This window comes from Canis lupus, chromosome 19 (genome assembly GCF_003254725.2).
Source record: "Canis lupus dingo isolate Sandy chromosome 19, ASM325472v2, whole genome shotgun sequence".
Taxonomy (NCBI): Eukaryota; Metazoa; Chordata; class Mammalia; order Carnivora; family Canidae; genus Canis; species Canis lupus.
The window spans coordinates 51,419,347-51,996,062 of record NC_064261.1 but is presented as its reverse complement, the minus strand read 5'-3'; the positions used below and the strand labels follow the sequence as shown (position 1 = coordinate 51,996,062).

At 45.9% G+C, this 576,716-nt stretch overlaps 4 protein-coding genes and 1 long non-coding RNA gene across 24 annotated transcripts; 2 read left to right on the top strand and 3 right to left on the bottom strand.

The window, feature by feature from the left end:
- Nucleotides 1-22,103: 22,103 nt before the first annotated feature.
- LYPD6 (LY6/PLAUR domain containing 6) lies at nt 22,104-144,931 on the bottom strand. 3 transcript variants are annotated; one of them, XM_025431862.3, is made up of 5 exons: nt 144,834-144,931; nt 49,745-49,933; nt 41,313-41,411; nt 26,968-27,098; nt 22,104-25,038 (listed from the first exon to the last, which is right to left on the bottom strand). In XM_025431862.3, the coding sequence occupies exons 2-5, from the start codon at nt 49,860-49,862 to the stop codon at nt 24,871-24,873; spliced, it is 516 nt and encodes a 171-aa protein (XP_025287647.1). In that variant the 5' UTR covers nt 49,863-49,933; nt 144,834-144,931; the 3' UTR covers nt 22,104-24,870. The 3 variants fall into 3 exon arrangements, with proteins under 3 accessions (XP_025287647.1, XP_025287637.1, XP_025287641.1); XM_025431852.3 differs by lacking the exon at nt 144,834-144,931 and adding an exon at nt 144,098-144,223; XM_025431856.3 differs by lacking the exon at nt 144,834-144,931 and adding an exon at nt 83,850-84,036.
- Nucleotides 56,857-57,335, top strand: LOC112649519 (60S ribosomal protein L23a-like). Its single transcript, XM_035702348.2, has one exon. The coding sequence runs from the start codon at nt 56,857-56,859 to the stop codon at nt 57,322-57,324; it is 468 nt and encodes a 155-aa protein (XP_035558241.1). The 3' UTR covers nt 57,325-57,335.
- A 5,670-nt stretch (nt 144,932-150,601) lies between the features above and the next one.
- Nucleotides 150,602-400,036, bottom strand: LYPD6B (LY6/PLAUR domain containing 6B). Of its 18 annotated transcripts, none has more exons than XM_049097245.1 (10): nt 399,296-399,576; nt 309,046-309,225; nt 308,497-308,725; nt 287,198-287,277; nt 257,930-257,988; nt 243,685-243,837; nt 240,692-240,790; nt 238,105-238,218; nt 236,994-237,124; nt 233,986-235,319 (listed from the first exon to the last, which is right to left on the bottom strand). In XM_049097245.1, the coding sequence occupies exons 6-10, from the start codon at nt 243,797-243,799 to the stop codon at nt 235,146-235,148; spliced, it is 633 nt and encodes a 210-aa protein (XP_048953202.1). In that variant the 5' UTR covers nt 243,800-243,837; nt 257,930-257,988; nt 287,198-287,277; nt 308,497-308,725; nt 309,046-309,225; nt 399,296-399,576; the 3' UTR covers nt 233,986-235,145. The 18 variants fall into 18 exon arrangements, with proteins under 18 accessions (XP_048953206.1, XP_048953202.1, XP_048953199.1 ...); XM_049097242.1 differs by lacking the exon at nt 308,497-308,725 and adding an exon at nt 287,582-287,724; XM_049097244.1 differs by lacking the exon at nt 257,930-257,988.
- Nucleotides 400,037-406,756: 6,720 nt separating this feature from the next.
- KIF5C (kinesin family member 5C) lies at nt 406,757-555,155 on the bottom strand. The gene is made up of 26 exons (XM_025431833.3): nt 554,906-555,155; nt 505,733-505,823; nt 498,909-498,982; nt 492,440-492,544; nt 488,231-488,279; nt 487,905-487,960; nt 487,133-487,220; nt 480,853-480,977; nt 478,165-478,269; nt 477,670-477,818; nt 468,359-468,507; nt 457,965-458,140; nt 453,122-453,190; nt 450,773-450,979; nt 448,273-448,419; nt 441,977-442,165; nt 438,281-438,398; nt 436,129-436,205; nt 434,982-435,091; nt 432,914-433,015; nt 432,631-432,691; nt 427,988-428,059; nt 425,749-425,853; nt 423,708-423,924; nt 422,577-422,689; nt 406,757-410,605 (listed from the first exon to the last, which is right to left on the bottom strand). The coding sequence occupies exons 1-25, from the start codon at nt 555,029-555,031 to the stop codon at nt 422,583-422,585; spliced, it is 2,874 nt and encodes a 957-aa protein (XP_025287618.1). The 5' UTR covers nt 555,032-555,155; the 3' UTR covers nt 406,757-410,605; nt 422,577-422,582.
- Nucleotides 500,282-514,775, top strand: LOC112649495 (uncharacterized). The gene is made up of 4 exons (XR_003129593.3): nt 500,282-505,087; nt 510,586-510,903; nt 511,496-514,192; nt 514,590-514,775. It is a non-coding gene; the product is annotated as an uncharacterized LOC112649495 (long non-coding RNA).
- Nucleotides 555,156-576,716: the final 21,561 nt, after the last annotated feature.

Here is a 576,716-nt window from a genome sequence, read left to right as displayed (position 1 = left end):
ACATGCATATGTTGCTGACACTTCAACATGTCGCTCCTATTAGCTATTGTCCTAAGTATAGATTTTAAATAAAAAACAGGACACGTGACTACAATGATTATTTGTTTCTTTTTAAGTGAGCTCTACACCCGATGTAAGGCACAAATTCACAACCCTGGGATCAAGAGTCACCTGCTCTACCAGCTAAGCCAGTCAGGCGCCACTACAAGGACTGCCTTTATTATTAGTAAAATTAATTAATTATTAATTAAATATTAAATACATTAATTATTGATAAAATTAATATTAGCAAATACTAGTAACAAACAGCATCGCGGTTTCTTTAGAAACTAAGGTAGGGCGTGCTCTTGTGCAGGAAATCATCTGCCTTGGGTATTAACTTTCTTTTTGACTTTCCCCACCCAAGTCTTGTACTTTGTCTCCCCTACCCACACCTTCCTTCTGCCCTACCCCCCACCCTCTGCTCTGGACAGCTGTGATCTCCTTTCCTGTTCTCCATTTCCCACTTCCATCCCCCACCTGATCTTGTCGATCTTCAGAGGGACAGTGGTGCAGCGGGAGGGGCATCGAGCTTAGAGTCCCCATGAGGGTTAAGGTTGAGTCCTAGTGCTGCCACCAACATACTGAGTGACCTGAGATAAGTCACAACAGCTTTCTGTGTACCCACGTCCTCACCCATATAATGAACTAAGGATATTTGGTTTAATTATTTCTAAGGTCCACTGCAACTTTACAGTAATATGGGTCTTCCTGCTTGGGTACATGTCACTTGGTTATTTGAATCTGCTCTAGTTTTCATGAGCCTTTTTTGCCACTTCTTTTTATTATTACTGACATTCGGGATTTAAAAATAGGTGCTCGGTCTTAACCAACAGTTGCTCTTTTATATTGGAACAAAACATCAATTGTTTCTATGATGATATTCCTGCTTTGTAGGTTATAAAGAAAGTCCAGAATATAAGGTTGCAGAATATAAATTGTAGGGGACTTTCTTCTGCCAGAAAATGGCAAGTAAGTTAATCCAAGTTTCCAGAAGACCATAAAGCTACTCTTAACAGAATCTCAGCATCTGTTCTGCAAAAGGCAAGAGTGTTGATTTCCATTTGTACTCCCAGAGTTCTTTTCTTGACAAGCCAAGTCCTAGACAACAAAAGGTGGCGGTGTTACATTTACCTCTCAACTGCTGGGATAGAGGAGAGGAAGTAACATCAGTCACATCAGAGTCAATATAGCTCATGTTTGGCAGAGCTGAGAAATGGTATCCAGGCTTGTTTTTTGCCATTTGAGTTACGATCTGACACAAGGTAGATGCTGCAAGCCTTCACAAAACAGCCTGTCCTGCAGAGAGCTAATGGCGAGTCAAATCTCTCTTGTCCCACATGCAGCTCCCCAAATCCCTGCAAATTATTCCAGGGTTGTCAAGGCCCTTACTCCCTCTTATCCACACATGTCCCCCTTTCCTCTATTGAAGTAATTTAAACATTCTTGTTAATATTTACTAATGAGAAAAAAGGATCATAAAAATAAAGTATTGATAAAAGTTTAGAGAGGGTATACAGATTTAGACACTTCATAACACTCTTGGGACAAACTGGCACAAGTTTCTGGGGGGTAATTTGGTAATAGAGATCAAAAATTTCTACTAGTTGTCCTAGAGTCATCTCAAGAGAGTGCGCAGGTGTTCATTGCATTATTGTTTGTGAGAGCAAAATCTAGACACAATTTTTAGGATATGCTGAATGTGGATCAACAGGGGATGGGGTAAATAAGTTATGATCCGTCCATACAATGGAATTCATGTAGCCACTTAAAGAATGAAGTAGATCTTCACGCACTGACAACAAAAGCTATCCCAAAGGTACTCATTTTTAAAGCTATGTTGCAATGATCTGCACATCACATGAACTTTAGGCAACTGTCAGATAAGTGATCTTTACGACGACTAAACTGATTAACATAAGGATATGACAGATACATAATCATAAATGTAAAAAAATAAAAGGTACTTTGCAGAACTCATTTCTATGTATATATGTGATACCATTCATGTAACTGTATGAATATATTTGCAATTGTTTATACATGCATTAGAAAACATGTAAGAGTATATTCAAGAAATTATTATTTTTTAAAAATATTTCATTTTTTATTTATTCATGAGAGACACAGAGAGAGAGGCAGAGACACAGGCAGAGGGAGAAGCAGGCTCCATGCAGGGGGCCCAACGTGGGACTCGATCCCACATCTAGGCTGAAGGCAGCGCTAAACCACTGAGCCACCCGGCTGGCCTATTCAAGAAATTATTAATAGAGGTTATTGTGTAGAATGGAAAGAGGTGGGAGTAGAAAGGAGGATTTTGCTTTTCTAATTAAAAACTTGTCTACTTAACTATTTCATATTTCGATGCTTATGCATTACCTTTGCCTTTACACAAAACTTTATTAAAGGAAAAATACTAGAAACGTATTTTTAAAAAAGTGAGACAAATTATGATATAACCATAAAATGTAAATGTAATAGTAACCAACCCCTACAAATTACCTCCTACAGCTATGTTTGCTGACAGAAAAGCATTTGAGATGCATTGCTAGATTTTAAAAGGAGTTTACGAAGCAAAAAGAGCAAGGCGAGCAAGAGAACCATTGGAGCCTCCCGAGGACATGCTCCAAGTGGAGTTCTTCTAACACCGATGCCAGCACAGTACCCAGCAAACCTGTCTCGAAAGTACCGCTCCTCTGATGCACACTACAGTCCCACACTGTGCTACAGGCTACGTCCTTTATGGTTGATCCTCACAACAACCTCAGATTGAAGATGAGGGAGGGTGTTTAACAAATGAGGCTTGGATTCAAACCCAGATTCTTCTTCCTAAACCAAAAAGTTTGGAGAATAAATTGACCAAATCAAAGAATGACAGAATGAATCATGGAAAGATTATAGGACTATACCAGACTGAGAAGTACCACAGTGAATATGGAACTCGTAACTCAGGGAGACACCCTTATTCTCTCACAGCAGCTGAGCAAGAGAGGGGAAGTGGGCTCAGGTGTTGAGTCCTGATTTCTTGACTGCAGGTATACAATAGGAGATAGGCACTGGAAAGATTATTAGTGATCACACAGTTCACTGTTTTTCAAATGGTAAATTGTAAATTAGTGGATCTTGACACCAACGTAGTGAGTCACAACTCAGATATTTCTTTAAAAATAGTGAACTGGAATAGAATGGAATATGGAAAAAAACAGACATAATGCATGTTGTGGAGGTCCCTATGTTTTTTGTGAAACACAATTTCAGTTGTATTTTATACACACAGAAATGTCTGCATTGAGTTGCACTGCAATAATATAAATGGCAGCCAGAAAAGTTTGTTTTTTTTTTTTTTTCAGAAAAGTTTTAAAACCATTGATTCAGTTTCAGTTCCTTCATCAGGTGACAGACTAAGGTCTAGAGGGATTAGATCTTTTAAGACCATAGTGTCTTCATCTGCAGAATCTGACTCCATCTTGCATTTCCCCACTTATATTCTTTGTCCCATCTTTCAAAATTATTGTTACTGAGCTTACCTTTCTGACAAGGCTACTAGGAAAGATAATGTAGGTATAAATATGGAAGCTACCATGTTATTATTACTATGTTAGGACTTACCATGCTATCAATACGGGATGAGCTAGTGGATTCTGCTAGGACCCAAAGTCACTGCCTCAACATCAGGTGAACAAAACAGGCTTCCTGTCATGGGAAATGGGAATTCCAAGGCTGATGTCTTGACAAGAATGTTTCCAAGTCTCCATCCCAGGACCCAGGGATCACGACCTGAGCAAAAGGCAGATGCTCAACCGCTGAGCCACCCAGGTGCCCCATAGTACATTGGTTCTGTCGATTGTACAATATCTTAAAATTATGTATTTCCCAATAAAAGGAAACTTCTCCTGATAGCAAAATTTCAAAAAAAAAAAAAAAAAAAGAATGTTTCCAAGTCATAAGTGACCCGTAGGTAGGAAGAGAAGCATTTGGCATAGCATTAGGCATGTGATATGACAATGAGTAGTTGTAGAGCATCCAGCATGTCCTCCAAGCACCTAAAAGCAATTCTTTTTCCAACTCTAATTCTTGGCCCAACTACATATTTCATCTCAACAAGTACACTAAAGTCATAAGAAATGAAAATTGTGATCCATTTTAATGCTTTTCCCAATGCATTACCCTACTCAGTTTTGTGCTAAGTGAAAACTGTTGCTCTTCTTTAGTCTACCAATGCACTATTTCATTGCAGAATCATAAAAGTTTTTCTATCTTCAGGAACATAAAAAGTGTCCTCCTCTTCTCCAGCCTGAGGTGCAACGGCTTCACCCCTCACTACTTCTTGGCTGTACTTACTGTACTATGAGTCCTTCGGGTTTCAGCTCATGGACCCAGTGAGGGCCCAGTTAGTAATACTCCTTTCTAAAGGTCTGAACCAGCTACAGTCAAAACAGTGTGTCAGGGTATTGGATATCCCCAAAATAGTATCCCTTTACCCTAAACCAGAATAAGACTTAAAAGCTAATTGGATATTGCTAGATTATTGGGTTTCCAGCTTTTGATTTTTTACCACTATCAGCCTAGACATGTGTGGTCTGGGCAAGCTAAGACATCCTTAGAGGAACATGGGAAAATAATAATGCTAAAAATGCAATACTTTTTGTAGTTTACAACTACAAATTACTCATTTGTTCATTTTAACTGGTTTGGTTTAGATGTGATTCTCCTTATCCTAACTTATTCTGGTGTCATTAGGATTGGCCTGACCTAGAATGTCTATTTTTAATTCCATTCTTAACCTTTGCTTACATACTTACTCAAAAAACAACCTGAAAGCCTTGATCCATTGATTTTTGCGGATGGCTCTGCCATGGTCTGCAGGGTTGGTGTGCACGGATTATACAGTAGCTGTGGATCTCTTGAGACTCTGCATTTGTATCTGATTTTTCTCTGTCATTAATGATCTTTCCATTAAATCCAAGCTTTCTGCTCTCAGTCCCCGTGACAGGAATTTTAGCCCTCTGTTCAGTATCTGCTCTGAAAATAGATTTCCCACTGAGCAGAAGCTGTGGCAACATGACACCTCTTGTGTAACACTAAACATACCACAGCCCTGTCTCCAATGCAGACCATCAGCGTTGACAATAGATCACTTTGTTTGCAATAAGATACATGTTAGGAATGTTTAACACCAGAAGAGACAGGTCAGATCCTCTTCTATTTGAATTCATTTCCCAGCTATTTGGAAAAAAGTCAAATAAATAGTTTATTAACTTAAAACCTAAATCAGTTACTACTATCGGTTTACTCAGTTCAAGTCAACCAAACTTTATAAGAAGTTACTATGTGCCAAACACACGCTAGATGCAGAAGGGTCAAAGGACGCATGTTCCCATCCTCAAGAAGCCAGCTAAGAGAGATCAACACATACGCAAATCTAACACCTTGTGTTGTAAGCTCACTGTGTCCTAGGCTCGGCACCAAGAGCTCTCTAGGATCTCCTTTGGTTCTCAAAACAACATGAGGAACTTTGCCTGAGGTCTTTTAGCTTTTTGGTAGCTGAGCTGTGACTGGAGTCCAAGCCTATTGATCCAAAGCCGATGCTCCTCCCTTTTCAGGATTCTCCTTTTCACTGCAACCTATATTGTCGTTTCTGGATTTGTAGCAATGACTGTAATGAACCCTAGTTTAGTAACATTCTAGACCAATTGGAAGTAGCACACATTCACCCCCTCAATTATATTCTATTTGCACAGTTTGAGTCCAAGCCTTCTTTCTGCTCGAGTCTTCTGAATCGCTTTTATCCAGTGGTTCGTAAATATTTTTTTAAATATTTTATTTTTAAGTAATCTGTATAATCAATGTGAGGCTCAAACTTATAACCCAAGATCAAGAGTCACATGCTGTATGACTGAGCGAGCCAGGCGCCTCTGTAAACTTCTGAGAGGAGGAGGAGGATGGAGGAGGGAGAGACCCCGAATGCTTAGAACTCGAGGGGGGCATTAAGGCCTCCCTTCTTTCTTGACACAATGCTCTCACGCGTCCCATCAACCAAGACTGGTGAGTGGGAAGTAGAGAGGCAAGGAATAGATTTTTAAGCATTTTCCTTCTCAGGGCAATAGGCAGCTCACAGCTGCAGGAGGCGAGCCGGCAGTGAGGCTAAGCTCCCCGGTGCAGTGTGCCCTTGTCGCAGCGCCTGGAGGCCGGGGGGTGGGGGGTGCCCTGGGCCCGCAGACCTGGGGCGGCAGTGACAGGTCAAGATTCCCAGCTGGCCCTGGGGGCTGTGGGCACGGGACTGATGCACCCCGAGGCCCCTGGGGCAGAGGCGTCTCCAGGGCCCGAGAGGGGCAGGCTTTGGGCCTGTCGGGGCGCAGCCGGGGGGATTCTCCCTAAGCAGGGCCTGCCAGGTGCACCCTCCCGGGCACGTACAAGCCTCGACACTTGCTTCCTACCAGCTCTTTATGGAACATGGGGTGTCCTGAAAAGGGGATATGAGTGCGGTGTCAGCGGCCAGGGCCGGGCTGCAGGGAGGCTGACTCGCTTAGAGGGTAGAGACGGGCTCGGGGCAGTGAGGGACAGTGGGAATAGCCGCCACCACCGGGAGAAGGGACCGCACTGGCTCCCCTGCCTGAGCTTTGGGGCTCCTGTTGCCCGCACTGCAATCGGAAGGCAGGCCACCTCCTTCGCGACTCTCCTCTCTGTGGCTTATTTAGAATTAGAGCACGTGGTGTAAGTGTCTCGACTTTGGTGACTGCACTGTGGCTACTCGAGACACCTTTGTTCTCAGGGAAGGTGGCGAATTCCGGGTGGAAAGGTACAACGTCCGGACGCAGCCTTCCTTAGAGTGGCTTGATGGTAATACATGATCATCATATTATTAGAGAGAAAGAATGATAAACCAAATGTGGCAAAATTTAAAAATTAATGAATCTTCTTGAAACTTCTCTGTAAGTTTGGAATTAATTTGAAGTAAACAGCTCAACAAAAAGTAAGAAAGGAATCACACTTTCTAGATCTTCTCATCGAAGATCAGTACAATCCAAATCTCGGGGGGCAGGATGCTGGCCAGCATCGACGGATCTTAAAGAACCCCGGGGCCTGCAGTGGGCAGCCGGGACGGAGAATCAGATTCCAGGACTCTGGGATCTGCCCCGAGTCAACAACAACACTGAAAAGTAACCCCCAAATTAATAACGACCATTATTTTAACCATATGTCATCCTAACTGTTCAGTATAGTTATGGCTCTCGTTATAAAGTAATATAACCACATTATGTAAAAATTGGAAAATATTTTTAAAACAAAAAGTTATTCCTGTAACGTGTACAATGAGGACATTTCGGTCAATTTCCTCCAAGTACTTTTTAATGTATATATTCACTTCCTAGATAGTATGACACACTGAACAGAGGACTTTAGTGCTGCTGTTTTCATTTGACATTGAAAATGGCTTCAGAGCGGTCATTTTTGATGATACTAGACCAAGTGGATGTGCTGTTACTGATTTAACTGTTCTCCTACGTTTGCACCTTTAAGTTATCTTGAATTTTTATTTATTTTAATTTTTCGACTTACAGATAATACTGTAGGGAACAGATGTGCTCATAGTTGTGTTTCGATATTTCAGGCCATTTACAAGAGTGGGGTTATGGGTCAAGATATGTCCATTCTCATGGCCCTCAAACTACTTTGCTAAAGAGCTTTAACCATATATGCTGCAATCAGCAAGACATGCTAGTTCTGCAGCATTTGGCATTATGGATTTTTTGTTGCAAATTTAATATGTGAAAAACGTATCAGAAGTAGGCCAGGGCTGGCAGAAAGGAAACTTGATTTTAACTCTTCTTCTGTCACCAACTAGCAGTGACTTTTGAGATTTTTCCCTTAATCTTTCTTCATCATTTCTTGCATTTATTCAAAAAATTCTTATTGAGCACCTGCTGGGTTCCAGGCACTGAGCTCAGCGTTGGGAATACGGTAGCGCTGTAAGTTGGGAGGCTCGAGAAGCAGACTCTGAAATGGAGATCGGTGTGCAGGGGAGTTATTACAGAGCACTTTGGGGATCAACACACATGGAGATGCAGGATTGGGCAGAGGGAGAAGGAGGGCTGCAATGAAGTCTCGGTGAATCCACAGCCATGGGCAGCTGTGAGGGTGAGATATGCCTTCTGAGGTACCCCAAATTGGGGTGGGGGTTGGGCCTTTGTGTCCCCATTTCATTTAGAGGCTGGATGCTGGCTGCACTGGGAAGTATCATGACCTTGGTGAGGCAACTCTCTTCAGCCCTATCAATTCCTGAGGAGGACTGCAAGCTGAGGGCTGGGAGGGGAAGTGCTCCTAGCGGCTGGAGACATATGTCTTTGTTTCCTGAAAGGAAATCTGGGTGGTGCCTCACAACACTACTACAAGTGGTGACAAGAGCAGACAACTGTCCTTACCATGAGGGGGAGATAGACACTGATATTACACACACACACACACAATGACAATCTGAAGAGCGCTATGATGTAAAAGTTCAGGATTCCATGAGTGTGGAGAGCAAGGGGACTTGATCTCATCTGGAGGCTTCAAGGAGGATACCCTTGAGTCAGTCATACATAGCTGAGATTGGGGGATAAAAAGAAAGAAAAGAGTATACGTATTAGAGAAAAGAACACTGTGCAACGAGCTGAACCTGGAGGGAGCCGATGTTTCAATGAAAAGAAAATCAGCGCGGCTGAGGTGCAGAGAGTCAAAGGGAACAAGACCAGAACGAGGGCAGGGGGAAGGCGAGGACCAGCTCAGGGCCACTTTCCAGGCCATGAAGAGGACATTGTTTTTCCACACGTTAACCAATATGAAATCTTTGAAGAGTATTAAGACCATGGGTGACATAATCAGATTTGTACTTTTAAAACATTTCTGGTTGTAATAAGTGGATTGAAACGCAGGGAGAAAGGATGGGAGAGACTCATTAGGATCGTAGCTTAGGCCGGAGTAGTGCAAGTGGACAGGGAGAGAAGCAGACAGACTGGAAAGAGATAAAATTGACAGGACTTGGTGGTGGATTTGATTTGGGAGGTAAAGTAGAGGGAGTGTCAAGAATGACCCTAGGTTGTTGGTGCTGTTCCCTGAGAAGAGGACACTTTGGTCTCTCTTGAATTTGAAATAACACACAAATGTTATCTTGAGAAAGTAATCCGTAGAGAGCTTTCTAGAATTTATAGGAGTCTGAGGGGAAGATAGATAGTTGGCAGCTACTGGGGAGTAGCTGGAAATCTAAATAATGGGCATGAAGACATCACCTAAGAGAGATTACAGAGTGAGAAGGAGGCTAGTGCCAAATCATGAGGAACTTATGATTTGGTAAAGGGGGGTGATCCACCAAAGGAGATCGAGAAAGCGAAGGTAAACAAGCAAGCTCCTGGGAGACGGGGGTTCATGGAAGCCAAGGAGTCGTTCAGCGTGGGGGGATTAGTCAAAGTACAGACTAACAATGACAAGTTAGGTGAGAGGAGGACTGAGAGTGACACTGGGCTGAGCAGCCCGTCTGTCATTAATGAATTCAGGACCTTCTCTGTGGGCCTAGCAGAGCAGAGTGGGTGGGGAGTGCGGAGATGACAGTGAGCATAGACCTCTTTCAAGAGGTTTGGTTGCAGAGTGTAGGAAAGAGGGGGAAGCTGTAGGGGGAATTAGGGGCCAAATTCATTTTACTTTGTTTTGCTTTTATGATATTTGAATGTGGATGAGAGAGAGAGAATAGAGTGGAAGAAGCCGAGTATGTGGAAGTGGAAAGCGTCGGGGTGGAGGGAAAGGGATCCTGTGTACAGGAGAGGGTAACCTCATCCATGTCACAAGAGAGACAGAGAGCACTGGGTTTTTTTTTGTTGTTGTTGTTTTTAAAGATTGTATTTATTTGTTCATGAGAGACCTAGAGAGAGGCAGAGACCCAGGCAGAGAGAGAAGCAGGCTCCTTGCAGGGAGCCCGATGCGAGACTCGATCCCGGGACCCCGGGGTCATGCCCTGGGCTGAAGGCAGCACTGAAGGCTGCCCCTCAGCTTACTTTTTAGATCTGCTGCTCTCCAGCCTCGCTTAAATGAGTTACTTCTTTCTGGGCAAGATATTATGACTGGACAGGATCAGCTAGTGGAAGATCGCCCTCCAACTCTGATGTGTCATCTGGCCAAGGTCAGTATTTCTGGGCGGACGACATCCAACGAAGAACATTACATGGGCCAGGTCCTGTCCTATCAGTGCGGTCTTGTAAGTCAATAAATGCCTGTTCTGTATCCTCTGTGTACCAGACACTTAGAGCAGAGCCGAGACTAAAGAGGAGCTGTTACCGATCTTCATGGGCCTCACAGTATAGTGGGGAGTCATAATAATGCAATACTTGTGAGTGATGTATCATGAGGAAGAAGTTTACAATTGTGTTGCCACTAATAAGAGGGCTCCGCTTTATTTTCCAGGCGAGAGAAGACTCCCCTGGGAACATGAATGCAATCCAAACCATGACAACTGGGCAAGTGTTTGGTTACGAAAAGAACTAGCTCATAAGGGTAGCGAAGGGCTGTGATTGCTGAGTGTTAGGAAAGCTCTGAAGTCAGTGTGGGAGAAGTTGGCTATACATGACTGTAGCTGAAAATCTGAGTGCCAGCGGACTGGCCCGTGATTTATTTTTCTAGATCTATCTTCAATAAGGTTGCTTCTGTGATTATTACTGATCATCCCTGATCCATGTTTAGCCTTCCATATTTGCTACTGAAGGGCTGCCTACCAGAGGCACGTGGAACAGGAGGAGCGTTACCAACCGTCAGGCGTTGTAAAGCACCCAGACAAACTAGATTAGAATTGCTGGACATGGAGCCGAGTCATTTTAGTTTTAGAAAGCTCCCAGGTGATCCTAATACAGTGGTTGGCACAGAGACCACTGCCATGGGGCTCTGAGAGCCTGAGGGCACTGGGGTTTGGTCTCAGGATATCAAATCTCAGGTCTCAGAGTGAGGGCACAGAATGAGAACAGGATCATTTGTTTCCTTCAACCCTACCCTCTTCCCTCAAGTGCTACCAGGCCCTCCTTCTCCCACCAGATCTAAGAGATTTAATTCTTGCCCACGTTTCAGTTTGAAAAGGCTCTTGCTCTTTCTCTTTGTGAAATGTACACTAATCTCAGTAATTTTGGCCTTGTATCCTTGCCTACTTCATTTATAGGAACTCCAACCATCCAACCACCCCTGCCCACCCTGCAGAGACCTTTGTCACTGTCTCTCCTTTGCCACCCAGTGGGGTGGGTGGTACATCCTCAGTTGCTTTCTTGCTGATGCTTTCTCCACTGCTCCCTAAGTTGAAAGTGTTTTGTTATCTTTAGTGATCTACAGTCTTTCACACAACCTATTCTCTTAGGCCTTCCAAACTTTGCTGTTCCTCCAACTTTATTACTCCCTTTGTGCAAACACCATTAATAAAGTGCCCTAGCTATCAGGCTGAAAATGTTAAAGTCAAAGTATCCATGGTCATGCTCAAAAGAAACATTTCCCAGGCTAAGTCAAATGTTCACCTCTGCATATCAAGGGGTGAGTTCCCCGTCTTCTGGGAATTTGAGGTAATCTGTCCTATTGTCCCCCTGACCTGAGGGCCCTAGTTCAAATCAGATTCTTAGTAGGTTTCTTGGGTTGCATGGAGCTCCTGTGGTGGATATACAGAGAGGCCCTCACTGCCCTCTTCCTATAAAAGGACAGTGGCTATGGGCTAGCTAATTTGACTAGATACTCACGTTCACTAGTTCTCAACATGTTCTACGTAGGCTGGCCTAAACATACCTGCTATGCTTTTCTCCTAGACTTTCCATATTCTAGACTTTTCAGTTTTTTGGATTATTTGACTTTGCAGAGATAGTTCTTGGGAGGTCTGATCACATTTTCACTTTGGTCTTGGGCTGTCTCACATGAAGGAGGGTGTGTCTCTGCAGCACACTTGGTATTTAGGTCAGTGGCAAAACACACACAGGGTAATTAATTAATTAAATATGATATTAAAGGTAGGGTTGGCCTCAACTCTTTGAGTATTCAGAAAGACTTTAAAGGCAGGGATAAGCCCAGTTCTGACATGTATCAGGACCAAGCCAGACTGAATGAGTCATGAGTGAGCCCAAATATGTTCTCTCCGACCATGGAGGGCTATATAGCACCTTTTTACCCTAAACGCCACAAGCATGATCCCTGTCCTCAAATGATTCATTTTCACATGTCAGTGTGTGATGTGGGCCATAGCTGCTCATTCTGTCCTGTTTTATTGCTGGGAGTGGCTGGGATGAAGATGAAGCCAAGCTGCTGTGCACAGTGAACCCCTTACCTGGGGGAAAGGCAGGTGGAATAAGGAGTGGCCAGATCTCCCATGAATAAACAGTCATGCTTCACTGTAGAGAGAAGAGGAATCAGACAGTGAGTCAGTTTCAACTCTCAAAGGTAAATGGATTTATTGAGTATGACTAACTTTTAGCCCTTCTTTTGTATCATGGCTATATTCTGGTGATATTTTGTCCATTTTGACTAAACTCAAAAGAGTTGCTTTTCATACATACCTTCCAGACTTCCAGACTTTGACAAAATGATCCCTGTTACCTCCAGAGGAGGACTGCAGTGGAAGCCTGAATTCCAGGTCTGAACCTAGCTTTTAAGGTTGGCTTCTGAGAACGCACATGCCATAAACTGTGAGAAAACCATTTCTGAATAACTGATGGTCTCTAATTTAGACAAATTATTCTGCTCTTTTTAGACTATGATTCTGAAAATTATTATTTCAACTGAATGTTTTTCCTCTCAAATTAGAATGAACAATTATGTTCCCAGAAGGCTAGCTTCCTTCCTTGGCTTGCTCTCTCCACATTTATTCTGTGCCCTTTCCTCTACTGATAGTCCTTGTGATACTACTAATCACACAGTGAGTGTGAAGGAAGAGGAAACTTCTAAACCATTGTCTATTTCTGATGTTGTAGAACATCTAAGAAGGGACATTTTGATGGTTTTATCTTTTCTTAACTTAAGCAATGTAATTTTCTCAGAGACGAATGATCTGGGTTCTCTGGGGTTCCTTTTCCTCATGTATAAAATAAACGAGATGGACTAGAAGTTTTCTAAGTTCCCATTCACCTCTAACTCTGTGAAAAAGCCTGAGAAATGGCTTTTTAGAAAAAGTGTCAGAGAAAGGTGGAGTCAAGATGCATGTCACCTTGGTGGGGGTGGAACAGAGCCCTGAATCAGGAATCAAAGTTCTTATAATATAAATTACCAGTGGGACTTCCCTCAACCACTTCACAGCTTTAGCTATGAAAGCTGTAAATGGGATCATGCTGATCAACTGAAGCAATGGTTGTCAAAGTGCTTTGAAAATAAAATCAAATACAAGAATCTGGGGTTGCTATTAGGAAAGCTGCAAAGAGGCTCCCTCAGAAATCATTTCTCTGCCTCTGGATTTTAGGTCTCCATTCAACTTAAAATAAAGCTACATAGACATGCCACTCCCACCGTCCATCCAATTTCAGCAACTGAAAATTTGGAGTTAAAATTTGCCAAAGGAATAGCAAGACAATAGTAACTTGCTAATGGGAAAAACCATGCTTTTAAGGTTAGCTAAAGAGAGTAACTGCTGAAAATAAAGGCTTGACTTGAAAGACATTTTGGAAATCTGCATTGGCTTTGTAACACATTAGGTTAGAAATTTTTATATCTAAAAAAAAGAAACTTGTTTTCTACTAGATTCTAGTGGAGAATACTCTAGGCTAAAGCCATGATGCTTCATATTCATGTCTTAGTACTACTTCTAAGTTGCTATGCAAGTTTAGAAAAATGGCTGAAGGTCTAAGATCAAGCTCTCCAAATTACAATGTAGATTAATAGTACCCGCTCAAAGAGTTTTCATATATTTTATTCCTAGTAGGTAAGTTAAAGGTAATTTTTAAAAAATTTATAAAAATTATTTAGTATTTAGGATAAAAGTTACCATAATGTAGCCAAGGTACAAGGCTTTTCATACCTGGTATGCCCTAAATGTTGTTTGTAAATAATATCTTATAAATGTGTTAGGAAAGGTGCTCACCTCAGCACCATATATACTAAAAAAAAAAAAAAAAAATGTGTTAGGAAAGAAATATAAAATGCCTTTATAAAGTGAAGAATCTTTTTTAAACCCCAAGTTGGGTTACCATGTAAGTCTATGTTTTCAAAATCAGATTTTCTAAAAGCATAGTCTGCCTATAGTGTTGTTTACATTAAACACACAGAGCTATTTACGAAGGTAGTGAAAAGAGTTATTTTCATGGAAGTAACACTTTAAGAAGCATCAACTATGTCACTGATCCAGAATCTAATAGAAAACCTCTAACTTTAAGGGAAATATTTCCCTGAAAATGTCAAAATATGGTGTATTAACAAAGAGTCAAGATTTATGTCTGGTGCCCTACCTTTTGTGGGCTGTAGCCCAGGGAATGCTCCTTGACCTCCCTGCTCTGGTGGCCAGGGCAGCTTGTGTTCCTGGGTCTCATAGGACTGCAACAGTCAGAGAAACAGTTCTTGGCAGGCTAACACCCCCAGAGAAATGCATGGATAATAAACTGAGCCACATCCATCAGTTTTCTGTGGATACCTCTTTTCTTGTCCTGGACTTTGGCCTAAGGAGCAGGTGTCAGCCTTACACACATCTAGAGGCTACAGAGGTGCTTGCAAAGAACGTAGATCAGAGGCTTCCATCTCTGTGTGCTCCCTCTACCTTACTCCTACTTAGTGGGATCTCCCAAAAACAAACTTATGCACATCTCTGGCACCCTGATCTTTATAACCATCACCTAGGGGACACCTCCAGATTACCTGGCTCTGGTGGACAGTAGGCCTCATGCTGATAGTCCCACAGAAATGAATATATTATCATACTAAAAAAGCCTGTCCCTGATGGTCTGACTTCCAATTAGTCTGAAGCTAAGTGCTGGCTGAGATCCTCCCCTTTGGGACACTGACAGGTCTTCATACACCATCAACAAATGAGAGCTATTAAAAATATAACAGGCTGTTTGGACAATTGGAAGCTTGAGAGACAACCAAGAACTAGAGCAGTGTTGAACAAGGTCCATCTACAAGGGCCTCTACTTCAAGATTGGGAGAGGTGGTTGTTTCATTTAATGCATAGAAACCAATAGAGTCAAGCAAAATGAAGAAACAGAGGAATATGTTCCAGACAAAAGAACAAGATAAAGCTTCCGGGGGTAAAAAGCTTAATGAAACAAAAGTCATTTACCTGTCAAAGAGTTCAAAGTAATGGTCAAAAAGATGTTCACTGAAGTAGGGGAAGAAATTGATGAACACAGTGAGAACTTCAACAGAGATAGAAAATATAAGAAAGTACTAAAAAAAAAAGTACCAAACAGAAGTCACAGAGCCAAAAAATATAATAATTGAACTGGGAAATATACTAGAGAGGTTGAACAACAGACTGGATGTTTCTTTCAGAAGAAAGGATCAATGAACTAGAAGACAAAGCAGTAGAACTCACCTAATCAGAGCAGGGGGTCAAAAAGAAAGGGGAAAAAAGTGAAGATAGCTTAAAGAACTTATGACATATCAAGCTGACTAACATTTGCATTATAATGTTCCCAGATGAGAAGAGAGAACAAAGAGGGTAGAAAATTATTCAAAGATATAATGTCTGTAAAATTCCCTAACTTGAGGAAGTAAAGAGATATCCAGATGCAGGAAAACCAAGCTTTTAAATGAGATAAACCCAAAGAGATCCACAAGAAGAAACATTACAATTAGAATGTCAAAAGTTAAAAACAAGGAAAGAATTTTAAAAGAGGCAAGAGAAAAACAACTTGTTACATACAAGGAACATCCATAAGACTATCAGTATATTTTTCAGTCAAAACTTTGCAGGCCAGGAGGGAGTGACAAGATATATTCAAAATCCTGACAAAAATACAAACAAAATTCCAACCCAAAATACTATGCGTAACAAAGATATCAATTCATACTGAAGAAGAGATAAAGTTTCCAGACAAGAAAATACTAAAGAGGTTCACTATTACTAACCTGAATTTACAAGAAATGTTAAAAGGACTTCTTTAAACTAAAACAAAAGAACACAAATGAGTAACAAGAAAACATATGAAAAAATAAGTCACTGGAAAGATAAATATATAGTACAGGTAGTGGATTAATCACTTATAAAGTGAGTATGAAAGTTAAAAGATCAAAGTAGCAAAAGAAACTATAACTATAATAATTAGTTAAGGTATAAACAAGAATAAAATGTAAAATGTGACATCAAACACAACATAAAAATGTGGTGTGGAGGGGAGTAAAAATGTAGAACTTCAGAACATGATCAAACTTAAGTTGTTACCAATTTAAAATACAGTCATAGATATAAGTTTTTATATGTATGCCTCATGGTAACCACAAAGCAAATCCTATAGTAGATACACAAAAGAGAAAGAGAAAGGAATCTAAGCTACCACTAAACAAATCACCAAACCACAGTGGAAAAGAGCAAGAGAAGAAACTACAGAGAGGAATTATAAAACAGCCAGAAAACAATTAAGAAAATGGCAGTAAGCACACACCTATCAATAATTACTTTAAATGTAAATGAACTAATTCTGAAATCAAAAGAGAGAATGGTTGAATGAATACCAACCAAACAAAAAAAGAAGACCCATCTATATGCTGCCTGCAAGAGACTCACTTCACATGTAAGAAAACACACAGACTGAAAAGCAAGGGATGAAAAAGATATTCCATGCAAGTGGAAATCAGAAGAAAGGCAGGAGAGCAATATCTGTGTAGGCAAGGAAATATCAGAATGATGAAGGGATCAACCCAACAGAAGGATACAGCATTTGTAAATATTTATGCACTCAATATGGGAGCACCTAACTATATAAAGCAAATATTAATAGACTGAAAGGGAGAAATATACAGCATACAGTAATAATAAGGGACTTTAAAATATACCCGTATATCAATGGATAGATCATTCAGACAGAGAATCAATAAGGAAACATTGGCCTTAAACAACATGTTAGACCAGATGGACTTAACAGATATATCCAGGAAATTCCATCCAAAAACAACAGAATACACATTCTTCTCAAGTGCACATGGAGCGTTCTCCAGGATAGATCATATGTTAGGCCACAAAGAAAGTCTTAGTAAATTTAAGAAGATGGAAATCATATCAAGTATCTTTTCCAACTACAGTGGTATGAACCTAGAAATCAATTACAAAAAGAAAACTTGAAAAGGCCACAAAGATGTAGATTAAACAACATGCTACTGGGCAAGCAATGTGTCAAAGAAGGATTCAAAGAAGAATAAAGAATACCTTAAGGCTAATCAAAATAGAAAGACACATATCAAAATTTATGGAATGCAGCAAAGCAGTTTTAAGAGAGGTACTCATGGAAATAAATGCCTACCTCAAGAAATAAGCAAAAACAAAACAAAACAAAAACCTAACAGTACACCTCAAGGAACTAGAAAAAAAAAGGCCAAAGTTAGGAAAAGGGAGGAAATAACAAAGATCAATGAGAAGTAAATTAAATGGAGATTAATATGACAATAGAACTGATTGATGAAACTCAAGAGCTGTTCTTTGAAAAGATAAACACAATTGACAAAACTTTAGCTAGACTCACCAAGAAAAAAGGATTCAAATAAATAAAATCAGAAATGAAGAAAAATTACAATTGATATCACAGAAATACAAAGGATCATGAGACTACTATGAATAATTACACACCAACGAATTTGACAATCTAGAAGAAATAAATTACTAGAAACATACAACATACCAAGAAGATATCATAAAAAAGAGAAAATCTGAACAGATTGATCAATATTAAGATTAAATCAGTAATCAGAAACCTACCAATAAACAAAAAGTCTAGGACCAGGATGGTTTCACTGGTAAAACTGTACTAAATATTCAAAGAAGAATTGATACCAATCCTTCTCAGAATCTTCCAAGAAAATAGAAGGAAGAATGCTTCCAAGTTTATTTTATGAAGTCAGAATTACCCTATTATCATATCGAGACAGGTATACCACAAGAAGAGAAAATTATAGGTCAGTTTCTCTGATAAAAAAGAGATGAAAAAATCCTCAACAAAATTTTAGCAAAACAAATTCAATAATACATCATTTAAAAGGATTATATACCACAATCAAGTGAGGTTTATTCCAAAGATGCAAGGATGATTCAATATCCACAAATCAATCAATGTGATACACCACGACAACAAAATAAACAATAAAAATCATATGGTCATCTCAATAGATGCAGGAAAAGCTTTTGACAAAACTTGACATACATTTATGATAAAAACTCTCAAACTAAGTGTGCAGAGAGGGAACGTAATTCAACATAATAAAGGCCACAAATGACAAGTTCATAGCTAAAATTATACTCACTGATGGAAAACTTTTCCTCTTAAGATCAGGAACAAGAAAAGAATGTGCTCTCTCCCCACTTTTATTCAACATAGTACTCAAAGTCCTAGCCAGAGCAATTAAGCAAGATAAAGAAATAAAAAGCACCCAAATTGGTAAGGAAGAAGTAAAATTGTCACTATTTGCAGATGACATGATACTATATAGAAAACCTTAAAGACTCCATAAAAAAATTATGAGAACTAATAAAACAATAAAGTTGCAGGATACAAAATCAATATACAAAAATCTGTTATATTTCTATACACTAATAATGAGCCACCAGAAAGAGAAATTAAGAAAACAATCCCACTTATAATTGCATCTAAAAGAATAAAATAGGGGTTGGGGTGACTGGGTGATGGGCACTGAGGGGGGCACTTGGCGGGATGAGCACTGGGTGTTATGTTATATGTTGGCAAACTGAACTCCAATAAAAAATAAATAATAATAATAAAATAAAGTCAATCCTCTAGGCAAATAAAAAAATTTAGAAAAATATAAGAGGTTATTAAATTGTAACCAATTTTTTGATTTCCATAAAATAATAAAATAAAATAAAATAAAAATAAAATAAAAATACCTAGGAATAAACCTAACCAAGGAAGTGGAAGGCCCATACATGGAAAACTATAAGACATTAATAAAAGAAATTGAAGACACACATAAAACATAAAGATATACTGTGCTCATGGGCTGGAAAAATCAATATTGTTAAAATGTCCATACTACCCAAAGCAATCTAGAGATTCAATGCAATCTATACCAAAATTTAATGGCATTTTTCATAGAAATAGAACAAGCAATCTTAAAATTTGTATGGAACCACAGAAGACTGTGAATAGCAAAAGCAATCTTGAGAAAGAAAAACAAAGCTCAAGGCATCATGCCCCCTGATTTCAAAACTCTAGTAATCAAAATAACATAGTACTGGGACAAAACGCACCCACACAAATCAATGGAACTGAACAGACGGTCCACAAATAACGCATGCTTGTACAGTCAATTAATCTACAACGAAGGAGGTGAGAATATACAATGGGGACGACAGTCTCTTCAATAAATGGTACCGGGAAAACGGGGCAGCTACGTGCAAAAGAATAGCACTAGACTACTGTCTCATACTGTACACAAAAATAAAATTGATTAAAGACCTAAATGTAAGACCCCAAACCATAAAACTCCTAAAACATAGGCAATAAACTTTTGGACATCAGTCTGAGCAATATATTTTTTGATCTGTCTCTTCAGGCAAGGGCAACAAAAGCAAAAATAAACAGTGGAGACTACATCAAACTAAGGAGCTTCTGTACAGTGATGAAAATCATCAAAATATAAAAGGACAGACTATAGAATGAGAGACAATATTTGCAAATGGTATTTCCAATCAGGGAAAATCCTGATTGGGATTAATATCCAAAACATATGAAGAATTTATACAATTTGACACCAAAAAACCAATCTGATTAAAAATTGGGCATGGAAAAAAAATTGGGCATGGGACCTGAATAGACACTTTTAACGTAAAAAGTATACAGATGGGATGCTTGGGTGGCTCAGTGGTTTGGCATCTGCCTTTGGCTCAAGGCATTATCCCAGGACTCTGGGATCCAGTCCCACATCGGGCTTCCTGCATGAAGCTTGCCTATGTCTCTGTCTCTCTCTCTCTCTGTCTCTCATGAATAAATAAATAAAATCTTTAAAAAAAAAGTATACAGATGACCAACAGACACATGAAAAGATGCTCAACATCACTAATTATCAGGGAAATGCAAATCAAAACCACAATGAGATATCAACTTGGAACTGTCAGAATGTTTATCATCAAAAAGAAAAGAAATAGCACATGTTGCCAAGGATGCAGAGAAAAGGGAACCCTCGTGCACTGTTGGTGGGAACATAATCGGTGTGGCCACTCTGGAAAACACTATGGAGATTCCTCAAAAAATTAAAAATAGAGGGATCCCTGGGTGGCGCAGCGGTTTGGCGCCTGCCTTTGGCCCGGGGCGCGATCCTGGAGACCCAGGATCGAATCCCACATCAGGCTCCCGGTGCATGGAGCCTGCTTCTCCCTCTGCCTGTGTCTCTGCCTCTCTCTCTCTCTCTCTCTCTGTGTGACTGTCATAAATAAATAAAAATATAAAAAATTAAAAAAAAATTAAAAATAGAAATGCCATATGACCCAGTAATTCCACTTCTGGGTATTTACCCAAAGAAAATAAAAACATTAACTCCAAAAGATTTATGCCCTCCCATGATCATTGAGGCCTTATGTATAATAGCCAAAATACGGAAACAACATCAGTGCCCATTAATGCATAATTGGATAAAGAAGATTTATGTATTTATAATGGAGTATTATTCATCCATAAAAAATAATGAAATCTTCCCTTTTTTGACATGAAAGGAACTTGAGGGCATTAGCTAAGTGAACTAGGTCAGAGAAAGACAAATATCATAGGACTTCACTTATATGTGGAATCTGAAAAACACAAATAAAAAAAAATCAAGCTCATAGATATAGATTAGACCGTTGGTTGCCAAATGTGGAGGGGGATGGGAGAAATGGGTGAAGGAGGTCAAAAGGTCAAACTTCTAGTTATAAAATAAGTAAGTCATGGGGTTGTACGGCATAGTGCCTACAAATAATACTGTCCTGCATATTTGAAAGATACTGAGAGTAAATCTTAAAGGTTATTAGAAGAAAAAACGTAACTATGTAAGGTGACGGATGTTAGCTAGAATCCTGGTGGTCGCTGCACAATGTATACAAATGTCTAATCATTATGTTGTAGACATGAGCCTAATGTTTTATGTCAATATGCCTCAATTAAGAAAAGAAAGAAAGAAGAAAGAAGAGAAAGAAAGAAAGAAAGAAAGAAAGAAAGAGAGAAAGAAAGAAAGAAAGAAAGAAAGAGAGAGAAAGAAAGAAAGAAAGAAAGAGAAAGAAAGAAAGAAAGGAAAGAAAGAAAAAGAAAGAAAGAAAGAAAAGAAAGAAAGAAAGAAAGAAAGAAAAGAAGAAAGAAGAAAGAAAGAAAGAAAGAAAGAAAAAGAAAGAAAGAAAGAGAGAGAAAGAAAGACGAGAAACACAAACAAGCTGAAGTTTTTCAAGGTCACTTTCAATACCTACAATTTTACTAAGAAAAATAAAATAAATTTCATTGTATAGATAAACATTTATATTATTCAAATGTTTGTTTCCTGCTGCAGAAGAAACCAACAAGGGAAAATGCTTTCCATTTTTATCATCACTAACAGATTGAGGTTTAAAAATTAAGTTAATGGGGTAGTATTTAGAAATACACACATACACACACACACACACACACACACACACACACACTTTCATTTTTCCTGTTTTAACAAAGAAAATGCTCTAGGGAAACTGCAGACCTGATTGTAAAGTCTGGTAATCTCTCCCTCTTTGATTTTCTGCAGCACTTACTGTCTACATGAATCATTTGGCGTGAGTGAATGGTCTTGTCTCTTTTCATGCGTGTATTTCTTGTCTGTACAACAAGAAAATGAGCTCTTGGAAGGAAGTTCCCTGTGACCCTAAGCCCTATGCCTTATACCTCAATCATTGACTGACATGTACATTTGCAGGGAGGAGCCTGGTGAGATACACTTAAAACCTTTATTCATTGATTTACAAAATGTACAGTATTTACAAAATTTAGGCATTAATCCCATCTTGACATGAATGCAACGGGGAATCTGAAAATAAATAAATGGCACATAGGTTAATGTACACATCATGGCTGTTTGCACTTCGAGCCGTCACCAATGGTGGGATTTAACGGGAAGTTTAATGTGGTAGAAAAGTCAGATGGATGACCAGTCCTGGCCCTTCCACATGAGTGGCCCTTCCTTGGCTCCTTGAGGCTGGGGATGGCGAGCAAACCGCTTTCTTTCAAGAGAACAGAACACCAGTCCTTCTGATAGGCAAGCGAGGTTCATGCAGAGTTTGTCGTGATTCCCTGGGGTGGCAGATGAGTTCGCAGCACTGTGGACCTGGTTCCCCGTACACCAGACAGGGAGGCTTTGGAGAGGTTGCCTTCTCATTAAAAACCAACATTTCGACTTTGCCTCTTACTCAAATTGCATGCAGTACGTGGCGGTTATCAGTGGAGTGGCCATGCACAAAAATGGTACGTGGAGATATGTACAACATCAATTTTTCACTGACTTAGAGCATTTATAGCAGTTAACCTGTCTCCTCTTTTAGCAAGAGGAATGGACTAGGAAGCTATGCCTCCACCCCTTAAAGAAAAAACACACCATACAAATGGCATCCTGCAGAGACAGGACTAGTCAAACACCACATGATCAGATGGACAGATTCTCAGTCAGGTTTGGAAGTTTTCCTAGTTTCCCTAATTCCATCCTCTCTGCTCTCTTCAATCCCACCTCAACCTATAGAACCTAAATTGGAAGGAAAAGGCTTCATGTTATTGAGCTTCGTAGAGTCTCAGTACCTTCATCAGTAAAGTGAAAATCCTAGTAATATTCCCTATAGGGTGCTTGCAGGTTTCATATGACTTAATATATATATATATGTATATGTATATAAAGTGCTTAGCATAGTGCCTGCACATAAGAGGTGCTTAGTAAATGTCTTATCTCCCTCTACTTCCCCAATTATAAGCAACACATTGACAAGCCTTAAATGAACTCTCATTTAAGACCATATGATGCAATTTAGATTATTTCGTATCACAGCTACCACTGTCAGTCGGTTCATATTTGGTAATCCCTGAGGGGGGTCTCCTTTTATGAGCCTCAGAAATCTTCCTGTGCAGGCAGATGGACCCTGACAATACTCTCCTCTTTATCAGCAATGGCTCCACCAAATTTCATGCAAATATGCCCCTTAACCCTGCAGAGAAACTCATACTAGTGATGGTCACCACCCGAACACTGCTGGGACAACACCGCTGAGGAAACCATGAGCAAAAGCCCTTGAGGCCAACACATTACTCTTGCTCAAACATAAGTTAATTTTTTTCAACACTGATGCAAGTATTATAGGTCACTTTCAATGAACATATATTACAAGCTCTATCACTGTTGAAAAAATAAGTTTTCTAATTTGGTCACTTTGTTCAGAATAAAGAATATCTTACAATATATTTAAGTTTCTCATTATGCCATACAAAAATAAATATTGTATAAATGATTTACAAGGAAGAAGAAAAAGTTGTAACTCAGGCCAAAAATACAGGAAGGATGGCAAAAATGTTACCATCTACTTCAAAAGCAATCACCTAAAAGAAAGAAAAATTCCCACTGGGTCTCCTTACTAGTCTCACCATCACCCAAGTGGCCCACCTACTTCTCATCCTAGGATATTATGTCTCCTTTCCCTATCAGTTTTGAGATAATGTGATGCAGAACCTTCTCCCTAAAGTCACTGGAGAACTGAAAGAGGAAGAACCCAGGAGGGCTCCCTGGCAGTATGATGTACGATGGAAGGGCCCTCTGTGAACACAGGTCAACCTCCACACATCTTCCTCTTATTCTGAAATCCTCTGTCTAGCTAAGCTATGCCTGAATAGGACTTCATGAGTGGAGAAAACTCTACCCTACTTTGGGATTCCTTGGATACCCTTGGCCCAAGGAGAATTCAGAGTCTCACGGAGCACAACGAGGTGCCAAATCATGGCCAATCTCACCAATTATGATGAAAGGATATGCAGCTGCTTTATGGATGCTAGTTCCATTAAGTTGGGAAAAAAATCCTTCTCCTGCTACCCCTCGCCCTATGCAACAAACTTATGATTGCTTCTTATTTCCTGCACAGTGCAGAGGGAATAGGATTCCAACCACTGGTAGAAGAACGTTGGGAAAATTAAATTGGACAACTACTTACTACATTTCCAGGGACTTGGTCAGAATCTCCAAGGAAACAGTCTGTTCATTTTGGAATCAAAGTTGTAAAATTCTAAAGCCATAAATAAATTCATGATTATATTTAAACCAGTGGTCCCTCACCTTTCTCCTGAAGAACACACATCTGTGCATGTCCATATAACACGTTGTCTAACACTCAGAGGGTCCCAGGACCTCCCATGGCTCATGCATGTCCTCCAAACTAAGAGCCTCAGAGCTCAATAAATGCAACCATTTTCCTGGGGTAAAAAGAAACGTTTGTGGTATACAACTCAGGGTCTGTTGTGGGGGCAGGCTGGCTTTAATAAGGTCTCGGACTCGAAATGACTACACGAAGCAATGCTTGTTCCTCATGGTAAGTGGAAATGCTTGGCTGTGCAACATCTGCTGAGTGTCATGGTTTCACACATGTAACTATTGTCAAGCCCATGACTCATGCATGACCATGGACCATGGAGATCCCCAGGGATTGCTACTATACACGGCGCCTTTGAGCTGCTATAGTGTGAGTCCCAACCACACCCACAAGCAGGACACTATCACTGACACGCAGTGTGGGTGCCCATTTGTCTGATTTATGGGTGACGTTGTGGCAAATGTGGCATCGGTTTCATTTCGGGGGAGTGGCAAGTTACAGATATTTCCTTCACAACAGGAAGTGCAGACCTGAAAGAAAGGAAGAGAAACAGAAGGCTGATGAGAAGCTGGCAGACCGTGGAAGGACGCGAGGACTCTGGAGGGAGCTGTCTCCCTCACAGTAAGACTGAAATGAAAACTACCTGTTCCACAAGAGAGGCACAACCCTGCACTTAAGGAAGTGGGATGAAATTTCATCTGGAGCCAATGTGATCAAAAGGAAAATCCCCTGGACTAAGGTTCAAGGAACGTGAGCTCCACTTTTGACATCCGACCGGGTGGTTATTACATGGTTCTACGACCTTGTTAGGTCTCAGCTTTTCCATCTGCAAAATGGGGATTATAATACCCTACGGGGTACCCTATACCTTATAGGGAACCCTATAATACCCTACCTACGGTCTCAAAGAAATCCCTTCTGAGTACTTGAGGGTAACTTTCACTTGCCAAAATTCCACAGTGTAAGTGAAGTGGAAACAACCCAACTTACACTTACCTATGACTTTCACTGGAACGGTCTACGTAACTACCGCCATCCTTGCGGGTGAGGTCAAAGTTTGGAGGGTTTTCATTAATGCAGTTGTTCCTGCCTTATACTACGCTATTCACGGACCATAAGAAAGAAATAAACCTAAAGGGTTATTGGCTGAAATTATTTGGGGCCATGGCTACACAGACTGTAAATCAGTAGCTTCAGCATCCCCTGGGAGTCTATTAGAAATGAAGAATCTCAAACCTCACCCCCAATTTAGCAACTCAGAATCTTCATTTTAACAAGATTCCCAACTGATCCATGTGCACAGTAATATTTGAAAACATGTCAGATGGTCATTAAAAACTGTCTATTTAGTCATTATCCTGCAAGGATTTGAGTCTGGTCACACTTGACATGAGCTAGTAAGACATCACGATGTTGAGGAGAGAAACTGAAGGTCAGAAGTGAGTCTGAGTTCTCTCTGTGGACAGAACTGAGCACATGATGTCACTTCCCTGATCTTTACCTTTATCCACGGTAAAGGAGCTGCAATAATGCCTGAGCGCCTAGTTTGCTGGGAGTGGGCCAGGTGGGGAGGTAAAACCCTTGAGTTTACCTTCTATATTCAGACTAGCATCAAGTTGGCAGATTATATTTTGAAATGGAATTCTTAGTGTATTGCACCACTGGCTTGAAACCTGGGTATCTTCTGGAAGGCCCTAGTAAATGTGCTGTTCCGGGGTTTTGAGAGCAGAAGCTGCTTCCAACCACCAGGAAGGCAGCCTGATGGGGAGAAGTGGGCCAACCTCAAATAAAGGCCAAGGCCTGATGTACAAGATGTACAAGAGCACACACGGAGCTAGCTCTGAGCAGCCAGCAGGAGAGCCAGGGGCATTCCCTACTCTGACGCCTTCCTCTGGTTCTTTATATTCTCCTTCAAGGCTCCGTCTGAAGTTCACTTTACCACATGGAGTTTAAGGGGAGCAAACCCACCAGGAGATGGTTCTCTGGCCACCAACTCAAATGACTCAGGAGCCAATGGGCACCTTCCCCAAATGAGCATTCCAATCAGGACAGGAACCTCCCTTCACGGACAGTGGTCAGAGCCCAGCTGCCGCGGCCATCCTCAGCTGAATGAACTGCTGCTACATCTGCGACGCTTCAGCATGAGGCCCTAACTGATCCCTCATTCCTCCTCCTTCTGGTGGTTTGGTTACTTTCCTCTGAGTAAAGGAAGGGCTTACGATAACTTTCCGTACCCCCTGGCGTTGTGCTTACATAATCTATACTGGTTTTCCTATGCTCTGGTGTAAATTTATTCTTTCAGAGCAAACGGGAAAGGAGAATCTTCTCGTAATGGTACAAAGACAGTCAAAAGCCAGGCTACATGGAGGAGGGAGAATCTGCTCATGAGCACCGGCACACGCGTCTGCAGTGGGGGACGCTGACTGGGCTGTCCCGGTCACTTGCTTTGTTGCCCAGACCTTGTGGCCTTCATGTTCAGAATCTCTGCAGCCAGTGGACAAGCACTCTTCCAGTGGAACGCAGCGTTTGGTAACAGAGATGCTGTTTCCTGTGACTTCCATCGTATGCTGAGTGTAGCAGTATCTGGTCTCTGTCAACAGAGAATATATGTTTCAATTGAGATGGGAAATGTTAGCCCAGCCTGCCTGGAAGGGAAACAACAGGAGTGTCAACGCTACAAGTCCTGAAGAGATTTAACAGCACGTGAACTGTACACCGTGTTGGGTTTATGTCCAATCCCAAAGACGTCCTTGGCGAGATGCACTTCACCGCGGGAGGAGGAGGAGAGCCTTGTGAAGAACACTGGGCCTTCTGCCTGTCGTATCCCCATAAACCAAGATATAATGGTATCACTCTCTGCCTTTCAACAAGTTGTGCCACTGTACTGATTTTTATTTTTAGGGGAGGGGAGGTCTGGAGGGACGATTAGGATGTGAGAGTCAGCAATTTCAGGAAGATAAAGGGATGAAAAAGTTCAAAGGATGCAGGTTAAAAAAAGAAGTTAGGCACGTAACAATGGTCTTCAAGGAGTTAAAAGACTATAGCAGAGGCTGGTGTGTGTATGTGTATGTGTGTGTAAATATGTGTGTGTAGTGTGTGTAAGTATGTGTGTGTGTGTGTCTATTTGGAAACAGCTATTCCCATGTAAGGGCCGAACAATTAAAAACAGATTCATTTTATCTTGAGAAAATGACTTTACCCAAAAGACCTTCTGGACAACGAGCATAGCCGGATCCTAGAATTTAACCCAACAATGACGGTGCTGCAAATCTGAGGGGCATCACTTCTCCCGAGTACGACTTCAGCATCTTCTAGGATGGCACATGTAGACGGACCACGATGCAAGTTTCTAGACATCCCTCAAAATCTTAAGATTCCAAAAACTTAACATTTCTTCCAAACTACCATGGAAAATTTCTCTACTTCTAATTTAAAGACTAAAAGAAATGGCTCTGTCAAAGTAATTCTTTAAGGCCTCAAGGCGGTGTTCAGCTTTCTAAGCCTGGGATTTAGGAGAATGTTCCTGCTCCATTTTCAGATTGAAAAAGAAAATGAATAATTCTTAAGAAATGTCACCGAGCTGTTTTTCATCCATATCTTGGATTCAACTTTGCATGCTTTATACATTCTGGATATTTAGTGGCTAATATGGAATTATGACCTTCTAGAACATTATTTATTAGGCAATAAAAATCCCCCCCACCAGACTCTGTCACAGTTTTGGCAGATTTTAACCAAAGTATGAAAGTCCAAAGAAGAAAGCTTAAAGGTTCTAGGCCCTGAGAATGAGCTCATACAGACACAGCCTGGGAGTCATGAAAATTCAGGGGTTTTAACAATCACCCGAAACACCCCCACCTGCCAGGAACCTGCATGACCTCTGACTGAGTCGTGCTAAGGACAGATTTTCCTAACGGTTACACGAAAGTGGGGTGTCCCTGGGCAGAGTCTGGTCAATACCGTCCCCCAAGCGCTGTCCCCGCAGCACACCCTGACTAGAATTTTGTCAGTGGGAATCAGGTCAAGGCAGCCCTAGCTCGTCAGGGCTCTGGAGCGCTCTTTGGGAGTGGAATAAGTAAGGCAGCCCTATGAGCCCACAGGAAAGTTGAAAGTTTTGCACCTGGCAATAAATTCTCCCAAAGTGCTAAAATAAACTGGAGTGATTAATTTTCTGATGCGGAGGAGGTGGCGGGTCTCCTCTGATTCTTTTTTTAATCTTTTTTTTTTTTTTTAAGGCAGTGACAGGTTTTAATAAATGAAGACCAGTAGCCTGAGAGATTTACCGTATTTCCCAAAGAGGACTGGTTTACCTCGCTGGTGCCAGACTTGGGCATTTATGGTCATCATAGGAACACCTTTCCCACCCCATCCCACCTTCGGATGTTCAAGAGAGCAATTAAGACAGGAATGCTCTTATCTCCTGTCTCCCCTTCACGCAGACAACCAGGAGTAGCTGCCAGAGGTTTTATTGCTCCGAAGGTAAATCTGAGCAGATAAGATCATACGTTTATAGAATAAGTAAACCATTACATGGTTTCGGTTTTGGAAACTAGGTTTGTCCCCCAAGTATTAAATGCTCTGATCTTAAGTAAGCCTTGAACAACAATTGGTGAACTTGACATAACTACTTTTTGTTCTTACTTTTGTGTCCATCATAAACCCTCTTTTAATTTATTAATTGGAAATTTATTACACTGCAAAGATAATAACCAATGAGGTTTTTTTCCCTCCAGGAAAATATGCAAAAGTCCAGTACCTAATAAGTTAATTCTTGCTATCCCGGGGAGAGAAAAATGACCAGTGATGAGTCTAGATAAAAAATTTTCTTACACTCATAAAATATAACCCAGGAAACAAAGATATTTCGAGAACACCCCATTACTTCCAGCAGCAGCTACCTTAGATCTGAACTGTTAATCCATTCCACTTCTTATCTTACAAAACCCCTAGGTGAGTTATGAAATGTTAATACAAAAAAAAGCTCTACAGTTAAATAAGTTTTGGAAATATTCAAATAAAGTTGAACAGGTTTCTTTAGAACACAACTTAGGAGAGCCTTGAGTGTGTATTGTGATCTCCAAGGCAGGCGGGGGGCAAGCAGGCAGCATTTCCCAAGCAGAACTAGGTGGACCACATGTGGCTTATCACTGGGCTGTAGAATTGATTAAAAAAAAAAAAAAAAAAAAAGAGTTTCAGCCACAAAGCATTGCTCTCCATGCATTCTGAATAATCCTTGGGTTAGTAATGAGGTTATATGAGAATCAAGCCTGCTGATAACTTCACACTAAAAGGATTTCAAAGGCTTTTATCTAAAAGATAAAAGATGGATTTGAATTTCTACCAGGTTAGTTTTGGCCTCTAAAATCTCATATTCTGCAACTGCCTGGTATTCCCAGAGGTTGTGAAACACAAGTCTTTTACTCTAAGACTCACAGGCATGCAACTGAAAGCAGAACTGGGTATAAGAGAGCTTAATCAACTCCCCAAAATCATAAAATATATAATTTTCATGAAATACACACACACACACACACACACACAGAAATTCCATGAACTAGTTTTAAAATAAAAAAAAAAATCAAAGAAAGTTTCAAAGCTACAATGTAAATTTCCATTTACCCACCAATATTCATTTTCCAATATGGAAGCAGTATTTAAACAAAATATACGTTAAATGATTTGAATTAAAAATGACCCACTTGCCAGTAAAAGGGCTTCCTCACCACTCAGTTATTCCTTGTGGGTCCACTAGTTTGGTGTGTATGTGTGTGTGTGTGTGTGTGTGTGTGTGTGTTTTAACAAACATATCTAATGATTAAAGTGACACTAGAGAACAAGTCTCCATGTGCAAGAAAATTAATGGGAGGAATACAGCTTTAATCATAGTATTACAAACTATATTGAAAAAAAAAAAAAAGTCTAGTGACATCTGCCGACACACGCCCAGCCTGAATCCTTCCTGTGTCCTCAGCCCTTCACATCGGGCTGTGCTCCTCCCAGGTTCTCCTCTGCAATGACTGTTTGCCTAAGTGTCCCCTTGGATGTCCTTTTCCCATGTCTGACCCCAAAGGATTTCTTTGCAGCTCTGGGATCTCTTATGTATCATGTCCTCTGTGTGATTCCCCTGCGCTTCAGAGTTTTACCTTCTAGAGTTTCTCCTCCATCTCTGGTCTCTTTTCTTGCTACGCTTTCCTTAATATCCTCCCATGTTCTGTTCTTTTTTTTTTTTTCTTTAAAGGTTTTATTTATTTATTCATGTGAGAGACAGAGAGAGAGAGAGGCAGAGACACAGGCAGAGGGAGAAGCAAGCTCCCTGCAGGGAGCCCGACGTGGGACTTGATCCCGGGTCTCCAGGATCCCGCCCTGGGCTGAAGGCGGCACTAAACCGCTGAGCCACTGGGGACTGCCCCCATGTCCTGTCCTTGAACCTCTTCTCACTTCTCACTCAAGGGACCTCATCCAACCTCTGATGATGTTATCTTCATTCTGACACTCTCCCAAACCACAGAACCAAATCTCCAGCTCTCTCCTGGACACTGTCAGCAGTATCTCAAATCTCATGTATCTTAAACAAATCAAATCCACTGCCACCCCCATCTGTTTATCTTCCTGTGCTTCTATCCTCAGAGGTGGCACCTCCATCTTGGACTATGAAATTCAGAAGCAGCTCAGATTTCTCTTCTCTTCAGCTCAGGCATCTACAAGTCCCTGAAATGTCTCCATTATCCACCTAATTCCTCTGTTTCATTTTCCATTTTCCCTTTGCATCATTTCTCGTCTCGTCTGACTTCTCTACTTTCTAATGCAGATGCCAGACAACCACCAGAAATGTTAGTGAAACCAAGGTCAGATCATGCCCCCCGCCCCGGTCTGTGAGGGCCCGAGTGCACCCTGCCTGTTACGGAGCCCTGGCTGCGTACCGCTAGGTTTAGTTAGCTTACTGGAGTGGCCACGGGTGGTCCACTGCTTTCTCCCTGCTCCTAAAGCTGTGTGTCAAGGGGATAAGAGGAGCTTTGCTTCCCTGCTACAAGCATCGATTACGTTTATAACTCACATCTTGAAACTCAGCATTTATTATTATTCAATGTTGCCCTTGATCTAGGTCTGAAACTATCTCATCATTGCTTACTGGATACCTTGAGATACCACATTACATCTTTTGCCCACCGTTCACAACCAAAATGTTTCCCCCTAGCTCCTCCTGGAAACCTGTACTTTAAAGTTCAATGTAAATGTGATGAATTCTGTGAAACCTTCCTTGATTTTCCTCCTACCAGATTCATAGACCTTCCTAGTTTCCTCATTTGGTATGTCTGGCTTTCCTGGCTTTCCTGCTAAATCACAGTTTCTCAGCATTAGCACAATTGATGTTTTTTTTATCACAGTTTCTCAACATTAGCACAATTGATGTTTTTTTTTTCTGATTTTTTAATTAAAGTTTTTATTATTTTGAGATAATTACAGATTCCCATGATTTGTAAGAAATAATACAGAGGGATCTCACATATCCTTCACCCACTTTTCCCCAAATGGCAACATACTGCAAAAGGATGGTATAGTATCACAATCAGGATACGGTCGTTGATGCAGTCAAGATAGAGAACATTTCTATCTCCACAAGGATCACTCGTGTCAAAACATTTTATTCTCACATCTTCATCCTTCCTTTCCCTACCCCCTCCTTAATCCTTGGCAACTACTAATCTGTGCTCCATTTCCATAATTTTATCACTTTAAGGATGTTACATAAATGGATTTATATAGTATGTGAACTTTGGGGATTAGGCATTTTCACTCAGCCTTAATCACTTGAAAGTCATCCAGGGGATCCCTGGGTGGCTCAGCAGTTGAGTGTCTGCCTTTGGCCCAGGGCGTGATCCTGGAGTCCCGGGATCAAGTCCCACGTCGGGCTCCCTGCATTGGGGCCTGCTTCTCCCTCTGCCTGTGTCTCTGCGCCTCTCTCTCTCTCTCTCTCTGTGTGTGTGTCTCTCATGAATAAATAAAATCTTAAAAAAAAGAAAAAGAAAGAAAGAAAGTCATCCAGATTGTCATATCAACAGTTTGCTAATTTTTAATCCTGAGTAGTATTCCATGCTATGGATGCACAAAGACTGGTTTAGCCATTCACCGACCAAAAGGGCATCTAGGTTAGGGATATTATGAATAAAGCTGCAATCAACACTTGTGTAAAGGCTTTTGTGTGGACACAGGTTTTCATTTCTCTGGGATAAATGCTCAGAAGTGGAATTACTAGGTTATATGGTGGATATATATTTGAATTTCTACCAGGTTAGTTTTGGCCTCTAAAATCTCATATTCTGCAACTGCCAACTGTCTGTTTAGCTGTTTATGGAACTGTTAATACTGTTTTCAAGAGTAGCTGTACCATTTTATACTCCCCCAGCAATATAAACATAATCTAGTTTCTCCAAAATCTAACTGGCATTTGATAGTATTATTTTTTTTAGCCATTCTGGTAGATATACTGTGATACCTCATGTTTTTAATTTGCATTTTCCTAATTGCCAATGATGTTGACTATGTGCTTATTTGCCATCTATTTATCTTCCTTGGTGAAATATCTGTTCACGTTTTTTGTCATTTTCTTAATTGTTTCATTTTTTACTATTGTGTTTTGAGAATTCTTTAAATATTTTAGATATTAGTCCTTTGTCAGATATTTGATTAGCAAATATTTTGTGTCAGTTTGTTGTTTGTCTTTTCGTCCTCTTTATAGGGTCTTATGTAGAACAAAGATTTTTAAACTTTGATAAAGTCTGATTTACCCATTCTTCCTTTTACAGATCATGCTTTTTATATCAAGTCTAAGAACTCTCCATACCTATAGATTTCAAAGATTTTCTCCTGTGTTTTTTTTTTTACTAAATGTCATGCAGCTTTATACTTGCCATTTAAGTCTATGACTAATTTTGAGTTAACTTTTATAAAGAGTGTAATGCTTAGGTTGAGGTTCATTTTTTTGCCCATGGATGTCCAAATGTTATAACACATTTGTTGAAAAGGCTCTTTTCTCTAGTGAATCAGATTTTGTGACCTTGTCAAAAATAAGTTGGACATATTTTTGAGAGTCTCTGAGATCTCTATTACGTTCCAGTGATTATGCTTCTATTCCTCTGACAATACCACAGTCTTGATAACTGTAACCATTGGAGAAATATTGAAAGGGGTAGATTGGTTCCTCCCACTTTATTCCTTTTCCAAAACTGTTTCAACAATTCTAGTTTCTTACCTTCCCATATTAATTGTATAATAATTTTAACTACATACTAATATATAAAAACTACTATTTGTATAACTACAAATAATTCTGCTAGAATTTTGATGGGAATTGTGTAAAAGCTGCATATAAATTTGAGGAGAATTGACATCTTTACTATGTTGAGTTTTCAATTCATGAACACGGTCTCTAAACTTTTTCTGAAAAAAAATAAAAAAAATAAACTTTTTCTGAATTCTTTTATTAGCACTTATAGTTTTAGCATAAAAATCTTATAAATGTTTTGTTAGATTTCCCCAGTCACATTCAGAAGTACTGGGGGTTAGGACTTCACATGGGAATTTCAGGGGGGACACCACTGAGCCTATGACAGATCTTTGTTGGTAGAGATAGTAACCAAAAGTAGTCATGTAAGAAGCCTCTGGGCTGACAAAAATAATCAATTTCTTAATCAGGGTACTGCTTCCACAGTACGTTCATTTTTTTTAAGCTTTGCTAGTGGTTTTTTTTTTTAATTTTTATTTATTTATTCATAAGAGACACAGAGAGAGAGAGAGGCAGAGACACAGGCAGAGGGAGAAGCAGGCTCCATGTGGGGAGCCCGATGTGGGACTCGATCCCGGGTCTCCATGATCAGGCCCTGGGCTGAAGGCAGTGCTAAACCGCTGAGCCACCCGGGCTGCCCCAGTATGTTCAATTTGTGAAAATTCATCGTGCTGTTCACTATTCTGCGTATGTTACATCTCAATTATAAGTTCAGTAAAACGAAAAGTGAAAGAAAAAAGAGTCCAAGTTAAAGGAAAATTTATGAAGGGAACGAATTACAAACTGAGTTGTAGATAAGGTCAATTACGTGGAGTGTACCCCAACTAGGACTATCACATGGTCTCCAGGATCTAGGCATCGGATTAATCTCTTGGCTTTCCTGATCCTATCAGTTACTTTCCACAGACCCCTGAAAGAGACTCTTTTCTTGCCCCAAGTAAAAAATTCTCCAGGTAAAAAAAATTAAAGGCAGAAATTAAAAATAAATGAATACTTATCAACCTGATTGAGTCATAACTGTCTTCCTTTACCCTATAGTCAGCGCCTCTTGAAGAAACTGCCAAACAGGTACTTTCTTGGTTTTATTTTTGTCTTGTCTTAAAAAAGAAAAGATAAATCATCCATACTTCCTAGGGACAGGCGACATAGGAAGTTAAGGAAACCCTCTTTTAAAGCAAATCCCTGACATCCAGAAAGCTCTGTGCTTATTACCAGGCAAAGGCCACGAAGGTGGTTGGGAAGATAGGTGGAAGGGGCGAGGATAAACGGGACCTCACGTGAACCGTGGTTCAAATAAAAGCAAGAAGACAAAAGCATCAAGGGGATGCTTCCTATCTGAGGCAATTGTGTTCATGGAAAATACTCGGGCGAAAACACCGTGGATTGGAGCTGGCTGGATGATTTCAGGTGTCCAAAGAACACCCACCTTGTCTAGGCTGATGAAACTTGGGTTAAAAAAATCACTGACCGGTTCTGATTGGAGAAGCAATCTGGGAGTTTCAATGCCCGCTGAAATGAACTAGCTCCTGCCTTCTTACCAAGAAACAACAGAATAAAATTGAAATAGCCAGATCAAACTGAAACAACAGAAATCCGCGTGGAAGCAGAGGCGGGCCCCCGGGGCAGAGGGGACGCGAAGTGCGGCCCGACGTGTCTCCCCGAGCTCCCCTCGGGGCACCTGCTGCCGGGGAGGCTCCCCGGGGCGCCGAGGGGCACCAGCAGGGACCCGAGCCCGCGGGGGAGAGGGGCGGCGTGGGGACGCAGGCTGGTGGCCCGGCCACCCGCTCGCAGGCCGCTGCTTACAAAGCTCGGCCCGTCACCTTGCAGCTCCTCTCGCCTCTGCCAACGCGGAGTGCCGGGAGGCTGCGCAGCAACGGGCACTGCCAGGCACTGCCGAGCGGCAAGAAGTGGCACGATCGCTCTGGAAGGCTGCTAGGCCGTCGCCGGGGAGGCCAAAGCACACGTGCCACACGCCCGGCGACCCCACGGAGCTGCTCTTAGCAGCAATGCACACACACACGTTCCAGAACACGTGCACAAGGACGCTCACGGCACCCGAAGTCCGCAGGCAGCCCCAGTGCCCATCGAGAGTGGACGCAGTGGAGCACACCCCGGAGGACGGCCCCGCGGCTCGTGAACACGCGGGTGACTCTCACATAGGAAACGTGGGGAAGAAAAGGAATACGGCCTGCGATTTCATCGGTGTGTGGCTGTGCTGGTCGTCACGACCAGGCCACCTCCGGGAGGCCGCCTGCAGCCCTAGTGGCCTGGCGAGGCGCCGCCGCCTAGCACGGGGGACGCACACGCCGCCAGTTCACTTCGTGACATTCCAACGGGCTCCGCACTACGATCCATCTATCCGCTTCCTGGCGTGGCTGTTACCCGTCAATTTTAAGGTTTTGACTTTAAAAAAAGGAGGAGGTCTAAGACTTCCAATTAGCGACAGGACAAGCTGGGTCACCTACACAGCCCGTCACCCCCAGCAGCCAGCAGGGTTGGTGCCGTGTCCCCGAAAGCTTCTGTGGACACACGAGTGAACTCTCCTGGGGCGCCCGGGGGGCCCAGCGGGTGCGCGGCTGCCTCCAGCCCAGGACGTGACCCCGGGGTCCCAGGATCGAGTCCCGCCTCGGGCTCCCTGCGAGGAGCCTGCCTCTCCCTCCGCCGGGGTCTCTGCCTCTCTCTCCGGGTCACCCATGAATAAATAACTAAAATCTTAAAAATAAAACAAAATAAACAAGTGAACTCTCCTGAACGTAAGGGAAATTCTAAGGGCCAAGGCTAGGCTCGGAGTTCTCCACCCGGGATGGAGATGGGGCGGGAGGTGTTCAGAGATAAACTAGAAGATGTGAAGCCTGGCGGCTCAGAGCTAGGATAGAGACCCTTAGAGAAGGCGGACACCGCACACCGCGAGGGCTGCAGTCTAACATCTAACATCGCCTAAAAGAGAAAACAAATCCGCCCTTAGGCAAAGTAAAACCGAAAGGCTGCGGAGAGGGAGAGGGAGTGACAGTAAGGCAGGCTTTCCTGCGAATTACTGCCCCGGGGCTTGTCTTCAGCTGTGCTGGGGCCACACTGATATTTCCTGCTTCAACCGGGTAACAGATGTGAAAAGGGTCACCCAGGACTTTGCCCCGCAGTACTTTCAGGGGAAGATTTTGTCTTACAGGGAGGCATCTGCACTTCAGGATCAAGAAGAAACCTAAAAGCCCTGGCTGCTCAGGCATCCTCCACGGAATGAGCCTTTTTGAAATTGTGATGTTTTGGACTTGACATTTAATTCCACAGACTCCTAATAAACACCGAGCCAGCCCCTGTCCCGAGGCGCTGCTGGGCCTGCACGCGGGCTAAACCCGGGCTCTGAGGGCGTGCGGCTAACCCCGAGTTTTCTTTCGTCAGCTCCTTAAACTGGCCCCTCGGATGATAGGATTTCAAGATCCCCCCGACTCCGGCGGCTGCGCGGGGCAGGGAAAGGCGGCCAGGGGGGCAGCGAGGGGCGGCCAGGTGGGGCGGCGAGGGGCGGCCAGGTGGGGCAGCGAGGGGCGGCCAGGTGGGGTAGTCGAGGGGTGGCCAGGTGGGGCGGCGAGGGGCGGCCAGGTGGGGCAGGGAAAGGCGGCCAGGGGGGCAGTGAGGGGCAGCCAGGTGGGGCGGCGAGGGGCGGCCAGGTGGGGTAGCCGAGGGGTGGCCAGGTGGGGTGGTGAGGGGCGGCCAGGTGGGGCAGGGAAAGGCGGCCAGGGGGGCAGCGAGGGGCGGCCAGGTGGGGCAGGGAAAGGCGGCCAGGTGGGGCAGCGAGGGGCGGCCAGGTGGGGTAGCCGAGGGGTGGCCAAGTGGGGCAGCGAGGGGCGGCCACGTGGGGCAAGGAGAGGCGGCCAGGGGGGCAGCGAGGGGCGGCCAGGGGGGCAGCAAGGGGCGGCCAGGTGGGGCGGCGAGGGGCGGCCAGGTGGGGTAGCCGAGGGGTGGCCAGGTGGGGTGGTGAGGGGCGGCCAGGTGGGGCAGGGAAAGGCGGCCAGGGGGGCAGCGAGGGGCGGCCAGGTGGGGTAGCCGAGGGGCGGCCAGGTGGGGCAAGGAGAGGCGGCCAGGGGGGCAGCGAGGGGCGGCCAGGTCGGGGGGCGAGGGGCGGCTGCGGGCCTCCTCCTCTCCCGCCGCGGAGCCTGCTGGCGGGGATCCGTAAGCTCAGAGGCCGGGGCAGCGTGACAGGAAAATACCCCCGTAGCGCACATTTCCAGAGTCAGTCCGGGAGCCCGAGTCGCCGGTGGCCGGTGCCGCCCTGGCCCCGAGGACTCGGGACAAGGCCTGCCGGCCGCCGCCACACGCCTGGGACCCTGCAGGCCAGCTGGCCCCGGCGGCTCACGTACAGCAGGCGCCGGGGCACGTCGGTGTGACGGAGCTTGGTTTTCAAACATCCTCGAAATCCAGATGATCCCCGAGCAGTTTGGAATGTGGGCTTATTCCACAGAGAGAAGACTAAATACTGGCACGAAAGGGGTTTTTCGCTTTCAACCAGTTATTTTCACATTGAGTGATAATGAAAACGCAGCTGGACGAGTCACAAAACAAACAAGAGGCCAAGCACCTCACGGAAAGCCGGGGTGCTCGTCCACAGCAGCCCCTGAGCCTCCCTTACCAAGCCCCTTGGTGGCTCTAGGGCCGCTGCCAACTACTAACAAGCGGGGAGAAAATAAATCTCGGGCTGTTCAGTGGTTAGGATTCAGATTTTAATCTAATAATCAGTGATGATGTTTTCATCATTAGAAAAATCTGGAGATCGCCCAGAGGCTCCTGGAAAGTGGGGTTGGCCAAGAAAGAAGCTGAGTGTGGCTCCATCCCTTCTCAGGTCACAGCCTTAGTCCCTACTCCTCCTCTGACGTTCAAGGCCCCACAAAATACCCAAGCTCCACCTCTTTGCCCCCCTGTTCTCCAACGCGGACTAGTGGCCATGCCCAGGGCCACGTCTCTGCTGGCCCCGAGCCCCCCTGGGCAGCCCATCGCCACACCTGTGCTCCGAGTGACCCCCCGAAGGCCCTCCTTGACACTCTGCTTCCGCCGCCCAGTTGCAGGGCTGCTGCCTCCCCCCGGCCCACGACACCCTCAGCGCCGCCTGAGCCTCCACAGGGCCGCGGTTCCCGTCGGCTCCCCCACACCGCATGCCACGCTTCACCTGGCACTTGCTCTTGTCCCGACATCCTCGACACTTGACACATTCAGATCTTGTCCCTCCAGCTCACTGGGTGCTCCCTGAAAGGAGAAACCCGGTTCCTACCTCCCACTGCATAATCCCCCCCAAAAGCCTGGCATGGTCACTCTGCGTCATGAACCTCAGAGCATCACTTTCCACTAGCCTTCCAAGTTTAAGGACAAAAAAGATAAAAGTGGGAGGGAAGAAGGGAAAAAGAGAACTTGTGTGAACGCTGTGATTCTTTCCGATATCTGTACTTTGGAAGAACTGGTTTTGACCTCTGGGCAAAGGACCACAAGGGATCGTCCCCTTTTCCTGAGAGGGATCCAAGCAGAGAGCTACCGGTCCCCTGCTTTTCCTTTGTGGCAGGGATATACCTGCCCACCGTCAGACTTGGACAGGGCCTCTGAAATCCGGCCCAACGCCTGAGAGCACGGACTCACAAGCCCTCCTTGTCCCCTGCATCCCGCCTGCAAGGGCAACGGCGAGGAAAGCGCTGCCACATTTCCTCTGCAGCACCTCCGGCTAGCGGCAACTGTTTCAGAAGCGAGTTCCCTGCTGGAACCATCCCAAAGGTTACTGGCGACACAAGCAAACCATCCTGTTTTTGTCCAGAATCACTGTTTACAGTGGGTCCCAAAATTTCCTGCATATTAGGACGACCCGGGGGGATTTCAAAAATCCTAATGCTCAGCCACCACCCCACACCCTGAGAACGGCCTCGGGCATCGGTGTTTTATGATTTTCCCCTGTGATTTCAATGCGCCACCAAGTTTGAGAAGCAACTTGGGTTAAACCAAGTCCATCAGCAACCTGCCCAAATGTTCGTTCTGTAGGGGTAACGTTAGGAAAACACTGGCTTATTCCAAAATAAGCACATGGCTGCAGAAGGCAATGCAGAGAGCACTTATCTTTAATTACCAGGATGGTTTGGTTATCTAGCTCGTGATTAGGCCAATCTTTGGCATCTACATGTTTTTCTCTTCCCTGTGGTCTTTTGGGACCCCATTAGCATCTCTACCTAAAAGTAAACAAGAGGAAGTTGGAAATGACAACAGTGCACTTCACTTCCTATTAGCGGGGAGAGGAGCTCCCAGCGGTTCTTGCCCCTGCCTGTTCATTAGAATCACCTGTGGTATTTCCATCATCCAGTGCAGGGCCCTCCTCTCCGAGATGCTGGCGTTTCTTACCGCGTGGTCTCCAGACCAGCAGCATCTGTGTCACCTGGGAATTCCTTAGAAATGCAAATTCTCAGAACCCGAAGCAGACTTCCTGAACCAGGAAGGGGGCAGAAGTCTGTGTTTTAATAAGCCCTCCAGGAAATGCTGATCATACTGGAGTTTGAGGACCACTGGCCCAGGGAGGACACAGGTTCCAGTGATTTTGAAGAGATCCACGGGAGTTTCTACTGGGCAGCCTCGGTGGAAGCTCATGGGTTAAACAGTAGCGGCTTAGGCAGCTGGACACCTGCCTCTTAATTTAATTTTGCATGTTCTCCCAACGCCCAGGCGGAGTGTGAGAGTTCCTGCATTATGTGACAAAATAATAGATTTGGTGCTGGTGTATTCAGTCATTTTAACAACTGGACCTAAATCATCAGTGAAACCTAACTGTCCACTCAAACATTTGTCAATAAAATACTCTGTCCTCATTATCTCCCCCATTCAAATGACCGGACTTCCCTCCAAAATTAAAACAGCCCATTATTAGTGACTCCACAACCAAATATAACCATTTTTCCTATTCAATGGGATAAAAGAGATATGAGTATGGACGTGAAGGGTCTACTTCATTTTGAAATGGGCCTCTGGGTCAAAATTTCATGCTTCAATTGGGCATCCGTCTCATCCTTCAGAAGAAATGAATAGTTTAAAAAGCTCAGAGGTTTTTTGTGCGTGTGCAATAACGGCATTTCGAATTCCAGCTTTCATACATTCTCAGGATAGAAGCCTCTGGCAAGATATGCAATAAATGGGATCTTTCTATGAACACCAATTCATACTTTACATAAAGGAAGTTACTATGCAGTGACGGATGCTTCAGAGAGTGGCCAACAGGCTGGTTGTTCTCTTCTTGTCCTGCATTTGGCTAGGCTTCGGGGTGGGAAGGAGCACTTACCTCTTCAGGCACTCCAAGGACGCTTCAGGAGAAAAGGGGCCTTCCTGTGACTAGTTGATGTCTCTAAAAGCCTTTGATCATAAGTCGATGAGAAAAGATCTACTAATAGCCTCAGACAGGAGAAGTGGTTGAGATCGCAAGCATGCCTCTCTCTATCTATGCGTCAAGTCAACAAGGCGGTTCGCTCACGGGCAGCTCTGGGGACCCCAATCTGTCTACTGAGAATTTACCTCGAGGACAGTAGATGTCTGGAGCCCATCGGTTGCACTCATAATTGTCTGCTGCCTTTTCACAGGTGAAACACTTAAATCCACCGGGATATGGTGTGGCTAGAAAAAGGATCAAGAAAAAGATTAATTTTTTTTAGACTGAGCACAGAATCCTGAAGTCAGACATGGTCATCTTTTTACAAAAGTTTTCTCAAGACAGCCTGGCAGTTTCTTTAAAAACTAAACCTGTAACTACCATCTGACTCAGCAGCAATTGCACTCCTGGACACTCATCTCTGAGAAATGAAAACTGATATTCACACAAAAACCTGTATGCGAATATTCACAGCAACTTCGGCCGTAATAGCCAAAAACTGGAGACAATCCAGATGTCCTTCAATGAATGAGTGGTTAAACACACTGCGGTACCTCCATGCTATGGAATATCAGCAACAAAAGTGAACTATTAATACATTCAACAGCTTGGATGAATTTCCAGGGAATTATGCGAACTGAAAAGAAAACAGTCCCCCAAGATTACATACTGTAGGATTCCGTTTATACAACAGTTGAAAAATGACATTTTAGAAGTAGAGGAAAGTTTAGTGGTTGCCAGGGGGTAAGGATGGGAGTGGTGGGGGCATGAGGGGAGAGGAAGGTGGAGGGGGGGCTGATAGGAGGGATTCTTGTGCTACTGAAACTGCTTAGGGTCTTCACACGGTGGCGGGGACACAGACTTACACATGTGAGGAAACTGTGTCAAACTAAATACACATACAAATGAACACAAGTAAAACTGGGGACGTCCGGATAAGACAAGTAGATTGATTGCATCAACGTTAATAACCTGGTTTTTCAAAATGTTACCACTGGGGGAAACTGAGTGAAGTAAACAAGGGATCCCTCTATGTCACTTCTTATAACTGCTTACGAAAGTACAACTATCCCAATAAAAGTTCCAACTAAAGACAGGCATTCTAGACTTCCAACGATTTACTCTTATGCGTCAACTCGCATAGACGTGTCAACATGTAAATATAAATATTAGATTGAAACATTAAAAATGCCCTTATGTTTGACCATTTTGACCTAAAAAGTGGCAATATCTCCGGTTCAACCTGGTATGTTTATCTGGTTGCCCTGACATGGTTAAGAATCCTCGGAGACGGGGATCCCTGGGTGGCTCAGCGGTTTAGCGCCTGCCTTTGGCCCCGGGCGTGATCCTGGAGTCCTGGGATCGAGTCCCGCATCAGGCTCCCTGCATGGAGCCTGCTTCTGTCTCCTCCTGTGTCTTTGCCTCTCTCTCTCTGTGTCTATCATAAATAAATAAATAGATCTATTTTTTAAAAAAAGAATCCTGGGGACAGTAAGCAGCAGCTAAGAAAAGAGTCTTCGTGACCAAAGTCTATGCTGTGCAGAGGGGACCCTCCGAAGGCCGTAGCAGGCCCGTCTCTGATGTCCACGGGGCAGCACGCTGAGGCCACGTGGTGGATGTGGAGGCCCTACAGGCCTCTAGCTCAAGCCTGAGGGATGTGTAATCCCAGGAAGCCTTCCCTAGCCCATCCTCTCCTCACCCCTGAATTCCTGCTTCCTACCTTCCAAAGAGACTGTCCTAGGTGCTCGTATCTTGCCTTCGTGTACCCTCGGACAGAGAGGTGTCCGGTTAGAGTCCCGCTGTAGAGAGCATGCCCAGCACACGCAGGGCCTGGTGGGCACTTAAGGCCGAGCGTCCGCCAAGAATGTCAGGTGCCAGGAATGAATGTCGGGTCGTCTCTGTCCTTCTCACTCATGTGCTTTTCCTCGCTGCTTATCAACTTAGAGTTTTGCCTTCCATAAACAGAACTTTTGCTTTTTTTTTTTTTAATTGGTAAAATTACCTGGCCTCTTTTTTTTTTTAAAGATTTTATTTATTTATTTATTCATGATAGTCACAGAGAGAGAGAGAGAGGCAGAGACACAGGCAGAGGGAGAAGCAGGCTCCATGCACCGGGAGCCCGATGTGGGATTCGATCCCGGGTCTCCAGGATCGCGCCCTGGGCCAAAGGCAGGCACCAAACCGCTGCGCCACCCAGGGATCCCTACCTGGCCTCTTTCAAAACTGCAAGCGCTCAAAGACTTCATCTGCAGGAGCCAACTGTTCTCCCTCGCAGATGGCCGTGCCTGCGTATCCCACTGGTGGAAATAATCATCTCAGGGTAAATTGCTTTGCCCACATGGAAGCAATTAAGTGTGTTATCAAAAATAAATGAAGGAGGAGGCAGCAGCTTAAGGCCAAAATGATGGGCCAGCTTTAACTCTGGTGCTCACCTTGCACAGAATAGCCGCCGTCCTTGTACGTGCTCGTACCATTTCACAGCTGAGCCTGACCCCATCCAAGAAACGAACATGATCAAAACTCACAACCTGTCTAAAAAAGGTAAGAAACTGGAACTTTTTAGAGGCCAACTATGTTCCTCCACGTAGTCGGGGACTCAAATTCCAGGAGATGATGATAGTGAGGGCACGGACTGTCCGAAAACAAGAGGACGGGAGGCAGCTTAGAGCCGCAGCTCCCAGGGAGGAAATTTCACTACGGGGATACACGCTCCCCCTTCATACGGTTATAACAAAACAGAAGGAAACAAGATCTTGTAAAACGACACACAAATAACGTTTATGTGTCCACAGCTCACCGTCCAGATAGGTGGGTTACATCGGAATGGAGAGATTCTACTTACATAAGAAGATATCTCAAGTGTGAGCCCGAAGAATTTAAAACAAGCAGGTCCTTACATTCCAAAGCCGCTCAATATCCTCATGGACACTGAGCTTATTTTGACAAACACTGTTATGAGAAAATCCATACGAAATATTCTAAGACGCTGTCCTACTGGATACATGAAGAAACTAGTTTCACCGTCAATGTAAAAACACATAATATGTAATAGGTTTAAAAGAACTTCAAAATGGCTTGTAAAATTTGAGGAATTATCATGTATTGGAAAAAAAAAAAAAGTAAATGATTTGCCACCGAAAAGTAATTCTCAAAAAATTATCATCACACTCCCCCAGGTTTAGGACTGCAAGCCGGCCGTGCCACTGCAGCGGGCGTGATTAATTCACGAGAGCGTCCAATTTTATCTGTCGGTCACTACAGCCAGTAAAACTCTTCACCGGAATGTCGGATTAGTTATTCCTGGAAACTTTCCCATCAAAGAGACAAATTAAGAACTCTGAATGAAGATTGATGATCTAGCCACGACAAGAATGAACTTCTCGAGAACCTGGCACTAAGAAGTTGTGGTGTTCCCAAATTTGGATTATTTACTGGACTCTTCAAAATGATCTTTTGCTAGACGGGTGACATATTCCACTAAATACTGTTATTTCTTACACAAGTAGGCCTGGGCTCTGCAAGTAACCCAAAGCACATCAAAATTTAAACAGGAATATGAGCTAGAACACTACGGCGGCGAAACGAAGCTTCGCGTCAAGTCATTTATCTCGGGCATGTCTATCAGCACCGGCTCTGACACTCAACCAAGGGATCTCCTTTTCAGTGAGTTTTACTTTTAAATCTACAACGTCCTACCTGCGTGCGTCTCAACCACAACCGTCTAAATATTTGCTTTCAGCAACTTGTACCTGCATCTTGGCAGGTAGTACCGATGGGTGAATCGTCAAACTCTTCTCTGTGCCAAATCTCTTCAAACAGACTCCGTTTCAAGGGGCCAATTATAGCACAATATCAAGTAAATGGTTAAATTCTTCGCCCTGGAAATATTCAACCAAAAACTAAGGTCCACAGATGAGCAACTGTCTCCAGTAACTCGCTAACTGATACCGCATCTGATAAAGAAGTTCTTTTTTTTAGGAGGAAGGAAAAGGGTTCCTAAGAGATGTGTTATTTTCTTCTTTGTTACTTCAAAGCACTACAGAGCAAGTAAAGTTTCAAATCGTGGTGGCCTCAGCTGTGAATGAATCTAATTTGGCTCTTGATCACAGAGTTAATAAGCTTAGTGTTCTGCATTTCAGGGCATAAGTCCCTGGTCCCTCAAGAGTAGATGATTGTAAAGAAAAAAGGAAAAGCCAAAGCGCCCAGTTACTTCCTGTAATATAATCGGTCCATTAGAGTCCTACGGTCAGCCGAGGTTCAACCACTGTAATTCACTCGTAAGGCCATGGAAGAGACTCCAGCTTTGTTTCCATCTCTTGGAACTTTTGCCTGGACAAAGGCCTTCAGTCATCAAAACTGTGGTGAGAAGAGAATCTTGTTTTAAAATGCGTGCCACTGTGTAACGCATCCAAACCTGTTTTATTCTTGCAAAACTAATTTCCATTGTTTCTGGAAACTGCATGCAAACATAAGATTTCTAGAAATCTGATAAATTGATCTCCCTTCTGAGTCCATCCAGCGACAAAATATTGTCAGGATAATTTGAATGCTATGAACATATTTCTGACAGAAATGCATTTTCTGGTACCTTTTTAGAAAGAACGCTCACTTCCTAAGACTTACGCGGTACAGAATTGTGAAGAAACTGCGTTGGCTCACTCTCTGGGCATAAACAAGCCCCCCGCAGGGACACAGCTCTTTGTTCCACATGATTAAGGAAAGACTCAGAATATGCAGCCAGAGGAAAATTGGATTTCTCAGGAGAGGTTTCTATTAGAAGTAAAGAAATGGAGGCCAAGAACAGGTTGCAACCACTTAGGATGCTAAATTCCACTATCTCGTCTGATGCCTGGAAACCAAAGAAGTCACTCCGTTTCTCTGAATGCTAACTCCTGCTTTGAAGGTTTTATTGGTCTTTGGTATTTTAATCATAGGGTGGGAAGAAATTCATCATTTTTCAAATGAAAAAGGAAAGAAAAACATACAAATTACAGAACAGAACGTTATAGAGGTCAGTGCCTCAAGTTTGAAAGCCATGAAGTTGATTTTTTTTTATTAAAGGTCAGAAACCTCAAAAACTAGGGCACCAAGGGGTGTCTGGCTGGCTCAGCTGCTAGTGCATGCAATCCTTGATCTCGGGGTTGTGAGTTCTAGCCCCATGCTGGGTATAGAGATTACTTAAAAATAAAATCTTTAAAAACAAACAAAAACCGCACAAAAATTAGGGAACCGGAGATCAAAGGAGATGAGTCATGGGATGCTGAACTTTTCCAACCAAGATTCCAATCTCACCTCACTTCGCTTATGGTCTCTGAGGACTGCTTGGTGCCCACGGGAAATGAATTTGTTTGGGTGGTGTAGAAAACTTGTGTGTCTTCTCAACATCTCTAGCATCACCGATTTCTCCTCTGGTAGGTTCTGAGCAGTATCTAACATTAATGGGATCTGGCTCTCTTGCTGACCCCAGGGAAAGCTACTTGGGCTTCCATCTACAAAGTGAGGTGATTATATTAATAATTCAAAGCCAAGATAATCCCACTCTTCCCTCACCTATTTTTTATGGTCTATATTCTATAGAAACCTGCTGATTTGCAGAGAGATCACTCCCTCTAAACCTGGTCTAGTGGGTGCCGCTCAGGGGCAGAGGACCATGACCTTTAAAAAAATTAAAGTCTAAGAGAAGCCAACAAACATCAAAAAGTCCTGAGATCGTGCAGAGAAATGTGGAGTAGGAACTGTTGAAGGTAACTTCAATCCAGCAAGACTTTTTACTCCCCGTGACCAGTCATGGAGACTCTAAGCGAGAATTCAGCCCAGAGCTTCCGGGGAATCATCTATGTATAATCGAGCTTAGGACCGATATCTTCTGGCCTCCATATCTCCAAATCACATCAGAAGACCCCACCAAGTCTTTCTATATGGTGAATCCTTTTTTTTTTTTTTTTTTTTTTTAAGATTTATTCTTTTTAGAGAAAGAGAGTGCGTGAGCATGTGAGTACGGGGAGGGGCAGAGGGAGAGAGAGAGAATCTCAAACAGACTCCACGCTGAGCACAGAGCCCTACCGGGGGCTCAATCTCACAATCCTGAGACCATGAACTGAGCCAAAACCAAGAGTCATCCACTCAATTGGCTGAGCCACCCAGACACCCCTATATGTGAATTCTTTTTAATTCTATCCTATTTAATTCTATTTAATTAACATAGGCCACATGAGCAGAACTTTCCTGCCAACCTCTAGAGGGCAAGACTGATTGCTCCCTCTGGCCTTGCAGAGCTCATCCTTTAGAAATCCCATTCTGAAAAGGACTTTTCACATAGGGGGCCCACTCATCCCAGGCACTGACCCGCCACAACACTGGCACAGAAGTGGTCGGCGTGTGTGACTTAGTCTTGTTCACTCAAATCTAATCCCCTTGATTTTCCTCCCCACCCTGTGTACAATCACAGCCTCACAGGAGGCTTGTTTTTCGGCCCAGTGACTACTGAGTCTGTCACTGAAGCGGACAAAGAATCCCATAGAAACGGAAGGTTTTCGCAGTCAAAACTGAGACTGAAATCTAGGTTTTTGTTCACCAGGTCTAATAAAAAAGCATGGCTCTTTGGAGAAGAGACCAAAATGCAATTCCAGAGAACACGGCAAATATCAAAAAGCACCTTCTTTCCATGATCATTAAAATAAACAGTCCCATAGAAACAAGCAGCCAGATACTCTTTCCACACAATTAACCAGTAGGCACCAGCCTTTACCGGTGAGAGCATACAATAGCAGCAAGTCTGAAGGAACTACTTGCTGCCTGTCAAGTGTATATTTGGAGTTAAAACATTAGAGAGACCTATTTCCAGCAACTTCAGTTTACCATCTCACTCACTCACAACAACGTCATAAGAAACAAATATCAGAAAGGGAGACAGAACATAAAGACTCCTGACTCTGGGAAACGAACTAGGGGTGGTGGAAGGGGAGGAGGGCGGGGGTGGGGGTGACTGGGTGACGGGCACTGAGGGGGGCACTTGACGGGGTGAGCACTGGGTGTTATTCTGTATGTTGGCAAATTGAACACCAATAAAAAAATAAATTTATTATAAAAAAAAAGAAACAAACATCCCACTGCCTCTCACGTAGGTGCCTCGTATCTTACGGATATTATCTCTAGTCCACAAAATAATGCACCAGGGTGTGTATTATTTCATCCACTCTAGAAATGTAGAAATGAGCACCTAACAAGATGCCTCTAAATTTCATTGAGCATTTACTTCGGCTCATACTCTGCTAAGTGCTCTGCACACATTCCTTTATTTAACCTTCACAAAGTTAGGGACCTTATTTCAGGCCAGAAGGCTACAAAGCAGTTGAGCGAGCCACGGACCCAAGCCCCAAGCCCCTGTGCATTCCTCGGAACCCCTGTCATCTACACCAGAACACGTACCCATGAAATATTCTGACTGGGTGGAGACTGCCTCCACTTGGGCTATAAGATCCTCAAAAGCAAGAACCATGTTTTATTTGCCTTTGTACCTCCCATGCCCATGACGATGCTTGACACACAGTAGACGCTCGGAAAACATTTGCTGAACGGAACATTTCAGAAGAGTAACATACCTCAGGGCAAATGGTAAAGGTCAAAACACACCCAATATACCCAGCCTTCCCTACCACAGGGGCCACGCAGAAGAGGATTCAGACAGAAATAAGAGGGAGGGAGAAGATAAACAGAGAGATGGAGGCCAAAAGCAGAAGTTTAACTGTTGTGTTTCCCGAAGTGTGATCCTTAGAATACGAGTAAGAGAAACACCTGAAATTCTTGCCGAAAGCAAAAATTCATTGGTACAGTCCCAGGCGTGTGCAATCAGACACCCAGGGAAGGGATCTGGGCACCTACATTACTACGCACTCCCTAGATGATTCTCAAACACAGGAAACCAAAAGGGATAGGGAATAGGAAGTAGCGGAGGCCAACACCGCTGAAACTGAGAATCCGACGCCCAGACAGGAAGACCAGCTATTATCTTGCCTGTAAAGAACTGATCTTTTTACAAACACCCTCCTCCCGGGACACGCCAGTTCACTTTGATAACCGATTGGGAGCTGGCACAAGTTAAAGGGAAGGGCGCTCAGCATCGGAGCGATTGTGCTGCGAACAGAGAAAACAAGCCTTAACAATCTGCCTTGGAATAAAAAACAAACACCCTATTTAAAAGGCGAGGGCAAAACATACATCTCTGGGGGCACCTGCACCCTCCCAATCAAATCATCCAAAGTTTCCCTTGCGTGGAAGGCTGCCTTTGCCTGTCTTTCAACTCACATCTTTTTTTTTTTAAATAGATTTTATTCATTTATTCATTTATTCAAATATTTTATTTATTTATTCATGAGAAACACAGAGAGAGGCAGAGACACAAGCAGAGGGAGAAGCAGGCTCCACGCGGGGAGCCCGACACGGGACTCGATCCCGGGACCCCGGGGTCATGACCTGAGCTGAAGGCAGACGCGCAACCACGGAGTCACCCGGGCGTCCCAACTCACATCTTATTTAAAGTAAAGCGACATTTCAGCAGCAAAGCGAACAGGAGTCTTACTTGAAGGGTGGAGGTAGACAATGTCTTTCACTGTGAAGTCTCGCGACTGAGCGGCCTTCAGACAATCAGCCAGCAGGCTCAGGAGCAGGAGCCAGGCCAGGGCAGGGCCAGGTTCCATGGCAGACCGAGGCGTCACTCATACAGGGGGCCTGGGAGCCAGAACTTGGGACAACGGGAGGGAACTCGCACCTGAAATATGAAGCAAGACTCATCTTAGTGTCCAACTCGAGGAAACCCTGGGGGGCCCAGCAGAGCCCCTGCGCTGGTCGGATGAGCTGCGGGCACACAGGAAGCCACAGGCACAGGCAGGTGGGTCGACAGGGAGAGAAACCTTCTAAACGGTAATGTGAGAGCACGTCGAACAGTCCAGCCCCAATCTATTCTTCATTAGGTAGCTAAAACTCCCCTGGTGGGGTAGCAGTCCCCTCTAATATCCAGCAGAGATGGCCTCAGGAGAGACTGGGTTTTAATGAAATCCAGGTATTTCTGCCAGGAGGCCAGGGGATGTCAGCCGGAATGCACCAAGGCGGAAGGCAGGCACAACGGTTCAGGAGCATTTCCTTGGGAACGATGAAGGCCAGGTATGAGAGTGCAGCACCCCTGGGTCATGGTGCCCAAGCAAACCCACAGAGGCGAGGCTTTCAGATTTGGGCTAGGATGGGATGGGATGGGATGGGATGGGATGGGATGGGACAGGATGGGAAGGGAAGGGAAGGGAAGGGAAGGGAAGGGAAGGGAAGGGAAGGGAAGGGAAGGCAAGGCAAGGCAAGGCAAGGCAAGGCAAGGCAAGGCAAGGCAAGGCAAGGCAAGGCAAGGCAAGGCAAGGCAAAGGAAGGGATGAGATGGGATGGGATGGGATGAGATGGGATGGGATGGGATGGGATGGGATGGGATGGGATGGGATGGAATAGGATAGGATGGGATGGAATAGGATAGGATGGGATGAGAAGGCAAGGGAAGGGATGGGATGGGAAGGGATAGGATGGTATGGGAAGGCAAGGCAAGGCAAGGCAAAGGAAGGGAAGGGAAGGGAAGGGAAGAAAAGGAAGGAAAAAGTCAAACTGATAAATGAGGTTGGAGCATCAGCGTAGCACTAAGCAGTCACCATTGCATCCTTTATTCTGGTTCTGTCCTTTTCAATTAAAATCGAGAGCAGTAAAGTCTTTTACTAGGTTGAGCTGTCCGGCTCACTAAGAATGTGCATGCATGTCGTCATTCATACGTGCCACCGCTTGCCCTCTTACCGCTTTCCTGCCGTCTGTCCCTCGTGTTCTACTCTTTTGCAAATACCATCACTCTGTTGCCCCCACAGGGAGCATGTGAGATAGTCACTTTATTTGAAAGTGGCAGAAATAAACACCAGTTGGACATTCTGTTTACAAATTTTTTTTAAGGATTTTATTTACTTATTCATGAGAGACACAGGGGGGCGGGGCAGAGACCCAGGCAGAGGGAGAAGCAGACTCCATGCGGGGAGCCGGACGTGGGACTCGATCCCAAGACCCCGGAGTCATGGCCTGGGCTGAAGGTGGCACTAAACCCCTGAGCCACCCAGGGATCCCCTGTTTACAAATTTTAATACAAATATTCAGTGAGATTTTTTTAAAACTATGACAAAATAATTCTAAAATCATTTTGTCAAAAAAAATAGATCAAGAGTAAATATATTATGAAACAAATAGAGAAAATCGGGGCGTCTGGTGGCTGGGCTCCTGCCTGAGGGCACCCCGAGAAAACAGGACACGAATGACAGACACCAACACAACATCCTCCTAAAGGAGCGTGGTGCCGCTTCCAAGGCCTCCCGGGTGCGGCTGCACCTGAGGCACACGGACCCCCAGCCCGCAGCAACCCCCTGAACTGCAGCGGCCCCCCGACTTGCAGCGACCTCCCCCGATCTGCAGCGGCTCCCCGGCCCCGAGTGAGGCCCCTCGACCTGCAGCGGCCCCCCCCCAGACCTGCAGCAGCCCCCCGACCTGCAGCGGCCCCCCCAGACCTGCAGCAGCCCCCCGACCTGCAGCGGCCCCCCCAGACCTGCAGTGGCCCCCCGACCTGCAGCGGCCCCCCAGACCTGCAGCAGCCCCCCAACCTGCAGCGGCCTCCCCGACCTGCAGCGCCCCCCCAGCCTGCAGCGCACCCCGCGGCCTGCAGCGGCCCCCTGACCTCCAGCGGCCCCCTGGCTGAGGGGGGGGAGCCCCGGCTGGAGGCCTTGCCCCGAGACCCTGCTGCGCAGCCACACCCCCTGCACCCCGGGTTTGCACCTGCCAAATGAGGTCACAATGCCACCTGCCTCGACAGTTTACTGCACGAATGACGTGAAGCGACGCGGTGAAGCCCTAAGGACAGCGTCCGTCACGCAGGAAATCCTGTGTAATATTTCCCTGTATTTTCATTATTATTGTTTTGTTCAAAATACAGCGTTCAAGTCAATGTGGTTTTCGAAGTCAGGGTGACCATGACAGGACTGTCGTGTTCTAAGGGAGAGTAACCAAGGGGCCGTGAATGGGGGTTCAGCACAGCTCGCTTTCCTGAAATCAGAAAAAATACCACAATTTCCAGAACTACTGGAAATCCACACGTCTTTCACCCCAAAATGTGCCCCGTGGCTGGCCAGGCAGGGACAAAGCAGGTGGGAGACGGGGAGGGTAGCTCCTGTCACCAAGCTTTTACTGTTGTCGAGGCTCATGCGGACGCAGGTGACCTCCTGGCACCCGCCATCGATGAAGCAAACGGGGGTGACGCCCACCCACGCTCTCCCGCGTCTCCCTCCAGCCGCCCCGTGGGGCCTGTGTCCCACCCCAGGCCCTCTACACAGCTGCGTCACGTTTGCTCGTGTCAGAGGCGTGGAGAGAGCACAGGTCGCGAGGTCCTGTCCTGCCCTTTGCAGGCGCACGTCTCCTGCAGGTGCGCTCACGCAGGTGGTGGACCCAAGAGGCCTTCCGAACCCCTCAAGCAGCTGAGGCCTCGTCACTCCGGCACCGCTCACTCGCGAAATGGTTCTTTATGTATTCCCTGGGCTTAGGTGGGCCTAGAAGGCGGCCTCAAAGGACAGATAGCAAAATGGTTGAGGACTTCTGATCAGTTTAACATTCTTCTTTTTGCTTAATTTGTAGGCTGAAAAGGTTCTCATCAGCCAGTATTACTCGGCGGAGTGTGTTTGTGTATCCACACGATTGCACGACCCGTCACCTGGCCCTGAACACTTGCATCACCCCCCAGAACTCCCGCACTCATCGGTGGCCACTCCCATTCCCCCCACCCCCCACCCGAACCCCTACGACCACGAATCTACCTTCTAGCTCTATGGGTTGGCCTACTGCAAACATTTTGTGTCAATGAAACCATATAACAAATGGCCCTTTGTGTCCAGCTCCTTCCAGTTAGTACGAGATTTTCAAGATTCATCCACGTAGTAGCATGAACGGGTTCAACATGCCTTTATTGCCGCTGAATAATATTTTAGGATATGAATGTAACACATTTGTTTATCCATTCATCAGCTGATAGACATTTGGGTGGCTTCCACTTCTTTAAGATTTTATTTATCTATTTGAGAGAAAGAGAGAGAGAGAGAAAGAAGGAGCACTGGGGAGGGGCAGAGGGAGAGGGAGAAGCAGACTCGCTCCACCCCAGGGCCCTGGGATCATGACGTGAGCCGAAGGCAGACACTGACCTGACGGAGCCACCCAGGCGCCGCAGGGGGCTTCCACTTTTTGACTACTGGGAATAATAACGCTGCGAGAACATTCCTGTTCACGCTTTTGTGTGGACACACGTCTTCAGTTTTCTTGGGTATATACCTAAGAGTGGGATTGACAGGTTTTATGGTGACTCTGTGTTTAACTTTTTGAAGAACTGCCCAACAGTTTTCCACTGTGGCTGCACCATTTTACGATCCCATCAACAAAACACCAGTGTTCATTTCTCTACATCCTCACCAATCCTTATTTTCACAAAAAAAAAAAAAAAAAAAAAAAAAAAAAGCCTTTTTTTTTTATTATAGCCTGGTGAGTGTGAGGTGGTATCTTCGTGGTTTGATTTGCATTTCCCAAGTGATATGATGCTGAACATCTTTTCATGTGCTCACTGGCCATTTGTAGATCTTCTTGGGATGATACCAATTCAAATCCTTTGCTCATTTTTTAATAGGGTTATTGTCTCTCTATTGTTGACTTACCGGAGTTCTTTCTATACTCTGGACTCTGGACACTTTTCAGATACAGGATTTACAGATATTTTCTCCCTCCTTGTTTACTTTTCACTTCCTTGATGGTGTCCTTAGATATAAAACATTTTTGATTCTGATGAATCTCATACATTGCGTTTAATTAATATAGATTTTGTTTCCTTATACAAGTCAAGTCCAACATGGCACTAAAAAAAAATGTGCAGACAATGCACAGTAAAAGACCTTGTCTACTCTGTAGTAGCCAGGGCTGTATTTTCCACCTCTCTTTCCCATAAGAAAAACAGAATGGGCAGACCTATTTATTCATATCACCACCAACTGCTTACATTCCTATGGTAAATCCTGAAACCCTACTCACTCTATTAGTATATCCTAGGAACTAAAAAATGAAAGATGAGTTACATGCATTCACAATTAGTCTAACCATCACTGAAATATGGGCTCTGCTGAAGGGGCTGTATTTTTTCTGTCCAGAGGCAGTAGGCAAGGAAGCTTTAATCCCTAAGCCTCCCAAATATGATGCTGGATACGCTCAGATAATATGAAGGGTCTTTTCTAGGACTTTGACGCCTTTCTCCAGAGTCCACTGTGCCTTTGGACTGTCCTAGACATTTAGAAAAGATGTTGCATTTCCATTTTATGTGCTGCTATTTGAATATGCGCTGAGGACCCCATCCCTGACTATAGTTCTCTTTATGAAGAAGTACACTCTCATTTTCACAGCTCTGTGACCTTTCATTTGTTATTTATGAGCTTTTGCAAATCTAATACCACTCTGACAGATTTAATTTGTGCTCTAAATTACCTTTGCATGAGTTACTCAAGTGCTGGTTTTATTCCAATGGATAACTTGCTACGTTCTGAAACAGAAAAAAAATTAGTTCAAGATCTATTTGACTTCCTCCACTTGGGAGAAAGTTGAAAAGAGTCGCATTCTGATTTTCACTCGACGGTAATACTTAGTATAAAGGAGGATTCCTAACACTAGTCATGGAGGCAAAGTGATAGACCCATAACCCAGGTCAAGTTTTACAAATCTACACCCCAACTGCTATTTCATAGAGAGTCCATAAAATAAGATACTCCCAACTCCTTAAACTGGTCAATAAGACAATTAATTAAGCACTTTTGGAAGCTACACTGACTAAGGTACAACTACCAAACGACAACACCTCAATACTAAATCACTACACAAGCAAATGTGAACTAGAGAAGTAATACAAATCTAAGCATTTCCCAATACTATCCATATTGAAGTTTGAAATGCCTAACATAGGAGCAAAATGAAATTCTGAAGCCTGAAAGATCATGAGAAATCTTGACTTAATTTTAGATATGTGTAATCTAGGCGTGGTAGTACCTTAATGACTAGAGACGTTAATCCAGCTCCCAAAAATACAAATTAAGAACATGTCTTCACCAAACGAAGACAACTTAAATGTATCATTCTGACTATAGTAACTTCTCACAATTTGAGAATCGCTTATAACATGGTGGTGGTTTACGAACACATCTGCAAATTCGTTGACATCTCTCCATTGAGAGGTGGCGTTTGCATCCTCTCCTTTTTATTCTGGGCCAAACTTACTGACCAGTTGGCTGGAGTATGGTGGGAATAACTCAACTTACACGCAGTGTTCTGGAACACCCAGCCATGTAAGCAATCTGACTGCTTTGAGTGCCATGATGAGAGGAAGCCCAAGTAGCCCACCCAGAGCTACTGAGATTTTATGAAGAGATAGTGCTGCCCTGCTAGTCCCCAGCTGCTCCTGCTCCACTCTCTGCTCCATTCCAGCTCCAGCCACGGTCTGATTACAAGCGCATGAAGACTCCAAGTGAGAACTGCCTGGCCAAGCCCTTCTCACTTCCTGACCCACATAAGTGAGGAGAGAGAAATAAAATGATGACAACTACTTTATGCTATTACATTTTGTGGTGATTTGCTATGTCGCAATAGCTACCTGGAATATGAAGAGCTGGTACAGGAGAGCTAAGTAGGAATTACAGTGCCACTTGTGAAGATAATCCCATGTTTCACGTTGGTGGCAAAGTAAAGAAATTCAAATCAAACAGACTGTAACCAAAAGGTGGGTAAGGGAGGAAAGGGATGAATTTCACTGTCTCATCTGACCGTCTAGTTTGGACATGGCTGGATTTTTAACCTCTTATCAGGAATTTCTAGCCCTCAACCTTGCTCCCCTCATTTGCCTGTATTCTCATTCAGTTCTTCCCAAACCGTGGCCAAGAACTGGATGTTGGGCCAGCAAAATCACACAGATGTCCCTACAATTAACAATACTAAGTTCTAAGTAACCTCATTAACCTGGAAATGCAAAATGAAACTAATGATGGCTCAAATGAGTATTTCTACGAATGTCAGAAGGTGGGGAAGTTACCTGTTGGGATGATTTTCTTCCCTAAAAATAAAATGCCATGCCATTACAACTTGGCAAATCAAAAGATAAGGTTGAAACGATAGTTCTAGTGGGCATTTGGCATCACTTCTGCCCTATGTCTCCTCCTCCTTATGGAATGGCTCTTCTACTGATACCCATCATTTGGTGTTATGGAGGTACATTGTATTCTTACATGGTCCATCCTATAGGCTGCTATTGCTTGGACCAGGGTGGGACATGTGATCCAAGCCAGGCCAATCAGAGTTCTTCCTGAGTATTTTTCAAGCCAAAATCAGAAAAAGACAATCAGCCCTCTCTGGTACTGGAGTCCTCAAGAAATGAAACTTAGGAACATGTGTAGGGCATGTGTTCCTCCCCATATGGAGGAGGAAGAAGACAATGAAGCTTGCTGGCCAAGAGAGTCAGAGACGAGGGATGGAGACAAGACCTGAGTTGTGTGCAACCCTTGCCTTTTTGGTTAATTGTAACTCTTTCCTTAGAAGCCTCAATCTCGCCCTTTCACGAAGATGGCACCGAAGGGGAAGAAGGAAGCCCCTGCCCCTCCCAAAGCCGAAGCCAAAGCAGAGGCTTTGAAAGCTAAGAAAGCGGTGCTGAAAGGCGTGCACAGTCACAAAAAGAAGATCCGTAGGTCACCTACATTCCGAGGACCCAAGACCCTGTGTCTCCGAAGGCAGCCCAAATATCCTCGAAAGAGGGCCCCCAGGAGAAACAAGCTTGATCACTATGCCATCATCAAGTTCCCCTTAACTACTGAGTCAGCCATGAAGAAAGCAGAAGACAACAACACACTGGTGTTCATTGTGGATGTCAAGGCCAATAAGCACCAGATCAAACAGGCTGTGAAGAAGCTCTATGACATTGATGTGGCCAAAGTCAACACCTTGATCAGGCCTGATGGAGAGAAGAAAGCATATATTCGACTGGCTCCTGACTATGATGCTTTGGATGTTGCCAACAAAATTGGGATCATCTAAACTGAGTCCAGCCAGCTATAAATCTAAATATAAATTTTTTCACCAAAAAAAAAAAAAAAAAAAGAAGAAGAAGAAGCCTCAATCTCCATCCAGTAACCTTTTTTTGAGAGAGAGAGAGAGAACAAATGCATGCATGGGGGGTGGGGAGCAAAAGGAGAGGGAGAGGACAGACAGACAGACTCTTAAGGACCTCCAGGGGTAGCGCAGAGCCCAACACAGGGATAATCTCACAACCCTGAGATCATAACCCCAGCCAAAATCAAGAGTCAGATGCTTAACCTATGGAGCCACCCAAGGCACCCCCAATAAATAACATTTTTGCCCAAGCTAGTTTTAGGTGGCTTTCTGACCCTTGCAACCAGGAGCTTTGACCAATTCAAGAGTCTTCTAAAAGGGACTAGCCACCAGCTTACATTTTTCTTTGTAACATAAATGCTTTGACATTAATACTTCTTTAAGGCTTATCAACAAAAAGGTTAGAGTTGGTTTTTAAAAATGTCAATAATAGGGGAGACTGGGTGGCTCAGTTGGTTAAGCATCTGACTCTTGACTTCAGCTCAGGTCTTGATCTCAGGGTCATGAGTTTAAGCCCTGCACGGGCTCCACCCTGGGTGTGGAGCCTGCTTAAAAAACAAACAAACAAACAAACAAACAAACAAACAAAAAGTCAAAAAAATTTCAATGATAGAGAACTAGTCAGAGATTACCTCTTCCAGACTTCTTAGACACTAATGTTTCATTTCCATAAGCTATAGGGAGATATATGATCACATATTCTGGTATGAATTGAGGATCTACTTGTATAAAAATCAATGCTTTAAAAAGATGTGTATTTCTTTTTCTGGAACCTCTTGGCGAGGCTAGAGTTATAGGGAAAAGCTGCCTTTGTACCTTTTCCAATCTGATTTAAAGGTCAGTTGCATCAAAAATGCTTCAATTCCTGAAGGATAAATGATTTCTGGCCACGTATGCCCAGCAGTATATTCACATTTCTAAGAGATGTTATATTAACTCTCTTCCGCTTGCTGGCTGTTTGCTTGTTTGCTTCCTCTATCAATTTGAAGTTTCTAGAGAACTGATGAGATGGCATTTGGAAGTACAAACAGCCACAAGGGGATGGAGTCAAAGAACTCTCCAGGAATGGAACACCAGGTACATTTCAGGTCCAGCCTGACATTTTTTATTTGCCTGGAAGGGAGTGGTGGTTTGTAGAAATTTTTGCTTCTGTGTCATTTTTAAAATGCTTCTATATGATTAAGAATATCGTATTTTCATTTTATTTTTTCTAGGAATTTTTATCCTAGAGACTTTCCAAAAAATGTGGAAGTTCAAAATATTTGAACTTATTAATTCCCACCTTCAACTTACTAACAATCACTTAACCTAATCTTGATTCTCCCCCAGGGCCAAGAAGAGCTAATTCACATCAAGTATTATTCCCTATTTTGCATGGAGTAGGGTTTTGCCCATGGTTCCAAGAATCCTAACCAAGTTTTTTCCAAACCCTTGACGGTTGTTTCCAGACGGCCCTTTATAACTCAAGTTCAAGAAAACTGTAGTTGCTAGGGTAGGAGAGCCAGCCTGTACTCTCTCTTTTTGTGAGAAAAATAAAATAAATAAAATAAAATGGCCAACATTAAAACAGTGGCTTAAGTGAAAACTCTATGGCTAATTTTTTTCAAATCACTGGGTTCCTTAGTAGCTAAGTACTAAGTCTTAACCAATTTTTCTCATTTAATACAGAATATGTTTCCAAAACCAAATCCATCCATTAAAAAACAAACAAACAAACGAAGTTAAAAAATTTTCAAAGCAAAGGCTTTGAAAGCTAAGAAAGCGGTGCTGAAAGGCGTGCACAGTCACAAAAAGAAGATCCGTAGGTCACCTACATTCATCCATGCATTCATCTTCCAAATTTCTGACCAACCAATGCCTTCAGTGACACACAACATGTCTCCTGAGAGCGCAAAGACCATCACAGTTTCATTTTGGTGAAAGGGTATTGGGGTCTGTGAAAACTCACAGTCTAAACTGTAATTTGTTATTTACCTCACCCTGGGTGTGAAGGCAAAGGAATGTACCAGATGACCTCCTGACTCTGTATCACTGAGGTGTGAATTCTTCCTTTGTAATGCACCATCTTCATTTGCAAGCCTCCATAAATAATGGTTATTAAAGAAGTCTATTATTGTAGCAAAACAATATAATAAGATTTTACATAATAGTATGCATCCAGGCAGAAAAAGATGCAGGAGTTATTAATAAAAGAAGACTGTCCTGGATAATAGAAACTTTTTATTTTTGCAACTAAATTAACTCCCTTCCTAGAGAAAAAATACCGAGTAGCTTCTCATGGATGAGGAAATGTGGGTAGGTATCTAGGCATCTAGGTAGACTCCACTCCCTGACTTCTGATACTGAAAGAGCCGCATGAGACTCCTCTCCCCTCCTCATTGCAGTCTTCCTATTCCTGTTCCCCAGTTGTCCTCCTCGTTCTCTATCTTACTTGCTCATTCACTCATCCATCATCCTCTGTGGGGCAGGTACGGCTAGCATCATCTGTTAAACATGCTGTCATTCATAGTTCCAGCTGAACAGATTATTGAACCCTATTACTAAAATCATTGATGTGATTCTTAAAGATCCCCTTCAGGTTGCTAAGTACATGGGAGGAGACGCTGATTTGCTTTGTATGCAAGGGAGAGATGATACATCTTGGAGCCATTTAGTCAAGAGTGACCATGGGGTGAGGATGACCTCCTGGCTTTACAAGCAAGGCCACACATTTGCAAGACGCCAGGTAGAGGAGCCAGGTAACACAGTGACTGCACCCGTCCTCCACAGGCCCTCATGGGGGTCACCAGGTGTTACCAATAAAACCCAACTTGAGGTCCACAGTCCTTCCTGACAACCAGAGCCGCTTATCTGGAAGAAGGAAGAAAGGGGGAAGTGGAGACAGGGTTGACCCATTACATTTTATAAAGACCCAGTTAACGTCTAGGTTCATATGAATTATCAAATAATACATTAGTAATAAGGCAGTGGAAATAGGAGGGATCAGAGGAAACAAAAGATGTCAAAATTCCAAAATATCATAGCCAGAGGTGGATGTACCATGCAGTGAAGGGGAGGCTTCAGGGTCCCTGATCGTAGGGGCTCCTGCCACGGCCCTGTTCCTAATTTTAGGATTGTTCATTCATAAATGCTTTCCCTTAAAGAGAGCTCCTCCCTAAAAACCGGGATCAGCTGCCCCTGGCCACAGTAACGCAAAAACAATTCTTGGTATTAGTAATAATATTCTTGCTTTTTCTCTAAAAAGATGTTAATAAACAGAAATACATGCTGTCATTCTACTCTCATGGAGAAAGGGAAAAAAAAATAAGTAGGAAACACAGCACATTAACAAAGGCCAGCCTCAAAACGGAGGAAGTGGAATCGTAGCTGGAGAAAACCATCAACCAACCAAATAACTCCATCCCTCGGGGACCCCCTCCAGCACCGCCTGTGAGCAAATCCCCCAGGAGCACTGCACGGAGAAAGAATGTAGGGTGCCCTCAAGGCAAAGGAGAAATTAGGGCCAAGAGAAAACCCCAAGCTTTAGATAACACATTTTTTTTTTTTAAACAATTCTAAGAAGGATCAAAGAAACCACTTCATCTTAAGCTGGACTATGAAGGAGGCCAGCCCAGGCTATGATTCGGACTCTGCTACTGGAACCTCGGGCAGGTTTCTGAATCCCTGTGCCTCATTTTCTTCACCTGTGAAATAGGGGCAATCATACTGCCTATGCCATAGGGCCCTGAGGAGGACTAAAGGAGATGACACACATGGAGCACTTTGGACCATACCGAGCACATGCCTGCTAGCTAAGATAATTCTTAAAATCAGCCCTGAGTGTCCTAACAAGGCATCGGGTTCCTCCTTTGGATCAAGATGCTGGCTCAGAACCCTCTGTTCCCCAGTCTTGTAAGGAGGTATGAAAGGTCTTTAAAAAGGTCTTTAAAAAGGTCTCCATGGAATACTGTGTTCTATTAGAAGAAATCAAAAGCCCAGGTTCCTTGCCAGATTTCCTAGCTGATTCCAACTACAATCAGCATCCTCGGGCGAGGCTAAAAACCCAGGGCAAGTGAATTATACGAGGCAGACTGGGAAGGCCTAAGACAGGATTTCTCAAATTTGAAAACTGCCTTCTCTTTTAAAGAGAAAAAAGTCTCACAGTCTCATCTATCCCTACTCTCAATTAACCCTAATTATAGTAACCATAATGCTTCTTACATCTACACAGATAGAAAACTAGGTCTAAGCCCCTCTGCTTAAAGCCCACGTAATAGCTTTAAAGCTAAACAAAATTACCATATATAAATAAAATTACATTCAAATTAAATACACTAATGAAATAAAATGGAAAATAACAGCACTGACTAGAGGGGCGCCTGGGTGACTCAGTGGGTTGAGCGTCTGCCTTCAGCTCAGGTCATGATCCCGGGGTCCTGGGGTGGAGCCCCACATTGGGGCCCCTGCTCAGTGGAGAGCCTGCTTCTCCCTCTCCCTCCTGCTCTGCCTGCTTGTGCTCTTTCTTTCTTTCTTTCTCTCTCTCTCTCTCTCTCTTATTTATTTTATAAGTAAAATTTTTTATTAGAATAGTAATAACTAGCATTTACTGAGCACTTACTATAGGGCTGAACAGTTAAGATATCACTACTCTTGGATTGCTCCTGGTCTACAAAAATGGGAGTCCTGTGTGGTTCAACCCAACATGTGCAAGACACTCTCTAAGAGCTTTCTTCAATCCCCACAGCACTGTGAAGTAGGCACTACTATTACCCCATTTTACAGTTGAGAGAACAGGGGCACCAGGAAATGAAAACACACATTTTTGAATCTTCTACATGAGTGGCAGGTGCCGAGGAGGGAGAAGACAGCATTCGGGGGAGCCCTGCCCTAGGAGGCATACCTCTGGGGATGGGATGATGGAGGAAGGGCCAGACCCAGAAAGGGTTTGGGGCAGCCTGCGAGCACGAGCAGGACACCAAGATGGGGAGGCTGGAGGGCAGGTGCCAGCCATGGAAGAGCACCTTGACTGCGTGTCCTTTTGTGTTTGTTCTGGGTGGGGCAGAAAGGGGGCTTTGCTGGGACTCCTGAGGGGAGAGACGCTGGCACTCCTCGGGGAGCAAGAGTCAAAGCGAAAGCCTGTAAAGAGGAGGTGCAGGAGAAAGCGAAGGGGAGAGGGGGTGAGAGGAGAGGAGGGCGTGTCAGTAAAGGACCAAGATTCCCCAATATGCTGCACATTAGAATCAGCTAAGATCCTAACAAACGACTGATGATGGCCTCAAGCACTGTGGTTTCATTGTAGGGGTGTGACCCGGGTACTGAGGGTCAAAAAATCTCCCCGGGCGATCGTGACTTGCAGCCACGTGACTTGCAGGAAGCCTTCTCCTGCCGTTGCAGGTGCTGGTGCAAGGAAACAGCTCCAGGGTGCCTTCCGTCCATCCAGGGCACCAGCAAACGCTGCCAGTTCCCCGCAGCACTGGGTTAAGGAGCTAGCCGGCAGTCGGAGGGATCAGCACTGTGAATTCCATCAGGCCTCCCCTCTCCAGCCTCCTGGGCTCCTCAGACCTCCAAGGGAAGGAGCTGAGCAGCTGGGACCCACGAAACGACCGCGGCCTCCCACCTGGTTTCTACAATGCTCTGGCTCCAAACCTCATAGGCTTCCCTTGGCCACTTTGGTGATGGCTTCCCCAAAGTGGTTTTCATCCTCTTGAAGTGATGGTCCCATGTTGCCCTTGAAAGACTCAAGGGTGAAGCCCCCTCTACCTTTGCGACTTAGCACACTTCATTCTACAACAACGAAAGAGAAGATGCCTGGAGGCCCCTCCTGGAACAGATACTGTAACTGACTCTCAAGGTAGCCAGGGACATGGATGTGTTTTTGAGAAAGGAAGCAAGTAGGCCAATGTCCGTGCTGGGGAGAGGACGGCTTTTGCAGCCCGCAGACTTGAGCTTGAACTCTTGCTCTCCCACGAAGAGCCGCGTGACCTGGAGCCCTGAAGTCCCTGGGGTTCAGTCTCCTTTGCACGGACACCCGGGATGCCTTGAATGCATCGGGACCCCCACCCCGCCATTTCCACTGTGAGCGACTATGCCTGGGAAGCTAAGTCTTGATCAAGAAGTGACCCCTTCCGTCCCTTTAGAAGTGGCAAACTTCCCATCTTCACTGACTTTCTAGTCGCTCGCTCTGATGTTATTCATAGAAGGAAGGCTGGGCTGAGAATAAAGCAAAGAGAAAAGAACGGTCGTTGGGAATAACAGGAAAGGTAGTAACACGTCCAACCTCCTTTCACTCTGTAAAGTTAGAATAACATGATCCCAATACCAAAACCATATAATCTATGCAGTTGCACTGAATCCTGCCAAGTCTTTTTCATAAAGGCTATGAAACAAAAACAAAAACAGAAACGTGTATATATCATAGAAAATAATCCTACAAGACACAAAGGAACTGAATCACAGATCTTAAAAGGATCAGGATTTGGCACAGGACGTCTGGTTGCTCCAATTCCTGTTTTCATGCTTACGAGGATCTGAAGTTTCCGGCCAGCCCGTGTGCGCACACTTGGAGAGTCAGTAGTGTCAATACATGCGACGGTGACTCTACGTACACAGCAAAAGTCAGGCTCTAAATCCACACTGTGGGTCGGATCGTCCCGCAATGATGGAACCTTCTACATTGGCGCTGTCCAATCTGGGGGCCACTATCCACGTGTGGCTATTGAGAAATGGATGTGTGTGACTGAAGAACTGAATTTAATTTTAACTGTAATTTAAGCTAAATAGACATTAGAATATCGGCTACAGCGCTGGATAGTGGAGTTCTATATTAATGATAAGTAAATGGAAAACAAAGTTGTGTCCTGAGGACCACTGAGGGCTGGGGGAAGCAGCATGGCTGTAACCTAGATAAATACCAACGCATCAGTGTTAATTAACTCAAGTCAGAAAACATCATGCAACTCTTGGCCTGCTCATCAGTGCTGGGGTGAAAGGGGATAAAAAGGACGTGAACTAGACGGAGGCATCATTTTTCTGAAGTTCCACCAAGAACCACTCTATCTCTACCTTTATTTGTTTTTTTGTTGATGCCTGAAAATGTTAGCTTCTTATATTGACCAGAAGCATCCTACCTGCTTTACATCTGATCCTGTCAATGATCTTACGGGGTCAGTATTGTTCTTTAATCCCTATTTGTATAGGTGAGTGGACTAAGGAAGGGAAGGGATAAGTCGATTGCTCCAAGGTCACCTGGGTAGAGTGTGGGAATGGACATCGGAATGCAGTCCTCAGGCTTCGCACACCACGCTTCAAGGAGCCATCGGTGATTTAGAAGTTACAGCGAAGAGAAGAACTGCCTTTGAGAGGAGGCTGGCTTGTCCAGTGTATCCTAGACGCCCTAAGACTGTGACACGTTTGGGGAAAAGTGGTCATTTTTAGCTTTGAGAATGTGAAGGAAGCATGCGACCGCCGGAAGCTGAAGGAAGAGGGTGAAGGAGACAGAGGCAAACAGGGGAGCCAGGTGGTTCGGAAGACTCACTCTGCCAACCGTCCCCCCCAACGCCCCCCAGGCCTTCTCTGGATCTACAGATTTATTTCCAAGTCATTAAAACCAATGGCAAGACTGCAGATAGAGATGTAAAAAAACAGTGCAAGTCTTGAAAGAATCAGAGGAAAGAAGTGTTTCTGCTATAGGCTGAGAGTCTCTAACTCAGTTTGCTTGAACTAGAAAACCTTAACCTTGCAGATCCAAAGGTAGGTGACCGTAATGAGCTAACTCCTGCTCTCAATCCTCCATTATTACTCACTCCAGAGGATTCCAGATTTCCGTATTCTAAGTAATGCTGTCAGTAGCATTCTTGCAACTACAGCACATGGTCTAGTCTCCATTATTTTCTTAGGATAAACTCAGACATGGGGAAAAAGGAAAATGAAAAGAAAATGCAATCTGCCCTGTCTTCCACCAGGCGGCCCAGGATGAACGTTGAGGGGGCAGCGCGGAGGGCGGGGGGGGGGGAGGGTCCCTTCCTGGGAATTGTGTCATCAAGCTATGATGTAAGTATTTCCCAAGATCCTTTGTCTTCCTCTGCTTATAATCAAGAACAAATCAAGCCTTCCCTCCTGCAGGACTGATTAAGCCAAAATTATCAAGTCCAGGTGGAACGAGCAACACTGGGTTTCCCACTACAACACAACCCATCTCTTCTTACCATGAGACGTGTGAACAAGGTATGTTTTCTAATCTTAATTTACATGCAGGTTCAACATCTCCCACTAATAACACATGCTCTAAATACGGCCCCCAAAAGCATCGTCAACTCCAAATTAATTATCGGTTTATCTGGGAGAATTCATTCATTTATTAAACATTTACTCTGTCTACATTCTGGGGTCCCAGGGTAAACAAAATAGACGAAAACAATATTTGATGTTCCAGCTCAATATATTTCTGGAGCTCCAGAAATTTTGGAGGAAGAAACTGATTCAAGAAAAATTAATATTGAGGTTTGGTGCAAGATCCAGCTGACTAAATGGAGTTCATGGCCACTGCTGGCTCAGCACAGATTTAGTTTCTTTTAGTGGCATAGTGCTTGGGGACCCTCCACCCCAAAATAAAAGAACAAAAACGTAACACATGAAAAACTTTTGGTTACTCACTAGATCCCAAAACCCCAGAATTGTTCTGGACATTTTTATCTTCCTGATATGCAACACCCCCCACCCCCCAGGGGTTTTTTGATCCCACTTTCTAAATGCTTTTCAAATCAGCGCCACCTTCTTCATCACGCCTATGGCCAGAACTTCAGTTCAGGGCCTTAATTTTTGTTTGGACTATTGTCATAGCTTCTAAACTGGTCTGCCCGTCTCCAGTTTCTTTTCATTCTAATACTCCTGTCTTATGGTTTTCAAAACCAGAGATCTGATCCTATAGTTCTACAGTTAGAAATTCGGAATGGTTCTCACTGCTTGCAGATGTAGTGGAAATTTTTTATGTACAAACAAGGAGATCGAGCGTTCTAGTGGGAGAATGAGAAAATAGGCCCCCGGGACTCTGGATGAAGGCCATGCCATCTGCAGCAGGGAAGTATACCTCTTTGGAAAAAACAACCCTGGCGTGTTGCTGAGCCCTGCGAGCGACAGATGCTCCTGTCTGTGGTAACAAGCGACTGCGCATTCGGGACTGCCCAGCACAAGCTGGGTTCTGTTAGACCTAATCACACCTATCGGAACCTCAGCCAGCATAATTACCTAGGGGCTTACGAAATGCCTGCTGCACAGGCATGGGATCCTGCACAACACAGCGTTGAGTCCAAGACCGCGCAGCTGGCCTCCCCAAACGCTGGAATAGCCTTCCGAAGGTACAGCACCAGCTCAGAGGCAATACTTTGAAAGGATGGGGTGTCAGCCGCAGGATGCAGCATGTGCATCAGGTCAGAGTCTCCCATCTGATGCTGTGTCCTCACTAGGAAGGACACCGAGTCCGAAGACCAAGGGGTAGAAGCAGGAGTGGCCTCTCTTACCATCACCCCCAGTGATCCATGCAGCTCTGAGCTCTGTAATACTGGAGATCCTCATCTACAAAGGGGCATAATCTTACCAAAGGACATGGCGAGGTCCTACTGAACTACATGTTTCAGCTCCCACTGGGACACCTGGGACTCTTTGTGTCCAAAGACCAAAAGAATGCCATACTGGCAGGGATAACTGGTCCTACATAGGAGGAAGAGGCAAGGCTACCTTTATACAATGTAGGCAGAGAGGAACCCATACGAAGCCTAGGTGATCCTCAGGGGTACCTCCTGGTACTCCTTTACCCCAGTGTGGCTGCGAAAACACACATGCAGCAGTCCTAGTCTGAAAAGGGGATGACCATTAAGGTTCCGGACCCCCTAGGAATGAAGATTTGAGTCACACTATTAGGTAAACCATCCAGACCTACCAAGGTGATAATCAAGGACGTGAGAAACCCAGAATGGGTATCCTAGGAGGGAGAGCGGGGAGTACCCATTGCAGTCCCGGAATCAACTGCAGCGAGGATGGGATATAATTTGTCCGACCAAGCCTCATCTTCTGAGTTCTCTCTCAGGAAGAGCCGCCCACAGGAACCACGGAGGTGCTCCTCCTTGAACTTGCATAGCGAAGGAGGTCTGCGTGGCACGAAGTGCAGACTATAGGAGCCATGAGACTAAGCCTCATGATTTCTGGCTGTAGGCAGCACAATTAACCTACAGCCCTAGCTGCACTCCAAAATCCATCACCACACTCACACTGAGGCCACACCTCCAAAAGGCTGCTCCTAGCCAGTGACGATGGCACATAAAACTGGTTCATTTTCTGGGAATACAGGAGACTCCTCTGATAGGCGACTTTGGCTCGAGGGTGCCCCATCTTCCTTGCTGAACTTTCTGAGAACTGCACTATAGACTAAGACCGTCCCTCCCAAGGGTCGGGGCTGTACTGCTTCTGACAGCTCCCAGCCTCCTCCAGCCCATCCCCTTTTCCCTCATAGGTGTGCTATAAATCTGTTACACATCTAATCCCATCTCAACATCTCCTTCACTGTCTTCATGATCAGCCTCTACCATCTGTCTGGGCTCATCCCCTCCTTGCTCCCAACAAGCCCCTGCCCACTGTGTACTCCACGGGCACCAGGAATGAGCATGCTACTTTTGCATTCAATCCTAGAAAAATCTATACTACTCTCTCCGTCTAGAATGCCCTTCCCCCTCTGCTTTCTCTTTGGCGACTGAGGTTTGGCAGCCAGTATACACAGGACACTTTGGCCTGGCCCCGTTTTCTTCACTCTTTCTGTTTTTGCATGACCAGGCCAGGGCGGGATATGCCAGACGACAGGGTGCAGATGCCTCATATCCTATACCAGGTCGTAGGGCTCCATCTAGGTATCCTATGTGGTACACATCCCACAAACTGGCTCTCCCGCTACATAGTGACAGAGTCTAGAATGTGTCCATCTGTAAGGACCAGCCACTACTCAGCTCCAGCTAAATGATGCCATGAGGCCTAGGGAGGCAAGATCTGATGGGTTAAAAAAAATATGGACCCTTAGAAGTCCAGATTTTTATTGTGAGATTGCTGCATTTTAAAGGCTATAAACTAATTCAAAGTAAAACCAAACCCAACAGGAGGTCACACAAAGACTATTTACTGACTGCTCTGGTTCCCACCCGCCAGCTTCTGTCCACCACCCTAAAACACACTAATGGCTTCGACCACAACCCTTACGGAATATACCTCGTAGACAGAACGCTGGAGGCTCAGCACACGGCGATGTCTCTAAAACCTGCAGTCCTCTCTGAAGAAACTTCATCATTACATTCTAGATTCTGTCTTCTTAGTTCATGAAGTGTTTTATGACCCCGTGCTACTGCAGACTGTATTAACCTCACCAAAGAGGCAACGAATTCATCCTTTTATTCAACAAATATTTGAGGACCTAACATGGGCCAAACCCTGTGCTATGTCTAGACGTTCCGATTTGAATAATCAAGCCCTTATAATCAGGAAAATCATAATTAAGTAGAAGAGACAGAAATGTAGAAGGTACGATGTTATGCTGCTTGAGAAGATTTTATTAATACATTTATTCTCTATTAAAGGCAAACATCTTGATTTCTCAAAGAACATTAGCATCTTTTAAGCAAACAAAAAATATATATAAAATGCCAAGAAGAGGGATCCCTGGATGGCGCAGCGGTTTAGCGCCTGCCTTTGGTCCAGGGCGTGATCCTGGAGACCCCGGATCGAATCCCACGTCGGGCTCCCAGTACATGGAGCCTGCTTCTCCCTCTGCCTATGTCTCTGCCTCTCTCTCTCTCTCTCTGTGACTATCATAAAATAAATTTAAAAAAATTAAAAAAAAATGCCAAGAAGCATCTTAAACCATAACCTGGCTATTTGAAAGATTTTAATCTATGAGAAATCTTTTCATTATGCAATTGTAGAAACTAAATGAGGATTTAGAAATATAGTGAGCATTTTTTAAAAATATTAATAAATAGTTGGCAATAAATGCTTTAATAAAATCACTTCAAAACTGTTTCTCATTCTTACACTCTGAAATGCATTGTTCTGAAGAGTGACATAAAACAGATTAATTTGGGGGAAGAAGCCAAAAAGTACAACACAATTCTCTTACCTGAATATCTACACCATCAAGGTTCCATTGCTTATCAAGTCCTATTTCTAATCACGTAAGTTTATGAAGAAACATGATTACAACAGCTACTTCTAGGGAGACTTGGTCATAGATTCTGGGATTGCTGAAGACTCGTCATACATAGTAAAGATACAATTATAGCTACCGTGGGCCCTGTCCCTAACTTAAGCACAACTGCACTCAGCTAGTCCCAAGTGGGTTCTCATTGCGGGGTAAGGTGTGGTGTGTGGATGGAGCCCAGAATTAGAGTAAACCTGGCAACTGTTCCAAATGCTTCTTCCCATCTTCCTCTCAGGTCCCCAATCACACTGCAAATCAATTGCCTGGTACCGTTCCAGTTCCAGAAAGCAGATATGTGAACTTCGCTTTCCTAATAACCCTGGCCAACACTTTGAAACACACTGGGAGAATTTTAACAACTGGATTAAAAGGCCAATCAAATGGTAAACTCCCAGGGGAAACGCTTATGCCAGAGAATAGATGAACTGTTAGCTGATTTCAAGAACAAATGGAAAGTGCAAATCTGGGAGAAATGAGTGGGCAAGGAGAATAAACTAAATGGGATATGAACAACTGGGCCACAGAATCTGGTTTAGTAAATCTGTAGCACGGTGGAAAGATGAAATTCTCTTTTCTTCCTAATTCCTTTTTTTTTTTTTTTAATAAGAGTTCATTTTCCTTTATACGTGATAAAATTTGGGCAGGTTTGTTCTCTTTGTCTATTCTCCTATATAATGTGACAGATGACAGGGTAGGAGAAGTATCCAGTAACTTACAAACTTGACTGCAAGGAAAGGCTGTAGACAAGGATGTTGGCTTCAGGGCTACTGAGCACCAGGGGGTTCTGGAGGACCTTGCTGGACATCCCCCTAAATCGTCTCAGTTTGCCTTGTGTGAGGATAAGGTCAACTGTTGGATGATGCTTAATGACATGTTGTTAACCTTTTATGAAGTCAGGGAGAAAGGAAAACGCAAGCCACATGAGAGAGCTTCTGAGAAGAGTGTGACATCGTCAAAAACAATCAAAATATAAGAGAAATTAAAAAAATACCAGAAACCTAGCAAAAAAAAATATCACTATGTTTGGTCTTCAACTCAGATGGCGGTAAGGGGAACAGGGGCTCATGATTATGAAAGATGCACATTTCACTGCCATGTAATTCACACATAGGAATTCTCCTGGAAGTATTTATTATCTAGCTTCTGTTTCCATTCTCACCACATGAGACAGTTTGGATCCTAAGATGAAATGGAATTTTATTTACAATTTTTAGCTTAAAAAAATGGAAAAAGTTGACAGTATTTTGGCTCCCAATGATCACAATGCCCACAATGCAATCCTGAGTATTTATTTCCTGTTAACTGGATAAAAAGAACAGACACATCATCGCTGGCTTAAGAGATCTCTCTGGGATATTGTACCGTGTTTACACGGCTCACAGACCCAGTCCCAGTGTGACTGATCATCAACATTATCTGAAAAAGTAGACTATTACAGACACAGACCCAGGAAGCCTAAGGCAGAATCAGAAAATCGGTATTAAGACAACAGCAAACACAACTTCCATGCTGATTTAAAGATTTCCAGGTATAGAAACTTTAGGTTTAGATCAAGAAAAATATGGATAAACATCATCCCTAAACAACAGTTCACAAAAATAAAATAAAAATTGACTAATAAATCTTTTAAAAATGTTTAGCCTTATCAGACTTCAAAGAAAAGTGAATCAAAAGAATGATTTAAAACAATATAATTCATTCACCCATAAAACCGGCAAAATACTTTGATTCGATAATGCCCTATGTTAATGCATGTGTGGGAAAAAGACAATCTCACTTGAGAAGCAAATTAGTTTATCTTTTTTTGGAAGGTAATTAAAAAGCATCTACCAATTTTTTTAATGTACGTGTTCTTTAATTCAAAAATTCTGTTTCCAACAATGTACCCAGCAGAGGTATTTCAAAAGCATGCCAAGATAATACAGGGGAGAATGTTCGTGATAACTTAAATATCTAACAACAACAGGGAGGTTTATAAGTGAAAGTCATACCATACAAAGGAATATTGTGTAACTTAAAAAAAAAAAAAAAAAAAAGGAAGAAGACTGGGGCACCTGGATGGCTCTGTTGGCTAAACGTCTGTCTTTGGCTCAGGTCATGATCCTGGGGTCCTGGGATCGAGCCCCACATCGGGCTCCCTGCTCTGCAGAGTCCGCTTCTCCCTCTGCCTCTGCCGCTGCTTGTGCTCCCTCTCTCTCTAATAAATAAGTAAAATCTTAAAAAAAAAAAAAAAAGGGAAGAAGATCTACATGATATATTATGGAGGGGAAAAAAGGAGATGCACATGAGAAAGTACACTATGGTCCTTTTAGTGTTTTCAAAAAAAGGAAATACATAAATATATATATATATATGGGCTCTACGCATAACCTTTATTTTCTGAAAAAAATACCTAAAAAATTGTTAATAATGATCTTTGGGGAGAAGGCCTCACCCTGGAAGAGGGAGGGAGGTTTTTACTTTCATTTTCTATGTTTCTATGGTGTTTGCGTCTTCTCACCACCTACAAATATTCAAGGGCATGCGCGGTGTTTTCTGCAAGATCTGTTTAATTCCATGCTAGCTTCCCTCACTCTCTAGTACATTTCTTAGTCAAATACTTCTGCCAATCACCATGTGAGTGAGTCAATTTATTTCAGATTATATCCCACCCACGCTGCCAACCCACTTACTAGAAAAATGGATTTGAGAAGGCCTATAATAAAAGACTCATAGTAAGGCTATTAAATAAAAGCAGCAAATAAAATTCATGGAAAGGAAGAGGAAATAAAAAGCCCCGGCAAATGTACTGACTGTGGCTGAGCAGTCCGCATGGCTTCACATTTCCTAAAGAAGAAGGCCAAAGGGGAAACATGACGGTTGATGTCATTCTTATTGCCTGTTTGTCAAAGTTTTTTTTTTTTTTTTTTTTTTTTTTTTTTTTTTTTTTACTTGGGGCTGAATTCTGAGAGACATGATCCAAGACACTTTGGAAACATCTTGATTTTATGGCGTTAACCTCTCAAATTTGACCCTGCATCCGAATCACCCAGAGGATTCACTAAAACACAGATTGTTGGGTTTCACTGCCGGGGTTCATGACTGAGTAAGTGCACGGTGGGAGGATCTTCTCATTTCTAACAGGTTTCCTAGGTGATGCTGACGCTGCTCGTTCTGGACCACACTTTGGGACACAGGGATCTTTGACCAACCCTTCATTCATGAGCCCCCAGTGGTTGATGACTTCATCAGTAGCCCTGCCCAGGATCTGGACATACTCTTCACAGAGGGTGTGATGCTGAGTGAAGTAAGTCAATCGGAGAAGGACAAACATTATATGTTCTCATTCATTTGGGGAATATAAATAATAGTGAAAGGGAATAGAAGGGAAGGGAGAAGAAATGGGTAGGAAATATCAGAAAGGGAGACAGAACATAAAGACTCCTAACTCTGAGAAACGAACTAGGGGTGGTGGAAGGGGAGGAGGGCGGGGGGTGGGGGTGACTGGGTGACGGGCACTGAGGGGGGCACTTGATGGGATGAGCACTGGGTATTATTCTGTATGTTGGCAAATTGAACACCAATAAAAAATAAATTTATTATTTAAAAAATAAAAAAATAAAACTAATAAATAAATAAATAAAGACTAAAATGTAACCCAGGTTCATATGATCTAATCAGAAAACAAAGATGGAATTCAAGACAGCCAGAGACGTAAACGTATCGCACATGACTTGGCCCTTCTTGATACAAATTGCTTCTACCCCACCTGCCCCTGATACGGCTTAGACAGGAACTGATAATGCAAATTCATGCCTTGCATTAGCAATAGCCTCATGTACCCACACAGGAGACTGGTCTCCTGCCAACATCCAAAATATATTATCATTGAATTCCAAAATCAAGAATCAATGACCTTTAGACAATCTGCTCTCTCTTTCCCCCCCTATTGACATGGGGAATAGAGGATTAACTGTACCAGGAATTAACATAGGACCTTTCTCTTGGAGAGGTAAGAGTTCAAAACACTTTTCAGGTCAACAACGTCATTTGTCTTCCAACATCCCAGGAGCAGGGTCGGGGTGAGCTGCACCTTCATTACAGCACTGGAATTCCATGTCTGAGGCCACTGTCTCTAAACCCTACTTGGTTCATCGTTCTGAAAACACTTGGTGCCATAGGACATAACTGGTGCATTTAACAGCTGCACTCAGATAAAGACCACAAACACACAGACACACTTGCATGTACACTGACACCAACAACCAATATGTTTTACAAGATTAAAAACATCTAAAACTACATATGCAACAGATGCACTCATAAACGTATATACATTGTACCTCAAAACAGGGAAAAATTTTTAAAAAGGATTTTTAAAAAACTAAAAGTGCTCTGAGATCCCTGAATTTCAGTAAGCTTACCCTGTTTTCAACAGTTCAGGTGCTTTAAGTAAACACCTACTGTGGGCCAAGTACTGTTTCAGCAACTGGGATTATTAGAAGTTGGACACAAACCCTCCTCCACAGTTCTTACAACATCTGTCACAAAACGGATCATTCCCGATGACAGAGGTAGGTTAGGTGTGACGTTAGCTGTGTAGCCAAACGATGCCCAGAGAATGGTCACTGAACCCCTCCTGGGGGGTCCCCGGGGGCGTCCTGGGGGAGAAGACACAGACAGAGCCCTGACACATGAGCAAGAGACAGCTGGAGTGAAGACAGAGCGGTGCGGTAAGGGCCTCGTGCCAGGCTGAAGGTTACGTGCCCAGATCCAGTCACTCCTTCTTTGTTACAAATAGAGATTCAATTTTGTTCAGGGTGGCAGCTGGCCTGACTCGAAATACACTCCCCCGAGTTCCCTGCAGGCCTGGTGATGGGGCGGCGCGGTCCAGGCTGATGAGATGCCAATGGAAGCCACAGAAGGGCTCCAGGAGAGCCGACCCCGCCATGTGGCTTCTCTTCCTTCCTTGCCCTTCGCCCTTTCTGCTGCCGGCAATATAGTGAGAAGCCCAGAGGTGCGACTGTCATTGGGGGGCAAGGAGGGGTAGGAGGAGCAGAAAGAGGGAACAAAACCGGTCTCGCAGAGCCTCACATCTGCCCCAGAGGGAAGTCAGGCCCTGTTAAGTGCGCCCGGGGGCGTGGGAGCATGGGATGCATGCAAACAGCGTGGACGCATGGGATGCACGCAGTGTGGACACATGAGATGCATGCAGTGTGGACGCATGGGATGCATGCAAACAGACACCGCCCTACGCACGTCGGCAAGACTATCGCCGCATTGCTGTTTGTTTCTTTGCATATTCTGGGGAAGGTCCCAAATTAGAGCAAACGCTAACACCCAAAAGCAACCTTCCCAAATCCTCCATTTTTATCAAAACCTGAAAGGAAGGATGTCCTGGCACTTTTAAAAAGTGCTGCTATAATTGAGCAGCAGCCGCTATTAACAATTGTGTTAGCAGAAAGTTTAAATGGTATTTAATCAAGAGCTAACAAACCACTATCACAATGGCCAGTAGCACTGGCAGCCTCCTCTGGGGGGAAAAAATCACATGAATACATAATCCCAGGGTTTAAAAAAAATTTGTGTAGACAAGATTTTCTCCCTGTCATCCTCCAGAAAAAAGAACTATGAACTTCCTCTTCCTCCGTTCCCTTCCTCTCCTCTCTCTCTCTCTCTCTCTCACACACACACACACACACACACACACACGCACACACACGCACACACACCCTGCATTTGTTGCTTTCCTACACGGTCACACAATCAGTAGTCTCAAGCACTGACAATGCTCTCCTTTTGCTACATCAACCCCAGCTGAGACCCATAATCAGCAGACAACCAGGCAGGGGTTCTTTGTTACCCCAGGAAAAATGGTAACAGCCGGGGACCCCTGGAGGGCGGGCTGAGCAGGCTCGGAGGGGACGTGCCCCCACCTGCGGATCCCTGCGGAGGGCGACCCGTCCCTCCAGGTCCAGAGCACCCGGCGGCGGTCCCGGGACTCCCACCAGCCCCCGGCCGGGCCGCGGCCGCTCCAGTCCTGGCTCTTGCGGAGGGAGCTGTTCCCAAGGGACAGTCACACGGGCTGCAGGAAGGGGCTTGGCCCCCGACAGCCATTCTGAGCCTGGGGAGTTCTGTGGACATAAAATTTAACTTGAAAACACAAAGCTGTTCTCCAACGAAGATTTGCCAATGTCGCGTTTTTTTTTAAGAGGCCCTACAAGGAAGGCAACACCAAGAGCCAAAGCAAACATAACCATGTTCCCAGCCACACTTATTGGGAAGATTTATCCTTTTACGATGAAGGATTCCATTCTGTCCATCTGGGAAGGGTCAGGCTGTCTGCCAAGTGTCTTAATACCTCCCTAATGATTTTGACCTTTTATTTATATACTTTGCTCTGTATTCCGAAATGTTTTTTTTCCACTTGGAACTTCCAGACCGGTTTATCCCAACAGTCTATATCTCAAAAGTTCTTGACTCTTTTGGGGACAGAGATCCCTTTATCCGTCTAGTGAAAACCAATGCTTTCCCAAAGCAGTATTTTTATTATTTTTTTTATTTTTCTTATTATTTTTTTTCCAAAGCAGTATTTTTAAATGCATAAAGTAAAATACACAGGATGACAAAGCAAACCAATTATATTTAAATATCAATAGAAAGATACACAAACTTGTGATATAGCAATAATATATGCTTCTTTATTATGACATTAAGTATCAAGCTCTAGTGGTGATGCTAATAACGATCATAATTTTAAGCAGTGATGAGCGTAAATGATATTTTAAGATGTCTGTAACAATTCTAATGTTATCTGAGAATATTTTAGATTTCTACTGATGACAAAGTCACAGGCACCACTAATCCTCTTGTGGTTTCATTAGTAGATAATAAAAATAAAGATGCATTTTGCCTTCCAAATTAAATGCCATATCCTCCTGTAATTTGGAAACAGAAAATTTCCAGCCTACCCTAACACCACTACTAGGTTTTTTTCTAACAGCCCACTCCATTCCACATTCAATTGCATAACTACATCCATATATGATGTGTCAAAGTGATGTAGGGTTAAATATCAAAGATAAGGAAGTCATCTTCTCCCCCTGGTCCTCCAGCCATGCCACTGCCCCCTCTCCAGAGGCAATCACTGCTAACAATTTCTTGATATCTACAGAATGTTTCATTTACAAAGCATTTTGTTTAAATTCTAGAAAACTGTATTTTGCAATGGAATCACTTTATATCCTTTTTTAAAAAAAATTATCATCTTTCTCCTCCCTCCATCCTATTTGACCAACACCACTTATCTTCTGCTTATTATTCTCTTATTATTTCCATGGCTTACTCATTGCTGCATTCACCCTCAACGTTCAGGTCAAGGCATAGAACACTGAACAGCTACACCTTGGCCAGTGGGCCGCTCCACCTGTCTGTGCTCCACTGACGTCCCCAGAAGAACCTCCTGCACACTCCTCTCCCAGTCTCCCAGGTAGCAAGAACATGTTCTAAAGAGAAGAAAGCAGCCTCTCTCTGAAATCTCTCACTGCCAGCACTTCTAGGACAGCCATGAGACAAAATAACGCCCCCCCCCCACACACACACACAACCACTTTCTGCCATCCTCATCCTGTCCTAAAATAGAGGACAGTCTTCCAAAAGAGGAACATCAGAACCTTATAAAAGAGCAAATCTCCCCCCCTCCAAAAAAAGGCAGTTGGCATATCACAGTCATACAAGTCACAAGAACATGCAGAGAAAAAGGAGTAGATGGAGGAAAGGCAAACACTCAAGAAATCATAGAAGAAAATGTCCCTGTCTTGCAAAAGGACTACAGTTGGCAGGGTAAAAGAGCTTATCCAGTCTGAAGTTAAGAATGATTACTAAAGGGACGCCTGGGTGACTCAACGGTTGAGCGTCTGCCTTCGGCTCAGGGCATGATCCCAGGGTCCTGGGATCGAGTTCCACATCAGATTCCCCACGGGGAGCCTGCTTCTCCCTCTGCCTGTGTCTTTGCCTCTCATGAATAAATAAGTAAAATCTAAAAAAGAAAAGAAAAGAAAAGCTATGGTTTTTATGTGTTTATCTCATAATCACTTATCTTCCTATATTCCCTCTTTAATTCTAGTTAGTGTTTCTTAATAGAGCCTCCTGGGTTTTCTAAAAATAATCATCAGCTCAAAGAGGAAATTTTACTTTTCCTTTTTAATATTTCCTCCTGTCATTTCTTGTCTCATATTTTCTAAAAACTCCAGAATTCTGTTAAAAAGCGGTAATAGCTGTCTTATTTCTGATCTTAATGAAAAACATTGAAAGCTTCTAGACAAAAAATAACAAGTTGCCTGTAAAGGAAAGAGAATTAGACTGACATCAGACTTCATCTGCATGCTATTGAGAGGAAAGAATCACACTCCCTGAATTCTATGCCCATCCGAGATATCTTTCACTTCCCACAGCAACAGGAAATATTGAAGTTAATTTAATAACCACACAAAAAAATTTAATAACCACAACAATAGTACCACTGAGTTAATATTCATGGAGCACTTATTCACTGCCAGGTTCAATTCTACACATTTCACTTATTGTGATAGTTGGTCTACAAGGTGGCTCCATTAATTCCTTCTCTCCCCCTTCACTCACGCCTGTTCAGGATGGGGTCTAGTCTCCCCATTTCATAGAATCTAGTAGAAGTGTCATTGTACCAGCTCTAAGCCAAGACTTTATGAGGACTGGCACTTTTCTGCCTCCTGGGGGTTTCCATGTAGGAAAGTCCAGCTTCTTGGATAAAGAAAGAGGCTATATGAGAAAAACAGGCACATGAGTGAAAAAAGCCATGCTGGACATCAAGCCTGGCTGAACCTTCAGACCATTCCAGCCTCTGCTGCTCTTTGATTCTGGTCACACGAGAGCCCCCAAACAAGATTGGCTCAGCCAAGTCCAAGCCGCAGAACCACGAGAGGTAATAAGTTGTTGTTTGCACTGCTGTTTTGGGGTAGTTCATTATATAACAGTAGGTGACCAGAACACTGACACTAACGCATTTAGTGTTTACAATATTCCTACCCGGTAGCTGTTATTGGTACTGCCATTCTACAGATAAGGAAACTAAGGGCCCAGTAAGCTAAACTGTCCACGGCTTACCCAGCTAGAAAGAAAATTCTTGGAGAATTGCAACAATTCAAAAATAAATAAATTCCTTGCTTCATCTGTAAAAAATATGGGGAAGGACTCGAATGCAACAAAAATGCATCAGAGCAGAGACCTCAAGAGAGAGGCAAAGGGAAAGGAGAAAGAACAGTGATAAGAAGTATATCTTGCAAACATATTGTGAAATCTAAGATAGTATAGATACCATAACTGAGAGCATGTTAACTGGATGTGAAAGGCTTCTGAAATCACAGACAGGCTGCAGACATAACAGTCATAGTCAAGAAGGAAAGGAAATGGGAGTGGAGAAGGAGCAAGGCTGGAGGCAGGAAGAAGAAAAAGAAGCAGGGGCCCTTGGGTGGCTCAGTCGGTTAAGCATCTGACACTTGATTTCAGTTCAGGTCATGACCTCAGGGTTGTGAGACTGAGCTCGGCATCAAGCTCACACTGGGTGTGCAGCCTACTTAAGATGATCTCTCTCCCTCCTCTTGTCTCTCTTCCTCTCCTTCTCCCCTGCCCCTCCCCCCCCAAAAAAGAAAGAGAAAGGTAGAAAGAAAGAAAGAAGAAAGAAAGAAAAAGAGAAAGAAGAAAGAAAGAAAGAAGAAAGAAAGAAGTAGAAAGAAAGAAAGAAAGAAGAAAGAAAGAAAGAAAGAAAGAAAGAAAGAAAGAAAGAAAGAGAAAGAAAGAAAGAAAGAGAAGCAAATGCATTCTGAAGTTCTTGGTCTGAATTTCTACAAGATATAAATCAACAAAACTGACTCATGTAGAAAACGGAATCAGTCAATTATCGTAGGAGAGATTGGAAAAGTGGTTAAACTCATACCATTAAGAAGAGAACGGAAACAGGATTTTACAGTGAGTTCCATATAACTTACAAAGAATAAAAATGTTATTTAAATTATTCAAGACTATAGAAACCTAGAGAAAGCCCCTAAATCCATTTTATAAAACTGGTTTAGCCTTTAAAGCAAAATTGATAAAAGCAGTACAATACAAGAAAACCACAGAGCAATCCCACTTATAAATATTTGCTTGTTATCCCACTTATAAAAATTCTAAGTAAAATATTAGCAAGCACATCCCAAAGTAAATGAAATGGATACTGCCAGTGATCAAGTGGCGTATACTCCAAAAAGGCCATTTCCACACCAGCAAATCCATTAACATCATTCATGATAGCAACAGATGCATGGAAGAAAAGTGGTTGGTTACATCAATAGGTTCTAAAAAACATTTGGTAAAATTCCACAGCTATTATTCATAAGACTCAAAGTAAAATATAAATAGAGAGAAACTCCTTGAATATGAAAATACCTATTTATTGAAAATCAACTGCAAACACCATTCTAAACAATGCCAGGAATAAAATGGGATACCTGCTATTATCATTACAATTCAACAGCGCACAGAAGAAAAGAAAATAGTCTATATAAATAGAGTAGGGGGGGGGAGATAAAATTTTCCTTTTTTGTCAATGATGTTTATATACCCAGAAATTCCAACCAATGAGTTTCTGGTTCAAAAACGAAAACTACTAGAATCAAGGAAGAAGTTTGATCAGACAGCTAGAAGTTTAGAGCTTTTCTCCACATTTGCAAGGAAAATATAATACCATTATAATAGCATCAAAAAGGCAAAAAAAGGGCAGCCCGGGTGGCTTAGCGGTTTAGCGCCGCCTTCTGCCCAGGGCATGATCCTGGGGTTCCAGGATGGAGTCCCACGTCAGGATCCCTGCATGGAGCCTGCTTCTCCCTCTGCCTGTGCCTCTGCGTTTCTTTCTCTCTCTGTGTCTCTCATGAATAAATAAACTTTTTTTTAAAAGGCAAAAAAAGATTAGAAATATGTATATAAATTAAAAATTCATATATTCATTTAATGCAATGTCCATTAGAATCCCAAATTTTTAAAGTGGATATCATATCTGTTTAGGTAAGATTAAACGTCCAGAAATTGGCAAGAAATTTCTGAGAAAGAATAATGAGGGAAGGGCCATACCAGACTTCAATCCATTAAAATCAAAACATGGTATGGAGGGGACACCTGGGTGGCCTTCAGGTCAGGTCATGATCTCAGGTCCTGTGATCCAGCCCCGAGTAGGGCTCCCTGCTTCTCCCTCTGACTCTCCCTCTCCCTCTCTTTTTCTCCTCTCTCTCACTTTTGAATAAATAAATAAAATTTAACCAAAAAAAGCAAAGACATGGCATGGAAATGAATAACAGAACAGACTCAAAAGCCCAGAAATGAATCCCAGTATCATTTCTGGAGTAGCCCCCTGCCCTCGATCATTGGTACTATTCTTAGAATAGAAGCTTCTATATGACAGAGTGAGTATTGTGATCCACTGTGGAGAGAACATCTCACAATAGGATATCATGCAAACAGAAAATAAGAATTAGGTGGAGCCCCTACCCCCATCTTACTAAAGTCACTCAAGAGAATGAGTGAGATATATGCCATCTCAACAATGGAAGTCCATGAGGTACTGGTCAGTAAGGGAAGTAAGATTCAGAGTATATTACAGTAACCCCTCTATTTTTGGAATGTCTTGTTCACTATTTAGGATTGTGAATATGCTGGATCCTGATCACATGACTAATGCTGCTTTGGAGGATGTCTCTTTGTACAAAACAAAACATAAATGTACATATTTGTAAATGTCTATATAACACACGGAGAGAAATGCGGAGATATACAGATGCAGAAACTAGGCTGTTCAATATGATCGGTGGTAGAGGGGGCGTCGACGCGAAGGGAGGCAGAAAAAACAACGTAATTTTTCAGTGCATGAATGTTTAAGAAGATCTAATTTATGAAGAATTATTTGCACACAGACACATACACCAGTGTGCTTGTGTAGAGGAAGAGATACACAGAAAGAGAGAGAGAGATGAAAGGAGGGGCACCCAAATGTTATTTGTGGTTATCACAGAAGCATGGATTTCAGGTGATTTTTCCTTTATATAATCAGTAAAAAATAAGTTTCATCTTAAAAAAAAGTTCAGATTGTGAAGGACACATTCATGGTATAAATTTAGTTTTAAAATGTATTTCAAGTGGATGTCAAGTCAGAGGGTCTTCGTATTTTAGCGTGTGAAGTTTTAATAAGGCGGAGGATGAAAGCCCATAGCACATGCCTATCACACCCAATCATGATCACTGCTATCATTATTTCCAGAAGTGCAGAGGTTGCCCTCCGACAACTCTTGTCTAGCTATAGCAAAAGCATAGCCCAAGTGAAGGGAAGCTCACAGAATCGCTGATGACTCTAAAATCACCTTCATGCAGCGGAAAAGGCGTTATCAGCTGTTGTCCTCCACACAGCTGTAGGGCGGGAGATGACATCATCATGAATTAAGAGTTGAAGCAACAGCATTTCCAACCTGAGGCTCGTACGTACTCTTGTCGTCCTGCTAGAAACGGGACAGCGCAGCTGATCACTGCACTTCTTATCCGAGGCTGTCAAGCCACCTGATTTGCAGGCAGGCTCTGGGTGATCTCCCTACCTCCGTCATCAGGTCTGCAGGAGCCTTTCCAGTCTCGCTTGGCGCCTTAGTATCCAAACCCCACCGCAAAGGCCGGCAAATCACCCTGTTCCTGCCATGTCTCCAACAGTCAGGGCTTCCAGAGCCCTGGGAGCTAATGGATGGTAACAGATTCCAGGAGAACTTAGAAATCCCTGCGGTTAAAATACTTCTTAAAATGTATCCAGTCTTTCTAGCTGGGGAAAGCCAATCTCATCCTCCCTCACCATACAGTGCGACCTGGATCCCTTAATCTTGCTCAGATTTGCGCATAATACCCTCTGATGTTTAAGTAATGCTGTGCCCAAAAAGACAGCTCCCTGCCGCACCCCTGGCTCTGCAGCCTGCCAGTTGCCCACACGAGGCGAAGGGGACCACACTTGGCTCTACCCCTTTCCTGGTGAGGCCTCCCTGCCCCCCCCCCCCATTAGAGGCTGGAAAACCCCTATGCCTGCTAACTCAGTGAGCCTGAATTCTTGATAAACTGGTTATTTAGTACCATCTAATATCCTAAAAAGAGCAAGTATGAGGCTCGTTATTTTGAAAATGGATGCTTCCATGGTTGGGAGGAGGAAATAACACTATCTTCACACAGAGAAGAGCTTTGAAGTCATCCGCTCACCATAGTCATTTACAACCAGATCAGCTCCGTTACCTTGCTGCTGAAAGTGCTAGAAACACAAGAATGGGTTTTCACTGGAAACTCGTAGAGCTAAATCAGACCTCAAAATACTTCGGATGGCACCCACTTAAGTACAAAACTGAAAAGCTATATAGATGCATAAATGTGCTCAGAACTCTGATTATAATTACCAGGGAAAAGGGCTTTATAGTCATCAGTGAATCATCCTAACTTGGGAAGGAAGGAAAGACTTATGCAAAGCTATACCTGATTGCGGTAGGAATAGGGAAAGAACACAAGGTCATACGCTTTTCATCATGCACTTGAGCCAGCGTGCAAGGATCCTATTTTCTAGTGGGGTCCTCCATACAGTGATATCCTTTCATTGACAGAGAACCTTCCCAGGGGGTCAAATTTGGATCTAAAGGACTTCAAAATAATAGATACTCAAGACTTTTGTATGGCTGAGAGAGAGAGAGAGAGAGAGAGAGAGACATAACTTCTCTGTATGGCAGCCTCTGCTTATATCAGTGCAAATAACACTCACTGCTGTGCCATCATTATTCCCTCTTCCTCCGGGCACCGAGAAGCACTGCGTGAATTGCCAAGACGTTGAAGGAAAGGCTGAAGTTTGCAGAAATCTTACCTTCCACTTACTTCATTCAGTGCAAACGACCACGACCACGTTGATTGTGCCCCTTGAGCCCACATCACACACTCACACACTGTGCCCTGACTTGGAGAAATACATTTCTTTTCTGTCATTTAAGCCACCCCGTCCCTAGTATTCCGTGACGGCAACCAGAGCTGACCCCCTGCTCCCGGGGCTTCGCTGTGCTCAATGACTTGACCATCGTCAAACTGCTGGCTCACTCCAGTTGCTGCCCTGCTAAATGCACGTTCCTTGTTCTCTACTTCCCCCCAAACGAGGCAGGATATTTCCAATCGCATCTCCCTCCAGCTGACAGACCTTCTCTCCTTCCTGCAAGCTCTCTCCCAGCAAACCTCTTCCTCCCATCGAATAGTGGTATGTTGCAGGCAGAGAACCCAGGGGGACACTGGGCTGATCACACACTGCGAGCGGCGTCTGAGAATCACTTCTGTGAATCACGGATCAAAAATCTGCCCTTATAAGGATCAATCAAATCAACGTACCTGGGAAGTATTTTAGAGGTTGCAAGGGAGCATGTAAATATAAAACATATGATGGCTCAGCTCCTTTTATGGAATCTGACTTCAACGCAGAAAGCCAGTGACAGCTCCAGTAACAAGATTAATTTTTAAAGCCCCATATAAACCTACAAATTTCCATAATAGTCTATGCCATCCCCCAAATTAAGTTACTTCAGGGCAAGAACTTTTTTCTTTTTCATAATCAAGGGGAAAAAATGATTTGAAACAAAAGAAAGCTCAAAGACAGTTTCTATATACCAGACGCTAAATCAGTGGCATTGAGCAAGAGGCTCCCCCACTAAACTATGGGATCCTCAGGGACAAGGTTAAGCTTAATTCACCTTTAAAACTCCGGAGTCCATTCTAGTGCCTGGCACATAGCAAAAAAAAAAAAAAAAAAAAGAATCAATCAATCAATGAACAAATGTGGTGTCACATTCAAGAGAAGACTCTTGAGATGGATTACTAAGGATCACTCCAGGATTCTTTCTTTGTCAACACGTAGCAGTACAGCATAATGGAAAGCTTTGGCTTTGAAATCTGATGCACCCGCATAAGGACACTGATTCTTCCACTCACCTTGGGTAAGTATCTCAACTCTTTCATCTGTAAAATGGGAATATTAATGCTTGCCATACAGGCTTGTTGTGAATGTTCGAGAGAATGCACCTACAGCGGTTAAAGCACTAAGATGGTGTACGTGCTCAGCAACTAAAGGTCGTCATCCTTGATGACTATCTCCAAACGAGCGTGGACATATGAATACAATGGTACTCATCGCATCACGCACAACCTGCCCCTTGTCTATAAACTACTCTACCAATACTTCCATTCAACTACTGCCCACTGACTTGAGGGACCGTAATACTTGGTGCTGGATACCAATGACCCATGGTAGCCAGGAGACAGAACTGGGCTCTCATAAGACTTCAGATCCTGAGGTTTTTAAATATAAACTAGGACATGTACCCACAAGTCCTGGGTCAAGCGGTAGCCACAGGGCCTGCATGGCGGAGGAGGCGGGCGTGGCTGCAACAATTCTAAGTAGGGACATCCCTCAAAATTCTCTAGAAAGCCAGAAAAGTAGGCTGCCTCTAACTAGGCAGAGGGCCAGCAAGCAAGGGAAGGATGAGCCAACGTGAAAACCTGCAATGGAACGGAGCCAGAGGACGTGCTAGATGAGTAGAAGACGAGAACAGAGGAGAAGCTGGGCGCCGCTGAATATCCCACAGTGATATGGGAACGTGGCTTCACAGCTACAACTGTGCAGGGCTCTCCTGAGGGACGAGGGTTTTCTTCCCCTTTCCAAAGAACTGGACAAGAGGTTATTCCAAGTAGAGATGCAGGAAGAAGGTGCTGGGAGAAAGAGGCCAGAAGGCCGGACTCGACAGCAGGGCTACGGGGGTGCACACTTTCAAAACTGGCCATAGTTTCTTTCCAATCTCCGGTAGGGAGCATTTTGAAAACTGCACAAGGTCCAACATTTGAGGAAACTACCTGGATAGAATATCTCCTGACAACGGATTCAAGGCAAAATAATCATAATCAACTGCATGTAATTAACCAGCAGGATAGAATGCTTCCAGGGCATTTACGTATATACTATGCTGTTTGGGGAAATGCTAGGAGGCTAAGTAGTAAACGGTCAAAACCCAGGGATAGACAAGGGGTCCATTAGCTGGACCCCAAGAGAGCATGCCCTTAGGCTACCCACCCAGCACTGGAGGGCATCCTGCATCGCAGCCTCAGAGGGAGGAGGGAGGGCTTCGGCTCCAGTCCCCACAGGACGGCGGCAGTCAGAGCAGGAGGAGGGACTCCCTGGAAACACGGAGCTGATCCACCGCCACTCAAGGCCTTCTCAGGGGGAGATCAACCTTGCATTGAACAAAAGACTTTACAGACCAAAAATAAAGGTGCCAACCCAAACCCCATTGCATTGACAGGTCAAAACCCTTAATCCTGGTGACCTTCACTCCTATTCAAATGCAACCACTGTGATGAAAATATGCCTGGATTCAGTTTGTAAGCCAAGAAGCAGACAAGCACAGATGTTTCCTCCTCGGGACATTCATGAATGCATGGGGCCATTTGGGCTTCTCTGTTTCTAATTTTCTTATTTCGCTAACTTGGTTCTCATCCTCCAAATGTCTGACTCAGTCTCTCTCTCTCTCTCTCTCTGAAGCTGGTTCCATGCCTAGCTGTGATTATAATATTTTTATATCCTAAAATCATAACTTCTGCAGATACCTGGACTTCAGGAAGCCCGAGAAAACATTAACAAATCAACTCAAAGAGACAGGGACACCTTCCATTGTCCCCCACCCTGTATGACTGGCCCTGTGTCTCTCAGGCATACACGGGACAGTGTTTCTGCCATGAAAGGAGCTTCTTAGGAAAAGGCTAGGGAGATCGTTATCAGAATGGAAATTAAGAAAAGTGATCGATCAAATGTCACAAAGGAACTACAATTTCATAAGTCTTTAAAAGCTAAGGCTTTGGGTTGTTTTTTTTTTTTTTTTTAAACCTCTCAGCCACTCTCCCTTCCTCCTAAAATCATGGCATAATTGACCTGTAAGTCCTATGCTGTAACTTGATCTGCCAATGTCCACTGTAAAGCTTAACAAAGTGTGCAGGACAGCAGTAACCCATTCTGTCGGGCGAGGAACTTTCTGGAACTTTCCCCAGTCCTTGCAGGAGAGAAGAAAGATAATGTGCCTAGCCTAGCATTTGGAAGGCTTAAGGTCACCAGGTTGTTGAGAATTTTTAATCTCCCTTTTAATATAAGTCATGGTACCATTAACTTGAATGCTACTGAAAATAGAGTTGAGCAGCTCATAAAATAACAACACAGACAAGGAGAAAAAGTATCTGACTTCGGTAAAGCTAAGACTGTGTGAACAACAGATTTCAAGTGCAGCCAGTCATCTTATAAAAAGAAAGCCAAGCATTCAGGCAAGAATTACAGGACTCACCCCCCACCCTCCACCTTCCCCCTCCCATCACACCCCTGACTCCTCCACCTCCCACCCCCTAAACCCTGCTGTTGAGGTGTCAAAATCCCATGGGCATTACCCAATTCCCAGATAGAGTCTCCCGACACGTCATTTGCATGAGGACTTCATCGTGTGTGGCTTTCCTGAATCCAGGAAGGTGGAGCCCAGGACTTCTCAACCTTCTCTTCTTAACTAACCCAACTGCAGAGGAAGCAAATGCCTACCCAAGGGGGACTGAGATCCAACACAAAGTAGGAAGTCTACATTACGTTGATACCTCATGTTTCCTTTTTTTTTACACTGTCCATTACATTCTACTCTATAATATATTCATCTGTTTTCATATCAAGCCAATGTGTTGTCTGAATTCATGTGAAACGCATACTGCAGGAAGCTGCACCAGGTTAATCCTATTTGTGTGTGTGGTACACTGTGTCAATTTACACACTATTTCCACTGAAGTTCACTTGAACTTTTAATCCCCTTTTCTTTGTCTAGCAGCTTAAAAAAAAGCAGGGGTGGTTGGTGAGAGAAAGGTAGTTTGGCATATTTAATTATTTAAATAAAATCGAAGTCATTTAGAAACATCCAGAAGAAAGAGTATTTCAATTTTATTCTTTTCTCTGTTTTATTTTCCATTCTTCCTCTATATTTTAGCAGAATGCAGTTAGTAGAATTTCTGCTACTTTCCGACTGCCTTTTTTTTTTTTCTGTAGCTCACAGATTCCTATGCCAAATGGGAAGCCCATTCCAAGTAGTTTAGGGAATTACAGGTTAATTCCCCCAATGCCTGTAAAGGGAATGGCATCTGACCCAGACCCAGATGGATTATATATCTCCTTAGCTACAAAGATTGGTTTAGGAATGGGCTTGTGGTCAGCCAAGCCAGAGAAGTCCCCAGGACGTCTGCCTGGGGTTCATTCCCCTGTATCGCTACTATATGTATATTTATATAAAATATCTGAAGATATCCGCATCCATCTTCGTTAACATGTGAAGAAGGCTCCTAAGAATCAAGTCAATTTGCGTAAAAGAGGTGCTCAAAGATAATCAAGAGGAGAAATGACAGAGGCTTGTGGAGAGAAAGGCACAGAGAGACAGGGCCCTGATAACAACACTTTCACCCCTGGATTTCACTGTACCTAAAGCCAGAAACCCTCCCTACCCCAGATCTCCCACTTATGGGAGAGGGGGAAAAATTCTCTTTGAGCATAAGGCAGTTTAAGTTAAGTTCACTCATTTATAACTTAACACAATCCAAAATGAAAATATGGACATGTGATTTTACTCCACATGCTCCAACACCCATCAAATCCTTAGAAGGAACCCAAACTCCTTAGTGTCACACCAAGGCCAAATGGTATCTAGAACCCACCTTCCTTGGATCAAAGGTAACTGAAGGATGCGTCTTGGTCTTGTACACTACATGCAAAGATGACTGGGAAGGTACTTCAAAGATGCTTGAAAAAGGCTGTCTTCCCAGATTCTCAACTTATCTCATTGTACTTTCAGCTCCCTCTCCATTCTCTAGTCTGTCTACTTCTGTCTCCCTGGCTGGGAGTGTCTCATCTCATTATCTGCCTGGTGAATATTCATCCTGGTAGCTCAGCCCAAGCAGATTCCCACATGAGAACTCTATTACACCCATTCTTTCCCTTTTCAGAAATTCCATTCGGCTTCAGACGTGTTCTAAAATATGTATTTTCTGAGTGTTGTTCTCTGCCCAATGAGAAAGCAGAGTTCTGCACTATCTGCCTCTTTGCCCCAGAGTAGGCCCACAAACAAGGCCCACAGTCTCCACCTGGAAAGCAGGTACTCAGGCCCGACACTGAGTCTCATAGTAAAGGACCTGCTTCCACCCTCTGAAGGCCATATACCGCAAGAGACGGGGGTTTCTAGCCGTGGAAGAAAAGAAGATGACATGAGTGAAAAGCAGAAAATCAGGCCCTTCCATGTCAATAAGCATCATTACAATTTAAAGCACATGGTAGATGAGAAATCTGAAAATCACTTTATAAAGAGAGGGTAACTCTAGGCAGCTGCAGTGGAAACAAAAATCCTCCAAAACTAAGTGCAATAGGAAGCAAAACCTGACCCTCCCTTTACTGTTCTGAAGACTCCCCGTTCCTTATAACTAAATTCAGGTTAGTCTTCATTCTTGAGGAAGCGGTGACTTTGCTCACATACTATATTTTTTTTCTACAGAAGATTAAAAAGGCTAAAATATATGGATTGGGTTTTAAGAACATTTTCATTTTGGAAAACACAGGCAATTATGCCGGTTAATTACAGGTTGGGGAGAAATTCTTGATCCTTTGCCAAGATGAATTCATTCAGCAGCACCTGGGGAACAGTGGTGATGTTCTAGACTCAAGGACTGCCTCGACTGTCCAACCTCGGGGAAGGGAGCCCAACCTCACCCCACTCTCCAAAGCATGTAGCTCTCTCGTTCTGCCTCTGTCGCTCCCCTGCCTCCTCTGTACATATAAAGACAAATGTGGCCTTTTTTTTTTTTTTTTCAGTGCCAGAAAAAACTCAGCCCTTTTCCCTCCGCCTTTCTCATAGCTGTTCTGGAAAGAGCGCAAACAAATAAGCTGTGATTTCTCTGTTTGATAATCATAGGAAAGGAAAAATTTCCATTTCTGTACAGAGCAAGTCTAATTGCTTTCACTGAATTCACTGGGCATTTCAGTCTAAGAAAATAAATCTCCTCAATTGCCTGGCTGAGAAGACCTGTTAAGTCCCCGACTTGTTAACAAGGAGGTCGCCATGGTAGCCCTCCGCAGACATGACTGATATTAGGACTCTGTTGCTAGTTATCCCAAATTGCCAATTTCTTTTGCACACGCGGGCTTCTCTCTGACGAATACTGTTAAACTCAGATAAATCCAACGTGTCCTTGCTGGGTTTGTCCTCCTGGGGACTTAGTGAAAGAAATGTGCCTCTCAGATGCTTCTGCTCTGAATGTTGCATGCAGGGAGGGCCAGTGAGAGCAGTCGGTTGAGTTTCTGCAGAGGGAATAAAATGAGGCACTTATTCACACTCGGCCCCGTAGAACGCCATGAGCTCTCCTTCAGGGCAGAAGAGGAACCCAAAGCGAAGCAAAAGGGAAGGGAAATGAAAGGATGGGTCCCAGGAAGCCACTTGAAGGTAGAGGGTCGCTAAGTTTGCACCTGGAGTGAGGGGAGAGTCTTTACCTCCTCCCAGAAATCCAGAGGGACACCTGGAGAGAGGCTATTCTCTGTGTGCTCTTTCCTCTGGGGTGCCAGCTGCAATGCCAACCCCAGCACCCAACTGTGGCAAGCGCCATGTTAAGTGCAATGTTTCTCCAACCAACGCCCATGACTGGGACCAGTGTGGGGCCTTTACACAGGACAAAGCTGATGTCACACTCTGGCACCAAGGACTTGAAGGAGTCATGCCCCCTAGTGCCTTCTCAATTGCCAAGACAAACAAACGTAGTCAATTGGGAATTTCTATACGGATGCCATCGTGAGTTTCCTACAGCCATGGACAAATGTCCAAGAGTTTGTGACCAAAACACTCTGTCTTCAGTTTCTGTCACAGACGGAAATGTCTGCTCCCTCGACACGTAAAATCGGACCATATATATATATATATAGCATATTTCTTTAGTAGATGAAATGCGAACATCTTACCATTGAGGCCCGTCAAAAAATGAAAATCCTAGTATGGATGCTTGGATTGATTTGTTCATGTATTTAGTCAGTTAACAAACATTCAACCGGTTTCCGCTCCGTGCTAGGAACTACGGTGGGAACACAAGTAGAAATAAGACACAGCCCCTTTCCCTGAGAAGCTTACAGTATAGGGGAAATGAGAATTTAATATCATGTTTGCTACAATATGGATTTTTTTTGGGGGGGGGGGGCAGAGTATATTGGACCATAAAGGAAGATTCAATGACTTGTCTATAGGAGCTGGGAAGTCTTCACAAAAGAAAAGGCAGTTTATTTAAATCCTGAAAGATGAATACATGTTTTATAGGTGGAGAAAGAAGTGCAGGTCATAGTACGCACAACATAAGCAGGGAGACTCAGTTGTGTTACCTACCGGTAGACACCTACTGGTAGGTGCTAGGAAATCATGACCACTGTTATCAAAAAGCAAAGCCATCAAGGATTTAAGTTGAAAATTTCTAAATTTGCTCAAAGTATACCCAGTTCCTTGTAATCTGCCAAGCTGATTCCTTTCTACGGTATTTACACAGCTCACGGAAGACTCGGACCCATAATGCTTTGTAAGATTAGTTCTCTTTCATTCTAGCTTCCACGTATGGCTTCCTTTAGTCCTCTCTTATTTGGGGTCTCTTTAAACCAAACTGACTTTAATCCGTGGACTGTACATGCGGCAATATACGTGATCGTCAAGTCTCTTTGATGTTAAACTAACAGATGTCGACTTTAATTTTGCGGTGCTTTGATAAAAGGATTAAGGGAAGGCTTGTGAAAGCAATCGCCTTACCTGAATTTTAACGAATGACCAACGAGGCCAAACATGTGGTTAAGCTCAGCCTAGTAAGAAATGAACATATCGCAACAAAATGAACACTCACATTGGATAATTTCTAACCCAAAACTCATTTACTGACCTATTAAAACTCGAGGTGAGTCGGCTGGTACAGAAAACTTTTTAATACTTTTATATAATTTAGAGAGCACTTACTGAGCTTTGGAAAATAAAGTTTAGGATTCAAATAGTAGCGCTGGTTGCACAACAGCGTGAATGTAATTAATGTTACTAAACTGCACACTCTAAAACGGTTAAAGTGATCAATTTTATGTTACGTATATTTTACTACAATAAAAAAGTATCTCCAAAGCACTCATTGGAGTATTTTCTTTATGACCAGATATTAACATTCAAAGTTTTTTATTCTTACCATTTTCCTTGGAGAATATTCTAAAAGATCATCACAGACTCTCTAGTCAAAGCCCATTGCCTTGTAACCATTTTATATACGTATCCATATATACAATATTAGCAGTAAAGTAAAACATAGTGTATCTTCAAGAATTCTAGAGGAGGTCAGTCCCCAAGATTTTCATAGCTTTCTCTCCAATTAATGAAGTAGCAGCATTACACCAGGCTACCAACTTGAGTATCGACTCCACGTCTACAGACGTTCTGAAATCACTCCGATTCCTACAGTTTTTATGTGTGACCAAAATTTGTGTATGGTTAAGTTGTTCTGACACTAACTAACTTTTATATAAGATTTGAATCAAGCTGTTGAAAGACTTAGAAACTCCAGTGATCTCTGCTACAGTCGGGACGGCCGGACCGAGACGCTGACTGCTGTGGGTGAGGTTCCCAAACATGACTTAGGGCCACGGAGTCGGGTCTCCGGGAGGGTGATAAGCAGTGAGCGAAGTTCAAAAGGCAGAGAGAGCACGGGGAGGAGCTCCCCGAGGGAGGCGGCACAGTAAGGGGGAGATGCAGCAGCGGAGAACGATCAAGCCATTTCTTTTTTAAGATTTTATTTATTTATTAGAAACAGAGAGAGAGAGAGGCAGAGACACAGGCAGAGGGAGAAGCAGGCTCCATGCAGGGAGCCCCACGTGGGACTCGATCCCGGGCCTCCAGGATCATGCCCTGGGCTGAAGGCGGCGCTAAACCGCTGAGCCACCTGGGCCGCCCCGATCAAACCATTTCTAATGCAATAGGAAAATAATCAATTCCACACCTCAGCAATTCTGATCATACCTAAGGGGAAACGGGCGCTATTTTGCCCTGATGTTACCATCCCCACGGCACAATGACGATCATCGGGGAGGTGACTGCAGAGTAAGAAGAACCATTTCACACCTAGTTCCTATTTATAATAATACTTTGCACTTAAGGAAATTAGAAGTTCCCTTGTTAACAAAAGTATTCCTAAAAATATATTTATGACCTGGAAAGCAACCAGATGCCCATTAGCAGGGCCATGTTTTTCCTATTAAGTTAAGTAGATCTCATTGTTTTTTTTTTTTTTATTTTTTTTTATTTATTTATGATAGTCACAGAGGGAGAGAGAGAGAGAGAGAGAGTCAGAGACACAGGCAGAGGGAGAAGCAGGCTCCATGCACCGGGAGCCCGACGTGGGATTCGATCCCGGGTCTCCAGGATCGCGCCCTGGGCCAAAGGCAGGCGCCAAACCGCTGCACCACCCAGGGATCCCCAGTAGATCTCATTGTTAAGCTCGGCCAGGATCTTCTCCCCGCGAGCCTCGCTTTCCCCTGGACTGTGGCCCAAATGACAGAACCGAAGGCTTGACGGACGAGGAGCAAGGAGTCTGGTGTCTCCGTGGGACGGTTCGGGACAGTGGAGCGGGACAGGCCAACGGATACCGCCGCCCATAACGCCCAGCAGCGGCTCGGGGCCCACCTTCTCCGGCCACGGCCACGGCCACGTGGGTCCTCTCCTCTCCTCAAACATCCCCGCTGGCCCTGGCGTCGTGCTCCGGTGCTGATCCGCCCTCCCTTCGCTGGGGACTCCCAAGACATCAGAAGAGGCCCGGACCCCAGCGCCACGGCCCCCCGCTGTCCGACCGGCCGCCTCCCTCGGGACCTGACCGTCTGCGAGTCTTCAAGGTGCATCCAGGCTCCGACCCTTCTCACGACTCATCGCCCCCTCCCTCCTGCCTGGAGTACGGCGTGTAAGTCCCCTTCTCGTCCCCCTGCTGCCACCCGGGGCCCCTCGAGTTTCTTCTCAACCCGGCAGGCAGTGATCCTTGGAGAAGAGCCATCGGCTAAGGCCATCTCCTCCCCTGAGAACCTTCTGGGGCTCTCGCTCTCCCTCAGCGGGAAGCCAGAGGTGTTGCGAAGGCCTCCAAGCCGCCGGAGTGCAGCTCCATTCCCTTCCTGACCTCCTGACCTCGCCCCACGCCTGCTCTCAAGGTGCCCAGGAACTCCAGCCTCGGGCGTCTGCGCGTGCTCCTCCCTGGGCTGAGTGCTCCCCCCTGGGCCGAGTGCTCCCTCCGTGGGCCGAGTGCTCCCCCCCGGGCTGAGTGCTCCCCCTGGGCCGAGTGCTCCCCCCTGGGCCGAGTGCTCCCCCTGGCCCACGGCCGCCCCCCCACCCCCACCGAGATTCTGTGCAGTGGCCTTGCCAGTGGCACGGTCCCTGATCTTACCTAAGACGGCAAACCTCGCCTGCCCCCTGCCCTGCTCTAATTCTACGGAGAGCTCACGCTCCCACGACTGACTTGTCCCTTTCCAACACACACTACCACTTACTGATTTATTTCGCTCACCGTCTGTCTCCCGTGGCCCTGCAGACAACGGAAGCTTCCCTGCTCCGTGGCCGGCACCTGGAACCCTACCTGGCGCTCCGCGGCGTGTGCTGGATTAGTATTTATTGGCTTGAGGAATTAAATCACTGAGTCACAGATATCAGCCATAACTTTCAGGTTCCCAGCTAATGCTCCCACTCGGAGGTAGGCAAGAAGACAGCAGTCCCGTCCTCTCAGAGACGTGAGGGGTCCCCACGCCGAAAGGAGGAGGAAGGACCGGTCCGAAAGGACCGAGTCGAGGCCCGATCAGCAGCAGGAGAGCTCAGGACGGGGCTCCCTTCACCCCGGGCCGGGGGTGCACAGAGGAGGCACTGAGCGCTCACGAGCACAAACCCTCCTGCTGCTCATCGGGCTTCAACCCCATTCAAGGCAGAATCAGAAATTTTTTTTTTTTCAAATATCAACTTTTTAAAGACTTGTATTTTTCTATTTGAGAGCGAGCGGGAGGGAGCGCACAGGCAGGGGGAGCTGCCCAGGGACAGGGCGCAGCAGACTCCCCGCAGAGCTCGAGCCGGACCGGGATCAGGACCTGAGCTGAAGGCAGACACGCAACCATCTGAGCCCCCAGGCGCCCCCCAAATATCAATTTTCAAACGGACGTCGGTCCTGCCCTCCCGGGCACTGGGCTCCCTTCGGCAAAGTCTCTGTTCCCACGTCCTTGCCGCTGACGGGATGGGCGGCTCATCCGGGCCTCCTCGGCCGCCGCCCCCTCCGGCTCGCCCACTGCCCCCCAGCCGGCTGCAGCCCCAGTGTGTCCCCTGATGACCCCGCTCGGCCTCCTGCGGCTCCGGCCAAGTGCCCGCGGCCCCGGACACGGCAGGTTCGGGTCAGTCCGGGATCAAAAGCCTTCCTCGCACAGCCCACGCGGATCGTGAACACCACCGGCTCACACCCGCATCCTCACCCAGAATCACCCGCTTACAAGACCCAGCGAGCCCGCCGTCGGTGCCTGCCGCGCACCCACAGTCCCTGCAAGCCTCCCGCCAGCTCCTGCGGCCAAAACCAAGTGCAGGCTCGAGGCCCTCGGAGGCGGGGGACGTACCGCACGGCCGACCGACAGCAGAGGTGGGGACAAGGGGCCGGAGCCGGGGACAGCCAGCCCGGGGCACGGAGGCCGATGGGGCTGGTCCCGGGGCCCACGTGCGGCCTAGGAGCTGCGGAAGCTGGAGGGGCAGCCGCGGACTCAGTCCCACTGCAGAGCCTACGTCTTCCCTCCTCCGTCCCGCAGGAAGACCTGCGCAAACAAATATAGCCACTTGCCTCCTCCCCCCCCCCAGGTGGGGGGGCTCAGCGGGTGGGCATCTGCCTTGGGCTCAGGGTGTGACTCCAGGGTCCTGGGATCAAGTCCCACAGGAGGCCTGCATCTCCCTCTGCCTGTGTCTCTGCCCCCCCCCCCCCCCCGTCGCTCATGAATAAATAAAATCCTTAAAAAAAACAAAAAAGGAAAGAACCACTGATCAATAACAGGATCCGTATTGTATATTGCAGGTAACAGGCACTCAAAAAATATTTAATAAGTCAGTGACTAGTAGAATAGAATATTCCCGGTGGGATAAGTGAAAACTGATGCTCAATTGATAACCGCAAACAAGAGAATGAAAGAGAAGCGACGGGACAAGTGCTATTATTAAAAGTCTGATCATAGAAGCGGCCCCGGGGTGAAAGGAGCCCTGTCCTGAGCTCTCCTGCTGCTGCTTTTTTTTTTTTTCTGCCTACAAATTAGGCACAGCTAGGAGAGCCATTCCCAAGAAGGGATGAAACTCAGGCATCACCAGCTTAGGAGGTGCGCAGAGAACGCGGACACGCGCTGTGTCCCACTGGATCCCCAGGGTTCCGCCCGGCACCTGTGCACGGGACACTGGGTGCTCGTGCGATGGACGGAGGCAGAGGCCGAGAGGGGCTCTGGGGCAGGAATATCCCAGGCAGCAAGCAAAGATGAGGGTGTGAAGACCGGGAGGACAGGGGCCTACACCACACCGTTACTCGGCCCACAGGCCACTGTGACCTGGGAGCAGTGCTCTGGCTCCTGCAGCCTCCTTCAAGTCGGATAAAGCAGCCGCGGTGCCCGGTGCCCGCTGCACCCCAGGACGTGGTCAGCCATCGCAGCTTCCTCAAGTCATTAAGCAAAGCAAGCCGACTCCTGCACCTTCTCCTTGCACCGAAACGTCACAACGGACCCAAAAGACCACATGTTTTCGGCACATTTCCCAAAAAAGGTAGGAAGAAAGAAACACAACAACAGCAACTTCAACACAGTAAGTCATCTATTTTTGCCAAAGAAAAATCACCTGCGTAATTTGGAGCAGAGCACTCTTCACCTTTCCTGGAGCCGGAGCCTAAACCAGGGGCCACCGCCCACCCTAGCAGCAGTGGCCAAAAAACCTGGTTAAAACGATGGAATCCGACAGTGGACGGCTCGCAAACGCATAACCACGTCCCGGAGAGGTCGGATCTGATGCCCCCTCCAGGCACCAGAGCGACAAAGGAGAGGGAAGGCACGGTGCCTGGGGACCGCACCGTGGACACTTTATAGGAAACCAGGAGAGAGGAGCGCAGCAGCTTAGGGCGGCTCCTATTTCATTAAGTGGATGTGCCCCGTTCTGCACCAATCGAATAGGGACAGCAGGCATCGGGGACAGCGGCGCTGGTCGGCAGAGGCTCTGCGGTGGCTTCTGCGGATTCCAGATCGGCGTCCTGCTCCTGCGATGAGGTTGCCCGCCGCCCCCGGGACATGCATGTGCAGCCCGCAGCACAGAGCTCGGCCGCGTGAGCACGGTGCTGTGTCCATCAGACCCTTACAGAGGGAGCATCTGAGGACAACGCATCCTTACGCTGCGCTTAAATAACACAGGTGGTTGCATTCACTTCTTCCGGCAACGCTACCTGGGTAGTTAGGGCTACTAGCCTTTTACAGATGGGGGTGCAGGTTCCATTGCCCCAAACCTTTGTTCTCTCACCATCCCTGTCATGGTTTTTCCAGATTAGAAGGGCCCCACCTACTAAGGAGAAGGCCAGAGGCGATGGAGAAAGCCAAGCTGGGGTCGGCGTGGGGCTGGCGTGGGGTCTGCGTGGGCCGGCGAGGGGCCGGCGAGGACTCTCCACCTCTATTTATTCCACTAGTATTCAGATGCAAGGTGATTGCATAATGTGAGCTGACGGCCAGAAAGCTCTTGGGCATCGCCAAGCGAGGGAGAGCTGTTTCCCCTGTCCGGGTTGTGGACTGCGAATTTGGAGTCTGTCTCCAAAACAGACCCAGGGCAAGCCGCACGCCCGGGCAGACGCTGCTCGGCCTCAGCCTCTGTTGTTTCAGCCCGGAGGTGATTTCCACACCAGCAAGCGGCCCCCGTGTGTTTTCACAGCGCTCTCCGGGGTCACAGTTGTCGAGGCGTGTTCAGGACCTCCAGCTCAGCGGCCTCCTCTCAGGCTAAAATAACACCCGGCTCACATGCTAAGAAAATGCAGCAGTTGTAATTTTGCAGGGGTGGCGCTTTTGGAAGGAGACACCCAATCCCATATGCTTTGCATACTTAGGACATTGCTCTCATTAGTGACATCCTAGACAATGCTCTCGTGTCTCAGACCAAGGGCTCCCCGGCAGCTCAGCCACACTCTCGTTGGGGTCCCCCCCCCCCAACCTGTCAAAGCCAGTTCCTCGCCTCTCGGCAATAATGTCAATAGTAATAATAACAGCAATGATAATAGTAACCCAATGGGCCCTTCGGGGCACTTGGGAGGAAATTTCAATGTGTTGGGGCCAGTTGTAACCATGAGCCTACGGGGCGCACGGTGAAGAGGCAGGAAAACGGAAGAGCCTAAGGGAACCAACAGGAAAACGACACTTTTCTGATCCTGTTCAGAAAAGACACATTCTAAGTCTTGCTTGAGGTTGTTGGGCCTCCAAGGTCAAAGAGCGCATATGGGTTTTCTGGGCTCTATTTTCCTCGAGCCAAGACAGAAAGCAGGCCCCCATTTCAGTAGGTCACCAAAACCCAGAAGGCCTTATTCTCATCATCCACTAACCTTCAGAGGTAAAGAAGCCTCTCACCTAAGTTTCTCCCCACTCGCAGCCTCATCTATCTCCGACAGCTCCATGACTCGGCCTCATAAGTCCCAGAAGAATACAACTTGAGACCACCTATGTGTAAAAAATAAACAAAAATACGCATGCCAAATGCACAGGAACTTACAGATACGGTTCTTTTACGCCGATGAAAACTTCTCAAGCGACCAAGGCAAGCGCTGGTGTGGCCACCTCCAAAATAAATCCACACGTACCCCACCCCCATCTAAAGAAAGATGCGCAAAGGCCCTTTGATTCTAATCTAATGTAAACCCTAAAGTAAGTCCGGGAAACAGCTCTTCTGATGGGTCACAAACACTCCCTCAAGTCTCTCTAGACCCTTGAAGGCTCCAGTTTACCCGAACTAAGCTGAACATCCCTCCTGCCCTGAGACTTTGGCACAGCGGCCGAAATAACAACGCTCCTGGCTGCTCTCGCCTTGGTCATCCAGCACAGGCAGAAAAGAAAAAACAAACGCATATACCATATTTTTTAATTAGAATGATGTCATGAAACCAAATTTGATCCTACAATATTAACCACCTGTAACAGCAGCCTAACGTGTGCCACCTGTCCAGGACACACGGCGTCAGCTGTCTGCCCCTGGACACCCCTGTATAAAGAACCTCACTATAGATCTGACCTCGCAACTGTCCGCAGAATCTCCTAAATGCAATAAGAAATTTAATACAGATCATGTCTCTTAAGGGCCCGAGATTGTGAAAGAAAGCAAGAGAAAGGACATCGTCAGGGATGGGTTTTCCATTCGATGTAACATCCCTTGGGCATCCACTGCTTGCTGGGCTCTGGGTAGTGCTCAGATCGCGCCTTCGTTCTCCGTTAGCGTGGGGCACTCGGGATCCAGGTGGCCACTGCTCTCCAGGATGGAGGAGTCACACTTGCACCGCGGACTTCCCATGCTGCTGACCAGAGCAACACGATGCATCGTAATCTCAAAACGCGTCTTGCACCAAAGACCTGAGCATAATTTTGAGACTTTTTCCCTTCTCCCCTACCTTTCTCTCAACCTATATATTTAAGGCAACAAAACAGTGTATTTGACTTCTGAAATAATATGACTAAATAAGCACTGCCTGCCCTGGTTTCTTTCCATTACTGGGATTCCTGTAATAGGTTTAAGAAAAGATGCTGGACTTTTAGCCTAGAGGGATACTTAGCCTCAATATTAGCTAGAGAAATTCTAAATGTCCCAAGAAAGTTCATTCAGTACTTTGCCCTTTTAAAGCAACATGAATCCAAGTATCACGCAGTTCATTTCTGCGTGGGGCCAGGAGTGGGACCGTGAAAACGATCTCCTTAAAAATCCTACAGAGTAAATAATTTCCCCCAGAATTTCCTAAATTCAATTTCTTTGGCCGGAACGACTAGGAAACTGGGACCCCAATTAATCCCTTTTACACTGTGCTGTAGAATTAAACACCAATTTAAATGTTGCTACTAACACACAGACCAAAATACACTCAGGACCAAATGCATCATCCTGTTTTGTCCACCTGGCAAATTATATTCTCTCTTTCTCCCCCTCCTTTTTTCTCCCTTTCTTTTTCTTTTCTTACTTGGTTTCCAACCTCTTTGCATTTGTCTAGTGTGTATTTAGCTTGAGTTGGGATTGGTTTTTTTTTTTTGGGGGGGGGGGATTGATATTTTAGATTTTGTTGACTTGTTCACGTGTTCTTCTCTGGGAAAAATGACTAGAAGGAGAAATTCACAACAAAAGAAAGAACCAGAGGTTAATACTTTCTGTCACAGATCTAATTGATATGGTTATAAGTAAGATGTCAGAGCTGAAATTCAGGATAACAATTATAAAGATGCTAGCTGGGCTTGAAAGAAGCATAAAAGACATGAGAGAATCTTTTAGTGCAGACATTAAATCTAATCAGGCCAAAATTTAAAATGCTCTAACTGAGATTCAGGCTAAATTGGATGCTCTAAGCCCTAGGGTAAATGAGGCAGAAGAGAGAGTAAGTGACATGGAAGACAAGTTGATAGAAAGGAAGGAAGCTGAGGAAAAGAGAGAAAAACAAGTAACGAACCACAAGAGGAGGCTTTGAAAAATCAGTAATGCCATAAAACAGAACAATATGAGAATTATTGAGGGTCCCCAAGGGAGATGAGAGAGAGACAGAGGGATAAAAGGGATATTTGAGCAAACCATAGCTGAGAACTTCCCATCTGGAGAAGGAAATAGGCATTGAAGTCTAAGAGGTAGAGAGGATGCCTCCCAAAATCAATAAAGATAGATCAACACCCTGACATATAATGGTAAAGCTTGCAAATTTCAGAGATAAAGAGAAAATCCTGAAAGCAGCTTGAGATGAGAATTCCTTAACATATAGGGGTAAGAAATATTAGACTGGCAGCTGACCCATCCAGAGAGACCTGGCGGGCTAGAAAGTGCTGGATCATAGGGGAAGAGAGAGAAAACCTAATGGGAAGAAATCAGAGATGGGGACAAACCATGAGAGACTCTTAACTCTGAGAAACAAACTAAGGATTGTTAGAGAGGAGGTGGGTGATGGGTGGTTGGGGTAACTGGGTAATGGGCGTTAAGGAGGGCACATAATGTGATGAGCACTGGGTGTTATATGCAACTAATACATTATTGAACACTACATTTGAAACTAATGATGTACTATATGTTGGCTAATTGAATTTAAATAAAAAATAAATAAATGCAAAAAAAATAAAAAAAATAAATGTTGCTACATAAAAAAATAAAAATAAAATAAAATAACAAAATAATAAAATAAAATAAAATAAAATAAAATAAAATAAAATAAAATAAAATAAAATAAAATAAAATAAAATAAAATAAAATAAAATAATGTTGTTACACAATTAAAAGTTACATAAAGGATTGATGTCCGGAGTATACAGCTAAAGCAATAAACACCCTGAAGGGAAAAAAAAATATCTGCTTTTGCCTCACTCCGGTGTGGCTTCCACCAGCAGACCTTCGCATCAAGCGTGACTGACGGCGTCCGTGCTGCTCAGTGCACCTCAAGAGTTCAGTCCTCAACTTACTTGACCGTCTGCAACACTGGCCACGGTTGAGCGCTCCGCTTCTAGAACCATTCTTCCTTGGATCCTACGCGTCGCAGCATGGCATCCTTGCTGTCCTTCTACCCTCCTCCCTCCTCCGTAGCCGCCTGTTCTGACTGCCCGCCGGCCCGCCGTGGCAATCTCCCGGGGCAGTCTTGGAAGGCCTTGTCTTCCAACCCTATGCTCTCGCCCAAGGTGACCTCATGCACTCCCACTGCTTTAAACACCACACCAGCAACTCCCAAATTTATAACTTCAGCCCAGACCTATTTTCTTGACTCCAGACTCATTAATTTAATTACCTCCTGTCATCACTGAGGCTGGCTCACAGGCATCGGAAACTCACCTTGTCCCCAGCTGGCTTCTTGATCCCCAGGCAATGGCCCCTCCATCCACACTACTGGACTCTGGGGAGTCATCCTCAGCACCTCCTTCTCCTACAACCCACAGATCCCTTGGTCCTCTATCCCCCACCACCATCTAACCCAAGGACCCACCATCTGTCGCTAGAGCCCTTGTCATTGTCTCGTTCCTGTCCCTGCCCATCCTTTCTCCAGCAACCACCAGAGAGAGCTCTTCAAAGTACAAATCTGATCATGTGACTCCCTATTCAGTCTTAAAACCTTCTAGAGGTTTACACTGAGAATTTATAACAAAGTTTACCATCTTGGGAAATGATGGTATAAACTCCCATCCAAATGATGGTTTATACCATCATTTCCCAAGATGAGAATTCTTCTTTCCCCAGATGAGAATTCTTTTCCTTCTTCGCTGTGTATAGCTCTGTGAACGTTGACGTGTGTCTGCCCCTGCGTAACTCCCACCCTGTACAAGCTACGGAACGTCTCCAGCCTCCAGGAGGTTCACGCCTCTGTCCTGTCCCCACCCTCTCCTGAGGTAACCACTCTTCTGGCTTTTATTACAATGAATTGGTTTTGTCTGATCCTGAACATCATATAAATTGGCTTATAAAAATGAATACTTTTTTTTTAACTAAACCAAATTCTTCAAACGCTCCTGCAAATTTATGATTAAGCCATAAGCCAGCGTTAAGACAATAACATCCCGCAGTCACCTGAAATCAGGTGTTCAGGTCCAGAGTCTCAAGTCCCTGAAAGAGTCTGTTAATTAACAGGTGAGAAACAAAATCCCCATAATACTCCAGATTAACTTGTTCCCATGAAGTGTTCCTAAGTATTTCAGATGACACAGGGACTACTACTTCTACTCATGGGCTCTGAGCCAATCTGGAGAACTAATCTCCCAGTCAAATTCAAAGAAAGTATTCTTTTGATTCAAACAAAGACATCAAAGTGACAAAAATGTAACAGCATGAGTGAAGTATATAGTTACGGCAGGGTCTTAATAGAGGAATGAGACTTTATGAGCTTAAGGTCCTACCAGGAGAGTTGTGTTGCAAGTATTAGGAATTAACGATGGGCTGTGGGGAGGCCAGCCTAAAGCTGGATAAAGCCTCACCTGCACCCATTCACCATTATAACTTCACCCTGGAGGAAGGCCATCGAGTCTCTATTTTCAAAGTACAGCCCCTGATTATGTCCCTCCATCCAGAATAAGGGCGAATTCCAATAAAGGGCCCAGGGAAGCCCAGCCCCTGGAATGCATCAGCGACACCTGAGAGCTTATTTTGCCACCTGAAATCCAGACAGACATCCCCCCAAGGTTTGGAATTTTTGAAGCCTATGTTGGGTGGGGGTGGCAGGTGGCAGAAGCAGAGGCCCAGGGGTTTGGTTTTGCTCCCTTGATGGTCCAATAGCCCATTCCTAGCGTCAAGCTGGGAAATCCTAAACCTAAAATTAGAATCAACTAGGACTTTTACCAAAGCCTGGGAGAATTCACAAAATGGGTCTCACCAAGCATCCCTATGCCTAGCGAGTCTTGCTCTCTGCACCCTTTGGCAACGCAGTTAGACATCTGCTAAGCGTACCAGCTGGTGACACTTGCCGGCTGGGCACGTGACCGGCATGGGTTTTGATGGTATGATTCCGGACACATGCAAGGTACTTAAAAAAATCTCAGTGCCTATTAGGGTAAAGGAATTCCTACAAACTGTAGTTTTGCTTCCTAAACATAAAAGAGAAAAGCAACTGCTCACTTTTTTAGTCAAAGTGTTAGGAGGATAGAGGGAAGCAGAAGGTAAGAAACAATTTGGGTAAAATCCCCATCAGCCCCTCCACTTTTTGATGACCAGAAGGCTTCCCAGAGGATGAAAAATATATTTCTTTAAAATGTATAATGACATTTATATATTTGAGCCTGGGTGGCTCTGTGGTTGGGCGCCTGCCTTCGGCCCAGGGCATGATCCTGGGGTCCTGGGATCGAGTCCCACATCGGGCTCCCTGCAGGGAGCCTGCTTCTCCCTCTACCTGTGTCTCTGCCTCTCTGTGTGTCTCTCATGAATAAATAAATAAAATCTTAAAAAAAAAAAAAAAAAAAAAAAATATATATATATATATATATATATATATATATATATATAATATGCCTACTTTCTCTTCCTTTATCTGCCTAAATTTTCCTTGCACCCTATGCTAGCAAATTTCATCTAGCCTGGTTGAAGATGCATGGAAAAAACCTTCCAGATCCTTTGCTAAATAAAGTGATGACTGGGAGGGGGAGTCCCAGGCAGGACCAGACATCCTTAGCTGTGTTCTTAAGCAGCGATCATTGTGGAACCTGGGAGGAAGGCCATCTGACAGGATCTCGACCCCGAACTGTCCTCACACAACCAAGAATCAGCCCAGTGAGGAGGAAAACCATGGTGTGGAGATAGGAGAAATGCAAACTTTAAGGTTTTTAACTCGTACAGTTGCAGTCGGCCCATGACTCATAGTTTCATTAGTTGACTCCATTTTTATGTTTGCTCCTCACAGGATGTTCTTGGGTTTACAGAGGAATGCAGAAGCACTTGCATTGGACAGGCACATTGGGCCCAACTGGAGACTCCTATAAGAAGCCCCGGTCCAGGCTGCAGCTCTCTGTGTCAGTTCCCTGGTGCATGGAATACTAGAATTTTTGTTAGCAAAGACATTCAATATACCTAAGGCATGAGAGAGGAACCTGTTTTTGTAAAGGGTGAGTAATTCCTGGTATGAGGACCTGGATTTAATTCCTTGGCAGCTCATTCTCTTCCCCCTTCCATCCAAATTCTCTACATTGGACACCTCTTTCCCTCCTACGTTGCTGAGAGCTACGGCCGCCTCCTTGCCTGAGTTCAAGGCTCCATCCGTGTCCCCTCCCACCTCCTCAAGGACCTCAACCCTCTTTCAGCTGTATCTTCTCAACCCAAATTTGGTGGCTTTTTCCTCTTCCTCCATGGATAAGTACATTTATGCCTACCCCCATCTAAATAAAAACCAACCAACAGAAGATTTCCCTCTTAAGTTTCACAAATTGAGCTTCTCAATGTCACCAAGTCACTGTCCTCACTCTTCCTCAGTTCCACCTCTCTGTGGGATCAATGGCATCACACACCGTGGACCACTGCTTCTCCCTGAGACACTCTCCTGTGTGGCCCTCCTGCCCCCACCCTCTCCTAGCTGTCTTTGAAGCACCTCGTGGTGCACACCCCCCAATTTCTCTAGAGGCTGACTCCAGCAGGAGTGGGCCTTTGTTAGCCATGTTTGTACTCTTTTGCATCACGTGGATCTTCCCCCGGAAAGAAAGAGAAACTTTCTCTTTCTCTAGGCACTGCAGTTGAGAGGCAATCGGACTGGTGATCTCCTCCTTAGGGGAGGGTTAACCGTGGGAGCTCTGGTTTGTCAAGTGCACAGAAGAACAGGGGAAGGTGGTGTTTAGATAGAAAAAAAGAAACAGCCTGGATGAAATATCAGAGCTCGGAGTGATAGAGTCCTGCTGGCCTTGCAATTTTGTGGTCCCTACTTCCACATCTCTGAGTGCCTCAGACAACTCATTAAGCTTTCTAATGAACTCTAAAAAATATATTTTTTTCTTGCTTGAGCTACGTGGTGCTGGTTTCTGTGGCCAGCAACCTCAGGAACCTCAATTACCATACAACTTACTGCTCCTCCTCTCTTACAGTTTCCCTTTCCTCCTAGTGGCAGGTGTCAAAGGACTGCACTCTTAGCTCTCTTCTGAGTCTGTACACTATCTCCTGGTGACCTCCTCCACACAGTTGGCTTAAACTGCCACCTCCAGGCAGATAACTCTGGTATCTGTCACCCAGCCAGACCTCTTTTCTGAGTTCCTGACTTATATACCCTGGAACACTGCTCATCTCCGGGGGGCCAGAGGGCTATCCCACAGGGCCCCTTACAATGAACAATTACAAAAATGACCTCAAACCTATTGCTTTTCTCAACTTTTCTAGACTGATGGATCACCTCTACCATCCACTCAGTCACTTAAGTCAGCAAGGGGATGCAAACTTCACTTCTCCCTGTTTCACCCTCTACAGTGGATTCAACCCCAATGTCTTAATAATTCTGCACCTTAGTATTTTTCCAGTATATCCTCTCTCTCCATTCTGACTTCCCTGTATTTTAGACTCCCATCACTTTATTCTATTTGGCCTTCTTGCCTCCTAATACCCCTTTTACCCTCCTCTATTTCTAAAACACCAACTCAGATTATCTCCTGATCCTCTCAAGGTAAAGTCCAAATTCCTTGGACCAACCTCCAAGAACCCTGATGATGCTGTGACTCCTGCCAACCTTGTCAGTCCCACCTTTAGCACCTTCCAGTGGGCCCCTAAACTCTGTCTACATGAAAAAGTTACATATCCTGAAGTCCTAAACTTCCCCCAACCACTGAGCCTTCCTACCCAACACTCCCAGCCCTTGCAAAGCCTGTCCACATTTCTTCAAAGTCTAATCAACTAACTCAGTTCAGCACCACCTCTTCCTTGAATATTGCTTAATACCCACCCACCTGCACCACGGGATTAGGGTTTATAGCCTCTATGCTCCCATAGTCCCCTCTGCATAACTTTTCTTTTTTTAAAAAAAGATTTTATTTATTCATGAGAGACACACAGAGAGAGAGGCAGAGGGAGAAGCAGGCTCCATGCAGGGAGCCCGATGTGGGACTCGATCCCAGGACTCCGGAATCATGCCCTGAGCTGAAGGCAGACACTCAACCGCTGAGCCACCCAGGCGTCCCTTCTGCATAACTTTTCCATTGGTCTTTGATCCCATGCGGTAATTATCCCTTTCTATCTGTGACTTGTTCACAACACTGAAAGTTCCTTAAGGGAAGAGTAAATGTCTTTTGTATATTCACGGTTCCTGCCATTCAAGACACGCTTTCTGGATACCTGGTTCTAGAGCACCCAGCAGGGAATGAATGAGGGACAAGCACTGAGACGCTACAGAACCAGAATACATTGTCTTCTTTCTACTACAGCTTTGAAAATAAGAAGGAAGAGATGAGGGTGTGTTTTCAGCCTTTGTTTTTGATAGCACTCTGGGGCTTTTTCTTTCTCTTGCTTGAGATATCTCAAGGGGGTGGTTCTCTATGTACTTTCACGTAAAGAATGGTCTTGTCATACGTGCACAGAGCTGACCCAGGGCTGCAAAACCTGGTTCAGAAAAAAGTGCTAACTACTACCTAGTAAAGGCTCTGTAAGTATTTTAACTCAGAAAGGACAAGGTCTCTTCCCTCAAGAAAGGGAACCGAAGATCTTAAAGGCTTGTTGCAATGGAGCCATATATCTCTTTGTCATAGTATCCTAAAGTGGCCCCATCTGTTATTAATGTCCTGGGTAATCTCTTTCCCTTTAGTGTGGGCAGGCCTAGGGATGTGTTTCCAACCAACCAAATATGACAAAGGGGCTGGGATGTCTTTTTTTTGGTGGGGGGGATGTCTTTTTAATAGAATGTATCTCTTGCTGGCTTTGATGAAACAAATTGCAAAGTTGGGGAGACCCATGTAATAAGGAACTGAAGGTGGCCTCCAAAGCAGGTAGGAACTGAGGTTCTCAGTCCAAAAGTTCTCAAAAAACTGAATTATGTGAACTCCAAAGTGGATCTCTCCCCAGGTGAGCCTTCTGATCAGATGCTAGCCCTGGTTAACAACTGATTGCAGCCTGGTAAGAGACCCTGAAACCCACCCAAGCCATACCCCACAGAAAATGTTTGAAGCCACCCACTTGTGGCAGTTGGTTAGGCAGTGAAGGATAACGAATGCAATTTTCTTTATCCCCATTGAAATATAGCTACTTCAGAAAAAAAAAATCCATTTTTCAGCAGGTTGCATAGAAATCCGTCATCAAATAAATGTTTCACTAAAATTGAAATACCCTCTAAAAACAAGCTTTAGCATTCTAAAAGATGAGGCTAAAAGGATCCACACAAAATATTGTATAAAATGAAGGGGGCAGGGGCAGGGGGGTGGGCGGAGGAAACAAGGTTAAAACTTGTAAAGGGACTCTGGAGAAAATTGTAGGCTCCATTGGTTTATTTAACTTTAAATCTTATTAAATTTGCTAGATGCATGTTAGCATTCATGGTTCATTTACTTTTATTCTGACTTCTATAAATAGGCACGCTATGAGCCCTGATAAATGACTTAAAATCTTGTTTGACTTCAATAAAGAAATTAGCATGTTAATCTTAAAAATTCTACCCATAGAAATGAATGAAAGCCTCCTTGTCCCCCTTGCTCTACTCCCTGCAAGTTTACCTCCCCAATTCCAGGGCCCCTCCCTGCCATCCTTGTTCTTTTCTTTGGCTCTAAATCCATAAAATCTGGCATCCTCTCAAATCACTTAGCTCTGGCTCTCTTGCAAAAACAAACAAAAGCTACCTGGGGCTCCTGATTCCTGCTCATTTACATTCTTTCTGTGCCAAGGGTCAGAGGATGTCAAAGTTGGTGGCAGCCAGTCAAGCCCAGCATGGGACAGCCCTTATCTCCCCATGCAGTGTTTCTCTATCTCTCAACATGCCAGTACTTATTTCTCTAAAATTATAAACGGAAACATGGAACTGCCACAAAACTGATACTAGTTCAGTCTAAAAAGTTCAGCCCAGAGGAGTTGTGACAAGTAGACAAGAGCCCAGAGAAAGCTCATTAAAAAAAAAAAAAAAAAAGCCGGCAGTGGGTAGAGGGGAAGACATAATCTATATGACCTATACAGTATAAGGAAAACAAAAGCAAGCTGGAAATTCCCAGTAGTTTGATCATGTGGAATGCATATTTAAATTATGAGCAATTCACATTAAAACACTGATTCTTTGCAAGTAGCTATGGGTTTAAGGCTTTCTAAATAGCCTTCAGCTAAAGAGTGATGTCAGTGTCATACATGTACCACTAGCTACACATATATGCCAGTTCCATCTGTGAGTTAGTTCTACAACCCATCTCTCTGTCCTGGAAAGGTCATATCAACTCTTTTGCCCATTAACAGTACTTTTGTGCCCCAAGATGAAAATTGCTTAAGACACATAAAAAAATTCTATACATACCACTAATTTGTGACTCTCCAAAGCTCATCCTACTTGACAAGATCTTATTCCTCAGTATTTAATTTCTCTCATTAGGAAGAATTTAAATTAAATTATTTTTTTTTTCCTTGGAGAAGAGGAGATAATGAAAAAAGAAGTTCAGAAACACTACTCTAGGTGCTTAGAATTCTGGATGAGCACATAGGGAAGAAAATGAACATAAGAAAGGCAGAGTAAAACCTGCAGACACTAAATGAAATAGCCCTAATAACAATCTAAGAACTGGATGCATTTGTGTATCATAACAGGTGCAGAACTAGAGAAATCCCAAAGGCAGGTTACGACAAAGAATTAGAAACTTTGACCTTGAAAGTCAGAAAAGCTGATCAGAGTCAGTTCCTAACACATGATTATTAGTTGTGAGACCTTGGAGAAAAGTTATTTATTCATTATTTTATTTTTCCTTTTCTGTAAAAAGAATGAAAATGTCAGATTTTCAAGGTTATTACAATAGTTAAATGAGATAATATTAGTGAAGAGCTCCGCAAACAAGAACACACTGTTCAATTAAAAGGTAACACCATGAACAGAATTACTTGACCTTGAAAAACACTGGATGGACACAGGATTACATTAATCTACCTAAAGTTGATGCTACCGTGAATTGCTGTGTCAAGACGTCATTAGACTCAGTGCGATGGGACTGCTCATTGGAATAACACATCCTATGTAAAAACAAGCAAAACAGGAGTGACCTAGTGTGACTAATCAATTCTGTCTTAAAGGGGATAGTAAGAGATACTCAGATCACAGAGAAGTGGTGTAAGAGAAAACCTCCTTTCTTATCCTTCCCCCATCAACTAACCAAATCAGCCGTGCTTACTCTGAATCACCCGGGGTGCTTTTAGAAACTTTTGAAAAATGTCTGAACCTGGAATATGGTGAGAACTCCATAAATATTTATTGAATAAATGAGCACAGACAAGGTTGCAGGGAGGTTAGTATTCTCATACACGACTGTGGGACTGGAAATTAGTACAGTCTGTTAAATATGTATCGACATTTTTGTTTGGTTTGGTTTTTAATTTTGTCTTTAAGTTCCTATCTTTGGTCAGCTAATTCTGTGTCCACGAACCCATCCCAAGGAAATAATCAAAAAGAGAAACCATAATGTATCCACAAGGATTCCTATCACAGTATCATTTTATGTTTGGATGATATACCGTTCTGGGATAGCTTGACTTGCACTGAACACGCATAAAACATTTGTGCTCTGTGGACTCTCTGTTATGGGTGGGGATATATGACAGGTAAACAGAAGAAACAATAAATCGAAACAAGGTACTACAAGAAATCAGGTTATCATCTTAACCAAAGCCGGCCACCCTGCAGCTTATTAATATTTCAAAAAGTTGAGAACCTGCCAATCACTTCAGGTCCGGTCATGTCAGATCTTAGCCTCCCATCATCCTGGTGATCTCCACTAATCTCAAAATCAAAACAGCAGACAATTAGCAGTTAAAGCATCTTGAAGGAAGAAGTAACTTGCAGGCTAAGGCAGGACAGGAAGAAAGAGAATACAATTCACCTTACTGGCTTTCTTTTCAAACTCCCAATCTCCCTGAGTCAGGACTCCCCAGGATTTTCAACTCATCACCAGCCTAAGATTTTCCACCACAAACAATAAGCATTCGCAAGGGACTAATTGTTCCATTATCCCCCAAAACCCTTCTGAAAAGGTGCTGAAATCACTGCAAGTCTGCTCTAAGTCCTACCTTCATGTGAGCTAGAAGATACAAATATTTTCTCAAGAGTGCAATGAAAAAGATTCGTTTAAAAAAGGGAGAAAATTAAGTTCTATGCAGAAGACTAAACTGTAGCTCTGATTTTTGGTGTCAGTGATCCAAAATTTAAGAATGATAACCAAGACAGCAAAAGAGCATCTTTATCAGATGCATTTGTCAAGTACTATTGAGCACCTACTTACCAAATGAGTCAGACATCGTAGCTCATCAGCCAGGTAACCCTGGTACAGAGGAATCTGTGGATATGCAGGCAGCTGAATACATACTGATAAACAGCATGTCTGTAGTGTCTGATACTTTCCAAAGCACTTTCACAAGTGATTTATCATTTGATCTTTGTATTAACTCTGCGAGGTAAGCAGAAAAGGAAAGATTTGAAAAAGGCAGGGCACGTAGATTTAGGTTAGCTGACTTGTCCACATCTGCAGAGCCAACCGAGTAGTGAAGGCACCAACACTCATATCTAGCTCTTCCGGTTCTCTTCACACCATATCACCCCTGGGGTAGCATACACAGATGCTATATACGTGATATATATAGTACATGATCAGACGAGAGAGAGAGAGAGAGAGAGAGAGAGAGGTGTAACCAAGACCCAGGAGCCAGGCTGCTCACTCCAAGGCCCAAAGCCATCATCTGTGGGAGCATGATTTGGGGCATATTATTACTAACACTCCACACATCAGTTTCCTTACCTGCTAGGCAGGGACAATCAGAGCACTCAGCTGTTGGGTGATCATGAGAATCATGTAAAAACTGCTAGCACAGTCACCAGCACATAGCAAAGGTCCAATAAACGTTAGCTACCATGATAATGCAGGACACGGACTGAGGATCAGTCCACTTAAGATGCAGACATACTGAGTCCTTCTCACGTCAGGTGTGTGTCAGGTGCCATGTTCGTTTCCTCTTGCTGCAGTGACAAATCACAAACTCAGTAGCTTAAATGGCATAACTTTATTTAGGTCAGGAGTCTGAACTGGGTCTTACTGGGTGGCCTAAGCAAGTATCAGCAGAGCTGTGTGCCTTCTGGATGCTTTGAGGGAAAATCCACTTCCTTCTCTTTCCCAGCATCTAGTGGCCACCTTCATTGGCCTTGGCTGATGACCCCTTCCTCCTTCTTTAAGCACATGATTCCAATCTCAGCTTCTATGGATGATCCCTTCTCGCCCCCTGCTTCCCTCACACATCATGTTCTCTGCCCTTGACCCTTCCGCCTCCCTCTTTAAGGACCCTGGTGATTGCATGGGCCCATGAGGATAATCAGAATAATCGCCATCTGAGGATCCCTACTTAATCCCGCCTACAGAATCCCGAATCCCTTTTGCCATTTAAGGTAATATTTGCAGGTTCCAGGGACATGGGCATCTTTGGGGAGTCCATTATTCAATCTACCACAGGTGCCAAGAATACACCTCTGAGTTCAAGAAGTTTATGGACTATTGAATAAAATAGACATTAAAAGAGAGAGAGGGAGAACTAATTCTAGTGCACATCAGACTACACCACTCAGGGCTATTAGAGAAGTATAAACAAAGTACTCTGGGGCAACAGAGGAAGGATGGGTTTATCTCAACCAAAAAGGAAGAGAAGTCTCACGAAGAATACGATGCATGCACAGAACTGGTCACTGGTGTGTGCTTAAACTTGTGGCGATGACGGGTATCCCAGGAAAGCACATGGAAAAGTTGGGAGTATCCAATGGGCGGCTGTGATTACAACCAGGGAGCTGAAGGGAGGAGCCAACGGCAGAAGAGAATGCTGAAGAGGGACATTAAGACCAGGTCATGAAGGACTCTACACAATGAAAAGCCACTGAAGGCTGTTGAACCCGTCATTCAGATTTACACTTTACAAAGAAAACTCCAGAGGCAGTGAGGAGGGTGAATGGCAGAGGGGATTTAAGAGCTACCTCAGTAGTGCAAAGGAAAAATAAAGGAAGAAAGACTAAATTAAGAAAGAAATGCAGGAAATGAAAGTAAAGGCGGATACAAGACACACGTCCAGAGTGAAATCAATGTGACCCAGTGACTACTGGATACAAGAGGGAGACCAAAATGACGCTGGGGTGGTGTAGGGAGGGATGTGTTTGGATATGCTGATTAGAACTGGAAGGGGACTCACTCTGATTGTTCAGCAAATAGGAAGAGCATGCAAAAATGACAGCTGCGTGTCTGAGAATCTAAACAGAATTAATAGAATCAGAAGACCTGGGCTCTGGTCCTTTTCTGACATTTATTATGTTGGACTAGTTGCTCAACGCCTTGGGGACTTGGTTTCCCCAACTGTGAAGTGAGAAGGTGGGGGGTATCAGACAATCATTAAATTCCTTTCCTTAAAAAAAAAATTCCTTTCCTTTCTATAGAAGAAGATTTTTGCAAATGACGTATCAGATAAAGGGCTAGTGTCCAAGATCTATAAAGAGCTTCTTAAACTCAACAGCAAAGAAACAAACCATCCAATCAAGAAATGGGCAAAAGACATGGACAGAAATCTCACAGAGGAAGACATAGACATGGCCAACAAGCACATGAGAAAATGCTCCACATCACTGGCCATCAGGGAAACACAAACCAAAACCACAATGAGATCCCACCTCACACCAGTGAGAATGGGGCAAATTAGCAAGACGGGAAACAACAGATGTTGGAGAGGATGCGGAGAAAGGGGAACCCTCCTGCACTGTTGGTGGGAATGTGAACTGGTGCAGCCACTCTGGAAAACTGTGTGGAGGCTCCTCAAAGAGTTAAAAATAGACCTGCCCTACGACCCAGCAATTGGACTGCTGGGGATTTACCCCAAAGATACAGATGCGGTGAAACGCTGGGACACCTGCACCCCAATGTTTATAGCAGCATCCACAATAGCCAAACTGTGGAAGGAGCCTCGGTGTCCATCGGAAGATGATGGATAGAGAAGCTGTGGTCTATGGATACAATGGAATATTCCTCAGCCATTAGAAACGACAAATACCCACCATTTGCTTCAACGTGGATGGAACTGGAGGGTATGATGCTGAGTGAAGTCAGTCGGAGGAGGACACACATTATATGGTTTCGCTCATATGGGGAATATAAGAAATAGTGAAGGAGATTATCAGGGAAAGGAGGGGAACTGAGTGGGGAAAACTAGAGAAGGAGACAAACCATGAGAGACTCCTGACTCTGGGAAACAAACAAGGGGTGGTGGAAGGGGAGGAGGGCAGGGAGCCGGGGTGACTGGGTGACGGGCACTGAGGGGGGCGCTGGACGGGATGAGCCCTGGGTGTTATCCTATATGCTGGCAGATTGAATTTACATAAAATATTTTTAAAGATTTCCTTTCTCATTCTAATATCTCATGGGCCTAATATCTGAGTCATTACTTCCTTCTCAGAAGTTTCAATCACTTCTTCTAGCCACTACCGGAAAGTCTGATGGGTCTTGACTTTGAAACAAAAGGGCCAGAGCTAGAAAGGGGAAGGCGGGGGGTCCTACAAGCACGGCCCGCCTGCTACGCCCAGGAACCATGCCTGCCACCCTCTCCTCCAGGAGCTTCTCCCACTTGGCCTGGACAGCCCCCCACGGGGTCCTAGAAAAGACAAGTTTTGTTCCTTTGTTGTCAGTCATTGAAGAGCATAACAAAGGAGTATCAGAGCTGTTCTTGAACTATGTGAACCCGGGGGCAGAGGATGAACCGTGCACGCGATATGTTTAGCAAAAACTGCTTGATGCATTTGGTTTAAATTCTATTCATGTTGCCATTGTGTCAAAAAAAGAGCACGACAGAAATTGAACGATCACCACCTTCAATTTCATGGGGGAATGGGATTATAATTTGTAATGCTAGAGCCGTGGGACAGTTATTTTTGTTCCGTCTGGGCTGAAGCAGCTCTGGGGCGATACGGCCACCACTAGCGGCAGAAATAAAGCAAGCACGTTAGCACGGGCCGGGTGACAGCCTCATCAATGTGCTCACCTATGCAACCACCCAGGAGGACACTACACTGAACCCTAAAAAAGACTGTGGGGCAGCTCTGTCCACATCCTCCCTGGGTCCTAGGAGACAAGGCCTCCTCCAGCCGAAAGCACTTAGTCGGGGTCCATGAAACTGCAACCCTCAGGCCTTGATACGGGCACTCGACCCTAAAGCTCATAAAGCCTCTTTAGCGGGAGAAAAATCCAGTTCAATGGTCAAGTGTCAATCAGGGTGGGATAACGAGGCAGCCGCTGAAAATACAAGATTCCCAAGCTCCGCCGCGACCCCTTTGGGAATGCAGGCCTCCCGAAGGCTTCGGGGCAGAGCATAGCGCGGCAGCACCGTTACCTTGGGGGGGGGGTCCTATTTCAGTGGACACAGAAGCCCCATAAATTTTTATTTATGTTTTTGCTGAACAATAATTGACCTACAATATTGCACCGCCTGCGTGACGTGACCTCCGCGTGTCCTGCGAGCTGATCACCACAGGGCCTAGTTGCCTACTGGCCCCGCACGAACTTAATGCGGTTTTACTGCCTCGGTGCCCACGCTGTCCTTCGCGTTCCCACAACTTCTTTATTTTATAGCTGAGAGTATGGGACTCTTAATCCCCTTCACCTGTTTCGCCCTCCAACTTTCACCCACTCCAGCAACTAATACTCGGTTCTCGGTTTTGTCTTTCTGGTGACAGTCCTTCCGACGGTGTAGGGGACTATCTCATTGCGGTCTTGGCTTGCATTTCCCCGAGGATTAGCGGGATCAGGCATCCTTTCATGGGACTGCTGGTCATCTGTAGGTTTTCCTATTCAGGTCTGCTCATGTGTTAGGTTGTTACTGAATTACATGAATTCTTTATATATCTTGAATATTAACTCCTTATAGATGTATGATCTGCAAGATCTTCCCCATTCAGCAGGTTACCGTTTCATTTTGTTGATGGTTTCCTTCACTGTACACAAGAGCTTTTTAGTTGGATATAGTCACTTTTGTCTATTTTTGCTTTTGTTGCCCTTGCCTTTGCAGTCAGATTAAAAAAGAAAAAAAGGACTAAAACCAGTGTCAAGGAGCTTACTACCTGTTTTCTTCTAGAAGTTTCATGGTTTCTGGTCTTACATTCAAGTCTTTTAATCCTGCTTGAGTTAATTTTTGTATTTGGTCTAACACACGGGTCCAGTTTAATTCTTTTTTTTAAATTTTTATTTATTTATGATAGGCACACAGTGAGAGAGACAGAGGCAGAGACAGAGGCAGAGGGAGAAGCAGGCTCCATGCACCGGGAGCCTGACGTGGGATTCGATCCCGGGTCTCCAGGATCACGCCCTGGGCCAAAGGCAGGCGCTAAACCGCTGCACCACCCAGGGATCCCGGGTCCAGTTTAATTCTTCTGCAAATAGCTGTCCAGTCTTCCCAACATCACTTATTGAAGAGACTGTCCTTTTCCCATTGTATATTTTTGCCTCCTTTGTTGTAAATTAATTGGCCATACCTATGTGGGTTCATTACTGGGCTCTTTTCTGTTCCCTTGATCTATGTGGGTTTTTTCGTTTTATGTTAAAACCATCATGTTTTTAATATGATAGCTTTGTAATATAGTCTGAAATCAGGGAGCATGAGATCTCCAGCTTTGTTCTTCTTTCTTAAGATTGCTTTTGCTAGTCAGGATTTCTGTGGTTCCATTTAATTTTTAGGATTATTTGTTCTATTTCTGTGAAACATGCCATTAGAATTTTGATAGGGACTACACTGACTCTCTAGATTCCTTTGCATAGTATGGACATTTTAACAATATTAATTCTTTTAATCTAGGAGCACGAAATATCTTCCCATTGATTGGTGTCTTCTTCAATTTCTTTCATTAATGTCTTCTAGTTTCCTTTAATGAGTCGTTCACCTCCTTGGTTAAATTTATGTGTAGGTTTTGATGCAACTGTAAGTGAGATGATTTTCTTAATTTCTCTTTCTGAAAGTTCATTATTAGCATATAGAAACACAACAAGTTTTGTATATTGATTCTGTATCCTACAATTCTACTGTATTTTTATTATTTCTAACAGGCTTTTTTTATGGAGTCTTTAAGATTTTCTATATATAATATCATGTCATCTACATAGACTGTTAGTTTTACTTTTCCAATGTGGATTCTTTTATTATTTTTTTTCCTAATTGCTATGGCTATGACTTCCAGTACTAAGTTGAATGAAAGTAAGATCAAAACAAAACATCTTTGTTTTGTTTCTGATCTTAGAGGAAAAATGTTCAGCTTTTCACCACTGAGTATGATGTTAGCTATAGACTTCCCATTTATGGCCTTTATTATGTCAAGGTACATACCCTCTACACACTTATTTGGAATCTTATCATAAATGGACATTAAATTTTGTCAAAATCCTTTTCTGCATCTACTGAGATGATCATATACTTTCTATTGCTTATTTTCTTAATGTAGTATATATCACATCAATTGATTTTGTGGATCTCAAGCCATCTTCGCATACCTAGAATAAGGGTGTGTGATCTTTTAAATTTATTGATGAATTCAGTTTGCTAATTTTTTTTTTTTTTTTTAGGATTTTTGCATCTATGTTCATCAGAGGAATTGGTCTATAATTTTCTTTTTTTGTGGTCTCCCTGTCTGCTTTTGGTATCAGAGTAATACTGGCTTCATAAGACTATTTTGAAAGCATTCTCTCAGATTCTATTTTTGGAAAGAGTTTGAAAAAGATTAGTATCAATTCTTCTTTGAATGTTTGGTAGAATTTACAAGCGAAATCATCTGGCCCCGGACTTTTTTGATTACTAATTCAATCTCTTTACTAGTGATGGGTCTGTTCAGGTTTTTTTCTTTCTTCCTGATTCAATATTGGGAGGCTGTATGTTTCAAGCAATTTATCCATTTCCTCTAGGTTGTCAAATTTATTGGCAGGTAACTGTTCATCGTAATCTCTTACGATCCTTTGTATTTCTATATCAACTGTAACTTCCCTTCATTTCTGATTTTATTTAGTTGAGTCCTTTTTCTTGGTGAGTCTAGCTAAAGTTTTGTCAATTTTGCTTATCTTTTCAAAGAACCAGCTCTTCATTTTTATTGATCTATTCTATTGTCTTTTTGGTCTGTATTTCTTTCCACTCTGATCTTTGTTATTCTCTTCTTTCTACTAACTTTGGGCTTTTTGTTCTTTTTTCTAGTTCCTTGAGGTGTAGATTTAGGCTGTTTAAGTTTTTCTTGTTTCTTGATGTAGGCTTTTATTTCTATGAACTTCCTTCTTAGAACTATTTTAGCTGCACCCCACAAACTTTAGTATATGTCCATCTTTATTTGTCTCAAGGTATTTTTTATGTCTTCTTTAACTACTTTGACCCACTGGTTGTTCAGTAGCATGTTGTTTAATCTCCACATTTTGCAGTTTTTCCCATTTTCTTCTTGTAATTCAGGTCTAGTTTCATATCATTGTGGTTAGAAAAGATTCTTGATATGATTTCAGTCTTCTTGAACTTAGTGAAACATTTTTTTTGTGGCCCAACATGTGATGATCTATCAATGTTCTATGTGCACTTGAGAAAAACATGTATTTTCACGCTTTGGGATGGAATGTTTTGTATATATCAAGTCCATCTGGTATAATGTGGCATTTAGGCTAATGTTTCCTTATTGATTTTCTGTCTGCAGGATATATCCATTGATGTAAACAGGGTGTTAAAAGTCCCCTACTATTTTTGCATTGCTGTCAATTTCTTCCTTTAGGTCTGTTAATAGTTGCTTGATATATTTTGGTGCTTGTATGTTAGGTACACAGATATCTATAAATGTCATATACTGCTGGATTAAGCCCTTTATCATTAGGCAATGCCCTTGTCTTTTATTAGTTTTGTTTTAAAGTCTATTTTGCCTGATACAAGTACAGCTACACCACCTTTCTTTTTGTTTCAATTTGCATGCAATCTTTCTCTATTCCTTCATTTTCAGTCTGTATGTGTCCTTCTGAAGTAAGTATCTTTTAGGCAACATATACATGACTCTTGTTTTTTTATCCAAAAGACAGCCACTCTGTCTTTTGACTGGAGGATTTAATCTATTTATATTTTAAGTAATATTGATAGGTATGTACTTTTGCCATTTTACTGTTTTCTGGTGGTTGTTATAGTTCCATTCTGTTCCTTTCTCCTCTTTCTACCATTAGAATTGGTAATCTCTTTAGTGTTATGTTTAGGTTTCTTTATCATTTTCTTTGTGTATTTATTTAATAAATATTTATTAAATAAATAAATATCATTTTCTTTTGTGTATTTTTGCTTTGTGGTTACCGTGGGAATTGCATATAATATCCTTTGCATATAACAGTCTATTTTAAATTGATAGCAACTTAAAATTAAATACATTACAAAACTCTATCCACCCCATGTTTTGTTTTTGGTGTCACATTTTACATATTTTTATTTTATGGAACCCTTAACTAATTATAGTTTTAGTTTATTTTAGTACTTTTGTTTCTTGACATCCACACTAGATAGATATATGGATTAATTCACTACCATAACTAAATATTTACCTTTTCCAATGAGATTTTTACTTGTGTATGTTTTCTTGTCTTTAATCAGTGCCATTTTCCTTTTCAGCTTAAAGAAGTCCCTTTAACATTTCTTGTAAGGCTAGTTTAGTTGTAATTAACTTCTTTAGCTTTTGCTTATCTGGAAAAGTCTTTATCTCTCATATTCTGAATGATAATCTTGCCGAGTAGAGCAGTCTTGACTGGAATCTTTTTCCTTTCAGTGTATTAAATAATGTCATGCCACTCCCTTCAGGTCTCTAAGGTTTCTGCTGAAATATCTGCTGATAGACTTATAGGAGTTTTTCTCTTGCAGGTAAATTTGTTTTCCTCTTGTTGCTTTTAAGATTCAGCCTTTTCTCTTTTTTTAAGAATTTATTTATTTATTTATTTAGAGTACGGGGGTGGGGTGGGGAGGGGTAGAGTTAGAGGGAGAGAGAGAATCTCAAGCAGACTCTGCACTGAGCACAGAGCCTGATGCAGAGCTCAATCTCAAGATCTTGAGATCATGACCTGAGCTGAAATAAAGAGTCAGATGCTTAAGTGACTGAGCCACCCAGGTGCCCCTATGATTCTCTCTTTATCTTTAACTTTAACATTTTAATTATAATGTGCCTTTGGTATGTATCTCTTTGTGTTTATCTTACTTGGAACCCTCTAGGATTCCTGGACCTGGATATCTATTTTCTTCCCTAGATTAGAGAACTTCTCAGGCATTATTTCCTCAAATCACTTTTTTGCCCCTTTTACTCTCTCTTCTCCTTCTAGGATCCAAATAATGCAAATTATTCTGTTTGATGTTTTCCCATAGGTCCCTTAAGGTATCTTCAGTTTTTAAAATTCATTTTTCTTTTTGCTGCTCTTTCTGGGTGAGTTCTATTGCTTTGTCTCCCAGCTCACTGATCTGTTCTTCTGTTTTAGCCCATCCACTGCTGTTCCCCTCTAGTGTATTTTTCAGTTCAGTTATTGTATTCTTCAACTCTCTTTGTTGAAGTTCTTACTGTTTTCATCCATTCTCCTCCCTAGTTTAGCATCTTTATGACTATTATTTTGAACTCTTTATCAGGTAGATTGCTTATCTTTGTTTCAGTAAGGTCTTTTTCTGTGGTTTTGTTTGAAACATATTCTGTCTCTTCATTTTGCCTGATTCTCTGTGTTTGTTTCTATGTATTACATAAAATAGCTACCTCTCCCAGACTTGAAGGAGTGTCCTTGCATAGGAGATAAACTGTGGATTCCAGAAAGCAATCCCCTTGGTCTCAAGGGCCAGGTGCTCCAGGGGTGTCCCCTTTGTGGGTTGTGGCTTCCCAACAACAGGGACAGGGCTGAAGATACAGCACAGGGGAGATGGTACGTTTTCCCAGACAGCTACGGCACAGTTGCACACAGGAGCAAAGTGGGCAGTATGTCCACCTGGCTTGTTGTGGCACAGCTACAGTGCAGGAGAGTGAGGATTGCCCACCTGTACCAGCAAATTAAAGGGAGACTGTAAAAATGGCACCCACCAGTGCCAGCATTAGCAGAGTAAGACCACAAAAAGGGCACCTGCCAGCACTTCCATCTCCTGAGAGAGTCTCAACAGTTTCCTGTTTCCAGCAGTAGTGAGTCTCTTTCACAGTCTAGGTGCTTTTCAAACTTCTGCTTTTGTACTGGGTCCCAGCATGAGTGACTCTGTGTGTCATCCCATGTGCGGTAGGTTCTCCACTACCACAGTTCTATAGTTCTCCTGGGTACAATCCCCATTGGTTTTATGTTTGGGGGGCTGGTCTCTCCAGTGCAGGAACCCAAGAGCTGCGGTTCCTGATATGGGGCACAAATCACTCACTCCTCAGGAAAAGTTTCATCTTGTTGAGATTCTCCTGGTTGTGGTTGTGTGCTGCTGCACCTGGGGAGGGATTTCTGGCAAGAGCACATTGCCAGAATTGGCAATTGAGCACATTACCTCTTCTACCCATCTTGATATGGCCCTTTCATCCTTTGTCATGGAGGCACCAGTCATCTAGTTTTTAGGACTTCGGGGGGGAAGTATTCCTATATGTAGCTGTAGAGCGACTATGTCCATAGGAGGAGGGGAGTTTAGGCTCTTCCTACATGGCCATCTTGAACCCCTACAGAATCCCAGTTAAGTTCTGAGGAGTTACATGTTAAACAAGTTGGGGAACCTTTCTTAGCCTAAAAAGCATGTGCAAGTGAGCTTGCATAATGAAAACAAATTAGAAAATAAGAAAAATCAAAAGTGCTTTTTCTCCACTATTATACATGTTGTACCTACATAAAGAATCAAATATCTCCTAAGGCAGTCATGAAATTTTGGACTCATGACTAATCCATTCATCCCAAGAAAACATTTAGCCTTTAGAAAAGGGCATTATCTCCCGGACTAAAAGCAGATTGCGAGCTTCATTATTTGACCTTTTCATTTGCCTTCTCTTGAGCCGCCACTTCTCCCTCAATCATAAAAGGGAAAATGAGTATCACTGGGGCTCAGGGGAAAAGACCAGAAGAGACCTACTCTGTATCACTGATCCAGGAACTAGGGGCAAAACCCTCTGTCTTGCGCCAAGTTATTTACCAAACCACCAAGAGCAATAGCATGCAAAGTAGAAATGAGAGGGGGAAAGACGGTATCTAGCAGAGGCGAGGATATAATGGTTGGGAAGAGAGACATGATGTGTCCATTATGAGGAAGGAAAACATTTCACCGGTACCAAGCTTCTCCAGCCCACACTGATTCTCCTTTTGCTAATACACAGGAAAAGGGCCACCATGACAAGTACATGTTGTTCCACCCTCGCCACAGCTGACTGGTCCAAGTTGATATCCATCCCAGACTGAGTCAGTCAGCTCTCTTCCCCAGGACTGTTGGTCTGGGACCAGAGAGCATGAGTCAGTCCTTTGCAGTGGCATAAACTATAAAATGCATACATCACAGGAGGATCTGAAGTCATCTTTCCCATTTTATCTGCACCTGGTCTGCAGTAAGAAACACCAAAACTGACAAGCTGAGAGAAACCAAGAGAGAGGGAGACAGTATCAGATGCATTCAAGTCCCTGCTAGTAAAGCCCACCCTATGGCCCTGGTCTTCTAGCAATTTCACTGTCTGACTCTTCCTTCAATTACTCTACAGTTAGCCACGTATGAGAGGGGTGGTATGGCCCAGCACCATAAGAACACAGACCCAGAGTGCAACGGCCAATCCTTACAGGATACAAAAAAATAATAAATTAGGGGCAAGAAGAAGATCAATTCTGCTCCACACATGAGATAATTTGAGTTGGGGTTTTGTTGCTTATGAACAAGAAAATCTAAATACCTAATGAAAAAAACAAAGATGTTATGCCTAAGTCCCTACGAATATAATAGGGGACTCAGCCGATGATTTGTTTGAGAAGCAAAGACCTTCATGACATTTGACCATCTGAGTTGCACACGTCCTTTGCCTTGCTGATCCTGGAGCTCTTTGGAAGCTGATTCCTCATATATATGGATATACATTTATACACATATACATGGGTTTATGGCTATTGGGCCTCTTCTTATCACCAGAGATTAAAATCAATATGTCCTCTCCCTGATTCAATGCAGTCCGAAGATAATGTGAGATGACTGTGAGGGAGGAATAAAAACAATTTTGCAGCCCTCAGAGAAGTTCTGACAGTTTACAATTTTCTAACACTATACGCAAGACTTTGAGAAAGCATATAAAATGCTAATGTGATACGTATTAAATGTGAAAGCATATAAAAGGTTTATATGATAAGATTGATTAGAAGACCAGGTCTCATGCGAGCAATTATAGCTGACACCTGAAGGCAGACTTCATTTCTAGCATGTCAGTGTCCACAATGCACCTGAGTAAAAGGTGATGTTCCCCAAAACTTCATGATAGTATTAATAACTTTTGATATTTAGATTGAACACTGCGACTCATGCTAGTTTTCTTGTCCATATCCAGGTAGACTATTTTACCAGCCTTAAATATTAAAAACATCCGAATTAACATTCAATATCACTTGGAAAGATTAAGCCCTTTACCAGGAACAAGCTTTGTTCCACGGGGAAAAATATATTATTAATTTTGCATAAATTTTTAATTTTTATATAAAAGACCTTAATATAAATTTTAAGATAAAGTATATAACTTTATATAAAATCGTAGAATAACATATGAATTGATTCAGGTAACTTTTATTGAAATAAATTCCAGTTCTCTTCGTATCAACATCTCAAAGGCCACTTTAAAAGTGGGTGCTGAGGGACACCTGGGTGGCTCAGCGGTCGAGCTCAGGGCCTGAATCCACGGGTCCTGGGATCAAGTCCCACATCACGCTCTCCATGGGGAGCCTGCTTCTCCCTCTGCCTGTGTCTCTGCCTCTCTCTGTGTGTCTCTCATGAATAAATAAATAAAATCTTTTTAAATAAATAAATAAATAATAAAAATAAAAGTGGGTGCAGACAAGTCCATGTTTTCTCAAACCTCCCAAATGCCCAATTCTTAGGGCTCAAGAGCTCCCAAGGCACACAGATCTGCTCACTGTGAGTCAGCAAGGGCAAGAGGCACAGTTTCCAGCTGGCCCCGCCATCGTATAAGCCGATGCTGTCAAAGTTAGCTCCTTCTCTGGATTTTGCAGATCACTAACTCCTGAACTTCTAGCAGATTGGCCTCCTCATATAGTGAAAAGTGCATTTCTCTCCCAGCCTCCTATACACCACACACGGAGAGAGGGGGTGAGCACAAGCGGTTGAGGATATCGCTTGGTGATTTCCCAGCAACGCAGGTGCAGTTCCTACTACCAACTGGACAGGGCCGCAGAGAGCGCCAGCTGCAGCCCCATCTCGTCCCCTTTTTCTCCAGTGACGTTCTGTGCCTCTGGTCTGAATGGCCTTGCCTTTCTCTCTTAAAATGCTACAGGGAAGAAGTGAGCTGAGTCAGCTGAGCTACCAAGAGCAACCTCCACCCGCGGCCACCGTCACCGCCGCTCCCCCTCTTAGCGGCCTTAAGCACCTGCGCCCTGTCCCTGGAAGGGCCGCACCAAGCCGTGTGTCCGCGCGCCTTGATTTATAAGCTGCAGGGCGAGAGAAAGGGCCTTCAAATGGTTTCAGGGTGGAGATTTCTTTTTTAATGAGCGTATTTAGGTTGTTAGGAGTCAAGTTCAAAATTCGAGTCACATATGAACAATGTTTATAGGAGGAGGCGTAACCTGATGTTCAAATGCATCTGCCTCCCGTTTTGAAGTTGTTCATCTTTAAAATTCCTGTGTCGCTTCTGCAGAGGTGCCCGGAGAACGGCCCCACCCATCTGTAAGTAAGAACCCAAGCTCACTGCATCGGTCACAGGTTCCGGCACCCCGGCACCCCGGCACCCCGGCACCCTGGCACCCTGGCACCGGGCAGCGCAAGGGGCCGAGCGCGGTCCACGGCAGCTCCCACGGGCTCTCGCCGCCTTCCAGGCTAACCCTTTAGGGCCGGTTAGAGTCCCAGCCACCAGCCCGAGGCACGGCCGTCACCCTGGACCCACCGCCTCGGGTCCCACGGTCGAGCCGAAGCTGCCAATAGGCTCGAAGTGGCGTCGAGGGGAGACCTTAGGCTTAAAATAAGAGGATGCGTCCAACTGGACTATGAGGCTGAGCTTCGAGGGCGGCTCCCAACCAGCCAAGTCGTCGGCAGACTGCCCGCCGGGCCGGGCCCCCAGGGGACAGGGACTCGATGCCCCAAGGCCGCGCCCCCAGGGGACGGGGACTCGATGCCCCCGGGCCCCCAGGGGACGAGGGCTCGGTGCCCCCAGGCTCGACACCCCACCGCCCTCCCTGGAGCCCCACCCGGACGCCCCGCTCCCACAGGTGCCCCCCTTCTTCCCGCAAGGCCTGCTCCTTCCCAGTCCTCCACTCCGACAGCAACGGAAAGGATGTCGGGTGTCACTGGATCCAGTCCCTGCAGGGCCCGGCTAGCTTCTCCCCTAAAGGCTCGGGCAGGAACAGCTTGGGCCTCGGGGGCCGCAGGACGTGGTCGCAGCCCATCACCCCCCCCCCCACCCCAGCAGGGTGGCAGCCACCCGCACGATCCCCGCGCCTACTGGCGGGGGCAGGGAAAATTTCTCTATTTGAACTGAACGCCGCATCCTTTGCATTATTTCACGAAGTTCATCTTTGCTTTATCACTTTGCATTAAAAAAAATAAAAGAATGGGACTTTTTTCCTTTATAAAGCAGGACTCCAAGGTTCTAGAGAAAGCATTCAAATTCTTACGCGCCTTAGATTGATCAACGCGTGAGCACAGTTGCTCCATGATCTGCCTCTGGAGAGCACAGCAGAGGATTTTTTTTTTTCCAGGTCTACTGAAACCGCCATGTCTCTAAAATCTAAGAACAAGAGAAAGTTGCTAATAAATTTTAAACTTCCCACATAGTTACTTCGGAGAATGTAAGATTACGAGAACAGCCGAATTCAAATTCCACGCTGCTTTCTGAAAGATGAGATGACCTCCTGATAGGCTATAAAGTCTGTGGAGCATCTGTTTTGGGAACATATGTACTTAAAATTCCCCACATGTCAGCTTCAAGTTACTACAAAATATAAGGCGGCACCAGCTGCAAGGAGAAGGAGGGAAAGCTGTTAGCAAAGTGGCAGGAAATGTTCGAGATTTTAATGGGACCAAGTCTCTTTACCATTTGCATATCACGATCCTAGGAAAGAGACCGAACAGAGGCTAGAAACCCTACCCCTTCCCCCTGGAAGGTAATTCTCCCGTGCTCCCGATGCGTTTCCCCTTCCAACCTCCCTATCCAGGAGCTGTGGTAGGTTTGATTCCTTTTTAATTGAAGCATAATTGACACACGATGCTACCTTAGTCTCAGGTGTGCAGCATACGGGTTGGACGAGTTTGCAGGTTCTGCTGTGCTCACCGCAAGCACAGCTCCCATCTGTCACCACACAAAGCCACTGATGACACTTCTGGCGCTGCACCTTTCATCCCTGCGACTTCTTCAGTCCGTCACCTGAAGTCCGTCCCTTCCTCTCTCCTTCGTCCGTTTTGCCGCCCCCCGCCCCCCAGCCCGTTCCCCTTGGCGAGCGCCAGTTTGTTCTCAGTATTTATGGCTCTGTTTCTGCTTTGTTTTTTAGGTTCCACATATAAGTGAAACCACGGTTATCTGAAAGGCACGTTTTTTTGTCTTTCTCCATCTGACTTACTTAGCACAATACCCTCTAGGTCCACCCATGTCCTTGCAAACGGCAAGAACACTTTTTATGTCCATTTTTTTATTTTTTCTTTTTTTTTTATGGCTGAGGAATATTCCATTATACAGACACATACACAGATACCTAGATAAATAGACACAGACAGACACAGATAGATAGCTCAGTATCTACAGCAAAGAAGAGATTGACGCAAGGCTGTCTATCGATAGCGATTTCTTCTCTACCCATTCATCCACGGGTGGGCACTCGGGCTGCTGCCATAGCTTGGCTGCTGTAAATAATGCTGCGGGAAACAGAGGGCCACCTATATCTTTTCAAGTGACCCTTTGCATTTTCTTTAGGTAAATACCCAGCTGTGGAATTACTGGGTCACATGGTATTTCTATTTTTTATTTTCAGGGGAACCTCCACACTGTTTCCTATGGTGGTTGTACCCGTTTACATATGGTAACTGGTGTCCCATTCCCACCAACAGTGCAAAAGGGTTCCCTTTTCTCCACATCCTCACCGACACTTGTTGTCCTTTTGATAGGAGCCATCGTGACTGATGTGAGGTGGTACCTCACTGTGGTTTCAATTTGCTACTTCTTTTTAACCAAAATGCCTTCCCCTCATTCTTTCTACATCCAAACATTACCCATCTGCACAGACCAGTCCAGTTCTCACACTTTCCACGAGAGCGGCTTCATTTCGTCTAGCCCACAAATTCCTACTTCTCTCTGTACCTACAGCAAATCCAAAGGATCATACATCTGCAACGTAATTGTCCTCCTTCTGCTCTGACAGCCTGATCTAATCGCCTCACGTTTGTGGATCTGCTCCCATTTCATGACTTTCATACAGACAGTGAAGTCCCCAAAGCTACCTCTCCCCAGAACTCATCCACATTCCCAACACCTATTCCATATCTCCCCTTGGAAGCCTAACAGTTATCTCAGATGTAAGAGGTCCAAAGCAGAACCGATCCTTTTCCACATCTGCTCCTCCTCAGTTTTCCTATTTCAGTAGGTGACAGCCCCACCTTTCTAGGATACCGGCCATCTGACTCTGCTCTCTCACTCATGCCCTGCTGCCTACCCTCAGTAAATCCTACCTCCTGCACTCTTTCCAAATTGACCACAAATACCGCCTGCGCCACATCCACTGCAACCACGGGGATCTAAGCCAACATCATGTGGATTGCGACGGCCTCCTTCCAATCTTGCCCTCCCTTCTATTATTTATTCCAACAGTAGCCATTGATTTTTTAAAATCATACAATTAATCAGTCATTTTTTGGTGCAAATTCTTACAATGGCTCAACTCACTCAGTCCTTCAGAAAAGAAAGAAAAGAAGAAGAAGAAGAAGAAGAAGAAGAAGAAGAAGAAGAAGAAGAAGAAAAGAAAGAAAGAAAGAAAGAGAGAGAGAGAGAGAGAGAGAGAGAGAGAGGGAGGGAGGGAGGAAGGGAGGGAGAGAGATAAAGAAGGAGGGAGGGAGGAAAGGAGAGAACATCTGTGCAATAACCTCTAAGGCCCTGCATTATGGAAGGCCCGCCCCCTTATGCTTCTGGCCTCTTCCTACTCTCCCTCTGGCTTACTTGACTCTCACCACTGGTCTTCTTGATGTTTTGAGGGTGAAGCACGATGCTACTGCAGCACCTTTGCATTTCTGCCTGGAAGGCCCCTCCTGCAGAGGTCCCCAAGGTTCCCTCCCTTACCTGGTCCAGGTACTCATGGGAAACCTTCACCGTGGGGTTTCCTAGGACCACCATATGTAAAGTTACCAACTGCTTTCCATCCACCTCAGACATTCCCTCTTCCCCACTTTAGTTCCACCATAGCTCTTAGGACCATGTAACATGCTGCATGTTTTCTTATATCTTTCCTTATTTTCTGCCTTCGCCCTTGTAGAATGTAAGCTCCAAGGGGCCAGGGATTTATGCGAGCCTTAGTCACTGCTTCATCCCCAGAGATCTTTTCCTGTTTCATTGTGTTTCCACCTCGAACTGTGACTGACACAAGTTGATCCTCAAATATTTAAAGAGAAAGACGGAGAGAAGCCAACTACAAGTCCCACAAGGACAGTTACCATGTCTCTCCATTTCTTTCTACATCCCTGGATAAGGCCCAGAAAAAAAGTACTTGTTGCCTGATTATTGCTATGTTTACCTTGGCAAATGGAAAATATTAGGTCATTCAAATCGTTGGACGTGCTCGAGGGAGACAGTGGTGATGCGGTATTAAAAGACGTAACAATTTTTAAAAGATTTCAAAGCTATTTAAACTTAAGCCCATAATCTCTATTCAAGTATGAACAATTCTCAAAATCACCAATAGGAGACAGCTTCTTAAATGCTGCCAAAAAAAAAAAAAAAATAGAACTACCTGTCCAAAAAAGATGGTAAGAGGGAAACCTCAATGCTGTCATTTATTGGGTAAATTACAGCAAATAAAATTTCATTGCCAAGCCCAAAATAAGTCATTTGGGTTGGGTTTTTTTTTTTTTTTTTTTTTTTTTGCCATTAGATTGGTTATTAAAATGGACAGGTGCTTTTAATAAGTCAACAACACTTTGCCAAGCAATGAGAATGGTGATGACCTAGACAAACTGTTAGGGGAATTACAAAAGTGGGTCAATGCAACAGAGAAAGGAAGAGCTTTTCCCCTCCCCTGTCTACAAGGAAAAGGGTGTGCACCCTGTCATCTCCCAAACAACCAGTATTTAACAAGGAGACTTACTAGTCAGTAAGTCTCAGAAATGGTTCAATCTTTCTACACATCCAGAGTGTTGCCTATAACACATCAACAACTACAGACCAACGACACACTACATTTTTTTTTCCACATAAGATAATCTGAATATTTTGCAGAAAGCTTTATGGAAATCCTCCATCTATAAAATGATTGAGTGCCCCAAAAGGGGAATGCATAACAGGCCCAAACCAACCCTACCTAGTTTTTTTTTTACTGCGCTTAGTTCGGGCCCATAGAGAAAAGACCCACATCTCTCCCAAAGTTCACTGAGCTAGTACAGGACAGAGCCAACTGCACGGATACATCTCTTCTGCTTTGTACAAAAACTTCAAGTAGAATTCTTTTATTTGTGTATTAAAAAAAAAAAACAGAAAATACCAAACACTAATCAGCATCCTATTTGTGGGCTACAAAAATTGATTTTTAATTGTCAAGAAAAATAGTGTTGTGTGTCAGGTAAGGATGACAAGACTGGCATGACAGTGGAGACAATAACAGGGAGCACTGTTTGTGAACTCATCTGTTCATTTTTACGGCAAACACTGAGTAGGGAGGCTCTGCTCATCAAATATCTAGTGACTATCTATCTACATTGTGCCAAGGCTTTCGATGAGTGATGAACTAAGGCACCGTGCGTAATGTTTAAAGGAACAAGAAAGGTGGCCTCTAAAAAATGAGAGCCGAATTCAAAACCAGGAGCACAGCATGATTTGGAATCTTTGCCAAGACAGCTCAAGGTGAGGAACCATGAGGCCCTGAATTAAATTATTATTACAATATGTCTTTTATCACTTGGAAAAAGAAATACGCATCAATTGTCCACGAAATTTCAAAATTCAATTCAGAGTTTAAAAATGGAATTAAATGTATACAGCTTATGCCAGGTTTTTTAATAAGACAAGAATAAGTAAATGGGAATATTGACGATTCATTAGAGATAAGCTTGAGTTCAAATAACAAAACATTTGACAAAGAGTCTTAAAAATTTAGAATGGCGGAGAACAGATAACTAAAACTTATTAACAGCAGAACATGTAAATTTAATTTAATTGTAAAGTGAAATTGGTATCAGATTTTGGCTTTTATTATCCTAACATTGCCTAATTATTCTTTTTTAACTTATGAAGAAAACCTAACTCCTAGGCCACTATAAATTGTCGGCTGTAAATTATGTGGAGGCTGACCTACAGAGATGCAGATTAGTCTACCTTTAGAGAATTCGCAAAGTCCAATGATTACAATATGAAAAACAGCCAGTGTGAATCCTTAGCCTTCCTTCTAACCCAAAAGATTACAGATGGCTATCCCGTATTCCTCTACCCCCTACCTCCGCAAGGTGAAATCCTACCTATGCTATCCCTTGGACATCTGTAAGGGCCTCCGCTCCCCACTTTAGAGCACTGCAGGTTTTACCAGGTCCTCACCAGGGAAAGGGTGAATCTGACAGGAGCCAAATTAAAAAAAAAAAAAAAAATATATATATATATATATATATTTTATAATATATATATATATACATAAGACTGGTATCTTATATATATATAAGATATATATAAGTCTATATATATATAAGACTGGTATCGGTGGGGCAAGGGGAGATAAACATCTTCTGTAATCCTGAAGATGAAGGGAAGAGCAACGCACATTTTGTATATATTCAGGATTTTGTCTTTTCAACTTGATGTTACAGCTCTATGATTAATTGCACTGCTTTGCTCAGAAATGCCTCTGTCAGAATAAAATCTGAGTCTTCTGCAAATTCTTCTTTTCTGAAATATTATTCCCGCTATTAGCATAAATGTTTCGATATTTTTGTTAGGGGTGTGTGGGTGTGGATATGGGTGTGTTTGGGAAAGTCATTATTTGTGTTTTGACTGCCTGTGACTCTCTGTAGTTTAAAATATAAAACTAAAGGGGAAAAATGCATACCTTGCAGGTCTGTACTATCTCAACATCCTCTTCTCTTAAAGCAGATGCAGGGATTTTCTAACAGTACATTTTTGATCAAAAGGTTTATACACAACACACAAACTCTTCTAGATAAAGAGGCCAGGGGCTTGCTAGAAAAGAAACAAAGACAAACTATCTAACTGTAAATTCACATAATTTAAAACCCAGAAGAAACTCAAGACACCAGCTAACCCAATATTTTGTGTTGTACCAAACACTGGTCCTTAAGATGCGCCTTCCAAAGGGGGGCTATTGTTGAACAGGTTTGGGGTTCACTGAGTACTCTACTTCCTTTCAGACTTTGGGATGATATCCACTTACTAAAGGTTCTGAAGCCTTGCAACTTAAAAAAAAAAAATAGATATTATTATGCAACCCATTGTTTCCCAAACATATTGGACCATCACACACCTTTCTGCCTTCAACATTCCACAGAACTGGTGTCTCTTCTTGCCAATCCTGTTCTAGAAGTGCTGATCTTGTATAATCATCTTACAGATGAGGAAACTGACATTCAGAGTTAACTCGTTTGGCCAAGATCTGGGAATTAGCTCGTGGTTGATAGTTCAGAATAGCATGACTAGAGTTTAGATAAAGGTAGGAAAGAACCAGAAAGCCCAGCATCTTTCCTTTCCACCCACACCTCGCTGCAAAAGGGTTGCCTCTCCTGGTCTCTGTGTCACTCCCCTCAGACTCCTGGAGTCCCTCCGCTCTACCTGCCTACCTGACCAGACAGAGCTCAGAGGCATTCATTAGTGAGTGCGTCCTTCCCACCCCCACCCCCCACCCCTCACCCCCAGGGAACCTCTTAACAATGACTTACCAGGGAGTGGCTTTCAGGGAGGCTATGGCAGGACCAGGCAGATAATTTTTTTTTTTTTAAGATTTTGTTCATGTATTTGAGAGACAGAGATAGCGAGAGAGAGGGGAGCACAAGCAGGGAGGAGAGGGAGAAGCAGGCTCCCCGCTGAACAGGGAGCCCAACTTGTGGGGCCCCGACCCCAGGACCCTGGGATTGGGACCTGAGCCAAAGGCAGATGGAATGTTTCCTCAGACTGATCATAAACTAGGTGATTCCAGTCCTCTAGCTTTCTCTCCTTCACTCTTTTCCTTTCCATCTTCCATGGTCAACCTTATTGAGCACAACGCTTCTCCCCCCGGAGAGATCAGAAACCCTCATGCAGTGTCAGAAGCACCCAGAGGCTGCAGGGGAGGAGTCCACCCCCAGCCTAGACGTCTCTGGGCGCTCTAGAGCACTCTGCACTTCCTGAATTTGCCCCGCCTGGCTGGCAATTACCCCTTCCGGCAGAGGTCTTGCCCAGAGAGCTCCAAGCTGAGAAGAAGGTCCCGTTACAAAACGTGCCTTTTTAAAAAATGTTAGCCCATGACATGCTATCCATGCATTGTCCTTCATTTAGGAAGCTGAGCCTCTAAATAGCCTTGGTGGGAAAAATGTCTTTGGCATCCTGTTGATCTTCACTTGCCTGGCTCGGCTCTACCAAAGTACAACGCTGGCAACGGTGGAAGATGAACCCAGAACTGTTTCTCAGAACTGGGTGGAGTAAAGGTTGATCCTGCCACATCTCACCTGGTGCTCCTCAAAACAACATTTTAATCAGCTGGCTGTGATTCCAGTCTATGACAATGGGACAGGAAGAAGAGCATGGGCTATTAGAGATTAAATCTTGCCTCGTCTAGGTTTGTTTTAAAAGTGCCAGCCCTGGGACGCTGGGTGGCTCAGCAGTTGAGCATCTGCCTTGTGCCCAGGGTGTGACCCCAGGGTCTTGGGATCGGGTCCTGTATCGGGCTCCCTGCAGGGAGCCTGCTTCTCCCTCTGCCTGTGTCTCTGCCTCTCTCTAGGTCTCTCATGAATAAATAAATAAACATCCTAAAAATAAAGAAGCGCCAGCCCTAACTATGCATGTTACTTTCTTCTATAAGAAGGGGGTCATACGGGAGATGATTCATGAAAGAGTTTTTCAATAGCATAGAAAGATTTTATACATCTTTATCTATAAATAGCAAGTTTGATATACTGTCCTCTATTTTATTCTACTAGAATAAGGACCAAACACGCTGAACATACGCTATCTACATAGTTAGGCAGCCACCATGTCACCTAGAGACAAAGAATACTATTGAGGTAGTAAGAAATTACATATGAATAATAAATCTGGGTGATAGGACGGAATCTGATTATTTTCCTTCTCCAACATTTCTGTTGTTTTTGTTTAACAGAAATGTTCTATGTACTTTAAAAAGCATAGTACAGCTTAGTATGAAAGTATGATGCAGACGGTGTTTTATTTCCACCTGTGAAGATGGCATACTTATCTTTCCCAAGTCCTAGGTCATGGGGACTAATGGCTTAGAGTCTGTTCTACATAAACCTCAATACCTAGAAGGTATTTCTAGGAAACAAAAGCAGAGAAAGTGTCTTTGAAGAGAACAGTCACGACTTGTGGTACCTGTTCTTCATGGACATCCAGAGACTACATTTTGCATCGGCAGAGAAGCAGAGCCGAGTAAAGGTAAGCGAACCAACCCACCCCTTCCATCTAAACCAACCTCTTGCGATGCCCCCAGCCTGGCCTTCACAGCTTTTTCTCGATGAAAGTACGAATTCTAGTCAACATATTTGTTGAGGGAGTACTCTGTGTAAGACAGTATGCTCATGCTAGCACCCAAGAGAAAGGCATTATGAAAACAATAAGCTGAATGTGAGAAACACGTCAATATGAAATACAAGCGTAAGTAGAAGAGTATAATCTTTACTGATGAGAGGACAATCGGGGGACAAGGCTTCCTTGGGGAGGTTGCACTTGAACCAGGCCTTGAAGGATGAAAAGGACTGTCAACTGGGAAATAATGGATGTGAGTACATCCCTGACCAAGGATATGTCTGACCAAGAGTCGGAACTGCTGCAAAACTCACTCAGCTGGGTGACTGGGAATATGAATTAAAAGAATTTCATAAAAGAAAACTCTTCTATGAAGTTATGGACATAAAAGAAGAACCATGTACTTCTAATACCAGCCCTTTGATCTTCTCTGGAAACATACAACAGAGGTGCAGAATATTACTTGTACTAAAGTCAGTATTTTTAAGTGGTAATATTTTTAGGACACTTGAAAGTGGGCTTTTCTCCTCTTCCAGATAAGGAATTCAATGTGTTCCACATGAATAATCAAGTCAAAGAACAGTGAAGATCTACAGAGCAAGGAAAGAACAAATTCCAGGGAGATGTGCTAGATCTTTTACATTATTTACTATAGATCTCAGGCTCTTCGAAGCCAAGAACTCTGTCTGACTTAGCTTGGTCTAAATACCACCATCATACCACACTTTCAGTTGCTAAAAACTACCTCATTAAGTCAGCATTGATGGACAGTTTTTAGTGGCAAAAAAAAAAGTACATTGGTTCCTACTCATCTAGGAATCTAAAGTCTAGCTGGCACAGCCCCTTGATTTTATAGGTGAAGCAAATGGAGTCCACACAGTGGGTGACTAACTTGCTAAAGGTCACCCAGCTAGTTAATGGCAACCAGTTGAACTGGAGGAAACTAAACATCTTGCCCAAGGTCATGCAACTAGTGGGACAGAATTACAACCCAGGAGAGCCCAGGCCTCTAACCTCTATTGGGCTCCACTTCTCTGCCAATGGAAAATAAACATCATCCTGCGCAAGGACGCAGAGCGCTGTTGATGAAAAGCCGCGCAAACAAAAAAGTAGAGGGTAATAAATGCTAATATTCTAAGTGCAAGGAAGTGTATACATTATCTAAATTGCTTTAATGGCATCAGGAACTAGTATTTCTAGGTGTCTCGATGGAAATTTGAATAATGTGTACATTGGCTAACTGACACAATTCTGTACTGAAAAGGAGAAAAATGACACGAGCATAGTGCAAACTTCATTTCTCCTGCTTTCTACGCATAAAACATTAAGAAATATATTTTTGAAAATGGCCACCCAAAATCCTGCTGCTCTAACACAATACCTAAATTGTTACTCATTTAGAATGCTTAAAGATACTTGTTTTGATAATTCATGTAACAATCTCTCTCTTTTTTTAAAGACTTTATTTATTTATTCATGAGAGACACTGAAAGAGAGGTAGAGACCCAGGCAGAGGGAGAAGCAGGCTCCATGCGGGGAGCCCGATGTGGGACTCGATCCAGGACCCGGGGTCATGCCCTGAGCCAAAGCAAGATGCTCAACCACTGGGCCACCCAGGTGCCCCTCAGGTAACAATCTTGATTTTCTTTTCCATGGCACAGACTGTAGGACGATCCTGGGTTTAAGAACTCTTACACCTGTGGCTTCTGAAAGGTCTACCAAAGAAATGAAGATTCTGCGCCTAGTACTTCTCTCTCCCCTAAGAGCCTATTATGTGGTAATAACTCACGGACACACCTACATGTTTCTTGGACCTATTTTTAATTTTAGCCTGCATGCCATCTTGGCAAGAGGGAGAATGAGGCTGACCAGGTGGGAGGGCAGGGCGTGGACAAGGTTATTACACAGCCTTTGGGCTTATTACTTTCTGCCCAATGCCAACAGATGTTTTCTAGTCCTAGTTTTCCACTTTCGTGAAAAATAATCTTGGCAAACTCACTCTATGTGTTCAACAGTGCATGAGAATCTGACGTGCAGTGTCCATCTAGCTCTTCTTTTGCAGCAACACGATAAGGGTAGAAAAGTTCACAAGGTTACGAGTTATGGTAACTATGACCCCTGGTTGGTAGACTGAGCGAAATCACCTGATCAGAGGGACATCATACTTGGGGTGTCTCTCACTGCCATGATTCTGGCAACTGGGCACATCCCATCTGGAATCCCAAAAGCTTTGTCTAGGCAGCTGTTATAAGACATCGGCTCCCAGGAGCACAGGCCTCTAGGCCAAGATGGTTCCCACATCTGTCCAATGGGGGGTCTCATCTCCTCACACCTGAGCTGTGCTCCATGAACAGATGCAAGGATTCCCACAAAGGAATGCCTGATGGCAAGCTGTGGTTCCCGTCCTACGGTCTTCTGGTTACATGCTGCCATGGGTGACCAGCAGTAGTCCTGCAGTCAGATTAGTGGAACCGAAGGAGCTCTAGTAGGTATGACAGGAATCTTTATTATGTATGACAAGGGTCCCATCCCTTGAGCCTTTTATCCTTCTGGGCAGAGTTCTTTTCTTTCTATCTGTCATCAGATACTAGCCACCTTCCCCGAGTGCTCATTCACCATCCTGCACACTGACCTGATCATTTGAGTGTTCTTATCCTGTCCCTTCATGTCTATCCTTCTGGAGGAATGACAGTAAGAGTTGCATGCAGTTGCATGCAGTGGGGCACCTGGGTGGCTCAGTCGGGTAAGTGTTCCACACTTGGTTTCAGCTCAGGTCACGGTCAGGGCCCTGAGACGGAGACTGTGTTTGAGTTTCTCTCCCTGCCCATCCCCATCCCCGAAACATTGTCAATCCATCAATCAATCAATTTTTAAAAGTATTTTTTTAAAAAAGGGTTGCATGCAGTAACATATATATCAGATTTGATATATAATAACAAGATAAACTTCCTTGTTCTTCCACTAAGATTCTGACAAACCAGATATATTATTATTTTGACCCCAGTAACTTACTGCTGTGAAAGATGTTAGTGAAGAACATACATTGATTCCCGGGTTTCCTCTAGGGATCTAGTGTTGTACTCAATTGTGAATATTTAATAGTTCATGGTATACATTTCTCTCTTGCAAAGATTCTAGCTTAACGGGAAGGGGCAGAGGTCACTGGGATCATACCCATGGTGGGGGCGGGGGGACGTCCAAATCCAGGAAGGAAGGTGGTGATCCCAAGTTCAGGCCTCAGAGAAAGGTAATATCCAAGCCAATGAAAGAAACAAAACCCCCAAAACATAGGGAAAAAATGAAATAAGAGATGGAATCAAGTGATAGGATCCAGATCAAAAGTTGAGAATAAGCCAAAGGCTCCTAGATAGTCAACTCAGGCCATTTTTGTGGCCCAGGAATTAGTTGTATAGTACAAGGAATGTCAGGATGCCTTAGCGATCACAATTAAATTAAGGCTTGAATGAATCATATGACCTCAAAGGATAAAATGGGCCTTGGGATCTCTCATTTAAAATTTCTGTGGGGAAAAAAAATAAATAAATAAAAAAATAAAATTTCTGTGGGGGAAATTTTCTGTGCTTCTCCCTCTGCCTCTCTCTCTCTCTCTCTCTCTCTCTCTCTCCCCCCCCCCCTCGGGGTCTCTCATGAATAAATAAATAAAATCTTTAAAAAATAATAAATAAAATTTCTGCAAGTTTATTGGGGCTTTCATCTATTTTATTCAATTAAAAACATTCACCAGTATTTACTGGGAGACTGCCATGAACCGACGACATCAAGGCAAGCACTGTGAAGCCCGAAGGGAAAGAAACAGACTTGGTCTCTGCCCTCAGAGGGTGTACAGTCCACAAAATAGCCAGCAATGCTTCCAATCCCTTGGCCCTGTATATCCATCCGGATAGCTATGGTAAAAATGGAATGAATCTCAAGTTCCCAGTTCTTACTACATAAAGGAGAGCACAAGTGTTCATCTTCAGCCACACTTTTTCCTGAAAGCAAATCTAAGGAGAGCATTTACACATGCAACCTTTTATATACAGAGAGTGCAGGGCAAAATGTGCAACTACAGATTTCTAGAAGACCTAGATACGATCATCAAAGCACCCTTTCTTAGTACAACAGCATGAAATCTGAGGTTATAACGCTACATCCTATATTCATAACACTTTTTCTTATAAAAGCAATACATGTTCATTGTAGGGAATTTAGAAAACAATGAAGTAAAAGAGTAAAAGAAGAGTTTTTTAGCAATCTTGGGACACCTGGGGGGCTCAGCGGTTGAGCGTCTGTCTGCCTTTGGCTCAGGGCGTGATCCCAGAATCTGAGATCTAGTAACTCATTGGGCTCCCTGGGGGGGCCTGCTTCTCCCTCTGCCTGTGTCTCTACCCCTATCTCTCAGGAATAAATAAATAAATCTTTAAAAAAAGAAAAAACATTAGCAATCCCATACCACCCAGAGATAGTCACTGTTAACATGGTGATGCATTGCTTTCTACCGAGATGGATGAACAGGTAAGTAGAGAGGATTTATATGAACTTACTCAACAACACATTTTCAAAACATGGTATCACAGTTACACAGTCTTATATCCTACTCTCCTCTTAATATTGACTTTAACTTGGCGGACACACTTTTCTTTAGAGGGTTAAGAGCATGTTATCCTGCTCTGTTGACTGCTGATGGGAATAGAATTTAGAACCATCTCCTAGAAATGTGCTTGGGACTGCTTTTCCCAAGTACACTTATCCTCAATCTTCCATTTTGCCTTTAATCTTCTATTATTTTTCTTCCCATTTAGGTTGTCTTTTAAGTTATTCCTATGGTTCAACTTTATCAGCTTGATTTTTACTTACTCATAAGAACTGCATGCCATCTGTGAACATTTATAAAAGTTTAAATAAAACCATCCCCAAACTACTTCCTGGAAGAGCCTATTTGTCCACTCAGAGAAGTGTCTGTTTACTTTTAATCTTTGTTTCTTGCTTCTTGGCCAAACAAAAAGGTCATGAATAGGGAGGGAACTGAGATTTGAAATCTGGCTAGGCTTTTTGAAAGTTTAAAAATATCACGTTTTCTGCAACGCCGTAGCCACAAACATATTTCCTCCTTTAACTCCAATCCATTCTTGCCTCATTCTACAAAATATGTTGCACTTGCTGTCATCTGTGTTGACTTTGAACACCCATCTCCCAGTTGTCCATGGAGACACGGATCTGGTCTGATGGCTCCAGGGTCCTCCCTTAAACCCTCCTCCTGAGAGGAACCCTAAGGACACCAACCAATGCTCCAGAGAGCTGTCACTTACACACTAAGTTTCTTCAACACACTTGGGCAATGGCCACCTGGTCATAGTGCATCTGCACTTAGGGCATCTGCACCTGGTCTTTATCTGCATCTAATCTGTGGATTAGGTCTGGAATATCCTGGGCACTTACCATTTGCTCTATTTCCTCCAATGTGATTATTGCTCCAGAAAGCCTGGGTGTAAGAATATTACTCAGCAAAAGGTGGAGCCAAGAATTCATTTACACCCTATTCTTTTTTTTTTTTTTTTTCTCTGAGTATATGCTTGGTATAATGTAAGCCACGAGCTTCTACAATTCTCATTTCACAGTATTTAGGAGTCTTTCACTATTGTTTTAGGAATTCGCGGCAAGGATCTTTTCAAATTCATTTTTGGCTCTCTCATTTTTGTGTCCTGAGATGTCACCCTTTGAGAGCTCGATTCAGTTATCTGACCTGTCAAAAATTTCTTTTGCATTACATATATCTAAGTAAGAATTCTTTATTTTTTCCTATGTAATCGGTGTTTCAAATAGCTTGAATACAAGACCTTTTTTTTTTATCATAAGTTCCTATAAAGAAATTCATACACTCCCCACTTTCTTATGGATAATTTAATTTTTAAGTATTTATTTCCATTCTTTTCCTCTTACATGTCTGCACTGAATTGTCTTTTAGAGAACTGATTATGTACTTGATGTCTTTCTTTGGAGTCCTCTCTCCCATTATAACATCAAATTGAATTGAAGTGAAATATATATATTCATCATTACGTGCTCCAATCTGCAGTGCATCTGTGAGGCACTCAGTGAACGTTTCCAGAATGAACAGATGATACCAAGGGCTAACTAGCATGGGGCATTTACTGGGTGTCACGTTCCACGCTAAGCACTGGATATGCATCATCATGTCATTAATTCTCAGGCACTAGACTGCAAACACCCCTGGCAAAGAGTTTGCGCACGTATCCCTAGCACCTCTAGCAGTGCTGGCACTCGGTAGGTGCTCACTGAGACTGCCATACGGAGAAACTGAAAAACTGCATGAGGTAGGTGTCATTACTATTCATGTTTTACACATAAGAAAACCTACGTATCTTCTCATGTGCCTCTCTGAGGCACAGAGAGGTTCAATTAATTTCTGGGGTCCCACAGTTTGTATGTGAAGCCAAGACTTGCTTCCAAAGCCCACGTACTTAACTAGGACTTACTACTCGTAAACTCACTGCCTACCTACATTCAGACAAAATCAATTCTATTCATCTTAACAAATACTATGCAATGCCACAGATAAATATTGTGAGCAATAATTTTCCAAGAAGATTTGTAAATGACAGGCTTTTAATAAATAATCAGATAGGCGGATAGATATGTGTGTGCTCCCTATTGCTAACTATGCAAGTAAAACAAGATTCCTCCCTAATCAATATCTTCTGTTGCATCTGCACACTAGTTAATGAGGATTTCAGGACTTTTTGATAAATGATGTTTTTTTTTTTTTTTCCTGAGTGGTTTCCGGGTTTATTTAAGTAATCTGTTTTGTCAACTCTTTTTAACATAAGAATGGCACTAATGAAATAATCATTTATTAGGTCTTCCTTGCAATTGTCTACAGAGGTTATGAGGAGCTTCTGCTTAGAAAGCCAGAGACTTATGTATTTCTGTTCCTGTTACAAACATTTCTGTCACTAGTGGCTCCTTGATTTTCCTGGAACACTACCACTGGGACATCATTCTTCAGGGCTTTGATTACTTGTATATTTAACAACTCATTGATAAAAATAATATACCCCTTTCGAAAAGACTGGTTCCTTAAAAACACTATGGGCTTTCTCCCTAAATCCTTATCAGCCTACATCTTCGGGGGAGTTAAATGATACTTAGCAGAGACCAAATCTTTTTGGGAATGGTACGTAATGGTCCTGAAGCCACGGGCTGAATAGTAAAAAAGAGGTGCAGAAATTAGGAGTAGGAAAACACTGAAAATGTAGCCCACACGAAGGAAGGAAGGGCAGGAGGGAGGAAGGGAGCAAAGGAAGTAAGAAAATAGAAAAAAACTTGACTTGAACTCTACTATTCACCTTGGAAAAATCATAATCTCTAAGATCCTCGGCTATCCTACCTGTAAAATGGGGGTGACAAACATGTGACTTCCTCACAGGCACTTTAATGGCAGATCTTGATGTGCCATGTACGGCATGACACAACACATGGCATGGTTTTCTACTTGGCATTAGTTGCCTGTGTTCGGCCCCAATTACGCATTCTATAATATAAACATTCATCTTAAAAAGACTGCCCACAGCCTCAAAATACGGACCCACAAATCCTATCTACCTTTTTTGGTCTGGAAGCATTTCCCATATTCTTAACCCAAAGAACCAACTCGCAGTTTTTAGCCACCTTTGTGTACCTACAGGCTCAGAAAGCTTACTGTGCGCTCTGAGGACCTGGGTTCTGTAAAACCTCTGTTTAAACAAGGAAGCCTCTTTTAAGTCCTGTTTCAGTCCGGTGCCTTTGGTCAAGGTGGAAACTAAAATTGAAAATGGATAGATGTTTTACATTTAAATGGGTTTAACGTAAATGTGCATTAAGCCATTTCATGGACGGGCGCACAAATATCTTTTGCAAACTTGGTACACGTGAGCACATATACAGGAACCGTTCATGTCTCCCAGAGAAATAAGGTGCAGACCCAAAATTTTAAGCAGCTATCCTGAGTCCTCTCACTCGAAAGAAAATATAATGGCTTTAAGGGAATTGCTCTAATGATATCACGGCATCTGCACTGGCTGGCCAGAGCGCAGTGTATGTCACCGTAGTTCAATTTAACAAGAAATAAGCTGCTCCCTGGAGAATCGAAACTCCCTGGTCTCGCACAAAGAAAATTGAATTTTGGAGGTCACTCTTTGGGGTAGGTTACCAGAGGGAGAGGCCGAGCATTCCTGCTGTCATATGCTCCAGGAGGTCGGTGCTTGCCCCCAGCAAATCGCCACCCGAGGTCTGGGCCACCTCGACGCCCTCGGCCCGGAAGGGAGCCCTCGCAGGCCTCCCGGGGAAGGGCCAGGGACAGGTGGACAGGTCCCCCGGGGAAGGGCCAGGGACAGGTCCCCCAGGGAAGGGCCAGGGACAGGTCCTCCGGGGAAGGGCTCAGGGACAGGTCCCCCGGGGAAGGGCCAGGGACAGGTCCCCCGGGGAAGGGCTCAGGGACAGGACCCCGGGGAAGGGCCAGGGCCAGGTCCCCCGGGGAAGGGCCAGGGCCAGGTCCCCCGGGGAAGGGCTCAGGGACAGGACCCCCGGGGAAGGGCCAGGGCCAGGACCCCCGGGGAAGGGCTCAGGGACAGGACCCCCGGGGAAGGGCCAGGGCCAGGACCCCCGGGGAAGGGCTCAGGGACAGGACCCCCGGGGAAGGGCCAGGGCCAGGGCCAGGACCCCCGGGGAAGGGCTCAGGGACAGGACCCCCGGGGAAGGGCCAGGGACAGGTCCCCCGGGGAAGGGCTCAGGGACAGGTCCCCCGGGGAAGGGCCAGGGCCAGGACCCCCGGGGAAGGGCTCAGGGACAGGTCCCCCGGGGAAGGGCTCAGGGACAGGTCCCCCGGGGAAGGGCCAGGGACAGGTCCCCCGGGGAAGGGCTCAGGGACAGGTCCCCCGGGGAAGGGCTCAGGGACAGGTCCCCCGGGGAAGGGCCAGGGCCAGGACCCCCGGGGAAGGGCTCAGGGACAGGTCCCCCGGGGAAGGGCTCAGGGACAGGTCCCCCGGGGAAGGGCCAGGGACAGGTCCCCCGGGGAAGGGCTCAGGGACAGGTCCCCCGGGGAAGGGCCAGGGACAGGTGGACAGGTCCCCTGGGGAAGGGCTCAGGGACAGGTCCCCCGGGGAAGGGCTCAGGGACAGGTCCCCCGGGGAAGGGCCAGGGACAGGTGGACAGGTCCCCCGGGGAAGGGCCAGGGACAGGTCCCCCGGGGAAGGGCTCAGGGACAGGTCCCCCGGGGAAGGGCCAGGGACAGGTCCCCCGGGGAAGGGCCAGGGACAGGACCCCCGGGGAAGGGCCAGGGCCAGGACCCCCGGGGAAGGGCTCAGGGACAGGACCCCCGGGGAAGGGCCAGGGACAGGTCCCCCGGGGAAGGGCCAGGGACAGGACCCCCGGGGAAGGGCCAGGGACAGGTCCCCCGGGGAAGGGCTCAGGGACAGGTCCCCCGGGGAAGGGCCAGGGACAGGGACAGGTCCCCTGGGGAAGGGCTCAGGGACAGGTCCCCCGGGGAAGGGCTCAGGGACAGGTCCCCCGGGGAAGGGCCAGGGACAGGTGGACAGGTCCCCCGGGGAAGGGCCAGGGACAGGTCCCCCGGGGAAGGGCTCAGGGACAGGTCCCCCGGGGAAGGGCCAGGGACAGGTCCCCCGGGGAAGGGCCAGGGACAGGACCCCCGGGGAAGAGCCAGGGCCAGGACCCCCGGGAAGGGCCAGGGCCAGGGCCACGAAGGGTGGTGGGGTCCTCGCAGGTCCCCCGGGGAGGGCTCAGGGACCGGGACAGGAGGGCGGCGGCGCCCCCCAGGGAGGGCTCAGGGACCCCGGGAGGGTTCAGGGACCGGGACAGGAGGGTGGCGGGGTCCTCGCAGGGCTCTCGGGACCGGCCAGGGAGCGGGACAGCAGGGCGGGGGCCCCGGGCCGGCCCCAGACACAGCGAGTTGTGCGCGGCCCGGTGCGGAGCGGGCTGCGGGCGGGGGCGGCGGGGTCCGAGGGGTCGGAGGGGTCGGAGGTCCAGGCGGCCCGGCCTGAGCGCCCCACGGCCCCGGCCCCGCAGCAACACGTGGGGCGCCGCCCCCGCCCCCCGCCCCCCGCCCCTCCGCCCGGAGTTCCTGCGCCGCGTCCGCTCGGCCCGGGGAGCGGCGGGCGACTCCGGGGGCGCCTCCTGCAGCCCCGGGCTGGGCAGCCCCGCGCCCCCGCCCCGCGCACACGCCCCCCAGACCCGCCCCGGCCGCGCGGGACCCGAGCCGCGGGCGGGATGCCGGCCCCGGAGGGCGGCGCGGGCTCGGGGCAGCGGGCGGCTCCGCGGCGGGCGCCCCCCGCCGGCCCACGACGCGCACCGCCGGGCGCCGCCGGCCCCGAGCCCGCCTCTACTCACCCGGGCTGCGCGCGGAGTCCGGCCGCCGGCGCCGACCCGCCGCCCCATCCCACGAACACTGCGGCGCCCCCAGAGTGTGCAATGCGGAGCCCCGCCAGCGCGCAGCCCCGGCCCGGGAGCGCGGGGAGGGAGCCGGGGGGCGGGGCCGGGGCCGGGGGCGGGGCCGGGGCGGGGGAGGGGACCGCGACGGAGGGGCAGGGCGGGAGCGGGGGGCGCTGCGGGGAGGAGGAGCCGGAGGGGCCGCGGGGGAGGGCCGGGGGGCGCGCGCCGCTCCCCCCGCCGGGTCCCCGCCGCGCCCCCTCCCCCCGCCTGCCCGCCTGCCCGCCGGCCTCGCGGGCCGCGCTCCAATCAGCGCGGGGGGGCCGAGCCCTCGGCGGGCGGCGCTCGCCCCAGGTGGGGGAGCCCGGCCCCGGCCCGGCCCCAGCCCGCGAACTCCTGCCGGCTCGGATGGGCGCGCCGACCTGGACTCGCACACCTGCCGCGAGGCCCGCCCCGGGAGCGGTGTTTGCTCACGTGGCACCGCGCCCTCCGGGGTGCCCCGGGTCCCCGCAGCCCACCCCCGCTCCCGCTCCCGCTCCCGCAGCCCCCCCCGGCTCCCGCAGACCCCCCCCTCCCGGTCCCCCAGGCCCCCCGGGTCCCGCAGACCCCCCCGGCGCCCGCTCCCCCCCCGGGTCCCCCGTCACCCCCCCCCCCGGTCCCGCTCCCCCCGCCCGGGTCCGCTCAGAAGCCGCAGCACCTGCGAGCCGGGCCGACCCCGACAGGAGAGCGGGCGCCCCGCGGCGGGAGGAAGCGGGGAGGCGGCGGGCACCGGGGCTCCGGGCAGGCGGGACCTCGGGCCGCTGCGGGCCGCGCACCCACGTGGCGCCCCCGCCCCCGCCCCCGCCCCCAGGCTCCCGGGAGGCTCGGAGTTCCCCCCCCCATGTGAGCCCGGGTCCCCCGGACTAGACGATTGGACCTAAAGCCTCGGAGGGGGAAGGGCGCGGGGCCCCTGCGGGGCCGCGGGTGGGGCGCAGGGCGCGGCGCGGACCGGGAGGCTCCCCTCCTCCTGGGACTTTGTTTTTCAAGCGTCTTCCCAGGTAGGCCCGCTCCGACCCCTCCTGCGCCCGGAATCTACTCCCTCTCAACGGAGAAAGATCTTTCTTAAATTTTTTATTTAAATTCAATCTAATCAGCATATGGCGTATTATTAGTTTCAGAAGAATATAGTGATTCCTCAGTTGCAGACCACACCCAGTGCTCAATACAACTGCCCTCCTTAATGCCCATCACACAATGACCCCCCACAACTGCCCTCCTTAATGCCCATCACACAATGACCCCCCACAACTGCCCTCCTTAATGCCCATCACACAATGACCCCCCACAACTGCCCTCCTTAATGCCCATCACACAATGACCCCCCACAACTGCCCTCCTTAATGCCCATCACACAATGACCCCCCCCACAAGTGCCTTCCTTAATGCCCATCACACAATGACCCCCCACAACTGCCCTCCTTAATGCCCATCACACAATGACCCCCCACCTCTCCTCCAAGCAACCCTCAATTTGTTCCCCATACTTAAGACTTGTCTCTTTATCTCTCTCTTTCCGGCTTATTTTCTTTCCCTTCCCCTATGGTCATCTGGTTTGCTTCTCAAATACCTTTTTTTTTAAACTCCCCTCCCATTCCCTCTGTTTGGAAGGGACTTGGATGAGATAGTTTTGATTAACAGCCCCTGGACTTCAGAACAATTCTCTCTTCTTTAGTTCCTGTGCAGCGGTGTGCGCAGACCCGGTTCCCAGGCAGAAGTACTCAGCTCTCCTGTAGACGCTGCACACGCCCGAGGTGCCTCCCTGCAGGGCTCAGCCCCGGGAGTGAGCTGGACCGGAATGAGTCCGGGAAGCCTGGGAGAGGACCTGGCAACTTACAGCCGGGCACTTCTGACAGCATGTGCTGCGTGTCATCGCTGTCACTCTTTGAGTTTCCAGGGAATTCCTTTTGCAGAGTTCCCATCCGTGCACCCAGTTCACTTGATTTTTTTACAAAACTGGCTCAGCTCATACTTTAGTCAAAACTTAATATTTGAGTTCAAAATGAAGTTCAGCATATTCCATGCACTTCATGAGACTCTGAGTTGAGTCCCCAGCAGAGATACAATCCTTAGGCTCTCTTTTCAAATTTGTGTTTTTAAAGAATGATAGATATGTCCTTGAAATGTCAGCAGTGGTTATCTCCGTGTGCTAGGAAAATAGATAATTCTTTTTTTTTTTTTTTTTGGTCTTCTTCCTTATACTTTATTTTCCAAAGAACATGTGATACTTACTAATCAGGAAAAAATTTAAATATGTTAATTCCCAATGCACAGTATTCCTCAGGCATCATAAAAGCTAATATATTCAATCTTTCTTCTACTTTACCCTTCGCATTTTATCAATCGCTAAATCTATAACTTCTGTCTCCTGGAATAGTTTTCAGAACTGTCCTCCTCTGTGACTCAAATGCCACTGCAACACCCCTGTCATTTCTTACCGGCTTCAGCCCTAATTCCTCTGCCCCCCAGGCAGTCCCCATACTGCCTCCTCTCTTTAAGGTAATCATGCCACTGAAAACCTTAAAATCTGGGAAGCCTGGGTGGCTCAGTAGGTTGGACTCCTGGTTTCAGCTCCGGTGATGATCTCAGGTGGTGGGGTCAAGCCCTGCATTGAGCTCCGTGCTCAGCGTGGAGTCTGCTTGGGATTCTCTGCCTCTGCCTCTCCCTCACCCTCTCCCTCGGCCCCTCTTCCCCCTCCTGAATGAATGAATGAATGAATGAATGTCAAAAGAAAAAAAAAGAAGCTAATGGGCACCTGGATGGCTCAGTCAGTTAAGCATCTGCCTTCTGCTCACATCATGATCTCAGCATCCTGGGATCAAGTCCCATATCAGGCTCCCTGCTCAGTGGGGAGTCTGCTTCTCTCCCTCTCCCTCTGCCCCTCCCCCTGCTCTCTCTCTCTCTCTTGCTCTCTCACTTTCTCGCTCTCGCTCTCTCAAATATATGGTTTGTTTGTTTTTAAGTTTAAAATCCATGAGTCCCCCAACTCCATTGCTATGAAGTTCACACCCAGCCTCGTTGGCAAGGCCCTTCCTTCGCAGCCTGACCCAGCCTTCCCTGCTGGCCTCATCTCCTGCCGCCCACCCCACTTCTCCACGCGGGATGGTCCTGCCTCCCTGCAACCTTCTGTCCTTCGCACGTGTGTTCTGTGACTTCACATGTCTGCGGCTAAGGCTGTACAGCGTTGGAATGCTGCTCCTCTCTTCCTCCCGTACCCCTTCCCCAGCCCCCAAGCAGGTCTTACCTCTGCTTCAAGACCCATTTCAAATATCACCTTTTTAAAGAAGTCTTCAAAACTGACAGAGGCAGAGTTAGCAGCTCCTCCTCTCTGTACTTCAATAGCAACTACTTTCTTTATCCAACAACTGTTTATGCAACTCCTATTATGTGCCAGCCACAACGAAGCAAACGTGCATCGTATTTACCCTGCTGAAACACACCATGAGAGAGACAAGTCACACAAATAAATGATTGCAAACTGAGATAAGTGTGATGAAACCACTTCGTGTGCAAAAAAAAAAAAAAAATGCATGGTTTACTTTGAACATTCGCCAACCATAATTCTTACCACATTGTGTTATAATCTGTTGATTGTCCAAAGTTCTATCTGTGTATATTCATCTGTGTAACCCCATCTAGAACACAGTGCCTGGCCCGTAGTACATGCTTAGTAAAACTTTTTAAATAAATGGATGAATAAGTAAGTGGGTATTTAAATCCTCATGGAACATCTTATATAATGTATTTAGATGGTATTATTGTATAAGATCTAAAAGACTTTAGTTCTGAGTTTTCAAAATTCATATCATTAGGTCCTTGTCTCATCTTTATAATTTGGTTCTCCCAAAATAAATTACCTAATTTCTTCTTATTTGATGTCACATTTAGAAGCTATAGCTAATGTACTATTTATAGATTAGCTATTCTTGCCAGAAGAAATTTATTCTTTTGTTATAAAGAAAGAATTTATTTGTTATAAACTTAGCTTTTAACATATAAAAATCCAGTTTCAAGATACAAAGCTAAAAGACAAAGCACAATCCATAAAAGAATAAATAAATTGGACTTTGTCAAAATTAAAATGAGGGAATGAAAAGAAAGACTGGGAGAAAATATTCACAAATCATATAGCTGACACGGGACTTGTAGCCAATGTATATGAAGGATTCTCAAAATTCAACAACAACAAAAGCAACCAACCAAATTTTCTAAACAGCCAAAGGATTTAAACAGACATTTTACTAAAGAAGACTTACAGATGACAAGTAACAACCAAAAAGATGTTCAATATCCTCCGTCATTAGTAAAATGCTAATTAAACCTCAATGACCTACTGCCATACACTCCATAGAGTGGCTGAAAACACATACACATGCAACCGATAATGCCAAATGCTGATGAGGGACGCAGAGCAACGAGAACGTCCTGCACACTGCTGGTGCGAATGCCACTCTAAACACAGTTTCAAAGTTTTTGTAATTCAATATATCCTTAGCCATATGGCCAATATTCCCGCTCCTAGATATTTACCCAAGTGAAATGAAAGGCCTACGTTCATACAAAAACCTGTTACCAAATTTTTATAGTAATTTTATGATTAAAATCTTTAACAGCCCCAAAGTCCCTCAACTGGAGAATAAATAAAACTGTAGTACATCGTGAGAATAGGATATGACTCAGTAATAAAAGGCACAGACTCTGGGTACAAACATCATCTAACTCAACACATCATGTTAAGTGAAGGAAAACGGGCTCAAAAAGCACACTGGGTGGGGATGGCACAGCAGTGAAATAAAAGCACTTTTCATGATGACTGAGACACACAGTTTAAGGTCTAGATGATCTACTTTTGTATGAGGCAGTCATTTACGCCATCGTTATTTCACATTGCTTGTCACACAGAGCTAAGCCTCATTTTCCCTAAAATAATGAGTGCAGAAGGTAATCAATTAATGAAGATTTCACTAAATGTAGTCTTCAAACAAGAAGAAGCTGTGACTTCCTCATTCACTGAAATATCGCCGGTGCCTCACACAACGCCAGCGCACAGAGTGCAGACTCGATAAATATTAGTTAAATAAACAAACAGATAAGAATAAAGATAAAGTTGCAATTTTATAGGAATATAACCCAAAAAAAGGAGTATAACAAAATTTTCCATTCAGATGAGTGTTTTCCACATTCAAAGTAGCTACTTTGGTGCATTACATTTTTCACTCCAGTGACACTGCTCCTATTTCAAATGTATTCCTTTTCTCTTTTCTGCTTATTAAAATATTGCCCTTTCTTTAAGTAAAATTGTTTTCCTTAAATAAATTATTCACTCTTTTTCTTTCTCTCAATGAGCAAACAATAAATTTAACATGTTTTAACATTTTACTCATTTTTCAACATCCCAGTGTCTAATTTATCTTCTTTTCCTCTATCACAAATATCAGAAATTTATAGAACAGGCACACAGTAAAAATAAAAACCCAGATTTTATGCAAAGCTTGAGAGATTTGGGCTCAAAAAACCATCATATTTCCAGATGTATCACTAAAAGTAATTTTCATTTATTGGACACTGATGGTTGACATTAAGCTCTTGAAATATCATTAAAATATTTCTGCTCTAACCAGTTTGCACAGTCAAGTGACTTTTAAAAAATCATTCACAGCTAAACTGCTGTTATGGAATTGATTATAAAGAACTCAGTTTTCTCTAGCAGTTTTTCTACTAGGAAACAGTAATCCTGGCTGCTAGCAGAGACCCCTCAGTTGCTTTAAGACATCAATCAGTTTTATACCTTGTTTCTATCAGGGAACACTTTTTGCATAAACACGAAAAGATCCTACGAGGAATTGATGCTGTAATTTTTCACATAAATAAAGTTGTCTCCTAATGACCATCTGACAATGAAAATACTATAGGTTAAGGAGAGGAAGTTGAGGGAGATGGACAGATATACGTAAACTAAACAAGATATTGTAAAAAATGAATCCAGAGAGGTCTAAAAGTTTCATTACCTTCCTTCCCAGTTTCTATCTGAGATAATCAAGTATTGGCTTAATTTTTGCCTCTGATCTTAATTCTGTATTCGGGGCCAAGAAAAAATGAGAGCTTCTTCGCTCATCCCCATTGCTGATGCCTATAATTCCACGATCAGAGCAAATTTCCTTAGCCAGATGGCAAAGAGGGTTTATCCTGAATTGAGTGCTAATCTTGAACTCTGGTAATGGCTACAGGAAACACTCTTGACAAGGATCATGAGGGCAATCTGATGGGTCCATTAGCAAACCTTTGGTGAAGGAGAGCAATTATCATTTCAGGTTTAGCCATGCGCAGATTGAGGGGCTGCAAACATCCAGATAAGGTTACCCGGAAGGTAGTTGGATATGCAGGCCCCAAACTCATTTTTAAGATTTGTGTATAAAACTTAAACTCTCACCTCTGTCTACTTGTGTCCATAGCAGACATTGTGAACCAGTCATATGCTTGTTCCTTCCGAGCCCACACATGGCCTTGGCACCCTTCTGAGTTCACCACTCCTCGTAGCTACCACCAATAGATAGCTGTTGGAACAAGATATGAAAAAGTATAGGATTAATCTAAGGTCAGCATTCAGTGGGCTAGTACGACAGGACAATAGCTCAGGAAGCTGTTTATGCTCACAAGGGCATTATTCAAGTGACTGGCCATGCTGTCTACGTTGGATAAAGAAAGAAAAAGTCATGGATGGACTTAAAAATGATTTCTTTTTTTCCCTTGTCAATCCCAAGAATTGAGGCCAACACAATGTCCTGTGTTAACCAATTCTTACATCAGGCATACTTTTCTACCCCTAGGTTAAACACTGCTGAGACCAAACAAAAGTAGCCTAACTTTTTGCTCTAGGGACCGCCTGCTCCTGGAAAATAAGACGGTGAGCCTATTAAACTGCTTGCATTTCAAGGCTAGCTTCTCATCAGGTGAGTACTTCAAGACTCTCGCCTCACTGTGCCTTCCAAATGTAGTATGTCATTCCCTCTGCCCATTCCAGCCAGTCCCTGCTTTTCAAGACTTGCCTTGAAATCCCAGCCAAGATTCTAAAAACTTCATAAATACCTGTGGAAGTAATTGAAGGTTACCCAGATGAGAACCGTGGCTGTTTATTCACAGCTTGCTATAGCAAGATAGCTAAGCACTGATAGAAGGGCGGTAAAGCTTTATAGTTTAAAAAAAATGGTCGGGGTGCAGGGGAGGCTTTGGGTATGCTCTGATGGGAAGCTGTTGTCATGGAGAAGCTGGGGGTGGGCCAAAAAGAAGCAGGGCATCCTATGTGACTAGTTTGAAGAGCACATGTAGCTTTCCGTGCTTGGTCCTGAGCCGGGGAGGTGGGGGAAGAGTTAGGGGAGCTGTCAGTCATTGACCAGTCCTGATCATTTGGGGCTGATTGCTGCAGAGGTTATGGTTTGGCTTCCTGGACTAGCTGCTGCAGAAGTTGTGAGTCAGAGTTTTATGGGTATATATGATCTAGCCATTGTGCATTTGTGTGTTCAGTCTCTCCTACCAGACCCTGATTTTCCAAATTTGAGTCTCTATTGAACTGCCCAGGAAGTGTCCATATTGCAGTAGAGCTAATAAATTTAGCTTTTCTTGATCTACAGGTTTTCCTGGCAGTCTTCTAAAGAGTCAACAGGAACAGTTCATATACGAAATACTGTATGTTGGATGTTGTCATATCTATCTCCTGCTTTTTTCCCAATCTGAGATTCCTTCCAACAAGGAAGCGGGATTTTCCAATAAGATTGTAGCAACACATCTATGTCCAGTGTCCTCTGGGCAGGATCTGACTGTCCCACATTGGGAGATTCTCGAATACCACAGGCTCCTAAGGCCTAACTTCCAGGATCCCAGCAGTTAGTCCTTTCTTTTTGGTGGAAAGGCATAAGGCACAGTCTTGCACGTCTAACACAAAAGTGATCCTTTGCTAGCAGTCTCCATGACAGGTAGATTGGGCTAAGGGAGAGGTGTCATAGGGGTGACCCTGTGAAAGTACTTAGAATAATCAAATCTGTAAATGTTAAAATTCCCTGGAATTCTTTGTTAAAAGAATAGCAGTGGGTTTTGCTGACAGAGCAAATTCATTCATTTTACTAAATATTGAACAAAAAGTGCATCCTAGAAGATGGAAAGACAATGATGAGCAAAACAAAACATAGCTGATGCCATGTTTCATTGAGCTTTCAGTCTAGTGAGAGACAAAGTCTTGATCAAATAATCTAGCACATAAATATGCAATATGAGCGTGTTAACAGGAGAATCGAGGAGGTCTTAAATCCTGAGGTCTCAGGAATCTCAAGGGATTAAATATCAAAATGAGTTGGTCATATAATGCGCCCGAGCAGAAGGTATTCATAAGTAGACATTTAAAAACTCATCAAAAAAGCCTTCGTGGATCTCTGCTTCTAGCTAAGATGGAACCACGGGGATTGAATTTTCCATCCCACTGGAAACAACCCACAAATTGACAATATCTATATGAAACAATGATTTGCAAGATACTGAACACCTAACAACAAAGCACAGCAACCCCTGAGGGACAGGAAACATTAACCACAACATATTTACTTATTTGCAAGATTTCTCTCTATTGGGGATGGGGGTTATACACGTGGAAAGAAGGGAGAACAGAATGGACTCCGAGGCAACTGATTAGATTTTGAGGTGTTGGTAGAAACCCATTTTATTTTTTTTACTATATAAACTCATTTTATAATTCAGATAGATATAGAGAAGGTACACATGCATATGGTTGTATGTTTGTTTTTATATACAGACATAGATCCAGATAAACATATCAATAGAGATGTAGACCTTGCCCCCTCCTTCTATTTGAGGGCCTAGAAGCAATCACTTGGATCACACGCAGCACACGTGTAGGGTGAGAACACCTCGCATCAGAGGTTGATTTCTAAATTCCATTCTGCACCAAAGCACCTGCGGCTCCTTAGTAAAATGACTGGTTCTCAGGCTACGGCACAGAAAGTACATGATGAACCTGGAACATCCTGCTGTGACAGAAAGTACACAGAGGCTCCAAGAATAAGAGGGACATGTCAAAAGGACACAGGAGCCAGATTAAAGGGGCTGCCCCTGGCCTAATCTGGGACAATCTGAACCTTCAAATAAATAATTACAGTAAAACATTATAACCATAAAATCAAAATAAGTAATAATATATAATTTATAATATAGTATATAAATAATATAATGATAAATAAAAATACGACAGTCTCAGTTCAAGCCCCAACTTCCCCACCTTGAACTTCAGCCAGCAGTTTAACTCCTCTGAGTTTTAATTCCTTCCTTAACAAAATGGTGCTGATAGCAATGCGTGCACTGCAGGATCACTGGAAGGATTAAATGAGGTAAGAGATCCGAGAAGCGCTCAAGGCCCAAAGCACCTAAGCAGGTGTTTACCCCTTCTTCCCGGGACTCCCGTCCAAGAAGGGTTCATAGTAGTGTGCGGAGAGCACCCAGCCGAGAGTGCATCGCTGCTGGAGGACCTGGCCAGAGCCAGCGCGTGTGCGCGTGTGTGCACGTGTGGATGGTAGGATTGGGGTTGCCGTGCTCCAGGGGCAACCATCATAATGAGGAGCCCTGAAAGCTAAGAGTTAAGAGTCGGTTAAGAATACGCTCATTCAACAAATGAATGAATAAATAAATAAATAATAAATAATAAAAATAAAAATAAGAATACGCTCATTCAGTACGTAGCATGCAAGAGGTGCGAAGTGTGGCCAAGTCTACGAGCACGCCCGCGGCCGGCCGGCGAGGGGGCCAGCCTGGCCAAGACAGGCGGCCTCAGGCCTTCTCCTGCCGAGGCCAACGGGGTGAGCGGAGGTGACGCGTGTGCCCCTCCAGCGAACGACTTCTGTCACCGTCCTCTGTGACAGTTCAGAAGGACGGCTCCTGTCCTGCAGCTGGCATCGCTTCCTTTCGCTCTAAGACACAGGACGAGTCTGTACAAGCGAGAGCCTTTTCACTTACTATACTACTTGCTGGATGCAGACATTTATTTTAAAATTTCAGAAAGCAGAGACTGGACTAGGAGAAGCTCCGTAAACGCTCCACGCAGCTTCCCTACCGGAGCCCCGTGTCCGTGTTTCGCTGGAAGAGGCGGTGAGGGCCCCGGCGCACGGGGAGGGCTGGAGCCGCAGCCTGGGCGCCCGGTGCAGGCCCGGGAAACCTCATCGAGTGCCCCAAGCTCCGCCGTGGCGGGCAGGCGCCTTCTCCCCCAGCTCCTCTCACTCTTCTCAACAATCTCCTCGCAGTCTCACGGGCCGAGCTCACTCCTTTCTCTCCTTGTTCTTGCCCTTCCATCTCAAAGGCCTTTTACTGCTTTTGCAATAAAACCCCTACCTCAATTTCATGGAGCTTCATAAGTTTTGATGAGATGAAGAAAAAGTGATTTGCCAGATTTCCAGAGGGACCTGCCAAGGGTTATTGCTGCTCTGTGGAAGAGTCTGTGGAAGAGAAGGGCGATACCCCGTTTCCAGAAAGTAGGCACCAGGATGGGAGATGTGTGGGGCTTTTGCAAGTGGGACAGAGTGACGGTCAGGCCCTATGAGACCATCAAAGACTGGACCGTGTATCATGTCATCTCTCCCCATGCACTTCCAAATCCCCAAGGATCCAGGTGCGACGGGCTACCTTGGCCTTGCTAACTTTGATGGCACTTGGTTTAAAGATCTTGGGTACTTGGGGCAGGGTAGGTCTTCTCCGCTACCGCCAGTTCCTGGGTTCCTACACTGCTTAATGATAGGCAGACATAACTCCAGCTATAAATATGCGGTGAATGTGGGGCTGTCCCTCTGGCCTTGTCTCACCTAGAGCCCCCACAATGTGTGATGGGGACGGGGTGTGGAGAATGAAGAGGACCACCGCATAATTAGTAACTCCCAGAAAAAAATCCTAGGGCTTAGATGGTTGTATATGAAATTCCCTATTAAAGGATCAGGTAATTCTCAAGTAAGCTGGGAAAATGGGAAGTTGAAATTTCACATAATCAACTCCTGATCCTACCATATGGAAGTATTTTAAGACTTAGCCTTTTATTTTTAAAGATTTTATTTATTTATTCATGAGGGACGCAGAGAGAGAGGCAGAGACACAGGCAGAGGGAGAAGTAGGCTCCATGCAGGGAGCCCGATGCAGGACTCAACCTGGATCCCAGGATCACACCCTGGGCCAAAGGCAGGCGCTCAACCCCTGAGCCACCCAGGTGTCCCAGGATTTAGCCTTTTAAATAACAGTGACCTCTGTGAATCTCTTCTTTATCTCCCTCTTTAATACAACTCTTTCCCTGAAACTCCTGAGGAGGCAGAGGTTCAGTTCATAAAATCTTTGTTGTACCCAGCAAACACGGAGGCCTTGGCTTTCTGAGGGCAGTTTATTAAGTCTCTCTTTGGTTCAGCCATTGCAGGTTCTGCTAAAGCATAACTGTCAAATGGTTAAAAAAAAAAAAAAAAAAAAACATGAACTCTGATGCAAACATAAAATAAGTATGTGTCAAAGACCTTCTTCAACTCATTAGTAATGCAAGTAACCAAAAGAGCACTTGAGAAGTGGGAATGTGTGTGTGTGTGCATGTGTGTACATGCACAATTTAAATATAGAAATATTAGGATAAGGGGCGCCTGGGTGGCTCAGCCAGTTAAATGTCTGCCTTTCACTCAGGTCATGATCCCAGGGTCCTGGGATGCAGCCCTGCTCCGGGCTCCCTGCTCAGCGGGGAGCCTGCATCTCTCTTTCCTCCCACTTGTGCTATGTCAGGCACGATCTCTGTCTCTCAAATAAATAAATAAATAAATAAATAAAATCTTTTAGAAAAAAAGAAATATTAGGATAAGATGGCTGAGCTCATAAAACAAAAACTCAAGGGTTATTTTTTTCCACTGGACAGAAAATCATTCCTATTTCTACCAGACAAAAATCTACAAGGTAACATGGGACCTTAACCAGTAATAAATACTGAGTGTAAGTAAGTATATTTCCCAAGGTAATCTTTGGGTGGCTTTGCCCTTGTGTGGCACTGAAAGGATATGCTTGTCACACTTTCCTCTTACTCCTAAGTTTCAGCTAATTTTTGCACTATTTCTTAGGGCAAGATGTGCAGCAGTCCTGTGAGCCATGGCAATATGGGTGTTTGCACGCATTCTAGTCCTTTCACCAGAGAGAGTCACAGCTGGCATCCTCAGCTTCTACCCAAGAAGTTATTACAACTCACCACGATGAGGCTACCTTTTCTCAGAAATAGTACATTTTTAGAACTAGGATTACATTCCATTTGCATAAATCAGGGGAGATAGGCCTCAAGAAACTTATGGTTGAACATGTTTTAAAAATTGTGATTCGGGAGGGACATAGGGGAAAACTGGTTACTTCATCAATTTACCTAGGTCATCCAAAGGATTAAGCAAATAAGCAAAGGCTTATTTTTATAAACCCAAATGAAAACCCTAATGATCTTAAAACGAAGCAACGTAAAGGAGAAAAAAAAATAATTCACATTCTAAGGAGATACTGAAAAATATTAAAGTGCCAGATGGGTGCAAAAAACATAATGAGACCTAGATAAACCCAGAAATTAAAACAGCAATTCCTGGAAAAAATGGCAAGTTGACTAAACGATCTAAAAAGCTCTTCAAATAGGTCATTGTACAGGGACCCAAGACTAGCTCAAGATGCCAATGGATTCACGTATCAGCTATTCCAGGTCTTTCTACAAGATCATCCATTCTATTTTTCTGAATAGATGAAATCCCTTTCTACAGGGCCTCCTGTTCCTCTCACTCTTTTCCTTGCAAATTATGCAAAAACAAATTGAAAATAGAGCAGGGCAAAGCAGTGACAGCTTGTCCCTGGTCCTCTTGGCATCATCGGGGGCAGCTGGAAGGAGGGCTGGCAGCTGGAAACATCTGCTCGCTCACACGTCCACTGAGCGGCTGCTGGCTTCCTCACAGCCTGGTGGCTGGCTACCAAGGGGGCCGTCCCAAGGCAGAGCCAGATGGACGCCCTTGGCGACACCTTCCTTTGGGTAACTCAGCTTCAGGAGTCGTATGACATCCCTTCGGCCGACACCGCCCGGCTCAATGCGAACCACTGGATTCCACTATTTGATGGGAAGTATGTCAAAGAATTTGGGAATATGTTTTAAAGCCACCACAGCAACGATGCCTTGTTATGACCCTTTTTCCATTTAGTATACTATGGTGTGCAACAATGGTGGGACGGTGAGGGCTTAATCTGGAAACCCACGTTTTCCAGTTTGGGGAAATTTTATTGATTTGAAATTTTCTGGGAATCCCTGGATGGCTCAGCCGTTTAGTGCCTGCCTTCGGCCCACAGTGTGGTCCTGGAGTCCTAGGATCGAGTCCCACGTCAGGCTCCCTGCATGGAGCCTGCTTCTCCCTCTGCCTATGTCTCTGCTTCTCTCTCTGCATCTCTCATGAATAAATAAATAAAATCTTTAAAAAAAAAAAAAGAAATTTTCCTACCCTCTCTCTTGTATGTTCTTTCTTTCTGGTATGCCTATTAGATTTGGGACCTCCTAAATCTATCCCCTAATTTTCATATCTCCTCTATCCAATTCTCCATCTTCTATGTCTCTCTTTGTTCCAGTTTCAAGGAAATCCCTTCAACGCATCTTCCAATCCTTTTTGCATATTTTAAAACTTCTGCTAACCTAGTTTTCATTTCTAAAACTCTTTACTGATTTTATGGTAGCCTGTTTTTGTTACCCAGACACAAGATCTCTCTAAGGATATTTATGAATTTAGCTTCTGATTATAAAAAATTCATGTATACACGAACTTAGAAGACTATGATGAATGCGCCCCCCCCCCCCCCCCGCCCATGTACTCATCACCTCACTTCTCTGAAGAGCTGAAAGGTAAGCAGAAGCAACGGCTGTCGTGCTGAAGACAAGGACATGGACGTCTACACCCTGACGCTGGAGCTCACCTTTCTCCCGGCTCAGTTATCAGAAGCCTGGTAGACAGGCTACCCCCCTATTGGCTTCCTTGGGTTTCCAGAGCAGAGTAGCACAAATTGGGTGGCTTCAAACAACAGAAACATTTCTTCTCACAGCGCTACATGGTACAAGTCCAAAGTCAAGGTGGCTTTCTAGAGGGTCCCGAAGGAGAATCTGCTCTGTGCCTCTCTCCTGGCTTCTGGTCGCCTGCCCGCAATATTTTCCACTCCTTGGCTTATTGTGTCCCTCTAATCTCTGCCTCCACCTGGCAACCCCCCACCATATGCCTTCTATCTCCTCTGTCTTCCATAGAAGGACAGGACACCAGTCATTGGATTAAAGCCCACCCTAATCCAGTATGACTGGATTTATAACTAATTGCAAAAACCTATTTCCAAATAAGGTCATATTCTGGGGCTCTAGGGGTCAGGACTTCGACACATCTTTTTTTTTTTTTTTTTTCCAGACAAAATCCAACCCATAACATTCCTTGTTGCGGGAGATCAGCTAATGGGCTTCAATGAACTCTTCCAGACCCCGTGTTTTTCCCAAGTCAAGCAGCACTGGCCCCATTCTTTTCAGCACCTCTCCCCTTAAAATCTAAGTCTTCTGGCAAACATGTTCAGCAGTACTCTATGACTACAGGCACACATGTCAATACATTTCACCTGTGAGTACTCACGTAACAAAAAACACAAAACTTTAAGCATTTCCCAGTGTTCCTAATGCACACATGTCTTTAAAATCTGCCAATCAGGTTTAAGTCTGTCTTACAGCGATTTAGGAAGGTAGTGACCTTCTGCTTTGTCTTTATAAATCAAAGCTGAAACCTGAAGGGAAACCTAGGGTATAGGGTAACCTTTCAGTTACTTAGCAAATTATGTTTTTTGTTAAGTATTATTCCTCATTTTCTCACACAGGCCTATGGGCACACGTCTTCTTGTGGATCTCTTTAATTGTAGCCCTTTGTGCTCTAAGCCGGGAATCGCACATGTGTGCCTGAGCGCGTAGTGGCCTCACACAGATCCCACATCCCTGTTCCCATTTTATAATTAAATGCAGAACCACTGGGTGGGCAGGATCCTGAGCAAATAGCCTTTGAACACGAGCCAAATTTCTACAACTATATTGTGAGCAGTCCTGTGTCTATTGGTAAGTACCCAGTGGCTAAGCTGCTTGATTATATTTCTTCTACAGATGTCACACCTTGTCACCAGCCACCCCCACCTCAGTAAGAACACCCTGCAGGCATTTGTTCCCCTTGAGTAAATGCCACTCTCCACAGAGCCCTTCTACAGGATAAAACATGCTTCTCACAGTCCATTCCTGAATCAATGAGGGGAGCATAAAAAGCATTCTTCTCAGAGGTAAATAGATGATCTAAAGTGTAGAGGATACAAAGTTCTGCATTTTTCCCCACTGGCTGCATCTTATCAAAGTGAAGATTCTTATTGCCAAATCATTAGGAACTGATCGTGCATTAGTTAATTTACTGGAGTGAAAAGAAAAAAAAAAAAAAAAGGAAGAACTAATAAGTGTTTTGGTCGAAAGAGACAGGAGTCTTTCCATGCAGTGAATGTAGTAAAAAAAAATAATAATAATAAATAAAGCCTAGAAAGACGTGTAATTTTCTGTATTTCTTCGTGCTTAGCCTGGGGCAACACAGCCCCTGTCTTTGAACAAGGTCAGGTGCATTGTGCATGCCCAGGGTTTGAAAAGCATTGAAAGATTCCTGGAGGGGGTGTATCCCCACTAACAAATGGTTCTGTGGGGGAGGAAAAGGGACCCCACACAGGCTGCCCCTTCACTCCCCAAAGGGAGAGGCCTTGCAGGCTCTTAACTAGCTGGGGTGGGTTAACACCTGCTCTAAGAAAGAATGTACCCTCTCTCTGGTCACAGGTAGCTGACTTCCTGATGGGCAGGGCCGGGGGCCCTCCTCAAGGGGAGTTCTTCTCTTCACATATCACTGGAAAGTGGATAGTAGACAACTGTACAATGTTTTCCACGTTGAAAGGTCAGAGGCACTAAACCTCAAAGTGGGTAGCAAAAAAAAAACAAATCCTAAAAATGTCAAATATATATGTATTTGTATATGGAATATAGCTATTCATTTTTGTATTTCAACACTACGTGTGAGTATCTAAATATTTTTATTAAGCATCATAGTGTACTTGATGGAGTAATTAAGGAAATTTGAGATGGGTGGAATAAATCAATCTGATACTGAGGCTCTGTGTGTGTGGCTACCAGAGAATGTATCATTTGGGGGATACTTTAATGGTAAGTCATTGTCCTCGTCTTTAAGCAATTAGCCTATTATCTTGGAAAACAGGACATGCACACACAAAACATTCCTAATAAATTAGTAAGTACCGACTTACATAACGTACCACAAGCATTAATAGAAGATGCAAATCCTCAGGCTCTGTCAAGGGGAGAAATAAATAAGAGTCAATCATGGTAGAGGATGTGGATCTTACTCCAAAGACTTGGGGTTGAAAGAAATGTCATTTATTTGCCATTTTGAAATGAATTAATTCAGACTTCTATAAGGATCAAAAGGCAGGGAGTTCACCTTTCTGCTCTGAACACACGGCATTGACAGATGAAATATTTAAAAGACAGGAAGAAAGAGACCCAGACAAAGAGAAAGGAGGGAATGAAACCAGGAAGACCCAATCAAGCTTTGGTACGAGACAGACTCTCCGGGCACCAGACGCAAAAGGAAAATATAAGCTGTGTGTTATCCGGGCTCTGGAAGTAGGCCCGGGTGACTGGGAACTTGGTTCCTGTGGGACAAGGAGTCCTAAACGTGAATGAGACTTGGAGCAGAGCCAGGCTTCCTGTTTGATGCCAGAGGCAGACGGGCTCCTGCTCGACGGGCCTGTGGCTTCAGATGAAGCCGTGCAGCGGGGAGACAAAGGGCGAGGCTAAGCGTTGAAGCCAGGGACCCAGCCGACCGCCTGTCACCCTCTGTAAACAGATCTGTCCCGAGGGGCAGTACGTCCCAAGCTCAATGGTAAAGGCTGCCTCTGGTTTAGGAGCAGGAGAGCTGGGCTGGGTAGAAACAGCCACCAAACTCTCAAGGAGGGAAAAGTTCGGAGGGGATACTTGAAATGAGCTTTCAAACCAAAATTCCAAAACACAGGAAAAAGCACTAATTGCTCAAAGGACAGCCGATAAACAAAAGACACGGAAGGAACGATTCACTCCAACTGAAATTCATTTCAGAGAACAGTCTGAAAGGACGCCAACATCGATTTGTTGAGGTTGTTCAAAGAGGCATTTATGATCAAAGAAATACATATGGAACAGAAATAGGCAGAAACGAAACGAAAATGAAACAAATCACGTCCTGAGTTCCTACATTGGTAGAAGGGCTGGAAATCCAACCTCTGTCATAATTAGACTTCATCACCAACCTATGACGCGGCGATACATCTTTAAGGCTTCCACAGCATTACAAGACAGATGGAAGATCTCCATCATCATTAGTCGTCCTGGTCGTTGCTAATACCCTCACTGTCCAGGCCCCGAGAGTTCCCCATTTTTTCAAGAGACAAAACCAGGCAGGACCAGGGGGAACGATGCTTGCCCTGGTCATACAGGGCTGTTTTGTTAACAGAAAAAAAAACCCAGCTCTTTCTTCTGCTTAATTTGGGTTTAGTGCCCTCCTCCTTTTCTAGTTTCTTAGAAATTACAGTCATGGATTTGAGATCTTTCTTCTTTTCTACTGTAGGGGGGTTACTGCTACACATTTCTTCTCAAGTCCTACTTTGGTAATAATCTCACAAATTTGAATATGTTTTGTTTTCATTTTCATTCAGGATAAAATACTTTCTAATTTCCCTTTGGAATTCTTCTTTGACCTATGGGTAATGTAGAAATGTGTTATTATTTTCCAAATATTTGGAAATTGTCCAGCTATCATCCTGTTATTGATTTCTACTTTAATTCCTTTGTGGTCAGAGAACACACTGTATATGACTTGAATCCTTTTTAATTTATTGAGACTTGTTTTATAGCCCAGAATATGGTCTCTGCGCCCTTGAGAAGACTGTGTATTCTGTTGTAGATGAATGGAATGTTCTAATAAATGCCAGTCAAGTCAAGTGGATTGGGAGTGGTGTTCAAGTGTGCTTGCTGATTTTCTGCGCACTTGATCTATCAATTATTGAGAAAACGGTGGTGAAATCTGCAACCATAATTGTGGGTTTTGTTTATTTCATCTTGCAGATCTGTCAGCTTTGGCTTCCTGCATTTTGCAGCTCTGTTATTAGATGTATAAATGTCTACGATTGATATATTCTCTTGTTGAATTGACCCTTTTATCATTTTGAAATGGACTTTTTTTTAATCCTTGGTAATATTCTGTATTGTGATATCAACTTTGTCTAATATTAACACAGCCAATCCAACTTTCTTTTACTTCATATTAACATGCCATATCTTTTTTCAACCTTTTACTTTTAACCTATTGTCTTTATACTTAAAATCATTTTCTTACAAATAGCATATAGTTGGGCCTTGCTTGTTTTATCCAGTGACCATTTCTGCATTTAAAATAAAATGTTTAGCTTATTTTTATTCAAGGTGATGATTGATAATGCTTATGTTTAAAATCTTATTGTTTGTTTTCTATTGTCCTTTTTTCCTCTTTTTCTGCCTTCTTTTGGATTACTCTTTATGATCCCACTTTATTTCCCATGTTCATTTATTTAAATATATGTTACATTTTTTAGGAAGTTTTTTTAGGGTTTGCAGTATATGTCTTTAACTTTCAAAATCTACCTTGAATTGCTAGATTACCATTTCACATATGAGAAGCTTAAAAACAGCATAGTTTCAAATCTTCCCCTTCCAGGTTCTGTGCTCTTGCAGTTGCACATTGTGCTTCTGTATGCCTTTAAACCCCCACATTATATTATTAATACTCTGTTTAAATAATCAATTATTTAATAAAGGTATGTAAATAATTTTTTAAATGTTATATTCTTATGTAGTACTCATTTCTGGTGCTCATCATTTCTTTGTGTAGATCCATATTTCTGCCCATCCTTTTCCTTCTATCAAAAAGACTTCCTATAATATTTTCTGTAGTACGCAACTACTGCTGGTCTGCTGTTGAATTCTTTATACCTGCATATATCTGCCTTTATTTTTGGAAGACATTTTTGTTGTGTGCAGAATTCTAGGTGGACAGTATTTTCTGTTAGTACTTTAAGGATATTTCTCCACTGTCTTCTCACTTGCATTGTTTCCTTTGAGAAATCTGTAGTCATCCTTATCCTTCTTCCTCTGTAATGTGTCTTTATTCCTGACTATTCTAATATTTTTACCACTGATTTTAAGCATCTTGACTATTATATGCTTTAGTTCTATTTGTTTCTTGTGATTTTGATTCTTTGAGCTCCTTGCATCTGTGGCTTTATAAGTTTTTGTGAAATTTGTAAAATTTTCAGCTATTATTCCTTCAAATATTTTTTCTGTCTCCTCTGTCCCTTCAGGAACTGTAATTCCACACACATTAGACTACTTAAAGTTTTCTGATAACACTCTTCATTAATTACCGAAGTTCTGTTGATTAGTTTAATTTCTTTTCTCCCTCCCCACCCCCCATGTTTTATTTAGGATTGATTCTACTTCTGTCTTCAGGCTTCATTGTCCTTTTTTCTGTAATGATTAATGTGCCATTAATCCTACCCCCATGTATTTTTTTACCTTGAATATTGTAGTTCTTATCTCTAAGAGTTCAAATTGCATCATTTTCATATCTTTCACTTCTCTACCAACAATCTTCAGTCTTTTCTCTGGCACTTGGAACATATGGAATATACTTATAATAATGTTCTTGTCTGCAAATTCTATAACGTGTGAGTTCTGGATTGGTTTTCATTATTTTTTTTCTCATTATTCTTCTTTGCATGCCTGGTAATTTTTGATTGAGTACCAGAAGTTACAATTTTACTTTGCCTGGTGCTTGATATACATACACATGTGTGTACACACACACACATACATATATATATGAGAATATATATATTTAAAATAAATATTCTTGGATTTTGTTCTGGGATTTTAGAAACAGTCTAATCCTATAAGGTATTGCTTTTAAGCTTTGTGAAGTAAGACCAGAGAAGTTAGCTTTACTAGTCTAGGGCTAACTTTTCCCACTACTTAAGCAATACCTACTTGACTACCTGATGTTCAGTGAATCATGAGGTCATAGCGGTGAGAAGCACTATTCCCTGCCCTTTATGTTGCCTCTGACACTTTCAGATGGCTTTTTCCCAAGCCTCACATGTATGCACTGATCAGTATTCAGTTGAATATTGGAAGCAAATCTTCAAATCTCTTAAAATTTTCTTTCTATAGCTATTTCCTGGCTTCCCTGACTCCCAGCTCTATTTTCTCAACTTAAGGAGATTTCCAGGTTCTGTTGGGGCTCCCCCTCTCTGTACCACATCTGAAAACAAAGAAAGCAAACCCTACAATTTCCCTAGCTTATTGCCTAGAAAGAGTTTCCAGATCTTTTGAAGAAAGAATTTGGGGAAACTGTAGGATTCTCTTCATTTTGTTCCTCTTTCTCAGATATCACTGGTTTTTGTTGCCTGATGTCCAACGTCTTGAAACAGCTTGCCTCGTATATTTTGTTCATGTATTTTGTTGTTTCAGATGGAATAAGTGCCCCCTTTTATCCCATTTTGACCAGAAGCAGAAGTCTCCTCAAAGACATTTCTAATATAAAGAATGGAGTTTATGGGGTGCCTGGGTGGCTTAGTCCGTTAAGCATCTGACTCTTGGCTTTGTCTCAGATCATGATCTCAGGGTTGTGAGATGGAGCCCTGAATTGGGCTCTACACTCAGCATGTAATATGCTTGTCCCTCCTCTCCCTCTGCTCCTCCCCACACTCTCTCTATATATCTCTGTCTGTCTGTCTGTCTCTGTCACACACATACATTTTTTAAATCTTTTTAAAATTTTAAAAATAAAGAATGGAATTTATATAAATCAAAATATTACAAAATTATTAACCATTAAAGTGCTTTCTAAGTAACTGAAGTTTACAAAATACTTGTGTATACCAAACCATTTACTACACAAGGGAAATAATTGAGGCAAGAAGTGTAGTGAAGGCCATATACTTCCTTAGTGTGAGAAGTAAAACCAAATTCACTTTTCCTCAAGTATGTGCAGTGTTCTTGCAATATTCTGCTGTTTTTTTTGTTTGTTTGTTGGTTGGTTGGTTGGTTGGTTGGTTGGTTGGTTTTTTTAAGGATTTGATTTATCTGAGCAAGAGAGAGAGAGAGAGCATGTGTGTGCACAAGCAGGGGAAGGGGCAGAGGGACAAGCAGACTCCCTGCTGAGCACGCAGCCACTCATGGGACTCGATCCTGGGGCCCAGAGATCATGACCTAAGTTGAAGTCAGATGCTAAACTGACTGATGCATCCAGGTGCTTCTATATTTTGCTATTTCAAACTGCTCCAAACTGTCTATTAAAAAGGAGAAATACCATATTCTTATAAGATACACCTGATCAATTCATAATGCCTTTGAATTCAGAAGCCATAGAAAACAACCACTGGTTCAATGTATTTGTACCATAATTTTTTTTAACCTCCTTATAGACCCTTCAGGGACAAAATTGTTCACATTCTTTCCACTGAGATAAAAATACTTTCGCAGTCCATCTGGAAAGGCAAAGGACTGTATCATGTTAAGTGATCAACTCTAACACTGGCCTAGGTCATCTCCTATTGTAAACTGTCTCTGTGAGGAGCAGGAGGACAAGTCGGTTGCCGCAGAAAGCATACATCTGACCACCAGCTGGCCATCTGGGCAGGTCCTTTAATCCATAGGCATCATAGGCACTATCTCTTGAAACCTTCAAGATTTCCAAGGGCTTGTGGAAATATTTGAGATGTGGAAAAAGAAATTGATTGCTTTCAAATATAAAAAAAAATCACAAAATTAAAACTAATGCTTTTATTTCTAAAAATGTAACATCGGAACCTGTGACTACAGCTCAACTCTGTATTTCTGTCTGCATTTAATTAAATGTGGGTGGTCATTTCATTTTAATATGTCTGATACAAGGTGAGTGGGAAATCCACAAGAGTGCTTGGGGCCAAAAGGGCTAAAAGTCTTTAAAATGCCCCAAATTCAGCTACTGAAATTCCAGAGAAGTATTCAGTGTTGCTAGTTACCTGTGCTTAGACATAGTGATAAATTCCACTACTACAAGTTTAGTTGGGGGTTTTCATTTTTCATTTCACCAAATGGGAATGTGGCTTAGTTAACTCCTAATTGGTTTGCATTTCCGTTAACGTTGTCTGTTAAGCCAGTTCTCAAACAGGATCAGAGAAATCCACTTCCCAGCAGAAGTAGGTCTTTTTAAAATGATTTGCTGTTGAAGACTTGTAACAGATCTGAATTGCCCCCATAGCTTCTGAAATGCAATAGCATTTATATTTCCTGATTTTTCTAGATAAAATTAAATTTTCCTTCACTACAGTTAATGAGAAGTTTGGTCACCAAGGCTTCAGCACCACTCTTAGATCTGAGAAATATTCTGGGCTTAAGTCATGCACAAATATGGAAGACAACCCAGTTGGGATGAAGGCATTCCCTTATTTCACAGGCCTTTACAGATACACAAACAAACCAACAAACAAAAACTAGTACTGCTTATGGTCTCTCACACAAGCCTTCACGCCTTCACCAAGCTCAGCTAAGGGAACCTATGTCGGGCTCCCCGCCGCCCCACATCTATCCTGCTTGCCTCCTAGTTCCATAGGTACTGAGCCTTTCCCCTCTGAGTCTCTGCCATTTCCAGAACATTGCATTGCAGCCACCTCATCCCTTCACCCAGTTTCAGGGAAGCCAACCACACCCAGGGTCAGGCTTCTTTCTTCTTCTACACACAGAGCACCAAGTCCCCATCTTGTTCTCTTTTATACAGTACTGCCCATTCTATCAATGGACGCAGAGCAGTTTCTTGTAATGGGATCCAAAGAACACTGGTCGTGCCAGATAGCCCATCAAATAATCTGCATGTGCTTTAATAGTTTCAGACGAAAAAAGCATGTGATCAGCTCTGTTCCCTTCCAGTTCACAAATTGGAAATGTGAGATCAATTATGATTTCTCCAGAAATACCATTAGGCCTTTTATAATAAACCCAAGTCTACCAAGAAGCTCCCAATAGCACTAGTACCAAAGAGGATACAAAGGGACATAAACTAAGAAAAGACTAGTATAAGAAGTAAGTCCTTGGTGGTCTGGTTGGTAGCGTTGAACATTAACTAATGAGCACTCTTCCAAAAAGCTGGAACGGCCTCCTAAAGTCATGTCACTCAGAATGCCATCTTTGTTTTCTTCGGTTTCCCCACTAACTAGAGTGAAAAACAGCTGAAGGTGACTCCTTGTTACTCACGTGGAAATGTTAACACACCTCAGGGCTTTGAGCCTGTGAGATAAAGAGCCCAGCTTTATGCAACTTAACATAGTCACACCGTTGATGGTAAATAACATCAAGTAATGGAGTCTACTCTTTAAAAAAGCCCCCTGTCACGAGTCATCGTGAATATAGTTAGACATCTTGGGAAAAGCTAGGAAAACTTCTAAGAGAAAGAAATGAGTTTACTAAGCGGGACAAAAGTTTAAAATCTGGTAGATGCTTAAATTAGCACCTCTTGGGATCCCTGGGTGGCGCAGCGGTTTGGCGCCTGCCTTTGGCCCAGGGCGCAATCCTGGAGACCCGGGATCAAATCCTACGTCGGGCTCCCGGTGCATGGAGCCTGCTTCTCCCCCTGCCTGTGTCTCTGCCTCTCTCTCTCTTTCTCTCTCTGTGTGACTATCATAAATAAATAAAAACTTATTTAAAAAAAAATTAGCACCTCTTTTCCCACAGTAAACCTTCCCAGGAACACTCAAACTCAGCCTAACTCATTACAGATACATCGGTACATTCTTTATCGTCCAGATTTTAGAGTAACTAATAGGATATGATATCAAGAATCATGAACTCTCTCCGAGCAAAGCAGTACAACCAAGAACAGGATTGTTTAGCTGCTGCCAAAGAGCTGCGTCCTCAGTAGCTCTTAACAAAGTGGGTGCATGGTTGTCTCTCTGTGTTTTGCCCTTTTATTCTATACTATGCAATTAACACCTCATTCTACCCAACTCTGTTCTCTAGACTTGATTCTTTTACACTTTATTTTGTCAGCATAAAATACAGTTAATTATCACACTGTCTTCTCACTAATTACTATTTGAGATTATTTTGCTTCCACAACTAAATGTTAAACTTCTTGCAAACAAAAACTATTGAAACTTTTTGGCATCCCATCATAAGTAAAATAAACCGAACTACCTAACAGTTACACAATTACACAATCAATCATTAGTTGACTCTTAGTTTTAAAGCACGCATTAAAAAAAAAAAAAAAAATCAAACGACAGAACCAGAACTGGCTTATTTCCCACCCCACCCCCAAACTAGATATAGCCTCACAGGTACTGCAAGATAACAGATTATTTCTTATAAAATCTTTTTCTTTTTTCTTTTAAAAGTTCCTTTTGGAAAACACTGCTCAGGAAGTACAATAACCCAGAGAGATGGTGACTTCATAGGAGACTGAAGCTAAGATGGACTTTCTCACAGGAATGAAATTGTCTTCATGCTAATCTGAGTTCTTCAGTTGGACTGATGAGGTTCAGAACAGAACCATTTCTCAGGCCTGTTTGGGAGAGTTAAATTTGGGGCAGGTGGGAGACTACAGATACAAATGACATGACCCTGGTCACAGGTCCTCCTAACACAGAAGCTTCATCACTCAGCCTGATGGAACCCTTCGTGTCTGTCACTACCTTCAAAGTCCCTGGTGCTATCTGCTCTGTTTCAGAGACAAGATCGCTGAATTGCAGATGACCCCAGTCGCTGAGTGAGTCTGTCGGGCTTGCTTCTCTTTGTCTTAGTGTCCTTTTGTGAACAACCTGTTTCCTTCCCTTCCCTTCCTGTCTGGCTTGCATCACTGACAAATTCCACTTTTCCTCTTTTGAGAAAGACATTCTTCCTCAGCCCTACCCATGTGCAAGAGCACATTCCACTTCAAGATGAGCTGGAATGCAGCCTTCATCATAAAACAATTGTAAGTGGTTGAGATAAAGCACCCAATAAAGCAGCTGGAAGTAGAAAAAGGCAGAAAGAATGTGTGCCTTCTTACGGAGCAATACTCCCCATCCATCAGCTGAAAAGGAAAATCTAGGACATGGCTTAAAGTTTTCATTAAAATGCAGTAGGGCGTCAGGAAGTCGGATTTGGACCAACAACAATGAGATATTTTTCTTACAGTTCCTTTCCTCTGAACAGCCTTCCTGTGGGCTTCAAAGTTCTCTCTCTGACCAAATTCAGTGAGGTTGCTTTTTCCTCTTCTCTTTGATTGAACCTGAGCTTTGGGAAGGGCAGTGAAGTAAGCCAAAATGAAATTGCCAAACTTATGGTTCTCAAGTAAATGAGATTTTCTCTAATGCTTACCAACTGTCACCAGGTCAGATGGATTTTTCCGCTTGAGGTCCCTTGATGCATTAATTTCTCTGCTGTCTTACAGTATCCCTCAGAAAGCAACCCAGCAGCCATAAAAGCATAAAAAGAAAATGCATAGCATAACTGGTAGACAAAAGGACTGTAAGAAAGAAAAAGTGAGGAGAGGGAGCTAAGAAAGATCTTTAGAGAAGCCTGTCATTTGCTTGGTTTCCAATTCAGGGGGCAATTCACGCGTCACTCCGCTCACACCTACCACAAATGGCATCGCGTGCTAGGTCTCAGCCGGTAGAACTAGAAATCCTAAATGGTAGCTGCATATTCTCTTTTCTTGATTCATCTAATGTGGTGATTTAAAACATAAACAGACAAATAAACAAAACCTTTTTAAGGTAGTGAAACCACAATACGTAAAGCAGCTGACAGTGAAGTTGCACTGGCTGAGGTAGGGGTCTCGTCCGTAGGGCTTCCTCTCTCCACCAGTAGCAGCCCGGACAAGTAAATGTCCAAGCAGGTACAGGGCTGGACACACAGAAGTCACCACGCTAAGGGGTCTTAGTGATCTGACAAGTGGCAACACGGGATTTAATTTCTCTGGATACAGATGGCTAGCATCTGAGTCAGAGGCCAGGAAGACACTCTCTCTAATGTATTTATGTGTGGCTTCTTACTCATTCTGGTTTCTTGAGCTAAAAATTAGTGTCATTTTTAATAGATACCATGAGTCACCTACCATCTCACTGCCTTCATCATCCTTCCTTCAGAAAACACATCAACCGATGTGTATTGCATGCCCCTCACGTCCAAGACACAGTCCGGTCATTAAAAATATATAAATAAGGGACACCTGGGTGGCTCAGCGGTTGAGTGTCTGCCTTCAGCCAAGGGTGTGATTCTGGAGTCCTGGAATCGAGTCCCGCATCAACCTCCCTGTATGGAGTCTGCTTCTCCCTCTGCCTATGTTTCTGCCTCTTTCTCTGTGTGTGTGTGTTTCTCATGAATAAACAAATAAAATCTTAAATATATATATATATATACAGATATAAATAAGAAATAAGGATGTAGTAGTAGCAGTAATAGCAAACACTTATACCTGGTTTACTAAGTGCCAGGCACTGCCCTAAGCTCTTTATATGTACTAATAAGTCATTCATTCATCTACACAACATTCTAGGAAAGATATGATCATTATTTTCATTATACATAAAGAAACTGAGGCACATAGAGGTTGAGTGATTCTCCCAAAGTCACATTATCCAGCAAATGGAAGAGCTGGGACTTGAACCCAGGCAGTCAGGCTCCTGCATTTGTGCTTTGGGCACGTTTGCTTTATGTGCAGTGTCTCTATAGTTAATTAGGTGAACGGAAGTAAACACATTCGTCTTAATATCTATGTTGAGAAAGAGATGTTTCTGCTCCCAGAGCTTCAAAGGTCTCCTCCTTTTTGGGACTTGATAAAGGAGTGTGGACGGTGTGAGAAGACTGTATCTTTCCCTCCCAAATCACTCACTGCGTACCTCTTCTTTGTTAGGTATTTTACATCATCCATGTCATTAATACAACTTTCTGAGTAGATTTTCTTTTCTTGAAGACAATTCCTTTAGATCAGTTTCAGGTTCACAGGAAACCTGAGGGGAAAGCACAGACATTTCCCATATACCCCCTACCTCACACAAGCAAAGCCTCTGGCGTACGCCTTTTCAATTCAACGAAAGAACAGAGGGGTTAGAGTAATTAATTAGTTGCTCACTGCTCTATAACTAGTAGGATCAGTTGTGACTCACACCCATCTCACTACCAAGACCATGTTCTAACACTTCCCCTGTGCCGCCAGTCTTGCTTGGGGGGTGGGCAAAGCAGCTCATTAATACCTCTGATTAGCGTTATTAATGCCATGAATCCTTTTATCCAACTTCCTTGTCTTGTACTGTTTATGTCCCCAGGTAATCCTTTTACACCCGTGTATGTATTTTGCAAAGCACGTCTATGGCCTTTCCCTTAGGGACCACCGGTCATCGAAAGCCTGAAATGTGAAAGAAGGGCAGATGCTTCTCTCCCTGCATCACACGTCATGAGAAAGGTACGTGCAAGGTTGGAGACTGCGCACTCCAAGTCCCGCTGCTTGGTCCTAACCCCTGAGGCCTGGCCTGCGTGGAAGCATCCGAACATCTGAATATTTATGATCTCCTTCACTCCGCAAAATGCACCACAGAGCTTTGGGGACTTGACTGAAGCCAACAGGAAATGACAAAGCCAGGTCACACCAGAAGGGCCGAGCCGGTTTTGAAACTGGGCAAGAATAATGAAGCTGCCTCAGTTTAAACTGGTTTTCACTTCTTTCCCCCCAAACAGCAAGCAAGAAGTGTAAATAACATACATGTGATTAAAAAACGAAGTGGGTGGTTCTTTCCATGACTTCTTAAGAACTCTGTTCCCTTTGTCATTCTCATTCTCCCGGGTCTGCATGTGTTTTTCCTACTGTCCGGGAATAAGGACGACGGCCTATCAGAACAAACACGGCCTAGGACTTCCTATCTGAGAAAACCAAAACACTCTACGGCCCACATTCCTTGGCGATGACGGCTCCCTTTCCCTGCCCCCTTTACCGTGTTCCCGGGCTAGTACCCCCCCCCCCCCCCCCCAGTGCTGTCTCCACTCCTATTCACTCACTGATCCACTCTGATCTGTCTCCTCTATTCCAGCGAAATGGCTGTGGCTGAGGTCATCCATCACCTCCATGAGGCAAAACCCAGTGCCCACTTTTCTGACTGCTTTTCCCAGATCTCCCACAGCTGAGCACTCCTGCAGGGATTCTCACACTGGCCTTTTCCATCCTGCATTCTTCAGCTTTTCCCCCTTTCCTCTTCAGTGGCTCCTCCATAGTTGTGTTTTGGCCAAACTCCTCTTCCTTCACCTCACCACTAAATATTGGGATTCCTAAGGCTTCATCCTGGGCCTCTTCTTGGCCATGTCCTCTGCTGATCTCATCCCATTGCATGGCTTTGAATGTCACCAAAATGCTGACGTTTCCCAAGTGTATATCTGTATACCTGGATTGCCGTGCGGCTCGTTCACCTGCTTATGTGATATTTATGTGGGGCTATCTTATGAGTATCTCAGAGCTGTCACATTTAAAACTGACCCCCTCCTCTCATCTTCTCCACCTCCTTCTTCTCCATCCAGTGGTGTAAGTCAGAGTCTTAGGAGTCATTCTCGATGCCTCTTTCCCTCATTCCCTATAATCAATAAAACTTACTCCTTTGCCTCCAAAATATATCTCAAATCAGTCTCCATCTCTGCCTAACTGTCTTAGCCCAAGCCACCATCGTCATCCACTTGAACCACCACAAAATCCTCTCAACTAATTTCCATTTGGCAGAAACCACGCTCGTCTTCTAAAAGTATGCATCTGATGAAGTACCTGACCTGTGTAGAACTCTCAGCTGGCTTCTCATAGCATTTAGGATAAAACTCAAGTATCTATAAAATGTCCACATGATGTGATTCCTGCCTACCTCCCTGCCGTTCTTCCTTTCTCCCTCTACACTCAAAGCTTCCCTTCACTTCCTTGAAAATGTTGTCTTTTGCACATCAGGGAACATACTGTTTTCTCTTCCTGGCTGCTTCTCATCCTTCAACGACCAGCTCCGATGGCTCTTCTTCAGAAGCCCTTCCTTGACCATCATATTTAAATACTCCCCTGCACACAGGCCCTTTACTGTCTCTTCATTGCACCCTGTTTATTTCATAGCACCCATGTGTGCATGTTGACTTACCTGCCTACCGACTATAAGCTCGACTACGAGCACAGAGATGGTACTAGCTTTATTTCCCAACATGAATCTGATACCTCACACGGTGCCAGGTACAGAGCAGGCGCATAATAAACAAGCTCACCTGTCAAACTCTCTCTATCCTTCCAAAAAAAGGGACTTCTTAACATGTGTTTTCCCACCACTAACAATTTAAGCATAACAAAACACAGTGACCTAGCAAAGACTTCTGAAATTGGAATAGACAGAAGTTTTAAAAGTTGCAAGAAATGTGCTGTTTCTCAAGGGGTAGGAGAGTGTTTTAATCTTTAGGGAAAGCAGTTTCCTTGATTTGAGAGAACTGTTAGAAATGAGCCCTTTGTTTTAAAAAAACAAAACAAAACAAAACAAGTGCCAACCAAGTTTTCTCTGAGTAAACTTTGAAGTGATCATTTAGCTAAAGGCAGATGGTTTAGTCTGCATACCAAGCACTCCATGTGATCTGAACAATTGACTATAATCACAGGAGAACGTGTATTTATATTTTGCTCCCCCTTCTTGGGAAGGGGTCGGAACCTGTGTTACCATGTAGACCCTATTTTGCACTTTCCCTTACATTACCTCTTGTTCTTTGGAAGGCATGGTATATTTTTGCGTGTAAAAGCTCACTGGGACGTGAAGACTGTAGGAGTTAAAACAGCAGCAGCTGCTATTATCAAGAACTTACTACAAGTGAGTCAGGCACTGGGCTAAGAGCCTGATGTATACGGTCTCGGTTTATCTTTCTTTGTCTCCATTTTACATTTGAAGAAAATGAGGCTCAGAGTGATTAAGTCATTTTTGAAATGCGATACAGCTACTAAGCAGCAGGGTTAGAATTTGAACTTAATTCTAGGCAGGGTTAAGGGGATGGGTCTTAACTAGGCTGCATTAAGGCTATGGCACATGCGAAGCAGTGATCTTCACCTCTTGCTGGGAGGAAAGCACTAGGGGAAGCAATTCCCAGGACTGGACTGGTGCCCTCCCACGTAAGGGGTCACCGTAGGCTGAAAGCACTGGGGTTGGTTAATGTGCTGAGTCATTAGCCTGCTGGAGCCAGTGGGTAACGCCACACTCTTGTGGGTGAGGCAGGCTTTCCCTACATGGAGAGGGCATTTTCACTGTCAACTATCTAGAAAATAGGTTGCTTCTGGAACAGGAACCAAGATTTGGAGAGGTTTCTTAGACTAAAGAAACTAGAAAGTGCAACACTCCCCTGGGCCTTGGCTCTGTGGGCTGGAGATGCATGGAGAACTTGAAAGTGGCCTGGCCTCTCCACATCGGGGCCGGTGGGCTGTAGGGACAGCCACTCTAAATACAGCTGTTGAGTTATGCTCTGCTCACGGTTGTGGTGTCCAAATCATGAGAAGAAATTTCTCTCAGATTTGAGAAGAAATTTGTTAAAAAAAAAAAAAAAAAGAGTCAACAGGCCCCAAGTGAAGCGCTAAGCCATACATCAATAAAGCAAGACTTACTATCCAACCTAGCTGCAGTTTCAGCCTCTCCCAGAAACGTAGCCTTCAACCAGTCCATCTCGAATCGCCTGGTCAGCACCAGTGAGGAAACCCGCCCAAGAGACGCCTTGTGTCTCCCAGAGGAAGGAGACTTGCCCTGAAACGGTCTGCTCTTTCCTTGCCCCTCCTCCGTTTCTACCTATGAAAGCTTTCCATGGCCCAGCTCCTCGAGGCTCCTCTCTATCTGCTAGATGCTGCCAAATTCTTGAATGGTTAAATAAAGTAATTAGATCTTCAAATGTGTTCAGTTGAAAAATTTTTTTTAACACATGATAAAGAGAAGAGCAGCTACCTGCCTCACCTCATAAGGCCAGATGGATGTTTCATTCAGTGACCCGAGAGTGACAGAGTCCTGGTGCTTTAAAAAAAAAAGTGTCCGAAGCAGTGGTGTGGCAGCAGGAGAAAGAACAGAGAATGCTAGGGGCCTCTTTGAGGGACCCATTTCTGAGCACTGGTGAGAGAGCACCGCAGGACCCAATATAACAGCACATTGCATCTTCACCTCCTGGACGACAAGAAGCCAGCCCCTCTCATCCATAATTTATTATTTAATATATGTGAAATTATATTTCTAGTCATAGGCTGGTCAGACCTTTTCTTGTTTAAGGTGGCATTCCTTGACTTATGACTGGCATTTTGTGTTTATATTTCAGCCAGAAATCATTCAGGTGTTGTGACAGGAGCTGCACTCCAACTACCTTAAGCAGAAAGGGAACTTACTGGCCCCTGTATCTGCAAAGAGGTGCCTAGGAGCCTGGAGCTCAGACATGTCTTAAGGACTCCATACAATCCTCTCCTGGCTTTGCTTTCCTCTCTGCTGGCTTCATTCTTAGGTACCCCCCCCCCCCGCCCCCGCTCCAGGTTGTAGCAAAGACAGTCCTTGCCAGTCCTATGTTTTACTCTCCTTACAGCTAGCAATCCCAAAGGGAGTATAAGAAAGGGCTGCTTTTCCAAAAGTTCTCACAAAAATCCTAGAGAGGACTAATATTGGCTTGGCTTGGGTCACATGCCTGCACCCGAATCAGTCAGGATTCAGGCTAAAGGGCTGGGATATTTGGGGCAGCTAGAGCTGGGTACCAGAGGAGACGAGGCCTTGGGGTTGAACAGCCCCACCACGTAAGGGGGGGGCAGCTAGCTCCTAAGAGGAAAAGATGCTAAACTGAAAAAAGTAACTTGTGTCCCTTTCAGTGAAAAATACACAATCACCTAATAATGTAACCAAAGGCCTTCACCAGTGGGAAATGGAGATGATACATAGATGGGCAGGCACAGGGAATATAACCGAATGACCAGGAACAAAGGAAAAATCCTAGGGTTAAAAAGAAGGAAAGGGATGACAAAAAAAAAAAAAAGGTGAAAATGTATTGATTTCAAGGAGCCAAGCATGCAGTTGAAAATACACCATAAACAATATGGTACCCGTGGTTTCCTGAAGGTACAGAAATGATTCCCAGAGGTGAGGCCCCGGAATATACAAACCAAGACAATCTCATCCCCTTCAGTCCTAAGGGAGAAATGAAGGCCATTCACAGACTGGAATCTGAGATACAAGAGGGAAGGTGGCCCTAAGAAATTCACAGGTTTTAGATTTGTCCTCTGTTATTTCCTGTAAATTAAATTTCTCTGCAGGGGACCCATATTTTAAAATAATCACAGAGTTCTGGCAAAGGGAAATAGGCCAACAGTGGCCCCTTTCTTTGAAGTAGGCCAACAATGGGATCCATATAGGATCAAACTGATACGGTGTTTTGCATGCAATACCCAGCATGGCTAAGGACAGGACAAGTCAATCTGTACGTCGGACATGATCTTGAAACAGTCTGGAGAAAGCTTACCAAAAGTTTTTGATCAGGTCCAACTGCTCCCTCTGCCAGTCTCTGGAATGACAGCCTGGCTATGAAATCCTGTTACACAGAAAAATATCTGGAATCAAGGCGGATTTCATAAACCGTAAACCATCTAGTGGCAAGTATATAAGTGTCTTTACTTCTGAATCCCTTTAAAATAGGAACAGGCACACAATACAGATAGTCAGGGGCCATACAGAGAACAAGAGAAAGGTTTTAGAATATATTACAACTGGGGGCACTGGGGTGGCTCAGTCGGTTAAGTGTCTGCCTTCAGCTCGGGTCATGATCTCAGGATTCTGGGGTCCAGCCCCAAGTGGGGCTCCCTGTTCAGCGGAGAGTCTGCTTCTCCCCCTCTCTTTGCCCCTCCCCCTGTCCCTGCTCTCTCTCTCTCTCTCTCTCTAATAAATTAAAACCTTCAAAAAGAAGAATATGGTACAACGGACATCTTATTTTCACAAAGAAACCTGCACAACGTCACATAGCAACATGTGCTGAATTCCCTAAGGCACGTGGTAGCCATGAGATTGTGTTGCACATGATCACATGACAAAAGGCGGATCACTATGCCTTTAGCTGAAGGACCAACAGAAAGATGTATCTTATTTTCAAAATTTCCACTCGCCTCTTTTCCCCCACAATCCCCAGTACCTCGTCTACAGCCATCTTCATCTACACCATCCACAGCGCTGGGATGTTTCCCCGGCTGGCAGGTCTTTCAGCTGACGTGACATCTAGCCATGTGAAAAAGAGCAAAAGTCTAGAACAGGTGAGGAGCATCCATGGAGCTATGTGGGTGATGGAACGGAGAACATCAGTTGTTCTCCTGAGGGACAGGTGCCTTCCTGTCAATCGGCCTCTCAAGGAACTGATCAGTTCTATTACAAATCAGCAAAACAATTATTTCACTGAAACTTAAACACCAGCCATCATCCCTCTTACATCCTTTTCTAGGTGCCACTCATCTTTCAACTTCCAGAGCTAGGATGCTATATCCCTTGGTTCTGAAAATAAAATACTAATAAATACCACACCTTGTAGATTCATTTTAATCAGCCCTGTCTTAAAATAGCTGTTTACTAATTTTGCATAATATAATTATATGCCCAAGCACTATATTTAAGAAACATTAAAGGTATTACTTATCTTGATGGGAGTTGGGAAATTCCAAATTTAGAAGGTCTACAACCCCTAGTGTTGTGAAAATAAGATTCTCCATGAGGACAGCAAATTGGACTGGGAATTAGATAACACAGCCCCCCTTCTAGTAAATACTATGATACATGAAGAACACAAAAGGCAGATGCTCAGGAAGGCTTAGAATCTGGTTCCACATTTCCTCTCTTGGTGAATCCAGCCCACAGAGACTGAATTTAGTATTAGGTTTTGGAAGCTCCTAGCTACAGGGGTTTGCAGAAAAAGCTTGCATGGGAAAGCAAGTTAATTACTTATCCACTTTCCAGTCTACTCCTTCTCCATCATTCGTTGTCTCCCACTCCTCCTAACCCCAGGTAAGAAATCTTGAGGTCACATTTGATTTCTCCCTCTCACCTAGTGCACAGACTTGACAGGCTCATGTCCGACCACTCGTATCCATTCCACGCAGCGTTTGCCCTAGTGAGATTCCATGTCCTGTCATACCTTTTCTGGCATATTACAAGGATCCTTTGATTGGCCTTCCTCCCTCCAGTATAATTTTACTCCAGTCTTTGCTACTCATTGCTACCTAAATGGCTCCTAAAATGATGTGTGCTGTATTCCCACTACTCAAATCCCACCAATATACCTCACGCTCTTGTTACACGAATTCACATTTCCAGGCCATGTTCCTACTATGTCTTGAATGCTTCTTGAATCAAATACTCTATTTCAATTAAACCAATCTACTTCTCCCTTAATAGAGTAGATAAAGAACCTAGCACAGAACTTGGCACATATGAGGGAGGATAGGAAATATTAGTTTAACCTATTTGGAAAAAAATAAAGCTACTCTATTCCTTTTGACTTTTGCCCATGCCATCCCCCTATTTAATGATTTCCCTTTTCTTTGCCACTTATCAAAATCTGATCTTTCCTTTAAGAGGTCAAGTTCCAATCTCTTCCTTGAAGCCTTTTCTGTCCATCCCACTTTGGTCATTCCCTCCCTAAACTTCTACAGTAGTTGCCTGTCGGAAGTAATACTTGTCTTCTGTGGGAGAGAAAGCCCGAGTATTTATCCATCAACCCCCATCCATCATGGCTTAAGATCTGTCTCTAGGAGCATTGACTCTAGCATTTTGGCTTGCCCCATGCATGGCCCAAGAATGTTTTCACCAAGGAAAACTCTCAGTAAAAACCAGCAGCTCTTGCAGTAGAAAGCTGCAGGATTGTAAGGGAATGTTGAATGCCTGGGGTTATGACAAGGAACGTCCTTTCATTGAGTCACAGTGCAGGACAGCAACTAAGGGCTTCCCCAGTGAATCTCTTGTATTTCAGATACACTTCTCCCTGCCTTCTTGTTATAGTAGTAAGCCTATCCTCTCAAGATGTGAGCATCAATAACTCTACTAACTCCTTTCTCTAAGGTTGGACTATTGGCGTGACTGGTATCATACCAGAATTGACCATTAATTCATGCAAATGATAGATACCATTACTAGAAATAAGGGTTTTGAGAGTCTCTGACTATATGTTGCTAAACGATGGAAGAGTTACCTATGTTGGAACCAGAGAACGCTGAAGAGATATGGGGCTGAGAGCTCAAAATGTGAAACGAGGATGGTGCAAGCTTGATCCTAATCTCACTTGGCAGGAGTAATGGTGGTCACCTCTTGACCAGGATGGATAAAGCTTACTTTTGACTGTGGATGTCCTGTACATGGTTAAGAGTGAATACCTCAGACTCTGGAGAAAATACTATGGGTTCTGATATTTTTTTGGGTGAAGATAAAAAGCCAGGATCAGGGTTTTCCCTTGGGAAGAATGGGCCATATCTACTCTCAGTGGTTCTGGGAAGAGTCAGCTTTAGGACAAGATAAAGACTAAAGAGACAGGTTTTCAAGGAGCTAAAACTTTGAAAAGGAGATAAGAATATAAATAAACAATTATTAAAATAAACAATTATAAGTAAGAACAAGAGAACTGGGTTATCGTTATTTTCATTACAAGTTTAGTTGCCCAAACAGGTTTAGCCTGAAATCCTATGAATCAGTTTCACAAACGGGAAACACGCAACCCATATCAAGGATCCACACAACAAGGAAGCAACCACTTTGTCCTGCAAAATAATTTCCAAAGTGATGGAAACCATGCCAGGAAGAAATGGGCTAAGGCCTAGGAAACAAGAATGAGTAAAAGAACTCAAAACAGAAGCAGTGGTTGTATTGGGTTTATTCTTCTCAAAATCTTTGATAAGATCAACTCTAATCTGTCACATATTTATACTGATGCTGCTGGAGGCTTCCTAAAGTACTAAACAGTAAGTTACTACCTGGCCAGCCTGGGCACTTTGGAGGGAGTCTATGACTGGTGTCCCCTCAGTCATAACCTTCTTCTGCTTATGAGATCCAGTGGGGACCTCTATAGTCCCATCCCCAGAATGGTAAGTTTTCTCTCCATACCTCTTGAGGGACTTTATTTTGCAACATATTTTGATTTGCTGTATCCCAGACCCATTGGTTTCCAAGGCAAATACATCTATGAAAGCTAGTTAGAAAACCCAACACTTCACCCCTAACCTACAGAGCATATGCTCTTAGGCCCAAAAGACACTCTTATTATTCTACTCCCACTAGACAGATCCTAACTATTGTCAAATCTGTTATTATAAAAAAAAAAGTATGTATATTGGTCTAATCCTCGTACCACATAAAAAGATACTAAACATCACACTTGAGAATTTGGTACCTTCTTTTTGCAAATGTGTCTCTTTTTCCCTTTGCTCACAATGCTGCTAAATGTTATCCTTTAGTCTGAAGCTAATGGATAAAGCCTCTACTTCATCTGCTCTCAGCAGCTGTGGCCATCATCTAAATGAATATATGAATTAAATTAATGTGCAATGAGTGCCTATGGTGTCCCAAACTATATTAAAAATGAGGAGTGATGGCCCCAAGGAATAAGGTCCTATTTTCTTTGAAGCTCAGAATCTGTGTAAGGAATAGATTAAAACCACCAAGTACATAGTTCACATATCAACTGTGAACTAGAAAGATGGATAACTCATAAGGGTACTTTACTTTGGTTCTGGGATTTATTTCTGTACTAACCTGCACAGGTGTGTATGAAATTCTGAGAATTTGTAAAACTTCAATCAAAATAACAAAACCACAAAACCAGGGGGGAAGCTCTGACTCTGCCAAGAAGGTGTTCAATTTCCTCTTGGCAGTCCATTCGAGACTCGAGACCACTGTAGCAGTCGGGGGCTCATGGAAAAGAGAAGGCACGCTCTGGGCAGATCCTGGAGAGTCTATAGTGAAAGGACTCTTTACAGATGCTTGGGTGTGATTAAGGAAACCTACAGGCAAAGTTGCGGATCCAAGGACAGCACCAGGGGAGGTCGCTACCATCCTGAGACCTGATAGGAGGAGGGAGGGAACATGGTATTGGAGCCTGGGTGAGCTGAAAGAATGGAAGGGGGTCCACGGGGGAGGAGCAATCATCAGGGAGGGATGTAGCCCCAACAGAACCGCAGTGCAAAGTACAGGGACTGAGGAAGAAACACTCTAACTTCCCCCTCCTCCTGCCTTTTGATCTCTTGCATTGCTTCACGTTGGCCAAATCCAATCAGAAACCAGAGGTCAATGGAGCCCAGATGGTGTCACCTATAGGGGGTTAGGATAGAGGAGGATGGGAAATGGATTTAGGGAAGGACAAAAAGTGAATGATCAGCACAGTCACCATCTAGCTCCAGACCAAAAACTCTTCCTGGTCTAAGACAGTATGTCCCCAAATGTAGTCCAGATGGGGGCCATATGTGGGGGGAGGGGTAGTCTGTGCATAAATTCATTTGGGAAACACTGAATTAACACATTTAAAGAGGCTTCACTACTCCAGGAACTTTCAGAGCTGCAATATACTAAGGTCCATCATGTTTTTCAATAAATAATTATTGAGAGCTATGATGGGCCATGTACCAGGCTGGGTTTGGGGATACAGTGATGAACAGGACAGACATCTACCCTTGGGTTACCTACAATCAAGTGGAGAGCAGACAATAAACAATAAATGAAAAGCTAAGTACAAAGTGTTTATAATGAAGTTCCCAAATGAGGATAAAATGCGCTACATGTCACAAACAAAAGTATTTAGCTTCAGGAATCTTTGTTTCTAGAAATTTTTTAGGAAGTGAAAAGGCTCTCTTTCTTAGAGTCCACTCTAAATTCTTCTTGACTATCACTTACGTATTTTGATCTGAAATTTACATAATTAAATGCCTAATACCTAGTTTTTGATGACAGCTTTCACCCTGCTGGCCCTGGACAGTCAATCAGAGAATAAATCTGATATTTATGGAAAATGGGTAATGGGAAGATAACATGAAAAAGGAGAAGCAATATTTTAGTTGTCAAAACCATTGAACTCAACCTAGTATTTTTCTTGCAGGGTGGACTTTTCTTGGAATCTCCCCTATAAGGTGAGATGGGACTAAAATGGCCATGGGTAGATGTTTTTGAGAGAGAGAAAAAAAAACCATACTCACCAGGTTTTAAGGCGAAGTCTATAGTGGTTTGACAAACATGAGACAAAAAACAGAAAGTCACTTTCAGGAAGAATTTATTCAAGAGACATTTACTTGACTTTCTGTTAGAGAAAAGAAGCTTTTCATTAAGAAAATGTGTGGCCCATTGTCATAGACACTGTTTGGTGCCCCCCCTCAAAGGCTTCACTGGGCTGGTACACGCCACCACAGCTGCCTTATGTGTTTGTTGCCTACTAAGGGCTTCTGGGTGTCCCTTTTCACAACTTCGCAAGCCCCTCCACCACGGGGTAATGGTTTACACCAGAGACATGAGGCCAAGGCTCAACTCTACCAGAGACCATATCCTGGCTGACTTTCCTCTCTTCACTTTCTTCCCAGTAAATTTATTTGAAGAGTACCTCCCTAGCTCTGACCCCCGGCCTCGCTGTGACCCCCTGTCTTCATCAAGCTTCAAAGGCGACTGAGAATCAGAAGGAATTTAGAAGAAATCACACAGCAAGAAAGACATCAGTAGCCTCTCTCCCACTCTCAAGTCACAATCTGAACGAAACGCAGCCACGTGATATTAACTATTGAACATTTGCGTTGCACAGAATGGTTTATAGTACGCTATCATAAAATATTGTACTCATCTTCACAGTAACCCTGTGACCTGAGGAAAATATTGGGATCCCTGTTTTATAAATGAAGATACTGAAGTTCGGGGATATTTAGGGACTTGCTCAATGTCTAATAGTTATTAAGTTGCATGTGAAGATTTGACAGAGTTGGGTTTTATTATTATTATTATTATTATTATTATTAGCACATTTGGAGCTCTTCTAGTTTATTGCCTGTTTTATCCACTTTATCATGTTTTGTCATTTCCTGAATTATTAGAGTTAATACCATGAGTTTATGGTTTAGTCATCATAAAATTCTGTGATACAATTTGTGTTTTAGAACACAGGACCTTCTAGGATCTCTACAAGGTACCAACAAAACAGGCTGCATAATTAAACGTTACCCAATTTCTATGAAGTTGATACAAGATTTTTATGTCTCTCCACTTGTTCTAAATTTGACTTGTGGTTCTGCAAAATTAATGTCCATTGATTTCTCAGAAAACTGTATATTTGCTACACAAAGGGTTTGGTTTTTGGAAAAACCCAACAGTACATCATTATTGATTATGTATTGTCTTTCCTTAAGAGCTGTTGGGAATGTGAATACTCTTCTAAATGGGTACTCAGACATAACACTTTATTTAACTCATTTCCCAAACCTAGCCTGTCTCCCAGCCAACTACAGCATAGTTTACTTTAGAAATATCAATATGTTTTTCTCAGCCAAAAAAAAAAAAAAATGTCAAACAAGAAAACATTGCCTTGAGGCTTAGCTTTTCTACTTGGAGCAAATATATGGTTTCAGCTTAGTGGGAGAGAATAGAAAGCATCTCTTCTCTGTGGCTTAAAAGAATATACCTTTCATTTGCCTTATCTCCTTGAGTTTGTGCAGTTAGAAGTGACAATGGGAATATTGATGAGCCAGAGAGGGAACACAGAGCTATTGACGGGCTCAGGCATATCTTGGAAATTATCATTCCAAATGCCTTATGCATTTATTTCTAACTCTTGTCATGCATGAAAGAGTCAAGCAAATTTCATGTAATTGCCATACTCTAAGGGTTCCGGGGGGAAATTACTGGTCCCGATTATTTACTTAAACACAAATAGGAAACTCAAGCAATCTCAGGGTCACAATGAAGCAGCTCCAGACTTGGGTTACAACTTCTAAATTAATGGGAAAGAGCGAGCAGTAAGACCATCAGCGTGCACTGAGCACTCTCCCCATAATTAAAGGTCCACTTGCAGCCAAATGACATTACCCCCTGCTCTGGGAAGGGAGACGGGTCAGCCATTCCAGCAAAACTCTAAACATCAGGGGATTGCATGTTCTCCCCACACAGATCCACGCCTACAAGAAGGCAGGGTTCCTTCAGTGTTGTCAATGAACCGGTTGTCACGGGCTGTCGTTCTAATTACTTTTTAATCCTCAATAATCATGTTATCAAAGGATTTAAATAATATCCCATGTCTGGCATGGGGCTGCAGGCACCACACACACGAGGTATCGATGCACAATTAGCTCTAATGAGCATAGAGAGCTTAACTCTGCAAGCTTCAAACAAACATAATTTGCAAGTCAATCAAAAGTCACTCAGAGTTGAAGATCTAACTGTTAGATTGTTGAAAGGTACAATCTCTTTGGAAGGTTATTACAATAACAAGATGAAGAAAGATTTGGAACAGAACAAGAAACACACATGGAGCCCCAGACGATGAAGCTTTACTACTGCCAATCGGACACAGGCAGCCAAGCAATGACTTAGCCTGTGGATGGACGGAGACCAGAGTCATTGTGCAGGCATTTCATGATGGCTGGGTTTGGGTCACTGCGTTGGCCACGTCTCTCCCCAGAGATGGGTCTTCAACACAGGAAACAGCTCTGCTCGGCAGCCTCCATAAAACTACTCTAGCTACTGACCCTTGCAAGATAGACACTCTGTGGAGCTGGTTTTTGTGAAAATCGTACAAAAGTAAATAAAGAAGAGAACGGACTCAATATAGCAATAGTGGAGAAATAGTGGAGGAAAGTGAAAGAAAACAACAAAACCTTTTTGATATTTCCTTTCACGATATCTGATGAAATTAACTGGCCAAAATGAGGAGTGGGATTTTTTGCTTGTTTTACTTGTTTTTTTTTTTTTTTTTTAGCTTATCTGCATAATTGCTTCTGATTCCATCTGCCAGGTCTTGGTGGTGACAGACCAGACATCTGGGTCCCTTCTCAGGGTCCAGAGGGATCTCATTAGAACCCAAGGCTGACATAGCAGCAGTTAGCTTGACCATGACCACAGCCACGCGTCCCTCAGCTACTCTGGCTTACAGGGAGGGACAGCACCCTAGAAAGCCATACTAACAGGACATCTCCCACATGACATTTGAAAAGTGTAACTGCTCTGAGAAGTTGGACGATGTGGAAACTGAGGCAGAGCTGAAGAATTACTTGCCCCAAATCAGAGAACTGGATGGCACATCTTTGTCAGCAGAAGCGTTGGGATCAGCTACTCACAAAGATGCTCACTGTGTAAGCAAAGGGATTCTCACCAAACACCTGAAAAGGGCAACCGATGTGTGCGAGTCTCTCTAAGACTTACCAGCGCCTTCCTTTGTCATGGATTTCTATTTCAGACTTTGTATGAATACATTATCACACTGATTTAAAATGCTTAGAGAATTCTGGATAGGATACCGGGAAGATTTGCATTTTTAAAGTTTATCATTCTCAAGCACGAATGTTAAATCTATCTTCCCAGTACAACTCAGTCAGACTAACAGATAACACTAGGAGCCAAATACCCATATTGTTGGCAGACAACAGAAACGTTTGTTTTTTCCGATAGAACAAAATATTTTACATTCTTGCTCTCCAGTTATCAGGCATCATATTAGTTTTTTTTTTAATTTAAGAAATATTTGAAGTCTGTTCAAGTAAACTGTTAACTATGCAACGCTTGCCTGCTTGCTGTAGGAGGAACACGCTCTTACGGCACCACCTCGGTCGGTTAAGCCATGTGTACTCGAGACCGTGCATGACATCCGTTCACGGTAAGTTGCCTCAAGCTTGGTGTCTGTGACCACCTCCCTAGACAATAGGATCAGATGCCTCTAATTCCTTTCAAAATCTGAGGCTCTTTAAATCAAAGCTTTAAAGACTATACGAATTAAGCTACATGCAGAGAGAGGCATTTAAAGAAGTTGAAGATCTACCCTAATATTAGTTCACCTTTCCCGTTCTAAAGAAATCCATCGTTTCCTTTTGTAGTTAAAAAAAAAAGAAAAAGAAAAAGAAAGAAATTACTAATTTCAGAAAAGTAAACGTAGATGGTTTGTATTTGTCTTCGTGTTCTCAATGACTGATCGGCAGGTTGGTTGGTTTGTCCTCCTGAATGCCCCCTTTTGTTTTTTGAAATCAATTCATCTGTTCGAAATGCAATGCTTTATTTTCAATTATTCCAAGAGCCAAGAGCATTAATTATCCCAGCATCAAGTCAAACTAAAACACTGGTTACAGACATTTAAACTCTGACCCTAAGTAGTGGTTGCCCTTCAAGATGATTCATTTTATTTTTTCCCTCTAGAGGTCTAATCTTTCAACCCTTCCCAGACAACCTATAATTCTGCTCCTTTGCCCTCTCTACAATTACACAAGTGCTGTCTGCCTTCAAGGGAGATTTACTGCTCCAATGGCAGAAGCAGTGAAGGTCAGCTGAAAACTTCGGGTCTATCTGCCCGGGGGACAGGGGATTCCTCAATAATTTCAGCCATCCCCGAAAATAATGACTGGTTTCGGGAACCTGATGACAGGCGAAACTACCACCGCATGGTAGCAGGGAAGTTTGTTTCTTCAATGAGAAGAAGGCGTCTGCGGGGTTCCTGTCCCTCATGATAAGGAACCGGGGGCGGTGTAGACACGGCTGTGTAAGGGCATAAACCAGCCATTAGGAGCAGTGACAACTGTGGGGTTTGGGGGGGCGGCTGTCATTGGGACCCCTGCGGGGGGCACAGCGTTCGATTCTCACTCCCCATCTTTCGGGGGCTTTTCTCAGGGGCAGCAGTGCAGGCACCTGTGTTTTATCGCTCATGAAACCTCTTCAGACCTGGCTTCCTAACGTAGCTTAAAAGATTTATGAGATGATTTCAGCTAAGTTCTTTGGAGCTTTGGGCTCAAGCTAAGTTAATATCCATAAACTTTGTGAACCGAAATTGCCTCTGATTGTGAAAGTCGATCCTCCGTTGGCGGAGAGGGGCTTCCCTGGGCCTGCCCCCCTACTTCCCACCTGCCTGTGGGTCAGCCGGGCAAAGGCCAGGAGACCAGAGCAGTCGGTGCGTGTGCCTGGGCCAAGGCAGCCACTGACAGCCATTCAGTCAATAGTCACTAGGTCCATTTACGATGAACTCCTTAGTATTTTCCAGATCTCTTCCCCTACTGAGCACACGTTTAAATTCTCAAAATAAAACCTGCCGCAGATAGGACAGTGTACCTGTGGACAAATCCGCAGGCATTTCACTGCACAGCGCTCCTCTTAATCAATTTTCAGTCTCAAGTGGACAAAAAGTAGAAAGCAAAAACAAATCAATAGCATGGGGCAAGGTTCTGGAATATGAGAGTTGGGTTCCTCAGACTTGGCTCGATCTTTGCAGCCGGCATCATAAAAAGCATTATTTTAAACAGAGAACTGGAACTGCTTCAAATCCATACCATCTCCTTTCAGGTTTCAATTTCTGTAATTAGGATCTTTCAAAAAGCACCAAATGAGTACCCCAAACGCAGCACTGATGCATATTAAAGAGACATGGTTTCTACTCTCAAGGAACACGTAATTGGCCAATTTTCTATAAAGCAGTCTTCAGAAATCATTCTCCTCCATTCCTCAGCCCTCATTTGCCATTCTCAAAGGGTGATCTTGGCTTCCTCCCTCGATCTGTATGAAGTCAGAGATTCTCATCTCAGTCTTAAAATGTCTTCAAAGAATTGCTCCCTCTTAAATCTCTACAGTCTGCAGTGTTCCCTTTTATGGGTTTGTTCTTTAGTTTTCCACAAACTTCCATAGTAATTTAATATTGTTCCTTTCTTCTTTTCTCTCAAACTGGATTCATGAGCAAATTAAATGATACAAACCATATATATATATATATATATATTCATAAGCTATTTGGCCCTTGTCCTCACTTCAAGGTAAAATTCATTCAGTTTTAACAGCTAACTATTTTGTATCTTAGAGCTGGTATGTCTACACCCAGAAAACACCCAGGAAAAAAAGTTATTGGATTTCTAAATACTAGGCCATTACCTCACTAATTGCTATTCTTGTTTGGAGCTACTTATGCAGGCTTGAAGGACATAATTTAGTCTAGCTTCCTTAAATACGTTTCTGCCTCATTTTTCTTCCTTTATTCAAACTTGCTTTGTCCCTTTTCATCCTTCAGTTTGATTATTAATCACTTGTCCTTGTTTTCTACCAAACTTAGATTAAATTTCTTAATAAAAATCTCCCAAATACTAAATCAGCATTTCCTCTGCTGCAAAAGACACAATTATTCACATTGTGCTGAGGACTTGCCATCTATCCACAATAACATCTGTCTCCAAAAACAAAGGCGGACATATTACTTTGGTTGATTTTGATATTTTAGCTTTTGGCTTCCTCAGAGGCTCTGGATTTATTGCTCCATTACTGTGATTTGGTTCCTTCCTCATCTTTGTGTTGTTGACCCTTCCATGGACTCCGGGATACAATTACTTTCCTTCAGAAATGGAAATAAATCTGCTCAAACTTGGGATGGAATTATAATTTATTCCTTTGGCTGACTTCCTTGATTAGTTTCTCACTCTTCTTTAAGAGTAGAGGATGACTTTACACACTATCGCTTTGTCCTTGCTTGTCTGCTAGAGTCAACACCCTAGGGCAATTGGGTAAGGGTCAAGAAGCACTGGTTACATATTTTTCCAACTCCCAATAAATTCTGCACCACTTCTCTAAGGTTGAATCAGTCTAGTCCTTGGCTAAGCAAATGGGCCTACCCTGAAGTTTTTCAAGGAAGGAAACTAACATTTCCTGAGTGCCTTTCATGCAGCTGTCGTTATTACCACATTAACTCATTTGAGTGTTGCAAACAGTCTCATGAATTATGTACTATTATCCCTATTTTGCAATTAAGAAATCAATCATCTCACAGGTGAAGTGACTTTGCCCAAACTACATAGCTGCTAAACAGCAGAGGTGAAACTAATGCCCAAGCCAGCCTGACTTCAAAATAGCTCTTTTGTCTACAACACACCATCTCATTCTGTCTCTGAACAAATTCTACCTATTCAAGAAAGAGAACATGACCTACCAACTCACTTTCTCTGCCAGTCAGAATAATAAAATAAAATTCACATTCTTTGTTAATGTCCTACCATATTTTATTCCCAGGCGAGTGGGGGCAAGCGAATCAATCCATGAGGGTTCGTGATAGACTTCATAAAATCATTTTCTTCATAAAATCATTTTCTATCTTTAATTCCTGAAGTTTATTTATGCCTCTATCCAAACCACCCCCTTATAATCTAGTATCACTCCTAACTAGCTCCCAAATCTAGTCAAAACAGATTTGACCACTTCTTGACCGCTGTTGACTTTGAGCGTACATTGCATGTTTCTGTCTACAAAATAGTAACCATAAGAATACAAAAAAACAACTTTTTACAACTTAGATGTATGGCTCTTCTAACATTAAATAATTGAACATGTATTTGAGAACATCTGGATTTTCAAATCCATGTCTCCATTTTTCTCCCAGCTGTTTAACATTGTGACCATGAATGCTGTCTGTCATCGTCTCTCATTTGTTCTTCCTTCAAAGAGTTCCTTGGTTTTGCCTCTGTCTATTCTCATAAACCTAGTCCACGGCTTTTCATTTTTTTGTTGCTCTAAAACCTTTCTAAATGCACTTTCTCTGTCTCCAATTCATCCGCCACACCCTAATAGCCAGACTAATCTTTTTTAAAGCTTTGCTTTCATCCTTTAACCCCCTTGCACAAGCATTGCTGATAGTTCTATTCCATCAGATGTAAAATTCCTCAGTCTAACTGCCAGTTGTTCTGAAATTGAGCCCGGCTTCCATCAAAGACCTTTCTCACTATTCTCCAGCAAAAACCACCAGAGAAGGTCACTTCTTTCTTTGGTCTCTGCTGGAGCCTGTGCTGCCGAGCTGTGCCCACCTCTGGGTCCCACCTCCATGCTATGGTTATGGGGCTGCTGGGGCCTGGAGCCTTCTTCTGTCCCACTCACTTTTCATAACTGAATGTGTGGGTGATGGGATAGCCTGTTGATGGACACCCTGAACCTCAGGGCCAGATACCCAGTGACCTGAAGAAGGCCCAAGAAAAACCACGGGATAGGTGATGCCATAGGAACGGACAAGCGCAGGAGGGATGAGGAGTGGAAAGGGTGGGGGGAGGAAGAGAAGGAACTGATGCAAAAGAGGTAAACCAATATTAGAATTGTTGGGACAAGGGTGAGAGAGAGAGAGACTAGGGTCTGGGGAAATAAAGCATAAGCCTATTACTGGGACTTTGAGAAGTAACTGGAGGTCATCAGAAGTCACTGAACCAACTAGAGAGATTTCTGTTCTCCTCACGTGAAAGTAGACTTCCAGTTGCTGAAGAGTGGCCTACCGGTACCTGTGGGTGAAGTAACTCAGGCTGCAAAGTTCAGAAAATGATACCATCACGACACTAAATAGAGCATCACAGCACCGAAGCTCCCAGGGTGGTTCGGCAGCTTTCAAGACCAGACCATGAAACTAGCTCCTCTTGTCACAGTGGGCACATCTGCTCAATCTCACCATGCCCAGCATCTTTTTGTAACTTCAGGAACTGTTTCTAGGCTTACACGCAACTCACCTCTACTTATGTGTATGTGTGCCGGGGGTGGTAATGGTAGGATCTTACCTACACGTAGCACAGCCAGGCTGGAACCATGTGTTGGGAATTTTTTCCTCCTTTTTTCTTGAAACTCATGCATCTTTTCATTCAACTTGATGTGAGTCTAGAGATCTATGGGTGGAGATTAATCTTCCTATGGGCTGCAAAGTGCCAAGAGGATTTTCCTTTAGGAGTAGTTGGACGGTAGCAAGGCAATCCTAAAGTTGCTATTCATGTGGTTATACAACATATTCTATGGTAGGGGAAGTTGGGGGTCAGAAGTTTGTCAGCAAATGCTAAATCTCAAGCAATAACTTTAACCCCTCTAGGTCTGGCCACATTCTTTTCTTTTTTTTTAATAAATCTATTTTTTTACTGGTGTTCAGTTTGCCAACATACAGAGTAACACCCAGTGCTCATCCCATCAAGTGCCCACCTCAGTGCCCGTCACCCAGTCACCGCCCCCCCCCCTCCCCGTCTGGCCAAATTATAATTGGGAACAGCAGGAGGTTTGAAGAGCCTCTTGACTTTGTGATCAGCATTGGGAATTCAGCACAAGTTTATTTTCAATGTGATGCTCCTGAGGAGACATATGGACATAGCCAAATTATTTAAGCTTTAAATTGCTCAATTCTAAAATGCATGTACTTACAGTCACGGTCTGCCTTATAATATTCTTGTGAGGATTAAATAAGATAATTCATGCAAAGCCCTAAGCATATTGCTTGGCATCCAGTGACTGCTTTAATATTAGCAGCTATATATGGTTAACATATATAATAACTCCCTTTTGGGCAGCATTGTTTGGAAATGACAGTGTATTTTGCAAGTAACTGAAGCTTAATTCTGTATTAAAACTTTAAATTTTTTATTGTTTTTATTGTAAATATTTTTAAAATGTACTCCATACATGTCTGTCTTCTTAATTCCCTAAAGTGAGTTAAGTTTTGATCTAGGATAGAAGGGATGGACGTTGTACTTGCACTTGAAGCTCTGGAATTTCAGTTGCTGTATGTTTTAGAAATTAGATCCCAAAAGGACTCTGATAAGAACTAAGCATCTAAAAATTAATATGATGTTTGTTTCAGTCTGAGTCTTTGTTTTCATAGTCCTAAAATACCTTGCAAGCCCTGGAGGGAAGGAATTAATTTGTCCATTTAACAAATATCTACTGGGTGTCTACTATGGTCCATAATTTCTTTAGATGCTGAATAAATAGCAGGACACAAAACAGACAAAATTCCTGTTCTTATAAAGTTCACATTCTGGTTTGAGCTAAATTCAGGCAATAAACCAACAAAATAACCTGTACATAAGATATTAAAAGGTGATAAGTGCTCAGGGGGATTATACTTTCAAGTATATAGTCAGGTGAGCTCTCACTGGTAGGGTGCCTTTGGATCAAAGACATGAAGGCACTGGTAGAAACCATGTAGAATTATTGGGAAAGAGCATTTGGGGCAGATGGAATAGCAGCTAGGCTGTGAGGTAGGGCGTTGGCACCTCACCTGCCAACAAGGAAAAGCAGTAGGACCGGGAGGCTGTTGATGAGTAAGAGCAGAAGGGAGTGGTAGGAAATGAGACCACAAAGGGTTTGGAGGACAGGAAGGTTATTTTTAGGAAGATACCTTATCTTCTGCACAAAGGGAAGGCCCTTAGGGTGTTTTGAGCAGATGAGTGATTTGACCTAAGTCTTCAAAATGTCTTGAAACTCCAACTCTTTGAACGTAGACTCTAGGGGCCAAAGGTAGAAGCAGAGATCAGTATTGTCATGATGGTAGACAGAGAAGTGGTCATATTCTGGATGTATTTTGGAAGTAGACTTGCACACTTTTGAAGTGTTAAGTTGTGTGAGAGAGTATCCATAATGACTCCAAGGTTTTTGGCCTACACGATTAAAAGAATGAAGTTATAATAAACTGAAATGGGGAAAGCTTATGTAGAACAGGTTTGAAGGGAATTCAATCTGGGGATATGTTGAGCTTTACATGTCTATTAGACATCCCGATGGCAGCGTCAAGTAAGGCATTTGAATATCTGAGTCTGGAGTTCTGGAGAAAGATCTCAGAAACAGTTCCTCACATTAACAGTCAATTCTTACAAAGGCACCAAGATAACTCAATAGAGAAATTAAAATCTTTTCAATAAATGCTCCTGGAAGTACCTCTCCATGTGGAAAAAAGTAAACCTGTATATCCCTATTACCATTCCTATATATTAATCTGAGATGCATCACACAACTAATTGTAAAAATTAAAACTAAAACCTTTCAGAAGAAACACAGCAGAATATCTACACCACCTTGAAGTAGGTAAAGATTGTTTAGACTAGACACACATACAAAACAAAACAAAAAAGTTTGTTTTTACAAACAAAACACCTATGGCGGTGAAAAGAGACTGATCATTTAATCTTCATCAAAGTTTTAAAGTTCTGCTCCTAAAATAACCATTAAGAAAATTTAAAACAAGTCTCAGAATGGAAGAAAATACTTGTAATTGACACAGGGCGAGCCTGATGCAGGGTTTGATCCCAGGACCCCCAGATCATGACCTGAGCCAAAGGCAGGCGCTTAACTGACTGAGCCAGCCAGGCACTGCCTCCTACCCCCCACTGCCAATTTTTAAAATAGACCAAAGTCTTGAATGATCACTTCATTAAAGACATGGAAATAACCAGTAAGCTCCTGAAAATGTGGTTAACATTATTAATCATCAGGAAAGTGCAATAAGACCCATGACACACTACGTAGAATCCATTGGAATGGTTAAAATTAAATTAAATTTGATGATACCAAATACTGGGGAGGATGTGCAATAACATGAACTCGCACACATTCCCACCGAGAAATGAAGATGGTTCAACCACTATGAGAAATCATGATGGCAGTTTATTAATAATACATCTTCCTTCTGACCTAGAAATTCCATTCTCAGATATTTGCTCAAAAGAAATTAAAAATCTATGTCCACAAAAAGACACGTGTAAAGATACCCATAGCAACCTGATTAACAATAGCCAAAATTTAGGAGCAACTCAAAATTGCACTAATGTGTGAATGGCTAAAATAATGGTGATATATCCATACACCAAAATACTACTCAGTGATATAGAGGGGCAAGTTGAACCTACAACCACCCAGATGCATATCAGAAACATTTTGTGAACTGAGAGAAGCTAGACTGCCCTCCCAAAAAGTACCTACTATGACTCCCCTTAAATGAATTATAAAAATTGCCAAAATTACTCTATGATGTTAGAGAATCAAAAGAATAGTTGCCTCTCTAGTGAGGTGGAGTTCACTGCGTATGATGAGGAAATTCTCTGAGGTGACAGAAATGTTCTATATCCTTTGGGGATTGGTACGTGGCTACACCTATTTGTCAAAACCCATCAAATTCTTCGCTTAAGATCTGTATGTTTCCCGGAACGAAAAATACGTTTTTATTTTAAAATAGAACTATAAAATTAGCCAGGGTGAGCCTCTTCCTCTTCCACAGGAGCAGAAAATTCCCTATTCTCTCAGCACTGTCACAAGATTATCCTCAGAGCAATCAAAAAGTACGCAAGCTGAGTGTGAACTCCCCAAGCCCTTAATTGGGTGCTGCTACTTGTTCTTAGACTTTGCACCAGTCGGGGGAGAGGAGGGAAGAATTTTTAGAAACAGTAGAATGAGTTGTTATGGACACGGCATGGCTGAGTTATTTCTTCTAGGACTCCAGCTGTACCGATTGTACCCAAGGTTAAAATCACCTGGTTTAGGTAGTTATGCATCGTATAATCTGTACAAAATTTGAATGTTCACACAAATAGTTTCCAAAGGGAAAAACACAGACTTGCCAAATCATTGATTCAAGCAATTTGTGAACTGATTTAAATATCAATTCCAGTTTATTTCTTTATATTTTGCACAGATCGTAAGTAGGGACTGAAATCCATTACATAACATGCAGCTAGCAGAGCAGGATCTGAGTTTTCTCCATACTTCACCACGACCCAGTTCAGTCCAAGAGCCTGGCTCTGAGTCTATGAATATGTGAATATTTATTTCTTATAACTTGAGTTCTTTATGATTATCAATCACTTAGTGAAAGTCTCAGAGGTTAATGAGATCTTGAAAGAATTTTGACTTAAGTCAAATAACTTTGAGTAGGTTTTCAAGCCAACTTTGCAGTGTTTTCTACCTCCCACCTCTGGTCAGGCTGATCACAGTCATTTCTTACTGTGCCTGTGCTCCCTTTGAGAGCTTTGAGGTTGCGCCTTATAATTTGCTAAGGGCCAGGAAACTAGAAACCGAGTCCAGTATTGCATGATTAATTAAAGTTCATACCCAATAATAATCAAAACTAATAGAATACTGATACAAAAATGTAGCAAGGAAACATCACAGAAATCACTGAAGAAATGTGTAAATCAGAAATCAGAAATTAGGCTATTTCAAGTAAAAGAAAAGGGGTGAATTTTCACCAGATGGGTAGGTTAGAAGACTAAAAATTTGGAGAAAATGAGGAAGTCTCCCTATTCCACACCAAACACCAAAAGTAATTCCATTCAATTAAAGTTTTAAAAGTATAAAAAAGACACTATAAAAATAAGAGAAGAAATAGATGTAGGTATCAATACATTCTTGGAATGGGGGGGGTACTTGCCTCATACTCAAGGCAGAAATCATAAGGAAAAAGATTGATTTTACTACATAAAATGATGACAATTTTATATGTAAAGAACAAATAAAATTATAAAGCAATCAACAGAAAAATAGCTCTATATTTATGACAGCCAAAGGATTGATAGGCTTAGTATGTAAAGAGATCCTGCAAGGCAATTTAAAAATCACAAAAATGAAAAATGGACAAAGAACCTGCAAAAAAATTCATAAAGGGAATGTGTCTGCCAAGAGTAAAGCATTAGAGGGACTCTCCTAAAGGAGGCATCCTGGACATAGACTTTCTGGCTGCTACTTGAGTCATTTTATGGTCTTCCCAGCTTCCCTTCTTGCTTCTTGAATGGCTGACTTTGCCAGCTATATGCTCATGAATATAGAAGGATTTTCACTGATGGAGCCACATTTTCAGTGGGCTTCCATTAAGCCAAGACTACATTTAGAAAACAAATAGCTTGGGCTAAGAATGCAGACTTAGGCACATAGGATGGATGAAAGCTTCTTGGCTTTGCCCACCTGGAAACCACGGTTTGGTCTTCATTTACATAAATGTTCTAAGTTCCTGAGGTAAGCAGCCTCAGATATCAGGCACTGGCTCCCATCTCTCTGGTACAGGGATCACGTGTGGGTGCAGAGGCGGTTCAGTGAAGTGGTCAACGAGGAGGACCTAGCCTATTCTGGAGTTACGGCTACCTCATTGGAAATCCTGGCTCCCAATTTACAATCTGAGTTCTTAATTTCTCTGAGCCTTACCCTCCCAACTGTAAGGCAGGGATAACAATAGTACCTGTCTTATAAAGCTGCTATGAATATTTAATGAGAGTATACCCATAAGAGCACTTAGTATGCGACTGATACTTAGGAAGCGCTCAGTAATTGTTGGCTATTATCTCCATTATGGGCAAAAGACCCTAACTCCCTTCCCTGTAGATAAAAATGTGCAACGGCATTGAAGGATGATTTAGGTTTCCTTTATGTGGACATCCGTGTGGTACATTGGGAAAAGCATAGCGCTTGGCACTAGAGGATCTGGTCTGAGTCCCAACTCCACCCCTAACTAACATTAGAAACCACGTGCACCCTCTGGGCCTATTTGTCCATCTGTTAAATAAAGTAGGTGAACTACTTATTGCTATAGCCCCTTCTGTCCAACACTCTGCCCTAGAGAAATGCAAAACAACAGATAATCAAGGTCTTTAGATACAGCTATAATCTACAGTAGGTAAACATGAAGGTCTTTGAGCTAGTAAGCCTTAGTTTATAAAGCCCAAAAGAAAGTATAGATTAATCTACTAAGCAGCTGGACTTACAACAGTCTACTATAGCACTGATTATGTCAACATTAATCAGAAGCCCCAATTGGCAGTTAAGCATGTTTAATTTTTTTTGAAACTACTGAGTAAAAGGAGTTCATTTAGTGTACGACAAAGCATGGAGAGCTCCTTAATGATGAAGAGTCTGCGAACCACTAGCCTGGGTGCTTACTATCAATGAAGATATCCCAACCATTTACGGTTTCCTAGGAAAGCCAAGTCGATGCTAATTTGCTCTCCAGAGCAGACAGTGGTAATAATAACCAAGATATCCAATAGTGTTGGGCATTGGTAGTGAGCCACGAACTGTCCAAATCTTCTTATGTGGATTATCTCCTTTAGTCCTCCCAACGATCCATTTACTTCGATTTTACAAGTAAGAGAACTGAAGCTTAAGAATGAGACCTATTGTCATCTGGAAGGATCAATCTGCAGAACTGTGGCATTCCAAGAACAAAGGAGTCTACAGAGATTAGTTTGAGAACGTTTGAAATTAAGCTTCTCCTTTTTTCAGGCAAAGCACTGACAATGTGCAAGCCGTACGTATGAAGCATTTCCTTCCACTGAAGTTTCACCATTTTGGAGGGGCAGCACTTGGTAAAACACATAGTAAAACACATAAACTGGCATTTAGAAAAATTCACTGGATTACCCACTTAAGAATTACCACTGGAACATTTTTAGTTTACACTTGATGCCTCTTGCTATTTAGCACCCTCTAGGCTTGTAAATTCACATAATTAGTGTGAAAGCACACACACACACAAAACCATGAATTTTAGTATTAACTCAAGCAAAAGGTAATTATGGAAGTAAATCTACAACAGAAAAAAAATCATATAATGCTTTGCAATGTCCAAGAAAATGGCTTTTAGATTATCTGCTATTAGAAAGTATTTCATATTCTCTTTTCCTCTGCTCATTCATTTATTCACTCTGTAATTATATGCGAACTGCTAAACACCTGGGAATTGGACCCTCAGCTGAGGCAGAGCATGGAAAACTGTGAGGCTGAATTGATGTTGAGCAATTATTTTCATCATTGACTTCAGGGTCTCCTTCCAGAGCCGTCCTTTGATCCTCATGTACAGCTGCAGAAAGTGAAAAAAAAGGACAAAAGTTAACATTGGCCACACTTAGGGCTTTGTCCTCTGGTCAGAGAGCCCAAGGTGGATTTCACAACCAGATGCCAGTTGTCCATCAGAGTCTCACCTCCATGGGTGTTGTCCTACTAATCTCCCCCCAAACACAGGGGTCACTTTGAAAGTACCTCAGACAAACTCCAAATTGCCCGAATTACTTGCTGTTTCTATGAAAATGACTTTCAAGTGAAAATGCTTCAGAAACATAAAAGTGAATCACCCCCTATCATGGCTTGCATCTAGCGGCAGGGCGAAGAGGAAATGAAATTCTTCTTCATTCTTTCTTACGAAATGAATTAGGACCTCACTCAATCTTCTCCTTGTTTTATGTAGAAATAGAGCACAACCCACTGCTTCTCTCCCTCTCTCAAAAAGGAAAAGGTAAAACACGAACTGGTCTAAAACTCAAAAGCTGGAGAGCAATTCAGAGACAGCTACATCCTGCCACAGGTATATTGTGAAGGTCTGGAAATTCAAGTTCCTAAGAGATCGGGTCTCTAGCAAATAAGATGTAACTTACTGCCATATCCCACACGAGCCGTCGAGGCCTTCATAGTAACTGATGTTACCCTCCCTATGTCATTATCAATGTTCATGCAATCTTTTATGTTCATTTTTACTGAGGATGCCCCACCCCAAATGTCCCTCCTATTTCAAGCTTTTTCACAGGCTGGCCTGAGAGTAACATGTGTTTGACTAACTCGCGGGTGCTCAGCTTGAGCTCTATGAATAAATTATGACTCTGATCATTAAAATGTAATAAATGCTAGTACTTTGAAACCTTAACCTAAACAAGCCTGCTCTCTGATCTCCGGGGCAGACTTCAGCTGTTCTCCCAGCAGGGCCCCCTCTGCCAAGAGCCCCGGCCTCATAGAAACCCCAGGAACCTGCTAATGTGAAACATGCATAGCTAAACACACAGCCAGAGCCATTCCCCAGTGGGGAGCTCCGGGGGGCTCTCCGTGCTGTCATCTGCAGGCTGCCAGAGCCATCCTACTCCCTCTCCTCCCCCCACGGAAAACAGTGTGAGAGGCAGGAGTCAGGCTTAGGTTGTAAAGAGGTTAAGTTTGCAGATGACTTTCCCTCAATTAAGTTTGACTCTTCAAAAACCTCCTTGCAGGAGAACAGAACAAGGCGGGTGCTCACACAGAGCATTCTTTAAGGGAAGGCTGTGCATCCAGAGCCCTGTCTGAAGCAGACAAGTAGAGGAGAAATAGTCCAAAGCAGAAGAAAACGAGAAGAAACCCATTGGCTTTCCTCTTCCCCAGCCAGTGTCTCCTATGAGCGAAACCTAGACAGAAGCCAACTGATTTGGGAACCTGGAAAGGTGCAGAGGGAAGGGAGGGGGAATCAGAGCCAAGCAGACCCAGGAGGGCAAGGTCTATCTGGGGAAGATGATACCTCTTCTCTGTTTCCTAGTGTTGCTGTGAAGCTCAAAAAAAAAAAATTAAAAATTAATATTAAAAAATATATAGGCAAATACATGTCATAAGCTGTAAGATGTGGTAAAAAAAAAAAAAAAGGTATTTAGTGTAATTCCCACTTACGTTCTTCGGTTTGTGTTGCCCTCAATTGTTTTTACATCACTTCTCCAAGTCAACCTGTTGTTTAGTAGTTCTATTAACTTAAGCGGCTTAGCACACAGCAAAGAATATAATAAACACCGATCTCATGCGAGTCATCTCCCAGCCTTTATTCATGTGCGCACAACCCTGTCCTGGAATCGGCTCTTGCGTACCACCTTATGTTCTGCTTTTTTTCCCCTTAACATCAGACCCCATTCTCAGGCACTGACATGCCACGTAAAATAGCTCGGCGACTGCAAACCACCAACACGCTGTCGTTGGCAGCATCATTCCTAAACAGGCCCTAGCCTCATGATACTGACCGAGAAACAGAAGCCTCTAGATGAACGGATGTGCCAGATGGGGCCTTGTACAGGAGGGGCAGTGGACTCCGACGGATCTGGGAACAGAGGCCGTGTGGACGCACTCGGGGGAGAGAATTGTGAGGCCAGACCCCGAGGAAGACAGGAATGCTGACTGTGGGCAATGGCAGCCCCACAGAGAGAGACCTAAATGGTGCCCAGTTACTAACAGAGGAGCAAGGCTTAATTTATCACAAGTGAAAAGCTGAAAGAGTCGAGTAGGGAACTCCGAGTAGGAGACCGCACACAGAGTGGCTCACAATCTCAGCAGCAGTCTCTGAAACGTGGATCCGAGTTCTGATCCTGCCACCAGCTAGCGCCACTCACTTATCCTTGGGAAGGATGCTTAGCAGCCATAGGCCTCCCTTGTCCCATCCATAAGAGGAGATGACAGTAGGGTCTAACTCATAACGTTGCTTGAGAAATCAAATGAGATAATACACATAGGGCACCTAGCAAGTGCTCGAAAATCACACCTCCAGCGTTAAATTCGAGAGTATGCTTCTGTACCTTAAACACACACCATGGTAAAGCTAAATGACGTCTCGGTGGGGGGCTCAAGGCACAGCAGCCGTGTGAGAGGAGGGCATCGGCGACTGGGGAGTGGGCACGTCAATTTTTTTGAAGGACATTGACTGTTTCTAAGGAGTCGCACGTCGGTGGCCTTCAGTCAGTAGCAAGACGGCACCCGCACCTCGTACTCCAAACCCTGACTGACTCCTGGGTGCAAGGGAAAGTCAGTACTCCATCCAAAAGCCCACCTTCTAGCATTAGGAAATCAGTAGAGCGGCCGTCCCTATTTCAAGTCTCAGGTGCTTGAAATTCATCTCTAATTAAATAGCAGGATCTGTTAGCGGTGGAAAATACTGAAGTCGACTTCCAGACATTACAAATTCTAGACAAATGGAAAATATTTCTGAAGCTGCTAATGAGCCGTAGGTTTATTCAAGTGTGAAAGCAAATCTTGTGGTCTGAGGAAGGCCAGTGGCATGAAAACAGCAGGAGCCCCACTGTTGCTAAATTCTAAGAGTCTGAAACTCCTCAACGGGCCTCACACCCGACAGCTTCAAACTACGGGTTCCTCTTCTTGGCGTTGACCCAGGAGCCACAGGTGGCTCCTTGTTTCATTGGGCAGAAAACTTACTTTCCAACAGATAGAGAAACATCGAGGAGTCAATGGCAGGAAGGACGCTTATGCAATTTTTCTGTTTCTCCAAAATTTGAATTTTACAGGCATAATTTGTGCCCCAGCAATTTAAACCCTAGGCGTATACTCAATGCAGTTATCCAGGTGTGCACCCAAAGCACGTACAAGATAGTAAGAGTAGTTTCATTTGTAAGAGCCTTTATGGAAACCTAAAAGTCCATAATTGAAATGGAAAAGTAATTTGTGGTATATTCATATAAAAGAATAATCATCAGCAATGAAAATGATTGAACTACCTCTGCACATGATATGAATGACTCTCACCAACAGAGTAAGTCAAGAAGCCAGATACCAAGGAATATATACACTATGATTGCTCTCATCACAAGCTCAAAAACTGACAAGCCTAATCCGTGATGATATTGGATATTATGAGTGATCACCTTGGTAGGGGACGGAGGGGACAGTAATTGGAAAAGTGCCCAGTTGGGAAGGTTCTGTTTCTTGACCTGGGAGGTAGTTATATGAATGGGTTAACTTTGTGCGAATACATCAAACTGTCACTTTGATGTGTGCATTTTTTTCTACGTGCATATTGTACTTCAATTAAAAGATGTATTAAAAGTAGATTTTTACCAAATTGACGAATATGAAAAATGGAGAAAGACTGGATCAGGTTAATGGACAATTCAACCTATATTTCTTATAACAAAGTTAGGAGATAAGGGTCTGACTCACTAACTATGGTGTCATCAGTAAGTTTTAAACTTCCTCCTATTGTCCCAATAACCTGTTCTGAAGCTCTAATATAATGACCTTGTATTACGTCTTAAAGTTACATTATTTTTGTATGTCTGATTTAATAAGCTTCATTATTACTATGGACGACATTTCCTTCTATGTATTAAATGATGTCTTTTAAGCTTCAAATGGTATCCCATATATCCCTGTAAACTAAAATTTGGTCAATTACGTTCATTTTCATATTTCATAGCTCCATCAGTGTGTTTGGTATAGTCTCTCCACATTCATATTTTCAGAGTCAACAGTTCTAAGGTTTTCGTCTCTGTTGGTAGAACCTCGTATCTGGAGTGGCTTTTTACACGTGTCATTCTGGCTTCCTGAGCATTTTAGTTGCACTCTTTGGCCCCGTTCCACATTTATCATGTCTTCCCTAAGCTTTCAGGGCATAGTGGTTCAACAGGAGGTGGGTGCGTGAGCATCCTCTGCTCCATTATGCCCAGATTCCTGGGCCTTTTTTAGCAGCTTTAAGGAATAAAACAACTGCCAACCTGACCGGCCTGTTAGCTCACCTTCCATAGGTGTTGTTGAGAAATGTATTATTTGTGTTTGCCACATTGAAGCTCGTCTACCTCATTTTGGAACACTTACAGAGCCTTCCATTAGCTTTCTAAAATAAATATGACTAGAGATTCTTGGAGTTTCTTGACTTTCCTTGCAAAGTTGACAACATCAGTGTGTATCCCTGCCTTCCAAATCATTACAAAATTCTTTAAAATGCTCAGGCCTGGCATTGACTTCTACATGACCCCACATTTAGCCCTGCTGATCCGGCGATGTACTTCTATAATTCTTAGTTTACATTTCCTGGCATTTGTCTGGTTTCTTCTCCTTGATAACATAATTTCCAAAGACCATAATAATGTATTTCTTAAAGATTTTGACGTGAAACTTAGTCTACGACCTTTGAAAATTCAATACACATATCCAATAGTTGACATTTATCCAAATGACAATAATGATAACCAACATTGGGAGCTTACTACATACTGAGGACCCTGTTAGGTGATCACATGCTTAGGTTTCATTCAATCCTTTGAAATATCCCAGAGGTACTAACACCATTCCAAGTTACACAACTTGGCTGAGGTCACCTACCTCTCCCATGGCAGGAATTCGATATGCATCCATTCAGGTGTGCTTGAGACTGTCCACACTCTGAACATATTACTACCCAACGTTAGCTTATTTAATTTCCTTAAATAATTAATCTAGATTCACCATGTTGTGTGAAATATGTATCTTAATTATCTTAAATTAAAATTAAAGTGCCAAAGTGCACGTCAAAGCTAAATTTAACTTATTTTTCAATTGGGGGCTACCTCTACATTAATCTTCCACCATTATTATTGGTAATCAAGGTCTGAATGTAAACAGTAGCGATTTAAAGAGAAGTTGGAAAATACACTTGGTTCAAAGTTTTGGTGCAAAGAAAAGAACAGAAAAGAATTCCCTTTTGTTTGACTTCACTGTTGCAAGGTAGCGTGATCCTGTTGCTCCGATGTTACTGCTTGTAAACAAGTATGCAGGCAGATATATTAGGTATCATCAATTATGTTTTTATTTTTTCCTATTATCCTCTATTCTCAAGTAAGAGGATAACAGGGTTAGTGCGCCAGCCACATTTTTTTAATGTTAATAGTATCAACTATGCTTTAATTTTAAAGGACTATGATAAATACCCAGATAGATAGGACTCTGCAGCAATCTCAAGGAAGCAGTACTTAGAAAAAGTTAAGGGCCAAGGAGTCACTGAGAACATCATTCTAATGTATATGAGTACATATAAACAGAGTCTTCTGAATGGGAAACTTTGAACTTAACAGGTAGGGTAAGTCCGGGTCACGACGAAAGTGGCTATGATTGCTCCTTTGAAACTGGCTCAAATGAGGACAAGGAGATTCTAAAGGGCTTCATTTGAAACGAGCTGCAAGAAGTCTGAGAGTGAAGAACTGCTGTACAGAAGTGAACTGGCACGAATTTCATCTTAGAAGAAATATTTTGATCCTCAACATATTAGCTCTGTGACTGAATCGAGGAGAACACTTGAAAATTAATTACACATATATTCAAAAATGGAGATGAGCCAATACACACAGGCCAGGAAAAGGCTTGTTAGCGGAGTGTGTTAATGCAAAAGCACTGAGGTCATGCAATACTCTGAAAACTTCACTCACCTTTGGGAATTGGGCAATGAAGAAAGAGGGCTGAAGGGACCTGAAAGACATTCATTCATTTGGCCAATTTCCACCAAGGATGAACTATCCCATTGGAAGTGATAATAAAATATTCAGTAGAAATGAGCTTTTCCATGGAAGAAAAGAAAAAATAATCCTAGATCTCTCCTTACTCAGTCTGCCTTGTTTGTCCTAACTGCAAAGGAAGAGGGAAGGTGGGGAGAGAGGGAGGGAGTGACAGCTCTTCCCTCTTTGCCCATAAGACATTGTGATGTCTAGGATGAGGCCAAGAGTGTGGCATCTAACATACGCCCACCACCGTCACAATTTGTCCTTTTACTCCGCTATATTGTTCTTCACAGTGCCATCACTAGTAGAAACTGGCATGTATCATATCTATTTGCTGGTTGTCATGTATCTTCTCCACTGCGACGTAAGCTCCACGCAGGCAGGGCTGTCGTCTCACTGCAGCTATACCTCCAGCTCCTAAAATGGTGCCTAGAACACTAGGCACTCAGTGTACATTTGTGGAATGACAAATGGGTAAATTGGTTGGTTCAATAATTAATTAGCTAGCTGGGGTATCGAGATATCTTGCTTTTTCAAAATGCTAATATCTGGGTTTTCTTTCCCCCATCAGACATATCGCCGTGGAGGTGGGGTGATGCTGACATTACTTCCCCGTGCCTATGCCCAATTTAGGACCACTGTCTTACACACACACACACACACACAATTTTGCTTATGCAAAGAAATTCAAGCTAAAAAGGGAAAATATATTCTGATAGCAAGTGAGAAGATCGGAACAGGCAATCAGAAGGAAAGATAACAAATAGCAAACATATACCCTCTGTGGTAATTAAAGAGATAAACCTAAAATAGTTCTGGGATAGCAGTTTTTTTAAATCTCTGCCACTTGGATGTGAAGAGGCGATCCCCATCTTGGGGAGCACGCGGTGAAGTGAGCACGCTTACTTGCTGCTAGTGCGAGTCTCAAGTGCTCCCCGTTCCCTTCACTCCATCTCCTGTTGGGAGCGGACTGCCCCTCTGCCACAGAGGCAGGGCCAAGGTGACCACAGCCCCCAGCAAAAGGTCGGAGATGGATTTGTTACCTGCTGCCCATCACTACAGATATTTAAGACGCTGAACTCATTCTGAGCAATCAGAACCCTAGGAGCGACCCATCACAGCACTCTCCGGCCGACTGCGAGTGCAGCATCCTCTGTGGACTTCTGGAGAAGGAAAAACAAGGAGAACAGGGTCCTCCTTAAGAAGCAATCTAAGAAGGACGCAAAATAGAGTGGCCTGCAAGGAACCCAGGCTCACCAGCCAAAACTCCACGGAATCGCACCACCATCCAATGCAGCGGAAGGGAGAGAGGTAGATGGGCATGGCCTGCACAACTACAGCCGGCCACAGCGCCAGAGACACTCCTCCGAGGGCCTCCTCCCCACGTTTCTCCCTGGAAATCAGTAGCTTTGCTTTAAAGGTTATAATAGATGTTTACCTACACATATATTGGAGAAGAGCTGAACAGCTTGGTGTTTGGTATCAACACTAACACAATTTTTATACAGGCTTTTCTTACATTTTTAAATGGGCTGTGTGGGCACAGGTTAGTTAGACAATGAGTCAGTTTTCAACCCAAGCCGTATGGAATTGTGACTCAGTCGTTGTTTTCCTAAAGTGATTTTAAGTAAGTGAATGGAGATCTATTCTCTTTTCTTACGGTTTACCATGAATCAAGAGTAGTTTTCAGAGTTTCTCAACAAATATCTTCTTCTGAAATAGTGCACAAGGAATGTCAGTAAAGCAAATGATAAATTCTGCATATAGCCATTTTGGTGATGCCAAAGTCAAATTATTGAGTCCCCAGATCCAGTTGGTGGCATTTGGGGCAGGGGTGATGGTGGCTCAGTCATGTGAGAACCTTTGTCCTAGACATACTGCTACTAATCTCCAGTGGTCCCAAGAGGGGCCCACCAAAGGAGGGCAAGAGAAACAGTTCCTCCTTTTCAATTTCCATGGGACTGTTCTCTACCATTCTGTTCAATCCAACATAATTTCCAAAATTTCTGAGTGAGAATGGAGAAAATAATACTATATGTAACTCAGAAATCTTGTTCAAAATGATTCAAAATCTTTTTCGTGGAAAGGCTTCATCCTGATCCTCCTCTCCTCCATATTCTCCTCTGCAAGTAACAGAATGCTTTTCTAATTGTCTTGAGTGAGAAAAACAAGCCTTCACTTCTACTGTCAAATCCAGAGGCACTGGAGTTCCGGCACAAGCTGTGGTTCTGGATCTGATCCTCTGAATCTGTCCTGACTCTCATCCTCACAGTCATAAAATGCCTGCCTCACCTCCAAGCTTCACATCCTCACTCTGCATCGCCGGAGGCAAGAGGAAAGTACAGCAGTGATTTCTCTCAGATTCAAAGGTAGGCCATGTAATTTATCACTTGAATTAGAATTTTTTAAGTGAAAAAGGACCTATTAACAATTCTACTAGGACCATATACACACTCCAGAAAAACCGAGATGTATGCTGGTCCTACTTAGTTAGAAACCAAAGCATTTCCTAGAAGTCCCAGCAGTTTGGAAGGGGCTCCCCTTTCCTGAGCACATTGCCACCACATAGATTTTCATTGTGTGAGCAAGGAAGAAGGTGGGTTAGCTGTTGAGTAGGCAACAAAGTATACCTGCCATCAACGCGGGTATACGCCAATAAAACTGAATTTCTTCTTCGGGTCTTAGAAATGAAGACGGCGGCTGCTTTTCTGAGAACACAGCTACAGTAGAAGGCAGAGCTGTGTTGGTGGTTACCATTCATCCTCCAGACTCACATCTTCACAAATCCCATTACGAGACACAAAACTCTCTGCTGTCCCACTAGAGTTACTATTCCCAACCGGCACGGAGCAGTGACCCATACTTGGCACAAGGATTGAATTAGTTTTCAGTGAGTGGGCATTTCCTATTCCAAAGCATAGGGACCCACATGCAGGTGAGGATCCTCACGCCAAGACACATATTTCAGCCTAGTGTCGGGTTGAATGGCATTTATATTCTGAATGTTGAGAATTCCAGAATAAATACCTTGAGACTTTATTCCAGTTTCATCCTCCAAGTCATAACAATGAAGTATTGCCTCTTATATAATCTCTAACCATTCCATTTTTAAAAAATCAGTTGATGTGCCTTTTACCAAAATGCCTCAAAGTCCTGAAAGGTTATTCAGAAGTTTGGCAAGCAGTCAAATAGATGCGCAATTAAAATCATTGTCATCTTTTTTGACGGCACCTGAAACATCTAAAAACAAAGTCAACATTCTGTTCCAAGACTTTTGTTTTTCATGGTGGGAACACACATGAAACCTGCCCTAAAAATTCTAAATGCTAGGGGCACTGACCTAGTTCAAGTTCAATATATTCACAACTGAAAGAGAAATACTCACTGTCAGATTTTGACAATGATGGCTAAGGTCCAAAAACCAAAGCTTTGACATTCAGAATGAAAAAATTCTTTAAACTCTTATTATATTTCCTTTATTAAATCTTCATTTCTATCTGAAATAATTGACAATGAGAAGTATGGATGAAGAGATATATTTTAGAGTTGCCTAAGTCTGATGGCTGGCTGAAGTCAGGAAGTTGAGCCCGCAAAGACCAGTTGCTGGGGCGAATGGTCTGGTGAAGAACAGTGTAGGATGTGTGGCCTGCACATGCATGTGTTGGTGGGGGGAGGATGGTGGTCACTCAGGGAGAATTAGACCCAATCTCCACACCTCTGGGAGCATCCTTTCCCAAATCCCCCAGGACAGGAAATTAATCTGTATGTCAACTGCTGAGCCCCTCTCCTTGTGAAATATTGAAAACTTCTAATTAAGTAGGAGGCAATGGAAATGAGACAAGAGTCTTGGGTTTTGGCATTATCCCATTATTCTAAAGTGATGGGTTAGAGAGGTAACTCCCTTTCCATGGGTGTATAACATGCCCAGGAAAAGAGAGACCTAACTGGTTTAGACTTTGACTCCTGTGACCATTTATCCAGGGGGATTAGTCCTCTCATAAATCTGCTTCCCAAATGATAGTGTATATACTCTAATTAATCTAGTCTATTTTTAACCAAAGCTTTACTATTTCATTATTATTTTGGTCCATAATAAGCTCAGAAACAACAAAAAATCAACTCAACTGTTAAAAGCCATCCTATTCCTCATGAAATGAAGAAAAAGGCAGCTGTACCTTTATAGTGATCCTCTTCATGGCTGATTGTTTTCCATGAGACAAAAAAAAAAAAAAATTATCATAGGAAAAGATAGTAATTTGGAAAGTGCTTTCCAGGAAAAGTGATTTCTGGACTTAAATCATGGCCGACAAGGGGAAAAAAAACAACTGTGTACCTGCCAGACAAAGGGAGCCTCATTCTGTACATTACTGAGTAAACTCCTTACAGTCTCTTGCTAAGGCCTCAGAGAGAACCCTGTTATCACCTTCACCTGGGAAACCCTCACCAATTTCTGCTCTTTGCAGTTCCTCATGCTAAGATGGCACATCAAATGTGTCATCGCCGGAAAGGCACAGAAGTAAAAAGCCATCTCAGGATCCTGTCCAAACTTACTAAGGGGTTGACAGTCAAACAGATTTGCAGGTGAAATCTTTCCTCTTCTTCAATAAAAGGTCTCAAAAAGCCACAGGAACATGCCCTGTTTATCCAGCCTAAAATTCTGCATTGCTTGGCAAACAGGCACATTACTTTAGCCCGAGGACAAATTTCATCAGACGATGGATGATTTGCTCAAGCTTCCCAGGCTGCAGTTAGCTCTACGGGGTTCTCGGTAAAGGCATGCCTGACTCAGGAAGGCAAAGGAGGAGGAAAGGATTAGAAGACAAAGCAATTCCAAGAAAGAGCTTTTTGTTCCCAAGCTGCCTCCACACCCTCATATCAAAAACTAAAATCCCTAAATAAGTTGTTCTCAGTCCTCTGGTTCACTCTGCCCTCTCCTTAATCAAGTCTCTCCTACAAGATTAAAGACCAGACATAGATTGGGGTGTCTTGAGGGAACAATGCCACAATTTAAGAGCTTCATAGCTGAGGTTCCCTTCAAACGCAGAGTTCCTCTGCTGCTGTGTGACTCTTCTATTCTAGAACTTGAGTTCCTATTTTGCCTGTCCATTACATAGTGACATTAAAAAAAAAAGGGTTTTTAAAAATTAAATGAAAAATATGATACATACAAATAACATCATAAGACAAGAATAGCTATTCTTGGCTGTAGAACTCTAGGTAGTATTTACACTTTCTCTTATTTTTCAAATATTCTTAGAGTTCTTCAATAAGCATATTACTTGCATTAAAATGCACAGAAAACTAGGACACCTGGATAGCTCATCGGTTGAGTGTCCAACTCTTGATTTTGGCTGAGGTCATGATCTCAGGGTCATGAGATTGAGTCCCACCATGGGCTCTGTGCTCAGTGGGGAGTCTGTTTGGGATTCTCTCCCTCTCTTTCAAATATATAAATAAATCCTTTTTTAAAAAAAATACACAGAAAACTAATAGTCACAATAATTATATTGTTGATATATTGCCTAAAATAAAGCTTCTAGAGTTTTCTTAATGCAAATTTTATGTAGTTCCCTTCAGGAGGTTAATTTTCTACTCAACTTCTTACTTCATTTTATTTCTTTAGATTTTCCAAATTAATTTTATTTTAAGTTGGGAAGAGTCATCTCCTTGGACCTCTTTAACAGAACTCTTAGACATTAGTTGAATACAGATCAATTATATATACAGTGTTGTGACATATAGACATCTTCCAAGTATCTGTGTATTACTCCTTTACAGAGAAATGTCTTGAGAGTAAGAGAATTATTTGTCTACGCATTGTGTGCAGCTATAACCATGAGGATTTAGGTGGAAAAATAATACAGGACCTTTTCTCTTACCTGAAAGTTTTATTTATTCATTATCTGTTCAAATGTTCCAAAAACTAATCATCTAAAGCCCCACAGTCCGGAATGATACAGCATGGAAGAGATGTTCTAGATCCGCGAGATTCTGAGGGCAGAGTTTATCAACATTCCGCCTCTTCCAAAATATAACTTTAATAGTGTTCCCATAGAATTCTTGATTTCTGAGGAAGGCTGCATACCAATGAGCCTGCCAGGTCAGTTAGCTACAAAATGTACTTCCAGGTAAATCATTTAACCATGCCTCTCCGTGCATTCCAAGAGCCTCCTTTAAATACAATTTCCACACTGAATTGAGATTATTTACATATGTCCATCCCTTGGGACATGAGGGCTCCATGAGGGCAGAGCACTTGCTTCTCCTTCCCATCCAGTCCTTATCAGAGTGCTTAGCACACAGTTGATATTTCTTAAATATTTGCTCAGTGAGTCACTTCACAGTGTATTGATTATTTGAATTTCGAGATGAACAAAGCTATAACAAGAAAAGCCTTTTTTAAAAAGAACTGTTTGGCTCAGCGGTTTAGCGCCTGCCTTTGGCCCAGGGCATGACCCCAGGATCCTGGGATCGAGTCCCACGTCAGTCTCCCTGCATAGAGCCTGCTTCTCCCTCTGCCTGTGTCTCTGCCTCTCTCTCTCTCTCTCTCTCTCTCATGCATAAATAAATTTTAAAAATCTAAAAATAATAATAAAAATAAATAAATAAATAAATAAAAAGAACTGTTTGATAGATACAGGTTAGCTATGGCATGACACTTCAATATCTCCCTCTGCCCCAGTCCTGCTCCCCAGCCTTCTTTTCACAGGTGTTGAACCCAAATTAATGTCATGTACCCCAAAGCCTGTTTCAACATCTGCTCCTAGAGAATTCAACGCATGACTGCCTAGAACTAAAATATAAGACAAAGCAGACTTCAAGGCCAAACACTTTAATGGTTTCTGCAGACATGTCACATCTCCAAAAGGCCTTTTGTTGTCAGCCTCCTCCCTAAAGTAGGTTCCCTCAATCACTCACACCTACTCCACCCCTCTTCCTTCCCCTTAGGTGGCTTTAGTTTTCTTCCTCACGATTTCTCTTCCTGGATTGTTCACTTGCTTATTGTCTCTCCACACTAGAAGACAAATTCCATAAAGCAAAGACTATGACTTGTTCATTGCAGTACGCCCAGCACCTGAGAACATGCCTGGAATATAGTAGGCATTCAATAAATATTTATTGAATGAATAAACCATTGCTAGATTTATTATCTTAGAAACATAAAGGGAAAACTTAAAAGCCAGTTTCCATATATTGAAATTTTAATAAGAATTTCTTTCTATGGTTAAATTAAAAAAAAATCATTGAATGTTCCAAATAGTCTCAGCAGTTAATTGGATTCAACAGTTATGACTATAAGCTTTTGTGCAATCATGGAAATAATTACTAATTCATAAATCCTGAACAAATAAAAATCTGAGGCAGACCTGAGAGGATCATCATCCACCTTCCCTTCTGTATTTTGGTTTAGTTTCTATGTAAACCCTATTGTGCTTTGTTTTGTTTTTAGAGAAAACTCCAAGAGTTTTTGTTTCAGGAAGGTCTCATTCTCTTATAGGCTGGAAAGAGAGATCACGATAAAGAAGCAAAGCAATGGCCAAGAAGAGAAGGGTCGAACATTATTCAGTGTAGACTCGGCATCTTCATTAATTCACTTAAAAAGTATGTATTTAAAAGAATGTGTTGGGGGGGGGTTCCTATGATCTGAGCATAATGCTGGACTCCTTACCTCATATGGAGTATATGCTAGTCAGGGAGACAGATAACAGACTGGCTAACAGGCCAGCAAGGCAAATTGTTAGCGATTGTGAAAAACCCTTTGAAGAAAAGAATTAGGGTGCTACCTTTGATAAAGAATAAATGGGGGCAAGTTGGGACTAGTGTTAAAACAGGATGACCACTTTCCCTAAGGAAGTGTCATTTTAGACCAAGACCCAGAGAAGAGAAAGGAACCGTACATGCAATGGGTTGGTAGAGCAGATTCCATCCAGAAGGGAAAGAATAAGCAAAGATCATGAAGCTGGCACGAACCTGGTGGTTTGAGCAGAGCAGGGACCATTGTGAGACACTCACTTAGGTTACAAAATTAAAGGGGGATACCAAAAACCTCAGTAATCAAAATAAATAATATTTTAATGCAGTATTTTCAAAATCAAAATTAATGCAAAAAAAAAAAAAACCCATGATGAACAAAATATCAGTATGTGAAATAAAGACAGGTTCAATATTACTGACTTCTCCCTTTGCCTCAAGCTCCAATAGAGCTTGGCATAACACTGGTACTTAGCTTATCTTTAAATTTTTGACATTCTGAAGAGTCATTCACCTCACACTAGTCCGAGGCCTGAGAGTGAGAAATGAAAGCAAGGCAGTGTGGCTAGAGTGTAGTGAGTGAGAAGGCAGGGAAGCAGGGGCCACAAGCTCCAGGTCCTTGCAGATGTATGGACTTTACTCTTGGAGGCAGGGGAAGTCAATGAAGTGGTTGAAGCAAAGGCACGTCGAGCTTCTGTTGGCATTTTAAAAGATCAGCTGCACTGTGGGTATAAGCGCAGCAGTGGAGTGACTCAGGAGGGGCTTCGAGCTAGGTGTGGTGGGAGTATATATTTAGAGACAGAAACAAGGCTTCTTGGCAGAGCAGATTGGGGAGAACAGGGAACAAGACAGAGCCCATAATAACTCCCTCTCTCTGGCTCAAGCTGCAGAGATGGTGGCGGCACCATGTACTGAGGTAGATAAGACTGAGGAAAGAGCAAAAGGAAGTGAATCAAGAATTCCAACTGGGTTCGTTCACATTTGAGGTGCCACTGAGCCAAATACCTTGTCAGGTACACAACTGGAAGTGCAAGTTTAGATTTCAGAGGACAGAGCCACGCAGAGTTAGAAGTCTGAGACTTACACAACATGACAATGACTGTTAGGGCTTTGGAAACAGACCAAACCATGGCGGAGAGCGTGTAGAACAGCACTTTCAGCCTCAACCGCCCATTGGAGTTAATATCGTACCATTCCACGTCTCAGCTGTGATACTTCCCGCCTGACACTTCCCATCTCCCTCTCATGTGTGTAGAACTTTCTATCAGTACGATCCTGCTTGCCTGGCCCCACATCTAGTCATCGTGCATCCATCTTTCACTTCTTCATTCTTCATAAACTCTACCTTAAAATGCTATTATCTTTGCTTTGAAGAGTCAGAGAGCTTTGCTCTCTTAAAATGCTATTATCTTTGCTTTGAGAGCTTTTAAGAAAATTAGAGGAGAAAATCGTATTCTTTTATATGTACACATTTATCATTTTGCATGCTTCTCATTTCTTTCCATACACCTGTTTCCAAATGGTTCCATTTCTCTTCAACCAGAAGCATTTAGTTGTACAATTGTACAATTTACTGGCTACATATTCTCTCAGCTTTCATTTACCTGAGAATGTCTTCATTCCAGTCACTTTTTTTTAAAGAAATATATTCACTAGATATAAGATACGGGATAAAAAAGTTTGGGTTGTGGGATGCTTGGGTGGCTCAGTCAGTTGAGCATCCAACTCTTGGTTTCAGTTCAAGTCAGAATCTCAGAGTTCTGGGATTGAGTCCCATGTCAGGCTCCACACTCAGTGGGGAGTCTGCTTCTTGCTCCCTCTTCTTCTGCCTCTCCCCCTGCTCTCTCTCTCTCTCTCTGTATCTAAAATATATAAACAAATCCCTAAAAAAAAAAGAGAGAAAATTTTGAGTTCTTCCTTTCCCCTCACCTTCAGAACTTTCAAGATGGCATTTCATAGTGTGTTGGTCTGCATTGTTTTTGATAGAGACCAACTGTCATTTATCTCATTTTCCTCTGGAATGTGACAGTTCTCATTGGCTGCTTTCAAGATTATCTCTTAATCTTTGGGTTTCAGCAGTTTGACCATGATATGCTTAAGTGTGGTTTTCTTTGTATTTATCTGCTTAGAGATCATGGAGTTTCTTGAATATCTAAGTTGACGTTTTTCATCAAATTTGAGAGATTTAGACCATCATTTAAAAAATTCTTTCTGGGGATCCCTGGGTGGCTCAGCAGTTTAGCACCTGCCTTTGGCCCAGGGCGTGATCCTGGAGTCCCGGGATCGAGTCCCACGTCGGGCTCCCAGCATGGAGCCTGCTTCTCCCTCCTCCTGTGTCTCTGCCTCTCTCTCTCTCTCTATGTCTATCGTAAATAAATAAATAAATAAATAAATCTTTAAAAAAATTAAAAAAAAATTCTTTCCTACCACATACTCTTCTCATTTTTGGACTCCAATTACACATATATTAGACCATTTGCTGTGCTCTATGGAGCCCCAAGGCTGTGTTCATTTGCTTCCATCTTTTTTCTGTGTTCTCCAGATTACTTGTCTTTAATCTCACTCTCTATTCTGCTATCTTCAATCTGATATTAATTCTACCCAATGATTTTTATTTAAGTTATTGTAATTCTTTAGTTCTAGATTTTCAGAAATTATATGATATAGAAGGAGAGATGGAAGGTGCAGAAGAGAAGGGAAATGGGATCTAGTAAAAAAGAGGTAAGATTTACTTTAGTATTTCCATAATGAAATAGAGTAAGAAGACAAGACAGGTGCAGATGAAGATTGACTTAGATTCAGAACTCCGTTCAATAGCTTCTGATTTCTCAGTGAAATACGAAGCATGTTGTCAACTGGAAAGGAAAGCAGAAGCTTGAGATAGAAGATAGTAATGAATTCCTATCTTCAAAAGTAAAAAGTTTTCTTTATTAGGCACATGAGCACAGCTTGCTATATGAAGATCATTTTCATGATTTTTTCACAATATTGAGCTACATAAATGGAGAGAATTGAAAGTTTTGCAGTGAAGTGTGATGGAGCTAGAGTGTGGCAACAGGCTTAAGTGCACTGGATACCCACAATAGGGATAAATTAATAAATGGATAGAAAACAAAGCGAAGACACAAAGGAACTGATTGCTTGTGAGAAAGTGTTAGGATCACTGAAGTGAAAATCATGATGGGTTTAAAAACCAGTGGCAGTGAGGGTAGAGGTGCCAGGAAGGCATGGGAGCCGTCAAAGGATGGGGTGTTTAAAACTGAGAATTTTAATTTGGTAGTTTCTAAGTGAATAGACATTTACGCTATGAACATGAGAGGAGTTTGTGATGGAATAAGTCGAGGAACTGAGATGTTAGGGTGTCAAGTGAATAACAGGGCTCGGGGAGGTGAGAAATTCCATGAGGCAAAAGGTAAATCAGGTATATGGAAAGGATGTTAGAGGGAGGAGAGAAACTGGATATACCAAGCAGTATGTAGAAGAGTCCAGGTGATGATGGATACTTGGAAAAGAAAAATGGGACTTCTGGAAAAATCTAATATAAATAGAGACAAAACATGATGGGACAGGTTTTGAAGGTCCCTGAGAAGCTGAGAACCCACTTCTAGAATTATGGACCTAAATATTTAGTTCCTTTTAGATAGAAAGCATTCTGGCAGCAAAATGATCTGTGAAAACTATGAGCAATTCTTCCTAAGGTCTCTGACACAGACTTGGGTAAGCTGATGATAAACTCTACTTCAATAGTGACATCTAATCTACCAATCTACTTTTTAAATTCACATCACCTATCTAACTTTGAGGTTCCCCAACTATCCCTAAACCAGGTCAACATAATAAATTTAAAAATGTATAGATGGAGATTTGTTTTTCAATTTAAAGGAGAACTTAGTCTTAGAACTATTTTTATCAGTCAACATGCATCTGGGTTTGTTCAGGAACGAAGCAGCAGCATGGACACAGAAGCCTATCACTCAAGTATAGTCTGGAGAAACTTACTGTACTCTTCATATTTTAGATCAGTGAAGTGATATTGAAGAGGAACATATATGTTAGAACTTGAACTCATATGTACTACGCAGCTCCTTAAGAAAGCAGCCCAGCCTCCTTCACACTTGCATGCTAAACAAGCAAACTACAATATGGATTTTTAAAAATCTCTTTATGATACAAAGGAAGAGCAATAAACTGATCATCTCATATACCTCTACCCAGAAGGATGCTTTAAAAGTGAAGCCAGTCACATTTATGATAAAACAGTTACTCATTCCATGTACTCCAAGTTTTTGACAATTTGTATTTTGATATCTTTATTTACCTATTTATTTTTTTGGTCTCCCCTGCCACTCTTTGAGCAGAATCTGTTGTTATAAAGACCAATAAAACCTTGTTTATGTCTTCAGTGCCTGACATACAGCATGTATTTAAAAAAGGATTTGTTGAGTGAATGGATGTAGGCAAGCAAAGAAGACAACTAATATATCTGGTAAGGAAATTAAAGCTGTAACCTCTTAAATCCAAGATCTCTGATAGAATAATAGCTCGTCTCCTCCATCTGTTTCTCACAAAAAGAGTTAAAATAATGCCATGAGTAAGAAAAATGGTCAGATCCACTCTTAACACTAAGTTTTGAAGAGCACTGCCCTGAAAAAGAGAGTCTTAATGCTTCCAGGACAAAGAAAGTAAAGAGAATTTACTGACTCCTAAAAATGTGCCAAGGAGTTGACTAGATACAAATGTTATAAGAGTTTTTCCAAATAAAAAAAGGGGGGGGGGATCCCTGGGTGGCGCAGCGGTTTAGCGCCTGCCTTTGGCCCAGGGCGTGATCCTGGAGACCCGGGATCGAGTCCCACGTCGGGCTCCCAGTGCATGGAGCCTGCTTCTCCCTCTGCCTATGTCTCTGCCTCTCTCTCTCTCTCTCTCTGTGACTATCATAAAAAAAAAAGAGTGTTTCCAAGACTTGTAGAAATATGGAGGCATTTGATAGTTGGTCTCTGTCTTGGCTTGGGCTGCTGGAACAAAATGCCACAGACTAGGTGGCTTATAAACCACAGACATTTATTTCTCACAGTTCTGGAGGGCACATTCTGGTAATGGCCCTCCAGACTGAAGCCTACCATTGTATCTTCATTGTACCCTCACATGGCAGAAAGAGTGTGAGAGAGTTTTCTGGGGCCCCTTTATAACTAATAACTAACATATCACTAATCCTCTTAGTTCATAACTAATTATAACTAGTTAATTATAACTAATCCCATTCATGAAGATTCCACCCTCATGACCAATCACCTCCCAAAGGCCCCACCTCCAAATACCATCACATCGTCCATTACGATTTCAACATATGAATCTGGGGGTGGGGGTGGGGACATGTTCAGTCCATAACTGTCTCTAGTGACATTACATGGAGCATAGCATGTCTTGGTGTATCAGAGATTCACTCTAGGGTGACAAAACAGAGTGTCGCAGTTGACACTAGCTGCACGATTGGGAGTTTCTGGTCCCGTCCTCTCCTCCATCTGTTCCCATTGTCTGGGAATTAGGGCTGCTAATTCATACGTCTGTGTGTACAAACGGCTTTTTCAGTTACTTTGATGGAAATCAGAAAGGGACAAATTGTATTTCAGTTCAAGGGGAAGGAGGAAGGAGGTATATGAACATTCACTGTTAAAGGAAAAAAATGTTGTGAGTTGGCAATATATTCAACATACAGGAATCATTGTATCAGAGACAGTAAAGGACAAAATCCAGATTTTGCCTCCACGAGCGATCCAGCTAGGCTGCCCAAACGGTAGCAGTGGCAACATAACCCTTTCCCCCCCCCCTCACCCCACACACACACACGTCTGCGATCACCAAGTTCTTCCCTGCACGGGCCTCTGCAGCCCCAGCACTTTGCACCGATTTGTCTATTCCCTTTGTGGCCATAACAGTGTTTTCATACACAGGAGTCCTGTTTTTCTCATTATCATAAAGATTTACAAAAGGAGGAGATGTGCTTCCTCCTTTTCTTCTCTTTCCTCTGTGCCTCTGCCTTTCCTTTGACTTTCCAGGCTTCTTTCCAACTTTCTATGTAGTTTCCAAAGGGCTGGTCTTAATTCCTCAGTCTCTATTTACTACCATATCCTCCTCCTCACCCTGAACTTCCTGGTCCTCTCAGAATCAGAAGACTTTATTGGGTAAAGGGAAAAGCATTCCGCACAGAAGCAACAGCAAGAATGATCTTGGAGGAGGGTACGAGTTTACTTAACCCTAGCTCTTCTTCAGTGTCTCCCTGTGAGAAAATGGTGGTTTTGTTTTAAAATGCTCTTCACCCTGGGGCAGAAAAAGTGTCAGGCCTTGGACTGAAAAGCAAAGGATCACACCTGATCTCAAGGAGGTGGGAAAAGAAGGGCTCATTCTAGACATTACATGAAGCCAAGACTAGAAATCCCTTGAACCCATCTACCTGCCATGGCACCGTAGCAATGTCCTTAGAACCCCAAAGGACTGGCAACTTTTGGAGCCCCGTTCTGGGGAGGCTTGGAACGACTTTAAATGAGCAAAACAATTGAAAGTAAAGACTTCAGATAGAGACGCAATAGAAGATGAAGATGAATAGATGATCGGTGGCCCCGGATCACCAAAACTCTCTTCTTTAGCGGACAATTATCACCCCAGGCTGCCAGGTGCTGTGCATGTCTCCACGTCACTGCAGTTTCGAGCAATGGCTGGCATGGCCCCAGGAGGCCTGATCATCCGTGGCCAACAGGGTAAAGGCAGCAACAACTGCCCCCAGACAGAAAGGGCTCTTAGCGTACTGAGCGGCCTTCCTGGACGTCTGTCAAAGAGAAGATTATATATGTAAGATGATCAAATCAGGCCTCAACCTGGGGCAGAGTGAATACTGCTGGCGTTCTCGGAGAGATCCCGGGAAGGAGAACCCGTGAGAGAGAAGAATGATGGTATTTGTGATAGACGGAAAGAGACTCCACGGCATTTCGTATGGACATTGAAAGTGATGAGCTGCCATTCCATGCCCTGAGCCGAAGCTGTGGCTGCCCCGCCGGTAGCCGCCGGCCGGACCCAGACGTCACCTGCAGACAGTTCCTGCACCCAGCAGAGCTCCGGGCAGCTCTCTCTGGAAGGAGAAGGAGCGTGTTCAGTCGGCGTGCAGGGCAGCCCAGAAGGCCTGGAGTTCACACCCATGAGTGACCTCAGCCAACAGAGTGTGAGAATTGCTGGAAAAATGCCTCCAGTTCCTCACTCCTCAAGGAGACCATCCCGAGGTGTGACCCACACTGCTTGTCCTAAGTCCCAGGGACATTGCCTCCCAATTGCCCAAGAGGTCACCTGCTAATTCATGTTCTCCTGGATAGATCTGCCCTCTTCCCTGTCCTGCTTCCCCACTCCTTTCAGTGCTTCCTGAGACTAGTTCTTCTCTGGCAAGGGAAGGGCACCCACGCAAGTTCCTTTTTCAGGGTTTGCTTTTTGGGAAAACAATTAAAACTTGGGGAAACAAAATTTAAAACAGCGTAAACTGTGAAGAGGGATCTATCTGTTTAATCTCTGTGTAGACCTGGCTCTCCACTAGACTCCGCTCTTTGGGGAAAGGAACTGTGTATTTCTGGCACCTTCCACATCCTCATACTTGTCAGGATCTTAAACATTTGCTGAATAAATGAACGAGGTACTGGAAAATACCCATTTAAACTCGCACAAATTCAGGTTCTGATTCAAGAAGGTGATGTTGGGGGATCCCTGGGTGGCTCAGCGGTTTAGCGCCGCCTTCAGCCCGGGGCCTGATTCTGGAGTCCCGGGATCAAGTCCCACATGGGGCTCCCTGCATGGAGCCTGCTTCTCCCTCTGCCTGGGTCTCTGACTCTCTCTCTCTGTCTCATGAATAAATGAATAAAAAATCTTAAAAAAAAAAAAAAAAAAACAAGAAGGTGATGTTGGAAGCCTGCCTCCATTCCTCCCACACACACACAGTGAGTCGATACCTACAGATGGAAGTTTCCTCCGGGAAAACAAAAAACAAAAAACAAAAAACAACCAACCACTGAGAAGGGAGAAGAGGCTGGGACGCAATCCTGGTATGAACCCCGCTCCTGGCCCAGCACCTTGCAGTTGGAAGGGAACCCAAAACCGAGAGGTTGTCTTTGAGGAGCCAAGGGTTGCAGCCCCGTTTGGGGCACCCCGGCCTTTAAGACTTGCAGCTCTGCGGACCAGCAGGGCTCTCATCCGCAAAATCCACCCACCCGCAAGGCCCAGGAGGCCGCGGCCATCCGGGCAGCAGCTCCTACAGGGCCTGTGCGGGACGCGGCTGCCCCGGCCCGGCTCCGACCGGGCAGGCGGCCTGCCTGGGGCCGACAGAGGCTCCCCGGCTTAGCCTGGCGCGGCCCGAGAGGCAGACAGCTACCCTCACTCTCATTTACGGCAGCTGCCCGAACCCTCTGGAATCAGACACGGGCCGGCACCATCTTTCTCTCTTTATTCTTCTTTTTCCTTTTTTGTTTCTCTCCTTTTCTTTCCTCTCCTTTGAGTAGGTGCCACCTTCACCTCGTCCCTCTGCCAAGCTCCGGGACACCAGTATCTCCCAGGGAGGAGCTTGCACACCCGCGCCCCACGCGTGCAGCCCTGGGTCACCGGCCGGAAGGCCGTGGAGGGGGCCTTCCCGGGTCCTGTGGGACGGTACCGACTGGCATCACCCACCCCCGAGGCCCGGGGCTCCCTCCCGGCTCCCGCGGGACTCTCAGCGGCGGGGGCGGCTCCTCACAGCTCCTGGGCCGCGGCCTTCCCGGGAGCTGGTGCTCAGGGCTCGGCCTGCACCCGTGGGCCGTCCTTCCCGGAGATCTGGGGGGGGGGTAGCTGCAGGCCCTCGGGCACGGCCCCCTCGTCGCCCTCCAGAGTACCCGGGTCTCATGGAGCGGAGCTCTTATACGCGCCTGGTGCCCTGTTTTCTGCGGCAGCCACCCGGGGACACCCTTTTCCGGCCACTCTCCGGGGGCCAGCAGGTGACTTGCCTTCTGAGTCCTGAGAGGCTGCACCAGTCACCGCCTGTTCCTGGCAGCCTATCACCCCCAGGGCCCTGGGCCAAGACAGGAGAGTGAAACGCGCCTCCTGACTCTCTGCGAAGGCTCACCTGCCTGTCCAGGTGCCTTGGGCCTCGAGCGTGGCTCACATCTAGGGGCCTAATTCGCTGCTCTTTGGGAACTGAGGCCGGTGGACGTCACCTTTGCACGATCCTCTGCCTTGCTGCAGCTCACCGCTATCTCCGAAAGAGAAGTTTACGCTCTCCTCCACGGCCCCGATTTCTGTGACCGCCACCCAAGGGGACACCTCCAGATCACCTGGCTCTGCCAGCCAAAGGGACGGACGCCTGCAGGCCCACAGGATTGTATACGTTTGCCTACTTTAAAAGCTGCTTCCTGAGGATCCGGCTTCTAACTAGCCTGAGTCTAGATGTTGAGATCCTCCCCTCGGGGACACTGACGGGTCTCGGCAGGTCTTCAACGACTGGGAATGTGCTATTAAAAACAAAGTGGGCTGCCTGGACAATCACAAAAATCCAAGAGACAACCGAGAGCTGAGACAGGTACAACAGGAGATCATCCCTTCAAGACTTCAAGACTGGGAGACGTGGTTGTGTTCATCTACTGTGTGGAAACCAACGAAGAGCCAAGCAAAATGGAAAAAAAAAAAAAAAAGTTCCAAATGAAAAAACAAGATAAAACCTCAGGAAGAAAACTCAGTGAAACAAAGATAAGTAGTTTACCCGATAAAGAGTTCAAAGTAACGGTCCTAAAGATTCGGAACTTGGGAGAAGAAAAGGTAACCTATCATGCTTTCCTTCTGATACGCCCAATGCTCAGTTTATTGGGTAAAAAAGCAAACTGGTGGGATCCCTGGGTGGCGCAGCGGTTTGGCGTCTGCCTTTGGCCCAGGGAGCAATCCTGGAGACCCGGGATCGAATCCCACGTCGGGCTCCCGGTGCATGGAGCCTGCTTCTCCCTCTGCCTGTGTCTCTGCCTCTCTCTCTCTCTCTCTCTCTCTCTCTGTTTGACTATCACAAATTTAAAAAAATAATAATTAAAAAAAAGCAAACTGGTGATAATTATTGTAGCCAATGAAAAGTAGTAGCTACTTTGACAAAAAGACATCCACTTAGTTTTTTGAGAAGCAAAGATGACCTCCGAGCCTAAGCCTACTGGGGTTCACCGAGGGGTTGTTCAACACACACACGACCTCCCGGTGTCATACAAGGCAACACCAAAACCATGCATGCAGTGAAGGCATACACCACGGCTTAGGCAAAGCGCCTTTTCATTTCAGACAAAAGCATTCAGCAAAGCCCATGCTGGCTGGTGGAAGACACTCAGAGAGCACACACTAGCTGGTAATACCTGGCAGCCGTCAGAGCAGAGACATGTCTCAGACCCCATGCTGAAAGACAATAAATAGCTCCGAAGATAATTTCTATTGCTTCCTGCTCGCATAATATTTGCATCTTTCTCTTTGTACCACCCGCCCCCCCACCATGAGCATTTGTAATAGGTCAAAGAATGGTCTGACACCAGTACACTCTTGGTTTTTCAGGCTTTACTATGTCTTATATAATTATTTTTAAATTATTTTTGAGGTCAATGGACCATAATCTGCCATAGGAGGTGGGGAGTCTCTTAAATGCAGTAGGCATGGAGGCCTGGGAAACAGACTATAAACCAAAGAGAAGAAAAGGAAGACTCCTTCTCTTCTCTGTGCCAGGTTCAAAGGGGTCCTCAAATAATTAAAGCATGAATACGCCCAGGGGAGTTCTGGAGGTTGAGATGTTGTGGGCCAGGTAGAGAATGGGCAGGTGAGCCACCATGAGCTGGCTGCTGGCACGGTGAAGCAAGCCAGGCGCGTGTCGGGCCCCCGTGGTGTGACCCTGTGCAGCCACTTTGAGTATCAGTGGTCAGTCATCCTGTGTTGTACCTCTTCCCCGAAATCATCTTTCAATGAAGTTTTGCTCAAACCTGCCAGTATGGTCGTCACTCTGGAGGATGAAAGGAGAGGACTCATATAGGGGGGCCACGCCCTGCTCTCCAAGTCCTGAGGGGTATTAAGGGGATTGGTCAGTAGAGCAGGCTGCCTTGGGGGGGGTGTGAGGGACAAAGGGGAGTTAGAGAAGAACTTAGGGAACCAGTTCCTACAGAAAAGCACTTTGGGAGAGTTTTTGAAATAGCTAAAATCACTTTCATTGTTGGTCCCCAAGTCCCTCCAAGGGGGTGTGCTGGGCCTTTCACGGGGGTCTTTGGTTATATGCAGTCGCAGCTATTTGCTTTGATTGGTGATGTGCACACGATACTCCTCAAGAGAAACCTCCAGTAGCAGGCCAGCTAGAGGTGACTGCTCCCTCTCTTGAGTGTCCATCGCAAATGTTGTCTAGACACTTCTCCTCTCCTATTTGGTGGGAAAGAACAAATATCATTTCTTGATTATGGTGCTGGTTCATTACAATCACCAAGGTTAATGATTTGTTGATTTAAACTAGTATGATGTGTTTGTATTAATCATTATGGTCTAGGAGCAAATATTAAGGAATTTGAACTTTCAAACATCTACTTGAATTTCTCCTTGACCTTGGCATTTGAAAATGTAATTCATCAATCTATAAATTCTTTATTGCCATTTGGACCTCAACTAATGGGACTTTTGCCTTTTATTTAAATCTGTTAGGGTTAATCAGTGGGTGCTAAATCCTAATTTTCTTGATCAATCTCTAGAGCCTCTTTTCTCTAGCCCAACCAAAACAAAACCTACACATAGATTTTTGAAATGCATTGAAATTTGAATACTGAATGAGACAGCATTTCTGAAATTTTGATCTTGGAATGCTTTTCTGAGAAAGCTCTTACACACTGATAGTCCAAATCTCTTAACCTTCAGAGAGCAAGAGAGACAACCCCTTAGCCAGCCCTTGGCCTAATTCAGTTGAGTCCCAGGGCTGACATTATTTATTGAAACATAAGCAGTTGGTTGGATGAATGCCCAGGGGCCTTGGCGTGTAGGTACTTAAATAAATCAAATGATCCAGAAAACTGGTATTATATGAGACCTCCACTTGAACTGCCACTCCCCCCATACCCACTGGTAAATCCAAAAGACAGGGAGGACCCTCATCCATTATAAGGGACAGCAAGGCCAAGCAGAATGAGGGGAGAGGGCCAGCCAGGCATGTCCAGTGGTAAGTGACATGGAGACCTTGTAATAACATCATGGTAGGAGGAGAAGGAGGCCCTCCCACTGAAATGAGAAATGCTCATTCATAGGTTATTTCTGTGCAAACCGAACTTCTAGAATGCAGGCTGCTCCTCAGCACCTTGCCCTGAAGCTTTACCGAAGCACACACCACAGGGTCAGGCCGAGGCAAGAACTTACGTTTCTAACCAGGTTTTGGTTTTCATGAGTTCTATCATTTTCCTAAACACCCTTATCCCCTGTGGTTTGGTTTTCAAAAATCTGGTTATCTTGCAGCCAGATATTTCTCAGAAATTTTCTCCTAGGAGAACTAAATCCTACTTGAGTATAATAAAGAAATGCAACCCCACCATCTAAAAATTCAGGATACAGACAAAAAGGCCTAGCTGAATATTGACCAGACAAAGCTATCTTGTGTATTCCTTGCTTTAATATTCTTTCTTAAAGCAAACCTTATCAGTTTCGCTTTTGTTCTCCGTTAGTAAGACGCACCAGCAAGCTCAACAGGAGATTGGAAATGCTGCATTACGATATTTGGGTCATAAGTCTCCAAAAGTGGAACCACATCTCTCTCCCAATTTAGCATGGATACTTGGGGAGACCAATGGATGTTATAATCAATTATCACAATAGCAACGCCAGCAAACAGGCAGTGAGTTACAGCTTGAATACACTCAAGGTGGACTTTACCTCCATGAGATTTAATTAAATGCTTTACGTATAAATAAACTCACACGTTCTAATTCCCTATTGCAGTCAGAGTAACCCTGGGCTTGCAGCCTCCTGCTCTGCTGCGTGACTAGGTGTTGATTTGAAAACTGAGAGCAACTAATAGAAGCATCTTTTAAAAAGGCCCAAAGGAAAAGCAAGCATTCTGGGCTGTCCCCTCCATCGTCTCCTTGTGTCTCTGTGGATTTAATCCTCTTATAAACACAGCCCTCACGGTGCAGAACTTCAGGACACAGAACGTTTCCCACACCACTTCAAAAATTTTAAGCCACTGAAAATTTGATAGCTGGCACGTCCTGGTCTTCATTGAAATTCAATTATTGGTGGAATAAATTGGATGGTGGGAAATGTTGGGAGGTAAGAAGAGAGACCAAGAGAGAAAGAGGTCTCTGTATTGTCATGTTTAGCTTTAAAAAGAGCCTCCAAGGTGTGTCCTGGCATGTTATTGAGGGTCCTGACCAATCAGAGTACCTGGCCTACCCATCACCACGTACAAGGGCAACTGCCCTGCCTCGCTGCCTCACAGAGAGAGAGAGCACCAGGGAGCCAGCCGGCTCTCGCCCCTGTGAGCTACACTCCCCTGGCCTACCCTTGGGCCGCAGTTCCCTGGACTGGGGTAGCAAACTTCCAAGGGCCGAGGGCCTATGTGGGAGCCTGGTGTAGAAATGACTTCCAAAGCACAGAAGCGCTAAGCAACTCAGATTGTGCAGCAGGCGTAAACGCGGAAAGGTCTTTAACTCCAGAGAGCCAGAGTCATGAAGGATTCAAATGTCTGCGTAAGCAGAAGCTACACAACAGACAGGGTCAGAGAGCCAGTCCTTAGGAGGAGGGACAGAATGAGAAGACACGAGAAAGTGGCATGATTGCAAAGTCACATTGAAGGCAGCGCAGAGGATCCACAGTCTCCTGCTTTCCAAGGGTCTTGAATCCTAGTGGGCCTCTAGTTCCTCAAAGAGACCTGGTTCAATCAGGTCTGTTACGCCGGGAGGATTGTTCCCTACACCTTAGAGCTTTCATGTGAGCCCTTTCCCCACAAATAAAAGCTAAGATGCAGGTAAGTTAGGCTAATGCCCTTCTGGTGGGCATATTAAAGTCTCCTTATGTGACAGGCAGCAAGGGCAGCATAGGAACCCTTGAGATGAATTTACTTTTAACTGTCAAGTGCAATAGAGCTGTTACCCATCAGCATCGTGAGATGGGGGGGGGGGGTAATTAAAACCAGCCTTTCAAGTAAGCATCATTGCAAAGGTTACAAAACACTGCAGTACTGCCAAACGTGGTGAAATCAATTTCCATTTTGTTGCAGCCTGTGTCACGCAGAGATTGCTGAAACCAGCAAAATGAGGAGCATTAATAATTGGTATTAATAGTATAAATTAATTTGCTTATTTGCCCAAAAGAAAATTAGCCAAACAATTAATTAATTATATGGAAGCCCCACACATTGCATAATATACAGCATACACTTCCTATCGTTTTCGAAAATGAAAACAAGCACTTGAGGTTTGAGGAAATCCAACCAGTCAAGGAAAACTGAGAATCTCTTTGTCAATAAAATGGAACCAGTTTGATGGGGGCACAGAAAGCACATCTTAGAGACTTCACAACCACAGAGGATATAAAGAGAATATATAATTATATTTATATAGAATATAATTGAATGGCTTAAAATACAATGGAGATAACTCAGTCCATATTTGTTTGCAGCCCCTGCTGACTGCCAACACTTAAGAGCCGTAACTCGGTCCCTCTGCAATGCCGACGAGGAGGAGGAGGAGGAGGAGGAGGAGGAGGAGGAGGAGGAAGTAAGAAGCGCAAATGGGACAGCAAATGCTGGTAACTTGGAGTACTTTGTGAAAATTATCTCATGGATTCATTTCAATAGGTATTTATTGTTGGGCCAAGCCATGGTTTGCCTGCCACTGGCCCTATTACAGGAGTCAGCGCTGGGTGTGGTGGGAGGGGCAGGGAGTTGAGGACCTTCTCTGCTCATTTTTTGGGTCCTATCTCTTGCCACATGCCAGGCCACTCTGTTCCTGAAGGGCTAAGTTAAAGCCCTGAGGACGGTTGGGCTCTGGGCTCCTTTCCCTATTCCTCCTCCCTTCTTGCCTGTTCATTTTTATTAAGGATTCTACGAGAGGTTGGTTTCTACCTGCTTCCAACAGAGGACAAATATATCGCAAGCTGGATACGATATCAGAGTCTTAGAAATTTATCATAAAAATCGAGCAGGACTTCAGTCTCCTGGAGCAATACCGGGGTGAGAAGAAGCGGATTCTCCAGCGGGGGCCGCAACAGCAGGGCCACTACCTATTCCTGCCTCCTAAAGAGTTCACCTTCGCGCCTACTGACTGACCACCCAGCATCATCCGCTCGTCCTCAGTCACAGGGAAGCACAGGGGACTCATTCGACCGCCTGGTCCCCAGGATGTTAGGGCCCCAGGGATCCAGGCCCTGACCGCTCCTCGAGCTAGACTCTGCAGACAGCTGCAACGGCCACAGCTCCCCAGGTGTACGTCACCCGTCAGGTGGGCCATGACCGCCGCACGCAAGGTCCCCCCGAAGCCCAGCACACATTCCCAAAGCAAGTACGGAGAAGCTCCTCTGCACGTGGGGTTTTCTGTGCAAGACTCAGGTTGCGTTTCCCTTAGGGCGCCGCAGGCTGCTCTCAGTGAAAGAGGTAGATGCTTATCGGGATTCTGCACGTGCGCCCCGAGAGCTGCACCCCACATTCCTCAGTGCTGTCCTTGCATCATTAGCATACACGGGCCTCCACGCCTGACAAGGGACCCTAAACCACTTCAGGTAATTGCGGTTCTGGACCAATTGATGCTGAAATGGAGAAGGCGTGGCCTTGCCCCTTGCCTGCTCCAAAAGTAGATAAAATCTAGCATTCTTGCTTTAAAAAAAAAAAAAAAAATCAGTCAAGAAAGATCTGCCTCAAACTATTTGACTGTTTTCTCCCTAACCATGAACTCTTAGGTTTTTCCCAGGTTCCTTTGTTTGCAATACGTGCTTCATTATCTTATTTAATCACGGATTATCTTTCCACTTAATTAAACCCACTTTTCACTTTGAAACTTTGTATTAAAAAGAAAAATACAGATGTCATGTAGAATTATTTTACTAATCTATTATATCAATCAAATAATTGCTCCCTGCCCCCAGGTAAAGAGGAGACTTTGTTGATCAAAATTTCTCATGTCTTCCTCCAAATTCCAGGATTTTGAGAGCCGAGTAAGTACAAAAGACCCAGATTGTGAACGCTGCTGAAAAATCCCTTTCCAAAATCAGTGTCAGGCATTCGGATTTTTGATTAATTATGAGAAGACCCAGCAAAAGAAATGGGGGCTTACGTAAGGGAGGTGGGATGCTGTGCTCTCCCTTCACCTTTCCACTCAGGTGGAGCTTCCCGGCCCTGCTTGGGTCCCGCGTGGAAAGGCTTTCCTTGAGGTCCCATCACACCCCTGACAAAGAGGCCTCTTTGGTCCACTGGTTCTAGTTTAATTAGTTAAAATGGAGATAATTAATATTCAAGACCATCTCTAACTCAAGATTGATGTCATCATGGCTCTTAAAATATTTATTTATTTATTTTGACTCTTAAAATATTTAGAAATGACAAACGACTGCAGATCATTCTTCAGAGGGTGCGTGACTCCCAGGAGACACCGTCTCGGTGATTGATTTCCAGTTGGGTCCCGAGGGGTGGTGGCCCCAGACCTGGGGAGGGTGCCCCAGTGGGAGTGGGACTGACTGAGTCCGCCGGGCACCGACTGCCTCAAGCAACCTAAGAGCAGCATCAAAGGAAAACACACTGGAAGCTTCCCCCGCTGGAGGGGTTCTCACCTCGGGCCTCGGGCACCCCAGGAGCCGGGAGTCCATCCGCTCAGGACCGAGCCCCAGGCTTGGAGAACCGCGTGTTTCCGGAGGGTTCGGGGCTCCGGTGCTGGGAGCACAGTCCTCAGGTCCCGGGTGGTCCACGCACCTCAGGAGTCGGGGCGGGGCGGGGCGGGCGGGCCCCCCCTCCCCTCCCCCCCCCCATCCCCGGGTGCCGGGTCCCTGCCTCCCCCGGGTGGGCAGAGCCTGTTCCCTGGCCCGACGCGGGGGAGGGAAGCGGGTCTCCTGGAAAGCTCCGCAGGTGTGCAAGCCCCGCCCCCCCCCCCCCCCCGCGGATGCGCAGCGCCCAGCAAGCGGCCTGGGGGCGCAGGGGGGCAGGGGGAGGGGGGCGCCCGGCTAGGTCCCCGCGCGCCTGCCCGGGTCGCGGTCCTGCAAGCCCTGCGGGGGGGCATGTCCTGAGCCCCCGGCGGCTCCAGGCACAGGCGCCCCGAGGCCTCCCCCAGCCTGTGGGCGGCCCCCCCACGGCCCAACGGGGGGGGCGGGGGGAGGGGGGACAGCGGGGGGGGGCGCCTTCTCTGTGGGGGGGCTAGCGGGGGGGCCTAGTGGGGGGGCTGCCCTCTCTGCGGGGGGGCTAGCGGGGGGGGCCTAGTGGGGGGCTGCCCTCTCTGCGGGGGGGCTAGCGGGGGGGGCCTAGTGGGGGAGCTGCCCTCTCTGCGGGGGGGACTAGCGGGGGGGGGGTGCCTAGAGGGGGGCCGCCCTCTCTGCGGGGGGGCTAGCGGGGGGGGCCTAGTGGGGGGCTGCCCTCTCTGCGGGGGGGGCTAGCGGGGGGGCTGCCTTCTTTGCTGGGGAGGGGGGGTTAGCGGGGGGGCCTAGTGGGGGGGGCTAGTGGGGGCCGCGCCTGCGCCCACAGCTGTGGGGGGTCCTCGAGGTGATGGTAAATGGGGCAGCCGCGGCCCAGCCAGCCCCTCGGCCCCCCCGGCTCCTCGGCCCCCCAGTACCCCCTTGCGCCCTGGACCCCCGCCCCCGGCCCACCCCAGCCCCCGGCCCCCTTTGCCCCCTCGGCTCCCCCGGCCCCTTTGGCCCCCTTGGCCCGCCCCCCGGCCCTCTCGGCCCCCGGCCCTCCGTCGGAAGCCGCTGTCCCTCTGGGTGGATTAATCCCCCTTTCTTTTTTATAACAAACCTACATCCTCTTTCCTGCCCCTGCTACTCCAGCTCCCATTGGAGACACATAGATATCTTAGATTTTATTTATTCATGAGACACACAGAGAGAGGCAGAGGCAGAGGGAGAAGCAGGCTCCACGCAGGGAGCCCGACGTGGGACTGGATCCCAGGACCCCGGGGTCACGCCCTGAGCTAAAGGCAGACGCTCAACCACTAAGCCACCAAGATGCCCCTCTCACTGGATATTTTTTGTTTTAAAGAATTTTTTTTTTTTTTTTGAGAGAGAGAGAGAGAGAGAGAGGAATGAACAGCAGGAGGGGCAGAGGCAAAGATCTCAAGCAAACTCCCCACTGAGCAGGGAGCCCTATTCAGGGGCTTGATCTCATGACCCTGACAACAGGACCTGAGCTGAAATCAAGAGTTGGTGCTTAACCAACTGAGCCACCCAGGTGCCCCCTCATTGGATATTTTGATACCAAAGTATTTTTCATCTTCTTGCTCACTAGTGGCAAATCAGTCTGAGGTCTGGGACACTTGGCCACCATTCCAGAACCCTGCAATGGACTAAAAAATTCGTGTAATGGACTAATGCTGGGACTGATTTCTTGGATTCTAGTTTTTAAATTACATTGGAGACACCAGAGTCAATTTAAATGCATAGGGCTTTCATGTTAGAACTCAAAAGTGAGGTGTTAGCATCTGGGCTTTCTGATCACCAGTGTCACTCCCATCTCTGTTCTCTAGTAATTCCCAAAGTGGCTGTGTATCAGAATCACCCCAGAGTTTGTTTAAAAAAATAGATTTTCTCGGGGATCCCTGGGTGGCTCAGCGGGTTGGCGCCTGCCTTTGGCCCAGGGAGCCATCCTGGAGTCCCGGGACCGAGTCCCATGTCGGGCTCCCTGCATGGAGCCTGCTTCTCCCTCTGCCTGTGTCTCTGCCTCTCTCTCTCTATGTCTATCATGAATAAAAAAAAAAGAAAAAAAAAGATTTTCTCACTCAACTCTAACATAAAGAATGTGACTTTCTTTCTTTTCTTTCTTTCTTTCTTTTCTTTTCTTTCTTTCTTTCTTTCTTTCTTTCTTTCTTTCTTTCTTTCTCTCTTTCTTTCTCTCTTTCTTTCTTTCTTTCTTTCTTTCTTTTTTTGGCAGGCTCCCTGAGTGAATCTCATGCAGCCACCAAGGACCCATTTACTGAAGACATTTGGGAAGCACTTCTATGGCCCCATTGGTTCTTGAACCTGTATGTGCATCAGAAACACCTGGAGGTCTTATTAAACTACAGACTGAGAAGGAGGGGGCAAGATGGCAGAAGAGTAGGGTCCCCAAGTCACCTGTCCCCACCAAATTACCTAGATAATTTTCAAATTATCCTGAAAACCTACGAATTCGGCCTGAGATTTAAAAAGAGAACAGCTGGAATGCTACAGTGAGAAGAGTTCGCGCTTCTATCAAGGTAGGAAGACGGAAAAAAATAAACTACAGACTGAACTCTCAGAGTTTCTGATTCAGTGGGTCTGGGATGGAGTCTGAGAATGTGCATTTCTAACAAGTTGCCAGGTGATGCTGATGCAGGATCTGGGACCACACTTTAAGAAGCGCGGTTCAAATCCAGGTTACTTGTGCATATATTTATTATTCATTAGCTTTTTTATTATGTAGCCAAAGACCAGGCTTCAGAGGAAGGAATTATCCTTGCAGATCAAGGGTAACACACCCGACTGAACATCATAATCACCCAGGAGCTTTTATTTTCTTTAATTTAACTTCAATTGTTGGCATTAGGCTTATGCTTTACCCCAGATCTACTGAATCCACATCTCTAGGATGCCCTGGTCATTTGTACTGTTTTGAAGTTACCCAGAAGGTTCTGAATATAAGAATTTGAAGACATTGCCTTAGATAAGCCAGACTTCTGAGTTATGAATAACTTATACTAAAAATTATCTGAAATTCAATTTTAATGGGGCATCCCACATTTTCAGCTGTACATCTGGCACCCCTACTCACTCAGCTGTATTTGTGAGTAGTTTATTTCCTCTGTGTGCTCTCTCTTTTGCTCAACACAGCCCTATTTCAAATGCTCAAGGGGGTGGTGGTGAGGAGTGAAATCTATGCAAACACCATGTGCAGGGTGAAGAGAAAATTAAGATGTTACCTCAGGAAAGACACACACACACACACACACACAACTTCATTCATCTAGATAGCAGAAACAAAATCAGAAAGGAAAAAAACTACTGTCTGCTAATGGTTTTTTACCAGACGATTCGTCAATTAAACAGTCAAAAGAAACCCTGGGGAATAAAAAGACACCAAAGATGCTATTAAAATGTTCCAAGTGAAGCCATATATAATTAATTTCAAACAAGCATAAGCTATGAAAACTCAAATACTTCAAGGTGCTGAGTGAAAGGAGGGATAAATCTACATCAAGCTTCAAAACTGTTGCTTCCAGGTGAGTCTAAGATTAAGCCAGAGACAGGGAGATAATGATGTCTGCTCCCTCCCTGTTTTATTGGAAGCTAAAGAACCTTAAGAAGAGATGCTCCCAGTGCATCAAGGATGAGAAGAAACAGACAGCCCAGCACCTGACATCAGCACATAACAACTAAGAAACTGAATCGAAAGAGTGAAACAAAATCAAAACAGAGAGGAAAAATTCACTGATGCAGAAGACAAAGAATATAAGTGAAGTTATCTGGCAAACTACCGCACGGCCTGCGTAACCGCCATAAGTACCATGGTCCCTCCAAAACAAGGTTTCTCTTGATGCTGTTTTATCATTTCATAGGTTAGGCATCAGCAAACTCTTACCGTAAAGAACAAGCAAATGGAATGTTTTAAACTTTGTAGGTCATACACTCTCTAGCATTTACTCATCTTGGCTGTTATGGCATGAAAGCGGCTATAGACACTTTGTAAATGAAGACATGACTGTGTTCCAATAAAACTTTATTCACAAAAATAGGTGGTTTGAATGCTTGTGTCCCTTCAAAATTCATATGTTGGAGCTTCAATTCCCAATGTGATGGCATTTGGATGTGAGGTCTTTGGTGGTTCATTAGGTCATGAACGTGGAGTCCTCATGAATGGGGTTAGAGCCTGATAAGGGGCTAAGAGACCAGTGTCTCTCTGCCCTATGTGAATACAAGTAGGTGGTGGTCTGCAAACCAGGAAAAGGGCCCTCACCGATCTCAGCCCCCAGAACTGTAAGGATTAAATGTTTTTAAGCCACACAATCAATAGAGTATTTGTTATAGAAAACCAGCAGACTAAAAGTGGTAGGATATGTTTGGTTCATGGACCATAGTTTGCTGACCAGAGACAAGACCATGTGGCAAGGACAGCATCATTAACAGATTCTACAGAGCACTCAGTGTTCTGATGGTGGATGCTCAGCTCAAAACAAAAACAAAAACAAAAACAAAAAACAAAAAATCATTAGCTCATCACCATATATACAAGGGCAGAGTGTTTAAGGTCACTGCAACTATAAAGGCAGGAAATCGGGATTCTAGAAACAGAAAGAAATTGCTGAGACTGTTACAAAAGGGAAAGACAAAGGGACCAAACACTTTAGCACATTTTTAGAGAAGTTCTCTTGGTGCCCTGACATCTAGAGAAAGGTTGACCCCAGAGGGAAGAGGCCCTGTTGCCAGTTTCTTTGAAGTTAAGCTGCTACTGAGGAGGGTGCATCATACGATGAGGTGTCCTCCTCCTGCATCAGGAAGGCTTCCTGACCTGCTCAGTTCGCTGATTGACATTGAGCGTTCTCAGACGCCTCCTTCCCCAAAAAGAAAAAAGCAAGGTCACTCTAGCATGGGATTTTATCATTTCAGCCAGAATGTATCACCCATATCACCCACGGTGCGTGGAAACATAACTTCAGTGACCTCCTTTATGACACTTTTATGAATAAATGTTTTATTCAAGGTCGCTAGGTCAGTCAAGAAACACACAAGCATTGCCTTTCTACGTTGTATAATTTAAAAGCTTTATTCCCCCCCCACATGAGCAGGTAAGTTTCCTATTCATTCAGCTGGAAGTTTCCTTCCCATAGTTAGTTCCCTTTAACTCGGACTAGGTCGTTGGTGGGGAGCTTGCTCTGTCCCAGGGGAAGGGGGAGATTTCAGAGACACACACTGAGCTGATCACACGGAGAGGTGAGGGTCTGACCCCGCAGCTGCTGAAAGAGTCCCCAGGTCAAGGTGTGCCTTCAGCTAGGGGCCTGAGCAGGCCGGGGCGCAGGCCCCCCTTCACCTGCTGCAGGTGCCACCAGGCCCCTCCTTGCAGACAGTTGAAGGTCTGACCCCGCAGCTGCTGAAAGAGTCCCGAGGTCAAGGTGTGCGTTCAGTTAGGGGCCTGGGCAGGCCGGGGCGCAGGCCCCCCCCTTACCCCCCACCTGCTGCAGGTGCCACCAGGTTCCTCCTCGCAGAGGCGACACCACGCAGGCCCTCGGGCCCAGAAGCCACACGAGCCCCACGCGTTCCTTCCTTCCCACGTCCCGTCCTCAACCCTGTGGCTGGAGCAGGAGCGTCTCGGCCCAGCGAACGGCTGCTCCTGCCCCGGGGTCCGAACTCCAGGCTCCGGGCTCCGCTCCTCCGCCGAGCGCCAGGCGGGTCTCCGCGCCCAGGGGCGCCGTCCACGCGGTCTGCGGAGGGGCTCTGGGGGACTCCGGGCGGCTTCGGGTGGCTCTGGGTGGCTCCGGGCGGCTCCGGGGGGTTCCAGGCGGCTCCAGGGGGTTCCGGGGTGCCCCAAGGGGCTCCGGGATGCTCCGGGGGGCTCCGGGGGGTCTCCGGGCAGCTGCGGGGGTTCCGGGGTGCTCCAAGGGGCTCCGGGCAGCTCCGAGATGCTCCAGGGGGTCTCTGGGGGGCTCCGGGGGGTTCTGGGGTGCTCTGGGGGGCTCCGGGCAGCTCCGGGGGGGTTCTGGGGTGCTCCGGGCGGCTCCGGGGGACTCCGGGGGGCTCCGGGATGCTCCGGGGGGTCTCTGGGGTGCTCCAGGCAGCTCCGGGGGCTCCGGGGGGTTCCGGGGTGCTCCAAGAAGGCTCTGGGATGCTCCGGGGGGTCTCCGGGGGGCTCCAGGCAGCTCCAGGGGGTTCCGGGGGGCTCCGGGCGGCTCCAGGCGGCTCCGGGGGGCTCACAGGAGCAGCAGCACCGAGGCCCAGGCGAGCGCGGGCAGGCCGGGCAGCTGCAGGCGGGGCGCGGGGCCCCCCGACGTCCCCGGGGCGCGCGTCACGGCCAGGACGGCGTTGGAGTGGTTGGTGGGCAGCTCCACGTTACAGATCATCCCTTCGCAGCAAGACCTGCACTCCTGACACAGAGGGCGGGACGGGGTGAGTGATGGGGCCGGGTCCCCCGACCCCGCTGCTCCGCGGGACTGCAGACCGGCCTGCCCCCCTCCCGACCCCCCGGTCCCCGGCCCCCTCTGGCCCCCTCCGGCCCCCTCTGGCCCCCCGATCCCCCAAGCCCCTGGCCTCCCGGTACCCTGGACCCCGGACCCCCAACCCCGCGTCCCCCCCGCCCCCCGACCTTCCAACCCCCCAAGCCTCCAGGCCTCCCGACCCCCCATCACCCAAACCTCCCTCCAGCCCCCCAACCCCCCGACTCCCCAAGCCCCCTGACCCCTCAGCCCAGCCCAAACCCCCACTCCCCGAACCCCCTGACCCCCCAGCCCAACCCCCCAACCACCAGACCCCCGACTCCCCAAGCCCCCTGACCCCTGACCCCTCAGCCCAACCCCCCAACCCCCCACTCCCCGAGCCCCCTGACCCCCGACCTCCCGACCCCCCACCCCCCAAGCCACTGCCCCCGCAACCCCCCGGACCCCTAGCCCCCTCCAGCCCCCCGAGCCCCCTGACCCCCCAGCCCAACCCCCCGATCCCCCTGACCCCTGGCCCCGCGGGCAGGGGCAACTTGGCAACAGGCGTGAGCGAGGGGCCAAGGGGCAGAGGAAGGCCGCGGGATGCAGCCAAGGACCCCCGGGCCGTAAGGACACACATGGAGCCGTGGGTCTGGGAAGCCTGGGGATGCCCCGCTGGCTCCCGGGCCACTGCTGGGTCAGTGCCAGCCGGCAGGGCCTCGCTCCGGGCTGCAGCCTCCATCCGCATCCCCGAAAGGCGGCGACCCGGTGACCTCGCTGGCCACCCCCGGGCCTCCCTGGTGGCTCTCCCCCTGGCTGCTCGGGGTCTCGAAGAGGGAAAGACGATGGGCAGGACCCCACCCTGCAGCCCAGCGCCCGCTGATGGGGCCCCACCCCCAGGCCAGGAGCTCCCAGCCACCCTCCCGCAGGCCCCGCTGAAGACCACTGCTGTCACAACCATGTTTTCGTGCAAATAAACGAAATCAACCCCTAAAAACCTCATGAAAGCAACACACTCCTCAAGCTTTTTGCAAACATTTCAGAATTCCAGGCATATGAAAGAGGAAAATTGCTCATTTAGAATGAGAAAATTAAGATCAGTTGACCTAAGAATCTGTCTACAGCTCATCAGACTAAACAGATTAATTCTTTCAGATTCTCACTTCCTCGTGGAAGCAGCAGTGGGGGGCAAGACCAGGACTCCTCAGTAAAAGGGGTCCCCGGTGCCCTCTTCCCACCTCCGGCTTCCCTGGGCTGTGTGCCCGCTGATGCCTGGCCTTAACCGAAATACTGAGCCCGGCTTTGTAGTGCTTGTCATTGTCGTAGGGATCGTTTGCTCTTGGGCTTCCAGACCGGGCTCCACGTGATCCCAAGCCCGAGGTCTAGGGTGGAGCTGTGTGGTCTGGGGGTTACCATTCGTCCTTAGTAGTATTATTTTCTGTTGAAGGACAGAAAGTCTTCAACTTCTCTGTGGTCTCCATCGCATCACTGGCACAGTCTTTCCCCAAAGGGCAAATAAACATGTACACGACCCCGCTCATCCTTCCTGCCTTTCCATAGTGTGTAACTAACCTTAGGACAGTAACTTTACACACACACACACACACACACACACATACTCCTTACTGTGTGTTCAGAGTCTCGGCTGTGGTGGCAGCCAACAGAATGACATTCACTTCTGGAGGCACATTTTTTGGTGATAGATGTACTTCTTCCGTGACTGGTAAAGTGGTGAACTGTCAGGCAGTACCGCGTATCTAGGCAGGGGAGAAAGGCAGCTTCACATTTCACATCGCAAGAGAGTCACCAGCAATCACTCCAGAGAGGACTCAGCCTCGGGACCATCCTTGGGCTCCTGGGCACGGGGTCTGGTGGCGGGCGTGGATGCCGCCCTCGGGGCCCTCTAAAGCTGACCTTAGGTCACATGAAAGTACCCGTATCTCTGTCTCTCTCCCTACGAGGCACAGGGTCTATGAGTCCGTGAAATGAGAGGTGTAAACGAGTAGTGCGGTGGGTTGAACACCTCATGGTGTGTTATTTGGCATTTGGCTCGTATGGAGCGGAGGCAGGTGGCGGAATGGAGCGCAAGGAGCTGCTGCGACGTCTAGCGCCACTTTCCCGACTCGCCCGGTTCTGACCCACGCTCTATCCTCCCGGCCTGTGGGGCTTCTCCTGAGGATTCCCGTTTTCCTCCTCTTTCTCGACTCTTCCCCTCTCCGACCCCTCCCTGCCACGCGGCGAGCCCATTTCTCCCGTTCTCCTGAGGGCTGTGACACTCATGGTTCACCACTTTTAAAGAACGACTTTTCTCACCATCCAAGGCCCTTCTGCTTCAGTTTTGCATCTCTCTGCTGTCTCGGCAGCGCAAGCTCCTCAGTTCACGGGGACGGGCTATAGCCGCAGGGTCATAAAATGGGGGGGGGTTGACTAATACGGAGACGCTTGGCTCCACAGAACTGCCTCGTCCCCAGTGAGCCCATCAGAGCCTTCAAGCTCACTTCCTTTTGACTAAAATGATGTGAACAGGTGTCTCGACACTTTGATAGGATCGTGGGAAGCACACGTCCCACGGAGCGGGCGCCACCAGCCGGGCCCTCCAGCCTCTCTTCGCTCCCCGGTCCTCCCAGGAAGCCTTAAGACAAGGCCTATCAGTCCCATTTCACAGAGAGAAAGGCCAAGCACGGTTTCTTGGCCACGGCTACGTGGGGTAGAAGGTGGTGGAAGGCCGGGTTCTAACCTGGGCAGTTTTCTGGGGCTTGTGCTCTTCCCCGGAGCACTCCCCTGCCTCTCAGGGCTGAGCATCGAACCCCGCGACGCCGTAGCACACCCCGCAGGGGTAGCTGACTTCTGCCTTCGGAAGGAAAGGGAACCACAACAATGTTTTGGGGGAAGCTCTTCACCTTCCACCTCAAACAAAGAAGAGCCGAAAAATGGTAGCCGGGTGTGTCCATAGAAAACGTCACCGGTGCTAAAGCAGCCCTAGAAAGTCAGAACAGAAGCCGGGGCGAATAAAACAGGAAATGTCACTCTTGTCATATCCTGTTACACAGGGAACTGCTCTCAACAACTCTGACAGACCACGGAGGGAAAGCCCGAAGGTGTCAACGAAACCTGCGGTGACAAGGAGCAATAGCGGTGGGCCTGTTCGCTCCAAGAGATGGTTGGCTCTGCCTCCCCTAAATAATGGCCAACGGTTCGAAATTACACCCTCAGTCAGAACTCCAGATGGTTAGGATCTTTGGGGCTCGACTGGAGCAGTCCAGAATGTGCCACCATGCACCCTGGAATGTGGGTTATCCCACGGCAATCTTTTTAAGAGCCAGGTTTCCAGGGTGGATTGGAAGGACCCACCTGCCTCGCCCTTCCCATCTCTGACACTTCCTCGGTGGTAGAAAGCTGCAGCCTTCCTCTTTTGTTCACATGTTTCGGCAGAGGTGAAACCCTAAAGCCCAGAAATATCCAGATGTGTTCCCATTAAAAACGCCTTTGATTAATAATAAATGACAGTTTGGAGCGTTATGCACAGACCCAGCAGCAACAGTGCTTTGGTTCGATTCAAAATAATAGAGTCCGCGGAGATGAAGCACCGGAAGTTGGACATGAGCACCCCCAGTTAACTACTGTTTGAACCCTTACCACCCAGTTCTTCAGGGGTTTAAAGCAAATAGCTGAAGAGTGATACCCACCCTCTGAAGTGGTAGAAAGCGCTGGTCAACCTTGACAACTCTGAAATAACTAAGATACGCTTCTGTGCAGAATGTAGAAACCAATCTCCAAAGGCATAACACACACACGTGTACTCACAAGCACGGACACGACTTGAGGTCACTCTACAGAAATGTAGAGGAACGGCAGGAAAAGATTATGATAATTAATGTTTTAAAAGAAACCATGACAAATACCGTTCAAGTAGATGTCACAACCATTTGTGCTCATTTACAGCCTAAGACCCTCAGGCCCCACAGAGGTCTGCAGTGTGTCCTATTCCTATTTATTGGTGCCACATACTGGTTTTATCTGGAAGGTAAGGCTATCTCATCGCTTTGTATAATAGGATGCAGAAATTTCCCAAAGAGTCAAAAGGTAATAGTAGACCAAAGCTCGTAATCCTGAACTCAGGAAGAGATGGTTGGTTTACTTTTAATTGGCCTTTTAGGTCTGAAAAACCTTAAAAACAAAACAAAACAAAAACAAAAAGAAGAGTACTTCCTAACAATCTGAAACAGCCCAATATTCTTAAAGCAGTTTTAAGTCTTAAGTAGTTTTCTCCAATTCCAAATCCCCCATCAGCACCTCCTGTCTGCTTTACCATCAAGTTTGTATATATTAAATCATTCAACTTCTTGTCCCTCTATTCCCAACATCCTAGTCCCAGTTGCCATCTTGTGCCTGAAGACAATGAAAGACCCCACCTGGTGCCCCCTTCTACTCCTGTCCCCAACCACCCACTCTCCACGTAGCAGCAGAGCAGTATTTCAGAACACAGCGAGCATCCTCTACTCCCCTAGTGCCCAACCTTCTACTGCCTTCCCATCACATTTATAATGAAATTTAAATTCTAACAGAGAAAGAAGATCCTGTGTGCCCTGGTCCTTAGTTCCATGTGATCCTTTCTCTATCTTCCACTAAGCCTCACTGGCCAGTCCTCTTCCTATTGAGTGAGAGGCCAAATCTTGCCTCTTACACTTTGTAGTCACGCTTCCCTCTTCCTGGTATGTTCTTTCTACAGATTTCCACGTGGCTGGCTTGTCTTGGTCAGTCAATCTTAGTTCCTCAGAGATTTCCCTGGCTACCTAATCAAAGGGATACATTCATTCCATCAGTAAATATTTACTGGGTGCTTAGTATGGGTCAGGCACTGGATTAGGCACTAGGAATGTGTCCGCGAACTAAGCAAACTAAAAAGACACTCAAATGTTTGCCAGAAGAATGAATGAGTTACCAAAGCATCAATGTATCTCAAAGATATAAAAGCCTTTCTTCGCTTTAGCTGGTATGACTTTTCTAGAGGTATCATCAAGCATTTCTGAAATTCTTAGAATACCTCAGACAATACTGTGGCCTATTTGTTCTGTATTCATAGATAAGTACTATTTAAGGCATCTTCCCTGGAGGCACACATATCGACAAACTGGGGCTATGCCATCAGTTTCCAAACACTCAGAATAGTCTAATATCTGCACAGTCTCCTAAAAGAAATCTCTGATTTATGCAGACCCTCATCAGCCTGTGGATATGCTAATCCTATTATAGAAGACAGGTCTGCTCAGGGCCAGTTAATGAGGTATGATCACAAGAGCCTCTTCCAAACTCAGCACACTTACTTTGTGGACACCATTTGTCTTCTGCCCATCGATTGCAGTTATAATTATCTCCCGCATTTTCACAGGTAAAACACTTGAAGCTGTTTGGAAATGGTGTAGCTTTAAAGAAAAATGCACAGGGAAACAGAAAGGTGAAAAAGGACAGAAATTTCAAACATCAAAGATGGCACAAAATTAGCAACTTGTGTTAGATCAAACAAAATTTACAAGCCACGCTCCTTAGAATTTCAGTGCTAGGGAGCTGAACTGAACTGCCCGACTTCAGGGCGTATTCTTTATTCCCCTTTCTTTAAATACTTTGTCTAGGCTTACGTACCGTAGAGTAATGAAAATGATTCCACGAGCCACTTTGAAATACTGTTCCCTTATAATTAATAACTTGGGAATAAGTGGGAATTGCGAGAACAGGCAAGGGTGGTGGCAGTATCGGAACCAATAACTTGGTATAGCGAGGCCCCTGAGAAGAACTAGAGTCAGATTAATGTGAGCTTGGATTCTGCTCTCCCTGCTAAGTAGTTGTGGGATTTTTCACTTCTGAGAAATAACAATATTTAAAACAATGAAGATCCCCATGATGTGCAGAAGAACCGTGAAGGTTAGACGAGGTTGTTGGGGTGCCTGGGTGGCTCAGTTGGTTTAGGATCTGCCTTTGACTCAGGTTATGATCCCGGGGTCCTGGGATAGAGCCCATGTCGAGCTCCCTGCTCAGCAGGGAGCCTATTTCTCCCTCCACCCCTCCCGCTGCTCATGTTTTCTCTCTCTCTCTCTCATAAATAAAGTATTTTTAAAAATTAAAAACAAATAAAAAGGAGATTACAATAAAAATATCTTGTAGAGTCCTTGGCCCATTAAATCACGCTAATTCCCATCCACATGCACTTCCATTACAGCAACATCCAACCTCAATCAAGCAGCCTCACTTGGTATATGTCAGTTAGACCTCAATCAGGAATGTAACGTTTAATATAAGGATGATAGTAATTCTCAGGCTCTTATGCCTCAGCTAGAGTGTTACAAAAAGTAGGAATTATGACTGCTGGCAATCTGGATTGAAAGCAACTAGAACGGCCTTTTTGACTTTATGCTTTTTTTCCCCCTACCTTGTATCTTGTTATTTTAATGGGCAAGAAGTCAAAAGTATAATAAATGTGACATTTCTTCATAAGCCATGATATAAAGCCTTGTGTAAAACTTTTAATTCTTCCATTTTGGAGGATAAAATGGATAAAGACCAAACCATCCTAGTAACCTGACCACACAGTGGTCATATATTCTTTTTTTTTTTTCCATTGGTTAAAATGATGTATTTTTCTCATCATAAAATTGTATTAGGCTTAAAAAGTAGAAAATCTATAATTTACACTTTATGAAAACTGTGCCGTGTCATTGGGCTATTATTATATAATCATCACCGATTTAGAAATGTACAACAAATGATAGTACAAGGTGTGTGTGGTATACCTGTGTATATGTGTATGTGTGATATACATGTGTATTGACACGCACACACAATGTCCTAAATAATACTAAAAAAAAAAGCACAATGTGAAGAACAGTAATAATACACGCTTCATTTAGAAGTAGTGTAGGGGCACCTGAGTGGGTCAGTCGGTTAAGCATCCGACTCTTGTTTTCAACTCAGGTCCTGATCTCAGGGTCATGGGATCAAGTCCTGCTTTGGGCTCCACACTGAGTGGGGAGTCAGCTTGAGATTCTCTCCTTCTCCCTCTCTCTCTCTGCCCCTCCCCCTGCCCACACAAGGTCTCTCTCTAAAATAAATAAATAAATGTTTAAAAAAAAAGTAGTATAAACATAAATATAGTGGTTCCTAAACCCAGCTATGCATCAATAGTATCAGGAAAGCTTTTTTTCTTTTTTTCTTTTTTTTTTTTTTAGAGAAGAGGGGGTTGGGGAGAGAAAGAAAAAAAAACTCATCTGCATCCTACACTTCTGACTACTGAATCTCTGCAGAAGGGACTGAGGAATATGTAGTTTTAAAGGCTTTTATCATGATTCTGATACTCTTCCAGGTGTGGGAACCACAGGCATTCCTATTTCAAACAATTGCTAGCTATAACAACCTTTCTCTAATAAAGTACGTCAGAGAAGTTGTACTTGTCCGAAGAGAAAGGAGAGATGATGTATGTATACAAGCTCATATTTACACATGTATGTTTATAAGCACAGAGCCTACTTGAGATCCTCTTCTCCCTCTGCCCCTATTCCTGCTCGTGTGCTCTTGCTCTCTCTTAAATCTTTTTTTAAATACATTTATGTTATCCTATAAATAATATTAACTGATATTTGCTTATTTTTTATTTGCTTATTTTTATTCTATTTTTTATTTTCTATTCATGAGAGAGGCAGAGACATAGGCAGAGGGAGAAGCAGTCTCCCTGAGGGGGAGCCTGATACGGGACTCGATCCTAGGACCCCGGGATCACGCCCTCAGCCGAGGACAGATGCTCAACCACTGAGCCCCCCAGGTGTTTTGCTTATTTTTAAATAATTAGTAGGAAAGTTTAGTGTTCTAATTGTGACTGTGCGTAATATTAGTGAAAATACAAGTAGTATTTCCTTCCAAATTTCAAACAAACTAATCTGTTCCTAAGTTGTTAAGGACTATTTGAAAGAATTTATCATCTATGGAGAAACTTCCTACAGCTAATATCCTCTCCAACAAAGAGATCAACAAAGAACACTGAATTTTCTCTGCTACGCCATTCATAGGAACAGCGTTCAAGAGATTATTTTAAATAAGAACCCCTTTGAGACTTCGGCAGAAAGCCAAACCATTTTAAAGAAATGGAGAAAACTTCTGTCACCACGAATTACCCCTCCCCCCTCATGGAAGCAGTGAAGACTTTCTGGTTTATTCTAGGTATAAACCGAAGGTTCCAGAACACGCCAAGTTACCACCATAGGTGTTAAGAGGGACTCTGCATGGTCACCCTGACCCCACAGTCATAAGCTATGATGCAAACAGTACTTACGGTCAAGAGGCGGCCTCACGTTGTAGAAGTTGATGTTCTTGGCCAAAGCCCAGCTTTCTGATAAGATAAAGATGTGGACGACAGCTACGGCCAGAGCATGACGGAGGGGCAGCATTGTGACCTTGGCTGCCGGACAGCCCGAGATTCACATCTCTACAATGGACAGAGAGACGGGTCGCATTTATTTGCATTTTGCACATCAGGAGAAGTAGGTTTTGCTTCCCTGTGGAAAGCCCGATTATTCAAATACATTCCCCCAGCTACTTGTTCCGGGCGCACCTGCACCTGCGAGCGAGCGAGAGCGAGTTGCCTTCTTCCCCCGCAGGTGAGAGTCGAGCCATGGCTGCCCTCTACTGTGCAGGCCCCTGCAGCTCCCGCAGCGCGGAGCCGGCACCCGGAGGCCTTGCAGGCCCGGGGGGACAAGCGGCAGCATGGGCAGCGCTGCACCCCATCCCCCCACTGCCAGAGGCCGGCCGGGGAATCGGTGCTGAGTCACCCACTCTCTAAACCACCAGGCTTCACGGGCATGTCCACCTCTTTGTCATTCCACTCCCTGAGTAAACACTTGCTTTTGAGAAACTCAACGTTCGCAACGTTTTCAACACCTGGAAGCAACCTCAAGAGGCGGAGCGGTGGGAAGGACAGTGTGTGGAAGATCAATGAACGTGGGAAATCGAGTCTCTGCTGGATCCCAGAGCTCCAGAGACCTGGAGAAGAGAACTGAGTCATGGGCCGAATGCCAGGCCCACCTGTGTCTGTCACATGCGGTGTAAGAAGCTACCAGGAGGGTCTCGAGGAAACAGAATAAAAGTTGCCTGAAAAGCTCAAAGCCAATGTCAGTCCCGGCCCACGGACACTACTCGCTGCTTTCAAAGACAAAGCGGACGGTCTGATGCCCAACGAAACAACAGCCGTCCACAGAGCCCAGAGTAAGACGGCGCATCCCAAGTCCCAGGGGCCCTACCCTCTAGAAGCTACTCGGTGGTAAGAAAATCGGAGATGCTAAGAACCTACAGTGTCAGCACAAACAGGCTCTCTCGGGCGAGGGAGAGGTGTAGGCAGCAGCAAAGGATGTAACTTGGAGTCCAGAGACTTTGGTTCAGATGTTGGCTCTGCTGTTTATTAGCTTCCTGACCTTGGGCAAGCTCTTTAAGCTCTATTAACCTCAATTTCCTCATCTGTAAAGTGGCTTAATAACACCCGTTCCGCCCACACGTTTGGGTCATTGTGAGCATCAAATACAGGCTCAGCTAGACTCCGAGGACTGTGCAGGTAACAGCACTTGTAGTACAAGTCTGTGAAAATGCTAGAATCTCAGAGTTCAATAATACTGCCTGAACTCATTTTCTTCCTGCTGAATCAGCTGGTCTCAGGAGGTTTAGAGAATTTTTCAGAGAAGAAAAGTTTGATCTCTGCACATATGAGCATAATCCTTCACATGGATATTTTGTTTGAAGCCAGGGTAATAATGCGTGGAATCTAGGGATTTTACCTCCTCCCCCTCTTGTGTTGTGCGTAGATGGGCATTATTAGCCAGACACGCAAAACCAACCTACGGAGAAGGAACGGGACGCCAGGCGAAGTACGGCCACGGCACCCCCATCCCTACAGGTGGCTCCTGCCACTGACAGAACTGAGTCTCTAAGGAGGTTCTTGGTATAAAGGGAAACCCAATAAGTTTCAAAAATCAATAGTGCTAAGCTTTATACACCGCATTTCAGCTCAGGACAGAACGAGACCTATTGTTTGCATATATTTTATATGAGACTTTATACACACACACATACACACACACACGTATGTATATAAAATTTTGCCCTGGTTCATTTTAGAGACCAAAATTGACCTTTCAGAGTTATCAGATTTCTAAATCCTATTCTTATGCTCTTTCTGAAGAAACGGACATTTCTTACGGCTGTGTTATTCCTTCCAGACAAGTCATTACACTGGTGCAGATTCTGCTTCTCCCAGTCATTTCTCTGAATCGTACTGTTCCATGTTCACGGTGAATCTGGAGCCAAGGAATGAAGACCCCCCGACTACACCAGGGGAGAATCTTTGAGCAGGGGAGACTAATTCCTCTTTCAAGAACCTCAGATTCACTGTGTTTCAATAGCAATCCACATTCCAGTATAACGGAGATGATGCCAAGGATTATAGGCCTCAGAATCACATTGTCTACATGGAGTCCCTTTTCTATCACTAAGCAAATATGGGACCTCAGGCAAGTTGCTTAAGCCTTCTAAGCCTCAGCTTGCCCATCTGTAGAAGAGGCATAACAACAGTCCCTACCTCAGGGTGCAGAAACATGGACTAAATGACGTCATGTGTATGACGCACTCAACCGAATGCTGGGCACATGGGCACTTTCTGTCTGGTAGTAAAGAGCACTGGCTCAGTATTTGAGCGTATACCTGGAATACCTGCTGCAAGGTCCTTAACCTCCCAATACCACAACATCGATGAAACGGAAGTAATAATAATTACACTTACCTCATTAGTGGATTAAATTAGTTAATACATGTGAAGCACTATCTAATTAGCTATGTTTGCCTTTTTCTGCTCCTCACTAGGTAAGTATTCACTGTGATGAACAAATTTCCCAACAGGGATCACAAGCCAGAACCCCTGGTTGTCCTCACGTAATCTCTATGAGACACAAGCCCATCCCTTCAGTATGTCGTTATTGACGTGCAACGCGTAGAAAGACGTTATTACTGGATCTCCGACAAGGTCTTTGCTCTCATGAAGTGTGAATTTTGGAAGAAGATAGGCAGTATGGGAAAAATGTAATTTCAGATAGTCCTGATCCCCAGGTAAGGACATGTAAGAGATGTGCTTGAATCGGAGGAGCTACTTCACGTACGTGGTGGACCCAGGATGAGAAGCAAGCATCTAAGCAAAGAATCGAGGGAAAAGACACCTCAGGCCCAAGATGGGAAGAAGTGTGCCTTGCTGGGGAGCTCAGAAGGTGGCCAGCATGACTGGCGTGTTCTGGGGGCAGGGGAGGGAGGCGGGTAGACAGTCAGAGGTGGTAGGCCCAGGTCATAAAGGCGCTTAGGCCTTTTGATTTTGGATCTGACAAAATCAGGGAACTGTTTGGTTTCAGATGATCTAATTTTGAAAGAAATGCTTCCTCTCTGCAGAGGGTCGCAAATCCCTAGCCTGATTTCTAACTCCCAGAATAAAGGGATGCCAATAATAGAGACTACAGAGGAATTGAGAATTCCCTTATCTGTGAATCACAAAGGTTTCTCTGAGTAAAAGAGCAAGCGGACGACAGACAACTTAAAAACAACTGAATGAATAGCAAACCCAAGGATGAGGTTTGTATTTTTGGTTTCCCCATTCTTCAAAACAGCACCGTAGGGAATGGGACCTCGTTGCCATCGTACGAATGAGGCTCAGAGACCATGTGTAAGGATCCTCCTCGCACACTGCCTGGCTCACAGCGTCCCTAGGACGTTCCCACATGGCTTATCCTAGCCTGCTAACACCTGAACAGTAGTGGGAAAGAAGCCGTAAGAATATTGTTTCCATATGGATTTGTGACTTTTCATTTCCACTTTTAACTAAAACAGCACAGCCTGATTCCATCAAAATTCGCCAGGGCTGCTGGGGTCTTACCCGTCGAATGAGGAAAACACTAAATAAAAATGCCTCCTATGTCCCAGAGCTCGCTTTATAATCTATTCGCCTATCCTGTTTTGCCCTAAGTACCCAGATCGGTCTCTATCTATCCTGCAGCGGACAGGTTTGTGTTAACACGACTGTTTTATCTTTCGCAACCAAAAGACATTAGGATAATGAGAAAGCAAATGACTAACTACGGTATCTGAAAGTTGTTTTACATTCAGAATCATTTCGCGGAGACTCTGAACTGAAAATCATCGGCTGAGACTCTGCTGAGTAGGCTTTCGCTGCCGTCTTGGTTGCAGAACAAGGTTACCGCAGAGCCTGTATTTTGCTCTAGAAGGGGAAAATAGTATGAGTCACACTCCCCCATTCTGGTACCTTCTCCAGCACCATCGCATAGAGCAGAGCTCTTCGTGGGGGGAGGGGTGACCCGTAAGCTTCTTCGGGTTATTTGCAAAATTTTGTGTCTGTATGTATTTTCCCCCTTTGCTGAGGATCTCAAAGGAATCTGAGACCCGCGTGCCTGCTGCATTCAGGATACAGCTGTTAGGATTTGCTTTCCTTCGACTTGGATGTTTTTATACTTGACACTAAGAAAATTCCATACATACATTAGGTATCTGGTACACACTCCTCAAATTCAAGGGTAGCTCAAAAACATTCCTCCCCAGACAGAGCACATTATCTTTATCCTTTTTTTTTTTTTTTTTTCCCCAGATGGTAGGCCTGGTCAGAAATCCCTCACCTGTGGTGCTGGCCTTCTACTTGTTTTATGATCTCTTTGGAAAGTATGATAATTCTTGCTACAGATGGCAGCATGCTTCTTTGCCAAAAGATATCGGCACTTTCTACGGGGCACACCTGCAGGGATCCCACAGGGATGGGCAACTCTCAGGCCTTCCAGGGAACGGCTTACCAGTTTTTTTTTTCCAGAGTAGGTGCATTTATTTTTTAGATGCAAATATACCAGCCCTCAAGACATATAAAATAGTCATAATTTCTGAAAATCACATCTATCACAGAGGCACAATCTCCTTGATTCATATGCCTTCATCTTTGCATGCAGAGGCTCAGCACTTGACATGTTAAACGTACCAGGGAAGGGCTCTGGAAAGAGGAACCACTATCAACTCAAAAAAAGTTGTGTTTACTGAAATGAAACGAGGTGACGTCTCTTGTTTTACAGACTTCGGCCTACTACTGCCCAGAATAAAGGACCGACAGGGCACTAGGTCCAGAAGCCTGACCATGAGCAGGTCTGAGTAAGAACCATCACCCTGGCCCATGTGGCATTTCATGCTTCCACAGAAAACATGCAAAGCTGACGGGGGCTTCAAGCCACAGCACATCCTTGACGTCATGAACGTGTTGGGGATAGGAAAACAACCTACTCTATTTTTAAATTCCTTAGGTCTGGGTTCAGTGCATGGTAAATGCCCAATAAATACCTTTTGGAATAGAACCGACATCTTAACTCTGATCTATAAGGAACACCTCGCTTAGCAAGCAAGACGGAGACTGTGGGCGGTCAGGAGTTGGCCGCGTGTCCAAAGATACAGAAAGGGACTCACAAGGAGATTTGAAAAAGAAGAGACCAAACAGAGGTGGCACATGCTGGTACTTCCTGCGCGGTTGACAGCAAGGAGTGAGCAAGCCAAGGCTAACTCTGACTGCCAATAAAACAAATGAAAAGGATAATTTAAAGGAGGCAGCTCGGCTGAGTCCAGCACGCCCATCAACACTCACATTCACACCTTCCTGAAAGCATCACTTATCCCACCGTAAGACATTTTAATGACAAACTTTAATAGGCCTGGCTTCCCTTGTAAAAAGAGTAGAAGGCAAAGTGGAAATTCAAAATGAGTGCTGAGATTTTACTCAGGAGGAACAGACTCGGTGAAAATGTTCCTCTCAAAAGGAGAAATTTGCCAGAAAACCTTACCACCTGCAACAAGGCTTACGTTACCTCCTTTTGGCCACGATGACCAATGGAGATACTCTGGATCCCATTACATTCAAGAACAGTGTCCGTGGGACTTAGGCCCAGACACTGTGCCAGCTCCCTTCCTTGCAGGGGGACCGAAGACTCAACTGCTAACCTTGCCTGGCCATCGAGAGCCTGCTCCCCAGACTACAGCTCCTCCCTTCTCTAACAGGTATTCCATTTCTGGTACATGAAAAGTATTTTCCTCCTAAGTTCAACTATGAATTTCTTGGGGCCTCTGGGTGGCTCAGTTGATTTAGTGTCTACCTTCAGCTCAGATCATGATCTCAGGGTCCCGGGTTCGAGCCGTGCATCGGGCACCCTGCTTCTCCCTCGGCCCCCTGCTCGTGCTTGCTGGCTCAAAATCTTTTTAAAAATATGAATTTCTTTAAATATATCTAGGGGCAGCTCAGCAGTTTAGCGCCGCCATCAGCTCAGAGCGTGATCCTGGAGATCCGGGACTGAGTCCCACGTCAATCTCCCTGCATGGAGCCTGCTTCTCCCTCTGCCTGTGTCTGTCTCTCTCTCCTCTCTGTTTCTCATGACTAAATAAAAAAATAAAAAAAAATCTTTAAAAAAATAAATTAAATTAAAAAAAAGATATCTAATCTACCTTCTCTATGTGCCTGGAGCAAATCACAAGAGGGAATTTTACCTTATTCCCCATCTATTATCTTCATCTGAAAATACAAAATCTCCATGGACTTTATTCTTGAATAACAACATTCACCAGGGGAAAAATCGGGTCATTATTCAATCTCTCAGTACCAGCTTGTCCAAATCTTGAAAGTAGTAGGACTATAAGTCATGCATGTACACCAGGTACTCTGCTAAGCACTTAGAAAACAATACATAAGAGGCACAATCCCTATACGCACATATATTTTTGGGGCCAAAAACTCAACGTGAGAAGCGTCTGACAAGGGTTAATACAATCATCTTAGGAGGAACAACAACAGACTTGAGATTCAAAAGGGCACCCAGAATATAATTTTGGTTCTATGTTTTTTTCTGGGTCAGCATTTTTTTAAATTTAAATTCCAGTTAGGGGATCCCTGGGTGGCGCAGCGGTTTGGCGCCTGCCTTTGGCCCAGGGCGCGATCCTGGAGACCTGGGATCGAATCCCACATTGGGCTCCCGGTGCATGGAGCCTGCTTCTCCCTCTGCCTGTGTCTCTGCCTCTCTCTCTCTCTCTCTCTCTGTGACTATCATGAATAAATAAATAAATAATCTTTAAAAATAAATAAATAAATAAATAAATAAATTCCAGTTAGTTAACCTACAGTACAATATTAGTTTCAGGTGTACAGTGAATCAACACTTCCATACCACACCCAGCGCTCTTCACACCAAGTGTACGTCTTAATCCCCATCACCAATTCAATCCATCCGCCCAGCCATCTCCCTTCTTGCCACCATCAGTATGTTCTCTATAGTTAAGAGTCTCTTTCTTTGTTTGCATCGTTTTCCCTCCTTTGTTCATTTGTCTCTTAAATGCCACATAGGAGTGAAATCATGTGGTATTTGTCTTTCTCTGACTTATTTCACTTAGCACTATACTCTCTAGATCCATCCATATCGTTGCAAAGGGCAAGATTCGGTTCTTTATGGCTGAGTAACATTCCATTGTATTTTTTTTTCCAGTGTTTATCTTTATCGGTTCATCAGCTGGATACTGGAGTTGTTTTCATAATTTTGCTATCGCAGATAATGATGTTATAAACATCAGTGTGCATGTATCCCTTCAAATGAGTATTTTTGTATCCTTTGGGCTAATGCCTAGTACTAGGATTGCTAGATCACACAGTAGTGCTATTTTTAACTTTTTGAGGACCTTCATACTGTTTTCCAGAGTGGCTGCACTAGTTTGCATTCCCACCAAGAGTACAAGAGGGCTCCCCTTTCTCCACATCCTGGCCAACACTTGTGTCTTGGGTTAATGGATTTTACCCATACTGACAGGTGTGAGGTGCTATCTCATTATAGTTTGGATTTGTATTTCCCTGATGAGTGATGTTGAGCATCTCTTCACGTGTCTGTTGGGCATCTCTATGTCTTCTTTGGAGAAAGGTCTATTCATGTCTTTGGACCATTTTTTAACTGGAGTATTCTTTTTGTGGGTGTTGAGTCTTTTAAGTTTCTTATATTTTGGATACTGCATATACTATATTTGGTATATTTATTTAGTATCCAAAATAAATATAGTATATTTTTGGATAGACATGTCAGATATCTGACATGTCATTTGCAAATATCTTCTCCGATTCTGTAGGCTGCATTCTAATTTTATTGATTGTCTCCTTTGCTGTGCAGAAGCTTTCTATCTTGATGAAGTCCCAGTGGTTCATTTTTGCTTTTGTTTCCTTGCCTCCAGAAACATCTAGAAAGAAGTTACTGCCTCTACTCTCTTCTAGGACTTTTATGGTTTCAGGTCTCACATTTAGATTTTGCATCCAGTTTGAATTTATTTTTGTGTATGGTGTAAGAAAGTGGTCCAGTTTCATTCTTCTGCATGTAGCTGTCCAGTTTCCCCAACACCATTTGTTGAAGAGACTTTTTCCCATTGGATGTTCTTTCCTGCTTTGTTGAGTAATTGGCCATATAGTTGAGGGTTCAATTTCTGTGTTTTCTATTCTGTTCCATTGATCTAGGTGTCTGTTTTTGCACCAATACCATACTGTTTTGATTACTACAGTTTTGTAATAAAACTTAACATCCAGAATTATGATGCCTCCACAGTTTTGCTTTTCTTTTTCAAGGTTGCTTTGGCTGTTTGAGGTCTTTTGTGGTTCCACAGAAACTTTAAGATTGTTTCTTCTGTTTCTGAGAAATGGACTAGTATTCTGATAGGGATTGCACTAAGTGTGTTAGGTAGTGTAGACAATTTAACAATATTTGCTCTTCCAATCCTTGAGCACGGAATGTTTTCATTTCTTTGTGTCATGTTCAATTTCTTATGAAAACTATAAATTCTGGTTTTACATTTACTAACCAGGTAATCACAAAGTTAAGAAATAGTGTCCTATTTGTCAATAAGATAAGTGAGGCTCAGAGCCATTAGGTAAATTTCTTAAGCTGCTGTGTGAATTGGGTATAATTACATAGGTAAATCACCTTTTACTTAGATGGTGTTGAAGAAATGTTAGATCCCTACCTTCCCTCCTTATTTCTTCAGATATCATTAGCAGGAGAACAGAAATCAGATCAAGGGATATAACTGTCCAACTCCATGCCGTACTAGCTGGACCAAATCTGGTAAACAGTACTGAGTTCTATGCACTAATTTCTAAAGGGTATTCAGGAATTATCTTTCTTGCAACCAAATGAAAAGTTGGAATGCATGACTGCCAAGGTTCCTTCCACTTCTAATATTTTACGATTTTTATGGAAGGGTATTAATGAAGAATTCCAGTTATGCCATAAAAAGCTATAAATGTAACGCAGTATTCCCATATTTCAGATTCCTGCTATAATGTTTAAAAGGGTAAGAACTTTTCAAAAATTTCCTCAACATGGGATCAAAAATTCACAGAAATGAGTATCTCATTTCTAAGCAGAAGGCTGCACATTTTGCAGGGCTAAGACAGTTTTTTCTACTATGTGCCAACTGATAAAAATAATTCTAAAACAGTGCTAATATTAAAGTAATGTTATTATGCAAATGGAAAATCTAAATCCAATCATTAGTTAATACAGGGCAATAAGTGTGCAATTTGGGTGGAAAACTACTCTAATCAATTTTATTTTTTTTAAGATTTTATTTATTTATTCATAAGAGACACAGAGAGAGAGAAAGGCAGAGACACAGGCAGAGGGAGAAATAGGTTCCATGCAGGGAGCCTGAGGTGGGACTGGATCCTGGGTCTCGAGGATCATGCCCTGGCCTGAAGGCGGTGCTAAGCCACTGAGCCACCCAGAGATCCCCACTCTAATTTATTGTATTGTATTGTATTTTTTAAGATTTTATTTTTTAAGATTTTATTTATTTATTCATGACAGAGAGAGAGACAGAGAGACAGAGAGAGAGAAGCAGGCTCCATGCAGGGAGCCTGACGTGGGACTCCATCCCCAGTCTCCAGGATCACACACTGGGCCAAAGGCGGCGCCAAACCGCTGGGCCATGGGGGCTGCCCTCTAATCAATTTTAAAGACAACTTTCCAAATGTGATTCAAATTTTATGAAAAAAAAAATTAACAACTCTTTCCAAGTAATAGCTTTTCTACTTCATCTTTGTCAAAAACATGAGTTAACATCTTTTTTGAAAAGGCTTTGATGATACTGGAGGAGATGGTTAAGAACTCCACATGAACAAGATTAAAAAGCTTAGATGATTAGAAATTGGAAACTGTGCTCCTTCTAAAAAGAATCAAGATTGGTTTGCCATGTGTTATTGAACTATTTGGACAAATGGTGGGAACCTAATAAATAAATATATGTCGACTGATTAAATTTGAGAGTGTCCTTCACATAAGTGAAGTAATTTTTGCCCAGTTTGTATCCTAAATGATTTTTAGGAGGCTTATGCCAAGTTACTTATGCATTAAGGCTCTCAAAATAGAGTAAGAACCTTATTAGATGAGAGGAAAGATCTTAACCACTACACTTTCATGCATGGTGCTCCTCTACTGCGTGTCACCTTTCACTTTGTACTTCTTAGGAGCGAAGGGACACGCATGGGACACATATTCTCATTACATGATAAAAGGAAACTCTTTCTGATACTTAATTCTCAAATTAATGGGCCCTATGTCTTGTCATACAGAGAGCACCAAACAACTTATGGATAATGCCTGAAATTTGTTTCAAAGAGCTCCAGATGCGTCCTTCAATTGGCCATTTCTTAAAAAAAAAAAAAAAAAAAAAAAAAAAAAGCAAAGGGCATAATATTAAAAGGTAATTCTATAGAGATATTTCTGCTGTCGGGGAGGCAAATAAGAGAGATTATTTTCTTCTCCATGGGCGAAGGGAGTCTTTAAATTTGAGAGAAAGATACAAGTGGACGGAAGTTCTGCAAAGAGAGCTGCAGGCACACAGGTGTTTGGTACTGCTAACGAGCAATTCCGTTGGCAGAACTACAGAGACATCAACCAAGCAGCCACATAGGCTGGGCGCGGAAGGCTTTGTTTTTATGTTCCATAGTCCTGCTTGCTTTAGTGAACCCATTTCTTTTAATAACCAATCAAAGCTCTCATAATAGAAATCTAGGCTGAAATGTCCAACAGCTGGCTAAGAATCCATTATTCTACATTTGGAGGAATGTTTCATGCCAAGCATGCATTCTCAAATGGCATACACAATTCAACCAAGAAAACTTAGCTTTCAGGGTCAGTGTATAGATGATGGCCAGGACTTCTGACTTCATTTGGTCTCAAGTGACATAGGAAAAGGACCATAAAAATAAAGTGTTCACAGAGATGTGTTTTCTCGTTTGAATCTCTCTGTATGTATTCTAACGTGAGAGAGTGTCTACACCAAAGCAGAAATCTCAGGCAATAAATTTGGATATCCGTGCATGAATATATGCACACCCACATACATGTACATAGGCGCATATACACATACGTGGATATATTTAATTGAATGACTTCTTTAAGTGCTAACTACATGCCAGGTTGTAAAAGTGTCCTTAGAACTCTATATGAGAGACTGTATTACCCAATCATGTCAGCTGTTTTCAGCACCCACTGGGTGATCTTTCAATTGAGAGAGCTTTAGGATGCAGAACTGTTGCTATGTATTTGGCCCATCATCTTTCTTCTGTGCTAAGGTCTTATGACACTGACCACTGTTTATAGGGCCCCCACTAGCTCAATTTCGTTCTTGATTCTACCGCTAAAAACATATCGCACAAGTAAATAACATGTTCGTTGATATCATTCTGAAAACAGGAAGAGATTTTAAAAAACAACAATAAACTGCATGCTATGGCAAAAGAATATGGTGCTGACTTTTGCATAGTCACAAAATCTGGGACAGATTATTCAACGAACTCTCTGGAAGCTGACAAGCTTATAAAAGCAATCCTAATAAAATATTTCTGCATTCTGCATATATAACAAAGTTATAGCATGTCACTTGCTCTATAAATTGTCACTATTACCGCTTGGAGCAGAAGGAAATGTACATATATAAAGATATATATGTGCATGATTTCATATTCCCAGAGGAAACTGAAAAATTATGTGCATTAAATAGTGTTTTAATTGCAATATGAAAAACCGCATTTAAGCAATAGTTCATGATCCCACAAGGGTAAAGTCACATGTAAATGCTGTCTAGTATAATGGGGAAAGAATGGCCTTTGTGGACACTCCGGCCTGGGTGCAAATTCTGACCCCATCACTGGCTGGATCTACTATCTTGAAGCCAATCCCTCTAATCGTCTGAGACTCAGTTTCCCTATCAGTAAAACAGAGATATTAAATATCTGTTTTACAGAAAACTAGAGAATAAATAAGTCCCTTACCCATTGCTATTGTTGTCAAATTATTAAATCAATTAGGAAGCTAAATGTAGAGATCTAGGGTTGGTTCCTCTATGGATTACCTGCTGGCAAATATCATTAAGAGTATGTAACACTTATTCGATTTAAGACTGAAATCCAATAAACATTTTTTCAGCTCTCAAATTCCGTGATTGTCTGAGTATATATGAGAGAAGGATGTGAAATTCCTCTGAAGACCAATTTTAGGAAAACTATTCTAGAATATATGTGGGAACAATTAGCCTAAGCTTAGCATTTTCATTAATCTGTTTTCTGATAAATCTATATTCTTTGCCTGTACTTACATAGTAGGCAGTTGTTCCTACCACGTTTGCTGTCAAAAGCATGAAGCTCTGTGCTCTCATGTGTCCTTACCTGTACTTGCCACTCCTCTTTAAAGGCCTACTTCCAGTATTTCTCATCTTTCAACCTTACTGTGTCTGCTCCAGCCCATGGGTTAGTTCTACTCTGAAAAAAGCTTGGGGTTCTTTTGGGGACATAAGACTCTATCCTTCTTTGCTTAGCACTGAGTTGGGCACAGCAAGTTCTCGTCCTTGCTTGTAGAAGAGCTGAAAGTTTCTGAAGGTCTCACACAATTGCAGGCATTATCAGTAAAAATAAATTGGAAAAAAAAAACACAACTTTTTCATCTTCTCTACCAGTAGAATTCCCATTTCAATTGTTTGTATAGATTTTAGGTAAACCCTGTGGAAATCATGAGAACTCTCTTTTCAGCAACTGAAGGTCTACCCAACTAGAACTAGTGTATTCATGTGTTGTTCGACACATACGATGTCAAGCTTAAAAAAAGGCTACGATCACATCTTCCCGAGCTATCCTCGCTGTACAGAAGGGAAATGAACCCTGCCAGGCTTTCATCTTTTGCCCCTCCAGACCCACCCGCCATCCCCCTCCACCCTGTTCTATGTCCTGCAAAGCCAAGCTACAAAGACAACTCTCACAGTTCTTTTTTTCTGCAGGCATCCAATTGGGTTTAGCTAATAGCAGAAACTGGCAGGTTAGAAGATGGGAAGAAATTGAGACTAGGATACCTATTCCCTTGATTCACTCCCTGCCTGGCTGTTATCACACCTCTCAGCTCCTATCTAGTAGCTGATTCCACAGCTACCTTCTCCTGGGTTCTGATAGACATTCTCTCTCCTTGCCCTTGTCCTGTCAGCCTGCAGAATAGAATTAACTCTTCTCTGTTACTGCCTCTGGGGTCTGGTACTATCTCTTGCTGGTTTTCCTAAATCTAGCCATACCATTATGAACAGTGCTCTATTAATTCTCTCAAATCACACCAGTCTGAATATGCCCTTGAATATGCCATCTTCCTACCAGGTGTCTGCCAGGACCCTGACTGAGCCTTGAATCTAGTCTTAAAATACCAGGAATCACTTTGGACCAAAGCATCAAGGCTTATTGTTACAGCAGACTTATCATAGAAACAGCTATAGTGAATAAACAGTCCCCCTTTACTAGCAAATATTACTATTGCCTTATGGTAAAGCAACAGTTGAATATATGCTATAAACCATCTCAAGGTGAGAATGAAGACTATAGAAACAAAATGAGATTACACAGAAGCTAAATCTAGAAGGTTATAATCTCGTACAAATATCACAAGCCCACCAAAACCCAGCTTTATCTGTTCCCACTGTCATTGAAGAATATCATTAAGTAAGTAGAGAGATGGACAAATTCTTGAACTTCAATAAAAGAGCCGAGAAAACAGAACACATACTGTTATGGACATAGTACTAAAGCCCACTGAAGCTTTCATATATTTGGGTTGCACCCTCTTACTGCAATAGAGTACCTATAAATATAAATATCTGCACAGGGATGTAAGTTTTTTTAAATATAATAAATCCACTGTAAACTGGAATCCCATATTAATGCAATGGTGCTTTGCCCTGTAGTCTGCTCTTCCTAAGATCTTATATTTTTAGAACCAACACTAGTTTGTATGGGCAAGTAGGCTTCTCACTGAAGAAATGTTCTTGACCTGCCCCCTTTGGTTAGGTTTCTGGTTACTCACCTGCAATCCCAAACCTTCCTACTGGGATAATGTTTTTGGTAGCCTCATTTGCCCAAAATGCCCCGTACTTCACATTGCAAGATTACTCATACCCACCTTTCTTAATTTTCTTTCCTCCTCCTCTTCCATTCCCTGCTACCCTCACTCAAGGACAACTGAAAGAGGGTGGAAAAAAAAGTTCAGCTCAAAATGTACATTGAGATCTCATCCATATTCTGTACCAATTTCCAGACCATAAAACTCCTTACTGGCAGAGAAAGTGTTCTGTGATAATGCCTAAATAGTCCCTTTTACCTTGTACTTAAAATAAAGCACACCTTGAGTGCAGGTTTTAGAACAGTGGCATACAACGACAGAAGTCAAAAGAGGCCAAAAAAGGGAGTCTTCCCTTTAGCAGTTCCGTCTTGTTAGTGGACCCAAAGGCCCCCTTCACTGAAAGCACCTAAGTGAGAAGGCTTGCTTAAGGATGTGGTAAGTGTGGCATCTGTAAGATGAGGGAGTAAGGAAGCACTGATGACCCTATTTCATCCCTTCCAGTATGCCAGAAGGTGCAGCCCCCTGGAACTGACGCCCAGTCACACTACTGATGGCAAAGATGACAGACTTCTAGCCCAGAGTTGCGGTTCTGGGCTGTCGTATCCACCGTAGGTAATAACCACTCGCAGCAAGTACAGTGCCTGCCCTTCAGACTTATCACTCCTGGGTAGCCCAATCCCCACCCCCTCCCAGCCCCCACCATGACTGCCCAGTATTCAAGTTAATAAACTGCTTGAATAAATGCTTGAATCAGGTTGACTTTACCCATTCATTCAGTTTGCAAGGTCCACTTCCTTAACTCTGAGGCAGAGTGATTTGTACTTACCCTCTGCTGTCAGGGTTTGGGCAGCAGGTGGTTACCCTAGCTCATGGCTGTGTAGCCTCAAATTAGCAACTATACCCTATGACTCATCTTCAAAGAACTTTCCTGTCTGAAACTAGTTCATCTTCCCCACATGTCCTTGTGAGGTAAGTGCCCTGTGCTCATCTGCAGGTTATAAATGAGGAAATCGGAGATGAGAAGGTTACGGGCTGTGCCAAAGGTTATTAAGGGTGTCTGCTGGGGAATGAAGTCATAACGCAGTGATCCAGGCCTTTCCCCCATGCTTTGACCACCTTATTCTCTGGGCTTCTATGAAGGTATAAACAGAGTCTAGTAGATATGTGCTTTGACCACCTTATCATTCTCTGCGCTTCTATGAAGGTGTAGACAGAGTCTAGTAGATATGTGCATTTCAAAGGGGGGGGGGAATTATTATGATTTGGTCCTGCTAAATAAATACTTTGGATATCTTTCTGAGGAGAACTCATATTAGAAGTTATCTCACTCATATCTTTTCCAGCAAAGATATCTTATTAGATAGATTCAGTACTGTCTCCTAGAAAGAAAGCTTAGAAGATACATCTTCACTGCTCTTCCTGGGAAATGCATGAAGAGGTTCATCCTTGGACCCTCAGGGACACAAATCAGCACACAGGCCACTTCAGGTCACTGCCAGTCCAGGCCTGTGAAGTGTCCATAGCAGAATTACATCATGGCACGGTCTCCTTTACACACTTCACCAAGGCTGTTGACGCTTCGCAACACATTTCTGGTCTCTGATCAGCTCCCCGGAGCGCGCATACAGCAGTATTTCAACCTTCTCTATTACTAGCCTTCCTGACTTTGCCAAAGAAAACCAGGATTGGCTAGTTACCAGGGCAAAGCTTCAACCATCAAAACCATGTCCTTTTTCCCTTCTGGGTTCCTCTTCCTCCTCCCACCTTCTAGATGAGGACCTGCCCTGAGTTTCATGCCCTTACGTAATTACTATTTACCTTGCTATAGTATGTAATTACCATTACTCTTCTTAGGGACTACATTCACTCTCACACATTCAACTCCCATGCCTTGTCAATTCCTAAATCAGGCCCATCCCTGACCTGAGGAGGCTGGACTACCAACTATAATTTTCTGCCATTTTTATATAGCATGAGTTGGAGTAGATGACTATTTCTCTTAGAGAATGACTCCTCCCGACAGACATTAAAAGATTGCTGCAATAATTAAAACATAGTTGTGGGGATCCCTGGGTGGCTCAGCGGTTTGGCACCTGCCTTTGGCCCAGGGTGTGATCCTGGAGTCCTGGGTTCGAGTCCCATGTCGGGCTTCCTGGATGGAGCCTGCTTCTCCTGTGTCTGTGTCTCTGCCTGCCTCTCTCTCTCTCTCTCTTTCTCTCTCTCTCTGTCTCTTATGAATTAGTAAATAAAATCTTAAAAAAAAAACAAAAAACAAAACATAGTGGCACATGAGTAGACAAATGGAACAGAACAGAAAGTCCAGAAATAGACTCAAATACACATGGGAATTTGTTATATGGTAAAGGTGGCTCCTCAAACCAGTAAGATAAGATTTTACTCTAAGAAGTTGAATTGGGACAACTGGATAACCAGGGGGAAAAAAAAAGACTGGATACATAGCTTATGCCACACACATAAAACAAAGCCATAAAAGTTCCACAAGAGAAAATTCTGAACACAGAACAGCATTAGATAATCATAAGGAATTACCGGGGTCATAGTATTTAGAGGTTACATTCTAAAGAGTCCTTATGTGTTATTGATACATACTGACATACTTAAAAGAATATTCCTAGTTGATGAAGCTGGAGGATGGGTAGTTGGGGCTCATTATACTATTTTCTCTAATTTGTGTATGCTTAAAATTTCCCATAATAAAATTTTTTTTAATACCAAAAGAAAATATGAGTGACTTCCTTGGATCAGGGGAAGGCCTTTCCAATTATGATTCAAAACCCAGAAGGCATATAATTAAAATGATAAATTCAATTACATTAAGCAATAAGTTCTACATGACCAAAAAATACCCTAAGAAACAGAAAACCTGGAAAAAATATCTTCAACTTATGTCATAGACAAAATAATGAAAATCTCACTAATATGGAAAGAGCTACTAGAAATCAATAAGAAAAGTAACCTAACATAAAAATAAGCTAAGAAAACTAGTAGATATTTCATAGAAAAACAAACAAAATAGTCTTGAAACACCAGGGGAAAAAAATAAGCATCTTTTCAAATACAAGCAATGCAAACTAAAACTATACTTTATAACTTCAGATTTTGACTAGTCTGATAGGTAAAAATGTTTTCTAATGCTGCTTTTTAAGGAGACCATGGGAAATCAGTTGTTTTCATATACTGCTGGGAGAAAGGTGACTGCTTAGGAGCAATTTGGTAGCTATTAAAATATCAAGTGCATTTACCCTTAACCCAAAATCTCACTCCTTGGAATTTTTTCAATATACAGCCTGTACACATGAACAATGGCACACTGCGTGATGGTCATTGCAGCATTATAATAGCAAATGATTGGAAACAACCCATGTCCATCGGAAACTGTGTGTATATATGCACACAAACAAATAGAATATGCAATGAAATATAACACAGTCATTAAAAAAATGAGGAAGTTCCCTATATATAGCCACCATGAAAAAAAGCTCTCGGGTACAGATACATATATGAATGGAGAAAGATACAGAGCTACGGATATCATTTAATTTTTTGTGAAGAGAAAATAAAATAAAAATTACTCTATATATTTACTTATATATGCATAAATACACTCAGCAACAATACATAGGAAATGAACAGAAGTGATGACCTATGGGTGAAGGAACAGGGTAAAAAAAATCACATAAAAGGACAGAAGAAGGAGGAAGATTTCTCAGAATGTATCTCATTTTACTGATTTATTGGTTTTTGACCCACATAAATAAAAATTTATTAAAACATATTTTTAGAGAGGGAGGTGGGGGAGGGGCAGAGGGAGTGCAAGAGAGAGAGAATCTTAAGCAGCCTCCACGCCCAGCACAAAGGCGAACTCAGGGCTCTATGTCACAACCCTGAGATCAGGACCAAATAGTAGATAATTACAAAATAGCATTTTTTATTTGGCTTTGAAGTGAATCGTGTGGTGGTAGGCAACGCAGTCATAGTGGTCTGCAAGACGAGCAGAGAACATAGATAAGGAAGAGAAGCCGAAGAGAAGCATTCTATCCATTTGAGTATCTTGTGATTGTTGACTATAAGCAAGATATCTTTTGCACTACAGGCCAATAGCGGCTAATGTTTTCATCTCCAAAGTCCATTTCTATTTTGCCTCGACCCTAGACCCCAGATTCCACATTTAGAAGGAGTTATCTAAACTGTATGCAGAAGATAGTTATCCATTTTTAAGATTAAAAAAGTACAATTGCCATGAAAAGTGTCTGCCCCACACAAGATAAATTACATTAACATGCTATACAATTTTGACAAATGTCAAAAAGAGTTTTTATACACTCATTAGCCCATGTTGTTTTGCTGCCCCTAAATGAACAATTTCTGTTAGGCTCTCTGAATCATTAGAAGGAGCTCATCTCCTGTGACTCCATTAGAGATTCTACAATTCTAGATTTTAGGCTTTCAAGTTGAAAAGAGGCAACGACCTGGGAAGCCCTCGCATCAAGGCTTCATGGTAAGAGGGGCCTAGGACTCACTCCTGTAGGAAAGGAAGCGATGGCTCCTTGTGCCCTTCTAGCGAGGGGGAATTTCCTGCTATTTGGCTGAGTGACCAGCTATCTATTTGCCATCCCTGGGCTATTTCTCAGGATTTCGGTTTCTTTACATGTAATCAAGCACCAAAAGTTAGTGCCAACATTGGGCAAGGCACTTCACATCCTGGTGCCTCAGTTTCCTCCTTGTAAAAAGGAGAGAACAATAATGACCTCAAGCGAGTAAATTAATACATCTCAAGAATGTAGAAGAATTCTGGAAAATAGTCTGAACTCAGTAAATATTAGCTACTCACATGTGGCATCTTAGAGATATCTTTAAAACTCGCTCTTCCAAGCCAGGCTTCCAGGGCTACCTCCTGAGAAGTTCCAGAACACATCCTCTGTCACCGTTTTCCTTAGACTAATTAGCTATGGTACAAATGGAAATTACTCTCATAACTTCAACTTCACCAGTGTTGAATGATTTACATAATCCTGTAGCTAGGAGGTCCCACAACTGCATTCCTTTCTTTGGCAAATGTGTACACTTTCCTCCTAAGGTGGTATTTGCTCACGTCTTGTCTGAGAAATGACTCCAGGCTAGGGTTAGGTGGAGAAGGCCAACGCTTTCCCCACCCTCTGTGCAAGGGCCTAAAACCATGCAGACCATCTAGAACATTACAAAAATGGTCCCCCAAATCATCTGGTCTTAGGAAAGAAAATGGAATCAAACTCTGTGTCCCTGATGGGCAAAGAGAGGATGGATGTTTTCCTGGTTAAAAGTTTCAAAAACATGCCTCTGCCACACTTGAAATTTTCACACATGATTTCTTTCCTTATACTTTATTCATTTAAAATGCACAGCAATTTAATAAAATAATCCAATTTATAGACTCTAAATGAGCTAACTACTTTTATTCAGTTATTCAATCAATATTTATGGAGCACCTACCATGTGCCAGGCACCACTTGGTTCACAGCCATAGCTTCGGTCCCTAAAACAAAGCTCCTGCTCTCAGTTGTAGGACTTTCCAGTGACTTGCTGATGCTTTTCTCCATGTGTCCTGATGCAGGATAACTTCCTTTCCTAAGCTAACATTTACTGGACGCTTATGGGTGTCAGGTACCTAACATCATTAGCTCATGTAATTCTTACAACAGCCCTATGAGGTGGGTACTGTTATCAGCCCCACTTTACAGACAAGGAATGTAAAGTTTAATAAGAGGATAAGTAACTTGCCCAAGACTACAAAGTTAGCAAATCATGGATAGAATATAAATTAGGTTCCAATTTCAAACTTCTCCATTTTAATCCCTACACGATGGTGCCTTCAAAACTTCTTAAACAAAGCTTGCTATGATGGATTTCTAAAATGGTCTCTTCTGCGTTTTCCTTGTTTGGTTTGCTAAGTTTTTTTTTTTTTTCTTTTTTTGCTTCTTCTGTACAATGCCTTTCTAACATCTAGAAAATGATCATTTAAAAGCAACTGTATCAAGTCATAGGACCATGGCAGAGGAGGCTAAGAAATAACAGCCAGTTGTACATAAATATTTAAATATATGCACTCCACTCCACTTAGTGCATTATTCAGATTCTGGGCTTACACGAAAAGGTTTCCAGAACTTACCAGCTGCTTCCTTTTGTGATCTCAATGATTCCCGCCCAGACAAGACTCAAAGGACCCATTTTCCAAATCAGCTTCCTCGTATTGACACCTGGTCATTGATGTCATTCTCTTCTCCTGCCAATCCTAAACTGACGAGGGAGGAGAATTTGAATTGTCTCTCCCTAATTGCTTCCTTTCCTTTTCCCCAAACCTTGCTTTTTTTTTTTTTTTCTTCCCGTAGAACTCCCTAAACCAAAAGCATAGTCTGGTGAAGTGAGTGTGATTAAGCAAATTAAGAACTGGCTCAGGGAGTCACTGTAATTGCTCTAATCAGGGTACTTTCCCTGGCCCTGTTTGAGGGAAGCCTGGCCAGCCTAGAACATCCACTCCTTGTCAGTCGGTGGTGTGTCAGCAGATGGCAATCACTGCTTCTATTTTTCCAGGTTAATGTGAGATTAAGTATCGGGCTTTGAACCCTAATTATTCTCCCCAATGATTTCTTTTAATTGGTCTACCAAAAAATCCCTGAATGCTCCCAAAGCCCATGCATCACACTCTTTGATGGGAAGAAGAATGTGTGTGCAAAGGGTGGGGAAGGGGGGGGGGCAGTTCCTATCTCCCTCTCTCACCAAATTCAAGCTCCTTGAAGGCAGGAGTCATCTTTCGTCTCCAGCAATGGCTCGGCATGGAGCAGGTGTCCAAATGTTTGCTGAATATTACGGAATGCAGAAATGAGATGTGAAAGCCACATTTTCTCTCAAGGAGCATTTTATGAGACGATGAATTTAATAAGAGAAAAACACTGCATAAGGTATGCACGTATTATAGGCTACACTGAAGCGAGAATGTAGAAAAGACTGGGCCGGGGCTCAGTACATACTTTACAGCAAACATCATCTGATTTCTCACCATTAACTCAAAATAGCTACAGGTTTAAGGCTATATGAGAAAGAGGCGGACATACAGAAGTACCAGACTGACACCAAATCAGGAGCTTCCTTCAGGAAAAAGGCAACGGCAGGAATAATCAACATTCTCACAAGCTTGATTTGGCTATGAAATGCTTCGGAGAAAATCCAGAACCTCAGAAATCTGATAGCTACATAAGGGCTACAAGACGGTTGTATATTTAAATCTTGCCACCCCGCTTAGGCTGTTGCTTGACTTTCTGTAGTTTTTGGCAACGGCAGCTCACAAAGCAGAGTTGAGAGAGCTGTCACAAGAATTCCTTTGGGTCTGGGTTCACTGGGCCCTGCAGACAAATCTAAGAAAATCTGGCAACGTTCTGCTGCAGCACGGCCACCCAATGTCGTCCTCATTTACTCGGCTTCCTTTCGCGTGGGTCATTACATCGAGCACTGGATTAGAAGATGTTATGTTTTGACACCATCAACCCATATTGATTTTAGGAGTGTTTTCTTAGCTGAGAAAGTATTAGACTTTTAAAATGGAAAATGTGTGTATACACACACACACACACACACACACACACCTCTTTTATTCATTTAAGAAGCATTCTTGAACACCTACTGTGCACCACACACAGGACCAGAAACAAAAGGTTAAGACATGGTCCATGCCCTAAAGCATTTTGGATACCGTGATGGAAGCAGCCCATGTACAAACAGCAAATGTGGGCCTGTTGCTATGGAAACAATGGATTACGGCGTGTTACTAATTCCTCCACCCTTACTTTAAAAAAGAAAAAAATGATTTGAAAGAGAGAGTGAGCATGTCTGAGTGGGGGAGAGGGGGGTGCAGAGGGCGAGGAAGAAACTCAAGCAGACGCCCCACTGAGTGTAGAGCCCAACCCAGGGCTCCATCTCACAATCCTGAGCTCACAACCTGGGCTGAAATCAAGAGTAGGGCCCTCAACCTACTGCGCCACCCGGGGGCCCCCACCTTTACTTTTCTAAAATGCTAGTGATTCCTGTAGCTTTGCCGTAGGTAGAGAAACATACTAATTGCACTGAGACCACGCAGGGAAGACCCCAGAAATAAGCAAATCTCCAACGAACAGATCTACACACATTTACTTTGGCCAAGTAGAGGAAATGCCTCAGGAAACACTTTTTTTTCTCAAAAAAAAAGAGAAAAAGAAAAAAAAAAACCCCAGCAGGTTGGCTGAGACTTTCCACAGATCTCCCCAGAATAAGTGGATGGGCGCAGATGAGCGCGCGGGCTCGTAGCACTGAGCGGGAATCGTGTTGAGGCTCTGTCTCCAGATCCAAAACTAGGAACTGGGCAGCCTGGTGCTTTGGGGATTTCCAACAAATTCATAGCTCCCACGTCCCCATTCTTGGTTCAGCGATTTCACCTGCCAGCAAGTTCGGTTCTCCCAGAAGCATACAGTCCACTAGATAAGTCAAGCTTGGAGGGGGAAAATCACATGTTTTACTGATCACCAGCTTACCCCAAATTAAATCCCCAGTATAGTAAGACGACGTGCCTGGCCTGCCCCTGCCCCCCTGAGGGTTTATCACAGCACGCTCACCTTACCTTCCTGAAGGCATTCCACTTATCCAAGAAAGAAAGAAAAAAAAAAAAAAAAGGTATCTTTCCCTATGACTCCGATAATCTTGACTTACATGAAGAAGTATCTGCCACCCACTCACCGAGACATGATGAGCACTCACTCTCACAATGAACATAACACAACAATTTATTTTCTGGGAATATATTAGACTAGGAAAAAGTTGGATGCGACATCCTGTGAGCTGCTAAGACACAGCACGTGAAGCCTGCCAAGGGCTCTTTGGCTATTTGGGACAGATGCAGCCTCCTTGGCGGATCCCAGTGTTCTGATAGCCCAGGTGGCAATCCTCACTCACTGGAACTTTCTCTCTATGCACTGTGAGCATCTGGAGCTTTCAAAGGCTGTGCTGACCAAGGACTAACGGCCAGACTCATTACAACTGGTCCCAGAAATGCCTGGGGGGAGCTCCCTGGGTCCCAGGACCGAGTCCCACATCAGCCTCCCTGCATGGAGCCTGCTTCTCCCTCTGCCTGTGTCTCTCTGCTTCTCTCTCTCTCTCTCTCTGTCTCTCATGAATAAATAAATTTAAAAATCTTTAAAAAAAAAATTGGTCCCAGAAGAGACTTCTGCCTTGAGTCAATCTTCAAGAGAGCATCCCACATGGAGAACATATTGACCTGCTGCTAAGGCCTTCCATATCCAAGCTAAATCCTTAGACTTTCCATCTTGTCTTGGGACAATGCCAGAATCCCAGTGTCCTTCTGATAATTAAGTGACCTCTCCTGCCCACACACCAAAAATGGCTAGTTCTTGGAAAATATCGGAGATCAAAATTCCTTTAAGCAAATCCACGTGAACTACCTAATATGTGATAACTGCTGTAAAGCTGTATCGACGTCAAATTTTAAATTTAAGAAAGTTCTTTGACCCAAAGAACTGGCCGGAAGGGCCATCATGCATGAAAGGACTGCAGTGAGCACAGGGCCGAGTTGGATCAATAATTAAAACAAGTGCTATAGGAATGCCACATACGCACTATTATGTAGAAACAAAATGTGAAAGATGAGTCTTTGATTAGATAAAGTGCATTCACATATAATTCTTTTTTTTGATTCTGACAACTGCATGGTGAGATAAGCAAGGGAGATGTTACTTTACTAATCCCATTTTACAGATGTGGAAACTGGGACCCAAAGAGGCTTAGCCAAGGGCATCTTGCAAATAAGTTGGAAAATTCCAGGGAGTGGTCCTAGCACGGTCTCCCTGTTGTGTAATTTTGTTGCCACACCATGCCGCCTCCTTGCCAAGTACCAGGGGAGGGAGAAGAGGGAGCGTGGAGGATGTGAAGGGTGAGCTATAGGGGTTACAGGTAGGCAACCAGAAGGATGATGGGTCTTTACGGGGAAAGGAAGAGAGAGAGATGGGCAAAGAGCAGGACCACAGCCTTGAAGGCAGAGCCTGGGGAGAGAATGATTTACTGAAATGGAATGTATACTAGAAGCAGTGGGGAATAGGGTTTGAGAGGAAATTAAATAATCATGGAACTTTCAGAAGGTCGGTATCAGCAGCCGAGTTTTGGCCTTTCAGACAATGGGGCTATTTTTTAAAGGAGACGGACATGATAAATACAGAGGTAAGAGAGCTGATATGGTATTTGTACAGTAGAGGGTTAGAGGGGTAGAAGGTGGGAGGCAAAGAATCTGGGTTTCTGGAATCCAGGAGAGGGAGGATAGCAAAGGGCCGGCACAGTTCTGAAATGTGGGGATGGCTGTGCTTTACAGAATTCATCACCCACATTCGTTTGCACATCATTGACCAACAGCAAAGCTAAAAATACTCTGGTCATAAGGAGCAAGGCATGTAAAAGAGGAGAATGATTGGTGCTTTCAATTTTATAATGGATTAAGCCATTTTAGGTTGGTTAACTCAAAATTTGTAAAATTCGCTGTCTTCAGGATTGACGGAGGTAAAATTACCCGCATTTCTAGGCCTTATATTAGCGCAACTTTCTGCATTCTGTTGATCAAGTGAGCTGGAGGCGGCCCGCAGGCCTGTTGCAGTTCCAACACACGAAGGGGATTTGAGGAGGGTAGGGGCAACTCTGGGCCCCTCACCCACACTTAAATGAGAATAGGTCAGATTGTGTAAAATTGCTTTTATTATGATAGATCACAACATTTCATGTGGGTAAAGGGTTCCATAGTTTAAAACATCTGAAAAGCCCCTGATCTAGTTAAATCTCAGCCCAAACAGAGGAAGAAGCAGAGACAGGCCCCTGCAGTGCCTTTTCCAAGGTCACAGGGCAAGGAAGACCAACTGATGGGGCATTTTTTTTTTTTTGATGGGGCATTTTTGCACAGCAATGGAAACAATCAATCAAATGAAAAGGCAACCTACCCACGGAATGGGAGAAAACATTTGCAAACCAATGTCTGCTAAGACACTAATATCCAAAATATATAAGCAACTCATAACAACTCAATAGCAAAACACCAAATACTCCAATTAAAAAATTGCATCATTGGGGGAATACCAATCAAAACTGTAATGAGGTATCACCTCACCCCTGTAAGAATAGGTTTCCTCAGAAAGCAAGAGATAACCATCATAGGATCGGATGTGGAGAAAAGGGAACCCCGTTCACTGTTGGTGGAATGTAAATTGGCTCAGCCACTACAGAACAGTATGGAGGTTCCTCAAAAATTAAAAATAGAACTCCCATATGACCCAGTAATCCTACTTCTGGGAATATATTCAAAAGAAATGAAATCATTATCTTGAGGAGATATTTGCACTCCCACATTTATTGCAGCATTATTCACCACAGCCAAGATACAGAAACAACCAAAGTGCCCATCAATGGATGAATGAATTTTAAAAATGTGGTTTCCTGGAATATTTTTTCACCCGTATTATTGCATGTTATTATTGCATGTTATTCAGCCATAAAAATAGAAATCCTGCTATTTGTGACGTGAATCCAAGTGGGGGTACTATGCTAAGTGAAATAAGCCAGAAACGGACAAGTCCTGTATGCGACCACTTAGATATGGAACCTAAAAAAGTCAAAATAATAGAATCAGAGAGTAGAACGGTGGTTGCCAGGGGTTGGGTCAAGTAGAGGAAATGGGGAGATGCTGGCCCAAGGGCACAGTCTTCCACTTATAAGATTAATAACTTCTGGCACCGTAATGTAGAGCCTGGTGACCAGAGTTGATAATACTGAACTGCATATGTAAAATTTGCGAAGAGTAAATTTTGAGTGTTTTTCACTAAATAAATAAATAAATAAATAAATAAATAAATAAAAATAACAACCATGTGAGGTCACAATGGAGATGTTAACGGACAGGATGGTGGTCATCACCGCGCAACGGATAGATACATTCGCCAAACATCACACCCACGTTGGGCACCTGAACACGAGTCTGTCAATTTCATACACAATTTGTCAATTTGACCTCAGTAGGGCTGAGGGCGTGGGGGGAGAACTGGGGCAACTGAAACCTCAGAAAACAAAATTCATTTCATGGCCTTTGACATCCAGGCTTCGCCCAGGCCCTCTACGGAGCCTGTGGTGGATCCAGTCCCCGATGCCCCCATGCGGGCACCCACGCGGGCAAAGGCGGCGATGGGGACACATGGGGACACACTGGGCCAGAGTGCTGGGAGGTGCACGCCAGGACCCTGCTGGGGGTCCTCCCACCCACAAATGAAAATTAAGGCGCTTCTAATAAGGATCCAGTTGACACTTCCGGTCTGACTCATTCATATTTCAATATGCACTTATTTCTCCTTTCCCTTTCTTTTAGTTGCCTTTGGAAGACTATCTAAAGCCACCCCCCACCCCCACCACCCAAAAAATCCACCTTAAGAAAAGAGATGTGTGTGCCCTAAGGAGATAAAGAAGTACTGCGCGTTTGGAATTTCCACTGTTACAGAAGAATTATGACCCAGGAGCAGAGAATCGTTAAATCCGCTGGTTTCACTTGTACAACAGCACATAACATCGTACCCGCCACGGCACCGGCCGCTGAATCAGGGAGTTTAGAGGGAGAAGGCCCAGCAGAGCCCCTAGTAAATCTGTCTTTTTGTATTCTAATCATAAAAAGTATTCCCCTCACTTTCTCACACAGGGCCTGGCGTCGCCTTCACTGTGTTTATCAAGACAGACAAAGTGTCTTCACCGAAGCTTGAGCATTTCTCTTCTTTGACAGCAAACGCTGATTAAATCTTCCCAGAGAAGGCGTAGGCAGACCAGAATCCACCTTCTCGCCAGGCACAGAGGGACAGACTTTACAATTCTGGTATGTCCTCTCCTTATTCTCAAGAAAAACACACAAAAGGGATAGAATTTGGGGCGCCTGGGTGGCTCAGCCGGTTAAGCATCCGACTCTTGATTTCGACTCAGGTCTTTTTTTTTTTTTTTTCAAATCTTTTATTTTATTTTATTTTTATTTATTTATGATAGTCACACACACACAGAGAGAGAGAGAGAGAGAGAGAGGCAGAGACACAGGCAGAGGGAGAAGCAGGCTCCATGCACTGGGAGCCCGACGTGGGATTTGATCCCAGGTCTCCAGGATCACGCCCTGGGCCAAAGGCAGGCGCCAAACCACTGCGCCACCCAGGGATCCCTTGACTCAGGTCTTGATCTCAGGAGCGAGAGTTCAAGCCCTGCATTGGGCTCCATGCTGGTGGAGCGCTGCCTACTTTAGAGAAAAATAAATAAATAAATAAAGTGATAGGATTTTGTGCAAAATGTCTACTGAAGACATAGCTGTCTCCATTTTAACTTAGGGTTCAACTATTTCTTACCAGTTTTGTGAATTAACTGACCTAACTACCTAAAAAACCCTAAAGTAACTACACTATTGACCGTAAATTTAGGAAAACTGGAGTGAACGCAGACGGTATACAAACCAACAGGGCTAGTCTGAGCTGCCCTCACAGGCCCGCTTCAGGGTGGAGGATCCCCGGGGGGGGGGCCGTGGCTTTGCTTGCCCTGACATCAGTGGCTAGAGACATTTCCAAAGGGGCCTGTAAGTCTTGAAGTAACAACAGCCCTCTGCGCGCTGATGAACTCCCCCATATTGAGAATGCCCACTTTAAAGAAAATAACAAATCAGAATGACCTTTCCAGGGCTCCACAACACTGCAAGCAGAAACACATCCCAGTTGGAAATCTGGGGGAGAAAACGATGCGTGTGGCATACATACATGCTGCTCTGGGCAATAGAGCCCGGTTGGTGTGGTTTTGTTTTTTTTTAATCACTACTGTCAGAAATGTAAAATCTCCTTAAAATACGGGATGCAGCTCTCTGTGCTTCATGAGCAAAGCAACGTGGAAGCTCCAGGTCTTACGCTGCAACACGGTTACCAGCACTGTGGGCTCGCCAACAGGCCCTGAGGTGGCTGGACTTGTAAAATACCTCCCGGTGCCTCTGAAGGTCATCTGCGTAACTGCAGAGCTTTCCAGTCCCCATTGAAGACCTATAATTGTGCCAGGATAAGGTGATAGGCTCTCTAAAACCCGGTCTGGTGACTGGATGCACAAACCTCCCTTCCATATTCCTGAACAATGGCACTTCAGGGGCACCCGGGGGGGCTCAGGGCGTGACCCCAGGGTCCTGGGATCGAGTCCCGCATCGGGCTCCCCGCAGGGAGCCTGCTTCTCCCTCTGCCCCTCTCTGTCTCTCATGAATAAATAAATAAAATCTAAAAACAAAACAAAACACAACAGCACTCGAGCATCGAGCATCGTTGTGGGAAGGGGAAGCGGGTCCCCTGCATGCGCTTCTCTGTCTTACCATGCCGCCAGTCAGTGATTCTGGAATCGCTGAGCACAGCCAGATGCCCTTTCCTGGCCTCCCAACTTGGGTATTTACAAATCGGCTAATTGGGAAACCCCAATCTCCCGACCAGTGTATGGCCAGACAAGAACGAAAACGGATAGATGTACGCTTTTATTCTAGAGCTGGATAGGAAAAGTAATTTCCGTCCCACTGAGCTCCAAAGGGCTCCTTTCATCCCGTCGGGGAAGGTGTGAAGCGCGCCTGGTGCAGACGGGCCTGGCCTCTGACAGGTTTATTGACCAGACCTTTCGGCCAGAGGAAGTGCGGGGAGGTACCTTTTGTTGAGAAAGAAGAATGTGCACCACCGACGGGCTTCCAGGACCTCATAAAAGAGTCATCTGGCTTAGAAGATCTTGTCTGCACCGTAGTAGTATCAGGAGGGAAGCCTTAAAGGCATCTCTCAAGTTAAAAGGAAAACAACATTTCAGAAGCAAGGGGAGTTGGCCTCCCGCGTGAAGCGAGGGGAGATGCAGGGTCTCTAACTTTGACAGACTCCGCTCCATGGAGAGGGGTTTGTGCCTGCACGGCTTCTGCACTTCCGCTGTTTGTCGTGGGCTGAAGAACGGGGCAATGTTTAGGGAGCAATGTTCGGTCTCATCTGAGCAGGGCAGGAGAGGGTAAAATGACAGGAAACGGAGTTAATTTTGCACGGACCTCTGGCTGACGGCGCTGGCAAGCTGCTGTCTTTATGCTGCTCTACAATTTCAGTAAAGCTCCGACATTACCACGTGGCAATAAAGGGAGGAGCGCGAGCCCCTGTCGACGTGCTGCATCCTACGTTAAGAGGCTGTGCCGGAAGCCTCATCGCTTCCATTTAAATCCCTAGCCCCCCAGAAGAGCACCAGTCATTCTCAAGGTGTAGTTGGTTCTGGATTTAACTGGAGTCTGGAAACCCTTGTTCAGATCTGGAGCTTAGGCTTCTTTTTTATTTTATTTTATTTTATTTTATTTTATTTTATTTTATTTTATTTTTAAGATTTTATCTGAGAGAGAGAAAGAGCACATGCGTGCACGTGCACACAAGCAGGGGGAGCTGCAGAGGGAGAGGCAGTCTCCCCTCTGACCCTGGGATCGTGACCTGGGCTGAAGGCAGACGCCCAACCAACTGAGCCCCCCAACACCACCGCCTGAGCTTAGGTTCTGGTCACCACTGGTAGAAACTGGTTAACTTGAGCAAGTTGCTGGACTTCTTAGAGTCTCAGTTTCCTCATGTGTACATCACGACAGCATCATCTAAATTTCACAGCTGCAGTGAGAAGGAAACGCCGAGAATTAAGGGAATGTTCCACAATGCCTGGCCTGTAGTAGGTGCTCAGAGGAAGGAGAGCGCGCCAGGCGGGGTCAGGAGTTGACACCGTGGGAGCTTTCTCCCAGCCGCGGTGCACACTGAGCTGAACCTCTCTATGCGTGTCCTCTAAACAGGCTCCGTGTTCCACCTGCTGGAGGCTCTCATTGCAGGGAAGGCACAACGAAGGGCCCGATGAGTGAGAGTCGGCGGGAGCATTGGTCACCTGTCCCAGCCCCTCACGGGTCCTGCGGCAAGGCTTCCTGCTACTGACGACTCCCAAAACGTCCACCCTCTAAGCCAAGAAGCAGGGCATGAGCTGATCCATTGCCCTTGGTCATTCACATCCATTTACCGTATAAAAAGCAACATGACAAAAAAAAAAAAAAAAAGAAAGAGAGAGAGAGAGAGAGATGGGAAGAGGAGTAAGAGAAAGGAGGAAATGGCCAGATGGAAGAACAGTTAAGGTACTTGATTACAACAAACATCTCTTTCCTGCCAGGACACCAAACACAGGAGCCCAGCCAGCTCTGCAAGTTGCTACCTTAGCCAGTTGGCTGCATGTTTGATGGAAACCGAGGTCCAACAACAGACAAACAAAATCTCTCTCCCACCAAATGGGGAGTGGCCAGAAATGTGTGTGATGAAAATCGCTGTCGTGGGGCCCCAGGTTTATTCTCTCCACGTGGCCTGGAATGCATTTACGCAGCTCCCGTGCTTGGGGGCTGGGTCCCTCACTACCAATGCTGCCAATTCCACCTGCGATCTAAAAATCAGGCCGTGCTTTTGCTTCCTCGTCTCTCCACACGTAATCACTGAGACACCATTTCTCATGCTTCCAGAAAAATGCAAACACGGCTCAACGGATCCACTTCCAATCTTCCCGTACAATTCAACTGAGGATGGAAGCAGCGAAGACACCTCAAAGAGGAGATGGCTGGACGTCGGAAGGCGTGGGGGTAATGGCTGTGTGTACAGAGGAAAGTCTCTTTGTAGTAGAGGTACTGTTGGCTTAAAGCACAGGCGCTACCCTAGTTGTAAAGTCTGTCACATATGCATCCTATATGACTGCATGTGACCTCCTTTAGGGTCATAGTATTCCTGCCCTCTGTAGAAGCCATGGGGTGGCCGTCATGCTACGATGTAGATAACTATCAGACATGTCCTGCCAATCATCTCTGGTCATCTAATGAGCCCGAATGTCCCTCCAAAGCCAAAAATCGACATAGTTTGGAAGACTGTAAGTCAAACAGTTAAGGTAAGGGCAAAAAAAATCAGTAGTTAATATGACCCGGTGCAAGCCACAGGTCTGGGAGTCAGGAGGTTATGGCAGGCAGAGGGACCTAGGCGCAGCAGGGGCTGGAATTGAAGCATCGGTCACTTGCCAATGGAGGCTTTATTCCTTTCTTTGAACGCTTTTCCATTCTTTGTAAAACTAATCATCAACTCCTTGAAGGATCCTCGAAGTAAAGACCTGAAGTCCCCTTCAATTCGCTGGTCCTTACTGGGGTTAATGGAGGAGGGATGAGAGGGGCAGGAGACGCATCCTGGACCAGTCGGTTGCACCGCTGAACTCAAGACACTCAAGACCCTCACGTGCTGGGACCCCTGGGGGGCTCAGCAGTTGAGTATCTGCCGTTGGCTCATGGGGTCGTGAGATCGAGTCCCGCATCGGGCTCCCCGCAGGGAGCCTGCTTCTCCCTCTGCCTGTGTCTCTGCCTCTCTCTCTGGGTCTCTCAGGAATAAATAAAAATCTTAAAAAAAAAAAAAATACCCTGTGTGCTGCATTAACTCAGACTAGAAACTGCTTCCCGGAGAAGAGCTCTGCCCTTTATGAATCCACACGTGGTCCGGGAGCTTTTGCGGCGCACGATGACTGGTCAGAGGGAGTACCTTGCTGCTGACCCCTTAGTATCAGGAGCCATATGGAAAATGAGGCAGAAATGAGCAAAAGGGGAAAGAGTAGAGAAACTGAGCCCACCGCAGGGAGCTGGGGTGCAGACCTGCGATTCAGAGTGGAGAGGGGCGATCCCAGGGCTGTGGGCTCTCACACAGATCATTGGGTTTTATTGTAGATCTGGGAAAGAAACCAACAGAGCAAATTTCAGTGGAGGGAATTTCCTTCTTAAACCAGCACAGCCACTACTTCACCACCAATGGCTCTAATGTTCACATACTGCTCAATAGTGGAGAACAGCTCCGAAAAAAAAATTTTTGTTTTCAAAGCCTTTGCCTGCAATTCCTCTGTTACTGCAAACATGTGGCCTTTCTTGAGTCTCATTTCCCATCCCCTGGCCTCCATCCCCACCACCACGCACAACAACAGGCTTGAGGATACAGACTCTCCGGGAAGAAAAGAAAAAAAAAATCCAAGTTGGGGGAGAAGGAGGGGCAGCGGCGGGGGGTGGGGGGGGGAAGCCTTCACATAAGAAATGAGAAAAACAGGATTCCTATCCTTGAGTTATAAAAACTGAAAGGTACGGGGAATTTTATGGACCCAGAAAGTGATGAAATGAAGAGAAAGACATCAAGTCTACCCAAAAGGTGATAAAATATTTTATTTGTTTTTTGGTTGTGAAAAAGAAAATAAATCATTAGGATGACTGTCAGAATGCCTCCAGGAGAAGGGCATTGAATAGGACTTGCCTATAAATGGTGTAGAGACTAATAAAGGAGTTGGGTTTTGTTTCCTTAGCATTGGTCTGGCGGAGCTTTCTGTTGCAACCCAGGAATCCGGGGCAGACGGTCCAAGCCCGCTGGCCGCAGGGCACGCAGATGCATTATTGCCTCTCCGGGCTGGCCCTGTCCGAGATCCCCCAAGCAGCTGCTCCCCACCTCTACCCGGATTCCCCCTGAACACGGGTGCTGTGGGACATGTTGTCAGATGTCAGGGCTTCAGGATCACGGTTTGCTTTATTTTCATGATTACTGACTACACTTCATATATACCTGCCGATAAAACAGGGTTGAGGCGGGCCAGAGGGGTTGGCCCTATTCCTCTTGGTCCTACAAATTCCAGACAAAGAAGGCAAGGTTCCTGTCCCAAACAGCTCAGTCTAAGGGGCCTTGGAGTAATTCTGATATTGCTTAATGAGGCATTTCCAGAGCCCGAAAGGCAGAGAACGGTGACAGAGTACCTGTTTTATAAAAGCGACTGTTGATTTTATTTAAACCCGGGGCAGGACTAGTCAAGAATCTGTAAAAGAGGCAGGATTTTCAGCGACCTCACAAACTTGCATTCCGCATTTTGCCTTGAATATTTTCTCCCCCTTTTCTACGTGTCAAGCGCTCCTATAAACATGTGATGGCTCAACTAAGTCTTAAACGTTAAGACTCAGAACTAAGTTTCTCTAAATTTGTACTGAGTATCAAGAACCCAGAAATCAACTGAACCTTGGAATGAACTGGAACTAAACATACATGCCGGTCAATAGTCCTCTCCACAACTACTCATATAACCAAATTCGATGTGGGACAATTAAGGCTCATGATTGTCATCCAAATCATATACAACAGGACCCAAGAACAGGGCCGAGAACAGTAGGGCGGCGTGGTAGGGGACTGCTCGTATCCGTACAATGGAAAGGACTCCAGCGGCCTTGCATCTACGACGGCAAACACCTTCTTAACCGTCAAGGAGCCCTCCCGACCATCACAAGGACAAGGCCCTAAAGTGGCTTTACTGAGATCGCCACTGACCTCTCCGTGATCACTCCGCAGCACCACTTAGAAGGAACAGGCAAAGGGTGCTCCCAAGTCACTACTCATTTGCTTGCCTACCTTTACGCTTTAGATCCACATGGGCAGGCTGGGGGTCTGCTAACTCACATGATCCTTCTACAATGACCATTATTATGATGGCCACTTTCGACCACATCAGACCATTCAAGGTCTCAAATAGACACATGGCTGACAAGCTGGACCGATGGAGGATTTTTCCAGAATGCGACATGACTCCATGTCCAAGGTACGTTTATATAAACGGCTACCTTGGCCCTAGACTCACTGCCTGAAGATTCTTACTCATTTGGAACCAACATGAGCCAGCCTGGATGACTCAGGGGAATGGTAATGATGGGATGAGTAATCGTTCTCTTGAAGTCACTAGTTAGGATAAAAGCAGTTGTTCATTACCTGACGGGACAGGTTTCTCAGGCTGGCCAAAAACCCAACAAATAAATCAATGTCACTTTCCTCCCTAACATCTTAAAACTCTCTATTTAAAGTGTGCATCTCAGCTTCACAGTTCAAGGAAAGCTATCCACAGCATTATCCATTCGGCCTCTCCCTTCCTGAGGAGACAGGGGAGACGTGGCGGAGAGGACATCGGCCAAGAAAAATCCTATAGGAACAGCACCTGGCTCTCTGCTCTTGGTCACTGCCTCGGTTGTTTTAGGAATATTTTATATAAAACTAATGCGACGCTTTATTCTAACAGAGGAAACACACACGCTGACACGCAAGAGCTTCGAACGTGGCAGTTGATTTTAAAGACTTGAAAATTGAAAATCTGTCCCTCTCAGAGTATAACCAACCCCAGGAGTAAGCCCATAAATGCATTAGGGATCCTCATTGCCTAATTAATCCGCATCTCCCCACTCTTTTCCAAGTTGCATTACCCTAATTTACTCTTTGGGGAGTGATATGTTAAAATACGGTTTACTTGTGACTCAGAGAGAAATAAGTCCTGGGGAGCGAATGCACGGAATAGTGAACATAGACGATAATACAGTATTATAATCAAACTTGCTGAAAGACTAAATCTTAATTTAATCCAACCACTGAAAGGAGACAGTAATTCTGCAAAATCATCGAGATGCTAACTACGGCTACAACAGCCATCATATCACAATATATAAATATGTCAACATGTTGTATAGCTTCAATTTATACAATGTCATATGTCAAACATATTTCAACTAAAGATTTAAAGATATGATTTACTTCCAAATGAAATGCTACTAAAGAGTTAAATCTCCCTCTGTGTCTCTGCCTTTCTCTCTCTCTCTCTCTTTCATGAATAAATAAAATCTTTAAAAAACAAAAAAATGGGGCTCCTGGGTGGCTCAGTGGTTGAGTGTCTGCCTTTGGCTCAGGGTGTGACCCCGAGGTCCCGGGATCGAGTCCCGCATCGGGCTCCTGCAGGGAGCCTGCTTCTCCCTCTGCCTGTGTCTCTGCCTCTCTCTCTGTCTTTCATGAATAAATAAAATCTTAAAAAAAAAAAAGATAAAAAATAAACTGATTTAACAGATGGCAAGTAACTATCTACATTATTCTCTCCTATTAGAGTTCCTTCGGATAGTAGCTGAATAGGCTTACACTAGGTGTGATTTTGGTGATAATCTGATCGTATGTATTGCTGAGGCTACAAAGCAGAGTTCTGGAACAAGGCTTGACCACACGCCCGATCAAGGTACACCTGAAGAGAACAGCAGAACACAAGCAAGGTGCCTGTGATCGCGTTCACGCTGTAGGTAACATCACTGTCCACGCACATCGACTCATCCTCCATCTGGTGGCACCACGCCGGGGGCTCATCAGATCTGCCACACTGAAGGTGGTTACACCTTTTTTTGCCCTTTTATCCCCCAGCAGGGACCCACATTTGGAGAAAGCGAGGAAACCTGGCTAAGAAGTAGACAGGACTTGACGTTCACAGGGTAAGTATGGAATGTGATCACGGTGAAAACAGGAGAATCGTGCATGGACTTGCCATGTTTAGACATAGAGGAAGTTTTCGTGTCTATTCTAGAAAGACTTCTTGAAGGTGAAATTTCGAGAGCTGCTTAAGGTTAAATTCGGAAAGCTGTGCTTTAGTTGGTTGGACTGCTAATAGCAGCCTTCCTGCCACCAAAGAGCCACGGAGGATGATAAGGAAGTTGCCAAAGCGCCTGGTGCTATGTGGGTTAGAAGCTGAGAAATGCATGTGCAGACGGGTACACATGCATCCTAACCATTTAAAATGCCTTCTTCAGCTCAGACTACCTTGCCAAGAGCCAGCCTAGAGCAAAGTCCTTCCTCTTCTTTTTTTTTTTTAACTCCCTTTCAGTGTTTATTATTAAGCAATCATCTTCACTGGTAGGGAAAAAAAAAAGGAGGGGCTCACACAAACTTTCAGGCATTGTCTTCCTACAACATTGGTCGTAAAACCCATGAGAAAGGGGAACAATGACACCCAGCCATCCTAGGCTGAGTCAACATGCAGGTAACCAGCATGTCTGAAATGTCCTCTGCAGGGGTAAGGTGACTCAACCTCCCCTTCAGGAAAAATGAGGACTTCTAAAAAAAAAAAAAAAAAAAAAAGAAGACTTCTGCAGGTGCTCAAGGCCCCTGTGGTGAACCAGTTTTCAACGTGCACTCTCTCATCCCGTACACCACTGGCGCAGAAGGCCCAGCTGCCTCTTGCCACCTCCTCCATCCCCCACACTCACCTCCTATGCCTGGGGCCCACCATGTCCCCCCAAATAGGCCATGTTAGCCAGAGTCAAAGGAAAACTAATGTTCATCGACCAAGCCTACAGAAAAACAAAGGTGCAGGGCTTGGGAGTCCCGGTTGGCCAAACAGGTGGGAGCTAAAGGGGTACTGGACAGATCCATCCCAGGAAGCAATTAAGTTTATAGCCAGGAAAGAACAGCCCCAAAGGCCTTGGAAACAAAAGCAGCTTCCTCCCTGTGTCCGTTCTCTCATTCTGTCATAAAGGCAGGCTGGACTATTCAGTTGCAACCGCAGACAGTAAGGCACTGTTCAGAGAATGTCTGCTGCAGAGGCCTGCCGGTCCGGTTTTCATTTCTGTGCTAGGGGGTAAATGGTCCCAGCCCCATTCAAATCAGAGAAAAAGCAAGCAAGTATACAAAAAGGAAGAAGTACTCAATGCAGGACATGATTATAAACTCTTTGGGATCAGCTGAAGGAAAAGACTATAAAGGTAACAGATTCCATTGATATGGGGAAAGCATCACTAGGATTTCTTGACAATCTTGATGTGGCCTTTAGGGAAGTTCCTGGTATGGGAAGGTATGATGGAAGGGGAGGGCCGCCAGCAGCCTCCTCCCCGCCCCCATGTTCTGCTCTACCTAGGGGTGGGCAGGGGTGCCTGTGCCTGCTTAGAATGCCTATCCTCCAGCTCACATTCTAGCCAGAGACCGTATTAGGGTGAACATGAAGTTTCTCATCCGTGCAGAAGTTGTGGCAAACACCTCTGAGTCAAGGGAACAGTCAGCGATGCTAACCCGAGTCAGAAGCACAAGTGTATCAGAAGGACGAGGCTACTTGCAGAGCCAAGAGGCAACAATGAGGTTGGATGGAGGGAAGGCGCTAGACGGAGGGAAGGGGCTAGACGGAGGGAAGGGGCTAGACGGAGGGAAGGTGATAGACGGAGGGAAGGGGCCAGACGGAGGGAAGGGGCCAGACGGAGGGAAGGGGCCAGACGGAGGGAAGGGGCCAGACGGAGGGAAGGGGCTAGACGGAGGGAAGGGGCTAGACGGAGGGAAGGTGCTAGATGGAGGAAAGGGGCTAGACGGAGGGAAGGTGCTAGACGGAGGGAAGGGGCTAGACGGAGGGAAGGGGCTAGATGGCTAGAATAACTGCCCCCAAGTCTTGGCCTGCGAGTCTCTCCCCAGTTCTAGTGGTAACTGGAAAGTCCTGGTCATACTAAGGAAGGGGCCATGGGCCAGTTCATCTGTGGTGACAAGGGTAACCTTATAAATATTAGCGAAATGTGTCACTTTCCTTATGCCACCTGGGACCACCTGGAGATTGGACTGAATGTAGTTCCACAAACACTGGATAAAAGCATCCGTGAGCCTATCCTTTCCCTGGGGTCATCTTTAAATAATAAGCTAAAGAGATACATTCTTTCCTTTTGAGGTTAGGCCCTCTAATTACTGAAAGCCAAGAACAAGAGACTATCTGAGGGGCTAGGGAAGACACTGTTAAATATTCCCAATCTTCAAATGTCTCCCGAGAAGGTGACACCACGACCATAACATTAGCAGACGCCCACACGCACACATACACGCTCAGAGTTCCTCTCTGCTCCATGGGATCACGAGTGTCCTTACTCTCTCCAGTTAGGGTCTCCTACAACATAACTGGATCCATTTTTGGCCACGTGGGTATACCCAGGAAGGCTGGGTCCCTCTCCAAATAGCCCCCCCCCCCCCCCCGCCTCTAGAAAAACTACGTGCTCCAAGAGAGAACCTGCTAAGAGTCAGGAAGATTTCATTTCCATGAACCTGGGAAGCACTTGGGGTTAATGCAGACTCTGGAGCCAGCCTGCCCAGGTGGAACCCCAGTTCTTCCCCTTGGTAGCTTTGTGGCATTGGGGGGGGGATTCCTTAACCTCTCTGTGCCTTGGTTTTCTGACCCATAAAATGGGGATAAAAACAGTACATATTCATAAGACCGTATGATGACCAAATGCGTTATGACATATAAAGGACTTACAACGGTGTTTGGCGTTAGTAAGAATGATGCTAACATTTGCTGCTATCGTTGCTGTCGTTATTATTATATCACTGAGCACCTTACTCTCATACGGGCTGACGACACCATCCCTACTCCAGGAGGGTGTAAGACAAAAATAACTGTCAGATAAACTAATTTCCGATTGCTTTCATATCCAAGTTAAGACCCTAGGATAAATTTTACATGGCCATGAATTCTTGATTTTCTCTACTATTCTATTTTTCAACTCCCTTGTAGGCACCAGCTGAGTATGGCGGCATGAGGGATCCCAGCAGGCAAGACTAGCAGAGCCCAGCCCAAATTGCTGACCTGCAGAATCCAGAGCAAATAAAATGGTTATTGTTTTAAGCCACTGAGCTTCTGGTGGTTTCTTATTATGCAATAGATAACTGATACAGAGCCCTGAACACATGAGGCTTTATTATCAACAGCATTTCCAACACAAACATTCGCAAGAAACCAGGCCACTTATCTGTCTGTCAACAGGCTTACCAACTACCACATGGTGCTGCCAAGCTCTCAATCCCACCCACCTAGGGCCACCAAGGCCACCACAGTCAGCATAATACCTTGGGAAAAGCGAAGGCTGATTAATGATCAAATCTGGGGAGACAGAGGCAAGCTTTCTGTGCCAAATAAGTACAAAACTATGTCTCTGTGGAGAGGGATGGAATGGAAACACAGGATTTGGTTATTTTTTGTCCATAATACAAATCCAGGGTGCAAAATGGAAGATCCGGCTTCCTTGTAAGTAGCTTTATACCGTGCATCTTCAGTATTGCACAATGAAGTAGGTAGACACCTTCAAGGTAGGAGCAAACCAACTCAAGGACCACATGACCAAGTGGGAATCCGGGAGAGCCGGTCAGACCCAACCATGTAATCCCCGTGGTCCAAGAAAGCAGGGAGCCCAGAACATCTTCATTTTTTCTGCTGGTCACACAAGAGAATGATGACATCCCAAGCTTTGATTTTGCTGTGACCTAAGCAAAAAAACTCTCTCTCGACCCACAACACAAAGGGAAAAAGTACCAAGTTCCATAGATCAGTGTTCTATCATGTGTAACATGTGGGAAGAACTGATAATTGACTCTGTAGGAAAATCACTCTGAACACATTAGGAGAAATTTCAGAAGCTTAAGTTCCTGTCTATTAAAAGCAAAGCCACATTTTGATGGCTAAGTAATATTCCATTATATTTGTATACACACACACACACCTTCTATATCCATTCATCTGCCGATGGACATCTGGGCTCTTTCCATAGTTTGGCTATTGTGGATATTGCTGCTATGAACATTGGGGTGTAGGTGCCCCTTTGGGTCACTACCTTTGTATCTTTGGGGTAAATACCTAGTTGTGCAATTGCTGGAACTGGAGGGTATTATGCTGAGTGAAATAAGTCAATGAAAGAAAGACAATTATCATGTGGTTTCACTCATATGTGGAATATAAGGAACAGTGCAGAGGATCATTGGGGAAAGGAGGGAAACCTGAATGGGAGGAAATCAGAGAGGGAGACAAACCATGAGAGATTCTTAACTCTAGGGAACTGAGGCCTGCTGGAGGGGAGGGGAGTGGAGGATGGGGTAACTGGGTGATGGGCATTAAGGAGGGCACGTGATGTGACGAGCACTGGGTGTTATATACAGCTGATGAATTACTGACCACAATATCTGAAACTGATGCTCTATATGTTGGCTAATTGAATTTAAATTTAAAAAAAAGCAAAGTCACCACATGTAAATGAAAACAATCTTATTAATCTGATAAGTTGGATGACCCACAGTGCTAGGGGTGAAGACCAGTAGCATTCATCTGTATTTGTTTATTCCCTCCGTATTTGTTGAGCACATACTCTGTAGCATGTAGTTTTGTGGGGGTCTAGGTATGAGAGAGTTGGGGCAGGGGGAAAGCCGAGGAATGAAGACAGCAAAAATGATATGAAAGTAGTTAAAGACATCTCACGTTCCAAGGGCTTATAGTTCTGGTCATCTTGAAACACAAAATTCCCTGCCTGAAGCAATTCAGAGTAACCCAGCTGAGGCCAACCCAAATTGCTGCATCAATTGAAACTCATCAGGTTATAAGTCAAGAGAGTTCAGAAAACTCCTGATTTCATGGAACCATAGATCTCACTAGATGTAACTGGTTCACAGATAGAGATGCTAAAATGAGGTAATTTACCCAAGGACTCACAACTGGTTTTAGTGCAGAGCCACATCTGGGTCTTCTGGGCTCCAGGCCAGCAGGACTTCCACCAACCTAGAGAGACCCCTCTCAAGATACAAGGTGTTTACACTGTGAGGTGGCATAGCCACTCCACTGTTCCGACCACCTGGCAGTAGACCAATACCAGCTCCCCAAAGCAGCGGGCACAAACCCTGCACTTGGGGTGCCTGGGAGGCTCAGTCGGTTGGGCCTCCGACTCTTGATTTCAGCTCAAGTCATGATCTCAGGGTCATGGGATCGAGCCCTGCATCAGGCTCCATGCTCGGGGGAAGTGTGCTGGAGATTCTCACTCTCACTCTGTCCCCCCTGACCCTCATACATGTTCTCTCTCACTCACTCTGAAATAAATAAACCTTAAGAAAGAAAGAAAGAAAGAAAGAAAGAAAGAAAGAAAGAAAGAAAGAAAGAAAGAAAGAAAGAAAGAAAGAAAGAAAGAAAGAGAAAGAAAGAAAGAGAAAGAAAGAAAGAAAGAAAGAAAGAAAGAAAGAAAGAAAGAAAGAAAGAAAGAAAGAAAGAAGAAAGAAAGAAAGAAAGAAATTGCACTTGTCACATGGGAGCAACTCAAGGATACAACTTCTTGTGGAATAAACTTAAGAGCCCTCTAATGAGTGCTCAAGCGGCCATTATAGGCTTATAAGACAGAGGCACAAGAAAATACTTGTTAGATTTAAATTTCATAACTTAAATATGTAGAAACTATGTGAACAAACTACACAAAGGTCAAAAATAGTAGCAAAACACACCAACATGGTCATGACTATAAAGATGGCTTTAAAAAATAAAAAAAAACTGGGTGAGTTTTTTTCTTCATTCCTTTTGCTGTTCCCTATAGGCCAAATATTCTTTAACATTCTTGAACTATTTATATATTGTTTACTGTTCTGGCTACCTCGATGCAGAAGAGACACAATGTCAATGGTGGCCAGAGGGCAAAGGGCATGTGTGCAGGGGCAAGGGGGACAGTCAAGTGGGGGGGGCCAGCCCTGAATAGCTGCATGTGGGTCAAAGCCTCAACGTGCTTGGCTCCTCCTCTGGCTGCTCAGTCATATTCCTGATCTGCTCCTTTGGGCTTGGCTATCCAACTTTGGGCAACTTACCGATTTTCTTTGAACTTCAGTCTCCGTGGAGTGCCTAGGCGGCTTAGTCAGTTAAGCGTCAGACTCTTGATTTTGGTTCAGGTCCTGAACTCAGGGTCCTGAGATCGGGCTCCACACTCACTGGGGAGCCTGCTTGAGTTCTTTTCCTCTGCCCCCCTTTTGCACAAGTGCGCGCAAATATGTATACTCTCCTTCTCAAACAAGTAAGTCAATCCTTCAGCCTCAGTTTCCTCAACCCTAAAAGGCAGATATTAATAGGACCTTTTTCACAGGAAGGCCACGCAGGTTGGAAATAATGCAAACAGAACGTTTAGTCTAGCGCCTGGCAGATGACAGCTGTCATGATGACAGTGATAGAGATGGCTAATATCACAGTTATTATTTTTTATTGCCATTGTTATCATTATTATTATGATTATCAGCATCATGATGTTCCTAACACTGTGTTTAACACCGTAACTAAAAAGGCATGAAGTTTCCTTGCTTTGGAAGACGGCCCAGTGCTCTCCATGCGTCTCATTACTGGACCATCCCTTCTCTAATCTCCACACTCTCCGGGTTTATTAATATCTAGTAGACTTTTCAGATGAAGTAACAGCTTGCACACCACCCAATATGCCCGGAGGGAAATAGTGATAACATACAGATTCCTACTTGTTTTCTTGGGCCTAATTAAGAGAATACAATGTCATCCTTTTAAAAAAGGGCAAGCAGTAAACCACCTGAGTAGATACTCTACAGAATTCTGTTTTGTGCTTGAAACTTGTAATTATCTCCTACAAATATGGGTGCTAATAATTCTATCCGCTCTTTAGACAAGAAACAAGAAGATTTTTGGCTCCAAATCAGCTCACGATCTCAGACAACTTCCTGTGGAGGCCGCCTCCCTCAGCCCCTAGACTCAAGGTGGGAGGTCTGTTTGTGGGGTGGGGTGGGGGGGGCTCTGAGCTGGTTGCTGATAGCCCCCACCAGGAGGAAGGCTCCTCAGCAGACCAGTCTCAGGTCCCTGGAGCCTCAAGAAGACATTCCCTGGCCTTGACAGCCTGCCCAGAGAAAATCAGATCACAGATTCAGTTTTTTCACTGAGAAAATAGAGACGGGTCCAACAACCGAACCTGGTCAACTTGCGTATTAAACGTCACACCTAAAACCGAAAAGGCAAGTGAATGAAGTAAAAAGCGGTCATGGGTAAAACATACAACTTTAAACATGCCCAAATAGATGCTGCCGCCTCTTCTCTGTGGGGGTAACACTTTCATCTTATTTTGGATCAGGAAAAATGTTCTAATCCTTAACATTTAAATGTCCTATAATTACAAATGCTCGATAATTAGTGAATGCACTTCCTAAGTAAGAGTTAGCAATGGTTTTCATTTGATCTAGACACTTCTGAGCATCATTTCCTATCCTCCACTAATTCCTGCCCCCATTGCTGGGATAGTAACTCTGGAACATTCTCTTGTAACTGACTAAAGTCATGCATTATGTGGGAAACAGAGGAGTCTTTCATCTACTAACCATTCCCTGGACATGGGCACCCCCTCTTTGGGTTCACCAGAAATATGACTTGAGCCAAAATCTGCCTACCAAATCCCAGGACTACAGGGAGCAGCACAGAGTTCAGGATGGGCTAGGACACCTGGCAAATGACTCAGGAAACTGGCAAAAGACAGTCCCAAGATGTTCCAGAGTCCGCCTGGATCCCCCATCGCCTGACCTGCAGCTCCCAAACGAAAAGCCAAAGATTGTCCCTAATCGCTCCCGTTCTTACCTCATGAGAGAGAGCGCGGCTGTCAGGCTCCTCTCTCCAACTGACCGTGACGAGGTCTGCGCCCAAGCAAAGTAGCCAGCCTACCAAAGGTAAAAAGATAAAGTAAGAACGGCTGCAGGGGATGAGTTACATTCTTCAACAACTGGAATGTTCTCTAGCAAACAGCAGGCCTCTGGATGTTTGGAGACCTTTCAGCCTACAACAGCAGCAATATAAAATCCCTGGAATCAAGTTAGGTGGGGCTGTTAAAGCTGCAGAGAGTGAGCTACCCGTTTATGAACACACACCTGGGGCCCATCTAATTGGGAATGATAATCACTGGTGAAATCAGGGACCTCATCACACCCCCTGCAAGGTGCTGGCGGACCTCCGTATAACACTTACCTGTACCAGGGTGTGTTGGCGGGTCAGAGCATTCACACACTGAACGCGTCCGCGCACAATGAAGACTCTATGCCGTGGAAATAAGCCCGCTCTGGAAGACAGCCCTACCAGCTGATGAAAGGATGACAACATGGAATTTGAACCTAGATGAGGCGGCGGGAGGGAAATGTAATCATCTTCTACACGCATTCAAAGCAAGCAAATGTAGAAGACCGCAATTATGGCCCATTTTAAGGAAATTCTATTGTGTATTTATAGCCCTAAACTGTGATGGTTAACTTTGGGCTTAATCAACTGACTGGGCTATGGCCCCCAGTTCTTTGGTCAAACACAAGTCTAGATGTTGTTGTAGAGGCATTTTTAGATGTGATTAACATTTAAATCAGGAGATTTTGAGTGGAGCAGATTACCCCTCGAAGCATGCAGGCATGGGCCTCATCCGACCAGTTGAGGCCTCAAGAGAAAAGGTGAGGTTCCCTTAGGAAGAGGGATTTCTGCCTCAGTGCAGCCTTTGGACTCACAGCTGTGACATCAACTCTTCCTGGATCTCCAGCCAGCCCTGTAAATCCTAGACTTGCCTGCTTCCATATCATGGGTGGCAATTCTTTATTTTTAATTTTTTTTTGGGGGGGTGGCAATTCTTTAAAATCAATTTTTATCTATCGATCAAAATCACTAGACACACACACACACTCCCTATTGGTCAGGATTCTCTGGAGAACCTTAATTCACCACCTAATGCCAAGAAAGAACGCATCAACTTACAAGGTGAGTATACAATGTGAAGAAGACAACACAGAATAGAGGCTAGAGCACGAGGAAAAGTTAATCCACAGAACTGTATTTTGTAAGGTATTAAGCTATAGCCCGAAATGACTCATAAATTAGGTTCTGAGCATCTTAGTGGCCAAAGCAATGAAGAGACACAATCACACTGACTCTAAGATAAAGTACAATGTACACGCTTCATGAGTGTTAGCCTTTTTCTTGTTATTAAGAAATTTCTCCCAAGGTATTAGCCATTCCTTCCTGGGGTAAATTCCCAAAGTGTTTTTTATCATTCACACTGAAGGGAGGGAGGGAAAGTAATTAATTAGAAGTGCCTCTAAGTATATATAGTAGGGAGTCTCTTTTTTTTTTTTTTTTTTTAAGTAGGGAGTCTCCTATCATGATTCTTACCGCATCCCTCAAGGAGACATATGATACGAAAGCACAATTCAATAGAGTGATTTACCAAGGCCCAAAAGAAGCCCAATATATATTATTTCTCCCAATGAAAAGCTAGGTGGGAAGTGGGCTACACTGTCTAAGGCTGTAGTCCCTGGCAATGCCTGGAGAAAAGGTATTTTATACTGCTGATTGGGGGCCGATCCACAGAAAAACTGCCCTCAAACAGGCTTATAAGTTCACGTAATACATAAAAAAAATAAAATTAAATTAAAAAAGTTCACATAATACATGTCTAAGAACGGTAAGATTTAATTTTCATATATTTGCATATGAAGAAGTCCTACATGCCCTTCCTGCATCGGAATCAATTTATTTATTTATTATTTATTTTAAGATTTTATTTATTTATTCATGAGAGAGAGAGAGAGGCAGAGACACAGGCAGAGGGAGAAGCAGGCTCCATGCGGGATTCGATCCCAGGTCTCCAGGATCAAGCCCTGAGCTGAAGGCCAGCGCTAAACCGCTGAGCCACCCAGGGATCCCTGGAATCAATTTAAAAACTATTTTTATTATGGTGAAATAGACATAAAATTTACTATTTTAACTATTTTTGAAGTGTGCAGCTCAGTGACATTAAGTATATTCACAATGTCATGCAACCATCACCACCACCACCCATTTCCAGAAGTTTCTCATCATCTCTAACACAATCTCAGTACCATTAAACGAGTCCCCACCGTGGCCAACGCCACAGCCTCTGATAACCACTATTCTACTTCCTGTCTCTATGAGTTTGCCTATTCGAGGTACCTCACAGAAGTGGAATTGTGTAATATTTGCTCATCTGGGCCTGCATCTAACTTATCATAACGTTTTCAAGGTCGTGCATGTTGTACCATGTCCCAGAACTCCATTTCTCTTTATGGCCGAATAATATTCCGGTGCTAGTCTATACCACCCTGGGTTTGTCCTGGCACGACTTATTGTGTAATTAACTCAACAGCTACTGAATGTTTGCCATGTGTCGAGTCTGATTTTTTTAGACGTTGACTTTATTCTAAGGACAGTATGTAAGAGTCAGAAGCGCGACTCCACAAGCAGCCAATTAATTGTATAAATCCCCGTTTCAGAATCAGTAGCAGCAGCAAGCAAACAAAAGTCTGGCTTGTTCTTCCCTAAGGGTTAGGGAAATCTCCCCCCACGATCTTAATTAATGTTCTTCATGTTTCAAGCTGAAGTGGGGTTAGAACATCCCGGCTCTGGGGCCGGTGTACTCCGTAAGGCTCCATATCACGGTGCCTACAGCTTACCAAGTGTCATTCTTGACCTCCAACCCGGCGATAATGAGCTTCTATCTAAACAGCTGATGTCAAGAAGCCAGAGGAGCTGCAGTACTGTGAGGCTGCTTTCTATCCCTACAGATAAGGTACTCGGTCAGAATCAGCTGGAAAAGCACATCTCTCCCCTAACTAGCTTGCCGTCCATCAGCTTTTTATTTCTAGACACATAGACAAGGGAATAAGTCTTCTGTGTGGGCACACGGGTCCTAAGAAGCACACAGCGCCTTCCCAGCAACACAGTTTAATAGTTGAAAGAGAAAGCGAGAACCTGCACTCCACTCCGGTGTTCACCTTAGAGCGTATAAAAGGGCAGATGGCACGAGGTGGGGATGCCACCACACACCTGAGTTCGCAAAAGTGGCCCAGTGTGAGTCATCAAAAGATGTCCTGCAGGAAGTTGATGAAAAACCACCACTTCTGCACACTGACAAGGGAATTCCAAGCAAAAAATCGAGAGCCATAGAGGATTTGGGCCACTTTGTTCAGCATAAACTTCTCAGCTGGGAGGATTTGCTGTCATCCCGGGTTGTTAACAATTGGCTGAGCTGAACTTCATCACCACTTTTGCGTTCAGTTAACTGGGAATATGTCATTCAACCAACAGAAATGGTTTTAGAAAAATATAGAGAATTTACCCTGGAGTTCCTCCTGTATGCTTTTTAATACTGACTTCAAAAGCAAGAGTTTTTTTGTAGATAAAAACAAAATGAACATGGTTAAGATTGTTCCTATTAGTATATAGGTAAACAGTCCGTTCCTCTGAGACAGGAGACATTTCCATGGGTTGTAGGAGCTGGCCCCAAACAGGCTGGAAGTAGGATGAACACAAAGGATCTCAAATTAGCCTAATCAGGAAACCTCAGAATGAGGAGACACTCAGTTCTCTTTCCCGAGTCATGACTCTCCCCCTCTTCTCAGGGCATCGGGAATAGGCATTTTGGGGGTGGATGAGGGGCATAGCTGGAATATGAAAGCTTCAACTGTGATTATCACTCTGATCCTCCAACTTGTGTTAAATTCATTCAAATCTTTCTCATGCGCATGTGCACATACACACACACAGACACACACATTCAGAAATGTCTTCCCATGGCATGGATCCATTTGTAAAGATAAGAACCCTGATAAAGTGGGGCGCCTGGGTGGTGCAGTCACTGCAGTTTTCTTGGTTTCAGCTCAGGTCGTGATCTCAGGGTCCTGAAATCAAGCTCCGCGTCAGTCCTTTGCGCTCAGCAGAGTCTGCTTGGGTTTCTCTCTCCCTCTCCTTATGCCCCTCCACACCCCTTCAAATCAATCAATCAATCTTCAGTAAAATAAAGAACCCTGATAAAGTTATCAGTGTTCATCAGAAGTTATAAAATTAAGCTTGAACCTGGTAGAGAACGCCAATTCCTTTCTATTCTGGGCTGAATAGATTGTATCCTCTTCCCTCCCCGACCCCAATTCATATGTTGAAGTTCTAACACCTCAAGAACCTCAGAATGTGACTATGTTTAGAGACGAGGCCTTTGAATGGGGTGATTAAATTAAAATGAGGTTTGTTTTGTTTTTGTTTTTAGGGTGGGCGCTAACCCGATATGAGTGCCGTCCTTAGAAGAGGTAATTAGGACACAGACGTGTACAGTGGGAGGACCAGGTGAGGACACAGGGAGAAGACGACCATCTGCAAGTCAAGGAGAGAGACCTCAGAAGAAACCAAACCTGTCCACACCTTGACCTCAGACTTCCAGGCTCCAGAACAGTGAAATGAGAGATTTCTGCTGCTGTGATACTTGCCATGGCACCCCTTCCCTTTTTCCTCCCTTGAATGCCTACACTTCCAGGGAGGAGACTATACAGGCAAGGACCCCCTGTCTCCTACCTCTCAAGGGGCTCCCCTGTCATTCATTTCCTTATCCCCAACCAGGATAATCGATAAACCCAAAGAAAGTGACAAGTAGGAACACCTCCCAGACACCCTGAAGGCCCCTACTCTAAAACAGGGCCCCAGGGCCTGTCCCAAGACTTTGGACCTCCAAGACTCAAAGAGCTTTCTCTGCCCCCTTCCCAAATGCTCTCTGCCAACCAGAAGTCACCCTACAAACAATCTTGGGGATACTGTTCCCAGACACGGAGTCTTCATTTCTCTTGCCTCAATACCCAAGGCTGGTTCAGATGCCTTAACCAACTTTAATCCCCTCTCTTCTTGAAAAGAAAAGGACAGGTTGGGGGCCAAAGAGCCTTGCACATTACAGAAACAAGCCCAGAGCAAGAGATTATGAAGGATAAGAGGACTCCCAGTTGCTTCAAGACTTGATTCACATGTAATTACTTTCTCCTTCACTGGAGAAATCCATACAGGAGAGCTGCCTGATGTTTTGGTTAGTGCTGGGAGCCATGAACACCATAGTTTAATTCCTACTCTCCGTAGATAATGTTTGGCCTATGGCATAGGTAGGCATTGGGTCTGGCTCCAGGTGCTATGGCTTGAAACGGACTATACTGCACTGGGGTGGGGCGGGGGGTGGGGGCAGTCATACCAGATGGACTAGGTTGATGGTGATAAGTCACCAGTGACAGAGGAACCAAAAGGGATCACCTCGCCTGTCCTCAGGTCCCAGCCCCATTAGCCTTCTCAAGCTCTTCGGTCTTGCTCTGGCCACCTCCCCAATCCAACACAAGCTTGACATGACTTTGTCTGGAATGTCCAGAGACAAATGTGAGATCTCCTAGTAGAAGTAATGCCCCCCCACCCAGCATCCCTGGGGTCAGCGGACAAGGCTCGTGGGTCCTCCCCAGACTACAGTGATGGGGTGGGGGATCCCATCCAGGGTGCATTCCAGCAGCGGGGGCCACCAACACTCAGGCTAACACTCACATCTGCCTAATCCCAGCCCCGTGGAAGAAAAAGGAGAGCAGACTGATGCAATTAGCCAGGCGAATGGGAACTTGTCAAACCATTTAGATAAGACAGTACTTGAATTTATTCAGTTCCCGTTCCCGGAGGGTGATTGTGCTTCCACCCCCTGCTGATTCTGTGGGCTGCACAGCACTTTGCTAGCAAGGAAATGAAAAAAGAAAGGATGATTTTTTTCAGCCTACAAACTCCAAGGCTCTGCATGTTAAATCAGCAGGCACCATGCCTTCAACCAAGGGGTAACTTGACCTTAATGGAATCAAAGGACACATCCTGTTGAGTGACTTTGTCACAGAATCTCAAACTCAGTGATGGATTTTTTAAATTTAAGTATCCAATTAATAAAAAATAAATAAAGATTCCTCATCCAGTTCAATCTTCCTTATACCTCTCTTAACAATTGATTACACATTCACCTTGCTAATGGCTCTATTTCAATTATTGAGCTGAATCTTACTCATATTCTTTTCAGAGCCCAGCATAGCGTTGGACACAAAATGGAAACTTGGTAAAGGCTCAATTACTGATTGCTTCTTGCTTTTGAAATAGTTTTCCCTGTAAGGTAGCAAATCCACTCTCTCCCTGCCTCATGTAATCAAAAACACGCCTCGCTCCTCTCCCTGACCCTTACCCCCCTCACCAAACTCACAACAGCAGCAGGATCTTCACAATGAATATCCACAGTGGATTCAGTGGATCATACAAAACAACAAAGTTACAGAGAGGGGTTCAAGGTTGGTCCATTCTTGTCCTGTTTTAAAATCTGAGCATCTCTGTATGTTTCCCAGGGCTGCCATAACACTACCACAAATTTAGTGACTAGCAACAGATGTTTATTCTCTGATAGTTCAGAAGGTCAGAAATCCAAAATCAAGGTGTCAGCAGGGTCGGTGTCTTCTGGAAGCTCAGAGAGAGCCTGTGTCCTCCTCCACATTCTAGTGGCTGCTGACACTCCTCGGTGTGGAGCTACATAACTGCTCGGTCTGCTCATGCCCTTTCCCTGGGTTTTTGGTCAAATCTCCCTCTCTCTTCTAAGGACACTTGGCTCTGGGGCCCACCCTGAAATACAGCATGAGCTCATCCTAAGATCCTTCATTACATCTGCAAAGATCCTATTTCCAAGTAAGGGCACATTCACAGGCACTGGGGGTTAGGACTTAGATATATCTAGTTTGGGAGGGGGATATTATTAAACTCACTAAATATCCAAAGTCAGAACACATCATCTGTACCAGAAAACCCCATCTTCTTCCCAGTGCTCTTCTTCATATTAACAGGCTCGTTTCCTACTCAGGACCCAGGATGAACTCTTTGAGTCATGTTCAAGGGCCTTCACCCACTTGCTCCTGGGTTCCCATCAGCTCTGTAACTTGCAGTGAAGAAGTCCAATTCAATCAGTTCTATCCTACAAAAGTGCTTAATGCCTGTCTCCTCTTTCCCATGCCTGCTGCTTGACTACCTTGGCCCCAGCTTGAATCCCCAGTCTCCTTCCCAGCCTGCCAGCTTCCTTCCCTGACCATGCCACATGCTGCTGCTTTAAATAGAGCCCTATCATGCCACAACCTTGTCCCCAGGCTTTCAAATGAAGCCCAATCTCCATAAAGCCTAGCATCCAGATCCACTAGAATCAGCCCCAAACCCTCGCCCAGTCTTATTTTCCACTGCTCCCTTGCACTTGGTCCAAGGTCTGGTCAAATTGTTGAGGGTTCTTAAGTAGATTCTCAAAGGCCTCCAAGACTTTCAAGTCCCTCTGCCTAGAAGTATTCATTAATTCAACAAGCTTCTATCTTGACCTATGATCCCCTTGTCAATGTCTTACACAGAACAGCCCAACTCAAAAAACAACTCATCCATTAGTCTTTGACAAGTTTCATCAACCACACTGGATTCCTCTTTCTTTTAAAACTTAGAAGCCTGCCAGACAGATAAGGCATTCTCGTGCTCTCCACCCCTTAGTGACTTGAACACTTGTCACAAACCTCATGACCGAGTCTGAATGGAACTCTGTTCTACTCACGTACATCTTCCCCATAATCTAGCGCAGAGTCTTGCATACAACATGCACTCAGGAATATCTGATCAATAAAAGGTATATTGAGTAAATAAATAATACAGTCTCTACCTTCAAGCACTTATGTTTGGGGACAGGGGAGGATGTGATAAGCACAAAAGTGAGTAACAATGACTAATACAATACTGTAAGTATCATAGAAGTATAGGTGAAATTCTAGGGGAAATCGAGAAATGGAAGTTTTGAAAAGGGTGAGCATTTCCTAGAAGAAGCAGAACTTAGGAGAGATCTTGAAGGAAACACAATATTTTGATGAGCAAAAGCAGTAAGCCAGGGAAGAGAATTAAGTACAGAAGAAGCAAAATCTCAAAAAGAGCCAAGTGAAAGCAAATGGCATTTTCCAGCTTCCATAAGAAAGAGTAGAGCTTTCTGGCCTACTGACTGAGTGAATGGTGAGTAATGGAAAGCAAGCTAAAAAGCTAGGCCAGGGAATCCCTGGGTGGCTCAGCGGTTTAGCGCCTGCCTTTGGCCCAGGGCGTGATCCTGGAGACCCAGGATCGAGTCCCACATCAGGGCTCCCTGCGTGGAGCCTGCTTCTCCCTCTGCCTGTGTCTCTGCCTCTCTCTATGTGTCTTTCATGAATAAATAAATAAAATCTAAAAAAAAAAAAAAAAAAAAAAAAGCTAGGCCAGCATCTCGAATGCTATGGTGAGGAATTTGAAATGGACTCTGTGGGAGATGGAAATCATGGAAGGCTTTCAAATAGGCGTGATGTGGTCACGTCTGTACTTTCAGGTGGGACCCCAGAGCCGACACCTGGGTACGTATCAGGATCATCTGCAGAGTTTCAAAATTGCTTAATACAGAAGGACAAGTACAAACAACAATATAAGCCTCCTCATTCATAATAAAATCATGTTGATGTTTTGCCAGGGTGGCTTTAGGATTTTTAAGAGAAATAAACCATCCCTACCCTTGAGCTCCACCTTGTTCCCTTCCCCAGAAACAAACACTCCCTTCAGTGGATATCCTTCTAGTCCGTGTTTATACAAAGAAACATAGAGATATATGCATACATCTGTAAAAAAAAAAAAAATCACATAGCATTGCTCTTTGTGCTAGAAGCATAAATAATACATTCAGCAAATATTGCTCTAAATTTGCTTTACTCACTGGACTCATCCTGAAAAATTCAGATTCCAGCGTCTCAACCCAGAGCCAATGAATCACAATCACTGAGTAGAGGTGTACAGAAATACACCATCTTTAAAAACTCTCGGTTCATTTTGATGTCACTGGACCTGGACTGGGGCATTACAGGTGTAGAAGACCAAGTAGAGACAAGATAAAGCAGAGGCAGGAAGAGCTGTAAGAATGATCCTTCAAGCAGGGGTGCTGCAGTCCTAAAGACGGGCAATGCAAATGGAAACAAAAGACAGGGGACAGATTCTGAGGCCCTGGAGACTTGCGATGACTTTGCAGCCAATTAGAATCTGAGGCCCTAAGGACTTTAACTTGAATGAAGACCCTTAACAAACATGGAAAGCACGGACAGGAGGGCCGGTTGTGGGAGAGAAGATGGATTTGGTTTTCGACGTGTGAATCTAGGTTTCTGCAGGATCTTCACGTAAGCATCTGCAACAGGCATTTATAGGAACTAGATTAAATCCCGGGGGAGGGCTGGGGATCACAACACAGATCCAGGATGGCCTAGTGACAGGTCACAGCTGTGCACATGGACCTGGCTATGTTCATTTCAGAAGAGAGAAAAGAGAGCCGTGGGCGGGTCCCTCGGGGATGCATATATATAGAATCTAGGAGAGATCACATAAGAGGAGCAAGCTGATGAGATAAAGCAGTGGCCGGGATCAAGATAAAGGAGAAAGGCCACTGGGATCAAGAAGCCACAGGAAAGGTCAAGGGTCAAGAATCCACCGTGACCTGTGTGTGATAAAGAGAAGAACGGAGAGACACCCGAGACTGGGGAAGCAGCACCCGTCAAGGAGCAGCAGTGATTGTGGCGGGACAAGTCACCGGGTGACGGGGCTTGAAAAATACCAGAGCAGCAACGTTAAGCTACTCTGTGTTGAAACTTGAAGCCAAAAAAGAAGAGCTGAGGGATAACTTGTAGGGTTCAGAACAGGAGGTGTGTACAGAAGGTGAGAAAGAAAACAGTGGTGAAGAAACTGGAAAGACAACAGTCTGTGGAATCCCTGAGAGGTTCGACACCTGAAGGCACCAGGTGACAGGAAGGCAGGGGTGGATCTTAGGTTCAAAGCAGAGATTATCTAAAAAGCACCTCCAGCGCCTCTCCTCATCCCTGTGCAGGCCAGGCATCTAACCCCACAGAGGACTAGGGCTCTGTGCTTTGGAAAAGTTTAACAAGAGGACGCTCTGGACTTCAAGGCAGTGGGATGAAGTGTAAAACTGAAAGCAGGGGAATTAGCAAGTCCACCCGCTAAACGAGCTGCTCCTCTGACAGTAGCATCCAACTTTAGAAAGACCTACATTCTCCCTCCCTGTGTCCCTTCATACTCCACCCCCCTCCTCCTCCCTTGGGAGACCGGACTCCTCTTCTCTGGGAAAGAGAAATACCCGTGTATACTCCCCATCCATCACCCACAGCAAACCCCCACCCACTGAATTTTCAGCCAGGATCACCAGGCCTTTGAGGAAAGCCTCCCAGGAAAAAGTGAAGCCAAACCAAACAGACAAGTAAATCACATGGAACTCAGAGACCCTACGTAAGGTGAAGATTTCGTGACTATCTAGAACGGCCTGGAGAGGTATTAATTTGGCTGCATGGCTTTTTAAAATAATGACAGAAAAAAAAAAAAAGATCGCACAAAAATCTATATTTCTAACTTGTCTTGAAAAATCAAAAGGTCTGGCAATTCCAGACTCACGTGGAGCCTGGAGGTAAGAGCAAGAAAAAGATAGTGTGGGAAAGTGTGAGCCCGGACATTTTTTCGAAGAGACGGTTCAGAGGTCTTCCCAGATTCACAGGGGTCCATGACCCACAAAGAAGGTAAGAGCCTTGAAACAGCCCCTCTTCCTTTCTCGTCACCTTCCTGGGAAGATGTAGCAGTTTGGGGTGCACCTGAAAGCTTTCAGGAGGAACATCCACGATTCGCTGTGTTAAATCAACTCCCCACATGCAGCTGTCCAGTTCAAAGAGGAAAACGCAGAGCCCTCCAGGGGACGTGAGGATGGGGGCCTCGCACACAGACGTCACCCCTGTTGCTGCTGGTGCACCGACACTGCGGAGACTAATGGGTCACGAGGGCTCTGCTCCTGCAGCCATCTGCAAATATCCTGAAGGAAAAACAGGAAGGATCAAAACGACTCCCAGCTCAAACCACAGGACTACTAGAATCGCGGACTTGATTAGAAAACACCCGCGTGGGATCCCTGGGTGGCGCAGCGGTTTGGCGCCTGCCTTTGGCCCAGGGCACGATCCTGGAGACCCGGGATCGAATTCCACGTCGGGCTCCCGATGCATGGAGCCTGCTTCTCCCTCTGCCTGTGTCTCTGCCCTCTCTCTCTCTCTCTGTGTGTGACTATCATGGATAAATGAAAATTTAAAAAAAAAGAAGAAAGAAAGAAGAAAGAAAGAAAGAAAGAAAGAAAGAAGAAAGAAAGAAAGAAAGAAAGAAAGAAAGAAAGAAAGAAAGAAAGAAAGAAAAGAAAAAGAAAAGAAAACACCCGCGTACACACACACGTCGGCTCACACATACAGCCGTGATCGGCCACGCTGCCGTACCCAGTCCCAAGCTTGCTGCTCACCAGACCCTTTGTTCTGACCGGAGGTAATCACAATGCAGAAGGAAGCTCCTGCCAAATAAGAATTAATTTAAATTCCTCCCAAAGCTTCTCAAGGGACAGAAGGGCTGCCCTGTAGAGATACCTTCTCCTGGGCGAATGAGCTGGATTATTCGGTTTACGACGAGCCAGAGGTGACTGAGTCGTTGGACACATAAAAGGCCTTTCTCCAATCGCTTCACCGTGGGGTTTCTGCTCTGTTTTGTTTTGAACGCGTGGAGTTTTTAGCCACACAATGTTCCCCAAAGCTCCTGGAAGCAGAATAGGTGTTGGGGGCCGGGGCACAAGCTCACAGTAAGGCTCAGACGGAATTTGGGTCCCTGCTCTGAAGAACCACTAAGAGCTGGGACTGGACGTGCTCCTGTGTACAGTCCTGGCCCCAGACAGTGAGGGAGGAGCCCCTCACCTGACCGTCACCCAGGATTGCCACTGCGGGGACGAGGCCCTGGGAAGACACCTGTACTCCAGATTCAGTTCTAGAATGTTCCACGTGGTTACCTCTAGGTTTTTGCCCTACCTGATGATGCTGCTAGGAAATCTAAGATAACAATACTCTAGAAGAAAAGTTCTGCATCACTTTGAAAAATGTTCCTAGGGCCAGCAAGTAAGTAGGTATGAGGGTCTCCCAGAGCCACCGGCCCCCAAGCCTTGACTGCCTCTTCTCTATTACTTGAGGGATTTTCCTGGAGTGGCTTTCCCTCACATGTCCTTGGGGTGGTTAATATTTGGGATTTCTCAGGAACGGCTCCAAAAGCTGTAGTTCTTGGGGCCCCTGGGTGGCTCAGTCAGCTAAGCATCCGACTCTTGATTTCCGCTCAGGTCAGGATCTCAGGGTCATGAGATCAAGTCCCACGTTGGGCTCTGCACCAGGCTTGGAGCCTGCTTAGGATCCTCTCTCCCTCTGCCTCTCTCCCTCTCTAAAAACAAAAACCAAAAAGCAAAATCCACAGTTCTCATATGACAGTGTGAAGCTCAGAGGCTCTGCAGTATCCTAGGGTCCTCTTTCTGGGTCTTCCAAATTACCGCTAACATGACCGTAACGGTTCACTTCAATCCCTCCAACAAGTCTCCACTGCTCTTCAGAGAAACGTGAAAACCCTGTCCCCCAGCCTGGCCTGGCCTGGCCCCTTGATCTGATGTGTCATTTGCAAATCTCTTCTCCCATCTGTGGGTTGTCTTTTAGTTTTGTTGACTGTATCCTTTGCTGTGCAGAAGCTTCTTATCTTGATGAAGTCCCAATAGTTCACTTTTGCTTTTGTTTCTCTTGCCTTCATGGATGTATCTTGCAAGAAGATTACTGTGGCCGAGTTCAAAAAGGGTGTTGCCTGTGTTCTCCTCTAGGATTTTGATGGATTCTTGTCTCACATTTAGATCTTTCATCCATTTTGAGTTTATCTTTGTGTCTAGGGTAAGAGAGTGGTCTAGGCTCATTCTTCTGCATGTGGATGTCCAATGTTCCCAGCACCATTTATTGAAGAGACTGTCTTTCTTCCAATGGATAGTCTTTCCTCCTTTGCCGAATATTAGTTGACCATAGAGCTGAGGGTCCACTTCTGGGTTCTCTATTCTGTTCCACTGATCTATGTGTCTGTGTTTGTGCCAGTACCACACTGTCTTGATGACCACAGCTTTGTAGTACAACCTGAAATCTGGCATTCTGATGCCCCCAGATATGGTTTTCTCTTTTAAAATTCCCCTGGCTATTCGGGGTCTTTTCTGATTCCACACAAATCTTAAAATAATTTGTTCTAACTCTCTGAAGAAAGTCCATGGTATTTTGATAGGGATTGCATTAAACGTGTACATTGCCCTGGGTAACATTGACATTTTCACAATATTAATTCTTCCAATCCATGAGCATGGAATATTTTTCCATCTCTGTGTCTTCCTCAATTTCTTTCAGAGTGTTCTGTAGTCTTTAGGGTATAGATCCTTTACCTCTTTGGTTAGGTTTATTCCTAGGTATCTTATGCTTTTGGGTGCAATTGTAAATGGGATTGACTCCTTCATTTCTCTTCCTTCAGTCTCATTGTTAGTGTTTAGAAATGCCACTGACTTCTGGGCATTGATTTTGTATCCTGCCACACTGCTGAATTGCTTTATGAGTTCTAGCAATCTTGGGGTGGAGTCTTTTGGGTTTTCTATGTAGAGTATCACATCATCTGCGAAGAGGGAGAGTTTGACTTCTTCTTTGCCAATTTGAATGCCTTTTATTTCTTTTCATTGCCTGATTGCTAGGCTAGGACTTCTAGTACCCTCTAGCCCCTCCTCCCCAACCACCCTCCTTGGTGCTCTGTGCTCTGCTCACGCTGGCCTTCTTCTTGACCATCCATATCCCACATGCCATCCTGTCACGGGGCCTCTGGGCGTGGTGTCCCCCAGCCTACAGGGCTCGCCCAGCTCTCCTCTGGCCCTAAACTCTTACCCAGCATTTCTATTTCAGTTCACACGCCACTTGGCCTGGAAAGCCTTCTCGGGCCTCTCCCGTTATGTTGCCCTCCGTTTCGTGGAGGCTCTCGGGGCAGGCTGCTCGTCATTCGCAGTTCTACACTCGTGAGTGTGATCAAGTGACTGGTATCTGTCTCAGGCACTGGATGAAAGAGGAGACCGTGTCTGTTTGTTTTCGCCCCTTGCACCCCTGGGCACAGGCTGGAGGCTTCAACATCAGCTGGGTGTGTAGAAGCGTCAACCTCGGCAGGATGGTCTTCTCGCCTCTCCACTCGCTTATTTTTACCTTCGGTCACTGGTTGCCTCTGCCCCTCATTCCACCTGCTGTTTGCTCAGAGGCCTGCCTCCCCCGCCGCTAGAAACAGCCTGTGCACCTTCACTGATGCCCTCAGTACCCCCAACATCTCTGTTTCGAGTGTCATCCTCCCTTTCACTGGGCGCCCCTCTGCTTTCGGCCTAGACCAGCACACTGAGGAGAGCAGTACCCAGCTTCCTGAGGTCCCTGAGGGGTGGACAATGCCAGCGTCACGGCAAGCAGGGTTGGCACCTCGTGGGACAGTCACAACGTGAAAAAGACATGGGCGTGAGGCCAGCAAGTAGATCCACCCTCCCTTCTCCCTGCCAGAGGTGGTTTGGAGGTGTCGCCCCTCCCGGCCACCCTCCTGGAGAGGTGCTGGGCTGAGTCCAGAGGCTACGGAGACACAGATATGGTTCTTCACGCCTTGTGGGGCGGTGCACCCAAGCAGCACCTCTCCCCATCTCCCTGGAACCCCTCGCACTCACACCCGGGCCTTGCATCTTCCAGAACAATTGTTGGTACCTTAGTTCTTCTCTACATTGCTTCAGCAGCTGGGCTGAGATCCTCTGATCTCCCCTGTATCCCCTAAAACAGCAACTACGCCCACAGCCCGGCCACATGGTACTCTGAGGGGAGCTGCTCACTCAGCGTCAAGTGAACCAGCAAAGCTACTGGAACCTCCGCCTGGACGCACAACAGTCGGAGCTCACCATCCCTCTGCTTCATCCTGCGCTGGCCAGACCCACCAGCAGTGGTGCTGATTTTCATTTTGACAAAGTCACTCTAAACCGCCTCTCAAAATTGCTTGAAGGAGGGATCCCTTAAGAACCTGAGGACAGACTCATGAGCCCTCTGCCCAGGTAAATGCACACGCATCAGTTTGCTTTCAGGCTATGGGTTCAAAGAACCCCTGAAGCCCCATCCACAGGTTTCATGTTAAGAAACTGCTTCAGAGAAACGAAGAGAAACACAATCAGCAGTGACAAGAGCAACTGAAGCCACATTTGATAAGCAGCAGATGAAAGAACAACTAAATCTTAAAAAAAAAAAAAAAAAAAAAAAAAAAAAACAAGGAAGGATGATAGGGAAGCTGGTATATTTAAAGTGCAAGAGGTGTCAGATGTTTGTTCTTGCAGTTCCTCGTCCAGGGGCGCCTTCTCTGACTCCCCCAGTCGGATTTAGCTGTGTCCCTATAGCCTGTGGGGGTGCCGGGTGTGCTGCAATTCTAACCCATAAACACTGGGCCGTCATCGAAAGGGCCAGATGGGGATCGGCTTGGCCAGAAACACATACACACACACCGAGGCAGGTGGCAGGAGACCCCATACCCATCCCTGTTTTTTCTTCGCTTTATATAAATCATTTTCAGCTTGGGGCACCCAGGTGGCTCGATCAATGAAGCATCAGACTCTTGGTTTCTGCTCAGGTCATGATCTCAGGGTCATGAGATCAAGTTCCTGCATTGGGCTCTGCACTCAGCTTGCAGTGTGCTGCTTGAGTTTCTCCTCTTTTGCCCCTCCCCTGACTCATGAGCCCACACATGCGTGCACTCTCTAAAATAAATGGAAGGAAAGAGGGAGGGAGGGACAGAGGGACGGATGGACGGATGAGGGAGGGGGAAGGGAGGTAGGAAAGAAAGACTGGCGGGTACCACAGGCCATAGTTGGCCATCCCCATCCCCTGCACCTGACTGCAGCCACTGATGAATCAGACCCCCTCCCACGGACTGTGAGCTCCCCCATGGTGAAAGTCATGACTTAGTCCACCCAGAGGTCCCAGGTCTAACAGTGATGGGTACATAGTCCAAGCTTAATCCATGCATATCAAATGAAAAACAAAACCTGCTCATCTTTCAAGACTGAGCTCAGTCCTTACCCTCCAGGTGGAATGGATCTTGCCTCAGCTGGCCATGCCTGCTGACCACTCTTAGGCCCTCCTCATGTTGGTACTGAGGTTGCCCACCAGCCAAAGAGACCTACAATGAGCGGCTTAGGCAAAAGACCCAGAGAATTCACCTCTTGCCAATTCTCGGGTTGATTCCTCACTTTATGTGAGACATACAATAACCACTCGCTACGTGTTTCCATTAAGTAGCCATTTTAAAAGTCCTATCTGAAGTGGGGATAGCTCCAAGAAAGCCGTTAAATATTCTCATGCAGCTGTTCACATCTTAGCATTTAATTAGTTATAATTGCAATTTTAAAAACAATTAAGCTCCATGGGTGTTATTTACTGCATCTCATGATGATTCTGTTTTTTAAGCTCCTCAAAAGAGAGTGGGATGGAGAGATATCTGGGTCTAGAAAGTACCAAGATTGAAAGGACAAGTTTTTGTCATGCACAGTTAATTTCCTTTGCCATTCTTTTGGGGTGAGAGTGGGGTGGTTTAAGAAAACATCATTTTGCGATTTCTGAAGACACATTTCTAAAATCATCAAATGAGACAACCAAAACTTGGTGCTGCAGACCTGTGGTTTTCACTGATGTCCTCAGCACAGGAAGACCAACAGCCATTTCCCATGCAACATCCTTGCCCCATGAAAAACTCATTGGTGGGATCCCTGGGTGGCGCAGCGGTTTGGCGCCTGCCTTTGGCCCAGGGCGCGATCCTGGAGACCCGGGATCGAATCCCACATCGGGCTCCCGGTGCATGGAGCCTGCTTCTCCCTCTGCCTGTGTCTCTGCCTCTCTCTCTCTCTCTCTCTCTCTCTCTCTGTGACTATCATAAATAAATAAAAATTAAAAAAAAAAAAGAAAAACTCATTGGCATTGATGTTCCTAAAGGCAAACTGAAGCCAGAATTTACATAACACTAGCCGTGAAGTTGGGATGGAGAAACAAAGGGGAATTAAGGTATGTTCATGTTCTTGCTTTACCAGAAAGAAAGCTACCAATTAACTTAAACTAAATGGAAAATAAGTGATTTTATGAATATTAAAAAAAAAAAGATAGTCCATAAATGTAACATGGTGTATCCTAGATGGGATCCCGAGGTAGATAGAAGACATTAGGTTAAAAACTAAGGAAACGTGAACAAATATGGACTTTAATTATCATGCATCATCACTGGTTCATTAATCTTGATAAATGTACCACATTAATGTAGGATGGTAATACAGGCAGGAAGTGGGTATAGGGTGTGTGGGAGCGCTACTAGTTTTTCAATTTTTGTATAAATCTAGAACTATTCTGAAATAAAAAGTTTAGTAATTTTGAAAAACAGAGGTAGTCCCTAAAGAATACAATTAAGATATGTAGCTTATAATCCATCAGGTAGAGAGGGAAAGGGTAAACTTTTGAGAATTTTAGTCCAAGAGAATGCAGGAAATAATACCAATATGGGGTACCGATGGGCAGCACAGCACACAGCAAGTACAGAAGAGGCAAAAATAAGGATTGATGGAGAGAGACAAGTATCATGTGGTTTCTCTCATACATTGAATATAAAAAATAGTGAAAGGGACCAGAAGGGAAGGGGAGGAAACTGAGTCAGGAAAAATTAGAGAGAAAGACAAACCATTAGAGACTTCTAACTCTGGGGAACAAACAAAGGGCTGCAGAAGGGGAGGTAGGCGGGGGAATGGGGTGACTGGGTGATGGGCACTGAAGGGGGCACTTGACGGGATGAGCACTGGGTGTTACACTAGATGTTGGCAGATTGAATTTAAATAAAAATGTTTAAAATGATCAAAAATAAAATAAAATAAAAAATAAGGACTGAATGCAAAGGATGCAGTATTTCTTATTTCCCTGATTAAATACTAGGCTGCTACGCCCCAACTCCCCTCACTCTCCTAACATTTTTCACTCCTATCCCAGGCAGCTTATTAGTGGTCTGTGATTAGGTCAGCCAATTAAGAAATATGAACTGGGTCTCAGGCAAAAGACCTGCAGAAAATGGCACGGGACCACGTTTCCTAAAAAGCAAGGACGTTTCTCAGCTGGGCCTCTGCAGACCTAGCACAGGACCTGCAGACTCAAGGTGCTCCACAAACATTTGGAGAGATTAGCTAGGCCACGCCCTGGCTGGCAGTGCGCCCCCCTGGGGGGCTCTTGTGAAGGCCAGCGCCCAGAGGGGCACCAACAGATTCTAGTTTAACTGATCCTGGGTGGGGGCCAAAACATCAGGATTTTTTAAAAAGCTCCCAGGAGGCTGTAACGTGCAGCAGGGTTGAGCATACAGGATAAGCCTATAAGATGAACTAGAGCACAGCAAGCCCGGGTATTAAGAAATCAGTTAACTTTTAGTACAATAGTACGGACGGGGGAATTTCAAATCATTACTATTTCCGCTTCCTCCAGCAGCTGTGATTCACCGTGCTCACCTCCAGCGGCTGAGATGTACTGTCTGCCTGTAAGTGTGAAGCGCGCAAGAACGGGACACTGGTGTCGCAGAACCTCCAAGGTCTGTTGGATGGTCAGGTAAGAAATGCTCCTTATGAATTCAGATAACATTTTTTTGAAGATTTTATTTATTTATTCATGAGAGACACAGAGAGAGAGAGAGAGAGAGGCAGAGACACAGGCAGAAGGAGAAGCAGGCTCCCTGCAGGGAGCCCGATGTGGGACTCGATCCCAGGACCCTGGGATCATGCCCTGAGCCGAAGGCAGACACTCCACTGCTGAGCCACCTGAGCGTCCCAAATTCAGATAATATTTTAGTCCTCAAAGAGGAAAGATATATTCTTAGGGGAAAAAAAAAAGCTTCCTAAAATGCAGTGACCCTCTCTCAAGAGCTGTTAGTACAAGTAGACAGTATTAGCAAGAACATAGAGGAACATAAGAGAACAACATCAACTAATAGAATCTGACATTTCTAGAACAGTCCATCCCAACACACAACATCCATTCTTTTTCAATGCTCATGAAGCACAGACCGCGAGAGAACACGTCATGGACTATAAAACAAGCCTCTGCAAATGTATAAGACTTTCTATCAGCCAGAGTGTATTCTCCAACCACAATGAATCAAACCAGAATCAGTAACAGAGAGATAACAGGCAAATCTCCAAATATTTGGAAACGAAGTAATACACTGTTAAGTGATCCACTGGTCAAAGGCAAGTCAAAGGAAATTTAAAACTATATTTAACTGAAAGAAAATGAAAATACAATATATCAAAATATGTAGAACAGTTAAAGCAGTGCAGAGAGGACAATTTGTAGCACTAAATACAACAATTAGAAAAGAAATGTCTCCAATCACCCCAATCTCCCACATCAAGAACCTAGAAAAAGAGCAACATAAACCCAAAGCAAGCAGAAGGGAGGGAATAATAAACTAAGTGTAGAAATCACTCAGAGGGGACGCCTGGGTGGCTCAGTGCTTGAGCATCTGCTCAGGGTGTGATCCCGGGTCCTGGGATCGAGTCCTGCATCTGGCTCACTGGAGGGAGCCTGCTTCTCCCTCTGCCTCTCCATCTCTGTGTCTCTCATGAATAAATAAATAAAATCTTAAAAAAAAAGAAAAAGAAAAAGGAAGAAATCACTCAGAGATTCATGGGGGAGCATAAAGTGACCAGGAATCCAGGGATTGGAGCAACTGCAAACCAAGGAACGCCAACAAATGCCAGAAAACCATAAGATGCTATCGCCCAGGGAAGGATTCCTTCCACCCCACGGGCTCCGGAGGGAGCGTGGTCCTGCTGACTCCCTGATTTCAGACTTTAGCCTCAGAACTGCAAGAGAATAAATTTCTAGGGTTTTGAGCCACCCAGTTGGTGGCACTTTGCTATAATAGGTCTAGAAAATAAAATGATCTTCTAATTAGGTAGACAGAGGGGGGAAAAATAAGAGAAAATTTGAGTAATCCAGCAAAAGGAGGAACTATTTTTTAAGTAGCAAAGGGGGAAAAATGGTTTTACATGACAAACACAAAACAGCAAAAAAAATACTCAAATACATCAGGAATTCAAAAATTACGGACATGTGAAACATTAGAATACAAGGTGCTGAATGGCTTTACAAATCTGATTCAATTATAGTCTTCCAATGACACCTCTAGAATAATAGAACAAAGTCACAGAAAATATATAAAAATGAAGAACATGAAAAAGATATACCAAAACCACCTGAAAGGAGAAAAAGCTGGTGTAGCAATATTTTTTTAAAAAAAAATTTGTTTTTTGAGAGAGAGTGTGCAGACAGAGGGGCAGAGGGAGAGAAGCTGAGATGGAGCCCGAGGTGGGGCCCGGCCCAGGACCCTGGAGATCGTGACCTGAGCCAAAATCGGGGGGGTCAGATGCTGTAGCAATATTAGTATCAGAGACGAAAAGGAACAAATACATGCTTATAAGGCATCAAGAAGAAATAACCACAGTCTTCCTGAACAGCACAGCCTACAACGATATCCGGTGAAAGCTGACACGTGCGAGGACAAACGGAAAAATGCACAGAGTGGGAGACTTTCTCTTGTGAAAGTCATAATCTGATGGCGTATCCAGAAAAAAACTACTAGGGTTACACATAATGGGAACTTAACTAGCAAGATTAATCTAAAATTGGGTTCAAAACCCTATTCCCAACAAATAGAATTCACTCTCCCCCTCCCCACCCCCCGCCGCCCCAAGGACTTGGGAGCGTGTATAAAATTATCCATGTACTGGGTCTCCAAGAAGTCTCAACAGGTTTCAAAGAATCATGGTCAAACGACATCTGGCAAAAACGCAGGATTGTTTACCTCTGATTGAGATTTCACTCTAAGACGTGCAAATAAAACTATCAGAGAATAGCATTCTTCACTTATGTTGCAAACACCAAAGAAGGGGTAATACGAGGTGTCGCTTAGGATGTGAGAAAACACGTATTCTCAGCCGGGGGGAGGGGGGGCTGTAAATGGATTCGATTTGGCAGTTTGTGTCCAAGTGAAGAGCTCCGTCCCCCTCTGCCCACCAACTCACTCCTAGGAATCCTTCCCATAGATACACTTACAAACGTGCAAAGAGAAGACCCTGCGAGGATTTTCATCACGGTAGTGACCCTGACGCAAAATACAAAAACCGTAATGGCCATCAACGTGGGAAGGATTCAACTGTGGTCTTGTCCGGTAATGAGCGTTGACAAGAGTGAGGCAAGGCTACGCTTAGGCCGCGGAAGAGCTCCAGAACCTGCAAGCGTGCGACAGCCCATCTGGTCACGTGGTGGTGGTGCTGGTGGTTGTCTAAGAGAGGGGAAAGGAATTTGCTAGAAATGCCTTTGGAGGCATGGAGGAGGGTCAGCAGTGTATCCTCCAGACTGAGAAGGCCCTTTAAAACTGAAAAATCGGGGCGCCCGGGGGGCTCAGTGGTTGAGATCGGCCCAGGTTGGGATCCCAGGGTCTCAGGATCGAGTCCCGCATCGGGGTCCCTGCAGGGAGCCTGCTTCTCCCTCGGCCTGTGTCTCTGCCTCTCTCCCTCTGTGTCTCTCATGAATAAATAAATAAAATCTTAAAAAAAAAAGAAAAAGAAAGAAAGAAGAAAAATGAGGCAGGCGTGTGCGTACCCTTTACGTGGAGCTGTATTCCGGGTTCCTCACAGACGGGGCAGGAGGGCAGGCAGGCAGGCGATGGATGGAAGCAGTACTGTGCAGCTCTTCTCCTCACCGCAGTCCCCAAGGCTCATGGAGCGAGGGCAGGGTGCTGAGGACTCCCAGGGTAGCTCTCTGCAGTGGCACCATGGGCACCTCGGGGGAGAACAAGGTGAGCGTCAACGACGGAGTCCGTGGTGCCAGCCAGCGCTCCTACCGTCTCCACATTCTAGAAACACCCCTGTAGCACAATGCACAGCAGACCACGTAGCTGCTTCCTTCAGGCTTCTTCCCACTAGAGCATAGCAGCCGCATGTTTACCCTGTTCGCATCGTGCCATTTAACTAAACAGAAAGCCTTTAGTCACATTATTCATTTAAAACACGGAATCTAAATAAAATGCAGTCTCTAGTGATAGGCCTAATGAACTGCAGAAATTCCAGATTCCTTTGTGTGTTCCCTTCAAATTCCTTTTCTGATGAACTGTCAGGGCTGACATGTCTGTGCAGTTAAACCAGCAAACACGTTCGGCAAGGTTTCTAAGAGGTTCATTATCTGACCAGGTATACGTAACGGTGCTCAGTCAAACACTGGCAGCAGAACCAGCAGAGACAGATGGAGGCTGCTTCTGTTCATGCAAACCAACTGGATGGATCCCAGCCACCTTCTGATCCCCCTCTACCTACCTACTCCCAAAGGCCACATCGACAGGCCTTCTGGCCCTGCCTCAGGACCTTTGCATGTGCTATCCTGCTCCCTGGAACGATCCCAGTCCCCTCCTACTCCCACCAGACGGTCACACGGCTTACTCCCTGGATGCACCCAGGTCTCTGCTCCAATGTCACCTATTCAGAAAGGCCTCCGCCGACCAGCTGAGCTACGACAGGGGGCCTTCCCAGACCCTCCCCATCTCCCGACCAGCTTTACTTCTTTTTTCCTTCACTTATGACAACCTGACACAATTTCACTACTCGTCTATTTGCTTCCCACGCTACAAGATAAGCCCCATGAAAGCAGGGCTGACTAGTCCAACAATCCCTTGCAGCGCACACTAGGCACTAAATAAGTGTCGCAATTTAAATAAAATTTGCATATGGTAAGTCTACAGCATAGTTTCATATTTTGGCCGAACCCTATCTCACGTAAATTTATTTTTTCCAACGGCAGCTTTTCCTCCTTTTCCACCTAGGCAACAACGATCAGAAACAGGGCGGACAGAGAAGACTTCTCTCTGGAGAAAGAGCAGCCTCCAGAACGGAGGACCAACTTGTGCCACGACGCTGGGTTCCGCTGAAGCTCCCCCGGTAACACGCTAGAAGCTCAGAATCGGCATCTGCTTCCTCGGCCGTCTAACCGTACAAGTTAGCGGAAACCTCCTCACGGTATGGGGAATAAAAGCCCCAGTGCTAGGGAAGTAGTCTGAAGGGAGGAGTTTAAAGAAGTTATTTGAGGGACACCCCGGTGGCTCAGCGGTTGGGCGTCCGCCTTGGGCTCAGGATGTGACCCCCGGGTCCTGGGATCAAGTCCCGCACCAGACTCCCTGCATGGAGCCTGCTTCTCCCTCTGCCTGCGTCTCTGCCTCTCTCTCTCTCTGTGTCTCTCACGAATAAATACATACAATCTAACAAAAATCAAAAAAATAGGGATCCCTGGGTGGCGCAGCGGTTTAGCGCCTGCCTTTGACCCAGGGCGCGATCCTGGAGACCCGGGATCGAATCCCACGTCGGGCTCCTGGTGCATGGAGCCTGCTTCTCCCTCTGCCTGTGTCTCTGCCTCTCTCTCTCTCTCTCTCTGTGACTATCATAAATAAATAAAAATAAAAAAAAAAATAAAAGGGCTATCTTGAAGATCATTACTTAGTCTTTAGAAGAACCGAGGTGATTGGCAATGGAAGGACTCACATGTGAAATTCCTTAAATAAAAATGTATTCACTTAAAAAAAAATACATACATTCGAATGAAAAGCCCGACAGCCCCTAATGTCGGGCAGACTGGGGTGAGACAGATCATCTTACCTGCTGTAAGAAAGAGGCAGCGTCATTGATACGGCGTGTGAACTGCACCCAAAAAGGTCGTATCAGGATCTAAAATATGTATTCCTCTGACCCAGCGATTCCACTCCCAGGAATCTATTATAGTGAAAAGTATTTGCTTATAAAGTGCAAAGATGTATAGATAAAGAACGTAATGCAGCATGTACCGGCGTAGTGTGTGCAAGAAAAAATAAATGGAAAAAATCTGAATGTCTATTAATACAAAGTCGAGGGGCCCCTGGGTGGGTCAGTGGTTGGGCGCCTGCCTTCGGCCCAGGACGTGACCCCCGGGGTCCCGGGATCGAGTCCTGCATCGGGCTCCCTGCAGGAACCCTGTGTCTCCCTCTGCCTGGGTCTCTGCTTCTCTCTCTGGGTCTCTCATGAATAAATAAAATCTTAAAAAAATTAAAAAAAGCCAAGGTGACTAAATAAAGCATGGCACCAAGAACTCTAATGATTCTCACACTCCTTCATGCACAAGCATTTGTCGGGTGACTGTGATGGGAGATGTTACACAGAGTACAACATCCCAGGTCCTTTGAGTTGAAGTTCTACACATAATGTTTTTAAACATTAGCTTAAGGGGAAATTCCAAAACGGCTACATATTTTTGAAATACATATGTACATGTATGTGTAAGACACGTAGTTTTGTTTTGTTTGTTTTTTTAATTTTTTTATTTATGATAGAGGGGGGGGGCAGAGACACAGGCAGAGGGAGAAGCAGGCTCCATGCACCGGGAGCCCGACGTGGGATTCGATCCCGGGTCTCCAGGATCGCGCCCTGGGCCAAAGGCAGGTGCCAAAGTGCTGCGCCACCCAGGGATCCCCAGACACGTAGTTTTGTGTGCAGAGAATGCTAGATGGGCCCTTAACTGTCGCCCTCGTGCCATAGCTCTGAAGCTCCTGCGGACTCAGAACAAATGGGAAGCCACTGGAGCACTTTTAAAATTAAAAAATCAATTAAAAAATAATAAAATAAAATAAATAAAATAAAATAAAATAAAATAAAATAAATAAAATAATAAAATAAATAAAATAAAAAAATGACACCAGTCTGAGCTTTGGAACACACCAAGTGGATCTGATCCTGGCTTTGACAAAGTCCACGCTAACTCAATGGTCTTCAGAGTTGACATAACCTGGTTAATGCAGTTTCCCCTTCTTGGACTTACAGAATTACCATAAGGGTTCAGAGGAAAAGAAAAATGTCTCAGACTCTTCACAAGGTGCCTGGGAAATAGTAGATGCTCAGTAGGCATCTTTCCCAGCCTTTCTCCTTGGAACGCCTTGGGATTCACAACATTTAACCACCCAACGTCTTGTCTTTTCTTTTTTCTTTTCTTTTCTTTAAGATTTGTTTTATTTATTCACGAGAGACACACAGAGAGAGGCAGAGACACAGGCAGAGGGAGAAACAGGCTCCACGCTGGGAGCCCAACGTGGGACTCGATCCTAGGACCCAAGATCACACCCTGAGCCAAAGGCAGACGCTCAACCGCTGAGCCATCCAGGTGTTCCCCCCAACGTCTTTTCTACTAGTTGATTATCCAACTTAAAAGAAAATACCTCCTTTAAAAACATTTCAGTAAAAAAAAAAAAAAAATTCAGTAGATACTGTTGTTGGATCAAAGAACGTTTCAGGTGTCTGTCCACTCTCTCACACCCAGACTAAAAGCAATCAGTCTTCTTTCCTCTGCAACGACTCCTCCCTTCTTAGCATGATCCCCTCTTCCCAGAAGCAACAGGCTAAAAAATGAGTTGTTGTTGTTTAACTGAGCAGGTATCTATCAGCTCGTTCTCCCCTGTGCTCTGCCGGCCCCACTGGTGTCCGGCAAACAGGCTTTCCCTCCCCAGGCCTGACCGCTCAGCCAGGCCACGCGCGAGGCAAGGGGAGGCCCGAGGCCCGCGGCCGGGCGAGCCCCCGCGGACCGTGGCAGCCTCCCAGCTGGCCTCTCCTGCACCTGTCCCCCTAACTCACACTCCGCTTGAGGCCCCAGCCCGCCAGCACCTTCGAATCTCCAGCAGAGTATCTGTTAGAGAGCTGCCGTCGCGGAAACAAAACCCACCGGCACGGGGACGCTCTCGCGTGGGCCCCCTGCACTGGGAACGTGGGGTTCTAGCGGGGACGCTGCTGAAACGCCCACGAAGACCCAGAGCCTGCAGGTGCCAGTCAGCCACCAGCTGACTTCCAGAAGCTTCCATCTAGTGCTTCCATCTAGTCCGGGGCCACAGTGACCCCGGGGTCCCAGGATCGAGTCCCACATCGGGCTCGGAGAACAGAAAGTAACGGAAGATGACATTTCTGGCGACTCGCGGACTTTGCAGCACGTTGCATCAGATAAATGCTCTCAGGAACTTAGCACCAAGCAAAGAATTGTACGTCCTGAGGTGATGCTCTCTGTAACCTTCCCTCCTATGAGAACCGTATAGTCCACTTGTTTTTCTTTTTGCTTCAGTTGCCAGGAAGCTCAGGACCAGCTATGGGTCTTACTTCATTTACTTATCTTTTCAGTAAACATCTACAGAACCCATTGCACATGTCAGGATCACACAAAGGCCTGGGAATTCTGAGCTCGAGGACACAGGGCATTTTCCAGAACGCCTCGGACAGAGACTGAAGTTAACAAGTGGCCCTGAGTGCGGCGGAGACCCACGGGCAGACCCGCGGCGTAGCGAGAGCTCGGGGCAGCCGGGCGGCAGGCCGGGGGGGGCACGGCCAGGAGAAGGAAGCAAGAAAGGCGCCCCTTAGAAATGATGCATCAGCTCTGCTTCTTGGCAAGTTAGCTCTCATTTGATTTCTGACGTCTCTAAGTCTTTAAAACGCGTTAAGCTTTCATAGAAATAGGTTGGAAAAATACATCTTTGTTCATTCATAAGCATGTTCAAATATGCACATGAAACAATATCCCTTTAACCTAGAGGAACCCTCATTATTTACACAACACAGCTTATATTGGCGTATTACAAGGGACGGCGGGGGGATCAGGTGTAACGAGGAGTGATCTGCTTTGAAGAGTTGATTCTTGACTATTCCGTGAATATTTTCCATGACTCCAAAATAACTTTGGTTTAAAAATAGGAAGGCATCCTCTTATTAATTTATCGTATTCTTGACACTGTCTGCCTCGCTACCGTTAACTCCGGGAGGCCAACCTCGAAGATCTTGATTCGATAGCTCTGGGCCGGTCGACAGTGATTGACGACAAGGATTAACTATATGGTTTCTAGATGAATCCTGGCTTACTTCCAGACTTGGCTAATGCTAACCCACTGCATTCCTCGCCTCCCCCTCTAGCAACATCTCCCTCTGCCGCAGCATACGCCGGGAGACGATGGGGTTGCTGGCACAAGTTCAAGTTATATCATTGATTCAAATCTATCCCCAAGCAAACCTGCTTTTATTTCAGATGAACACTCTCCAGCGATCTGAATTGCAGGGGCAGTAAAACAATTGTACATTTATGTAGCATTCTCATCCCCAAAGGAATAGTTTTCCATGCCTACAAATACCTTAGAAGCAATAAAGAGTTTGGTGGGTTGGTGTCTCGTTTTTGTCTGTGGCTTTTTTAGAAAATCAGAATTCCATGTAATAGGAAGGTGATGAATTTGGTGCTTACCAACAACTGCTCTAATAAAGTATATTATATGCATAATTCTCACTTAATAGTAACTACTGCATAAACCTATGGTAAAAGTGATAATATTCAGCTTATAAATCAGAAGCAGCAAGGAAAAGAAGGTGTGCCTTCAGGCCAAGAGCTGCAGGGAGTTACCGACTATTGCCTTGGGTTCCCTCTGCCCAGAACATTCTCCAGCTAATATCCACAGGGCTTTCTCCCTCCCTTCCTTCGGCTCTTGCTCAAATGTCCCCTTATCAGAAAGGCCTTTCTTGACCACGTTTCTTTAAAATAGCAATCCCTGCATTCCTTAGTCCTCTTTTCTCTGCTTGCTTATTGCTTTTCATTTTTCCCCATTTATTTGTTTGTGCATAGCACTTACTACCACTGGAAACATGTCTGTTTTCCCTCTTCCCTGAATCTAACACGTGCTCAGAGAGCAGGGGTTGGGTTTTATTCAATATTGTACCTCCAACACACCTGGCACCAAGTAGACCTTCAATAAATATTTGATGAGCGAAGGATTTTTTTTTTTTGGACACTTTCCACTCACTCACATTCCATCCAAGTATCTCAATAGTGAAACCAAGGCACAGAGAAGGTGGGGATTTTTCCAACGCCCTCTTCTCCATTATTCTAGCAAAGAACAGTGCTCTATGATAAAGTCAAAGCTGACCGAAACAAAGGCCCCAACAATTTGTTAATCCTGTAGCAGTACATCCAGAACTGTACCTTAAACAATTCAAAGTATTTTGACTTAGTGGCTCTGACGCTCTTGAAACATGACCACTCTGCATGGGTCCCAAAAATGTTCTCCAAGAGTTTCTCCAAAACAGGAGAAATCAACCACTATTAGCTAGTCACTGCCCTAAAATGAGACCGATTTATACAAACCACATTGACTCCCTGTCCAGCATCTAAGTTAAAGGGGGAGGGGGACACAAGACCAGTGATTATCCACGTACATGCATGAACCTCATTAAATGGACCACACAGCTCCAGTTTACTAAGGCTACCTAACACTTCAGAATCTCTCCAGCCAGAAAACATTCACCTTCCTGAATATGAGTCTATAAGCCCCCTTAAGTCTTAAGCATAGCTAAGAGCAAGCAAACCAGAGATGCCAAGAAATGAGAGGCTGTGAATCATTTAAATCACAGGAGACGGAGAACCTATTAAAAACAGAACCACCAAATATGCAGTCAAGTGTCTGATCCATAATTGCTCTTAGTTCTGTTGCTACAAGGGCACGTGTCATAGAAAAAATTTTAAGAATGAGTAAATAAATAAAAACTTCAATCCACCAAAGCTAAGGGGCTTTGGGCAGGCCATAATTCTAAGTCTCGGTATTGTGGCTTGACGTTTGCTACCAAAGTGTTCTACTCAACTGCCTGCCAAGGAGCAATGAAGCAGAGCCCCAGTAATTCTTTCAACAAGCGACAAGATGGGAAGGCTAATTTAATGGGGCAGGGCCAAGTGCACTTAACAAACTGCACATCTGTAAGATGGAAATACACCGTCCTCATCTTTAGCAGTAACTCTCCTCACTAAGTAGCTCTCAAAGACTTTTGAAGCCTTTCTCCTTCTTGGTGTGTAGCTGCCAATGAGTTTACTTCCTTCTGCAGGAGAGAGGCTGCCGAAACGTGGGGCTTTGCCCCAGACCCACTGGAGTGGCCGTGAACTGAGAAATTCCAGCTGCATCTGATCCCATCCCTGAAGAACACGTGGATTCTTGTTCTCCATGTTAGTAACCCTTATATCTTTTCTAAGTCCCTTTCTTCATGCCCAAATGGAAATCAAATCATGAGGTCACAGGGAAGAGGAGTGCATTTCCACGTCACAGTTTTGGGTGGAAGTCTGCACCAGGCCACCTGGGTTGCACAGAGAATGCTGCTTCTATTTGCCGTGCATGGGGAGAATCCAGCTCAGCCCTGGAAAGAGGAGTTTTCAAGACCTCAAAAAGACCAACTCCACTCCGCATGGCTAGCCTTTTGATATAATGAATCAAACGTGGGCGGCCCGGGGGGCTCAGTGGATTAGCGCTGCCTTCAGCCCAGGGCGTGATCCTGGTGACCCGGGATCGAGTTCCACGTTAGGCTCCCTGTGGAGCCTGCTTCTCCCTCTGCCTGTGTCTCTGCCTCTCTGTGTGTGTGTCTCTCATTAATAAATAAATACAAATCTTAAAAAAAAAAAATAATGAACCAAACTTTTGTCTGCCCAGTTTTAGGTGATTCTATGCAACACGGCGCTGACTTGCCTGCAATTACATTTCTAGAAAAGGCAGCCTAGCTGTATGGAAAGCACCCATGATGCACAACTTTGCTTGGCCACTCACTGTGCAGCTCTGGCCACATCACTACTTCTTTCTTGGTCTCAGTTTTCCCAGCTCTAAAGCAAAAAAAAAAAAAAAATCTGAGACTGCTGTCTACCTTGAGATCCTCTGGTTCTGTGGCCTTTTCTGGGATGTCTCCCTCTTTGAAAGTAGTATTTTCATCATGCATTCATTTTGGCCTGTTTAGCCCTTATTCATCCCCAGGGACTTTACTAGTCAGACGTCCTTTGCCTCATGCTGGAGAATATTCTGTGTAACTCTTCAGGTCACTTAAGAGACTGACTTAAGACACACACATACTTTCTTTGGGGAGCCTGCAGATAGGGCCCTTTCTAGCCCTTGGCTTCTAAACTCATACAGAAGACTTGAAGCCTTGAAGTAATTAACAACCCTCCCCAAATGCTTTTCTCCCCCTTCTCTTTATTTTTCTCATATTTTCTCTCTTTTTCTTTTTTTCCTCCTTTCTCATCTTCTCTCACTTGGTCCTGCCAGCACAACCAAGGGGGTTATTTAGACCTACTGGTTACCTGTAGAAAAATAGGAAACTGCTGCTTATCTTCAATGAACAGAACCACAAGATTAGGACTGAAAAGCTATTTGAAGCACATTCATGTTGACAACATTAAGAACGCTATACAACATAAAAGCATAGGAGATGAAATGAATTCAGGATTGCAAATTGAGATCAATAACTACCTTCATGTTAAAACATTCTAAGACGCTGCTTTGTGTCCAAAGTTCTTTGATTAAAAAGTCGACGATGAGAATAAGATACAGACACCACAGTATCTAACCAATGTGCAGGCGGCATAATCCAAGGGATTAATGAAACTCCAGATCACAACTATTTAATATATTTTTGCTAAGCAGGAGTAGCTCGCGTGGTGAGGATTTGTAATTCAATCAAATTATCTTCTCTACATCCACTTGCGAGCATAATACTCACAACATCCATGTGATTAACCAAAGCAACCTAGTCCAGGAGGGATGCCAACGGCAGGCAGAAATGTGGCATATCTAAACAAATGAACGGGGAAAGGTGTCATTATAACTGAAGTTGTAGACATTTGGGATGCAAGTTTTTTAAAGTAAGTAGGAAACTTTAGGCAGGGAATGAGTCTTAAGGAGGTCCTTAGGCTCAGTAACCTTTCCCAGCCACACACCAGGTACAAGAATGACTCAAACTTCGCACAGCGTCCTCTTGTCCCCAAGTAGAAAGACTTGGTGGGATGAAGTTGATGCAAATTTTAAGTGGTAGTAGGAACAGAGAGGATGAACACAGTGGATGCTCCTTCTCTGCAGTCATGGAGAATCACTTAATCTGGCCCTGCTGTAACTCAGTGGGACCAGGACCACTTCCTCTTTCAGAGGCACAAACTTTTGGTTTCCCAGCAGGCACCTTCAACTGTATCTCCAGGTGTAAAAGAGAATTTGCCAGGTACCTAAGATGGATGACTAACTTCTGTCCCTTCTTGATCAATCACTTTGTGGATGTCTGCCTAAATAAACACATATAGAATGGCTACGGGACACAAGCCAAACCACTCTGATGTCCAAATTAAAACACTTGACTTTTCCCCCTTCCCCTCCCCTTCAAAAGAGCATTTAATTTTTTTCCCCCTAGAACAATAGGATCATAATACATCTGGAAATTTGCCATTTTGGCAGCAGGGGCTGGAGGACAGATCAATAGAGCGGCACAAATTCCGTCCTGAGCAAAAGCCTAAAGCTCCTAGCTGTGTCTGGGGTAAATCCAAAGCAGAGAAAGGCAAGGCTTAAGGTGTGGAAGGAGAACAGTTGCTGTTGGAAGTCCTGTTCTAACAGACCTCTCAAAAGCAGAGAATAGGGGGATGTATTCACTATATTTGAGCACAAGGCCAAAAGCACCCAGGTTCCTGGACCAAAGGGGAGGGTGTGGGATGGAGCAGAAGTATAAATCTGGGTGAGTACGAAGAAATAAAAACAAAGACCCACTTTTTTGCACAAAAGAAGAGTACCAAGAAGGACTGGAACCATGGCAAAGGAAAGGGTGACACAATGTTATGTTAAGCATGCCAACTCACCCTGTCAGGTCCTTGTCTCCCTCCCTCCCTGGTACCACAACCCTGCTGGCAAGTCCTGAGCTGACATCCACTCAACAGTCAGAACACACAGAGCTCCTACCTAGTACCAGGCATAGAGTTAGCAATGAAGGATGCACGGAACTGTAAAAGACCCTGAATAGCCAAAGCAATCCTGAAAAAGAAAAGCAAAACTGGAGGCATCACAATTCTGGACTTCAAGCCCTATTACAGAGCTGTAGTCAGCAAGATAGCATGGTACTAGGACAAAAACAGACACACTGATCAACAGAACAGAATGGAGAACCCAGAAATGGACCCACAACTATATCATCAACTAATCTTCATCAAAGCAGGAAAGACTACCCAATGGGAGAAAGACAATCTTCAACAAATGGTGTTGGGAAGCCTGGACAGCTACATGCAGAAGAATGAAACTGGACCACTTTCTTACACCATATACAAAAACATATTGAAAATGGATGAGACACCTAAATCTGAGACAGGAATCCATTATAATCCTAGGGGAGAACACAGGCAGCAAGTTCTTTGACCTCGGCCACAGTAACTTCTTACTAGACACATCTCTAGAAGCAAGGGAGACAAAAGCAAAAATGAACGATTGGGACCTCATTAAGATAAAAAAGCTTCTGCACAGTGAAGGAAACAACAAAACTAAAAGACCACCTACAGAATGGGAGAAGATACTTGCAAATGACACATCTGATAAAGGGTTAGTATCCAAAATCTATAAAGAACTTAACAAACATGATATCCAAAAAAAAAAAAAACAAAACAAAAAAACAAATAATCCAGTTAAGAAATGGGCGGAAGACATGAATAGACATTTTTCCAAAGACGACATCCAGATGGGCGAGAGGCACATGAAAGGATGCTCAACATCACTCATCATCAGGGAAATACAAATCAAACCATGACGAGCTATCGCCTCACACCTGTCAGAACGGCTGAAATTGACATCACAGGAAACAACAGATGTTGGTGAGGATGTGGAGAAAGGGGCGCCCTCTTGCACTGTTGCTGGGAACACAAACTGGTGCAGCCACTCTGGGAAAACAGTATGGCGGTTCCTCAAAAAGTTAAAAATAGAGCTACCCTACGACCTGCCAATTGCTCTAGTAGGTATTTATCCAAAGGATACAAAAATACAGATTCAAAGGGGTACAAATTTCAGCACCATTATCAGCAAAAGCCAAACTATGGAAAGAGCCCAAGTATCCACAATATCCATCAACTGATGAATGGATCAAAAAGATGTGGATAAACACACATACACTGGAATAGTATTTAGCCATCAAAAAGAATGAACTCTTGCCATTTGCAATGATGTGGGTAGAGCTAGAGTCTATTATGCTAAGTGAAACCAGTCAGAAAAAGACAAATACCATATGATTTCACTCATACATGGAATTGAGGAAACAAAACAGGTGAACATATAAAAAGGGAAAAGGGAGAGGGAAGCAAACCATATGTTTTTTTTTTATGTTCAAGAAACATTTTTAAATTTAAATTCAATTAGCCAACATATAGTACATCATTAGTTACAGATGTAGAATTCAGTAATTCATCAGGTGCATATAACACTCAGTGCTCATCACAGCACGTGCCCTCCTTTTTTTTAAATTTTTTATTTATTTATGATAGTGAGAGAGAGAGAGAGAGAGGCAGAGACATAGGCACAGGGAGAAGCCCAACGTGGGACTCGATCCCGGGTCTCCAGGATCGTGCCCTGGGCCAAAGGTAGGCGCCAAACCGCTACGCCACCCAGGGATCCCAGCACGTGCCCTCCTTAATACCCCTCACCCAGTTACCCCATTCCCCCATCCCCACGAGAGACTTAATGATAGAGAAAAACTCAAGGTTGCTAGAGGGGAGGTGGTGGGGGATGGGCTAAATGGGGGTACGTATTAAAGAGGGAGGGCACTTGCTGGGACGAGCACTAGATGTTATGTTGTAAGTGATGAACCAATGAATTCTACTCCTGAAACCAATATTACATTATATCGTAACTAGAATTTAAATCAAAATTTAAAAGGAAAAATAAGAAATGAAGGACACAAAAGAATCCTATGTGTTCTCTACTCTCCAACAAAAAGCTAGATAAGGTCCACTGGGGTCTCCTCTATTTCAGTACAAGCACCACCAGCTGTGGATGCTAACAGCATCATAGGAAAGGCCTGCGACTCTGTAAAGCCCTCAGCACTCCTTGCTCCTCCTTCCAAGGGTAAGTTCCCCTCCCCAGTGGACAGCCTTGCTATTATACAACTAGAGTCGCATTCCCTTGACTGAAACGTAATCTCCAGTTGAAAACCAGGAAGAGGACACTCATGAAACTTCTTGGTGATTTATGCCTCTGAATGAAGGAGTTCACTGCATCCAGCCCAAAGGGAAGATTTTGAGATGGAGAATCTGAGAGTATGCAGAGGGCAGCCCAGGCCAGGCACTTGTCCTAATTCCCTCAGGCCACGCTCCTAAGAACTATCCGGCTGGCTGTATATTATTTGTTCTCAAGTTTGGTAAATCATTAATGCTCTCAGCAATTCCATATGCGATAACTCTTAGATTTGTTTTCTTATGAGGGTCTTAGAAGTCTAGAGGAGATGGGGTTTTTTAGAACCTTCCTAAACGTACAGATTTGGGTCACTCTTGCTCTGCATGTCCCTGGTAGATAACCAGAAGAGGAGGACCTCCTTGTGTTTGAAGAACATCCCCCAAATGTGGAGTTCTAGGAAGCACGCAATGGACCCACAGATCACGTATACCCTTTGGTAGTCACCCAGTCGCATGACATTTCAATCCATCAGGATCGTCTCTTCTCACCAGAGAAGAGAATGAGAATTGTTCCTCTCATTGGTGAGGTTAAGGTAGGCGGCCTACATAGTTCTCCTCTGATTTTCTTCCAGTATACAACCAAAAGGATCAGAACACCAGGCAAGATTAAAATAGAGCAGTCCCTCAAGAGAAAATGAAAGGCCGGTGTTATGTTCTTCCTTGGCATGTCCTCAAGCCTCTGAGCAATGAACAGACACATAACCTTCTACAACCCATCTTGTGGCTATTTTGTCAATACAAATGGCTCTGTAATTGCCCTAAGAAATTCGGACTGGTTTTGAAATGTTACTTTTGAAGAGAGAAAATTCGGGACATGTTTCACATTCAAAGACCCTCTTACCACTATTCACTGAGAACAGAGAGTACCTTACACATACATCCCTTTCAAAGGTCTCTATCCAGAGGAGGCAAAATGCTATTACCTGAACACCAAACAAAACCCAGTTCTATCTCCACTTTCCATCTGTGTGAGACTCTCCCATGTAATCATAGCAGCTGCTCATCAACAGTATGAAGGGAGACGCAGTACCAATGATTAGAACCAGGACAAGGAATCAGTTTCCAGAAAATATCCCTAAAGTCCATGATTGGAATCTGCACCTTAAACCAAACAACTCATTCTATTTAGACTGGCCTATCAGGGGATTTCAAATGCTATCTGAAGGTATAATTTTTGCGTCTGCAAAAAAATCTTGCAAGAAAAAAAGAAAACCCTACATGCCACATCCAGAGCTCTGAAAAGCCAGAAAAACTTATCAAATGGTAGGTGTAGTCAGGTATAAGAAGAAAAATGAGACACAAACCTAATTTTCAAGGAGCAAATGATGCCAGTGCCATACCCCAAGTAGAAAGAGCAACTTGATAATGGGTAATGCTTTTTTTTTTTTTTCCTAAATAAAGAAATCAGTTGCATGACATGTTAGCTGAAAATATATCTTTTAAAGAAATTCAATACCTAAATAGGGGGTCTGATTTTTTTTCTTAAAAAAAAAGAAAAAGTCACTGGCTTCTGTAGTAGTGTATTTTGAAGACACACCTCTGACCAGTGACCTCAGGGTTATCAGTAAAGACCACAAGGTAGTATGTGAAATGCCAGGTGAGGAGCGCACCGTCACACCCATAAGCCAGAAGAGTGCCAGGACTCAGTCTATAATCAGGCATGAGTCAGCTGCTACTGAGAGGAGACAAGGAACTGGGGCATCGTCTGACGAGATGGGTCCATTCTCGGAGAGTTCCTTTTGCTACACCAAGATCCTGGATAAACAGAACCAACCTGATAACCTATTTCTGACCACCAAAATGGTACAAAAAATATGTACTATATATGAAATATTTCATGGAATAAAATACAGAATTAAAAAGGAAGAAAAAGACTTTAGAAAAATGACTAGCAATAGCCACAAATTAGCCAAAGAGAATTTTTGGGAATAACACAAAATCATTTAAATTAAAAAATCAGGGACGCCTGGGTGGCTCAGTGGTTGAGGCTTGCCTTCTGCTCAGGGTGTGACCCCAGGGTCCTGGGATCGAGTCCCCATCGGGCTCCCTGCTGAGATCCTGCTTCTCCCTCTGTCTCTGCCTGTCTCTGTGTCTTTCATGAACAAATAAAATCTTTAAAAATAAATAAAAATAAAAATTCAATGGAGAGGTTAAACCTCATATTTACCACAGCTGAAGACAGAATCACTTGGAGTGTTAAGAGTTCTGGAAAAAAGTGATTAGAGTGCAATAAAAAGAGACAGTAAGTATTAAAAGGATGTAAGAGGCGTGGAGCACACGGAATAAGAAAGTTGAAAACGGAAGTCCCGGGAGAGAACGGAGATTGGAGAACAGGCAGTTTTGAGACATAACGACCAAGGTCGATGAAAGACACCGATACGAAGACGCAGAAAACGCTACAGGCCAAGCAAAACAACAAGGATCCCACATCTAGGTGCCCTGACGCCACAGCACGGGTACCAGAGACAGGGATAGAAGGGCCCCCACGAGGCAGACGGACAATCAGACCGACGGCTTTCCCAAAGGCAACTGGAGTCAGAAAACAGAGGTGACCCGACCTTCCAAGTGTGAGGAGGAGGACTATTAACTAGGTCACAAAGAAGCCACAGGCCCAAAGCGGTGTCACTGCAGCGGGTGCCCACACTGGGGCTCACACCTAACCTGACCGCAGTTTCAACCTCCCCCAGAGCTGTAAGTCTTAAGGGGTCGGCCAGGGATTTTCTGATCGGCACCGACGAGGAGATCCTCCGTCAATGGACCCAGAAGAAGGGGAGGCCAGTCATGTCCTCAGACCCCTGCAGCCCCCAGGGGTGCGGTGACCTCGCCTGAACAATCTGGTCTGTCCTTTGGCTAACGGCTTGCTTGCCCCATCCTCCTTCCGCTTCGTCCAATCCCTCAAGGGCACCCCTTTCCCTGCCAGATGGGATGCTGCCTGAATCATGAACCTATTAATAAAGCCAATTAGATCTCCCAAATTTACTCAGTTGAATTTTTCTTAACTAGAACACCCAGTGAAGCTATTCTTTAAGGACGTATTTATTTCATGCTCCTTGTAAACAAAGACGGAGAGTTTATTACCATCACATTTCCCTAAAGAAATGCCTTAAAGGATGTGCTTTAAATATTTATTTATTTTAGGGGATCCCTGGGTGGCGCAGCGGTTTAGCGCCTGCCTTTGGCCCCTGGCGCGGTCCTGGAGTCCCGGGATTGAGTCCCACATTGGGCTCCCGGCATGGAGCCTGCTTCTCCCTCTGCCTGTGTCTCTGCCTCTCTCTCTCTCTCTCTCTCTATGTCTATCATAAATAAATACAAATAAATCTTTTAAAAAAATAAAAATAAAGATTTATTTATTTTAAAGAAAGAGCGTGTGTGCAGGGCAGGGGGAGAGAGAGAGAGAGAGACTCCAGCAGACTCCCTGCTGAGTGCAGATTCCACAACCCTGAGGTCATGACCTCAGCCAAAACCAAGAGTCCACGCCCCAAGGATGTACTTTGGGAAGGAAGACAGTGAACCCAGAGGAATATCTGATATGCAAGAAATGACCAGCAGAAAAGACAGTAAACACGTAGGTAATTTTATAGATATTTTTACCAGTATCTGTAAAACAGTGCTAAAACTAAAGTGTATCTTAATGGTTGTAAAAAATCATCAGAACTCAAATATTAGGGGTGCCTGGGTGGCTCAGTAGGTTAAGCGTTTGCCTTCAGCTCAGTCCTGGGATCGAGCCCTACAACGGGCTCCCTGCTCAGTGGGCAGCCTGCTTCTGCCCCTCCCTCTGCTTGTGCTTGCTCTCTCTCAAATAAATAAAGTCTTTAAAAAAAAAACAAAACCCTAGAATATTATATAACAGTAATATAATTCATGAGAGTCGTTAAAGTGCTCCCATGTTGCTTAGAAAGGGGTTATGATCCTACTGAACCTCATTCACAAAGGGGGAAACTGGCAGCAGGGCCCTAACTGGCCCGGAGCACACCAGGCCTCCCCTTTCTCCGTCTCCCCTTACACCTGGCCCTCCCCGGTTTGTGATCCAGGTGGGAAGAGTTGGGGGGTGGGGAAGAACCAGCGGCTCTGACATGTTTCCTGACCGAAGGGGCTTCCAGGTCGGTCCCTAAGATACGAGAAACGGCTTTGAGCCAAGAAAAGGCCCAGAGGCAGATGAAAGGCGGTGTTTTTTGCAGCCAAACTTTCAGCTGTGTCTAGAAAGTAATCCACTTACTTCACTTGAAGACCAGACTAGGTGTGGCTTTGTTTGTGAAGGGCTTTGTTGGGGCTACACATTGTTTGACTTGGGCAAACAGGCATGGGGATTAGGGGTTTGTGAAGTCACTGCACCGACTGGTACGTGAGGATGTGTTTGAGCTCTTGGGTCTCACCAATGGAGAGAGTTTTGGGGTGGCAGGGAAGAGAGGACGCCACAGGTCTATGTTCGCCCGGGAAAGTCCAATCTCCTCCTGGAATTTTTCTGCAAAGTGCAATCTGACCTCATCATCCCATATGAACTTCCTTCTTGAGAAAATAAAAATCACAACCAAGGACCTTCTTCAAAGGCTCCCCTTGTGACTTGGTTACTGAGCTTGGGTCTTGAGTGTCAGGGTTGGCCTCCAGGAAAATTATCCAGAGGAGCTTCCGGTGGCCAGTCCATCCCTTCTCATCATTCGGGTAGTGGGGCTGGTCAGGGGAGACGCCGGCGAGGAGCTGCACTGTCAGCTCCGGAATCCTAACTTGTGGAACGCAGGCTCCTTTTTACATAACCCTAAAGCAAACAGCAAAAGGTCAACTGGCAAGGGGGATCCAGAGCCGCACATTTCAATGCCAGCTCCAAGTTATTTAAGAGCTTTCATCGCTGAAGACCATCAGAAGAATCCGTGAGCGGGGACAACAGCGAATGGCCCCTCGTTACTACAGCTTCGGAAGCCTTAGAAGTGATTCTGGTCTTGAGAGCTGCTAAGAAAAGAAAAGATGCTGTCTGGTTAGGAATCCCCGGCTACTCCCGCGGGCACAGCTGTCCACGGTACCCTCTGATGCCTCAGTTACATACCATGTTTTATAGCCTCTGCCTAAAAAACAGACCCGGGCATTTAATACCAAACACGCCACTACCTGTTGTTTCTCCCCACATGCATGTAGCTGCCTTGAGTGTTAACATAAGTTACCTGCCTATGTGCATAGAGAAGACAATGCCCAGGAGAAAAATTGTCACTGATAATTATAAGGCAATTTCTCCCAGCCCCAGAGACAACTATGTATTGCTCTCCACCCCCCCCACCCCCAGAAGTATTGCATTCAAAATCCACAGAGCACGGCGGGATGGGGTGGGGAGGCAATACGGTGAGAAATTAAGAGATCTCTTTTTTTTTTTTTAAGATTTATTTATTTGAGACAGAGGGAGGGGGCCACGAGCAGCAGGGGGAGGAGCAGAGGGCGAGAAAACTCTAGCGGACTCTCCGCTGAGCGTGAAGCCTACATGGGGCTGGAGCTCACTACCCTGAGGTCATGACCTGCGCCGAAACCAGGAACTGATGCTTAACCGACTGAGCCACCGGGGCGCCCCAGAGACATTCTTTAATATTTTCAAACGATGAAATTAATACTTCAGAAAATCAGTCCCCAAACATTTACCCGATTTCACCATGCTACTCGGTTATGGCAGAAATAGGAAGAATCAGCCTTGGATTCTGCAGGGAAGAGTCCCGAACAAGAAAATCATGGAGATGAGCCACGGGGATCCTATTGGCTGATTCCTAGGTCATCTTTCCTAAATATATGCTACTAAATCACCCAAAACCTCATGAATTCTTGATATGAAGATTCATAAAGTCTTTTTAGGACTAAAAGAGAGGTTTTAAAAAGATTCCTTCCTTCCTCCCTCCTTTAATCAGCTCACAGAGGCAGAAATTACCAGTCCGGTGTTGACTCCACTGTAATTGTCCAACTTGAATCATATGTAGACTTTTTTTTTTGAAAAAGAAAAATGAGTGGGGTACCTGGGTGGCTCAGTCAGTCGACCGTCTGCCTCTCGGTTTTGGCTCAGGTTGTGATCTCATGGGATGGGGCCCCGCATGGGGCTGCGAGCTCAGCAAGGAGTCTGCTTGGAAATTCTCTCCCCTCCCCCTCTCTAAAAATAAGTGAATAAGTCTTTTTTTTAAAAAAAAAAAAAAAAAAAAAGGAAAAGAAAGAAATGTTCCCTCAAATGACCAAATGTTAATTTTGCTTTTAGTGTGTTCCTTAGAAAACAAGAATATAAAACCAGGTACAAAATCTTTAGACGTATCACCCTGTATCTACGAACCAAGGCACATGTATAAGCAAATACAACCAAACTGCAGAACCAACAGCATTGAATTAATAACCACAACTGCCACGCTAGGTCACGGACTGGTGACCAGGTGCCTAGGTGCTGCCCAGGGCCGACATGTACGCCACTGGTCACGGACAGCGGCGCCATGGGCCCTCTGAAGCTTGGCAAGCATGTGCTCGCGTGGTCTACGTGAAGACTGCATTCCCACCACCTCCCCTTCCAGAAGTGCTGCGGAAGCTTTCCTCCCAGCCCGCCCGGTGGGCACTTGGTCTTTAAATGTAAATAGCAGAATGTAAGCTCCATGGGAGTAGAAGGTTCCGTCTAGTTTGGTTGTTTTTTAAAATCCCAATGACTAACATAGCGCTTGACACACATAACTGCTCAATAAATATTGTGGAATGAATCAAAAAAAAAATAAAAATAAAAAAAATAAATGTAAATAGCGCTTCGGCATCAGGTTAATCCTATGCTGGTTTTTCTTAGGCGCTCTCCACATTTAAACAAGGTTCTACTTGACACTAATTTGAAGACAGATCTCAATGTACATTGGAAATCACATCCCAGTTATTTAAAAAAAAAAAAAAAGATGTATTTACTCATGAGAGACACAGAGAGAGGCTGAGATGCAGACAGACGGAGAAGCAGGCTCCCTGGAGGGAGCCCGATGGGGGACTCAGTCCCGGGACCCTGGGGTCACGCCCTGGGCTGAAGGCAGGTGCTCACCTGCTGGGCCCCCCAGGCGTCCCCCAGTGCTTAGTTCTAAGACAGCTATCCAGTGATCCAGGGTAGGCCTAGATAAAGTTTTTATTGCCAACCAAATGAAAGCAACGTCTTCAAATTCTTCCACAAGACTCACAAACCTCCGAGGTCACAAAAGCTGAGGGGTCCTCAGCTCCCCCCGGGGAACACTGTCCGGGAGCAGGTGCCTACAGACCACCCTGTGCCCTTGGTGTGTCCTAAACCAGAGACACACTTGGGTCAACACCTGGAGGAGCGGGGGGGGGGGGGGGGGACGGGGGGCTGGAGGAGGGCTGGGAGGCCTGGTGGGAACAGCGTCAGCTGCGACCCCAGGAGTCACCACGTGGGACTCGCTGTCGTCCCAGGCTGAGGGCTCCCTCTGAGCCCCCGGCTCCCTCACTGTGGCCTAGTTTTCGTAATAAAGGAAATGCAGTACGAGCACGTCTCGGAGACTCGAGTCCGGACAGATGTTAACTATCACCCCAGCCGGAGAGGCTACAAACGTCTCCCTGTAGCAGCCACTGAAACAAACTCCCATCACCACTGGGCTGGGTGGCTTGGGTGCGTGTGCATGTGCAAGTGTGTGTGTGTGCAAGTGTGTGTGTGTGCAAGCGCGACCTCGGGCTCTACCACTTGAGGTCCACTGTCTGCGCTGTGCTCACGGTCCCCAGGGGGGCCCCCGCAGACCGCTCCCCCAGGTGCCTGTGCTGGCTGGCCTGGGGTGGCTCTGGCGGCCCAGGGCGGGGCAGGCGAGGGGATATAATCACCAAATCCACCAGGCATCTCAGTACCCCGCAAACCCCGGGCACAGATGAGACGCTCAAAATCAACAACAAGGGGGAAAAGAATCATCCATCGGGGAGGCAAACCCATGAAGATAATCACAGAAACAAAAGTGGCCTTGACCCTTTAGGACCAGTCATGGAAATTCAGCTAAAAAAAATAATACCTGGGGAAACTAAAAAAACAAACCTTGTGAAAGAGTTTATTACATTAGCTATAGCAGGGGAAATTCTGGAAACAACCTAGATGTCCTAAAGTAAGAAAATATTATGACATTATCTGCCTGAGGGACTAGGATGCCGCCATGAAATACTATTAAGACTTCACAGCAACAGCAAAGGAAAGAAAAAAAAAAAAAAAAAGCTTAAATGAGAGGAGGATCAGAAGAGACTCTGTACATACATTTGAACGTAAGTCTTTTAACTGAGCAACAGTAGGCCTGCACCCACACAGCAAGGACAACTCCACAAAACTAAATTCCAGGCTGGAGGACTCAAACTCTAAGGACTGTGCGTCTTTCTAAAACCTCCTTAGAAATAAAACACAGCGCGTACGATCCCGAGTCCTCGGGGCTACCGCCGGTGAAGCCCCCCGACCAAGTGCCCCCCTCCCCTCCAACCCGCGAGCTGCCTCCTGCCGGCGTGAGGCCTACCGAGCGGGAGGCCTACCAACCCGCCTCCGCGAAACCCAAGCCAACTGCAGGGGGGAGGTTTCTGGCTCTCTCCTACCCACTCCACTGTCTACACGGACCACGCGCTGACTCTAGCTGGGGCAACTGAAAACGAAATCCTTTTCTTAGACAAATTTTGGGGGTGCTGTGCGGAGAGCGCTGTGTCAGAGATCGAGCACCTTGATTAGAAAGCGGTAAGACGAACGTTGTCACGTGGGGGCCTTCACTGGAGGTTTTAAAATACATTTCATGCTCCTCCTCAAGGAGATCCTATCTAGCAGAGTGATGACAGGTTGACAGCTATGACCTTCTTCCCATTCCTCCAACTCCTTCTACATGAAATCAAGGCTCTGCTGCTGCCACCACCGTCGTCTACGGGCCCGCTGCCCAGGCCCGGTAATGAGGGCCACAGACCACCCCACCCCAAGGTCACTGCTAATGTGCTAGTGTCACCAACAAACACGTCAGGAGAGGGGAGACCCAAGAGAGGCACGCTGTCCCCGCGCCCGAGGCTGGCTTCCCTTAAACGGCGGTTGTCAGAAAGACCAGGTCTTGGTCCTGAAGACAAACTCGACACCCGTCAGCATTGCAGCGGAGGGCGTAATACCGACAGAAAGCTCTTCACGCTTTAATCTTAAACCGATGATTTGATATCTCCCTAAATTATACATTTCAGCAGAGTTTCCTAATCTAGAACATTTATTTGTCTAGGATATATATTAACTTGAAATATTGCCATTCCTATTTCATAGCTGAGCGGACGATAATTTTCTTTAATTACGCATTAATTCCAACGTACTACCTGGCTAGGCAGTTCTTGTTTTAACGGGGTGAGGATTAATGGGCAGGTGTTCTGCTATACTCTGACTGAAGAAGAAATAGAGGAATTACACATGATTCATTTTCTCACTTCTCTGAGCTGAATACTATGAACAACACTGCCACCCTACATTCATAAAGCACTCTTCATCTTCAGAGTGTCCGGGATTACGTTTTCCTGAGCCTTTTACCTTTGACAGATTGTCCTGGAAAATGCACAGCGCTACAGTTTTTCGACTTTCATGCCCAAACATTTTATGTACCTATGTTTATATCAACAGGAGGCAGTAAGAGGTAGTAGAATAACCACGGCCTTTGGAGACCGACAAACCCGGCTTCAGAGAGCAGCTCAACCACCTACTCCATGCCGTTGGATGAATTACTATGATCACCAGTGTTGCCACACTTACAAAAAGGATAATATCCACTTCCAAGGCACCTGGGTGGCTCAGTCGGTTAAGCATCCAAGTCTTGATCTCGGCTCAGGGCATGATCTCAGGGTTGTGGGATCAAGCCTCCCATCAGGCTCTGCACTCAGTGTGGCGTCTACTCATCCCTCTCTCTCTGCTCCTCCTGGCCCCTTCAAATAAATGGAATCTTAAAAAAAAAACCAAACCTACCTCCATCAACAACTGGTGGAAGGACTTAATAAGATGTAACTTATAAAAGGGTCTGTTCTGTGTCTAGCACATAGCAAGTGATTTATAAAAGTTATTATTAGCAGCTATTTTCCTCTTAGACATTGTCTGGCCCCTACGTGACTTATTTTCTTCAAAATATTTGAATTCAGAGAGGTATGGAGGAAGTAGAAAATCAAGAACGACATTAGTCCCAGAAAGCATACTGGGAGACGTACATTGGTATAATCTCGGACATCTTCTGCCCTGAGGGGCCTACTCCAGCAGTCGGCAAATACTCATCCATCTCTGCTACTTTAATAGCGTGTAAAGTTAACAGTGCTTTGGATAAAACCCAATACTCATCAGTTGGTATTCCTGTATTTTAAGTTTAGAAGCTGTATCAAACCCAAGAAAACCTCTCGAATAAGGAATACCGTGTGGTTACTGTGGTAGCCAAGCTCCACAGTGGTCCCCCAAGGATCTCACATCCTGGTGGCCATGCCTTTAGTAGTATCCTTTCCTACCCCTCAACATTCTGAAGTACAACTGGTCTATGATGCCACCTATGAAATTAACTGAATGTGATGATGTTTGACCTCTGAGGCTGGATCCTAGAAGACACCGGAGTTTCTGCCTTGGTCTCTTGGATCAATTGCTCTGGGGAAAATCAATAACCAGGTCATAAGGATACTCAAGCAGTCCCATAAAAAGGCCCATATAAAGAGGGACCAACTTGCCAGGTACGTGAGTTCCCTTCGACATAAATCATTCAGCCCCAGCCAAGTCTTCAAATGACAGCAGCTTTGGACAACATGTGCATATCTCACGAGAAACACTGATCCGTAATTGCCCAGCCAAGCCACTTCTGATTTCCAGATCCACAGACACCATGAAAGATAATAAATGATTATGGGTGTTTCAATCAACTAAAATTTGAAGTTGCTACATAGCAATAAATTATTGTTATAGTAACAAGTGTAATTTATCAAGAATATGGATTGGAATGACACGATCCTTCACCATGTAACCACCAACCCAGAGAACAACTCCAGACCAATGATTTGGTCTTTAATATAGAAGCAATTTCATATTTTAAGTATCATCGTATCACACATTAACTAATCCCTCAAATCCCACAATTCCAAAAACCATTTTAAAAATGGCGTATTTGATTATGTAGAAATGACAAAATGTCTACATGGAAAAACTATAAAGTAAAAATCTAATGACGAGTGAGGAAAATTCTTAGCAATATATGATAGAGGGTTAATATCCGATATAAAAGAGACTGTATAAATCAATAAAAATAAGTCATCAATAATAAAACAAAAAGCGGATATGATGGAGAGATTCAAATAAAAGAGAAGAGCTCCAAAGACTGCACTCCAGGGCACTTCAGTATTTAGATATCAGGCACGAGAGGATTGAGCAAAGGATACCAAGGAGTGGTCGCTAGGACAGGAGGAAAACTAGAAGACGCTAGTGTCTAGGAAGCCAAGGATCAAAAAGAGTTTCAAGAAAGAGTGACGAACTGTGCCAAACCCTGCTTCTGAGGCAAGTGCGAGGAGAACTGAGTGTTGGCTTCTCCATTTTGCTACATGGAATCACTGGTAACGACCATATGGTCCAACTGCTCTTCCTACTGCCCGGAAAGGTTTGTTGACTACCCATCAAATGCCAGGTGCATTGCTTCTTGGGCTTACCACCTCTCCCTTTATGTTGTAACTGCCACTAGGTACGACTGCCAATACAGTGCATCCTTTCAGGTTATATCCAAAAGGACAGTGGAGAGTCTTAGGGGTGGAAGGTTGGGCCGAGAGTCACGATAATCAGATTCAAGTCCATTAGGTGTCAGAATATGAAACACCAGCAAATCATGGGTAGATATTAGGAGGAGTCTGGAAGACTTCTGACCAATGATCTCTTGATACAGAGAGCTGCCTGGATTGGCTGGTTATGCTGCATGACAAGCAATCCCTCAGCATCCGTGATCTGACACCCTAGGTCTGTCTCTTGCTGCATCGAAGCCTGTGGTGGGTCCAGGCACCTCTCTGAAGTAACCGTCTTCCACGTGTTGTTTTAGCATTCCAGGCAGCTCCAAAGGTGGAAACATATTCCCACAATCACCACAACAGGGAAAGAGCACGCCAAAGGGTCTTACACCAACTAATCAGTCTGGCCCAGAAGTGACTCGTGTCCAACCACAACCCACTGGCCACGAAGAGTCACAGGACCTGCCCAGCTGCAAGAGGGGCCGGGAAGGGAAACCCTCCCGTGAAGATGAATGAGGTGCAGGTGAGCATGTGAGTCTACCAGAGGCAAGATTCTACTTTTCGAAGGATCTGACATCTAATCATCCATTTGACCACAAAACTATTCCAATAAGGTAGATAGGAAAGTTGTTAGAATCTGGTTACAGATGTGAAAACTGGGGTAACAAAGGTTTAAACAAGCTTATCGGTAGTAAAATCTGAATTGTCGTGGTCAGGATTGCCTCCCAGCTCCATGAGCTTTCTTTGCACAAGTCCATGCTGCCATCAACTTGGAGGGAAAAAAAATCATTAGGATCACTGTTATTTGTGGTCAAGTTATATGTAAAATATGCCACAGAACAGAATACTACATGATTCTCTAAGCACCTTATACAAAAAGAAAGCCCTTTCAAATAGCTGGGATCAGTCCCTTCAGACATATTCTTGGCAATGACTGGCTGATGTCTAGAAAGTCAAAAGTGCTTAGGATAGAAGACTTGGATTTTCCTGACAACACTTGAGGCTCCTTTCTCTTCATCTGTCACTAAAGATTAGCTCTCAGAGTCGCACTGTGTGAACCCCCTTTATGTTAAAGACGAACTTTAAGTTTTGACACTCCCTAGAGTTGTAATTTGCAGGCTGCTGACAGCCCAGCTCTTACAGAGACCCCGCCTTTATGACTTCTGTGCTAAACCTTAAGGTACAATTTCCTTCTCTCAGATATGTGGGGTCTTGATATAGGATTTCAGGATAGTAAGGAAGAGCTGCATTGAAGTTTTCCTTTGTCATTACTTAATTTAGCAGGACAATATGCTAACATTTTGCAAAAAAGAAATACATATCCAAACCCTGGATTCCTAGATCAAAATGAAATATCACTTCGCACTGAGATAAAAGCATTACTTATAATAAGACTTCTCCAAAGATTGTGCATTCAGAAAAAGAAAAAAAAATAGTTGAAAGAGTAATTAGCTAGAAGTTCCAATTTTTTTCTTTCAATCCGCAAATTCCATACTGTAATACTTAATTTAGAAGTTGGTATGTGAAGTTAGGTACTAAGCAGGAGCCTCATATGATATCAATTCAATCCCTCGAAGCTCTTTTAACTGTTCTGTCCATGACTTTCCTCCTGCCCTTTGCTTTACTGGACTTTCAGAGGGGGAAAAGGAAGCAATGGAATTCCCAAGGTTAAGGTAAATAGCATGTACCCAAATCTGACAGTAGTCAACCAACTGCTTTTCTGTTTATTGGAAATTGAAGCACCTGGGTAGCTCGGTCATTTGAGTAGCTGACCCTTGATTTCAGCTGGGATCATGGTCTCAGGGTCATGAGATTGAGTACCGCCATCGGGCTCCATTCTCTCCCCCTGACCCTCCCCCTGCTTGTATGCTGTAAAATAAATAAATCAAAAATAAATCTTCAAAGAAAAATTTTAAAAATAATAATAAAAACATTGGAGATAGGCAAGGATTCCAGTCCAACACCTTATGTACCAAAGCCACTGCCGAGAGTAAAGGTAACTTGGTCTTTTGAACAGGTAACCATATGGTTCACTCCAGGAAGCCCCCCTCAATGCACTTTCTGTCCTAGTCAGAAAAAGTCTTCCCTGGAGATTATGGCAAAGGCTTTCCAATGCTTGTGTTATAATGGAAAGAGCATGAGGAGATTTGAATTTTATTTCCAGATCAATAACCAGCTATTCCCACAACTATTTAAAAAAAAAAAATCAAACCAGATATTATGGTGAGACTCAAATGGAATAGTACATATGAAAGCACTTTTCATTTGAATAAAGCCTTAGTATTTGCAATGTGTCATACTTAACATGGCTCCCTCTGGCCTATATTAAGAACCCACATTTACGCTGCCCATCTAGCCAGGACAGAAAACGCCACTGTCCCATCCCAAATGCTTTCTTTCTCCACTTTATCACAGAATTTCAATCTGGAAACTGACCTGGACGTCCTTTTAATCTTACTGTATTCCCCATATTAATATACAAATCTTCGAGCAAAACCATCCAAGAGCATCACTGTGAAAACTTTTGCAGGTTCCACATCCCTTAAGTAGGGGAACCTTATAATTTGTCTTCTGCACTGGGGCATTTCTGGAAGCGAGAGGGGACGTTATAAGTAATGATACCAGGACAACAGTTAGACCAGAGCTGTCCTTACAAGCAGTGCTCTTCACAAGCCACACAGAAGACCTCAACCCAGGCAGCAGATACAGGCCTTGGAGGTATCGATAAAGGAAATCACATTTTCATTAACCTATTTTTTGATGCATTCATTGGATTTTCTCCAGCTAATTTTTCAGATGGTCAGTACCATCTGAGCTTTCAGTCCTCCCCACCCCATATACCTTCTGCTTTTGTTCAACAACAGTGAGTCACCTGGGCAAGGGAAAAAAAAAATCACCTGATGTTTCTACTTAAACTACTTATTGACTTGTTGGTTGTTAAAAGCACAGAAACTATACTGAATAGGAGATGACCAAGAACCAAATGCTACTAACTGCTATCCCAATCTATTTTCACTACACTAGTGAAACTTTTAACTACACTAGTAATTCGTGAATATTTTGTCCCTTTTAAAACATGAGACAATATGGAAACCTCAAAGGAATAACAGGCACATAACATACATTATTCCAGTTAAGTTTCATATTAACCCTTGATGCTAGTATTTTTATATATTACTTACAAATAAAGAAGCCAAGGCTAAGAGACATGAAGTGATTTGTATGGAAGCTCTTCATACTTTGATTCCAAAGTTCATTCCATTTATACATTATTTTGAATATTTTATGCATTTTTTTCCTTTTCTCTGCATAGTCCTTTCCTGATTTAACATAACACCATGTATATCATATTCTATCTTTATATGTATATTCATGTATTGATATAAACCCTGTGAGGATTGCTTCTCAATAAGAGCACCACAAGCATGATGAAAAAGAAAAAACAATACACAATGTTTCCTCCATCTCCTCTATACCCAAGTCCACACAGTCTCTCTCAGAGGTAACCACAGGGTGCACTTTTCTTGAGTCTCCTTTAAGACATCTAAGTATGGTGGGCATTTGCATCTGCTCGCACCCCATTCCTGTGTTCCCCTTCACAACACAATTCCAAAGACCACCCATGCTCACTATGGCCAGGTCCTCTCCCCAGGCTCTCTGGAACTCACCCCAATCAGATTTTCATTCCTGCCACTTCCACAAGCCGGCACTTGTCAAGATCACCAATGCCCTTCACCTTGCCAAGCCCCAAAGTCAATTCTAAGACCTTATTTTCTTAAATTCTGAATAGTGGCTGACATAGTACACTACATCCTCTATTCTTGAAACACCTCCTTCTCTTAGCTCCTAGGATGTCCCTCTCCAAGCTCTCGTTCTGCCTCTTTACCTATTCCTTCTTGATCTCCTTTGATGGCTCTTCCTCATCTTCCCAACCTCTAAATGTAGAATAATCCAATCTTCAGCCTTCTTCCATTCTCCATCTATACTCATTCCCTAGGTGATCTCATTTAGGCCCATGCTTCACATGTCTTGTACATATTAATGGCTCTCCAGCCCAGACTTCTCCCTTGAACTCTAGCCTTGTAATATTTTACTGGACATTGTATAGGGAATCTTAAACTCAACATGTCAAACCTGAACTCAATTCTTCTCCCCAAGTCTTCTCCATCCTACTAATGGTAACTTCTTTTCTTGTTGTGTATCAGGCGTGCAAGGAGAAGGGGCAAAAACTAAACAAAAGCACTGAGGAGCCATTCTTAATTTCATTCTTTCTCTTATCCTACATCTAAGCCCATCAACAAATCCTGCAGGTTCTAACTTCTAAAGATATCCTGAGCCTATTTCCCCATTGCCTTCACCACTACCAACTGCTTTGGTCTGAATGATTATAACAGCTTTTAATCTGATCTTATTACTGCCCTTCACCTACAGTCAATTCTCCACATGGCTACATAGCATACCTTCAAAAAGGTAAGGCAGGTCATACCATTACCTTTCTCAAAACCCCTAAATGATTCCTATCACCCTCAGAGCAAAACCCAAAGTTCTTATCACATGCAGCAAAGCCTTATATGATCTCCCCCACCCCGTTCCTTCCCTTACTTTCTACCAGCACCCCAACCATACCAACCTCTTTGATCTTCCTCAAAACAAGCCAAACCCATCCTCCTTGCTATTCATTCCATCTTAGCACTTATTCAAATATCTAGAATGTCTTTCCCCCAGAGAGCCACCTGGCATGATCCTTTACTTCATATTCTAATTTCTATTCAAATGTCATCTTTCCAAGGAATTACTTCCATGCATATTTCTGTACCCTATCCCACTCACCATCATGTTCACTCCCCTTACTCTGATTTTCTTCAAAGCACATATTGCTACCTGACATCTTATATAACTACTGCCCTGTAAGTCTCCAGCCACAGAATGCAGACTCCTTGAGAACAAGGTTTTTTTTTTGCTATTCTATGTCTGATGTCTATCACATTATATGTATTCATAAAACAATAACTACATAAATAAGGGAAACATCCATAATATATGTATATTTTACATTAAAATGGAATATAATATGTAATATTCTACAGTTGCCATTTCCATTAGCCAGATTGTAAAACTTCATAATTCATGGGCATAGAATATAGTCCTCAGAAGGGCCCTCACTCAGTAGTGGAGAATACTTAACTCTAAACTAAATGCTACTATGGTCTGCCTAGCAAATATAAAAATTACCAAAAATGGTCAAACTTTCAAAAAAACCAAACTGCATCTTAGAACAAAGCTCAAGAATGTTTATAGGAATACAAAAATATCCAGCACCCAAGGTGATAAAATTCACAATGTCCAGCAAATAAAGATTACCAGCCTAAGAAGCAGGAGAAAACAAAATCATCCAAAATCACCCAGAACAGACACAGATGTTAGAATTGACAGACAAGGACATTAAAGCTATTGTAGCTGTAATCTATCTCTACTTAAGTTTTTTAAAAGAAAAAAATGTTTAAACCTCCAATCAAACTTCTACAAAAGAAATTGCAACCTCTGAGATGAAAAACACATTGAAGACAATTAATGGCTAAACATTATAGAACAAAAGATCGGGAAACTTGACAACATAGCAATAAAAACTCCCCAAAATGAAACAAATTTAAAAAAAATAGAGCATCAGTGAACTATAAAACAACTCTGTTACCTAAGTTACATATAACTGGAGTTCCCTTAAAGATAAAAGCAAGAGAAATAAATGAGCTAAATGTTTTCCAAATTTGATTAAAACAATCATCTTACAGGTCTAAAACACTTAATGAACCCAGAGCATGAGAAACATAAATAAAACTATAGCAAGACACATAACTATCAAAATCCTCAAAAACAGTAGTAAAAAAGAAAATGCTAAAAAACGATCAGAGAAAAAAGACACATTATGTCCAGAGGAACAAAGATCAGGAGCACAGCAGATTTCTCGCCAGGAACAATGTGAGTGAGAAGATGGCTCAACATCTTTAAAAATACTGAAAGGGGAAAAAAAAAACCCATCAGTCTAGAACTTTATACCTAGTAAAAATATATTTCAAAAACAAAGGTGAAATTGCTTTAGGACCTGCACTACAAAAATATTCAAGTCTTTCAAACAAAAGAAAAAAAAAAGATACAAAGTGGAAAATAGATCTACAGAAAGGAGTGAGAAATACCAAAAATCCTAAGTATACAGATAAACACAAGACTGTCTCTTATTATTTAAGTCTTCTTAATAAATCAAGGTCTGTTTAAACAAAAATCTTTTCTGTGTATTGTGGAATTTCCTACAGATATAGAACTAAAATGTATGAAAAAATAGCATTAGAGGCTGGGGAGAGGAGTAGAAATAAAAGTATACTATTATAAAATTCTTATACTATGAGTGAAGTGAAATAATATCACTTTGAGGCAGACTAGGATAAGTTAAAGACATAAAATATAAGTTATAGCAACAATTACAAAAAATAAAGCTAATAAGCTTTAATAAGGTTTAAATTAGCTAATAAGATCAAATAAAAATCTTAAAAAAAAAACTCAATCTAAAAGAAGCCTGAGAAACAGGAAAAGGGAACAAAGAACCCAGAGGACCAATTAGAAAACAAGCAGCAAGATGAAAGGCTTAAACTTCGCCATATCAGTAATCACATTCAGGGGCACCTGGGTGGCTCAGTTGGTTAAGCATGTCTGACTCTTGAGCTCATCTCAGGTCCTGATCTCGGGGTTGTGAGTTTATGCCCTATGTTGGGTTCCATGCTGGGCATGAAGCCTATGTAAAAAGTAATAATCTCATTCACTACAAGCAGCCTTATACCCCAAAAATTAAAGTCAAATATTGTCAGTTGGATGAAAAAGATATACCCCAACCATATGCTACTTACAAGAAACATACTTTAGATATAAATAGATTAAAATTAAATTGATAGAAGATATACCATGCTAGTCCAAAAAAAAAAAAATCTGGAGTGACAACACCAGACAGGGTACATTTCAGAGCAATATATTTTATATAGTTATGTTTCTAGGACTAAAAATAGCTATTTCATAAAGTGGTCATTAATCAAGAGGACAGAATAATCCCAAACATTTATGAATCTATTAACAGAGCTTCAAAATATATGAGAGAGAGAGAAAAAAACAAAAAACAAAAACCTCCTTGAACTGCAAGGAGAATTAGACAAATCCATAATTATAACTGGAGATTTCAATACCCCTCTCTCAATAATTGATCAAACAAGTAGACAGAAAATCACTAAGAATTTACTATCAATTTGACTTAGTTAGCAATTATAGAATACCAATCAAAAGTAGAATAAACTGTCTTCACGTGCACATGGAACATTTAACAAGACAGAACATATTCTGGTCTATAAATCAAATCTGAGTAGATTAAAAATATTTCAAGTCATAGTTCTCTGACTACATAGAATTAAATTAGCAATAAAGATCTCTGGAAAATCCCCAAATGTTTGTAAACTAAAACATAAACCTAAACCAGGAGTCAAAGAAAAGGTTAAAATAAGATTAGAGAGTATTCTGAATTCAATGAAAACAGAGTATGTGGGACTCTTAGAAAAAAAATTTTTTTTAAAGATTGGTTTATTTATTTATGATAGAAATAGAGAGAGAGAGAGAGAGAGAGAGAGAGAGAGGCAGAGACACAGGAGGAGGGAGAAGCAGGCTCCATGCCGGGAGCCCGACGCGGGACTCTATCCCAGGACTCCAGGATCGCGCCCTGGGCCAAAGGCAGGCGCTAAACCGCTGAGCCACCCAGGGATCCCCTTAGAAAAAATTTATAGCACTAAATGCCTAAATGCTAAATGCTTCGGGAAAGCCTCAAATCAATGAACTTGGTTTCTATCTTAAACTAGAAATGAGAGAAAATAAGTTCCAAAAATAAGCATAAGAAAGGAAAAACGAGAGCAGAAATCAAGTAGAAGGCCAAAAAAGAAAAGAAAACTAAAAGCTTAGTCTTTGAGAGCAATAATTTTATAACACTGTATGTAGATTAGGAAAACAAAAGAAAAAACACAAATTATAAACATCAAAAAGAGTTAACATCACAACATATTCAACAGATGTTAAAAGAATGAAAGAATATTATGAACTTTATAGTAATAACTTCAAAATCACAGATTAAATGAAAAAATCCTTGAAAGACACAACTACCAAAGTTTTCTCACGAAATTGATAACCTTAATACCTCTGTATCTACTCAAGAACTTGGATTCATAGTTAAATCATTCCCACAAACAAAATACCCAGATACATTCACTGGTGAATCCAGCAAACGTTAATGAAGAAAGAATATAAATTCCACACATGCCCTTCTAGAAAAATTAAAAAGAATAATGTAATAATAATACTTTCAACTCACTCTGTGAAACATCATTCTGATACCAAAAGCAGAAAAGACGTTACAAGAAAACTGCAAACCACTATCTCTTATGAATAGATGCAAAAATTCTAAACAAAATTTTTGCAAACTGAATTTAATATAGAAGATAACATATAATCCCATAGGTTTTATTGCAGGAATGCAAGGTTGGTATAAAGTCATCAGAAAAATAAAAATGATATAATTTACTATATTAGGAGACTTTTTTTTAAGATTCTATTTATTTATTCATGAGAGACAGAGAGAGAGAGAGAGAGGCAGACACATAGAGGGAGAAGCAGGCTCCCTGCAGGGAGCCCAATGTGGGACTCAATCTGGGGACCCCGGGGTCACGCCCTGAGCCAATGGCAGACGCCCAACCACTGAGCCACCCAGGTGCCCCTATTAGGAGACTTTAAAAGTAAAACCATATGATTATCTCAAGAGACAGAAAAATCACTTGACAAAATACAACATCTCTTCCTGATAAAAGAAAATAAAAAAGCACCCAGCATACTAGTAACAGAAGGAACTTCCTGAATCTAATAGGATATCCATAAGACACCTACAGTTAAAATCACACTCAACAGAAGACTGCATACCTTCCTCTGTCATCAAGTACCAGGATGTCTCCTCTCACCTCTTCTATTCCACTCTACAGAAGCATCTAGTCAGTAGAGTAAGTCAATCTATGGAATAAAAGGCATCCAGACAGAAGTAAAAATACCTTAATGGAGGATATCATGACCATACATATAGAAAATTTAAGAAAATTCTCAATAAAACTACTAATAATTGACCTTAGTAAGGTTGCAGGATACCAGCTCAATATAAAAAAAAATGTATTTTTACATATCAGGAGCAAATAGTCATTTTTTTCTTTTTGCAAATAGTGATTTAAAAAATATCTTAAATCATTTATATTATCATTAAAAACAATAACCACTGAAGGATAAACCTGACAAAAATGGGAAGGAACTCTTTACTGAAAACATTAATGAAACAGAGAAAAGAAAACCTGAATAGAGGGTTACAGCCTTATTCACAGATTGGAAGGGAGATATTGTTAAGATGGCAGTTCTCCCTTAATCAGTCTAAAGATTTAACACTATCCAACCAAAATCGCAAGAGGCTTTTTAGAGAAGGTGACAGGCCAATTCTAAAATTCATTTGAAAAAAGCAAAAAACCCAGAGAAACAGAAACTACTATTTAATTTCAAGATTTATTACACAGTTGAAGTAATCAAGTCAGGATAGGCACACAGGTCAACGAGACAGAACAGAGCTCAGGAATAGACATGTTAACTTGATGGAATGAGCACTGGGTGCTATTCTGTATGTTGGTAAATTGAACACCAATAAAAAATAAATTTATTAAAAAATAAATAAATAAAAATAAATAAAAAGGAATAGACATGTTAATAAACATATAAACAACTGATTTTTTAACAGGTACGTAATGGCCATTCAATGGAGGAAAAAAATACCTTTTAGCAAACAGTGCTGGACAACTGGATGTATATTTGCAAAAAGTTTAAATTTGATCCATACTTGGCTCCAACTGAAAAAAAAATTAAATCCACACAGATCACAGACCCAAATGTACAATTTGAAATTTTCAAACTGCTAGAAAAAAATGGAGGAGAAAATATTTGTGGCTTCAGGTTGGGTGAAGATTTCTTAGATGTGACACCCAAAGCAAGGTCTGCAAATGAAAAACAAACAAACAAACAAAAAAATATATATCAATAAATTTGATTTCATCAAAATTTAAAATTTCAGTTCTTTGAAAGGCACTGTCAGAATAAAAAGACAAGCCACAGAAGGCAGAAGGCATTTCCCCACAGACTAGGAGAAAATATTTGCAAAGCATATACCTGATAAAAGATTTGCATTCAGAAATATATAAGGATAAACAAGTGAATAATGAGAAAACCACCCCATTTTGTAAATGGACACATCCAAGATATACAAATGGTAAATAGCATGTAAAGGATGTGCAACACCATTACTCAAGAAATATTAACACCACAAAGAAGTAAAAGAGGCTTACATGCTGTCAAGTGCTGGCAAGGATTCAGTGGAAATGGAACTCACACCAGTAATGGAACCCCCATTTCGATGGCGGCATAAAATGGTATGACTCTTCCAAAAACAGTGTGGTAGTTGACGAAACCTACAACTCCTATGACCCATTCCTGAGAGAAGAGAACATACACACCCATACAAAGACTTCTACGTAAACGCTCATAGTAGCTTGTACTAGCCCAATGCTGCCAACAGTCCAAGTGTCTGTCCATCGACAGGTGAATGGATGAACAGACTGTGGCGTGACCACACAATGGGATGCCCACTCACCAGTAAAACAAATGGACTAACGATGCGCACGATGTGTAGGAATCTCAAAATAATTACGCTGAAAGCAGCCAGACAAAAATGAATATACACCGTACCCTTAAAACTCTAGAAAACGCAAGCCAACTTAGAGTGACGGAAGACATTTCCCCACCAGGAGAAGGGGGTCAGGAGGTTGGGATTACCAAAAAAAAAAAAAAAGAAAAGAAAAAAAAAAAACATACACAAGAAAGCATTTAGGCATGACGAATGTGTTCACTGTCTTGGCTACGGTGATATTCTCAGATATATACATGTCAAGATTTAGCAAATTACACTTTAAATACGTGCAGTTTATTGTAGGTCCGTTTTATCTCAAAAAAGCTGCTTAAAAAAAAAAAAAAAGATGAGATTGCCTATTTGAGGTTGCCCTTTTGCCAACCTAAGTTTTGGCCTCCTTGCAGAAACTTTCCCGAAGAGCATTTAGGAACAGACTGACATTGTTAAGCTTAATGCCCTGTGAAATAGTCTCAACTAATTGTCTCAAAGGCCTGTGGCAGCAGTTTTCTGAGCTCATATCAGATGACACTTTTTTCCTTTCTGTAAACATCAGCTCACGTCGCCACTGGATACCCACCGGCCATGCCTTTACCGCAGGAACCCGCCAGACTCGCAGCGCCGCGGAGCCCTTCACCGAGGAGGCTGCGAAAACAGTGGCCGATTCTGGGGGTCACGCCTGTTCCTGCTCACGGTCACTTGTGCGGGGACTTGTGCAGGGAGGTGGCAGGTGGGGGCATCGGTGGTTTGGGGGGTTCCACACGCCCTTGCGTGAGAAAGAGAAAGCGGAGGAGCAGAGGGACGTGTGAAGACGACCTCGGCCAAGTGCCACCAGCCGTGCTCCTCTTCAGGAACTTTCTGCCCTTAATCCAGCCCTTTCCTCCCTACAGATAACCTGGGGCACCCATTGCTTGGCGTCCCCGTCACCGCGATCTCGCCTAGTCTCCCAGGCCCGGCCGCAGGAACACGAGCAGCCCAGACTCTCAGGTTTCCTTTGCAGGCCGGGCACACGCGTGCACACACGCGCAGAAGCACACGTGCACACAGCACAGCCGAAGCCCAGGTCCCTCCCACAGAAGTGCTAATGCTTCAGCCTCCTCTTAGCACAAGTCGCCAGAAACCCGCCTCACTGCGAGGCCCTGTGTTTCTCACGCTCGGATAATCCCTCCTGCATTTGCCCTTTTCCCACTGACGTCCTGCGGCCCAGGTGCAGTCCGTCCCGCTGCCGAGGTGGCTTGGACGACGCGGAGAGGAGCTTCCCCGCAGAGAAGGTCACTGCGAACACAGGCTCCGCCCGCGCACACAGGGGCCTGCGGGGGCTGCTCCGGCCCACGGTGGCCGCCCCGACTATGGAGGAGGGCCAGGGGTGCTGCAGGTGCGCCCCGGGACCCCCTCGAGCCACGGGGCCTCCCGCCTGACTCCTGAGCTCCCGAGGCCACAGCGGATCCAGAGGGGCCACGGTAGTCCGGCTGGTCCCAGGCCCCGGGAGCAGGTGTTAGGCCCCGGGCCCCATCGTACAGACACATCAGGAACAGGTGCCACCGTGGGAGAGGCGCCCCGGGAGCGCACCCGGCGTGGGGGTCCCCACCCGGGGTCCACGCGAGCCGTGAGCCAGGCCTCTCTGTCCAGGCCAGCGTCACCACCTGGCACCACAGCGAGGGTTGACGTGTGGCCCGCTGAGCCCCGTGGCCCGGTGCCCTCATGCGATGAACAACGGGCACAACTACACCCGGTGGCCCGCCAGGTATTCCCTGAGCCTCGGCATCTGCAGCAGTCGCTGGCTCAGCCCTGCTCGCCCTGTCCCCGTCACCCGCCACATCCAGGCTGCCTGAGGCCGGAGCGCAGCCCCAGGGGTGGCCCGCTCCCTCGTGCTGCTGCGGGAAGCCGGGCCGGCGGCCGGGTTTGGAGGCGCGCGGCTCGGGCCCACGTAGCACCGACCAACAGCGGGCCCGGAGCGACTACTGAAGCTGCCGAACGGACTACAGGAGAGTCCCTGGTTTAAGTAGACGTGTTCCGTCTGAGGACACCGCTCTGTCCTGCCAGATGAGCGCCCTGACAAGGGTTGTTTGGCGCATCAGGAGTGTGGGGTAAAACTGTCACAAGGAGGGGGCAGCAGGAGGGATCCGGGTTAGTGTGAGCCCAGATGGAAAGCATATTTTTATTTGTCTTGCTTTTTACGCTCCACATTCTGGGGAACTCACAGCCTAGCCCATATAGTCGTTTTGAAAGGAGGATTCTAAATTGTTATTAGGTTCAACGATGGATTCATTTAGCCTTACAACAAGCTTACGTGAAGCTCCCATTTTTTTTTTTAATTTTCCTTCATTTATGATAGTCACAGAGAGAGAGAGAGAGGCAGAGACACAGGCAGAGGGAGAAGCAGGCTCCATGCACCGGGAGCCCAACGTGGGATTCGATCCCGGGTCTCCAGGATCGCGCCCCGGGCCAAAGGCAGGCGCCAAACCGCTGCGCCACCCAGGGATCCCTGAAGCTCCCATTTTAAAGACCCAGCTAATAAAACAGATTACGTTCATACGGCCCCGTGGGAGAGGGTATGAGGAGCAACTAAACTCACCGAGAAGAGGATAAATGAGCTGGTTAGCTCTAGTGGAAGCTAAGGGTCCCTTCTAAGGGTCCTCTAGTCCCATCCAGGGCCCTGCTGTCCACTGGTGACAGGGCGAGGGGGCCTGGGGTAGAAAGCAAGGGTTCCTTACGCCCAATCCCTTGCAGACCACCCTTCTGTCTCAAGACCTGCCCTCTTTCCACTAAGGCCAAAGGACTTCAACCTGAACCCTGCTTTTAAAAAGACTCCCAGAGCTAATTTTCAAGGCAAATTTCCAGAGAAATCAGCAGAGAAAATAACCCTTAAAAAAAAAAAAGATTTTGTTCATTTATTCATGAGAGACACAAAGAGAGAGGCAGAGACATAAGAAGAGGGAGGAGAAGCAGGCTCCATGCAGGGAGCCCGATGCGGGGCTTGATCCCAGGACTCCGGGATCACACCCTGAGCCAAAGGCAGACACTCAACCGCTGAGCCACCCAGGGATCCCAGAAATAATCCTTCTAAACTGGAAGTGGCCCCTGTCATCAGCTCATGTGTCAACAACAACTGATTAGCAGGACTGTGTGGAGCGTGGAGTTGAGAAGCCTTCTGGGGACTCGCCTGGGCCCAAAGGAAAGGACCACAACTCTATTAAAATATGGTGTGATCCGGTTTAGACTATCACATGCTCTGCCCCATACCCCATCCCTTCCCAGCAACCCCTAACAATCTTTTCCTAACAGGAAATAAGCCGGTGTAAATGGTTCTCTTTACAAAACGACGTGAAATTCCTCATACTGAACATGATGAGGACAGACCACGCATCGGAACAACAGCCCTGGGACAACGGAGGGACCACTCCCATTGAGAACAGCTCTATGTGGCCCGTGCGAATCGAGGAAGCCACTTCTGACCAAAGGCCCTGGCCGCTTAGTAAATACCACGCTACTGTGCCAACAAGCTTGCAAGTGCTCTGACTTCGACTGGGTCGTCAGGTGGGCCCTACCCTGAGGGCTAGCCCTCTTTCCCATCTTTTGGAAAACAAGGTTTTAAACGTCCCTGGGTGGAACACTGTATTCCTGAAGGTGAGCCACTCCAAAGAGAGGAATTCAATCCTAGGTTAGACATGGCTCCTGGGGCCACACACAAAGCTTTGGGGATCTCTGGGAAGCCTCAGGTGGGCATGGCTGCATCCTGGTTACCAGGACTCACTTCATCATTCAGAGGTATTGGTATTCGACAGTCTTGGAGTTCCAGACTCAGGGTGGGGTGTGGTGAAGGACGAGGACCTTGGGACATGCCTTACCTCTTCCTGGCACTGGCGCGATCCTCCCGAGAGTCTCCGGGCAGTTCAGAGACCCACTCTGATCTCTAAAGAACTAGATGTTAACGAAGGGCTTCTGTACGCTCTGAAGGGCCTTTGCTTGCCTCCCCTCGTCCAATGGAGACCAAGAATGAAGCTTCTTTATAGATTTCACTAAAGTACAGACAGCACGCCTTCAGAATCTCAGCTCCGGACCAGTTGTATGTAGAGGATATTAACAGTCATTGGACATCAGGAAACCTTACTTAGGCAGTTGTTCTGGCAGCTGGGCAGGAATTCAGGAGGCATCCTTAACCACTGATCATCGCTGTGACAGTTCAATATGCGGGAAAGGCACGAGACCCTTGTAAAAGTGCAGGATGTAGCAGTGCGTCAAAGTCCCGTCATCTCACATTTGTCTTAAACTATCCATTGTTGAAGCAGTGGGACTTTAAAAAACCTATAGACCTATACCTATCCATATTTATCTACATATATCTCTACATCTACGTCTCTAGAATAGATATGTCAAAGTTCCAATGTACTCAAGAAGCAAATAAGCTCAACTTACAGAATCCACGCAAGAAGAAATCCAACCCCTTTTTCACCGCCCTTGGGCATGTCCTACACAACTCACGCAGGGAAAATGGGTTTTGACAACATGGATCCAAGTCAGTTGGGGAACATAAAAATTAGGGTAAGCTCCAAAGATGTAAGTCTCAGGAATTTACAATAAAATTCAGAAGAGCTATCAATGTTGATAACACTCACAATGGAAATAATCCAGAAAGAGCGCTGGGGCCGGGTCTCATCACTCCTAGGATTCGCCGCCACTCTACGTTCACACCCTCAAAAAAGCCAACAAAGGGCAAAGTTATAACAAGGAAGCAATTACTCACAATTTTTATTTGCAAGTTCTGTAAAAGATACTGCCTCGAAGTCATAAAAAGAAAAAAAGTATTCGACTCGACAATTTTTAAAAATTATACTCCCTTCTATTTCCTCATTAAATAACTCTTGTGTCTGTGCGCTGAAAATCATGTAGGATACGTGACGGAATGACCAAATAGCCCAAGAAAGTGCTGATGCTTAGACATAAGCAGACTTGTATTTCTCACTGATGAATCAACAGCCACAGACTTCCCCTCAAGTCCGTAAAGCAACCTAATTTAGGAGGCTTGTTTTATTGCCTGCTCTAACTTGTATAAATCTCTGATGAGATCTAGTCCAAAACCCCGGCCTTCTTCCTTTGACAATTACTCCCGGTTCTCTCTGTGCCCTTCTGGAAGAAGATACAAGGATTCTCGAACAGATCAACACATAACAACAAGCCCACCGGCTGCCCAGCCAAGACTGTCAGGGGCCTGGCACTGCCCAGGGGAGGTGCTGCAAGCTGGCTGGCCAGTTCAGCAAATTAACAGCCGGTGCAAATCCAACGGCCATTTCCTTTTATGGGGAAAGGAAAAACCACTGAGTTCCTTTTCCCAGTTACTGGGAGTTTCACATCAACAATGAATAATGTTTCACTCATTGTTTCTCTGAAATTCAGGTGTAACTGGGTGTCCTATATTTTATCTGGCAACGCTTTTCCCCCACCCTGTGGGTGTCTAGGTCTGGTGTGCAGAAAAGGAGATTTCTAATACCCGCTGATGCTGCAACTTTTGCAAATGTAAGGTTGAAGAGTGCCCGGATCTAGACCACGTCCTCGAAGGCTTCACCCTTGAAAGAGTCTCGAAGAGGATTCGGTCTGCCCTTCTAGCGGGAGAGGTTCTCTCTTGGGGGCAGGTGGTCGGGGAGTAGGAAGACAAAGGTGCACGGTGCCTGCCACCAGAGCAGCACGCCTCCAAGCCTGTCAGGCTGTGCTTCTGGGGTAATGCTCAGCTCCCATGGCCCTCCAGAGACCACGATAACAACCATTACGTGTTGCTATTTTTGAGCACCTGTTTACTAATTGCCAGAAACTGAAATTGGCAAGCATGTTTGGTTGGCTCCCTCTGAGGACAGAGATGTAGCTCCATTTTTGAGAACTGGCTCAAAAAAAAAAAAAAAAAAAAAAAAAAAAACCTATGAAAACCAGAGTTTTAAAGGTTCTATTCCAACTTAAAAAAAAAAAAAATCCTTCCTTTGGGTCAAAAGAAAGCAGCTGATCTTTTAATCTTTGGTCACAAAACATTCCATTCATTCCCTTTTCCCCTTGATGGAAACTTTACCTACCTCCACTAATGAATAACTCGGCAGCAACTCACTGTCTTTTCCCACCTGCATAAAGTTTAGAAAAAAACAAAAACAAAAACCACAAAAAAATCAACCACCCAGAGATGGCTGAGAGGTTTAATTATTGCCTGGAAAGCAACACCTTTTCACAGCATTTTTAAGACTAATTTTCATAATTACTTACTGATTGAAACTGGGACTTGCAACAGTGTAAACTCATTTCCATATTAATATTCAGTAATGATTAACGTAGCTCAGGACCCAAGTTCAAGATCTGAAAGCATAGACTAAGTGGAAATAAAGAAATTTAACCCATAGGGTAAATCTGTCACCTGCTCCTCAAATGGTTTTCCCTTCATTAACTGGCTTCCAATAAACTTGCATTTGCTCTGTGATGACTCACCACGAGGGAATTCAGGCAGGAACACAAGACCTGGGCAAACTTGTTGACTCACTACTCCCCATTTTTCTCTCTCCACCATCCCTCCCCTGCTTATGTGCATTTCTGCATATTCCTTCCTCCCTGCACATCTCCCCATCCCCATTCAGCTGTCTGTCCCTCTGGTGTCCTTTTTACTGATCTATCCATCACTTTCTCACCCTCTCGCTGTCACACTGGCCCTTCCTCCCTCCTAGTTCCTTGACACCTCTTACTTGGTCTTGTGCCTTCTTGCAGGGCCCATTCATGATTTTGCTCTCAGTCCAAGTCCAAGATCTTCAACATCAAACAGGGAACAATAATTACCCTGATTAGCTAAGAGTAAATAAGTTTTACTGTTTAGACCAAGTACATACAAATCACTTCTGTGCTTAACCAAACTCCCATTTGAGGAAGAAAAAAAAAAAAAAAAAGCCCAGCTAGACACACACATACTAATTTTCACTGTGAGAATAAAGGTGGGATCCCTGGGTGGCGCAGCGGTTTGGCGCCTGCCTTTGGCCCAGGGCGCGATCCTGGAGACCCAGGATCGAATCCCACGTCGGGCTCCCGGTGCATGGAGCCTGCTTCTCCCTCTGCCTGTGTCTCTGCCTCTCTCTCTCTCTCTGTGTGTGTGACTATCATAAATAAATAAAAATTAAAAAAAAAAGAATGAAAGGTCTTTAACTGTTTATCTGGGAGCATGCTATCACATGGGACTGCACGCCATCCTCTTGAGAAAGGTCCTTTCAACTTTTGACTTTGTCTTAGTCCATCAGCTATGGCGTCCATGCTGCCCTCTTCTAAACCAGAATTTCTTGAACACTGAAAGCCCCACAAGCCAAAACAAGGACATATTCATTAATGATTTTTCTTTTGAGAGCTATTTTTGGAGTTGCTATTTGATTCACGCGCATCCTCCTTAAATGTCCTTTGGCAAGTGGCTAAGCAATGCCAAGCAAAGGAAGCAACGACACAGTGCTGGTTTCCCCCTCATTACAATGAACAAGTTAGACCCACCTACTGACAAGGATCAGACATGAAAATCTAGGGATTGCAAATGGTGCTCATGTTCTTGTTGTCCATAAATGTCGCTTCGTTTAAACTAAGCTCAGAGTAAAATCTAATTTTATTCATTCTTCTTTCCAAAGAAGAATCCATCTGAGAGTTAATGAATGCTTTCAAGAACTCCAGTCTTATAGGAAATGCATAATTACTCTCTTGCTCCAATAGCTACCACATCCAGAACTTAATGCCCAAGTGGTTAACCCCAGAGTAGCAGTCTCCTCTAACTATTCATTTCCAACTGCCTGGGGTTCAGGAGGTATTTTTCAAACAATCCTTTGGATATTTGTTTCAGCAAATCTAATTATGACCTTTACATGTAAAGCCTGTCCTCAAGATTATATCATGTCCCTGGCATCCTAGAAGTTACAAAGCTTTATTCTATTTGTGCTTAAGGGAGCCCGAGTCCAATCATTCCTATGTCCGAAGGTCATTCACATTTAGTGAAATTACATTCTGGCATTAAAATCCTCACAGTGAACATTTAAAAAGGAAGGGAAAAAATAGAGTCTTACTCTACATACTATTTATGTATATTCATTCACACACAGGGACCAAAAATAATTAGAACAGGACCAAAAATTAAGTAGGTAGTTATTTTCTTATTTGCTGGGAGAAGTCTCCTCATTCATTATACATGTCCATCTTACCCATTATTGCTTCACCACGTTATATCAACTCCACAATACCAAAGTCATATTCCATTGGAATAGATCAGGTTCAAAAAAAAAAAAAAAAAAAAAGTCAAGAAAATTCTTGGTCCATTATAATTAGAAGGACAAAGTTGATGCAAAGGAGTCTCAAAGTGATTGATAAGAATCACAGATGAAGCAGAAAATGTATCCCCAAACCAGTGGCGCTGGGAGTAAGTGGGGAAAAAAATAATTTAAAGCGACCACCATAAATCAGGGAAAATCAGATTACTTCTTTAGCTCTTGTGGGTGAATAAGGTGCAGATTCTTAATATACGCAAGGAATGTTAAAGCAAAGTCTTGAGGAAAGAGAAAAATCACCAACCGTGAGGGCCGTAGGTAACAAAGAAAGTGTGACGTTAGAATACACACGTGGAAAGAATAAAGACATCTAGCTCATGTCTAGGTAATGAGCAGTGAGCCATGTGCAGCTCAAAATGTCAAATCCAGGGAAAATGCTTAACCTTGATCTTTAAAGAGGTGGCCTGTAAGCACTCGGAGAAAAAGTAGAGATCATCAGAAACCACCAGAGATTTTCCCAGAACAATAGGCAGTATATTACCTCTATTTCCTTCTCTAACAGTTTCCAGCCTCACTCACAGAAAGCTGAGAGGGTATCTTGACAGTCTATCGTGAGATCCCATTAGACCAGGCTTATTCCTGTCCCAGGCCTCAGCACCAACAGACCTCACTTCCAGTTTGTTCCGGTCATCGGGCCTCCTCCCTGTTTCGGGTTAGTTGCATCTGGACCAATACGACCACATCAAACACCTGCTGCTGGAGTCCGAGGTCAGCTCCTGTGACCTCCTTGCATCCTGGACTACTTTGATCTCTGCCAGAATGTAAATTCCCATCTCTGCATTTCCAAACTGTTCTCCACCCTTGCTTTCTTTGGCAGCTATTGTCCTCAAAGCTTTCCACTGTACATTCTGGCAGCCCTGGCCCCACGTAGAATAGCCCTTCCGCATCCATAAACGCTTTTCAAAACACTGTTTCCACCTTCTGACTTAAATTGAAATCTGGCTCCCTCCGAGCTGTTGCCTCTTCCCTTTCTGATGCCTGTTCTGCTCTACCCCCCGCCCCCAGTCCTGAGCTATGTGAAGGATTCATTTGACTGTGAGGGACAGAACCTCAGAACCCCAAGATAGCAATGGCTTTAGGAGATAAGACATCGTCTTTCTCGCTCACGTAGAAACTAACTAGGGGTGGGCCTCATGAGGGCAGGAGGAGCCAAGGTTATTTCTTAGCTCATTGCTCTACCGCCCTCAGCACGATCTTCTAGCTCATGGTACAGGAGGGCTGTCATTTCGTAAGAGCACAAGCACACCAAAGTTAGCCAGAAGGGAGGGGACTTCTTTCCTCTCTAAGGAAGCTCTGGGTCCAGTGTAAGCCCACGGCCACTTACACGCTACTGGTCAGAACTCATCACGTGGCCTTACCTACGTACCAGGTAGGCTGGGAAATGCAGTCTTACCCTGGGCAGCCGTGTACTAGCTAAAAATTATGATCATATGGTCAAGGAAGAACAGATATGGGGCATCGACTCACAGTATCTGCTTCACATGAATCCCACATTCCAAGGCTGCTTCCAGAACTGCACACCTGTCTTGGTTTGTAAAGATTGCCTAGTCACTTCCGCGTTTTCAGGGACACCTGGTTCATGGTCTTCACGACATCCCGAGTCCCGCCGTCATCTGAGAGGACTTTCATGCACGCAGACAGCCTAACAACACCTCAGCTTCACAATTATTTGACTTCAATACCAACATTTTCACCTTCCCCTCAGTTCTGCTATCCCTTCTCCTATCCATCTCCTTTGACATCTTAAACTCAAACCCCCACACCAATCCCAACCTCCAGTCCTTCCAGCTTTCTTACTTTCCTACACTATCATAAATTAAAACGGCTAGTCCCCGAAAGCTTCATTTTTTTTCTAGTCTGTCGGGCTTTCTATCAATCTCTCTCTCTCCTTCCAGTTCTTCTTCCCTCCTTGGCTCTCTTAACCAATCTGGATACCACTATTGCTCCCATCAACTATCACCCTACCTTCCCAGCAAATCGTCATCCTGGATCAATTGTTGCCAAACCAGTGGTCCTCAAAATTGGATTAAAGTTGTCACATAATCTTAAAACTGTCCTTTTATGCTACTTTTTCCTGTATTAGTTTACAACCTACATCTCCTCTAGGTTTTTATTGCAGAAGTGGCATAATAGGGGATTCACAGGAGTCACTAGTAAGTGTTGATTGGTTTACGGGTAGACTGATAGAAAGATGACTTGATGACAAGAAAAATATAAACTGGACTATAGTATACTTAGGTAGGTTCGTCCCTATGTGAAACAAAAAATGCCAATTATAATGAATACAAGCCCAAGGGAAGCTCATGAAAAGTGTAGCTCAAGACTTTATCTTTGGACTTGGCCTGCTAACAATATTGATGAGGATGTAGTTGGTATGATTATTAAAAATACCAAAAACTTGAAACCAAAGACTGAGGAAATGTAATATGCCTGAAACAAGATCCAAAGACTTTCCATAGGCTAGAATGATGGTCAAAATCTATCTATCATAGATGGACAGATGTACATGCAGTCTTTTCAATCACTTATTCATTTACTCATTTATTCATAGGACAAAGCACTTCATTTCATTTAGGTCCTTCACCTAGATCTGAAACCCCAACTTCACCAGATGTGGAGGTATAATGGAATAAACAAGATTTGTATAAATGAAAAAATATGAAAAAAAATATGTATAAGACTTTATGTTATTGCAAACCTCAGTTTGTGTGAAGTTTTCCCAAAATTACTTCATTCTACTTTTTAGACATAAGGCATCAAGAACGGAGTCCCAGTTTACTCTGTGTGCCATCACACTTCAAGCACTGTGTCTAATGCACAACTTCCAGATATTTTCAGGATAATTTTGACCAATCAGAATAAATCCAAAGTGACCTCACAAAACTCATGGGAAAGGAACACATTACCACTTATCTGTCCCCATGCTTAGCACACTGATGTTGCTGAATGCTATGGTCTTATAGCCTGTGGGTTTCAAAAAGATCTATGCCTGCCATATAACAGGCACTTAGTAGAAATTAGTTAACTAATTACATGAATAAAAAAATTCTTAGAGTTTTTGTATTAAGTTTTAAATATTTAACATGCCTTCACTTGCCTTATATATAACCAATATCATTGGGCCTCCTGAGTTGTCTCCCCTAACAGATAACCTTTTTAAGAAAAAAGGTATGCCTGCAAAATAAAGGATTTTTATAGCAGGACTGTGTATTTAAGTCTTATATGCAGACTTTTGTTATGTCTGATTTAATAAGAACAATCTTGCACAAAGAAGCTAAGACTGATGGCAATATTGATAAAGATCATTTCCATTCCTAACATTCTGGGAATACCTCTGACCTCTAGCTCGAGCCAAAACAAAACAACCCTAAAATGGAAAGAAGTGATCCAGAAAGAGGATTTAGTCATTAATATGACTTAATAGTGCACAATTTTATTTTACCATGTGGGTCATTAGGACTCAGTGGTCAGTTGGAAATCGAACCACTGTCAGAAGGTCAGTCCATTTGCTAAAAAGCCTATATAATTGCATGTGAGTCTGTTATAGTAATGCCTTAGGTTAAGCTTAAATCCTTCAAAGGGTAGACTCACGTATCTCTGAAATAGAAAGTCTTTTTTCAGGATACATCTGTTATCATTAATTCAACATCCTGTGTGGACTCAAAATCCTCACCACAGAGACAATGGGAATATATGCAAAGAGTACCAAAAATTCCCTGACCCCTCCAATATACAAATCAAGGCAGAGGATGCCGGGGTGGTTCAGTTGGTTAAGCATCTGCCTTTGGCCCAGGTCATGATCCCGGGATCCTGGGATCAAGTCCCCACATTGGGCTCCTTGCTCAACAGCGAGCCTGCTTCTCCCTCTGCCTGCCACTCCCCGCTGCTTGTGTGCTTGGTCTCTGACAGGCAAATAAATAAAATCTTAAAAAAAAAAAAAAAAAAGGCAGAGTCACAGATTTTAGGTTCCCAGAGTATGTTGTCTCCATCCCCATCACACACCATTGGGCACAGTTTGTAGAGGAAGAAAGCATAGAACGGGAGCACAAAGGGCCAAGATCTCTATCACAGCTATGGAAAGTAAATGAGTTGGCTGCAGCGGCTGTGTTCCAAACACCCTCCTCCAGCTTCTGCACAATTAAGCCATTTTGATTTTTTTTTTAAACAGATCTTTTATTGCTTTTTTATTGAACCACTTAAATATTTTGAAGTGCATATTAGAAGTCCTCCTACAAGCTACAGGATGGGCAAGACTGCACAGCAACAATTAAAACTAACAAAAAACAGGGGTTAATAGACAAAAGGTGTTAAAACTCACTTCCCCTACTTGTCCACAGTGATGCTTTCCTTACATTTTCAAGCACATCCACTGATATATAATATATCCAAACCATAAATACATGTCGTGTGGGTGATCAAACCAGGAAAAATTTTATCAGATTTAAGTATTTTAATTATCTTACAGAATTGTTTGTTCCTATCAAGTGTAAAAATGTATGAAGAAAACCTTGCTGGATCAAAGACTTAGAAGACTGGGGAATGCATGTAGGCATGCCACCAATCTTCCCTCTGGAACCAGAATGGACACAGCCAATCCCAGCAGTTCCCTTGGCACCCAGAAACCACCTCACCATCCCAAGCCAGCATGATAATCAGCCCCTTTCAATCTGAACTAAAATATATTAAGCAACTCTGAGTCGAATTTATAATAGATTTATATGCAACTCAAGGTGAATTAATTGCCTAAAATGTTCTCTATCCACGTTTGTTATACTACAGGCCAAGTAACCATCTCAATATTTAAAAAAAATAACATTCACAAAATCTTGGACGTGCACACAGATGCACTTACGACATGCCAAGCAAAGCGTGTGTTATATCTTTCGATGCTCACTATGTCAGGTACTATTATTATCACCATTTGGGGGGCGGGGCACAGGAAGCAGCCTTTGCGAGACTAAATACCTCCTCTAAAGACACCCAGGAAGCATGTGGCAGTTCTGTTCAGTTCCCGGTCCTAAAAAACTGTTCTCTTAGTGACCACACTGTATCATCTCCCCTTTTCTTCTCAAAAGGAGCAAATCGTCTATTTGATGCAACTATTTACCTTCAAGAGAACTTCACACCTTTTGTCCTAGTGTCTTGGCCCTGATAAAGTGAAGAAGTACTATGAAATCTCAACTATCATGTCAACTCCACAGCACTTTAAGCCTCACACATGGTCCTACCCCTAAACAGTGTTCAATTTGAGTCTTATTATTGTATGTACTATCCAAAATGGAACACTGTTTAGAAGAATTCCCTTACTTAGAAGATACACTTTTGGGAGGGATGTCTGGGGTAGAGTTGCACATAAGGATCATGTTCTTAGACTGTTAAGAATATGGGTACCATCCACGAAGAAGCAGGACACAAGGCAATGTGGCTGGCATTTCCTCTTGGACATTAAGGATTTTTCTAAGCAACCAATGGACCAAAGAAGAAATTATCAAACCAAAATAACAACGCACTCGGGGCACCTGGGTGGCTCAGTCAGTTGAGTATCCAACTCCTGATTTCGGCTCAGGTCATGATTTCAGGGTTGTGGGATCAGGACCCAAGTTAGGCTCCATACTCAGTGCAGAGTCTGCTTCAGATCCTCCCACTTCTCCCTCTGCCCCTGCCCCTGCTCATGCTATAAATAACAAATAAAACTTTTAAAATATATATAAACAAATTTTTAGAAAGACAATATGCTCACATAATTAAATGTTAAAACTGAAAGATCAACTTTAGACAAAAGAACATTTATTATACTAACGTATCTATTCATATTTTACTCCCTCTGCCAGAGTAACCATATTGTGGGATAATATAATCCAGCCAACAGTGAACACAGACCACTAGTAATTAGAAAAAATGTTTCCAAATAACCTCGGTCCTAAGCACTTCAAAGAAAAACCTCCAAAGAGTTACATGCTTAGTCTGGTTTCCAGAGGTCTTGGAAGGTTGGAGAAGCTATGCACCATCGCAGAGAAGCATGAATCCACAGAAACGTAACAATTTCAAAAGGTAGAGAGTAGGGGTGTGGAGGCAAGGAGTCATCCACCCTGTGTTCCAATGAAGGCCAAACATGAAGGTAAGAGGGCCCGGGGACCAAAGCACTGAGTAACTTACCTACACACAGCGACTTAGGATACGTGAGAGGACGGTCGCCGCCTCAAGATGATACAGAACTGCAAGTCCTGTCAACAGTACAGTAGGTCTCAAATTCTATTTGCTTGAGACTCTCCTGATGCACGGGTTTAAAATGCGGATTCCTGGGTCCTACTTCCACAGACACTCATTCAGTACATACGGGGTGTAGCAGCCACCAATGCAAATTTTCTAAAAACACCCCATGTGATTCTGACGCAGGTGGTACCGGATTGAGAGGCTACAGAATCTTCTTTGAGCACTAGGTCCCAATTCTGACAGCTGCTACCAAGTAACTCTGAATATCGGTCGCTGGGTGAGCAAGACCCCGAGCCAGGCTCTCCACAGGCCTGAGGGACTTACACAATGCACACCCACATGCACGCACACACGCACACTCACATGCACATACGGTCCACTTGTCAAGAACACTGTGTATCTTAGCAACTGTTGTCTCCTTTCCTTATACACCTAAAATTGAATATAGAGTCACAGAGAAGAAAAGGAAAGCATCAGCTAGGTAGTCTTTCTCACTAAACTCGATTATTTTAGATGACGCCTTAACTGTCCTTTTGTTCTTATTTCTGGTAATTTTTGTTGTCACTGAAGGGAGAGAAAAAGGTAAGTTGCACATCAGAATAGCATTCGGGAAGTTTGCTCTCAAGAGTCTAAGTTGTCAACGTATTTATCATTTTTGATATTCAAGTCCAACACTACGATATGTTTCTAGATCTCCTATCATGTGATATAAAAGTCATGTGCATATTCATATATCGAAGTCTGAACCTCAGGATGGGATTATATCCAGAAATAGGACTTTTAAAGAGATAAGTCAAAACAGGCCTTCATCCCACATAACTGGTGTCCTTCTAAGAGGAGGAGATTTGGACAGAGCCCAAGGGAAGAGGACGTGAAGACCGAAGGCGGCCCTCTATACACCAAGGACAGAGGCCCCAGAGGAAGCCAACCCCGTTGACACTTTCATCTCAGACTTGGTCTCCAGAACTGTGAGAAAATAATTTGTTCACCCAGTACCAGTCTAGGGCACTTTGTTTCGGCAGCCTTAGAAAACTACCGCATTACCCCATATAAAAAGCAAGGCAATCCTTTTTTTACTTACTACCTTAAGACAATGTACCATGTCCTAGTTCTGAAAGGAGGCCAGTCTTTAAGTAGGCTCCACGCTCAGCATGGAGCCCAATGCAGGGCTTGACCTCACACCCTCAAGATCAAGACCTGAGCTGAGATCAAGAGGCAGAGGGTGAACTGATTGAGCCACCCAGGCGCCCCAGGAGGCCGCTCTTATTCAGAACAGACACTCTGGAGTAAGACCGAAAAAAGGAAGGAGAGAATGAAGCCCCAGATTTTAAACTTACCAATCTGTGATACCTTGAAGCCCATGACACCTCTACCACTCATCTCCTGAGGCCCTTTTCCCCTCCCGGGCCTGGAGGAACAGAGTGCGAAGAGCGGAGGAGAGGCTGCCAAGAAAGCCCACTATTCACAATCCCCAAAGCAACTGGTTTCTCCCTGCTTTTATCAGGCAGGGAGCGAGGAGGCTCCTTTCCATTTTGTAGATGTAGCTGCCTTTGGCTTTATTATTATTAAATGTATGAGAATATGGGTAGGTGGTTTTACATGGGGTAGTGTTTATGTGTATGGGGGGTGGGGAAGTAGATTCTGGAAACATTTCATTTTGGAAGGAAAAAAAATGGGCTGCATTCCACTCTGGTTGAAACACTTCAGCTAAGGTGCATCCATGCATTGAAAAAGCCCAGAGACCGCACCTGAAAAGAGCTTCCTGGCAATGTCCTCGATTTTGACGGAGTTGTCTTTAATGGACCTTTTTCCGGCTGCCTGCATTATTAACCAAGAGGCGCAGAGAGCCTAATTTCCTCCTACGGGGCATCCCAGTCCACACTGATGATAAGCCTTCTGAACAGAGCTACCTTCCTGTCCTCTCCCACGGGCCTCTCATCATTCTTCTTCCATATCCGTGACCAGAAAAAAATTGGAGAAAGGATCACGCTTCAAATCATAAAAAAGACTTACATCACCTTCCCATAGAAGTTACCAGATGCAACCCTCACTCACCTCTTTGATTTGGCAATTCTCAGCTTCAAAGCTCTTAGGTTCTACAATACCGCCCTGAACAAAGCTGCTCCTTAAAGAGAACTAACGCCCTCCCCCAACACATACACCCCATTGCTGGAACATTCGGAATACTTTTGAACATACCAATTTTTAAGCCAGTTGCCTATAGTTAACAGACGACTTTAAAGTTTGTTTCAACATGACGGACATCCGGAGCATCAGAAAGAACAATGGCCATAATTGCTTAGAACATATTAGATATATAAAAATCACACATCTATAGTGAAACTCACAAAAAAAGGGTGAGAGAGGAAAATTCTTTAAAGAATGCCAACAGCTCAAGGGAGAAGCACTGAAAGGATTACAAAATCTCCATTTTGCAACTCCAACATAATAGCTTGAGGCAGGGATCAAAGGAAGCTCAAAACTTGGTTGAAAAGTTGTTAGGAAACAAGACGTTTGCACTTTGCCAAAAACCACCCCGCAAACTCTTACTAATTGCAAAGGAAAAATGTACTTTTACAGTAGAAAACTCTGGCAGTTCCACATCAGTAATATTGAGACAGCAGGACATCCTGCAGCAGGAAATTCACAGCATCAGCCCTGACATGGTTTGGGCAAAAATGTTTGCTAAGGCCTAAATGTCCATGTCCCCTAAAATGCATATGTTGGAATCTTTACTCTGAAGGTGTTAGTTATTAGGACGCAGAGACTTTGGGATATGATTGGGTCACGAGGGTGGAGCTAATCCCATGAATGAATCAGTGCCTTGTCCTACAAGGAGAAGTCTTCAAGCCAGAAGAGGACCTTCGCCCAAGCATGTTGGCACCCTGACCCTGGACTTCCAGCCTCCAGACCCATGAGAAATAAATTCTCGTTTATAAGCCACCCAGGCTATGGAATTTTTGTTTCAACAGGCTGAATGGACCAATATTTAACCTGAATGCATTCCCATTTCTAGACCTAACTTCCAGTTTAAAGGAAATAGGGAAGATAGACTATGTATATAACACATGAGGAAACCGTCAAGAAACCCATCATTTGGGATCCCTGGGTGGCGCAGTGGTTTAGCGCCTGCCTTTGGCCCAGGGCGCGATCCTGGAGACCTGGGATCGAATCCCACGTCAGGCTCCCGGTTCATGGAGCCTGCTTCTCCCTCTGCCTGTGTCTCTGCCTCTCTCTCTCTCTCTCTCTCTCTGTGACTATCATAAATAAATAAAAATTAAAAAAAAAAAAAAAAAAAAAGAAACCCATCATTTATGTAGGGCATACTCCAAGACAACTAGCCTAGACTCCCCCAAAAAGTTATAGAAGGTTGTGTACAGGATGTTCTAAGAGAGACTAAGGAGAGACATAAATGCAATGAGTGAAGCCTGATTCAATCCTAATGTCAAAAACAAAACAAAAACACCTTTAAGACATTTTTGAATAAGCAGGGAAATTTGAAATACATAATAAAACGAACACTATTAATCAGCTTAGGTACAATATTATATTCTGGTAATGAAGGGAAAAGATCTTTATTCTTAGAAGATGATTTCTGAAATATTTAGGGGTGAAGTGCTCAGATGTCTGAAATTTGAGAGACACAAGAGCAGATACAGCAAAATGCTGCTGCTGGTGTGACGGAGTGGCATGAATGCAGGAAGCTATCTCCTTTTGTCCTGACTGCTCTGCCCTGATGTCCCACTGTGCCACTTTATTCCCATTCAAGGATATTCCATCCAGGGTCTCCAGACTCCAGCCTGGAGATAGATAATGAGGCCAGTGCAGACACCCCTGACAGCAGGAGCATCTCCTCCATGTGCTGGCATCGGGTTTCCTTTATGGAGGCACACCCAGGTGCACCCAGGCAAGCAGCGAGAAAGCTGTTCCACACCCTGGATTCCTTATTTCCTACAGGCAATGAGGTAGAAAGGGAGGCCTGAATTATGGCTTACCCAGCCGGGTTCGGCTGACCAGCTTTTCCAGCTGCCTAACCACATGGTAATTATTAACCACACAATGGAGTCCAGCCCGCCCAGGTATTCTGCTGGCACATGGAAAATCCCAAATTTTTATTTCCAATAAGACCATAATCGCAGGTCTTGAGTTCTTACTATGTGCCAGACCCCACTCTAGGGGCCTTACGTGTACCAGGAGGTATGGATTTCCAGCTGCGGTCAATCATTAAGTACTACAATCACCTAGTGACTGAAACACTCGTTGTAATCAAAGGCTAAAAAATAATTTGTGATATTATTCACATTCAGAAGGCCGAGTCAGTCATCTTTCCTTGGAAAACTGGCGATTGGTAGTAGGGGCAGAAGGAGGTTCACCATTTCTCGCCCAGACACCATTACTGCAATTCACCCCTCAAATTCTTGCAGGTCTAGGCATCCATAATCACTTATCAGGAAGCATGGACCACAATTAAAATCCCAGCTTGCTTCCTGAGGTCTACCACGGCAGAGAGCTAGGACCTCAGACCCAGCTGTTCCTCCTGGCCATCGCTAATTGGCCGCTTGCCTCTGCTCACAGCTCTTCGCACACTAGCGGTAGGAGATTCCAAAGACTAGGACAGAGGTTTCCCTCCTCAAAGCGCCTGCAGATAGTTACCAAGAGGGTAAAATTAAGCTTCAAATATCCCACGGGGCTAGAATAAAGAGGAAAAAAAGACCCTCGAACACCAAGGGAGCAAGGCAGGTGTTTGAATCTTGGAGGGCAGCAGCCAAACTACATGCACGTGTACCAAGGAAGGGTGACAAACCTTTCAGCGGTGACCGCAGCACTCACGTACCTGGTAACTACAGAGAAGACAGTGGCTTCTTACTAATAGGAAGGCTACCCTGGAATAAATATCACAGCGATTGGAACTGAAGAGTAGAATGCGCCACCCCAAAATAGGACCACAAAAAGTTGTTTTTGGAAAGAGGACTGGTGAGTAGGAAGGGGAACGATGGGCAGGTGTCGTCTCTGGGTGACAGTTACACCGGTATGCTCAGTGTGTGAAAATTCGCTGAACCCCACTCTTCTCCATACACTTTCCCTTTTGCAGGTTGTACTCCAAAAAAAGTTGAATTAAAAATATGAAGACATAACTGAGTGATGGGCATTAAGGGGGGCACATGATGTGATGAGCACTGCGTGTTATACTATATATTGGCAAACTGAATTTAAATTAAAAAAATATGAAGACGAAACCACAAGGCAGGATCACCTCACACTTGTTTAAAAAAAAGGCTATTATAAAAAAGACAAGGAATAACAAGTGCTGGCAAGGATGTGGAGACAAAGGAACCCTTGTGCAGTCTTGGGAGTATAAACTGAGGTGGCCACTATGGAAAACAGTAGAGAGGTTCCTCAAAATATTAAAAGTGGAACTACCCTACAACCCCATGCTTCCACTGCTGAGTATTTGTCCAAAGAAGATGAAAACACAAACTCAAAAAGATACGTACCTCCCATGCTCTTGCAGGATTATTTACGATGGTCAAGACAGGAAAACGACCTACGTGTCTATCAATGGGTAAACGGATGGAGAAAATGTGGTATATATTTTTGTATATGACAACATTATTTAGCCACAAAAAAAAAAAATGAAATCGTGCCATTTGCAACAACACGGATTGACCTTGAGGGCATTATGCTAAGTGAAATAAGTCAAACAGAGAAAGGCAAATATCATAGGGTTTCATTTATGTGTGGAATTTAAAAACAAACAGACAAGCCCATGGATCCAGAGAATAGATTTGTGGTGCTCAGAAGCAGGGGTGAGTGGTGGGGGAAATGAGTGAAGGAAGCCAAAAGGTACCAACATCTGATTATAATACACACGAGTCATGGGGACGTACTACGCAGTGTGATGACTATTAACTTAAAAAGTTTCGATCACCACAAAATTCCCTAACTATGCAGAGTAAATATCGGCTGGGCTTGTGATCCTTTCACAACGTGTACAAATATCAAAGTATGTTGTACAGCTAAAACCAATGTAATATTGTAGGTCAAGGAGATCTCTAAAAAATGCAAAAAAAAAAATAAAGACAACTGAATGCCCCCTCCACCACGCGATGGGACTTCCACAACACGCCCGGAGACGGTGGGGACGTCAGGCCGTCCGCTTCATGCAAGTGAGAGCTGGAGGCTGCCAAGAGCCAACATCCAAGTGCGTGTAGGTGAGGTCAGCTGTGTCCCCGCAGCGGCTGCACCAATGACTGCGGGCACCCGCAAGACGGCTGGGGGAAGGGCCGGAACTGCGAAGGCCTTTGCTCCCCTGTTCCACCTTCCCTCTGGGATCTCTACGACGACAGCTAACAAACAAGGCCCAGCGGCTCCCGCAGAGGCAGCAGGGTCCTCACCTGCTTACCGGGGGGCCAGGACCCCCCTCAGCGTGGCAGCAGCTGACCTCGGGGAGGGACCAGAGGTTCCTGACGTCCTGACATGAAAACATCCAGACTCGGTCAAGACCCTTCCGATGCGAACTTCAGTCCGGTCTCTCTCAACAGGGTCCCGGCCAGACAGCAAATGCACGTGTCCCAGCTTGGCACTGCTCCGACCGGAGAAGGACACCGACTCTTAAAAAGCAAGGAAGCCGGAGGACTCGCGGGAAGTCGCACAGCCTGTCCCTCAGGCCTCCCAAGCCCAGCTGACCCTCCTGCCTCCTGATCGGGGCTGAACGGAGTCTGCACCCCTCCCTCCCCAAAACTCATGTGCTGCGGTCCTAGCACCTAGGATGTGACCCTATTGGGAAATGGAGGCGCGCAGGGGTGACTAGTTAAGACGAAGCCCTTCTGGAGGACGGTGGGCCCTAAGCCAACACGACTGGCGTCCTTATGGAAAAGGAGAGTCTGGGGCCGGGCACACGTGTGCACACACACACACACACACAGAAGACAGCGTGAAGCCTGGAATTACACTGCCCAGGAAGGACCAGGAGCTGGGAAGGGACCCGGACCCGGCCCTCCTCGGGGCCTTCCACGGCACAGCGGCCTGCTGCCACCTCCATCTCCCACCTGCAGCCTCCCCACTGGGGGTGGACGCATCTCCGCGGTTTAAGCCACTCAGTTGTGTCAGCCTGGTAGGACGGCCCTCGCCAACGAATCCGTCTCCACAGCCCGGGCCCGGCAACGTGGTCCACAGGGCAGCGCTAGCTTGATCTTGCAGATAAAGAAACAAGTACAGAGACGTAAAGCAGGTGGCATTAGGACACAAAGCCCTCACTAACCAAGGTAAGAATTCAGAAATCAAGAAAGAAAGAAAAAAAAAAAAAAAAAAAAAAACGTCGGCTGTGAAAAGTCATGCGAAGTAAAAGCATGAAAGAAATGACCGACTCTCCTTCCCTGGAAGCCTGTTAACTCCTCCGAGAAGGCTCAGGATGGTTCCGTCGAAGGAGAAAGGTGGCTGCACCGCGTCCCCAAAGGTGCGTCCTTCTCCTACAAATCTCAGCCCGCTCCGGCACACCCGGCCCCCAGACTCGTAATTCCCACCGTAGAAATGAATTACTCTTCAAAGACCTAAGTCCACTAAAAAGAACGTAGCTACTGCAAATGAGGCAAGAACAAGAGAATATGAATAGAAATGGCATTTTAATAAGTCGTAAGACTTTAGGGGCGGCTAAGAGTTAAGGCTCACTTCTGATCTTTAATATGGAATTAATCTACGGGGTCTTCCAAAAACATCCGTCTAGCAAAGGCCTTGCACGATGTCGTCCCTTTCAAGTGCAGCCACAGAAGATAAAAATGAACCCCTAAAAGCAGTCAGAGTTCAGGTGGGTTTTATGAATTCATCTCTGGTGTGTGCCAGCTATGGCTGAAGTCCAAATTACAGCAAACAATACGTATCTTAAATTTCATACGAGCTAGAATATGGTTAGAGTTAAATTTCATGAAATGGAAATCTACTCATGGAAGAATTATTGAGCAGCAAGTGTTGGACACCAGGGACGCCTGGGGGGCTCAGGGGGTGAGCGTCTGCCTTTGGCTCAGGTCGTGACCCCAGGGTCCTGGGATCGAGTCCCGCATCGGGCTCCCTGCAGGGAGCCTGCCTCTCCCTCTGCCTCTCTCTCTGTGTGTCTCATGAATAAATTAAAAAAATCTTTTTTTTTTTAAAGAAAAAAGTGCTGGACACCAGCTCACATGCTGAAAATCAGACCCAGGGGTGAATAAAGTAGAGCCCAGCCTTGCCCTCACAGGGCTTAGAACAGAGCTCACAGGCATCCCACACGCTGGCAGTATTTCCCGATCTTTAAAAGGCGAGAATTTAGTGACAACTATCTTAGAAATTTCTATTTGTTCTTCTGAATGTTAATGCTAGTCAACTCCCCGGACTATCCTTGAAATGAGTACCAAAGGCTGGGCTCCAGGCCCCTGTCGGGTATAACCTATAGAGCGTGGTCCTTAGGGTGTGCGTGTGCGCCAACCTTGGAAGCAGGCCAACCTGTGCTGGAGAAGACCGGGGTCACGGATTTAATCCCCCCAAAGGACCACAGTAACCTCCACATTTCAAATGATTCGTTTACAGAAAGGACCATGGCCTCCAACACACGTGGAGGGGATACAGGCGACGCACGTCGTGAGCAGAGAGGATGGCAAAGGTCGATGCAAATGAAGATCTGGGCACAGCGGGAAACAGGCCGCACGGCGCCTGGGGAGGGGGCGAGGGGCCGGGTCCAAGGAAAGGGCCGCGTGCCCCCCACGGACGAGCTTCCCTCCGTCCTTCAAGGACCCTCTCCGGCCCGACGTCGTGGCACCAGGACATCGTCCCGTCAGCCTACGACGCGGGCCAGCCGCGTTCACGGTCACACTCGTGCCGACCCTAGGGTTCCCTGCCCAGCTCGGGGAGGCCAGCGGCAGCCTCTGCCCCGAGGATCCGTCGCCCGGGGCCAGCCCAGGCCCGCGGGCACTCGACGCCGAGCCAACGCACCTTGTCCCTCCAGGACACCAGATGGCTTCCGGCAAACGACAAGGGCGCCTGGAAGGGCAGGAGCTCCCAGGCCGTGCCATGGTGTGGATGGAAGCTCCGCCCCGGCGCAATCAGGCTCGCCTGCGACCGTGCGGGTACACTCAGCTCACCCACTTTAAGCAAATGAACAAAAAAAGGGAGGGAAATTAAAAAAAAAAAAAAAAAGACCTTAAAAGCCACTCCCTTCAAATCACTTGAAAAACAGCCCTTTGAAGAGCTTCTCCAGCAGAGGCCCGGGGAAATTTTTAAAAACCATAGTTCCCACTTACTAGGATTGACACGGTCTTCAAAAAATAAAATAAAATAAAAATCAAAGCGCTACAGAAACACGATGGCTTCCTAACACAAAGGGAAGGGCACTGTTCAAAGTGACTCTGTCGCGTGCTGATGGCTACTTACGCGGCGCGGAAACCGAGGCCCTCGCCTTCCTGCAGACGCCCTGGGCCCCCCCACCCCACCCCGGTCTTTCTTTGTTCCATCATTTCAGGGTTGCAAGGGCGTCCCGGGAATGAGCCGTCAAGGCTCCCCGTGGCGTTCAACGGGACGCTGGTCACGAGGTCGTCCACCGACAGCCCGCGGCACAGGCGGGCCTCCCCACGAGTAGAGGGGGACAGAGGACCCTGCGGGCTGCCGCGGCCTGGGCAGGACAGTTCCCACTGCCCCCGTCGCCAGGTTCTTCCTCCCCCTACACCACTGACTGCAACCCCAGCCTATTTTGATCTCAGGCCACCGTCTAGCAAATTCACAAAAATGCCTCGAACACCTCAGGTTTTACAGAGTCATGATAACATCCTCCACGGAATAATGACACACGGGTTTTTCTATCCATTTCCAACTCTTTGTCCTTTTTTTTTTTTTTTTTTTAATTAAAGTGAGGGGGCGCCTGGGTGGCTTAGTCAGTGAAGTGGCCAACTCCTGATTTCAGCTCAGGTCATGACCTCAGGGTCCCGAATCAGGCCCCGTAAGGCTGCACTCTCCGTAGGGGGTCTGCTTGAGGCTTCCCTCCCTCTCCCTCCTCCCCTGCCCCTCCTCTGCACGCCCCACGTATGCTCTAAATAAATCTTTTTTGGAAAATGAAATAAAAACCATAAAATTAGAGTAAGGATTTTTTTACTCTACTCTTTGGGTAGTAGACCCTCACTACGCCGCATACTTATTAGGACCAGAATGGTCTTCAAACAAATTCCCATCACACAACCACCATCCACACTGCTTCCTGTTTTTCCCAACAACCTTCATCCCGCTTCATACCTAATTTAGGACGTACCCGAAATATTACAGCAGCTCTAGAGCATCCCATCCTATGGATGTACGAGTCACCCATCCACCCCCTTTCCACTAGGTGACTTAAGTCACTTTCCATTTTTATTATAAATCACACTTTAAAGAATATCTTTATGCCAAAGATTTTTAATTCCAGACATTCCTTGAAAATACGTTTCTAGTTAGAGTTAGTCCAGGTGTGAGGAACTAGCCAAACGAGCAAATGATTTTAAAGTTGCCGGTAACAGGTTGCCGGCAGGGTTCTCGTGCATTTCAGGGTTAATCGGACAGTTTGCTTTCCCGTGTTCAAATCCCACTCTTCTCGGGCAGCCCGGGTGGCGCAGCAGTTTGGCGCCTGCCTTTGGCCCAGGGCGTGATCCCTGGAGTCCCGGGATCAAGTCCCGCGTCGGGCTCCCTGCATGGAGCCTGCTTCTCCCTCTGCCTGTGTCTCTGCCTCTCTCTCTCTCTCTCTCTGTCTCATGAATAAATATATTAAATCTTATAAATAAATAAATAAAACCCACTCTTCTCTAGACTCCCTTCCTCTCCTGGACTTGTTCTCCCTTCAGCCTCTTGCCTCCGTCTGCAAAACTGTCCCCAACCCTTAGGCTGAGCCGTCCTCCCCCGGCAGGAGGGCAGGGCTTTGTTACCCTTTGCTTTTGTTTCTGCCTATTTTCACTCTTCCTCTGACTCTGTCACCACACTTCCCCAAAAGCATTCCCATTCCCCTTATTTAAATGGATATGGGTTACACAGGTGTCTCACCTGCTTTTTAGAACATAGATCCTTTACTGATTAGGAGTCTTATTATAAAAATATAGTCTAATGACCTACTTTCTAATTCCCTGCTGTAAAAATTTTCTCAAGTTCTTAGTCAAAACTCAGTTATAGGGATCCCTGGGTGGCGCAGCGGTTTAGCGCCTGCCTTTGGCCCAGGGCGTGATCCTGGAGGCCCGGGATCGAATCCCACGTCGGGCTCCCAGTGCATGGAGCCTGCTTCTCCCTCTGCCTGTGTCTCTGCCTCTCTCTCTCTGTGTGACTATCATAAATAAATAAAAATTAAAAAAAAAACCTCAGTTATAGTCAAATTGCTTGCACTAGTTTACAGGTTCATCCATCATAGGGCTTTCAGTAATTTCTGCCCTCTATTTCTCCATTCACATAAAACACACAAGTTTCCTTCTTTCTTTCCTCTGCCAGAAGTTTGACAACTTTTAAAAAGTCTGTCTTTTTCCAGAATCCATGAACTATCTGATTCCATCTCGCTGAGATTAGCACAAACCTACACTGATGGATAAACTGCTCAGAACGTGATAGTCGATCAAACGTGCGGACGCGGTGCAGAACACAACATAAAACCACAGCTGCAAACACACGGATCCATCAGACTAGAAGCTGTCAATCCAGACCCGACTGGCTGTTTCTAGGTTTTTCTATCACCGGTTTACAACTTTTTTACTTCGGACCGGCACAGCCCCATAAGAAAGTTACAGCAAATGCCAAACATTTGAGGACAATTCAGGAGAAACAAAGGAAAGGGAAAGGAAAATTTTCATTTTCACAATCAAAACCACAAAGTTTCTAGACCATCTAGATCTGTGGCTGCAAACTAAGGCAAGATCACCATCACGTAACTGGAGCATCGATGGTGAAGAGTAGCGTGGGGAGACCTACTTCTGTTGACCGCTCCCCTCTCTCCGTTCCACATGGGACCTCACTCGGCCACCGGAGCTCAATGCGGTGAAGTCATACTCGGCAGGGGCTTCTCAAACGTCCATGGGCTCTGAGTCACCTGTGATCTGAGAGGCTGATCCTCCTGGGGGGGGGGGCGGGGCAGCACCTGCGATTCCACGCTCTGGTGAGCTCCCAGGGGCTAGTTCCTACAGCTACTCTGAGGACCAGACTGAGTAGCAAATATACGGAGTTCAGCACCCAGGAATTTTTTTTTTAAGATTTTATTTATTTATTCATGAGAGACACAGGGAGAGAGAGGCCGAGACACAGGCAGAGGGAGAAGCAGGCTCCATGCAGGGAGCCCGACGTGGGACTCGATCCCGGGACCCCGGGGTCACGCCCTGAGCTGAAGGCAGGTGCTAAACCGCTGGGCCACCCAGGCGTCCCCAGCATCCAGGAATTTTGTAATCAGCAGGTTTATAACAAAAGTTTCCAAAATGCAGCTATGGATGATTAGCTCCCTTTCTTTTATTAAAAGCAAGGTTCTTAGAGAAGAGACACCTTTTTCCTTAAGGGCATTAACGCTGATAGATTCCGAAATACATCAGAAACTGGGAACTTGGGCGCCTGGGTGGCTCCGCGGTTGGGTGTCTGCCTGCGGCCCAGGGCGTGACCCCGGGGTCCTGGGATCGAGTCCCACGTCAGGCTGCCTGCAGGGAGCCTGCTTCTCCCTCTGCCTGTGTCTCGGCCTTTCTCTCTGTGTCTCTCAGGAATAAATAAAATCTTTAAAAAAAAAAAAAAGAAAGAAAGAAAAGAAAGAAAAAAAAAGGAAACTGGGAACTTGGGTTGCCCCGAGAAAGAAACTGGCTAAGGAGATGAGTGGGAGAAGGTCACTGAATATTCTTTTGCAGCTTTTAAATGTTGGACCACGTGAGCAAATTACCTACTCAAAATACAAACTGTATTTCAAAATCTTTTTTTTTAATTAATTTATTCATTTATGAGAGAGAGAGAGGCAGAGACACAGACAGAGGGAGACGCAGGCTCCATGCCGGGAGCTCCACAAGGGACTCGATCCTGGGACCTCAGGGTCACACCCTGGGCCAAAGGCAGGCGCTAAGCCGCTGAGCCACCCAGGGATCCCCTGTATTTCAAAATCTTAAAGCATTTCATAGGATACTCAATAAACATTAACTCAAATTAATCCCTTCCCAGGAAAGTAAGTGGTAGGCCCAGGAGACCACTTACCTTAAATAACTTAGCATTTTTCTTCAAAGAGGGAACATCCCACAGTTCCCCCACCTTCTAGGGCCAGGCCACTGTTACATTTTTATTCTAATAACATTTTCCAACCCAACCCTCTTCTCCGGCCCTGGAAGGGCCCCACAGGATACCCGGATTCACAGCAGATTCAAAAACAGCTACGTGCACCCTAGTAACTCTGGTCCCGCTGGTGGGAACAAGGAGCAAATGCGGAGAACTTTCTATCGCCTCCACCTCCAGTCTGTGCATTTGAGAGTCAGGGCCTATTTGCACGGGCATCGCTCCTGCCAACGCCATTCAAGCCCGTGTTTCCGACTCCGGAGAAGCAACGGCGCCTGAAATCAGACCCAAAGGTAGGCACGGCTGAGAACGTGTGTGTGCACGTGACCCCGCCGCCGACCCCGAGGCTAACCCGACTTGTTGTCACCTACGCGACCTGCCACACCTGCACTCTCACAGCGGGGGCTCCACGGCCAACACGGCCTGTGACGCTCAGGATGGGGCGCTGGGGCCCCGGGAACTCCTGCGGGGACGTCGAGCCGTAACCTTCCCTGCAGCCGGCTCTCCGCTCCCCTGGGCCCCACAAAGCCCACCGCACACCCGGCTGCTGGGGCTTCCTCCCCCAGAGGTCGCCGCTCACCCGCTGTCCCCCCCGCTCCGGGTGACCCCTCCCCGGGGCCCCAGTCTCCTGCTCCTGGGGGACAGCCTGGGCTCCAGGGAAGGGGCTTGGCTGCAGGGAGACAGGAGAAGGGTGAGCAGTAGAGGCCCGGCCCAGCCGGGGCCCCCGGGACACGGGCCCCAGGCCCAGTGCAGCCCCCAGGACACGGGCCTCAGGCCCAGCCTGGCCCCCAGGACACGGGCCGCCAGCCCAGCAGCTGTCCCCTCCCCTGGTGACGAAGGGCACAGGCCAGGACTGGGCGAGTAACCATACACTGAGGCGTGGGCAGTGGCCTGCAGCGGCCCAGGACCAGCCGGGAGGGCCGCGGTTCCAGCAGGACACACGGGAACCCGGCATCACAGGCCCAGAATACGTCCCGGGGGCTGTGGCGAGGGGCCCTGCAGGTCCGAGGGCGCCCCCCCTGCCCCCCACGGCTTGAGCTGCTGTAGCCCGGGTCTCACCTGCCCGGTGGCAGGTGGGAGCCTCTGCCCACGGCAGCAGCGGACCAGGAGCCGAGAGTCGCCCAGCCGGGCTGCGGTTCCAAGCAAGAGGAGCGAGAGTGGCCGGGGCTGCAGAACGTGGTTCCACCTGCCAGGATGCCCTTCCCCTCACTGGAAACTCCCGCGAGCTCGTCCTGCCTCGCGCAGCAGCCACAGCAACGGTCACTGGCAGCCACTGCCTCCAGCGACATCACTGGGCCCTCCCTTCCCTGCTCACTATTCTGGTCCCCTGAGCGGACCAGGCCATCGCCACCCCAGGGCCTCCATTACCTCGGCCTACAAGGCTCCTCCTATGGAGTCTTTACAGCTCTTTTCACTCCCCTCCACTTTTTTTTTCTTTTTTAGGTTTTATTTATTTATTCATGAGAGACACAAAGAGAGAGGCCGAGACCCAGGCCAAGGGAGAAGCAGGCTCCATGCAGGGAGCCCAACACGGGACTCGATCCTGGGATCCCGGGGTCACGCCTTGACCGCCCTATTTAAAATTACAAACCCCTTCCTCCAGCACCTCAGCACTCTTGCTTTTTCTCTTTAATTTTTTCAGGGGTGGGGGTGGCGGGCACAGAGACGGCAAGAAAGAACGTTGAGCAGGCCCCACGCCCAGCACGGAGCCCGACAGCCGGCCTGCATCCCACAACCCTGAGAGCCTGACCTGAGCCGAAATCGAGTCAGCCGCCCAACCAAGAAGTCACCCAGGAGCCCCCCTTTATTTTTCTCCAAAGCACCTAAAGCACTGACTGTCCTGTATGTTTTCCCTACAGTATTCGTTTATTGTCTCCTCCACCAGAAGCACATGTGCTGAGAGTCCAGGTGGGAGTAAAAGAGCTTCCGAGAGGGAAAAAGATTAGAAACAAGACCCACGAAGGCCCATTAGGCCCATTAGGCCGCCCTCCTCCTCCTCCTCCCCCTCCTCCTCCTCCTCCTCCTCCTCCTCCTCCCCCTCCTCATTACTCGGCCATTCCCGATGGTAGGATGCAGACTGAGAGCCCTCCTCCTTCAAGTTTCCCTTCACCTGTTTCTGCTTCCCTGGTCTCCCCTATTCCCAAACTCCCACAGCGCTGTCTGTTTATGCGAAGCTTCAGTCTAAACCACCAGCACCTGCCTCGGTGGGCGGCTGGGAGGACGAGATGGGCCCGTTCGTGGGTAGAAAAGCTCTAGGACGGGGCAGCCTGGGTGGCTCAGGGGTTTAGCGCCTGCCTTCAGCCCAAGGCATGACCCCGGGGTCCCGGGTTCAAGTCCTGAATCGGGCTCCTTGCATGGGCCTGCTTCTCCCTCTCCTGTGTCTCTGCCTCTCTCTCTGGGTCTCATAAATAAAATTTAAAAAAAAAAAAAGGCTCTAGGATGGTGCTCAGTGCTGCTCACTATCCAGCAAGTCGTGCCCGTCGTTACCACCCGCCGGGCGTCGTGTCGCACATGCCGATAAAGCCTCGTGTCCACGGCGAGACGATAAGCAAACCGAGGGCGAAGATCTTACTCTGCATTTTGAAATCCCCCAGGGTCCTTAACCCGGTTTTTAAAAACTATTTGTCCACTGGTTGAAACTAAGGACTTCCACTCTGAAAGATTGGTTAGAAACCCCTCAGAACCTCTATTTAAACAGCGATCCTAATCCTCCTCCTCCAGGACTGACCTGCTGTGTAAACTCCGCAAACCTAGGAAATCGGCCCGAGCGTGGGAAGCTCGCTAGCGCGGGCCGGCGGGCCAGGCCTCTGTGAAGCAGCAAACATACGGACTCCAGAGAATTTTCCCCAAGGCAGCTGTTCCGTCTGATCTTGACTAGAATGTTTGCAGCTAATGAAGTGTTGCTCTGGTCTCAGCAGGACCCCGCAGGCCTCAGCCCCGCAGGCCCACCCTCCCCCCCCAGTAGCGCCCTGCAGTCGCCCAGACCCCTGGCCCCAGGGACAAAGGTGGTGGAGCCTCGGTGGGGGGGGGGGGGTTGTGGCCCCACTCACCGGCCCCTCGGCCACTGCCACGGCCTGCCTCCAGGAAGCCCTCAGGCCGCACCGCCAAGGCCTCCTGAGGCACCTGGGGCCTCAAACTCCCCCAAATCGGACTGCTCCGTGCCCGGGGGGCAGCCCTGAAGGAGGACAGCTCTGAGGGGCACAGGCCAGCAAGGCGTTCACCGCCCCCCTTCCTTCCCTCCAGCCCTCCTCCTCATCCAGTGCTCTCTGTGCCGACGTCATAGTTACTTCGAGGGCTGGGCACATCCTGGGCGCCGCGAACACAGAGGAAATGAGCCCTGGCCCGCCCTCGGGACGGTGCCTTCCAGGGAGAGAGCAACCATGGCCCGACGTATACAGTTGGCCCTTGAGCTGCAACTGGTTTGACCTTCTAGGTCCACTTGCGTGTGGATTTTCTTCAGTGCAACAGCCTAAATGTCTTTTCTCCTCCTTGGGACTTTCTGGACCTTTCTCTAGCTTAGGGCCTTGTAAGAATACAGCGTACGATGCACAGAGCATACGAAACCTGTGTGCGTCGACTGCCCGTGCGGTCGCTCAAGCTTCTGATCAGCAGTAGCCTGAGGTAGTTAAGTTCTGGGGGAGTCGGAAGTTCCACGAGGGTTTTCAGCACAGGGCTGGGCGCTCCTGACCCCCACGTTGTTCAAGAGTCAGCTGCACTGTGCTAAACAGATACCGACGTGTGCCGAGGAGAAGAGAACAAAACAATAGGGAAGAGCAGGATATAACATGTTATGGGGCCAAAAGGAAGGGTGGGATTATAGACGGGTAGCTAAGAACTCCCTCAGGGAGAAGCTCCTGTTTGAGTCTGAAGGGTGTCAGGGAGCCAGCCTTGCAGATGCATGGGGAAGGGCACTCAAGGCAGCATTAAATGCAAAGGTCCTGTGGCAGATCAGGGCTGGCATGTTGGGAAACATCAAGGAAGCCTAACATTCACGAGGATAGATGCAAGAAACAAAACCCAAGAGGAGCAGGGAGCGAGATGTATGCTTCCGACACGCACACCTCTTAATCAATCACAGAGAAAAGTGCCCCATCCACCAAATTTTCATTCACTCAAAACTCTGCAGTATTTTTCAAACTATTGAAAATATTCAAATTTTCAATATTTCAAAAAAATGCATGTCTCTATATTTCAAGAGAACAACAAAAAGGACAAAAAGCTAACATGCAAAAGAAAAGAAAAAAAAAGCCGATGTATTTGCCTGGGGAAAAAAATCCTAAGGTTCCATTAATAAAAATGAAAACTGTTTGTGGCTTTGAGTGTAAGTTTTTTTTGAACTGGGACCAAGCATCACAATAAAGAACACAGCTTAGCACCGCAGGCAACTGGATGTGCAACAATGCTATAAAAGGACGTCACGCTGGCGTAAAAGAATAACACGCAGGATTACAGGAGACAAGAGCATCGGGATTTACCGCAGGGACATTTCTTTAAATGTTGCAATGCCCCAAAGGTCTTTGGCAAATTTAAATGCCAAGTTGGCTAATGCACCATCCAGACCACACGTCCTTCCCGCCCAACCAGCTTCTCAACATGAATAAGACGCTATCAACCAAGATGTGTGACACAGCAGGGTTTGGGGGTGGTACCTGGGGCTCTGCTGTCTTCCAGTTGCATTCAGTCCTAATCAGCCAGTTTCGTGCATCATGACAACAGTTTTCCAATGGACAAAAACCCATAAATTCTAAGCAGTTCAGTGCAGGGACTCGGCGCGCTTAGGGACACACACAGTCTGTGTCACCCGGGCAGTTTGGCACGGGCTACGGGGCACAGCTGTCATCAATGCCAGGCCACAGTCCTTCCCCCGCAGGTCCCGCGAGGCCACACCCACCCTCCCACCAACAAAATGGACAAATTCCTGTTGATGGGTCATTCCGAGACTACCCCTGGTTGGGAATTACCAGGAGGAAAACTATAAGAAGTCAGTGGGGCTAAAGTGATCGACCTGATAAAGAACAGCAAGGAAAGAAGTGACCTGAACTTCAGAAAGGGAAGGAACCAGAGGAGCCAAAAGGATTTTTGAGGAGAGGTGATCCGGAACTGCATGAGTTAGGAGAGAAGCAAGAGAACTTTTAGAGACATTACTTAGCATTTCTAGGAATATACATTAAATCCCTATTAATGTTCTTCGAAAAGGGCAAATGCAAAAAAATAAAAATTAAATAAATTAATTAATTAATTTAAAAAGGGCAAATACAGGTTGAAATTTGGAAATACTTCTTACATTAGCTTCTGAATTGTGTTCCTCTGAATAGTAAATGGCATCAAGTACTCTTAGAACAACTAGACTCGGGGAAAGAGCTTAGTCTATGGACAGAAAAAAAATGCAGTGAATTCTTCACTTGACATGATACATTCTGCGTTATCAAGGGCCGCGATGTATTCCAAAACAAAGCACAGCGAAGATGGTACAGGGCAAATCCCGACCAGCGTCCCCTGCCCTGCCTCAAACACTGACGCCGGTTATTCAGCAGATGTTAATAATCACATGCCAAATTTGCTCCCACGCTACCTAAAAAAGCAGAAACATGGGCAAAGATTCATTCTGTCCTGCATTTTTCCAGTCTCACCAAAGAGCCCAAGTAACAAAAACTTGCTCCCCTGCCATGGTATTCCCCAGTGATCCAGAAGTTTCTACTCAGTTGACCTAAGGATAAAAAAGGATTTTCTCTCAAGGATCATGAATCTAACCAGTCCCTCCTTCTCCCCTCCAAAAGACAACCTATCAGGCAGGTTCAGAGGAGGGTAGTCAGACATCCTTCAAAAGCAAAAGCTTTTCTACTCACCAAGAAGTTTCTGATCAAAGAGGATTCCTAAATAATATAAAATATGCCCCACTGGTGAGTTAGTCAACTAAAAGATTTGGTTGCACAAGGAAGCGAATAAATTCCCCATTCTAACCATAAAATAACTATTTGAGACTCTATTAATGATTATACCAGAATTCTATTTAAGTTATATAAAATTTTAAAAATTAAGTGGAGAAACTGACCTATAAGTAGCATAAGAACTAAAGACTGAGATGATCTGAGAAGATCCTCTAAAACCAAAGGAAAGAAGCAAAGACTCTGAAATGCTGCTTTATAATACTATGTCATATCCAGACATCTGCTTATGTACAATGGTTTCTGTTCTCTGTCTTGTGTTTTTTTCCTACTTTCTTGATTTTTACAAAAGAGTAACATATAATGTCCACAATCAAGAAGGAAAAAAAAACAACAAGGTTTTAAAAAATGCACAGAAAAGACAAAATGTACCTTTAGAATGTTATCAATGAGTGTGCCTGAGGGATAAATTGCTCTTCACATGTCATTTTTCTGTATTTTCTGAAGCTTCTAGAATGAGAGTGTAGTGATTTATAATGAAAAGGAAATTTTAAAAAGACAAATTATTAAAATGTCAAAGGACTAAAATGTTTATTAAGGGCCAAAATATACAAATAGCTAATATGATCCGGAAAGAGCATGAACCATCGAGTAGGTACCTTTCACAGTTGAATAATCTACATGGTCTATACCGGCACGTCTCATCCTTGAGCATATCTTCTGTTCAGGTTCTTACACCACCTTGAGGGGGTGTTGAAAACACAGGGATGCAGCCCGAGAAGGTGCACTTCGGACAAGCTCTTGGGCGATCCTGATGCTGCCAATCTGCAGCCCAGGTTTGAAGCAACGGGAAGTGAGTAGAGCCGGCCCTGTGTTCTCCCTGGAAGCATGCCCAGCTCATTCTAGACTGAGCAAAAGAGCAAATGAACTCAGAATTCCACCTTCTTTCAAAGTTCTATTAATATATTTTAAATATTTTATTTATTTATCCATGAGAGACCCAGAGAGAGAGGCAGAGATGCAGGCAGAGGGAGAAGCAGGCCCCATGCGGGGGAGCCCGAAGGGGCTCACGCCCTGAGCCGAAGGCGGACGCTCACCCGCTGAGCCACCCAGGTGCCCTTCTTTCAAAGTTCGAAAACAAGGGCACAGAGTCCTCTCTCTAGTCAACCCTTGGAGATTAAATCCTTAGTTACGTCCTATAAAAGGAGGGGGGGGGTGTCAATGAAATTAAGATCATCATGATTGCAGGAGCTAACGGGTTTGTTGCCGACAGCCTGCGAACACCCTAGAACTCACAAGCACGCCAAACCCCTTGGTGGTGGTTTTCAACGACAGCATGTCCTTCGGTGATTCTGTTAGCCGCCTAGGAATAGGAGGCCGTCCACGGATTCAGAATCCATCACTCGAAAGGACACAAAACAAGGCGAACGTGCCCTCCATGAGCTCACCTGGTGCTGACAGGTGCCTCTGAGACGCCGGAGCCCCGGGCAAGGGGTGGATGGGGAAGGAATCAGGACGGTGCCTGACCGTGGATGCTCAGCCTCATACGGGCGGCCTCCCCGGGGGTCCCTCGGGAGCTACCGGCACAAGCCACAGCAGGAGCCTGAAAGCCCGAAGGAATGACTTGGGCCCACACCCGGCGTCCCTCCATCCGGCAGCAGAGGGATGGCCGCGGGGACTCCTGCCACCCGAAGCAAGGAGGAGGGTACGTGGCCGAGACCTCCGAGTTCTGCGCGGTGGATCAGAACCTCGGCTGGAAAGCAGCCTCGGGAGCTCTAGAGAAGCCACGGAGGACTCACCGCCGCCAAACACAGCTTGCCACTGTCCCCAGGGCCGGCTCCAGGCCTTCCCTGCTGGTCACTGCTGTGTGGCCTCCAAGCTCTGCCTCTGCCTCTGCCATGGAACAAGATGAGGGGACGACGCGCTTGACAAGCGCCCTCCTGGCAGCCCCGTAGTCGCGGCCGCCCTGGAGATGCTCAGGGGGACGGTGGTCAACGGGCCTCTTACTAAGGCCTCAGCAGACAGGGTGACGCGCCCGGCGAAGCTGTGCAAAGCCCGGGATCTCTAGCGATAGCTCGTCTTCCGCTGAACCCGGGTTCGGTGGCAGATGCTACCCATAAAGTCATTGATAAACCAGTATCGAACGCGCTCCTTTGTGAGTCACTGTTTCACTCACTGAGATGTATTTTTGCACAACCACAGCCCCAACGACAGACGGTGGCTTCACAAGGAGAAGAGATACCAGGAAACCGCCCCTCGCTGTATTTCCATAACCTCAGCATCCAGCACTGAAAGCTCGGGGAAGTGAAATCGGGCTGAACGGCCTTACCAATGAGGTAGTTTGCTGCCGCTGAAAACCATGTTTTAGAAGGTTAATTAGTAACATAGTCTGGGCATGTGAGGAAAGCTGGTTGCAGAACATTCTGTAGGTAAAACAGTATAATCTGATTTTGCAAATCTATGTGGGCATAAAAAATACTCAATAAATGGTAGCTATTATATTTTACATCTATTAAGGCTCCAGCCCTTTTCTTACATGTTGGAGTAAGCTATATATTCAAGTTATAACACATATCGATCATTTATGTGTCACAAATTTAATGCGAATTTTCCCAGTCTGTTGTCTCTTCATTTATATAGTTTTCAATTTTATTTATTTATTTATTTTTTTAAAGGCCAGAGCTCTATTTTTTTTTTTTAAAGATTTTATTTATTTATTCATGAGAGACACAGAGAGAGGCACAGACACAGGTAGAGGCAGAGGGAAAAGCAGGCTCCATGCAGGGAGCCCGATGTGGGACTCGATCCCGGGTCTCCAGGGTCACACCCTGGGCCGAAGGCGGCGCTAAACCGCTGAGCCACCCGGGCTACCCCGAAGTGTTCGATTTTAATCTATTCAAGTCTACTTGTTTTTTGTTTCACTGGTTCTTTCTTTTGCATTCAAGCCATGAAAACTGTCGTTCCTATGCAAACCTAATAAACATTTTCTGCCAGTTTTTCTATAATTGATATGCAATATTCAACTCTCTGTGTAGTTTACTTATAAGATACGGTAATACTTGGTGGGGTCCAAAGTGACATCTTCTTATGTGCAAAGCATTTATTAAATAATTAAATAATTCTTCCTCATTGACCTGTTTTTTTTTGTTTTTTTGGTTTTTTTTTTACTTATTTTGAAAACTTTAGCACACTTTTCCAGTCCCCTTTTTAAATGAAAAGTACAAAAACCTCAAAGTAAAAACCCAAATATACACAGTAGTTTCATAAGAAATCTCAGTAAGAGATTATAAACAAATCAAATGACCATCAGGGCATTTTGCCTTCATTTCAGGCATCCACTAAGCAATAATTCCTATTTGAAATCAGTTCTTCCCATTCAGTGGAAGGCTCTGAGAATGCATCTGTAGGGCCTATGAGCACACGGTAGCTGAGTCTCCAACTGCTGTCTGAATTCTCTGCTCATTATTGTGGAGGGGCTACTTCTTGGGTGACAGGCAATATTATTCTAACCCTAATATACCTGAATATTATGCCCCTTGGCCTGAAAACACTGAAAGTTGAAGAATTCATGACTTGATTTAGTTAAGATTTAGAACTATCATTTTCACTCTATTGATTTTTCCTCCAAATATATTAGAAACCTACCATATGTAATATATACTATGTAAACTTGGACTTGTTTTTTTCCCCTAATGTCTGCATCTTGCCATTCCCTTTAAGATATAAGCTGCTAGAAAGTAAAGGCTGCGTTTGTTGGAGAAGGAAGGAAAGAAGGAAGGAAGGAAGGAAGGAAGGAAGGAAGGAAGGGCGGGCTCATTTGCTGAGCCTTGACCACAACAGACACCCAGGAAAGCCTGCCAATAGATCAACAATTATTTTAGTGTTTCATCCATAAACGATGCTTAAGGAAAAAAATTTATATATATATAATATATATATTATAATATATATATAATACATATATAATACATAAATATAAAACTATTTTATAATTATATTAAATAAAAATACAAATACAAATATATAAATATAAATATATATATTTATATATATATAAATATATATATAGGGGATCCCTGGGTGGCTCAGCGGTTTCGCGCCTGCCTTTGGCCGGGGTGCAATCCTGGAGACCCGGGATTGAGTTCCACGTCGGGCTCCCTGCATGGAGCCTGCTTCTCCCTCTGCCTGTGTCTCTGCCTCTCTCTGTGTGTCTCTCATGAATAAATAAATAAAATCTTTTAAAATAAAAAAATTAAATATATATATATATATATATATATATATATATATAAATGTTTTCATCTGAATTCATCTCTCCTACCAAGTAACATGGACAGATTTTTGCCATCAACTCACACCCTGAAGCGTAAGACATGATGATCTTTCATTTGCATAGCTACGACTCGTCATTACCAGCCCTATTTTTTTGACTCAACAAAATAGAATTGCACCATTAGGATTGCAGCATGTCTGTTCTTGCAGTGACTATTTTGAATTGTGCTTTTTAGTAGCAACCACTTTAAGGGGAAAAAAAAATTGTACTTCTAAAGTGTACACTTGGCTTGGTTTTAGAGACTGAGCTTGCCTGGGTTCGTTTGCCTGTTGCTTTTCCACGTAGGGAAAGAATGTCTGAGAGAGGTTCCCCTGGAGAGAGGCAGCTGATGAGAGTTCTCAGCCTTGTGATCTCTTTCTAATCCTCTCCAACCATCAATGGACTAGTTCTCTAGACACCGTCACCACCACCATCATCGTTATCATCAGTGCTACAATTTACCGAGCACTTTATATGTGTCAGTCACACTGCTGAATGTTTATTTCCAGCGTTATTTTCATTACCAGAAAATTCTAGAACATAATTCCAACCGGTATCTTTAAAAATTGCCCGATTTGATATCATACTTACGTGTGATTTTAGAGATCTTAATTGTTTAATCCAAGGAATGACTAGCATACTAAGAAGTTCGTGATTTCGTGTCATAGTACGCTATATTCTCATACATAAAGCAGAGAAGTCTAACCTGTAAGAACATCTCCCTGCCCTGCTTCTCTCGTTTCTGTTGGAGAAGAATGGATGCGTTTGTCACGCGGCAAAAGGAGGCCCAGGAAGAGCAAGAGAGATTATCTTACATGTTGGCAAAGCAACCATATCCGACTCCTCCCTCGGTCCCCATCCTGCTCCGGAGCTGTCTGGGAGAACGAGGTATGTTGCTTACTCCTAACTACCAACCAGGCCGCCTCTCCCGTGCCCCGTGCCCAGCGTTTGCTGGGGGCGTCCCCTGGAGAGGCACGCTCACCTCACCCGAGGCTCCCAGGGAGTAGGAAGCAAATGCCAGGGAGCCCAGGAAAAAACAGAACTCCTTCCACTGCATCCAGAGACAGGGAGAGACAGATCTAAAAACACATAGAAACAAACACACGGTTCATTCTCGAGCTTAAACAGCGAAGTCGTATGGTAGCTGTTGACGTCTGCTATGAACACGTCCGAGCGAATCACCGGGGGGCTGAGAGGCTGCAGAGCCTTCCTCTGCCCGTCTTCACCCTTTCTGAGGTATTACGGGAGAATATGTCCAAGCCCATTTCATCCTGCAGAGTCTAAAGTCAAACCCACATCAACACATTTTCCCCTAAAACGTGTGGTCTCCTCCAAAGGCTCGAGCAAGAGCAAGCATTCACAAGGCCTGGGGAGGGCGCTGGGACAGCGGGTCACTGCAGCCCCCGGGGTTCAGGTTCGCCCACAGTGGGCACGGACTCTGCCCCGCAGGGGCTCCCTCTTGGAAGCTGCAGCTGCAGGAGGCACCAGAGCAGCCTATGGTCCCTCACACCGCTGGCCCCAAGCTGCGACCCTCTCTGTGTTGATCGCCCTGCACCAAGGGGACTCTGTGGCTCCTCCCACTGATGGGGATCAAAATAATCCCCTGTCCCTTGATTTGGGGCCTGGCCTGTGAATGGCTTCGGCTGGAAGGAATCCAGGCAGTAGGACGCCCCTGCAGGCTTCTTACCCCTTCCTGCTCCACAGACGCCCGGGGAAGAGCTGCCCCACATAGCTGCTGTCCTCAGCGTGGATCCCACCTCATCTGGGTGGGAGCCTGAAGCACAGCTGCTCAGTGGAGCCAGGTTGGGCCCAGCCCCGGGGGCGGGGGGGGGGGGGGGCGCGGGAGGGGAGGGCGCACGACTGCAGAAGCCTCAGCAAATAACTGCTGTTCTAAGCCCCTGTGTCCTGGGTATTTTTTACACGGCATTTTTACAGCCAGAGCCAAGTGATACACAGTCTAAAGAGGCCGCTCGTGAGAAACACACTGTGCCCCCACCCCCCAAACAATAAATTTTAATAGGTGCTTACTCTGCACCCATTTGTGTAAGCCCTTGAGTGAGTCCACTTATTCATTCCTCACAAGAACCCTGTAAGGCAGGGAGGATTTTTATCCCTGTTTGAAAGCCGAGGCAAGAGAGGCACAGTGAAGTCCCCTACCTGCAGCCCGAAGGTGGCAAAGGCGGGGCTGGCCCCAGCCACCCGCCCCGGGCCTAGCTCACCGCCGGCCACCGGCCTCGCACCCTCCTACCCCGAGCTGCCTGATCGTGCCGGTGGAATCCACACTGACGAGCAGTCGGGAAACCAGCCCGGCTCCCTCCCAGCCTGGGCCCAGCTCATCCCGCCAGGCTCTGCTCCGTCCCTCACCGGCCTCTGTGCGGCCCCAAGCTCCCCAGCACCCCTGCACCCGCCGCCCAGACAGGCCTGCGCTCCTTTGCGCGCCCTCGGGGTCATCCTGCAGGCCGCAGGTCCTGGGCTCGCCCGCAGCACCTGCCTCCTGCCTGTCCGGCTGCTCACCCTAGGCACCCAGCTGCTCACCCCGGGTGCCCGGCTGTGCTCATCCTGGGTGCCCGGCCGGCTGCTCACCCTGGGCCCCCGCCCACCTGCAGGAGCTCCCCCGCGAAGCCCGGAGCACCGCCACCAGCACCGCCAGCTCCCAGGGGCAGCCTGGCGACAAGCGCGGGGCCAGCGCAGGGGGCCCGTTACAAAGCCCGTGAGGGGCAGGGACGTGAGGCACCCGTGGGTGCGGTCATGGGCCGAGTCCCCTCCGACACAGCAAGCCCTGGCTCCCGACAAACCCCCATTGCATCCTCCGCTCCCGCCACACGTCCCCCTAGGAGCAGGGTTCCCCGGGCACCCGCCCCCGTGGCCGCTGGAAACCGTGACCAAGCCTCCGGGCCCGATGCTCAGTGGCCGCGAGGGGCGCCCGGGCTCAGGTCATAGAGGAGGCCGATGGGCACGCAGGTAGGTCCCCGGGTGGAAGGAGCAGATGCCCGGCCAGGCGAGGACGTGGCGCGGGGCCAAGGCCCCGGAGCCCAGACCCACCAGCGCCCAGGCCAGGCCGCCTCTCGCAGCCGCGGGTCCGGTCCAGGCTGTGCAGCCCAACAGCACCTGCCACCCGCAGGCAGCTGGCGGGGCCTGGGCGGAGGCCACCTGCACCAGCCGGGCCGGTCTTGGAGTCTCGGGGAAGCTACAGGGACAGGAGGGCAGCAGTCGGCCCCTGGGGTCCAAGGCCGGCACCCCACGCCCAGCCCCGTCCCCCACCGCAGCGCCACTGTCCCTGCTCCTGGTGTCGCCCGAGAAAGGTGGGAGACACCAGGGTGATGGGTGTTCCTCGAGCCCTGCACAAGCACCCAGGAGGTCGGTGTTACAGACGCCCGGGACGCAAGAGCCACAGGATCTTCAAGATCAGGCCCCCGAGGAGTTTTCAGACATCTAGTGACTACTTGGTTCAGACGATCGCTTGTAGAAGCATAAATAGGAGAGGGGAAACTGAGGCTGCTCCCTTTGGGAGGCAGGGGCCAGGGACCCCAACTGTTGGCATGGGCACAGCCTCCAAGATGGCTCAGAGGAGGCTGGGGAACTTGGGTTGGACAACAAAGGTGGAGGCCAGAGCCACCCCCTGCGCCTGCTCCAGAGGGGTGAGGGGACCCCATCCGAGGCCACATTGTCTGAAGGCAGCAGGACCAAGAGCAGGACTCAGGTCCTGGCTGCCAGCCCAAACACTCTTTCCCCCAACAGAGCCACCCCTCTTTCTGGAAAGGGCCCTCTACATGCCAGCCTCCCTGCCCCCCACCAGCAAGTCCAGGGCCACCGTAGGGCTGAGACCCAGGTCGAGTGACTTCACGACGGTGCATCTTACTGTGCAGGGAAGGCTCTGCCGCTGTAAACACCAATCCACCCGGCCCTCCCCTCCCCACCCCACTGACCCCCTGTTCCATGGCCTACGAGCTGCTCCGGATCTGCTCCCATCTCCTTTGGTTTTCCGTTGCAATCTCTCAGCACCAAATCAAGTGCTGCGATTCTCCGATTTGCCCGGTTTGTCCCCACACAGTATTTGTCTCTGGTCTTAAAACGCTGCTTCCTCCACTTTCTAATTTCATTTTAGAAGCCTGCGAGGAGAGAAGCCAACATTTAATCGTAGAGACTGGAGGGGACTGTGCAAACCGCTTACGAGGCACAAATAGAGTAGTTATTTTCCTATTTCCCTTCTGATTGAATTGGCTGCTGTATCATATGCAGTAAACAGTACGAACCAGAAAGCAGCCCTGCATCCTTATCTCACCCCCTCACATAATCTAAAGGAAAAAATGCATTGCAATAAAAAAGAAAAAAAGGCGACGAGAACTTCGTATTTGTTTAAAAGTTAATTAAACTTGAAAGGTTTGTGGGGACAATTCATTTTCTTCTGTAGCCTGAGACCATAAGGTTTGCATTCGTTTTACCACTGGAATGATAAAAAGTAACCTGATGTTATTTTAATTGTAATAATAAATAATAAAACTGGAATAAAAGGTCTCTTTTTAAATAGCAAAATAAAAATGGAAGCCTACGTACCATACAATGCTGACTTAACTTATAAAATAAAAACTAAACTTTGTTAAGGTGTACGCCTATTTCATTGCTTTTGGGGTTTTTTTGTTTTTTTGTTTGTTTTTCATTGCTTTTGTTAATGACACTTTCATTCTTTTCTGGAAAGATGACTTTGCAGCAAGCATGCAGGTGGGACTTTATATGCATCCTAGTGAATCTTCCTTATTGACGAGATTAAACTGGAATGCGCTCTTTACAAAGAAAATTCAAACTACAATGAAACAGCACAGGAGGCCTCCGGCAAGCTTTCTGGGTAACCCAGCTGTGGAGCTGTACAATGTCCCCATCCTTATCATTTCCACGTCAGAAGTGCCCGCCAAAAGGACAATGCCGGGTGGTCTTCACAGTCAAGAGGAAGCAGGAATCCTAGATGAATCCTACTGAAGATGAGCACCGAGGCTGGCGTTGTATTACCGGATGCAACAAATGGAGCCAAGAAGCAGGCTAGACATGGATTGTCTCCCCAGAAAATGGTGTGTGTGTGTGTGTGTGTGTGTGTGTGTGTGTGTGTGAAAGAGAGAGAGAGAGAGAGAGAGAACATTTCAGAAAAAGAAGAGCTGCTGATAAGAGAAAAGAGTAACTGTTGAACAAGATAAGAGGTGACTCCTAGTGAAAAAGATGGAGTTGGATGAAAGGATTTCCAGGCCTCCAGTTCTAAAATTCCTTGATTCTATGGAGTAAAAAGTGAAAGCTCCATCAGCAAATTGAAACCCAGAAACCCCCAGGGGGAAGCCCACACCTCTTACCTGTTTCCTTCTGACAGATTACCCTGGATGGGAACCACTTGCCGGAATATTAAACTTCCTGTTTCCTATCTGTCTCCCCCAAGATTTCCCCATGAGCACCCTGAAGATAAGGTGTGTGTTTAACTCATCTTTCTGATCCCAGCACGGTACCCGAAGCACATAATGGGCAGCCAAACATATGGAAAGGTAGGATGGAAAAACTAGCAGGGAAAAATTAAGTTTTATTTTTAAGTAATGATCGCTTATATCCTAGGAAGCATTAATCAAACTCCTTGGCACCTAGATGTTACATAAATAGATTCTTCAATTAAAATACATTTTTTTCCCCTATTAACTACCAGGCCAAGCCTTCAGATGCACAGAAAAAAAGGGAATTTTTGTTTGTTCCTTCCCTAGGAGAAAACAACCAGCAACTCCAGCTCCTTCATTCAGATTCTTATAGTATAAAAACAGGCATCAAAAACTAGCACAGGGACGCCTGGGGGGCCTAGTGGTTGAGCATCTGCCTTCTGCTCAGGGTGTGTCCCCAGGGTCCTGGGATCGAGTCCCACGTGGGGCCCCCTGCATGAAGCCTGCTTCTCCCTCTGCCTGTGTTGTCCCTGCCTCTCTCAGTGTGTCTCTCATGAATAAATAAAATAATAAAATCTTTAAAAAAAAACTAGCATAAACAATATTGGCCACTTTGTTAAATGGGAACTGACATAGGAACAAGACCAGGATGTCTGCTCTCGTGACTTCTATTCAACATCGTATTGTTGCTTCTAGCCACGGCAAGTAGGCAAGAAAAAGAAATAAAAGCATCCATATTGGAAAGAAGTAAAACTATCTCTCTTTGCAGATGACATTATCTTCTCTATAGAAAATCCTAGTTAATTCCCTAAAACACTATAGATCTAGTCACCAAGTTCAGCAAGGTTTCAAGATACGTGATCAAAACATAAGACAACTGCATTTTTATGCACTACCAACAAATAGTCTAAAAATGAAGTTAAGACAATTTCATTTACACCGCACCAGAAAAAATTAAATGCAAATGCTCAGTAATGAATTTAACAAAGGAAGTACAAGACTTAAACACTGAAAGTCACCAAACATCACTAAAAGAAATTAGAGAAGACCTAAACAACTGGGAAATAACCCGTGTTCATTACCAAAAAACTTAACATTGTTAAAATGGCAATAATCCTCAAACTGATCTGTAGACTTAATGCGATCCCTATCAAATCCCAGTGGCTTTTTACAGAAATTAACAAACTAATCTTAAAATTCTTATGAAAATATAAGAGACCCAGGATAGGCAAAACAATCCTGAACAAGAACAAAGTTGGAAAACTTACATTTCCCAATAACAACACTGCTACAAAGCGACAATAATCAAGACTGTGTGATACGGGCATAAGGATAGGACTACAGATCAACAGAATAGAATTGAGAGCACAGAAGTAAATTATATATTTATGGTCAAACTGATTTTTGACAGGCTATGACAATCAATGGGGGAAAGAATACTCTTTTTTGGTACATGGTGCTGGGACAACTGGATAATTACACACAAAAGAATACATTTGGATCCCTAACTCACACCATATATAAAACTTAACTCAAAACAGACCAAATATCTAAATGGAAGAGCTAAAACTATAGAACTCTTAGAAGAAAATAGAGGTGTAAACCTTTGTAATTTTGGATGAGACCATGGTTTCTTAGATATGACACCAAAAGCACAAGTGAAAAAAAGAAAAAAGCCAATAGAATGTTATCAAGATTAAAACTTCTGTATTCCAAAGGATACTATCAAGGGAATGAAAAGACAACCTACAGAACGAGAGAATATATCTGCAAATCATATATCTGATAAGAGTCTAGTACCCAGAATATATAACTAATTCTTACAATTCTACAATAAAAAGACAAACATCCTGATTAAAAACTGGCAAAGGGTCTGAGAAGACATTTCTCCAAAGATCTACAAATGGCCAATAAGCATATGAAAGAGTCTCAACATCATAGGTTATTAGGAAAATGCAAACTGGAACCACAAAGAGATACCATTTCATACCCACTAAGATGGCCATAAGCATAAGGACAGACAATAAAAGTTTTGGTGAGGACGGGGAGAAACTGGGATCCTCACCACATTGCTGGTAAGAATGTAAAATGGTACAGCAGCTTTAGAAACAGTTTGGTAGTTCCTCAAAAAGTTAAACAGGATAAGCATATGATCCAGCAATTCCACGCCTAGGTGTATAAACCTAAGAGACCCGGAAGACACGTGTCCACACAAAAACTGGTACATGAATGTGCATAGAATCATTACTTACAATAGTCCCAAAATTGGAAACTTCCCGAATCTCCATCAAGATGAATAAACAGAAAGTGGTATATCCGTACTATAGAATATTTTTCAGCCATAAAAAAGAATGAAGGACTGATTTATGCTATAACCTTGAAAACATTATTAACCTTACAATCTTGAAAACATTATGTGAAATAAAAGAAGCTAAACACAAAAGGTCACATACTGAATGATTCCATGCATAGGAAATGTCCAGAATAGACAAATCCATAATAATAGAAAGTAAATTAATGGCTACTGGGGGTTGAGAGAAGGAGGCAATGGGGAATGATTGCTAATGAGTATAAGACTTCTTTGTGAAATTGTGAAAACATTTCGGAATTAGATAATGATGATAATTCACAACTTAGTGAACGTACTAAAACCGCTGAATTGCATACCTTAAAAGTATATAATTTTATGGAATGGGTGTTTCTCTCAATTCAAATATTTTAATGGTGAGATCCCTGCATACACTGCTGGTGAAGATGCTCACTGGTAAAACGTCCTGAAAGACAGTTTTGAAAACAGGTATCAAATGTGATCCCAAATTCTAAGAACGTATCCTCTGTGAATAATTATTAACATCACCACTTAAGTTATAAGGATGAACTGCAACGTAGCATATAAGATGAGAATATTGGAAATGCCCTGCGGGGGAAGAGCGGGCCCCCTGCCCGCTGAGCGAGCCCGACCCCGGCCTCCCCGGCCGAGCTGGGGCTGCGGCCGCCGCGAGGCCCCCCAGGCAGGAACGCCACTCGGCCTGCTGCTCGGCCCGAAGGTCAGCACTTTGTCAAGAGCAAACGCTTCTCACATTGTTTCATGCTTTTGACAGATCACCAGAGCGACAAGGAGGCTGTTTCCGGGGGGCCTGGTGGCTCAGTTGGTCAAGCGGCTGCTCTGGCTCAGGTCATGACCCCGGGGGCCCGGGATCGAGTCCTGCGGCACCGGCTCCCTGCTGGGCGGGCACCTGCTGCACTCTCTGCTCCTGCCCCTCCCCGGACTCACGCGCTCGCTCTCTCTCTCTCTCAAATGAATAAAATCTTTTTTTTTTAAAGGCTGTCTCTGTTCATTTTGTCCAGATCCATAATTGCTTCACGGGGTCCTCATAAATCCTCCACACCTGGCCCAAAGCCAGTCATGCTGCTGCCTAATACAGATTTTAACAAATCATGATCCCAGTCCTGGAGGTGGCTGGGGGAAGAGGCACTCTCAAGAGTTTAGGTGATAAAATAGATTAGTTTATGTTTTCTGGAGGCAAGACGGGAATATAAAGCTAGAGCCTTAAAAATATTATTTCATTATTTTAGGTATTTAATTGTGTCACTTCTAGAATTTCTATTCTAAGGAAATCATTGCGGATCTGCACAGAGATTTAGCTACAAGAATGCACACGACAAGAGTTGTCTATAATAGTAAAAAACTGAGTTCAAGCTAAACGTGCAAGGTACAGCCTCATGAGGAAATACGTTGGCCATTAAAAATAATGTTGTGGGGACGGCTGGGGGGCTCAGCGGTTGAGCATCTGCCTTCAGCTCAGAGCATGACCCCGGGGATTGAGTCCTGCATCGGGCTCCCTGCGTGGATCCTGCTTCTCCCTCTGCCTGGGTCTCTGCCTCTCTCTCTCTCTGTCTCTCATGAATAAATTTTTTTAAAAATTAAAAATGCATAAAAAATAAAAATAATGTTGTACAGGAATATATGATGACATGGAAAATGATTTTAAAGGTCAAGCTTTAAAAAAAGAGTTTTAATACAGTTGAAAGGGATCATTTCATTTTTGTAAACATATATAGATACGCACATATACAGACAAACATGCTCAGAAGAAACGAGAATGGTTCAACGTGACTATCTGTGTGGCGGGAAAACAGCTGATTGGCGGGGGGCAATCTGTCCTTTTCCACATTTTCTACAATGAACATGTATCACCCTGGTAGTAAAAAAAACAAAAAAACAAAAAGATACTCTTTTGAAAAAGGTAAAAAAAAAAAAAAAAAAAGAAAAAGAAAAAGAAAAAGAAAAAGAAAAAGGTGAAATTATCTAATTTCAGATGGGAAATCTTTTTACTTAGGACTTGAAATAAAGTCCTCACGTGGTTGAGTGTGTTTACACTTAGCTCTGCACTTCCTGGCTGCCGAGGCAAAAAGGGAACTGTAGCGAGTCATCTCGAGTCATCTCGATGGCACCTGTTTCAGGTCGCGGTTCCTCCCAGCAGAGAGGCCGCCTCTGCCCCCGGGACTGCAAGAGCGGAGCCCGCCTCTCCGCAATCCGGATCCCTCCCGTGCAGGCCGGGCGGTGGGGCCCCAGGCCTCATTGCTGTCCCCTGGCTGCGATCAGAGGAGCTGCCTCCCCCCAGGACACGGAACACCCCCCCTCCCTGCCGTGTCTTCTCCATAACGTTCTTCCATCCCTGTTCTTCACCACAGAACACGCTCCCCGAACGTCCCCAGTGCGACACCAGCGAGGCAGCCGCTGACCTTTATGCAGTATTTGATGGTGTCACTGTTTCGTATGAAGAAGGACACTCAGAAGGGCCTCAGGATGGAGTCGGTCTCCGAGAGTGGTAGATGCAGCACGCTTTGAGAATGCACGCTTCTTTTTTAAAGATTTTATTTATTTATTCATGAGAGACACAGAGAGAGGCCGAGACCCAGGCAGAGGGAGAAGCAGGCTCCCTGCGGGGAGCCCGGTGCAGGACTCGATCCCGGGACCCCGGGGTCACCCCCTGAGCCCAAGGCAGGGGCTCCACCACTGAGCCCCCCGGGCGCCCCCCGAGAAAGTTCATTTCTTAATACTAGGTCTGCTCACGAGACCTCAGAGAAGAGAAAGTAGGAAAAGTTGGGTCAGTGGCTATGGATCGCGGCTTGGAGACTTCCGTGGGGTTTTAGAGCAAGACCCCAGTGTTGCTAAAGCTAACGCTGCCAGCCCTGAACTCGCCTCCGGAAAGCTGAGCCTCACTAGGATGAGAGGGAGCTTCCAGAACACACACGACCTCCCGGTCAGAGGCAGAGCCCCGGAGGCGGAGGCGTGGGATGGGGCTGGGGGCTGCGCCTATTACCGCCTGTGCATGGCCAACCTCGCTATAGAAATCACGTAAGTTAGATCCTCCTCTACATCCCACCTACAGTTCTCCCAAGCCCCACGGATCCAAGTCACTCCCAGAGGCAGCAGGGATTTTGCAGGGCGTGGGAGCCTACTAAAATAGCGCGCTCCTCCCTCCAAATGCCCCCCCAACACCTTCCGCTCCATGTGTCTGATGCTTACCTCCAAGGCCCAAATCAAGTCTTTCCTGCCCCCCGTGCGGCCTTCCTTTCCCCTGCGGCCTCCAGGAGCACCTACCCACCGCATACCCACGGACACCCACCTTGCAGGTCACGTGTCCCTGGTCAGGCCGCAGGCTGTAAAACACAAGGCATCTCGCTGGCACCTGACACGGCGTCTTACGCATGGGCACTTGTCTAAGGGGACAAGTTCATCTAACCCGTCCAGCTTATCTACTTCCCAAAGCAAACACATGGCTGTCAAGCCCTGTGCTCGTGAGTAGATAAGTTGATAGCACGACTGTCAGCAGAGCAATAGTGCTAAAAGGCCAGCGTTTCTTGACTGGGAATACAGCTTTCTAGAGCTACTGCAAGAAATTAATTTTGTTGTGCTGACCACCATGGACAGAAAGAAGGAAATATTCTTCTTGGGGATCTCTGGGTGGCTCAGCAGTTTAGCGCCTGCCTCCAGCCCAGGGCGTGACCCCGGGGTCCCGGGATCGAGTCCCACGTCAGGCTCCCTGCATGGAGCCTGCTTCTCCCTCTGCCTGGGTCTCTGCCTTTCTCACTCTCTGTGTCTCTCATGAATAAATAAAATCTTTAAAAAAATTTTTTTTAATTTCTTCTTGACGTCTACGGCATTCAGCGTCTTTCAGAAAATAAACATACACACATAGCTAATTAGGATAATGCATTATCAATAGGGCAAAAGTGGGAGGACACATAACAATCACAAAGCCCTCAACAGTGTTCCTCAAGAGATGGCTGCAGTTCCCATCCCACTGAGGTTGGGCCACACAGCTGGATACAGTGTCTACCAAAAGACAAGGCGCCCTTCCTCTGCTCTGCACAGATCTGCCCACCTAAAGCCCCGGTCTCTGCACGCAGCCACTGATTTGCAGAACATGCCACACAGTGCAGCCCAACTAGTGTGTGACACTGGCCAGAGCAGTGGGGAAGCTGAAACATGGCCAAAGGAAGCAGCATGACACCAGGCCAAGCTGAGGTACCAGGACAGCTGTGCTGAAACCTTTGCAATGAGAGCTTGTCTAGTGAAAGATGGGCTGGAGAAGCATCTTCCACACTGCAAAAAGACAACCCGTTGGTGGGTCGTAAAATCAATTCAGAGGTACAAGACTTACAGTAAATTTTGTTTCATAAAATGCCTGTCGTATGAGCGTGTATACATGCACGCGTGTATGCACGTGTGAACACGTCCTGCATCATGCACACAGATACTTGTCAAAACACTCTGCGAGGCTGCAAATCAGACGAATTATTTGAGATATTATAGAAGGAGTCATTTCAATTCAATAGAAGGAAAACATCTCTAACAAATAAAACTATCTCACGCTGAGGTTTATCGTTTTGAACAGCAGAGAGTTTGCAGCCCCTGAGAGACTTCAAGCAGCGCCAAAGCCATAGATTGACATGGAGGATATTCATTTTAGTAGAAAGTTAAATGAGATGAACTCTGTTTTCTCCCCATTCTATGACACTATCAGTCTGGATCAGAGGCAATCAACTATTCCTGAAGGCACAATTTGGAGAAAATAACCCCATGGAGTCACAAGGGTGAATGTATACAGCCTCAAATTTTATTTGATGGTTTATGCTGGAATAGCATCTCTGTGATGGGGAAAACTGTTAGGGAGACTTAGACCAGGGTTCTCAGCCTAGATAGACATCAGAATTACCTGTGGAGCATTTAAAAGATACCCATGCTTGGATCCCCAAATATATCAATTAAAACACTGGGGCCCCAAATTTGTATTTTGTTTAATGTTCTTTAGGCCAGAGTTGAAAACCACTGATTTATAGGTACAAAATGTATAAATGGCATTTTATAAAGCACAGAGGAAAGGGAAACAGCCTCAGGATTTAAATGAAGAGCCTCACTCCCATGCTCACAACAAATAAAAAACAAGATAAATGGCAAGTCCAGAACTTTCTTGAATCCACTGAAAGTTGAGGTCACAGGGAAACAAACTAGCCCTAAAACTAAGAACCAGACACCTATAGGAAGAGGGGAGACAAGCACGTATTTACCTGAGGCAGATGCACCTGGACACTGGCTAACAGGCATCAAGTAGCAAATAACAACAGAATACTGCTGGAAGGGTGGAAGAGCATGGAGCCAGACCACTGTGAGGCTAAAGGAAGACCTAAGACTGACACTGAGATAGACATTAGACAAAATTCTCTAGCACACCAGCCCCAACTCTAAACTCAAAGTATAACAAGAGGAACTAGAAGTGGGTGGTGCACGGAGAAGAACCATACCAACAAGAAACCTCTAATTCAGTTCAAATCCTGATTAGAGTGATCAAGCCCCCACACTCATGGTCTAGCAGAAATAGAAAGGCACTCCCATTTCCAGACATAAGAACTATTTATTTTAGACTCCCATGTCCTACACAGGGTGTCCAGTTCTCAACAAAACATAGAGAGCATACAAGAAGCAAGAAAAGGGGCACCTGGGTGGCTCAGTGGTTAAGCATCTGCCTTCAGCTCAGGTCATGATCCTGGGGTCCTGGGATCACCTCCCACATCGGGCTCCCCACAGGAAGCCTGCTTCTCCCTCTGCTTATGCTTCTGCCTCTCTCTCTGTGTCTCTCATGAAAAAATAATAAAAATTTTTTTTAAGAAAAGTCAAGAAAAAGACATCCCTGCCACATGGTGGCAATGAATTGAACCAAACTCAGATATAACACAGATGTTGAAGGTATCAGACACTAAATTTTAAATAACTTTAACTGTAAAATATCCTAAAAGAAAGAGTGGGCAACATGAAAGATTAACCGTCAAATTTTAACAGAAAGATAGGAACTTTAAGAGAGAATAAAATGGAAAAACGTGAAAAGCTGAACAGAGTAACAGAAATGCAGACTGCTTTCAACATTCCTTAGCAGATTTGACACAGTGGAGGAAAGAGTCAGTGACCTTGAGAACAGGTCAACAGGACTATCCACACTAAAACAAGAAGAAACAAACGGAAGAATGAAACAAAAATTAAGAGTGTTCAACAGCTGTGGAACAAATTAAAATTTCCAATCTAGGTGTAATCAAGTTTTAGAAGGAGAAAAGAGAACAGAGCAAAAGAAATATTTTATGAAATAACTGTTGAGAATTTTCTAAAATTAATGACAGGCACCAAACCACAGGTCCAAGAAGCTCAAGAACAATCAAGCAGGATGAGTACCAAGAATGTGCATACATGTGCACGTGAAGACAGCTTAAACCAAAGACAAAAAGAATATTGAATGCAGTGGCATAAAAACAAAACATTAAGTATAAAAGAACAAAGATAAGGATTATAGAAGACATCTTGTCAGTAGCATGCAATGTTAGAAGCCAATGAAGCAATATCTTTAAGGTGCTTAAAGAAAAAATAAACTGTCACTCAAAATTCCATACCCAGTAAAAATATCTTTCAAAAATAAAGGAGAAAAAGGACTGGCATAGACAAACCAAAACTAAGAGAATTCATGGCCAGGACACCTACACTATGAGAAATGCTAAATGAAGCTTTTCAGGCAGAAGTAATATAATGTCAAAAAGCTGGATCTACACAAAGACATGAAAAGTGCTGGAAATGGAATAAATGAAAGTCAAAAGCAATTCATCTTTCTTCTTATTTTTAATTGCTATAAAAGATAACTGAATATTTAAAGCAGGAGTCAGCAAAGTATGATTTACAAACCAAATCCAGCCCATAGTCTCCTTTAATATGACCTATAAGCTAAGAATAATTTTTTATATTCTTTAAGTGTTGTTTATAAAAGAAAGAAAGAAAAATTCTATAGCAGAGACCAAATATGGCCTCAAAGCCAAAAATATTTACTTTCTGGGCTTTTAGAGAAAATAACTGCTAACCCCTGGTCTAAAGAAAAATAACAGCAATGTTTTATTTACAACATATGTAAAAGGGAGATGATAGTAACAATAAACATGAAAGATAGAAGGATTGGAAACATACAGCTGTTAAGATCCTTACACTACATGGGAAATAGTATAAAGACCGGATGACTGACAGCCTTGAACGGGGGCCCAGGTTGTCTACACCGTCCTGTGGACTTGGTTTAGGTGGCAGTGAGCAAGGGCAGAGAGGGTGCAGGGGACGGGTCCTATTTTTATCTGCTGAGAACACACTTCTCACGGGGAAGCAGCCCTCCCCAGTCTCCATCACCTGAACTTGAGCTGAACTAATCCCCTGGGCCCTGGTGGCTCCTGGGTAGTCACTCCTCCTGGGGACACCCACTCCCTATATCCTGAGGTGGCTTGGCCCCTCTTTGGTCTATTACATCGGTAAGATACGCTATGAGGATGATACCGCTGGAAGAGGAGCGAGCCCCCACCCCTGCCCTCTCTGAAGGAGCAGACAACCTTGAGGGTCCCGGTACTATTTACCCTCCACACTAAAAATCAGTCAACACAGCAGGTGAAAAGCCCCAAAATATATATGAGCGAGAATGAGCCTCACGACCTCATCCTATGAGCTCCTGGATGCAGCTATACCTGAGGCCACAACCGTCAGCCTTTTTCATTTCAGCCACTGCATTTCTAATACTGCATTCAGGTGATTCTCAAGGGACCAACACCCAACTCAAAAGAACTCTGACAAACACAGTGGAGAATGATGCCAGCCGGCCGGTGACACCCCTGGGTGCGGGGCCTGTGTCCTGGCACCTGTCAATCGTCTGCCCCTAGGATGGCAGCAGGAGCTAGAGCAGCCTGCACGCAGCCTAGCAGTGAACCAGTCAGTGATTTAAAAACAAATGCCAGGGACGCCCGGGGGCTCCGGGGTGGAGCACCTGCCTTGGCCCGAGGAGTGACCCGGGGTCACGGGATGGGGTCCCCTGTCCGGCTACTTGCGTGGGGCCTGCTGCTCCCTCTGCCTGTCTCTGCCTCTCTCTCTGTGTCTCTCGTGAAATAAATAAAATAAATAAATAAAATCTTAAAAAAAACAAAAAAAAACCAAATGGCAGCCCTGAACCCCCACCCCCGGGCTTCCCCCCAAGGAGCGTCATCTGAGCCTCTGAGGATCCCCCTCCTGTTGGGAGGCGCGGAGACCCTGGGAGGAGACCAGGGCTGTGTCACCACGCAGGGAAAGTGCACAGGACCTTCCCCAGCTCTGGGCCGTGTGCTTTAGGGACATCAGGTAACTTAAAGCTATTTTAACGATCAAAATGCCCATTTTGGGGCAGCCCGCGGGGGCTCAGGGGTTTAGCGCCGCCTCCAGCCCAGGGAGTGACCCCGGGTCACGGGATCGAGTCCCGCGTCGGGCTCCCTGCAGGGAGCCTGCTTCTCCCTCTGCCTGGGTCTCAGCTTCTCTCTGTGTCTCATGAATAAGTAAATAAAATCTTTTTTAAAAAAAATGCCCATTTTGCCTTCGGGGAAACTGAGCATCCGCGAGGTCACGCTGCGCAAGGCCACGCGGCTGGGAACTAGAATTTGGGCGGCGCTCGAGGGCTTTCCCCGCTCCCCCTCGGGCCGCTGGCTCTGGCGGGTGGAGGCGCCCCCAAGCCCGCCCCGCGCCCCGGGGCACAGGCCGCCGCCCTCCAGCCTCCGAGCGACCCCGCCCCCAGCCCCGGGCCCCGCCGCCTGCGCCCGTGGCCTCCGCAGCAGCAGTGCGGGGGGCGGGGCCTGGAGGGGGCGGGGCCTGGGGCGGATGGGCGGGGCCGGTAGGGGCGGGGGCCAGGAGGGGTGAGGAGTCCGGGGGCGGGGCCGGGAGGGGGCGGGGCCGGGGAGGGGGCGGGGCCTGGAGGGGCGGGGCCTGGGGCGGATGGGCGGGGCCGGTAGGGGCGGGGGCCAGGAGGGGTGAGGAGTCCGGGGGCGGGGCCGGGAGGGGGCGGGGCCTGGAGGGGCGGGGCCTGGGGCGGATGGGCGGGGCCGGTAGGGGCGGGGGCCAGGAGGGGTGAGGAGTCCGGGGGCGGGGCCGGGAGGGGGCGGGGCCTGGAGGTGGGTGGGCGTGGCCTGTAGGGGCGTGGCCAGGAGGGGTGCGGAGTCCGGGGGGCGGGGCCGGGAGGGGTGCGGAGCGGGAGGACCCGGCTTCGACCCAGTGCAGAGCCGCGGGCGCACAGGGAGCTGCCCTCCGCTCCCGCCTCCCGGACCCTCGCAGCCCCGCCCGGACACTCCCCCCCACGCCCAGAGCCCCCCCTGCAGTCCCGCCGCCCCGACACCCCCCTACCCCGACACACACACACACACAGTCCCGCTCGGACCCCCGCAGCCCCCCCCCCCCGCCCGGACCCCCCGCAGCCCCGCCCGGACCCCCCCCTGCCCGGACCCCCTCCCCCGCCGCCCCGCGCTCTCCGCAGCGCCCCCGCCCCGCCAGCCCCACGCCAGCCGTGCTCGGCGGCGCCCTGGCCACGCAGGAGCCCCGCCCGGTGCAGACGTGCCCAGGTGTTGCGCCCGCGGACCCCGCTCACCTGCGCCGCCGGCCTGTGGGCGCCCCCGCCCGGCCCCGGCTCCCGCTCCGGCTCCCGCCAGGCTCCGGCTCCCGCTCCCGCTCCGGCTCCCGCTCCCCGCCTGGGTCCGAGCTGCGGCCGCGCGGGGCGGGGCCCACGGGGGCGGCTCCTCCCCGCCGAGCACCTGGGGCGCGCGCACCGACCGGCCGGGACAGGTGGGGCCCCTGGGCACCTGGGGGTCCTCCCGGGTCGCAGGGGGGCGGGCGAGCTGCCGTCGGCCCAGCCAGCGACCGGCGGCGGACCGCGGGGAGGACAGCCCCCTGGGGGAGGGGTGCAGCCCGAGAGGCGGCGCGGAGCCCGGTGACAGCGCTTGGGCCGCGCGCGCAGGTGCGGCCGCCCGGCCCCGGGGGAGCGGCCCCTCCCCACGCCCCCGCCGCGCCCCCGCGCCTCCGACGACCCCAACCCTTCGGTAAAACGAGCCGCTCCGGATGCGAGCGGAGGAGCCCCCGCCGAGCCCGCCGAGCCCGCACCCCCTGACGCCCGGGCCCGCGCTCGAGCCTGAGTCCCTGCAGGCCCGGGGCCGCCCGCACCTGCGCAGCTGGCTGGGGGGACGCCGCACCCCCGGGCATCCCCTAAGCCGTCCGGCAAACCGCTGCCTGCCCACGACGTCACGGGCAGGGGTACCCCGAATACAAGGCTGTCCCGCCAGCTGGCACCTGTGCACACAGCCCAGTGGGTAAGACCCGCCCGGGTCCCGGATCCCGGATCCCGGATCCCGGATCCCGGATCCCGCCGCGGGTAGCAGAGCCGAGCCTGGGGCGTCCGAGGTGCTGCTGGGCCCCGAGGCGGGAATAGGACCCCCACGGAAGGGCAGCCCGGGGCCCAGCGGCTTAGCGCCGCCTGCAGCCCAGGGCGTGACCCGGGGTCCCGGGGTCCAGTCCTGCATCGGGCCCCCGCAGGGACCCTTCTCCCTCTGCCTGGGTCTCTGCCTCTCTCTCTCTCTCTGTGTCTCTCATGAATCAATAAATAAAATATTTTTTTAAAAAAAGACCTTCCACGGAAATGGGGATTGGATTTGGCCCCCTGCTGAGATCTCTAGTCCGTCTTTCCAGGCCTCTCTGAGGGCTAGTGTCGTATGAGCCACCCACACGTACTGAGGCCTTGATGGTTGGGGAAAAAAATGTGAAAACAAAACAAAAGGGTTGCGGCGCACCTGGTTGGCTCAGTCAGTAGAACATGCGAGCCTTTATCTCAGGTTTGTGAGTTTGAGCCCTGTGTTCGGTATAGAGGTTATTATGTAAAATAAATAAAATAAAATCCATTAAAAAAAGATGTATCAAAATAGGCTACGTACAAAGTGTATGTTCTTTCCATCGAACAAATGAATGCTTTAACACGCCCGTATACACACACGCACAATGATGTGTGATGCTGCTACTCATACATTAATTTCAAGATTCATTAAAGAAATCCATTATAAGCGCGCTACAGGAAACACCGTATAACTGTAAAATTGCGTGGAGAACATTCGTACTGAGAACTATGTCAGTCCACTTCCACGACGGTCTATTAAGCCTCAAAGGCCACAATCAGAGGCTGTCTGCTAAGGTGAGGTCATGGCCAAGTGGCCGGCTCCAGCCCTGCCCCAATAGGCTCATTTAGGGCCTGGACCCCCACCCCATCCTGCCTTATCAGCAAGCCCTGCACAGATGGGCGTCTCAGATGTGGTGTGGCCTGGTTGGTGGCTTCACACTGGGCAAGGCCAACCTGGCAAAAAGTCACAGAGAACGCCCCGCCTAGGTGTGCCCTCCTCCAGCCGTATCCCCTACGTGGTAGGCGGGGAGGCTGGGTCCCAGGGTGGGGCTGTGAAGGGTCCTGCCATCGGGACAGCCATGGAACCAGCACACGGGCTGGGCTCGGGGGCCCCTCCAATTCTCATCTACACAAAGTGGGCCGGGCCCTTCTTGTGTGTGGCCGGTTTCAGTCGGCGGAGCATGTGATCCCCTGTGATTTAGGATCCTCCCACTCTGCGTGTGATCTTGGCTGAGCCAGTCTGGTAAGTGATGCCACCCAAACGGGCCTGGGAATCTTCATCAGGAAGGCACAAGTTCTGCCCTGACATTCATTCATTCTCTCTCTCTCTCTCCCAACCCCCCACCCCACCCCAGCCCTCCCAGGGCTTGCTGTAGCCCTGGGCACTTCCCCTAATTGTCTAACTGTGCATTTCCCCCACTTGGGACACCTGCGAGCATGAAATCAGGCAAGATCTCTGCTGGAGTTTCTTTGCCTGAAAGGGTTTACCTGAAACATGAAGGCCTGGTACCATCGTGAGGTTAAGTGAAATAATGCATAGGAGATGCTTGAGCACAGCGCCACGCACTAAGCACCTGCTCAATAAATGGTTCTTTCGCTATCTTTCATGGGGCTCAGACGGGTGGCGTCGAGAGCCAGCTAATGTCTGAAGACACGCTGGAAATAGGACAAAACCATTGACAGGCTTTTTGAAGGATCTAGAATAAATTAACGCCTGCAAATGACCATGCGTGTTACTCTTCTCTACCAGTCCCTAGGAAAGTGATATTTGAACTAAGAAATCTTCAGTTTTTTCTCTATCTCTTGTTCTGTGATCATATAGTGGAAGAGAAATCATCCAAAGGAAAACCAAAAAAAAAAAAAAAAAGAGTCTCTGAGCCTCGGGATAGTCTTTACCCTCTTTTCCTACCTTTGCGTAGGGCTCAGTCCGTGCATTAACACTGTACATCGTTTCCTGAGCACATTTTTCAATGAAACAATAGATGTAAAGGCCCTAGGATAGTTCCTGGTACATAGTAGCTGCTCAGTTAATCATAACTAAATATGGGGGGATGCAGGGAAGGGGCCAGCAATACTAAGGTCGGAAACGGCCATGAGTTCAGGAAGGCAAATCTGATCATCACTTTATTAAGTTACCCGGAATTCTAAGTTCACTGGCTTTGTTATCAGACTGTTTGGGTTCAAATCCAGCCACCACTTAACAAAGGACATTAATCTCTCCGAGCCCCGGTTTACTCATCTATAAAACGAAGACAATATCTCGTGGCCACAGGAGCTGGGAGGAATACAGGACAACCTTCAGTGGGCTGCTTCTTTACGCCTGGCACAGTGCTGGTGCTTAGTTAGGTCTCTTCTGAGCTCTGATTTCAGGGGGGTATGATTTCTTTTTTTTTTTTTTAAGATTTTATTTATTTATTCATAGAGACACCCAGAGAGAGGCCAAGACCCAGGCAGAGGGAAGCAGACTCCCTGCGGGGAGCCCCATGCAGGAATCGATCCCAGGACCCTGGGGTCACACCCTGAGCCCAAGGCAGACGCTCAACCGCTGAGCCCCCAGGTGCCTGGGCTGTGATTTCTTAACCAAGGGCCCAGGCCTCCCCCCCCACCCCCCTCCATCCACCCCCCTCCCTCCACCCTCCATCCATCCCCCCTCCATCCACCCCCCCCACCTCTCTCCACCCTCCCCTCCTCCATCCACCACCACCACCACCACCCCCGCCCCCACGGGAGGGTGGCCTGGCCTAGCCGCATCCCTCCTGCCCGAGGCCTTGCACCCCGGGGGCTGCTCCCTCCCACCCCCCACTCCCCCACCCCAGCCTCCCCCCCTCCCGCCCCCCCCCCCACCCCCCCCCCACCCCCCCGCTCGTTCGGCTTCAGGAATCCTGGATAAAGCCAATGGGATGGCTCAAATTTCTCAGATTTACTCCGTTGATTTTAGCCTTTTCACATAACATCCATTATTTAGGTGGCACTTTCCTTTTTCTTCTTTTTTTTTTTTGAATTTTATTTATTTATTCACGAGACAGGCAGAGACACCGCAGAGGAGGAAGCGGGCTCCCCGCGGGGACCCCGGGTCGCGCCCTAGGCCCAAGGCAGCCGCCCCCACCCCGAGGTGGCAGGTTCGGAGGAGCCTGCGCACCACCTGTCACCTGACCCTCCAGCCGCCCCGAAGAGCAGGCAGTGGGGGGCCGGCCGAGAAGCCTCCCTCCGCAGGGGCGTCAGCCCCCCACGACCCCGCAGCGCCCTTGCGGAGCCGGAGCCCGGGGGGAGGGGGGGCTTCCCCTCTGCATGCGTGTCACGGAAGGGGCGCTGCAGGGCAGCAGAGGCCGGGCTCGGGGCTGGGGTGCGGGCAGCAGGGGTCGGCGGGATGCGGACAGCAGGGGTCGGGGGTGCGGGCAGCTGGGGTCGGGGGGTGCGGGCAGCTGGGGTCGGGGGTGCAGGCAGCAGGGGTCGGCGGGATGCGGACAGCCGGGGTCGGGGGTGCGGGCAGCTGGGGTCGGGGGGTGCGGGCAGCTGGGGTCGGGGGTGCGGGCAGCTGGGGTCGAGGGGGTGCGGGCACCTGGGGTCGGGGGGTGCGGGCAGCTGGGGTCGGGGGGTGCGGGCACCTGGGGTCGGGGGGTGCGGACAGCTGGGGTCGGGGGGTGCGGGCTGCTGGGGTCGGGGGGTGCGGGCACCTGGGGTCGGGGGGTGCGGACAGCAGGGGTCGGGGGTGCGGGCAGCTGGGGTCAGGGGGTGCGGGCAGCTGGGGTCGGGGGGTGCGGACAGCTGGGGTCGGGGGGTGCGGGCTGCTGGGGTCGGGGGGTGCGGGCAGCTGGGGTCGGGGGGTGCGGACAGCAGGGGTCGGGGGTGCGGGCAGCTGGGGTCGGGGGGTGCGGACAGCTGGGGTCAGGGGGTGCGGGCTGCTGGGGTCGGGGGGTGCGGGCAGCTGGGGTCGGGGGGTGCGGGCTGCTGGGGTCGGGGGGTGCGGGCACCTGGGGTCGGGGGGTGCGGACAGCAGGGGTCGGGGGTGCGGGCAGCTGGGGTCGGGGGGTGCGGGCAGCTGGGGTCGGGGGGTGCGGACAGCTGGGGTCAGGGGGTGCGGGCTGCTGGGGTCGGGGGGTGCGGGCACCTGGGGTCGGGGGGTGCGGACAGCAGGGGTCGGGGGTGCGGGCAGCTGGGGTCAGGGGGTGCGGGCAGCTGGGGTCGGGGGTGCGGGCAGCTGGGGTCGAGGGGGTGCGGGCAGCTGGGGTCGAGGGGGTGCGGGCACCTGGGGTCGGGGGGTGCGGGCAGCTGGGGTCGAGGCGGTGCGGGCAGCTGGGGTCGGGGGGTGCGGGCACCTGGGGTCGGGGGGTGCGGACAGCTGGGGTCGGGGGGTGCGGGCTGCTGGGGTCGGGGGGTGCGGGCACCTGGGGTCGGGGGGTGCGGACAGCTGGGGTCGGGGGTGCGGGCAGCTGGGGTCGAGGGGGTGCGGGCAGCTGGGGTCGGGGGGTGCGGGCACCTGGGGTCGGGGGGTGCGGACAGCAGGGGTCGGGGGTGCGGGCAGCTGGGGTCGGGGGGTGCGGGCACCTGGGGTCGGGGGGTGCGGGCAGCTGGGGTCGAGGCGGTGCGGGCAGCTGGGGTCGGGGGGTGCGGGCACCTGGGGTCGGGGGGTGCGGACAGCTGGGGTCAGGGGGTGCGGGCTGCTGGGGTCGGGGGGTGCGGGCACCTGGGGTCGGGGGGTGCGGACAGCTGGGGTCGGGGGTGCGGGCAGCTGGGGTCGGGGGGTGTGGGCACCTGGGGTCGGGGGGTGCGGACAGCTGGGGTCAGGGGGTGCGGGCTGCTGGGGTCGGGGGGTGCGGGCACCTAGGGTCGGGGGATGCGGACAGCAGGGGTCGGGGAGGTGCGGGCAGCTGGGGTCGGGGGGTGCGGGCACCTGGGGTCGGGGGGTTGCGGGCCGCTGGGGTCGGGGGGTGTGGGCAGCTGGGGTCGAGGGGGTGCGGGCACCTGGGGTCGGGGGGTGCGGACAGCAGGGGTCGGGGGTGCGGGCAGCTGGGGTCCCTGCACCCCGAGAAGGGCGCTGCGTCCGGGCCCCGGGGGCATCTGCGCCGCCTGCTGGGGTTCCGTGCAGAGCCGCTCGCCCCCAGGCCCCTCTGCAGCCCGGCCCCGGGGCCCAGCCGGGAGTCCCTGCACGGTGCTCGGGGTGCTCGGGCCGCCAACCCCCCGGGAGGAGGGAGGCCCACGGCCGGGGCCTCGCAGGGGAGCCCGCACCCCACCGCCGGCTCACCCGCGCCGGCCAGTCCCACGATGCACCTGCAACCCCGCCGACGTCCTCCCAGGCAGCACCCCGAGGCCCGCGGCCAGGGCACAGCCGAGCGGGAGCCCCCCCAGGAGCCCGGCTCTTCCCCTTGATCCTGAAATCCGCTCTGCAGCCGGGTCCTCCCCGCGAGCGCACCTGCTTCGGCCTCAGTTCCACCCGCATTTAAAGTTGTACCCAAGGCACCTCGAACGGGAAACTGCCTCTTCCGAGCTCCTTGGAGAATAAGGACTTCGAGGAGGATGGAGAAGACCTCATAAAAGCACATCATTTGCTGCGCCCTCAATCCACTTACAGAGCGTTTATTGGCCCCCATCCTTTCCATTTTTAATTGATTAAAGCAGTTTACCGCCTGGCTCTCCTGCAACATTCAGCGAAGCACGAAGGAGAAAAAGATTTTACACACACCGCACCTGCGGCCCAGGCCCAGAAGGCTCCCCCGGGCAGGGAAGTCATCCTGCACCTGCCTGTCTTTCCTCGCCGGAGGCTCCACACCGTGACAGCCTCTCTTGGCCTTCACACCTGTACATTAACACTAATAACCCGGGACTTTAAAAATTTTTTTATTTATTCATTCATGAGAGAGAGAGACAGGCAGAGGGAGAAGCAGGCTCCATGCAGGAGCCCGACGTGGGACTCGATCCCGGGACTCCAGGATCGCGCCCTGGGCTGAAGGCAGGTGCTAAACCCATGAGCCACCCAGGCATCCCCTAATAACCCAGGACTTAAACAGAAGCACAAACGTGCCAACCCTTCCCAAAAGATGATCTTTCAACATACGCAGGGCTGGTGCATTAGCTGAAGAGTGTCACGAAGAAATTCGGCTACTACACTAGTCTACTGACCTTTAACTCTATCTTACCTTAAAAAAAAAAACGAGTTTAAGACACTTTCCTGGGGATCCCTGGGTGGCTCAGTGGTTTAGTGCCTCCCTTTGGCCCAGGGCTGATCCTGGAGTCCCGGGATTGAGTCCCGCGTCGGGCTCCTGCATGGAGCCTGCTTCTCCCTCTGCCTGGGTCTCTGCCTCTCTCTCCCTTTGTGTCTCTCATGAATAAATAAATAAAATCTTAAAAAAAAAAAAAAGACACTTTCCTGTATCAGTTGCTAGCATTTTCAGCGCTGAAGGAACAAGTCAGGTTCTCTTGGTTCCTCAATAAAAAAAAAAAAAAAAAAAAACAATAAAAATAGATATTCGGGCAAAGTAGAGGGCAAAAAGGTCAAGGTTGACTTTACTCCTGCTTCAAGTCTGAGCGGCTGTCCACTAAAATGAACTCTTCTTTTGAGAAATAAACAAACAAACAAATAAATAAATAAATAAAATAATGGTTCATCCTAACGCTGGCCTTGAGGCCTTAAATGAGAATGCCCTAGGATGACTCAGGAAAAACCAGACGAGACAAAGTTTAACTCCATTTTATTTTCCACTCTTAGTATTTTTCAAATTATACAACATGCAGGCCGCCAGAGTATCCATACATCTTCATTGTAGAACCTAGAGGAGAACCAAACTTTTCCACGGGCCAGGGGAGGGTTACTTCCAGACCTTCTGTTACACGTACTATATATTACAGCATCATTACTTGGTATAAATGCCCGTCTTCCCCCTTAAATCACCAAAACAAGTGTGTCCACAAAATTTTTAATGAAAGCTACTGTACAGATACATCAAGCCCAGAGAACACACATCTGCAGTGCACATTACGTACTTTACAAACTAGACACGTATAACCCCACAGGATGCCCCAGTCCCCTTCCATCCGCACACGATGAAGTCTTTAGAACGGGTACCCAGATGTAAATGTGTAAGCAAGCTTCCTGGAGCAGCGCTTCCTTGGGCAGTTCCCTGGCCCTCATTTGATACTTTTAGAAAGGCGAAACTGTTAGTATTAAATGAAACCACATTAGACTATATGATGTTTCCTTTAGCTCGCTGAGGGTGAGACAATGAAGTGAAATCCTCCCCCTTCTGGTGAAAAACTTCCCCAGCATGACATCTAGCCAGACTCTAAATGTCTTCTGCCCTGCTAAAAAAAAAAAAAAAAAAAAAAACAAAAAAAAAAACGCTTCAAAGAGGGGGACTGTTAAGACTTTTATTTGTTTTTAGTTATTCCTCTAGGAAACGAGAACCAATAATTCCCCATGAGTCTTGGTGATGGCTTGGTCTGGCCTTGGACAGAAATAGCACTTCTTCATGTCAAGTCAGGGCATCAAAAAGTCACTAGGTGCTACATTCTAGACAAACATGTTTATTTCTTCATTTATCCCAATATTTCTATGAATTCTAATTCTTGCAATCACATGATACTATTTCCTTTAAGTGTTACCCCACGCTTCACCTCCCTACTACCTGCCCTTCAAACAAGCAAACTGTACAGCATTTGAAGAGGTGATGCATTTGTACAGAAGGCTCTAGTAATCGACCAAAACACATTTGGCATTAATATAGTTTAGTCTCCAACCATAAATCTTTTTTAGGTTTTAAAAGCACTTTATGAATTGATAATACAGTCAATGAAGGAATATACTACGTTATAAAAATGCAATTGGTTAAGTTGAATCCAACCATAAGTCTTGATATCCCAAACAGTATTTCTCTAATTTAACAATCCACCATCCTGCAGGTAGAGATTATCTGTATAAACCATCTGGCTATTCCCTTACAGCATCAAAAAAGTAAACTTTCAAGAAGTAGCAGGATACAAAATTCTTCACAGAGGAAAAACACACGCACTCATTCTCTCTCTTCCTAGCTAAAAGGAGCACACAACCAAATACGTGATCATAGGCTCAGCCATTCTGAAGTGTGGTTTTTATATTCAGAGTACAAATGAAAAGGAGTCATAATTTTTTAAAAAATGAAAATTGCATAAATGTGGCTTTTTAAAAAATGGCCTACAGAGGATATGGTCGTGATATCAGTTTATCACATAAAGTAATATTTAGGGATCCCCTGGAATGTGCTGTGTAATCCATCCCAATAATCTGCCCACTTTTTAGTCACAGTGTAGGAAAGTCAGCTTAGAGGTCCTATAAAGACTGCAGCTAGGTGAACTGACTGGCTGATCAGCAAGTAGCAAAATCATCTTTAAGAGACCTCGAAGCCAACTTTCTCTGTGAATAAAAGTAGTGTGAATTTTAGGAATCCCTTGTGGAGATCAAGAAACAAGGAGCCACAAGTGAAGCACGTAGCTCTTTTTGACACACCAAAGGGTCAGGCAGTTCTTCAGAAACAGAACAGGGGAAAAAAAAAAAAAAACAGAACAGGGGTGCCCAGGGGAAAGTTACTTTGGAAAGAATTTAAGACAATCAAGTAACAAGCAAAGAATTATTGACCTTGGTTCAATCTCCACATGAATACAGTTGCGTAACAGACAACAGTGGTGTGACAACTATTAATTGGCGATCCTCCCCAAGACCAACGTCGCAGCTTCTAAAGTCAGAGCCAATATTAACAGCAAGATTATAATCTATGGCATATGTTATTACCTGATAAAGTTTGCAAAACCTGCCCTACCAGGACCCTTCTACAGGGCGGCAGGTAGCCACCGAGCAGCTCTATCGGGCAAGTGCTGGCAACATGAGAAAAATCAAAAGAATGTTTAAGGTGTAAATGAATGCGGAAAACCGTCATCTTTGTGAAATAAATACTTCAGTAGCATTTGTCGCCTCCTTGCTCCTCTCAAAAAGCAAAACACATATAAACAAAGTGCAACATTTAACAAATAAATTAAGTCAAAGCAGCCTCGCTGTGTTAGGGGAATCTTATGCAAGAGAAGTTTGGGATTCGCAGTCCTCAGTGCTTTACACATGCACGTGCACACACACACGCACACACGCTGGCTCGCTCGCTCTACAACTCACACGGTGAAGAGAAAGCTCGAGGTGTCCCCGGCTGACGTTTCGTTCAGTGGTGACAGCAGCAGGGACGGCGCCAGCTCCCGGGTCCTGGGCAGGCGCAGCGACAGGACGGGCCTGGCGGTCGCCCACTGACCCTCCGCCGCGTCGAGGCTGGTAGCAGCGCACGAGACCAGCTTAACTGAATCCGAGTCAGCTTCCCCGAGGACTCCACTGCTTGGAAATCAATCCTTTTTAAAATCCGCAACTGGAAGTTAAGAGTTGACTCAGCTTTAAATTCGTGTGTTGAAGACACCAGTAGTTAAATGTTAAAAAAAAAAAAATTAAAAAAAAAAATCCATCCATACCGATTTCTTCTAATTCGGCCTAAGACGAGGAAATCTATCTGATGCTAGAGAGAGAACTCAAACATTCAGCAACGAAGGGTTAAAACAACTTACTCATAGGCACAAACCGGGGTCCCTCCCTCCCTCCCCCGGCCCAGGGCTTCCTTTTCCAACTGCTGGAGGGATCCTGGACTTCACCGCAGCACCCCTCAAGGCTGCAGATGGTGCCCTACAGGAGGCCCCCCAGGGCAAGCGCGGGGCCAGGGAGGGGGGCGCAGGGGGCCGCCCCCGGCCACTCATCCAGCTTGGCAGGCGGTCTACACTTCGGAAGGACGGACGGACGTTCACACGGGGCTGGCGGGCGCGGGGCGCCGAGGTTCAGGAGCAAGCAGCTCGGGCGAACTTGATGACTCTTTGCATCTACGTGGATGGGTTCGAACGGACAAACTCTACATTGCTACTGTCAGATTAACAGGTGCCCTACTACAGGGTGGATTTTACAGATCCAAAGATGTGACCGGGGTATTCGAAATGCTTCTTTGGGGTTGGTTTTTTTTTTTTTTTTTTTTTCCGGAAAAGTGTTCAGAATGAAAATTTTGAAACCTTATAGCAGCATTTTTGTTCCCTAAAAAATATAAAGTAACATGTGTTGTTTTTTGCTTTTTTTTTTTTTTTTTTACAGGAAACCAGACAGTTGCAGCAGAGCATGATCCCCCGTCTCCGCGGCACCCGAGGGTGGGCATTGGCCGGGACAGCACACCACCCAGAAAGGAGGCTCCAGGGACCGCCCAGAGACCACCCAACGGCCGAGTCCCTGGTGCTGGCTCCCAGGAGTAAGCGGGTTCCTTCCGTAATCGTCCGCGTCAGATTTCTCAGGAGGAAGAAAGTCCAAGCACACGTCTGTACACACACAGATTCTACACAGCTCAAATATCTGAAACTGGTGTACTGCAGATGGCTGGGTAAGCAAGTGTAAAAGAAAATGGAAACTGTGTAGGAGGGGGAAAAAAAATAAAGGAATTGGTGATTAATGTAGTCCTTGACATGCTACGTGGAGAGCCGTACCTGTGGAGAGAGAACACAGGAGTTAGAGCCCACGGTGGAAATTCACTCCTCGGGGAGGTGTTTTGATATGTGGAATAACTGGAGTAATATTTAGATAAATATGCTGGGATATCAGAGCTGCCCAACAGAAATACCACGTGAGCCACACATTTCATTTTTTTTTTTTTTTAGATTTTTAAGTGGTCACGTTACAAAGTGGGAAGAAGCAAGTTAATTTTAATAATATATTTTATTTAACCCAATAAATTCAATATACTGTCATTTCAACATGCGATCCATATTCCATACTGAGAAGTCTTCATTACAGCAGCGCTGTGCAGGCACCTTAGTCTTTTTTCCACAGTGCTGGCCGTGTGTGCACACTTATACCTTCGGCACAGCTCCACTTGGACTGGGCCGCCTTCCTAGGGCTCCGCGGCCACACGCGGCGAGTGGCTGGCGTCCTAGACGGTGCGGCCTCCGCTTGCTGCCGTCGCCCTGGCGAGTCTCCTCCAGAAGGCCGCGCCTATGGACGCTGCTGGTTTCCTCACTCCCGAGGGGTACTCGGGCACTTGCACGTGCCAGGGATTGAGGCACGTCAGACACGGTCCCTCACCCCGGACCCGAAGTTGCACCTCCTTGGGCAGATGAAGTTACTCGAGGGCAATCCCTTTGGCTTCACTCCGCTTCCCACCGGAGCTCCATTCCGTCATGCTCAGGTCTCTAGGACAGAAGTCTGGGCGAGTCCTGGCTCAGAGGTCAGCCCCGAGTGGCCTCTGTCGCCTTCGGACCAACTCCAGGAACAGCCCCTCTCAGGAAGGAACCGAAAGGTCCAGCTTCCCCCACCAGCGGGAAGCCCTGGCCAGTCTGTGGTCTTCCTACAGGTTCGGTGCAGAGCCCGCTGGGCGGGTGGCGCGCGGCGGGGGCAACAGCAGGATGTAGAGCCCCATCCTCGGGGAACGTGGCAAATGCCCGGCACGGAAATACGACACACGCTAAGAGAAACCCAAGTGCCCGTCGGATTTTAAAAGGAGCTGCACGACCTGACGCACCGTGCCGTCATCCCAGATCCCCGTTCAGGGCTCAGCTGTGGCAGACACCCCCACCTGATTCCCGCTCCGATGCTCCCCTCAAGGTTTTTCTCTTCTCTTTCCCGATCCCTGTGTTATAGTATCGTAAGCAGCCTCACGTATTTTAGATAAATAGAAGGATGTACATTATAGATAAATAGAAAAATTCAGGGTGTAGAAAGGGTTTAGAAAAGTAGGTAAGAGCAAAGTGGGTGGGGGGAGAAGAGGAAAAGAAGAACCGAAACTGTGTAGGAAGAAAGAGGCAATACACCTCCTCCCTGAGGCAAACAAACAAATACCCCGACAGCTCACTTGGTAGTTACCATCTCTCGCTCCAAGGCCGTAAGTGTTCACAGGTATGAAGCTGCTCGATTAAAAATGGCTTCAGTCACATTATATGGTTAATATTCATGCCAGTTTTAGAGGTCAAAGGGAGATTTGTCTATGGGAAGAGCATCTTTTTTTTTTAATTAATTAATTTATTTTTAAAGACTTTATTTATTTATTCATGAAAGACACACACGGAGAAGCAGAGACCCAGGCAGAGGGAGCAGCAGGCTCCACGCGGGGAGCCCGACGTGGGACTCGATCCCGGGACCCCGGGGTCATACCCTGGGCTGACGGCGGCGCTAAACCGCTGAGCCACCCGGGCCGCCCTAAAAAAAAAAATTTTACTTAAATTCAATTTGCCAACGTATGGTGTAACACCCAGTGCTCATGCCGTCAGGCGCCCCCTCAGTGCCCGGCCCCCCAGCCCCCCGGTCCCCCTCTGCAGCCCTTCGTTGGTTCCCCAGAGTCAGGACCCTCTCGCAGTTGGTCTCCCGCTCTCATTTTTCCCACTTGGTCTGGGAAGAGCAGGTTTCATGTGCAGCCTTTCTGGTGAGATCCTGTGCTTATGATTAGGACAAGAAATGAAAGCTCTCAGAGCCTGCTCCTAGTGGTCCTCTAAATTCATTTTGAGCTGAAACCCAGTCAGCGGGGGGGATGCTTTCCAAACACCACCGTTCGGATCCCCATTCGCGCCCCCCCCCCCCCCAGCTTCCTCTCCCAAGCCCGCGGCCTCAGGATCAGCTGCGGGTCACCGGTTCGGAGGAGGTCCTCGGGGTGCCCGCAGCCGGGGAGGTGCCTCGAGCAGACCCCCTCCGCGGGGCGGCTCAGCTGCGCCCGAAGCCCGTGAAGTCAGATCTCGGCCGGCCGCCTTCCGGTCGCGTCTCCGGCCATCCCCGGCCATCCCCGGCCATCTCAGGCCATCTCCCGCCACCATCTCCCGGCCATCTCCGGCCATCCCCGGCCATCCCCGGCCATCTCAGGCCATCTCCCGGCCATCCCCTGGCCATCTCCTGGCCATCTCCCGGCCATCCCTGGCCATCCTGGGCCATCCCCGGCCATCCCCTGGCCATCCCCGGCCATCCCCCGGCCATCCCCCGGCCATCCCCCAGCCATCTCTGGCCGTCCCCGGCCATCTCCGGCCAATCCTGGCCATCTCCCACCATCTCCGGGCCATCTCCCGGCCATCTCCAGGCCATCTCCAGCCATCCCCCGGCCATCCCCCGGCCATCTCCGGGCCATCTCCGGGCCATCCCCGGCCATCTCCGGCCATCTCCGGGCCATCCCCGGCCATCTCCCAGCCATCCCCGGCCATCTCCGGCCATCTCCGGGCCATCCCCCAGCCATCCCCCGGCCATCTCCGGGCCATCTCCGGGCCATCTCCGGGCCATCTCCCAGCCATCCCCGGCCATCTCCGGGCCATCCCCCAGCCATCCCCCGGCCATCTCCGGGCCATCCCCGGCCATCTCCGGCCATCTCCAGGCCATCCCCGGCCATCTCCTGGCCACCCCCAGCCATCCCCCGGCCGTCCACGTGCAAGATGCGGCCCGTCCCGGGAACCGCAGGGAAGGAGGAGGAAGCCACCGAGCAGACCCCGCCTGCTTAGTCGCCTCCAGCAGGAGGACGCAAGGAGGCCACCAACACGGGCCCTTTGTTCTAAGGAGGCGGTTCTTCGTCGTGAGCACAGATCTCTACAGCCCTGTGCCAGCGCAGTCCCTCCAGCAGGCCTAAGGAAGGAGCCAACCGGGAGGCCCCGTCCGCCCCCCAGCTGGGTGAAAGCGCATCTCCTCGATAAATTCAGGAGGGAGAACGGATAGGTCAACGCGTTACTCCTGGAGAAACCGCCTCTGAGGGTTCTGAGCGCAGAGCCAACCCCGGGAGCTGGCAAAGCCTGAGACCATTGAAAACCCAGGTCTGGGGACGCCCGGGAGGCTCAGTGGCTGAGCGCCTGCCTCCGGCCCAGGGCGTGGCCCGGGGTCCCGGGATCGAGTCCCACATCGGGCTCCCTCCCTGCATGGAGCCTGCTTCTCCCTCTGCCTGGGTCTCTGCCTCTCTCTGTGTCTCTCAGGAATAAATACATAAAATCTTTTAAAAAAGAAAGCCCAGTTCTGTTGATGACCTTAGATGGCTCAGAGTCGTTACGCACCTAAAAGCACGGTCGTGGCCTGAGTGACCTGCTAGGAGGCTGTCCCTGGGCCTCTGCCAAACTGGAGATGGCACTCCAGAGTGACAACGTGTGACCAGACTCAGAAGGGAATAAAATCGCCTTTCTTTATAAGGAGTGAGAAATTAGCTGAATAAAGAGGCTAATTATCCAAGAGACTTGCAAGTATTTAGAGATGTTCCCCCCCAAACTTCGGATTTTGTAATTGCCTGCAAGTGGGTTTATGCTTAATCCAAACAGTACAGTTTTATCTTTTCTTTTGCCTTCCTACGATTCAATGCCCACGTTGTAGGAATTGCCTGTTGCTCCTTACGTATCACTGCTGAAGAGAAGCGAATCTACCTCACAGGCGCGTTGGTGCAACCGCTGCCCTTCCAGGTCATGATCGCTTCCTTTGAACTCACAATGCTGGTTTCCGAGTCCCGTGCCACAGTGTCCACCTGCCCTGGGCCCCGCTTTGCCTATGCGTTTTAGGCCTGTCCCCACAACCACCGTAACATCGGCTAATGCTGTGCGACCCTGATTACGGCCACACGCTCTCCTAGGACCTTCCACTCTCCTTTCACATCTCTCATTCAATCCTCAGAGCAAGCCTATGACAAAGAAGGTGCCCGGGTGGCTCGGTTGGTTGAGCACCCGACTTAGGCTCAGGTCATGATCCTGGAGACTCGGGATCGAGTCCCATGTCAGCCTCCCTGCATGGAGCCTGCGTCTTCCTCTGCCTGTGGCTCTGCCTCTCTCTCTCCCTGTGTCTCTCATGAATAAATAAATAAAATCTTCTAAAAACAAAAAAATAAAAATAAATAAAAGAACACACTGCAGCTGAGAGAATGCACAGGTATGAGAATCCAGAGTCACCCATTAAGCAAAATATTAAACCGATTTGCCAAACTGCAAAGTGATGCCATTTTGCTAAGTGTTTGTCTTAGAAAATATCACATTTCATTAAACATGGCATTTATGTTAGCAGTAGTGATATTTAAAATTTTTGTTTCAATTTATACCAATTATATAAAACATATCAAGACATACACCCAGGAATATAAAAGCTCTTTGGTGTCGATACTTTTTAAGATTATAAAAGGTTGTAGGGCCAGAAACTTCAGGAATGGCTGCACAGTGGATCAGAGGTCATGGTCCAGGATCCACCAAAGACACGCTGTGTGATCTCAACAGTTCACCTGGCCTCTGTAGAAGGCAGGATGACGTAATGTCACCACGGGCCAACACCGCGTGCCCGCTCTGTGCCAGGCACCTGCCTAAGTGCTCTGTATTAATGCACTTAATCCTCACAGCCACCCTGTACGTAGGAGCAGTCACTGGGCACATTTTCGAAGGACGGGGAGGCAGAGAGAGATGAAGTAGCTCGCCTAGTAGTGGCCAAGCTGCGATTCAACCCCAGGCAGCCTCGTTCCAAAGCCCGAACCCACAATCACCAGCTACTCAGCCTGCCTGTGGCAAAGAGTCCCCTTGCAACGAGGCGATTCACATTCTTGTGACTTAATCATTAATTACTAGGATTTTCCAACAGTAATAGCAGTTGAACGGCCCAGTGGCACGGATGTAGACCACGTGTGTGGCTTAGGGATCCCATGTGACCTGCTCTAAAGGAGGCCTCCTGACTTCACTACTTCAGAGGGTCAAATTTAAAAGCAATTTCTTGCCCACCCTCCATGTGGGGTTGAACCCATTTCTGCTGTGGGCACAAGTCAACTCATCTATTTTAGGTATATATGATATTTTTTATTTGTAATTAAGTGGGCATCAAAACCAGGAGAATGGTCACAGTGAACCCCACCAACGATGCAAGATGGTTTGGATCCAGGTGTTCGGGACAGAGAGAAGAGTAACAAGAAGGAAAGATAGAGATTTTAAAAAGCAAACAGTATAAACGAGGAAGTGCCAGTGTGGGAAGCTTAGCCTGAGCCTAAGGACAACCTAAAGCCTGAACTCTCAGGGGTCTTGTTGCTCTAGTAGTCAAGAGTGAGAATGAAAACTCCATTCTGGGGATCCCTGGGTGGCTCAGTGGTTGAGCTCCTGCCTTCAGCCCAGGTGTGATCCTGGGGTCCCGGGATCGAGTCCCACATGGGGCTCCCCAGAGGGAGCCTGCTTCTCCCTCTGCCTGTGTCTATGCCTCTCTCTGTGTGTCTCTCATGAATAAATAAGTAAAATCTTAAAAAAAAAAAAAAAGAATTTAAAGACATTATTTTACTAACAACTAACAGATACATTCACAATAAAGGTCTTAAAGGAGTAAAATCTGAAGAACACAGGTCCATCCCACGGGACTATCACTGATCCTGCGAGTGTCACAAACCAGAGATACGGACATCGTAACAGAGTACAGTCTGCTTTGATGGCTCTTCGTAGTTACATCCACCCACGCGACCCCGCTCTAAGTTGCAGACATGCTTCTCCAGGGCTGTTTTCTTTATGCCTCAAAACATGAAATCAGACACAGAATCGCTTCTTCTCTAAGAGGCCAAATGAGTTCCTATTAGCTTTACCACTGTGATTTTACCAAATATTTTATCACAGTTTATCAAAATTTTAAGATTCTATTTATTTGAGACAGAGAGAGAGACAGAGAAAGGAGCAGAGGGAGAGGGACAAGCAGACTCCGTGCTGAGCGCAGAGCCTGACATGGGGCTCAACTCCGTGACCCTGAGATTATGACCTGAGCTCGAAACCAAGAGTTGGACGCCCAACCAAATGAGCCACCCAGGTGTCCCCAAAACGTTATAGGGTATGATTTCTAGATTTAACATATGTGGTTTTTTAATAAAAGTATAGTCCTCAAAATATCAGTCTTTATCTACATCAACAAAGTAAGAGACATCCTGGGGCTTGCCTGCATTTCATAGTATTCTCAATTTTATATTTTTCTTTGCACAAAAATCTGAAGCATTAACATGTGCATATTCTAGGGGCACCTGGTGGCTCAGCTGCTTAAGCATCTGACTCCTGATTTCACCCCAAGTCATGACCTCAGGGTTCTGAGATGGAACCCCGTGTGGGACTCTGGGCTCAGCAGGGGCTCTGCTGCTCTCTCTCCCTCCCCCTCACCGCCATTCTCTCTCTCTCTCTAATAAATATATCTTCAATTTAAAAAGTGCATAGTCTAGATTGTCTTGCTGACTACCTTGCAACCAAGTATTCCCATGCAACTTCAGCCCCACACACACTTAATGCTATGACCAAGGGGACACTCCTCCTTGCAACTTAAGCATCCTCCCACTAAAGCTGGACTCAACAGGACAATGATGTGTCCCACCTGCAAGAAGACAAAGTGGCCTGAAGGTGTGCAGTGATTCTGCAGTGGGCTTTTCTTTTCTTCTTTTTTAAAGATTTTACTTTTAGGGACGCCTGGGTGGCTCAGTGGTTGAGCATCTGTGTTCCGCTCAGGGCATGACCCGGGATGGGGGTCCTGGGATCGAGTCCTGCATCGGGCTCCCTGCATGGGGCCTGCTTCTCCCTCTGCCTGTGTCTCCGCCTCTCTCTGTGTGTCTCTCATGAATAAATAAATAAAATCTTAAAAAAAAAAAAAAAAAGGTTTATTCTTAAGTAATCTCTACACCCAGCATGGGGCTCAAATTTATGACCCCAAGATCAAGACTCACATGCTCTACCGACTGAGCCAGCAGGCGGCCGTCTACAGTGGCTGTAACACAGAACGGGGCGGGGGGGGGGGGGGGAGCCACATCAGGACACACGGAGGAAACACAGGCAAGCCCCACAACGCCAGACTCCACTAGCCGCAACGCATACCAGAGGCATATCGCACCCAGCTCTTTATTTTCAGAGAAAAGCCATCTTTCATTAACTTCTGTTAAGGCTGGTGATTTGATTTTGGTTTATGGTTCATTTCAATCTAACTTCTAAATTCGTTTTGACTTGCTAGTTGTGTAAGATCCCGAAGTATGTGCTATTGTAGATTTGCGAATACCTAATCATAATAAAATGAATTGAGTATGAGAGCTTTATCCCCTAAAGTACCCTATTCACTCTTCGTAGCCGAGAAATCCTGGTCCAAACACAGGGGAGCCAAGAGCCGGGGCCTCAAGGCCTGGGAGCCGCAGCCCGGCCGCCGCGGTGCCCCGCCGGCGCCCTCTGGTGGGCCCTGGGCGGCCGCAGCGCTGCGGGGACGGGAAGCCCAGGCCGCAGACCGGCCTCACCAGGTATTTCCATGTCCTCTCATGAAATGTGGGGCCTGAAAAGCCCTCGAGTGTGCTCTGCGCCTTATCTCCTCTCCAGCCTGCAATCCGTGTCCCTGCCTCCCTCGGCGCCAACCTGCTTCCTGCAGGACAGGGGACCCATCCACCCCCCGGCCGCCGCCGGCCCTTCCTACTCTGCGTCCCATCACCTCCGATGGCGCTCTGGGCCGATCGCAGCTCCTCCGGGGCACCCAGTACTCCCATCTCCGACACGATCGAGCTCCCCACGAGGCTCAAGGGGAGCCCCCGCTCCGACTCCCACCCACCCCATCCTTTCCATGGGGGTCCAGCACAGGGTGGCCTTTCCCAGTGTGAACCAGGTCCCACCACTCCCAGGCCAGAGCCCCCAGTGCCCCCCATGCCCAGACTGCACTCTCCTCCCTCCCCAACTGCCCTGATGAAGGTCTCTGTTCTCTGGGCTCCGGCCCGATCAGCCCTCCTATGATCCCCCAAATACGCCCGCCATCCGCACCTTCCAGCCAGCGTCCGTGCCGCTCTTCCCCAGTCACTGCGCCGCTGGTACTCATCACCACCCAGTGCTCAGCTCGGATGCCACCCCCCCTTCTAAATGTTGTCCCGTCTCCATCTCATTCACCTGCTGTTTTTTCAGAAGCACACCACTAGCTGAAGTTCCCTTGCTTATTTGTGGTCCTTCTTCCCCACAAGACGACGACCACCCGTAAGAACAGAGCCTTCTTCGCCTCATCTGGTGTTAAATGATACAGAGCAGCCTCCCCATGCCTGACCCCATTTTGCAGACGACGAAACTGGGGTTGAAGAAATCCAGCGACGTGCCCAACGTCACACAGCAGTAAGCCAAGCTGGGCCTGGAACCCACTTCCCTATCCCACGTCCGTACTTTGCTGCGCTGCACGGCTCCGCGTCCGGCTCTGTGGTTTGAAAAAGATGCTCCCCTCCCCGTGGCAGCCCCCCGGGATTTGAACTGGCTGAGCTAGAAGCCCGCGGTTTCCGGAGTTCTGATTTCCACATGTTAGCACCTTCAGTCACTGTGAAAATTGAGCATGAACCAAAATACTCATTGTGACTCGAGTCCTTGAGACCTAAAACAAAGCGGAAAGCAACCCCAAAGACATCCAGGTGCTGCCCAGGTATGAATATGCTGCTCTGGCTTCAACAAGAGGGCTGGGAAGGGGCAGCTGAGATCATTCCTGCCCAGGACGGACACTTTAGAACAAGCATCCCGAAGATCAACAAGGATCATCTCAAAAGGGGTTGACCCCAACTAAGCAACGAATCCACATTTTCAATGGTTTTTTTAAATGATTTTGCATTTTCTCACTTCCAACCACAATCTCCCACTTCATTGGCTACTATCCATTTTTTTTAACCTCCCCAAACAAATGTCCGGTCTTTTTCTTTAAAATAGTCAACATCCTTCTTCATAACCTTTAGATGAAGGGATCCCTGGGGGGCTCAGCGGTTGAGCATCTGCCTTCGGCCCAGGGCATGACCCCAGGGTCCTGGGATCGAGTCCCACGTCGGGCTTCCCGCATGGAGCCTGCTTCTCCCTCTGCCTGTGTCTCTGCCTCTCTCTCTGTTTCTCATGAATAAATAAGTAAACTCTTAAAAAAAAAAAACCTTTAGATGAATAAATGATAATATCTTTAAAACACCTTATATCTGGTCATAGCATCACATAGGATGCTTAGTCATGGGCCTTCCCCGCTCAGTGGTTAGAATGCGGGACTAGAAAGGGACTAGAAACTATTTTGCAGCAACTAGGAGTGAAAGGAAACCAGAAGCCAACATTCGCCAACCACCTACTGTGTGCGAGTAGCGCCGCTCTACACAGCAGGGACGTTTTGACGGAGCATCTGTGATCTGCCAAGCCGGACCTCAGTTAGTCTTCCTTTCAAAACCAATGACCCGGGGAAAGGATTCTCCCCATTTCGCAGACATAGGAGGCGACTCTGAGGGTGAGTAACTCGAAGAGTAGGAGACCCAACCCCCGACCCAGGTCTCCCACCCAGAGCAGGCCGGTGGCCGGGTAACTGGGAAGGGGCCCTGTTGGAGTTGCCATGTGGGGACGGCGCCGGGCTACCGGAGGTGCCGGTGCGCATACAGTGGGTCAGGAGCTTCCAAGTGCAGATCGAATAACCAAATCCACTTAGGACTCTTCAGGTTAAAGAAAGCAACGCACCACCAGGAGGGGTGGGGGTGGTCCCATCAGTCAGGCCCACCGCTTGTCAGGCTCAAGGTGGGAAGGGAACACGTGGCTGTAGGGATCTCACACAAAACGCGGGTCTGACGCCTGCGCGGGGTTGCTGAGCACAGCGGCTGCCCACTGCGGTCTCTGGACCCAGAGCCCCTGGGCCAGGGTGTTACTAAGAGCTTGCCGGGAGCCAAGCACAGACCCTTCTCCGTGTGCTTCCATCGAACGGGGTAATGTAGGTGCTGCTGCGGTCATGACACCGCGGCACAGCGGGCCTCGATGAACAGGTTCTGTGGCCCGGCCCAACATCACCGCCTCGTCTCCAGCCACAGGACACCACTCTTCTGCGGGGCAGGGACGTGCCTAGTTCAAGAAGCCACTTCCAGCCGCCCTTGCAGCTGGACGGGGCCTCGAGCCTCCGATCTGGCCAGAGAGCTGCAGGCATCAGGACCGTGTGGACTTCCAGGAAGGCCACTAAAGGAAGAGGATCAGTTCGGAGAGCTGCTAGTGCCTCCCCCGGCGTCCCTCTGCTTGCCAACCGTGAGAGACAGAACAGTGGAGGTCGGCGAGGTGACCTCGAGGAAGGAGATCTGCTGAGGACACAGGGAGTCTGAATTTAAAGGGCGAGCTTTGTGTTGTCACTGGAGAGTCCCTCTCCTAGCCACCGACAGACCACCCTCCGGCTTCCCGAACACGCAGAGAGATGCGCGCCCGTCCCACGTAGGCCACGGTACTTGAGGAGAGGTCTCAGCTTTGGTGGCTGACCAATCGCCTGGCCGGGCCCCACGCTACCCGAAGCAGTAGCGGACGTCCCTGGCACCTGGGACACCGACGCCCGCCCGAGTTCGAGAACCGCTGCTCTAGCTTCTCTCCTCTAGGCTGCCCCACGTGCCCCGCAGGGCCCCCCAAGTGCCCACTCCAACACCAACAGCATGCAGCCACAAGCAATTTCCTAACATCCAAAGTATCGTGTTTGTGATTGGAAGCGATCGGATCTGAAGGGGGTGGCCCGCTGCCGAGACGCTGTCCCACCCACCCTTCCAGGATACGGCAGACGGTGTGGACATGTTGCCTGCCCAGTGCGCTGCCTCGGCCCTCCTCCCTGCCCCGACCTGGCCAGTAGCCGTCCTGCTCCCTGGCGTGCTGTCTGGGCGCAGCCACCAAGCTTCCTCCTGGGCAGTGTGTGCACGACCCTGGCCACGCGGTCATAGACCCGGAGACAGGGCTCCAGCCCCTCGCGTCCACCTCCCTTACCTTGACCCAAAAGACGGGAGAGGAACGGGTCCCTCCTGAGGCGGCCCGCCTGCCCAGCCTGCAAGCTACTCCCTTAGTGAGGGCTCAGGGCCCACGGGCAACATTTGGAGCTACCGTTCGCACCCACAGGTCACTGGCTCAGGGCCGGAGTTCCCCTACACAGCGCTCGGGCCGCCCCCCAGCAACCTCTCTTCCCCATCTCAAGTACTAAGGAACAGTCTGCGCTCCTGCTTCCTTCTCTTTCGTAAAGTGCACCACGTCTTGTCTGTTTGCTGGCCGGTGTGGTAGTATCACGCAGGTGACTGTAGGTGAAGAGACGCGTAGTCCGCCATCTCAAAGGAAAGCGTGGCCCTGACCCGCCTCGATACGCTAAGAAGCCCCGTCAGTTGAGCTCGGGTAGCAATTAGAAGAGTAGGACTTTCTGTATGTGGCTCTGTCTTTGCATTCGGTTCCTGAGAATTACGGCGACCACCCACACCTGCCCACTCTGGGCGAAAGCAGCTGACAAACAGGTAATGCCCCTCTGCATGCCAGCTACGCCGGGAAGTCCCACAGACAAAAGGAAGCGAGGGGGATCACTCCCACGCCCTCATCCGTCCCCGGAGGGTCCCCAGAGCCAGGTGGCCCCAGCTAGGAGACCCCGAGGCTCTAGAGGGCTTGAGGCTGGGTGAGCTACGCGCTGGGGCCTGTCCCAGGGAGGTGACCTGCCCACGACTGCAGGGACACATGCACGCGGAGGGTCCACCCCAGGGCAGCCCCTCACAGAAACCACCCGACACCGGGGACTCACTCGTATTTATTTCTGGTAGTGAGCAGAGTTCGAAGAGCCGCCTCCTCCCCCTCGGATGGCGTGGACAGCCGTTGGAGATGACGCCGGGTAGTGTCCGGGGCGGATGGGCTTGGCTGGATCGGACAGAAAGGACAGAGGGTTCAGACGGGCTCGAGCGGCCCTCCCCAGGTGCCCCCAGGTCAGCCGCATGTGGAAACCCGACGCCCGACTCTCATGGGCCACCGGGCCTTTGTGACAACAGGCCGTTTGCGCTCCCGACCGTACCGTCAGCTGACCCAGCGCCCCCAGCCGTGGGGGGACACGGAGAACTTCTACACCAACTACTGTAACTCTGGCTGAGGAAAATCAGAAGGGCTTTCGGTTTTATCCGAGAAAGATCTACCGGTAACGCTTGGGTTTCAAGGGCATCTGTGCGTCCCCTGAAACTGGAGCAGAACTCTGCCTACGATGCGCTTTTTCGGAGAAGAAGGTCCCTAGTTTCCCAGATTTGCAAAGAGCATGAAAGCCAGTGAATGCAATGCAACATTAATCTAAGGTATGATCTTAAAACTAGAAACATGAGGTTGGTTTACAAAACATTTGCACGGCAGTATCTGATGGGAAACAACCTCGCGTGTTGTTGGAGGCACTTCAATCTAAAAAGAAAAAAGCTCTTTAGAGAACATTCCGAAATCCCTCTGCCGCCTGCGGCTCCATCCTGGGAACTGGGACTGAGCAGCTACACCCCCGTTCTCTGCGTAGCCAAATGCCCAGATCGAGGTCTGGAAGGGGCTGGACGTCCAGGCTGGACCCCACCCTGGACCCCACCCTGCCCACGGAGGCTCCCAAGGTGCTTCCGTACGTGCCCTTGCACGCGGCTTCCCCGGAGGCTTCTGACCACATCCCGCCCCTTCGTGTTCTGCTTGGTACGGAATGGAAGGGGCCCTTGGGCCTCGCTGCGGAACAGCCAAGGGGGCCGGTATGGGGGACCGTACGCCCCGACGCCAGGTGCCTTCAGCGACAGCCGCGGCCGCCCTGGTGCGCGCAGCCCAGCAGCCTCGGGGAGCGCAGGGCGGTGCGGGCCGCAGGGTGAGCAAGCGGAGGCTGCCGGACCGGGCCATGCAGCACCCGGGCCGCGGGCGGCGCACGTACCGATCTGGGCCGAGTGGGCCCTCCTGGCCATGTTCTTGGCTCGAACGGCTTCCTTGATGCGGTCCACCTCCTGCTGGTAGCGCTTGCGGTCCCGCATGGCGTTCTCCTTGGCCTCCTTCAGCGCGCTCTCCAGCGCCTTGACGCGCTCGGCCGTGGCCCGCAGCCGCTTCTCCAGCTTGGGCAGCTCGCAGCGCAGGTCTGCGTTGTCCCGGACCAGCTGCGGGGACAGCACACGGGGGCACTTACAGGAGGGCAGCGACGAGCGGCGCCCCCAGGCTCTGGCAAGGCCGTGGACCCACGACACGGGGCCACACGGGCTCACGTGTGCAAGCAAGTGCGGAGGGGTGCGGGCTGGAGTGCAAAGCCACTTCCAGCCCCAGGAAGCTTTCCGGCTTGGGCAGGATTTGCTTCCTCTGGGGTTTGCGTGGGTGGGGGACCCAGGGTGAGGGCCGCTGGCTACGCGGGCACTAGCAGGTGCAAGCTGAGCCCTGTGATGCAAGTTCGGGAGCACCAGGTACCGGCGTGCATGTTCCGGAGCTCTCCGCAGGCCTCCCCGCGTGCACCACACGTGGTCTACACCCGCAGGTGGCTTGGACCCACGCTAAACTGGGATACTGCTCCTTGTCTCACTACCTAAGACCCTCAGTTAAGAAGCAATAGGTGAGGCTGGGCGTGTTCGGGGTGGTTTGGCCGCAGACTGGCGGCTGGGGGGGGTGGATGACGGGGATTAAGAGGACACCTACATGGGGATGAGCACTGAGTAATGTAGAGAACTGCTCAACTGATATATTGTATCCCCGAAAATAATACAGCACTGTATGTTAATTATGGAATCTAAAAAATGAATAAATACAAATTTTTAAAAAGTGAAGCAATTTTTAAAAATTATTATTAAAAAAAAGAAAAGCAGCAGCAGCAGCAACAGGTTTGCCCTGGCTCAAGAGCCGGCTCTGTTATTTCCTGACATCTGACTTGGTAAGTCCTCCAACCTCTACGCGTCTCAGGTTTCTCACCCATAAAAAGGGAGCGTATATAAGAGGACCATTGTGTGAATCCCAGTGGATCCAGAAAAGTCTTGAAAATCAGAAAGTGCTGAACTAAGGTAACCTACCCCGAGTCCACACCTGCATTCCTTACCCCCGTATCCCGGGCACCAGCTCCAGTGCCGGGCAGAGAGCAGGTTTTCAATAAACACCCACTGAATTCATGAATAATTCATGAATTAGAAATTCACTAACTGCAACTCAGACACTGCAGTTTCTGCTTATGTATTTCCCATTGATAACTTGCTTGAATCACTGCCACCATGTTGATTGAACCTGCCAGCCTTTGGGGGAAAATGCCATCCTCGGTCACTGCTGAAGGGAACTTAGGCCCAAGAGAGACACATCCCCTCACCACGAGGTCCAACAAGTTGGACCGTTTTTATCACATTATAAATCTTTAGGATTTAGGGGAAACAGGAACATTCCACTATTTATACAGAAAGGAGACCAACAACTGCCTAGATCACCAGCAGGTCTGGCCATGCCCTTTGCTGCCCCTCTACATAAACTCCGGAGCATCACAAGAACCAGAGACGGTGCCCAAGAAATAGGATGCCCGAGAAACAGGGCGACGGGGCCGAGAGGAGGCGAGGCAGGTCACTTCCTCTCCTGCTCTGTTTCCTCATCTGCAAAAATAAGGGACCTGAATCAGCTCGGTGGTATCCCCTTTGCATTCTGCGCAGCCTGTGGGTCTGCGGCTGGGACTGGACGCAGGATGGGACGGCAGGGTTCTGAACACCCCGCTTCCCAAACCCCAGGAGCTCAAACTCTGCTCCTTCTATCTGGCTTCGATAAAAGACGTTTACATATAAGGGAAAATCACTGAAGACTAAATGAAGGACTCCAAGGACCCCTCTGGCACTAACGTCCCCTGGTGACGTTGGGTCCTTTTACCTCTACGGTCAGAGCCGTCTCCCGGGACTGTGGCCAAGTGTAGCGGGGGCTTCTTTCCAGGAGAGTACGAGAAGCAGAGGAAGCCGGCACGACTCTCTTACCTGTTTGTGAACCTTTGTGAGCTGCTCCAGGTTATTCTCCAGGAAGGAAATTTTCTGCTTCTGGGCAGCACTGCCCCCTCCGTCATCGCTGTCCAGCTCCACGCTCTGCACCAACACGAGGGGTCAGTGGGCAGGTCTGCACGCAGCCCGCCCACAGTCCCAGCAGAAGCTGGACAACATTCATTATTCTTCTTCAAAAAAAAAAAAAAAAAAAAAACCACCCCGACCCCACCAAAGGCTATTCTGAGAGCAAAACTCAAGAGAGGTTCTAATAGCGGAGGCTCATTGACCTTCCCAATGAACTCCCTCGGTTGGTTGGGGTCAAGGGTGTGGCGAGCATTATAGTCTAGAGAAATAGAGAAAAAACAGAACGAAACAGAACTTCCAATCTTCCTTTGAGAGATACAGATTAGTTCTCTCTGTGAAATTTAACCTCTCCCTGGCAGGTGGGTAAACAGACTTGACTTTTCAAAAGGAGCGGTTCCAAAATTCATTAAAAGGAACCAGTGTGAAAACATAAACCCAAGACCTAAATTTGATTTCAAACATCCCGGCTGAGATAAGGCAAGCTGCGGGCGAGGGGCGAGGGCCTGTGGTCCACTGGGAAGTCCCAGTGGCCTCTGCTCGTCCGTCCCTCGGCTTCCAATCCCGTGAAATCACGTAACGCATCCGTCTCAAGCACGTCACTGCCTCCGGGCGCTGTGCTGCTAGACAAGCTCTCGGAAGTCATCAGGTCTCGGGAGGGAGGAAAACTGTCAGGTCAGGAGAGAACGTGCCACCCTCCTGGGGCAGAACCACACTCCGAGAGCCCCTGGTCTAGTAGGGCTTCCCTTGAGAGTCTCGGATCAAAAAATCAGGGAAGGGAAGCCTGGCCTTAGCTCCCCCGGACCCTCCTCCCCCCGACAGGGCTTCTCCAGTTCTTGCCATCACCTCCACAGGTCTCGCTCTCTGGCCCCTCTGCTCTGGCCTCTCCCTCCTACCTGGCCCAGGCCTGAGGGTCATTTCCATCTTGATAACCGGGGTCACTACCTACCTGCCCCACCACTGCCATCCAGGCCTCAAACTCTCCTTTCACTCTCCACCTTTCCTTATTGTCATTTCCAGGCCTCCAAATTGACTAGGACCACGCCGTCAGGGGCCACGGCCAGGGCACGCTCCGACCTTGAGTTGGGGACACACACCTCCCGGACTAATGCCTGCGGGGCCCCCCTAGGCCGAGGCTGTCCATTCTCTCCCCTCCTTCTCCATCGAGGACAGAGCCTCCACATCAGCTGAGAAGATAAAGTCCTCGGATGCACCTTCCCACCGGCCCGTGTTCTCCTGCAAATGTGTCCATCTCGACTTCTGGAAACCGCCGCTTCCAAGCCTGACCCCTCCGCCTACGCAGCTGGCACTGCCCTCTCGCTCGGACTCCGTCAATCCCCTCCTCGTTTGTTCAAAATCTATTTCGCCTCTTCCCCCTGGCTCCTTCACACGCATGCACACAGGTGTGCAGACACACACACACACACACGCACACTTTGAAACACATCTTCCTTCCGTCCTACTACACGTCCACATGTTTAAAGAGCAGTTCCCCGGCCGCCTCCACCCCTTCCTCCTTCCTGAAACTTCTGCAAGCTGCTCTGGGATTCGCTACCCGGCCCCCCCCCGAGATCACGGTGTGAGGCCCGGGTTCGGAAGTCGCAGGACCCCCAGCTCTTCCAGCGTGTGACCTCGGTCAAGTTACTGGGCCTCCGAGCCTCCCCCCACCAAGAGAGAACAGAACCTGAACGCGGTTGCCAGGAGGAGCGAACACGACGCGTGTCCACGTGCTTCGCCTACTCGGACCCCGTCCCTGAACGGCCTGTTCACAGGCAAACGGGGCCTCCCGCCTCGATTTCTCCGGGTTTCTGGCGCCGCGCAGCACGCTCCGGGGCGACACTGCCTGGCGACACCCCCTGGGTTTCCCCCGCATCACTCACGGCAGCTTTCACGCTGCGGCCAGACAGGTATGTGCTCATTTGAAATGAAAGGCCAGGGAGAGAAGGAGAAAAGCAGATGGAAAAATATCCCCAAGTATTTTTTTTTCTTTTTTTTGCCTCCAGTACATTCTTTTAATACATTTTCTGGCACGAAGTAATTAATTTTTAACCACAACCAGCGCCAATTTGAGCACGTAGCCTTTCAACTGAAAATGATTCTTTCTGTCTGTCTTTTCTTTTCTTTCTCAGTCCTGTTCACACAAAACGGAACTCACCTTTTTAACCCGGGCAGTCAGGTCCTGGACGAAGAGTTTCCGGAGGTTATGCAGAGTCTGCAGTTCCCGAGACTGGAAGAGAAGATGGTTAAGACGCCACTGGAGCGGGGGAGACACCTTGAATTAGGGACCGATCGGGCCCCGGACCGCCCCGTGCGGCTGCCCCTGATGACCCAGACCACTCCCACCTGCCCGGGGGCCCAGCGCCCAGGCCCCGCCGCGCCCCCACGTGTCCACCCCTCGAAGGTGCCCTGAGGGGCAGGGACTGGGAACGCAAACCCTGAACTGTAAACGAGAACAGAGCCTATGGTTAGCCGTGTTCTTTTTTTTTTTTTAAAGATTTATTGAGAGAGAGGCAGAGATAACAAGGGGATGAGGGGGCACAAGCAGGGAGAAGAGGGAGAAGCAGGCTCCCCGCTGAGCAGGGAGCCCGACCCGCACTCTGGGATCACGACCGGGGCCCCAAGGCGCACCCTTCACGGCTGAGCCACCCAGGTGCCCCCGTCAGTGGCGTTCTAAACAGAACTTTTTCACTCTCAACTACTCCGGTTAACAAGGTCTCTCATGGAAATTCCCTAGCTGGCTGTGTTGTACCAGAATGGATTCTTTTTCCCTGTAATTTATTACGTACATGTTACACAACAACCCCATCAAGTTTAGTGGGACGTTACCCACAACCTCTCCCAGCCTGGCAGGCCGACGTGTTTCAGGTCTCTGCACCCCCCTCTGGCCCGGGGTCATCGCCTTTGCTTTCCATCACTGAGCTCCTGGGTGAGGCAGGTGGTGGCCCTTGCACCCACGCAATCCTGGGCAACCTACCAAACCTTCCTGTGCCTCAGTTTCCTTATTCGTAACAGGAGGATAAATACACCAGTTGCCTCACGGTTGTTGTCAAGATTAAATGTAAAAATCCTCACACAACTCTTACAACAGCTCCTGGCACACGCTATGTGCTCAGTGAACATCAGCTAGGCTTAACTTATTGATGCACCTTATTTGATGGCCATTTCTTCGGTTGGCTTTTGTTGTTCCCCTTTGTGGGCACGATATTGTCGTATTGTAATTAGCTTCTCGGGGGCTTTTTTTTTTTTTTTCATTCTGAGCTATTTTTCTACAAATGAACCCTTAGGAATTAGACCACAAAGACAAGACTCTGAGTCAAACCTGATGAGCTCTGTTAACAAGACGAGAAAACCAAAACAGTTCCTCCCGTTCAAGTCTCCACGCATTTACGTCGGTTAGTTTCCCGCAAGTCGTTTTCCCACAAAGGAGAGAGATAAACTTGCATTTCTACTTCTCAATTTGTCTAAGTTGACCAACTCTTAATACAGAATGTCACGGGATGCAGCTCCCAGGTGCTCGTAGGAAAAGGAAACAGGCTATATACAGCCATGAAAACACGGAGTTTCTTGGAATAAAAGCTCTACGTTAATTTAACGTCTTGTCGCCAGGTCCAAGTCTGCAATCCTGTGTTGAAATAAGAAGCACCTAAAGTCAACTGCTTCCTCGGATGAGGCAATGGACTTTCTGCAGGAAGGCAACCGGCCTGTTACTGCGGGTCCAGTGCACACGGTACCTGTCCGGGGCTTAGCCACCTTCCAGGGCAGGTGCAGGGCTGCAGCTCAGCGCTCACACGTAGGCGGACGTGCCGTCTAGGTCCCTGCCCAAGGATCGCGGCCCCCATCCCCGGCTCTGCATGTTCTCGCACTTTCTCTCTCCTGCTTCAGGGATTTTATTCCTGATTGAACTGTAACCACAGTAGACATTTTCCATAAAAAAAGCCACCACACCAGAGGGAAAGGAGAAGAGAAGCACAGGTCCCTTGTCCTCGGGGCCTAAGTACCACATACTATGGAGTCCTGAGCTTGGCAGCTTTATCTCATTTGTGTTTGTTCTCAGGTGAATTCAACAGTTCAGGAGAGGTGGTTAAAAACCTTTAAAACAGGGATCCCTGGTGGTGCAGCAGTTTGGCGCCTGCCTTTGGCCCAGGGCGCGATCCTGGAGACCCGGGATCGAATCCCACAGTCGGGCTCCTGGTGCATGGAGCCTGCTTCTCCTCTGCCTATGTCTCTGCCTCTCTCTCTCTCTCTCTCTCTTTCTCTCTGTGACTATCATAAAAAAAAAAAAAAAAAACCACCTTTAAAACAGTTTGCAAGCTGCGTGTTTAAGCGCAGGCAGCTACCGTCGGCTTCCTGCAGCAATGAACCTTCCTGCACAAGATCATTTCCAGCCGACCTGACTCCCTGCCCTGAAACCTTCCCTGTCACAGGCTGCTGCCCGCTGTGTAAAGGCTCAGCTTCCTGTCACAGGGGACAGCAAGGGGGACACCAGAGAGGTGAAAACACAAGGCCCATTAACACAGCAGGAGAGTCCAGCCCCAGAGCCCAAAGGATCCCGTTGAAGCGAGATGGCTGCCTTGGGCCCCAAGACACCTGCACATCTTCCAACGTCAACCCCTGGACGGCAGCTTCCACATCCCACCGCCCCTGCTCCCATCCCATCCCGCCCAGATACTCCAGAAGCCAGAAGAGGCCTTGAGCTACGGAGAGCTCAGGTCAGGTCAGCCAAGGGCTGTGAGCCTGTTCCTACAGAACACGTACATCTTCAGTGAAAAGGACACATGCTGTGGGGTTCCCATCTGGGGGTTTGAACTAGGATGTGTGAGTGGTGAGCTGAGAGCAAGAGAGAGAAAGGGAGCCAGTGTGTCAGTGGGTCTGTCCTTGGGTGCGTGTGCAGGTGGGAGGGGCCAGGCACCCAACATGGAAGCGAGCACCTGCGGGTGTGAGGGAGGGCCTGCGGCCCGCGTGTGCTGTGAGTGTGCCAGAGTGCACGAGAGGACAAGTGACTGCACGGAGTGGGAGCGCGAGCGTGAGAGCATCTGCAGGAGGGCAAGGACGGGCAGGGAGCTGAGTGAGGGGAGTCCTGTGGTGGAAGGTCCCTTATCTCTGGCTAGTGGGAATATGGTAACATTTTGAAGTTCAGTATTTTCTGAATTTTTAGAATCATCTATAACTGTGAGTATCACTTCTCCCGTAAAAATAGACATAGATGGGCAACTTCATGGCTTCATTTCCGCGTCCCCTAGAGCCAGCCGGCCATCCGCCACCTTCTCCACCCTGTTGGAAAGGCCCGAGACCCTCTGGGCCACAATCATCTTACTTCTGTCCTGGCTGGACAGTGCCCTCCGTCCCTCCACCTGGCTTTGAGGGGCAGCTAACGTCAGCCCAGGAAACGGGGTGCACAATCAGGCCCAGCCCCGGGCACCCATCGGCCCATACAGCCTGGGGTCAACCAGGCTCTTGGAGACACGCACAGTCCCACATGAACTCACACAACACGTGAATGGAATCAGACGTACGACTGTGTCAGGGCAGCCGGGTGGCCCAGTCGGTTAAGTGGCCGGCTCTTGGTCTCGGCTCAGCCCCCTGTGCTGCTCGCCATTCTGCATGGCATCTGCTTGGGATCCTCTCTCCCTGTGCCCCTCCCTGCTCACGTTCATGCATGCTGCACGTATTCTCTCTCTCTAAATAAATCAACCTTAAAAAAAAGTGTACGGCTGTATCTAAATAATATCCGTTGTTTTGTCATGTGAAATGACTGGACATGTTTTCACCAAATTGAGAGGCTCTGTTGGGTCTGTCTTCAAACACAGGCTGTGTGGTGCTTTGAAGGGCTCTCGAGGGCCCTCCGAGCAGCTGACATGGACATCAACCAGGGCAGACAAACCTAATGAACTCAGATGCTGGATGGAGAAAATCAAGCAGGATTTCACATGAGCCCTTCTGATCTGTCTTGTGCCCAAACCCTGCAGGTCTCAAGGCCCTACTTGCCCTACAACTGCTCTTGCCCTGACACTTCTGTGCCAACCTCTTGTCTCCTCCCCGCATCACTGACTTTCCTGCTGGTCCTCAACCCACCAACCATCGTCTCACCTCCGGGCCTGTGCTTGGAAGACCCTCTCCCCAGGCCTCCCCACGGCTTGCTCTTTCACCCGCTTCAAGTCCCTGCTCAAACTTCACCTCCTCGTGGGACCTCTGCGTTTTCTAGGACCATGTAATGGAGGTCATGATTTCCTTCCTTACTGTGCACTGTCTGTTCCCCTACCCCTGGCTGAAGGCAAGGTTCACAAGGGCCAGGGTCTTATCTTTGTCATTTATTGATAACAAGGCGAGCACCTAGAAGAACACCGGTCCTTAGTAAGTGCCCTTGGATGCTGAATGGAAATAAGTCGCAATGTGCAAAGTATGTTAAGTTTCAGGCATTGATTTGCAAGTCAGTTTAATTCTCACTCAGGGCCTCCAGGGTTATAGCACTAAGCATGGGTGGATAGACAGACAGATGGGTAGATGGATGGATGGATGGATGGATGGATGGATGGACACAGACTGATAGTCATGGTGTCAAGAGCTGAGGAATAAATTCTACAATTCTCACCTTTTTCACCTTTCCACAGGATATTTTGTCTAAATGGAGCGTCTAAATATCCGCATTTGTCTTACTGTCTAAATATATGGTATTTGCCTAAATATTTTATCGAAAATGGTATGTGAGAAAGGTGGGCACACGTCAAGTTACAAAGTCAACAAATCACAAACTAATCGGGTCTTTGGGACTAAAACGAGTTGGGAAACATGCTGACGTACCACTGTCTCCTCCAGCCCTTTGAGGTCCTCTCTGGCCTGTTCCCTCTTATCGTTGAGCAATCTAAAAAATAAAAAGGAATCATGAACCACCAAACGGGCATCAGAGATTTCCAGATTCCATCTGCACCTATGGATTAATCGACAAAGCCAGCCAATTCACACAAATAGGCTCTGAGTATTTCTACATTGGCCCAACCCAACCAGAATATTGAGGAATCGGGATCACAGAAGTAGACTCCGCGGGGAGGAGAGAAAACAGAGGAAGTATTTCAAGTGCACTCACAAGAGCTTTTCCAGTTTCATTTCTCTCTCTTGGTCTTCTACTTTCAGCTTGTTATAATCAGAACTGAGCTTCTCCTGTTCCAGTTGCAGTTTCTGATTCAAACTGAAATTGAGGGGAAAAAAGCAATACATTCCCCATGAGTCTGAAATTCCGAGGCACCCACCAAAGACACGGGGCTGTTCCAACCCCATTAGTTCTGTGCAATAAAGGCGGCAATTCTGGAGGATTCTGAGGGATCACAGAACAACCTCACAGCTTCCTCCCCGCCCAAGTGAAAACTAATTTCTGAGAACATCTCAGAGGCATGAAACATCAGGCTTTGAGAACATATTTATAGTTGGCTTGTGCAAGAGCTTTGGGGGAGAAATAATGAGATAGGGAAAGGGCTGATATTTTAAAACAGAGAAAGAGAGGATAGTCAGAACAGTTCGGCTCTGTCTGCCCTACAGATGGCATGTACCCACTCGGGAAACCTCATTTTGCCATTTCAACCTTCCCTTCCTCTCTTGTACGATGATCTGAAAACATCTCCTAAGTCCAAATTCCTGGCTGACACAAGCAGCGCTGCGTGAAGTCTGCTGCAACGAGGGGGTGTGGAGAGAGGAAATACAGAGAAAGCCCAGGGTGTGCTGCACACAAGAGAAACCTGCCATCCGGTTGGGGGCGCTTGGTCAACATTTGCACGTGGAATTTCTAAAACCCTTTTAGGGCCATGCCCGGGCATCCGTAAAGGAACAGACTCTACACTCTCAGAAGGAGAACCCTGAGTGCGTTTGAACGGCCCAGGCCAAGGAAACGTCTCTACCTACCGACTCATTCACCAGCCCTCCCTCGCGTGGAAGGTGATTCATGAGAATAAAGAACGCAGGACACGCGTGAAGGGGTAAGGCCAAGCTGAGGGACAGCACGGGGCGGTCCAAAAAGAGGAGGGAAAGACGAGACGGGCTTGCCTTAGGTAGACAGCGCGCACGAGCCGGATCACGGCGTTTACATTCTGCTTCTTACCATCCTCCTCTCTCTAAATGCAAACGTGCTGTGCGAGCGGCTTGCGCGCACTGATGAGAGGTTTGGATCAGTAGCCTGGAGAATTAAACTCGAACTCCGGTTTGATTCCTACTTAGCGGTGTGACCCTAATTTCACCTCATTTCACCTTGCCTTGCTTCCCATGCAGAGGTCCGGCTCCTCATCTACAGAAAGGGGGACGGGGGGAGCCTTTAGTCTACATCCTGTGGGTGGCGTGTCAGGGGCTGGAGCTGGATTTCAACAGAACTGGTTTCCTTTGCTTTCCCTCATCTTTTTATCTGGGGCACTGAAAAACATTATTCTGCAAAGGGGTTCAAAGACTGCCGAGGGAGTCACGGTGCAAAAAATGTAAGAAACCTCAAGGAGAGGACCCTGAAGGCACTTTCCAGCTTGCTGGCTTATTCTGACAGAGGGGCAGGATGGTACGATAGAAGGCGGGAAGGGATCATTACGGGGCAGGGGTTCTTCAGTGGCCACGCCAGGACAGGAGAATGGCTCCGAGGGGCTGACACCTGGGACAAGCTGCGAAGACCCCGTCCTGGCGAATGCCACGGGTCCACGAGCACAGACACACGCCCCTAAGAAGTGTGCCCACGTGACCAGGGGCTCGGGGTTGTGCAGGGAGCATTTATAGGCTGGGTGAGGAGGCAGCAGGAGCTGACGGTCTTTCTCTGGAGTATTAGCCTGTCAGGACCTGAGCCAGGACCAACCTAAGGGTTTTTTATATATGGTTTCACACAGACTGTACCTCCACCGACAAGGGCACGTGTGTACCCAACTGAGACACCAACATGACCCTGGCCCTGGGGGCACCAGGACGGGCGGCTGCACCCGCCTGCCACCTGCCCCACCAGAGCCCCCGAGGCTCAGCTCCAGACGGGAGAACAGACGTCGGCAGCCGCATGTCTAGCCCGCTGCAGCGCAGGGCAGAGCGCAAAGCCCACGGGCCACGGGGAGCGGACCTGGGCCCGACGCCGCGTCCTTCCCGGCCGGCCCAAGAGCCACACCCACGCCCCCGTGTCCGAGAGCTCTGGGCCGACTCACTCCCGAATCTCATCGATGATTTTCTGCTTCTCCTCGATTTCGTCCCGAAGCCTGGACAGCTGCTTCTGGTGAGCTTCCCGGTGGCTCTCCATCTGCTGCTCCAGCGCCTTCTGCAAGCCAGGCCAAGAGAAATGTGTCATCCACTCGTTGGCTCACGGCCCACACTGTGACAGGCCCTGGATGGCTTCTACCTCCTACCCTACGTCCCTTGGCTGTCAAATCCCCGACCTGGGGCCCCCAGGACCCGCGCTGCTTTACTGGCACAACAAACCCCCCAAATCTGTGATTACACCCAGAGGGCCCCAGGAGCAGATCAGTCCGTTCATTAAATGAAAAGCTTTCCTGTGACTTTCTACGGCTCACCTGAGCTACATGGCCTCCAGCCAGGTCAGTCAGAGGGCAGGTGACCTCAGGCAAGCCACGTAACCCACACGTACGCACCCGTGAAACTGAACCGTCCCTGCCCTGGCCCCTGCACAGATTATGATGATGTGCAAAGGAGACCTTTGTGCCAAAGCGATGTGAAACCAGGCGAAGGACCCAGCAAAGTCGGGCTGGAGCAGGATCAGGCCACGGGCACTGTTTCAACTATGGGCTTACACCCCAAAGGACCTGCGGTTGGCCCAAAATGAATCACGATTTTACGTCTTCTCCTATCTCATTTAATTCACCTAAATATCTTATTTCCCAATCATTTTTCCTACATTCTCCTTGATTACGTTAAATGTGACCAAAAATAAAGATCTCAGTGTAAAATGGAAATTCAAATCTGGAGTGCTTCTTTAATAAGGGCAACGAGGGCGGGAGGGGTGGTTCTTTGACTCAAAGGAAGGGCCGCCACTTCCTGAGGAGAGCACCTCAGTGCTGTGGCCCCTGCAGCGAGCGGAGGGGCTGCTCTCTCCGTCTCCCCCAGGAGCAGGGAAGAAGCACGTGTGAATGCAACAGACTATTGGCTACGGACCTCTCCGGGTTCTGGACACGTCCGTCTTCATCTGAGTCCTATGCCAGGCCACACTGCCTGGCACCGCTCCCCCCACCCCTCCCTCCTGCACGGCCACACGCATCTCTGAAGGAGACAGATTTTCCTAGAATCAGAAAACGCAGTCCAAACGCACGCTGGGCGCCGGGGAAGGGGCGGCGCACACACCTTCATTTCCTCTGCGTCCTGCAGCCGCGTCAGATGTTCCTTCTCCTTATCCTGGAAGCTGACTTCGTGCATCTTTTCTGTTTTGGATTTTAAATGATGAGTTAAGATCTAACTGGCAGGACTCACATCCAAAAGTAAAGAAAAAAAAATTTTTTTTAAACGATAAAAGACAAAAAAAAAAGGGATGGCCATGGAGTGAAACATGCGCTCACATATCACCAATTACAACCACGCTATCCTAGGATGGGCCTCCCAAGGGAGACCTTTGGCTGAAGGAGGCCTCCCACGCCAGCGGGAGGGAAGGGCGCCTGGAGGGGGCAGAGGCTGACTTGGGCGGGGGCCACTCGGGGTCAGAACTGACCAGGCTGCGTATGACCTCACACCCGGCCTCAGTGAGCAAGCCCCGGGGCAGTGCACCTCAACCGTTCTGTGGGTTATAAAGCACTCTGTGAAGGTTAGTGGCATTTGGCTGCACGCCACTCTTCAGAGTTCCAGAAAGAACTAATGTACCTCCCGTGGGTAAGCTGTTTATTCTCTAAGAATCTGGAGCAGGAAAATGCAATCTAAGGATCAGAACAAAGAAAACAGGAATATAAAATAACACACCCCAGATTAAACAGGAGGGCCCCGTGTTCGAGGCACCCCTGCAGGGGGAGTCCGTCCCGGCCTGTTCTTGGTCAGGGGCAGTGGCTGAGGGCACCGAGCAAGCAGCGGGCAGGGCTGCGAGGGGGGCTGCACAACGGTGTAGAACAGTGTCATTCAAGTCACTACGCTTTCGATCTAGTCACTTTATTTCAGTGGCTCCACCACAGACGCCATTTATGAGACAGAAAAGTTCTTTTCCACGTCAGGTCTTAAGGGGAGCATCCTATCTCTAACATTCATCCGTTATCCCATAAAGAAAACGTGACAAGGTCATAGCGGGAGGGAGGATGTCCTCTATCTTTTTAGATTTGCCTTGGCATTTGGAACACAATGTTTACTGAGCAAGTATCTATATTAACAATAAAGGAAATAAAAAAGAGGAGCGTCGCCACCAACCTACTACCCTATGAAAACCATCTTCATTCTTGGAACACGAGTAACCATTGATCCCTGAATGCTATAACCACAGTAAAGATGAGATTACACGTTACGACCTTTAATCTAAGGCTGCGTTGTAAGCATGGCTACACGGCCTCCACATACCTCGCCTCCCATACAAAACACGTGTCCTGTTAAGCAATGTCCCATAGCTCGTTCACCTGTTGGGACTTTCAGGTGGCTTCCTTTTCTGCCCCTCCCTCCCATACAAGGAAGTCCGCAATGAATATTTGAGATTTGAGGATCAACAGGCATGGAAAGTGTTATGATTACTACTATTTATTTTCAAAATGCCTTCCAAAGGGCTCTAACAATTTTCATTGCAACTCAGGTACATGGCACGTGTGCTCTATTTCACCACAACGTGTATGTCCCTTAATCCTGTTCTGGTTTCTGCGTTTCTAGTTACCTCTCTTGAAATTTTTTATTTCTTCATATGTATTGCGTGATTCCTATGTGTCAGGCACTTCCCTAAGCAGAGGGTATCAGGAGGCTGCCTGGCCAAGGGAAGAGCTGGTTCTAAGGGTGGAGGGTTCACGTAGCCATTGGGAGAAACTCAGACTCTGTGAAGAGCAGTGGGACACCAAGGAAGGGTCGGAGGCATGGGGTTGGGCACAAGATTGAATGTGATTTTAGAACAGTTCCTTGGGATGCGGCACAGCGGCCGGCCTGGAACAGATGGAGTGAGACCCTCTGTAGGTGGATGTAGCCTCAAGTCTTAATTAGGATTAAGGATAGTGAAAATAAAGGCGGGGATGAGCAGAAGCAGACACGCATCTGACAGGTCAAATGGGCAGGTCGTGGTAACAGACCGGAGGCAGGAGGTGGAGGAGAGAGAGAAGCTGCTGAATCGGGCAGCAGGGTGGACCAAGGAAACGGGAAGAGGAGCAGATATTGGATGGGGGCAAACTTCTAAATGGTTCTTTTTTTCCTCCCCGCAAGTATTCCATTGTTTTCAGCAGATCTAGAAATGCTGTGATTGAGCAGAACTAAACATCATGAGTTCAGCCAACTAGAGAGTATCTGATACAGGCCAAGAGCTCCACACCTGCAAAGTTCTATTATTTACCTTGGGCCCGGAGCTTGGCCAGCTCTTCACTGAGCGAGTCTTGGGACTCTTCCAGCTGCCTCCTCTTCTGTTCCATGTTCTGCATGTAGTCTGTCAGGGATTTGATCTTGGCTTCATGCTTTAAATAAGCAAATAGATAATAAAAAGGAGGCGTGAGTGACCAGCAATGGCCATCCTGGCTTGCCCGGGACCGTCTGATGTGAAAATGCAATAGGGGAGTTCTGGGCCCTTTTTTGGGGGTCCAAGCTCCCAAATGGTACATAATTCTCCCCCTGCCTTGGGCCCTATGATCACAGACTAACACGGTCCTCTGTTTCCTTCCTGTGCTCCTCTGCTTTAGTCCTCACCGACCCGTCCCCTCTCCATCTGCTTAGGTGAGATGCCAAAGCCCAAGCTGGCTTTTCTCCTCCTAGAAAACAGTGTTCTGGAGAGAAAAGACTGAGAAAATGTTCCAGGGCAGAGGCTTCATTCTTTGAACCGGCACCTCCGGAGTCTGGCTTTGGAACTCAAATATCGTGTCTTTTCTTTTTCTGTCTCTTAAACACATCAATTCCTGTGCCTCAGGGCCTTGCGTTTCACACTTTCCTCTCCCTAGGAAGTGCTCCCCCCAACCCACCCAGAGTCCTAGGCACTCAGGTCCTAACACTTCCTTACAGCACGCAGCTCCTACATCACTTATCTACTTCTTTTCACTTGTCAGCTCCATGAGAGTATGGAGTCGATGCTTAATAAATATTAATGGAACCAATGAATGAATGGGAGCTTGTTGGCTGAATAAAGACACTGGGCCCTTCTAAGCAGATGGAAATATGTAGACACTCCCCCGCTCAAGATCTACAACGTTCGTATTAAGGCAAGAAAACCCTGGAGACTGAGCTCTAATCTAATGAAATAACCTCTGGGAAATGGGACTCAGTTGGAGAAGTCATGTCATAAGCACAGCTTTTGATGAAAAGGATGAGTGTAAACGAAGAAAATAATAGCATTTTAGCTGGAAATATTTTGTCAGATTCCTTAGGTCATGTCAGAAAATAACGAGCCAAGATTTGTCTTACTTTTGAATCCCAGGAAATGATTAAATATTTGACTCTGTATAAACTGTAACAGAATACAAAGCGGAAAGCTGTTTGCTAACGCAGAAAGCAGCTATCCTTTAGCCCCTAAACATTCTGATATTCTTGACTCTGACCTCATGTACCCAAAGTCCATGTCACTCTCAGACCTGGGCAACTGGGGCCTCAGTCCCAGGCCCCACTCTCTGGACACCCCACTGGGGCCCCGTCCTCTGGCTGCACTCGCTCCACTGAGCAAAGAGCGTGTGAGCCAACCGGGCATGCCACACGGAGCCCATGTCCACATCTGGTCTTCCAGACCACACTCTGAGTACTGGAAACCCCATAACTCCCTACTCCAACCACCCCAGGGCTGGCACTGTAGCCTCTGTCATCAATTTACACAGAATAGAGTTGATAGCTACACAGTTCCATCAGTTCACACAAAGTGCAGAAGGGACGTAGACGTGGAGGCTGGTGCGTCTAGGTGGAAAGAGGAGACAGTGGTGCAGACTGGTCTGTTTGTACTCTTGCCTTGGTCTCCAAATATTAGGGACAGGACTATTCAAAAGCACATGTTACTAGTACAACAGGTCACGGGGATATCAGACGTGAGGCCTATGTACTGTGCCCTAGTAGTTTATCATTTCCTCCAATTTTTTTAATTATAAAAATGTCAAGTAATAAAGCAAATCCAAAAAGAAGTGGTATAGATCTCACCCATAAACAACTCTTATTTTTTTTTTTTTTTAAGATCTTATGTATTTGTTTGGGATTGGGGAGAGGAGAGGGAGAGGGATAAGCTGACTCCTGCGGTGAACACACAGCAGATGCCGGCTTCAATCCCATAACCCTGAGATCATGACCTGAGCCAAAAACCAAGAGTCTGCTGACCCTTAATTGACCAAACCACCCATAAACCATATTGATCTTATCTGTAGGAATGCATACTGTATAAAGTTGCAAGGCACAGCACAAATATTACCTTTATATAACCATACTTCCCAAATGGCTATGCTTTGTAAACTTTTTGCAAGAGCTACGTAGCATTCCTCCATGTAACGCTAGGTCATTAGCCTATCAATAGATATCTGGGTATTTTATTTCATCATAATGTAGGTAATATTGCACTCAACATCTTCCTTAGAATTTTTTCATATTTTTTAAAGATTTTTTTTATTTGTTCATGAGAGACACACACAGAGAGGCAGAGACACAGGCAGAGGGAGACTCTGCAGGCTCCATGCAGGGAGCCTAATGCGGGACTCGATCCCGGGTCTTCAGGATCACGCCCTGGGCTGAAGGCAGCACTAAACCGCTGAGCCACCCAGGCTGCCCCAATTTTTTCAAACTTTAATCAGGAAATGACAACATACAAAACAGAATCTTTGCATTTTCATAACCAATGAAAACTACCGTAAGTGAAATTACTGGACCAAAGTACTTATATCTTTATGGTTTTTGATCCCCAAGGTGCTTTCCAAAAGGACTGACCAAATTATACTTTTCTCAGAATGTATATAAATTTCACTATCACACACCAACACTGAATCATCTTTCCAATATATTTTTGCCTGTTACGTTGGTTATGAAACGGAAACCTGATGTGTTGACTTACATGTCTTAGATTACTGTGGTGGGAGACGCGGAGGCTCGAGCTGGGCCCGCGATGACACGTTACTGTGTTTACAGGCATGCCAGGACGGACTGTTTTTGTCCGTCTCTCGGATTATTTGATACACCGTTCCATGCTCTTATTAGTTTCCCGCAAATGATTTCAGCTGTCTTAATGCCTGGTGTAAGGCAGAGAGCAGCCTGCACTGCAATACTCACAGAAGCCTCAAACCCCAAACACCAAGCTCAGGTATCAGTGGCAGACCAGAAACTAGGCCGCTGTTTTCTGAAACCACCTTACTAAAATGAAAACGCCCTTTCAATGGGCAGACTCACTGAGCAGATGAAATGTGCCCTGGAGCCTGAAAATCCCTTCAAGGCTTTGTGTTCACACATGCTTTGGTTTGAGTCCCAGATCTGCCTTTCGCTGGCTATATGAGTTTGAACGGTATATTTAATCTTTCTGAGTCTGAAAAACAGGCATAATAATAAAACCTGCCCACCAGGACTTTTTTAAAGATCAAGTGAGATAATGCACATGAGGTGCTTAGTGCAGCGTATGGAGCATTGTAAACACTCAATAAAATGTCACTTGCTACTATTAGTAATGACAGCAGGAATAGCAAATAGTTTCTGTTTTCACAGATGAAATTGAACTCGTGGTAGAGACTAAAAGGTGAAGGACGTTGCCTTAGCCCATAGGAGTTTTAGATTCCACCCAACCTCATCCATTCCTTGTAATCTCTACCTACCTACCTACCTTCCTACGTATTTGTATATAGAGACATGTAGACACATCCTTTAAAAAGGGCCTGAAGGAGGTAATTCCTGTAATTCGTGCAACACGATCTAGCCTCAAGAATAAGCCTGGGCTGTCATTGCCCGGGGAGGCCATGGGTAAGTGTTAACGTAAGGCAAAGTCCATCACCTAACCCTATCTATCATGCATCATCAGACCCCAGCGAGAACACAGAGGAAGCAGATTTCAGGAGGTCAAGGGAGTGAAACGAGGGCGGAAGGGGTGACCTACCTGGGAGATGAGCAGCTGGCAGGCTGCTAGCTCCCGCTCACTGGCATTCATCTTCCTGTTGGAGTCCATCTGGGCGTTCTCCAGCTGTTTGCTGCGGTTCACCAGGGATTTGACCTCCGACTTCATCTTGCTGATATACAGGCGGGCCATGGTGAATTCCTCCTCAATGACTCCATTCACATCTGCCAACTGAGCACAGGAAGGAGTGCATTCAACTATTGCTTACAACTTCCAGAGATTCACGGGGACCCTAAAATCTCTCTATGGATCCTCAAGATGTCTTTGGATTTCTGATTAGGGATCCCTAAACATAGGATCACAAGCTGAAAATGATAGCTAAAATTTACTATATATTCAGTATATTAATATATCCCAAGTTTTCTGAAACCTTGGGTAAGAGTGAACTAAAATCATCTACTAAAAAAAAATAAATAAATAAATAAAATAAAATAAAATAAAATAAAATCATCTACTAAATGTAATTCTCCACCATCCAGGTTTTTCATTACACTTAATTTTTAGGATGAAAGACAGGACATCAGAAGGAAAAGATAGCTGAAGATTTTAAAAAGAGAGAACTCTGAAGAGGTATCCCATTCAACGTCTAATACCTTACATTTCTAGAATAGCTTGGCAAGGCCTACTGTTTCTAAAGGTGACTCTGTGTCCCTATGAGTACTCAAATCAATTTCAATCATGTTCTCTATGGTCTGCTATTCAGAGAGAGAAGTAGTCTAATGTCTTGAATATGCTTCTATAAGCAACGGTTGGAATAAAAAGGATTTTCTATGGTCTTCAGTTAAACAACAACAAAAATCTCGTGAATAAGCATCTGCCATTACCAAATGTCCTTTTAGATGAAGGCCTTCCTACATGACTTTCCGTTTACTACCAATCTGCATTTTCCTGTCTCTACGCGCTTGCCCCTTCCAAGGAGACAAGGCTCTAGCTTATATTATTCAAGGTTATCTGAGTGGGGCACCTCAGTGGCGCAGCCCGTTAAGTGGCTGACTCGACTGTCCGTTTTCAGCTCAGATCACATCAGGCTCGCGGGATGGAGCCCCACACCGGGCTCCGAGCTTAGCACAGAACCTGCCTGAGACGCCTCCTTTTCTCTCTGGCCCTCCCCCTGACTTTCTCTCAAATCAATAAAATTACCTGAGAGTTTACCAGGTAAGAGGTTTCACCTTTACAAAGACTCTGAAAGCCGCTCTTTCAGAATGATCTCCTATTTGGTGTCTGGGTTTCAGAGCTCAGCTGAAAACAAAAACTGAAGCAAGATTCTTGGGACAGAAACCCATTGGCTCTCAAGATGCAAACGTGCTCTGGAAGGGCAATTAATCAGATGAGCAAATAACTGTGCGTATTTTGTTTAAACACCAGAGGGCGTCCCAGCACCTCAGGAGAAAGGACGAGCGCTGTCCAGTACCCAGCCCACAAAACGAAGCTTCGGTCGGTTCTAAGACCATGATTCCAAATAAGGTTTTAATGTTCCACAGCGAATTATAACTGCCCACTCTTGTCATTATTGCTGTCATTAACTCATCATAGGATGATTTTTTTTCCTGTAAAAATCTAAGACCTAGGAGTATGGAATCGTGTATCAACCCTGAAAACTGGTAGCCAATAGGAAGGATCCCGCACTGAGTGCCTGTAACATGGTGTCAACCTTCCCCTAGGATTCCACAACAGTATCTGTTAAAATGACACCAGTGTCAGACCTACACAAAGCAGAACCTATGTTAACAGCAAGAAAACCTACAATCCTATTTCAGCAGAGGGCCTTGCTGAACCACTAATTCTGACTGCCGAGGATGATCGGCCTGCCAACACCATTTCTCATCACGCTCCTTCATAGGACCCAACTGCACGGGGAGAAGGGATGAGAAATGCCCCCAATCCTTCAGTGAGGTCTTGTTCTTCTGCCTTTGTGACTGGTCCAACATGGAAGAGAGAGGAGAAGCTCATTCTTTTAGCCTCACCACACAGGTCCTATATATCTGTCCAGCTTCTGTAGAAAGGTAAATGAACACCCATCTCTTTCATGTGGGGTTCACAGCCTACACCAGCTCCTGGTGGGAAAACACCTCTGAACCAACAATAGGGCATTTGGGGAAGGGAACAAACAGCCCCTTCCTCTCCAGTTCTGTCTTCAGACAAGGAAGACAGACAATGGGACCACGTACTCCATGCCCAGGTCCCATGCGCACTGGGGAAGAGTACAATAGTATACACAGCAGTGGGCTTCCTCCAAAATGAAAGCTAGACTTTTTTCCCTCCAAACCAGAACCATAACTTCTGGAGCCTGCTCTTATCCTAGGAAGTCTAAGAGGATATTGTGAATCTGATTGGGGCCGGGGTGGAGGGGGAGGGTGGGGCGGGGGGGGACAGTACTCCAAACAAATGGTTTTACTATAAGGTTGTTTTTTTGTTGATTTTGTTCTGGGTTGTCTTGTCCTAACTACTTAAGAGTTCATATATTCAGACACATAAATTCAAATTTTTCAATAATCCCAGTCAGTACATTGTTATTTCGAAAGAAGACTCAAGAGTTTGTTGCTAAAATGTTATTTATAACTCTCCCCATAACTCTAACAGTACACACTGGGCTGTGTGATCCAGGAGAGATGACTAATCCAGGAGGAAAGGCTGCCTTCACGTGGGAATGCTGATGCTGCCTGCCCTACCTGCCCCTGTCTATACAGCGGTCACCCCACACCCACCCACCCCGGGTCTCTAGAGCCTGGAGTTACTGTGCAAGGTACCATTTCTAAGCCAAGTAAAAGGTAAGTGAGGTGACCAGTCACATTCTAACATCTAAGCAGAATGCTAGAAGTCCTTTCTTTTCTTTTCCTTTTTTCCCAAATGTCCAGAAACGTCTGTTTCCTTTGTCAGTGTGGTACAGAGCTAAGGCATGATCCTGGTTGTTCCCAAGAGCCCGATGGGCAGGGGCAACGGGAGAAGCAAGCCTTCCTGGTGGTGAGACCCCGGCCACCAAAGACCCAAGGCTGTATCAAAGAGGCTAATGGGAGTGGAGCTGTTGGTGATAAGGATTGATTTCAGGCGCAGGAGCTGGAGCAGTGTATCTGCATCCCTGGCTCAGCCACAGAAAGGTCCCTGATGCTTCTGGGGCCCAGGGCCCCGCATCGGCTGGAAATTCCTCACCTCCGTCTCACCCAGACCCAAAGTCGAAAGAAAATCTGGCCGCTAATCTAATCAATTTTATTTACTCCACCTCAAGTTTCTATTCTAGGCTTCTGGAAATCTCTGCTATAAAGAAAGCCTGGTGACATAGGGAAAAAGGCAAGGGGAAGCTCACTAATAAACCCAGAGAACGTGAACTCTAGGCTCATCTCATCACTGGGTGGTCTCATCTTGTTTTGCAGACTAAACAAAGTATTGCCTGGGCTCTGAAAATGTTTCGAGACATGACAGAGCTGGAGAAATATGGGTTCTTCTGTTTCCCTGCTGTCTGGGCCTGTTATTTTCTGGAAATGAGGGCATCTCTTCCCCTTATCCCAGGGTACAGCCAGGAGGCCCTGTGTGGGAACTGAACAGGGTGTTAGGAAGAAAAAGGAAGATCACTCACAAAGGTCTCCCCACTCGGATCATTATTTTAGATAAAAGAATTATATCAGTTGAGTACTCACAACCAATACTCTATACTCACAATGTAGATCTAAGAAATATATGTATAACCCATGCGATTTCTGAGCTGACAACCTGCAAGATAATGTGGGCTCATCTTGTCATTGCACAAATCAGGAAAATGAAGCACGAGAAGTATAGTGAATTGCCCAAGGTCACACAACCCTACCTTTAGCTCTCATTGCCCAAATGATTAAATCATAATTGCAAGAAAAAAAAACTCTTCAGAATGATTAAGAATATGCTCTCTATGAGTAAGAATTATCAATGAAAATAACTAGTTATCAATGAAATTAACTAAGGCATCCAATGTCTGGAACCCAAAAATATCTTGAAAACATCCAGCTAAGTATTTAAAAATAATCTCAATCATACTTCAGATTCCCAAAGGTAAAGACTCTTTTTTTAATGCCGAAGCACCCAGACACTCCTTGATTTCATTAGCATTTCTCATCAGCTCTATTTTAGAACTTAGCGTAAAAATATCTTCCTTGATCGTTATCAGAAGCAGGCGCCAACTTCTCATAAATCAACTCCACCTTCATACTGCAAGGGCCACTTAATCACCCGAATCTCAGAAGTTTACAGCTCCACACCAATGCATGCTTCTAAAAATTAAACTCTCAAACACAAAGCCACCAAACTGGAGCTGAATAGGATTAATCTTATAGTATCTGAGAATTCTGTGCTAAAATTAGATTCAATCGCAAAGATTCATGAAATATTCAGTTACAATAGAGGTTCTATGAAAGAAGGATTAGGTTTACAAGAGGTCGTATACTCTACACCTAGATCTGTGATATCATCTAAGAATAGATTTCTATGTTTCCCAGAAATGTCTATAAACAGAAGGAATTGGGGGTAGCCCTTCCTAGTATTTAACAATCCCAGCTTAAAGCCTGAGTGTTCTCACAAAGCAGACTGATGGAGAACTCAGCCTTTAAAAGCTAACCTCAAAGATTTTGATTTTAGGGGCTCGTGAAGTGGAAGTTGAGCTTTCCATTCTTTGGCTTGCCAAAATCCACCACATGTACCCATGGCTACTCTGTACAAGGTGCTGTATTATTATTATTGTAAAGTAACAGTAATCACAACTGTGGTTTTAGTATAACAATTAGATCAATAAAATAGAGACTAGAAACAGTCCTATACACTTCTGGGAGTGATGGATATGTTATCTTATGTTATCTTACCATGGTAATGGTTTCATGAGGATATAATACATCAAAACTTTTCAGACCATACACTTATAAAGCTATTTTTAAAACTATCTCTCTCAGGGGCACCTGGGTGGCTCAGCTGTTAAGTGTCTGCCTTCGGCCCAGGTCATGATCTCAGGGCCCTGGGGTCGAACCCCACATTGGGTTCCCTGCTCAGAAGGGAATCTGCTTCTCCCTCTGCTCATGCTCTCTTTCTCTTTCACATGCTCTCTTTCTCTCTCAAATACATAAAATCTTAAAAAAAAAAAATCTTTATCCTATATCTCTTTCTATATCATGGCTAACTGTTCCTTGTTCTTAGCTGATAGCATTATGCATGCTCTCTTACCCCTCTATTCCTAGCACATGGACAACTTCATACCACCCCATTCTTCCTCCCTCCCTTACCTTCCTTGCTATCAGTGGCACCAGGCTGTACAACTCCAGGGGATAAATCACAGTTGGTTGAAGCCAATCATAGCAATACTACTTCTCTTTGCTTTCCCAATTTCTCTTGCAATTCGGGGTGACCATGTGATCCAATTCTGGCTAACAAGGTATAAGGGACATCTACAGGGACTTAGGAGATATGGTTCCCTCTTAGTTGAAAGTTGGCTGCCTTTTCAGTCCATCCTGCCTCGGATGTGGTTGTGTGACGATATGATCGTTGGTGCTCTAGCAGCTATCTTGCTAGCACGAGACAAAAGTCTACAGATGTGAAAAGCTAACAAGCTAACAAAACTAGAAAGGAAACAAAGAAAAGGCCCGATTCCTTGACATTGTTGGGACACTGGATCAAAATTTGCCTCTGCAACTTTAATAAGGTTAGAATGACCCGGGCAATCTTGTTAAAATGAAGATTCTAGTTTGACTGGTCTGCGGTGGCCCAAAGAATCTATAGTTCCAACAAACTCCCAGGTGACACAGATCACAACCTGAATAGCAAATTCTACACAAAATTCTCATATTGTGAATAATTAAATGTGGATTTATTTTTTAAGCCACTGTTAGAATCCTATTACTTTCAGCTGAAAGCTTTCCTAATTCATACTGATTGTCTGGGGAATTTTTATTCTGTTAGGTTCTCACAGAAAAGGAGGAACACAATTCTGAGACTAGAAGTGTTGCTTAACCTATACAATTCCAAACTCCTGTGACATTGGCATATAAGTATGAGAAATAACCCGATTTGAATAAGGCCTATCAAAATTTGAAGACATTTCCTATATTCGAAAGGTAATTTTCTTCTCCTCCACCATACCCAACCAGTCATTCGCTTAGCCATTCAATCAGCCCTTGGTTTGTTCATACCAATATTCTGAGCACATGGCAGGTGCAAAGCACCACGCAAAGCATTGGATACTCAAGAGAATAAAACACAGACCCTGCTTGCTTAGGATCACACCATTATAAGAGCAGGTAGGGGGGATAAGGGAGGGGCTGGCTTACAGTCTTCACATCATTGGTGCCGATAATTCCACCTATCTCCCCCAGATCCTTCAACAGCAAATTCAGAATCTCAGTAGCCCTCTTTTTCTGGTGGTTGCTAAGCTCTTGTAGCTGGCTCAGTTCTCTCTGTGTGGTTGTCAATGTCGTCTGAAAAACACATTTTAACAGCAAATTAAAAGAGCTGCCCATCAATTCATACCCACTGCAATGCAAAGAACAACAACATAAGGTAGGATGGAATTCTTTTATCATTTCATGTGATTTCAATGAAAGAGTCCTCTAAAGTCAAACTACAGTACCTTACTGCCTTCTTTGATAAAAAGGAGAATTTGTCTTGGCCTGATATGTCTACGTATCACATGACAATTTGCAAGTCAGTGAAATCTCATTTAAAATAGTCGAAAAGGAGCTCTTAGGCTGATAATGTGTGATTCCATGCTCCTCCCCGTGAGATGTTCTGTTTCAGTCCTCATTCTCCAGGGTCCAAACACCTGCAAGCATCCCCACCACCACATCCAAATAGACCTTAGACCTGCTCCCTGGACCACTTCCAAATTCCCATCTGACTTCATACTAATAGATGGGTCAGGAAGACCCGAGAAATATTCATGAGTTTAGAAAACAACTTCTAAAAAGTTTTCTAGGGACGCCTGGGTGGCTTAGCAGTTGAGCATCTGCTTTCGGCTCAGGGCATGATCCCAGGGTTCCTGGATTGAGTCCTGCATCGGGCTCCCTGCATGGAGTCTGCTTCTCCCTCTGCCTGTGTGTCTCTGCCTCTCTCTCTCTCTCTCTCTCTCTCTCTGTGTGTGTCTCTCATGAATGAATGAATGAATGAATGAAGAATAAATAAATAAAATATTTCTTAAAAAATAAAATACAGTTTTCTAATCTTCCCAGTGAACCCAAATTGAACACTCTTCGTCTCTTCTCAAAATTAGCTGAGTCTTCATCTTAACATAGAGCTCCATTTTCCTGCCAAACATCAACAACCCATCTTTTCTCCATCCCTCGTGTCTGTTACCAAAAGGTAGATATTTAGAATTAACTAACTTAATGAACTCAACATCAACAGAATAGCCATATTTTGGTGTCTTGATATTAACTTGACCAACAAAGAAAATAATTTCCCTAAATTGCAGAGCTGTGGAGGTTAATGCAAAGACGCTTCTGCAAGTCTTCCATATGCAGCTATTATACTAGAGCACTTTTTAATGGTCTCACTAAAAATAGTACCCTAAAACAGTCTAGTAATACTTGGGCTTGGCAGAAAATAAGAACTATATTATGGAAAATGTCCCATTGTTTTGAGATGCAAATAATATGAAGGACTAATTAAAGAAGCCTGTAGAAAACAGTCAGCAGAGGAAAATCTAAGTCTCCTCCTTTGTCCTAAGGGACTTCTGGTTTGTTTTCCTGCTTCTTTTTAGTTTTGTTATGGCATTGCCACTGCTTATTTCGTTTTGTTTTTTAAACCAACAGAAGCAGTAGATCCCATCTTGTGGAGCCATTTAAAAATGCAGTTGAATATACAGAGTTAGGAGCATTTTCCATCAGCTCTACGGTCAGCAGATTAGAGCTTTCCTGCACCATCTGCTACTCCTTGCCTGGGAGGACTGGATGTTTTCCACAAAGCAGGCTGGGCACAATCCCATGATACCAGGCCATTGGGTCAAGGTGCCAAGGGCAGCTGGTTACAGCCACTCGGCTCCCCACCACCCATTTTCCAAGTAGAAAGGGACAAAATGGAAACATCCCACCCCCAGCCACCTCCCAAAATGCTCACTGGCCCTGCTGCCACTAGCTCACTGTGCAGAACCTGCAGCTTCTTTCACCGGCAGAATGTGAGAATCAGGAAATGTGCAGACTGAAGCACCAGCTTACAACAGGACAACAAATAAACCAAGTCCATGAGTCCTAGGCTAGGACAAGAAGTTGTGGGGATGGGATGGGTTTACCCAGGAGGGTGTAAACAAGACGTGAAATCCATAGCTTCTATCAACCACCCAGTCTCACTTGTTAATATAATATTTGAGATATATTTCCTGGCATTCTAGCATATACACAGGCCTTCACTAAGTGCTTTCTGTCAATTGTCTCTAGTTCTCATGTACTGAAAGGAGCATGCTTAATGCCATTTTTACAGATAAGGGAATAAATATTCACAGAGTTTAAATGTCTCAATTAAGGGCTAATAGTTGTAAAGTCAAAATGTTAACTAGGATTTTTGTGGCTCCAAAGTCTGCACTCTCTCGACCACTTGCAAGGCATCCCTGCTAACGTTATAGGCCCCTGGATATAAAACAATATGCAGTTATGGAATAAGCACACAAAAATCACCTACGTGAAGTATTGCAATTATTGGGAGACTTCAGAGAATGCCTCTAACGCTGAAAAACCATTCTGCCAACTGCCTTCCTATACAGTGTCTGTCAACAGACATCAACATACGTACAGGAACAGCAACCAAAAAGTCCCAGCCCCTAGACACAAATATTCCAACCGTTTTCTGGGCCAGCTCATCTGTCAGCTGCTCATTGGCTCTGGTCTTGTCCTCCACTTCCTGTGACTTCTGGTCGTAATTGACAGCCAGCTCTTCCAGGGCCTGGAGAACTTCCTTCACTTCATCTTTGGCTGCCTCATTCTCAATCTGGAGACGTGTCAGCTCTTCCTGGATCTTCTCATAGTCTCTTCTTGTGGAAGCCAAAAGCTGAGGAAATGAGATGGCATGGAACTGATAAACATAATGTTCAAGCGTTTCTGTGCTGTGCACTGTTCAATATAAAGTAATTTTAAAAACAGATAGAGAAGGGCCCCTGGGTGGCTCAGTCAGTTAAGCGTTGCTTCTAAATTTCAGCTCAAAAAAAAAAAAAAAAAATAAAAATAAATTTCAGCTCAGGTCATGATCTCAGGGTCATGAGACTGAGCCCCGAGTCAGGCTCTGCACTGGGTGTGGAGCCTCTTAAGATTGTCTGTATCCCTTTGCCCTTCCCCCTGCTCACCCACTCTCTCTCTCTAGAAAAAAACCCAAAAACAGAAAACAGAAAAAAACAGATATAGGATGCTGAGGATGACTAGAAACCCTACTGTATATCTAGATAATATTTAAAAAAAAATTAGCATGAGGCTTCAAAAATCTGTTTCTTTTTCTTTCTAGAGTTTTTTTGTTGTGTTTTTTAAGTTTAAAGCTGCATAGGCTTGGGGCACCTGAGTGGCTCAGTGGTTGAGCGTCTCATGACTCCGGAGTCCTGGGACCGAGTCCGACACCAGGCTCCCTGCAGGGAGCCTGCTTCTCCCTCTGCCTGTGTCTCTCATGAATAAATAAAATCTTAAAAAAAAAAAAAGGAAAAAATAAACCTGCATAGGCTTAACTAAAGAATTGATCACATATCAAAAATTACCATACTCTGTAGCTGGCTGGCTATTCCAAATGTTGAACATAGAAGGAACAATGAAGGGAGTCATCTCTGAGGACAATGATGACAATTCTTGTATGGCTCGTTAACCTTACTGCTATTTCACATTGTAAACAGGTTGATTTCAGAGTCAACCGAAACGGTAAAAAAGGGCAACTGACATTTTTTCTTAATATTCATCATGAATGTGTAGAAGGACATATCCCAAACATTAACATTAGTTAAAAGTGAATGACTAGGCTTACGGATGTGTTCATTATCTTTGTGCCTATTATATTTTCTGATTTTTCTTATATAGAACATATATTGCCTTGGTAGAATAGAAAAAAAATACTGAGTTTTAACTGTAAGAAAAAGGAAGTTTATCATAGACAGTTGTACCAAGTTGGAAATGCAAAGGAATAGAATAGGAGGAAGAAGGCAGGGAACACCAAGCAGATGGAAGACCCAACTTTAGTTAAGACAAAAATCAATTTAAAAATGATTGATCTGATTGCAAAGGCATAGATGATCTCCCTACCAAGGGTATTGTTTGCACAGGAGGTATGGTCATTGCCCTGGAACAACAAAGGAAAACAAAAAAGGAAGAGAAAGGAATGGCTATAAAGAGAATTAGGTCTATGGAAGGCTGGGACTGAGGACATGAACCCAAGCCACCTGCTAGAATTGTATCATATGATCCCATCCATAGCATTTTAACAACAAAGCAGAAAGCATACTAAAGCACAGAAGAGAAAAAAAAATATTTCGATGGTCCTCAGCAGGAGAATCACTAATCATCTATGTGTGACAGATTGGCTATCTAACCTTTACTTAGGTTCCTGTTTGTAAAATACTTGGCACGTTCACTGGAGGACTGAATGCCATCCACAGAAAGGCTGAAAACAATTTGCCTCCTTTTTTTTTTTTTTTTAATTTGCCTCTTTTTACTATGTTAAACACATACCAGTTGAGCCCTTGGAGCCCCTTCCTCTTTGCTTCACCCTCCCCTCCATCTCTACTTTTGTTTTTATTTATTTTTTTTTTACTTCCTACGAGATAGCATGAGAACACAGTGTGCATCAAAGACCTGAGCTGGCTGATTTGCAAAGCTGGAAAAAAAAAAAAAAAAGAAAATACCCAGCAACAGGAGGAGTGCTGGGCACTGGGTATGTGGAATCAGAATCATCCTTGCCCAGGCACCAAACTCCTTTATCTCTGCACTTCAAAGACTCACTGCAGCAACCAGCTACTCACTCTCAAAACCTCAGAGCTCTACAAAATCAGACATTTATTTTCTAAAATCAGCTTTTAACAGGAAAGGAAATCTACCAAGAAATGTCCACATGATTCAATGATTTTTGAAAAAATTCTTTGCAAATTAAATTTCTGGAACAAACATCAACAACAAAGACTAATAAGAGAACTTCATAAAAAAAATTTATTGCATTCTTTACCTCGTCCTGATCCAACATCTGTTGCTTTAGCTTTTCAGCCAGCTGGCTCTGCTGGTTAATTTCATCATCCTGAAACGAAACATCATGTTTAATGTTTTGGGGTTAGTTATGTCATTTTTGATATCCTGGCTTCCCGACGACAGTGGGATACCAGGATGCCAGCTGTAAGCTTGCTAATAAGATGAGGGAAATGGTGGTGCTTCCCCATAGATGAGAGATTGGCTCTGGGATCTTGATTGGGTTAAAACACCTCTGTGCCCACCTTTCTCAGCAGGTGAAACATCTGGGTTTTCTGGGATATAGAATAGCCTGCACATTCAACTCAATTTCTGCTCATCCAGAAATCAGAGAGCTAGGGTTTAGGAATTGAAAGGGACTTTGGAGCTATGCCTCCCAGTTCAAAGACGCTAATAAAAAAAATAAGACAGTGAACTTCTAACCATCTGCACTGTAATATATTCATGTTCCAAATCTCGTCAAACACATCAATGACCAGGAATGCTGCCACATGATCGGTAGGAGAGACCAATATTTCCACTTCAAATCTCTTAGTTAGAGAGATTGGAAAACATGCACTAGAGAATTAATCTTGGGCATGAGCAGCTCTCCCTCTTGATTAGAAGTTAATTTTCTTGCCAGTTTGAAAAAAACAGCAACAACAAAAAAAAACTCAAGGTAGTGGGGGAGGCAGAAACATGAGGGCTTCCTTTCCGGCCTATCGTTAAAAGTGGGAAACCTCCTCTCCACTGTGCTTCCCTCGCTCTCACTTGCTGCCACTAGGTGCTGCTGCGCCAAAGCCAGAGCTACGCGCCTCCCGCCGCCCGGCCGCCCAGGGCAATCGCGTCTGCTCCCCCAGTGCGGTGCCCCCAGGTCCCCCCAGTGCGGGCAGAGCGGCAGGTGGACAGCCTTTAACCAGAGCAGGCTCAGCCTTCCCGACAAACACTGTCATGAATTCAAAACGCAAATGTGACGCCTAGCCTGCTGAGAACGACTTGGCTTCACATGTATCCCTCCCTTACAAACAGGGAAAATCCCATTTGACAACCCTTCCGGGCTTTAAACCCCAAGCAGAGTCGGATTCCGTATCCTTGGGTCCCTCTGTGCCAGGTGCCACCCAGGCGTCCTCAGGGCAGCTTGTAAAAACCCACGCGCCACACCCTCTGCCCTTTCCAGTGTTCAGGGGTGAACTCAAGGGCCTGGGGCGTAGAACCGCACTTGTCCATGGGATATTCTCTGGCCTATTTGGTGGGGTCTACGCATACATTTAAATCAGACGGACTCCGTGTGACGCTTTCCATAGAGCAAGAAAATTCTAAAATCAGGATTACAAGATCTGTATCTCATTGTCCTTTGTGGAGGACACCTTTTGGCTTTATTTTTCTGTTCAGGGAGCCTTGTTTCTACCGAACTTTTCACTCCAATGTTCCTTTAATGGTTCAACAAAATACTTATGACTTTCCTCCCCAAATCCAATTTCTGGCAGGAGAATTAGGGAAATTACACCAGAGTGAAACTGCCAAAAAAATGGTACTTGCACAACTAGGAGACTACTCTGTAGGGCATATTTCCTCTTCTACTTTATAAACTTAGAACGTCAGTTACCAGGAACAATTTTGTGTTTATGTTCCTTGGCACATAAATATTAAACAACTTAACATAAAAGACTGGAGGAGTTTAACATCAGGGAGCTGCCATCCCTTCCCCTGGGACACATCAGCAACGGCTACAAGGGACAGAAATCAGAAGAGAAGCACAACAGTGAAGCCCGCCCTTTGTTCTTCTGTGTTCACTCGGAGCCTGAAGATCGCAGGCTTCCTCTCTGACAGGTGACAAGGCAGGTACAGTGATTTCTGAGGTACCGTTAGGAGACAGGGCCATCAGCCCATCTGGGAAGGATGTGAGGAGCAGGGATTACATTGTAAGACCACGAATCACTTGTACCAGAGACACTGCCAAGACTACACTCAGCCTCTGTGAAGGCGACTTCTCCAAGGAATGAGCATAGTCTATCATAATCCTGAAAATTTTTTCAAAACCTCCAGAATAAAATGTGCTGCACAGGCTACGTCTATACACTCGAGTGCATTCCTTAGAACGAGCTCACTCCGATGCTGACTGTTAAGGTCTAGTCCAACATAACAGATTCCAAAGCACTTTTCAGAAAATACTCTTGTTCTTGAATGTTCATATATCTGAAATGGTGAGTTGCCAACTGGTCACGGGCCACCTTTAATTATAAAAAACGTTTTGTTGCGATGGTAATCAGTGAAATAAGGTTCAACTTCTATCTCTACTTGCACTTAATTCCTCTCACACATTTCCAATAGAATCCTAGTATTGGAGGAGATGAGAAAACAAAAGAAACAGTGCCAACGCCAACTTGCTCATCTTGTAACTCTGCTTGCAACCCACCTTTGCACCACCACCCCGCGGATACCACACAGGATGACATTCTCCCATAAGTAAACAGAACCCAGAAGAGAAAGAAAGAAACTACTATTTACTGAGCAACTGCTACACCCCCAGAAACTTTTATCCCTGCTACAACTTTTGGGGGGAACCAGATACAAGCCCCATGTGGCAGATGAGAAAAGTACCACCAGCAGGGTAGGCCATTCATCAGTCCAAGCCTCAGCACTATTAAGACACACGTCAGACTCTAAAGTGTATGTTTTTCCATCACACGGTCCTGCCTTGGACAGTACCTGTCCTTAGACCTTTGGAGAGACAGCGCGGAGGGGCAGAGGGAACAGCTGGGAGGAGACCACATATAGTCTTTCTCCCACCACATTCTATAATTAGACTCATGAGGGTTGACAAGCTCCTCGTGTAAAGGGCTAAGACCCAAACGAGATGACCACAGGACTGGGAGCCAAAAGATACACAGCCTCATTCCAGCCCTGCCACCTCCGGGTGATATAAACCAGCCAAGTCATGTAACCCATCCCCCTGACCCGCCCAGGCTAGCCTCTCATCTAGACCTAGATACTTTCAGCTCTACCACTCAATAACCTATAAAGATGCCGTGCCTCAACTCGCAGATTCTCAAAACTATCAAACCACCTCTCATCAGAAGCATGAAAAACCTTCTAGAACCTTTAAGAGGAGGACAAGGAAGAATGACAGCTGATAACGCATCACCAGGCAGCCCGAGGGGAGAGTCACTAAGGTCAGACCACAGCACCGGTGCCCTCTGTGGCTGAGGCTGGTCAGTGCTCTCTCAGATCTCAGAGACCCCCTGTGATGGAACACAAACGCTAACCCTGAAATGTGTGCTTTAGAGGGTCTTCCAAGTGAATGCTCTGGGAAAATGACGTCATAGGGAGTGCCGTAGGCTTGTCATCAGGAGGCAGAGACTCTAAGGTCAGCTCCGCCAGCTACCAACTGGACACCCCCAAGCATGGCATTTCCCTCACTCATGACTCAGTCCTCATCACTACACTCCAGAAGCTGCATCCGAGACTCTAAAGTCTCTCTCGGATCACTGAAAGCTCCTTAGGCTACCAAAGCAAATGATCCCCATTCCAACCATGGCAGGAGTCCTTTCATAGAAAACAAAGTATAGAACCAGGTTATCATTCATCATCTGAAATTCTTTAGGGATTACTAAAGTGAACCTATCAATTCTAAAATGAAAAAGGAAACTGTAGTAGGTTTAAACAATAGTGTTTCTTCGGAGAAATCAAGAAACTGCATCCACTGTTACCTTACTATTGATCTCCTTTTTTTCTTACTTTGAGATTTTGCATAATCGTATCTGGTTAGACATGGAAGGATAACAGTATGTCAAGTGCCTAAAGGGCACTTAACCCCGCTCTAAGGGTGTGACTGTCTCATCAAAGAGGTTGCCAGAAGGGCGGGGTGCCCCCAGTTTAACACTGTGGTTACAATGCGAATTCCCAGAGTCACAGATAAGCAGAACTAGCTTCACACTTTGCTTGTAAAGGTGATACGGACTGAGCTTCACTCAGAATAGCCAGGCCCGTAAGATTAATGGCAATGTTAACAAAGCGGTTTCAGCCAAACCAGAGGTGTCCCCAAGCACTCCAAGCTGAACCACAACAGAAAAGATTAAATCAGACTAAAAATATCAGCAACCTTGATGAAATGAACCGAAAGGATTTAGAATATTCCAAGGGCAATATGCCAAGATCACATGAGACATCAATTTAATTTCCTATGCCTCTGGGATTCCTAACCCGACCTTCACTGGGGACGAATGATATACAGTGTTCTCCAAGGTCTCTTTTCTTCCATTCCAACTTATGCATTTACATGACTTTTGAGTCCCAAAAGTTTGGCATAGAATTGGACATCCCTAACAGCATGTTCCAACTACTTCATTCAAGAGTAAGCCCCTGAAAACAGATTCACCAATAAAGGCAAAGCTGTCAGACCACAAGCCATTACCATTGGTTCCTCATCCCACGGCCTAAGAGCTACATGATTAAAGAATATTAGCTTTAGGAGTCACCACCTTGTCCCTACAGCTGGCACTACCGTTCAAGTTTTCAAAAGGGGAGGCACAGGCCCAGAGAAAAATAGAAGAGACAATTACACAAGGATCATGCAGTGATCAGCCCCAGTCCCATGTCCAGAGTGAAGACTCTCTATCTAGACCAACTCTCCAGGTCTTCCGATCAAACTTCCATGAAAGTTTCCATTCCACACGAGTCAAGTTCCAATCAAGAGCAGGGCAGATATTAAGGAGACAGACATAAACGTCAGTCTGCAGCCCTACAGCAGCTCCATGGGCCTGGAAGCTGCTTCTGGCCAGTAAGTCTAGGACCCGCCAGCTTCCGCCTAGGTACCGGAGTGAAGACTATCATCTCTGGCTACAGACCTTATCATCCAGCTGTCTGTAGAGACTGGAGATCTCCTCATCATACTTCTCTTTCTCCTCTGCAGAGATGCCAGCAACAACAGGAGCAATATTATCTATGATGGGGGTGTTATCACAGGGCTCCAAGGTCTTCTGGTCCTTAGCATTGATCTGTTCATCCTCAGGCACAGCTTCTCCTGCAAAGCACAAGAGGGGTTGGGGATTGAAGAAATTCAGCATGTAACCCTACAGGAAGAGTTCCCAAAATACCCACTCCCATGAAAAGACACAGAGGACACAATAGAGAGCTGTTGTAGAAAGTCAGAGCTTGTGTTCTTTTTATTTGGCAAGGAAGGTGGTAGTTAATTGATCAAAACTAGTCTAAGGGGGATCCCTGGGTGGCGCAGCGGTTTGGCGCCTGCCTTTGGCCCAGGGCGCGATCCTGGAGACCCGGGATCGAATCCCACGTCGGGCTCCCGGTGCATGGAGCCTGTTTCTCTCTCTGCCTGTGTCTCTGCCTCTCTCTCTCTGTGTGACTATCATAAGTAAAAAAAAAAAATTAAAAAAAAAAAAAAAAAAACTAGTCTAAGGAGGAAGAAGACTATATACTACTCCCTGTCTCGTGATGCATCACTTAAATACTCGGGTTCCACCAACCACACAAACTCTTCACTAATACAGCTTGCAGGGACATCCAGAATTTTTTGCAGACACTTTCCCTTTTTTGGGGAATATTCTGGGGTTTTGTTGGAATCAGATTCTATCTAGTGGTTGATTCACAGGCAAACAGACCTCTGAGGCATCCTAATTACCAATTAATTAGGATATCATTCCATTAGGAAAAATAGTCAAATCAAGGAAATTCATCACTATTGAGGGGAACACTCCAGGACCGTAATCGTCTGAATCCGAGACCCTCTGAATCTGAAGCAGAAAACCAGGGTAGCCCTGGACCCGGGAGCTCTGACTGACATAACACAAACACACGTTCTACTATCATCCTCTCCCCTAGGAGGTCACAATTAATTGGCTCACCTGGAGACTTCAACTACACTAATTTCTTATGATGTCAAGTAGATCCAGGAAAGAAAAAGCAGCCAGTCCAGAATATCGCGCGGACACCCTGCATACCACTTCTCAGTCTGCAGACTGGCACCTACTACTTCTCGGTCTTCAGAGCAGTGTTTGCAGAGGCCTCTGAAGGAAGCGTTACCGAGCTTGACTATTCAAGAGGCAGCTGGGGGCTCAGTGGTTGAGCGACTGCTTTAGGCCCCCAGGGCATGACCCCAGGGTCCCGGGATTGAGTCCCACATCGGGCTCCCCTGCAGGGAGCCTGCTTCTCCCTCTGCCTGTGTCTCTGCCTCTCTCTGTGTGTCTCTCATGAATAAATAAAATCATCAAAAAAACAAAACAAAACAAAACAAAACAAAACAAAAAAAAACCTTGACTATTCAAATTGAAGGGCAAAAGGGAAGTTCTCAGGCTGGTCAGTGGCCAGCCACAACCAGAAAATCACCTTGCAAAGACAGACTGCATAAAAAGGATTCTATGAAAACCATGTGGCCCAACTGAGTCTCTCAAACATCTTTTTGGAAAGCAAACCAAAACCAAACATACTTTTCCATCACAATGTTTACCATCGACTTCACACTCAGTTTGCTACAATCAGGGAGTGTCTGCAATGTTCCAAGCCTCACCCAGTTCTCAGCCCATAAAATGCATTTTGTGGAAAGTCCCCAGGAAAACTGCCCTAAGACAGAGGGAATTTCTAAAAAAAAGAAAAAAAAAGAACTGGATCTCCTCATCTGTGGCTTTGTTAACACTATGCAACACGCCTCAAGGAAGCCACCTGGACACTGCACACATTTATCTGAATATATAAACAAAACACCTTGTGATGGGTTAGCTTTGCTGCTTAAGATTTCGTAATCTCACCTGATAATCACAAAATGGTAGGAAGGCCTCCCTGTCAAATAAAATTAACATCCAGTGATTTCGTTTCTGTGTCACAGTTCCATTTGAAGCAAAACCTGGAATGAAGTATTCCTTTGCTGCATGTAAGACTGAGCCAACCCTTTTTCCTTCTGAAGCTCATCTAGACTGTACTGTACCTACGCCTTTTTCTAAAATTATTGACCTGAAACAAAACCAGAATATCAGAGTAGTCTTTGAACTGAACCTGAACCAAATCAATATTTCATTCAGTTCCAATTCCTGGTTTAAAACATCCATCAAGGACCTTGCAGTACAGACTGGATTTCATCCAATTAAAGGATCTATATTCTCTCCGGCCTGCTAAATCCACAGGCTATAAAAGCAGTACCATATTCTAGTTCCCAAGGATTTCTTTTTTTTTTTGCCTAAATATATAGATCTATCTTTTTCTAACCACAAATTACATACACAAAAACTGTAAAGCCCTCCTTCACCCCTACCTCCCAATTTTGATCCTTCTCCAGAGATGCGTACCACTAACATTTTGGTGACTCTTTCCCCTAGTTGGGTTAGACTGTATCTCTAATTTTTCAGCTCTACCTTCTGAACTTTGTGAACAGGGCAATCCAGTGCAGCATGAATTTAATCTTGCAGCTTAAGCATGATGAAGGTGCAATTCTTGACTGCACTAGACCAGAAACCAGCAGAACATAGTCCTATCATCCTATGCCAACTTGCCCCGAGTGCAGAGGCGAGATGCAAACACCGCTGGAAGAGACCTAGTCCCCACGTTCCTTGGTTCCACATGGCCGAGAGCCAGTGCCACCACGAGCCTGGGGTGAGCTAAGGAGCCCAGGGATGATGCCCTAGAGCCTACTGGCCAGTGACCCTAAATCTGCCCCTTTTCCCCACTGAGGAACTGCAGCATCACTGAGTACCAGAGTTGTCCAAGAACACAGCGGTTCATCAAGCAGCCAACGCTCTGCCGCGAGGCACCCTGAACGTACTCGACAAACCTCGCTAACATCTCCGGTACCATGGCAGGACGCTGAGCCACGCTGCATCTTTTAACTGATCTAATTAATCACAAGTCCATCTTCTGCTTAACCTCTTCCCTTGCTTTTTCGTAAAGGACGAAAAATAATGATTCCTTTAACACGGCATTTCTTAAAGATTGAATTACCATAGGCTACGTAAAAAAAAAAGCAAAAGCTTATTATTGTTTAAAGTCCATCTCTTATCCTGTCCTCGCCCTAACGATTTATCAACTGTTTGCGCTTTGCAGGTATTTTTTACTTGTTCCGAGATTACTGTTGCTGAGGTCTTCACAAGACCTTTGTGGTTGTAGCTCGATTCCAAAAATAAAACACAATGTAACTACACAAGTCCCTTTCAGGCTTATTTTTGTGATTACTAAAACAATATTCGAAACCACTAGCCGACTTTCTGGTTTCTCTAAAACAATTCTCTGAATCAAAGCATCAACATGTCCCCTACAAAGCTACATCTAAACAGGGAGCTCTTCCCAGTTTATATTCCAAAGGTCAGGCAGTCAGGATTATTTTTTACAGCAGCCGTTCAGGCCGAGAAGAACAAAGCAGCAACACGCAGGAAACAAAAGCAGGAGGCATCCGTAGGAGAGCACAGCTCCTGCCCAGAGAGGAACGGAGAGCTGGTTCTCCCCAACACTGCTACCCTTCAAAGGACGGAGGAAATGACTTCCAGAAGCGTCCCTGGTAACTACACTGTCCGGCTCACAAACACGTCTGGGGATTGTAAATTCCCAGCACTATGCGAGACCTGACACTAGGCAATCTGTCTCCATGGCAATCTCTCCACGTTAATCGAGAATATTCCCTGCACTGCAGTGGACGGAGTCTCCAGAGAAGGCCCCACGAGGTGATTATGGGACAACCGACTGTGACAAGGCACACAGCTGCAAACAAACCCCGGAGGAAAAAAAATGTCCTAAAATCTGGTGGGGAGAGACCGGAAAAGGACCACCAAATGAAGATGAGCATCTATTTTTATTTTGATTCCCCTTTTTGCATTTAAAGCAAATTTCTCCTTCTCTTAGTTCATTCCCTGAGGCTTTATACCAGCTGTCTATAGGGAAAGAGCTTATAATACCGTAAAGCATCTGATTTTCTACAATGAAAGCTCCCCCCACTCCCACTAGAAACCTTTCCTTTCTTTAAATAAGCATTCTGGCATTTCCTATTGTCAGATGTAATTACCTTTAAGGACTAAAAAGATTTGTGTGTACACAGGAGCATTCACTAGGAGCACACCTACAAGGTTTGCAGAGCATTTTAATTATAAAACGAAAACCTCCCGAGGGCATAAATAGCGTTTCTACAAAAAGTAAAAATCCATCAATTGCAATAAACAAGGATGGCAGACTAATCAAAAATACTCGTTAGGGCTATTAGTTAAAAATTCTAAAACAGGCTTTTTGGTTTTTCTTGTTTTTTCAAAAAAAAAGAAGAAGAAGAAAACCATTAGACTGCCAGTAATTCATTAAAATTTCACACATGAAATAGCAACGAGCTAGTTATCCTTTTCATAAATTGAGTCCCTAAAGCCTCTGGAGAACATAGAAAGGTAATTGCATTCTCTCTGCAACTCCAGGGGCAGAGATTTGCTGGTCACTCACAGCTTCCGTCAGAAACCACAGCAGATCTGGCAAAGGAGGCTCTTTCTTTTAATACCAATTAAACAGGCCCAGTGGCAGACCTAATGGCAGGTAATTTCTATATCAAAGAAACTAAAAGGAAATCTTTAAGTTGCCAGATGGGTAAGAGCAGCTGGCTACAAGATGTCATTATATAAATGTGAGGTTTAAAAAAAAAAAAAAAAAAAAGTCATTCCTTTATGGGATTATTTTGCACACAAATAGCATCTCTCACCCTAGTTCCTAAAAATACTGTAAGCAGCTTAAGACATTTTCTAATCCCTTCTAGAGTAATTTTCTAATAAACTGGTCACCCAGGACGCCGAAATCTCTTCACAGTCCTGACCCCTTGGGCAGCCCCCACCGTTCTAGCTCCTAGCGGTCAGGCTTTCTACAGAGTCTGGCTGTGCTCTCAAGAGAAGCGAGCCTGACAAACCAGGGGGTCTCCAACGAAACGCTAACTTCTGAGCTCCTACTGCAGGCCTGAATCCAGGCCGGGGGAGGGGCGGCATGCTCGACGTCTCTAATGCTAGGAGAGCAAATTGTGTGCCAGCTACGCGAGGCCACACAGTCCCACAAAGCCCCGGATCAGACTCCCGGCTACAGATTCAGCCAGTTAGGGAAAGCAAGCCTGCTGGCCTGGCAGGTTTTAAATGGTGGAGAACAAATCTGTTCTAGAGAGAGATTGCCGATTTTTCCACGCCTTCCCAGCCTGTGATGAAATCATTTCTTTGCATGACTTCAGCAGATGGGGTAAATCCACATCCATTCTGTTATTTAATGTATGTAATTATTCACAAGACACTGCAGATGTGCCCTACTGTTGGGTCACTTCCCTGTACTTCTGACACCTGGATCTTCAGGGCCTCCTTTTCTGACTTCTTAAGCCCCCCGTAGGATGTGGCCACTTTTAAACGGGCAAAATTCAGGGGCGCCTGGGGGGCTCAGTGGTTGAGCATCTGCCTTCGGCTCAGGGCGTGATGCTGAGGTCCTGGGATCCAGGGCCGCTTCGGGCTCCCCACAGGAAGCCCGCTTCTCTCTCTCATAAATAAGTAAAATCTTTAAAAAATAAGGGCAAAATTCAAAGAATTATCAAAGAAGAGGGGGCACGTGTAAAGACCGACCTGGCAGCAATGGGGAAAGTGGGCCCATTCCCTTTCCAAGGGTCCCGGCCCTGGGATTCCAGCACCGCCTCCCTATCCTCCCATCAAGAGTCTTTGGGATGAACTGGGGGGAAACGGCGGGGTGAACCGGGAGCCATAACTCACTCACTCATAATCCAACCCTATGTTCAAGTCCTTTCCATGTATATGATGAGCAAACAACAGAGCTGGGAAGGAAAAAACCCCAAAACCAATCCTGCTCGTGGCAACCGCCTCCTGCATCTATCTGTCCGTAAGCACAGAGGCTGCACAGAGCTCCTGAGGCTGAGCTGCCAACACCTTCCAGACTCCAAGGACTGTCGATCGATCTCAGCCCACAAGATGTCACTAGCAGAGTGCCGTGGACCGGTGGGTGTTTTTCACTCGGCTCCCATTCTCCTTGTGAGGAATTCCATCTTCCAGGGCGTGGAGGACGGGTCGGAGGGCCCAGCGGAGGGCCCAGCACCACGCGCAGTGGCTCCCTTCTCTCCCAGGCCTCTGGGCCTCAAGGAAGGGGGTGCAAGGAAGGGGGAGGAAACCCGAGAGGGGATCCACGGCAGGCGCGGCCCCTTGGGAGGCCTGGCCTCTGAGTAGGCCCAGGTTTGCCAGGTGAGGCCGGCTGCTCGGCTCTTCTTGGGTTCTTGAGTCGCTCACAGATACCGCGTGCCTTCCTGTTCTGCTTAAGGCAGGCAGGGCCCGTTCCGACCCGTTCCGACCCCGGCACCCCAAGGCGCCTGGCCCTCCTTCTTCCTTCCTTACAAAATCAAGGCAGGGCCTCCCCTTCAGCCAGCATGCGGGTGTCCTGAGCCCGCCTGCCCGATGCCAGGCGCAGAGAGGAGGCACGGCCAAGCGTGGCGGGTTTGCCCCGAGTTCCACGGTGCCCCGAGGACAAAACCGGCAGCCTTGTGTTCTGCGCTAGGCCCCGAGGCGCAGGCGCTCAAAGCTGGTTCGGAGCGGGGGCTGGGGGGGGGGCGGCCTGCAGGCTCGCGACAGGGGGGTCATTCCACTTCCACGACCTCGGGCGGCCAACGCCCTCTCCTGCAGCGGGTCCCAGGGCAACCCACTTCCATCCGCCTCCTCGCCTCACAGGATCGGCCCGGACCCAACCTGCCACTGTGACATCGTGCGATTTTACCCCTTCCAGTCCTTTCTTTCCCTGCCTCAGTCTACAGAACAGCACAGAGGGGAAAGCGCAGCAGGGGGAGGCACGCGCGTCTTCTCTTGCTCTTCCACGGCTGATCCAACCGCCGGACTTCCAGGCACGGGCACACCCGAAAGGACGGGCCCCCCTCGGCAGCGGGGACGGCACCACCCGACGCCGCCGCTGGCCTGTGCAGCCCCCAGGCGGGACGCGAACCAGGCCGCGGGCTCCTCCAAGTTTGGAGCCGATGCTCGCTTCGAGTTTCCGAAGAAAGTCAGAAATCCCCTGTCCCTCGGTGACAGGTGACAGGTGGGGGCACCGCGTCTCCTCTCCGTCAGCTCTCAGGAGCCCACGCTCCGGGGACACCAACCAGCCCCGCTCGCCGCCGTGAGGAGGGAGGCCTGGCGCAGGCGCTCCCAGGGCCTTCCTTCCCGTGTGGCGGGTCTCACGCTCCTCTAAGTGGAGCGAGCCAAGCCCTCACCTCGGCAGGGCTGTGCGCAGGCCGCCGCCCTCCACGCACAGCCCTGCCCTGTCCGGGGCGCAGCCACCGTGGGTGAGTCTCCGGCCGGACCAAACCTCGAGGGCTGCTTGAGGGCTCAGGGCCCAGCCTAGGCACAGGACCAGCGTCCGGGGCTGTGTGGCTGGACGCGCGACCGTTAATCCTGAGGTCGTCCTGCGCTCACAGCTGCTCCCAGGACCAGCCCCACGATGCTCTATCTCTACCTGCCGCACTTCCAGCCCCAAATCTGTATCACCGACGCTCCTTCTCTACATTTGCAAACTTTTGCTTTTGGAAAAAAATCGTCTTTAAGACACAGATGTCAGCTTGGGAGGCCAGGAGGGCTCCGCAGATCCCCTCCTCTATCACCCCCACTCAGGGATTACAGGGTAATGGCCGAGGGGGTCGCTCTCAAGACCCTCTCCCTCTCCTCTTCCCTGCCCGCCCTCTCTATAGGGAAGCTCACCCCTACCCATGCCTTCATGGACTTCCTCAAGTTCAAGTTGTCTTTCTTCCTCCAGCTCAGCCAGTGCCTCCGAGCGAGCACTGCACCCTTGGACCTAATTCCTCATTTGGCACTTCACCTGGATGTTCGAGGGGCACCGCAAAGCCCCCTCCTCACCTCATCTGTCTTCAGTCTGGTTCTCCTCTGGTGTTTCTTGTTTCAGTAAATGGTCCCACCCTCCATCCATCTCGGCAAGCCAGCCAAGTTGGCACTCTCTCCCCAGGGCCAGCTCCTCAGCAAGGCCTGCTGATCTCACCTCCTGCATACCTCTCTGGTCCGCCCAGGTCTCTCCCTTTCCATTGCCCGGTCTCTCCACCCAACTACTGCAACCTCATCCCTGGAAGACCATCCTTGTTCCTGGCCCTCCTCCCCCTCTCCAGTCCGTTCTCCAATACGACCAACAACCAACAGATCTTCAAAGCTGCAAACCTTATCATATGACCTTCAGTTTAATATCCCTGAAGGGCTTCTCACTGCTTCCCAGATGAAATCCTGAACCCCTCCCATCCATCTCAGGCCACGACTGCCCCACCCCAGCTCCCACATCCAGGCTGTCCCCGGGGGATGTTGTCAGTGCAGGTCCCTCTACCCTCAACTCCCACTTCGACCTTGCTGCTCCTAACTGCTTCTCTTAGATGCTATTCCCTAGGTTGCATACTGGGGGAAGCCTTCACTGGCTTCTCAAAGTCAGGGCCCGTTGTAATAACTTTTAGTCCCTTATCCTTTCCCTTTTTGGCTGGAGTCTCTCCCTCAGCAGGACCATAAGCTCCGTAAGTGCAGAGACCATGACTGACGGCTCACCCTTTCCTCTCCAGCAATGGATTAAAGGCATGTTTACGTAATCTATGAAAGTCTATCACGTGCCAGAAACCATACATGAGTTTTCCCAAATTCTGTAAATAAGGGCTTATGTAGGCTCTCACCCCGTAGGACATGGAAAACCGTATATTTCTGAGTAGCTCTACAAGGTGAATGAAGAGGGACAATTAAAACGATGCCAAGTTAAAAGTCCAACAGCCAAGGGACTGTGCCTGGGCAGGAGGGTGAGTAGGCAAACAGGGCAGCGGGGCCAGACCCCTGAGGACAGAGCTGGTGGAGAGATGGAGCACTGCAGGGTGAGAGCTTGGCAAGGGCTAGGACAGAAGAGAAAAAAACAAGGCCAGTTGCCCGCTGCACAGTGTTCTTAGACCAGGCTCCCTCCCTTTACCAAAAGGCTTTACTGAATGTTCCAGTTGCCCAGCAGAGAACTGACCCAAGAGGATCCCAGAAATAGAACAAAATTTCATACGACCGCTCCCTGCCTTGCCAACCATCCCTCCCCACTCTCCTAACTCCTGCCAAATCGCAAGGAATCAGCCACGGGCCCCAGGTGCTGAATTATTCAATTATTGTAGCCGCTTTCAAAACATGTGTGCAGCTAGAAAATCTCCCAAAAAGAAAAGAATTGTGTTATTTAGGCTACTAGGTCACTTCTCGAACCTCTCCTGAATCCCGCTTTGCTTCATAATTGTTTTTCCATTGAATAGTAGGTCATCGGCACCCCACCTTTCCTAGCACAGCACGGCGGCAAACGCAGAAGCGCTAAGTCTGCAGTTACCTACAGGCGGGCTCCCCCCAACCCTGCGGGCAGCCCCAGGCTCCGACGCTCACCCAAGAGACTGAGGTCTGCAGCAGCGCCTCAGGTACAGTGGACACAGCATCCGAATCTCCAGCTATCCACTGTGCCCTACACACACCAGCCTGCCTGTTCAGTTTAAAAAAAAAAAGAAAAAAAAGAAAAAGAAAAGAAAAAGCAAAAGACTTCTACCTTCTAATTCCATCACAATGCTAAAATTTCCGAAATAATCTGTCTGCACTTGGATCTGGAAACCCCTCTTCAACGCCTCACCCACAACCCACCCACCCAGTGTGTGTCAGCTCTCGGAGATATTTTCTTTGAGTAACAAACCAAAGAGAATGTTTTTTCGGAGAATAAAAAAAAAAAAAAAAAAACACAGTCACGAAATAAGCCTGTAAGACTCCATTTTAGTACAGAGCTTCTTTAGGAGCCCTCTATTTCTGGCTCTGAAGAAGCAGAGCATGAAGATCCCTTGGACGCCCTCCTCCCCCCCCACCAATTGCAAATATTTGTCAAAGCTGACTTTTAACCCTAAATCAATTATAAGACTCACATAGGAGAGAATGACATTTTTCATTTAACCAAAAGCAATCTGAGCCACAAAGTCTCGAGCCCTGCCCTCTAAACCTCAGCTGGGGCTAGCAGAGAGAACTGCAATAACAGATCGGGGAGCACGTCATCGGAAAGAGATAAGGCAACCCTGCAAACAGCCACTTGCCCACACGAAGCACACACGTCCGCCAATGACTGGGGTTCGGGCAGAGAGAAAACCTCACTCGCGCACACGGGCTGCTGCGAGGCGGGACCGAGCTCCACCACCGTCCCCTCCTCCCCAAGTGACCCAGGATCCCGGCTGCCCCAGGAAAAGGCAAACACACGTCCGTGCCTCATTCCTCCTTACCGTTCCTCCATCGGTTCAGTTCCATCTCTAGATGCTGGATCACATTCTTCAGAGTCTTGTTTTTCTCTTTCTCTTTCTCGTATTTCTTCTTCCATTCTTCCGCCGTCAATTCCAGGTTCACAGACACCGTATTCTTGATGGTCTTGGCCCTGGGGTCCAGAAACAGAAGGGAGAGACTCAGGGTAGCTACTGGCTTAGCTAAATGGTGAATACAATTAAGCTTCAGGTGCCTTCCCATCAGAAGGCCGAGACTGGGAAGCAGAAGGGACTCTGGCACCTACTACCACCCCCTCCAACTCACCAAACTCGCCGTTCCCCATTCCCCTTTCCCCCCTGCCAGTCTACATCCCAAGGGGTTTCCAGGGCCACGTCTTTTTCTGTTCCCCCTGCCACCACCTAAATCTATGTTCTTGGCCCTGACGTGTGACGACGGTCTTTTCCTCAAGCACTCAGCATCCTCCTCGACGCATCGTGCACGGGCCTGCCACGTTCATCTTCCTAAGGGAGAGCTTCCTTCTATCCTAACATTTATGAAACCCCGGGGCTACACCAAGACAACTGAGCCAAAGTCTTGTAGAGTTTACAGTTTCTCCTACCAATAAACCACAGACGGAGGTTGCTTCCCTTAATCACATCCCTAGAATCGTCCCTGGTGTGTGGAACACACGTCAACACGTTTCCCGGGACCGGCACATCACTTGACAGGTTCAGGCCAGCCAGGTAAACCAAGGCTCGCTGCTGAGCAGCCCCTCTTCACAGGAAATTGTCACCACGCGGGAGTGGGGGGCCCACTGCTCTCCATTCATCCCATTTTCCAAGGAAAAGTCAGTACTTTTATCTCCCGGTTTTAAACGGTTTTCCAAAATAATGTGTGGGGCAAACAAACATGCCGGAGGGGCATCATTTTGTCATTTCCAGTAAAAGAGATGGAGTGAATGGGGGGGCGGGGGCCTGATGCCCCAGTGGACGTCTGGACAGTCACTCAGGGAGCAGCCGATGGGAGCAAAGGCGGTGGCAGCTCTTGCTAATACTAAAAAGACATGATTCACCTAGTTACCTGCAGCAATGAACACACAAGCAGACCTGCCCAATTAAAAAGGAAACTGACCACGACCGAAACCCACTTATTATTTACTGAAGAAGGCAAAAACTTCATTTAAAACTGTGATTTCCTGTTTTATTTGCTCTTCCCTTTTCCATTTTTAACTCCCACAAGTTCTTGTACTGTCATATTTGCCAGCATTATCTGATGTGTGATTCAGGTTAATTAACTGTTGTCATGAAACGACATTTTGGACACGATTTCTATTTCGGGGAAAGAAATTCACCAGCCCTCATCAGGGCTACAGATGTCATTCCAAAAATTAATTCTTAAAACAGACAACTAAATAACCCAACTGTCAAACGGAGTGAGATGATTTCATCCTAAGACTCCACTTAAGAATTAGTAAAATTCTCCCTCGTTCTCTGTAGCTTGAGGCTTCTGTCCCTAGAAGTGCTTCAGCTCTAATTCATTCAAACAGCAGCAATTTCATTACTACTTCCAGTCTGTGCCAGCTCGACACTCTCGTCTCGCCTTCCAACATCCTCCGGCGGCAGCATGGATGCTCCTCAGGACGAGCACAAGCACCGCAGCGTGCACTATCAACTCAGTAAGTCAGAAAGTGAAAAACAACCTATGGCTAAAATGCTTGTGGACATTGAAGGGTCCAGCTCGGTGCAGGTGTGGAATCTGCTTGGGTTCTCTCCCTCTCCCTTGGCCCCTCCCACGCCCGGCGCACACATGCACACGCTCTAAAAATAAATAAATCTTTAGGAAAAAAAAAAAAAGAATAGACATAGAACGGATCATCTAGAAACAGACATTAACCTACAAAGTCATCTAATATACAACAAGGTGCCCATACAGCACAGTGGGAAAGGATGGGCCTTTAAAATATGGTGCTGAGGGAGAGGGGTGTGTGTGACCTTTATCAACTCCTCCAATAGCATATAGACGTTCTCTTCCAGATGAATCATACACATAAATGTGAAACGTAAAAAGAATAAAGCCTCTAGAACAAAACAGGAGAATATCTTTAAGACTTTGTGGTAACGATTTCCTAAATAGGATATAGAAGTAAAGATAAATTTGACTTCATTCAAATTTAAAAATCTCTCTTCATTACAAGTCACCGTCATGGCTCAGCGGTTGAGCCTCTGCCTTTGGCCCAGGGCGTGACCCCGGGGTCCCGGGATCGAGTCCCACCTCGGGCTCCCCGCGTGGAGACTGCTTCTCCCTCTGCCTGTGTCTGTCTGTCTCTCTCTGTGTCTCTCATAAATAAATAAATAAAATCTTTAAAAAGGAAAGAAATCAAGTTAGATGCAAGAATTTCTAAATCATGGAATAAACCAGAGTCACTGAAAGAGATACCTGAATCTCTGTGCCTGGAGTTATTTGTTTTAAAAAGAACAAACATTCTGTCTAGGGGTTTGAAACCAACCTTGCGAAGTAAAATAAAGAGTATCTCAGTCTCTCATTCCTTTAAGAGACTTAGAGTAAAAAGATGTTGAACATCTATAGTCCCTTTTGCTCTTTACCATGAACTTCAGAAATATTTACAGAAGAGAGGAGCCTAATCATTAGGTCCTATCTACTTCGGCCACTCACAATTCTCTTTCCTCCTGGGTAAATGTTTAGCTCATTGGCATCAGGATGGGTGGGCAGTGGTCTACTGGTTTCTGTTTGTCTGCCCTGCTCCCTTCAGAGCACATCCAATTATCTTCCAACTTTCACATTCTTTGCTCTTTTACTTTGGGTTTCCATATACTGGCTAACTGGAATTACACTAAACAGCATCACATCTGGACTCATGGTCCAAACACAGTGAATCAGCATGGATCCTCTGAGCGCTCAAGGACTGTGTTACAGACACAATTCAGGGACGCGTGAGCACACCCATGTGCATTTACTCTTCAACCCGGCCGCTGAAAGAATTTCAAGTAGCTTCCAAGGAAGCAAAATCAATGGGACAGCAAATCGTGAGATGCGCTCTTAAGGCAGGTTTTATGGTTTTGCCTAGCTGAACCTATATAACCATAGCGATACCACACAGACCTACAGTTTTGGGAGGTTATCTTCCCAGTATAGGAAAACAAAACAGTGATCTGCTGAAGCCTTACTCTAGCCGTAGATCCGCGGCTCCCTCACCATCTTCATAGGTCAACCTCACCGTGACAACGTTTGGTTAATCCCAGTGTGACCTGATTACTCCCAAAGGAACAGACAACTGTCTTGAGTCTTCATTCCCAAAGACCCTCAGTTTTTTCGGCCAGAGCCCCCAAGCTGTACACAGAAATAAATGCCTATTCCACAAGTTATATTCATAGCAGACACTGCGCAAAATCCTAACCAAGACCACTTAGGGAAAGACCTTAACTAACCTCAGGTATATACCCTAAAGGCAAGACCCGCTCAGCACTAATGAGCCAAATCTTCAGGGTACAGTTATCACAGTTTCTGTTTTGCAATTTTTCTTTGTTTCTGTTTGCTTCAGAGAGTCAAGCACTGCTTAAAAAATAGATGATCCAGCCTTGCCCCAGATATAACATCTCCTTTCCCCACAGGAAGGGAACCAGGACCCAGTTTTTAAAAGACGTCAATGCTAATGAATGTTAACCACCTTTGAAAAACAATCTTAACTGGGGCTCTGGGGTCATGATCTCAGCGTCCTGGGATTGAGCCCCACGTCTAGCTCCCTGCTCAGTGGCGAGGCTGCTCCTCTTTCCCTCTGCCCCTCCCCTCTCTCCTGCTCTCTCTCTTGCTCTCAAATAAATAAATAAAATCTAAAAAACAAAAAAAACAAAACAAAACAAAAAAAGGTTAACCGCCAGACCAAGCACAGCAAAGAGCAGAAGCCACAGCACAACCTCCGCCTAGATCCCCATAGGGACAGGGTCAGAAAAGGACTCCTTTAGGCATATTTCATTGAGGAGTGGAAGGAAGACCCTGCCCCCACGTCCTCAAGCATTCTATCTCCAGCCCAGCACCTCTAGGTCTCTCTGCCACTGAATTTGTAGTTTACACGTCTGGAAGCATATATCCACCCTTCTAGGGTTGCCAACCGCGTCCATCTCTACCACTGAGGTTAAGCCCCCACAGGTGACAACATTCTACAGGTGTTCTCATAATTTGGCATGTGAATCAAGCCCTTGTTGAAGACAGCAAGTTTTACAACTATTTGGTTCACATCACTCTGCACGTAAATCCCATCCCCACCCAAGTCCTCCATAATCGCCTGCACTTGTACTTTCGGGCCATCATCAGTTCTGAATGATCAACAGGTTACATATCACCTGAATTCTCCTAATTACTTCGGTCTCCTGGAAGAGTCAGAACGATGTTTGTTCTTGGTATCTTCCTAACTCTTGTTTTCAGCATCTTCCTTCCCCCTCTGGGTGTTCAGGATAGTACTGGCATTTGAAAGGAGCTCCCGACAATCCCACACCTTCAGCACACAGACTCCCTCTGTAACGTGCGACTCTGCGTGGTGAATGGTGTGACAGAGACAGAGATGGAGATCCTCCCACTGTAGGGCAGGAGGAAGGAACCCAGCGTCCCTTTGTCACTCAGAGTTCTCTAAAGAGAGAGAACCAATAGGGCAGATACAAGGTATCTAACGATGAATAGAGAGAGATCCATACATGCGTGTACAGGTATGGACATAAAGGATATACCCTACATTTCTGTGTTTATCCCAATTGTGGGGACTAGAAAGTCTGAAAGCCACTGGGCAGGCTAGCAGGCTGGAAACTGACGTGGGGATTGACGCTGCAGTTTTGAGGCAGAATTTCTTACTCTCTGAGAAACCTCAGGTTTTGCTCTTAAGGCCTTCAACTGATTGCATGAGGCCCACCCATGCTACGGAGAGCAATGTACTTTACCTAAAGTCAACTGATGGTAGATGTTAACCACATTTACAAAAAGCTTCCTAGCGACACCTAGATTGGTGTTTGACTAAATAATTGAGTCCTACAGCCTAGCCAAGCTGACACACAAAACCATCACACCTTCTAATGTGTTGAGTCCCAGTTCCCACATTAAACACCTAACCTTCTACTGGAAACATGACTGATGCAAAGCACCTTCCCATTTCCCGGTGAGGCCATTTTCCTTGCTTGTCAGTGGGGGACAGGGAATGAAAAATTAAAAGCTCTAAGTTTCGTGTCTTTTGAAAAAGTTCTGGTTTCCTGAGAAACACGGAGGAATAATGGATTTGGATGAGGATTTGGCACCTGGTTAAACCAGCATCACCCACAGGATATCTCCCTCCAAGAGCAAAAGCTGTCCTTACTGGTGCTTCAGCAACAGCACTGCAACAGGAGTGATCTGAGTCTTTTTTCCATTTTATGTCAAAGGTACAGCCAAGGGTCTCCCCTGGCCAAAGTGCTCACTCTTACCCTTGCAGATAACTTGTTATTATGCTCTGATGACATGAGTTTTGCATGCACGCTGCTCAGGACTAACCCAGCTTCCACGAAACTGGGCAGGAGGTGGCACAATTTAAGCAAAAAAAAGTGCGTATCAGAAAAAGAAGAATATTACTTTCCCCAAATTACCAATTCTCCTTCTACATACAACATACAAATAAGGCCTTTGAATTATTCATACAAGATTAACCAAAACTCTTGTGCTGATTCAGGCCTACTCCAAACTGATGGGCCAGCCCCCGGGGGCTCCCTTCTCCCCCCATCACGGTACATTAAACAGGCTTCCAAGATAACTGGGTGAGCCAAGTTCATACTCCTAAACTTACAACTATCCTTTGCCAACTGTGCTATGAAAGTACTTTGGAAGAGTAATTAAAGACTAAGAGATAAACTGCTGGAAGCCAAAAGGAAAAAAAAAATCAATGAAAGGGTTCTAATTTGAGTATCTTATCCCTTTAAAAGCACAGAAGCATTCTGCTTTCCCACACTCCAGCTCTTTGACCCTAGAAATTCAAGTGCTCCCTCCTCAACTAGATTAGAAGCTCTTTGAGATGCAGAAAATGGCTTCTGCTTCTTTGCCAGCACAATGCGGGGCGCTCAGGGGACACGGGGGACCCAAGGACTCACAGGTCCGACCACACAGAAGAGGCGGAATTCATCACTGAAACCAAGAAACAGACAGTGTACACTTTCCCCCCCTTTAATTCCAGTACCTAATCTAGAATCCTAAAGAGTGCTGACCTGGGAGGCTGCCCTCAGGCACTCGTAGACTCTATCATGTGTCTACTGCTTCAAAGGACACGCTATTGTTTGACTCAGGGCATCAATACAGTAAAGTAGCCTAGCAACAACCATGGACCTTCTGCGTGTCCTTGAAAGAAACACACAGGAATAACGAAGGAACCTTGAGCAGCCCAAGGTTTGGCCACCCTGCAACAAGAGCATAATGAACACTCGTTACACTGAATTTGAGATGTGCCCGGCAGTCTTTTCGGAGTTCAAAGTGCTTAATCTCATTAGCTATCAGATACCATGTCTAATCCGATGTTCAGACTCGTGTCTGCTGTGTAATTGGGTTCACTGCGTATATTTAACAATAAAGCAGGTATGGGCCCCATAGAGAAGTTAGATGTCCTTGAAGAATCCATTAAATAACTCAGGGACAGGGAGAGAGGAACAAAACCTCACACCTTTCCAATTATAGGGCTGGAAAACACACCAGACCTAAAGCTAACCAAACTTCTGGACGTAACGGTGTCACAGGTCAGCACCTGCCCTAATGTTCTAAGGAATCCTACACAATAAGCACTTCACGCATCCATGCATCCATTCGATAAGCATTTATTTAACAACCCTCTACTGTGTGTGCCGGTTGTGCTGGATGCTTGTTGAGACAAGTGACACTGATGATAAACCAGGTCCCTGCCCTCACGCAGCCAGTATGCAGAGGACTCTGATAAAACATGGCAGACCAACCTATTCCAGTTGAAAAGAGAATTGACATTTTATTTTTATTCCCTGGAATCCCAAATTAGCATCAGCCTTTCTTTAGTCTCTCATTCCAGAAACTAACTTCTAAGTCTACCTGGCTCGGTCCGGCCCCTTCTGTCCCAGTCCTACCCAGTCCTATCCCACACATTCCATTCCATTCTGTGCAGTCCCGTCCATTCTGTGCCTTTCCTACACTGTACACTGTTGAAGATGGAGGCAAAGGAAAACCTGCAACCACTCAACACCTGTTCCCTGCCGGCCTGCCTCTATGCAAAGTCAAAACTGAGGCAACTCACTAATCCTCCCAACAATTCTCAGAGGTAGGCGCTCTAGTTCTCCCTACAGACGAGGGCAGAGGCTCGAAGACAAGTAAACAAGAGAGGGGAATGGATCAGTAGCAGAACTTGGCTTTAAAGCTGGGGCTACTGACCCAGAGGCCTGTGCTCATCGAGGATCCTGCATAGAAGAGGCTGTGGGTCCCCGTCCTATGTCATCTTACACGTGTCGTCATTTACTGGCTACGTGGGCTCAGACGCGGCACCTAACAGCTTTCATTCTAAGCCTCGATGTCACCTGTACTCAGGTGAGATGAGAACTGCTACGAGGATGTGACACTCCTGCCACGTGCTGGGCCCTAGTGATAATGACGATGCTAACGACTGCCTCACTAAGGTCAGAAGAAAGAAGATAGTCATTTGGACTTTCACTGAGACTCTTCCTACAGACCGCTGCAAACGCTCACAGCGGCAACCTTGAGACAGGTAGCCCAGGCCCAGGCCATCTCTGGCTTGCAATGATTCAGACTATTTTTACGTTGCAAGTGAGAAATTTTTTTAAAAAAATTTTTTTATGTTTCCCCCATAAATGCATTTGGTGCTGGTTTGCTCAAACATGTCTTTGGAGAAAACCGTTAAAGATGAAGAAACCTGGGGACGCCTGGGTGGCTCAGTGGTGGAGCGTCTGCCTTTGGCTTAAGGCGTGGTCCTGGGGTCCCAGGATAGAGTCCCATGTCGGGCTCCCTGCATGGAGCCTGCTTCTGCTTCTCCCTCTGCCTGTGTCTCTGCCTCTCCCTCTGTGTCTCTCATGAATAAATAAATAAATAAAATCTTAAAAAAAAAAAAAAAAAGATGGAGAAACCAGGAGACACAGGGCAGGCAAGATGATCACCATAGAGCTGTGCTTCCCATAAGCTGATACTGCTTTAGGGGTATCTCATGACCCTTGAGGAAAGCAGGCATTTTCCTACCACAATTCACTGACCTAAGCATTTGACTAATCAAGGAAGTGATCTGAGCAGGACCCAAATCCAGTTTAAAAGATAGATGAGTTCTACAACATTTCAATGTAATTATTATTTATTTAGACGTCCCACAGGTGCCATGACTGGGTAATTCTATGTTCTGCTGTGGGCTCAGGAAATGACTGGGGTTTAATGCAGTTTAAACAAGCCCTAACAATTTCCCATGCAGCCTGCCCACCCCCATCTGTCCTTCCTCTAGGCACCTTAAACTATTTCTCAGGCAGGAGCACACAGCACACTCCCAGGAGGAAGGCAGGGGGAGAGCTCTGTGCACCCATTTACAAATAAGGCAGCAGAGACTTGTCCGAAGGCTGCACAAGTGTTCAGGATGGAAGGGCCTGGTGGCCCTGGAAGCCGCACGCTGACCTGGCACTGAGGGACCACGGCCAAGGGAGGCAAGCTCTGGGCGGCAGGCAGGGCTGGGCAGGCGCACGCGGACCCACACGCATGAACGCCTCAGGGTTACCGCACTGTCCTCCTGCCCACCTGTGAGTTCTCAGAGATCCAGGAAATCTCATTTGGCCGTGCCCTCTCCTCAGCATCCAGTGTGTACCTCCCACTCCCAAGGTTAGCATGAGGATTTCCTTCGCCCCCTTTCCTATTTATGCAGGTACCCTACATGCATCCAAGTTTCTGGCTGTTCTATTAGCATCTCTGTAATGGAACCCAAATATTAGAGTTAAAGATAGTTATCAATCTTGAGCTGTTCACACTCGAAATCCTGTGAACCCGAGAGTGAGAGTTTATTCTGTGAAGAGCAAAAGCAACACTGCACTGAGTTACCAGCAATCACATCTATACTACGTATGAGCACTTTTTACAAATATCATACCTCTGATTGGCGTATCTCTGCCAATTATTGTAAAACGTTAAGTTTTCCTTTGGCCTTGGTGAACGATGCCTTCAGTTTACAAGCCAATACCTGCTGGGTGCAATTTTGTCATGGACTGCTTGGCCCTCACTCTACCTCCTTGCTGATGCTAGCCCTTCACCCCTCACGCCCTGCACCAAAGACCCAGCTCAGAGCATGGGAACGAGAAACCACACCCACCTTTGCCCAAACATCAGTGTTGACTTGGTCTCAGCCTCGTTGAAGACAGAGGGAGAACAGCAAATAACAATGGTGGTTCTACAGTTCCCGCCCAGAGAGTCCTGAAGAATCCGAGTCATCTTGCTGTCCCGGTATGGCACGTGTGTTTTCTATTTAGGAAAGAAAAAAAAAAAAAAAGTATTGGCTATTACAGCCATTGTCCATTCAGAGAAAAAAAAAAAACACACAAGCAAGATGGGGACATTGGGTCTTTGGATTTGGCCAAAGTTCAGACTGCCCATTCCGGGACCCGGGTCGTAGGAAATTAGCATCACCATTCATATATTTTAAATGGACTGGATCTCCCAGCAAGCAGGGTGTCTACAGCCAGATTCCCTCTGTCCCTTTCTAAAGAAAAACAAACTAATCTCTGGGGTATGTGGCAAAGAAGGAACACAGACCCAAAAAGCAACTTCTCATAATATCACTTAATAAGACGGGGACAGCATCACTTACTGTCCCTTCTGCCAAGGCAGAGATCACGTTTCCAAGAGCAGACAAAGATTTATTGATATTTTTAGCTTCATCGAGCACGGCTCCCTCGGCACCGGTCTTGCTGACCTATGAGGAGGAAGAGAAAGCAGTGAGCTGCGCGGGACAGCAAAAGCACCCAGATGAAAAGTCCGGTTCACAGGAGGGCCCGGGGCTGGGGACCTCGGGAGGCGGACGGGAATCCTCCCGGAACGCGAGAAGAAGTAAAAGTAAGTAAGAATCACGTTGATCAAACCTTCCCTTGTGCCTGAGGCTGAGGACTTGTTCTGTCTTATTGTCATTTTCCTCTCAATTAGGTTTTAGGGGAACGGCTGAAATGCCTCCAGTGGTGGAGCTGCAGATGCTTCCCTGGGGGACATGCATCCGGGAAAGCAGGCTCCGAGAGCGAGAGCGAGAGCGAGAGGAAGAGCGCCGTCTCTACAGAAAGGCCGGGGCCCCGCGCGCCTGAGCTACAGCCTCCACGCTGGAGGGAGCCCAAGGGGAGCTTGAAGTGAGAACACTGTCCTGGCCACGATGAATGGACATTTTGGGGAAATGTAAATTATGAGCTCCAGCTTCAGGCAAAGGACAAGAGGTAGTGGGCGGCTGTCCAGACTCTGCTCTCCCCCTTATCCACTCCCACAGTGAGGAAAAAGGGAACGATCGTCTGAAAGATACTCGAGGGCATCAAAGTCAAGAAAGCGTGTATCACACTGTGGATTTGTCTCTTCTCCTCTGCAGCCAGAGGGATCACACACGGTCCTCCTCTGCTGTGTGACTCCCGGCGATGTCCTAGCGACAGCATCTGCTTTAGGTAGAAAGTAGTTTACAGATGCGAGGGGCAAAGGGGAGCCAGCGTGCTTCCTGGCTCTGCGGGCTGGACAAACGATGCAGGAGGAGCAGCTGCTCTCTGAAGACAGGAAAGCAGGGACAGGATCACAAACTGTGCAAAGACTACTGGCGATGCGGACAAAGGACAGACTCCAAGTGGTAGAAACGAATGCACGTCCAGAGGGTGATGTGTTCAAATATGATAGAGACTCATCTCTCCGAGAACTTTGTGCGTGTGTGTGTAGACACCACCGCAGCCAGAGAAGCAATGCTGCTGATGGGTCACCAAGAAGCCCAGCCTCCTCACCCAGTGCTGATGAACGCGCTTTCATAGCTGAGCATCCTGACCCCCCGAAGTAGGCGACACAGACAAGGGAACTGAGCCCAGGGCTGCCACACTGCCAGCCCGAGGGACGACACCATTTAGGGCACCTGGGGATTAAGGTCGTTTGTCCCAGCACATCACACGGACACATTCACGTGGACACATTTAGGGCAAAGGAAAACAGATGAGAGCAAAAGAAACCATGCGCGGGACCACAACTGTAAACTGCCCCACAAGTACCGAAAGCAAGAGCCCCCGACACTGTGCAGGCGACACTGCCAGCATGACGCGTTCTCAGCTGCTTTTAGGCCCGAAATATTCATCTCTGTGCTCGAAAGGGAAAGAGGGCAAACCCGGGAAGGACAGAGGGGCCACTGAGCTCTTTCTCCAGACCCGTGTTGCTGGTGCGGCAGCGAAGTGCGGCCCGGTTGCCAACAGTGAGTCCAGGACTAAACCGCGCTGCTCCGTATTCCCATTCTGGTGCACGTCTGTTTAATGAAAGTTACGAGCTTGTACCAGCGTAAGTCGGGATTCCCAATCAGAGGACTTTCCAGGAATATCCAGAGGACTTTCCGCTCATGGCAGATGTGTACAGGAGGACACTTCAAGTGGCCGTTACTTACGTGGGCATTAGTGGCCATAACCTGGCGGAGAGCAACTCAGTGGTGGGGCACAGTAAGCGGAGGTCAATGACGCAGTTCAGGAGACTGGCCGAGCTTCAGGGCCAGCCCTGCTGGGGACGGTCAGCACGATGTCAGCGATGATGGAGGCCACCTGGGATTGGGCGCAGGGACTTGCTCTGTGAGGTCACCCAAGGCAAGCAGTGCCCCGAAACTGGGTGTGGCAGCAGGGACCTCTGCTAGTGCTGTGGCAGTGGGGCCGGGAGGGGGCAGGTGGGAGGTTCTGGGGAGCCTGTTTGGTCTAAAGGACGGCTGTGGCCAGCTCCTAGGAGACCATGGGACAGACCCCAAAGGAGAGCCCGGACAAAAACCAGAGAAGGGGCAGGGCGTCAAGCCTCACGGCCTAAAGGAAGCACAGCTGCCCACGTGAGGCCCTATTGCAGAGAGAGCCCCAGGTTCCAGGTCTCCTCCGGGCAAGCAATCCTGCAGGGGCAGGACTGCCTCGGTCCTCGGCAGGGTCCGTTTCTGGCCCACGTGAATCTGGCACAAGACAGGATCCTCCCTTTCCACAGGTCACGTCCCTCCGCATTCGCACGACGGCCTCTGCCCGGGCTGAATTCACACCAGCGCGGACCTAACGTCATCACTGGGGCCAGGTCAGCATAAATCCGAGCTGGCAATCAAAGTACCTCCTTTGATGAGAAGAGGGGACTTCAGGACCAGAAAAGGGAGCCGGGAAACGAAGGTGAAATTTAATAGCGTGCTGGCTGGCACCACACCAGAGACTTTAACAGCGCTTTAAAACCAGGGAATGGAAAGGGCATAAAAATTATACCACTGCACACTGAAGCAAATAACAGGGAAAATTATAGATAATACAAATAAGGAACCAATTACCTTTTCGCTCCCAGCCAAGTCAACTAGATAAAGCTTCCCACTGAGCTTTTTTTCGGTCTCTACATTCTCTTGTTTAATATTAATCAGGAAGATACTGTGACTTCTAGAGCTGTGTTCATTCATGTCTGAAAAGGAAAAATAGTTTACTGCTCTGCAAAGGATAGTAAGTTTAGGTAGCAGGCCTCTCATCTAAAAAAGCACAACGAATCATGCGTAATCGCTCCAGTTTTTCAAGTTAAGTCCAATTTTAAAAAGTCTCTGAAAAAAAAAAAAATAAAAATAAATAAATAAATAAATAAATAAATAGTATCTGAGACCTCTGTTTCTTTAAAAAAAAACAACAACAACAACAAAAGATTTAAAATATCTTCACATGGCAAAAAACTTAAGAATCTAGGTGGATGGGCACTTGACGGGATGAGCACTGGGTGTTATTCTATATGATGGCAAATTGAACACTAATAAAAAATAAATTTAAAAAAAAAAAGGAATCTAGGTGGATGATCCTCTAACCGTGCCAGAAGCCCCCGTGTTGTAGCGTCCCGCTCCAGGCAGGCCGTCGGCCTCCAAGAGCTCACGGCTGGGGCGCCTGGTGGCTCAGTGGTTACGTGTCTGCCTTCAGCTCAGGTCGTGATCTCGGGGTCCTGGGATCAGGCCTGCACTGAGCTCCCTGCCCATGGGCAGCCTGCTTCTCCTTCTCCCTCTGCCACACGCCCACCACCACTACTCGAGCTCGCTCTCATTCAAATAAATAAAATCTTAAAAAAAAAAAAAAGAGATCAAAGAGCTCGCAGCTTCTGCCCCCCTCCCCTGTGGTCCTTCATCAGCCTTCATCATCCTGGTTACGACCCAGCGTATTCCACCTTCAGCAAGCTTTGCCTTCTCAGTAGTGTCACAAGCTTTCTTAAGGAAGGATTATGACCTTAAGATTAAAGGCTATTTTTCTTTCTTGAATACAGTTCGATGACCCATATAGGCACACAGAAGGTCTCAAGTATTAAACATGCTTCAGGGCAGCCCCGGTGGCGCAGCAGTTTAGCGCTGCCTGCAGCCCGGGGTGTGATCCTGGAGACCCGGGATCGAGTCCCACGTCGGGCTTCCTGCATGGAGCCTGCTTCTCCCTCTACCTGTGTCTTTGCCCCTCCCTCTCTCTCTGTCACTCATGAATAAATAAATAAAAGTCTTTTTTTAAAAAAAAGGAAGTTATATTTCCAAGATATTACATGATCTTCTGACATTATAAAAAAAAAATTAAAATTAAAAAATAAACATGCTTCATTAGTATCAAGTACTAGAAACAGAAATCCTTCTGGACCCTGGTCTCTGTTAACCGTGGCAGGCAGAGATCCCAGGGATGGTCTTATTCAATTCCCACTAGCAATCATTTATTAAAACCAACTTTCCAGGGGCGCCTATGTGGCTCGGTCAGTTAAGCATCTGCCTTCGGTTCGGGTCATGATCCCAGGGTTCTGGGATCGAGCCCCACGTCGGGCTCCCTGCTCCGCAGGGCGTCTGTTTCTCCCTCTCCTTCTGCCTGCTGCTCCGCCTACTTATGCACTCGCTCTCTCACTCTCAAATAAATAAAATCTTAAAAAAAAAAAAAAAAAAAGGTGCCTTTCCAGGCACCCTCGTCAAAGATCTAAAGACTAACAACCTCAAGATCGTGAGTTGTGGGTGCAGAGACTCAAAGAGGATTACCAGTTTCTTATCCAGCATGTGGAAAACAGTAAGAATGCAGACAATGATTGGCTCCAACTGGAATCTAACTAGGAAGGGACTCAGTAGTTTGGAAAATGATGGTATATCCATGACCTACCTCCTCAACTATGAGTCTTGGACATCGAGTGTGACATTCCTATCACATATCCCACTACTGCTGCAGAAATTACAGCCTCTGAACTTGATGGAAGGTGTACAGGGTGGCAAAATATGCCTGACCAATCATTTTCAGCCTTTGTGGGCCAGGAATGTGTTTGCACTACATCATCTCATGACTCTGGGGCTGGCAGTGGAAATCCCCAATATGGTTCAAAAAAGGTGTGATTTGGCATAAAGAGAAATGCAACCAATGAAGGAGCAAGCCACTGAGGCAGGACAGAAGGACCTTTGATAGGCTTTGTTCCTATTCTCTACGCATCACCCTTACTCCTCCAACTGCTTCCCCTCAGACTCCTTCACCCATAATTTTTCCTAAGTAGCTGCATCAGCCAGTGCTGAAAAAATAAACAACAGTATTGCTACTGAATTTCTAAGACTACAGAGGGAAGGGAAAGACTGAGGCTTTGGGAAACCAAAGGCAATTTATATCTCTTCCCTTCCCCAGGTGGAGCAATGTGAGATCCAGAGAGGATAGGAGGTGCTGAAAGTGGGTACATAGTCCTTTTGGTTTCTGGAGATAGTTCATGAATAAAAGCTGCTTCTTTTGGTGGCAAAAAAATCTTTCCAGAATATGGGGGGGGGGGGGTCACGGGGGTAAGATTCCACAAAAAATATGTTGGAATTAATAAATGAATTAAGTTGCAAGATACAAAAGCAGTATATGTAAAAATCAGTTTCATTTCTATACACTAAAAATAAACAATCTGATAAGAAAATAATTCAATTTAAAATATCAACAAAAAGAGGGATGCTTGGGTGGCTCAGTCTGTTAAGTGTCTGACTCTTGATTTTGGCTCATGTCATGATCTCAGAGCCGTGAGATCAAGTCCAGTGTCCAGCTCCGTGCTGGGCATGGAGCCGACTTGGGATTCTCACCCTGCTACCCCTGACCCCCAATTCACGTGCACGGGCACAGGTGCATTCTTTCTTTCTCTCTCTCTCTCTCTCTCTCTCTCTCAAGTAAATAAATAAAATAAATAAAATTTCAACAAAAAGAATACGATGCTTAGGGGTAAATCTAACAAAAGAAATGAAAGACATGTATTCTAATAACTACAAAATGAGGGGCACCTGGCTGGGAATTTGCGACTCTGGATCTCAAGGTTAAAAGTTCCAGTCCCACATTGGTTATAGAGATCACTTTTAAAAAAGTAAAATCTTTTTAAAACTTTAAAAAGAATAAAAACTACAAAATGTAAGAAGACACACTTAAAAGGAAAGACATTCCTGGATCAGAAGACTTTACATTGTGAAAATGGTCAATACTACCAAAAGCAATCTAGAGATTTGATGCAATCTATAGCAGGAACCTAGTCGTGTTTTTTGCAGAAATAGAAAAGTTCATCCCAAAATTTATATGGAATCCCCAGGAACCCTGAATACCCAAAACAATCTTGAAAAAGAACAAAAAGAACACACTTACTCATTTCAAAACTTACTACTAAGCTACAGGAATCAAACAGTGTGATACTGGCATAAAGGCAAGCACATAGACAGACCAGTGAGAGCCCAGAAATAAACTCTCACATAAAATGGTAAAATAATCTTCAACAAGAGTGTCAAGACCATTTGGTGGGGAAACAACAGTCTCTTTACCAAACCGGATACTGGACATCCACATGCAAAAAAGTGAAGTTAGACTCTTACCCAGGCCATGTACTAACTCAAAACTAATCAAAAACCAAATGAAAAAGCTAAAACTATAAAATCTCGAAGAAAGCATAGTTCATAACACTGGATTTGGCAATGATTTCTTGGAAATAATACCAAAACCACAAGCAGCAATAATAAAAAACAAGGACTTTATATTGGACTTTATCAAAATTAAAAACTTTTATGCATGAAAGGACAGCATCAACAGAACAAAAAGGCAACCCATAGAATGAGAGAAAATATTTGCAAATCATATGTCTCATAAGGAATTGAGATCCAGAATGTACAAAGAACTCCTATAAATCAACAAGAAAAGAAATCCAATTATAAACTGAGCAAAGGACCTGAACAGTTTTCCAAAGACAATGTACAAATGGCCAATATGCACATGAAAAAACGCCAAACATCACTAATCATTAGTGAAATGCGAATCAAAACCACAACAACATAACACTTTACACCCATTAGTATGGCTACTAAAAACAAAAATAGAAACTAAGAAGTGGGGCAGCCCGGGAGGCTCAGCAGATTAGCGCCGACTTCAGCCCAGGGTGTGATCCTGGAGACCCGGGATCAAGTCCCACGTCGGGCTCCCTGCATGGAGCCTGCTTCTCCCTCTACCTGTGTCTCTGCCTCTTTCTCTCTCTCTGTGTTTCTCATGAATGAATAAATAAATAGAATCTTTGAAAAGAAACTAAGAAGCGTTGGCAAGGAGGTGGAGAAATTGAAACTCTCACGCACTCTTGGTGGGAACATAAAATGGTGCGCAGCTACAATGGAAAACAGTGTGGCAGTTCCTTAAAAAATGTAAAAGTAGAGCGAACATAGATCTAGCACCTCCACTTCTGTGTGTATACCCAAAAGAAAGCAGAAACCTCAACAGAAGATATTTACACATCCATGTTCATAGCAGCATTATCCACAACAGCCAGAAGGTGGAAGCAACACAAGTGTCTACGTGTCTATCTGTGGATGAATGAATGGACAAAATGTAGTATATACATACAAGAGAATATTATTCAGCATTTTAAAAAGAAAGGACATTGACGTATGCTACAACATGGATGAGCCTTAAAGACGTTATGCCATGTGAAGCAAGCACGTCACAAGAGGATTTGTATCACTCCACTTACAGGAGGTACCTGGAGTTGTCAAATTCATGGAGACACAACATAGTATAGTGGTTACCAGAGGTTGGGAGGAGGAAGTGTGGGGCGTATTGCTCAATGGACATGAGGTTTAACCTTGGGATGCTTAAATTCTGGAAATATGCCTTTCTGCCATTCTTGCCTTTCATTTACAGTGGTGATGACTGCAAAACATCGTGAATGGGCGACTTAACGCTACTGAATTGTACCCTTTAAAAATGGTTAAAACTCTGCTGAAGTTTTGTATTACGGGTATTTTCCCACAATGATTTTAAAAACTACCTTACCAGAATGACAAGAAAAATAGTTAATGTTCCGCACCTACAGTTCTGAACTGAGGGGCCAAGATGGATTGTCAAGTATGCTATGAATAATTCACGACTAGTAACAGCTTAAGAAATCAAGTAAATACCTTCTCTATAAATGAGAGATGCTATGACTAGAAGATTGTCAGTCTTGCATTCTTTCAAGTGTATGTGGAAGCAGAAGAGAAAGACGTGGAATTTAACCTATGCCGTGTACCTGTCCCAGCTCACCTACGAAATCTGCCGCCGGTGCTAATGTCAGCTGTCAGGATGCCAGGGTAGAGAAAAGGTAGAGAATTACAGTTCTGGATCACAGAATCCCAGAGCCTTGGGTGGGAGAGCTAGGGAGGCTAGACCAGCCAAGCAACTGGTGCTTCCATCTCTTGTACACCACACAGGGAGCTCCCTGCCCCTCCAGGTGGGGGGCTTTACTTGGGGGCAGTATCGGGGGCAGAGGGTTCTTGCAGTCGGTTAAAACCAGCCACTCATGGTTTCAATAGTCCTGGGTGGCTTCCCCACTGGTTCCTACAAAGCTTGGACAGGTGAAGAAATACTACACTGTCCATAGGTTCGCCTCCGAGTTTTTCTTTCTTTCAACCTACAAACCCCTTTTACTTTTCAGCTCCTCTCCATACAAACTCACTCTGATTTGTCCACATCCCTCTGGATGAGACAAACAGCCCCCATCTTTTCCAGGGACCTCTGCTGCTCTAACAACATAGGACCCACTTCCCAGAGATGTGCGCGCACGCCGAGGAAGGAGGAGCAGGGTGAGCAAGCTGACCTGAATGTGTTTGGTACTAACACAGCCTCGAAAGGCTTCTAATAAAGCCCCCAGTCTGCTTTCTGAGCTCCTCCTTGCTTTTCCTTCCCTTTTTCACAGAGGGCAGGAATCTAACGTGGTTTCTTTCCACACCGATGACCGACATACAAAATTTGTTGGCTTGCATTTTTTTTTTAACCTGAGCAATAATGTGGCTGAAATGCATTTAGAAGCTTTTTATCCCCTTTACGTGACTGATTGGTCATTTTCCCCCGTGTCCAGTTCCCCAGTGCTACCGGCGCCCCGCGGGCCTCACTCAGGATTCCCGAGAGTCCTCTGCATAACAGGTGCCACTTCCCATGACCTGCTTAGACACCCGCCCCGCACACACCCGCACATCTGCTTCTGAACTGCTGCTTTACAATCGCCTTCCCCGACATCATCTCATTTGGACCCCACTCCCCCCGCTCCCGGGGGGCGGGCAGACGTTGGTATCCCAAGTCACAGGGGAGGAAACGCCACACCAGGCTTACTTGTTACAGCCACGTGTCGGTTTGCTTTGCCTTCATCTATCACATCCATGACTTCCTCGGGGCTGGACACAAACCGCTCGGTACACCCCTGGAAAAGAAGCAGTTCAGCTTCACCATCAGAAACTAGAAAGCGACTCTCTTTGAAGGAGCTAACATTTTCCCTCTTCTCTAGAGGCGCAGATGAAGAGAAAGGCTGCCGTGCTGGTCCGACGGCTCGTCCTCCCCGCCGACGGCACGCGCTCCACCTCACAGAGCAGTCTGAGCCCACCCTCGGAAACCCAGAAGTAAGCCATAAAAGAAATGCCGACTTTTCCTAGATTCTTAAATACCTGTGCGTACTCAACAGCAATAGAAATAGAAAATAAAGAAAACCAGGGACAGAAAAGGAAATGGATGAGATTGTGTTTGCCTTTCATTCTGGCCACCAACTTAGACTCTTTGAAGTTCTAGACATAATGCCATGGTGGGCTTCCCCTAACTGCAAAGCACCAACAATCACTTCCACTATCAAAGCCTCTGTGCGTGTGAATGACCAACATCTGTTCACTTCTCCACTTCTTACCTCATGCCATTAGACGTCTGTGTTAGATTCACATAGAGATACAACTGAAGAAACTAAACGTCTATTTTTTAACCAGATAAATAGTAAATGTAAGGAACACGACGAAATACCTACATACACCGTACAGGTAATATTCTGGGCATATTCTGTAACTATTGTGACGACAGAGACGGGAGAGAAGTCAACCGCACCATCAAGTCTTCCTCATACCTTCACGTACGGGACTCTGTTCTTATCTTCGTGAACAGCCAGGTTCGTCTTGGATACTGAGAACGATGACGGCATGCGGAGGAGAAAAGAGAAGTTAAAGATTCTGTATTGAAGGAAAAAGAGAAATTGTTACCGGACACAGGCAACTCTAATGTCTTTGCCATACGGAGGGTTAAGCCCTGGCGGAGAGTAAGCGGGGGCGTGAACGCAGTAAAGCGGCTCCACAGATTTTCATGGGCCCCTTACGCAGAAGTGCCGTGGATCACTTCAACCTCCCCGGGCCCTAGTTAAGGAACGACCAGAGGACAAGCACTCAGGTTACTCACCATCAAGTAAGTCCCTGATTTTGTCCAAGTAGATCTCAAAATAGGAAACCTAGATAAAAACAAACGGAGTCTGAAGCAGAAATGCCGCGCTGTGTCTGAAAAACAGCCTTATCGGGGCTCCTGACAGCCGGCGGCGCCGCAGCGAGGACGAGCGAGCGAGGGGGCGCGAATCGGGCGTCCCGAGGCCCGCGGCAGAGCCCGGCCGCTCCCCACTCTCCGGCCGCACTACAGCCGCCGTCACAGCCCATCGGCAGACTCGGCGCTCCTCAGCCACTCACGGGAGGACTCTCCCTCTCGCCCTCGCTGAGCACCAAGCACACTTCCAGGCAGGACAAAGGCCGGGACAGAAAACGTTCTTGGCGAGTGGCTGTCCCAGTCGGGATGCCTCTCCTCGTGCGTGACGTTGACACGGGTCAGCAGACCAGACCAGGTCCAAACAGTCACATGAAGGAAGTGGGGACTGGGACAAGGACAGTCGGCTTGGAGCTGCAAGAGCTCAAGGGCAACTGGGGGAGAGCTACTGACGGTGCCCAGCTTTGGGGAGTCCAGGAAGGGTTTGAACAAAATGAGATTTAGTGAGAGACAGGCCAGACTGTGAGAGGGGAAGGAAGCCTTCCAGTGACCCTCCGAGCCCAGGCCCAGCCTCGCAGGCATCAGCATCACCCACAGCCTCTGCTGAAACTGCAGAGTCGTGAACCCTACTGCAGGCCTCCCGAATCAGAACCTCCAAGAACCAAGGAATCTGCTTCTAAATTCCCTGGTCGTTCTTAGGGCAGCTGACATCCAAAAAAAAAAAAAACTTTACCTGCACATGTGATCGTGGGGGTTTAATTCACATGTAACCAGGACTACAGGCCTTGGCTTTCCCATCTGCCGAATGATGCCACTGGACTTGATGAGGTCAAAAATTCTCTCTAGGATCCTGCACTCTTTGTCTACACCTGCCTTCTACCTCCCACTTCAACTTTTCTTTCTCTCGTGTTCATGGGTTTTTGAAACCCACACAAAGGAATGGATAAACAAGTTGTTAAGGAAGGAAAAAAGTTGTAAAGCTGAGGTATAAGTCTATAGGGTGAAACCTCTCCCTGGCATCCCCACTCTGGACTAGTCCTGCCTCTGGTTAGGGGCAGTGAAGCCTCCCAAACCCAGCAGCACCAGGCCTCACCCCTCGGGTTCATTACCTTGTCTGAATCCTGGAGCCTCCTGATTTCCCAGCTTCCCTGAGATCTGGGGTCTTGGCTTTGAACTCTGGAATGTGTAGCTGGGCATCCTCTCCAAGTTGCCTGCCTGCCTAACAGCTTGAGCTTGCCTGATCATCTGTCAAACTCCCCAGTCACCAAGCCCTATGCGTCATAGACACACCTAGCTGACCTTGGAAAGACTCCCTGCTCCTGAAACTTCTCCCTGTGGCTGGAATCCTAGGGTCTGTTTGGCCTCTAATCCTAAATGTCTCTAACCCAGCCTCCTTGCAGCCAACTCAACCCTAGTTCCAACACATTCAACACACTTCAAAACTATCTGGTTTTCATGAAGACTTCTGTTATCTTTGGAGCACCTGGGAGGCTCAGGGGTTGAGCGTCTGCCTTTGGCTCAGGTAGTGATCCTGGGGTCCTGGGATCGAGTCCCACAGCAGGCTACCTGGCTTCTGCCTGTGTCTCTGCCTCTCTCTCTCTCTCTCTCTCTCTCTGTGTCTCTCATGAATAAATAAATAAAATCTCAAAAAAAAAAAAAAGACTTCTGTTATCTTTGAGATGTACACGTGTCCTTATTTCCATAGATTACAGGGAAATTAATTATACTAAAAACAGTCATAAGTTACATATTTAGCAAATATGGCAATTAAAATCCTGTTCACATTTAAAATAAGAAGGAAAAAACCCTCTGATTTATTTATTTATTAATTAATTACCACAGAAAATACTGGCTGCTTTTAGGGGGTGGGGAGGGGGGCGATTTTGTCATTTTTGTCATTTCAAACACTTTGTGAGACCAACTGGAAGAAAAATAAATATGTGTTGCTTTGCATTAAGAAACAGCATGTTCAGAAATAACATTTAAAAGCTCTTTGGGGCTCACTTTAAGGAACAGCTTTTCAATAAATACTGCTTTAATCAAGCCTCTTTTTCTTGACTAAGCCTGTCACTACTCAGTTCAAAATACAGAGCAGTCAATAGCTAGCCTGCCCACTTACAATTATGGTATACGAAATAAGGGAGCATAAACTACACATGCAGGACGGGAAGCCAGACTGTAAAATTCAGCCCTGGAGACGTGGGTGCTGTTCCTTCTCTCCACCTCCCCTTCCCCACCCCATGCTGGGGCTGTTTTTATCTTAATAAGATTCCAATACAAGACCCTACTTTGAGGGCAGTAATTGGTTTAACATCTTACTCCAGGATTATCCCCATAAGAACCCTACAGTAGTTTAAGTTATTTAAATGCAAACAGCCTTAAAGATGTCCTAAGCTCCTCAATCTTGATCCCATCAAAGCAACAGGCTTCTGTATCCTTAGATATTAAAGAACCCTGGCAAGGAGAAACCTGTGTTAGCCCACAGAGGGAGGAAAAAAGATTTGTAAAGTAAAAAGACTTGCTGGATCTAATTTATAATGGGGCAAACAGTTGCTGCCTTGTTTTTATATAATCTAGGAAAGGCACATAGCAGAAGAATGCAAGGGCGGAAAGTTTAAGATGATGGGAAAGATGGTGCATGGAGGGTTGGTCAGTTCAAGAGTCTAATTAATCTCAGATGCCTATAACCTGATGTGTGACTCTGGCCATCCAACGCTACATCTTGAAACTTCCGTTCTTCCATCTCTCAAATGACGAGCCTTAGGGCACTAAGGTCCCAGCCTCAAAGGATGGTCAGCTTCTTGGCTCCTCTGCTCCACTCTGAGTCTTCTCAGAACTGCCCCGGTCTCTTCCCCACCCCGTCTACACTGTCCCCAGTCGCCATGGTGGGGACCCAGCCAGCCGTGTGCATCCTGGACACCACTAGTCAGAGCTGAGGGCAGGCAACCCCTGCCGTAGGCTAGGCCAATGAGCCCCTTTCCCCTGGAATTAGGAATTGGGAATAAGGGATACGGAACAGGAGCTGTCATGGTTCCTTCCCCGCCCCCCCTCATCCGCCTCCCGGACAAAAGATGAAGCAAGCAGACAGAAAGGCAGGGACTGCAATAACAGGGATGGGGTTTCCTTTGGAGGTGATGAAAATGTTCTAGAATAGATCATGGTTGTACAATATTGGAAATATACTAAAAACCATCAAGTTGTACACTTAAAAAAAATGAATCTTATGGTACATGAGTTGTATCTCAATTTTTTTTTAGCTTAAAATTTAAAGGAAAAGCAGGGTCTGGATTTCTTGCTTTACCACAACCCCCAAGCCCCATGCCTACTATCAAATTTTATGTTGTGTAACAACGTTCTCTATTTGCTTAAACAGGTGGTTTTCAGTCACTTGCAAGCAAAGGAGTTCCAGTGAATGTAACCCTAATACCCAATGTTATAAATAAACAGCTAAGAAAGTTCAGAGAGTAGAAATCTCTCTTTCAATTCAAATTTTAAGCTGTAACAGAGGTTATGGCTTAAAAAAACAGAAAAAGAAACAAAAACAAGGAAGGATAACACCTTCCCCAACATTTGCCAGAGTGTACTCCTCAAAACACAAGTCTATCATACCTCAAAAGGGGGAAAATGTGTACACAGTCAAATAAGCTGGAAAATGTAACCTACTATATGTGCCCTTCGTCAAACGGGATTATATGATAGCATATTTAACTTGTGATGAATTTAACATTGTTCAACAAAACATTTTCCCAGCTTATTTGGCCACACAAACCTTTTCCCTGATAGCTCACTTATTAATAAAAGAGGTACGGGGTTCCATGGAACACACTTTGGGAAGCGCTATCCTAACCCAATCATGGACACATTCCAGCTGCATCTATAGAAATCCCCTGGGTAAAAGGTGGAATTCAGATAACTATCAAAATGATTCTATCCTAGAAGGCTTATACTTTATATATAACTTTATAAATTATTTCCTCAGTATTCACCTAAGGAATTGAATAACTGGCTTTGCTTACCACGTCATTTAATTTAAAATAGATACAAATAATCATTTACATACACATAAAAAGAAGAAAGCTAAGAAACATGATTTGGGACCCAGTTTCTTCTCTTTAGACTTAAATCAATAGCACTTACCTTGATGTGAAACTCTAGGTTTTCATCCATGGAATAGATGTGGTCAAAGATGTCATGTGCAATCCTCGGAATGATCCCCATGAGTTGAGGGTCATGTAGCTTCCCCTAGTGAGTGAAAAACACAAGTATAGGCAGCTAAAGAGTGCCAAGAGACATGGACAGAGAGGAGGGACCACACTGGATTTCCTAACAGAATTCCATGGAAAAGGGAGCGCCTTTTCCACACACACTGCCTGATCCTTGAAGGTCCACCTGATATGCCAACAGATCAAAAGTTCACGGAAATAACTCAATGTGTTGTTTTTTACCGAGCAGGAGAGAGCTTATTCTGTGAGGTTCTGGAGCTCTGAAATATTTGCTCCTGCTGCCACTCAGGTCAGCAAATCGGTATACGGGGGTAAGGATGTGGGTAGAAAGCAGGAGGGAAGGAAGGCAGGAGGAGGACTGGAATTATATGATGACTGTCACATACTAAATGTGGTCTCTGTTTTGAATTTACAAACTGATCAGAATATATAAATCCAAATTAATCTGCTGTAATAAAACCACCTTGAGAGCTGATAGACAGTTTCATTAATGTCATCATTGCTCAAAATTTTTAACAATCTTATTCCACAAACACCTCAGTATCACTTGACAAACCAATCAAGAAAAGCCATTTTACCAATTTCTTAAAAATTTCTACTTCCCAGCCTGTAACGTTACAAATAAATTTTTAGCTGTTTCTTTTGTTTTAAATTTTTTGCTATTTCTAATATTTAAATCCACTTGTAAGATAGTGTCTTGTTCTTTTATCCCCCTTTTTCCTACCAGAGAGGTCCAGCCCTCCCTTCCCCATGCAACCAGCAATCCTCCTCCAATCCTAAGGGGGCTTGAGGGATAGTTCATCTAAGGGGTGAAGGAACAGATGAATTCTTCTGTGATTTGAACTATTTTACTAAATCCATTTTTAAAGAACCAGATTTGCCATTTCTGAAGACTTTCAAAAAGATATGCCATAGTATCTGAAAGCAGTTCCTAAATCAGAGTTCTAGAGGTATTTAGAGTAGCAGTCTTAGCAAGGACTTCCAAGCTCTTCTCTGTTCCATGTTCAACTACCCATGAGGGCACACAGTCTATAGGTCTAAAGTAATCACGGGCAAGAGTATTCCCAGAGTCTCTGAGACCTTCAGAAAGTTATAAAACTCTAGGAAAAAGTGGAACTGGAAGAAAAGTATAAAACCCATTTACTCTTCAGTCAACAACCTTTACCAACACTATGACTCACATCCTGGTTCTAAACCCGCCTGACACCTGGAAGATCTGCTGTGTTTTCCTCAATGAGATCTTCTTTATCCTTCGGGGGGTTCACCGTTAGTGCCTCTCTGACAGGTTGCCTTTCAAGCCACCATTTGAGTCACCAAAAGGAAGAAGCCATGTGGACTCTGGCACTAACCCCAGGCCACAAAGCACTTTACATTATGAATCCTCCTTTGCGCACCTGATCCCTGACCTTCCATTCTATTGAAAGCAAGTGAAAAGTTGAATTTGGAAACATCTGGCCTCTGGCAAAGCTCTCTTACCTGGGAAAATGGGGATTCCCCTGGGAGGCACTCGTGTGCTAAGAGCCCTACATCATGTGATGTGTTTATATGGCTTATTGTTGGACTCTACAGTCCCTGAAAGCAAGATGGCCAGTGCACACGTATTTCTTCCCACTGCTTATGATTCTTAGTATATGCAGTGTCTCCTGCACAGAATTATTACAGAAGTTAAATTAAGCAGCATACATAAAGTACTTAGAAACAATAAATGTTGGCATTGTATTATTCAGCTCATATCAGGTTCTCATTAAGCAGATGTTAGTTGTTAGTTGTTTAACCGGAAGAGTCTGAAAATACATTTCTATCCCAGACCATGAATCCTAGGAAAACAGCCCCAAATGTTCTGAGAATCAGAATCTCTCCAATGTTGGTAACCTTTCTACTCAGAGGCCTTCGTAAACATCAAATATCAGGCCCCACAGGCTCAAGACTGTGCAAACTGCTGGCAGAAATGACAAGGACGGTGAAAACAGATCTCTGTCCTGTCAAATGTTGTGATGCCCTTGGGCCAATCCACCTCAGAGGGTCTGAGGAGTGCCCCCCAGGACCCTTCAATAATCCATCATAATCCTTTAGCTTCTCCTCAGTGGCCCACAGACAAAGAAGAATGAGAGATAATCCAAAAATCATTTACAAAGGACTCAAAGCCATTTCCCTAGACACCTCCCCTTCCAATCGATTCCTAGCTCATACAAATATTGACATCCCTTTGTTTGCCTTTGTTAGGGTAAGAACCAAGGCAGAACGAGGGATGAGTCTGGGATACTCCCTGTTTTGTTTCCCTGAAGCCCACACCCAAAAGTTACACGAGAGGGAAACACATGTTTATCTGGAAGGAGGCATAACAATACCTCCCAATCCCATGATCACGGAAGTAATACTCAAATCTACCACAGGTTTAGGGGCTGGGATGCTTGATCCAGCTCATCAGCCCAAGAGTGATGAGAACTGAATGTTTATGTTAGTAAACTGAGGCTGACAAGACAACCTGTGTGTGTGTGCGTGGGGGGTATACATGGTATATGGTGTGGGTGTGGGTGTGATGTATGTAGTACGGGGGTGTGAGTGGTGTTGGGGGAGTGTTGATGTGTGTGTATGAGACAGAGAGGTGTTCCATGAAGGTCTTCACTCTTGCAACTAAAATACACACACACACGATAGTCGCACCTCAGGCAATAAAAGGTGGCAAAAAAGCAGAGAGCTGCAGAAATTCAGAGAACAGAGGCGTCCCTTCCAGCCAGGGTGACATGGGAGGGCTCCCTGGAGGGACACCAAATCTTGAGAGATGAGGAAGATGAGGAAGACGAGGACGGGCGAGGGGGATGCAGCAGGGAAGCTGCGAGGAGAGTGACGTAGCAAAGGTACAGGAACTGAGAAGACTAACGCCCTCCTAGAGAGATGGTCGGGTTTGGCCAGCAAAGCAATGTCCACTTCATCACCTTTTTTCCTCCCCGAAAACAAAAAGAACATTTTAATACTTGGATCCGGGATCCCTGGGTGGCGCAGCGGTTTGGCGCCTGCCTTTGGCCCAGGGCGTGATCCTGGATACCTGGGATCGAATCCCACGTCGGGCTCCCGGTGCATGGAGCCTGCTTCTCCCTCTGCCTGTGTCTCTGCCTCTCTCTCTCTCTCTCTCTCTCTCTCTCTCTCTCTCTCGCTGTGTGACTATCATAAATAAATAAAAATTAAAAAAAAAAAAACTTGGATCCTACATAATCCTCTTCAAAAACGTCTCCCACTTGTGGTTGTGGCCTTCGCGGGGCATGTATGAAAGAAGAAACCAGACCCAGGCCACCGGCCCCAGAACAAGAGTCCCTTTGTTCCAGCGCCAGGCGCCTCCTCAACCTCCAAGCAGGACGGTTTCCTGAAGCACTTGAGATGGGGAAGCAGGAGCCCGGCGGCTCACACGAGCACCAGTGCGCTCGGACAGGCTCATTAAGAATCGCTTGGCAGGCGCAGCCCAGCAGCGCGGTGGCCTGTGCCCCTCCACGGGCTCCAGGTGTCCCTCTGGGCAGAAGGAGAAGCAGCGCGTCTCCGTCCATCCAACTCGGTGCCAGAGAGGGCCACAAGCAAGGCACGGGGCCCACAGGTGGAGCCAAGGCCCAGCCCCGTCTTCCCATGGAGCCAGCCAGCCCTGGGAACGCGGGCCGCACACACCCGGGGTCAGGGTCGGGGGCACGACCAGGTCCTACCGAGTGTGCCAGCAACACCGCCGAGTGTTTCATACTTTTTACTGAAAATCCGCTTTAAATGCTCCATCTTCAGAAGCTAATCTTTCCAATTTTATGTAGGCTTATCTGTTTGTTCTCCTCAATAGAAGGTAATGGAATCACCACTAGATGTCGGAACCAAAATGAGGGGATTAAAATGAAAAAACAGCTTTAAAATGTGACAGCTCTGTCCATTCAGGGAGTTAGCATCCCCTTTCCAAAAGCCTTTGAGAGATCGCGATGTGTAATTCTAAATACATAAAAAAATCCTTTCAGATGTTGCAAGCCTACAGGGTTTGGTTGGGGTTTTTTTTTTTGTTTTGTTTTTAATTTAATTGCATTCCAACGTCCTGGATTTCTTGGTCTCCCACAGTCTCTACCACTTCAGCTCGGGGCTCCTCCTTTCCTCTGTTTTCCTCTAAAACATCCCCCACCTTCTCTCCAACCTACAACCACCCGACAGAAAGAACCCACCTAAGCGCGAGTGTGCCCGGGGGCACTAGGAAGGGCTCCCCGCTGCCCAGCCCCATCCTCCCTGGGCAGGAGCTCCTGATCTTCAGAAGTCACACAATGAAGAAAAGCAAACCCCTTACAGTCAACCTTTTGAAACTGATAAGCAGGAAAGGGCTACAGGTGAGAGTCACCTGCACAAAAGCCAGTTCCCTTAGGTCCCCGGGAGTCCAGTCCCTCGGGGCCGAGAAGCGCTGCGGGCCTTGTAGGGTTCATGCTGTGAGACACCCGGAGCCCTGGATGCTCTCGTTTAACAAAACGTCTGCGAGTTGAGTTTTAAAGAGCTAACAGACGTCTTTGCCATCTCCTCACACCCACGGATTCTCACCCCCACACGCACAACACAAACTAAGATTTTACTCTGGAGACAGGTCTCTCCTTTGACGGTTTACAATGGAAATTTCTGACGTTTAGCAAATACCTTCTATCTCCCAAAGATGCATTAATCCCAAAGCTAAAAAGGTTACGCTTGTGAACAGTCCCTACGATGTGGGGGGAATCTAAACATTGCAATTTTTTGTCGTTTTGTGTATTTGATAATTTTCCAGAAACCAAGAGACTGATGGACTCAAAGATGGTATATGGTCCATCAGAGATGGACCCTCTCCCTCTCATGCCTATGAAGGAGCTTTGGCACCGCTACTGGAGTGGCTGGTATTTAGGAAATAAAGAACTGTGCCTGGAAGGTTAGGGGCCTGGGGCCCGGTAAGAGAGGCCGGCACGGGGCCAGAGCGGCAGCACAGGGATGGCCGTGCCTGCGTCTCCAGGGTATACAGTAGGAGAGTACAAGATGCAGAGAAGAGGGCGGCCAAGGCTCGGGTGTCGGGGAACAGTCCTGCTCTGTCCAGAACAGTGGCAAATAAGCCTCGTGCTTCCTTTAATCTATGTGATCTCTGAGCCACTCTGCCCCCAAAAATGGGTGAAAGTGAGTCAACACAACAGAAATGAGATCCCCCAGAGTCCCACGCACACTTGAAATCGGTGTGAGCAGAACATCAGAGCCCCGAGGGTTTTAGCCTCGTGCCTTTGAAATCTCCTCTTCAATAGGAATGATTCATAAGCTAAACCGATTCTGCAGCCCACGTGTCTCTGTGACATTCCCAGGAGGGCACCGTCAATGAAAATCCTAAGCTTGAAGGATCAAGGATCCATCTTACCCTGCTGCTTGTAAGCTGAATTCCCCAAACTTCCTCTGTGCAGTTTCTTGTAATAACCACTCTCCTACCTCTCCTCACCCGTCGGGGGCTCAGCCTTTAGAAGAATTATCCAGCTCTAAAGGGGAGTTCGTGGCAGAAAGCAGAAGAGGAGGTAGAGGGGGCTAATTCGGCCCGCAGATGTGCCTCGTCTGGGGGACAGCCTGGGCCCACAGCCTGAGCTGGGGTCACAGCTTCACAGGTGTGCACGCAGGAGGCCGCACGGCCACAGCCACCATGAAGGGATCAACTCAACGGATACCTCATCGATCCCCGCCCAGGTGACACCCGCTGTTCCACACACTAGAAATGTGAGTGAACAGGTAGGCGAACAAGACAATGAAGATCTCTGCTCTCGTGAAGCTTACACTCTATGGTACGGTGAGATTGCACCCAGTTGTAAGGTCTTCAGAATTTTCAACCAAATTTACAGACCTAAAATTATGGGAAATCGTCCCATTGTAAGCACTGCCTGCAATTTTAATAAGACACATAATAATAATAAATTCAAAAACTTTAAAAAAACACATGGTGCAGGCCAAACCAAAACACGTGTCTGGGCTGAATTTGGTCCACAAGTCACCTTCTTCAAGCCTGACCTAGAGTTTTTTATTTCTTCTGAGCAATCTCACCTCCCCAGAGTGGCCCTCCTCCGCATACATGATCCTCACCACAGGCTTTCTCAGGGAGATTAGGGCTGCGGTCCCTAAGGATGCTTACGCTGCTGCTGAGCCTACGGAGGAGTCTTGGAATAGAGTTTACTATCACCATTCTGAGCAAGCTACCAACAGAGGATTTTTTTAAAATTCTCAACTCCTGAGATGTTATTACTCTCCGTTATTTTGAAGGTCCACAGAGACAGAATGAATCGGTCAAACGTGACCCGCCCCTCAACCAGCCCTGCGGCCGTCGGGGCCGTCTGCCCTGGATGCGTGTGGCCCCACCAGTGCCTCACTGCGTGCTGCAGTCTTACCTCCATGGTGTGTGTCTTTCCTGAGGACGTCTGTCCATACGCAAAAATCGTCCCATTATAACCCTCAAGGACATCTGCAAGCAAGAAAAAGAAATTAAAATTAACTCATTACTTTGATCATATGCTAGTGTGGCTCCATGTTTTAAAATTACATTTTCCAAATGGCCCATCTCATTTTTTTCACACAAATGATGTATTTCAGCTCCATTTGCATTTTAAGTAGAATGGCGAGATAAAAGCAGAAATGAAGGCCTCCACTGTTCCACAAATAAGGAGAAATGTACTCACATTCCCACAGAATAATGAAGAAAGAGGCAGACACTCTCTCTCTCCCAGTAACATCAAGACAGATATGGAGCAATACACTTTTTTAGGAGAAAGATACTCGAGTTTTCTTCTCTAAATCGATCTCCTGGGATCGGTGGGAGGAAGAAAAACCTTATCAGTGTCCTGAGTCTCTGGAGTGAGGTATAGAAGAGAATATCCCCCCCAGGATGTGATGGGGTCAGCCCTCGGGAAGGGTTCTCAGGCCGGCGGCGCGGGGCCCTTGGGCACAGCTGGGGAGCTGGGGGGCAGGCCAGGCCCCGCTCTGTGCGCCCAGCCAGCCTGACGCAGGGGTCACACGTCTGTGTCCGCAGTGACTGCGCTAGCAGGGCGGCCAGGCCCCGGCGCATCGGGGCTTTCCTTTGCTCACAACGAGCTCGCTGTGCCCAGCCCCACATGCCGGGAATAGGGGGGACGGGGGAGGGGGGAGCGTGAGGACAGATGCTGCTTTGCACTGAAGATCACCTGTGGGAACTCCCTCAAGGTGGCAGACGTGATTAAAGTAGATTCAGCACCCGTTTCCCTCAATCCTCCTTCACCCGCATCAACATCACCGAAAGGGAAATAGTACATAATCAATGTCCTTGGCCCAACATCTCTACATAAGGGGAGGAAGTCCCACTCCTGAGAGGACAGTGGGGGTGGCCGGGGGAACCCCTACTGGGGCGTCCTCTTCAGGGCCACCGTCCCCTTCAGCATCAAGCCAGGCCACCAGCTCCATCGAGGCCCCGATCAGGCTGGCCGGTTTGTGGGTTTGGTCTCTGAATTTTATGCCAATCAATGTTTGCTGTTTTGTTAGCTTTTCTCAATTTTTTTTTTCCAATATACATACATTTTCTTGATCTGAGGCTATTGAGCTGAGGAATGGGAACAGGGGTCAGAAAAGAGATTGCGATTTTCCTTCAGGAAGCAAAAAAAAAAAGAGAGGGAAATTAAGCAGCAGCATTTTTTTTTAATCCTAGCAGCCCTCCGGAGTTTGTGTCAAGCTATATTGAGAGAGGAGGGAGGGAGAGAATGTTCACACATATCAAACTTCTGGTAATGGTTTCCTTGGGAACAGGAGAAGCAAAACCTTGACTACAATGTAAGGGGTGGAGGTTCAAGCTTCAGTTTTCACGAAAATGCCAACCTGTTCAGAGAAGAGATTCCGAGTGGAGAGCGTCTGAGCGCCCGTGAGTGCAGTGGGCTCTGAGGGACCCAAGGGTACTTTTAAAATTCGGTATCCGTGGCATAAACAACTCCAGACAGTTGGAATGCCAGCCACAATCCAGCACTGAAGCTTCTCTTTGTTAGAAATGAAACATCTGCCCCTGCCCTGGAAGGGCTTCCTTACCTTCAGCGCTTGTGTGGGACGCGCCCTGGGACCTGCAGGCCCAGGCATCAGACCAGGGGTAGGGAGGCCAAGGCCAAGGGTCTAGGTCCCGCCGCCCCTCCTAGCAGGCCGCTGGCCACCCCACGAGGGCACGTGCATGCAGGAGGTGGCTCTGAGCAACGCCTCAGCTCAGCGCCAGAGCCCCACCGACAAGAGAAAACCCAGCACATGCTCCCTCCTCTGCCAAGAAGCAGCGGGGCCAGGGCACCGGAATTAGGCTCCCCCGGACGGGTCTACGCCTCCGAATCCAGCCCTCCTAAGGAGAATGCACGGTCCCAACCCCTGGTTAGCTGCTGCTCCCCGCACGCCTGCAGGGTAAGGCCTGGGACACACACAGGAAAGCAAGAGCTCAAGGGAGCGCCACTTGTTCTGGAGCAGGGAGCTAAGGATCACGTGAGACTCGGGGAATCCTTGACTGTCTGGTGCTGCTATTTCAACACGGAGCCCAATTTTTTTTTTTTTTTTTTAAGAAAAGAGAGCACATAAAACCCCACCAGAACAACCTCTCCTTGGCCACTAAGGACCTATTTACAATCACGTTCCAATCGGTTCCTTGCTGGAGAACCTATCTCTAGTGTTCAAGGTTGAACAGAGCTGAGGTCCTCGATCAACTCAATTGTGAATTAAATGGTAATTTAAAAAGGAAAGAAAACGCTTCGAACTCCGTGTTCTCTATTTTCTTCCAAACTCCATGTTTTGGGGGTCAGTTTGTTTACCTAGCCCGTGTTTGATTCTCAGGGAAGGGGAGAGGCAGGAGGCGAGTGAGCACACAGGGCATTCGGGTTGGCCGCGGGGAAAGCAGGGTGGGGGAGCGCCACGCTGAGCCGCACAACCACCCCCACTCAGCCCTCACAGAAACAGCCCACAGAAAGGCACTTTCATCATGCTGAATGACAGTTCCTGGGCCCGAGGAAAGCATTTGTTTCAGAGCCTCTCCCGTAACAGAATGACTATTTCTATGCGCCAGCCGCAGGGCCAGGAACCAGCTCAGCCAGACAGAACCTTGCTTTGTGATGGGCTCTGGCGCGATGTGATCTCAGCTCACGCCACGCAGCCGTTGGCACCCACAAACGCAGCACACGTCCATCCAGCAGCCAAGCAGACCCAGAGAGAGATTCCGCTGCAGGTGGGAAGAGCCTTCTCACCTCCAGACAGGAAGGTGAAGAAGAGTGGGATGCTAGAAAACTCTCCTCGACTCTTGCTATAGACTTCGGAAGCCAGTTTTCCTACCCAGGTTTGGCTAGTTCTGAGACCAGATCTTGGCCAGAGCAGAAGAGTTAGCTCCACTGTTGGGTAAGAATTTGGGGAAGATATAATCACGGAAGTTCCTGAGAAGGCTGTCATGGCCTCCTACCAACTCCCCCAGGTAAAATGATGGCCTGTCAGTGGCAACAGTAGCTGACAAGTCATCCCTGCCTTGGAATCCTAAGGCTCTGGGGGGCCAACCAAACTACTCAAGGAGGCCACATGCCCAGGGGCAGCCCTGCTGAACGCTCGTGGCAAACCAGAACGGCCGGCCCAGCTGCATCTCCAGAATGGAAGTGCATCTCACGGCTGGACGGCAGGCAGGGCCACCCCAAGGCCACGGGACCATGGTCTCTATTCTCTCCCCTCTCCCCACTTCCATTCCAATCCCTCTTTTTGCAGTGCTTGGGTAATAGTCCATATGGCCTGATAGAAAAGTAACAACTCATAAATCGTTCCTAAGTGCTCATGATGAGCCCACCAGGAAAGTGGGGGCAGGATGGTGCAGACACATTCAGGAAGACAAGCAAGCTCGGGCTCGAGTCCCCTAACTGACCTGACCTCAAATTCCTCTTTAGTACAACGGGAACAATCATGCTCACACCTCATAAAACTGTGGAGACTTAAAATACAATAACACATATAAAGAGCACAGAGGGGGCCTGCGAGATAGCAGTAGCCAAATAAATATATTTCTTCTTAAGAGTCACATATAATATAATAAAATAGACCTTATAGTATCCTGAGCTTAAAACTTCTCAGTGAGTCCACATCCATTTCCACCAAACTCTGATCCAAACTCTCCTTTTAGGTCCCAGCCCCGAGGCACCTTGCAACAACTCTACGTTGCCCAAACACGCCATAAAATCTGTGCCCTTATGCTTTTGCTGCTCCTTGTGCTTGTGCGGCCCTGCTATACCGTACAGTCGTCAGGACCCGGCCTTTCCAAGAACCCTTAATTCTCCAATCCTCACCCCCACTCACCAAAATCAGTCCCAAGTGACTTTCTTCTGGGGTCTCACAGCATTTTGCACTTAGCCATCTTAGAGCATGTACTACCCATGAGTATGATAACTACCGCTGCACCTGTTTCTTCCCCTGTACGTGGAGCTTCTTGGTCTTGTGTATCTTGCTGATTCTCAGTCCCTAGCAGTGCTTACAGCGCATGGCAAATGCTTAATATCCTTGCATACAGGAAGGAATAAAAGGAACAACCAAATGAATGAAGCTGAAAGAAATGAGATCTAGAAAACAAGAAACCACCTCTTCTAGGCCTGTACAGTCAGTCTACATCTAGTTAATTTGAAAGGCAAATGCCCAGAGTGACTTCTGTAGACCGGGAAATAGTTACCCACACGGCAACAATAGCAAGCAGTAACCATGGTTTTTAATTCCTACGGCGTCCACAGAAACCTTCCTATTTACCATGCTGATAGTCACAAATCCTATAAGCTCTCCTGGAAGAAACGGAGAATTCTATATACCCTTTCAGGCAACACTTTGCAAAACACACACCAGACAAAGATGGGAGTGTGGGAGATACCAGAATTCTACAAGCGAACGTTTGAAATATGTTTTTTTTAAACCCACTGAAGTTGGAGGGAATGAAAAAAAACAAGAAAGAATAAAGCCATCCAGTTAAAAGGAGTCTTCCTGAATATCAAAAACGTTAAAGGTTCAGAGAGCCTTGAAAGGAAAGCTCACGGGTTCACTACATTGTCATGAAGCTTGGGGACTGTGGTGACCTTCAGATGTTATGGGATTGAATTCCTGGCCTCTAGAAAAAGAGGTCCCTACAGCACCACCTTCCTTTACTGATTTAAATAGGGCTTGTCATGACAAAAGAAACCTAGTAACTGTTCCAAGAGCTCTTTCTTATATATCTGTGCTTTACTTTGCTGATGCAGAAATAACACAGCCACTTCCCCTCACAGTAACTTCAGTGGATATTTAAAAAAAAAAAAAAAAAAAAAAAATGTTAAATTAGGCCTTCATCATTCCCTAATAATTTCCTTTCAAGGGAAAAGAAGGTACTCTATTGTTAGAAAATGCTTATGCTCGTGGTACAATTATAGTGCGTGAAAAATAGATGTTTATCTTATCACGTCGGAGCCTAACATTACTGTAAATGGCTTTCTTGGTGGCTCATCATATGTTGGACCTCAGGTTATCCAGTTAGGTCACATCTTTGCAAGAACTTTCCAAGGATTACCTATTTCTGACATTCCATAGTACCAAAAAACCTGAACACTGGAAGAGACTCCACTCCTCTAGTAATGAAGACTGAAAGATTATGATTATTTGTTAATCACGGGATTTTTAAAAATAGAGTGCATCTATCTCTAATTACAACATCAACTTAGAGATGTATTTAAATGGACCTCATGCTTAGCACAGCACGTGGTAAATACTATTTGGTTCTGATAATGGAAGGGGAGAGAAAAAGAAGGAAATTATGGCTCATGTGTGATTAATCTTACTTTAATAAAAATAAGGAAGAGTCTGATAATGGTGAAGGCTGACTAGGAGCAAACTAGAACTATACACGCCAGAGAGAGAGACAGAGAGAGACAGAGAAAGAGAGAGAGGGAACATTTTTAGACAGGAAGAGATACAAAAGAATAGAAGCAGAGAGAAGACCAATATTACCACCAGACACAGGCTCACAGTATTAATTCAAGAAGAGCCCAAATTCAGGCATGCTTTTTTCTCTTCTGTTTTCTGTAATAATCTCACCATGAAGACCTTCAAAATTAATTGATATCTGCAACAGGAGTGTGCATAACCATACACCTCAGCGAGGAACATTACATACTGACTCAACCTCCCACGCAGGTGTCCAGGGTCAGAACTAATCTAACAGATGCACTCGGGGCTGGCATTCATGCATTTCAAATAGGTTAGTCAGCTCGGCTCCCGAAAACAAGAACATCTTGCATCACAAGGTGCTTTTTTGCATTCTGCTTCTGCCTTTTGCTCTTTAAATCCAGAGCTGCCTATAAAAGACGGCAACATCAGGATATTTGAAAGCACAGCCGCCAAAGCATTCGGAGTTGAAGGTAAAGATTTGAAGATGAAAAGCACAGTAGCAGGAGACGCCCCTCAGCTCTGTCCAGATGGCGAGCTCCCCCAGGGCAAGCTCCAGCCTGCCCCTGATTTGAAAGGGCAAGGTAGAGAGCAGCCCGTAAATTGCTTCATCTCCCTGCTGTTACTTTGACACAGATCCTGCAGGGTCAAGGTAAGTCCCGGAGAAAAGGGCTGATCTCTGAGAGAAATTTAGGCTTCGGGCTATCTATTTGGAGGAACAAACGTTAGTATCTGAGTGGAAAGGTTGAAAGTGGGTTAGACAAAAGTATATTTAAGGAATGCTGAGTAGCAAGACCAGCTCAATAACCAACAAGGTAATGTGATTTTATGATGCTGTAGAAAATTCCTTGATGCCCAAGAATTTTCCACAGGTAAGGCCTCTCCCTGAAGGGACAGATGTACAAAATAAATCAGCCAAAAATATGCAACCGAGCATCAGAAATATATATTTTCGTCTCCTTCAAAGTAAAAAGGAGGCCTCATACCTACAGGAGTATTTTAAAACCATTACAGAAATAGTGTGACCATAGCTTGTAAGCTTCTAGGTGGCAGTTATTACTGCCAAAAAGGTGGCAAAAGAAATAAAGAAATTTTCCTGGCAAGGAGGTACAGAGAGGTTCAAGAACTCGCCTGACATCATAGCAAACCAGGGCCAGAGCTCGGGCCATAATTCAGTGTTTCCAATTAACAGGCCTCTGCTTAGAGTCAAGGCACATTGATTCCTAGGCTGCAAATATCACTTAATGTTTTCAATTACTCTGAAAGGCCCAGGAGGAAATAAAGAAATAGCACTTACCTTTGACAATTTGCTTTGCACACGCATTGTAAACCTGCTCTTGGGTCGTGCTGGGAGGCAGCACTCTATCGAAGACATATGGCTTCCCTTGCTAAAAAAGACGAAAGGAAAGGGCGGAGAAAACACATTAGAAGTTGAGGAATTAAAAGCACTAATAGTAGTTAGACCACAGGCACTAAATCACAAGCCCTATCCTTAAAGGCAGCTCCGTACCAAGACTGGGGAATTACCACACGTACGATGGGCATTTGTGCAATAGCACGTTGAGGATCTGAGAAACAACTTTTTCTTTTTTACTTGAAACACTTTTTCTGATGAAAAGTAGGCGGACACTTCATTCATTCACTTATTTTTTGAGAGCGTCTCCTGAACCAGAGATAGACGAGAGGCTAGCCAAATCAGAAAAATGTCCGGCCTATAAATAAAGCATTCAATCAAGCGTGGCAGAAAGCAAGCGCCCAAGGAAATACAAAATGCCCAGGTGCAAAATAATGGGACAGAGAGGATGATGGAGCAAAGCAGGCCTCTCTGAAGAAACACCTGTTAAGTGGATTTTTAAAAGATGAGAAAGACTGAGGCGAGTGAAGAGCCACGGGAGATACCACACAGAGCATAGGGTGGACATACAGGGTGGGGAGGGGGGGTCTGGAGGGTTCAAGGAACCGGAGGGTCGTAGAAAAGGAGAGGAGAAAGGAAATCAGGAGCCAGTTAATGCAAGGCACTGTTAGCCAAGGTCATGTGCTTAGATTTTATCCAATGGGAATAAACTCTGACATGATCAGACTCAAGAAGCTGCTCTTAGTAGTAAGACACTATTGCTTTGTATCCCGAAGAATTCCAGCAATCTCCTCACATGTGTAAGTGCTGCCTTAACTGGGCGGAGGTCGCCTGTGCACAGCAAATCAAGTGATCTCCCCAGGTGTAGGACCTTGGGGTTCGGTCTGACGCTGAGTCATGTGCCATTCAAGGAAGTAACTGTCAGAGGGGAAGGGAAGAGCTGTCTGCCCCGACCCCCAACCACGCACGTAACGTTCACCAAGGCCCAGTGCTAAGGGCCACGGAAGGAGGCCAGACAGTCCCTTCCCAGGGAGACCGCCCCCCCATAACAGGGTCTTCTTCCAGGCAAGGAGTGGCCCTCCCCCTGCCCTTTCCCACGGCCCCATCCACCCGGGCAGCCCTTCATCTTCGTTTCCTCCAAGTGGTTAGAGGAGGTGGCAAGAGAAGGGAAGGAAAGAGGCGAGCCCAGAGCCTCCTTCACTCCCACCCTGCACCTCCTACACACGGCTTGGACATCAGGAACCTTCTCCCAGGGCAGTCCAATGCCTCAAAAAGATAACTGCTCACGAGGGACCCAGGGACAAGGCTTGCTACATCCTATAATCTTCACACAAACATACGCAGCTGGCTTGGTGTTTTACTCATTCCTGACCCTGGGGAGTGCTGCACACAGGGAAGGTCCTATGCTTCAAGTGAAGGCCCGAGCCTTCGGCCTTTGAAGGTGGGATTGAGCCAACCAGATAAATGAGCTATTTCCAGTTTGGTCTTAGAAGAAAAGGAAAATTTTGAGGTAACATGAAAACTTTTTTAAGTAGGCACCACACCCGGCATGGAGCCCAACAGGGGGTTTGAACTCACAACCCTGAGATCAAGACTTGAGCCAAAATCAAGAGTTGGATGCTTAGCCAACTGAGCCACCAGGTGCCTCCAAATTTTATTTCTCCACAAAGCAGCAGAGTCAGTCATTTTGTTAAAATTATGGAAAGGGGTTATTTTCTGATGTTTTGTTCCCTGCAAGTCTCATTCCATTAGTGAACCAAGTATTTGGTTGAATAACCAAGAGAATATTCCTCACCACCATCTATTGCCAATAATCTGCCCACTACATTCTTATTAGCTTTATCTATTCATAAAATTAACTAAATGCCAGTAAGGCAAAAAGATTAAAATAAACATATACAGAGTTTGAGTTAGTATTTGTTATCCATTGAACCTTCCTAAAAGAAACTGTAGTTTTGCTTAATTTCAAACAAATCCATTATTTCTCTAAATAACGATGAGAATCACCAAAATAAACCATCTTGTTTCCAGAACAATACTGCTTTGTGTTTTGGAGAAAGTACACTTCCTACGGCAGGAAAAATGACTTATTAATTTATAGTAAATCATACAAAAAAAAACAGAGGACTCCCCAATTTTGCCCTTCAACTTAAAATGTTTGTCAGAGTGTATTATACATTCACTTGAAGAGAGATAGAAAGCAAGAAATCTCTACTACTCATTTAAATCATATTTATCAAGTGACAAATAGATAATACAACAATTTTCCATAAGCTGAAGTTAACTCCCAAACAGAAACTGCTTTTGAGAAAAGATAAAATTTAGAAAATGATTTGTTTTGAGACTTCTCATCAGGACTGGAATATAGAGAAGTTAAAAATGTAAGTATTTTTGTCTTTTTATACACGGAGTTGGATATACAGGCTTTTATTTTAAGTGAACCTTAGACTCTTGAAATTAAAACTGAGAATTAAAATATAGTTACTCATTATTTTCCAAGAACTGACTTGTGGCTTAGCCATGCAAGCCGTATAGGCAACTGTCATTTAACAACAACAATGAACAAATGACTCTTTGCTGCTTTGGTAATGGTAAGAAACTCTCACAAACCCTGAGAGAGACCTCAGCAAGCCCCCTCCCCCCGGGCCCCCGGGAGACGAGAGTCGCCCTGTTTCTGATCCCACTGTGCCTGAGGGTTTCCATGGACAGGCGTTGGGTCCTGAGTGCTCCAGAAGTCACTAAATGTGCAGCTTCAGAATACATCTTTCAATGAACATTTTAATAGGGGTGCTAAGTGCTAACACTTGAAACTGAACGGTGAGGGCGCCAATTACTCCTGGAGAGACTTTCCTTTCCAGGCACCCATTCAGCACATGGTTCTCCGATCCCTCTGGCTACCCTGTCGGTGTCTTTTGCTGGTGTCTCTTCCAGACTTCTAAACCACAGTGTGTCCCAGACTTAGACACCTCAGCCTCGTCTCTGTCTACGCTCTTGACCTTCACATAATTTAAATCTCATCCAAGCTCCAGATTCATATACTCCATCACCCACCAGACATTTCCACTTGGATTCCATTAGCCATCTCAAACTTAACTGACCAAAAGTCATCAAGCACTCCATATCTGAGTAAGAGACCAAAATCATTAGGTATGCCCCAAAGTTTCCAAATCTCAAATATATCCCAAATTGATTGTGTCTCATCATCTATACCACACAACCTGAGCCCAAGCCACCCCGGCTTCTCATCGGACAACAGCTATAGTTTGCTCACGGGTCTCCTTGACTCCATTCTTGCTCCTAACTACCCAATTTCCACTTAGCAGCCAGGGTGAGCTGGGTGAGCTTTCTACAACTGTAAATCAGATGACATCAAATCCTCCCTTAAAAACCTCCAATGGCTGCTGTTAGACTAGACCTTCTTCACCTCCATCTCCCTGCATTCTCCTCTGCCTTGGACTTCATTCTCTGGCTTATTCCTCAGTGTATTGCATGGCTCAGGTCCTTTGCTCTTCACTTCCTTCCCCTTTGAATTCTCTCACTGCAGATCTTCATTTGGCTCACCAGACATCTTCGTCTGGCTGTCTCTTTATCACCCTTCAGATGTCAACTCCAATTTCTCCTCCTTTGAGGGTGTCCAAGCTCCTAACTAAAGCAATCCCGCCCTATCCCCCACCCTGGCATCACTCTCTATCACATTACCCTATTTGGTTTGCTCCATAGCAATTAGTACGTGACCTATTCTCAACCAATCAAATGGACCACTACAATTTAAACATTTAAGCAGCTAAGAAGCCATATAAATCCCAAGAGTTCACTGCATCTAGGCAAACCTGCTGCAATTTTTGAAAGGAATCTGGATGGGACATGCACATTCCATATACATTACAACTGAAAAGGAAATAACCCAGCTTTGCCACAAAAGCCTCCATAGAGAGCAACTAATTGCACAGGAGCAATCTAACTAAATAACTTACCAGGATCACATGCAAAAAATAACAGCAGATGGTTCTTACATTTTTATAGTTTAAATTAAAAAAAGAAATCGAACCACTTCCTATCAAGTTGTTGAGAGCAAAGTGTCCATGAACCATATGGCCTTCATTTGACCCATTACCCAACAACCGTTCCCCAGCCTGTAAGGAATATTACTCTGGGAGATGGAGGAAAGCAAAAGACTCACTTCAACATTTAGAAGATGGGCACCAGGAGGGACGTTAAGCAAACTGAAATTAATTACCCAAGAAGAGGTTATCGAGAAGTAATCTCATAACAATGTTTAAAACTAACCAAGGGTTGGGACCCAAGGCACCCAATGATTTGAATGATTTTTCTCTATCATTACTAAGAAAGAAACAGGAAAAAAAAAAAACCTTAAATTTCCAATTTCCACAGCAAGATTTAAACCCACTCTGTGGAATTATCTTTAGACACGGAGGAGTATTAGGAAGATGAACAGATTTCTGAGAACAATCATTAAGTCCCTGTGCCAGGTGTCCATGTGACTTCCTTCCTGAAAGTATATGGGATGGCAAGTTCTTTCAGCCTCTGCTGGCCACCTTCTCACTGCGGTCTACCTGCACCATCACCTACCACTCCCATCCAAACCCGTCTTCTGTTTTATCTCATTTAATTCTCACAGTAGCTCCGTGACGTAGCTAGGACTATCCCTATGCCACAGACTGGAAAACTAAGGCCCACTTTATTACTTTGAAGAAGTAACCCTAAGTCTCTGATTTCAAGTGTTCCTCCCTCACATCATGTTGTTTTCCTAAGCAGCTTTGGATTTACTCTTAAAGTAGGAGACTGCAGATCAATCAGGAGGACCACAAGGTGACGAAGAATGTGAACAAGCCAAGGCACAGCCACCGAGACAGGTGCCTCACCACGCACGTGAAATTCATGGGAGACATGGTCCAAGAGGCGTGCAGCTTCGCCCTATACCAGCGGCCCGCCATGGGGCTGCTCAAAGTCTCCAGGGACAAGCACACCCTCAAGTTCACCAAGCAAAGGTTGGAGACTCACATCCATGGCAAGAGGAAGAGAGGAGCTGATCAACATCCTGCAGCCACAAGTAAAGCAGCCGTCAAGAAGGACTGAACCCCTCCCCTCTGTAGGTAATAACCCTTTTGTGGAACTTGGGGGTTCCGGGCCGGTCCTGGGAAGGAGGCGAGACCCCTCCTGCCAACATCCTTCCTGGGGCACAGTGAGGAGGGGCATGGTGGTGTACACGGAGATGCAAGCAGCCAAGTAGTCCTGGAAACGGTTTACAATCATAATTAAATAGCTCAATACACGCCGGGGGAAGGGGGCGACAGGCAAAAGCCAATCAGAGCCTAGGAAAGGGCAAGTGTGAGACTTGCTATGGAAAGTTGGAAGTTATTAAGAAAAAGTCTAGAATGTTTTAGAACCTGAAAGTCAGCCCGTCAGGGTCAGCCCAACCCAACATCATATTTTTACAAATAAACAAATTGGAGGTCAGGAGAGGGTAGATGGATGGCTTGCAGAAAGCCACCCGGACAATTAGGTGGGCTGCAGATCTGTGCCCTGAACCTGGACCTCCTGGCTCCCCGTCTAGTAGTCTCAAAGTTCTTGCGTTAGAATCAGGGGCTCTCTCCCGGACATCAAGGAGACGACAGGCACGAGGCTCTGGTGCTCTGCTTCTCCTGCTTTCCTCCCAATCAATTCTAATTGTTTCCACACACACAGTTGATTAGTTCATTGGACGAAGAGTCATTGCTATGAGAACGGGAGCAGCACAGCAGGGGAAGGAGAACCACGGCCTCCCAGAATTCATAACACAGGCCTTATAGTCTGCCGCCTCCTCTCCCACCTCCACGAGCCCGCACCATGAATGGCTCGAAACTCTACTGGCTCCAACTGTTGGGACGCGGTGTCCTTACGTTGATTTAAACTGCCTCCCTGAAGCATTAGACCTGGCACCGTCCTCCAGAACACGACGGACCGAGGCCGAGAGACCTGCAGAGACCTGCCTACGTCAACATCACGGCTTTGTTTCGTGCTGGGAGCCGTGTCCATTGTCTAAATCTCTTTTCCCCTCATGTCAGAGAGAAGGGGAAAGACAGATGCGCTTCCTTCCTAAAAGTTGTGTGGATTTGTCCTGACTTGAAGGACACCAAAGGTGTCCCGGGTTAAGGCAGCACTAAAACACTGTAGTAGTTTGCTCGAGGAGAAATTCAATAAAGTCACCCAGTATGAAGGGCTTTGGGAACAACCTCAAAGGATGGTTCCCAAACATTAACTAAAAAGCAGGCAGCCCTTGGGTTTATGTTCATACTCGTTCTTTATCGACACAAATGTGCCAACACAAGTTTTGTTTTGTGTTGTTCATTGAAATATAATTTGCGTGCCACAAAATTCACCCCTTTAACGAAAAGGCACATTCTGCTGTCACTGGAACCTTTACAAGATTGGACCATCATCACCAGAATCTAATTTTAAGATTTTCATCACACCAAAAGGAAACTCTGTACCCATTAGCAGTCACTCCGCACTCTCCGGGTCTTTGTAGCTCTGTTTTAGACATTTCATATAAACAGAAGCATACAGTACGTAGCTTGTTGAGTAACATTTTTCTTCCACTTAGTATGTTTTCAAGAGTCATCCATATGTGGCTTTCATGACTGAGTAATATTCCACTGCATAGATTAACCACATTCTTTGTACTGATTCATCCATAGGACAGACATTCGGGTTGTTTCCACTTTTTTCACAATTATGAATGCTGCTATGAACATTCATATACGAGTTTTAGGTGGATATGTGTTTCCATTTCTCCTTTCATTTCATATTCCACCTGGGAGAGGAATTTCTGGGTCAGAGAGTAACTCTATAGGGTCAAAATTTTTGAAGAACTGACACTTTCTCAAGGCAGCTGCACCACATTACATTCCCACCAGCGGTGTATGAGGGTTCCAGTTTCTCCGCACCCTTGTGACTTCTCTTCTTTATGATAACCGTCCTCGTAAGTATGCAGTGGCATTTCTTTGTGATGTGGATTTTTATCTCAGGAGAAGTTGGCTTTGTTTGCTTGTTTGTTTGTTGGGAGAGAAAGTGTGGGGGCGGAGGGAGAGAGAGAATTTTAAGCAGGTCCCACTCCCAGCGCAGAGCCTGATGCGGGACTCAACCTCACAACCCTGAGATCGTGACCTGATTCAAAAATTAGCAGTTGAAAAAAAAAATTTTTTTAATAAATAAATAAATTAAATTAAAGAAATAAATCAAGAGTTGGACACTTAACCAACTGAGCCCCCCGGGTGCCACTCAGGAGTTTTTCATGGACACTTAACATATAAAATTTACTTCAACATATGTTACAGGCCTGAGATGTTTCTAGGAATTGTAATATAATACACTGTTGTACTGTTGCCTTGACATTTACAAAGTGGCCCAGAGTGAAGGAATAATCTCATGGGAGACTATAAATAACACATACCCATGTGCTTTAAGAAAGAGAACAGTGGACTAGAAGGACAGGACGTTTCAAGGGATTACTAATAGGGTTTCTGTGCTCCTCATTCCAGTAGCTAATACTAAGTATTGTGCAGGAAGGCGGCATACCAATATGGGGTGTAAATGAATCCACATAAACACGGGTATAACTCCCATCTCTCTGGGGCTCCGTTTGCTCATCTGTAAAATGGAGCCATTAAGACCCACGATTCAGGATTCTGAAAATTAGATGTACGCTCAGGCAAAAAAGGATCTATTGAGTGCCCGCTGTTCTAGAAAATGCTTGTGTCATGGTCAGTGTTACTTTGTAATAAAAAGTTTAGACCGATTTACACCAAGCACATGTATTACCCTAAAATCAGCAAGCAGTGGCTATTTAAGGGAAAGGATACTAGTAGGTGACAATCACTCACAATGTACCAGCTCAGAGACTCGGCATCCCGATGCCTCTCTGACACCCTAATGCCACATCACACCGCAGGCATCTCCAGGCCCCTGAGTCTACAACTCATAAGCTCAGCTCTATGAGGCCTTTAGTTTCCGAGGGTCCTAGCAAAATTAACTCTGTTCCAAGGTTATCTTCTGTACTCTAAAAAATAAATAAAATTTTAATGTGCAGCCATATATACTGTCTAGGAAAGGTGAGGACTTCTGTCTTGTGCAGGGACTAGGAGCCTTCCAGAAACTTCCAGGGTAGCACCAACTGGAAACAGGAGGCAGATACTTCCTGGGTCCTGACCATACCCTCTCCATCGTCACCATTTCCAGGCAGGCTGGCCTGACCTCCAGCACCTGCATGTATCTCCTGGCCTGAGGGCTTCTCTGGCTGCCAGAGTCCTCTCTATTACCTGACATAAGTCAGAGGGGCAGACATCCCAGCACCAACCCAGCAGGCCCCAACCAATAACGGATCAGAGTCGGGGTAAATACCAGGTAGGTCCTCAGTAAAACTCTTGCTGCTGCTGCTGCTGCTGCTGATGATGATGATGACCAATGCCTGACGGGTGAGCACCAAGGTTAGGGTGCCGAGACACCATGAAACAGTGCTGGGGGTGGGAGGGAGGAGAAAACCATTACCCACTGTATTTCTCCAGGGTGTCAGAAACTGCTTTTGCTGCTGACCATTTCATGTCCCACCTCCAAGATCTTAGCAGTCGTGGAGTTGCATGGTCTCGTTCTGTATCCCCCTTTATTCCTCTTTACCCCATCACCTACATTTCCACTTATCTGAGGCTCAGCTGCAAATTCCCAAAGCAGAAAAAACCTCCACAGTGAACCTTGGGGCAAACCATCCCTCACCTGGCAGTGACCATCCACGTTTTCCCAACAGTGTCATATATGGTCCCGAGTCCACGAATCTGCCAATGTACAGACGTAGCCTCACAATGAAGACCCCCGTGTTCTCCTCCCCACCCTGCCGCCTGCCCCCATCTATGCCGAGACGACTCTATGACTGGGAACAGAAACGCCATGCCAGGGCCAGGCCCAGACATCCCCATCCCCCTCCCACACTGGCTCTGTGCCCCGAGGAAGGCAGCTGGTGCCAGTTCCGGCCAAAGCCAAGGCTGCTCTCAGGAGAGGCTGTAATGAAACCGACGGAGCAACGACGACTGGCTTCTACTGAGTTGCCAAGGTGATGCCAACCACGTCTCAAGAATGAACAAAGGCAACACACGAGAATGAATGTTGTAAGCCTTCTTCCTGCAGGAAACCAGGCTAAAATTCTTCCTTTGCTGCCAAAAGTCCCGCTGCGTGGACACACAAGCACTGTCAGGATCGCAGACAGCCGCGGAAAAAAACACTCTGAGAAAGGGAACTGCCCAAGTGATAATGAAGAAATTCAGAATTATTGCCTGGCTAACAGGCAAAATGAAGACAGAAGTGTTACTTCTGTTAACGAAGTTAATGGAATCTGTGTTAATGAAACTAAGGTTCTTATTTATATGTGATTTTCGTTTCATATCAAAATATAATGACTCCCCCCCGCCCCCCAGTCTTCTCCATGTAACTGTTCTGTATCCTGATTTGCCAAGATGCAGGGGTTAGTAGATTGGGTCAGGGGCACGGGGTCTAGTCCAGGACCTCACCCTGCACCCACTTCGTGATCTTAACCAATCTGCCTCTTTTTCTGGGCCTCCTCCGCTCTATAAAGTCACAGATTGGACCTTTCCAACTCTAACGTGCAATAATAATGTTCCGGGACTTTCCCCATAAGAACAGCTTCAATCCTGACCACATGTAGCACAAGAGAAGGTAAACTTTATTATTTTTTTACGATATTTTTAAAAAGATTTTATTTATTTATTCATGAGAGGGGGTGGGGCAGAGACCCAGGCAGAGGGAGAAGCAGGCTCCACACGCAGGGAGCCCGACGGGGGACTCGATCCCGGGACCCCGGGGTCACGCCCTGGGCCGAAGGCAGGCGCTCAACAGCTGAGCCCCCTAAACTTTAAACTGGCGTGAACTTGATGTTTTATATACTCAGGAGAAAGGGGTTAAAATCGCTGCTATGGTTTTTTCAGCAGATCTGGTTTTCCGTCAAGTCTGAGAAAAAAGAAATCCGACTTCCCTCACCAGAAAGAGGATCTAAAGCTGTCCGCAGAGGGTAGAATGTAGGGCTTATTTGCCACACGGAAGGTGGCCAAGGGGACGGGAGGCCTCTTCTGGGGCACACTGCGCTGCAGGCGGCTCCCCGGCCCAGCCCGGGCGGCCCAGGCCAGGCGCCACGTTGCCGACCCCTCCGGTTATGCCCAGGCTCCAGGGGCATCTCCGACGTGGAAGCCCCACGGCGGCACTGGGAAAACCTTCCCTTTAGTTAAAACGTGAAATACAAAGGCGTTTGCCCAGACTTGCCCTTGGCTAGTGTAGGTGTGGTGCATACAGGGGCTCCCGGGAATCACGCCCTGCACATAATCACCTCAAATAGAACTAATATTCTGTAATTTGCCCACGTATTGGACAGCAATTTTGCTTTTATGGTACATGCAGACCCCTGATCTCCCATTTGTACCCCACGATTTCACAGGCTGGGTGGGAATATTAACTTCCCTTTCCGGGGATGGAGAATAACTTCACATGAGCACGTAGAAGGCAACAGTTTGAGCTGAGAGTAGGACCCAGAATCTCTGATTCCCAGCCAAGCCTTCTATCCATAACACCATATTGCATCTCGTCATGGAACCTCCAAGAACATATTTTAACTCTCAACTATAGATTTTTTTTCTAAGAATTCCATGCATTTGGGTTGAAACGTGATGGTATCACCCAGGGTGCAGTGGCGTGCTTTACATACTGCTGATAAAGGAACGCCCATGAAGTGCAGGACGAAAAATGTTCCGTAGAATGATCGCATTAATGCAAGCCAGCAACAGTTGCTAAATTCAGGGTGGCTCCGTCAGGATTGGCGTGCAAAGTGCACCCCTGGAGGAGCGGCCCAGCAGCACCGGAGGGCTGCGGACACCAGCCCACAGGCCCACCAGCAGCGGGGTCAGGTCGCCGGGGACCCGGGGTACAGAGGCGCGTCATGCAGGCCCGAAGGCGCTGGAGCCAGTGAGGGCTCCACCCCAGCCCGTAGGGCGCCGATCTGCTGCCTCCCCTGCTCCCTGCTCGGCCTCCTCCCTCTGTGCACTCTCACGGCCGCCAACCGAATAAAGAACAGACCAGGGCTCTGGTGAAGCCTCTTCTCCTTTGCACCCTCCTCTTCCGTGCAAGCCCCCGTGCGAGGGCTCAACCACTCCTGTAATCCAGCCACAAGCCATGTGCAGGACACAAAGAAGTCCGTCTCTAACCCTGAGCCCAAATCCCTATTACCAACTGCTGGATTGAAACCTCAACTGAATGTCCCCAAATACCCGAAACAACCAGAGGGAGCTGGCTGCCTTCTTCCTCCTCCTTTCCCCTCCTCCCCCAACCCACCCACCACTGTCTACCACTGTCCCCAGTCATCTAGGCTGAACCCCTCAAGCTAACTTGCCCGCCATCCCCCATCTGCTGCCAGACTGGTGGTTGATTTACTGGATCCATCTCTTGCTGGGCATCTCAGCTACCCCTATGACTCTCTACCCAGACTTCTGCAAGAGCCTTGCAGACATCTGCTTGTCTCTCCTACCTCTATTCTACATCCTTTGCCAAATTCATCTAGCTCTGACCCAATTCCTAAAAGAAGGCACCTGGCCACTTGCTAGGATACCCTACTGTACGCATGCCCTCCAGTGCGGTCCTTTCCACAACGCAGGACCTACCAACCCACCCAACCATCCTGCAACATGCTTGCGGCGACCGCCATGCATCCACCTCATTGCTCTGTTGCCTCTAACTGGAATGGCATACTGATCCCTCCACCTTGTTATCTGTCAAGACACCACCTGGTCTTTAAGGCACATGCCAAATGGTATCTCTTCCAAGACTAAGGCTTTTCGTGAGCTTCTCAAACAGAGGTCACTTCTCTCTCTCTTTCCTTTTCTGAACTTCTGTGGCACTTGGCTACTCTTCCAGGAGGACTGTGACTAACTGCTTCATAGTACAGTCATCTGGAAGCGGCATGTTATGGAAAGAAAGTAGGATCCAGGGTTAGAGACTGGGGCAAGAGAGGTCTAACAGATTTGAGTGACTCTCCTGCCAGACCCTATGCTTTTCCTGGGTCATCACATAGATTTCTCACAACTACTCAACTACCAACCACTCTTTGCCTTTTACTAGTAACAAGGTCAGGTTCAGAGAGGTCCTTGACTAGCAAAGGGTCATGAAGCCCATATTACATTTGCATAGACGTAAAGACCAACTAATAAAAGGCATGTCGGGCACACAGAACGCGTGTCGGGCTCAGTTGCAGAGCATGTGACCTCTGATCTCAGGGTTATAAGTTCAAGCCCCAAGGTGGATGTAGAGGTTACTTTAAAAAATAAAATAAAGGGGATCCCTGGGTGGCTCAGCGGTTTGGTGCCTGTCTTTGGCACAGGGCGTGACCCCAGGGTCCCGGGATTGAGTCCCACGTTGGGCTCCCTGCATGGAGCCTGCTTCTCCCTCTGCCTGTGTCTCTGCCTCTCTCTGTGTCTCTCATGAATAAATAAATAAAATCTTTAAAAAATAAAAAATAAGAATAAAAATAAAGTCTATAAAATGCAATTCTTTTAAAATAAAAGGCATACAAAAATCACTGTACTAATTGCTAAGCACTGTATATGGATTTGTTATTAACGTTATAAGTTATCTTACCCTTTTAGTTATTTAATTTTTAGTTACTTATTTATTTTTAGTTATTCAGTTATCTATTTAGGACATGTTTTCTATCTTACCCATCTTTGGATTCCCTGCAGCATTTATGACAATTATTAAAAGGGCTTAAACAGTTGCTTAATTAAATTGGATTCCTGGGATGTCTGGGGGGCTCAGTGGTTGAGTGTCTGCCTTCGGCCCAGGGCGTGACCCCAGGGTCCCGGGATCGAGTCCCACATCAGGCTCCCCGCAGGGAGCCTGCTTCTCCCTCTGCCTGTGTCTTGGCCTCTCTCATGAATAAGTTAATAAAATCTTAAAATAAAATAAAATCAATTGGATTCCTGATGCCATGATTTGAATTTTGAAAATTTTGAAAATTTCCACTGCAAAATAAAAGTTCCCACTGATTGAAGAGGCAGGTGCATGCACCAGGCATAGGCTGCCTCTAATCTCCCCGGCGGGAAGGCTGGTGTTACTGTCCCTGGTTTATACACGAGGAAGTACGAACACAGGACGGTGGGTAACAGCCACACGGCTACCAAGCAGCAGAGGCAGGAGGATCTGACCTCAGCTCATGATTTCCTGCCATCCCACACTCGCGACCACAGACGTCCGAGGCACCAGGTGCCGCCACAATCCAGCAATGTTCCTGCATGGGAGGGGATTCCTGTTGTTTCCGAGCACAGAAACTTCACTCTACCCCTTACACACGCGAGCACTGTGAGCTCCCCCTCACACTCTACTCAATACTGCCACAACCTCCTAAGCGCTGGGATAATCAGCACTCCCTCCACACAGACCAACATATTTCATATATTCTTATCTGAGTTTTTTGCTTTAATCCCAATTAGTTAGCACACGGGGTCCATTGGTTTCAGGTGTGCAACACAGTGACCCAACAATGCTGTGCGTTACTCCGCGCTCCCCGTGATATTCTTTATGTTCTTACAGAGCTAGAGTTTCTCTCTTCTCACTGCTTCGTTCAGTGAATACTGGGAACTCTTCCTGTGCCAGGTGTAGCTCCAGACCCTGGGGACGCAGCAGGGACGAGCACGAGTTCCTGCTTCTGTGGAGCTTTCCTTCTAATGGAATGGGAGGAGACAGGCAGTAAGCAACCAACCCCTAACAAAAATCACATCTGCTGGCGTTGCGATGTGATGGAAATGAGGAGGGTCAGGGAGGAGGGTCCTGAGCCTAGACCATCAGAGCGCAGGCCGGCAGCCTTGCCAGGCACAGCGCTCCAGGTACAGGTGACCCAACAGGGCCGCCCTGCGCTAGGAAGCACTTGGCAGGTCGGAAGTCGGCTGGTGGGGGCGCCGGGGAGCCTCAGCGGTGGAGGGGCTGCCTGAGGCTCAGGGCATGACCCCGGGGTCCTGGGATCGAGTCCCACATCGGGCTCCCTGCAGGGAGCCTGCTTCTCCCTCTGCCTCTGTCTCTGCCTCTGTGTGTGTGTCTCATGAACAAATAAATGAAGGAAGGAAGGAAGGGCTGGTGTATCTGGAGAGAGCGGGGAGCAAGGTGGTAGGAGGTTATGGAGGAAGAACCAGGGCAGAGGCCTAGTGCTAGGAAGCCCCATTATACATCCTTGCGATATACTTTTAAGCAAGGAAATGGCCCCAGTCTAGCTTCTGTTTTATATTACCCTGGCTGCTCTGTGAGGACTTGGTGTTCAGAGACAGAATCGGAAGTAACGACGTAGGAAAAGACGTTAGGGTTCAAAGCTGATGGCCAAGAAAGAATTCTTGAGACGTCTTTGGTGCAAAAAGGTGGTTTTATTACAGCACAGGGACAGGACCCGTGGGCAGAAAGAGCTGCACCGGGGTCCACGAGGAGGAGTCAATCATATGCCTTCCATTTGGGAAGCAGTTAGGGATAGCAGAAGTCTCTGAGGAATTTTGGAAGCAAGGTTTCCAGGCCCTTGAGGGGGCCGGCTACTGTTGGGAAAAGGTCATGTATTACTGTCTAACCTTAGTCATGAGACCCTTCAGATGTGTATCAGTGACCATGTGCTTGGGGGATGATTGCCAACACCTATCTGGGGGAGTTTAGAGATAAAGGAAATTTTAAAGGAATTTTTACATGTTAAAGTAGACTTACAGGGTCCTGGAGGTTGGGCTAAGACTGCCTTTTGCCCTTAGCAAAGTTTTAACATTGAGGCAGCTGAGTTCCTAGAGGAATGTCACTCTGCCTGTTTCAAGGACTCGTCATGGGCTGTAGGGAGTAAGGAAATTTAATAATTTTTCTCTGCCTTTGTTTCCCACATCAGTAAGACAAACATGGAGGCCACTTAGGAGGTCATTTAGAAGTCCAGAAAGACAAGCGTAGCCCGGAATAAGGAGCGGGAAATGCAGACGGAAAGAAGACGGTGGATCTGAGGTAGAGTCGGGAGGTGGGCCCATGCTACAAACAGAGATGACCAAGAAGCGCACGATGAGCCCCTACAAATGTCGGTGAGTCTGCTACGCTGATCCCCGTGCCAGAGGCACAGGTCACATGCTGCTTACTTAAGTCAACCCGACAAGACTGACCAAGCCAGAAAGACCTATTTATCTTTATTCTCAAAACACTCTTGAGAGATTGCCTCTCCTTCTCTGACCTCCAAGGTCAAGTATCCCAACTGTGGAGTCATCTGAGTGGTCCAGAAATCAAGGCAAACAGAGAGCCTGAGGTACCGAGTAGCTCATGCCAACGTATTTTATCCCTACAACAATCTGGTGGTAATGATGCCAAAACTCCCATGACAGGGACAACAGATTCCCAACATCACTCCACCGGTAGGTGACAGATCCGCAGTCGAGCCCAGATCTGTTTCACCTCAATGTCCATGAACTACACCATGTATGAAATCAAAAGAGGCCCCAACTGCACAGAATGAACTTCACAACGGCTGGAGTGACCATGGGTTGATAACACCCACTCCCGAAACTACTCCTTCAGCTCAGTTTCTCCACTATTTTCAAAATTATCTAGGCAAAAAAACTTTCATTTCTTTACCAGAGAATTATTGGTGGCCCCTTGTGTCAGACAACCTGCTAGATCTTGGAAGAGATCTAGCAAGAGTAAGAAGGACATGGTCCCTACGCACCAAGAGTCCACAGCCCGATAGAGGAGGCAAAGAAACAGCAAAAAAAGGTAGCTTTTCACTCCTTGGTCCGTTAAAGCTCTATAAATGCTACAGTTAAACTGACACTAGAAATTTGGCTGGTATTTTCAGGGACTTCATTGCTTTTATGCCACATTGGCCTCATTATGTAGATAACTTCACAGATTCATTCCATCTTATTATTCTGTAAGAGGACTGTCTAATAAAAAAAAAACGTGTCAACCTAAAAAATTCAAAGTCTCAGGCAAAGTAACTCTTTTCTATTTTAAGCAGCCTTCAGAATGTTAGCAGCGCTAATCATCAGCACCTCCCTAGACAGTCATGACCAATTCTAAGTGTAATGTGGGGAATGGTAGGAAAAGAGAACACTAGTAGCTGCCAGAACCAGGAACAATGGGAAGTGCACTGCAAAAATTACCTCGCTGAATCCTCAGACAACCCCCACGGAGCAGATAATGTTAGGACACCCATTTTACTAAGGATGACTACATGACTTGCCCAGGGTTACCTGGTGAGTAAGTGTGGGATAAAATAAGGGCCCCCCCAATTTTTTTTTTAAGATTTACTTATTTATTTGAAAGAGAGTGAGAGCGAGAGCAAGAGAGAAAGAAAGAGTGCCAGGGGAGGGGCAGAGGGAGAGGGAGAGAGATTTAAGCAGATCCTTGCTGAGCACGGAGCCCAGTGCAGGACTAGATCCCACAACCCCAACACGCCAGCCTGAGCCAAAATCAAGAGTCGGACGCTCAAACCCACTGAGCCACCCAAGCACCCCAACAAGGACCCAAATCCTTAATGCCTGTTCTCTTCTGCTAAGGCCAGGGTGGTTCTTTAAGATGACTGAGGGGTTAGAAAGAAGAAGCTGGACTGATAGACCTAGCTTTGTTTTGTTTGGAGGAAAAGAATCTTGGGAGGGTGATTAATTACAGCAGATTCACAGTATTTTTAAAATAAATTGAAAAATAAAATAAAATAAAATAAAATAAAATAATAAATAAAATAAAATAATAAAATAAAATAAAATAAAATAAAATAAGATGAGATAAGATAAGATAAGATAAGATAAGATAAGATGATAAGATAAGATAAGACAGCTGCTATCCCCCCAAGGATAGAAGAAAAGGCTTCCACCCTCAGCCTGGCAGGTGAAGATAAAGATGAGGTAAGGAATGTCCACACAGTGGGATCTTGCGGGACCCTGGGGAGCTCCGGTCTCCCCAATAATTGTTTGCCAAACCACAAACGCCTCCTCTTAACCCTTCTTTCTTCAAAGGCCATTTCAAATCCTACCCACTGATTCTTTTTTTTTTCTTTATGGTTATTTTCTGTTTGTGAGAATGTAGGTCTTCTCCCCAGCTGAGTGGCAACTCTCTGGAGGGAAGGAGCCAGGACTTACCTACCCTGCTCTCTCCAAAGCATTTCTCTGGAATATGCATATGCTTAGTGATTCCACAAGCTATCATCTGCGCTGCCTTACAAGGTCCAACCTTCAGCCTGGTAAACACGAGAACGCTTTTCCAGACCCATTCCGTATCTGGGACTGTGGACACTACTGAAAGGAAAGAAAAGCCGGACCAGCCAAAACTTTCGATGTAAATGGAAGCAACAGCAACTAAGTGGGTCGGCACGATCGATCGGAGACGGAGACCGGCCCAAGGCTCCGCCTGGAGAGCACGAGGCTGATGAGCAGAGGAACCTGAGGACCGGGAATCACTGCTACCCTAAGAGAGGCTGCCGGGCTCGGGCTCGGCCGCACACCTGGCCTCGCGGCACAGCGGGGGCTGCCGCCCACCGGCCTCCTCACCTGCCCCTTCGGGGCCGCCTGCCCCACAGAGCCGGCTCCGCCTCTCCACTCCTCACCTTCCTCCCGCCGCCACAGGCCAGGACGCGGGCTCAGGACGCTCTGGCTTCGGGCCACACAGAAAGTGCCTTTCCTCCCCCCGCCCCCGCCCCCCCCCCAGGAGATGACCCCGTCCCGGGGGCCACTGTGGTCCACATGCCCCACGAGCTGCCTCAGCTGGGCCCAGCAGTCACAGCACATCACGGGCAAAGCCTGCGGGGCCGTCGGCTGGGAGCGAGCTGGGCCCACGCCAGGCCCACGCCAGGCCCACGCCAGGCCCGCGGTTCCACGGGGCGTCTGAGCGCCTCCTGGGTCCTAAGCCCAAGGGCTTCACGGCACACGGCCCGGGCCTTGGGTGAAGCAACAGCAGGCTGGCCTTCTCCGGCTTTCCTCCGAGGAGCGGGCAGGCCCGGTGACACGATGACACGGTGGACTCCCACGGCCCCTGAAGGCCGATGAGGCCCTCTTCAGGGAACAGCTCTCCCTACTACGCTTCCTTAATTAAAGCAGCCTCATAGACAGCACTAGAGGCCCTACAACCCGTGGCTTTCCTCTCATCCCCCTCCCATGGGCCTAAAAAGCCACGGCTCCCTTCCTTGTCCTTCTCCATTTCCAGCGTAGCACACTGAGAGCCCCCTCCCTGCGGGAAGGCATGTCCGTTCTGAGCACCCCTCCCAGGCACCCCCTCCCTGGGTACCCCCTCCCCGGGTACCCCCTCCCCGGGCACCTCCTCCAGGGCATCCCATCCCGGGCATCCCCTCCCCGGGCAACCCCTCCCCAGGCAACCCCTCCCCGGGCACCCCCTCCCCGGGCACCCCTTCCCGGGCACCCCCTCCCTGGGCAACCCCTCCCCGGGCATCCCTCCCCGGGCATCCCTCCCGGAGCATCCCTCCCGGAGCATCCTTCCCCGAGCATCCCTCCCTGAGCATCCCTCTCCGAGCATCCCTCCCCAGGCACCCCCTCCCTGGGCAACCCCTACCCGGGCATCCCTCCCCGGGCACCCCCTCCCGGAGCATCCTTCCCAGAGCATCCCTCCCTGAGCATCCCTCCCTGAGCATCCCTCTCCGAGCACCCCCTCCCGGAGCATCCTTCCCAGAGCATCCCTCCCCGAGCCTCCCAGAGCATACCTCCCCAGGCCTCCCAAAATATCAATGAGTCAGGGTTTGCTCTGATGCGCTTGGTCTCCACCCTCACAGCCATTTGCTTCCCTCTAGGCACTAGGACTTGCTCTCCTCTCTCCATTTCTGCTGAATTATTTAAACATCAAGAATTAGATAAAATTTACTTGCAGAACTGACTAGTGATGGGAGAAGAGGTGCCATCCTGCTGTCTCCCCGACCTGGCTCCTTCCTCTTTGTGCTCTCCCGGCTGTACCTTGACCTTGGTCCCCTCCCCTGCCCTCCCAGTTGCTCTCCTCTCCTAGGCTAACAGCACGTGCACACTCCTGCTACTGTGCAAAACAAAAACCGGGGTGCCTGAGTGGCTCAATTGGTTAAGTGTCTGCCTTCGGTTCAGCTGGTGACCCCGGGATTGGGCCCCACATCAGGTTCCCTGCTCGGGAGGGAGGCTGCTTCTCCCTCTGCCTCTGCTTGTGGGGGCTCTCTCTCTGAATCAATCAATCAAATAAATAAATAAACAAACAAACAAACAAATAAATAAGATCTCTTAAAAATATAAAAATAAAAAGCAAAGAAACCTCCCATCTACCTTTTTTCCACTTCAACTATACAACCAGGCTTCTCCAGGGAAAAAGTAGAATAAGGTCCGTGCTTCCTTCCGCTGGTTCCTTTTGCTACCTGGTGGCAGCCAAGACCCCAAGGCTGCCCGGGAGCAGCACCACGCAGCGCCCTCCTCCCGCGGGGCCGCGTCCTCAGCTCCTTCTGAGCCCTCTCATTCTCTTCCTTCGGAACACTGGCCTTCCCTTGGGAAAAGCCTCCGTTCCCTTCCCTCCCTCCCCCACTGTGTCCCACCTCAGAGATTCCTGTGCCACCAGCACAATTTTTCCCACAGCCCCATTCCGTTCACAGACTTCTGCTTTAGCATCTTTCTTTAAGTCAATTCATTTTTCCTTAAATACTTTCAGTGAAACTTCCATGTCACTGTGTTAAATGAAAAATTAGCATCACACGCTATAAGGGAAGGTACTAAAAAGAAATCCAATGAAAACGAAGCAGTATTCATGAATTCTAGCTATAGATACCACTGCCCGCCAAGGGATCTAAACCTAGGACCCGTCCTTTCTTTTGTTAAAAGGGAAATTCCAAAATAGTAAAGACTGGCACCAAAAGGAGGCTTTCTCTGTGACTGAGAAGGGAATAAAAAGGAAAGAACTTGTCACTCTGTAATTCAGTGTTACCTAAGGCCATGTTTGTGTGCTGCCTAAGATTACCAACAACCAAGAGAACTTTCCAACTGAATACTAGGATTAGCTCTTACTCCCCAGGGTCCTCTTCAGAGGATTCACAGTTATGACGTCTTCAATGGTCGACCGTATTTCTGAGCTCCAATCTACCTTTTTACCTCGCCTTAGAAGATGAGATCATGGACATTAAACGGAAACCATATAAACCAAAAAAAAAAAAAAAAAAAAGCTGAAATGTCAGACCTAGTATAGAACAGCAGCAATTCACCCAGGTAGAGCCCAGATCCACCCCAGATGGGGCTACCCACCAGCGCTCAAGCCTGGAATGTGTCCAGCGATGCCCATCATTGACATCTGATCAATCAGCGATAGACACTATGACAGCCAGCCTCTGAAAAGTTTACATGCCAGATGCATGTAGTGTACTACACGTCTCATGTACATGCCCTGCGACCTTCACAATGCCCTTCATGAGGTTGATGCCATTATTATTTCCAATGTGAGGAAACCAAACGTCTGGAGAAATTAAGGAAGGGGCCAAGGATTTCCAGTAAGCAGCAGATCCCGGATCTGCACCAAGGCTGAGTCCAGAGCCCGTGCTCTTCACTCTTCTGCGCCCCCAACGCCGAGCACAGAAAGCAATTTTAAGCCTCACAGACGTCAAAATAATAGCCTGCTGCTCTTAAGCACAATTAAGACAATGGGTTGACACAACAGGAAAACCGTTCAATATGTAATTAGACATAATTACTAATGTCCTCTAATTGTTTGGGAAAATAAGTTTTTCCTCCTTGACAGGCTATAATTCTGGTGTGTGCGGAGCGAATGTTCAAGTCTTTGCTTCAATCTGTGTACCTCCGGCACCTGCACGGATCATTAGCCAAATTTCATAGTGGGTGCGAGAGTCGTTCAAAGATCCCTTCAGTATGTAACTTAGAGTCAAGTAAGCTAGGGCTCCAAGGGGTCTTAACCATCCTGCCCAACCCTTCATTTGGAGAAGCCAGGGCCCAGAGAAGGAACTGCCCAACCACGTGCAAGTCTCTGCTTTTCACTCAAGTGTCCGTGAACCTCACTGATTAGACAGGGTAAGGGTCAGACTGCCAAAAGCTGAAAACCTGGCTTCACCGCTCAGCAGCCGTGTGACCTTGGGAAGTTACTTAACTTCTCGAGCTTGAGCTATGAAGATAATAATAGGAACCACCGCATAGGGTTGGTGAGAATTAAATGAGCTAATGTATGTAAATAGTTGGAACACCGCCTGGATATACGTGGCATCTGATCAATATTTAGCCATTAAAACTATTGCTTTCAACAGCAAGCCACCTTTGTATAATGGGCCTTGGAAATACACCAATGTGCTCATCAGGGCTGCTACGGACGTAATAAAGATGCGTCCTCATCTGCTGAGGAGCCATCGGAGAGCTCTGACATCTACCGCACAAGCTGAACTATGAAGCCAAGGACCTTAGGTTCTTTTAAGGACAGAGAACAGCACAGAAATTAAGCCTCCGTGTGCTGTACCGTGCTACCCAAAATTAGGACGCCTGGTGGCTCACTCAGCTAAGCATCCGACTCTTGATTTTGGCTCTGGTCATGCATGATCCCAGGGTGGTGAGATCAAGCCCCGTGTTGGTCTCTGTGCAGATCACGGAGCCTGTTTAAGATTCTCTCCCTTACAATAGCCAAACTGTGGAAGGAGCCTCGGTGTCCATCGAAAGATGATGGATAAAGAAGCTGTGGTTTATGTATACAATGGAATATTCCTCAGCCATTAGAAACGACAAATACCCACCCTTTGCTTCAACGTGGATGGAACTGGAGAGTATTACGCTGAGTGGAGTAAGTCAATCGGAGAAGGACAAACATTATATGGTCTCATTCATTTGGGGAATATAAATAATAGTGTAAGGGAATAGAAGGGAAGGGAGAAGAAATGGGTAGGAAATATCAGAAAGGGAGACAGAACATAAAGACTCCTAACTCTGGGAAAGGAACTAGGGGGGTGGAAGGGGAGGAGGGCGGGGGGTGGGGGTGAATGGGTGACGGGCACTGAGGGGGGCACTTGATGGGATGAGCACTGGGTGTTATCCTATATGTTGGTAAATTGAACACCAATAAAAAATAAATTTATTAAAAGATTCTCTCCCTCTTCCTCTCCCCCCGCCCCTCCCTACCGTACTCTCTTGCTCTCTCTAATAAATAAACAAATAAGCTCTGCAAAAATGAGCTGCAATACCAGTAACCATGCTCTTGTGGGTAGACTTGTTTATTTGAACAATTATGTTTCCAGAAGAACTGAAAAAAAAAAAAAAAAAAGAAGAAGAAAAGAAAAAGGCAACATGAGCAAATATTTATTGAGCATATACTTAGTGTAGAAGCACTAGGCACTGCACGAGATACAAGGAAATGTCGAGTAGGTGTATCTAAGGCAAGTTGGGCAGGTATCTAGAACTATGTGCCACTACTTTCCCACGGCGCACGGCAGGTATCACGGAGTGAGCACTGCACGCTCACCCACACAGCCCAAGGACGGCTCCGATACGGCCTGAGTTCCCAACACAGTGCTCCACGGAGCCACACGGGCCCAGGAGCACTGAGTTGTGGGGGACAACGGCATAAGCAGACGGCCCAAGAGTAAGGCATGGGGCTAAACTCAGCAGGGGCCAAGAATTATTCTTACTTAGGTTCTTTTGACAAGACATTTGAATTTAAACTACGAATACAATACAAAATACATCTTGTGTGTGTTGTGGGGGAGAGATTCAAAGCGTGCAAGCGACAATACACAGAAGCAATGGGAGATGCTCCTTTTGTAAGGCCCTTTGCCAGAAGACACAAGCACTCCAAAACCATTTCCATTCTCCCCAGACTCCTGTAAAAAAAAAAAAAAAAAAAAAAAAAAACTAGGAGCATATTCATTTAAAAGGTAAGAAATAGGTATCCCTGGGTGGCTCAGTGGTTTGGCGCCTGCCTTTGGCCCAGGGCGCGATCCTGGAGACCCGGGATCAAATCCCACGTCGGGCTCCCGGTGCATGGAGCCTGCTTCTCCCTCTGCCTATGTCCCTGCCTCTCTCTCTCTCTCTGTGACTGTCATAAATAAATAAAAATGTTCAAAAAAAAAATTAAAAGGTAAGAAATAGGGGATCCCTGGGTGGCTCAGCGATTTAGCAGCGCCTTCGGCCCAGGGCGTGATCCTGGAGACCTGGGATCGAGTCCCGCGTCGGGCTCCCTGCATGGAGCCTGCTTCTCCCTCTGCCTGTGTCTCTGCCTCTCTGTCTCTCTCTCTCTCTCTGTCTTTCATGAATAAATAAATACAAATCTTTAAACTTAAAAAAAAAGAAAAGAAAGGTAAGAACTATAATGGGAAGCTAAGAAATGTGAAGGGAAGGGGCTGCAAGGTACTTATGAAAGATGTCCTGCGGCTACCCCAGCCTTGACCCTCACAAGACCAGTCAGAGGAGAAGCAGGGACTCCGAGGAATGGAAAACACTGAGGAGGAGGAGGAGACATCCAGGAAGCAAGCAGTGCTTCCGCGGCTCTACCAACCCCAAAAGGCGTTGTCCAGGCTCTGCATATCGATAGGAGGCACTGAAATGAGGGGAAAGGGGCCAGGATTTCTGTCAATGCACAAGCCTGACTTTCAGAAAGACCTGGTAAGTGGGACGCCCAGGTGGCTCAGTGGCTGAGCACCTGCCATTGGCTCAGGTTGTGACCCCGGGGTCCTGGGATAGAGTCGCTCCTCCCAGCGAGCCTGTTTCTCCCTCTGCCTAGGTCTCTGCCTCTCTCTCTGTTTTCCCATAAATAAATACATACATACATTTAACTGATGGGGTCCCTGGCTGGCTCAGTCGGTTAGGCATCAGACTCCTGATTTCCACTCAGGTCATGATCTCAGGGTCATGGGATGAGCCCCCGGTCAGGCTCTGGTCAGGCTCTGTGCGGAGTGTGGAGCCCGCCTCTCCCTTCTTCTCCCTCTGCCACCACCCCCACCCCCCGCCCACTCAGGCTCATTCTCTCTCCAAACAAACAAAACAAACAAACAAACAGAAAAAAAAAGACATTTAACTGATCATCTGCTATAAAGAATAATGAAATTGTGTATGTCTTAGCCTAAAACCTTAGTGCTGTTTCAAACTGTTTCCTTTTTATTTCATTTTTTTAAAGATTATATTTATTTATTCATGAGAGACACAGAGAGGCAGAGACACAGGCCGAGGGCGAAGCAGGCTCCATGCAGGGAGCCCGATGCAGGACTCGATCCCAGGACTCCAGGATCAGGCCCTGAGCCAAAGGCAGATGCTCAACCACTGAGCCACCCAGGCGCCCCTTATTTAATTTTTGAATAATAAATATGTTTATATGGTTCAAACACCAAAAAACATAAAAGGGTATACAGTGAGAAATCCCAATAACACCCCTGCCCTCCATTCCATTCCTCCCCAATTCACAGGGCAACCACCGCTACGGGTTTCTCACCTGTCTTCCCAGCGTTCTGTACATGTACAGAAGCAGACATTCTTAGTTTTCTCCCTTCATGTCATAAAAGGTGCCACATGATACGTATCTGTCTGCACTTTGCTTTTTTCACTGATAGTATCTTGAAGATCTTTGCATTTATTAGTACAAAGAGAGTTTTCTCACAATAAATCTTATTTTTAACTTGCATAGAATACATGCAATCTGAAGCAACTCTCTAGATGGTTTTGACAATCATGCACCCTTGTGGAACAGTCCCCTAAAGCAGGATAAAGGACATCTGCACTACGTCCCTTTCCGGTCAATCCCACCTCTGCTACCATCACTTGATTTCCACCATGACAGGGCAATGCGTTCACTATGTGCTATAAGGATATAAAGATACGCTGTTCCTACCAGAGACCAGTAAGGGATTTCATGGGGTATTTCACCCCTCTGTGAAGCTTCCTCCAACCCAGCTGCCCCGCCCCATCCGCCCCATTCTAGGCCAGGTGCCTTCCCGGGGTCCCACACCTGTCCTTACCCCCCATGATGCACCATAACAGCCTCTAAAGTGACCTCTTCCTCCCCTGGTCACTGTAAGGGTGGGGCCCACTGTGGCACCAATGTGTCCCTAGTATCTACTGGCAAAGCCCCAACTAATAGCTGTTAAACCCTTTCTCAAAGGCGGTTTGTAATCAGAAAGCAAAAGTACCAGTTCCCTGACTGATGCTGCCATAGAAGTGACTAGACACAAACCTCATTTCCTAATTCAAGTAACTGTCAGTAAGGAGACAGGAAGTCTGCAAGGCGGCCTGGTGGGCCAGCCCTGTGATGCAGAGGAGCCGCGCTCAGGATTCTCCGGGCAGACAGGAGGGGCCCTCTATCAGTTTCTGCCTTTGCTCATGTGAGAAAAGGATGAGGGACGTTTCAAGTTTTGATTTCCAAGGTTCTTAAAACAGATCAGAGGCCTTTCTTACGCTTAGCAGGACACGTTCACAGATAAGGGCACTGCCCACATCACCAGATCACTGCACGGTAAGCTTTGAACAGAAAACTGCAAGACTGAGCAGGTTATCAGACACACGGTGTCCATGGCGATGTGGGCTTAAGAATGAGGAGACAAATTATCAGGAAAACCATCTCCTTTGAGGTCTGAGGAGTACAAAGGATTGTCAAAATAAAAAGACATCTTTGGGGAATACTGAAAGTGGAGCGGCAGAGAAGGCAAATGGGGAAAAAAAAATCACAAAATCAGCAGAGTAGCTTTCCAAGGAACACTCAAATGAGGTACGCGAAGAGCGGGGAATGGCTCAATAAAGCTGACCAAGCAGCCAGATTCTGGGGCAGCGACCAACCTTACTGTTTCTGCACTGGTTTGAGCCGAGCCTCAAGTAGGGCAGGATGAAGCCACTGTGCTCCCGCTTGTTTCCCACAAGACCCGAAGTCCTTCTGTCTCAACGCCGCAGGACCACCCTACATCAGCCACGGGTACAGGGGCGAAGGGGAGACCCAATCCCATAGAATTCAGGAGGAAGAAGTCCCTGTTACATGGTGGAAGAAATCTGGTGCACTCCCTTTTTAGGGAGCCTATGGGTAACTGAGAGGTTTTAATTATCCATTCTTTTTAAAAATATTTTATTTATTTATTTGACAGAAAGAGAACATAAGCCGGGGGAGAGGCAGAGGGAGAAGCAGGCTCCCCACTAAGCAGGGAGCCCAATGTGGGGCTCGATCCCAGGACCCCGAGATCATGACCTGAGCCAAATGCTTAACTGACTGAGCCACCCAGGGGCCCCTAATTATTCATTCTTTTTGTGCAAACTGCAAACATGTCTAGGATGTTCTCATTCAAGAGAATGAAATAATCCCTTTAATTTACTTCATCTGATTTCCATTTTTGATTAGCCAAAAGCTGAAACTGCCACAGATTTTTAACAACAAAACCAGCAACTAGTCTTGAACCATAAATAAAACTGTAAGCGCTTTGTTAATAAATCTTTTTTTAAAAGATTAAAAAGTCTTTTCTGCCAAAAGAATTATATAGGTCAACCATTCTGAATTCCGGAAAAAAAAAAAAAAAAGCTATTTAATTGATATTCCGCAAAGCAAGCACCTAATTCACTTCTTTTATTTTCGAAGCAAGGACTGTATACATAATGTCTCCATTTCATATAAAATTTTCATCCGGATTTTGGATATCAGGTTGTTAATGTGAAAATGGGCCTTTCAAACATTACTGTTTCTCTCATCCTATATTCATTTCCAGCAAATACATGTGTTTTTTCTTTGTAAAAAATTAAATAATATCCAGATGCTTGCAATTATGTTCCATGTTGGGCATTCTGCTGTAAAACCATAAAAATGGGACAGAGAAAAAAAAATTAAATAATAGTGGGATGAGGTATTAGTTACGTATTGCTGCTATAACAAATTAACACACCGTTTTATTATCTTACATATCTGTGGGTCAGAAGCCTCCAGGGGGTCTCACTGAGCTAACATCAAGGTGCTAGCAGCACTGCATTTCTTTCCTGGAGTCTGGGGTAGAGGGGATCCGTTTTCTTGCCTTTGCCAGCTTTTAGAGGCCACCCACATTCCCTAGTTCAGGTCCTCCTTCCACCCTCCAAGCAGCAGTTGACAAGCCAAGTCTGGTTGAGTCTTTCTCAGGTCTGGTTCTGACTCTTCTGCTTCCTCCTTCCCCATTTAAGGACCCTTGTGATTGCACTGGGCCCAGGGGGATAATCCAGGATAATCTTATTTTAAGATCAACTGATTGGGATGCCTGGGTGGCTCAGCAGTTGAGCGTCTGCCTTTGGCTCAGGGTGTGATCCTGGAGGAGTCCTGGGATCGAGTCCCACATCGGCTCCCTACATGGAGCCTGCTTCTCCCTCTGCCTGTGTCTCTCTGCCTCTCTCTCTCTCTCTCTCTCTCTCATGAATAAATAAATAAAATCTTTAAAAAAAAAAAAAAGATCAACTGATTAGCAACCTTAACTCCCTTTTGTCATATAACATATTCAGATTCCAGGGATTAGGAAGTGGGCATCTTTCTGCCTACCACAGATGGAAGGAGAACTGTGCCATAAAATATGCATTTGAGGGTCCTGTGTCCTTGTATATCTAATAAAGGATTAATGGTGATCTTAACACTCGCTGCAGTCACTGCAGAAAGAGAAATATTCAAGGTGGGTCTGCTTATTCCACTGCAGGGGAATTGGCACATCTGGCTTTTTCCGACTGGAAAGAAATGTTCAGGCTAGGACTCTCCCCCCCCAGATGCCTGAAGGTCTCCACTTGCATGTGGACTTAAGGACATGTGGCAGGAAGAGAGGTCTAGGAGGGAGGCAGGACTTCACACAACAGTCTCCATGCAGACGGTGCTGGAGGACAGGTACAGTGTGGACTGCTTTCGCACATAACATCCCATTCCATCTTCACTCCCATTCCACCAGCCAGTGCTGAGCATCTCCATTTCATTGAAGGCAGGTTAAATTGGTTGCCTTGCCTGAGATCATAGCCTCAGGGAGAAGTAAAACCAGGGCCCTAGTTATCTCTACAGACCCAAACCACAGGCTCTCCCCACTACTCCGTGCCTCCCCTGGAGCACACAGGACGGAGAGCCTAGGCCTGGGATTTCAGAGATGCCAAAGTTAAACATTCACACCAGCAGTCGCTTGGGGGGGAGGAAGCAGAGTGCCAAGCAGACTCTTTTGGACTAAATAAGGGTAAAATTAAAAATACCAATTATAAATTGTGTTCTATAAATTGTGTTCTATAAACTTTTTTTGAGATCTTATTTATTTACTTACCTGAGAAAGAGAGAGAGAGCATGAGCAGGGAGGGGTGGGAAGGAGGGACAGAGAGAAAAGCAGACTCTCCACTGAGCAGGGAGCCAGATGTGGGGCTCGAATTCCAGGACTCTGGGATCACGCCCTGAGCCAAAGGCAGATGCTTACCTGAGCCACCCAGGCGCCCCATGTTCTGTATACTTTTAACGTACATGGAACCAGGCTAGAAAATTTATTCACTAGTGCCTCTCACAGTATCTGGCCTAAAGCTTGGGCTCAAAAAATACCTGTTGCACAAATAAACATCACATATTCTTATAATATCTTTCGGGAGGTGCTTCAAGCTGATCAGGACATAAGAACGGTAAAGAGTGAGATTTTGATGTCTCTAGCTCTCCGGAATTCATCACAGGCAATTCACTTTTTGAATGAACTCCCCCCAAAAAACCCTACTAGAGAAACACTAGTCTACTGTGTGCCAGTTCACAAATTACATTTATTAGACCATAACTAGCATCTAAAAAAATAAAATGCAATGGAGTAGAATAGAAAATAGCAGCGCATGGGATCGAGTCCCACGTCGGGCTCCCTGCATGGAGCCTGCTTCTTCTTCTGCCTGTGTCTCTGCCTCTCTCTCTGTCTCTCATGAATAAATAAATACAATCTTTGGGATCCCTGGGTGGCGCAGCGGTTTGGCGCCTGCCTTTGGCCCAGGGCGCGATCCTGGAGACCCGGGATCGAATCCCACGTCAGGCTCCTGGTGCATGGAGCCTGCTTCTCCCTCTGCCTATGTCTCTGCCTCTCTCTCTCTCTCTCTCTGTGACTATCATAAATAAATAAAACTTAAAAAAAAAGTTTAAAAAATAAAAATAAAATAAATAAATAAATACAATCTTTTAATAAATAAATAAATGTATTGTTTCATAAATCCATTGATTCAGAGTTATAATGTCAAGGGTTTATCTTGGATTTCTTGGAAGAATACATCATGGTGTCCTGATTAAAAAAAAAAAAAATTGAAAACTGCTCCTATGCTATGGTAAAAACATTCCCATCACGATTCTGGAATAGGCTAGCTTTCCACAGGGTGACAATTATCAGTAACTCAGTCACAAACAGTTGTTAATTGTTAGCTTCTTAGGTTCCTACGGTCTTTTCTCGTGGCTCTGTACAAGCACCTGGAGTCCCCAACTGTTCCAACAAAACAAGAGGAAAATGATGCTAAGAGAATCACCTCCCAGCTCTCTCTTTCAGGGCACTCTCAATCCCTTACGAAAACATTTGTCTGGAACTCTCTTCCCTCTTTGACTAAAATAGGAGAGATGTCAGCACTGTGATATTCCTAAAGGGGGGATGTCTATAAAAATGATCCAACTGCTGTAGAATTCTTTTTATGCAGCCATCTACCCTACTGTGACAGCAACAGCTGGCTTTCAGGGAAGCCACTTCTAATACTCAGGATTTAAAGCCCAGAAATAAGGGGGGCACTTGACGGGATGAGCACTGGGTGTTATGCTATATGTTGGCAAATCGAACTCCAATAAAAAAATATACAAAAATGAATAAATAGGGCAGCCCAGGTGGCTCAGCGGTTTAGCACCACCTTAAGCCCAAGGCGTGATCCTAGAGACCCGGGATCAAGTCCCACGTCAGCCTCCCTGCGCAGAGCCTGCTTCTCCCTCTGCCTGTGTCTCTGTGTGTGTGTGTGTGTGTGTGTGTGTGTGTGTCTATGAATAAATAAATAAAAATCTTAAAAAAAAAAATAAAATAAAATAAATAAAGCCCAGGAGTGCCCCACCACCACCACCACCACCACTACAGGGGAAAGCTGACATGCCTCTCGCTTGGCCCCTCTACTCCCTGGTTTGAAGGCTCCGCTCTCCATGCTCACAAAGTTACTCTCCGGGAGGGCTCCCCAAGAGCTCTCTTCTAGGGAATCTTAGCCTTGTTAACAGTAAAAGGCCAGGAAATCCACCACAGGCTATAACCTCAAGGGAAAAGGTGTGAGTTTTGTCATCCCTGAACTCCCTGCGGTGTACAGTAGGACCCTGATACAAACTGTTACAGACTAATTCACGTCCCTACAACATTCCTATGTTGAAGCCCTAGTCTACAACACAACTGACTGTATTTGGACACAGAGCCTTTAAAGAGGTAAATGAAGTCAAATGAAGCCATGAGGGTGGGGACCTAATCCGGCAGGACTGGTGTCCTTCCTCCATAAAAAGAGAAGACACATCAGAGATTTATCTGGATCTGAACAGGCTGTAATTTTCTATCTTCAGAACTCACAGCAATTTTAAGATTTTGAAGCATAAATGTTAAGAGAAAAGATCAGGAAATATATAGAGTATTTTTATAAGTATTTCATTGTTTCAATACTAGGCAAAATTAAGCAAAACTAAAAAATGTCTGCAGTAAAACCATAAGGAATATTAGTTGGATGATAAAAGCAAAATTTAGGAAGATGGTTTCTTCGAGAATGAGGGGACAGCAGCTGGGACCAAAGGAACTTTACCCACTGGCAAAGTGCCATTAGGGGGATGGTGACCTCATACGTGTTCATTTTATTAGAATGTGTCACATCTATTATTTTATATATATTAAATATTTAATAATTAAATTTGTAAAGATGTTGGAATAATATAACATCCATCAGTTAATAGTAGTTATTCTGGAAAGGAGGGATATGGGACATTCTATTTCCCAATTTTTACCTCCCTGTATCTTAATTGTCCTAAAGTGCTTATGTAATATTTATATTTTGAATAAAAAGTCAAGAAAATTAAAGTAAAAAGAAATCATTGAGCTCTTGTGATTTTTTTTTGTTTTGCTTTATTTTCTTTCAAAATTTTATTTAAATTCTAGTTAGTTAACATATAATGTATTATTAATATCAGGAGTAGAATTTAGTGATTAGAAGTTGCACCTACTGCTAATTAATCAAATGCCTTTCTTAATGCCCATCACCCATTTACCCCATCCCCTCACCAACCTCCCCTCCAACAACCCTCAATTTGTTCCCTATTGTTGAGTCTCTTATGGTTTGCCTCCCTCTGCTTTGATCTTATTTTATTTTTCCCTCCCTTCCCCTATGTTCATTCCTTTCATTTCCTAAATTCCACATATGAGTGAGATCATACGGTATTTGTCTTTCTCTCACTGCCTTATTTTGCTTAGCATAATACACTCTAGCTCCATCTATGTTGTTGCAAATGGTGAGGTTTCATTCTTTTTGACGGCTGAATAATATTCCTGTGTGTGTGTATACATACATATATACACACATTTTTTTTTAAGATTTTATTTATTTATTCATAGAGACAGAGAGTGAGAGGCAGAGACACAGGCAGAGGGAGAAGCAGGCATCATACAAAGAGCCTGATGTGGGACTCAATCCAGGGTCTCCAGGATCACGCCCTGGGCTGCAGGCGGCGCTAAACCGCTGAGCCACCAGGGCTGACCCCCATCTTCTGTATCCACTTATCAGTCAATGGACATCTGGGCTTCTTCCATAATTTGGCTATTTTTGATGGAGCTGCTATAAACACTGGGGTGCATGTGCCTCTTCAAATCAGTATTTTTATATCCTTTGGATAAATACCTAGCAGCGCGATTGCTGAGTTGTAGGATAGTTCTATTTTTAACTTTTTGAGGAACCCCCATAGTGTCTTCCAGAATGGCTGTGCCAGCTTGCATTCCTACCAACACTGTAAGAGGAGGTTCCCCTTTCTCTGCACCCTCACCAACATCTGTTGTTTCCAGATTGTGATTACTTTCATAGTTTCTTTAATCTTCCCTCCCCCTTCCATTTTCCAGAGTAATAAGCTAGGATGAACAACTGACCATATTTAAGAAAAATGTACTCATTGGTCTAAAATAATTTTGATCCTCAGACCCTATGGCTCAGTATTGATTTATTACATATATTACACAAAAACTCATTTGAAATATAAGCATCAGCTGGAATTAACCCACAGTCTTTTGAAATGAAAGTAATAGCTATGGGGTTATAATAATAATTCAATCATTCTATAGCCTGGTTATTAGGAAAATGCCAGACATCCAAAAAAGAAATTCTCTTACTTCTTTTCCTTTCAAGACAATTTAGGTAAATTACAGACATTTCCCTTTCAGAGCTGAGGACTATCAATAGAAATTTAAGTGTGGTTCATTTATATTAATGTCTTCAATTTAGAACTTCTTGGACCCTTCTTCATGATGCTAGTTTTCAGTTCAAATTAAAGTAATTTTTTTTGTTAGGGACACCTGGGTGGCTCAGTGGTTAAGCATCTCCCTTCGTTTGGCCCAGGGTGTGACCCCGGGGTCCTGGGATCAAGTCCTGCATTGGGTTCTCTGCATGGAGCCTGCTTCTCCCTCTGCCTGTGTCTCTGCCTCTCTCTCTCTCTCTCTCTCTCTCTCTCTGTCTGTCTGTCTCTATGAATAAATAAATAAAATCTTTAAAAAAAAATATGATCGAGGACTCCTGCTATCTTATTTGTATTTTAGGTCATCCTGGAGGTCCTATCTGATGCAGTGAGACGAGAAAAAAAAAGAATAAAAAGTGTATGTTGTAGAAAGAAGGAAACAGGACTGTCCTTACTTGAAGATGAGAAAAGTTACCTTCATGACGCACCTCTTAAAATCTAGACGAAATTCTTTAGAAGACAGCTAAGGTGGCTGAATGTACATATGGACCTAGAAATCCAAGAAGCAGACATACATCTCTCCACTTTTAAGACACAAAAGAGAAGAGTGAACATGTGCTTTATTAAAAAGAAAGGGGGGGGCATCATAGTCCTTTTCTCTGTGGACAGTCCACGTAAATTAAGAGTGCCCTGACACATTCAGAAGTCTAACCTACAAGGTTTCCTAGCAAATGTGCCACACCCTGAGAGCATGGCATTGTGTTCTGTGTCCGTGGGCTGCACCCCAGACAGCCTCTCAGAAGGAAATGACAGCAATTGCAGAGCTGATTCTGACTTTCATACAAAATCTGATTATCAATGCAAGGGCAGGAAACAGAGAAAAAACAAAGCAAAAAAAAACAAAAAACAAACAAACAAAAAAAACCTCCACTTTCAAGTACAGCCCGGGTTATAGCTACCTTCTACCTCAGTTCCCAAAATTAAGTCTCAGCCCAGCGGGTTGCTAATGGTAAACACCAAGTGAGCAAAACGAAGAATGCTTACTTACTGCAGGATTGTTGAGCAGAGAAGTAGAGTTGCCTCCAAGAGTCAGAGAATGTGAGCAACACTTCTTACATTTAACTGGCAAATACCCCTTTTGTCAGGGAATAACTCAGAGGACTTGTGCCCCAGGGCAAATGTAATTTAGAAAATGCTGTGCACCTGGACAGTCTCACCTCCTGTTATGAACCAAAACGTGGATGCGACGATACAACAAATGGTTAAAAGCCAGGACTCTAGGGCCACGCTGCCTTAGTCTGAATCCTAGGTCCACAACTTACTTATACTTGTGTGACCTTGACCAAGTGACTTAAACTCTCTGTGCCCTAGATGCCTCCCTGTGGAATGCAGAGAGGGGTACTACAACAGTCACCTCTTAGGGCAGTACTGAGCAGTCAAGTAAATGGACGAAGGACGCCTGGGTGACCCTGTCCATGAAGCATCTGCCTTTGGCTCAGATCATGATCCTGGAGGTCCTGGATCCAGCCCCTGCTCAGCGGGGAGCCTGCTTCTCCCTCTCCCTCCTCCCTGCTCATGCTTGCATGTTCTCTCTCTCAGAAATAAATAAATAAAATCTTTCTTAAAAATTGAAAAATAAACAGATGAACGCACAGTAGAGGGTTTACATAAGTGTCTGTTAAGTAAAGCAAACTTTGCTATATGCTGTCACTACTCTGTTAGAATTAAAATCGTTTGCAAACAGTTGGGCAAGAGAATAAATTCACCAGTCTAAGAAAATTATTCTTTATCAAAAAGGTGCATAAAGGTCTGTGAGAAGAGCAGTAACACATAGGTTGTCTGTAATTCTAATTGAGCTGCTCTATAACCTGATATTTATACCAAATACATTGTGGCCTAGGGTTGTGTTTGGGAGAGGGTGGGGTGGGGACAGTAGGAGGTAAAAAAAAAAGGGGGGGGGGCTATCCTTGACTTTAAAAACGTTGAGCAATTTTTTTCTAAATACAGTCCTAAACATCCTAGTTGAAAAGCACCTTCTCTCCAGCATCCCAAACTTGCTTTCCAAATAAGTTACATCTGCTGGAAGGAAATTTTGTGCCGAAAAAAATCTGCCAGAATTAAGCCACTTTTTGTTTTCCATCACCTCTTCCCTCCAAATAGGCAAGGCCAACAGTACTGCTGCACACTGAGGAGCCTTTGACACGTGCAAGATCCCAAATTGAAGTCCTCACTTACAAGGCCCAGGTCTTCCCAGGAGCTTCCATACCGTCGGAAACACATTATGTTAAACGTGGCTTCAGTTATGTACACTTTCCATCAAAAATGAATTCACTGCCAAATAGGACACCCCCATCCCCGGAGGGTGCAGGCACTGGCCTCTACAGAAAGCGGTAGGATAACAGTTAATAAGATCAAGTAAAATGTTCGTAGCATTGGGTCCGGTAAATCCACTCCTGGAGAACGCAACCTCTAGAAACAACTCAACAAAAGCAAACAGCTCTGTGCATGGGGACGTTCACTAAGCCACCGCCCGGAGTAAGGGCAAGCCGGAGACGTGACCCACCGCCGCCGCCACCGCCACCAGAGGGGCCAGCCGACCGAGCTCTGTCGGCCTGAGCGGCACTTAAATGTCCCCAAAAATTATGACCATGAAGATATTACACAACGTGGAAAATCATTTACGGGGTAAGCTTAGGTAAAAAGAAAAAGAAAAGGGAGACTGTATGTCCAAGTTGGAAGTATATTTTTTGAAGTGTGAAGTGTCAATGAGGAGAGGCAAAAGGATATAAAACTCAACACGGATGACGCAGGGCGGCCAGGCCGCGGCTGGCTTTGTGTTGTTTGCTTTCATGTAACCATCGAGGCGTTTTCGCCATTTCTCACAAAGGAGGAAATATCAATTCTGTGCCAACCCAGACAAAAAGGGACACGGGGCGGGGGGAGGGGGTGATGTCCCAGCAGAGGACCAACTCCCTCTCCTCTCCAAAGAGCCGTGCGGCCTCACCCGCAAGGTGACCTCCCCGACACACGGGGACAGAGGCACCTGCGAGCCGGCGGGGTCCCACAGCTGCGCCCTCCGCCAGGGCCAGGGCGGGGGGGTGGGGGGGGGACCTCCCGGGAGGCGCCGGTGCTAAATGCACGTCCAGGAGCCTCGTCCAGGACCAGAGGCTCCGTCCTGCGAGCGGTAGCAACAGAACGCAGGCGGGAGGTAAGTGGCAGATTTGCGATCATCGCGATGAAAGTAAAAAACAAAACCAAACAAACCCAAGCTGCCTGCCTGGGAGCTGGGGGCCCGGCGGCCCGGCAGCCTCGGGACATTCCTCAAAGGCGGCGCCGGTTCCCAAGGTCACGGCTGCAAGCACAGCACTGCCCACCGCTCAGGGCCAGGACCGAAGTACAGGCCGCGGGTGCCGGACCTCCCGCAGCTCTGGGGGCAACAGTCGGTGTCGCTGTACCTGCAGGGGAGCCGGGAGTGACAGCATAGACACGCACCAGGCTGCGGCACACAATCCTCCTCAGATCTCTTCCCGACACTATCCAAAACAGAAATCTCTAGGGCAGCTATGCAGAACTGCAAACTAACTTAAGGAAGCAAATTTTACACTTGCAAAGAAGATCCTGTCCCAGAATCACGGTATGATCCATGGTCCCTCTGCCAGACGCTTCTCTGAACACAACTGGATGTGCTCTCTTTTTAACTCTAGCAAGGCCTTGTGTTTCCTCTTCTCTTCGGACACTCCCAGCATGCTAACCTTTTTCTTCTTTACATGTCTTCTTTTCTTGGATTATATCTATGGTTATGGATGGCAGGGATCTTGACTTACTCAGCTTAGTACACGATGAGCCCTCAATACACCAAAGTGGAACTAAAATTAATAAATGCAGAAACAGTATGTCGGCATCTGAATGTTAGCGCAAGGCTGTCCGACAGAAATGCACTGCCAGCAAAGAATGCAAGCCACATGTGTAACTTTAAATTTCCTACTGGCCACACTTTAAAAATAAAAAAGGGGAAAATCATTTTATTAATGTCATTTAGCCCAATATATCCACAATACTATCATTTCAAAATGTAATGAATACACAAAAATGAGACTTTACATTTATATATTTATATTCCCTTTTTATATTTACATATTTATATTCCCTTTTTTTTGTAGTAAGTCTTCAAAAGTCAGCCTAAATGTTACCTCTACTGCACATCCCAAGTTGGACCAGCCACCCTACAAGTGCTCAAGAGCTGCATGAGGCCAGTGGCTTCCATACTGGACAGCAGAGTATTACAATGAAGTCCAAAAACTCTCATCTTTAAAAAAGGAAAAATTTTTCATAGTAATAAAGAATTCGTTTAATTTCACGTTTTCCATGAAAGTACATATTACCTCTATTCATTTTTTAATAGAACTAAAGAAGTATTAACTTGTTATACATTTTCCCCTTGACAAGCTCTTTTCGATAAAGGCCTAGACCAGAAAATACAGTTTAAAACAGATCCTCAGGCCAATCTTTATCAAAGAGCCATATTTATTAAGAGACATTTAACAAACAAATGAACCAGCAAGTGTTGTTACTCTAGGATATAGTACTTGGGTTGTCTTTTTCCCACTTGTTTGAACACATAATTAGTAGGCTGTGTTGTTTAGTAATTATTACTGAAGAGCTAAACACTTCCTTCCTAAAGTCTACTTTTCACAAATATTATATAAATAAACCATTAGTTAGGAGGTTTTGATGCTATATGATGCCATTAGCACAAAGGACCTAAAAAAAGGCAGAAGCCTCCCCTAACAGTCAGCCCCACAAGTACCCAGGCACCACTTGGGCAGGGCACCAGTACCCATCACCCCAGTACCGAACCTGGACAAGGGAGTTGGCTTTCATGGTCTGTCTGCTTTCCTCACCTCACCACCCCTCCATCCTGCAACCCAACCTCTTCTGGACCTTGAGACCAGCCCACCTGGGCCTGAATCTGTGGACCCCTCTCACTCGACCCACTTAGCAGCATGCAGAGCAGAGACAGAAGGATAGCTCTGGAAGCCAGCCCAGGCCAGACCCCGCACAGGTCAGCTCCCCACAAAGTCAGATACAGGAAGGGACTGACTGCTTCGCACGGGATCCTGCCCACCAGTGACCAGGACCCAGACAGGTCTGGACACTGCCCAGTCAGAATGGAATTTGTTCCCCTCCACGAGGCAGGAGGCAGCCGCGATAGAGGAGAAGTCCCTTCCCCCAACACTATTCAAAGTTTCTGAAGTCAGATGGAGTTGTTATGTAATGGTGGGGGGGGGGGGTCCCAGATGAAAATCAATGATCCCTGAGGAATGAGGTTTTTTTGTTTTTTTTTTTTTTCAGAAAAAAAAAAAAACTATGACATAACATCCTCAAAGAACTGAAGCAGACTGCTCTTCATTTCCTTGCGAGGCAAAACGAAACCTGGGAATGGGGGAGATTGCTCAGTGAGAAGGCCTGGAAAAGGAAGAGGCCGCGAGATGTGCCATTCCAGAATTGCATTGCCAAGATCTTTAAATAAGTTGCTCCTAAAATAGAATTATTGATTGGCAGCTCTTACCACCATACATTGCAGTCTAGGAAGTTAAAGCATAAATTAGTGGGATTTTCCTTTTTTTTTTTTAAGATTTTATTTATTCATGAGAGACAGAGAGAGAGAGAGGCAGAGACACAGGCAGAGGGAGAAGCAGGCTCTCCATGGGGAGCCGGATGCAGGACTCAGATCCTGAGACCCCAGGATCACAACCTGAGCCAAAGGCAGATGCTCAACCACTGAGCCACCAGGTGCCCCCCACCCCGAATTGATTATTTAAGTGAAATCTCACATCATTTTATCCCTGACCTATATACATATATATATATGGTCAGTTCTCTTTTAAAGCCTCAATAATATTATCACAAGTAAAATATGAGCAATTGCTTAATGTCAGATACCCAAATTTCCCCCATTGCTTCATAAATTCCTTTTGCAGCTGGTTTGTTCAAATCAGAGTACTAGGTGCTACTGACTACACGTGAGGAGAAAAAGAAACGTTCATACATAAAGGACCTTGAAACAAGAAAGGAGGCTTTTGCTATGGAGTCACATGGGACAGTAGACCCATATCGGGATTTCCAGCCTCTCTCCCTTAATGATCACATCCCACTTATCCTTTCAATAAACCAAGGCCAGCAGTGCAGCGTCACCCAGAAAAGCTATTCAAGGAGCTTTTGCATTATAGCTTTTCCCTGCTACGTGCTCCCCGGCTTTCATTGGCTTGTGGAAACGTCAGGAAAGCAGGCAGATGGGTCACGTAGTTGTCTTCTGAGCTCAGTACCACCCTTCTCAGATTGGTACGAACTACATTTACAGCAATTCTTTTAGGTGTTTCTGGGTGTATTCATATTTATTACCTTCTCAGTTAATGAACACTCATCCTTGATGTGAATTGAGTATTGGAAAATAAACCCAACAGAATTGAGGGGAAAAATATATATGGGACAACAGAATCCACTGCAACATAATAGTTTAAGGAAAAAGTTTTGTAGTTTCCTTTTTATGTTTCTCATTCCTTTTGTCTCTTAAAAAAAAAAAAAAAAAAAAAAAAAAAAAAAAAAAGCTCTGAAGGGAGATAGGGAGATAGAGGTGTAGAAAAAGCACAAAATAAAAAGAAAATCCTGGGCAGCCCCAGAGGTTCAGCGGTTTAGCGCCGCCTTCAGCCCAGGGTGTGACCCCGGGGTCCTGGGATCAAGTCCCACATCAGGCTCCCTGCATGGAGCCTGCTTCTCCTTCGGCCTGTGTCTCTGCCTCTCTCTGTGTGCTTCTCATGATTGAATAAATAAAATCTTTTAAAAAATAAATAAAAAGAAAACCCCAGGGGCACCTGGGTGGCTCAGTGGCTGAGCGCCTGTCTTTGGCTCAGTCGTGATCCCGGGGTCCTGGGATCCAGTCCTGCATCGGGCTATTTTATCCCTTCTCATCCTACCACTGCCCAGAAGATATCACGGGCGGTTCCACATTAGCACCAAGAAGAAAGGGTGCATCCACCCTATTTTTCTTTAACACTAGAACCTTGGCCTCTATCTTTCTCTGCCTCGAGAGAGAGACTTAGCTTTTGATCACCTCCAAGAAACAACATCCTTTAGGATATTGAAACTGACAGGAGACAGCCTACAAAATCGTATGGTTTACATCAAAAGTCTGAAGGCACTGCCGTGTTCTGGATCTGTGGGTTAACAGTGCATGACAGCACATACTCTCGGTAAGAAGTTAATTTAGTTCAGGTATGAAGGGATGCCTTGGGAGAGGAACTGGCAGCGATTCCATCTGGTAAGCAAAGAAGTGAGAGTACAACTCAGAGGACAATTTACCCTCTCTGGATTGCTCTCTCTCAAAAACTATGGCTGCCTTAAAATCCTCTATATCCTGTTACCCAGCCATCCCAATTCTGAGCGTGTATCCTAGAACACAAGGCAAGTGCATGAAGAAAGGTGTGCACCAACGTTTATCACACCTTTGTTTATAACAGAAACAAAAACAAGCAGAAAAACCCAAATGCCTCACACTAGGAAATGGTTCTTGATTAGAGACATAATAGAATTATACGGACCCATTGAAAATGCTGATATCTAAACTATCCCGCTAAGCAAGAGTGGCTTTCAAAACAGAGTTCTGGAAAATCGTATCTTTGTTCTAAAACAAAGTATGGTGTTTTACGGAATGGAAAAGTGCTGGGATACACAAAGAGCGTTAACAACGGTATTTTCTGGTTCGTAAAATTAAAGGTGCTTTTTACACCTTTTTCATGCCTTTCTGCACAGCCTCAGCATTTTTTTCAATGAGCATGGAATATGTCAGAATCCCTGAAAAAGCGATTTCATTTGAGACAGTAACAACGAAACCATGAAGATGTCCCGAAGTAGGAAAAGCAAGTTGCCAGAGCTGGAGAGAGGTCAAGGTAAAAATCCAAGCAACTAACTCCAGGCTCTAACGTCTAACAGCATAGGACAGTCCGCATTCTTCTATTTCTTTCAAAAAATATCTGGTACTAAGCATCTACTCTGTTCCAAGCACTGTTCCGGGCCTTGTGAATAAATGTGAGTAAGCGGCACACATTTCCTGCCCTCAAAGGCTTTTCAGTCTACTTGGAAGAAAGGACACATATACCCAAACAAATGAACCCCAGTGCTGGGGGAGGTCAGCCGGGAGCGCACCAGTAGGTAACCTGGCCGGGGTCGAGGGGCAAAGGGGCCGGTCAGAAAAAGTTTCAGGGAAGGCATTATGGAATGAGACTCTGAAAGCACATGGATGCTTGTCCTTCAGCCACTCTGAGGACAGTCATCCCGGGCACGTGGGATGTGAGCAGCTGGGGTAGGGCGGGAGAGACTTAGCAGCCGAGTCATTTGGGGGAATAGAAGCACAGACGGAACATGGGGTGGGGGCGAGGTCGGGAAGGTAGGCAGGCCCAGCATACAGAGGGTCTCAAATGCCCCACTGGATCACCTGGGTTCCAACTGACGACGACTCTCGTCCTGACCCAACTTCAGTCAGGCCCCTCTGGGCCCTCTTCTCACCTGGGCCCTGACTTTGCACTTGCAGGTCTGTCCTTGCAGAGTCCAGTGTTAGCAGGAATCTAGCTCGGGCAGTTTGGAGAGACCCCCCCACCACCGTGCTCAGGATCTCCGCGCCCCTGATGACCTCAGAACCTAGATCTAACAGCACAGGGCAGCATCCGGCCTGCCTGCACCAAGAATCCTGGGAGGTCGGTTTCGCAAGAACCCCCCAGCCCCGGACGTCTCCTCTTGGTAACTGTCCGTCCACCTACGGGCCCACCGCCTGCAAGCTGCCCCGCGTATCGGAGTCCAGCCTCCCTTCTCCCCGCTGTTGCGACAGTGCGGACACCGGTCACCACGATCTCTTTACCACTTTTACAAGGGTCAGAAGAGTGTTTTTCTCTTCCACAACCTGAGGGGACCAGGGAGCCGGTGAAGGGTCTGGGCTCTCCCAAGGTTAGTCGGTCTGCCAAGAGCACAGAGATCACTGCCAGCAGATCTGGGAAAGGGGACGGCACCTGACCGCCCGCTACAGGCCGAGCCCGGTGCTCGGCACCCCTGGGCCAACCACCCCACAAGGCGGGAGTGATCCGGTCCCTGGCTGACAGGCCAGCAGGCTGAAACCCAGCACGCTTTAGCAGCTTGTCCAGGTCCGTGCAGCGAAGGAGGTGCAGGCGGGGAGCCGGTCCTGGGCCGCCTGGCTCAGCCCAGGTCTGCTGCTGGGAAGTTCTGGGAGGAATCAAAGACTCCAGGTTCTCCCACACTCTCGGCAATACCGGCAGAGACAACCACAAATACAACAAGTAGGTGCCTCCTGGAAGAAACTTGGTTGGGGTGCAGCAAGTGGGTTAAGGGAGGAGACTTCTCAGCCACAAAGAGGACCTTATAAAAAAAAAAACAAAAAACCCTGAGAGAAGTAAGGTGAAATTGGAGCTGTCAGTGGGGCTATTTTTTTCTTCAGTCAAGAGAAACCATCAGGGAGCAGGGAGTCCTGTTTCTGCTCATTTAATAAGTAGACACAGGTGGGAAAGCTGAGGCAGGGACCGACGGGAACCCAAAGGTGGGGGAGGTCTCCTATTTTAATTGGGGGAGAAAAGCCAAGAATGGAAACCATTGTCATTAAAGAGGGGAGTTGGGCCTGGCAAGCACAGGTGGAGGCAGAAGGAAATCCCCCGTGATACCTGAGTTATTTAAGGAAATACAGAAATTGGCCTGTCTGGAGACCTGGTTCTATGCAGGGAATAAGGGAAGAAGGAAGCCTCAGTCAAGGTACACTTACTAAGCAACTGGGCAACTACTGGGAGGGAGGCAAAGACCCGTAACACACACACACACACACACACACACACACACACACACTCTCTTTCCTCATGTGATCATTGCAAACAAAAGGATTAGCTGCTACAGTCCATAAATAAACGGACCGTGAGCTCTGCTTTCACGAACAGTTAGGAATTTCACAAGACTATCCCAAGTAGAAGGGAGTGAACAAATGCTGAAGATACAGGCGTGCAAGAGGGCTTTCAGGGGACAGAGTTAAGGGCAGTAATTGGAGGGGGGGGGCAAAGCTAATTCTGAAAATTAGAAAAATGATAAGGCAGATAGGAAACATGGGAGATACTAGCATTTATTGAGCATTTTCTCTGTGTGAGATGCTCTTTTGACCATTTCATGTCATTCTCATCGCCCTGTGAGATAAGTAATTTTATCTCCATTTTAAATATGATCAAATTGAGGCCCAGAAAAGTTAAGCAACTTGCAAAACAGCCCCATAACCAGCTAGTCAACCCACACTCAGTTCTGATGGACTTTCCCTGCTGCCTCTACCAACCCCATTCATCTAGGAAATACGGGCTGCGTGCTCACCTTGAACAGAGTGGTCTCAGCGGCATGTGCGAGATTATAGCTATTTTTTATTCTAGGGTTTCAGAGGGTATGTTTACTGGAAACCACTCATTCATTTTCAAGTGATGTAAGCATCTCTGAATTTAGGGCACAGAAGGATGAAGGACTGGTGTATCTCCACACTACTGACCACTACTATTAGTGCTCACTTAGACAAAGTGACTGAATTAACTCTTTAAAAGCCTGGCTCAGAAAAAAATAAATAAATAAAAAATAAAATAAAATCTTGGCTCAGAATACTACTCTTAGGAAGGAATACAAAATGGTACAACCACTTCGAAAAACGGCTTGGCAGTTTCTTAGAATTAAACATATAGTTAAATGTGATTGATATAATCTTTGGTATTTACCCAAGAGAAATAAAAATTTACCCTCACACAAAAACCTAAATGCAAAGCAGTTTATAGCAGCTTTATTCATCATCACTCCAAACTGGAAACAACCCAAATGTCCTTCAATGAGTGAATGGAAAAACAAACTGTTAGGTCCGTGTGATAGACTACCACTAAGGAATAAAAAGAACTGCACTATTGGGGTACCTGGGTGGCTCGGACGGTTGAGCATCTGCCTTCAGCTTGGGTAGTGATCGCCAGGTCCTGGGATCAAGGCCTGAATCTGGCCCCCAGGTCAGTGGAGAGTCTGCTTCTCCCTCACCCTCTGCCCTTCTCAAGCTCTCTCTCAAATGAATAAAAAATCTTAAAAAAAAAAAAAAAAAAACACTATTGATACGTGCGACAACATAAATCTCAAAGCGTTCTTAAGTAAAATAACCCAGGCTCAAAATGATCCTTAATACGTGATTCCATTTTTATGAAACTCTGGAAAAGGCAAAATTATAGAGAGGAAGAAGAAGCGGTTGTCAGGGGTGGAGAAGGGAGAAGATCCGACCAAAGGGGCGGCATGGGGCACGGGGCGTAAACGAAACTGTTTTATATCTTGAGTATGCTGGTGTGTGGTCTCAGTGGCCTCAAAAGATGTTCACACTCTAATTCCTAGACTCTGTGAATATGTGAATGTCACAGGGTAAAAGGGACTTTGCAGATGTAACTAAAGTTGCTAATCAGCTGACCTGAAAATGGGGAGCGATTCCGGATTATCCGGGTTGGTGCACTGTAATCAGATGAGCCCTTGAGAGTTGAAGGGGGAGGCAGAAGGGTCAGTAAGAGAGACAGGCAGTGGAAGTTGCAGGGGAGACATAAACCGTGAGAGGGACTGGTTTTTAAGAGAGAAGGAAGGGGGCCGTGTGACTAGGACCCGAGCGTGGCTTCTAGTAACTGAGAACAGCCAGGCCTGGCAGCCAGCAAGGAAACAGGACCACACTCCTGCGACTGTCAGGATGCCGCCACCAACCTGAATGAGCAAAGAAATGGATTTTCCCCCTGGAAAAGAAAAGGGCCCTGTCAACAGCTTGGTCTTGATCTTATGAGACTCTAAACAGAGAAACCAGCTGATCGGCTGGACTTCTGACCTATGGAAACTGTATGATAATTAATTTGTATAGTTCTAAGCTTTTAAACGTGTAGTTATGTGTTACGGCAGCAAGAGAAAACTAATACAGCGCTGCTACCCAACTCTGTATTTGTCAAAGCCCGTAGCATAGAACTACATACGCAAAAAAGTGATTTTACAGTGTATAAATTTAAAATAAAAAAAGTTTAATGTTCTTGCTTTTAAAAACCGTTACTACGGACAAAAAGAAAAATTTTAGCTGTTATTTCTTCTGTAGTCCTTCATCTCCACAATAACTCCAGCTTGCAATGTGGTCTCTGTCCCGGGCCCTTCTTCCTTTCTCGCGCTTCCACCAGAACTGATCTGAGTTCCCACAGGGTGAGGCCACTTGCCATGCCACTGACCAGATCACAGCCCATGGCTGACGCTCTGGCTTGGCTCTCAAGTAGGTCAGAACTTCCTGCTTTCCTAGCACTTTGACCAAGAGGAAGGCCCCAAGTGAGGAAACTCAAGTGTCCACATCCGTTTCAGGGAAGCTTCCTGGGAGCTGTCCAAGGCAGGGCGCCCGTCAATGCGGATACATCGAACAGTCAGAGCCCAAAGTAGTGGCTGACTCACCAGGACTTTTAGCAGCTAATGGAGGAGTACGTCCAGAAATGCTATAAATCCAGTATTTTTCCTCTGAAGAATCAATTTTCTAATCACTAGGCCATCCCCACCCTCCACTTCTAGCTCATCACCGCTGTTAAGAGCTTTCCTAATTTTTACCAAAGCTGAAGATACTGCTTTCCCAATTCTCTTACCGTATCCTGCCGTCTTAGCAGGCCCAAAGGAACAGCACTTCTCTTTAAAACTGTTTTTTTTTAACTACTCCCCACAGCCTACAGCCAATGAAGAGCCCACGAAATAAGTTAAATACACCAAAGTAAAGATTTCTAGATTCAACAAAGAGATCAAAAATATTTATCAAGTGCTTTCTATGGGCAAGGTACAAAGAAGCAAAACATAGATGGTCCTTATCTCTACATCTGGCTTACAATGTCACTGAACATATGATAAAACTAATAATCTAAGACAACGAAGTTGCGAGATCACATACAAAATAATGCGACAAGGGTTCAAGGTGGGGAGAGACTGAGGCCGGGGTGCTCAAAGAAAGAAACGTTTAGGTTTCTTTAGGGGAAAAAAAATGCAAAAATGGTGGAGATGATCCCTTCAAGACAGGACATTCCCTTAAAAAGACAAATCTAAAAACTCCACCTGCAAAATCTCCCTCTTACCATACATCTCCATAAAAACTGAACAGAACTTTAAAGAAAAAAAAAATGACCCTGGTTTAAAAAAAAAAAAAAAATCGATGCCCACATTCTCCACCAAAAAAAAAAAAAAAAAAGGAATTCTGAATTTAGACTAACAGCTAACAGAAATTCATTTTTTACATCTATCTGTTGGGAGTGAGGATGACTGACATTTCCGTATGGTTCTGGTCTTCCTTGGCCATCCCCACAACTGCACCTTGCCTGTGCAAGGAAAGAAATGCCTACCTAAGGCAGTCTCCACCTGCACCTGAACCATATGGGCTGGTGGCAACTGAATTGACTTGGGAGCCATTCTACTGAGTGTACAAAACATGATAGTCTGCATTTCCTTTAGCTACACATTATTAATTAGGAAGGGGAATGGTCCTAGCACTTGCCAACCCCAGTCCCAACACCTCCAGCATCTGACAGTCTTCTGTACGCACTCTCACCAAAAGATGTGTAAAAGAACGTTCATAGCAGCTTTGTCCATATTAACCCCAAAGTGGAAACTAACAATGTCTACCAACAGTCGATAGATGAATAAACTGTGGTACAGTCATCCAATGGGGTACTACAGAACCAGGATGAACTGCTGCTACACACCACAACATGGATGAATGTGACAAGCACGATGCTGACCGCAAGAAACCACACGCAAAAGCAAACATACTATATGGTTTCGTGTACATGAAGTTTATTTTTAAAAAACAAGTTAATCTATGGCATTAGAAATCAGAAGAGTGGTTACCCTAAGGTAGAGGGAGCGAGTGACTGGGAGGGGCCCTAATGGGACTTCTGTGGTCCCCAAAATGTTTTTTTTTTAAACATTTTATTTATTTGATGGAGAGAGAGGAAGGGAGGGAAATGGAGAGCACAAGCAGGGGGAGCTGCAGGGAGAGGGACAAGCAGGTTCCCCACTGAGCAGGGAGCCCAATGTGGGGCTCAATCATAGGACCCTGGGATCGCGACCCAAGGCAAAGGCAGCCACTTCACCAAATGAGCCACCCAAACGCCCCAAAATGTCTACTTCTTAGTCTGAGAAATGGTTTCAAGGGGGTGGTTACTTTATAAAAGCTTTACTAAGCTGTACCCTTATTACGAGAACACTTTTCTATATGGATGCTTTACTTCAATAAAAAAACGTAAAATCCAAAACTGTTGTATTGAAGGATTATAGTAAGATAATCAAAATCTTCACTTTGCAGTTGAAGAGTTAAATGTGTATTCACATCCACAATTTTTTGTTAAATTATTCATCTTACATAGTGACTCTGTTTTAATGTGTTTAGTCAATATCCTATGTATATTTAGATGGGAAATATAGTTCTTGGGATTTCTGCCTTGCACGGAGATCAAAGAGGATGATTTATTAGTCTCCTTCATTAGTCTTGGTGCATCACTCTTAGAAGACTCAGAAAACGGAGGAAGAGGAGAAGAGAAAGGGGAGGAGAAGGAGGAAGAGAAAAAGGGGGAAGGAGGAGGTGGAGAAGTCAAAGAAGAAACAAGCTCCCCAGGCTTTTCTTTAAAACCTCTGGGAAAAAAAAAAAAAAAAAAAAAAAAAAAACAGGGTCACCAGAACATGTTCTAGTGCCGCACAATTATTTGTTCAAAAGAATTGTTACAAGGTAAGGGGCAGGGACTAGATGTCCCCAGGAGCTCCCACTCTAAACCACAGCCTGGCTCAGGAAATAGCAAATCAGAGTGTGGGCTGATCCCAACTGAGAGGGGGAACCCAAACCAGCTACTCGCTGCCCCCGGTGCCGCCCGGGCCGGCCGCAGGTCCCAGGTGCGAGGTCCCGCCCACCGCCCACCCCGCAGCGCACCGCGTCTTCAACCGCAGGCGGAGAACAAGCCCCCCCCCCCCGCCCTCCTAGGCCAGCTCCGGGTGGGCGCAGGGACACGCGGCCTCCGGCGGTCACGGCTGCCCACGACGGGGGGAAGGGGGCGGAGGGGCGCTGCCGTTCTAGGGGCATAGGGCAGCCCCGGGCGAGACCCCAGACCCGCCCCCTTCAAGGAGGGCGCCTGCCCACCTGCCCCGCGAGCACCTGCCCCACGAGCAGGAGCATCTGCCCCACGAGCACCTGCCCCGCGAGCACCTGCCCCACGAGCAGCAGCATCTGCCCCACGAGCACCTGCCCCGCGAGCACCCGCCCCGCGAGCACGAGCACCCGCCCCGCGAGCACCCTCTCCGCGAGCAGGAGCACCCGCCCCGCGAGCAGGAGCACCCGCCCGCGAGCACCCGCCCCGCGAGCAGGAGCATCTGCCCCACGAGCACCCGCCCCGCAGCAGGAGCACCTGCCGGGCCGCGGGCCTCCGCGGGGGCTGCGGCTCCACCTGGGTGAGGCCGACGCCCCGGAAAGCCCGGCGGGCGCCCGCGGGGCCCCTGGGTGCGCGGCCAGCCGTGAATCCCCGGACCTCAGGGCCCGGCCGCGGGGGGTCGGGGGCGGGCCGGCCCGAGCATGCTCAGTCATCGGGATGACATCACTCGGTCGATGCCGGGCCGGGAAGGCTGCCGCGGCTGCATCAGCAGCCTGGAGCGGACGGCGGGGCCGTGTCTGCGGGCCCGGGGGGCTCCCGTGGGCTCGGTCCCGCCCCACGCGGCGCCATACAAAGGGGCCCCGTCAGCACACACCCCGGGGCGGCGGGGGTCACGGGGCGGGGGCGGGGGCGGGCAGACCCGCATCCCACACCCCGCGGGCGGAACCGGAGCCCTCCGGAGTTCCCCGCCCCCAGCGGCAGCCCGGGTGCCCGCGGGGGGGGGGGAGGGGAGGGGGGAGGGAGGGGAGGGGAGGGGAGGGCCGGATGGGGAGGAGGGGAGGGGAGGAGGGGAGGGGAGGAGGGGTAAGGCAGGACCGGGGGGGGAGGGGAGGGGAGGGGGAAGGTAGGAGCAGGCCGGGGCGGGGGGAGCGCGGCCGCGACCGCACAAAGTAACTTGCGCTCCGGGCAGGGGCTGCGCTCCGGCCCCCGCCCCTGGCAGGTGGGCGCGCGGCCCGCGGTCCTCCCGAGCGCCTGCGGGCACCAGGTGGGGGTCGCCTCCCCGGGCGGCCCGGCCCGACCCGACCCGACCCGACCCGACCCGGGGCGCAGGTCCCGGGCCGCCGGCAGGAGCCACCCCTGCCCCCCCGCCCCCCGCCCTCCCATGCACCGCGGGGAGCCGCGTCCACGCGGCGTGGGAGCTCCCGGCCGAGGCCAGGATTTTTCCAGCACCTCTTTTTCCCTCCCTTGCGCTCAGGTCGTGAGCGGAACAGGTGAAGCGACCGACCCACGGGCCCGCTGCCCGGGGCCCTCCGCGAGCCGCAGAGACGCGGCCTGGAGGGGAGCCAGGGCACGGGGGGGCAGGACTCTCCCCACGCGGCGCGGCCGGGCGGAACAATAGGCCCACGCGGGCCCCCACCCCGCGAACAAAGGCGGCGCCGGGCGCTCCCTCGGCGCACCTGCCGCCCCCCACCTGGGCCCGCCCGGGGCCGCCGCGGGGGGGGGGACCGGGAGCGGCGCCCTAGCATCCCTGCCGTCGGGGCCGCCACGCGCCGCGGACACTCACCCCAATCACCACGGTCTCCTCGCCTTTGAATTTGGGGATGAATTTGTCCCCCCGGAGGATCTCCGCCTCGTTGAGGGGCCGGAACCGGCACATCACCTTGATGCTGCATTCCGCGGGGTCCGCCATCGCGGCGGGAGGGGGCCGGGGCTCGGCGAGAGCCGCCGCGCCCGCAGCCAGGCCGCCTCCTGCAGCCTCCGACGCCGCCTCTCAGCGGGGCATCGCGACCTCGGGGGCCGGGCGGGTCCCCGGCGGCCGACCTGCCTCCCCGGCCGCGCCCTGGCCCGCGCGGCGCCCCAGGCCCACCTGCCCGCGACCACGCGGCCGGCGGCCCCGGCGATGCGCAGCGAGCGAGCCTCGCCCGGCTCAGACCTCCCGGGCTCCTGCGCGCCCGGCCATCCTGCATCAGCACCAGCGCGCTCCGCCGCCTCCCCGGGCCGCCCCGCCCCTCGCCCCGCCCCCCGGCTCGCCCGGGGTGACGTCACTGCGGAGGGCCGCCCCGCCCTCGCCCGGCCCCGGCGCGGGGCACGCTGGGACTTGTAGTCCCCTGCGCTGCGGGCGGAGAGGCCGGGACGGGGGCTCGCGGCTGGCCCAGGGCGTGACCCCGGGGTCCCACATCGCGCTCCCTCCCTGCAGGGAGCCTGCTTCTCCCTCTGCCTGGGTCTCTGACCCTCTCTCTGTGTGTGTCTCTCGTGAATAAATAAATAAAATCTTTTTAAAAAATGAAAATAGGGCAGCCTGGGTGGCTCAGCGGTTTAGCACCTGACCTCAGCCCAGGGCATGATCCTGGAGACCCAGGATCGAGTCCCACGTCCGGCTCCCTGCGTGGAGCCTGCTTCTCCCTCTGCCTGGGTCTCTGACCCTCTCTCTCGCTCTGTGTGTCTCTCATGAATAAAAAAATAAAATCTTTTAAAAATAAAAAATAAAATAAAATCTCTAGGTCAACCAGGTCTATACCCTCTCTCTAAACCTTTTCATCACCTCCAAGGAGAAGCCCTTAGGATAGCGCCCAACGTTATGGGCCATTTTCTCTGTGCTGAACGGTTTTGTAAGAGCTGTGAGGAAACTAAGGGGACAATGAGATTTGCATGGATATTTGAAGCCATTGTTCCCCCAAATGCCTGCACGTACCAGTTCACAACACATGTTGGGTCAGAAACTGCTTTAATATCTGATGAAAGTCGAAGACCTTTTCCCTAACAAAAACCAAAAACAAACCTGCACAGACCTACAGGTTTTTCACACTATTTTATTGGATTTGGAGACAACTAAAGACCACTAAAGCCTGCCTGTGACTGCCAGGTTAAAAACCTCTGAGTTACTATTAATGATAGTGCAGTTCATAGAACCTCTGCCTAATGCTTACTTAGAACCTGAAGAATGATCAGAATACATATACAGCATCAACTTCTAAAGTCCTTTGCATAATACAGGTCCCATGATGAGATGTTTGCCTACTTATTGGCTTCATCTCCTACACTTCTTGTCTTGATGTAGACACACTGAATACCCAACTACTTGTGGCTTCCTCCATTCACCTTTCACTGTGTTTGTTCTGATACTTTAAGCCATTTGCTCTCTAGGACCCACCCATTTGGAGCCTCTGTGGCAAAAATGAGAATTTATCAAAAGAGTCCAGATTGGGATCCCTGGGTGGCGCAGGGGTTTAGCGCCTGTCTTTGGCCCAGGGCGCGATCCTGGAGATCCGGGATCAAGTCCCACGTCGGGCTCCTGGTGCATGGAGCCTGCTTCTCCCTCTGCCTGTGTCTCTGCCTCTCTCTCTCTCTCTCTCTCTGTGACTATCATAAATGAATAAAATTTTTTAAAAAATAAGATTATCTTGCTTTTTCAAAAAAAAAAATGATTAAACAACAGAGCCAGGGAACAGGCAGGCCATCAAGACTCTCTGTCTCTCTCTCTCTCCACTTCTTGTCCCTGTTTTCCCTTTGTATTGGCTTCATTTTTTCCTCATCGTAGATCATCCCAACCCCCCACCCCCAAACATCAGGAAAGCCAGCTGCCAGGGGTCCCGGGGTTTCATTCTTCAATGTCCATCACTAGATAGTGATAAATGTTTGCTTGGAGTTTCAGTTTGGAAAAAAAGCTAGGGAAAGTCTATGATTGGCCAGGGCTTATGTGTCTACCCCTAGACCACTCAGTCTGAGTCAGAAACTTTGTAAGATCTTTGAGGAATACGATGGTGGGAAGGTTCCCAAAAGAAGAGGGATGACATTCCCAGAAAAAGAACATGGTGCTGGGCTGGCAAAACAATTAGGTGACCACTCTCTCTTCCCAGGGCTACCTTTTTCTCTTACTCACTCAACCCTCCTTCCTTAGGAAGCCTTCCCTGACTTACTAAACACCCACCACGGGTAGGTGTCCTCCTTGTTGCCCTCATAATCTCCTATGCATATGTCTATCACTACACTCTCATGGGCAATGATACCTGCCTCACCTGTATGTCTCTAGCACCTAGCACAGAGTAGGCAGCATGCTGAATAAGGAATCCAACCTAGAAGGAAGCTCCCCTGAGTAAGAATCCCAGCCCTGCCACTCACTAGATGTGGGAACCATGGCAAGGTATTTAATTTCCTTAAGACTCAATTTTATCTCCGCCATTGGAATAATAATCATCTCATAGCGTTTTTGAGGGAATTAGATGAAATAATACTTTTAAAGTACCTAGCATGGCACCTGACACACACATGGTATAAACCTTTAGATACTAGTTGTGGTGGTTGTTGCTGTTCTGTGCTGAATAAATGACGATAAAACAAATGCATTACTTAGTTCATTTAAGGAGTACATCTGTTGCTTAAATTCAAGTGCACCTGGGAATACAGTTTCTCTGCCTAGCTGAGAAGACAGACCTACTAAAATAAACCTTCGTAATCCATTATGAGCAGCACCAATTTGATTTCCTGTCCTCAGATGCAGCGAAAGTAGGTTAGAAAAAGACCCAAGCACTACATTCTCATCATTTCAGTAGTTCTCGGGCCCTGGCTCAGACACCCACCAACTTCAGCAGTCACCCTCACGATATACTGGAGAGGTCAGCCCAATCCCCAGTTTCCCCGAGCCCACTGAGGATTACCAGAACCTCACACACACTGAGAAGGTCTGAAAAAGTCAGCACATGGATAACCTGGGGTGGAGAGACCTGTGTGTCCCTGGGTTCGTGTGTCACTTATTCATTCGTCTATTCACTCATCAACTATTAACGGAGCAAATGATGTTTGCTGCCACTATATATATCTAGGCTTATTAAGTGAGCTCTTTACAGGAGGGTTAATTAAGAGGGTGCCTGGGTGGTTCAGTCGGTTGAGCGTCCGGCTCTTGGTTTTGGCTCAGGTTATGGTCTCAGGGTTGTGAGATCAAGTCCCATGTCAGACTCTACGCTCAGTGGGAGTCTGCTTGAGATTCTCTCTCTCCCTCTCCCTCTGCCTCTTCCCCCAACCACCCCCTGTCAAAATAAATTATTTAATTTTTTTAAAAAGAGGGTTAATAAAGACTTCCCCCCTTCCCTCCCACCCACTTGCTACTTGAGAGGAAATTACCTAAAGGTTATGACTGAGAAGTAAGTCAGAGTACCCTGGGCAGACTGCTCTCAGTGGTGGCTAAAAAGGCTTAATCAAGGAGATGGAGTGGGGGGAAAAAAGGAGACAGACTAGTTAGGACTGGAAAATCATACGGAAAGTCTATGAATGGCCTGGGCTTAAAAAAATTGAAGAGATACCCGAGCACAGAAAACAAAGGAGGAAATAGATAAATTGAACAACATCAAATTTATACACTTTTATGCATGAAAGGATAATATTAATAGAGTGAAAGGGCAACTCACAGAAAGGAAGAAAATATATGCAAATCACATACTGGTTAAGGGATGTCCAGAATATATAAAGAACTACTACAAATCAACAGTAAAAGAAAATCTGATTTTAAAATAGGCAAAGGGCTTGAACAGATATTTCTCCAAGGAAGATATACAAATGGCCAATAAGCACATAAAAAGATGCTCAACACCATTACTCTTGGAGAAGTGCAAATCAAAACCACAATGAGATACCACTTCGCATGCATTAAGCAACAACAACAGCAGAAAGTAAGTGCTGAAGATGTGGAGAAGTTGAAACTCTTGTGTCCTGTTGGTGGGAACAAAATGGTGCAGACATCACGGAACACAGTTTAACAGCTCCTCAAAAAATTAAAAAGAGATTAGCATATGATCCAGCAATTCTACTTCTGCATATATATTCCAAAGAATTGAAATCAGAGATTCAGATATTTGTACACCCATCCTCATAGTAGCATTATCTTCAATAGCTGAAATGCGGAGGCAAACCAAGTGTACATCTATGGATAAGTGAATACACAAAATGTGGTATATACATATAATAGAATATTATTCAGTCTTAAAAATAAATTCTGAGGACGCCTAGGTGGCTCAGCAGGTTGAGCATCTGCCTTTGACTCAGAGCGTGATACTGGAGCCCTGGGATTGAGACCCACGTCAGGCTCCCTGCATGGAGCCTGCTTCCCCCTCTGCCTGTGTCTCTGACTCTCTCTCTCTCTGTCTCTCATGAACAAATAAATTTTAAAAATCTCAAATAAATAAATAAATAAATAAATAAATAAATAAATAAATAAATTCTGATATAAGCTACAATATGTATAGACCCTGAGGAAATTATGTTAAGAGAAACAAGAAACTCACAAGAAGACAAATACTATATCATGCCACTTAGAGTATTCAAATTCATAGGAGAGAAAGTAGAATGGTAGTGGCCAGGGGCAAGGGAAGGGAGAATGGGGAGTTATTATTTAATGAGTATGGAGTTTTAGTTTGGGAAGATAAAAAAATGTTCCAAAGATTGATGGTGGTGGGGACTGCATAAGAATGTGAATGTACCTAATGCCACTGAACTGTACACTTAATAATGGTTAAAATTGCAAATATTATACTATAAAATATAACATAAATTTTTTATTGTGGTATATTTTTTCATGATTTTAAAAAGATTGAAACTCCTGTGCAAGTGTTGGTAAGGAGGCAAATTGATGCAGCCACTATGGAAAACAATATGGAGATTCTTCAAAAAAATTAAAGATAGAAATACCTGATGACCCAGCAATTCCACTTCTGGGTATTTATCCACAGGAAATGAAATCCTGGTCTCAAGAAGATATATACACTCCTATGTTCATTGCAGCATTATTTACAATAGCCGAGCTATGGAAACGAGCCAAGTGTCCACCAACAGAGGAATGCATAAAGAAGATACACACACACACAAACCTACTGAGTGTGTAGGTTAAAATAGGAAATAAAATAGGAAACATCACCATTTGCAACAACATAAATGGACCTTGATGGCATTATACTAAGTGAGATAAGTCAGAGAGATAAAGATAGCTACCGCATGATCTCACTTATATGTGAAATCTTTTTTTTTTTTTTTGATCTCACTTATATGTGAAATCTAAACAAACAACCAGACTCATAGACACAGTAAACAGGTTGGTGGTTGCCAGAGGCATGGGGTGGGAGTGGGAAAATTGGAAGAAGGGGGTCAACGGTACAAACTTCCAGGTTTAAGATAAATAAGTCCTAGGGATGTAATGTACAGCATGGTAATGACAATGTATACTGTGTTGCATGTTTGAAAGTTGCTAAGACAATAAAGCTCTCATCACACACAAAAAAACTGGTCACTATACATGGGGACGGATGTTAACTAAACTTATCATGGTGATCGCTTCACAATAGATACATGTCACATCATTATGTTGTGCACCTGAAATTAAGGCAACTGTATCTCAATTTTTAAAAATATATGATAACTTGGAAAGAACAAGAAATTGACCTTTGAAAATTTTCCTGAACTGCTCTTGCCCACAGGGCTCTCTGCTTTGGCACCTGAGCACGTGCTGCCTTGCAATGACATTTCCTGCTGTTGTCTGGTACTGTTCTCTAGTTCCTTCCATTTCACAGTTCTTTCTGATAAATGTCTTTTTTAAAAAAAGATTTTGTCTATTTATTTGAGAGAGAGAGGACGAGTGGGGAGGAGGAGCAGAGGGAGAGGGAGAAGCAGATTCCCCGCTGAGCAGGGAGCCCACATGAGGCTTGAACCCAGGACCCAAGAGATCATGACCTGAACCGAAGGCAGATGCTCAACCAACTGAGCCACCCAGGTGCCCCCTTCTGCTAAATGTCTTGTGTGTGTGTCTTGCTCTTGTCTCTGTGTTGTGGGAATCGTGCATTATTTACATACTTGACAGATATTTTCTGAATGATCAATCCATGTCCATCATGATGGTGCTGATGGCGAGGACAAATGAACCCAAAAATAAATTGCATTGGAGATGGAGCCCTGGGCTCAGGACCTACATTTTTCATTCCTGTTCTGCTGCTAATGAGTTTCATGACTTTGGAAAACGTATTCAGCTTCTCTGAATGATTTTTCTTTTTCTCCATCTGCCAAAATGGCGCTAAAAATATTATCTATTCTGGATGAGTGAGAATTGAAAGAGAGATCTGTGAGAAAATGATTTGGAAATAAAATCTGGAAGAGATTGTGAATTGATTGGGGGAATCACCCCCCACAAAAAAAACATGAAAAAAAGAGAAAAAGGCAAATATTAATATAAAGTTAATTATTCCGAGGGTTGGCATAGGGCCAGGCACAAAGTAGTAACTCAATAAACGTCTTTCATACATTCATACATCATTCATTCATTCATTCAAAAATATGAACCCTCAGGGGGGATCCCTGGGTGGCTCAGCGGTTTAGCACCTGCCTTCGCCCAGGGCGTGATCCCGGGTGCCAGGATCGAGTCCCACATCGGGCCCCTGCATGGAGCCTGCTTCTCCCTCTGCCTGTGTCTCTGCCTCTCTCTCTCTGTCTCGTGAATTAATAAATAAAATCTTTAAAAAAAATATATGAATTCTCCGTTACAGAACTGAATCCCCAAGGACCCTAGTGGGTGAATCATTTGCCTAAGGGGATGATCAAGTCCTGGTGCCTTGATGTTGGTGCCTGCTTAAATTAACAGGTGTGCTGTGCTCTTCCGGGACAGTACCCACTCCGCTCCTCTCTTTGCTGACCCAGCAAGGCCTTCCCCAGGCAGGGATCTATGGGGCCTAGGAAAGCAGTCAGTGAACTCACTGCATAGCACAGGGTAAGGGCCTCAAACAGACCCGACATTCCCCAGCCACAATTTATCCCGATGCCCCCACCAGCCACACTTGCGTGGCCCTGAAACTTCACTACTGAGATAAAACAGAGAGTGGGGAATTACCTGGATCATTCAGGCAATGCTGAACAGCCTCCCTCTGACTTGCTTGAGCCCAGTAGGAGTCAAGGCCAAGGGCAGCCCCTGTGGGGCAGAGGTTTAGTGCCGCCTGCAGCCTGGGGTGTGATCTTGGAGGCCTGGGATCGAGTCCCATGTGGGGCTCCCTGCATGGAGCCTGCTTCTCCCTCTGCCTGTGTCTCTGCCTCTCTCTCTTTCTCTCTGTGTGTGTCTCTATGAATAAATAAATAAAAATCTTTAAAAAAAAAACACACACAAAGTGATGCTTTCTCCCCCACACCCACATTCTCTCCCGAGTTATTCCATCCCCGTCTCTACTGCCAGTAAGAAGTGTAAATTGAAGCAATTATCTGGATTGTTCAAGGAAAAAAAGCTTCAGAAATTCTTCTGCCTGAGTGATCTAGGTAATTGCTTCAATTTTCACATCAGCTCCCCGTCTTCAGCAGTCACTGGGATAGCCATTTAACTCAGACCCTGGGGTCTGCAGGTCCCTGTGTGGGTTTAATCATTTCTGATTGCCCAGGTCCAGCTTCATTCCTATAAATGCAAAAAATATCTGTACCCAGTGAAGATTAAAAACCAATCGGACAAAAATATTTTTAAAGAGGTTGAAAAACCCTTTACAACTTGCAAAAATCGGCTATTGCCATTGAATAGGAAACCTGGACGCCTTTTAAGATAGAGCATCTCAGTTCCAGCTGTCCAGGTGAGCCAGCTCAGCGGGGAAGCAGCAGAGGCTGTCGCCCCCCCACCCCCTTAATATGACATTAGCTGATCCGAGGGAGAGAGCCCGTTCTTGGTCTTGCTGACGTGTCAACTGAGATTCATTTTATGAGATTAGACTTTTAGTATGAATGTTTGCAGAAAAAATTCGGGGCTTTGGACAAGTAAGATGCAGAACCGTTTATTCTAAGGAAAAAGAGGAGATGAGAGAGGAGCCCCATTCGGCCCTCCCCTTGGAGCCCCCTGGGCTCACCCCCAGTGCGGCTTGGGGTCGGCTGCTCCCTCCTCTGAGTCTAAGCCCATCCAGGCCCATCTGGAGACAGAACTCCACACCTCTAAAACCTCCACTTTACTTAAAATAGATGAGGGATTTCTATTGTGCCCCACAGTGAACTACTCAAAAATCACTAGAGCCTCGGTGTCTCCAAAGTCCCGTCTCCGCTGTGCCCCGCAGAGCGCGACCCGCATGGCTCTTCCCTCCTGGTCCTGACTGGCCCTGGCCAGTCCATGGTGTCCCAGCTCTGTCCCAGGCTTGTACAACCCAGCTCGTTGCTCAGCCAGGTGCAGGGCCTCCTCGAGGCAGCAGCCCCATCCTCCTCTTCACTGCGCGGAGGAAGGGTAAGGAGAGCGGCCCAGCCCCGGCCGCAGTGAGGACACCGGGCGGCAGCCTCGGCGTCAGTGTCTTGGAAATATATTAAGGACAACGAAAAAAATAAAAATAAAAAAAAAATAAAAAAAAAAAGGACAACGGAGGTTTCCGGGGTTGATGTGATCCCCTAGAGAGGTTTCTCCTTTACTCTTTGAGACAGTAAATGAGGTGTGTGTGGGGGGGGTGTGGAGGGGGAGTAATAAAAGTCAAAGAAAAGTATCCAAAGACAAGAAGCCTTTGTTTTTTTCTTCCAACAATTGTGTTCGTGATCTGTTGCTGTGTGACAAATAACCTCAACACCTAGAAGCTTAAAACACCTGTTCCTTCACAGTGAGGCGGGGATCTGGGCGTCCCTTAGCTGAGTTCCCTCAGTGGCCCAGGTTCTCTCCCTAATGCAGGGAGGGCGACGACCGTCTCAGGCTCAAGCGGGGAAGGTTCCACTTCCAAGCTTGCTCTTGTGGTTTTGGTAGGATCCCATTCCTCACGACCGACGGCGACCCTCAGCTCCTTGTCCCGTAAGCCGCCCGAGAGCAATAGGCCTCAACAGAACAAGGGAGAGAGAGAAAACAAGGCAGGTGTCACAGTCTGTTTTCTTTAAAGATCTACTTTATCTATTTCAGAGAGAGAGAGACAGAGACAGAGAGAGATACTCAGGGGGAGGAGGGGCAGAGGAAGAGGGAGGGGGAGCAGGCTCCCTGCGGAGTGCAGAGCTCCTCGAAGGCCTCCATCCCCATCCTGTGCCTGGAGATCATGCCCTGAGCTGAAACTAAGAGTCGTCCGCTGGGCTCCTGGGTGGCTCAGCGGTTTGGTGACTGCCTTTGGCCCAGGGCATGGTCCTGGAGTCCTGGTATCGAGGCCCATATCGGGCTCCCTGCATGGAGCCTGCGTCTCCCTCTGCCTGTGTCTCTGCACACCGCCCTCCGCGTGTCTCTCATGAATAAATAAATAAAATCTTAAAAAAAAAAAAAAGAGTTGTACGCTCAACTGACTGAGCCACTCAGATGCCCCAGATATCATAGTTTGGTTTTTTTAAGATTTTATTTATTTATTCGCGAGAGACACAGAGAGAGGCAGAGACACAGGCAGAGGGAGAAGCAGGCTCCATGCAGGGAGCCCAACACGGGAGTCGATCCCAGGACCCCGGGGTCACGCCCTGGGCCAAAGGCAGACGCTCAACTGCTGAGTCACCCAGGCATCCCGATATCATAGTTTTTTATAGCTTAATCTCATCCATCCATTTTTGTCACACTCCATTGACAGATACACATCACTGGACCAGCACACTTGCAAAAGAAGGTATTCCACGTAGGTGTGAAGAGGCATGGATCCCTGGAGCCACCTTAGACAGCTGAATAGCCAATAAATGAATTAACTGTCACTTACTGATCACTTATACTGAAATTGGGCAGAGAGTAGAATTATGCAATACAATTTTGGAAGCAGATCCTTCTCTGAAAGAGTTTCAGTCCAGTTGGGAGATAAGATGTACGGTGAGTAGGGGCGCCTGGGTGGCTCAGTGCTCAGAAGGCAGTTAAGCATCTGCCTTCAGCTCAGGTCATGATTCCAGGGTCCTGGGATGGAGCCCCGCATCAGGTTCCCTGCTTGTTCCTCTGACCCTCCCCCCTCTCATGCTCTCTTCCTCTCACTCTCTCTCAAATAAATAAATAAAGTATAAAAAAAGAGAGAGAGAGAGAGAGATACAGTGGTTAGAAGAGAAGTAACAACTATTTTAACTAAAAAAACCTAAGACAGCAATCATCAAAGGAAAAAAGCAACATGTTAAATTGCATAAAAATACAAAATCCCATACATCAAAAGTCATACACAATAATAAAACAAAACAATCCACCAAGGAAGGCTTTTGCAACATATGTGACAAAGAGTCAATATCATTAATAAAGAATTCTTATAAATCAATGTGACAGTTGTAATACACAATAGAAAAACTAGCCCAGAACGTAAAAACTCAATATACAAAAGAATTACGAATTAACCTTAAATGCATGAGAAACTATTCCACCTCATTAGTAACCAAAGGAACGCCTATCGCATTGGCAAAGTTACAAAGAATAATAACGCACAATGTTGTAATATATACCGGGAAGGGAACATTCTTTTATCCTACAGGTACAAAGGTAGATGTGTATAATTTTTCTGGGAGGGCAACATGAATCAAACTCTGAAAAGTGTACAGGTACAGGCCTCCCCGACATAAAAGTACTTGTACCTTCAGGGAACATAAGGATTGAATGGAGATATCTGGGGACTAAAATTGGAAAATGGGTTTATCCCAAACCACGGAGAGCCTTGGACAACAGATTGTGGTGTCTCGGTGGTGTTCAACCGATAGAGGGAAGTCACTAGAAGTTTTTAAGTAGGGGAGTAATGTGACGAAAGATGAGTCCTAAGCCCAGTTAGAAACATCAGTGAGATAGGGATCCAGGGATAGAATCGGATAGACTCGTCACTCTCTCCACAGGATCTCTGATTCTCCGTCTCTGCTTCACTGTCCAGCAGATCCAAACAGATTGCCCTTCTTACTGAACAGAGACTTGGAGGGATAGTTCTAGCCTTTTGGGCTCCTTTGATCTCCGACACTTGAGACCTATCAGCAGGAGCCAGAAGGAGGGAGATGTCATCTCCCATCAGTCGCAGAACTGGACACACCACAAATGGCAGCAACGGAAGTGCATAGTCCAGGGTGTGTTCCTCAGGATTTCTTGGGTTGCAAGCAACAGAAGTCTACTCGAGCTAGCTCAAGCAAAAGCAGGAAGGGAGTTAATTGTAATTCTTAAAGGAATAAGGCTGGACTGCAACTGTTACTCCCTGAGTTCCATCGATACCAACACCATGGTGTTTTTCCAGGGCTTCCCCTTTCCTGGAACCTGCTCACTCCCCACCCCAGTCCACTTGGTTAAGGGCAACATCACGCTCAAGATCATGGTTGTCAGAAGTAAGCCCTTAACCAGCAGAGGCCATGAGAGAGACATCATCTTTCCCCTACAGAATTCTTCCCCAAATTGTTGCCAATACAGCAATATTCAACACTGTGTGCCTTCCACCATACCCCTCCTCTCAGATTCAATCCTACCAGCTTCACATCTCCACTTTCTGTTCCCCCCTGCAAACTTCTCTCTCTCTCTCTCTCTCTCTCTCTCTCTCTCTCTCTCTCTCACACACACACACACACACACACACACAGATAACCTAATAACAATCAGCAAAATCCAAAGTAAACAGAGTCCTGATATGACCACCGGTCAGCCTCTGCTTTGGGAAACCAACTGACTCCTTTGGTCCAGCTCCCGTGTGGACAGCTTAAAGGTGGCTTTTTTTTTTTCCTTTAAATGACCCATTCCTTTTGAGAGGACATAAATTGAACTATAAAGAACTAACTGGATAAAACACTCTAAACTGACCCAGAAAAGATATGAATTTGATAAAGTACTTAAAAAAACCCGCTGAAAACAGTGATGCTTCCAGGCTCTGCTAGCATAAACACATAGTTGTGAGCCGAGTGACAGCTTGAACCCATTTGGCAAAAGATTCCCCAGCCCCATTTGAAGGACGTCTTACTCCTACAGTACATTTGTTGGCAATATTCAGCTTTTAAATTCTGATTAATGAAAATGAAATGAGTTAATGTTGTTTCTTTGTCCATTTTTACTGGCATTCATCTGTCCACCTCAGCAAATTTGCTGAGGTTTGATTGCATCAAAACCTAAATCCTAGGGCCCATTTTACTCTATTTAATCCATACCATAAGCACTTATATGTGTACATGTGTAAGTATCTGTATATATTTATGTTTATACACACACATGTACTATATATATGTGATGGAGATCTTTCTAGTTCTAGTGTTTTGAAAAATGTATTCATTTACTCACTCATTCCATTGCTTTCCATAGGCATCCATTCACTCGACAAACATTTATAAAATACTCACTAAATGCCAGATACTGTTCTGGGTGCTGGGGATGCAATGGTGACAAGACAGACATAATCCAAGCCCTCATTGTCCTAAATTCTACTGGAAGAGATAGACAATAAACAAATAAGTATGTGCCATAATATGTCACATAGTAATACAAGCACTGAAGAAAAGTAAAGCAGGGTGAAAGGCTAGTGAGGAATGGTGGTTTCTTTTCCAGTTCAGGTGATCAAGAATCAAAGGAAAGTTGGAGATGTGTTTCAATCCTTAAACTCAAACACAAGAAGGAATATAAGGGAAAACACACACAAATATATATATATACACACACACACACAAAAAAAAAGAAAGAGAAAGAATGAAGGGAAGGATTTAGGAACAGGGGGATGATACCAGTTAGCTACTGCCGAGTAACAAACCACTCCAAAATGCAGTGGCATAAAACAAGAACCATTTGTCACTTCTCACCAGACTAGGGGGACCTGGGCAGTTCTGCTAAACTAGGCCAGGCCCTGCTGACCTCAGCTGGAATGTCTCACATTTCAGGGTATCAGCTGGTTGTCAGTTGGTTCTAAGATGGTCTTGGCTCTTCTCCAAATGCCTCTCGCATAGCTCGGGGAGGCTAAGCCAGGTATGATGTCATGGCAAGCTAGAGGTGTGAGAGTGAGCAAGCCCAACTGTGTTAGGGATTAAATGCAATTGTGCATCTATTTTCAAGCCTCTGTTTGCCTACCATTTACTAACATTGATCATATCAAACCACGTGGCTGAGATCAGAGACACAGTGAGAGGTGACTGCAAAGCTATAGGGCCAAGGGGGTCCATATATTCAAGTCCCAACCTCCAAAGTGACTGTATCTGGAGATAAAGGGTCTTTGGGAAGGTAATGAAGTTAAAAGAGGTCATAAGAGTGGGGTTCTGATCTGATAGGACTGTGGCCTTATGAGAAGAGGAAGAGAGAAATCCCTTTCTCCTTATCCATCATGTGAGGGCACAGTGAGAAGATGGCCATCTGAGGCCAGGAAGGAAGCTCTCACCAGAACCTGACTCTGCCAGCACCTTGATCTGGGACTTCCCAGCCTCTAGAACTGTGAGGAAATCCATTTCTGTTGTTTAGCTACCCAGGCTATGGTATTTTGTTACGGCTGCTGGAGCTAAGACAGGTGTGGACACAGAAAGGCCATTTGCTACCACAAGAAGGGAGAAGGAAGGAAAGAAGGCAGAGAAGAAGAGAGGTTTGCTTGTTTTAAAATGTGCATAGTTAACAACAACAAAAAAATAATAAAAAAATAAAAGGTGCATAGCTGAAAAGATGAACACATTTCACTCTCCTTCATCGGAAAGTGGGTCGCGTGCTCGGTGACCATCTGCAACCCCCATCTGTAAGCAGAAGGCAGTGAGAGGGTGAAGAGGATTGGGACCAGGGAGAAAGGGACCAGGACTGGCTCACTTCCTTCCAAAAATACTTAGAAATGGTTTGGGAATTTTCCATGCCTGGAACAAAACAGTGTTGTGTGAAAGGTTTTCGTTCCACCTGGACAGCTCTCATCACAGCCTATTCTCTTCTTATCTTCAGAATGTCAGGTAAGCCTTAGGAATAGATTTAAAAAACAAAACCTGTCTTCCTATTTAATACATTTTGAGGACAACTATAGGCGCCCTACTTTAAAATATAAATATGGGGGCGTCTGGGTTGCTCAGTCAGGTAAGCTTCTGACTCTTGATTTCAGCTCAGGTCATGGTCTCAAGGTCATGGAATCAGCCAGCTTCGGGCTTCACACTGAGCCAGGAGTGTGGGAGGGAGAGGGAGCTCCGTCCCCCCTCCTCCTCCTGCTCATGCTCTCTTTCTCTTTCTAAAATAAATAAATAAGTCTTTAAATATATGTATAAATATAACATTGGCTTCAATTAGCAAACCCACCTTAATAACACTTTGGGTTGAGTTACTGCAAAATCCTAATAAAAAAATAATAGCACTTTGGTTTGAGTTACTGCAAAATCCTAATCAAAAAAGAATATTTATTCGTTCATTTGATGAGACTGATCATAAGACCCTGTCCTAGGAGCTCTAAAGCCTCCGCTAACTCAAAACTGAAATGCATATTCTTGCTACCAGCCCCGGAGCTACTAAGACATGCAGGATAAGCAAAACATGACTCCTGTGCTCCAGGGGAGGAACACGGACACGGGAAGCGGTGCTGTGAATGTTGGGCTGGGCTTGCCTTCACACATTCCGAAGAGTGGACCTGGGCATTTACAGAGGAGCCTTGCTCTTGTGGGAGAGGAGGTGTAGGGTCTCCTGGGGTGGGGGAGGGGGGCAGACATGCCAAGGTCACCACCCTGGAAGAGGGAGGAAGGCAGGCTTCAGGCAGGTGGGAGATGGTTCCAGGTTCTCCTGAGCCCTCTCTGTTTGGGAGCCTGGACATCAGCGGGTCCAGGGGTGGGGTGACCCGACAGTGTCCCGTGTATAACCCAAGGATGCCCCTTCCTCTGCTCTCGGGCATCAGGAACAGGAGAGGAGAGCATAAGGAGTGAGCATTGCTTCTCTTCCCCAGGAGGGCCAGCTCACCAAGGAATGAGGGCACGTGCCTCAGTGACTCAGGGAACGTCCTTTCCTGGCTTCCTCATCTCTGGCCACTGGCCAAGTGGCTTCCATCAACAGGTCTGTAGCGATCCCCCCAGAGCGGCCGGCCTGCTGGGACCACCCGGCCCCAGGGGCCTCCTCTTCGAGGTGCTGCCTCTGTCACTACACTTACCACCGCCAGGCAGGGGGAGGTCTTCTCTGACCTGACGGAGAGGCTCTGTAGAGTGAAGAGGGTGTGTAAGGTGGCCCACACAGCTGTGCCTTAGGTTGAGCTCTCCAGGAGCAGAGTCCCCCACTGGCATCCCCGTGGAAGTGGGTTCTTGAAGGGTGAGGGGAGCAGGGAGTGGGGCAGCAGTGCCATGGGGGGTGGGTTGCAGCCTGCTTCCACCAAAAAATTCTGGCACACAAGCTGTGCTACCTAGGGCAAGGGGCGGGGGGCGGTTTATACCCCTCCCCTGCATGGGGCACTGGTCATATGCTGAGCCCTCCTGGCTGGGACTGTTCACAGCCAACACTCCCAGAGGCTGGAGAGGGGAGCACAGTTGGTGAGAGGGGCTGGGTGGGGCATGATGGCGTCCTCGATGGGGGGGACACACTCAGCAGACAGAAGGACCCACGTGTGCAAAGAGCGTTCTGTGTTTGGAGATATGTGTAAATTCTGACAGTAGAGTGAGCAGCACATGAAGTCATGCAGGTGAAAGTACAGTCCACCCATAAGGCGCCTGTGAAATGTCCCACTTCCATGGTTCTCACGGGCTTGAAGTGAAGACCAGTTGGGGCACGATAGAAAAAAAATGTTACTCTATAAACTGGAAAAGCTCTATACAAGGGTTAATTATTCAAGATATGTTTATTTTTGAGAGTCATGAATACATTTATTAAGCATTAGGATTATATCCTGTATGCCAGGCACAGCGGGAACAAATCCAGCCTTGGCTCATGCCCTCACGGAGTGGGAAGTGGTTCTCACAGTCCTACAAATACCTCTTGACTTGCAACTGTGGCAAGTTTGGAAATAATTTGGAAAGAAAAGTGCAGGATACATGGTGGTATGGGTTGGAGGACTGGGGTGATTGAGGGAGGGCTCACTGAGCAAATGCCATTTAAACTAAGATGGTGGGAAATAGGGAATAGAACGTGTGAAAAACGTGAGGGTAAGGATACTGGTGGTTTTGAGGGGGAAAAAAGAAGCTTATGGGTCTGGAGCAGACAGACAGGCAATGCGCCAGATAGTTCAAGGATCAAAGGCTGAGCCATGGAGATTTGATTTTCAAAAGTCAGGTCAATACACAGGCCCATCCATAGGTAGATCCATAGAGAGATGATGGATGGATATACAATAGACTCTCTCTCTCTCATCTATCTGCTAATGCTATCATACACTGAGACTTGTGGTTCATTTCCTTCCTCTTACCTCCTTTTATTTATTTTTTACTTATTTTTTTTAAAGTAGGCCTCACACTGGGTGTGGAGCCCAATGAAGGGCTTGAACTAACAAACCCCTGAGATCAAGACTTGAGCTGAGTGAGATCAACAGTTGGACGGTTAATGCACGGAGCCCCCCAGGCGCCCTCCTCCTAGCTCTTTTTAGATGTTTTCAGACACGTGTTTTCAATAGATACGAACGTCTGTTACAAATTTTCACCATTAGGTAGAGCGCACGAGATTTCAGGTAAGATGTATTTATTTATTGCTCACCCACAACCTTAAATCCAGTAAATTCTTTATCTAAAATGTCTTTCCTATATATCCCTTCTTTTTATGTCCTCATCAATCATCCTAGGCTAAGCCATTATGACATCACACCAAAACTACTGCAGTCGCTTCCTCACTGCTCATTCTGCCCCTGTGCTCGCTGCTCTCATATTTATTCTTCCAATGGCCACTCTAAAACGTAATTCCACTTTTACTAGTCCATAAACTATAGCCAAGGTGATAAGGCAACATACAGAAATGAGAAGCACAGTTGTAGAAAAACTGGAGGCAAAATTATATGTAACTGCAGGAAAGATTATTATTCACCCCTCCCCCATTATAAGAGCTAGTGAAAAAGCTAATAGACGTAATATAAGAGTTCAGTAAAGTGGCTAGATGAAAATTAAATATATGAAATCACCCTTTTTATATTCATCAAATATTTAGCTTCATAAAGGCGATGAAATGCCTTTGATAAGAGGTCAGGGTTTCCTGTAGAGGTGGAAGGAAATGGACAGTTTCCTTGAGCACACAGCAAGGGGAGTAAGAGCCAGGCTCTGGAAGTAAATGGCATGGATTTCGATCACAACTCCGCTTCTTCCTAGCTGAGGGACTTTGGGCAAGCTACTTAATCTCTCTGTGCCTCAATTTCCTCATCTCTGAGTATGATAATTGTGTTATTTTAAAGGTTACTACGAAGACCAATGAGATAATGCACACTGAGTATTAGAGCACTGCCTGGCATAGAATAAGCCTGGTAAAAGTGCTTGTTATTATTATTTTTTAGTAATCAACTCTCAGCTACACTTTGTCATCTGCCCTGAAATTTTGCATTAATCCCTGAGTCCCACAAATTCTTTCATGAAAACAATTCTATTATCTCTTAATCTCCATCCCTTTGACTAATGTAGAGGCTCAGAGCAAGTCTAAGGCCCAGGCACTGTGCTAGTTCTTCCATCATTATTATTGCTCCCTCCTTAGTTAAGGGAATTCTCTCCAAAAGCAATGCAAGTATGTCCAGCTACAACTCAGCATCCAGCAAGGACACCTTCATTTAGAAGAGGATATTAACATTACCAAAATCCCCACTTGAATGTAATTCTAGGTGCAAAAGAATTATTTCTATAAGTAAATGACTTGTGACTTTTAGTGACAGAAGTTGTTTGTTTTTTATACTCTTAATTATCAAGGTTTCAAAAAAAAATATTGGGATCCAGGTCTCGGCTTGGACATGCCAGATCCATTTTCATGCTCCAAAGGCTTTAAAATAAAGTAATGGCTGCATCTGGATAGTTTTGCCATTGGAATCTAAAGATGACAAGGCATCAAAGTGATCTCTATTTGGAGGCAAGAGAACATGCAATAGGGACCTCAAGCTAAAGATGAGTAAAACAGATTACCTAATGTTATTTTACTGTCTTTATTTCCCCTTTGTTACTGTGGGCTTTCAATAATCTTTATAAAGAAATCTCCTAGTCTATTCTCAGCTGTGCCAAATGGGCTTATGGGAAGAGTTGTAAGTTGTGTATCCTCATACTTGAGCTGAACCCTCAAAATGAAAGCAGAGACCCCTGCGGCCAGCCGATAGGTGGTAGGAGCAATTAGTGAAGGAGCCCCAGGAGAGAAGTGAATCTCGGAGCAGCAATGAGGGCTTTGAGGTCCAGCCAGCAGTCTTCTCTTGGTGATTCCTCCCCCACAGTCAGCCTTGAAGAATCTGAGCTAGGTTTTATTAGGCTAGCCATCTGGTTCCTTTCAGGATAAACCTAAATAATGCTATTCCGGAGGGGGGGGGGGAGTCATATCATGTATCAGTACCACAGGGAGTTAGAGGTAAGTATTATGAGAATTCAAAGAAAAAAAAAGAAAGAGAAACCATTTTTAGCTGTCAAGGAGTCAGACAAGACTTCAGAGGAAGTGACGCTTGAGCAAAAGAGTGGCTTAAACACAGAGGGATTTATGTTCTTTATAAGAAGGCAGTCCAGGACTGATACGGCAGCTCCAGGATATGACAAAGAACTCCGTCATCAAAGCAAAGAAGTTTTCACTGTTTCTTTTTTTTTAATTTTTATCTATTTGTGATAGTCACACACACAGAGAGAGAGAGAGAGAGAGAGAGGTAGAGACACAGGCAGAGGGAGAAGCAGGCTCCATGCACCGGGAGCCCGATGTGGGATTCGATCCCGGGTCTCCAGGATCACGCCCCGGGCCAAAGGCAGGCGCTAAACCACTGCGCCACCCAGGGATCCCGTTTTCACTGTTTCTACTGTGCCATCCTCACCATGTAACTTCCACCTGCAAGACTGCCTCATTGACCGAGAGGACTCCTAGCGCATCAGCCACAAACACTCTGTTCTAGTCAACAAGAAAAGCCAAAGGGTCACAAGCCTGACTGAGCAGCTCACTGACAGCAGTTTTTCTTAGACAGAGGCAACATTTCTACTTACAACTCATTGACCAGAACTCATTCACATGACCACACCACATCACTTAGCTGGATGCACTGCTGCTCCAAAGAATGCTGGGATTCTGTGCTTGAAGAGCAAGGGTGAAATGGATATTAAGTCACAGTTAGTCCCTGGCACTAGTTGTGAAATTTTGACAATTTCTAACAAAGTAATGATATCAATCAAAACACCCCAAGGAAAGCCACTTCATCAGCAGAATATGAAATGGCGTGGATGGGAATTTCGCTCCTAGGTCGGTAGCCATGAGATGCTGAGCAGACCCGTTCCCCAGCAAAATAAGCAAAGGTCTTGGAAAGTATTTTTTAAACAACCATTTTGAAGTCTGAGGGTATGAAATTGTCCTAAGGGTGTGCAACACATAAAGAAACATTTATTCAAGGAAATCCATTAAACTTGATAAGGGCAGTGAGTGTATGTGGCATTTGAGCCACAACTGCCTACCGGCCACTCCCTACCCTATCTCAGCTTAATGGAAGCCCCACCCCAAGTAGGTTTGGTCAAGAAGACAGGGCTTCCTTTTCCCTCATCTCTCAATCAATGGTTACCATATCTCCCTGGCAGAGGCAAGCCGCCAGCATTTCTCATCCTTTCCAGCTTCAAGTTAAAGAGGCAATACTCCTCCTTCTTTAATCCAGCATCAACCCATAGGATGGAGGTTCCCTAACAGGTCTAACAATCCAAGAACGCTGGGGCCTCATTCATCCCCATCTGAGCTTGCTCACTTGTAGGGTGAGGCTAAGCCAAGAAAACCAGAGACCACCACACCAGCCAGTGCTCAGAGTAGTGTCTCAGAGATTTCCCCAAAGGGGAGGCAGTCCATAAGAAAAGAGAGGTCTAAAGCTCTCATTAGGGCAGGCCAGGTGGCTCAGCGGTTTAGTGCCGCCTTCAGCCCAGGGCGTGATCCTGGAGACCTGGGATCGAGTCCCACATCAGGCTCCCTGCATGGAGCCTGCTTCTCCCTCTGCCTGTGTCTCTGCCTCTCTGTGTCTCTCATGAATAAATAAATAAAATCTTTAAAAATAAATAAATAAAAATAAAGCTCTCGCCAAAGGGAGTGATTATTTGAAGGCCTCCTAGGTGGCCCTATTGGTTAAGTATCTGACTTCAGCTCAGACCATGCTCTCAAGACCCTGAACTGAGCCCTGCATCAGGCCCCCACCTTAGGAGCCCACTTGTCACTCTGCCCCTCCTGCCACTCATGTACTGTCTCTCTCAAATAAAATTTTTTTTTAAAAGGAACTGATTATTTGAAACTGAGTGTGCAGTAGTTCAAGCTTAAGAGTGCTCTAGAAAACAATAGCTCCTTTTAATTAAGAGCAGTAAAGCTAAGCCATAGGCTAGCTAGTTCGCCAGAGAGAACTAGGGAAAGAGACTGCTAAAAACAGCCCACCTGGGGTCAGAACAAACCTCAATGACTGGCCTAAAAAACTAGCCTTGGGAGGATTATTCTAAGAAGAGGGCAGAGTAGGAAGCGCCAGAAATCTTTCCCCTCACCTAGACAGCAATCGCAGTGGCAGAAACAGTCTAGTGTAACTACTTTGGAATCGCAGTAATTTCAGTCAATTTCAGCGCTTAGCACAACAGCAATGACCCCATCCCCTACTCAAGCCCCATGGAAGGCAGCAGCACACATGTTCCAGGAGCAGCTTGCAGCCTGCACGCAAAAGCCAGGTTTGGCCAAAAGAACACTGCCCTCAAGATATTAGCAATCTGTTCTCTGGTCAGTGATTGCTGCTTCTGAGCACAGATGAACAGACAAAGAGTTGGTGGCCATTGTCATATTTCTCTGCACTGTTGTAAGCCCCAGCCCCTTTGGCTGAAGTGACTTCTAGGTGATTTAAAGGACCAGTGATTTTCCTCCCTTTCCATTTTTCAGTTTTTCCCACTTTGGGAAATGCATTGAAGCCATGCATTGAAGACTAGGACATTGAAATGCAAACTTGTATATGGGGGAAATTAGAAAGTCCCTGTACATGGCCAGGGAAAAGCATAGCCTCAGAAAAGACCTGAGAAGAACTAATGCTTACACCTGAGCCTGATCTTCAGCACAGAGACAGCTGACAACAACTAAAAAACAAAAACAAAAACAAAACCCAGCAAACCCTGGGAAAGGGGAAGAATCTAATTTCCAGACTTACTATATCATTTTTTAACTTATTATTATTATTATTATTATTATTATTTAGTATTCTCTATACTAAACATTGGGCTCGAACTTACATCTCTGAGATCAAAAGTCATATACTTTTGCAACTGAGCCAACCAGGCACCCTCAGACTTATTACATTATTAAATTCAAATGTACACCAGGAATTCCTGGGTGGCTCAGTAGTTTAGTGCCTCCCTTTGGCCCAGGGCGTGACCCTAGAGTCCCGGGATCAAGTCCTGGGATCGAGTCCCATGTTGGGTTCCCTGCGTGGAGCTTGCTTCTCCCTCTGCCTGTGTCTCTCCCT

Excerpts from the sequence above, each read along its gene's own strand:
- LYPD6 (XM_025431862.3), bottom strand. The coding sequence starts at position 49,862 with ATGGAACCTGGCCCTGCCCTGGCCTGGCTCCTGCTCCTGAGCCTGCTG. Across the intron at positions 41,412-49,744 it reads TGTCTACCTCCACCCTTCAA|CCACACCATATCCCGGTGGA; the intron begins GTAAGACTCCTG and ends TCCTTTTTCTAG. Across the intron at positions 25,039-26,967 it reads CTGAACATGAAGGCCACAAG|GTCTGCACTTCCTGTTGTGA; the intron begins GTCTGGGCAACA and ends CCTTTCTTTCAG.
- LOC112649519 (XM_035702348.2), top strand. The coding sequence starts at position 56,857 with ATGGCACCGAAGGGGAAGAAGGAAGCCCCTGCCCCTCCCAAAGCCGAA.
- LYPD6B (XM_035702331.2), bottom strand. The coding sequence starts at position 243,799 with ATGCTGCCCCTCCGTCATGCTCTGGCCGTAGCTGTCGTCCACATCTTT. Across the intron at positions 237,125-238,104 it reads AGCCCCAGAAAACTGCCCAG|ATACGCGGTACTGCCTGACA; the intron begins GTTAGAACCCGG and ends TCCCCTGCCTAG. Across the intron at positions 235,320-236,993 it reads GCCGAGACTCTGAACACACA|GAGTGCAGGTCTTGCTGCGA; the intron begins GTAAGGAGTATG and ends CCTCTGTGTCAG.
- KIF5C (XM_025431833.3), bottom strand. The coding sequence starts at position 555,031 with ATGGCGGACCCCGCGGAATGCAGCATCAAGGTGATGTGCCGGTTCCGG. Across the intron at positions 468,508-477,669 it reads ACACTGATGTTTGGGCAAAG|GGCCAAGACCATCAAGAATA; the intron begins GTGGGTGTGGTT and ends TCTGGACCCCAG. Across the intron at positions 438,399-441,976 it reads GCCAGCTGCTCATCTCCCAG|CATGAAGCCAAGATCAAATC; the intron begins GTAGGTCACCCC and ends GCTTATTTAAAG.